This window comes from Myodes glareolus, chromosome 12, assembly GCF_982192425.1.
Source record: "Myodes glareolus chromosome 12, mMyoGla1.1, whole genome shotgun sequence".
Lineage (NCBI taxonomy): Eukaryota > Metazoa > Chordata > Mammalia > Rodentia > Cricetidae > Myodes > Myodes glareolus.
Genome location: NC_142037.1, coordinates 33,100,524 through 33,677,239, shown reverse-complemented (window position 1 = coordinate 33,677,239; position 576,716 = coordinate 33,100,524). Strand labels below are relative to the sequence as shown.

The 576,716-nt window shown below is 44.3% G+C and overlaps 4 protein-coding genes, 1 long non-coding RNA gene and 3 pseudogenes across 11 annotated transcripts; 2 read left to right on the top strand and 6 right to left on the bottom strand.

Annotated features, from left to right (window-relative positions):
* Positions 1-61,455: 61,455 nt before the first annotated feature.
* On the bottom strand, positions 61,456-69,234 carry LOC148120242 (protein FAM53A pseudogene; annotated as a pseudogene).
* A 30,462-nt stretch (positions 69,235-99,696) lies between these two features.
* Dock5 (dedicator of cytokinesis 5) lies at positions 99,697-282,685 on the top strand. Its single transcript, XM_048422301.3, has 52 exons — positions 99,697-99,912; positions 150,775-150,858; positions 171,426-171,466; positions 175,852-175,907; positions 178,033-178,129; positions 190,830-190,978; positions 194,414-194,549; positions 196,543-196,700; positions 198,382-198,463; positions 202,055-202,184; positions 204,109-204,181; positions 207,594-207,736; positions 211,167-211,292; positions 214,352-214,476; positions 215,684-215,782; positions 217,916-217,988; positions 218,857-218,960; positions 219,931-220,114; positions 220,750-220,847; positions 221,085-221,174; positions 222,811-222,911; positions 223,897-224,031; positions 227,217-227,328; positions 228,188-228,258; positions 228,742-228,848; positions 231,077-231,213; positions 233,706-233,801; positions 237,158-237,256; positions 240,175-240,269; positions 241,821-241,899; positions 243,571-243,671; positions 246,377-246,435; positions 246,822-246,976; positions 248,363-248,448; positions 251,246-251,405; positions 253,497-253,537; positions 254,168-254,258; positions 256,871-256,990; positions 258,441-258,530; positions 260,228-260,332; positions 261,616-261,757; positions 264,094-264,175; positions 264,811-264,895; positions 265,636-265,722; positions 267,265-267,441; positions 268,718-268,801; positions 269,610-269,747; positions 271,093-271,259; positions 275,501-275,669; positions 276,631-276,769; positions 277,468-277,568; positions 278,191-282,685. The coding sequence occupies exons 1-52, from the start codon at positions 99,870-99,872 to the stop codon at positions 278,296-278,298; spliced, it is 5,610 nt and encodes a 1,869-aa protein (XP_048278258.3). The 5' UTR covers positions 99,697-99,869; the 3' UTR covers positions 278,299-282,685.
* LOC146892294 (uncharacterized) lies at positions 192,119-204,188 on the bottom strand. Its single transcript, XR_015739473.1, has 3 exons — positions 203,615-204,188; positions 194,396-196,893; positions 192,119-193,907 (listed from the first exon to the last, which is right to left on the bottom strand). It is a non-coding gene; the product is annotated as an uncharacterized LOC146892294 (long non-coding RNA).
* Positions 282,686-285,684: 2,999 nt separating the features above from the next.
* Positions 285,685-292,638, bottom strand: Gnrh1 (gonadotropin releasing hormone 1). The gene is made up of 3 exons (XM_048422232.3): positions 288,989-292,638; positions 287,293-287,388; positions 285,685-285,874 (listed from the first exon to the last, which is right to left on the bottom strand). Exons 1-3 carry the CDS (start codon positions 289,139-289,141, stop codon positions 285,833-285,835), a joined length of 291 nt encoding a protein of 96 aa, XP_048278189.2. The 5' UTR covers positions 289,142-292,638; the 3' UTR covers positions 285,685-285,832.
* A 132-nt stretch (positions 292,639-292,770) lies between these two features.
* Kctd9 (potassium channel tetramerization domain containing 9) lies at positions 292,771-320,396 on the bottom strand. 2 transcript variants are annotated; one of them, XM_048422231.3, is made up of 12 exons: positions 320,244-320,396; positions 311,268-311,389; positions 309,512-309,555; positions 306,516-306,612; positions 305,891-305,949; positions 305,570-305,698; positions 300,131-300,198; positions 299,937-300,032; positions 299,103-299,252; positions 297,137-297,242; positions 296,362-296,495; positions 292,771-294,632 (listed from the first exon to the last, which is right to left on the bottom strand). In XM_048422231.3, exons 1-12 carry the CDS (start codon positions 320,289-320,291, stop codon positions 294,516-294,518), a joined length of 1,170 nt encoding a protein of 389 aa, XP_048278188.1. In that variant the 5' UTR covers positions 320,292-320,396; the 3' UTR covers positions 292,771-294,515. The 2 variants fall into 2 exon arrangements, with proteins under 2 accessions (XP_048278188.1, XP_085554800.1); XM_085698674.2 differs by lacking the exons at positions 309,512-309,555; positions 320,244-320,396.
* Positions 320,397-320,850: 454 nt separating this feature from the next.
* Cdca2 (cell division cycle associated 2) lies at positions 320,851-361,017 on the top strand. 6 transcript variants are annotated; one of them, XM_085698673.2, is made up of 15 exons: positions 320,851-320,874; positions 321,619-321,682; positions 321,773-321,946; positions 322,260-322,411; positions 327,816-327,966; positions 329,536-329,723; positions 331,343-331,418; positions 335,402-335,610; positions 337,025-337,097; positions 337,617-337,849; positions 339,218-339,293; positions 341,048-341,130; positions 342,208-342,345; positions 356,955-357,126; positions 359,683-361,017. In XM_085698673.2, exons 2-15 carry the CDS (start codon positions 321,619-321,621, stop codon positions 360,858-360,860), a joined length of 2,967 nt encoding a protein of 988 aa, XP_085554799.2. In that variant the 5' UTR covers positions 320,851-320,874; the 3' UTR covers positions 360,861-361,017. The 6 variants fall into 6 exon arrangements, with proteins under 6 accessions (XP_085554799.2, XP_048278181.3, XP_048278182.3 ...); XM_048422224.3 differs by lacking the exon at positions 320,851-320,874 and adding an exon at positions 320,976-321,063; XM_048422225.3 differs by lacking the exon at positions 320,851-320,874 and adding an exon at positions 321,039-321,150.
* Positions 361,018-361,581: 564 nt separating this feature from the next.
* Positions 361,582-371,002, bottom strand: LOC125392330 (kelch repeat and BTB domain-containing protein 8 pseudogene; annotated as a pseudogene).
* A 31,073-nt stretch (positions 371,003-402,075) lies between these two features.
* Positions 402,076-573,838, bottom strand: LOC125392332 (small ribosomal subunit protein uS13 pseudogene; annotated as a pseudogene).
* Positions 573,839-576,716: the final 2,878 nt, after the last annotated feature.

The window sequence follows — 576,716 nt, the reverse complement described above, 5'->3', positions numbered from 1 at the left end:
CATTTTCTGTTTGTTTATTTGTTTGTATCTGTGTCTTTATTCAGGGTGGGGAGCATGCATGTGCCAAGGCATGCATATGAAGGGCAGAGGACATTGCTCAGTAGTTGGTTTTCTCTGTCCGCTGGGGAATCCAAGGATTAAACTCATATCATCAGGCTAGTGTGGCAAGTGCTTTTACCCACTGAGCTATTTGGCCAGCCCTCAATTTTAATTTTATTTTTATCAAACTAGAGACTGGATATTGAAAAAAATTGTTTTAAAAACTTCAGCTCCTGAGAAATACAAGTAAATATATGAATAGCCTCCTGGGGTGATGTTTTGCTTATGATCTAACAAATAAAACTTTCCTGAAGATCAAAGTGCAAAGCTAGCCACACTAGTCAGTCATAGACGCCAGGTGATGGTGGTGCACACCTTTAATCCCAGTTGTTGGGAGACAGAGGCAGAAGGATCTCTGTGAGTTCAAGGCCACCCTGGGCTACAGTGATGATTGATCCAGTCTAAAAAAGAAACAGAGCTCACACCATTGATCCCAGCACTTGGGATCATGCGCCTTTAATCCCAGTACTAGGAAGGCAGAGACAGGAGTTGGGTGCAGTCTGTCTGAGTTAACAGTCTAAGCTGTAGTCTGTAGTCAGTCTGAGGAGGCAGTCTGAGGACAGGATCACCCCTTTGGTCTGAGCCTTGGTAGAAGTAAGGACTTTTTAGTGGTTGGCTGCTTTGCTTCTCTGATCTTTCAGCTCTCCCCTGTAATATTGAAAGGCCCCCACACTTGAAAGACCCCCATGTCCACATACTATGTTAAACTCTGCTGAAACTTAACTGAGCCATAGAAAGAAAGCCCCCAGGCTCAGCTAATGATTCTGTGAAATTTAGCTGGGCCATAGAAGGAAAGTCCTACCCCCACCCCCCCCAACCCCCACCCCGCTCAGCCGATGCTAAAACAGAATATATCTATGGGTTGCAGACTCGCTGAGGAGGCTGAGGAGAGAGAGTACCCCACCCCCAAGGCATTCTATCAAAACTGTCAACTTGCTGCAGGGTTCTCTATCTAGCTTTGTGGTTTTTTGGGGAAATTCAGGAATAGACATGGGACCATTCCTGGGGTGAGCTAAGCCCACCAATTTGAGAACCAATGAAATGCTTGTTGCTATGCAGTCTCTTATGTAACTCTTAAATCCCTATAAATACATAATGTGCCTTCAGCCCAGCATGCTCAGTAACTTGGTTGCTGTAGCATCCACAGGCGCCTGTGTATCCAATAAACTACCTCGTGCTTTTGCATCCAGTGAACTGGTTCTTGGACAGAGGGCTCCAATTGAGACCCCCTGACATTTGGGGTCTTTCAATATCAGACTTCTGTTTTTTTACTATTCGCACCAATTAGAATTTGCACAACAGTCTGCAGCCTTGGCTGTTCATACTTTCTCTCTCACCTCCTTCCTTCAGCTGGGAGGGTTGGGGTGGGCAGCTGTGCTAGGTGCAGCTAGCAGTGGAGTCACCTGAAGCTACGCTAAAGAGGTGGGTGGAAAATTGCCCCTCAATGCAATGCAGTATTATTTCTTCCCAGAATTCCTCTTCCCCCAGCACAGTGGCTAATAGGCCGCCATCATTTGATGTCATCAATCAGTCCACTTTTCAGAATTACTCAGCGTAACTTTTCATTTTCTTCTAGCTCTTCTGTGAGTGTGCTTTCCCTAACACTTTGGGCTTCCTTACTCTTGATCCAAACACCCTGCCCTGCCCTGCCCTGCCCTGCCCTGCCATGTCGCTGCCTGCTGCCCTGCCATGTGGCTGACCTGCATTCCAGCAGAACTCAAAAGGCATGGCTTTCCTTTCCTCCTCCTCTTCATTCTCCTCCTCCAGACAGCTCACCCACCCTGAGGTTTTCCTTTAAACGTCACTAAAACTGTCCTTCAACTTCCACTTGAGTCCACTCTTAATGAGACTCAGACTTCTAAGGGGAGATTTCAGTTTCACCAATATCACCTAGAAACAGTTATAAGCAGGTTGGACCCTTTGCAGGTGACATTGCTAACCCACGCTTGAACCTCGTGTGCTGCCCCTTACCTGAGCAACTCCGCAACAGACACCAATGGGTAATTCCTGAGTTGCAGGGCTTTTTAGTCAAAGCCACACAGGGAGCAGGAAAGCAGACCGTAAAAGTCTTCCCCTGTGCCTCTGGGCAATGACTGTGCATTTTTATCTGTGTTTTATGATGGCAAAGGAGGTCCTCAATCATCCCTGCACCCTTTTTAAATGAACCTTAAAGTGTAATCTCCATTTCCCAGAATTTCAGTGAAACTTCGTGATTGAAAGCCCACTCGCATTTCTGGGAAGACCATGGCTGTACAGTAAGCAGCCCCTACTCTGAGAAAGAGATGAATTAAAGGCAGAGCCTCCTACGGCGATGATAAACCCCTTGCTCATAGAGGAGGAAGGCAGTGCTGCACGGGGAGGGAATGCCTGAATGCCATCAGCTTTGCAAGTTGATTGAAGGAGAATTTGAGGAGCAGGCTAAAGGGGGTTTTGTAGTCATTGTGTTTTATTTTTAGTTCTGGGATGCTATGAGAGGAGCAAGACAGCCAGTCATGTGTTTGTTGTTAACTGTTTTGTGCGTGTGTGCCTATGTCTATGCATGGTGTGTGTGTGTGTGTGTGTGTGTGTGTGTGTGCGTGCGTGTGTGTGTGTGTGTCTTTGTGTGTGTCAAGGCATGTATATGGAGGTCAGAGGACAACATTCAGAAGTCAGTTCTCTCCCTCTACTGTGGGATTCAAGGATGAAACCCGAATCACCAGGCTTACATGACGATTACCCACGAAGCCTTCTCTTCAGGCCTCAGAGTTTATTTTTTTCATTAAACTTAGAGATTGGATAGTAAAGAGTGATCAAAAGTTGCTCCTCTAAACAAACTAGATTAATAAATAAATACCCCCAGAGCCTTGGTTTTTCCTAGTTTCTCTCTTCCCCTTCCTCAGTGGGGAGGACTGGAGTGGGCAACCATGACAGATAGAGATGGTGGTGAATGCAGGGGGGGAGGGGGAATAGCCAACGCAGGACAACACTGTTATAGTCGGGGGGTCAAAAACTCCATTTCAAGCCCCCTCCCCTAGAACTTCCTATAGTCCAAACTCCACCTGCGCGAAAGCCCGCCAAACGGTGACCCCTCCCTAGAGGGGGTCAAGACCACTCCCACAGGCTCCTTAAACTGCCTTCGTCCCCCCCACCCCGTGAACACGTGGTCTCCGGGTTTTGCGTGGTTTCCCCTTTTCTCTTCCCCTCGCCATGCTTTGCCGGTGCCACCCGGGAACATTGCATTAAATATGGGCATCTTTTATTTGGTCTGATTGGAATTATTTGCGTCGGCGGAGAGGCTCGTCTCCAAACACCGTGTGTGCCTCAGAGACGACACACTATGTTCCAGTCTCTGCCACCTGATGTGATCGCCCCCCCTCTCTGGTCTTCAGGCACCCCCGCGCCATTTTTGTATGAAGAAGGTGGTTGAAATTTTTCTACATCTGACTCTGTATCGCATTCTCTCCTGTGTGCCCTGCTAGTAGTTTCTTCTCCCAACCCCTCCACAGCCCCAAAGTTCTTGCCAGCTTGATTTTCTCCAAAGAGGAAAAAAGAGGATTTAAGTTACTTTAACAGCAGAGACACAAGGGAGCTGGAATCTGTGGATCGATCGGGGGCCCGGTGGGAGCAGCCATTGAGTCAGGATTCCTTGCTCCAGCCTGGAATGACTCAGGTTTCTGTGGGCACTAATTTCTCCCCCCAGCTCGGAGGCCATCCCGGAAGCAGCTGCTGCTGTCCCCAGAAGCAATAAACCGCTGCCTATAGCGGGTTGTCAGGTGTGGGCCATCAAGCAAGCCCGAGTTTATCTGTGCAGAACACCTCCCTGATTATGTAGATGAACCTCCGTTGTGAGGGTAATTTATAAGGAACTAAATTAGCCAGCCAGCCACCTGCCCCCCACTTTACTCTCAAGGGTTTGTTTGGGGATATTACAATAGCTACAGATGAAGGGATGCGCTGGGCTGGCAGGGGGTAAAGCCCAGGGCTTTTGTGCCTTCTCTGGATGCAGGCATATCTTAAGGGCTGAAAATTTGGAATCCAAGCCTCAACTCAGTTTGCTGGAGAGAAAACAGAGGCTTGGAGAGAGGGCCAAGTTGTTCCAATTCCTGCTCCTGGCCAGGCTCCCAGTGGAGCCTGGATAGACAGCAACATGACCTGGTTCTTTACCTTCCCTCTCCTCTCCTACCCACTCCCTTTCTTTCCTCTTTTGCTCCACCCCCAGCTTCTTTTTCCCTTTTGCCTCTCTTCTCTCTCTCTCTCTCTCTCTCTCTCTCTCTCTCTCTCTCTCTCTCTCTCTCTTCCTCTTTCCCCCCTTAAATTCTCATCTCCCTCCTTCTTCTGTATACATCTAAGGGGAACAATGTGACATCCATTGTGCACTGCACAGAGTCTATCATCCCATGCACATCTCAATTCTCTGTGATGACAGTATTCACAACCCTCTTTGCACCCTGAGCTCCCCAATGCCTTTGTCACTTGTGTTTTGAAGCCCACAAAGGAAATTCACCGTGTGGCCCAGGAGCACAGCTTGCTAGAGCTGTCAGGATACAAGGCAAACGTCTGGAGACAGTTGGTGGTCGTGGATTCTGCACGTCTGCAGCCAACGCCAACCCCAGTGTCATTTACCCGCTTTGTGACGGGCCAATCAACTTCCAAGCTGCAGTGTCCACGTATTTTATAATTTTCTCAAACACGGAATAATTGAAAAGCTGTAAAAATAATTTCTGTGGGAAATTTTGACAGCTATGTCTGATAAATATTGGTTCTTTTGGTGAAGGCTTTGATTAGAAATGTCTAGCAACAGGCTCATGTTTTGTGTTTGGGCTTTTTTGGCTTTGTGTTTTGATCAGGTTGGATTTGGGTTTGGGTGTTTGTTTGCCTCCTGAGATACGCATACCCGGCCCTCCTTTCAGTCTGTTCTCTCTGCTTCCATCCCCTACCATGTGAACAAGCCACTCCCCCTGCTGCTGCAGAGGGGCTGCTCTGCCAGCCTTCCCCACTCTGTGGGGGGCTGAAATCCCCTTGCTGTGTTGTTCTGGCAGGGATTTTGATCGTGGCATCGCAAATGTAATTAACAGAGCTTTTAGTTCTTTCTCATATATACATACATATATATACACATATGTGTACATATATACATATATAGTGTATACAAACACACACACATATATTTTCTATGCCATAGTGTAGTGCTGCTATGTATTAAATTAATAGGGTTTTGCATGATGATAATCGCTTGTCAATATCGTGAGGGATTTATCAAGGCCCTCTTTTGGCTCCAAGAGGTTCAGGCATGCATGTGCATATATATGAAGCAAAACATGCATGCACATAAAATAAATAACATTTTTAAAAAATAAAAAAGAAATGGGGCACTTGAGGCTGGGGAGATGGTTCAGTGGGCAAAGGGCTCACTATGCAAGTGTGAGAACAAGAGTTTGAATCTTCAGCACCCACGTAAAAGCTGGGTACAGCAGCACGCACCTCAAACACCGGCACTGGGGTGGCACTGGAGACACATTTATCCAAAGAGCTGGCTGACCCACACCACCCTGCTAGAAATGTCAAGCTCCAAGTTCACTGAGAAGCTCTGTCTCAGTAAAATAGCATAAAGATATGGTTCACCTAGTGAATATGATTTCACCTAGTGGTGAAATTTGGCCTCTACACATGTATATGTGTGAGCGTACACACACACACACACACACACACACACAATGGAAGATGCTTTACATGTGTTCCACTGAAATTTCTCACAAATATTTAGTTATAAAAAGACTTTTTTCTTTTACTTGTTTTTTCTTTTTCTCTTCTTCTTCTTCTCTTCCTCCTCCTCCTCCTCCTCCTCCTCCTCCTCCTCCTCCTCCTCCTTCTTCTCTTGTTGTACACCAGGCTGGCCTTGAACTTACAGAGATCTAAACAGACTTTTCATCTCACACTACTGACCCTCCATAGCAAGACATCTTCTCTTTTATGGTCTACACCCAAAGACGCTAGCTTTGTCTGATGCCATTTATTACTGACATGCATAACTAAAGCTGGAAGCCTTAAGGCAGAGTCTGTATTCATGAAAGCTGAGAGATCGATAGCAGACTAAAACATACATCAGACGTGGTCTTCAGAATGCCCAGTATGAGAGGGGTCAGTGCTAGGTGCCATGGACTGTACAGGTTACAGGAAATAAGTTTCTATCAAATCCAGAAATGAATACTCAAAGGCTTTGAAAATGCTTGCTCAATAATTCAGTTTGGAAGAATTAGTAAGAAGCAAAAGAAACCGGAGCTAGAGAGATGGCTCTGTGGTTAAGAGCACATACAGTTCTTGCAAGAGACCCAAGTTCAGCTCCCACAGCACGGAACTCACAAGTGCCTGCGACTCCAGCTCCATGGTGATCAGACACTTCTCCATGGACACCTGCACATGCCCATGTGCAGATATGTACTCATACACATAAGTAAAAATAGTAAAAATAAACAAAAGCAATTTTTTATTTTATTTTTAACAAAAGCAAATTAAAAAATTTTTGAAATCAGATTTTTAATGTGTTTTGGGTAATCTCATATGTCTATTTGTGTTCACTGGCTACATTCTTTACGTTTTATTTATATTGTAGTTCATCTCTGTCATGTAAATAGCATCAGGCTGAAAATATTTGCATTATTTTTAAGAAAGATTCTGGAGTTAATCAAGAGGATGAGATTAGATAGGAGTTATTATTCCAACACTGAGTTGAATCAAACACTTCTAAGTGAGAATTCTTCTCAGTTGGTTCAGGCAGATAATAACCACCACCGACTTAGCACTTAGCCCCCTGCCAAGTACTGTGCTGAGCACTTTAAAACCGTGCCTTGGAAACCCACAAAACACACCTAGATTTGTAGGCAGAAACACCGCATTATATTTAAAGCAAGCAGCTAGAGAGGTTAAATAATTCACACAGCCAATAAATATTTAAAGAACCAAGCTGGGTGCCGATTCTTGGTGTTCTAATAAAGCAAGCTAATCATTTAGCAGGAATGCCTGCATCTTGTTCTTTCCCCTTTGAGTTTTGTGCCAAATGGGATTAAAACAACAAATTCTGGATTAAAAACTGAAGTGTCCCCACTGGTGTTGATAACACTCACCTACCCAGGTGACTTGATGAACTGCTGACACCATTTCTTTCTTTCCTCCTCTTTTCCAGGTTCTGTTTATACCAGCAAAGCAGCATTGGCAGAGAGTAGGCCCCAACACTCTTGTTATTTTTCTCAAGCTGTGCGTTCACAGCTCAGCAGGTAGATAGGATGGAGAGAGAGAGACGTGCATACAGGAAATGGGAACTCAGAGGAGAGACCCGGGCAAAATTTAGTGAAGAAGACAGACATTCAAGGAAAAATCGCATGAGCACTTAATTTACTTTGTTTTCTCTTTGCTGGATGAAGCAGAATGCTTCAAGACTCTATGATAAAAGGATTCCTGTGGCTTCCCTAGGAAGCGACAAGAACACATACACAGAGGTAGTCAACAGCAGTACAGTACTGTAGATAGAAGGAAGAAATTACCGGTTAAGGCTTTGAGGCAGGGAGACATGTATAGTACTCAACTGAAGAACAAGTTGATGATCCCACAAGGAAATAGGAAAACTGTTACAAGGGTTTTGGAGCCACAAGTACTATACAGTAAAAGTACAGATGACAGATTCTTAGACAGACCCACAAGCGTACAGCTTTTGGGGGACCTGTTATGCAGAGCCTTGAGAACACTTGTCTTTGTATGGTCTCTGCCAATTCTGTAGAAACTGTGAAGCCATGACTCATCTCCCCTTCAAAATGGGATTCATTTCCCAAACACCTCAGCAGTGTAACTTCCTCCTGTACTGGCAAGGGGCCTTGTACTTCCATGGGGCCTGTACTTCCATGGGGCCTTAGATCCATAACATCCACTCTTTGTTCTAACAGTCAAATCTTCATCAAGTCAATCCCCCACAATTACCTTTGCTAAGAGACCATGTAGGAATTTCAAATCGATAGGAAGACAGCGTGCACACCCTTGCTGATAAACAGATCTGGGCATCCCCAAAGGTGGTTATCACAATAACAATTGGGGTGAGGAGAGTGGGTGAGTCCAGGGTTTAGGGACCTCTACTGATCTTATCTAATGGTTTGGAATGTCAAGTATTTCCCCTTGGATGCTGGCCCTTCCTGGGTGGCCTCACCTTTTCCTGGAGCTCTACTTTGTCAAGTCCACCTGTTTTATGACTCTGAAATGCTCATTAATACCATTGTTAATGTCTGTGTGGGTTATATAGACTGGAAACCTCATGAGATGGAGGACAGCAAGGACAACAGCAAGGACAGCTAGAACAGGAACAGCAAAGAACGAAGAACAGCATGGGCACTAGAGAGAGCGCAGAAAGAATAAACGAGACAGGGTGAAAGGATTTATGTGAGTTAATTTATTTCATTTACCCTTAGAACCAATCAGCCAGTTTTCACCTGCTGTAGCGAATCTTTCTGAACCCTGAGAGGCTTAATAGGGTTTAACCCTAAAATAAACCTCCATACTGTAATGATTCCAACCACGTAAGACTGATATTTCTGGGTTTTAGGGACCATGTGTGTGCAGACAAGCCCTCAGGCAGACGTGCCTAATGACCCTCAGGGATGTTAAAGGATCCCCACCACGAGTGACCCACATGGGTGTGGAATATATTATCCATGTATGACTCAGCTAAGCCCTTACGCGCATGCGTGGTTGCATCCAAGTAATTTCACATACAAGAGTCAGTGGATACGCCTACAGAATCACATGCAGGGCCTTGAGAAATGCAAAGAATTTTCAATGGTTTAATAGTGGCCATGAAACTCACGCCAATGCTGTAAGTAGAAGATTGGCATCATTAAAGTCCTCCCAATTAGCCTCCATCTACCCAGCCCTGACTGGTGCTCATATCAGACTAGATTTTTTTTAAATTTTATTTTATTGATTAGTGTGTGTGTGCACGTGTGTGTGTGTGTGTGCAAATGCAAGAGAGAGAGGGGGAGGGAGGGAGGGAAGGAAGGAGGGAGAAAAAGAGGGAGGGAGAAAGGGAGGGAGGAAAGGGCATGCAGATGCCACAGTCCTCATACGGAAGTCAGAGGGCAACTTTTGAAAGACTCCCGTGGGCGTCTTCCTTCGGGAGAGACCCCGTGCCCAAAGATCAGTCGAAAACACGCAGCCGGATGCAAACAGCAGGAGGTTTATTGGATACCCAGGTACCTGGGGGCGACAAGTCTCTCGGAGGACTTGCGCGCCCGCAGGTTGGGGGTGAGGGGTTTTTATAGGAGAGCAAAAAGCGAGGTTTACAGAAGCAAGATGCAGGGTGGTAAATTTTTAACCTAAATAACAATGAGGGGACTACTCAGCGGTTTACTGTTCCTCCTATCCTGCCCCCCCCCTTTCCTGGCTGGTGACCAGATGTCTGATTGCACAGCCCCTGACTCGTGAAAGCCCCGCTTTATACGTGACTCAGGCCTCGCAATCCTCTCTCTTTGTTTCTATGGCCAGTCCATAAATCCCTGTCTTGCAGCCAGATAAGGCTGTCCTTGCTCTAATCTCAGGTATCTTTGCTTAGCATTCCGGAGGTCCTGAATTCCGGAGGCCTTTAATGGATTTGTTATCTGCTCAGCATTCTGGAGGCCCTGAACTCCGGAGGCCCTTAATTAAGCTTGCTATCTGAAAACCTTTGCAGAACGGCATAACTGTGGTTAAAGCGAGTTGGGGTCCTTCACTTTGTTGGAATAAGTTCTCTACTTCTACTGTCACATAGGTTCCAGAGATTGAGCCCAGGTCATCGGGTTTGCTTGGCAATCATGTTTATGCATAGGGTCATCCCATTGCCACTAGAATTCTTGAAAACTGTCAAATTCTCCTCTCCATGCAGCCAGAATCAATTCTTCTCGTATGTGTTCCATCTGTCCTTAGCAAATTCACAAGCAAAGCAAGTACTCAGAAGCTACTGGTATCCAAAGGGCCTCAAATGTGTCCTGGAACTCTCATGGAGTCCTTTCCGTTGAAGACACTGGCCTTCACATAGCTGCTTCATTTATTCATGTCATTCCCTTTTAAACTTTAAATGAGTAACAAATACAAGACGCCAAAGTAGATTATGCGTCTTGGTCTATGATTTAGTCGGCTGTCTTCGCTAATAGCATGCTCGCATCCATCAACATCAAGGCGCATTCAATGTGGCGGTGTCTAAGACCATATTTTTCCAGTAAATGTGTCTTCCTCTGGGCAATTGCATTTATAAATATTTAAACCTCTTTTTCTCCTTTTGCCCCCTACATGGATATAATTATAAAATGTGACTAATGCCTACAATCCCAACACCTGGGAGGTCAGCACAGGAGAGATACATGAGTCCAACTCCAGCTTAAGATACGGGGTAAGAGTCTACCTCCAGAGTGTGAGCCTTTTATAGTTCTTCTGAGCATGGGTAAAAACACTCAGAAAATCTTAAGAATTTATTGAGCAAGCTATTAAAAAATTATACAAGGCTGGAGAGATGGCTCAGAGGTTAAGAGCACTGACTGCTTTCCCAGAGGTCCTGAGTTCAATTCCCAGCAACCACATGGTGGCTCACAACCATCTGTAATGAGGTCTGGTGCCCTCTTCTGGTATGCAAGCATACAGACAGACAGAACACTGTATACATAATAAATAAATAAATAAATAAATCTTAAAAAAAATATTCAAGGGCAAGATCAGAGGGAACCTTCATCCGGTGATGGATGACGATGCAGACGGAGACCCATATTGGAGCACCGGACTGAGCCCCCCAAGGTCCAAAGGAGGAGCAGAAGGAGGAAGAACATGAAAAAGCAAATCAGAACGGCAAGGGGAGCGATCACTCACTGATACAAGGCGACTGATCTAATGAGAGTTCACCAAGGCCAGTTGACTGGGACTGAAGGAGCGCTTGATCCAACCAGATTCTCTGGAGGAGGCTGGATTCTCTGAATGTGGCTGGCCCGAAGTCTTTCTAAAAAGCCATTGACAATGACTCTGGAACTTGTTTCCTCAGCATATTCTGGATTTTTGGGGATCCAGTCTGATTAGATACTCACCGTCCTGGTCCTGGAGAGAGCGGGGAGGAACTTGAACTACACACAGGGCAGGAAACCCTGACTGCTCTTAGGGATGGAGAGGGAAGAGGAGAGGGAGTGGGGGGAGTGGGAGGGTGTTGGGAGGAGAGGCGAAAATGGAAACTTTTATATTTTAATAAACTTTGAAAAAAAAACAAAAAAAATATTCAACTGGGCTTTGATAGGTGGTTCAGCAGCTAACCATGCTTGCTGCTCTCCTATAAGGTGTGAGTGTGGTTCCCAGCACCCCCTGGAACTCCAGCTTCCCGGGATCCAGTACCCTCTTCTGACTTCCAGACGGACCTACATTCATGTGCAAACACACACACACACACACACACACACACCCATGCATGCACAATTAGTGATAAAATAAATGGAATAGGAGAGTTGACTCAGTGGTTAAGAGCACTTGTTCTTGGAAAGAACCTTGGTTCGATCCCCAGCATCCACATGGAGTCTCCCCACCTCTGTGGGCACCAGGCATGGATGTAGTACACAGACATACATGCAGGTTAGACACTTGTACACACAAAATGATAAAATGAATTTTAAAAAATAAAATAAAATATTTAAGTAAAAAGAAGGCAATTAGATACTGTGGTAAAGTGGAGGGGAGAGTATATATTAACTGATCCTGCTACATTCTTGCTGGGGGCAAAACAAAACAGAAAACAACACAGATATGTTAAAGGCTAACTGATCCAAGGCAGTAGGGAGGATTTCCAAATAAGTGATAGTAATCCCAAATACAGTGGAAGCAGAGGAGGGAGTAGTCATTATGCCAAACACACCTTTGTGGATGGGCCCTCTGAAACAAGAGAGATTTGATGGACAGAGAAAGTAGCTAAAGCAGTTTATATGGAGACTGTCAAGTTAGGAGCATGGGCCCATGCCCCTCGCATCCATCATAGCTCCCAGGCCTGGTCTATACTCCAAATCCCAGCAGACCAGATCCTGACCCCTCCCTGGGGATGGGGTCAGGACCACTCCCCAGGGTATTTAAGTGATCCCTCTATTGTTCTTTAAAAGGAATATGATGCTGGGATGCCCCAGGCGGCCTGCGAGCCAGGAAGAGGCTGCCGCCAAAGCAGTGCAGGGTCCCCGGGCAAGCGGCAGAGTCAGGCGGCTGGATGCGGTGGACGGCAGAGTAAATGGACATAAGGCTATACATAAAGCTAAACATTTATTACTTAAAGAAAGGGAAGACATAGACAAACATAGAGAGAGACAGAAAACACGTGTGCACGGCAAGAGACAGACAGAAAAAGGGAAGCCAAGATGGCAAAGAGGTCAGAAGTGGCTGGAAGTGGGCGTGGTTAGCTCTTAAAGTGACCGCAAAGGAATAACACCCCCCAAAAAGGAACATGTGGTCTCCCTTTCTTCCTCCCCCAGGGTCGCGTTTCTCCGGCCTCCCGGTTCCCCCTTGGGGCCACCCGAGAGTGCAGATCTCCCATTAAACCTGGATATTTCTTAATTTGGCTTGTTTTGATTTGGCTTGATTGGGAATTTTGCGTCGGCAGGAAGCTAATATTAGGAAATATTCCTAACAGAGACTACTTTCCAATAAGAGGGATGGCATATAAAGAAGGATGGAGATGAGGTGACTTAGTGAACAAGAAGGGTTTAAATGGTAAGGGTGCCTGGGACCAGATACTAGAGGGCCTTTGTATCAAGACATGAATTGAGTATGGGAAGCCAGGGCTTTGCATACAGTATTGTTAGCAGCTGAAGATGACTTAAAGATCAAAGTCCAATCCCTAAAATACGAAAGCTAGAACTCAAGGTGTGTATTCAATACATTGTTAACCTACTGAGAACTTAAATCGCATCTGCCTCCGTATTCATTCCTGCCCCCCCCCCACTGCCCCGAGACGGGGTTTCTCTGTAGCTTTGAGTCCTGTCCTGGAATTAACTATTGTAGATCAGGCTGGCCTTAAACTCACAGAGATCCACCCGCCTCTGCCTCCCAAGTAGGTGGGCGGGCGGTGCCATCACCGCCCGGCCCATATTCATTATTTTTATAATTAATTGTTATGACCTTACGGAAACAACATAAAAGACAAAGGGTTTGCTGTGGCTTATAGCTTCAGAGAAATGTTACACCTGCATGGGGAAAGGATGGTGGTGAAGATGCAGCTCTGCATCTGGAGCAGTCACCTGTGTCAGGTGTTCTCGGCTGGCTTGTGAGGAAATGGGCCCAAACTGGGGGTAGGCAGAACCTCAAAAGGCCTACCTACTTAGTGACCCATTTTTGCCAAGCAGACCCCACTCATAAAGGTTCATCGCCCTATAAACTGGGGTCCGGTACTCAAAAGGTCTGCATGCAGTGGACATGAGCAATTCAAGTCATTACAACCTCAACTAAGCTGTTGAGGTAATTCCCAGTTCTTTCAAGTTGTTTCCTATTGCTTTGGTATTGGTATTATACAATCAAGCACAAACATAATTCATTATTTTCCATTCCAGAGATTGAAGCTTGGGCCTCCTGGATGCTGGGCACTTCATACTCTACCACTGAGCTGCAGTCCAGTCCTTCTCTACTTTTAATTTTGAGACAGTGTTCCCTAGGTTGCCCAAACTGGCCTTGAACTTACTCTGTATCCAAAGACAGGCCTTGAACTTGCAATATCCTACCTCAACCTCCTGAGTAGCTGGAATTAAGAACTTAAACTACTGAAAAAAAAGAGAAGGAAAGAAAGGAAGGAAGGAAGGAAGGAAGGAAGGAAGGAAGGAAGGAAGGAAGGAAGGAAAGAAGGAAGGAAGGAAGGACAGAAGGAAGGAAATAAAAAAGAAAAACCTTTCAGAATAAGCTCAGCACTTAAGAAATATTAAATATGACTGTTATAAGTACATGTTTTTCTGAGTTGATCCAAAAGATTTTAAACACTTTCGTCCATTTAAGTTAGCTGCAACAAAGAAATATTCTACTGAAGTGAGTTCCGGTGGTTCATAGACTCCTGATGAGTCATGATACTACTGTGAGCTGCAGGAACCACTAGGCCTTTCATTGGTGCAGGGGAAGCCACCCACAAACACCCACCCCTTCCCTGTGGATACCAGTCATCCTACTTGGCTCTGCTCACCTCCCACGGCTTACTCACCCCTACTTCCTGTTGAGTCATCCTCTCTGATTCTCTGCAGTACAGACTGCGCTGCACCCACCAAAAGTTTTTTTGTTTGTCCTATTTAAGAACAATGTCCACGAAGTAAAACTCATAGAGCTTAAGAATATAACTTGATACGTTATATATTCATCTAAAAAGGACTTGTGGGTGGTGTGCGAGTGTGGTCTATATGCACCCGTGTGTGCGGAAGCGTATGTACATGCTCACACATGCAAGGCCCCAGATATTGGGTATCTTATTCTGCTCTAGTTAATTTTCTGTTCCCGTGACAAAACACAGACCCAAACCAGCTTGGGGAAGAAGTGGTTTATGTGAATTGCAGGTTAGAGTCCAGGATGAAGAGAAGCCAGGGCAGGATGTTGAGCACTGAGGAATGTGCTTAGGGGCTTGCTTCCCACTGACCTGCTCCACTAGCTTTTCCTAGGACCACCTTCCTAGGGATACCACCCATAGTGGACTGGGCCCTCCTCCATTAACTAGCAATTAAGAAAGCACTTCACAAAGCAAACATGGCAGCAGGCCAATTGGCTGAAGGCAACTCTTCAGTTGACAGTCTCTTGGACAGCTGGAGCTGTGACATGCACTATCATTTACGGTCATTCTCCCTTGAGAAAGGGACTCTCGCTGAATCTCCAGCTATGTTAGCAGTCAACCAGAATCATCCTCCTGTCTCTGGCTCCAAAGAACCAGGATAGGTGACTTAAGCTATTTCCATTTGTTGAGCATTTTTTCAAGTCTTTTAGCCATTTCTATGTTAGATGGGTTGTCTTTGATTTGTAGGGCTTTTTAACACAAACACTTTCTCTACTGTCTACATTCCAAATTCTCTCCCAGTTTGTGACCTACCTATCTTGATGGTGTCTTTTGGTGTAGGAAGAGACTACTCGTTCATTTCTCAACTGCTCAGACCCAAATAATAACACAGAAACTATACTAATTACTACTCTGTTTGGCCAATAGCTTAGGCATATTTCTTAATAACTCTTACACCTTAAATTAACCCATTTCTATTAATCTGTGCATTGCCATGAGGCTGTGTCCTACCAGTAAGGTTCGACTGGCAGTGGGCATCTTTCTCCTTTGGCAGCTACATGGCGTTTTTCTATCTCTGCCTACTTTCTCTATATATCTCTGTTTGAATTTCCACCTGCCTTTACTCTGCTAAGCCATTGGCCGAAATCGTTTCTTTAATAACCAATGGTAATAAAACATATTCATAGCATGCAGAAGGGAACCCCACATCATTTTGGTAAGCACAGGCTTTTTTAAATTAGCATTTTAATTAAAAATTAACATTTAATTCACATTTTTTCATTTACAGTTAGTGGTTTTTGTGTCCCAAATAATCTTTGCTGCCCAAGACATTATTTTAAGTTCCTCCCTAAAAACATTATCATTTTGATCTTAACTATACATGCAAGATCATTTTAAATGAATTTTTATGTGTGAGATGTAGAACAGGTCAGTTATTCATACAACTTTCCAATTCTAGTACCATTTGCTGAAAAACATTTACTTATCCATTTAGTTTCTATGTCTTCAGCAAAGTTTAATGGACAGTAGCCAATTTTGGAATCCTGAGTAAGTTCTCCAACACATGGACTCTCCTGCAAGGTTGCTCTAAGTGGTTTTCATTTTATTGTACACTTGGATTCCACTTATCAATCTCTGCACAGATGGAAAGTCTACTGGAATCTTAACTGGGATAGTACAGCACTGTTCAAATAAATCAAGTTGGTCAGAATTGATGACTCTTCCGAAGTACCCAAGTTCAATTCCAGCACCCACGTGGTGACTCAAAACTGTCTATAACTTCTGTTCCAGAAGAACCAATGCCCTCTTTGGACCTTTGAGGACACCAAGTATGCACACAGAACACAGACATACATATAAGCAAACCATCCATGTACATAAAATACAATTTAAGAAATACTTGACATCTTAGCATTTAACTTTTGCAAGTGTAGATCATATCTCTCTATTTATTGCATTTTTCCTTAATACATAATATCTTCTAGGAGTATTTTGTGCTTTTCGGTATGGAGGTCTTACTTAGCTTTGATAGCTCTATCCCCAGATACTGGGAGTGGGGTGAGGTGATACTGTTTTAAATGGCATTGTATTTAAATGTTCAGTGGTTTGTTGCTAGTATATAGAAACGAGGTATTTTAAAATACTAATAGTATACATGTTTCTGTCTTGCTAAATGTACTCATTGGTCCAACTAGTTCACAAGTCACTTGGGATTTGTTGCCTCATCCTCTCGGCAGCTCTGAATCAAGACTTTTCCTTCCTCCTTTCCAACTTTTGGCTTTGTTATTTCATTGGGAGGGGTACTTTCCTCTAGAAATAGAGCTGCTATGTAGTCACTATGTAGCCACTTAGGAGGAGTGGCAGTGAGCACAGTCCCTTTGTGTTTTCTCCTGGCCTTAAGAGGGGACCATCCACTAACTCAACATGAAGTCTGGCGTTAAAAGAAGGCCTTTAGTGGCTCTTCTTTATTATAAGGACAGACTTCTTCCTTCCTTCAGTCAGACCCTTAACCATGGACAGCTCTCGGTTTATCAATGATTTTCCTTTATTTATTGGAATCATGTGGTTTTTTTTCCCTCTTTATTCTGTCCGTGCAATGAAGTACATTGGCTGTTAACTCCTAAGGTATCTACCATTCCTGAGAAGAGCCCAACATGAAAATTACATGCTATCGTATTATTTCTGGGTCTGGTTTGTTAATGATAGCTGAGGACTTTTCAACAACACTCCCAAGGAATATTGGTGGATAATTTTCTTGTGATATCTTTGTCAGGTTTAAGTATCAGAGTTATGCTGCCTTCACTAAATCCTTTGGGAAATCATCTCCAGTCTCTGAAGTAATTGGTGTAAAATTTGTGGTATTTCATTATTTGGTATTTGTTTGGCTTAGTTTTTGTTTTCTTTTGAATTTTTTAATAGTGTTTATAGTAAAGAAATTTTGGCTTAAGACTCCTCTCTGAAGTTTTTAATATTGATCATATTTAACAGATGTAGAATTTCAAAGTTTCTATTTCTTCTTGAGTAAATTCCAGGAAATTATTCATTCAAAAGTACAATTTTATCTTATTTTAGTTATCAAATATATTTATATTAGCTCATAACATCTTCTTTTCATTATTTAATATCTATAGAATTTGTAAAATGTGAGCTATGTTCTTTTATTCATATATATTGGTGCTGTTGTTATAATATTATGTGTTTTCTGTTTTTTTCAATCCTGTACAACTTATGAAATTTATTAAAATTTCCAAATATTTTTTATTGTTTTTTAACGTCAATTTGATATCACCTTTATTTTAATTTTTTCTTCCTCTATTTTCTTTGCATGCATTCATGGTATTTATATTTCCATCTTTTGTGTCCCTGTCATGGGCACTTTCTGGAACTTTGGGATCTTGAAAGCATTGTCCTCCCTCACCCAGGCACCACTGATATGAAATGCATATTCATGAAGGGCGCCATCCCGAGCTTTAAATATTTGGAAAACATCTAGCATGCACGCAAGGCAGTCCAAACAATCAAAATATGCCTCGTAGCTTTCTAGTCCTGTGCTGGATGTGCTGAGAGCAGTGCTTGCTTTCACTTGTTTGGATTCTATAATGACTGCTTTCCTTGTAAGGTGACATTGCTATGTTTGTCTCTGTTAGGATGCATTGCAGAAGAAGAGTTGGAAGAAAAATAACGGAATCATGGAGAGTTTTACTAGCAAGTTTGAGGAAGAAAAAGAATGGAAAAAAAAACCCAGCAGAACCTTGAAATGTTATAGTTTGTAGAGAATGAAAATAGGTCAGAAATAGGTACACAGCAGTATGTTGTGTTCAGGGAGGAACTTTCCAGTATGTTCAGTTATATTGTAGTGCACAGTCCTCAGAAGTAGAGGTCCAGTGCAGCCAGTGAGCTGCGGTTAGAGAAATGCTGCTCAGTGGACATGAATAGAGAATTTCCTCTCAGAAAGGATGTCATTGTCTGTCCCACCATGAGAGTCTGTCTGCATTTTAGTGGGGAGAGTCGAGATGCAGCAGGAGTTGTTCATTTTCACCTCGTCGGAGGAGCCATCAACTGTGGACCATGAGCCTAGCCATCAGGAGACTGCTGCTCAGGGAAGCTCACGATGAGCCCTGCTACTCTGACTCTGCTCACCCTCTGGATTCTTGGCATCTCACTGGGCTTCTAGCAAAACATCTCACTACATTTTGGAACCTATTTCTTACTTTCTGCTCTTTTCCACTGAGCGTTTCTTATTTTCTGAGTGTCTTTGTCTCCTTCCAAGTCTTATACCAACTTCCATAATTAGCCTGTACTTTTCTACTTCCAGGTTGCAGCCTGATTGCTACATTATCCTCACGGCCAGCAATTTTATGCAGCGTCTCAATGCAGCCTGGGCTGGCCTCAAATTGTCTAAGCAGCTTTTAATTCCTTGAATTCCTGCTTCTCCTGCTTCTACCACCTGAATGCTTGGATGGCAGGGACATACCATGGTACCTGGCACACCCAGCTAAGACAATATAGTTTGAAAGACACTAGGCTCTCCAAGGCCAATATGAACAAAAATGTCCTTCACACGTGGTTTTCACTAAGTAGGCTGTAGACTGAAAACATCCCCTGCTCTGCCCTGGTTTCTGAAATATTTCTCTTCTCTCAATTTAAAGAGAAAAATGATCTGACTTTTAAAGTGTCACTTCTAGGAAGAAAGCCAGGGTCAATTTACCTTTTCATTGAGATTTATATCATGTCTGCTATTTCAAAAGTCATTGGGCAGTGGTTCACTCTGTCATTAGTATTCAGATACTAACGTTCTGTCCGCCATTACTGCACCAGGAAGTGATCACAGACATATCGATCCCAAGAATTTATTTATGGGACTCTATTCCGGCAATCGTTGGGAGGCAGAAAGAAATAAAATACTGGTGACACGGACCCCTCAAATTAAAATGCAGGGAACTGTGCACAATATTGTGTTGAATCAATAGAATTAATCAATGAGTCAATCAACTGAATTTGATTTATTCACCCAATAGCTCATTCAGTCAATAAATGTGGCCAAATTGAGGAATAGTAAATCAATGAAGGGTTTATTGATCACATGTTATTTTCAAGGACTGGATAAAAGGATCTTTGCATAGTAAGTTCACAACTAAAATGAGGGTTAGGATTACCATGCATCAGCTAGGAAACAATAAATGGTGAATTCCATGGTAGCAGTGATTAATGAAATGGGAGTCATTATCAAACGTTTTCTAGGAGATCATGCATGCAAACAGAATCTTGCACAATTGTTGCAATTTGGCCAGATGAATGACAAGTGGGCATAACGTTCTAGTTGAGAAGAACGTCATCATTCCACATGGAAAGTAAAATTGAGCATGGGGAACTGGTGGAGAATGTGAGACACTTGACCAAGTCAGACGATGCAACTTGAAGAATTGGAAATAATGCCACAAATGAGAAGCATGACTATGACGTAATGGAGCAATAATATACACAGATCTCTTGAATACTCCTTACTATAGAAGTAACATAATGAAACATGAGTTTAAGTAATGTAAGAGAAAATGAAGGTGTGCTGGCTAAGTTTTATGTCAACTTGACACAAGCTAGAGTCCTTTTGGAAGAGAAAGAGTCCAGTTGAGAAAACGCTCCCAGCAGATTGGCCTATGGTCAAGCCTGTAGAGCACATTCTTGATTGATGGTTGGTGTGAGAGGTCCTAGTTCACTGTGGGTAGGGACACCCCTGGGCTGGTGATCCTGAGTGCTATAAGAAAGCAGGTTGAGCAAGCCCTGAGGAGCAAGCCAGTGAGCAGCACCCCTCTGCAGCCTCTGCATCAGATCCTGCCTCCAGGTTCCCACTCTGCATCCCTTTGTGAAAGTCAAGTGATTGGGGCAGGCAAGCTGAAATAAAACCTTCCTTCTCCAAGTTGTTTACGGTCACAGTGTTTTACCATGGCAACAGAAATCTTACTAAGACATGGGGCAAGGGTGCCAGATGCACATGAGCTTCAGATTATTAGACATGAATGGTTTGAAAAAGGCTGGTGTTACTAAAGGGACTTGGAGGCATGGGCAATTATAACATGGGATGCAACTCTGCACTCTCAGAGGAAGAAACGCTAGGTTCTTAACGATAAAGAACTGGGATCTGGGGCTGGAGAGATGGCTCAGTGGTTAAGAGCACTGCCTGCTCTTCCAAAGGTCCTGAGTTCAATTCCCGGCAACCACATGGTGGCTCACAACCACTGTAATGAGGTACAGACATACACACAGACAGAATATTGTATACAAAATAAATAAATAAATATTAAAAAAAAAGAAAGGCTAATGCTGTCCTGAGGAGTTAACATGGCAGACGATGTCTTCAAAAAAAAAAAAAAAGAACTGGGATCTGGCTGAGTAACTGATATGGAGCAGTTCACATATGGCCTCTGAGAAGGTTCTCAGCGTGTTGCTTCTCATGGAGTCGGGACATGCGCACAGAGCATCACTGCAGTTCAACATCCTTGGAGTAGTGATGACAATTGCAGGCATAGTGCACAACGAGCAAACAGAACATCAGGTCTGGAGAGTGAGGGCACAGTGTATAGTCCTAGGAGGACCAGACGCTGAAGTGGAATGAAGCCAGCATAGGGTTTCACAGACCACAATGGTAAAAGGTGTGGGAGCGACGTGTGAATGGAACACATATCCATAGTGTCAGATTCAGGGCTAAAAATAGCCTGTGGGTTTGCAAGCCCCAGTGGTTCCTTGGAGGAGGTGCTTCACAGAGGACCAAGGTTAACACAGACAAAAGTTAGTCAAAGAGAAGAAGGATAGGTGGACTGTTCGGCCCCAACAGGCCCTAGCTGAGGGCCTAGTCCCAGTTGATGGGGGAGGGGCAGTCATGCTTCAGAGGATAGTACCATACCCGTGAGTACATGGGCAAAACAAATTGAAATTAGTGAGTTTAAAAAAAAAAAGAGGGGAGGTAAATGTGAAGCTAAGAAGGGGGGTATCTGGGTGGAATTAGCAAAAATAGTGGGGAGAGAATATATATTAAAAACATTGTGTGTGTAAAATTCTTAAAGAATTCATAAAATATTATATATATAATATACAAATATTTATGTATGTGTATATATGTGCGTGTATGTGTATATAACTATATGAGCTATAGCCAAATCTAAGGACAGAGGGTCTCAACATGGCAGGATGTAGACTCCTGAAGACAACAGGAGCCAAGAACCAGAATGATCAACATTGAACAAGGGCTGGCTAGTTGCTTGCAAAGTACTATGAGGTGGCACCAAGTGAGTTCTGTGGAAGGGTGGGCACTCAGGACAATCCTCCCAACAGGAGGCCACGCTTAACCCGGAGCAGCCAATCCCTTGCTTCTACACTGCTGCTGCCTGAAGTGATGCCCTGCATCATTTGAAAGCAACACAAGAATTATCTAATGGAGGTTAACGCAGTGGCTCTGCTGAGCTCCGGAGTTTAAGAATGATTCAGGGGCTCTTCAGGAAAGATGTCCCCTGCTGAGATCCTTTGCCCCAGGCATGAGGAGGGTGTGGGGGAGTTGGTGCCACTCCTCTTCTATCTTCCGATGAAAGAGTTCACTCTCTAACAGAAGATGCATCTTCCCTGACTCTAGGTGGGAGAGAAGGCTCAGTTCATAAAAGCACTTAAGGAGTTTGGATCCCCAGAACTCGAGAGAAAAAGCTGGGTACAGATTCCCAGGGATGTAGAAGTGGAAAAGGGGATCTCTGGGGCTCTCTGGCCCATCAGCCTAGCCTATGTGAAGAGTTCCAGTCAAAGGAGAAACCCTATCTCGAAAAGCACAGTGGTGGGTAGCAGCTAAAAAAATGGCATTTGAGGCTATGCGCGCTCTCTCTCTCTCTTTCTCTGTCTCGCTTCTCTCTCTCTCTCTCTCTCTCTCTCTCTCTCTCTCTCTCTCTCTCTCGTGTGTGTGTGTGTGTGTGTGTGTGTATATATATATGTGTCTGTCTGTCTCTCTTTTGCCTTCTCTGTCTCTCTCTCATTTCTCTTTCTCTGTCTGTCTCTGTCTCTGTTTCTGTCTCTGTGGCTCTGTATCTGTCTCTCTGTCTCTGTCTCTCTCTCTCTCTCTCTCTCTCTCACACACACACACACACACAGAGAGAGAGAGAGAGAGAGAGAGAGAGAGAGAGAGAGAGCATATGCCTCTTCCCCTCATGTAGCTAAATGCAGTATGAAACTTCCTGACCTTCAAGCTAGGACTTTTGCGGAAAGGGGGTTGATTCTGATCATATTAAAATGCTTAGAGCAGCTATCGGTGGCCTTTTTAGTTTAATTTACTGTCACAAAAGTGATTCTGGCCAAGAATGCAACAAATTTAAAACCACTGCTTGTCTTGATATCTTAATGTAAATTATTTATACTTTCATCCTGGCGACGGCGAGGGGAAGTGGATGAATCAGCAGTTTCTCTGCAGAGCCGAGCTGAGAACAAAAAGCATCCACAGAGCAGGGATCAGAGAGAAGGGGTGAGGTTGCTTTACTATGGCAATTGCTTTCAAACCCTGGCTTCCTGGTATTTTCTCTGAACTTGACTAGACATCGGGCCAGAGAGAGTTGTCCTAATTAGCTAATGGCGCATGGAAGGCTGCTCAGCTCTTCTGTTGCTCTAAGAAACCAAACGATATCCCTGAGTGTCCACAGTGCCCAGTCCTCCAAGGTCAGTATGGCCCACCCCTCTGAGTGCCACCTGAAGCCCCATGTGATCTGCCTTCTCTGAGTGCCTTTCCTTCTAGTCTCTAGGGGACTGGAGTCAGGAGAACAAAAGAACTCACTGAGACCACAAACGTCAAGGAGCTTTAGGAGAATCAAGTCTCCTTTAAACATGCTGGGACTCTAACTTTTGAAAACTAAGTTTTCTGAGATCGTGTGTTCATTTGGAGTGCTCTCAGGGCTGGAACAGGATGCCCTTGCAAATATTCCCTAACAAAGAGCAAGGCAAAGTATAAAGTCTATCTTTGCCTATAAGTGTCTGGAGGAGCCAGGGAGCCCTTCAGGAAGAGAGGAGACAGCTGACCATGGCTTCCAAAGAGAACACACTCCTCCCATTGCTATTTAGAGCCGTCTTTACCCACTGCGGAGGCAGCAGATACAGGCAAACTGCGGTGAGATACCCACTGGCCATCTGAGACCATTATTCATGAATTCTTTTCCTGATTCATTCAGCACACGCCCTGCCCAGGCCTCCAGCGTGACAGGCACCTTCTGTGAAAGAAGCTCAAAGGAGGAATGACCAGCCCTGTGTGTGTCCAGATACCTAGAACGGGAGATTACAAAACACTGGCTAGCTAATGCTCAGGGAGCTATGGGGTCACTGTGAACGGAGGATGCCTGAGAAGTAACTTGATTTGAACATAATGTGTTGCCTTCCTTCTCGTTTGATGTGCTCGTTATCAAAACCTGGAAAACAAAGAGTAGCACTAACATGGCCGACAGTCACTTCCATCTGGCACCACACCTCATTGAGTGGAACCGCTTTCCTTCCTCTGTGCCTGGTACATGACCAGACACGGGGACTCGGTCTCAACCAGAGAGGCCAGGAGAGAAATCCCCGCGTTCTTCACGCTGCAGTTAAACCTGAGACTAGAGTAGAAGACAGGAGACATTGAGACAGTCTGGTCTGTAGCCTCAGGGCTTCAGTTTAACCTCATCTCTATTATTGATACTACTACTATTTATTATTATTATTACTGCTATTCTTATTATTACTCTATTACTATTTCTACCACTACTACTCAACATCGCTAGCTTCCTTGCTGGCTTTCTGAGCCTAGGATCCTTACCTAATGGGATCTTTTGATTGTTCTAAAAGATTAAGTTTGGTGCACATAAAAACCACATCATTAAGGTAAAATGGGGTATATCTGCATACAATATACTTAAAGAATGCCAGCACTATGTATCTATGTATAAAAGACTATTGAAACTGCATGGGTTTTTTTTTGCTTTCTGTTTTGTGTTGTTTTGCTTTGTTTTTTTTACCATTTCTCCTAGACTAAAATCCTCCATAAACAGCAGCTTGGAGAACCTAAGGAGCCGGCAGACTGACATAGAGGCAAACTGCTTTGATATGTAGGAGGCTAGGGCCTGAGCCCCAGTTCCTCCAGATTGCCTGCTGAACAAAAACTATTATTATAAGCCGGCTTCTTGCACACACACACACGTGCATACACACACATACGTGCACACACACACATACACACACACACACATCCTGCTGCACTGCATGTCATTAGCGTTCAGTATCAAATCTGCAGACTGGGGATGACGGCAGCATTGGCCACACTGAAAATCCCACAGAGCCAGAGGAATTGACTTTGGCCTGAAGAAGGTGAAGGATTGCAGGAGGTCTTGACTATTAATTAAAGTGTGCACCATCCAATGTCTTTACTTCGCAGAAAAGAAGTAGAAAACGCAAGGGTGGAAGCACATGGACCTATTCTTCTTGGTCTTCTTCCAACCTGATGACAATGAGGATGCATGGATGGCTGCAAGATCCTAGCACATTGGATTGCAGTCGTGTGTCTGCATCTGGCCTATTGCTTTGGTTCCTACATCCTACACTCAACAATCAATTAGGAACCCTTCAGTGAAGAAGAATTGACGAAGGAGTCTTTGATGTGATAAGCCTGGGCCCAAACAGCACAAAGTCAGGTATGTGTAGGCAATGTCGTTAGTCCTTGCGTTTCTTGAAAAATGGAAGGTTCAGATACAGCTGCTTGTGATCAGCCATCTGCGAAGCAAGGCTGTAGTTAAAGCTCCCTGGAAGGTTAGCAGTTACAGGCACAGGCGGGCTGGCGAGATGGCTCAGCTGTTGAAGGCCAGGTCACAACCAAAGTGACAAATGTGGGCGGTGTCTCTAAATCTGTGCTCTACTGATTCTGGAAACCCCCAGTGAGGGATTTTATCCTCTCACAAATATGCTACTTTTGAGAATTAATTCTCCCAAAGAGTATCCATCCTCCCCTGGTTCCAACGGGGTTCCCTATCTTCAAAGACCTCACTGCGAAGGAGACACTGCTCTCAAAGTCATCAGCTCATTCGGTATGCTGGTACTAAGTTGGTCGTCTCTAGCAATTTCTAAGGAAGTGCCCAGATGCTTCTAAGAGTCGTTTGAATATGTATGATTTAAAGATTAATTATGTTAATCCAGACCTATTGATCACCTACTCCTATTTAATTAACGCTAAGGGAGCATGACAGGAGATGGGTTATTAGATAAGTTCTTTATCAAAGAATAAGGAGAGAAGACGGAGCCTGACGGATTTGAGGGACTCTCCAGAGAAAGCCTGGGGGAGCCTTCTATGGCGCGGATCAAGGTGGCTTTGTTCTGAACATAGTAAGCTGCAGCCTCTGGCAGGGAGAAGTAATGCATGTCTTACCATACACAATTCAGCCTTAAACCCAGAAATCCTCCTGCATCCAAGCCTCTGATGTTGAGTTATCTGTTCACTGAGGAACCCCATTTTTCATCTCTCTGACCTTCCTAAGCAAAAGTGATGCAGCGTCTCAAACCATAGGGTGTCCTTCTCAGGCGAGCGATATCTCCAGGCAGAATAATGCTAATGGGTCTCAAATGCATTCCCTCGGTTGTCCAGAAACACTGTACTCCCCAAACTGAGCATCCTCCTGGAGCAAAACAGGTGGCTTCAGGGATGACTCTAAAGACATCACGAAAGGAAGGTATCTGGGGACCTCCCTGAGGCCTAATGGCTTCCAGCAGCAAACTCCCTTCTCGCTTCCAGAAGGAAGACAAGTAAAAGCCCCCATGAGAAGTGTGTCCATGGCCGACCATACACAAGAGAGTGAGGCAAAAATCCCTAGCATTTAGGATGGTGATGGCAGTGCTTGCGATCTCTGAACATTCGGTCTAGTAGACCTTCTAGAGAAGCAGTCCTCACTTAAGGAGATACTCGGCCAGGAAAGTGGGATATGGGGTTGGGTCCTAAGTGAGACACCGGAACAGATTCTCAGTTGATTGAGCTTTTAGATCAGCCAGGAAATCAATGACTTGTGGCAGAAGCAAAGGTTAGAAAGAGCTTTAGATTCTTTTTTTTTTTTGTGAACTTTGTATTTTAGAGTAGTTTTGAGATCACAGAAAAAAAAAATGAATAGAGGACACAGAGATTTTTCTCTCCATCCCCTGGCTTAACACATGCAGAGTGTGGTGTGTTTGTTTCAGTGCATGAATTTAAACTTGTGATGTTGCTAACCCAAATCCACAGTGTGTATCAGGCTTCTGTTGGATGACTTCTGAAGAGGAGTGAACAGATGTCTATTCATCCTAGATAAAGCACTAGCAACAGACTGAAGAAATTATCCCCCTGAAGTCTAACTTGGTGAGTCAAGGGTTTTCCTGAGGTTACGTATGGGGGCATGGCTGACTCAAAGGTAGATGTATCACCAAAAAACCCACCCCAGCATAGCTGATGGCTCACAGAGCCGCACTGGAGAGTCTCCTCTCCCCAGCAATATTTCACTGCTTTGATAATCTTCAAGTGTGGCCTTGAGAAGTTTCTGAACTAAATCCAGTTAGTTCCCACGTCTTAGAGCCCCTCCCCCCCCCCGGCCCCTCTAAGAGGCAACATTAACCTGACGGAAATGGCTACACAGCGGGTCAGTCTTGTGTTGTACCTTCTACAGGTTTCAACACACAAAATGCCCTGAGTTGATCATCACACAGAACAGTTTCAACGTCGGCCCTACTTCCCCCACCCCCGGTTGTTAAAATACTCCAACAGAAGCAATTTGGGGGACAGGGTGTTGATTTTGTACTCAGAGCTCCAGGGTACAACCCGTCATAGCAGGGATCTCATGACAGGCAAAGCTTGAAAGAACCGGCCTCATTACATCTACAGTCAAGAGCAGAAAACAGTTAATATATACGTGCTAGTGCTTGGCTCACTTTCTTCGCTCTTACACAGCTTGGAATCTCCTGCCTAGGGAATAGTGTCACCCATAGTGTGCAGAGTGTCCCATCCCAATTATCATGTCAAGATAACTCCATACAGACGTACCAATAGGCCAATAGAATCTAGACAATCCCTCATAGATACCCGGGGGCTTACCTCTTAAATGTCCAGTTGGTAATTAATGGCAACCATCATACTGCCCTAAAAATCATCTCTGAGCTGTCTCTCCCCCTCCCCGCAATCCCTAGAAACCACTGATCTTCCTCCTATCTCCATTGTTCTTCCTTTCCCCAAATGTCACTTAGGTGTAATCACACTTTGCAGCTTTTTCCAATTGGCTTCCTTCATCTAAGATCACTCTTTGTCTTTTTTATAGCCTCCTATATGCATGCATATTTGTGTGTGTGTGTGTGTGTGTGTGTGTGTGTGTGTGTGTGTGTGTAGGCATGTACCTGCAACAGAGTATGTGTCAAAGTCAGAGGACAACCCCGAGTGTCGTTTCTTGTTTGAAACAGGTTCTCTGTTCTCTTGCTGCTTGCTATAGCTATATGCCAGCTAGTTGCCCTGTAAGCTTCCTTCCGTCTTGTCTCTTACCACAGGAGCGTTGTGATCACAGTCCATGCTCTTGTGTCCTGCTCTGTATGGGTTCTGCAGATCTGAACTCGGGAGTCCACACCGGCCTGGCAAGTGCTTTACTCATTGGGTCATCTCCATGGCCCGAGCAATGCACTGTCGTCTGGGTATGCCACAGCGCGCTCATTCTCTTTCCAGAGCTGTCTCGGCTAGTTCCAAGTCTGGGCTGACAAGGGCTTCCATAGCTTCCATATGTGAGCCGTAGGCAGGACTCTTCTGAGAATTGATATTGTGTGTCTTCCAGCTTAGTTCTCTTTTCACGGTGAATTGGCTCTTCCCTTCTATCTACTCCCCGTGGAACCCTGTGACTTACAGTTTCTCACTCTCCTGGGTCAATGGCATCTTCAAATCAACAGAGCCAAAGGTGAAAGAAAAATTTCAACTTTCCACGTTGGAGGGTTTATCCAACTCCAATGAAAGCCAATCCAGAGAGGTTAGTTTGCCCCAGGGATGAAGCCTGTGGACAGGTCTCAGATGCCAATGCTGTCACTCACCCCCTCAGGTCTTACTGAATCTTGGGGTTTCAGAGTCTTTTCTCTTGGAGGTCTTGGATGAACTACAGTGTGCAATGGTCAAGTGTAATGCAGGAACTTGGGAGCATGGGTCAGGTGTAGAGAACATCACCAGACTGTGAAAATGTTTGTGGTTATATTTTTCCCCGTCTGTAGTTGTATCTGGTGTTATTCGTTTGGAAGGAGATAGAATGGAGAGTCTGCCCCCTCTCACAGCTGTGGAATATGAAAGTGACTCAGGACATGAGCGGTCTGAGCTATGAAATACCTATTTCTGAGTAGAAAAAGACAAGATCTCCTGAGTAAATTGGGAGCATGGGGACCTTGGGAGAGGGTTGAAGGGGAGGGGAGAGGCAGGGAGGGGAGCAGAGAAAAATGTAGAGCTCAATAAAAATCAATTAAAAAAAAGAAATACCTCTTCCTGACTGAACAGGAGAGAGATCACTTCTCCTAGTGCTTCTCTGGAAACAATATGCCCTCTACATGTTCCCTAGAGATGGAAGGTCCCAGGATGGATCCATAACTGTTCCAAGATCCCTGCCTTCTCCAGTCTGTCCGGACATATGGAGATACATGTTGTATAGATGATATGTAAGAACCTACCATGTGATGTCAAACTTGTCTATGCGTTTGTATCTTTTCATTAAAATGTGATTCAAAACCAAAGGTTGCATGTAATAGTTCATTTTCTGTTGCTATAAAAAGATACTCAAGACAGAGTAGTTTATAAAGAAAGAAAGTTTTGTTCTGACTCTCAGTTCTGGAAGTCGGGAAGGTGTCAGCATCTTCTTGCTTCTGACAAGGACCCATGTGTTGCATGAAGGGAAAGAGAGGAGACGTGTGTGTGTGTGTGTGTGTGTGTGTGTGTGTGTGTGTGTGTGGATAAGGAGGGGGCAAATGAGCCAGGCAGCTGTTGGACAAACCATCTTTGAGGTATCTCACACAGACCTCGAGGAATGACATTAATCCCCCCGTGAGGTATAGCCCACATGACATCACTGCCTTCTAAAACTACACCAACGCATTGACAATTTAAACTTAAGATGTAGCAACAGGCTATCTGTAGATATTTGCTAAGTAACATATGCATGAAACTGAGGGACAGCCACTAGTGTGTGTGTATGTGCGCGCACACACACGATATTAGGGAATTGGAATGAAAATGTGATCTGAGCCTTTTTTGCATGGGCTATTTTAGCTCTCTTATTTGGAACGACTAAAGTGTTTCAATAACCATCTTGACTGTATTTATCCCTGAGGGTTCCTGTCCTAGGAAGCAGATGCATAGATCGCATGGTAATGAGGGAGATAATCAATTGAGGCCCTCATAGCTTCCTCAGAGAAACTATTTAGTATGGATACTTAGCAAAAAATAATCTTATGGCTTTGCTAAGTATTTGTACTGTCACATTGTGGAAATTTAAAAAAAAAACAAACCAGTGGAGAATACAGTGTTGTCAAATGTAACTCCAGACACTTCCCATCGCAATCTTCACCACAAGATGGATGAGAATGGGAGGGATAGACAGGAAGAAAAGTAAAGGGTTGCAGAGAACTGTGCTGTCCTTAGGTAAGTCAGCAGCTTTGTGAGCATCCTCACAAATGCTGCTGCAGTAGAATTCTGTATCCCTCTGAACTCAGGGAGGATGCACTGCTGGGTATTGTGTATGTGTGTGTGTGTGTGTGTGTGAGAGAGAGAGAGAGAGAGAGAGAGGGAGTGAGAGAGAGAGAATCTGAACCACATGTTCAGGGGTATCAGGAGAATCATAAAAGCCATCAACAAACTTCCTATACTAAAAGTTCAATCCGCAGGATGACTCATTTCTTCCAAAAGAATCTTCATGTTACGGCTGATACCCAATCAATTCCTGTCCGCTAATGCCTACATTTCCCCCGTGCTCGGGGAACATAAGGAGATGCTGTCCAAGGAAGAGCATAACAATTGCACTTGCAAAACTGCACGAGAAGAGAAACTCAAGTGAGGTTTTTGGTGTGGCGCCAACGGGAAAGGGAAAAGCACAAATCCTAGCGCACCAGATTATAGGCCATGTTCCCATATGCGCTGCCACAAGCAGGCTTTGCTGCCTTGAGAAAATTACTGTGGCCTGTTTTCTCATCTCATGAGTAAGCTTGCCTAATCTTTAATATCCCTGCTTGATATGTGATCTCGGAGCCTCCATGCATTTCCTCTCATAAATTTTGTTGTTAGGTTTTCTAATAGAATTTCCCCTGCATGACAGTCGTAGCATCCCTTCACCCATTCTTCCTCCAGGAAATGAATATTTATTAAGTGTCTGCTGTATGCCAGACCCTGTAATGTCTCCACATTGTACCACCCCCTGAGAACAGGTTCACTTTTGTTTGTCTTCTGTCTAATTCACTGTCACTGGCTGCTCAGTAAAAGTCTGTCGGATTGACTTGCATAGGATCCTTCCATCCAAGCTAGAGGTTAGACATGGCGTTTTAGCACAATCACATTATTTCTTTAGAAATAGCCCTGGAAGGCTAGGGCAATCATTCACCCAGTAAAGTGCTGCTGTCCTTATATGTATGAAGATCTGAGTTCAGTCCCCCAGAACCCATTAAAAAAAAAAAAAAAAAAAAAAAAGGTGGGCATGGTGGCGCACATTGTAATCCCAGCACTGCAGAGACAGGCAGATTCTTGGGGCTCACTGGTTAGTCAGATTTGCCTATTTGGTGAGTTCTTAGCCACTGAAAGACCCATTATAAAGATAAGGCAGATGTATCTGAAGAACAACATCAAAGACTGTCCTCTGGCCTCTGCACTCACACGAACACACATACATGTGCACACACTCACAGACACACACTCAAAGACCTAAGTTCAGTTAAGATGTTCATGGTAACTGTTCTCACAGAATCCGAAACACAGCAGGTTCCAAGCAAATGATGGTCACCGGTTTCCTCTAAGTTCATCTAGGCGTGTGGAGTTCTGTTCCATAACCTCTTTGTTACGAATCCAATTCATAACTACATGTATCTCACCTCTCTAACACCTATCTAACACTGCTTTGGTGCTCTGAAGAGTTGTTGCAATTCTTAGATGCTCACTCTGTGGGAAATTGTGCCTACCCAAAGGATGCTACGTCACCAGGTAATAGAGAACTGCACAGCAGTGGTCCACTATTCACAGTGGCTAAATGCAGCATACCTAGGTGTCTGCTAACAAAAGGGTGTATAAAAAATGAACATATACATAATGGAGTGTTTTGGCCACACAAAAAATGAAGCTGTGTTGTTTTCAGGAATGGATGTAACTGGAAATTATCCTAGTAAGCAAATTAAGGCTGCCTCAAATAGACAAAAAAAAATTGTTTTTGAGACAAGGCTTCTATGTGTAACAGCTCTGGTTTTCTTGGAATTTACATTGTAGACTGAGTTAGCCTCAAACTCACAGAAATCTTCCTGCATCTACCTCCTGAGTGCTGGGATTAAAAGTGCGTGCCACCACCACTCAGCTAATAATTTTTATCCCATCTGTGATTCCTATATTTCATATACATACATGAAATCATGTACATACATATGACATGAAAGCAGAAGCCCACCTGTCTAAGGAAACACAGAGAACTAATATGGGAGAGGAGGGGGAAGGTAGGGGGTTATCAGGTATAGGATGAATATGCTCACATATAATACTGATCTTTAGGAAAACTTAAAAGTTAAATCATATTTTTAAACAGCAAAAAAAAGTGGGTATAAAAGACATGTCGCAAGACACACACTAGGGACACCATTCTGGGAACCGAGAACACCTAAACAGTTTAGTTCTGTCAGGTTCAGACTCAGCCACTCTGGTTGTGGGGAAACAAAAGCTGCATACTTAGGATTCTAAATATTTCTCTTTAGGTTGGACCAGTGGACTGGCCAGGCAGAGAAGAGATGGGTCCCAAGATGGCTGAACAACTGACCTGCTTGCTAAGTGATGGGAAGGACCATAACTGAGTGCATTGACTTTTGTAAAAGGTCATAACATATGATTTATGTCAAATGGAACTGTAGAGAACCTCCAACTTTCTTCACAATAATAAATTCCTGATCTGGAGTTATTTTTTTTAACTCTTTGTTCTTTAGAGGCCTTCCACCCAGCTACCAAATAAATACATGGAGACATTATTATTATGAATGCCCGACCTTAGCTTGGCTTGTTTCTAGTCACCTTTTCTTCACTTAAATTATCACACCTACCTGTTGCCTCTGTACTCTTACCTTTCTCTATTCTATATATGTCTTTCTTTACTTCATACACCATTGCTGGTTAGGTATCTGGGAGTCTGGCCCCCAGCGTCCTCTCTCTTCCTCCTTTTCTGGCTCCTCCTTCTTCTTCTAGCTCTCCTTATTCTTCTCCTGTTTATTCTCTCTGCATGCCAGCCCCACCTATCCCTCTCCTGCCTAGCTATTGGCCATTCAGCTCCTTAATAGCCAATCAGGTGTTTTAGACAGGCAAAGTAACACAGCTTTACAGAGTTCAACAAATGCAACATAAAAGAATGCAAGGTATTTTTGTATCACTAAACAAATATTAGACACCATAAACTGCTCTGGGACAATAGCCTTCCACCCTGCAAAGATTTGTCGCTTGTGTTGCTTTAACAAAATGTGGATTGGCCAGCAGTCAGGCAGGAAGTACAGGCAAGGAGACCAGGCAGAAAGTATAGGCGGGGCAACCAGAACAGGAGAATTCTGGGAGGAGTAAAGGTTGAATCTGTAGTCATGACTGAGGAAGCCAGACACAGACGAAGCAAGATGAGAATGCCTCACTGATGAAAGGTACCAAATGTGGCTAACACAGACAAGAATAATGGGTTAAAGTACGATGTAAGAGTTAGTTAATAAGAAAGGCTGAGATAATAAGACAACCCGTTTATAATTAATGCAGGCCTATGCGTGTTTACTTGAGACTATACGGCTATGGGACCTGGGGGGAAAGAAACCTCTGGCAACAATAAACAAGTGTAACTAATATTGCACAACACTGACCTTTCAAGATTTTAAGAGCTTCCAGTAGAGTGCATAGAGATGGGGCCAAGAATTCCAGGCTCCCCTGCCACATGATACTTAGTATCTTATCACCAACTGCTAGACTTGGAAGAATAAGTCAAACAATATACACTTTACCTAAATACAACAAACTTTTGAAGACTCAAGTATACTAGTCAAAGATGCATAAGAAGATGGCTCAGTCAATAAAGTGTTTGCTCTACAAGCACAGGGACCTGAGTTCGCTCCCCAGAGCTCACATTTAAAAAGTGGGGGCACAGTGGTACACAATGGTAATACTGCCTCTAGGGAGGCAAAGACAGGAGGGTCTCTGGGCTTACTGGCCAGCCCATTTAGTCTAATTGGTAAGCTCTAGGCCAATGAAAGAGCTTGTCTCAAGGAGGTAGACTACATTCCTGAAGATAACACTCAAAGTTGTTACCCGGCTTATACGTACACACACACACACACACACACACACACACACACACACACACACACACACCTCAAAACAGTTAAATTTGGGGAATAAAGCAGGGGATTTTTCTATGAGTTCAATGATCTCAGACAGCAGTGGTTTTGACTGACTTAAGGGCACAGTGTAAATCAGTCCTTCAGATTCCTCTAAACCCATTTGTCATTCTCCTTTGACGCAAAACCCAATACTCTGAAGAGACAAGGCAACATTCCAAGTCCTCTACCAGCATCCATCTTTCTGCATTGAGAGTTCTAAGCCTAAAATAAAAATTTATTTAAATTCCAAAGAATTTATGTCTTGACATATTTAAATTCCAAGGAAACAGGAATTGAGGTTATACTGTTTTGTGGTATGGAGTAAAAACTTCAGAGCATATTATAGGTTGACAAGTGGAGTTCTTAAAAAGTAAATAAGTATTTATTCTTTAATGAGGGGATAGAAAACTTGTCATTATGCTGTAGTACGTCCACACAGTTTTATCCTGCTTTTTATTCCTCCCCAACACAGCTTGCAGAGCATCTCTTGGTCTTCTGAGAAATCTTTATGTTAGAAATATTCCCTATGTGGCATCCCAGAACCTTTCAAATTTCCCCTAAATATTTAAGTTTCATTCTTATGCTATTATGATTCAAATGTGATTTAGAGTCACTCATTCTCTCCCTCCACACACTTCTTTAAAACACAGATTCTGGTGGGTTATACCAGAAGTTTCTAGCTCTAAATTATTTATCTTCAGATCATTTTCTCATGGATGCTCCAAAGAGAAAGATCTTTTGGTGTAAATATTTGGCGTTTTCTTCAGTACTGAGGGTTGTGCAAACTAGATAAATATTCCACAACTGAGCAATATTCCCCATCTCATAAATGTCTAATTTTCCAACCTGTCAAGTCTGTTATGCTTGGTTAAATCTACATTCTTTCTGTCAGCAGTGGAGACGTTCTCCTCTTTCAGCTCAGTCTGAACACTGAGTTCCTGGCACTGCCTCCTAATCCTTTTCATGTGAACACACACACATGTACATATGCTCACACGTACAAACATAGGCAAATACACAAATACACACCTGCAGCAGCATAGTGCACAAAGAAAGACATCTATTATATAATACAGAAAGCCCTAGGCCAGAAACTAACTAATCCAAAACCTAGCATTTCAGTTGTAAGAACTCACACATATTATATAACCTCTCTGAGCTTGATTGACTGATTGATTGCTTGATTGATTGATTGATTGCTAAGCCCTGGGGATCCAACCCAGGGTCTCATGCATGCAAGTGTTCTACCATTGAGCAGCGCACTCAACCTTGACCTTTTTCATTTACAAAAGAAGGATAAAGTGTCTTCCTTGCAAGCACCGTCACTTCCAAAGATGACTGAGCAAAGTCATCTTTGTGTGATGATGTCCATCTGTGAGGTGGACGAGACAGCACAGTGGAGGTCAGAAAGTCGGTTGGTGCTGAGCACAGGCACATTTGTATTTTAGGACAGGCACGTCCCTTGTCTAGACAACCGCAGTAATGTCCCAACTGGTTGGATCTTTTCCTCCTTAATCGATGCTGCGCTGCAGTGCCAGATTAATCAACTTAAAAGCATCATTTTTATTGTGCTTCCCTCTGAGCTGAAGGCCGTACATAAGAAAACGCATGCGCATGCTCATGCACTCTTCGGGGTCCGCTGTGACCTTGCAGCACTGATCTTGCCTCTGACCTGGATGTCTTTTCATGAACCTCTCCCAACTTGCCCATCCTCATAGCCTAGACCTTGATCTTCAGTTAGCTCAGATAAATGATTGCGTACAGAGAAAAACCAAGGTGCTGTTAAAAGCCATGCTTACATTGCTAATGTCCAGGTGGACAGAGGGATTGGTGTCTAGTAAGTGCTCAGAGTCTGTGTGAGCTGATGTGTGCACAGATATCTGAATGGCTGGGTGGCTGAATGGAGATAAAAGTGAAGTGTAAAAAAGTGGATGATGTCATGGCGGACAACCCAGCACCGCGTGGTGACATTTGAGGACGATATGAGGTAGGTATGTACCTTGGGTCCTCCCTTGGTACTCTCTGCTTTGAACTTGACTGAAGAAAGGTTCACATTTCCGGAAACATGCAAAGTCATGATTCCTTTTTCTCTATTTTAAAATCTCCTTCTCTTGGACTAGTGTCTCCCCTCCCTGGCCTCCCACAGTACCTTCATTTCTCCTGGCCTTCACTCTCTTCTACCTCAGAGTCTGCTAATTTGTGTGGAGACAGAGTTGGCGTCCTGTCAGGAGATTCCAGCCTGCCCCCAACCAAGCTTGAGTTCAACCAAGCTTGGTCCTTATTAGCTCTGTGTCCTTGAACAAGTGGTTTAACTTCCAGGTCTCTGTTTGCCTCGTCTGCAAAATAGAGTTGTTACTTGTACCTGGTGAAGAGTTAATGGGTTAGAATAATGATTCAAATCTATCCTCCACATCGGCCCTCACACTCGCACAGCAGATGTAAGTGCTGGCTGCTACCGCAGATCTATAGGGCTGGCATCTCTTTGCCAGGCTTGACCATAGCACTTTGGACAAAGATTAAAAACCCCAGAGAGTTGTTAATGTTCCCAGTTGTATTTAGATTTTTCCCTCTGCACATCGCCTTAAGCAGAGGACCTAAAATCTGGGTTACTGGGAGCTGCCCCCTGCTAAGTTGCTACTAGGAGCGAAGCATGCTGCTCCTCTCGGAGAGCTGTAGCAGGTCACCTTCCAGACTCTCTAGTGCCCTTCCACACCCTGAAAGCCATTCATGAACCCTGATCCTGGAAGCTTTCCTTCTATTCCCCTCCTTGGCAATAGATGCTTCTTGACAAGGTCTACTCAGGGTGCTTTTGCCTCTTCCCCACCTTTCCTTGGCATTCTATGTCTGTCCAAGTATATGCAGTGGCCCTTTGAGATGTGGTTTTGCCTTCTGTATTTCCAGCTACCTGTGACCACCGCAGTCTGAAAATATCAAAGGGGAAATGACGGAAAGAATCTACTTCTTAAGTTTTAAGTTGCACAGTAGTCTAAATACCACACTGGAATCCCATGACATCCTGCTCCAACCTACCCAGGACATGGATCGTCTTGGTCCAGTGTATACACACTCTATACACTACCCTCCTGATAACCATTTAGTGTCCAGGAGTTATCCGGTCAACTATCACAGTATCTCAGTGCTTAGGAGAAAGTAAACATTGTTTTACTTAATAATTGCTTCAGCATAAAAGTTCAGCCTAGATATGTACCGGGGGAGAGTAGTATGCACAGGGCTCAGGACTATCTAGGATTTCGGGCATTTTTGTGAGCTTGGTACAGAGCTTCACGGAAAAAGAGGAGCCACAGTGCTCTTATGCAAGGCTAATAACACCAACTCTGGTGCTGCTCTTCCCCTCACCTGGGAAAATCTCTGCTCTTCCTGCAGGCTGGGAAGCAGTGCCGAGAACGCTGCCCTCTAGACACGGCCTTACCGCTGCTCTCGCTGCTCTCATGGGACTCGCTGCAGCTGTGGTGACCCACCCAAGACCAAACCACAATTCCAGCACAGGTGGGAAAGGGCTCTCCAGGCTCCGCCCCTTACTGAGGAGCTATTGATAGCTGAAAGATGCTGAGGGAGGGAGCATATTCCTCTCTGAGGGTATGGCCTCTGGGAGGTTTCCCATATCTCAATCAATGGCCCCATCTACGGCACACAGTGCACAATGTCAATTGGGATTAGAGAGTTATCGGAGAGAGAGAGAGGGAGAGGTGGGGGAGGAGGAGAAAGAGGAAGAGGAAGAGGAAGAAGAAGAAGAAGAAGAAGAAGAAGAAGAAGAAGAAGAAGAAGAAGAAGAAGAAGAAGAAGAAGAAAAAGAAGAAATGAGGATAGGAGGGGGAGTGGCTGGGGAGACAAGGAGGGAGATAAAGGGAAGAAATAGAGGGGTTTGAATGATCATATTTCATTGTATACGCATGTGAAATTCTCAACAAAAATACAGTCTAGAGCCTTTTTGAGAATTGCTTTCTATTGTGTAAATACGCTACCACTTATCTCACCCCCAGTAAAGAAGGAAAAAGTGGTCTCTGGGCTTCTGCATCTCCTACGACAGAAGTATCACTGGGAGAAAAACAACCCTACTAATTCTACTTCTTTGTGGCCTGGCCTGCCCGGTGTTCCAGCTTGTGTCCAGGTGGAAGGGATGTGCCAAGAGCCAGCGGGGAAGGGTCCTGAGTTGGAGGTCACTGCTGCCAGGCATCTCAGCAAAGAATGGCCAGATCTTGTTCCCTGTTGCGGACAACTTGTCTAGGCACTGAGGTTACTAATATAGCAAGTGCAGCTCTTTCCTGGGGTCCCCCAAACAAGTTAAAATGAGCTTGACTACATCAAGGGAAATACTTGATTGCATAAATGGAAAGAGAGGAAGAATTTTACTCCGGAAATAGGCTGAGTTTTCAGCAGCCAGGCCACTGTAAGAAAACTGCTGAAAACTATAGCCTAAAATTCTCTCCTCCCCCCGCCCCCAGACTACAGCTTAGACTGATGGTGTGGATTCCCCTGAAGAAGTCAACTCTTCAACCGTCAGATTTTTCCTGGGTGCGGTCAGGAAGGGAGATAATTTGCACTGTGACTTTAACAGCACTGAAGTGGCCCTGCCTGCTGCAGTTTCTACTGCAGTGAGCTCTGCAGTGCAGAGCTGGGGGGAGGAGAGATGCTCTGGCTGAGCCAAGGCCATCCCCCCCCCCCCAGTACCTCCCCTGAAGCCAGTGCTCAGAAGCACCACCCTCCGGGCCTGCAACCAACCAAGAGCTCCTGGTGGTCTCAGATTAATACACGGGGGAGAAAAGACAAGAATTCTGCATTCTTTAGACAAGTCTCTGTTTCAATAATTCATCAGAGGCAAAGTGTTTAATGGGGGAACAAGCAAGTCGTAAAGCTTGGGTCAAAGATGTTTTCAGACAAAACCCAGAATTACATATCTACAGAAAATTCAAGAAAGCCCTTGAGGCTGGGGAGATGTCTCTGTTGGAGAAGTGCTTGTCCCTGGACCTTAAGGGTGTGAATTTGGATCCCTAAAACCCACATTAAAAAGCTAGGAATGGTACCATACACCAGTGATCCAGCACCAGGGAGAGGGACATGGGGGCCCCTGGGCATACTGGCCACCAGTCTAGCCCAATCTGCGAGTCCCAGGTTCTGTAAGAGACCCTGTCTTTAAAAACGAGATGGGAGGAGACAAAAGAAGACATCCAATGTTAACTCCTGGCCTACACACACACGCGCGCGCGCACACACACACACACACACACACACACCCTGAATTCATATAACCTTGCTTTTTATTTTCACACGTTGGGAGTATTTTCTGCTCTGATTGAAGTTTTTCCCGAGATTTACTTCACCTTGTGTAGCAAAATTTTTACAAGTCAAGGCAACGTGACTCGCCTGAGATCAGGAGCCAGGGCCTGCAGAGGCAGGTTTTTCTGCTCCGTCACTGCTGGCTGCAATCCTCGTACCAAGCTGGGCGCCCAGAGAGGGTCCACCCATCGGCGGTGTTCTCTCTTCCTTATTCTTCCTCAGCTTCTTTATATAAGATCTCCTCACGGTTACATAAAGACACACAGAACACAGAGCCAATTAAGTGTCTTTCCACGCCTCTTTCATCTTCCCACACCTTCCAGTTCTCCTAACAGAGATGAGAAACCCCATTAGGTCGTTTAAAATAGCAGGGCTGTGTGATAGCCCGTGTAGGCTGCTAGAAATTACTGTATCTATCTTACAACCTGCAAAAACGGGCTCAAAATGGAAATAAAGATATTCATATGCCCCCATCCGGGTTGGATCATCATTTAGCTTGTCAAGCCAACTCATCACAGCAGAGCTGAATGTTCCAGCCCCTTCTGGGATGCTCAGGCTTGGGCCTCCCTCCCACTTATCCTGTTAAGAGAGAAGTGAAGCATCAGAAGAGAGGCAAGAGATGAGAATCCCACAGAGTTTGCCTTTATTTGGGCGTTTGACTGTAGGAGATTAATTCTTACCGTAGCCAATGACAGTGCCCACAGAATGGGAGCCGAAACATGAGATAGTTTGGCTCATCTGCATATAAAGCATGGGATTTGTGCAAATATTCTGAATGTTTTTTCAGGTTCATTTACTGTTTGGAGGCTTCTGCCACCTTGTGGTCAAACGGCACCACTGCAGGGTGCAGAGGCCTCCCTAAGTCAATCTCCCTGTTCAAAGACATATTTAGTATCTTCCTCCACAGAGGCGCCTGATGGGTGGAATTAGGTATACTCAGGGTGCTTTCCCAAGTTTGATGTAGAAAAATTTTTGACTCTGCCATCAGGATATTTTTATTGGACTTTTGTTGAAAAGTCTTACGCTTCCAGGCTTGAACACATAATGTAGAGACAGAAAACATCTTAGGTCCTTCTAAACTAGACTGAGAAGAAACTATTGGTGAATTCAAGAAGACTTTCCCTGATATTACACCTTGAGATGAATATTCAAAATGAAGAGGCAAAGACACTTACCAGGCAAATGACATCATAGACATACAAGTTGTACAGCTGGCTGAAAGGACTGTCTATTATAATTCAGGGGCCATTTATTATAAATTATATGAGATACGATTTTCCAGGGTCCACAGTGACTATTGGGACACATGTGACAAACCCCACATTCATAGTATGTCAATTAACTGTTGTACAGGCAACAAACAGCTAAAATGAGATTCCTCCAGTTAGTTAACCGGTGCCTTAGGACAGCGTTTCTCAATCTGGGAGTTGTGAACCCTTTATGGGAGGGTTGCATATCAGAGATACTGAATATAGGTGTTTACAGTATGGTTCATAACAGTAGAAAAATTACAGTTATGAAGTAGCAACGAAATAATTATGGGTGGGGGGGTCACCACAACGTGAGAAATTGTATTTAAGAGGCGCAGAATTAGGAAGGCTGAGAATCACTGCCTTAGAGGATGAGATTTTCTGTCTTGTGTGCCACAAATCAGCAAGATGACCTGAAAGACTCTATCTATCCCCTCCACCCAAGTTACCATGGATTTCTGATGTGAATGATGCCTGAGAGGGAGGGGAGGGGCTGACATCTGAGTCTTCGGTGTCCTTGATTCTGGGAAGATCATTTCAGAGACACATTCTTTTTCTGTATATCAGGACTCTGGAATGAGAGTGTGCTGTCTTTACAAAGCAAAAGTGGGTTCTCGAAGAACTAAGAAGACTTCAGCAATTAACAGAGTCAGGGAAGCAGTTAGTGTAGGTGGGGTAAGCTGTATGAATGGGGTGGAACACCTGTACGGGGGTCCTCAGCCCCCCGCTGATAGTGCTTGTGCAATATGAGATGTTCCCTAGCATACATGTGCTCAAAAGATACCTCATAGGGCTGGAAAGATGGATCAGCCATTAAGAGCTCTGGCTACTCCCCTAGAGGACCGTGGTTCCATTCCCAGCACACACATGGCAGCTCCCAACTGCCTGGAACTAGCGTGCGTTCCAACATCTTCTTCTGGCACAGAAATGGTAAGCAGACATACCCTCAAGCAAAATACCCACGCACATAGAACAAACACAAAAATTAAAATGAGCAAAAACGAGGCAACTCATCTTCCATAGGCGCTCTTAACAATTTCACATGCCAATTGTCAGCCAGGGCCACTCCGGTTTAAGTTCCTCCTCTAGCTTCGTCTTTCCAGATTCTTGCTCTCTCCGCCCTCATAGCTGATTTTGCAGACTGACACGAGACTAACAGATTCCCACCCCCCACTCCATCCCCAGCCAGCCAGGAATCAAAGACAACACCCTTGACATCGCATACTATGGACTTCCTGTCAATCACACAGGGCATAGAACCTCCCCCACTTTCTCTGGAACCTGGAAGAAGGAACTCTCACTCTGCCGTGTGTACCTGAAGCTCCTTAGAGGTTCTGACAGTACTGTCTGTCCATCTATGGTGCCGATAACTCTTTGGATAAACCTCTTACCTGTAAAGACAATGCACTCAGTGTCCACTTGACCCCCAAACCTAAGACCCTTCACCAACTGCTTGTCCTTGACTCTGCTGAGAGAAGGAGGCCATTCCTACATGTTAGGTAATGACTTGCTCAATCCTTGGTTAGAAGTGGATCCAAAGCTCGTTTGGAGATAATGAACTCACTAACTGTAAGTTAGAAGGGGGCTTTGGTTTCACTACTCCTTTGAGACACTCAGACAACCCGGATGGCCACAGTGAGAGCTCAATGTTTCAAATATACTGAAACCTGACAGGCGGTGTGGTCAGGTGGGCAGCCTGAGCCACTCAACTTTCTCCATTCTTGGATACCATGTATACAGACAACGTACTCTACCGTGGGAAAAAACGAACCCCTTAGCCCTGTAGCAGGACAGGACAGGAAATCTGAACTAGGGAACATTAAACTTGGAGTATGGTCCCATAAGTGCCCAAGCCTCCTGGTGGCTGTCTTTGGGCAGGTGGGAGGGGAGATTGGCTTTCACTGTCAGTCACTTGAATGTCATCTTCAAATGCAGCTCAAGTCAATGACAATTGAAATCGATTTGCCTGGGGACAGGATGATGCTGTGTAGGGCATGAGTCAGGTTATCTGAAGGATGCTGCAGATAAGGACGGGCACTCTCCTGCTGACAGGAGAGAGTGCCTGCCAATTCTGCAATGGAGACAGCAGAGCATTGCCCCACCCCCATCCTAGGCTCAGAGAAAGGAAAGAGGCAGAAGCTTAAGACCGACCTGCTAACTCAGAAGTCCCTTCCAGCTACTGTAGGGTACACATTTCCTCCACTGCCTCCCTGGATCTTCCAGGCCAGTGGAGAATGCACGACAGCCTGGGTTACCAGCAGCTCTTCTGACTGATTGACTGAGGAAGGGAAGCCTTTTTCCTTCTCTGCTTGGAGACCTGTTCTTGGAGCAGACTCCACCAGCGGGGCTCTTTACTGAAGCTTTGCAGCTAGGATGGAAACGGGCAAGACTGGCTCGTGCCCAGATTCTGCATGGAGTAAAAGGGGCATGGCGTTCTCCGCTCCGTGCTACTGTTGAGAGAGAGAGAGACTTTTTCACCAATTGACGTGTGAGCACAGGAAATCAAAGGGAATGGGAACAGAGGACAAGTCGGGCCTTTGGGCAGGGCAGCTGTAAAGAATTTTCCAAGGGACCCGCCACCTTGAACCTTTGTTAAGGTGAAGGGATGCTTACAAGTATTATCTACTTCCCAATATCTCTCTGTGTCTTTCTGTCTCTGTCTGTTTCCCTCTCTGGCAGTCTAGGGAAAACCATGACTCCATCTCAAGATAATGATTTCAGTTCCACAAAATAATAGTAAACCAATTCCATTGAAAATCACTTTAAATAGTTGTTGGTTTAGAACATAATTGCCATCCAATTGTTTAATAAATTGTGAAATCATGTTTCAAATCACCTAAAGAAAAATTTCCCCTAACATGCTTTTTGCAAGAATCCCTCCAGACCTCTTCCCCAGGGAGAGGACTGAGCACAATCTGGGACCAATTATTGATGAGTTTCTCTTTAATGAGCTACATACTGATAGATAAAACTCAATGCAATAAAATACCTCAGTTTCTCAATATCCATCACTCACTCTTTACTAATGGGAAAAATGAGATTCCAACCCCTACTGAATCCATGAGTGGGAGCATTCAACATGCTTCAGTCATTGAGGTGTATGACGGGTTGCCCTGGTTACATGTTGGAATTTTTCACCTGAGGCTTTCTGAAATCATGGACTTTATCCTGAGTACAGTGGTAAGATGATCTGAGTTTATTCATGGTCAGTGTTGGGAAAGGTGACATGCCAGAATGGAGGGCAGCTGCCTTGTAGATTCTTGTGGAGTCTCTGGTCCTACTTCACTCTGAAGGATGGTATAGTGTAGGGTGTGCCAAAGAGTGCACAGATCTAGCAGACTCTTTTGAAGGCATCCAGCCATTCAGTCGTTAGAGAAGGGTGATTGAGGGGGGACATACTCTCTACTCAAAGGTTCAAGCACAAGAAAATTTCAGTTACAATTTACTAAAATGGAGGGCATTCAAACTATATACTGAACTTTCAAATAAAGTGATAGAATGCAGGGTGGCTCATAGGGACAGGCTTCACCCCAGGTACTTTGTGTAATTAGATTCTGATCTCTGTCTTCATCCTGTGACTAGATCCCACCATCCCTAGTTTCCAGAAGAAGTGAGGATTAGAGGTCAGAAGACTGGCCTATGCAGGAGAAGCACAGTCAAGCTCGCCTAACCTAAGTTCACACATAGCCCTCACAGTGTCAGACAGACAAGGGCATGAACTTGAGCCAAGCAAGGGTGTTACAGGAATGCCGGGGTACCATTGAGAATGATGGAGTGTTTCTAGGGGAACTGTGGTTCTGGAAACCGATGGTCATCAAAGTTATCCCAAGCCAGTGGATTTTGGATTCCTGTGCTGCAAACAAAAAAAAACTAAGTTCACAGATAGAGAAGGTGAATTTTAGAGAAAGACTTACTTCAGATTCATGGATGGCAGTTTAGGAGGGAGAGAGAGAGAGCCCTGACATTTGAGTTAGGCACGGAGGTCAACCGCGCACCTGATGAGCAGCTGCACAGCAAGAAGGAAGTGAGACTTCAGAGAAAAAAAACCAATGTCTAAAGTACAAAAAAAAAAGTATACTTAGGGTCTGACCAGCAACTGAACCAAAGAGACAGCAGAGAAGGGCAAGAAAAGGAAGAACTCAAAAAGGAAGGTTGACCCAACAGAACTTCTTCATGATAATAGTTCATAGAGACTGCATTGAAGGCAAAAATTCTAGGAAGGAAAAAATACATCATTTTATTAAAGGAGTAATTACTCCTCCTATTTCTTTAGCATGCCTTAATATGAACCTACCTTCTTAGGTGGCGGCCCCCTGGTCAATGGATGGACTGCACTAACTATTCAAGAAGACAGTGGTCCGTCACCATCAGGAGTCAAGGGTGTGGGGAGATTAATTAATATAAATGCACCCAGCACAGAGCGTCCTGCATATAAAAGTCCTCAAACAATATTAACCTATTATGGTTGTGATTATTATTATTATCATCATCATCATTATTATTGGGTTTATTTTATTTCTGTGTTTGAGGGGATAAAAGGAAAGGATAATCTGAGTGTCTTTCACAGAATTGGGATGTCTTTTGGAACACCAACAGAGCTTTAACTTTCATCCTAAGACTTAAGGAGTCATTGTCAAGTAGAAAAAGACAAAAATTTCCTGGGTAAATTGGGAGCATAGGGATCTTGAGAGAGGGTAGAAGGGAAGGGGAAAGAAAAGGAGGGGAGCGGAGAAAAATATATAACTCAACAAAAACAATTTCTTTAAAAAGAATTCATCATTAACCTTTTATATGGGGTGACATTTAAAAATTAACATGACTGGGTGGTGGTGGCACACACCTTTAGTTCCAGCACTCAGGAGGAAAGGCAAATCTCTCTGAGTTCAAGGCCAGCCTCGTCTACAGAGGGCGTTCCAGGACAGGCTCCAAAGTGACACAGAAAAATACTATCTCAAAAAAATTTAGCATGAAGGCCACATGGACAGACTAAAAATGAGGATAATACAAAAAGAAATGCTAGGTCAGCAGTCTGGACTTCAGTGTCTCTGTAAATTTGTGACTTTATGCTCAATTTTTTAAGTGCACAGTGTAGTTACATTTTTTTCTGGGGAAAGGGATTCATATATTTTAATAAAACTTTAGGGGAGATTCTGAGTATAACAAAGGAGGACTGGCGGTGAAGAGCATCCATAGAGGTGTTTGGGGGTAGACTAACTGAACTTGAAGAATGGTTATTTTTAGACAATAAAGAAAAGAAATGAGAGTGTTGACAAAAATATTTCAGAATTAACTCTCCCAAGTCTACCATCATAAATGGGGAAGGACGAAAGAAAGTTGGGTAACCATTTAGGTTTTAATAGCAAGGAAATATGCAAGTGGCAACCTTTTGTTAAATGGATGATTTAGTATACTTTCTATTGCTGCTGAAAAACATTCAAGATAGGGTGATCTATAAAGTAAAGAAGGCTTCTTGATCTTTGGTTCTAGTGGGTGACAAAGACCAAGAGCACAATACCAACAACTGCCCATCTTTGGGCTTCAACTCATGACAAAACGCAGAAGAGTCAATAAGGGCACGTAGAAGAAATAAAGCAGAAAGTGACTTTAGTTATTAACAACCTGCTCATTCAATAGCTAATCCAGCCTCATTGGAGAGACAGCTCATTTCCTCAGCATTGGAAAAGTTAACACCCTCTCTTGAGACACGGATCCAGCCCTCTTAAGAATCTAATCACCACTGAAAGAGCCACCACCTCTCCACACATTTCACAGAACTACATTTCAACATGAGTTTCAGGGAAATGAACCACATCCAGTCCACAGCCGGAGAAGTAGATGGGGCTGGAGAGATAGCTCAGTGGTTAAGAGCACTGCCTGTTCTTCCAAAGGTCCTGAGTTCAATTCCCAGCAACCACATGGTGGCTCACAACCATCTGCAATGAGGTCTGGCGCCCTCTTCTGGCCTGCAGACATACACACAGACAGAATATTGTATACATAATAAATAAATAAATATTTTTTAAAAAAGAAGTAGAAACACACCCTGCTGGTTACATCATCTCATAGTCTGCCACATAGTCCTGTTTACTAGGAATCTAGAAAAAAAGATGCCCTTTAGGAAGGAAGATACCCCAAGACCTAAGAGAGATTTGAGATGAAAGAAACGAAATAATGATCTGTAAGCACCTAAAAAATCCGTGCCCTGATTTTAAGCAGGCATGAGAAAAACAGAGAATTGTTTCCGTATTTGTTGACTTTTGGTTAACATTATCTCAAAATATTTTTTATGCCAAAGTGACCTGTTCTGGGATGTGTGTTCTGATCCCCTCCACTGGAATGAGAAAGTCGTCTGTGAGCTCAGTAGAAGACCAAAGCCCTGTGAGTGAAGACACCTGGATATTGTGGTCATATTCAGGGAAACAGTAAAATGTGTGAGGTTCTTAATTTCGAGTCTCAAAAAGCATGGATTGACAATGAACCTAGTTAGTAATAACAGAAAAATTAAAAATGACTTCTGAGTAGTCAAAGGACTCCCAAAAATTATTTTCTGAGCCTTAGAGATTCACTAGCAGGAGGTAAATTATCACATAGACACCCTGTTAGGAACTGTCCATACCATAAGGAACATAGTATCAGAATCTTACTGCAGCTTTCAAAGTTTGGGAAATACTGGAGTTGCCTTCTGACTTACACATGTCAAAAGTCTTAAGAAAGCTCACAACCCCAACTGGAGTTATCTCAACCTTGTTTGTCCCCTTTAAGAACACTCAGTTGCTTGCTAAGCTGTTCTTACCCCGCCCTGGCTATAGAAGTTCAGCGCACCTTCCCACACTGGGAATGTTCATCCTGCAACCTAGCCTGTGGTCCTACATAGTATCTACTCTACCTGTTATTTCTTGGCTCATGTTAATAGCAAGAAGTCGTTGCCTTTGCAAACAGTGAAAGTCTAAATTGCTCAAGAATCCACCCCCAAAGCCTTGTCTCCACCCTTCCCAGAGGACACCCTCACCCCTGCCTGGATGAAACCCAGCCTAGTCTGGCAGCTTCCAGCGTGCTCCACCCTGTGGACTGAAGGTCCCTGAGAAAGCTACATCTGTGAAGTCCCTACACACCAACTGACTAGTAGAAGTTCACAATGTGAAGAGATAGAGCGTTCAGACGGAAAGCCAACAACAGGCTATCGTTCATCCTCAATAGCCAATTACTGTCAACTGTTTTGCCTGACTTTACCATCTTTGTGACTGTTACGTAAAACTTCTGGATTGTGTTAAGAGACCACCAGTCTCCACCAGCCACGGAGCTAAGCATGTCCAGATAGCATCTGAAACCGACACCAAGATTTCTCCGCTTTGCTGCCATTGGTCCATCTGATCATCGGCCCACCCACCAGTGTGGTGGAAAATGTGTTGACTTCTAGCTTCCATCTGTTCTATGGCTATAAGACTCATAGAGAGACTGGAAAGATACCTTAGTGATTAAGAGCACCTGTCGCTCTTGCAGAAGACCCAGGATTAGTTCCCAGACTGCAGCTCATAAACATTCACAATCCTAATTTCAGGGGATGTGATGTCTTCTGGCCCTTGCAGGCACCAGGCAGACCCATGACTCACATACATACAATCAGGCAAAGCACTCATACACACAAAACAAATAAACCTTAAATTTTTAAAATTCAAGTTCATATAAACCACTTTCACAGTGACTTACATCATTCCAATGGAAATCCATGTTCCAGGACCATGATCACTCAGAACAGACTAACCCTTGGAAGCAGTCTACAGTGCAAACTGAATAGAGCTTGCAGACTCTCTTCAGCTAGGCACTCATTGAGGTCTTAATTTCATCCTATTTGAAAACATTTGCAATGCTGACTTTTAAAACATCCCATCAGAGATTCCAAGAGAAAAAAACTGTCTGCAGCCTGCTGCAGTGCTTCTCGGCCCAACATTCACTGCACAAAGGAGAAAAAAATAAGGTTTTGCAAGACCACCAAGGGCAAGAGAACCTCTTTGTTTCTCATACTAGAAATAAGAATTCCGATAGCCCTAAAAACCAGAGTAGGGGAGAGCTAGTCAGGCCTCTGCCCTTCCACCCTGCTTCTTTAGTTATGCCCCCACTGTCCATGATTGGTTACTCTCTCGGGGAGTAGCTTGCTCTCAGACAGTTCCTGAAAACAGAGCAGGAGAAGCCAAAGGCTCTTGTTCTGGAGCTAGAAGTTTGGGAAATTGTCATAGCATCTGCATTCTCTCTCAGAGAGAGACCAAATGTGCCTTCCCCGAGAGTGAGTCAATACACCACCCCCGCTGTGGTTACAGGAATTCTTTCTCCTTGGACAAAAGCCTCTGCCATGAAATCCTTCTTGCTACAGGAGGAGTTGACCATACAAGCATGGGTCAAGGCTTCAGTTCCGCCATGCATTTCTCCCTCGAAACTCAATGTTCCATCTAGTTACTATAAGGCTTTACTTTATGCATCAGATGGAGGAAGTGAATTGTACACCGTGAGTCAGCTGAAAGTAGTGCAGGGGGAGGGGAGTGCTGCAGATGCTGCTGATGCTGCTGATGCATGATCTCACAGTGACATCTAGAGTCAACCGGGAAAGACCAGCGAGCGACAAGGAAGACATCTCTGACCACTTTATACCCAGTCTCCTTCTGCTGCCTGTGGATCAAGATGTAGAACTCTCTGCTCTTCCCCAGCACCAGTATTGGCTCCTGGCCTCCATGTAGACAGTGCACACAAATGCACATGCATACATGAACACATGGAAGCAGGGACAGCTGAGGCCTAGAGACAGAGTAAATAGCCAAGAAAACAAATCTATGCTCATTGCCTCCGACGCTGCAGTCAGTACTGCACTGTGCCCCAGTCTGTAGAGAACAGAGACCAAAGGCCTTCTGCAGGGACAGACGCTTCACTCGGTCACCAGGGTGCCCCTGGCAGGCACTAGCACATTGTTCAGGAAAGGACTTGCTTGTCAAAGCTGGTGTCTGTCCTTTCTCCTCTGACATTACAAACAAAACACGTTCTCCGACACCACCTGGGAAACAATGAAGATGGGGTGTATGAAAGCAGAAGAGATGGGGATGTGGTGGATCCTTTCAGTTTTGCTCTGCACTGCAAGGACCTCATCTTCCAAACATCTGATACGGATAAAGATGCTGTTCCAACAGTGGATAAATGAGACAATTAGAACTCTGTCATGCACTGCGTGCCTGGAGGGACTAAATAAATATCGCTAGTCTAGAGAGTTATACTCTTCTAGTTCTTCTGTGTGGCTTTGTTTGCATGGTGGTGTGTGTGTGTGTGTGTGTGTGTGTGTGTGTGTGTGTGTGTGTGCCTGTGCATATTTATATGCATATGTATGTAGAGACCAAAGTAGATCTCCACTGCCATTCCTCGGGTAGTGAACACCTTGAATTTTTTTAAAAAATTATTTAATTTATTGATTGCATGTTTTGCCTGCACATTTGTATGTGTGCCGTGAGCATGCCTGTTGCCTAAAGAGGTCAGAAGAAAGCATTAGTTCTCCTGAAACTGGAGTTATGGATGGTTGTGAGCTAGCATGAAGGTACCTTAAATTGAACCCTAGTCCTATGGAAGAGCAACAAGTGCTCTTAATCAGAGAGCCTCTTCTCCAGCCGCTAGGTTTTGATCACTCTTAAATGATTATGTTTTTCGAATCCATAAAATTCACAGAACCTGTAGCAAGCCTGGGGAACAGGTGGTACTCAACCCTGATTGAAGGTTAGATGATATGGTGAGGTCACTGTACTCAGACAAGGGATCAGATGGCACATCTGTGCATAGTTGAGTTCTTGGGAAGGAAAACCAGAGCTCCGCTCTACAGTCCTGGTAACAACAGGAACTCATGGCCTGCCACAGACCCAGGTCCCTATCAGAGTTTCAATAAGAGTGGCAAATGGATCTTCCTGGTGCAGGACAATTGTCTATATTCTGTTAATTATGTTTTAAATAAACACTGATTGACCAGTAGCCAGGCAGAAAGTATAGGCGGGACAACCAGACAGGAAGTAGAGGCAGATCAATGAGAACAGGAGAATTTTGGGAAGGAGGAAGCCCCTTCCTCTGCAGTCCTGTCCCAATCACAGAAGAAAGAAGATATGATTGCCCCACTGAAAAAGGAATCAAGTCATGTGGCTAACATAGATAAGAATAATGGGTTAATATAAGTTATAAGAGTTAATAAGAAGCCTGAGCTAATGGGCCAATCAGTTTGTCATTAGTATAGACCTCTGTGTGATTTCTTTGGGGCTAAACTGCTGTGGGACATGGTGGGAGGACAGAAGCCAAGCAGGACAGAAATCCAAACAATAAATGGTGACAATATGTGGACGACTGCATCCACATAAAGCCCAACAGAGCTTGGGAAGTAATTCTAGACAAAAAAAATAGAGTTAACCATTGCTTATTGATAGCAGCATTTTCTCAGATGGGCTCTGCTCATGAGAGGCAAGCACTCTCATTTAAGAGAGGCTTCCTGACTCAGCTTTAGCTGCAAAATCTTGCAGCTTTTTTGAGAAGTTCTGCCATGAAACACTTAAATGGTGTTGATGAAAAGCTGACTGCATGCTTTCTGGTGGTGGCAGGGACCTTGAAGTGCCATAGAGTTGTGGCAATAAACATGACTCTGGTGGTGTCTCTGGGTCTGGAATCTCAGAAAGCTAAGGAATGGGCTGGATTCAGCCATCAAAGCCATGGCTTTAATCCTACTCATATTGCTTAGCAAACTAAAGACTCATGTGGTCAGAAAAAGAGAGATATATAGTAAAGAGAGATTCAAAGATGAAGAAAACCTCTAAATGTTTTACAGTTTGTTAAAATACATATGTAAGCTTGGGAGAGTAAAGAAAAAGGTTTTAAAGTCCTTAAAATAAAAAAAAGAGTAGTTGGGTGTTGTGATACACACCTTTAATCCTAACACTAGGGAGACAGAGGCAGACAGACCTCTGTGAGTTCAAAATGTGGTGGCATATACCTTTAATCCCAGCACTTGGGAGGCAGAGACAGGCAGATCTCTGTGAGTTCAAGGCTAGCCTGGTCTACAGAGTGAGTTCCAGAACAATGATACACAGAAATCCTGTCTCAAAAAGCCAAAAATTAAAATAAAAGAAATAGAGGTTAAAATAAAGCCACATAAAGTTGAAAAATACACAGAGAATCTTGATACTGAATGTTATTATGCTCTCTTTAAATTGTTTGAATGCTGAGGAAGGAGCAACAGCTGCTAAAAGATATTTACCTATAAATGCTGCTGAATTAATCCAAGATAGGTATTTTGAAAATACCTTGACTTCAAAAGATATGTTACTTTGGAGAAGAGGTTTTGCTTTTGTTTCCACAGAAAATGAGAAGCTGTGGATTCATTCTGAGTTAAAAAAAAATCAGGTTTGATCAAGGAAGGCCACCTGAGAGATCTCCAGTAGAAACAGATAGCCCAGATGTCTGAGTTCTACATCCAGAACAGATTCAAGATGCTACCTGAGATGATCAAGACTCACAGGATACTCCAGTCAGGACTTGATCAAAATTCTAAATTTTCTTTAGGTACCCATAAGATTATCAGTGCCCCCAAATAACAGGAAATGACCTGGAAAACTACACCCACATTCCCAAAAAATGGACTATGGACGTTCTTGTTTAAAAAAAAAAAAAGAGGGGAAAGTGGTGCAGAACAATTGTCTATATTCTGTCAATTATGTTTTAAATAAATGTTGATTGGCCAGTAGCCAGGCAGGAAGTATAGGTGGGACAACCAGACAGGAAGTATAGGCGGGACAACCAGACAGGAAGTAGAATCAGGTCAATGAGGACAGGAGAATTCTGGAAAAAGAGAAGCTCCCTCTGCAGTCCTGCCCAGACACAAAAGAAGGAAGATGTGACCTGCCCTGCTGAAAAAGGTACCGAGCCATGTGGCTAACACAGATAAGAATAATGGGCTAATGTAAGCTATAAGAGTTAATAAGAAGTCTAATTGGCTAATGGGCCAATCAGTTTATGATTAATGTTGACCTCTGTGTGATTTCTTTGGGACTTAACAACTGCGGGAACCGGATAGGACAGAAAAACTCAGGCAACATCTTCCCTCTCTGATACGGAGATAGAAATGACAATTGAAGTTCAACACACTTTCCAATCTTCTTTCATGACTGCTGAAAACTGGACAGAAAGACAAACATGTAACAATGTCTCTCCTGTGAAGACTCTAGGTTTTTATCTAACGTGATATGAAGACTAGAGACAGAACAGGCAATAAAACTCTTGCCTCATAAGCATGAGGACCCAAGTTCAGATCTTCAACAACCACCTAACAAGCATATGGTCACACATGCCTCTAAACACAGAACTGTAAGATGGGGCTGGAGACTGGAAAATTCCAAGGACCTGTGGTCAGCAGGTCTGGTCCATGTGGTGAAGTTCCTAACCACTGAGAGGCCCCATCCCAAGTCAAAGGTGGAGAGTGTCTGGGAACCCACACTCAAGATTGTCATCTGACCACCGCGTGCATTCCATGCATGTGAACACCTGTACCCACTGGTGTGCCCATACACACAATTACACAAGCACACCAAAAAATGCAATGAAAGTGAAAAAAAGACCAGTTTTGGAGGAAGAAAGAGGTCAGCAAAAGTGGAAAGAAAATAATGGGAGGCAAACATAATCAAAATACATAATATACTTGCGTAAAATGTTTTAATGAAAGACTATTTGGCTCGGCAAGATATATTTTTAAAAATAACTCCTAAAAATAAATAATTCTAAACATTAAATCTCAAAAACTGATTGTGCTACAAAATACATATTAAAACATAGATGAAATCTTATCTGCCAAACCAGGAAAACTTTATTAACAGGAATTATGAGGATTGGTTCTAATAAGAAAACCACAGCTCTGTGTTCTTAGCTTGCAAAAGAAAGTGAATCCTCAGACAAAGAAAAATATGATGCTTCTGGGTCCTAGGTGTGCATGGGTGTTGCAAAAAGGGGCGGTGGGCTGCGTCCTGCCACCCAGCTCCTGGCTAGCTTATCCCTGAAATAATTACATGGAAACTGCATTCATTTAAACGCTGCCTGGCCCATTACCTCTTATTGGCTAACTCTTACATATTTATTCAACCCATTTCTAATAATCTGTGTAGCACCACGAGTTCATGGCTTACCGGGAAAGATTCAGCATGTCTGACCTGGCAGCTTCATGGTGGCCGGCTCTCTGCCTCTCCCTGACTCTGCTTCTTTCTCCCAGCATCCTGTGCTGTTTACTCCACCTATCTAAGCTGCTGTCCTATCAAAAACCAAGGCAGTTTCTTTATTAACCAATGAAAGTAACACATAGACAGGTGACCCTCCTACATCATATGGGTGTGTGGATGTATGGGTGTGCATGCACATGTGTGTGTGTGTGTGTGTGTGTGTGTGTGTGTAGGGTGTAGGTGTGCATGTATATGTGTGTGTATGGGTGTGGGTATGTGTATGTGTGTATGTGTGTGTGGATGTACAGGTGTGCATACATATGTGTATGTGTGGGGTGGGGTGTAGGTTTCTTGTATGTGGGTGTATGGGTATGCATGTACATGTGTGTATGGGTGTGCATGTACATGTGTATGAGTACGTATGTATGTGTGTGGATGTATGAATGTGCATGTATGTATATGAGTTGTGTGGGATGTGCATGTACATGTGTATATGGGTGTGTAGATATATGGGTATGCATGTACGTGTGTATGTGTGTATGTATGGGTGTGTGGATATATGGGTGTGGATGTCCGTGTGTGGATGTATGGATGTACATGAATGTATATGGGTGTGGGGGTGTGCATGTACATGTGTATATAGGTGTGTAGATGTATGGGTATCCATGTACGTGTGTGTGTATGGGTGTGGATGTACATGTGTGGATGTATGGGTATACATGTACGTGTGGGGGGTGTAGATGTATGGGTATACATGTACGTGTGGGGGGTGTAGATGTATGGGTGCACATGTACGTACGTGTGTGTGTGTGTGTATGTGTGTGTGTATGGGTGTGCATGTGCATGTGTGTGCATGTGCATGTGTGTGTACGTGTACTTGTTTGTTACTTTTCCATTTGTTTTATCCATAAAGGGAGTAGATACAAAAGTTTACAATGACAAGAGATGGGAGAATTATCTGTATTCTGTCAATCATGTATTTTAATAAAACGCTGATTGGCCAGGTAGGAAGTATAGGCAGGTCAACCAGACAGGAAGTAGAGGCAGGGCAATGAGAACAGGATAAGGCTAGGGGGGAGAAAACTTCCTCAGCGATTCCTGCGCAGACCACCGAAGAGGCAGCATGTAACTTGCCCAGCTGAGAAAGGTACGGAGCCATTATGGCTACCATAGATGAGAATAATGGGTTAATATAAGTTATAAGAACCAACAAGAAGCCTGACCTAATGGGCCAATCAGTTTATAACCTTATGGAGTCCTGTGTGTGATTTTCTTTGGGGTTTGCCGGTTGTGGGGTACCAGGCAGGGCAGAAACCCCAACAAGCCAGTCCCTCATGTTACAAAGGGAAAAAAATCTTGAGGAAAAAAATTATTCTCTATCTACTGTTAGATCCTACCAAGAATTGTAAGTCCCTCCCCCTGAATATGTAAATGAAGCACTTGAGCCTACCAACAGTCCCTAAGAGGGCTTGAAAAGGTAATAAGCTCTCAAAACACAATCTCTGGTTTCTGGTAACCTTCATATGTTGACTAACAGCTAATTACAAGTTGTAACAAGAACAAAAACATCATTTTAGTAGCAATGAAGCAAAACTTACCCTATAGACTCTAAATACACCACTTAAGGGTTTTCCCTTCTCCAGCAATTGTTTAGCCTTTATATAACCTTGACAAAGGACCTTGGGAGTCTTCTGAGTGTTGCTTCATGAGTTTTGCTATCTTCTGCTCCATCTAGGAGGAAATGTGACTAGCTCTGATCTCATAAGGGTCTCCTGTGGTTCATCAGGAGATGCTCATGTCCAACCTGGAGGAAACAACTACACAAAACCATGCCTCCTCTCTCTCCTCATCTTGCCTGCTGTGAATCTCTCAGCAGTTGCCTGGAACAAAGCAGCTGGTTCTGTACCCGCTCTGGGCTCGCTCTGTAAAGACAGCCAAGTTGATTGCCATTCATTCATCTGCTTTCCTTCTTCCAAAACCTGCTGCAATTTCCTGCTTCCTGCTGGGTCCTCTCATTTTTCCTTTTCACTTAGTAATTATTTATGCTTTGTTCCTTATCTATCATTTTATATAAATGGAGGAAAGAGAGATCAAAAATTCCTGTCAATCTCTCAATTTCGGCTAAATGCTGCCTAGAGCCCAGGCCCCACTCACAGACTCAGGGCTGCCCTTTTGTAACTTCTACTCCAGAAAGGAAACCGACACATGGCAATAACCATTAATTAAAAGACTCGCCAAAACGATTCTTGTAACTTCTGTCTGTTACAAAGACATTGAGTAGTGCATGGCTTTGTTTTCCTATCTGTAAAATGACTGAGATTTCAGAGGGATGTGTCAGATATAATGTAGAGAATTTGTATCAGTTTGCTAACTGATGATTGAAATTGTAAATTAGGAGGTGCAGAGGACTAAGATGGTTTGATCTTTCAGTGCACACAGTTTTCCTCCTGCAGACAAGGAGATAGAATAAGCCCTAGTTCAAGCATTTGGAGCCACAGGTGTGAGAGCAAGGGCAGAGAGTCGAAGGAGAGTGTCATGGGGTGGACGTGGACGGGGAGAGTTCAGAATAGCTTTCTGTTTCAGTCATCTAGAATAAGATGCACGGGGCTAGGTTAAATGTTTAGGGCAAATAGACCCCTGCAAAATGAGAAAGTTTTAAAAAAGTTTTATTGCTAATTTACCCATTACCTAACTCTCATTAATATCTCTCCAAGCATCAGAATTTCCACGGTGAGGATGTTGGAGACATTCAGAAAAGAGGTTGGGTAAGTCAGATGTGTGGAGTAAACTGACCCTGCTTCACAGGACTGGGGCTTTCTCCAGGAGGACAGTCCAGGGGCCACAGTGCAAGGTCACGTGTTGGATGACATACCCAGCAGGCATTCTGTGATCTCAAGGTGAATGAGATGCATTGGGATCATCACCGCACAGACCAATGAAACTACGTCTATGCTCTCAAAAGCCCACCCTGACACCTGGAGAAAAACCAGAGGAACATTAGTTTCTTCCCTGTAGCACTCTGCCTTCTGACAGTCTTGTTCAGTCTTAGAGTAGCATCGTCTTTAGAGGAAGGTACCATCTGCCTTCTGACAATCTTGTTTAATCTTAGAGTATCATCATCTTTAGAGAAGGGTACTACTCTGCCTTCTGACAATCTTGTTCAATCTTAGAGTAGCATCATCTTTAGAGGAGGGTACCAATCTGTCTTCTGACAATCTTGTTCTGACCATCTTGTTCAGTCTTAGAATGGCATCATCTTTAGAGGAGGGTACCACTCTGCCTTCTGACCATCTTGTTCAGTCTTAGAGCACCCCCAAATCAGGATCCTTGAGCAGACCTTTACTCTCACTGCACGTTTGTTTGAAAGAACTTATAGGTAACAAAGAGGAGTCTAAACTTTCCTCAATTTTAGTCACTTCTATCTCTGAGTTTTGAATGGTTTTGCTTTTTTGCTTTCACTGAAGTGTCATTTAATGAAATATGCAAAAAAACTCTAAAAATTGATGATTAAAGAGAACTTTCTCTAGTAAATGAATAACAAGTAGTTCTGTTACTAGGTTTTGAAAGACTAATTTCTTAACAGCAGCTACAAAGAAAATGCTACAATGTGTGGTTTCTGATGGCAATAATAATAATAATGGAATTTTGTCTGCAACCTCATCCAGGAAGAAGGTTAACAAGCAACATGCTAGAGTGTGGGCTAAGGATTATGAAATTCCATTTAGACACAAATGACAAAATGTGTTGCCATGGAGAAGGACTTGTCACAACAGGGGTGTTCTGGCTCATTTGAAATGTATCAAAGCAGTGATTATCTGGGAAAAAGCAGGCAACTTCATTCTATAGCCCTTGGATTTTCTGGGAAAATTGTACAGGATAAATGAAAACCAGATGTGCTAAGTCATTCTTTATCAAGAATGCATGCAACTGCCACCTGGGAAAAATACTGAAGCCTGGGTCCCTTTTCTAGAGACCCGGGTTTGTTCATTCTATGTGAGGTGTTCTCTCAGAAGTGGGGTTCCTAGGGCTCCCCACAGTGATTCTAATGAAGCTCAGACAGGAGAAGCTTTCTGGAGATGCTGATACATGCCTCTGCCCAAAGATGGAAGCAACAGTGAAGTTTTGAGGAAAAAAAAAGTGTGTGTGTGTGTGTGTGTGTGTGTGTGTGTGTGTGTGTGTGTGTGTGCAGGCATTCTTGCACATATGTGTGCATGTACCCGAGGAGACCAGAAGAGGGCATCAGACTCCCCAGAGCTGGGATAACAGGCACTCTTAACTACCTAATATGGTTGCTGGGAAACAAACTTGGATCCTCTTCAAAAGCAGCAAGCTCTCTAAGCCACTGAGCCACCTCTCAAGATCCAACAGTACAGAAGCTTTTAGTCATAGGTTTGTAATACAACATTTATGAGGGCTCTGTTAGAGGTGATTGCTTTGGTGTATCTAAAAGAAGTAAAAAAAAATCAAAATACAGAAAAAATAAGTTTAGAAGTATAATGTTAACAGAAAAATAATATAGCATACCATCTGTTAACATAAAAGCTTTATATTTTATATATTACGTAGTATCTTTTGGGAAGCATATTAATGCAATAATGGAAACATAAAAGAATTATGGAGGAAATAGAACCCAAAATTTTTACAAAGATTGCATTCAAATAAATTTAACCAGAATTGCATTAGTATACAATAAAAAAATAAATTTTGTCTTTGGAGAAAATTCAGTATTTGGGTATTTAAAAGACCAGTTGCCCTCCCTGTAGGACAGATTGACATGACTAAGAAACATATGGTTCTATTGACCAATAGAAGCAGCAGATTTGGTTTTCATTCAGGTTGAATTATTTGGCTTCATTGCAGTTCATGAAGTCAAACTATTAACCAGGCAGTAGCAATGAATCTGGGGGGAAGAGAGCAAGGACAAGTGGGGCCACTATTGTGTGGTGCCTACAGGAAGGTTTTATGAAACTCTCAAAGGACAGAACACATGGAAGCTAGTTGTCCAAAGTCCCTGATCCTTGTCTCTGAGGTGTCCACATCACTATCCAGTTGCCACTCAAGTTGTCTGTGTTTCCCTCTGTCCAATAACCAGGAGGTCACCTCTGACATGGGCCCACATTTATCTGATTGTTGCATGTTTGGTACGTCCCCTCTGATCATTAGAGGGACTCACACTAGGACTTGGAGAGGTAGCCTGGAGTTAGTTCATAGTTCAGCTTCAAAAGTCATGACATAAAGTTTGAATTTATTCACTGAGAGGGAAGAGAATGCTCACTACAGATACTTTATTTCTTTTATAGACAAGTAATGTGATCAGAGCTCTCTGTAGAAAGACGACGCTGACAGCAGCTAATTTATCTAATTCGATATGGAGAGAGCGAGAGAGCAGGAGCAAGGATTAAGTGATATTTGTAAATGAATAACATGTTATTGAAACAGCAGGGAGGCCACTCATAATTAGCTATTACAGCTATTAACATACAAGAAGTGTTTCTGACGAACTAGAAGAGACCTGACCTTATTGCTCAGTCCTAATTATCACTGTCTCTAGCTGAAATTGCTACTACAGTGTCGATATGAATAGAGGCATATCCACATGGATATCCCAGGCTCTAGGATATCAGCTTGATATCCCAGGTTGTTGGGGCATCATTAGCTAACCCTCCTCAGTTGCCAGAAATATGATCCCTCAGTTAGCACTGTAAGGGTAAATTTTCCCTTATTCTGCTGCTTCAGGGAATTATCTGGAACTTTCCTATCCTAATCGCCACTGCACTAAATATATAAACATATGTAAGCCTGCATACACTCACAAGCAGGTGCACATATATACATGTGCACACACACATGCACATGGGAATACACATGCATGAACAGGTACAGACTTCAACATATAAACAAGTGTGTACTTATGGTCAGGTAAGCATACCTATGTATACGAACATGAGTGTACACACTGGCATTTATAATGGAATTCTAAACATTTTCTACAGTGTCATGAAGACCTCCTAGCTGCTTCATATTTGCCAGCCCCATATCCCAGACATTGTCTTATTTCTGCTTTTAGAATGTTCATTTTGAGTTCAATAATAAAGATCAGATCATAGTTACTACATCAGTGCACAGTAGTTCCCACTAAGGCCAAATTCTTCTCTTCAGACCCAGACTGGATCTTCCCATGCGTCCCGCCCACTCAGGATCCTGAGAGTGACAGGTTTTCTATGCCCCTATCTGGACCCCATCTCCAATCGCATCCAGTTCCATGTGTCCCACATGCTAAAGCTTCAATCTTCATGGAGCTAGGAGGCATGCCACATCCCTAAGTCTATGGATACACAAATTAACATGGAACACACCACATCCCTAAGCCTATGGATACACAAACTAACATGGAACACACCACATCCCTAAGCATATGGATACACACACTAACATAGAACACACAATATCCCTAAGCATATGAATAAATACACTAACATAGAATATACAACATCCATAAGCATATGGATATACAAACTAACATGGAACACACCACATTCCTAAGCATGTGGATACATACACTGACATGGAACACACCACATCCCTAAGCATGTGGATACATGCACTAACATGGAAGCCTTCCAGACTCCATAATTTTATGGTTTATGGAGGTCCCAGTACACAGCCGCAACTTCTTGGATAATTAGTTAAGGGTGGTTAGCTCGGTCTCCAGCCTTCTCCTCTCCCAGGAGGTCTGGGCTAAACCTTCTAATCATGCTTTGGACAGGGTTCTGTTAGAATAAAAGACACTCCTATCACAAAGGCTAGCCAAAGGAATTTGAGAGTTTTGTGTCAGGAATTGGAGACAAAGACTAAATAAATATTTATCCTGTTTTCTCTTTCTACCATCAATTAGTGCAGAATAATTTTCCTTCTTTATTATTTATCAATGTTTTCACATCGTGTGTGTGTGTGTGTGTGTGTGTGTGTGTGTGTGTGTGTGTGATGAACAAATCCTGAGTCTAGATACAGTAGTACAGTAGTCTTCAGGACCGAGTGAATGAAATCACAAACTACACTGAGCGACGCTAACCAGGACCCTGGTTAGCAGATGTGAGAAGGTTGGGACGACACAGATGAGAAACAGCAAGAAGCAGCCGCAGTCCTAGGACGGAGGAGACGAAACTGAAGAAGAGCAGAATGCAGAAGCGAGGAGGGTGTTTTGTTAGATTTTTGCTTAGACTGGTCCGAGCCCAGATTTCTAAGCAGGACCATGGGCACAGCCGCCATGATGAGCCCTTCAAGGATAAACGGCAAGCTGCAGGCTCCGGAAGGACTGACAGAAGCAGGGAGCTGGCGTGGGTATCTGCAAGGATGCCAGCTGGAAGCGAGAAACAAAACGGGTGCACTGGAGCCCCACTTGGTGGTATGTTACTGTGTAATAGGTCATCAGAGCAAAAGAGAGGCCATGGCATCAGTTCAGACAATGTAACCTCAAGCAACATACCATCCAACATGGGGGCTCAGCTCAGGGTGATGAGAATGACTGACCAGACTCTAAATACAGGATGGGTGGGGCAGGACCTCAGCAAGCCTCTTTGCGTTCAGAATATGGTCTCCCCTCTCTGGTTTTCAGTTTTTCTTTTTTTTTTTTTTCTAGGCAGAACCATGTTTAATACAATGCCCTCTGAAAAGCCATTTCAAAATAGAGAAGCTCTCCCAAACTGTAGAAGCCATAAAAATGCAAAATACTTCTTTAGGAAAAACTGAATCAAAATTACGCCTCAATTTTTAAAATAACACACAAGTTATTTCCACTGGTCAGGCACCAAGGTGACAGACAGTAACTAAGCTCATTCAAAATTCAGTTGTTCTCGATCTGCTCCAGGTCCAGGTCGTTGTGGTCCAGTGGGAAGACACCCTCCTCTCCTGCACTGTCCCAGTCACTGGGTTCCCCACTGCTCCCACCCTCTCCTGTGCTGGCCTCTGGCTCCCCTGAAGCCCAGGCACTGGGGCTGGTTGGGCCAGGTCTGGGGATCCTTGGGCTGGAGCCAGGTGTGATGATGCCCACAAGGCCCTGAGAGTTACACGGGGAGGACACAACCGTCTTCGCCTGGGTATCGTCCTCATCATCTTCATAGTCCAGGGAGCAAAGGCTCTTTGAGTTTTTTAAAGTCCGTGTCATTTTCAGAAAGTCCAAGGACGGCCGCGTCCACCTGGCATCCTCCTCCCGTCTCCGTTTGCGCCGGACCCTCCTCCCATCCAACACACAAGGCTGTGAGCGGCACCGGAGCAGGCCATGGTGTCGGCCTAGCTCAGGTGTGGATGTGGGGGTGCTGCTGGCTGAAGGCAGGCAAGTGTTCGCATCTACAAGGTGCTCTTGTGAGAGAGACAGTCGACGCCTGGAGGAAAACGGGCAGGGTCCTGCAGAAAGCCAAGGCGGACCTGAGCTTGCGCTGCCCTCACTGCCATCCACATATATATTTTTTTCTACCAAAAGTAGACGCTTATTTGAGTATAAGTTTGTGCTTGAACTTATTTTGTTTTATTCTTGGCTTTCTTCGGTTTGTTTTTAAACTGGATCGACTCTATCCCAGGCTGACCACAAGCTTGCTAGGTAGTCTAAGATGGTATTGAACTTCTGATCCTCTGGACCTTACCTCCCAAGTGCTGGGATGAGAGGTGTGCACCACCAAGCCTGTGGATTGACCCTGGGACTTTGTGCATGGACTTGACTAACAACTACATCTCAAGTCCTTGGACCCACATTTTTAAATATCTGTGTTAATGATACTAATACAAAATTATTTCAGGCTCTGAAACGAAGCGTCATTTTTGCAGTACTGACTATATTTGGGGAGAATATGTTAGTTACTGTATGAAAATGTCAGGAATGTTATTTTTGATCCCATGCTTCAAGTCTCCTAAGTGTGAGAATTTTCAATCCACAGAACTGAGTTTCCAAGACCATTCTGATTAAAGATTTGGAAGCATGTGAAAATCCACAATAAACACACATTCATTCTTTCAAGAGAGCTTCTTTTTCTGACTAAAAACAATGAAAAACAGATGGCAAGTGTTTACCCAAACTGGAGGAAGAGAGAAGCAGTCCCTCAGAGTCCTGAGTCTGCCTGCTTTTGCTTTGATTTATTAGATACACTCCTCAGAACCAGTCCAAATCCAATGCCTTGATATCATGTAAAATTACTCACCCTAAAAATGATGGATCATGGGCTGGGGCATAGCTCAGTCATGAGAACCTGAGTTCGATCCCCAGAACAAATACTTTTAAAAAATCTTAAAATCCCAGCACTCTGGGAAGACAGACAACTTGGTGGATTCCAGGCCAGCAAGAGACACTGCCTCAAATAAAATCATGATGACACCTTAGGACACACCCAAGATTGCCCTCTGGACTTCACATGAGTGTGCACACATATGTACTCTTACATTAGATGCACACCCACACACAGCAGCTTAACCACCTCAATCATGTTTCTGTGACCAAATACCATGCACACAGTGTGGTGTCTTATGTTATTTGGTATCACGTGATTTGGGGGCACTTCCAGTTTCTAGCAACTCTCTTGAAAGATAACTATATACTTCAAGAATCTCCCTTAAAGGGCCAGCAAGATGGGTCAGTGAGTACAGGCAATTGCTACCAAGCCTGACAACATGAGTTCAATCCCTAGAACTCATATGGTAAAAGGAGAGAACCAAATGCTGCAAGTGGTCTACAAAAGCTAGTTCCAGAACAGGCTCTAAAAGCTACAGAGAAACCCTGTCTCGAAAAACAAACAAACAAAACAAACAAACAAACAAACAAAAAAGTTTATTTGCCTATTCTAAAACAAAATTCCAAGATCTTTTACATCTTGGATGTAATTCATTTGTTGAGTCCTAATGTTTCAAATGTTTAAATGAAAAAAGACATTGAATGTGCTCTGGTAATTTCTTAGAAACAGAAACTTGGTCACATAAGCTAGGCCTGTTGGGAGTGCTCTGAAATACTAACTATTCAGGAGTCTTAGGAAAGAGGATTACAAATTCGAGCCTTGCCTGGACCATTTCGCAAAACCCTATCTCAAAACAAAAGCATAAAATGGGTGGGGACAGAGCTCAGCCTCAGAGTGCTTGTCCAGCATGTGTGAGACCCTGGCTTCAATCCCCTGTACCACAAAACAGAAAAATGACACAGGACTTTATGTGTCATGAGGGTAGGGGATAAATTGGAGGTGAGACAGTGGAAACTAGGTTAAATCCAAACTTTACGTGTATGTATGGTTATTATATAAAGTATTTTAAATTTTACATGTTACATGTTTTGGATATGTCTTTAGGAGGCAAACATTCCAATAATCTCTTTACTGTTTTGCTTGCAGTGCTTACGGGCAATTTTCTATTTAACTTTCCATTAGGATGTATCATCAATGATGCTACTAGACACAGTTGTACTACACAAGATTCTCAATGAATGAAGACCTATAGTCTATAAAAGCATTTGTTATTGGTAATTGTACACAGCAATACAATCAAAGAGAGCAATGGAGTAATTTCTCAGCAAGTCCAGTGTCTGCAGAGAAACCAGTGGCGCAGCCGAGGAAAATGCATCCTAAAGTATATAATGGGCAGTGAGAGCACAATATTCCAACCATTTGAAGGAATTAGACATAACAGAATACCATAAAAGACAGGCTGGAAATAACAGAAATTAATTTTCTAACAATTCTGGGGGCTGCAAAATTTAAGATCAAAGTCCAGGCAGATTTTAGCTATTTCTAGGGCTTTCTCTCTCAGCCTTGAGAAAGGGGAGAGAAGACTGATCCTGATGCCTCATCCCCTAGAGATCAGAACCCTACCCTTGGGGTTCCATTTAATCTACACCCCCCTCCTCACCAGCCCACCCACAGTCTGCGGCTGTGTAAGGACTTTTTGTCAGATGCATTGTGTATGCAGTGGTCTTGTAAGTGTGTGTCACCAAGTGTATTCGTTACTTTCCACCTTCATGTGACCCAATACTTGACAAGAAGCAGCTCAAGGAAAGAAGGATTTGTTTAGTTCAAGATCTGAAAAGATACCATCTGCTGTGGTGGGGAAGGCAAGACTGTGAGAACAGGGCTTAAAACTAGCGGCAGGAGGGTGAGCCTGCTTCTCCACACCTCAGCAGACCAGGAAGCTGACAGTGGCGGCACTCAGCTGCCTTCCTCCATTGTTTCCTTATCATTCATTCAAAGACTTCAAGACCATGGGGAGGGTGCCATTCATCTTCAAGTTCAGTCTGCCCTCCCAGTTAAACCTCTGTCAAGGAGATGCCCAGAGGTGTGTCTCCTAGGTGACTCTCAATCCAGTTGACAATGAAGATTAGCTATCATGCCTAGGGCCATCAGAGGCATCTTAGTCTGTGTAAGTGCCATTCCCACACAGTGGTGGGATCTCCTATGAGGCCCTCCTCAGAAGGTCGCAATGGAAGTGAGAGTTTCAACATACGGATTGGAGGGCACAGATTTTCCAACCATAATTCCCATCCTTTTGAATATTAAAGTCCTTTTCGCTGTGAACAAGACATTGCTGAGGGTGAGGAACATAAGCAAAGTCAAAGGGGTCCACGGGACATTATAGGCAACTTATTAGAGCAAAGTCAGCACAAAAATCAGTCTATGAAGGAATTAGAAAACACGTGTAGGCACGAAGATCCGGAACTGGAGAGAAAGCTCCATGTTAAAGTGCCTGCCACCAAAGCGTGGGAGCCAGAGTTCAGACCCCCAGCACTCACATAAATACTGTGTGAGCTACACAGTTTGCCCATGATTCCAATGGGAAGTCTGATACAAGGGACCCCAGGAACAAGCTGACTAGTGAGACTAACTATGTCATCAGCGGGTTCTGGGTTTGATTGAGAGCCCCTGACTTAATGATGGAAGAGCAATAGAGGGTAATTTTCTACATCAACCCTGGGCTTCCACATGCACATGCACACACAGTGTGCCCACACACATGCAAATATGCATACGCATCCATGGATACCAAATACACACACACACACAGGAAAAGGAAAATAGAAGATAAAAGGAGGTGGTATTTTGGAGCAACTAAGTTCAAACTCAATGCCTATTTGAAGAAAGGACAGACAGAAGGAGTATCTACCTAGAATAAGAAGTATAAAGCCTAAATATCCAGCATTGCCATTCACAGCCCTTGTCGCAGTGGGTGACTCTCGACTTTGTGTCAGTGATATTCTTACTATATTCTAAACTTCAGATTCCTTTTGAAAATAGCGAGGGACATTCTGAGCCACCTGGCTCCCCCAAGCCCTTTGGAAACATAATTTTACTCTTCCTGCCACTCTCCCTCCCCGACAACCATAGTGACAATTGGTCTTTGTTTATTTGTTTTCTTTTAACTCTTCTTGTATGACTCTTGGCAGTCGGGAGGACCCACCCAGCAAACTCTACATGTAATGTACACAGCTGTTTTCCTAGATCTGGCATGGAACGAGGCCTCAGCCGAGATCTGCAATCCAACCGAATGATGCAGGGAATGGTGGGGTCTGCCAGAAGAAGACTCTTGGTAGCTTAATGTCAGCAGCAGCTTGAAATGACATTCCGTTTCCAGTGGCCATGACAGCGCCCCGCTTGGCCTAGCAAAAGCTGTGGAGGTAGGGAGTCTCTTGAGGTGAGTTCTAGGTTTTGACTCCCTGGTTCCCTTTGCCTGATGTTTGAATTGCGTATCTTTTAGTTCCTTGTCCTTTCTATGAACCACCAAATCCCTTTCTTACAACTTCTACATCCGCTTAACAAAGCAAAGGAATCTCTGTCTGCAACTTTAATTGACAACCTGCCACAAATTGGCCTATGGATATGTCTGTAGGGGGACTGTCTTCAGAAATTAACTGATGTGGAAGGGCCCCGCCCAGTGTGGGTGGCACCATTCCTTAGGCAGAAAGTCTTGAACTATATTAAGAGCATGAGAAAGCAAGAAGACAAGGAAGCACACATGTGTCCATTCTCACCGCTCTTGGCTGAGGCTATGATGTGACAAGCTATTTCAAATTCCTGCAGCCTGGGCTTCTCTGAAATGATGGGCTATAACCTGGAATTACAAGCTAAAATACACTTTTATCCTCCTAATTTGCTTTTGTCAGGGCATTTTATCAGAGCAACAATAATGAAACGAGAAGAAGGCTCTGTGAGAATCGGAGTGGAAGTCGGCCTTAGAGGGGAAATTTGAAGATTGGGAGGAGTAACGTCTTTGACTTGGGCCAATTCAATGCACAATGATCGATAAGCAACTTTTCTTTGGTTTTGCCCCTGTAGCTCACAGGGTCTTTCCAATCTTTTCTCAAAGCAGGTTTAAGAGGCTCCCTGAATCTGAGTTTCCGTAACTACGAACCGAGTGTCTCTTTTATGTGCTGAGCTAGCTCTTGGAGTCAGCTCTCTGCACAAAGGTCAGACAACTTTTAAACTGCTACAGACTGCATCTAGAATGCAGAGCTTTGCCAAGTTCTGGGAAGCAATTTATTCTCTGCCTGGTGCGTTCCAGCAATAGAAGCCCAAGGGTCTCTTTCTTAACCTGCATGTCTGGCACAAATGGGCTTTGGAGGGAAGGTATTTCGGGAACAACTTTTCGGGGAATATTTGGAACTTTCTAGGGTCACAGGGACTAGTTTGTAACTGCATTGAGTCTCAGCAATCCGAATGGTAAGAGTTTTCCAACACCTGCCGGTGATGCCATCCAGCTTCCTCTGACTGAATTAATAGGCAGATGGGAAACCTACCGTACTGAGAACTGGGTAATTGGAAAAATTTAGGAGGAAAAAGAGATGCACTGCTCCTTTTCCCAGAAATAAACCCACACAAAGCAGCATGAGATATCAACATTTTCACACCAACTAATTAAAATTTCTTGGGTCTTACCTCATTAGACTGATTTCATCCGAGCTGAACATATGCAAAGACTCCTACGGTCGACACGATTAAAATAATACAGGATGTAGGGCTGCTGCAACTGCCAGCCTAGGAAAGGGGCCTCTCTCTTTTTCTTTTCTACAAGATATCGATGTGTTCTGTTGGAACCTATCCATGTATTTCTCAATAAAAGGGTCAGACCCAAAGGTAAACCTAAAAAGAGTTATGGGGTCTAAAGAGATGGCTCAGTGGTTAAGAGTAGGTAAAAGTACTGGATAGCCTTGAGAGCACCCAGGTTTGATTCCCAGTGCCCACATGGCAGCTCACAAATGTCTGCAACTCCTGTTCCAGGACAGCCCAGGCCCTCTTCCAACCTCCTTGGGCACCAGACAGAGATGCAAGCAAAATACCCATGCACATAAAATTTAAAAAATAAAATTAAAAAATAGCAATAAAATGACTTGAAAAACAATTGCCCTGCAGACAGAGATCTAATCACGGTGGGTAAATTATGCTAACTACTTTGATTATAAACAGAAATGATTAATTCTGACTTCTTCCCATTACTCAGGCTTTCGTGGTTTTCCTTTTTATGTGGTTTTGCTTTTCATTTATTTTCTGTAACAGCAATTAAAAATGAGTAAGCTTCCCACGGGACTATCTGGAAGCCAATAGGAGATTGGATATTTGATATTTGAAAGGCAACATTAGCCCACTTTTCTTTGATATTTCTCTTTTATTTTCTTTGTTCCCTTTTTTTCTAATGCCTCAGAAATCTAAGGGAAATGGCAGTTCTTAGGCACTGCCTTTCAGTTTAACTTTCTTCTGGGCTCTGCCTTCTGGGTGGGCATTTATCACAGCAAGAAGCAGCGAAGATTCTGAACAAGCCCGTGTGCCTCCGAATCAGCATGTCCTTGGCACTCGGCGGAATTCACCCCCACTAGTGGGCAGAGTACATGGCACACAGCGTGAGCACTTTTCGTGATTCTGGCCGGGTGAGAGCAGCGGCCATACTTCAAACTAGTGAGCCCGCTCAAGCAAGCAGATGGGCAAGCAGAGTCAAAAGCAGAACTGACCAGCAAGAGACCGGAAGGGGAATGGAGCAGGGGTAGGGGCAGTTGCGAAGCTTTGGAAATGAAGAACAGGAATTATAAAACAGTCAGCCTGAGTCCAGGACATTGAAAGAACGGTGTATAGTAGCTAATGCATGGTGGTGCACGCCTTTAATCCCAGCAGTGAATACCAGGATAGCCCTATCTACATAGGGACCCAATCTCAAAGCACTACCAAAGAAAGAACTGTCTATAAGTCAATGGGAAATAAAACAGAATTATGGTTTAAGAGTGAGTCTAGAAGAGACCACGAAGAACCCCCATTTCTCTGCTTGTAGAACAACACAAAATTGGCCTCCGTTCTCTCCAGCCAAGCCCTGCTAACACCATAGGGAAGACCCAACACTGGGCACTCAGTCCCATAGAACTGGACCTCCACAGCGGTTGTGCCAGAAAATAAAAGCTTCTGAACCATGGCAGCTCCCTAGAGACTCAGATCTCAGCACAGAAGGAAGCAGAAAGTATTCTCAACAGCAAGCAGAAGTCACGGCTGTACGCTAATGGTCCAGGTATTCTGAGGATACGGCAGGCCACGTTCACCCCCATCACGCTCAGCTGCACAGAGCACCGCAGTGTTTGCGGACCCCTGCAGGTTGCTAATTGGATGCTGCTGTCCATACCCAGTAACACCAGGCAGAATGAGGATCATATAACCAGGCCTGGGAAAGATCAAAATGGAAATGTCCAAAGGTGGTTTTTCTCGAGTGACTATCGTTTTTCATACTGTCCCAAAGTTCAAAAAAAAAAAAAAAAATCTCACCTCAAACCAGCACCGGTGAAAAACTGTCTGTACACTGTTTTTAGATTTATTTGCCTAACTGTTTACTTGTTTGTTTTAGATTTTTGCTTCCTGGAACACGACAATACATCTGGTAGGAGTCTAGGCTGGAAGCAAAATAAATCGAATTTAGTTGTCCTAAGCAAAGAGAATAATTGATTAAAATGAGTATGGGGACAGAGAGGAGCTCCAAAGTTGGCTCAGTAAGTTGCGTGCCATGCAGGTATGAGGGCCTGAGTTCAGATCCTTAGGACCCCTGGCCTCAATAAGAAAGCAAGCGTCACAGTGTAAACAAACCTACCATGCATGATAAGAAGCTAGAGACGTGGATCACTTGGCCTGCTGCTGTCCAGTTAACTTACACAGAGAGGGAAAGTTATAGGTGTGAGAAGAGGGAGTCTTAAAAGGGGGGGAGGAAGCAAAGTGGTTGCACACGCCTTTAATCCCAGCACTCAGGGATTAAAGCAGAGGCAGGGGAATCTCTGTGAGTTCTACTCTACATGGTGAGTTCCAGGCCAACCAAGATACAAAAGGAGAAACAAACAAAAAAAAAATTAAAGTTTAGTATTATGAGGATATTCAGTATTGATCTCTGGCCTCTACACTCACTTGTGTGCATTTACCTCCCTATGTCCCTCCCACACATAAATAGAAGGTACGAACACACACACACACAATTATACCAAAACATGAAATAATAATAAATAAAATTCTTGGCGAGTCGTGGTGACGCATGCCTTTAATTTCAGCACTCGGGAGGCAGAGGCAGGCGGATCTCTGTGAGTTCAAGGCCAGCCTGGTTATAAAAGCTAGTTCCAGAAAGGCTCCATAGCTACAGCAAAACCCTGTCTTTAAAAATTACTAATAATAATAATTAAAATTCTTAAAATTAAGATGCACGTGGGTAAGTTTAGATCTAGTGCAAAGTAAGGCTGACCTGAAGCTTCCTGTTTTTGTTTGGTCCTTGAGTTGTTTTTCACCAGAGTGCTATTCATACTGTAAGATGCTTGATAGAAGACTAGAATTGTTTAAATATCCTGTTAATGATGCCAATGCAAAATTATTTCAGACTTTGAAATGAAACGTCGTTTTTGCAGCACTGACTATATTTGGGGAGAATATGCTGGTTACTATGTTAAAATGTCAGGAACAACGTTATTTTCTGATCCCATCCTTACTCTCCTAAGTGTGAGAATTTTTCAACAACAGAACTTAGTTTTCAAGATCATTCTGATTAAAGACTTGGAAGTCTTAATCTTCCCCTTTTATATAAATATTGCTTATAAGTCCGGTTGATCCCCCTCCCTCTCTCTTCTTTTTTTGTCTTCTTTTGGGAGGGGTATTTTTTTTGTTTTCTTGAGACAGGGTTTCTCTGTGTAACCACCCTGGCTGTCCTGAAAACTCACTCTGTAGACCAGGTTGGGCTCGAACTCACAGAGATTCACCTACATCTGTCTCCTGAGTGCTGGGCCACCACCGCCCTACCAGTCAACCTGATCTTGATGCTAATTTCTACACACAGATATTTTTGTTTCCACTTATTTAGTAGTTCGATTTCCTAATATTTTATAACTGTTTGCCTGAATTTGGCAAGTGATATTTTTGTAAGTATATACTCATTTTTTTTCAGATTTCAAAAATATACTTATAAAGTTTTATAGTTCTGGGCCTTCTTGAATAAAAGAACCTCTGAAGTAACTGTCAGGTAGTGGCAAAATTCATGGTCAAGGTTTGTAACGTGCCAGACATCAGGTAATAAAGAAGCCTGACCACCAAGAGATGGAAAAAAAAAAGGAAAAAAGAAGGAAGTCAGGAAGGAATAAAAGGAGAGAGGGAGAAGAGAGAAAGGAAGGAAGGAAGGAAGGAAGGAAGGAAGGAAGGAAGGAAGGAAAGAAGGAAGGAAAGAAAGAAAGAAGGAAGAAAGGAAGAAGGAAAGAAAGAAAAGAAATTGAAAAAGAGAAAGGAAAGAAGAAAGCAGAGCCGAATCCAGGGAGACAAAGGCAGCCAGAGTTAATGGTTAGGGGCAGGGCACCAGAGAGAAGGCAGCAAGTATACAGAGAAAGAAGGTTCCAGAGATCTGCAGAGGATCAGATAACAGAGTATAGATCAGCATAAATATGTGACTACCCCAAACCCAGTGGGAAAGGCGGCCTTAGATGAATAAAGGAAGCCGTGTGCAGAGCTCACGTGGGACTAGGAAATGCACACAGGAAAGCCTCATAATTCACAGTGAACTAAGCAGAGCACAGGAAAAATGGCTGGCTCTACATGGCTCTAGTCCTACCTAATAAATCTAAAAAGCGAAAAACAAAAGTATCAAACCATGTCCATGGAACTTAGTTGTATGCTATAACACACTTCGGGGGGTTTACAGCAGGGAAATATATCCCAGAAGCAACTAGGCAAAATTCACCGCATTAATGGCATCTTACGAGGGAAGCATACGAACCAAAAAAAATGGCCCATGAGGAGAAGAAAAGTAGCCCAGAGCTGGGGAGATCTTTAAGATAGCAGACAAGGTGTGAGGGGAGCCATTGTCACTGTGTGTTGTCTGTGTGAGAAATCAGAACAAAGAAACACACCAAGTAAAAGTTTATCAGTCAAAATCAAAAACAACAACAAAGATCCAAATGATAGGGTCAAAAGCCAATATTTCTCAACAACAACAACAAAAAATCAAAGTGATAAACCTCTAACCTAGTGTTTCCTCCAAGAGGCAACTGTGAATTCTCTTGCTGTCAGAACCCAGAATGGTGCTGGCTCCTAGTGGGCAAGCGGGTCAAGCCCGGGAAGGCTGCCAACAGTACTGGTCACATACAGGAAAGCCCCACAAGAAGAATTCAGATGTGCTTACAGGACACAGGCTGAGAAACTCTGAACAGGCAGAGCAGGACAATAAAAAAAGTGGCGTGCGGAAAGGCAGAAATGACCAACATCAGTTGGTAAGGTGACGTCATTGTAGAGTCGGTATATCCCAATATGCAATAAACCAAACTTATGAATAATCATATAATAAACAAGAAGTCTGAAAATTTAAGCAACGTTGATGAATGTATTAAAAGACATAAATTATAAAAGTTAACTAAAGAACACTAGATTGCCCATGACATGCACACACATATATACACACACTATGAACTTGCACACGCCTAACAACCTGGAGCGACCTCCTGTGTTCTTTTTTTATGGAGTCACTTCCTTAGGGTCTCATATGTATACAAATATGCACTGCGCCCTCTTTGTAACTAGCGTTTTCTCACATGTTGTTTTCCAGGGTTTACATATGTTATGGGATGCGTGACTACTTTTTGTCCAGCTACAGCTTTTTGTAGATGGAGATATTCTGTGATATAAATCCACCAAACATCATTAACTCATTCATCAGTAGGAGAATATTTTCACTGTTTCTACTCTGGGTCTGTTATGAACAATCATGGTCAACTTTTATGTGTTTTGTGTGGATCTGGCTGCCTCCACCTTTCTAGTGCTGGGATTAAAGATGTGCACACACACACCCCCAGCTAAGTTACGGCTAATTTTGAGCTGCCGTGTGGGTGCTTGCAGTCAGACTCCAGTCTTTTGGAAGAGCAGTCAGTGCTCATAACTGCTGAGTCATCTCTCCAAGCCTGAGCTGCTACAGGTTTGTTTGTTTGTTTGGGTTTTGTTTTGTTTGTTTTATGTTCTGGATACTAATATATTATCAAATAGCTCACTTTCAAGCATTTCTCCCATTCTATTGGTTTCCCTCTTAACTGTGCTGATGACATCACTCTGTTGATGATGCACACACCTGCTTAATTTGGAAGAAGTCCTATTTATTTTTGCTATTGTCCCTTGCATGATTGGTGTTAGATCCAAACACCATTACCTAGCTCAATGTTACACATATTTATGTTTACTCCTATGTTTTCTTCTAGAAGCTTCTTATTTTAGCTCTCATCTTCAAGTATATGATCCATTTTGAGGTAACTTTGTATATAAAAATGAGATTCAAATTGATATTTTTTAAAGCCTGAGTGTATTCCATTGTCCCAGCACTGTCCCTGTGTTTCCAGACCCCTGGCTCGTTCCCACTGATATTTATGTCAGTGTTGGCATTCGTAATATCACATGACAGCGGGCATGACAAGTTCTCCTTTCCAGCTCTGTATGCAGCACCTCAGTCTTTCCCTGTTAGTACGTCACACAAGCCGCACCATACCTGGCTGTGCTGGGTTCAAATCATACTTCAAGTCGGGAAGTATGAATCTTCCAACTCTGCTCTTTTTCGAGACTGTTTTGGCTGTTCTGAGGGCCTAACATTCCTGTGTGGATTTCAGGACCAGCTTGTCAATCGCAAAAATGAGTATTCGAACAGAAAGGCTGGTCCTCCTCGTGACCTGTGCGCTGCCGTTTGGACACACTGGCTTGGTCAGGTTCAGATTTGAAACCTCCAACCAGATCACTTCCTGCTGTGAGGGGGGAAAAAAAAAAACAAGACAAGGTCAAGTTTCTTCAACCAACACAATGCAGAAGTGAAAGGTGATCCTGGTGGCTGGGAGCAGGGGAGTCGAAACTGAAAGAGACTAAAATGACATTTATTTTAAAAATAAAGGTTAAACTTTCCTGTTCATATACAACTGAGCAGAGAAACTATAAAGGGAGGTTGGGGAATGAGCTGGATACAGGCTGCCTTTGGCAGGAAGACTGGGCTGTTGGGCTGGGCTGTTGGGCTGGGCTGTGATGGGAGACAAGGTTCTGAGAGACTGATTTAGGCCTCTAGAGCTGCCATGGCCAAACGCCCCAAACAGGTGTCTCCCTGCAGACATCGGTCTTGTTGAGGTTCTGGAGGCTGGAAGTTCAGGGTCCAGGCATTGGTGAGTTTGATTTCTCTTGGCAGCTTTCACTTTGGCTACGGTCACCCCTTTTCTGGTTGGGGGTCTTACTGTATGGTCCTGGCTGGTCTGAAACTCTCTGTGTAGATCAGGCTATACTCAAATGCACAGTGGTTTTCCTGGGTGCTTGGATTACAGATGTGAGCCCCCCTGATCCGTGACAGTCACTCTCAGTGCCTCTTCACATGGCCACTCCTCATGGATGAGCCATCCCCGTGTCTCCGCTTCTTGTAGGGACACTAGGACACTATCTTTTCAAGCTCATTTAGCCTCCTTCACCTCCTTAAATGTCCTGTCTCCAAATACAGTCACATTAGGGATTGGAGTTTGAGCACCAGAATCTGGGGGCAGCATAATTTTGTATTTAATAGTGACTAACTAATTGGTCAAGTTCCTTACACATACAAATAGTCTCTCTCTTTGTATGTGTCTGTGCACACGCACATAAGACATTCACAAATTATATAAGACATTATATAGAGACTATAATTGCATTCATAGACCGTGTGTGTGTGTGTGTGTGTGTGTGTGTGTGTGTGTGTGTGTTGTGTGTTCTTCAGTCTGTGCTATACTGCTAAATTTTTTAAAGTCAGGATCATGATCAGTTTCGAGAAGAGAGATTTAAAGGTGTCTGGAAGTGTTGAGGCTGTGATTGCATCTTGTTTTTTGTTTTTTTAATCTAAGCAATAATTACATGAACATGGGTGAAATGGGGCTACAACACGTATCTCTTACTTTTATTCTTCTGTGTATGTCTTACTTCAAAAATAGTAAAATAGAAAACTAACTTTAAAAAGCAGAAAACAAGCACAGGAGAGTCCACTTAGCTACCACTCTAACTTACCCTCTTTTTTACCTTTTTTTAATTTTAGGAAATACTGCATTTTGGTATTGTCTGTGTCATGGGAGAAATACAGAATTCCATCTCCGACTTAGAAAGAGTCCAGATGCTGTTACATTATTTAGTTGGCGCTGTGTGGAACTGTTGCTTAAAGAGCGACGCTCAGTGCCAGAAACTCCCTTGCAGTATGTCACGTTAGACAGTGATGATTTGTGTTTTAAATGTTACCTAATGCTTTGTGTAGGGTTTGAATCCTCATTGTAAGCCATGAAAGCTCTCTTCGGGGAATCCAGGCCTTTCCCGCTTCTCATTTCCTTCATTTTTGGAGATAACATCACAGCATATATAGAGAGAATCTAGTTATTCCCAAGTCCATACATCCACTGGAGCTGGTCGATGTCAGGAATCAGCACCTGAATAAATAAAACATGAGACCATTAGCACACACTCACGTGACCTGTCAGCGTCGTTAGCTCTGCTGTGCAGGAAACCAGCTGGGATCAGGGCTTTCATAATGATGGTGTCTCTGGGGAGAGTCCAACAAATCCAGACTTTGCTTTCTGAATAAGCATCCCGGTGTTTACTTTCCAGGGCAGGGTCTCGCTTCTTCAGGTTGCTGTAATTCAAGCCCTGGGCTCCCTGCAGTCCTCCAACCCTGTGTGAATGGACTCACCCAGCTAGATTCCACAGAATCTAGAAACAGGAACCCTTCTACTAACATAACACACATAATGACCGAGCAGAAGCGGAACACTTACTGTTTTTACTGCATTGGTATTGCTAATGTCTGCAAAGACACACACATACACGCACACACACGCACACACACACACTTGCACAACCTCACACATTCTCTTTCTCTCTCATACACACACCCTCGCTCTCACACCCTCACACTTACACATACACACACTCTCTTACACTCACAAACTCACAGTCTCACACACACACACAAACATACACACACCCTCACACACACGTGCACACACCCTCACGCACATACACACACACACACACACACTGTGTGTGTGCGCATGCCCTGTATGCTAAAACAATCTTGATAACTTTCAGTGCAAGTTTATGTAGGTACTAGGGTTGAAGTCGGGGTTTCAAACATCCAAGGCAAATGCTCTATGACTGAGCTAAATTTTTAGCTCCATGTTAATATTTAAGAATCTATATGAGCATCAACCTAGACCCAAACCAAGCAGGTTCAAATCTCAGCCTTACACAGTACTAGCTGTACAAAACTTGGACAAGTTACTAAACCTTCCCAGGGCCTGAATCCACTTATCCATACATGGGAATCACCTAAGTAATCAACCCACAGGGCTTACATGACAGTTAAATAGTATTATCAGAGAAGGCACTTTGCACAGGAAGTAGCTCAAGTCACACTGTCTGAAGGTTCATGTTCACGCTTAACTCAGCTTAGGAATCACCTAGGAAACACACTTCATGGCCTGTCTTTGACGGTGTTCCCAGAGAGGCTTAACTGAGAGGGAAAGGTCTACCCTAAATGTGGCTGGTACCTCACGGGCTGGGGCCATGAACTAAATTATGAGAGAGAGAGAGAGAGAGAGAGAGAGAGAGACAGAGACAGAGACAGAGAGAGACAGAGACAGAGACAGAGAGAGAGAACTGAGACTGAGCGCCCACATCTAACTCTTGTTTCTCGACACTGGATACCACATGACTGGTCGTCTCACACACCCGCCACCATGCCTTCTCCGTTTCTCCATAAGATGGACTGAACCCACAAACTGAGAGCCAAAAGGAACCCTGCCAGCCTTGAGTTGCTCTGGTCACAGTCACAACAAAATCATTCAACACAAAGCAAGGGGAAAAAATGACAATAAAAGTTCCAAGTGCACCATGAAATCTCTATGTAATAAATCTGGCGTGTTTCTGGCATCATGTCTGTATAGCATCTTACAAATGTGCTGCATCTTTCATTCACCTTATTCCAGGCATCCTTCCTGCACCATGCTACCACTGACTGTAAGCATTAGGAGTGGGTTTGTTGGGGTTTCTGTCCTGTCCAGTTCCCACAGCCGGCAAGCCCCAAAGAAAATCACACAGAGGTCTCCATAAGTTATAAACTGATTGTCCCATTAGCTCAGGCTTCTTGCTAATTCTTGCTAACTCTTACAACTTATATCAACCCATTATTCTTATGTTAGCCACATGGCTCAGTACTTTTTTCGGCAGGACAGACCACATTCGGTGGTCTGGGCAGGACTACGAGGAATGGGTTTCCTCCTTCCTAGAATTCTCCTGTTCTCATCCCCCTGCCTATATTTCCTATCTGGTTGACCCGCCTATACTTCTGGCCTGGCCAATCAGCGTTTATTTAAAACATAATTGACAGAATATAGACAACTCTCCTGCACCATCTGACCGGTTTGAAACGTCTCATCCTAGCTTTAACATTACATTCTAACCTTTAGGGTGTTGCTGTACACCCTAAGTTTAGGAAATCAAGCGAGCTAGTACTTTCCTACCATCATTCATTCTGCTGCATGCAAGAATCCAGTTGGTTTCATTTTCCACGAAGAGAAGTAGCAAAGGCAGGAGCGACTTTATAGTGCTGTTGCTTATTGGGCCACCTTTGTCGCTTTGCACTATGTATGCCTAGGACACAGATTTTCACCATTGACAATTACAAAATCAAAATAGCTGTCAGTTCGGAAAAAAGATGAAGGTGTCCAATATCCTACAGTATCAAAAATTCAACCAAACTGGATGGTGATGCCGCACGCTTTTAATCCCAGGACTCGAGAGGCGAGGTAGGTGGGTCTCCGTGAGTTTGAGGTCAGCCTGGTCTACAAAACCAAAAAAAAAAAAAAAAAAAAAAAAAAAATTCAGCCAAAATTTAATCATTTATAACAAAATAAGCAGATACATCTTCTCATTACTACGACAATGTTCTTTTGTATTTAACAAATAGTAAAATTATGTGTGCTAGAGACTTTAGTATACATTTTCAAAAATACATTTAAAATACATTTTTCATGACTTATTATAAATACATGTTTGATTTGTATACCTATTTTCTATAGCTGTGTACACAGTCCACCTAAGAATTTCTTAGGAAAAGAATTTACAAATGAGATTATATAAAATTAAAATGTTCAATCAATAAATGGACTATGCTTCTTAAAAGAAACACCAGTGAAACCAGCTGTATCATGGCTTAAATAAGAAGTGTCACCATAGGCTCACACACTTGGACACTGGGCCACCAGTTGGCGGTCCCATCTGGGGAGGTACAGGAGGTACAGCCTTGCTGGAGGAAGTGCATCACAGGATGCCAGCTTTGAGATAGCAGAGCCTCACCTGACTTACAAGCGGTTCGCTATCACTGCCCAGGGCTAGTGGTTAAGGATGTGATCTCTCAGTTTCCTGCTCCCGTACCATGTGCACGTGTGTGTGTTTGTGTGTGTGTGTGTGTGTGTGTGTGTGTGTGTGTGTAAGCCATACCTGATGCTTGCTACATTCCCCGCCCTCCCCAGCACTGCAAACCAAAGCACATTTTCCCTTCCTCACTTCATGTTGTTTTATTTACTTATTTTTCTGCCTTGTTTGAGATGGGGTCTCACTGTGTAGCCCAGGCTGGCCTGAAACAGAGATCCACCTGTCTCTGCCTCCCACATGCTAGGATTAAAGGTGTGCACCGCCAATCCCTGGCTCATAAATTGCTTTGTGTTATGTTTTTGTTGTTGTTGTTGTTTGGTTTTTTGTTGTTGTTGTTGTTGTTCTGTGTTTTATCACAGCAAAAGAAAGGCCTAGATGTCCATCAACAGATGAATGGATAGAGAAAGTGTATACTCAGTGATATTTTATTCAACCACAAAGAAAACTGAAATGATGGCGTGTGCTGAAAAAAAGATAGAACTGGAAAATAGTGTGTTAAGCAAAATAAACGAGACTCAGACAGACAAATGCTACACAGTTTCTTTCAGATGCAGATCTCGGTTTTTTTGTTTTGTTTTGTTTGTTGGTTGGTTGGTTGGTTTTTCAAGACAGGGTTTCTCTGTAGTTTTCAGAACCTGTCCTGGATCTAGCTCTTATAGACCAGGCTGACCTTGAACTAACAGATATGCTCCTTTCGCTGCCTCCTGAGTGCTGGGATTAAAGGCGTGCGCCACCACCACCAGGCAGTTGCAGAGAGGGGAGAGAGCAAGAACAAAGCAATCAAGCAAGAGGGACAGAGAGAAAACCTGCATGTGAGTGTGTATGAGTCATAAGGGGGCCATAAGAGGTGGGCAAGAAATAGTAAGGAAAGGGGAAAGGAAAAAGACGGGAATAGACTAACAAAAGGCATGTGACAGGATGGCAGAAAATGCCTGCTGAGGGAGGAGGGAGACAGTGGGAAGGAGCAGGAATAAGAGCACGGTATGTGTGTATAAAAATACCATGATGAGGGGGCTGGAGAGATGGCTCAGAGATTAAGAGCTCTTCTAAAGGTCCTGAGTTCAATTCCCAGTAACCACATGGTGGCTCTTCTGGCGCCCTCTTCTGGCCTGCAGGCACACATGCAGGCAGAACACTGTATACATAATAAATAAGATCCAATAAAAATGCCTTGGTGAACCTACTTTCCTGATAGTCAAATTTAAACAAAAGTAATATAAATGTCTTGGATAAAAAGGGGTCACAAGTAGAAAACATTTTCAGAAGCCCTGCTTTAATTCTGTTCCGATTACTGTTGCAAACTTGTATAAGTAATGCAAGTACTCTGTGCTTTCATTTCATTGCCTATAAAACAGAAATCACAATACGGTGCCTCCCGTTATACTGAATGAGTGGTTCACATATAATACACAGTGAATTGTGTTGGACAAGGCAATAACTTAGTGTGCTAACTACTATACAAGAATGAGGGGCTCAGCTTAATTTAGTTTGCACCATGTTGTCCAATTTGGTCTATAACTCATATGTCATATTTTTTTCAGATTATAACATAAATACATCACTAATAATAAATGTATACAAGAAAATAATTTTCTGGCAATCTTACCAAAAGTAATCTTCAGATTCAACACAATGCCCTTTAAAATCCCAGCAAAATTCTTCACGGACCTTGAAAGAACAATGTTCAATTTCATATGGAAATGCAAAAAAAAATAAACCAGGATAACCAAAGCAATCCTGTACAATAAAGAAACTTCTGGAGGCATCACCATCCCTGCCTTCAAAATCTGCTATAGATCCACAGTACTGAAAACAGCCTGGTATTGGCAGCAGGACCAGTCAAAACCGAATCAAAGACCTGGATATCAGTCCACACACCTACAAACACTTGACTTTTGACAAAGAAGCAAAAAAAATGTAAAATAGAAAAAGAAAAGCATATTCAACAAATGATGCTGGCATAACTGGATATCAATATGTAGAAGAATGTAAACAGATCCATATCTATCGCCATGCACAAAACTCAAGTTCAAATGGATCCAAGATCTCAACATAAAACCAATCACAGTGAACTTCACAAAAGAGAAAATGGGAAGTACACTTGAAAGTGTTGGTGCAGGAGACCACTTCCTAAATATAACCCCAGTACCACAGACACTGAAAGAAACAATTAATAAATGGTACCTCCTGAAACTGAGAAACTTCTGTAAAGCAAAGGACATAGTCAACAAGACAAAACGGCAGCCTATAGAATGTAAAAGATCTTCACCAACCCCATATCTGACAGAGGACTGATCTCCAAAATATACAAAGAACTCAAGAAATTGGTCAACAAAAATAATCGCCAGGCGGAGGTGGCACACATCTTTAATCCCAGCACTTGGAGGCCGAGGCAGGCAGATATATGTGAGTTCAAGGCCAGCCTGGACTACAAGAGCTAGTACCAGGACAGTCTCCAAAGTTACAGAGAAAACCCTGCCTCGAAAAACAAGAAACAAACAAAAAAAAAGAAAAACAAATAATCCAATAAAAAAAATGGAGTACAGACTTAAATAGAGAACTCTCAACAGATAAATCTAAAATGGCTAAAAGACACTTAAGGAAATGTTCAACATCCTTAGCCATCAGAGAAAAACAAATCAAAACAACTCTGAGATTCCATCTTACACCTATCAGAATGGCCAAGATCAAAAACACTGATGACAGCTTATGTTGGAGAGGATGTGGAGTAAGGGGACCACTCCTCCATTGTTGGTGGGAGTGCAAACTGGTACAGTCACTTTAGAAATCAGTATGGTGTTTTCTCAGAAAATTAGGAAACAACCTTCCTCAAGACCCAGCAATACCACTTTTGGGTATATACCCAAAGGCTGCTCAATTATACCAGAAGGACATGTGCTCAACTACTCATAGCAGCATTATTTGTAAGAGCCAGTACTAGGAATATTTCTTAAAATGAGCTTCTCCACCTGCGCAAATAATTCTAATCAGACCAAATTAGACCAAATAAAAGATGCCCTTGTTTAATGCAAAGTTAAGCATGGCAATGGGGAAGAGTAAGAAGGGGAGACCATGTGAAACCCGGAGACCATGCATACATTCTCTGGGGGGCAGTTTAAGTAGCCTGTGGGAGTGGTCTCAACTCCTCCTAGGGAGGGGTCACCGCTTGACGGGCTTTCTCAGAGGTGGAGTTTGGACTAAGGCAACTCCCAGGGGAGGGGGCTTGAAATAGAACTTCCCATCCAACATTCCAAAGATGGGTGCCAGGAGCTGGGATGAGGCCCCCAACTGTAATATTCCAGACTCTTTGTATAAAGGGGTGTTAGGGAGCTGTACTGATGCTTTCGACCAAACAGCCAGAACCTGGAAACAACCTAAATGCCCCTTGACCAAAAGATAGATTAAAAAAAAAAATGTGGTGCATTTACACAATGGAGTACTACACAGAGGAAAAAAATAATAACATCTTGAAATTTGCAGGCAAGTGGATGGATCTAGAAAACATCATATTGAGTGAGGTATTTCAGACCCAGAAAGACAAATATAATATGTATTAACTCATAAGTGGCTTTTAATATAAAGCAAAGAAAAAACAGCTTACAGGCCACAACCCCAGAGAACCTAGACAACAAAGAGGACCCTAGGAGAGACATACATGGATCTACACAGGAAAGTGAAGAAGACAAGAGCTCCTGAGTAAATTGGGAATGTGGGGATCATGGGAGAGGGTAGAACGGTAGAGGGGAGGAAGGAAGGGGAGTGGAGAAAATATATAGCTCAATAAAAACAATTTAAAATTAATAAATAAATGAAATTTTAAAAAAGAAAATAATTTTCATAATTTCCTTGTAAAATTCTATTTGTTTTATATATTTTATATTTTTTTAATCTTATTCTCTTTTTAATCTTAGTCTCTTTTCTAGCTGAAACTCTGACCCTGACCTCAGCATAGAGGAAGACTAGATGGTCGTGTCAGGAGCCTTTGTGCTGCGATCACGATACATCTGAGCAAACCTTTTGTCACCTTCCCGTTGCAATCACAATATATCTGAGCAAACCACTTAGAGGAAGTAAAGGTTTCTTTTGACCCATGGTCAGCTGGTCCCATTGCTTGGCCCGCTGTGTCTGAGCTAAGCAGCCCAGGGGTAGCTGGTCTCATTGCTCTGACCTGTGAAGAGGCAGAACAGAAGTCTGAAGCAAAGGAGGCTTTCCTAGTGGCAGCTAAGCAGAGACAGGAAGGGACCAGCAATAAGACACACCCTTTGAAGTCACCCCCATAGGGATCTATTTCCTCTACCCTGGCCCCTGCCCTTTAGCAACCCATTCAGTGTGAATTAACTAATGGATTATTCCTCCCCTAAAGTTAGCAGTCTCACGATCCAGTCACCTCTCAAACAGCTCTGGGACCACACCTTCTGCAGATGAACACTCTGGGCAGACACTTTATATCCAAATCACAATGCTCCTTTTAGCAAACATCCTAAATAACACCGCTTGCGCGGTTAATGAGACCGACGGCACAGTAATGAAAGTCAAGGACACAAAGAAGTAGGCAGAAGAGCAGAAAGGGGGTTTCAAATAGGAGTGAATGACGGGGTGGGGGGGATGAACAGAAACCCTATGTTACTGTCAGATAATCAAACCGTCGGTCACACCGCTGGGGTTCACCCAAAATAGCAACAGACCCTCAGTGAGGCAGGACACTGCCAAGTTCCTGCTCACTGCAGCATTCTTTACAACAGCCACGATGCGGGAACAGCCCCCATGTCTGCTGTAGATGAGCACATAAGGAAAACACGAAGGGCACAGACCAAAGGCTGTTATTCGGCTTGATGAAAGAAGAAAATGTTGTCATCTGTAACAGTGTAATGGACCTGGAAGACACTTGGTCAACTGAAATCAATCAACCATTGGAGAATGAATATTCCATGTCTCCATTTATGTAAAATAGCTCGAACGCTCAACCTTCTAGAAGACAGGGGGATGATAGTTGCTAGGGAATGGCGGTTCATAAGGGATGGAGGCAGGGAAGGGTGGGAGCTGTTTACCCCACAAAGCTCAGGCCCCCAATTTCCGACTGACTTCCCATAAACTAGGTCCCACTTCCCATTCTTCATCACACCCCAGCAATGCTATGTTAATATAAATCTACCAATGAATTAGTGCGCTGATTAAGTCAAAGTCCTCGGAATCCAATCACTCACCCAAATCCTATTCGTGGGCAATGAAGTGCCTGCTCCGTACACCTGTGGGGGACATTTCTCATGCAGACAGCCACACAAGCTGAACTGCATGGCTGGACCAGTATGGTATTAGAAACATGGCATACCTGGGCACCGCAGAGACTAACTATTCACCAATTTACTGTGGCTGCAATCACTGTACTCCTAGAGTTTTGGCTGAGAACAGAGCTGCAAGCCTGCATGTCCTACTCTCAAAGTCAGGCCTGGTCATATGAAAAGTTGTAGGCAAGGAGAGGGGAAAAATAGTCCTGAACATAAAATTTTATTTTTTTTAATTTTTAAGAGATTTAATTTTGTGCTGAGTCTTATATATTTAGTCAAACACTCAACTGACTTTGAAGTAAATGAAAACCCAGAAATTTACACTTCATTGCTCAACTTCTGAAAGAAAACCTACTTACGGAGTTACTCTAGCATAATGGAAAAAAGATTCTAGGAAGATGCACGCATAACACAGAGACTTTTTAAAAAATGAACTTTAAAAAGAAAAAAAGTGGACTTCATTCAGTGTATATTTTGAATAAAAAAATATACTTTCAAGACCTAATATTGATACCATTCATCATACTAAAACTCTCATTTATTACTGTTCAGCCTCAAAAAAAATCAACCTATAGACCAGCAGTTCTCAACCTGTGGGTCAGGACACTTTTCCTCTATGGAAACCTGCTTGTGTGCTTGACTTTTGTTAGAAATATTGCTAACTTAATATGCTAAGGACTGATTTTTGGTAACTACAATGAAATTGTCTGTGAGTTTTGTCTGTAACGGTGGTTCTCAACCTTCCTAATGCAGCTGTTGGGGTGCTGGAGTTACAGGGGTAGAAAGTGCAGGTGTGGCAGCTGTTGGGGTGCTGGAGTTACAGGGGTAGAAAGTGCAGGTGTGGCAGCTGTTGGGGTGCTGGAGTTACAGGTGCATCTTGCTATGCCCAACTTTCACATGGGCTCTAGATCCTCGAACTTGGGTTCTTTCACTTCCTCAGCAAGCACTTTAACCTCTGAGCCATCTTCCCAGGTCCAATTTTGGTTTTTCAAAAGGCCCAGGAGAGACACAGCAGGGCAGCTGCACACATGAGTGCACACAGTTGTGACTACCCACAAACCGCAGGCGAGCTCAAGCCAGCCTAGAGCCCAGTGTGGCCAGCAGAGGCACGCAGGAAGTCCCGCCCCAGCTGAGAAGCTATTGGCCATCGGCAGCTGATAGGGACGGTCAGTTTTCTTGCCGCAGGTTCCCCAAAGTAGGTTGACCAGCTCCAGTGGAAGGCACACATCCAAGACAACATGGGTAGCACTAACTGGATTGATGGGGGGCGGGGAGCAAGACAACGCAAAATTAAGAGCATAGCAAAAGGAGGCAGATCTGGAAGGAAAAAGGAGAGAATGAATACAATCCAAACACATTGCTTAAAATTCTAAAAGAACTGATAATAACAACAAAAAGAATGTAAAGTGGTGTAGCCATTTTGAAAAAATAATGATAATAACAAGAATGGCCGAGATGGCTCAACAGGTAAAAGTGCCTGTTCCCAAAGCCTAAGGACTGAGTTGACTCCTCGGGACCCAATGGCAGCAGGAGAGAACCAGCTCTAGCAGGCTGTCTGCTGACTGCCCATGCTGGCACCAGGCTCTGCATGCCCCACCCCCATAAGCAAGTGCTGTAATAAAAAAGGCTTTATTGTTTTATGTTTGTTTAATCAAGTAAAGAGCTGTCTACTGGTGCTGACCTCTGCATGAGTCACCACAGCCAAGAAGTGGGAGTGACTCCCGTGTCCATCAACAGATGAATGGCCACACAGAACGTGGTCTTTCTGTCCAGGGGCGTATTATGTAAACTTTATAAGAAAAAGCACACCGTCTCATAGCAAAACACGGACGGGCTTTCCCAGGACAATATGTTAAGCCAGGTGTATGGCTTTGATACCGCTGGAAGCTTCCTGTCACTGATTAGGTGAGCATGGGCGCTCACATTCCATCTGCGTACACAGAACGGAACTCAGCGGCCAAGTGTGTCAACTGCTCACAATGGGGTCAGATTACTGTACTACCCAGGCCACAGTTGCTGAGAGGAGGAGGGGGGCAGATAGGCTGAAGTATGACCTGCCACAAGCAGCATCCTTTGTACAAAGACGCTGGGTAGACCGGAGCCATCACTTTGGGTGACTTGTTTGCCCTCCGAGATGTTCTAAGACCAACACATTCTGCCGTGGAGCTCTGACCCCTTGCCTCGAATTGTCCAGACTCCAGGTGACCAGCTGCCTGGACTGCTCATAGGGACATCCCGAGGCTGCAGTGACTGACTACTGACTACGCTTCCGAGATCGTGTTGCCCCTGGCTGTACGGCCCGGCTGGCCTGCTGGCCTCTTTCCAGCTTCTTCTCTCTGCCCTGCTGCCTCCCACCTTCGCTCTGCTCTGTGTCCTCTCTGTCTTTCCAGAGCTCAATAAGAAGTAGCCTCCTATTTAGCAATACACCTTGAGAGCTCTTAGAACACAGCACTAGCACACACATTCCATAACGAACAGAAGCTTGACAGCAAGTCCTGTACACAGAGGCAGGTCCAATAAACCTTTCTTGTCCCACCAGGACCGAAAGAGGACGGCGGGGAAGAGTTGATCCATACATCCTCCCTGAGTCCACCTCCCCGTTCCCTTCCCAACAACGTATCCCTACCACTATTCTATGTAAGGGCAACGTTTTATGTTTTGTTTGGGTTTTTGTTTTGTTTTCTCTTCGACTTTAACTCCTGAATAAATGGATCAGCTATTAGAGAACTGCAGTTCATATTTACAACAGCAGGTGGCACTAGCACCATATCTATCTAGTACATTTAGCCTGATTCCCGCCCCCCACCTCGTCCCGACATTTTTTTTAAATGAATCCCAAAGACAGCATTTTTTTCCCAAGAATTATATTTCCTCCTTGATCTCTTGATTTTTGTTATTCCTCCATAATAGCTTTCTATTCCTTCATACTTTTGAAAGCTATTTTCAGTAACATATATTGAATTACTGCTCTTCAAAAACCACAGGCACAAATTTCTATGGACTGATTTCCTGAAATTTACAAACCTGTTTGGAGACTTATTCTTTTCTCTGTGCTTTGTTCGCCAAATGTGCCAGTCCTTTTTGTGTGCCAAGGAGACAAGAACATTCCATATCCGTCTTCTCTAATCCTAAGAAAGGTCCTGCCACACCTTCTAGGATGTCACCGAACACTTATTTATTAGACCTATATTTAAATAGAAAGTTCATACAGTGCTGGATTACATCATCCCCCTGTTGCTTGGTGGACAGGCTCCTAGGTCATTTAGCGACGGTGGTGAGTCTATTTTCCTGTTAGATGGCTCACGCTCTCCCAGGTATCTTCATGTCTTTAGTTTCTTCTGCTGCTGGCTCTGCAACTAACGTCGGTTCCCTCTTCACCTGGGAAGTCACAGGTGACCTCTCACATAAGGGTCCCTCTCAGACTGGGTTTGGGCACCCCGTCAGCAGGAGTAAGATGCTCACTGGCAGTCAATGCTAAGGAAACTGTGCAAAATCTATTACGTAACCGCAATGGTTTCGCTTGCGACCAGACTTCTGTGGTGGGTGCAGAAGAGACAATGCTGACACAGATCACAGTGGCACCCCAACCACAGGGGCAGGGCCGTCAGCTCACACTGGGTGGGGAGGTGAAGGCTGAGGCCCCACGAATGCCTTATATGGAGGACATGGCATCGACTTTGCTGGAAGAATTCAGAATGACACCTCACATCACTGCAAGGCTCCTGTCCACCCAGGAGAGTTCCCATTAACCAGCAAAGGACATATGTCTGGCTCGGTCCACTTAGACCCCTTCTGTGACAGATCAAGTAATAGCCTTTGGCAGTCAATTGTCTTCGGCATTTACTGGTGAACATTTGGGGGAGAGAAGCAGTATTTGTAACAACTGAAAGATCATGCATTTCAGCATAGATTTCATGAAAGCGCTGTGCATGTGTGTGCGCGCGTGTGTGGGTAGTGTGTGGTGTGTGTGTGCGTGTGTGTGTGTACATGCTGGTACACATGGGAGGGTGTGTGTTAAAATGTTTTTGTCTCTCTTTGTTCATGTAACAGATGTACTATTTTATAAAGAAATTTATTTCTCGCGGCTCTGTAGAGAAAGTCCAAACATACAAGGCCGGTCCCTGGTAAGGAAACCCATGCTATGTCATGAGGCGAGGGGAGAAAACCCAGCGAAGAGCCAATCAGGGAAACTCTCACCCTTTCATGAAACTGTTCTCTATCACAATATCAACACAGTCTTAAACACAGAGCTTTCGTGAGCTAACCACCTCAATACTGTTACTGTGGCCATTAAATTTTCACTTGAATTTTGGAAAGGACACTCAAACCATGACTTTCATGTGCTTTTGATCCATTCAAAAAATGATGTTGCTTCAGTTACCTCTGTCATCAGCACGAACAATTTGGTCTACTCCGATTCATGCAGCTCTTCACTCTTACTTTCTCATTGGATACAGCATCCTGAATCCTGCTCTAGCTGCAGAAGATCCCACACCCCAATCTCTTTCTCCCTCAGTTTTTATTTGGGGGGGGGGGTTGTTGAAACAGACCTGGCCTCAAATTCACCATGTAGCAAAGGATATCATTTATTTATTTATTGTTTATTATGCTTGGTTTTTCAAGACAGGCTTGCTCTGGTTAGCTCTGGCTGTCCTGGAACTCACTCTGTAGACCAGGCGGGCCTTGAACTCAGAGATCTACCTGTCTCTGCCTCCCTAGTGTTGGGATCAAAGGCATGTGCCATCACCTCCCGGTGTTTTACATCTTTTCCAGTGTAGCCAAAGCTACATTATGGTCCTCCTCCCTCAACAACTGGGATTTACAGATGTGTGGGATTTACAGTTGCTGGGATCACAGGTGGGTTTCACCATCTTCTCATCACCATGTGACCATGGTCGCCAGTCTTGTTGTTGTTGGCTGCTTTGGTCACAGCGACATACCTGAGGGAAGTCATTTCGGTGGGGGGCAGATTCAGTCTAGCTCACAGCTGCCCTGGTCAGCTGGCCCCTTGTACCTGGCTTGTGGGCAGGTAGATTATCACGGTGTACAGCACACCAGCTCACTCATGACCGAGAGTAAATAGAGGCAGACAGGGAAGGGGCGGAGAGCAAGATGGCTACGTCAAAGGGTGATTATGGCCATTGCCCCCGAGCGGCCCCACCTCCTACTTTTACCATTACTACTGTGAGAGGAGGACTCGCTGAAGCCACCAATCCTGTGAGGTGAACAGACTTCACAGGAACAAGAGAAAAGAAACCGACTTCCCACAATCCTCCTGGAAAGTAGGCCCTCAGGACCTTGCCATCCCAAACCCCGACTGGCCCTCCGTTTTAAAGATCCTACTATCTCCCAATAGATCTGAGCTGAGGACAAAGCCTTTAGCACATGGCCCTTTGGGGAACATTCTGGAAAGCATAGGTAAAGTTCTCTTCCACCTCTCTTAGCTGATCCTTGGACCTGCTCTATTGACTTTCTGATAAGATCTGCCGCTCACAAAGTTCTTGCCATTCAACTAGTAGAGTAAAGCTCACTAATTCATTCTCCACGGCTCAGTCTACACACTGCTTGATGAGGTTCGCTGGTATTTTATCTGGATCTCTGCTACCGTGGGTGTCTGGTGTATATCTATTTCTATGCCATGTATTTTAACAAGTTCTGCTGCTAGGATGTTGGGAAGAGCAGGCCGTCAGGGACTGTTGGTGTTTAGACAGCATGGTGCTGAGACGCATCCCTGGTATGAGTTAGTTAAGTGTGGCTGACACTGGACATCGGGGTGGGGGGGGCTGTGAGTCAACACTGTATGTCTAGGGAACCCCAAATATAAACAGTGATGTAATCTGTTATATAACCCTTCTTGGCAGAATGTCACTTTTGTGTGGGGTCTGTATAAATATAGCCACAAACTCAGAGGCCAAGATTTGAGCCTTTGCCTTCACTAGCTTCTGTCTGTCTGTCTGTCTGTCTGTAGGCCTGTGTGCCTATCTATGTGCAGCCTGTGTGCTGTATTCATGTTTACTAGTGTCTGCCTGTGTTAGTGGCCTCTGACCAGAGTGATAAAGCACGTCCTATCAGTCTACAGTTCCTTTCTTTCTTTCTTTCTTTCTTCCTTTCTTCCTTTCTTCCTTTCTTCCTTCCTTTCTTCCTTCCTTCCTTCCTTCCTTTCTTTCTTTCTCTTTCTTTCTTTCTTTCTCTTGTTTTTGTTTTGTTTTTCGAGACAGGGTTTCTCTGTAGCTTTGGAGGCTGTCCTGGAAACTAGCTCTTGTAGACCAGGCTGGCCTTGAACTCACAGAGATCTGCCTGCCTCTGCCCCACCCCCACCCCCGTGTGCAGGAATTAGAGGTGTGTGCCAAGTTCCTCAAATTCCTAACCTTCCAACCTTCCATGGCCCTACTTTCCTGGCATCAGAGTATGGACCTCACATAGGGTTATGCTAGTTTCAAAGGATAAATTAGGAGACTTCTGGTCTTTTTCTATGGGATAGTGCGGTGGTTTGAATGAGAACTGCCCCCCTCCATAGGCTATGATATCTGAACACTTGCTTCCCAGTTGGTGGTGTAGTTCTCCTCTCATTCTCTCTCTCCCTCTCCCTCCCCCTCCCTCCCTCCCTCCTCCCCCCTCCTTCCCTCCTTTTCCCCTCTTCTTCTCCTTCCCTCCCTCCCTCCCTCCTTCCCTCCCTCCTTCCCTCCCTTTCTCTCTCTCTCACACACACACATCTCTGCTTCCAGCTTTTGTTTGAGTTGTGATTTCTCAGCTTCCTCCTCCTGCCACCACGCCTGCCACCACGCCTGCCTGCCATGATGGACGGCTATCCTGCTGGAACCACAAACTAAAATAAACCCTTTCTTCCATATGTTGCTTTGAGTCATGGAGCTTCATCATACCAGCAGAAAAATAATTGATATGGGCAGCAAATATTGTGTTTAACTGACTTACTTTTCAAGTATACCAAAGCATTTGCTGTCTGGTTAGGCATATTCTTTTTAATTTATTATTATTATTATTTAATTTTATGTGCCTTGGTGTTTTGCCATTGGTGTCGGGTCCCCTGGAACTGGATTTACAGACAGTTGTGAGCTGCCATGTGAGGGCTGGGAATTGAACCCGGGTCCTCTAGAAGGGCAGTCATTGCTCTTAATCGCTGAGCCATCTCTCCAGCCCCTAGGTATACTTTTTAGCAGTAATATTTTTACTCCAATTCTTTCTATGCTGTTTATTTAGTTAGCTTGGGCTTGGGTTTACTATTTTTTGGTTCTGTTTTGTTTTCATTTCCCAGTGGATTGTTTTACATTGTGATCTTACAGCTTATTTTATAAAACCTGCACACAACCTGTCTTATACACTCTGACTTCTCTACACCTGTGATTCTAGATCCTGCTTAGTTCTAACTATGTGTGCTTGTGTTTTTATTTTGTTCTTGTTCCTCTTCTTCCTCTTCCTCCTCCTTCTCTTCATCTTCTCCTTCATCTTTGTCTTCTTCCACAGGATCCCTTTATGTAGCTCTACTTATCCCGGAACATACAGAGATCCTCCTGCCTTTGCCCACCAAGTGCAGGGATTAAAAGTGTGCACTACCACAACCAGCTTTTTCTCTTTTTATTCTTGAATAAATTTCCTAACATCTTCTAGTTCATATGTTTCTGCTTCAAACAGGTTAGAGAAGGTTGAACTAACTAAGCGGCCATCTGTGCTTTCCTGATGTTTGCATTCTGGGCACATAGTAGGAGCTCCTTTCTCCTTCAAGTTTGCATACCATGTCGAAGAATTCCCAGCGTTTGCACTGAAGCAAAGAACTACACAAGCAATCTGCAGAGAAGCAAACCAGGACTCACAGAGACCTGTTTGGCAAATCACAGGAAAAATAAAAATCACCTCCCAGTGCCAGGGTCTGCCTGGCGCTTGAGTGTGCCAAGACCACATTTAACAAGGGCAGGCATTAACAAATACATCACTTCTAAGTGGAGTTTGCATCCAGGATGAGCTGAAGTGAGTTAATTCTCCTCAGGGGCTCTCTGCAAATGTAGCAGGCAAAGTGTAAGGGAGCAAACCCTGAGCTGTAATATACTGGGAGGGAGGGACCTGCTTAAATAAGCGCATTATACCGCAGTAAGATGACTAAGGAACCACGGAAGTAATGAACTTCAGGACTCTGCCTGCCAGAAATTGCTCTGCCAAGTAAGGTGACTGCTGCAAAGTCCAGACGGACAGACAGCTGGTTATCTTGGAAAAAACAGGTTCAGGAGTCCTGGCCAAATGTGAGCAAGGCACTTGGAGGAAGCTGCACCTTGAGAATGGAGTGGGCAGAGGTGCATTACAGTTCTAATAACAGTCAGCACCCTAACCTTGATCTAGTTTTCACGATTCAAGGGGTTTTGGCGAGCACACAGTTTCAAAGAGCACCTTCCAAGATAAGGGAATTCAAACTCTTGCCCTGCAAATTAACAGCCCCTAAAGGTCGGAGTCACTTTTATTGTGTTTGTAACAATTCTACTTTAGCTACCCTTTCTCCCAAAAGGATACAAAGAAGGACATTCAAAAGCATGAATTTTAGGGATAACAGCAGAGGTGTGTGTGTAGGGGGTGATACCAAGTGGCCTTTTCAGGCCAGTTCATGAGACCTCCCACTCTGCCTTTCAGGCCCCTACAGATACTTCACGAAGACCTCAAGTCATTCTTCTCAGGGCTTACAAAGCATTCTGGGTATTTGATTTTCTTCTGCCCTAACCGTAACCAGGTGATACTGCCACCATTCATCTGGCCCTTCCAATCTCCTCGGGGCACTGCAACCCTTCCTTCCAGTGCTAATCCCTTAGTTTGGGTGACAGTGTTTGGGGGGGGGGCAGGGGCATCCACTGAGATACTCACATCCACTCTGGAGGTGTCTGCTGTAGCTACTAAAGCACTCGTGTGTGCCACTGTCTCATGCAGGAGGTTTGGATTTTGATCTAGAGTTCTTATCATTCAGTATAGACTTCAAAGGAGTGGGGTCAGACAATAAAAATAAACAAACAAAAAAACAGATCTCACTGTTCCTAGAAATGTCACATCCTCTGCCCTGCCCCAACCCCTCCACCCTACCTTCTCTGTCTCTCTCGTTGAGAAAGGGTCCTGTCACAGAGGTCAGGCTACACTGGGACTTGGCCATTTTTCTGCCTCCACCTCCCAAGTGCTGGGATTACATAGGCATCACCTTCTCCAGAGACCCCGTCAGGTGATTTCTAAGCCAGTGTTTACGACTTAGGACCCATTCCTCCAAGTGACCTCTCCCAGATCCTCAAGCAAATACTTACAGTGAGAAAGCTTCAGCAAGGTCTGCTTCTTCATCTTTCTCCTCCTGGATGCTCCGGCCCTCCCGCCCACCTAAAGGGTGGCAGTCCTGCTTTGTTTTAGGGCAGGGTTGTGGGAGTTGACAAACTAAGGTCTGAGGGCCAAGTTGGTTTTATACACCCTGGAGTTACTTTCCTAAATACCTGAGAATAGAAATCCAGAGAAGGACATTTCATGAAATTATGTGAAATTCAGATACAAATAAGGTTTTCTCGAAACGCAGTTGTACTCATTCATTTACATAGTGACTGTGGCTGGATTCCTGATGTAACTGCGCCATCAAGTCATTGCAGCAAAGTTCCAATGGTTGCTAGGTGGTAGTGGCAAACATCTTTATCCCAGCACTCGAGAGTCAGAGGTAGAAGGATGGATGCGAGTTTGAGGCTAGCCTGGTCTACAAAGCCAGTTCCGGGACAGACAGTGCTACACAGAGAAACCCTATTTTGGAAAAAAAAAATAACAAAACCAAGTCCCTATGGTCAGCAAAGGTGTACATGTGCACTTGCATGCATGAACGCACGTGTACACACACACACACACACACACACACACACACACACACACACATACCCCTTTCCAGAAAGAGACCCATGACCTCAGGTTTTCATCAGAGCCCTGACATCAGACTGCTTGGTCTCGATTTACTTCTGCCTGACACTAGTTAGCTGCGCAAGCAATTTCTTCCATCTTCTAAACCACCATTCCCACATCTGTAAGGTGAAGACAAGAGTGACAGTCACCTCACGGGACAGCCCTGGGAGGAACGAAGCCAGGCATACGCTTGGCCACACACGTCCCTCATGACTCCATAACCGGTGAGGACAGGAACTGAAATTGTCCTGACGCTAAATAAAAACCCTAGACCAAGCTTTTGTCTTCTTGACAGAATGTCAGGAAGAAAAATCTGCTGAATGTGACAGTCATGGAGACAATATAGCCCAAGTGTCACTGGGACCAAGGACTGCTGGGGAGCCGCCACTCCTACCGCAGATAAAGGTCAAGTGTAAGCAGACAATTCCCAGCTTGTGCGCATAGCCCATGAGTTTTCCATATTATGTCTGAATTTTCGTCATTATCTCATTTTGAACAGTTTTGCTAGGTTTATTTTAAAATATTTATTTCTTATTTTTATGTTATGTGTGTGCCAGCATAAGTATATGTGCACCACAAGCGTGCAGGAACCCACAGAAGTGGGAAAAGGATGTCAGATGCCCTGGAACTGGAGTGGAATGTGCCTGTGAGCTGCCATGCGTAGCTGGGAAGAGAACCTGGGTCCTTTGCAAAAGCAGCAAGTGCTCTTGACCACAGAACCATCTCTCCAGCTCCGCTCCATTTTTGATTCTTGAGACTGGGTCTCATCTATCCTAGGGTGGCCTTGAACTCCTGATACTCCTATTACCTACTCCTGAATGCTAGGATTTTAGGTATGTGTGACCATGCCAAGCTTTTGGAAGGTATTTTTTTATGTACATCCATGGACCTTTCAAAACCTATACATAATATTTTAAAACTATACAAATGCAGCTATTTTTTAATCAAAGAGCTTTCATCCATCTTCCACGACTATGAATCGAATATAGTTTTCGGCAAACTCATGATTAATTTAAAAATCTGTATATGTGTTTACATGTACGTACACATTCATATGTATGTGTTTTGGTGTGTATCACATATACACGTTGATGTCAAAAGAGAAACCTGACTGCCAGTCTTCACCTTAACACTTGTGTACACTGGATCTCTTGTAGTTTCCTGATAGCTGGCCTGCCAGCTTCCAGGGAGCCTCCTGTCTCTACCTCCCATCTCATTATAGAACCCTGGATTACAGCAAACCACCATCCCACGTCCCCCTAGAGAGACCTCAGATACAGCACATCACTGTGCCACGTCCCTCTACAGAGACCCTGGATACAGCATACCACCGTCCACGTCCCCTTATAAAGCCTGAATTACAACACTCCACCATGTCATGTTTCCCTACAGAGACCCTGGATTACAGCACACCACCATTCTCCATCCAGCCTCACGTAGGTTCTGGAATTCAAACTTAGGTCTTCACTCTTACTCAGCAGACACTTTCAGTACTTTACCCACTGAGTATTTCCCCAGACCACCAAAAATCCAATGATTTCTTAATGTTCATAGCATCAATCTCCTTCCCAAGGTGACTTCAACCAATGCAGACGTTTGCAACAAAGAACATCCTAGAAATAAAATCAAAAGTGTCTTGTTTTGTGGTGTAAGAGGTTAAAGTGCCAACCAAGCACAAATCTTCCCATGAGGGGGAATCAAGAGAAGAATGGGATAAAAGCAAGATTGTTCTCCCCTTCACTATCAGGGTTCATTTCCCACTCCAAGCCAGGTGTCCAAGCAGAGGAAGAATCCAGCGATATTCAGAGTCTGCACCATTTGGGGGTACAAACTAGAGAATGATGTGAGACTCTCCAGGGTATATGGGAAAGTGTTTCTGGGGCTCAGAAGATGAGCTTCAGTGCCCTGTTCAGCTCAGGGGTTCCAAATTCCAATGCATGACGTGCTCTATAGCATTGGTCTGAAAACACCCTCAAATCTCGGCTTAGAACCAATAATCAATTACTTTTATTTTTTTGAGACAGGTTTCTCTGTGTCCTGGAATTTACTCTGCAGACAAGGCAGGCCTAGAACTCATGAAGACCTCCTTGCCTCTGCCTCCCTAAGTGTCACCTCTACCCCTGTCCCTTGTTCCAGTAACCATTTGCATTCCTTGTTATTTTCTTGTCATTCTAGCAGAAACTGACTTCCTTATTTAGAGAAAAAAACAAACAAACAAATAATTCCCACAAAACTGTCCTTAACAGAATTCGTGTATTCTAATAAGAAAGTTGGGTCAGGCAGACTTGGTAAAACAAACCCGATAAATGGGGAAAGTGGAGCTGTCTTGGTGTCCTATATTGGGAACTGTTGGGGACAGCTCCAGTATTCAGGCCAATCAAGCTAGCCTAGAAATCCATTTCTCCTCATTTCTTTCTATGGAGCTCCCGCAAGCACAGATGCGAGAGTCTTCTTGGGCACATGAGATGCTGGTATTCTTATGGGCTTTGGAGACTAAATATCTGTAATTGTGGAGTATGGTTCATGGCTTTTTTTTTTCTTTCCTGAAAAGGCACCAGAGGAAAAGGGAAAGGCTAATTCTGGAAAACAGGCTGTTACTCCACCTACCCATCTGGTCAACTCTCTAATTATAAACCTCATTTTAATAACAAGACTTTGAATAGCTGTGCTTTTATGATTGAAAAGGATTTTCAAACTGGGATACAATCATCTGATAGAACAAAGTGAGTGGACTTCAGTCTGCAGGAGGAAAAGAATAAACACAGTGGAAGTTGTGGTGAAGGTTTTCCATTTTCTTCCCTCCCTCCCTCCCTTCCTCCCTCCCTCCCTCCCTCCCTCTCTCCCTCCCTCCCTCCCTCCCTCCCTTCTTCCTTCCCTCCCTATTTCTCTCTGTTTTGCTTTTTTTCGAGACAGGGTTTCTCTGTAGCTTTTGGAGCCCATCCTGGAACTAGCTCTTATAGACCAGGCTGGCCTCGAACTCACAGAAATCTGCCTGCCTCTGCCTCCCGAGTGCTGGGATTAAAGACATGCGCCACCACCACCTGGCTCCTGCAACTCTCTTAGAAGCAATCATTGCCAGGCTTGAAATCTCCAGAGTCCAAATTCAAATCCAGAGCTTTGAAAACAGCCTACAACTACGAACAGGAAGCCCACTGAAATGGCTTTTACGGAAAGGACTCACGCTTTAGTGTGCATTAAATGTAAAAATATATACTCAGTTAGAGAACAAAGACCATCCATTTCCCTGCACACAGGTGACTGAGGCAACTCTGGGGAAGTCCCCACGGCCCCAGCAGCCCAGACCTATGGCCAAGGTTGACAGCTTCCAAAGGTCCAGGGCGAGCGGTGGCTGAGCAGTGGACGAGGAAGTAAATCCTAGGGGGCATCCAAAGGTGGGGAGTAAACTTTGGTCCACAACAGAAGGTACAGACAAGGCAGAGATCACAGACCAACAAGCAAAAGTGGCAGCTGTATTCACCAGTCGTTCAAGCCTCGAGTCTGGGAGTCAGTCATTCTTCACTGACTTTGTCTCTCACGCCCCAAAGCCAGGGTTTGCAAAGCCTATGTGTGGACAGTGGGAGTAAAGAGTTCACAATAAAAAAAAAAAAAAAAAAAACAATGAAACATAAGCTCATCTTGGCAAGCTTTCTGCAGAAACACACTAGTAAAGCAGAGAGGCCAATAGGCCTCGTGGAGAGCCCCTCTCTGCTCCCACGGTCCTCCTCTTGCCCCTCCCTTCAGTTTGTCTTAAGAAGAACTCAAGACCTTTCCACAGGCACCTGCCATCCCCTGCTGTCTTCACTGATGGATATCCTCAGCCCTTACAGACATAGCTAGACAGTGCCTGTTATTCCCCACTGACCAAAGCTCAGAACCTCCAGCAACAACACAGGAAGTTCTCATCCTGGCTGTGGTCTCCTGCGTGGCAGCACCTCTGCCTGTTGGTCCAGGTTTCCCCTGCTTTGCTCAGATCATTCAGTGCCAAAGATTCTTTGCCAGTTTGGAGCCTGTTGGACCTGCTCTGTGGCCTTTGCCTTGCCATGCAGGCCATCTGGAACACTTCCCCCTTTATCGTGGGTCATCCTCTCTTCCTGCAGTTCTGCCCTGCAATCTCCTCTCACCTCAGAGGCCTTTCCAGGTGCCTCTTTGTAAATCCATGGCACCCACATTCCCCATGCGCCTTGCTAGGGTTTCTCTCTGCAGGTCTAGCCTCCTGTGGCACGCATTAATTTCTCCTAGTCTAACTTTCTTCATCAGCTGTGTGAAGGTAGGGGTCTCATCTCACTACTGAACCTCCATTCCAGGAACAGTGCCCAACACAGAGTAGCTCACTTAGAGAGAAAGGAAGAAGAAATTACCTAGCCTGGGTGGGTAAGTTGATCATGATGTCATTGACCAAGGAGAAGTTATTTTGGGGAAGATGGTGGCGATCTTTGTGGATGTCAGGTCTTCGCTGATAGAAAATAGGTTTTGCTGTGTATTAAATAGATTTCAATTGGAACTTTCTTTTCTTTTTTAAGAGTGCTTCTTACCCATCTTTATTTTTTCTTTTCAGAACTCTGTTTAGTACAGTAGTTCAGTTTGTAACTTGGTTTATTGTTTTCTTGTTGTTTAGGTTCTTTGGTGATTATTTTTTAAGCATTCAGTATTAAGTACACAATGAAAATTTATTTTTAAATTACAAAGGTAATAAACGATGCATTATGTAATCGTATTTAACTTTGAGTTTTCCCCAAATACAGAATAAAAATCAACATTTAAAACCAGATGTAACTGAAACACCTTAAGAAAGATGGCCGAAGCATGGTCATTAGTAGGTGCCAATTATGCTTCTCCCATCCAGGAATCGAAGTTCGGGACTTATTTTCTAAAGAGGAAAACCAGGATTAAAAAGCTATTCAGGCACGGTTTGCAAAAAGTCACCAGAGGTCACTCATTTCTGACCAAGCATTACTGTCTTTTACTGTGTGATTTAATTTCGTGTTCTATTCTTGTCAGGCTCCAAACTGGCAAGAAAGCCTCCACAGACCCCAAGAACAACACAGTTTCTCGCAAGAGGTATGTTTTGTTTTTTTTTGTTGTTGTTGTTGTTGTTTTTTTTTTCCACATGGCGAAGCTAACTGGCCACTTAGTCTGAAATTTTTTAAGAAGAGTTTACCTCACTTCTGGGGGAAGGCATCTCCCCGCAGAGGGCGCCACGAACTTCCCTGTGCAGTTCGCCTTTTGGAGTCCTCAGTCTGAGTCTGGAAAAAGACCCGGGATGAATGTTCCCGGGTCTTCCCCACCGGGTCCTTCTGGGCAGACGGGCAGTAGGAAAGGGGACCCCTTGGAGCGGACACCTTCACTCAGTGTGAAACAGCTACAGGGAGAGAAATAAGTCCCTGAGTTCGGGATTTCCAGATTAGAGCTTTGTCAACAGTTTCCTAATGGAAGGTCCCCTAGATCAGATACTTTTGAAGCGCCCGTGTCCCTTGTCCCTTGCACTAGTTCCCTGCGGGGTTTGAAGCCCGGCTTCCGGCTCTCGGGGCTTCAGCAGACGCTCCCGGAGGCGAAGGCGGTAGTTCACCGCTCATTCATTCAACAAATATTTACTGAGCGTCCGGAGGCAACCAGAGACTCTCACCAGCTCCTCCTCCCCCTCCTCCTCGGCGCGCGGCGGCGCAGGCTGGGAGCGCTGGGGACCGCAGAGGCGACCCCGAGAGGACCCGTTGGCCAGCTCTCGGCGGAGGCTCGGACTGGGCGAGGCGGAGTCGGCGGGGGAGGCGGGCGGGCGGGCGGCCGGAGAGCAGAGGGCGCGGCCAGCGGGAGGAGCCGGGGCGGCGCCGGGGAGGGCGCGCGGGGCTGTGCGGCCGCCGGCCCCAGCAGGTGACCGCGGGCGGGCGGGCGAGCGGACGGCGCGGGCGTGCGGGACCCCGGGCGCGAGCCAGGCGGGACGGCGCGGCGGAGACGCGGCCGGGCGCGCCAAAGTCGCCCAAGTTTTGCCGGAACATGGCGGAAGAGTCCGAGCGGAGCAGCAGCGCTCAGAGCACGAGTAGCTACAGCCGCTAGCGCCGCGGGGCGAGGTCGTCGCCATGGCCCGCTGGATCCCGACCAAGAGGCAGAAGTACGGGGTTGGTGAGTATTTGCCCCGCCCCACCCTGACCCGAGCGCCACCGAGTCCGCCTCGGGTTTTGGCCCCGCCGAGCTGGCGCGCTCTCGGCAGCCCGGCCCCCCTCGTGCTGCAGCCCCGGGCGTCTTGCCCTCCCTGGTTGCTAAAAGTGCTGCTAGGTTTGGGGACTCTGATCCCCCATCCGAACCCCCAACTCCAGCGCTGCGCCCTATAGGAGCGCGCGCCGGCTCCCCTCTGCCGTAGGTGTCCAGTGAGGGTCGCACGTGGGATGGTGCGCTTTGCGCCTGCCTTTTTCCAGATCCCGCTCCGAAGCCCCAAAGTCCGTCGTCTTCCCTTCCCTGGGACTGCAATCCTGACCGCAGTCACAAACAGAATTAGAAGCCTAAGTTGCAAGTGGAGGTGATGGAAGAGGCAGGAAGTGTGTGGCGTGGGAAGCAGGGCAAGGGGTCCTGGGGCTGTGTGTGAGGATACCCATCCGACCTACTGGCGTGGATGAGGAGGCGTGACACAGCTTCCTCGCGGGGCAAGAAGGGGATAGGTTCCGCACTGGCGCGTGGCAATTCGTGATCGCGGTATCCTCCAGCCCCGTGGTTGTTGAGCTGTTTGGCCCCTTGGTTTGGTTCCGAAACCGTGGCAATGCGGGTTTGGACCCCAGTGGACAAGCTTTCCACTTTCACTTTTGATTGAAGGAGGTTAGGTGAGAAGCACTCACCTTTAGCCGGACGATTGCCATGACAATTAGACTTTAAAAAGAGCCTCTGGGATAAACAAGTATGTTGTGTGAGAATTTTATCACTTTCTCTCGGATTCATTCACTTGGCACGGCTGAAATGTAATCCTTCACTTCACTCCCTTCAGCACGCCTCTTTTCCTTCACCTCCCGGGCCCCCGCAGAAACACTGCCTGATGTAATTAGTCTGTTGTGACATCTCGACTCCTTTCAGACATAAGTCCTATGTGCCTCCTTAACCGTGACTCAAGTTTCCCCTGTCGTCCTTAGTATAGTATTAATTTGATGCAGGTTGAAAGCCTGCACGTCGGCATTTGTAAATATGTATCTATGTATAAATTCCCAAAACTTTTTTTAAAATTTGGCTTGATTTTTAGAGTTTTTGCTCCTCCACATGGCTGCAGGTCACACAGATAGGTGAGATTTCTTCAGCCCCAGATCACCAAGTCTTGACTTAACCCCCAAACTTCTGATAGGATTGTTGGCCAGGTGCCAGCTAGTAAGTAACTGATTGTTGTGTAAGTGAAATACTGTAAAATTGATGAAGGGTTGGGTGTGTCAATCATATAGCATGTCCAAAGCCTTGGGTTCCCTCTCCTGCACCAAAAAGAGGGAATTTATTTGAGCAGTATAAAGTACTAATTAATGAATAAAAGCATGTTTAGCATTAACTAGTCGCTAATTATAAAAATTTCTAAACCGGGCGGTGGAGGTGCATGCCTTTAATCCCGGCACTTGGGAGGCAGAGGCAGGCAGATCTCTGTGAGTTCCAGACCAGCCTTGTCTACAAAGTGAGTTCCAGGACAGATTCCAGACTCCAAAGCTACAGAGAAACCCTGTCTCGAAAAACCGAAGGGGAAAAAAAAAAGTAGTTCCCAACAAGTACGTTTCTGACAGAGTACTGTATGTTGTTGAAGGCATGGAGTACGACGGTTGTTTCCGGTATTTTCCTGGGCTCTGAAGTCAGGGTTTTGGTTATTTATCAGAGGTTGTGGAAAGTCTTTGGCTATTGCTTCTAGGGGGGCAGATCTCAGCAGAGTTGTTCCAGGGTGTCATCAGGGATACTTACTTCACTGGACACCACAGGCAGATTCAGGTCGACGTGGATGCTGAGGCAGAGAATCTGTACGGAGGTGGGGCAGGGGGATGAGTCTCCCCTGGGGTATCTGGACTCTTGCATTTGGAAGCTTGCCCTGGCTGCAGGAGAGCCCAAGAGAGCTGTTTTCAGAGCTCCCATAGTGGAATCCCTTCCTCCACTCCCCCTCTGTGACCTCTCCACGGTGGACAATCGGCTCATCACTGTGTTCCTGTATTCCACGGAAAGCCAGTCCGTTGGGGCTTTGCTCCCTTGTGCTTGCCCCGCCCCCCTCTACAGAACCCTCCCAACACTGCATCCCTCTCTAGCTTTGCCCTTGGGGTTCAAATCTGCCTACTGCTTCCTTCAGCTTTGCTTCTGCAGGTCTTCACTGAGTCTCTACTTTGTACCTTCCCTTAGCTCTCCCCACCACCAGGTGTTATAGAACGCTAGCCTGGTCAGCAAAACTGCTGTGGCTACTTGCCATGCCAGCAGATGTATTGACCCTTGAAGTTGGAGGAGTTAGGGAGGATCATTGGTTTCTCTTCTATGATCCCAGCTGCGCCCTCATACACTCTCTGTCTAGGTGTTTGTTTCTTGGTGTAGCCCTGGCTGCCCTGGAACTTCACACTGTAGACCAGGCTGGCCTCGAACTGATGTGTTTGAACCTGCCTCCTAAGATCTGGGATTCAAGGCATGCACCACCATGCTCAGCATGGCTAGGTGTGTTAATTCTGCCCGAATTGCGTACACATAGAGGGTGCATGTGAGGGTAACTGAAAGGAAGTTCCTCATCCAAGCCCGAGTGAGACTTTCTGGTGCCAAGATTACTTTGGGGTCCCCTACTCTTCTTGTGCTCTGTAAGTAAGCCCAATGGTCCCCCCAAGTTGGACTTTGGTAGAATTATGCCTTGGTTTGTCCTTAGTGCCCTACAAAGAGGGGCTAGCTGTTTATGTCTCCCCAGGGGAAGAATTCTGGCAAACAAAGGTTATGGCTTTTTATTTCTGCCAATCAGAAGGTTTTGCCAGGTCTACAGTAGTTCTCCTTACAGTTTCATGAAGTTACAGTTATCAGTAGTCAGATGAGGCCCAAATATGAAATGGTATATGAGAGAGAGAACGAAACACATATAACTTACATTTTGATATACTATTGTAATCTTTTTTAAAAAATTATTGTTCATGTCTTACAGTGCCTAATTAATAAATTAAACTATCATAGGCTTATGTAGGCAGGGTATTACAGGGTTTCATGATCAACTGGGGTTTTGGAACATGTCTGCTGTGGGCGAGGGGCCACCTCTATAAGTGTATTCAGTAGTAACCGCCCTTGATGTTGAGGGGCCCTTTAAGGTGGGCTAACATAACGTTTCTAGGGATTTAATACAGGTTTTTTTTTTCCAGTTCAACTTCATTTATATTTCACTTGTCCCAACCCAAAATGTAGGTTTTATTGGAAGAAGCCAGAATCTGCACTATTTTCTGTGGCAGTAAGGAAGCATTCCTTAGGTTGTTTGAATGTCGTTTGGATGTCATCCTTGGGTGTACTGCTGTGGCCGTACTGCCCTGGGATGTTGTCACTGCTGAGGGCAGATGATGAAGAAAGCTGCCCGGTAGCCATCTTGAGGCTTTTGGTGACTTTCAGCCACCCTACCTGTGACTGTCTGCTGCAGAGGAGCCTGCCACTCAGGGAAGGTTTGCTGCCAGGGTGGACTGTCGTCTGCATTTGAATTGTGCTTGGGAAAGGTTACAGTCCCCACCAGGGCTCTGCTTTGGTTCCCTCTTGATTGTTTTTCAGTAGGAACTGAAAATGTCTGGGGGTCCTGAGTTCTTGAATATAACATGAACTAGTTCAGCCTCAAGTATTTGGGTAAACCTAAGTGACCACTGTGCACATCTGTGTTGTCCAGAAAGGGGATTGGTAGACTTTATTCTTTAGAGTAAGTACTTTACTACTCAACATTAGTATTCCAGAACGAACTCCTTAGAGTGAGTGCTAAGTACTTAGGAATAGATTACGCTCCAAAGCCAGGCAACTTTATGTTTCCTTCACTGTTTCTTTTTCCATGTTACTTATTTGCGGGACTGGTGACTGAACGGAGGGCCTTGGGAGACCTAGGCAGATGTTCTACTGCTGACCTGTACTCCCAGACCGTTTTCATCTTCATTATTGCATTTTGCTAGGTTGTCCAGGCTGGTCTTGGAGATCCTTAGCAGCCCAGGCAGGCCTTGAAGTTGGAATCTTCTTGCCTTAGCCTCCTGAGTCGTGGAGTCTCCAGACCTATATAGCCAGGTCTGTATTACTTTATGTTACTCTTCCTTTTAGCTGTTTAAGTGTATGGAGTTGTAAAATACTAATATTTGATTGTTAAGCACATAGCCATGATAACTATGCTTGTCCCTCAGTCACTGTCAGCCTGTCTCTGTCTGAGTCAGGGTCTCCCTGTTGTAACCCAGGCAGGCCGGGACCTCTCCATCCTCCTGCCTTAGCCCCGGGAGTGCTAGAATTAACTAGCATGCACCGCACCGTGACACTCAGCTTCAGTATATTTTTAAGTCAGCTTCTACACAAGCCATTTATGTCAAGAACAAAGATTACATTCTTTGCAGCCTGTTGGCAAAGCAGCTCACTGAGGCATGTTGGGATTTCCGGTATCTATAGCTATAGCGTGATAAGAAGCCTTTGGAGGGAAACACTGGCTTTCACAGTTAGCCCTCCAACACTGTAGCTGTGCTTTGCCCTGGTTAGCCTCAAGCATTGGGCTTTGCAGAGCAGATCCTTAGGTGCCAATTTAAGACGTAAGCCAGCTGTTGTGTCTTTCTTGGTGTATTCAGCCTGTGCCCTGCTCTTGCCTTCCTGCTTCACCCTGGGCACAATATTCCTGAGGCTGGGGCATAACATCAGGGAGGGGATTTCATAGTGACTGGTCTGGTTTGTTTTTCAAAAGTATTTATTTTTATTATTTGTAATCAAGTTTAGGGGGAGGCGGTGCCGTATATGCATGAGTGTTGTCGGAGGCTGTTTATTTGTTCCCGGCCACTCAGACCCGAAACAGTCACACAGAAACTATATTATTTGCAATACTGTTTGTCCAATAGCCTAAGCGTATTTCTAGCTTGCTCTTATGCCCTAAACTGACCCATCTCCATTAATCTGTGCATCACCACGAGGTTGTTGCCTACCCGCAAAGTTTTGTCTCCTGTGGTATCTCCATGGCTTCCCTCAACTCCACCTACTCTTTCCTCCTCTATCTGGTTGGAACTCCCGCCTTGCCTTATTCTGCTAAGCCATTGGTCAAAACAGCTTGATTCGTTAGCCAATAAAAGCCACGCATATACAGAAGGACTTCCCGCACCACAGGAGTGCAGGTGTTGCAAGTCAGAGGTGTTGGATCCCCCTGGAGCTGGAGTTACAGGTGTTTGTGAGCTGCCTGATGTGGGTACTGGGACCTGAACTCTGGTTCTCTACAAGAATTGTGTATCATTTTTATCCTTGAGCCCCCTTTCCGGCCCCCCCCTTTTAAAATTATGAGATAAGTAGTGTTGGCTGACCTTGGGATCCTCTTACCTATGCCTCTTGAATGATAGAATTATAGGTGTGCACCACCAAACCCAGCTCTGATTTTCTTTTTGGGGCTTCCTCTGGTAACCCAGTCTAACCTTGAACTCCTGACTCTGCCCCAAGTACTAGGATTCTTGGCCATGTAACGCCACCTGGCTGGCACATATGCTGGGGATTGAAGGCAAGGATTTGTGAGTGTTAGGAAACCACTCTTTCAACTGAGCTACACCCCCAGCATCTCCAGTTTCCTTTTAAAGAGAGGAAGTTGGTACCTAGCAAAGGAACACAAATTGCTTCACTCCAGGGGTTCTTGGCTTCAGGAGTACATGAAGCTATTTGGCAATCTGGTGATGCTCTGGGATCCCTTCCATGGGATGAAATTTCTGAGTACATCAACTAAACTACAGAGGACTGAAAATGAGACTCATTGTATTGAAATATTTGTCTAAGAGAAAAAGGATCAGAGAATGAATATGCCTCAGAACTTGGGAGGTGCTGTTTTACGCTTTTTTATGCTTTTTTCAAAGAAGTACTGTTCTGAGCACCATGTCAGGATAGTCCAGAACATGAAGGGCCTGGAGAGAGGTTTTCAGAGGCTCGTGAAATGCGAAAGCTTTTCATGGTGATACTGAAAAATCCTTGTCCTTTTTCCGCACTCAGGTTCTTGTGGGTGTACATGGGAGCTTGCCCGGAGGTTAAGTGTGGCATGGCAGTGGATCAGCAGGACCCCAGGTCCATATGAGACTCCAGCTGCCATCTGTGAAGCCAGACATTAAGGGGACACACAAGGGACATAGAGAGATGGCTCAGTGGCTAAGAGTACTTACGACTCCAGGAGAGGACCAGTGTTCAGTTCCCACCCACGTGGTGGCTCATCACATCTGCAGCTCCAGGGCTAGCAGATCTGAGGCCACTTCTCACTGTCACGGGCACCAAACGTATTCATGCTGCAATACATATAAGCAGGCAAGTATTCATATCCGTAAAATAGATAAATATAAAAAAATTAAAGGAACATAAGTATAATATGCCAAATGCATGCTTCCAAGAGTTTTTGTTTGAAAAAAAAAAGTTTGTTCGTAAAAGACTATGTGTTGATGTTCCCATGTATCAGGCTCCGTATAGTGATTTTGAATTTATAGTTTCAAAACATGCCAGTTTGGATTTCTGATGTGACCAGCTATAGAGGTGACCCATGCCGAGGAGGGCTCTTTGTGGGAAGAGTTCTAAGCGCTGGAGTACAGCGGTGAGACACTGTTGTCTTTGTCAGGGAAGCAACAGGCGCAGGTTTCCCGAAGCCCCTATAGTCCCACCCCTAAACCAAACTTCCTTACTCTGCATTTCCTCTCCCAGACTCAGGTGTTTATGCCACCTGAGTCTTGTCATGTTGGAGATCACTGACTGTGGGCTCCCTCTATGGCTGGAGTCACACCTGCTTGCCATCACACAGCTTTTGATGTGATATTCTCTTTCTCTGTCTGACTTTCCCCCCTTTTTCTTTTTCTTTTTTTAAACTTAGCACAGTTTATGTCAGATCTGTTCCTCCTTCTCATTGTTTGCCGTATAAAGAAGCAATTATAGAATAGGGGAATGGAAATGAAGTAGCAGAGCGGGGTTCTGACTGAACACGGCCTGCTTCTTACTAAAAAGGGGGAGGCTGGTGCCTGGCTGAGTCTTCGACGTCTTTCCAGTCTCCTTGTTCACAGGAGCTGTGTTCTGTGATGTTCAGCAAACACTGAATCGTTAAGTACAATGGTTCTTCTCCCAGGTTGTTCTCCACTGTTGAAGTTATCTGTGATGATATACACAGTATGGAAAAATTCCAGAACAAGTAATTCATACATTTTTTTTAACGTTGCATGCTGTTCTGAGTAGCATGGTGACCCCCACAGTCCTAGTTTGTCCCCCAGAACATTGAGCATTCCTTTGTCTTCAGTATCCATGCTGTATACACTGCCCACCCGTTAGCCACTAAGGAGCCATCGCAGTCAGCAGCTTGACTGGGGTTTGGCAGTGCTCTGTTTGTGTGACTTTTATTTTGCTTATTAACGGCCCCAAAGCCCAAGATTAGTAATCCTGGCAGTTTTACTCAAGTATATGGTTCTGGCTGTTCTATTTTATTACAGTTCTATTTTATTACAGTTGTGATTCGCTTACGGGTGCCTAACTTACGAGTGAAACTTTATCTTAACTCTGGATGTCTAGGAAAAGCATAGTATATGTGGACTTCGTTACTGTCTGAAGCTTCAGGGATCCACTGAGGGTTCTGGAGTGCAGAGGGCAGAGTTGTCACTCTGTTCAGTCTTGCTGGAGACTTGGGCACCTTTGTCGCTGCTCTGCATGGGTTGGTGGCAGAGTCGGCAGGAGTGATAAGGGAGTTAGCAATGAGTGTTAATGAACAGAGACTACATGCTGATGATCAGCTGTCGCTAGATAAAGAGTTGGAAATAGGAATCTCTTTCGTCCCATGTGGCTTTTGTTCCGTATCGCTTCATCAGATTTAATACCGTTGTGCCCACCCACCCCCGTTTGGAGGCAGGCTCTCATGTAATGGCAGGCTGGTCTGAATGAAACATGGAGGATGGTGGCCTTAAAATTCGGGTCCTCCTGCTTCTGCTGCCTGAGTGCTGAGTTAACAGCTTCCCTCGCCATGCTGTGTTAGGACTTGACCCTTGTGCATCCCAGGAAAGCTCCGAGCCCCCAGGTGACTCCCGGAGGGCTTTCTTGTCCAACTTCGTCCAGTCTCCCAGGGCCCCACCTCTGACCTCCCTGCCCTCTTGCTTTGTCAGTGCGGTGTCTTTGCCTGCCTGGTACCAATGATCTCATCCTATCTCTTTTAATATGCGTCTCTCTATCTCCAGATTTGGACCCCTGCAGGCCTCTTCCTGGCATCTCTACATCCCATCCCACTTACAGCAGGCAGCTCTCCTAGGCACTGGATGGTCCCTACTTAACACGACAACCCCCCATACCAGCACCTTCCCCAGTTCCTGTCATTTCTGTGCTAGGCTCAGACCCAAGGCCAAGAGTCATCCCCAGTTTGTCCTGTCACCAAGTTTTGTCCTTCCTTCATAGTTTGTCCTCACACCACCACTTCCTGGTATGTTTGATGTTGCCTTTTCGCTACAAGCCTGCTTGGTGGCCTTCCAGGTCCTTGATCTTTCCCCTCTCTGGTCTGTACATAGCCATGTCCCCTCCCCCGTCAGTCCTCCATGCTTCCCAGGTGTGGTTAGTGGCGTAGGACCTCTTGGTCATAGCTTAAGCTCCATGTTCTTTATACCCCTTTGCATCCCCTCTCCCTCCAGCCCTGCTGGCGTCATTTCTGTTTTTTGTACTCTGCAAGTTCAGTTTGACTCAGGGCCTTGGCACTTGCACCTCCCTCTTGTGGAATGTGCTTCCGGGATGATAAAATAAATTCAATTCTCTTTGGTTATCCAGGTCTCCAGATAACTCTTCCTCAGTCCCTTCTGAGGTCCCTCATGTGGAAGCGCCACTATCCTGGCTCACATCTCTGTGTGCCGAGCCCTTTACTTGTTGAGATTGACTGTCTGCTCATACACTAAAGTGTGAAGCAGCTCTCAGATTTTAGCAGCATACCCCAGCCCCAGGAATGCTACCTGGCTTGCAGTTTGCACCCAGGGAATATGCAAAGGCACAGATGATTCTCTGTCCGTCATTTACCTAACTGGTCTACCCCCTCCTTGGAGAATATGCATAAACACGCTTCCCACCAGGTACACGGCAGTGGGGAAGAAGACATCTGATCCATAGAGAAAGTAGGCCTATTGAACTTGATAATCACAAGACGATGTCACCGGTATAGGCGAGGAACTAAAATCATCAATATAGCATTTATTAAGGAGGAATGAAATGGAGGCTTTTCTCGTTGTGTATGGAAGGACCTGGCTGGATTGAGAAGCTGGTGACAATAAATAGACCTGGAGGGGGGCGGGGTTGGTCTGAGTCATTGGATGAATGCTGTGTTGAGCAGGAGTTGGCAAAGAAAGAAGGTGTGGTCTTGGCGGATAAAAGAGACGTAGAAAATCCTTTGCCTCGGGCACCACAGAAGGAGATGTGTTGCCTTCCTGTCGGAATAGAGATACTGTCCAGTGGGTATCCTCAGAGAAAAGGGAAGCGACTCTAGGTAGTGAGGGAGAGAAAGTGGACACCGACTGACAAGGGGCATTTCTCAGCTTGTTGGCAGTGGGAGGGCTGAGGCAGGAGAATGATGAAGTCAAGGGCAGTTTGGGAGGTAGGGTGAGGACTGTTCCCTCAAAAGCTTACCCAAATTTCTGTGATGGTCCTCAGGGCGATACAGTCACCATAGTGGCTGAGAGTTTGAGTGAACTTTTTTCCAGTGATGGATTTTGAGAGATAAACTAGAGGAACTGAAGATAAGAATTTATTCTCTCACTATCAAAGTTTCTTATAAAGGAAACATTCCAACTATTAGCTTATTTTCAGAAATACTCAGTGTAATAGCATAACAACCATAGCCCTTTACTTATGAAGGATTTTTAGTACATTTCAAGGAATGAATAAAAGCTCCATGTGGGTAGCACATGCCTATATTCCTAGCACTGGGGAAGCAGAGGCCGGAAGGACCTACTTGAACTACACAGAGAGATCCTGGCTTTAAAAAAAAAAAAAAAAGATAGGTAAACAGATAAAGGTGTGGTCCAGGACTTTGAAATTACTTTGAATGAACTTGACCCTTGGCCTGGCCTGTATTTCTGAGGTCAAGAAGTACTTAGTATTTCAGTGGAGGGTTGGATGTGCTAATACATACACACCTGTCATCTCATCCCTCAAGAGGCTGAGGCAGAGGGACTGCCACTAGTTGGAAGCCAGCCCAGTCAACTCAGCAAGAGACTTTGTCTCAGAAAAAAAAAAATCACCCTTTTGCCCCCAGTGGAGGGAAATGTACATTCCCCCTTTCTACAGAGGTAAAAAGCACCTATAGGATGTATCCTCCTTGTGGGCATTGAAGGATGTGCTTTAGTGATGCTTCAGCCGTGGTTTATAATTAAACCCAATTTGCTTTGGGGTTGCTGGGTTTTGCTGGGAAGCCCAAATAAGTGCTTTGGTGAGGGTGGAGGCAGAAATGGGAACAGGGAAGCAGCTGATAAGTGGATGAATTCATTGTGTTTTTCCAAGTGATGTCCAGGGCCCTTCCCTGAGCCCAGGCTGACAGGGCCCGTCCAGTGACTGAATTGCTGGCAACCAGGATCCCAGCCAGAGACAAGTGGGCTTTGTGTCTCTGCGCTTGGGCTTCATACAGGCCCTCCCTGTTGTTCAAATGGTGTCAGAATTACTTTCCACCTTTTACTGGCTGAACCATCTTCTTTCCAACTCTGACTGTCCTAGTCAGGGCGCACTTGGACCCCCAAGTCACCTCCTCTAAGGATCTTCAGCTCCCTGCCCTTGCAGGCAATATGAGGGAACGAGATTGCAGCAGAGGTGTGACCAGGTTGTTGCTGACTCAGTCAAGCTGAGCAAGACCATATCCTGTGGTGGCTTAGTCACCTGTACTCTGTGTGCTATGAACGTGGGACCATGTGGCCCTCAAGTCCCAGGTGTAGTGGGTTGAATGAAAAATGTCCTCTCTGACTTCAAGGTCAGCCTGGTCTACAGAGTGAGTTCCAGGACAACCAGGGCTGCACACAGAGAAACCCTGTCTCAAAAAACAAATGCGTGTGTGAAAGAGGGGGAGGGGCGACTGGAGAGATGGCTCAGCGGTTAGGAGCATTGCCTGCTCTTCCAAAGGTCCTGAGTTCAATTCCCAGCAACTACATGGTGGCTCACAACCATCTGTAATGAGATCTGGCACCTTCCTCTGGCCTGCAGGCACACATGGAAGCAGAATGTTGTATACATAATGAATAAATAAATCTTTAAAAAAAAAAAAAGAAAGAGGAGGAGGGAGAGGGAGAATATTCCCCATAGTCTTGGACATTTGAATACTTGGTCCCCTGTTGGTGATGTTGTTTTTGTAGGTTTAGAAGGTATGGTCTTGCTGGAAGAAATGCATCACTAGGAGTGTGCTTTGAGCTTTCAAGGTTTTCTTGCATTCCCAGGTTGCTCTGCTTCCTGTTTGTGGGGTTCTAGCCCCGAGCGCTCAGCCTGTGCTCTCGGCTACCATTCTTGCCGCCATACCCCCACTCTGCCGTCATGGAACCGTAAGCGCAAATAAACCCCATCTCTGTAAGTTGCCTTGGTCATGGTGTCTTCTCACAGCAGCAGCGACGTAACTACGACACCAGGTGTTACTGCCAGAGACCAGCTGTGAAGCCAAGTCCTGAGGATGTTGTAAAACCTCACAGTTCTGCCCCCTTGTGTATGGGACATGAAGTCCTATGAACTAGATCCTGGCAGCACCACTTCCTAGAGAAGAAGAAAAGTCTAGAGGCTTAAAGAGACTCTTCCAGAGTCTTACCGCTAATAGCTGACAGTAGTTGACTTCCTTATGTATTAAATATTAAAACTAAAAATTAATTCCTTGAGAATTTCGTGCAGTGTATTTTGAACGTATTCGCTCCCTTCAATGCTCCTTGCCCCCTCTCAACCATCCCATCCCTTCCCACGTACTCTGATGCTACCCTTTCTTGTCTTTCTCTATGGAGACCCGTTTGTGTTGCCTTGCTAGCCTTGCGATTGGGACCTGCGCTGACATGTGGTCAGTCTACGGGGGCCTACATCAAACAAACCGACTCTTCCTCTCCCAATAGCTACCAGATGCTAATAGCTCCTTAGCTGGTAGTGAGGTTACACATCTCCCATCCCCCCTCTATTGCACAGGTCTTGTTCATTCTATCATCGTCTCTGTGAGTTCATACGTGTGCATGCTCCGTTATGACTGCATAGCACGGTTTCATTGAAATTACCTATCAGTCTTACAGTCTTTCTCCTCCTGTGAGTTTTCCATCCTTTCTCCCTCCTCTGCCTCAAAGATCATTGGGCACTGGGGTGAGGGGTGGCTTCAACCTGTTTCTTAACTGCTCTTCTCCCCGCCCCCCCCAAGAAGGGAGCAAACTTCTCTACCAGCTTTGCATCCCAAGACAAAAATATCCATTTGACTTTGCTGATTTTCCAGGAAGAGTTTCTGTTATAAATAAGGTGTGTGATGACACACACCTCTCATCCTAGCCCACAAGACGTTAAAGGCAAGAGGGTCAGGTTCAAAGCCGACCACAGCTACATGCTAAGTTTGAGGCTAGCGTGGGCTTCATGAGACCCCAATTCAAGGAACAAGCACACAAGACAAGAGAAAGATCCAGGAGTTGGGGTTGTTGCTCAGTGGTAGAACATTTGTCTTACGTGTGTGAAACCCTGTGCCCTGTGTAAACACTACAAAAATTAAAGACACCCATTGACAACTAAAAGCCCCACTACATTCCTATTACTAAAAAATTCCTTCCTACTAAAATAGGAAGGTACTACAAAAATAGCTTCCTGTTTCAGAGTTTCTAGAAGGAAGTGTTTGAGCCTACGAAGTGGATGACTGTGGCTTCCATGGTTTGGCTGCTTGCTGACTTCTCACTTGGTGTCAGGCTATTGCCATGGGGTCCTGGGTCTCTGGTTCACAGCACAACGGTGCTGACATGGGATTCATCATAAAATTAATAAGTCAGGCCACTTCTCACTGAGTCACTGGCAGGCTTGAGAACTGCCGTCCCCATGTCTGACAAAGCACCGAGACATGAATGGAGGGCATAATTATTAATGGAGGAGCAGGAGAATGGCGTGAAAGTCGGAAAAGGGTAGAGATGGATCTGTGCAAACTGAGACTGCCACATCGTGCACCCTTTAAGTGCGAGCCTGGCATCTCGTTCTTTCACAGATTGTCTCTCCTGGCCTGTGATTTCTGATGGGGAATGGACTGCTTGACACGGCGGGGAGGAAAGGCAGCCTCGTTTCATGCAGATGCTGATGTTCTTTTTCTTTCTTGAGGCAGCTTCTCCTGAAACAGGGGCGTTCGTCCGCCGGGTTTCAGAGGCTCTGCTGCAGTGCCTTGGCTTCCTTCAGAGCAGGAGTGAAGAGTGCATTGCATCTGCTCTGCGCCATGGCCGGTGAAGGATGGCTTGTCAGAGCCTGACTGCGTCAGATGTGATAGGTTTCTCCTCTTCAGCTTGCTGCATTCAGAGGTCGGTTCTGTGAAGTTCATGGCTGCCTACTTTGCCAAGGATCCGATGGACTGGGGAGCTCGGCGTACTTGAGATGAGAGTGTAGTTGATCTGCTAACTGTTCTTTGGAGTCATAGTCGTCTTAGTGGTTGACATGGGGTGGTTAAAATTGAATCGTTCCAGCAAGGGATGATTCACATCGAGCATGCACATAATTGCTGTCTCTTCAACTTCATTTAAAAGAGTTTATCTAACTGCTAGGTGGGGAAGGATGAGAAAGTCAGAGGTTATTTGTCCAACTATTGCTTATGGTGAAAATGTGGAAAAGAAAATATCACTTGGCTGGGCTCCATAATTTATAACCTGTGCGTATGGTGGAGAATTATGTAGACATTTAAAGAGAGGCCTACGTATGTGGCAGTGGGTAGTGTCTGAGAAAGGCGGCCTAGAAGGCAGATGCTGTCAAGCCAAGGGTATGTCGCTCAGGTGCTCTCTCTCTGTTTCTTAAAGTGGATCCTGGCTAAGGTGAGTTCTCATGTCGTGAAAATTAAGCGAAATATTCATTTATGTATATCATATATCAAACTGGAAGAGGCTTTTTAGAGGATGAACAAGGCACTTCGACCTCATGAATGCACAGCTGTGGGCTTTCCTGGGATATACATGTTTCAGCACAATGTATAGAGCGGGCAGAGCATTGACCGCGCCATTACACAAGGACTTTCACATTGCCTGCTACTTGTCAGACACATTTTCAGGCACAGGATATAAGAGGAAAAGAAAACATGTATCTTTTTTCTGGTACGTATTCTCCATTGCTGAAAGACTAGAAAGTAACTGTCCAGCCTTGGTTCCTGAAGGGGAGAGGAAATCAGGCTTCAGCAATAGAAAGGAAGGCTCTGGTTTTTTTGTTTTTTATTTTTTTTGTCTTTTTATTTGATGTGCATGTGTGTGTGTGTTGTTAGTGTGCACACACTTGCCAGGGTGCATGCGGGGGTCAGCAGACAACTAGTAGGGATCGGTTCTCTTCTTCCCACCACATGAGTCCTGGGGACAAAACTCACTTAATCAGGCTTGGTGGCAAGCACATTTACCTACTGAGCTATCTCCCCCAGCCCCAGAACACTCGTGGAATCTCTTCGTGTCTCTTAAAGTCTGCGTGTTGCGAATGGGTTACAGACTAACACAAATAAATTGGAACCAGCCTGCTGTTATTAATGCCATTTGTGACCCACGGAAGCCATTGCAGTCACCTCTGCCTTGGAGATCCAACAACCAAAACATAGTGTTTGGAGGTTTGCCCCAAACCACACAGGATGTTTTAGGTGGGTTTGGTGTGAAGGTTTTCTATGCTATCTCTCAATGCTGACTTGGACGTTCTAGCAGAAATGGAACTTGATAAATTATATATAACCGTCGAGAATTCCAGGAACTCAGTGTGCTTCGCTCTCTTCCACTCATTTGACTGCTTATGTACACTCCGTCGCTTCATTATAATCAGAGAAGAAAGAGCCAAGATTTTGATTCAGATAAAGAAGAATGGAATTTGAAATGTTACTCTCATCTGTTGCTAATCCTAAAATGTAAAACTTACAGTCACATCTCATTAATTTGAGTTTTAATTTGTTGGCTCTTTCAAAGCTGAGTAGCTGTTTATGTTGGATAGAGCATTATTCTCCGGGTTACATTCCTCTCAGTTTAAAGGCAATTAAATCTGACACAATTACTTTATTTCACATTACCTAAAATAAAGCATTTCAGCAATTAAACAGCATCTGTATACAGTTATTACTGCCACCCAGGATTGTCAATGCATGCCCTTTAGAAAAGAAACATCTGAGTTGTTGAGGAAGATGGAGACATGCGTTGGTTTGCTTAGGGGCGCATGCTAAGTCAGCTTGAGAACCATGCCCACCACTGTTAGTTCTGCCCACTGTGTGCCCTGACTCCTAGCCAGGCTTGAAAGTGGAGTTGTCAAGGTCAACTTTGCTGCAGAGTGAGGCTGGAGAGTAGCTGCTTGAGGCTGGGGTTTGAAGTCCAAGTCTGCTAACTTTTATTGCTCTTTGCCCTTCTGATGTCGTAAAAGGCTTTAAGGCAAGATTCTATCCGCAGTACTGGTACACTGTGGGCCACTGTCTGAGATATGAGAGGGACAGCTGCCAGGCCATATGCTGACCTGTCTGTCAGTCAAGTGCTGTGGACTTTGGTTTCCGCGTTGACAGGACATTGTTGGTGACTAGGTATAGTTATAATAGTGCTTAGCTTTGACCCTTCTTCACCCTTCACCGGTGCAGACCAAGGTCTAATGAATCTCTGATATCTTGAAGGAGCCTGATCTTGCAAGGATCTTCCCGGAAAATGTTTTCATTTTTGCCAGAGGTGGCGTGAGGCTTTGTCTGGTCAGAAAGGAAGTTACTCTCTGGTCTAGAAGAGGCCGGCGTTCTAAGAGGAATAAGTGAGCTGATTCACTCCCGGTGAACTCATGTGGACTGTCTGAGTCACACTCATTTGAGCCGGAATCCCATGTACTGGTCACTGACCTCCCTTAGGGCTCAGGAACAGGCCACATTTAGCCGAGTCCCGCGAATGTGCAGCAGCTTGCTAGATGGGTATGAATATTGAATAAAGAATGTGTAAAGTCTGGGGAGGGGAGTTCTGATCCCAACACGTGGGGGTAAAAGTAGAGACAGACGGGTCTTTGCAGCTACCTGGCCAGTTGATTGTAACCATCTTCTAGAGACCATGTCTTTAAGCAACCAAACAAATCATATTCAGAGCAACTGGGAAAGACATCTGACTGACTTCTGGCGTCCACATGTTTATGCAGACTTGCGTGTTACGTGCAAACACACATGCTCTCTTTCATCTAATGAAGGGCCACAAAATAGCTTGCCAAACTCATGAATTTGTATACACTGTGACCAGGGGTCTAGGACCTGTTAATTATGTACAAACTACCTGAATTATCCTAAGACCCAAGGGCAGAACTATGTGCCTTATACGCCTGCCCCAAGTCTACTTAACCCAAAGAGTTGTCTGAATGTAGAATTGCCTGGAATCACTTCTCAAAAGATTGGGACATGTCTGGGAGACGGTGAGATCCAGTTTGTCTTTGGCAGTGGCAGAAGTTGCTGTCCCATGATCATTTCCCAATTGCTGGATGGCTCAGGGGAGGTCTTTCATGTAAGCTCACAATTTCAGAAAAGACCCAGAGCCCACAGAAGAATTCTTCTCGTGTTTGAGCCCTGCCCTAAGCCAAGTGCTTTGGAAATACTGAATCAGTCTGTTACATTTTCTTTCTTGAATTAGATACAGGTTGGCTTGCTCAATTCAGATTTTGACCAGTGTGACTTATTTCAAAAGCAAATGACTTACCTCCGGAAGCAAACAGTAGCCCCATCACTTTCCCCTTTGGTGGCATTTGGAGCGTGACTTAGGAAGACAGTTTGAGATCAGGGAAAGAAAAAGGCAATCTTACTGTTGGAAACACCGAAAAACGTAAAGATTGTGGTGAGGGGGGGCTCAGGGACATAAGGAACTGCATCCCCGTAATTCCTTCTTAAATGGGGAGACAGCTCAGTCCTTGAGGAGCTTGGCAAGCATGAGGATCTTAGTTAGATCGCAGCACCCATGTGAACAGACTAGATGTGGTTCCATGCAGTTTCACCCCAGCACCGGGAAGGTGGAGACACAGGAGTCCCCAGGAATCACCAGTCATACAGCCCGGAAGAATCAGTGATCTCTAGGGCCCCAGGGAGAGACTCTGTCTCAGAGAAGGTGGGTGGCTAGTGAAGAATAATGCTGCGTCTGTCCTGTGACCTACACATGTGTCGTCACACGTGTGCACACATACAGCTGTTAGAAAACAAAAAGGAAGACAGAGATGGAGGGATTGTCAGGTAACGTGTGTCCTGTGTTCTGCTCTGCCCTTCACGTGTGTCTTTTTCTTCCTGACTGCGTCAGCAGCCTTGAATGACAAGTTTTATTCTTTTGGTAGATGATCAGTGTTTTCCTTTTTCTTGTTGAAATAGTCATAACCATGAGATTCTTAGAATTTCTTGGTACCCCCCCCCCCCCCGCCACACACACACACACACACACACACACACACACTAACCTCCGGCAAGCATTTGTTAGCTTTAGGAATTCTCCATTTTATAACGGCCACTTGATTTTTCTACTCAGGGGCATTTAGGCTTGGGGGCTGAAACTGGGGGCAGTGAAACTAAAAATACAACGAGAATAAGGAAGCAGGGCTTGGATTTCGGTCTGTGTTGCAGAGATGGTCCCTTCGTGCTCTGGCATTCACATTCACTCTCCCTCTCTCCCTCTCTGTTGCCCCCTCTCACTCGCTTGTTCTGTCTTTTTGTCTCTCCCACCGTGCGTGTGTCTGTGTGTGTGTGTCTGTGTGTCTGTGCGTGTGTGTGGTGAATGCATGTGTGCACGAGTCTGAATGCATTCCCCCGTGTGTCCTGTACAGGTGTATGTGGAAGCTCAAGGATGAAGTTTGGATGTCTCTCTCTGTCACTCTCTACCGCACCTCGTTGTTTCCAGTAGGGTGCCCAGGGAGCCCCTGCAATGGGCCTGTGTGTCACCCAGCACTGAATTATAGATGGGCACTACCACATCAACTTTCATGTGTGTGCTATGTGCTCTTCTCTCACTGAGCCGTTTCTCCAGCCCCTCGTCTGGTCCGCCCGCACTCCAAGTCTGTAAAATAAAAAGAAGCCAGGTATGGTGGCACATGCCTTTCATCCCAGTACCCAAAGAGGCAGAGGCAGGCTAATCTCTGTCAGTTCTGAGCCAGTTTGGTCACCCTAGGTAGTTCTAAGACAGCTGGAGATAGCCAACCCTGTGTCAATAAAATAAATTTGAGAGATTATTTTCTACGACTTCTAGAGTCTCAGAGTATAGAGAACTTTCAGTTTTTGGAGGTTTCTTTTTTTTTTTATCTTCAAGGTCTTATTTTGTAGCTCATTTTGGCCTCCAGCCCAGTAGAATCATCCTGCCTCAGCTTCCCAAGTGACACCCAGATGCTTTTGAAAGTCTCTGAAATATTAAATAGTGCCAGAGAGGTTATTGGCCCCACAATGTCATGTCTGAAGCTGACACTGAGCTTCTGAAGGCTTCCTCCAAAGACTTTGTCTGAAGAAGCTTTGGTGCAAATAAACCATCCCATGACATCATGGCCAGAGTTTCTTAACATGTCAACTGTAATATGATTTTTTTAAAAAAAATTATTCAAAAGAAATATAAATTTATATGAAATATGATTTATATAAGTGACCCCTGACATAAAGAACTATTTTTTTTCCACTTGACACAAAGTTATGAATTTGTTCATATAATTTCTGTACTGGCTGGCTTTGTGTGTCAATTTGACCCAAGGTAGAGTCATCTTGGATCTAATTGGTTGAGGAAATACCTCCGTGAGACCCATCTGTAAGGCATTTTCTCAATTAGTGATCAACGGGGGAGGGCCCAGCCTATGTGGGTGGTGCCATCTCTGGTCTGCTGGTCCTAGGTTCTGTAAGAAAGCAGGCTGAGCAAGTCATGAGGAGTAAGCCAGTAAGCAGCACCCCTCCATGGTCTTGGCTCAGCTCCTGCCTTCAGGTTCCTGCCCTGCTTGAGTTCCTGTGCTGACCTCCTTCACTGAAGAACAGCAGTGCTGAAATGTAAGCTGATTAAGCCCTTTCCTCCCCAACTGACTTTTGGTGTTTTGGTGTAGCAATAGAAACTCTAAGACAGTTTCCAAAGCCGATTCCCAAAGCTCCGTGTGAGCTTCCCTAAAATATTTAAGAGGAGATCATTTTTACTGGGTGCTGGGGTCTGGATTATGTCCACCTAGTCCCATGCGTATGGTGAAATTCTAACACTCAAGCATGATGGTATTTGGGGTGGGGCCTTTGAGAGATGTGCACTTCATGAAGTCCAGAGGAGGGACTCCCATGGTAGATTGGTGTTTTTATCCGGAAAGACCAGAGAGCTTGCTGTGTGTCACAACAGGACACAGACAGATCAGGGCCACCTCTGACCCAGATGACTGCATCTCCAGAAACCATCCCTGCTGCCCTCTGATCTCACACTTCCAGTCCCAGGACTGCAGGAAAATGAACGTCTGCTGGCTAAGCCACCGGTCCATGGCACTTTCTTCTGGCAGGCTGAACTGCCTGAGACATGGGAGGGTTTGCACTGAATTATGAATCCAGTGTTCTTGGATCAAAGTTTAATCTCTACTGTTTAATTCCTGATTTTCCCCCACTTACAGGCATAATTCACCCATGTGCCAGTCCCAGGTCTCTTGCAGCCTTCTGGCCTGAAATCTTGTGACTGATTTGGCTGTCAAGGCTCAGATGGGTTGGGGAGTTCCTGAGTCCCGAATCACAGGTGCAGGAAGGGGAGGGAGATGTTCTGATGGGGACCTAGAGAAATGTAACTTCTGAGTTTGTTCATCCTCAGCTCCCTGCTTTGTCCCAAGAGTGGCCAGGTTTCTTTCTAGCATCGGGAAGGTTTGGAGAAGCAAACATAAAAGCTGGTTGTGGGAGCCTTATAAACTCTAAAGCCAGCATTAACCCTGACGGAAGGAAGGCTGAACATGAACGGGGGGGGGGGGCAGTTGCGAATCGTGGCGTTTAGGGAAACAGCTCATTTTAGTGGAGGAGACTTCAGGGAGCTTGAACTTGAGGTGAACATGTTGGTTTGCGAAGACTGTTCTGGAGCCCCGCTCTGGCACAGCGAGCGCTGGTCTCTGTACCAAGTGGGGAGGAAGGAAGTCGTCCCCTTGGGTGGGAGCAAAGGGTGGAGAGAGGTGGTATAGATTGTGTCAGATTGTTCTGTACTTTGAGGTTTTGTTCTGTCCCCTCCAAACCCCTAGCTTGGTGTGCTAGAAAGCTGCTCTCCGGGAGGGGTGGTTACACAAAGCAGCCTAAATCCGTAGCGTGTGCCAACATCTGTAGTGCAAATATCCCCACTGTGGCCAACTTCAGAGAAGCAGCGGATTAGCTGGGCGCTCACAACATTCCTCCACATTTAACAGTTGGCTGTGAGAGTGGAGCAGGCCTCCTCCAGCGTGAGATCCTAGAGGCTGGTTCGTTCTGTGTGGTGAACAGTGACTGTCCCTGCCAGTCCCAAGCTTCAGGGAGACCTACGGGCCCTGCGTGAGTCAGCCTCTTGCCGTTGTTGTCTGTGAGAGCGTGTCCCCCAGGGATGCCATAGCAAGTACATATATGATTTGACACGAAGAAAGGAGTAACTCCTCAGATTCCGCCTGGGAGTTTGGTGAGGACATCTCGAGGACAGCTTTGTTACAGAGGCAACAGGTTGAAATCACTTGATGCCCAGAGCTAGGAAAGAAAAGCTGCGCAGAAACAGAAACTGAATGACGGACAGAAAGGAGCTGATGTGGAAGAGACGTCATAGCCTACAAATTGGGCTCTGAGCCTAGTGCTGCCCCCGAGGGTGATTTGTAATCTAATGGTCCAACTAGATAAGTTTACCTGGTTCCTTGGAGTATCTTGGAGAACTTCCATGGACTTAGTCCTGCCTGTAGCCTTAAGGGATTTGTTCCAAAATTCCTAGGGAGTGAGTACCTCTTAGATCATACCCAACCCTGCCCGGACTACCCTGTCATGATAATAGAGTACAATCTACAAATTAGACACATCAGGAGATTAGCAACAACTGGTAATACAGAGTAATTATCCCGGGATACTGTGATCAGAGTTATTCAGAAGTTACCTACTGGGGATGGAACTCTGTGATAGAGCACTTGCTTAGCCTGCTAGGGACTCAAAGCTTGATGACCATTACCTGGAAGAAGAAAAGCTATGAATGGCTTACTTCTGGGGTTTTCCTTTGAATATTTGTAGACCACAGCTGACAGGACAGAGGAAATTGAGAACAGTTCAGCTGGTTAAGGACGCTGTGGGGCCCGACGTGGCAGTGCGCTCATGAAGCAAGGCAGGTGAATCTCTGAGTCTGAGGCTAGCCTGGTCTACATAGCGAGTTCTGAGACATCTAGGACTACATAGTGAGACCCTGTCTAAAATAAAGGGGGTGGGGGAGACACCGCCACTCTGTGCCAAAAGTTTCTAAGGCCAGTGAAGAAATCATGAAACTCTGATTGCGATTCAGAAAAACCCTCATCTGTATTTTGATGCCCGCTCTCTTCTCTTTCTTTTTTCTCCTCCCAAGTGGCTATGTCTATTTCCTTGCTTCTCATCCCAGCATAGCTGGTTTGGAATCCACAGTGGTGAGAATAGCCCAGAGAGTGTGGTGGGGCTGACGCTGACTGCTGGAGGAAGATGAGACAATTGGAGCCATTGCTGCAGGAAGGAGAGAGAGTTCTTTTTCTGCTGAGGGCATCTGGAGAGGCGGGGCTAAAGATGCCCTGCCCAGACTGCCTTGGCATGAAGAGGCATCTGAAAGAGGCTTCAGGCAAATGAGGGCCTTTTTCTCCCCTGCCATCCTCATCACACGCATGTTTGTGAATAATGAAATTGTTGGGAAGGGGAAAGTTGCCCTTGGCTGTTTGGGCCCAGAGCTTAGTCATACACATCATGGCATAACCTAGTGCCCTGGGCTAGAACGGAGAGTGGGCCAGGGAGTGAAGGCATTTCCCTTTTCATAAGGGTTCATTGTGGATCAGAGAGATGGCACAGTTGGTAAAAGGGCATATTGCATCGTGGAAGGGCCAGAGTTCAGATGTCTAACACATACATTAAAAACAAAACCTTAGTGCAGGGACACACCTATCACCCCAGTACTGGAGGAAGTGGGGACAAGGGATCACTGGGTTTGCTGCTCAGCCAGTGTAGGTGAATCAGCGAGCTACAGGTTCAGTGAGAGACCCCGACTCAAAAGATAATGTGGGAAGTAACTGAAGATGTCTGATAACAACCTCTGGTGTACACACACACACACACACACACACACACACACACACACCATTGTAAGATGTCTGATATCAGCCTCTGATACACATACATACACACACACAACACATACATACATACACACACACACACAACACACACACACACACACACACACACACACACTGTTGTGAGGGGCAGAGGGAAGAGGAAGTGTGGATTCACTTTCAAGTTCATTTCTGTTTGATCCATGACCTTTCCCTTACTTCTTTTGGAAACCTGATTTCTGACTCTCCAGTGAAGACGTGTGCCACTGGGTTTTAACTTTCTGAGAAATAGCGCACCCCTTGATACACCAGTGAAAGGTATGGATTTCTCCCACAGAGAATGGTGTGTCTACGTAGAGCTAATATTTCACATATAGCCTGAAGAATTTGTGAGTGAATTTGTTGATGTCCAAGTTCTTTTTGCGCCTCTACCGTTGTAACCTTCTGAGACAGGATCCTGGAAGTCACCTAGGAAGTCAGGGAGGCCCTGTTTCTTTCTTCACAGGAGACAAGCAGGCTCTTCCATCACTGTAGATGGGCAGCAAAAAGATCAAGACTGCTCTATCTCCCCACAGAATCCACAGACAGCCGAAGGTGACAGGCAGTCCAGCGTGGTAGTGCACACTGGTAATCCCAGCGTTCAGAGGCAGGCAAATCTCCATGAGTTCAAGGCTAGCTTGGGTTACAAAGTGAAACTCAGTCTTCATGCGGTGGTGGTAGTGGTGATATGAGCCATGACCATAATAATATTGGCTAAGGAGGGTGATAGGGTATAAGAAAGGTTTGGCTGGTTATGAAGAAGTAGGAAGGCCAGCGTATCTGGGGCTGGATGACCTGCTGGAGAGACTGGCAGAGATGGGGGTTGGGGTGCTGTGTTCACTGAAACACAATTGTCTCTGCTTGTGTAACATCTAATAATAGTTATTCATTAAGATGGGCATTCATTCACTGTATAAGCTTGACTTTTTTTTAAAATCCATAATAGCAAGGTTCTGAGTGGCTGACTAACAATGTGGTAAGCAAACTTGATTGTATGCAGGCGGCAACTGGGAAGCCTTCTAAAGAGAAAGGCTCTTAACTCCCGCCAAGCCTGGAGTCTCCTGGATGCAAACCCCGCACTTGGGTTGTGTTTGGTTTCAGAAACTCTCCAGGGGCTGCCCACTGTGAGGGCAGGCTCTGTGTGATGGTCATTAGCGTTCACTGCCACCTTGGCACAACCTAGCATCATTTGGGAAAGGTTTCAATGAGGGACGGTCTAAATGTCTTGACTGACTTTGTTAACACGGGAAGACCCAAGAAGACGGTGCAGAGCGTTATTCCCTCCCCGGCTCGGGGTCCTGAACTGGATTAAGAGTGTAGAGAGCTTGCTGAGCACCAAGCATAGATAGACTCATTTCTCTCTGCTGTTGGCTGTGGATGTGACGTGACCGACTGTCTCAAACTTCTCCCGCTGTGACTTCCCTGCACTGATGGACTGTAACCATAAGATAAAAGAAGCCCTTTCTTCCCTAAAAAGAAAGTTGCTTTCTGTCAGGATGTTTTGGTACAGCAACAGGACAGTTTGTTTTGGGGGAACGTACAGAACCATTGAGTAAGGCACTTTGTCTTCTGGGAGCCTAAGGAAGCCTGAACTACTCTGTGCACATGGTGACGAGGTCATGTTTCCCAAGAGAAGCGAGCACAAAGGGAAGGAAGTGTGAATACTTTACATTGGTGAGATCAGGGAGGGCCCCACGGCTGGTTTCATCATCTGGAAAGCTGGGTGCTGTTAGGACCCACCAGAGGCGAAGGGACCAAATCACTTTCTGAGCTGGGATGGCGCTCATGTTAAGTGCTCAGTAAAAATGTGTGTGGTCGTTTGAGTTACATGGTAGAGAATAGCCAGAATTTATGAGATACAGAATGACTTATAAGGGCTGCGGGAATGGTTCAGTTTGTCAAGTGCTTGCAGTGAAAGCAGAAGGACCTGGCGTGTGAAGCCCTGAAGCCGTATGAGAAGGCTGGGTGTAATCCTAGCCTTGGGGAGGCAGAGACAGGGAGATCTCTGGGGCTCGGCAGGGAGTCAGCCAAGCTGAATGGCTGAGCTCCAGGTAAAAGCGAGACTGTAACACAAAAGTAAGGCGATCACACCTGAGGGTGACACAGGAGGTTGACTTCTGGCCTTCCTCACACACACATATACACGTTTAAAAATGACAGCTATGATCCATCATCCAGGGAAGATTTTTCTTAAAGTTTCTCAATAAAGAACTATTCAAATATAAACACTAAGGTATTGAAAACATCTGGCTGCTAGCTTTATGAATATTCTCCATTCATTAACAAAGGGGTCCAGGTTTTCCAGACCTAAGCCCATCTGTGTAACCTTGACCTGGAAACAGGTTGGCACATTCCAGCCTTCTTCAGTGTATGAATTGTCTGTCTCGTTGACTGAACCAGCCTTAAAGGACCCACCACAGCAATGGGCAGGCTTTGTGCTGTTCCTCACAGAGGTAATACTCCAGGTAAGCGTCAGCTGGAGCTGAGGCTTCATTATGTGTGTGGCACCCTGAAAGAGACTGGATCTCTACTTGCCGGCAACATCTGGATTCCGTTTGAGTTGGAAAGCGTTTTTTGAAAGGAAATATCCAGATGTATCATGTGACTGACTCAGCCATTGGGGGGTAGTTAAGAGTGTCTGAATAATTTGGTTTATGTTGATGCTTGCGAGTGAGGTTCATTTGAAACCCTCTCTGTGCTGTCCTACAGGGAGGCCTGGGAAAAGGACAGCCATGTGGGACCAGCTCAGTCAACTGGGGCCAACACCGTCTTCCATCTCTCCAGACTTGACATTCAGATGCCTGGGAGACAGACTCAGGTTCAGGCACTGAAGCTTGGCTTTGTTTTATTGACCCCTGCATTTTAACTGGTAAAAACCCTAAACAAAGATGAGCCTGCTGTTTAGATACTACTCCCCAGAGGACTGAAGGCCAGTTCCCCCAGGAAAAGGCGCAGGAGGGTTGTATAAGTGAGTTTTGGAACTAGTCCCCCTCCCTCCCCCTCCGTGGTTGTGGGTGGGCGAGTTTGTGTAAAAGGCTCCCCTTGCCTGAGCCCGTGGAGTGGTGGGTGTGTGGGTGGGAACGAAAGATGGACAGTTAAACCCTGGGCTCAGTGGGAACCTAATCAAGAAGTTTCCTGTGGATCGGGCCCAGGCCCAGAAGCGGGGGAAGGCTTTGTGTTGTTCCTGGCCTGAAATGAACTGGCAGGATGGAAGGGCAGGCTGGGATAGGGTGACTTCCCTGGGGTCTCTCTGGTGTCTGAAGCGTTCCTCATCTAGACGGCTTTGTTTTACACAAAAGTCAGGAGTGCTCTGAAAAGGGGTCTGAAAGAGACAGTAACAAAGCTGGGAATCTCTGGGTGCAGACCCTGGCTGCCTGCTGAAGTCATTAGCATCCTTTCCTTTATGCCCTGTGTCTGGCCTTACCTTGAAGGTTCCCAACACAGGAGCCATCAGAGACCAGAAGATTGCCCTAGTTTGGGGTCTGCATTTTCCACGGGGTTTCTGGGGGCTTAGTTGCTACCACCCTTCAGGGGTACTTCAGGAAGGAATAAGCGTCCTCTGTGAGAATTTGCCCACACTCCTGGGGGAAGCGAAAGAGTTGCACGTATTCAGTGTTCAGAACGGCAGCCTCTAAGCCTGTAGCCAGAAACGCTCTTGAACGTCGCTATAGCGGAGCCTGGAATGTTCCTGTTGCTTCTCGCGGGCCCTGGCAAAGCAGCCTCTGCCTTTTGGGCACAGGTTTTCTTTGGTTGATGGAGATGAAGGCCAGGGCCTTAGACATGCTAAGTTTCTTCACTCAGGTCCATGCCCAGGCCCCACACAGTAGGAAAGGATGGAGAGGTTGAGTCTTTGACTAGCAAGCCTGTTGCCAGGGGCTTGATTCTCCCTACCAACCTCTCTAAGAGGACTAATTTTCACATACATGTCGCTCTTCTGATGTTAACCCGAGCTCCCTCTGTGTGTTCAGTAAACTCGGCACGGAGAAAGGCTAGGATGCTGTGTGGGCTGTGGGAATAGGAAGGAGGTAGCATGGGGTCCAGCAGCCTAGAGTGCGTGAGCAAAGGTTTCCATTTCTGAGCACTTCTGCTGAAGAAGACATGGCATTTTCATGCCTGAACATACGTTTTATCCAGTCGAGTAAGCATTTCTCTTTCATCCTCGGTTTTACTTTCTATAGTTTGAGCTATTCACAGTCAACCATAGACCGTATTAAATGGCAAATTTCAGAAGTAAGCTATGTGTAATTTTTAAGTCGCACAGTCGATTCTTCCTCATCCTGCTCCATCTTCCCAAGGATGTAAATCATCCTTCAGTCCGGCAGGTCCATACAGTACCCACCCGTTAGTGACTTAGCAGCCACCTTGCTTGTCAGATTGACTGTCTGAGCGTCAGAATGGCTGTGGTTAAGTAGTTCTTGTGAATAGTGGCCTCGGTGTGCAAGATATTGATGTCAGCAGTTCAGATACTCCAAGCAAAACCCATGAAGTGTTTCCTTCCGTTTAGTGAAGTTGAATTTTTATTTATTTATTTTGACATTTCTCCATGGTTTAGTACTGTCTACTGGGGCCCCAGGCGTATCCCTGGGGATAAAGCGGACAGCTGAAGTCCCATATGTATGACATACGTTATCATTATCTCCGGTTAGGCATAGTGGTTAGGAGGGCTTAGAGAAAGAACCCCCAACTATGGGGTTGTGCCACTATCCAACCCCATACTCTGTTCCTTGCCCCCGACTTTCTAAATGTTAGAAGGTACGGAGGAACAGGCTGTTGGGTTGTGATGTATGTGAGAGGCCTTGCTTGGCACAGTCTTCTCTGCTGGAGGCACAACAGAGAACCAGGGATGCCTAGAACTGGTCCCTGTCCAGCTGTCTTTCTGTCTCCCTGGTTCTCTCCTGCAGCAGCCAGCTAGGGACTAACATGAAGAAATGTCACATAAACCTAGCTGGAAATGCTGCGGGCTGTCTGCCTCTGTGTTTGCCCATCTGTATGTAGAGTCCGCAGATCCCAGAAGGCCAGCGTGTTTACATCCGCACTGAACATATATCAGCTTTTGATTTGGACACTGTCCTCTGTCCCTGAACAATGCAGTACAACAGTGACTCACATAACACCCATGCTGTGTTGGGTTGTATGTGTAATCTGGAGATAATTTAAGACATGTGGGATAATGTGCGTGGCTTATGCACACCCTGTCCTCCTCCCTTTGAATGAGGTTAGAGCACCCTCATGTTTCAGCACCCTCCTGTTCCTGGGGGGCAGCTGTGTATTTTCCATTTCCCTTCAAGGGACACCGTGTGACCTGGGACTAGGGATGTGAGAAAGCATGTCAATCGTAGAGTAGGGGAACCGTGAACTCTTTAGTCACCTTGTCTATGGCTGACACATAGTTCTCCAGTTCAGGGAATGGCCTCACAGTGGCCTGGCTCCACTCTTTGTGTCTATTTGAAAAGCGTGGGGAATTGGGTGACCACTTTGATTTTTGGCTTTCAAAACACAGATAAACCAGAATGACTGTGTGGTCCGCATGCTCTGAGGGAACAGAGTACCTTTGAGCAAGACAGTGTCCATCATTGTGTGGTCACAGCGGGAACGTGTCTTCTCCTGCAGTCTGAGCCCAGAGTTTGTCTATCGGATGCTTCATTCAGCCTGTGGGCAGAAGATGGTCTCCATGGTGATTTGTATGCTGAGTCATAGCATTACTTCTTGTGGGGAGGGACAGCAGGAAGAAAGTGTCCTTCCCCTGCTGGGCACACAGGGTAATGCACAGCCAACTCAAACCCTTGGACTTGGTTGTTTTTATTTTGGGTGCATTGCTGAAGCAAGCATTTGATTTTTGGCTTTAAGACATAAAGGATCATTCATGTTAGCAGTATCATTCAGTGTTTAAAAAGTATAATTAATGGAAGTGACGTCTATTCGTGTCGATACAACTTTCTCAATTTGGAGAAAGAAAAGGTTATTGAAATCGCTCAGTTAGTGCCAAGTGTGTTGGCTCACACCTGTAATCCCAGCACTCTGGCAGAGGCCGAGGTCACTCATTTAGCAAAACTCTAAAAGAGAAAGCATGAGGAAAGCAAAATTTCTCAACTAGGGAGTAAATTAAAAATAAAACATCAAAAGATCAAGAGGCCGTTTGAGAAGGAAGAGTTGGGGGGGCAGAGAAAATTATATAAATAGTGTGTGTGTATGTGTGTGTGTGTGTGTAGAAATCACCCCTAAATTCATATATATGAAATACCTCCCTAAACCATGTCAAATTATTTTTTTAACCATTTCAAACACTGGAATGAGATACATAACTTAATAAAACTGAGAGACAATGCTTAAAAATACTTTGTGGTTGGGCATAATGATATACACTTTTAACAGCAGAACTAGAGAGGCAGAGGCAGGTGGATCTCAGAGTTTGAGTCCAGCCTGGTTAACGTAGCAACCTCCAGGCCAACCAAGACAACTCCTGTGACTTGTCACGAATAGTGACAATTGTGTGTTGAAGAGTTTGAAGTTCGTTTTTGTATGGCATTGGTAATGGCGTTGAGCAAGCAACATGAGCCTGCAGTATTTATTGTCCTAGCATCGTTGGCTCCGTGACCTGGAACACGGCTGTGGAGCCGGGACTTCATGGGTAGGGTATAGTCCTGGAGAACTATGGCTGATGGCTGAGAAGGAACGCTTTCGCTCAGGGTAGCCTTCCCAGTAAGGGAACCGTGTCTATCAGCTCAGAGAGTCAAAGGTAATATTAGAAGGTGCTGGACATGGTGCTAAGACTACAACGAGGAAGAAATTCCTATTCTGCATTTCAGGTTTTGCCGACTAGAAAGTCTCAGTGAAGTATTACTGATAACCCCCAATACCTATCAATGATTATAACTGCAGGCAGGGGAAGTGCCCATTTTCTGAAATGCTAGAAACTAAAAGTACTTCAGATTTCAATTGTTTTTCAGGTTTTGGAAGATCAGGTAAACACTGCTGATTTGAAATCTGAAATGCTCTGAAATCTCATACTCTCTCCTTTTGCAAATTTCATGGTCATTTCCCCAACTCCGTGTTTACACTTCTGATCGCTTCATTTCCACAACATGCAAGCCGCCTGTCAGTTAATCTGTGAATTGCATGTTTTTTCCATAGAGACTTTAATCAAAGGATGTGTGCTCTGTTTTTTCCAGTCCAGTTGCTCTTTATTTCTGGTCACTTGAAATTTCCTGTCCCCTCCCCTCCTCACTTCTCCACTCTAGCAGGTAGCACTGGCTTCCTTCTAGACGTCCTCGTGTGTGGAGGACGCTCTTTCCTCAGAAGGAAATTGTTCATTGGCTCTCCTGCTTTTCCCATGCTGCTCTGCCCTGCACCATAGCTGAACGGGGATAATTGCTCCACAGAGCGCTGTCAGCTCTTTGGTTTGGATTCTACGGTGGATACAGCTTTTTCCGTCTATGAATCACTTCAGTCTTATTTCAAAAAATATCTGAGAACAAGGGTATCCCTCATCACTTATGAGTAGTTCCAAAACCTATCTTAGAGGTAAACAGAAATATATTTCAGTGGGTCACGTCTTATTTACTGCAGGGATAGGGTCCATGATCGCTTTTTACAGAGACGGATGGACAGATCTGCTTCACTCAGATTTATATTTTCTCAAATATAAATAAAAGCATGATATGCCTGACTCTCCCACTTTCATAGAAGTTCCATGAGAATAAATAAGACAATCTCTAGATTCATCCTTGATCCTCTCGTCAGGTAGGATGAAGGTCAGGAATCCTGTGTTGCCATAGTAACACCGTAGTAGAAGTCGTTCCTCTATAACATTCTGTTTTGTTTTGTTTTTCCTGGCTTCCAGCAGAGGCTCCCTGCAGCCCTGTTCCTGGGGATTCAACACCCTCTTCTGACCTCAGTGGGTACCAGGCATGTACAAGGAGCACAGAAATGCATGTAGCCAGAACACCAGTGTACATAAAATGGAAGAAGTCTTAAAAAAAAAAAACAACAACAGCAAAGAACCAGAGACAGCAATGAGATATTACTTCCTATTCATTAACACGGCTACTCTTACAAAGCTAAAAAGAAGCCTGGCATGGTGGCATGTGCCCTTAGTCCCAGCACTCGGGAAGCAGAGGCAAGTGGATTTCTATGAGTTTGAGGCCAGCCTTGTCTACGCAGTGAGTTTCATGGTAGCCAATGCTGGATAGGGAGACCCTGACTCAAAAAAACTAGATAGATAAATAAAAAGAAAAAGTGTAGAAATTGGTGTTTGTACAATATGCAATGGTGCAATGCTTGTGGAAAGTAGTTGTGGTAATTCCTGAAAATTAATTAAATAAATTAAAATAACAATTGATAATAATAAATTAACATACGTATTAGCACATCCACCTCTGGGTATAATAAAAAACAAAGTCTAATAGAGTTGGTTACATACGCATGTCAATCAATCAAGGCGTTATTTGTACAACCTCAGTGTCCATCAATAAATAAGTGCGTAAAAAGAGTGTGCGCGCGCACATGCATGCACGTGTGCCTGTACGTATGATGGAAAGTTACTAGTCTTGGAAAAAAGGAACTTCTGACACACGCTGCAGCCTGGGAGACCTTAGATGACATGGTCTCTGTAAAGATGATATCTGCAAAAAGCAAAATGAAAAACTCACCATGATTCTACTTCATTGCGATGCCTTTAATAGTCTGACTCACAGAGACAGAATGTAGCAGGTGGCGGAGGGTAGCAGGCCACAGAGAGGTCATGTTTAATAGATACATTGTTGTACATCACTAAAGATCCTGATTTTGCACAACAGTATGAATAGTTGTGTAACCTATAATTTACTGGAATGCACACTTGTTTAGGTGACGATGTTTGCATCGTGTATGTTTTAGCACAAGTTTTATTTTTGTTTAAACTTTGTTAGATTAGGTTTTGATGTGTACAGGTACTTTCTCTGCATGTATGTACACGCACCATGTGTGTGCCTGGCGCCCGTGGAAGTCAGAAAGAGGCTTCGGCTCTCCTGGAATTGGAATTACAGATGGCCGTGAGGCACTATGTGGGTGCTGGAAGTCAAACCTGGTTCTTCTGAAAGAACAAGAAGTTCTTTGAACCACTAAGCCATCTCTCCAGTCCCTACTTATGGATTAATTAATCAATTTCCTTTTTGAGATAGCGTCTCTCTATGTTGTCCCTCTTGGCTGACCCGGAGCTAACTCTGTAGACCAGGCTAGCCTCAAACTCACAGAGAACCTCCTGCCTCTGTTTCCCGAGTGCTGGGATTAAAAGCGTGCACTATCATGTCCCAACCAGTTATAAATGTCAAATAAAATTGAAAAGCCTAGTAGATGCTAATCACCCTTCTTTGTGAGGACAGATGTGTATGTAGGTCACAGTTGGCTTTTTTAGATAGTTGGGAAAGATTCATATCACATAGAGTCTCCAGTAACTTCTCTCCCCCTCCCCCTCCTAATCCATTTACCAGCGTCTCATGGACACCTTTTCCAGGTCAGTGAACACAGCCCTGACTCACGGCCCCATAAAAGATGACTGGTCTCCACAGGTACCAGGATATATTTCATTTCCTTTTTCTTGCCTTCAGGGTTTGTTTCCGCCTCTGCTACTGCGGCTCCCAGCCTAGCAGTAAACAGCTCTATGCATGTTTCCTCGCACAGACGCTCCGATTCCTGCGGAGGGCAAAGGATAATCGCTGGTCAGATGGTTCCCCACAAAGCTGAGAGCTGTTGGCACTCATGCTGGCTCTGTGTGAGAGGCCTGTGTGCTGACCTCTCTGCTGGGGCTGGCACTGCCAACTACTCTTGGAAGCCGCTTCCTGTGGTTCTCAAACTTTGTGGAGCTCAGTACTCGGGCACTGATCAGCGTCATCATCATTGTTATTATTTGTTGTAGGGTGAAGAACCCACTTTTTTCTTTTCTCGTATGTAGCCCAAAATGGCAGCATTAATTATGAAAACACCTTTTCTCACAAAACAAAAATTGGCATAATTATATGTATTTTTTTTTAGGTCGATTCCTTAGATTCCTTTTTCTAATTTTGTGTCTGTTAGATTAATTTGCATCTGGGGAAATCCCTGACAATTCCCTTTCCAATAGTTCTGTCAGTCCTCAAATACTTCGCTTTCCTAAGAATTTTTTTCAACTGCTTTGCCCAGTTCTTTTTAAAATATCCAGTTGGAACCTGGTTATTTCATTTCAAATCTGTGTAATCTGAGGTATGTTTGTAGAAATAAATAGAACAAGCTTTTCTCTAATATCTTGAACACATGCCAGTAATAAATTATAGAGACTTGGGCACATATTTCTGTACTTTTGAAACTCATTTATTTATTTACCCAAAAATGGTGGACTGACAAGATGGTTCAGCTGGTGAAGATTCCTGCTGCTCAGCCGGGCAGCCTGAGTTCGATCCCCAGAACCCACAAGTGGAGAGAACTGACTCCTGTACGTTGTCCTCTTCCGCCTCAGTGTCTGAAAAAAAAAAAATTGTCCTCAATTCTACACACACCACACCATGGCATCCTTCCCATGCACAAACAAATAACAAACAAATAAATAAATAAAACATTTTAAGGGAATATGATATATACAGATATTTCAGCATGCTTTTTTTTCTAGTTTGCAAAAAATATGCAAATTATCAATAACTCAGTTAAACAAGTTTAAAACAGATAAGGGAAGGTTCAAAATAAGCCTGAAATAGTCACCATCTGTAGAGACAGAAGAATGGTTCCTTTAGAAAGGGCCATGAAAGGGACTTCTGGAAGTTTCTGTGTTCCGTTCCATGACCCTGCTAGTTTTATGTGGTTGGCGTTTGCATTTACAATGCTCAGGCCCATTTCTTTGTAACTGACCAAACTCAAATGTGATGTCTTATCTTCAAAAAGGGCTTCTGAAAAGAAGACCCCAGCTTGGGTGTGGTTGGTTCAGTCATACTCTTTGGTTCCATCCCTAACATACACACAATCATACACACATACTCACATACACACATACACATGCACACACATACACATGTACACACATACTCACATACATACAAACTCACATACACACTTACACACACATACACCCATATACACATACACAATACACACATACTCACATACACACTCACACACATATGTACACACACATACACACATACATACACACGTGCATACACACATACAGACATACATAATACATACACACACATATACATTCATATACAAGTACGCATACACACATATACACATACATGTATACACACATACTCACATACATATATACTCATATACACACATATTCACATACACACATACTCAATACTCACATACACAATGCACACATACTCACATACTTACACACAACATACTCACAAACACGTATACATATACACATATACACATATTCGTCCATTCTATCCACACATACCTGGGGTGGGGGTGAACAAGTATCCTTTGGGCAGCATTTTCTTTAATTTTTTTCCTTCTATTGAAAATAGCTTTTCTCCCCTTCACTTAATATATCCTGACTACAGTTTCCCTCCTCCTGCTCCTCCCATGTCCCTCCCCTCCCATTCAGATCCACCCCCTTTCTGTCTCTCTTTAAAAACAAACAGGGTTCTAAGGGATAATAATGAAATAAAATACAATCTAACACACTGGATTGGGACAAAACCGAGGAAAAGAGCCCAAGAAAAGGCACAGGACACAATACAGATACAGAGACCTTTTACTGACACAGTCAGGAATCCTATTAAAGTAAATGGAAGCCATACTATACACACAAAGGACCTGTAGGGTATATATAGAAAAAATATAAAAAATAAAAATAAAAAATAAGCTAGAATTAAGGGAAGGAAAAAAAACCCCTGACATGACTTTATGAAGCCAGGAATCTCCTAAGATGCCGTTAAGATCATTTCTTGTTGGCCATTTTCTGCAGGGCATGCAGCCTACCCTTAAGAGTAGTTTATTTCTTCGGTGTGACTCCACTGGAGAAAACTGAATTTTCATTTGCAAGTGGTCATCAACTGGAGATTGCTCCTGGGTTAGGGATGGGGGCCTGTGTCCACGTCTCCACGTCAGCTCTAGGACCCCATCTGGTGCAGCCATGCGTAGGCCCAGTGCACGCTGTCTCTGTGAGTTCATGTGTGCATCGGTCCTGTGTTTAGCGGGCCTTGTTTCCTTGATACCCTCCATCCCCATTGGCTGTCACGCTCTTTCCTCCTCCTCCTCTTCTGCAGGGTTTCCTGAGCCCTGAGGGGAGGGATTTGATGGAAGCATCCCATGAGGAGTGAGTGTTCCAAGGTCTCTCATTCTCTATATAATGTCTGGTGTGGGTGTCCGTATTTGTTCATTCTCTGTATTGATGATGGTTAAGCAAGGCACTGCTCTATGAGAATGGCAGAATGTCATTAGGAGTCGCTTCATTGCTGCTTTTGTTTTGTTTTGTTTTGGCTTGGTTATTTTGGCCAGTATTACTTATTTTTTCCCTCGTTCCCTGGGCTATTTAATCTCAGGTTCTTGGTCACCTGAGCAGTGTTGGGTCTGGGTTCCATCTCATGGAGTAGGCCTTCAGTGAAACCAGATATTAGTTGGTTCCTCCCCCAAGCTTTCGGCCACCATTGCATAAGCATATCTTGCAGGCAGGACACCATGGTAAATTAAAGGATTTGTGGCTGGGTTCATGTTTATGCTTCTCCTTTGGTAACATGCAGAGTACCTTCCTGTATCAAAGACATTGGAATGTGGGAGTGAACGCTCTGTGTAGGCACCAGCCGGGCTTTTCCATGTTCAGTGAGCTATGTGGGTGTTGTCTTCAGCAATGGGGCCTTGCCATCCCTTTGTGGAGAGCAACCTATAGTCTTGACAACAGTCTGGGTTGTTTTGGAACCTTTTGGCCAACAACTCAAATATAGCCCATCCTGGTTCTAGATGCTTCATTTGGTGCCAAGAGATGTCTAGTTGGGGCTCTGTCTTCCATGTTATTTGGCCATTTCATTTAGATCCCCCTCATATGTGTATATATTTTAGGAAGCTTCTACTGTATTAAATTTTCATAACATACCCCTCAAATGGCCCTTAATTTTAGCTGTCTCTCCCCATGTTCACTCCCTTATCCACCTCCTCTTGATCTTCCTGTTCCAGTCCCCACACCCATCCATTCATAACTATTTAATTTCCTTTTTCTAGAGAGATCTGTCTATCCCCCTGTTTGGGGGGCTGCCCTGGTCCCTTATTCTATATTTAACCTCTATAGTTCAGTTGATTGTAGCTTGGTTATCGTGTGCTTCACAGCTAATATCCACATATAAGTGAATACATATCATATTGGTCTTTCTGGGTCTGTGTTACCTCACTCAGGATGATTTTTTTCTACTTTTATACATTTACCTTCGAGTTTGATGATACCATATTTTTAACAGCTGAGTAATATTCCATAGTGTAATTGTACCACATTTTCTTTTCCACCTATCAGGAATAGAACAGCACTGGACATGGTCGGCAGGTGTCTCTGCGGGAGGATGAGGAGTGCCTTGGGTACCTCTGGGCTGCGTTTTCATACACATGCGTCCAACCCTGGTTGCCATATTTTTAAACATTTTGTTACTTTGATTCATGGTGAGAATGACCGCTTTGACGTCTGTTCATGGGCCTCCTGGGCCTTTATGGTCCCGTGATTGACATCTGTGTGTTCTTTGGTTTTTTTCATCTGAACTGATCGCAGTCTCTCTTCTTCCCCATTGCTGATTTATGTCGTCTGTCACATGTTTTTCTGCCATTCTCCTTTCTATTATACCCCCCCCCCCCGGGATGAATTTTTCTGTTAATGGGGCTGTTTATCCTATGGGAGTCTTAATTTTTGTCTGATCAAAAACCTGTAGCCTTTTCCTTTTTTTTTAAACTGGGTTGTTAGTGAGGAAATTTTAGTTTTCCCAAAGTTATAAAAACATTACCATGTGTTTTTATCTTACTACTTCTGGATTTTTCTTGTGGATAAATCCCTAGTCATTTTTTTTTCCACCTATGATGTGGGAACAGATCACACTTATTTAGTTCTCTACCCAGTAAGTCATTATTTCAATATTTGTTGAAAGAATTCTACTTTGTGTCTGAATTGCTAGTCTTGTCATTGACTGTCCTGCCTAGCTGTGAAAGTTTTGACAGACCCCCTCGGTCATGTGGTGCCCAGCGGTTAGAATACTGAGCCCTGTTCTCATTCCACGGCTGTCCCCACAGCCCTCGTCACCAGCCACCTTCCAGCCTTAGCTCTTGGCAACTGTGAGTCTGTCCTCCTCTCTTACGGGTTTCTCTGGTCCCGAATGTTATAACCATAGGACAATGTGGTTCATGTACATCCTCTTGAGTCTCGCTCCATCACGTGACCTGCCATTTCCTTACACTGTGTGTAACTGCAATTGTCTTTCTCATTACTGACTGCAGTTCTAGGGAATGGATGTACCACAATCTGTTTGCTCTGGAGTTGAAGGAATTTTTTATTGTTTCCAATCCTGGGCCAATACAGATAAAACCTCTACAGTCCAGAGAGCAGTAGATTTTTAAAAAGATAAGAATAAATTGACATGGCCAAAAGGAAAAAAAGAAATGAGATTTAAGTATCAAAACATTATCAGTATTACTTCATTTTTTCTAGTATGTGACAGAATTAAGAGACGAAAAGTGGTTCTAAACCTAGACAACTAAGTTTGCCCCTCTCAGTTCCTTCAAAGAGCCAAGGAGCTACCAAAATTGCGAATTAACACTGTTTGTTAAGGGGTTGTATTCATATTCCCCACAACGATGAGGTACAGACGAGACAAGATGCTGCCATCAATATTCTTCGCTTCCTCTTGAGAAATTCAACATGAAGAGGGGCCTTAATAGTTTTGGTAAATAGGAATTGATGTACACAAATCCTCCTCTGGTGATTTCCGGGGAAGCCCCATGTCCAAAAAGCCCTTGAGCAAATCGACTTTACCAATATGAGCCACTGATGAAAGGCATCTCTTTCATGGAGCCCATGAGGGATCTGGACAGACTACATCACACGGCAGGTTGTGTTGATACGGTTACTTGACAAAGAATGCCTCCCACAGGGCCATGTATTTGAATGTTTGGTTCCTGACTGGTGATGGTTAGGAAGTATAGCCTTGCTGAAAGAGGTGTGTGTCACTGGGGCTCTCTCTTGCATTCTTTTTCTCTCCCTCTTCCTCCCTCCCTCCCTTCCTCCCTTCCTCACTCAGCCCTGTTTGTGGATCAGATGTAAGTTCTCATCTATTTCTCCAGTGCCGTGTGTGCATGCCTGCCATGCTCTCCACCATGATGGTCATGAACTCACTCGAAGAAATTGTAAGCAATCCCCCAGTTCAACACTTTCTTGGTCAGTGTGTTTCCTCACAGCAATGGTAACTAAGACAGTTGGCTCAGTTGTAAATTAGATAGCTTAGCACTGTCATCCAGAGTGCACTATGACTGAATTAGACTTTGGTCAATTTAAGTTATGGTTAAGGTTGGTCAGATGGAGGAAAGTTAGCTAAGCCATTTGGTAGTGAGAGAATTTCAAAAAGGGACTCAGACAGGATGGAGTCTTAGATCTTTAGTCATAGGCAGGGAAGTGTTGGGAGACTTGGGAGCTGGGGAAATAAAACCTAGTATGACCTGAGCAGAGAGCTCTAGGATGGCAGGAGTCACAGAATGGTGTGTTTTGGAGCCGGGGTATAAGCCTTCGTAGGAAGTGAGGGGAGAGTTACTCGGCTGGTATGGGCTGGGAGAATAGTATTGCAGTGTCTACCGTGGCTAATTCTCCTGGTGAGTGCTTTGGAAATACTATTTAAGTTCCCCATGATGTGATTCTTAAATGCACGGGAAGAGTGCAGAGTGAGAAGGATCCAGACCCCAGGGGTGTTATCTTGTGTTCAGATGAGGACGGGAAGGCTCGGAGGTAGGGTTGAGATAACAGCTCTAAGATGGCTCTTTCAGTGTTGTCTGAGTGACCAAAAGCCATCTATCCCATCTTCTGAAACAGATACATCTTTAGTTTCTTGTTAGTTTGGTGCCCCACCCCCACCCCCTTAGTTTTCCTCGTACGATATTATGCTCTGGTATTCTGAAAAGTTCCCTCTGGGACAGAAAGATAGATTAGAGGTGTGGATGCTGAATGATGTATTCACACGAGTTCACACAGCTCATCAAACACCTTGTCTTTGTCAGTAGGAGACCTTCCCATGCTGGTATACAGCGTGCAAGCTGAATTTGGAACTGCTGGGCTTTCCCCTACAGCCAGGGCAATGACTGTAGCTCATGGCTGTCCAACAACTCACTAGAGGGACTTATGTGAAAATGAAGTACAGAACTCTAATGTGGAAGAGCAGCAAGTAGATTGTCCGCTGCTTTTAGAATGGCTTTTATTTTTAAATGCCAGAGGACGAGCATGTTGTCCAGCCCAGATGCCTCCTTAGAAACATGTGATTTTCCTGTTAACGTCTAGATTGTGTTGTAAGTTTGGTGGTGTGAGTTTTATGAACTAGATATTCCTTTTATGAGTACTCATGCCTAAAAATACTTTATTGCTTTGGGGATAAGTCAAAAGGCATGTTGAAATCACAAAACTTTTTTATGTTACATTTGGTTATTATTAAGTATATTTGAGAGGAAAATGAAATGCAGGTGAAATATAAGGGATTATCATGAAATACTGTGAGGAATGTAGATTAATTCATCAGAGTAATGATGCATATGCCTTTAGAATCTAAGAGGAAATGAAGCTAGAAAAGACTGTATATATCTGTGAATTAACTTGATTCCAGTTGTTTCAGCTTAAAAAGAACTTTATTGTGTGGCTAAATATATATCCACGGGTGTATACATACGTATGCTAATTATATGAATCATGGATCCGATATTTGTTTACTTTCTGATTTATATTTATTTCTTACCTAAATGGCGGTTGCTCATTTGTTTTTGTTTTTCTCAAATTTTCTATCACTTATTTTTCTGTGTGTATGTGTGTGTGATTGTGTGTCGCCGTGTGTGCCGCAGCGTGAGTGCAGAACAGAGGACAAGTTGAGAAGTTGGTTCTCTCCTCCTTCTGTGCGGCTCCCAGCCACTGAACGCCGGCTGTCAGGCTTGGTGGCCGTCCCTTTACCCATTCTTACTATCCACTCATTTGTTTGTGTGCCTCTGCTGTCTTCTCTGTGCAGAAGTATAGTTAAATACAGCGTAACATTTATTCTGGTTTATTCTAATGATCCTTTATGGAGCCAGAGAGGTGGGGGTCTCAGAGTTCACAGGCACAAGCCTGTCTAGCAGAGGGCCTAAGTTCAGTTCCTAAGCAGCCACGTCAGACAGGTCACAACCACCTGTAACTCCAGCTTTTGGGGGATCAGATGCCTCTAGCTTTCACAGACCGTATGTGCAGACGCACACACACAAATATAGAGTAAAATATAAATATCACTTATATAGCCCTTAGAAAAATTGCCCTACCTTGCTCATCTGATCCTACCTCTAACTAGCTGTGTGACCATAAGCCTTTCCATTTGGGGTTGGGTTTTATAGGACCTGGAATTTCCACTAGTCTTTCATTTCTAAACATCTCCAAAATTAATGGAAGAGAAAGATTCTTTGGAACTCACCACAAGACATGTGCTGATGCCGATGAAGAGTGAGCCTGAGGCCTACCTGCCATTGAGTCCCAGCTCTGTCATCGACTTATGAAGATAGTTCGTATATAAAGGTAGTTCGTATATACTGAAGATTGCTGTACACTAGACACAGACTTGGGTGCCTTATGTTTCTCAACCCTTACCCCTTACAAAAACCCCACACGTATGGGGTACTGTAATTACATCCATTTTACAAGCAGGAAACGAAGGTGTCAAGCGATGAAATTACCTCTGTCGAGAATTGAGAAGAGGAGAACCAGGGTGTGGGCATAGCCGATCTTAGTTCCTGCTGATGTGATGACCGATTTTATATCTTGTAGACCACGAACTTTCTCTGAGATGCTGTGTCAGGGTCTGTAAACTGAGGACTGAGTTAGCTGGTGTCAGTGGGCCCTCACTCTAGGAAGGACACTGGGTTTTTAGAGTGCACTCCCTGAACTGGCAGAGCTTGCAGACATGCTTGCTGTAAGTGTAGATCCTCAGGCCTCATTAACTTACTGAGTCAGAGGTCAGACCTAGAAATCTGTGTTCTCTAAAGCCTCCCAGGGGTTTCTGATGCATGCGAAAATCGTCAAACCACTAGTGTCATAACTAGAAAGGTGTCTGTTAACCAGTAATCAGATAGGTATGGACACAAGGTGTTTTCTGAGTCATTATGGGACATATGCATGGGTGCTATATTGCTTCTTTATATGTTCTGTTTATTCTTAGTACCAACAGACTGGTTAGTCAAATGCTAGTCCAAGAAATATCACTTTAGTAATGAGGAGCCTAAGCCTTGAAAACACACACTGGACCCCACTTTCTTCACTTTTGAAGCAAAGTTTGGCCAAGTGACTTGCCAGATCCACCTACTTTGTGGCTTTCCTTTTGCTCTGACTCTTCTCGTGTCTGCCCCCCACAACACACACACACACACACACACACACACACACACACACACACACACCTGTTTTCTCACTGAGGGTCAGTCAGCTGGGTGGGTCTCCGGTGTCTGTAATGCCACAGAAGCTGAGTTTTGGTTGGTTCTATGATCCTCCCAGGCACAATCCTGGAACTGCTGAGCACCGCTTGTCCTTGAATGGGCTGTGGGGCCACAGGCTCTGCTGAGCTGTATGCCCAAGTCAGCAGCTGCTGCTGGAACCTTCTCCCTCTCAGGTGCATAGTTGAAATGAACAGATTTTGGTAGCCTGGTTGAGGGCCAGTCTTTCCCTCCGTGCAATGAGGTTTGTCTTAGAAGCATTGTACATATGAAGAAAAGCAGCCAGTGACCCCATTGACTGGCATTCAAAAGAACGTTGTAGCCGACTTTATGTTGGGCCGCCAACCAGCTCCCAAATCATGACACAGAGACTTGTTATTTGTTATGAATGCTCAGCCTTATCTTTGCTCTAATCTTAACCTGTTTCTCTCTATCTACATTTTGCCTCAGAGATCTTTACCCTCCTTTCTAAATATCTTACTTTCCTGCTGTCTCCATGGCTGACTGGCGGCTGCCTGCCTTCTGAGTCCAGGCGTGTTTCTCTCCTTCTTCCTGGCTCTCAACTTCTTTCTTTCCTCTCTGGAGCCTAGGTTCCTTCTCCTCTTTATTTTCTTCTGCCCGCCAGCACTGCTTAGCCCTCTTCTGCCCAACTATTGGCAATTCAGCTCATTATTGAACCAATCGGGTGCCTCAGGCAGACGAGGTGAACCAAATGTAACCACCTTTGCCCCATTAACAAAGGCAGCAGAAACATATGAAACACACCTTCACATAGTTAAATATCCTGCAGCATAAACAAATGTAACACACCTTTGCTTAGATAAAATAATATTCTACAACAGTGCCTTTTCTCCATTCTCTAAGTCTGGCTTCTAGCTTCTTATTCTCTTCCTCACATAAGATTTCTGTCCATAACTCACATGCAGTCAACTCAACAGCATCAGAGATATAACGGCTTTCATTTTAGATATCTTTCATCTTCATTTAATGAGAGCATATCTCAGGAGCTATCATTTTATTTGCAGTTGTTTTTGAGATAAGTCTTCACTGTGCATAGCGGTGGGTGCTCTGAAACTTGCTGGTAGACTAGGCTGGCCTTGAACTTGTGACAGTCACCCTGCCCCTATCTTCCTAGTGCTGAGACTCCAGGCATGTGCTAATGAGCCTGGTCCCTCAGCTGCAAGCTTATGAGAACCTTTGTGATTGGATGTGCATGTTCTGGACTAGTTATTTTTCTTGCTTGTGGCTAAAACTGCTTTAGTTAGAATCAGATTCCCCCCCCACCCCCTTTACTTCTCCTATTTTGATTACCAAGAAAAAAGTCAGTGGAAAGGAACAGAGGTCAGTGAGACAGAGAGGAGAGGTATGGAGGGGGGTATATGATTGAGAGTGTTGCTTTCCCTTTGGATCACACCCTGGCTCTCCAGTTGAATCATTATAGCAATGTTTGGTAGGGATAGAAAGGAGACAGCTTAGCTACTAAAACAGCCCAGACCTAAGTGCAGCTTCTCAAGGGGGATGCTTAGCTGCCTCTAAAATGTCCACAGTCATGTGCAGGTCATTGTCCAGCAACCCCAGAAGGACACCGAAGACTAACTCATCCCCTGATCTCTTTGGTCCTTCTTGATTGGCAGTTTTCATTCAGTGGCTTCTACCATGGAGGGGGGTGGCAGTGTCCGTTGTTGGGCAAGCAGATGCTGTTGTGCTCAAAATAGGAAGCTGGGCAGGGGTGGAAAGGGAAGAAAGAGAGGGGCAGGTGACTGCCCTGTAGTCGGTGCCCACCAGGTGTTAGTCATAACCCAAGGGACGCTACACAGATTCCCCTTTCTGGGCTTCTCAAACCGTAGGAACATTGGGCTGTGACCTCTGTTCTTCAGATGAGGAAGCTGCGGGGAGTGGGGTGGGGGGAAAGTCCCTGTGTTCGTAGACCACAGACCTTTTGTTCTGTAATTTTGCATTGCTTTTTCTTCAGCTCTCCTCTCCCCAAAGATCAAATTTAATCTCATGTTAACTTAGGCAAGATGGCTTGTAAGTAAACTCTGGTGCCAGCAAGTCAATAAACTGTCGTCGGGTTAGTTTCTGTCTAGATCAAGGCAGTCAACCTATGAACTGACATAGGCTCTCCAGATTAGAAACTTCTGGAATATGGGCTGGAGAGTTGGCTCAGTGGTTACGAGCACCGGCACCTGGGTTCAGTCTCAGCACCCACATGGCAGCTCACAACTGTCTGTAGCTCTGGTTCTGGGGGATCCAGCACCCTCACACAGACATACATGCAGACAAAGCACCAATGCACATAAAATAAAATTAAAGAAAGAAACTTCTAGAGTAATAGAAGCTTGGTCAGTTGGTTGGTCCTGACATCCAGTATTCTCCTGAGTGGTTGGATAAGTGAAAAAATCTCGAAGCTCCTGCTCCTGAGGGAGGAGGGCAGTGTTGTTAAAAACAGCAAGGGGTGTCCTGATCCTGGCCCAGGTATGGCCCAGGCAGATCAGAGCGGGGGGGGGGGGGGGGGGGGAGACACGACCATCTCAGTGTGACAGACCAGTTTGACGCCTAATTGTTGACTTGAAATGATAGACTTTTGGTACTTCTTGGTATTAATAACTACTGTCAAATATTGTTTTCTAATCCTTATCATAATGTTATATTTAAGATTTAAACAAATTACCAGGCGGTGGTATTGCACACCTTTAATCCCAGCACTCAGGAGGCAGACAGATGTCTAAATTTGAGGCCAGCCTGGTCTACAGAGTGAGTTCCAGGACAACGAGGGCTACACAGAGAAACCCTGTCTCAAAAGACAGAACAAAAACAAAACAACATATGGCCTTTTAGAATATTAATACATTAAAGCCAGGATAAAGATAAAAGATAAATTGTGGATCTTTAGTCTTAGAACCTTAGGCAAATTCAGACAGATAAATAATAATTTTTTTTTTTAAAATTAGTGTGGTGGTGCAAGCCTGTAATCCCTGTGCTTTGGGGATGAAGCAGGATTGTGAGTTATAGGTCAGCCTGGGTAACTTAATGAGACCTTGTCTAAAAGAAAGAAAAAGAAGGAAGGAAGGGAAGGAGGAAGGGAGGAAGGGAGGGAGGGAGAGAAGGAGGGAGGGAAGAGAGGAAAACCCACATCATATACAAAAATGGAGATGAATAAATCTGATTATCTAAATATTCTGACTAGCAAAGCACTGAAATTGGGACCTTATCCTTTGCTTGCTGAACGCTTCTTGTGTTGATTTTATCTCTTAAAATGGAAGGTTCCAGTTGTTCCACGGGGGACTATAATTTGGGGACTCAAAGATCTCAATTCATTAGGAAGATTTATAACTGATGGCCAGCAGACTTTCCTTCCTCAACGCTGATCCTCTTTGTAGCTCCTAAAAGTGTTCTTTCGGTTGCTCATTATGCAATTTTCAATTTTCTCTCATCCTCAACCTCCCCTCTTCTTTTGGATAAGCCTAGTTTCAAAGAAAAGGCTAAGTCAGGATTTGGTGAAATGCAAACTGTTTTACATCTGTAGACTTGCTGTCTTGTCTGTTCTGCTCTGCAAAATTACACTTTCCTGATGTAAACAGTAAGCTGCTTAGGGAAGAATTCCAGCAATTTGGCTCTCCCAACGTTGCACGAAGCAGTCGGGGAAGCAGTTTCCACATAGCAACTCCCTATGCTTGTTTAATTTCCTCAGACAAAACAAGAGATTGTGGTGGTGCCTGCCCGTTCAAGGCAGCGTGTCTCGCTGGATTGTCACTTCATGAATCAGGAAGCTGGAGCTAAGGGCCTTGAGTCATTATCCAGTCTGGTTCTTGTTACATAGAGGAGAAACCGAGGTCTAGATTAAGTAAGTCCTTGAAAGGCATGCCATTTGCAAATGGGAAAAAAAAAAGAATCTTGAATTCTGCTTTGTTTAATCTTCGGATTTCCTAGCGCCCCCCCCCAACCATAACACCCCCCTCCCCACACACACTTTGTTTTTGTTTTTTAAGGTAGGGTCTCTCTGTAGTCCTAGTTGTCCTGGAACTTGCTCTGTAGCCCAGGCTGGCCTGCCTCTGCCTTGTGAGTTCTGGAACTAAAGGGGTGCACCACCACACCTTGCCTAGCTTTCTCTTTTGCTTCTTGGGTTTTTATTGTTGTTTCTTTGAGAAGCAGTCTCTTTTAACCAAGGCAGGCTTGGAACTTTATGTGTAGACGAGGGTGAGTTCCTGATTCCTCTGCCTCCACCTTCCCAGGGCTGGGATTATAGGTTTGTATCGCCATGTGTGCTACGTGGGGCTGGGGACTGAACTTAGGGCCTCATATGCAAGTGCTCTCTGCCACCAGTGATTTTTACATTTTTATTTTACGTACATTGATTGGTATTTTGTCTGCGTGGAAGACGGTGTGAGGGTGTCGGAGTCTTCGGAATTGGAATGACAGGCATGTCAGCAGTCATGTGGGTTATGGGAATTGAACCCAGGTCCTCTGGAAGAGCAGCCAGTGCTCTTAACCACGGAGCATCTCTCCAGCCCCCTAATTTTCTTTATAACAGTTGTTTGTGTTCTAGATGAAAACACTAGTTTCTCCCTTAAGTGTACTGATTTTTATCCTGTGCTCAAAATGGTATCAGGCTAGCACGAGCCATGGGTTTGTATAAGGAAGCTTTGCTTTGGAGCTAATATTTTCATTTATGAGTGAAATCTTGGTTCTTCTCTATATCTAGACTATTTCAGGGCACACCTTTACCATTGCTGGCCATCCTGGTCAGAGGTGAATGGTGCAATCTCACTAAGAGTCTTGTTACTGGCAAACTCTAGCCCTTCGTCTCTGCTCTCCCATTGGCTGTCTTGTGGCATGTGTGAGGCGCCTGTGTGAGGCGCTCCAGGGGAAATCTGACATGTCCTCAGGGGAGGGATGTGGAGGATGTGGCTCTAAAGACATGAGTTAGGTAGAATAGACTGCTACGACTATGACCCTGTTCATACCTTTACCCGGAGATATGACATAGAACACACAGACATCTTAGCCCCTTTCTGAAGAACATTGCTGAAGGGGCTGTCTCTTTGAAAGCCTCTGTTGGAAAGAAATATACTATACTTGTTTTTTCCCCCTGTATGCTAGTGTGTCTGAAAAGGTGTTTTTGTTTTTTGGTTTTTTTGTTGGGTTTTTTTTTTGTTTTGTTTTTTGACATCCTGTTCCTATGTGATGGGAAACCACAGATGTTGCTTTGGAGGGAAGCAGAAGCATGGTTGCATTGGGGGAAGAAGTGGTGAATAACTGAACTGTTCTGTGCATTTTATATTTAAAGAATTTCCTTTGGAAAATGTGTGCATACTCAGTGGAGTTTTATTCAGCCATAAAAAAAAAAGAATGAAACGAAGCATTTACAAGGAGATCTGTAGACGCCTAGAGTCTCAGATCAAGCGGTCAGTCACGCTGAGAACAACAGATGTTGCAGTCTGGACTTTTATGTGTATACGTATGTGCATGTATATGTATATGCATGTATGATGTGAAAGGGCTAGCTGGGCCGTGGCGGTGCACGCCATTAATCCCTGCACTTGGGAGGCAGAGGCAGGCTGATCTCTGTGAGTCTGAGGCCAACCTCAGACTACAAGAGCTAGTTCCAGGACAAGCTCCAAAGCTACAGAAAAACCCTGTCTCCAAAAACGAAAACCACAAACAAAACCAAAAACAAAAGGAAAGTAGAAAGAACAGTATTTGAAGAGAAAAAGTGGACTAGGGACACAGGATGTGGGTGAGGGGAGAAGTCAGGGTAATGGGGATAAATAAAAGGACAGATCATGTGTTTGGAAAGTAAACCAATGAGTGGAAAATGTGGGCCAGTTGGTAGAATGCTTGCCTCACATGGACAAAGGCCGTAGATTCAATTCCTAGTATTGCATATTCTGAGTGTGGGGGCTACGAGCCTGTAATCCCAGCCCTGGGAGAAAGAAGAATTTAGAAGTCTTTTGAAAAAAAAAATCATTTAATGTGCACAACTGTTTTGTCTGCATGTATGTCTGTGTACCATATGTGTGCAGTGCCTAAGGATGCCAGAATAGGTCTTTGGAGCCCTTGGACTGAAGTTACAGGTGGTTGTGAGCCCTTTGGTGGGTGCTGGAATTGAATCCAGGTCCTCTGGAAGAGCAGTTAGTGCTCTTAAGTGCTGAGCCGACTCTCCAGCCCCTGAGCATGGAAGGTCTTGACTAGAGAAGAGGGTGAAATTGACAGATGGTAGAGGAAAAAGTGGATAGTTAAGGCTGTAGCATTTTGGAATTACTGGTCTTTGGGGTATGTGCGTGCGTGTGCGTACATGCATGCATGTGTGTGTGTGTGTGTGTGTGCGCGCGCGTGCGTGCGTGTGTGTACTCACCTGTACATATTTATCTCTCTGTTTTTGTGCCTACATGTATGGTTAAGTTCATTCCTGCATGTGTGCATGGATGCATACATACATGCATGTCTGTCTTTCCAGCAGTCCTAGGCAGATGCTTATACCTGGAGCGCGCTGCCTTTGAGAGCCTCTGCTTACTTTCCCATGACTAAGAACCAGGAAGAGTGAAGATGGTCATTACACAGCTTGTGACAAAGTGGCCTCACTGCTTCCTGTTTCCGTGGGGGAGGGGTGGTAGGAAGAAGCAATTTAGGGGATGGCAGTGAATGGAATCTGGGCAGTGTCGAGAACTGCAGGGCTGTGTCTTCTGTAGAAAAGCCACCGTATCTTTCGTGGGTAAACCATTGGGGCAAACAAGAGCCGTCCCATGGAGTCGAACTGCCGTGTAGGGAGACTGCAGTGGCGGCGGCGGTCTGGGGACACACGAACAGGCCAGGGCGGCTGGAACTCCCTCCTCTTGCATTATGTGTCATTTCTCCTAACCCACTTCCCCAGCCAGTCCTTGTTCAGAAACCACAGGCTACTCAAAACACAATAGAAAATAACTGCCAGGCAGGCGAGACTTCTTCAGGCTTCTAGAGCAAGACTGCAGGGGGACATGGTCGGAAACTGTGCCCTCCCTTCAGAGAGGAGAGACCGTTTCTGAGAGGTGGTAGGGGGTTCTTACTCTCAGCTCTCCCTGACAAATTTACAGTGGCATGAACCTGCAGCCCATGGAGAGAATAGGATGTGCCCGCCACAGACAGTGACAGGGACACCTTCCTTTCCTAACTGGGTAGGATGTCTTTCATGATCCCTGTAGGATATGTTGATGGGTTGTGACCACCCTTATGTGATGGCCACACCTATAGAGGTGGATTCCTTGTAGTCTTCCCATCTGCATCTCCACGCTGGTACTTTTTCCTTGGGTGGATGCAGATTACCCACTAATACAGACAAGAAATAAATCTATTTAAGAAGAACTTCCTCTGAAGCATAGTTTACAGATTGTGACAGCCATGTGTTTCCAGTGTCCAATTCAGGGGTGGAGCTTTTGAAATATTTGTTTTTATTTATGTGTGCTGCCTATGTGAGTTTCCGTGTACCACGTGTGAGCAGGTACCCTGTGGAGGCTTGAAGAGGGTGTTTGGTCCCCTGGAGCTGGAATTACAGGAAGTCCTCCTACCTTTATATCCACTATGCAAGATTACAGGTGTACCTGTGCCCACACCTGGCCTTTTAAATGGGAGCTGGGGTTCCAATATCAGATGCTCCTGTTTATGGGGCCGACACTCCACCGACTTCAATCCTCAAGTGATGCAGTATAGTGGCTGCCTACAAACATCTGCATTATTTTAGGTAATAAAATATCATAACTCCACGCAAGTGACTAAGAACCACATGAAACACGTTATTAGTCATGGGGGGAGTGCAAATCTAAACCGCCATCAGATGCCTCTCCACACCTACTAGAATGGCTGCATTTTTAAAAAGATGGTTACCAAGAATCCGGAGTAACCATCTGGAGTACTAGAGTAGGAGAGGGCATGCTTAGGCCGCATGTCACGACCACACCATGTGTCATAACATAGTGTATGTTTTCCTGTCCTCACAGGGTGAGGCTGTGAGGTTGGATAGCAAGACACAACTGTGCCGTAGTTTGTGTTACCCCACTGGGTTGTCTGTGCTTGTTGACTGTTCTGAATAACACAGCCACGTTGGTTTCTTGTGGCTGCCATCACAATGGTGACAAATTCAGTGACTTGAAACAACAGGGATCTGTTATCTCATGTTCTGGAGCCCAGAACTCTGAAATGAAGGTGTGGACTGGTCTGCATGCCCCTGGAGACTCTCAGGAGAGTCGGTCTCATTCACTGTCAGCTTCCAGTGGTGGCTGGCTGTTCCAGTTGCTAGGTTACAGCGAATCTTGGCTTCCATTCATTCTCCTTCCCTTCCCTCGATGTGGAGGAAACACCCTAAGATCACTACGTGTTCTCTTCGTTATCTCCTTTGCCGGATAAGGTGGCACCCACAGGTTGTGGGGATTGGCGTGCAGCAGCTATGAACACTGAGATAATGGTATTGTGTAGATCTGGTGTAGGTTTTCTTCTTTTGGTTGCTCTCCTTGGAGTGGATTTGCTGAGTCGTGCAGTGACTTTATTTCACTGCTAAGAACCTTGCTGTTTAGTTTCTGAAAGGTCTCTTGTTCTGTAGTCGTACCAGCCAGGGGTTTGAGCTCTAGCAACCCCGTATTCTTGGTAACCATCTTTTTTTAAATGCAGCCATTCTAGTAGGTGTGGAGAGGCCTCTGATGGCGGTTTAGGTTTGCACTCCCCCCATGACTAATAACGTGTCTCATGTGGTTCTTAGTCACTTGTGTGGAGTTGTGATAAGATACCTCTGCAGAGCTCTGGCCCGTCTTCCCCCATTTCAGTGGTGAATTAGTCTGTTGTCTTCTCTGGGGCCCTAATATTACCTGTCCCAAGAATTATGGGTTACTCTGTCCCCAGAGTGTTGAGGGCTGGATCATGGTGCCACCCTTGCATTATGACCTATATTACTCTGCTATTTGAGATAAATGGTCCTTGTGTGCAACCTTTTCAACCAGTGAACACCTTGTCAAGGAAGCCAAGAGTCCACTTTCCTGTGCCCTAACAATCATAAGCTTAAATGAGTTTCAGGTTGGCCCTTGTCTCATGGACAAGGGGACCGACCCACAGAAGTTCTCATTGTGGTCTCTAGCCTGGATTCTTCTGTAGTACTATCCCCACTCTAACTAAGCAGTTATTTCTGGGATTATATATTTGATATCTTTCTTCTTCCCACTAGACTGTTACATTTCCTGGGAATGGAGGCTACGTCTATTGTTTTAGCTGACAGAGCATATGGTGCATGCTAGCTAACCAGTGAGCATGTTGGAGGAAATGCAGCCCATGCTTTCTGCTTTGCAAAGAGTGGACCACACGAAATCATTCGACAGAGACTGACTTGTAGAATACAGGGATGGCTAGTGCTGATGGTCAGGTGGACAGAGCTGGAACAAGGGAAGCGCGGCTGATGAAGTCCCTTCATTCGGCTGGTCTGTAAGCTCATCTTTGGGGGCATTTTCTTAACTGCTGCTTGACGGAAGGCAGCCCAGCGCGCTGGGGCCAGTGCTATCTCTAGGCAGGTAGGACGAAAAGAAGAGTAACTGCGCAAGCCAGAGAAAGGAAGCCAGGAAGCGGTGTTCCTTCCTGCTTTCTACTTCAGTTCCTGCTTCCGAGTTCCTGCCCTGAGCTCCTGCCTTGGGTTCTCCAGCGGATCAGTTGTAAACCTGGCCAGTATTTGGTTACAGCAACAGGGAAATGAACTAGCACAAACCTACCGGTCACTAAGTTATGGATGTGCCGTTTCATAGCACGGTTTCTAATCCCCTCCCTTCTCGTTCGCAGCCATCTATAACTACAACGCGTCTCAAGATGTGGAACTCTCCTTGCAGATCGGTGACACCGTCCACATCCTGGAGATGTATGAGGGTGAGTGCGATGGCCTCCTGCTGGGCGGGGCCCAGAAAGAGTTCATAGGAATTACTTATTAATAAAGCACTTAGTGTTAAGGCCCAAGTGTTCCTCTCATCCTGATACAGTTATAAAAACCTAAGAAGTACCCTAGGATATACAGCCCCATGCCGAGGGTGTTTTCACCACAACCTGCTATAGGAATGTGGATATGCCCAGATACCAGAGTCAAGGTTGTTGCCCCTGGATACAAGAAGCTGCAGAACTGGGAGACACACTCAGGCCATTAGGCTTGTGGTAGCTGGAAGGAAACATTGCCATTTGGGGGAGGATCTCTTTCTACTCAGTGCCCAGCGTTACCAGGTTGGGGGAGAATGAAAGCGAGACTCTGAGAGAATTGGGTCAGGACTGTAATAGCAGGTCCTACTGCGTTTGTCTGTTTTCTCCAGCTACCTCGGGCCTGGGCCGTGGTTCTGGTTAACCTGGGCAATACTTAGAACTGTGTGCAAAGCCCAGACCAGACCTGCATCCACCCATTCAATGCTAGGAGACCACCAGGAATTTACATCTCCAGTCTCAAACCCCAGGGCAGCAAAAGCATCCCCGAGCCACCGAGGCTGAGGGAGAAAGCAGAGAACAAACTCTTGGGCCTGGTTTATTAGAACCCTGTGGAAGCTGTGGTGAAGAAATGTCAGGACACTGGGTAGATTTTTCTTAGAGCAAAGCTTGTTGGTACAGACACTTGGCTGTTGCACGGATTCTAGTTGCTCTTAATAATAAAATCTCGGAGTTGGATATTAGGGGGTGAAAGCTGAAGAATCAGTGAAGCAGAGAGGCCAGTGCTAGAGAGTTCTTACCTCTACCAAGGCTCAAACTGAAAAGGCGATCCTGCCCTCAGACTGACTGCCTAGACTGTGCTGCTCCTCAGACTACAATGAACTCCTGTCTCCTCTTGCTTTATATTCCTCTCTCCACCCAGCCATATCTCTCCTGTCTCCTCCTCCCTAGTGCTGAGAATGGGATCTCAAGTGCTTGATCACCTTTGTGTGGGCTCTGTTGCTCTTTTAGACAGATTCAATCTTGTGTACCCAGGGTGGCTTTGAACTCACAGAGATCGGTCTGCCTCTGTCTCCCGAGTCCTGGGATTAAAGGTGTGCGCCACCACTCCCTGGCCTCTAGTGGCTTAGCTCTGCACTCTGGTCTTCAGGCAAGCTTTACTTGTCAAAACACAAACAGAATAATCACTACACTCTGCCTTGGTAAATGCTGGGACAGGGGAATGGCAAAAGTGTCACCTAGGAACTAGTGCAAATCTCTAGGTTTCGGGCAGGATGATACAAGAAGGGGAGGAGATGGAAAACCTGGGGGAAGGGAAGCAGGATTTGGCCATAATTAAGCTGGGTCATGTGCCTGCTCGCATGGGAGACTGGTGTGATGCCTTCCTCTCTTAGATCTGGGTCCTTGCCCTTCACGTGCCCATCCATACCTCTCCGTTTAGCTGTTTGGTGCCCTGTGGTGGCGCATAGTCAGAGAGAACCAGGTAGGCTCTCCATCTATTACCCTTGCCAACCTCAGACCTCAGCAGGCATCAGTTCGAACTCACCACTACATTCACAACACCCGACATACATGTTTTTAGGCTCTGGCTTCTGGAAACCACAGCCCCTGCAGACCCTGCTAGGGGTCTTTTGTCCTTTGTCAGGGGGGCAGATAAATATACTGTGGACCCTGTCATCATACTTTCCCACCATGCAGGTAAAAAGCATGTGTTCAACTTTTGTAACTTCCATATGGGCTTGAAGAAATGCATGTTTAAGGATCATTGAGTATGAAGTTCTGTACATGGCATTTGGATCCAGACTTTTATATCCAGTTTTTCCTTTCTTCCTTCCTTCCTTCCTTCCTTCCTTCCTTCCTTCCTTCCTTCCTTCCTTCCTTCCTTCCCTCCCTCCCTCCCTCCCTCCCTCCCTCCCTCCCTCCCTCCCTCCCTTCCTCTCCCCTCCTCTCCTTCGTTCCTTCCTTCCTTTCTTTCATAGTTGCAAACTGTTTGGCCTATTAGCTCAGGCTTATTATTAACTAGCTCTTATAACCTAAATTAACTGACTCCTATTATTCTGTCTTTTACCTCAAGGCTTGTGACTTATTACCTCACATCTTGCTTCTTCAGTGGCTGCTGGCGGCTCCCTTGATCGCGCCTTTCTCTCTCTCTCTCTCTCTCTCTCTCTCTCTCTCTCTCTCTCTCTCTCTCTCTTTGTGCTTGGATTTCCCACCTAGCTATATTCTACCCTACCATAGGCCAAAGCAGCTTCTTTATTAATCAATGGTAATAAAACATATACACAGCATACAGAGGGACATCCCACATCATTTCCTCTTTTCTGCCTAATTGAAAAGGAAGATTTTAACTTTAACAAAATAAAATTACATATAACAAAACAAGTATCAAGGAAGAATTACAGTTATAATATTTATTCTATTTGTATTTGGAAAAATTAAAGAAAATTCTCTAGCATCTAATTTTTGTGAATCTAGTTTCATATCTAATTTAAGTTTAACTTTAACATAGTAAAATTATATAACAAAACAGGTGTTAAAATTACAGACACTTTAAGGCTGAAAATGAATGCCCCAATGTTACAGAACAACTTTGGGTGACTGTCCAGATGATATCTCTGTCATTTTTAGAGTTTTGGAAGTTGCTAACAATGTACTTCCTGTTTACTTAGGCAATATTATGTACTAGGATCTTTGATGGAGTTGAAGACTAGGTAGTTATAATTGTAGCTTTCCTTAGATATGAAACTTAAATTAGATATGAAACTTTAGACCACAAAGATAAGATAGATGATAGAGTATTTTCCTTAATTTGCCCAAACAAGTAGACTGAATATTATAACTATAATTCTTGCTTGATACCCAGTTTTTCTTTTTTTTCTTTTTTTTTTAATTGATTTTATTCTTTGCTCCCCTCCCTGCTTCTCCCCTCCCCTTCAACCCTCCCCCCAGGTCCCCATGCCCCCAATTTACTCAGGAGATCTTATTTTTTTCTACTTCCCATGTAGATTAGATCTATGTAAGTCTCTCTTAGGGTCCTCATTGTTGTCTAGGTTTTCTGGGAATGTGGTTTGTGGTATTCTTTGCTTTATGTTTAAAAACCAGTTATGAGTGAGTACATGTGATAATTGTCTTTCTGGATCTGGGTTACCTCACTCCAAATGATGTTTTCTAGTTCCATCCATTTGCCTGCAAAATTCAAGATGTTGTTTTTTGGGGTTTTTTTTTGTTTGTTTGTTTGCTTTTTGCTGTGTAGTACTCCATTGTGTAAAAGTACCACATTTTCCTTATCCATTCTTTGGTTGAGGGACATTTAGGTTGTTTCCAGGTTCTGGCTATGACAAACAAAGCTATTATGAACATAGTTGAGCACTTGTCCTTGTGGCACAATTGAGCATCCTTTGGATGCTCAAAAGTGGTATTACTGGATATTCAGTTTTTCAGTCTGCTATATGATAACATTTTTTCTGCTTTTTGGTTACTCTGTTGAGTTTTTCACTGTATTGTAGTTTCTGTCTTTAAAGGAATAGGAGTTTTTTGTTTTATTCAGTCTCAACCATGTTTTTGGAATATGTATGCCTACCATTTTAGAACTGTGCTAAACAACTCTTTTACCTCCTGCTTATTAAGTCTTTTAACTTTCTTTATCCATGGTAGTGCTTTATGCTTTACTGAAATTACAGCCTACACATTGTGAGGCCCAGCTCTCTAATTTGTGTCCTGTTGGCCCCATAAGGCTCTCTGAAATGCTACTCTAAGCCACTCAGGCATCCTTTCTTATATCAGCATATGCCCCAGGCAAGATGCTGTCACAAGTGCTGGGCTGGTCTCTTTGGGATTTGTCTTTCTGCGAATTTTGGCATAGACATTCTTTCCTTGTCGCTAGTAGGTTCCCTGTCTCTGTCTTTCTCTGTCTGTCTGTCTGTCTCTGTATGTGTGTGTGTGAGTGTGTGTATGTGTGTTTCAGCAGGGGAGGGGGTGCTTCCCAACTGCCTTGTGGAGTGCATCAGAGAATGGAGTATTGATGCGGATCTGACATAAAGTTAACAACATCCCTGAAATGCATTCTTAAGACTGTTTCCTCAAAAAAGGATTGGGTTTTAAAATCTTTTATGTGACTCTAGTCTATTATGGTGGTAGCTACTGGGAGCCTGCTGTCCTCATAGAGCACATATTAGAAATGGTTTTGAGTATGTGCACTCTTATACTTTGTAGTGGTCTCACGGAGAACTGATCTTGGTTCAGTATGCAGCTTGAGCATCTCGTACCCAGAATTCTTGGGACTGCAAGTGTTTATGATTTCAGACTGTTTGGGATTTTGGAATATCTAGGGATTGTGAAATATTTAGGGACTAGCATCTAGTTGTAAATTCATCTCTCTCTCTCTCTCTCTCTCTCTCTCTCTCTCTCTGTGTGTGTGTGTGTGTGTGTATTATGCATATAGCCTGAAGATAATTATGTACAGTATTTTAAATAATTCCATCATGGTATGTAATCTACCTGTGATATCATGTCAGTGCTTATAAAATTTTGAGTCTTGGTGCATTTTGGATTATGGAGTATTAGGAATGTCCATATTATACTTAATGTAAACAAAAATCCCATCTGCTTCTGATCCCATGTAGTTGAGTCCCCAGATTCCAGTGCATGGTGCCTTTAGGATGTCGCTGCTCATACCCAGTGTGATTGCAGGGAATACTGGCCCACTGACCATCATTCAGCAAACCTCTCCAATACTACACTTTGGGAATGATCAGGAGCTGTCCACCCAGCCATCAAGAGGACAGCTTTCTTGTAATTGTGTCTAGAGAGTTTGTGTGTCACTCTGAGAATTCAAGGCTCTCCGAGAAGGATGTCACCCTTAGTGTTTTCAGAGTGGGCCCATATCCTGGTGTGAGTAGGGAAACATGCAGACAGAGTTCATTACCTCCCAGTGATATGTTAGTTCCACACACATCATTATATTGGATTATATTTTTCCAATAATGTTTCTTTTATGGGATTCCTTTTTAAATAGGGCCCGCCTTGCCCAGCACTCAGGGGGAGACTCTTGTATCTACTTAGTACTCTGAGTTCTTGGTGCGAGTCTTGAATTTCTTTATTATTTCAGGCAGTTGAGGACTGGGGGCAGGAGTGCTTGGCAAATATGAGACCTGCAGGAAATGCTGAGTAATAGCTTTCATTCACTGCCCCACTCCCTGCTCCTGTCTTCCTTTAAAACAAATAAACAGAATGGAAACACCCACAGTACTGCCAGAGAGGACCCCACAGTACTGCCAGAGAGGACACTAGGATAAGGCTGGCTCTACTTCTTGGCCTCCAGGGTGTCTGTAAAAGGAGACTGCATGTTTGTTTCCCAGCTGCCCAGACCCAAATAATCACACAGAAACTATATTAATTACAACACTACTTGGCCAATAGCTTAGGTGTATTTCTAGCTAGCTCTTACATCTTAAATTAACCCATTTCTATTAATTTATGGATCACCGCGAGGCTGTGGCTTGCCAGGTAAGACTCTGGGCATCTTTCTCCTTCGGCAGCTATATGGCATCTCCCTGATTCTACCTACTCTTTCTCTATATCTCTGTTTGAATTTCCCACCTGGTTTTGCTCTGCTAAGCCATTGGCCAAAACAGCTTAATTCATCAACCAATAAAAGCAACACACATACAGAAGGACATGCCACATCAGTGTCTGTCTTTCAGCTTCCTGTTGGTGACTCGGGGACTCTCCCTCCACACATTCCGCCCCACCCCACCTTTGAGGCAAGCATGCCTGATCTATGTGTGTTGTTCTGGCATGAACCTGAGTCCTTCTAGACGTTTTTCTTTTTATGTTTTCAGCCCACAGCCCACAACCCACAGCAGAATACCACTAAGAATTCTGTTTGGCTGTTTCCTGCCCTGTGGTTCAGTGAGTGATTCCCCAAGAGCAATAACTGCTAGAGGGCACAGCTGGGTCCTGCTTAATCTCCAGGTGTCCACCGTAGCTTTTCACATGCAATAGCCTCTCAACAAGAGTCTGGAATGAGTGCAGGCGAAATAAAAGACACCTTGACGAGCTGGGAAGCACCCCAAATCCCCTGCCCTCTGCACCCCACACAAAGATCTGGTTATTGCACGTGTTTTTGCTTTTAACTTGAAACAGCAGGATTATTGAGCTATAACTCCAACACCACCCAGTTTACTAACACAGTCTAGGATTCTGTGGTTATTTGCTAAGCGTGGTTTACAGGGAGTTGGGCACCTGTCAGTCACTGTCTCCTCTCATACTCCCAACCCCACCACTTCTCAGTCATTCCCCTGACACTAGGCAAACACATACCTGTTTTCTGCTTCTCTGAGTTTGTTCTGTACTTTTATAGTAGTGCAGCCCAACAGCTAGTGGCGCTTTGTGGCTAGCTGCTTATTATCAGTATAGTGTTTTTGGGTTTTGTGCATTTGCTAGCGTGTATTAATACTTCATTTCCTTGTCTTCCAGTTAGCATTCATTGAATGAACATCCCAGTTCCTCCATGCATCATCAGCCAGATATTGCAGCTGCTTACGTCCTTCGACCACCATGCTGCTCTGAATATTCACAGACTGGATTTGTGTGAATGGGTTTTGAGTTCTCCTAGGTAGACACCGGGGACCATGACTACTCTGTTGTCATATGGTAACCCTGTGTTTAAGTGTTTGAGAAACTTCTAGACTGCTTAACCTGACTTAAACCCAGAAGGCCGCAGTCTTCAAAGAGAGAGGTGTTCTCCTATATCTCCTAGCTCTTCCCTCCACTCCACACCACCCCCGCTTCCCCAGCTTAATGTGCTGAAGATGAAAGAAGGAAGTGAACTGATTGACAGGCTGTGTGCAGCTTCTCTGAAGTTCCCTGAGAGTTGTTTGCCTTTAGAGACTGTAAGAGAAGGGACATCCTTTAGTCCTGAAACAGGTTCCCCTGCCGCTCCTCTTTGGCACCGCTCTGCCTGTGGTTGGTGCTCCCTTTGCTCCGTAACCCTGGAAGGTATTTGGCAATGAGACACGCATTCCGCCCCCCCCCCCCCCGTGAGTCTTTCCTGCTCCAGATCCACGAGCGTGTGGACAGAAACACTGGGCACTATAGCTACCGTCACCTTGCTTTTCAGCCACACACACTCTGCGCCAACCACGTGCCCAGTGCATTAAGCACAGCAGACATTCAAACATCGCTGGTCCGTGGAGTGATCAAACAGCCAGGTGCTGGGTCTTAGGGTTGACCTGGAAAGACAGACAAGACAAGAAAATAAATAAACAGACAAACCAATATCCAGACACCATGGGGAGAACAGGGTGCTGCTGCTGAGACCCTAGAGGGAAGAGACAGAGGGAGGACTGCATTATATTAGGTGACTCACTCCTGTTTGCCTGTCCCCAAACGAGGTGATTCAGCTATCTTTGTGATGTGAGCATTCCATTTCAATTCGGGTCACTCGCTGACTTGGAAGTGATGAATCGCAGGGTGGCACATTGAAAAATATGTAAAAATATGAAAAATGTGTGTCAGCGTCCATTCACCACAGAGCTTTCCTTGCCTATGACTAAATCTACTACAGACGGCTTCAAGCCTAGGGCCTGCTGTTCTTCTACGTGCAGTTTCCTGTGCAGAACTCATAGTCACTGATGGACTCTGTCAGCTCCGTAAACCATCCGTGAGCTCAAGAGTATGAGCCGCTGATGTTAGTGGGGACTCTGAGGTCATCGCACGCAGTCAGTCCTGGGGGAAGTAACCAAGTGGGATGGTGTCTCAGAGGTGTTCTGAGTCACCAAATAAAACTTCAGATTCAGAATAACTTTTAAAGACTTAGAGGATAACACCAAGATTTGGATAGGTATTAGGTGAAATGGGCAGCCCTGGAACGTTGAAAGGCATAAGAGCCATGGACATTTGGCTTCCCGTTCTATACGCTACTCTTGTTGGGAACAAGGCCAGGTAAACTCAAGCTGAATCAGAAAGTTCATTCCCACATGCAGGCTGAGAACCCCTTATATAAAATGCTTAGAAGCATAGGAGTTTTGGTTTATTTTTATTTATTTATTTGGAGTTGGAGACCCCAAGTAAAAAACGCAAAATTTATTTATTTCACACTTACCTGTTACGTATAATCTGCAGGTAATTTTAGAGAGTACTTTTTAGTGTGCCTGCCTTCTGACTGCAACCTGTCACGTGGTCAGGACTGGAATTTCCCACTTGTGACTTCATAACCGAGTCCAAAGGTTTTGAATCTTGGAGCCTTGCCTTTTGAACTTTTAAAAAGAAGTGCAACTTGGACAATGAAAAGAAAGGCAAATGGGTTCTGATTTGGGTGGTGCGTGCTTTGAAGCTCACCTTCGTAAGCAGACTTTTGCAAGTAGGGGCCGAGAAAGGGGCCATAGCAGGTGAGCTACTTGGGACATTTTGTCACTGCAGTTAATGAACCGTCCTAACAGAGACTTGACAAAGAAGGGGTGCATTTGAAGATATTTTTTCCAGCAGAGGCCTAGTACTCATCTTTCTGAGGGGCTCTTTCCAGAGCTCCTCATGAATCATGTTACATAGGAAGCTGGCTGACTTTCTGAGAGCATCGGGTGTAAAGCAGGTCATCAAATGCTGCAGTCCTGTGTGACCGCGACAATTAAGCGGGCGTCCTTGAAGCCATTGTTTCCTCCTTTATCCTTATTTCTTTATTTGATGAGTCTTGTCTCAGTGGCTGAGAGAGACCAAAAGAGCAACAACGAAAACAAATAAATTCAACAGAATCAGAAGCTGAGGATACGCCTCACCTAAGCTGCTTATGGTCCAAGGTTCAATCCTAGAAGCCACCAAGACAAAGTTTTAGGCTGGCAAGATGGCTGAGCTGGCGAAAGCACTTGCTCTAAAAGCCCGATGACTTCAGTTAACCCCTCTAGCAGCCATAGTGGACGAAAATGTCAGAATGTTGTCTTCTGACTTCCACGTGTGTGAGACACACACACACACAGACACACAACACACACACACACACACACTCTCTCTCTCTTTCTCTCTCTCTCTCTCTCTCTCACACACACACACACACACACCACACCTCAATGGCATGTCAGATTTACTAGATGAAAGGTGTATTAGGATCCTCCATGTGTTTTGTTTTTGTTTTTGTTTTTTTTTTTTTACTTCTGTTGCCCTCTTAGTCAAGATCCTAGGAGGTAAGTTATAGTTCCAAATCCATACTGTCATTGTGACCTCGTTATAGAAACAGCCGCCTTTCCAAACGTAAATGGCAGCGAGCCCAGCGGCTTGAATCTGATGACAAGCTCTGTGTTCAGACATTTGGCTGTAGCTTGGGAAGCAGGCTGGGCTTCATTGTGTTTTGTTAAGGGTGCACGGTCACTTCCCACATCTGCTTGACCTTTACCTTAAGAACAGCTTGTCATCAGTTACACCTCTGGGAACATTCTTTCCTGAACTGTGTTTTTATAAGGACATGCGATAGTAGGAGGGTGTCTGGGAGAGACGTTAATTAAACGCAGCAGCCACTGAAGTGTCTCTTCTCAGATTAAATCCGTGTGTTGTATGTACAGGTATGGGGGTGGGTGCATGTGGTGCGCATGTGTCGAGGTACACATGCATGCATGCATGCTTGTGAAAACAAGAGGCCAACCTCTGTCATTCCTCAGGAGCTCACTTTGCTGGGACAGGGTCTCCGGGGATCTGAGACTGGCCAGTTCGGCTTGGCTGACTGGACATCCTCCTGTCTCCTCTTTGCATACACAGCCACACCCAGCCTTTCCTGAGCCTTAAGAGTGCTCAGGAGCAAACTTAAGTCCTCATGCTTGTATAGCAAGGACTTTTACTAACTGAGCTGCCCCCCCAGCCTTCAGATTAAGCCTCATAAAACAGAATGCCTTCTCCTGTCTTTTCTTTCAAGTTAACGTTTGGATGTGCTCTTGAAATACATCCTGACATATGTTCTTTAGACTTAGGCATCCGTCCAATCTCCTGACGTGGAAATTCCAGCTCTTTCCTGCGTGGTACCTCCATTCCATTACCCATCATGCACTCATTCTTGGCATTGACCCATTTGGGCAGCTGCCTGTGCATCTACAGGGGCAAGTGAACCTGAAAACAAAGAAGTTTCTGCAATGACCCAATGGAATGTTCCCAGCAGTTCTGTCCGGCTGATTTTGGTCTCTGGGAATGTTGGTTAGATCAAGGGGTGGGAAGAAGGCATGACATAGTCATGCAAGCTCCTTGAACCCGTGCCTTTGATGACTGGGCCGTTCACCTTTTGTGTGTACCTTTTGTAAAATATACTTTGTGAATGGCAAGTCCCCAGATTACCCTGGGGCCAAGATTCAGTGAAAGATTAGGAATTGGAAACCTGTGTGACCATGTTTGTGAAGGCCCCCGAGGCAAGGCGTGTCCCTTGTCTTGCCTGGGACACATTTGGATGTGCTACCTCTTCTCTGCTCACTGTGATTTGGCCCTCCTCCTGCACCCTAACACCTGGGGCAGATCTCTTGTCAGGGGAGCTGTTTTCTAGTTGAAAGTAGAGATCTGTGATCTCTGTTACCATCTATCCCAGGTAAGCAGAAGGAAAATCCTCTGAATGTTTTTAGCCAGGTAGAGTTTGTAGTGGAGTGGCCTTAAAAACAGCATGTGTGTGGATGTGGTCTTATTTGAAGAACGGCTTTTAAGAGATTGAAGACTTTGTGATAATTAGAGTGGTAGTGACCTCCAGAGCCCAGATGTGTTCTTCTGAGGGACAAGGCCTTGTCTCTGGCAGTCCTGCCAGCTCCCCCCACCCTCACTTTACCCTTGTCTGCTGTGCAGGGGCAGATTTTGTTGTACACTCCTTCCAATAGTCTGCCCTAAGTCAAAGGGGCTTTGTGTCTCCTTAACAAACTCATCAAATGTTTCTTGCCTGCCTGATATCTGTCAGGCTCTGCAAACGGGGATCCTTTTCTGCCTTAAAATAAATGTTGAAAGGGCTGAAGACGTAGTTGAGAGGCTTAAAACCGTTACTGCACTTCCAGAGGACCCAAGTTCAGTTTCCCAGTGTCTAGGTCAAGTGACTCTCAAAATAACTACAGGGGTGTGCTAATGCCTCTAGCCTCTGGAGGCACCTGTATTCAAATACACACACACACACACACACACAGAGAGAGTTTAAAATGATAAAAAAAAATAAAAATTGTGTGAGAGTAATCAGAATCCATTATATACATGTAAGAAATTATCAAAACAAATTTAGGTAAATAAACAATGAAAGTTGAAGCTGGGTGCGATACTGCATGCCTGTGTGTAATTTCAGAAAGCTGACGCAGGAAGCTCAGAAGTTCAAGGATATCCTAGGCTACATGACAATTTTGAAGCCAGCCTAAGCTACATGATGCCTTAGTCTCTAAAATACAATTCAAGTAGAAAGTCACAATGTTTCTTGCTCTGATGTTGTGCATATTTCTCATGCTGATCAGGCCCAGGACTAAGGTCTCCGCATCTGAAAGACTGAATTCTGAGCATCCAGTTTGCTCTCCACACAGCAAGCCCATGGCAGCAGCTTGATACAGGGGAATGAAACCCATGTGTTTCTCCATGCGCATTGCTTATTTATTGTTCAATAGTGAAGTAGGTAGGTTTCAGGGGCTCTGAGCCCTTCACACTCAAATCATCAGCCTTGCTTTGCCAAAAGGCTGGCCGATTTATTCACAGCCAAGAAACAGCAGAATGAAACTGACTATCTTTCTTTCCTTCGACTTTTGACCTCGCAGCTTATTTGCAAAAGCCCCAGTGCCTTTAGTTGTGAGCAGCTGAGGCTCCGAGGTCTTGGACACAGTGGGGATGCTCCCCGTGGACAAAGGCTGACCACTGTCCTTTGTAATGGGGAATTTCATACTGAGACTTTCTCCCTCCTGTGAGGGCTGGCGCCCAGGTGCCTCAGGAGTCCCTGAGGTTCTGCAGGCTGCTGATTGAGGCACAGCTTACTGGGCTGTGACCCTGGAAACCTGACAGGTTTACCTGGTCCACAGGGGTGCAACCTTTGACTCTGACCTCATTAAACTAGCAGGCCTGAGATAGTTAAAGGAAAAACAACAGGATTTAGCACCTGCTCCGCCTCTGTGGATGCTGCCTCCTCTCTGCTCCACATGTCATGTGGGTGCTATAAACAGCAACTCCCTCCCTGCCCCTGGCTTTTAATTTCTGAAGGGATAAACATAATTTATTGATCTGTTATGTGTGTGTGCGAGCAAGAGAGCGCATTTATCTTGGGGTGGAAAATAAAAGGTGTTTGTGTGGAACGCTCTGTAAGTCACCCATCGAATGGCCTGGGAAGTCTTCAGCATTCCCTGGTAATTGCATGAGTCTGGAGCACATTCATAACACACTCTTTTGTGAACCAGAGTCTCCACGCAGTTCCATTAAAGGCCCCTTTGTATTTGGTTACTTGTTTATGGATCTGCTTCCTTCCTTCTTAAAGATGATGTCTGATACACTCCACTTCAAGAAATGTTTTTATGTATAATGAATGAACGGCCACATGAGTCATGTAAACCCCAGCCCTGATGGATCTCCTTAGAGATTTCTAACCACACGTTCCTGAGTAGCTCGTCTGCTGAAGTCAGCCTTCCCCATAGACCCCTTCCATTCCTTCTTGACTCGAATCCCTGTGAAATTTTGTTTCTATGCCTCTGTTGTATCTATAAATTCCCTTTTCTCCTCCTTTGCGTTACACAGTAAAAATTAGGGCAGAGAAGACCCCGTGTCTTGGTTTCCCAGATTGTGTAACTGTTGAGTAAAGGAATTGCAGGTCCATGTTGGAGCTTTCAGAAACAGTAAAAACTCATTTTGGAAGTCAGTTTGGGAGCAAGCTAGGGGTAACCAGGATGGATGATGTCATTGATGAGACACAAGACAAAGTACAGTCGTGTAGAAAGATACCTGTTATTTTTCGCACCTGATTCGAACGCAGAAGCAATGCCAGACAAAAGTTCTCAGCCATGTTTAAGTGATAGCATTCTGTTAGAGGTGATTAATTTATGTGGTAATTTTCACACGCTAAGGTTTTCTTCCTTTCCCTTTCCACGTCTAAAGGCCTCAAGGAAGAACTGATATGCTCTAACAGGCACTTAGATAAACAGTAGAATAAGTTTTATCAGATCTCCCAGCCTCCATATGTCACCCCAGAGTTGTTCCAAGCTTCCTTCTTACATACGAGTCCTACCTCAGTCACTGGGCACTGTTCTTCCTTCCATGACCAACTGTTAGTTTTATCTGCTAGTCAGCCCTATGTCAGTGGCATCATACATGTTTGTTATCTGGGTTCTATCACTCATTACAATGGTTGTTAGAGTCTTTCATAAAGTTGTACGTAAGTAACTTTTCTGTATTGTTGAGTCGGACTCATTATATAAACACGCCATAACTCCATCATCACTGCGCCTGTCATTGAGTTCCACCTTTTGCCTGAAGAATTGAAACATTAGTAAGCATTCCTGTAAGGCATTTTTACATGTACATGTTTCCATTTATCTTGAATAACTACCTAGGCCAGGTAATATTGCTAAGTCATAGGATTCGCGTGACCTTAGAAGACACTACCAGCCTAGTAAGAGAGAATTGTCATAGTTGGGGTTTGTATTGCTGTTATAAAACTCCATGACCTAAAGCAACTTGGTGCAGTAGGAAGCCACTTGTTTGTTTTTCTGGCCGCCCAGACTTCTGAAATAAGCACACAGAAACTATATTATTTAAATCACTGCTTGGCCAATCACTTAATTGTATTGCTAACTAGCTCTTACATCTAGTATTAACCCATTTCCAGTATTTTATATTTTACCACGAGGTTCGTGGCCTACCTGCAAGGTTTCAGCATGTCTGTCTCTGGTGCTGGCTCTTTGACTTTTCTTCCTGACTCTGCCTTCTTTCTCCCAGTTTAGTTTTTCCCACCTAACTCTATCAGGCTAAGCCAGTTTCTTTATTAACCAATGACATTCACAGCATACAGAGGGGAATCCCACTTCAACTTGGGGAGGAAAGGGTTTATTTCATCTTCTGTTTCCGCATCCCAGTCTGTCATAGAAGAAAGCCAGAGCAGGAACGCAAGGCAGGAACCTGGAAAGCAGGTTCTGAAAGGTCACAGAGGAACACCATTTACTGGCTTGCTCCTCGTGGCTTACTCAACCTGTTTTCTTACACAACTCAGGACTTCTTGACCGGGGGTGGCACCAACCACAGTGAACTGAGCCCTCCCTCATGAAAATATCACATGGCCTTGCCCACAAGCCAATCTTATGGGGGATATTTTCCTCTCTTTTCAGATATGTCTAAGTTTGTGTAAGGTTGACAAAAAAACCAATGAGCACCAAGGTCCAGTCACTCCTAACGCTTGCTAATCTCTTTGACCATAGTCATTCTCGTGAGTGTATGGTGGTATCCAATTGTGTCTTTTTAAATGAAGAACATAATTACATAAAAGCCACTGTACTTAGTATGTAATTCAGTGAGTTCTGGCCAGTGTATATCATCATGAAATACAACTAGAATTCATATATTTGTCATAGTTACAGTTCTATTGCTTTAATGAGCTACCATGGCCAAGGCAGCTTATTTAAAAACAAACAAACAAACAAACAAAACACACTGAATTGGGGATTTGCTTATAGTTCCAGTTGGTGAGTCCATGATCACCTTGGCAGGGAACATGGCAACAGGCAGGCAGGCAGGCATGTCACTTGAGCAGTCACTGAGAACTTACATCTTGTCCCCAAGTTGGAGTGGTTGTGGGGGAGGCCAGGGGAAGGGTGAAGGCGGGGAGACTGAGCCTGGTGTAGGATTCTGAAACCTGAAAGCCCACTCCCAGTGACACACTTGCTCTAAGACAATACCCCGTCATCCCATGATTCTCAGCCTTCCTATTGCTGTGACCCTTTAATTCAGTTCCTCATGTTGTAGTGACTCCCCAACCATAAGATTCCTTCCATAGCTACTTCATGACTGTAGTTTTGCTACTATTGTGAATCATAATGTAAGTATTTCTGGGGACAGGTTTGCCATAGGGTCTTGACCCACAGGTTGAGAACCGCTGGATTAGGCTTAGTAATCAGAAGGAATAATAGTCCTCTCCTAACCATCCAACTGGGAACCAAACATTCAAACCCATGATCTGTGGGGGTCATTCTCATTCACACCACCACACCGTCCTGTGACAACCCCCCCCATTCTGTCATTGCTGCTTTTAGTCAGCTCCACACTGTAACAATAGACTTGCTATCTATTGTTTTGATTTGGCCTTTGCCTGACTTGCCAGGATTCATCAGTTTTTTTTTCCTCTCATTGTAAATCGTACCAGTTGTAAAGATACATTAACTGTAAAAGTTTACAACGTTTTAAATAGCGTTTGTTTGTGCCTTCCTTCCTCCCTTCCTCCCTTCCTCTTTCCTTCCTTCCTTCCTTCCTTCCTTCCTTCCTTCCTTCCTTCCTTCCTTCCTTCCTTCCTTCCTTCCTTCCTTCCTTCCTTCCTTCCTTCCATGTACATCCATGCCTGCCTGCCCGCCTGCATGTGAGTGTGGGCATGCATGTACCCCAGCACGCATGTGCAGGTAAGCGGCCATGATGCAGGAGTCTGTTCTCTCCTTCCATCATCTGCGTTCTAGAAACTGAAGTGAAGTCATCAGGCTTGTTGGCAGGTGCCCTTACCTAAACATGGAGCCGTCTTGCTATCCCTGGTTCTTTTTACTAGTCCATAATGCAAAACAGCAGTTCCTTCTAACCGCCTCCTCATTTCTGAGGAGTTTTACTTCCCCCTGACCTCTTCCTAGTCTTTTATCCAATTAAGAGTTGGCTTTTCCATTTTATTTACTCTAGAAGATTACAAGTTAGCCCTCCTATCTGCCTCACCAAGTCTGTGTATACCTGACTTTGTCTGCTCATTTCTAATGTGTTCTTTGGATTTTATTGTGCCTGTGTGGCTCTAGTGGGAAGAGGCTGTGTCCTGGCCACATTTCTTTTCTAGAGCTACTCCCTTTTGTCTTGATTCTTCCTGGCTAACCTTTGCTTGATACTCCTGGTATTTGACAGAGTGTTTCCCTCCCATTAACATGGTCAGCTATTAAGTGATAATTGTCATTGTGATTCTTCTTGGGCCCTGAGCTGCAGTGCCAGCCTGACCCCTCTGATCCCTTCTCCGCCAGTGCATATGTGTTATGTTCCATGTCATTGCCAGAGGACTCATCTATTCAGGGAGGGAAGCCCAAGGGTCAGGGTACGCTGCCTATTCCTTCTGCCATTCTCCAAGGCTTTCCTACTTTAAATCTTCCTATACCGTAGGGTAACACTATGTGCCGTTTGCATTGACCCAAGAGCCAAATTTTCTTTCTTTCTCCATTCTTGCCCATTGCTAGTGAAGCCATGAGCACCTCAAGCTGCGTTTAAATCTGTCCTCAGTCTTCTCATCGCTTCCATTTTCAACGCACCCACCGTTCTCTTCCCTGTTTCCACTGCTTCTCACCTCCCATGAGGTTTCTTCTACAGCAGCCAGAATGCATTTTTTAAAACATAAGACTGTTGTGGAATATTATTTTAAGATGTGTTATATTTGTTTATGCTGTGGAGTATTTTTTTAATGGTGCAAAGATGTGTTGCATTCTTTCATGTTACATTTGTTTACCTCTGTGAAGCTGTGGTACTTTGCCTGTCTAAAACATTCGATTGGCCACGCAATAATGAGCTGAACGGCCATTAGCTAGGCAGGAGAAAAGTGAGTGAGAATAAGTAGAAGTGAGACTGGCAGGAAGTGAGAATAAGTAGAAGGAGAAATCTGCAAAGAAAAGATCGGGGAGCAAAAGGAGGAGGAGGAGGAAGCAAAGGGTCAGCCACCCAGCTACCCAGCCAGCCCAGGAGTAAGAAGTAAAGAAAGGTACACAGAAATAGAGAGAGAGAGAAAATTCCAGAGGCAAAAGATGGATAAGTTAAGAAAAGCTGGCAAGAAACAAGCCTAGCTAAGGCCGGGCAGTTGTAATTAAGAATAAGCCTCCACGTGATTTATTTGGGAGCAAGGCCGTAAGGCCCTCAAAGAGCAAAGAGCCGAAAGACAAAACCACCCAGCAACTACACAAGATGTGATGCATTTAAACACCCTCTTCTTCTCCAATGCTTACTGTTCTACTTAGGCTACAACTCAGATTCCACACAGTATGTGGCGGTTTGGCCTGGGGTAACACGTGGTAGTGTCACCAAGGATCCTTTGAGAAGCTCTCAGTCTGGGCTTGATTAAAAAAGATTATTTGGGGAGACAGCCTGGCTTCAGTATTTTATATATAAACTTCCCTGGCGGGTCTAAGGGGTGTCCAGAAAGGAGACACACTCCTCTCTCACCCTCATGGGGCCCCCTTCCCATCTCCTTCTCTCGCCTTGAACTCTTTCTGGTTTTGGACAGAATTCTTGCCTGTACTCTTCTCCCTGAATTTTCTCCCGTCTGGAAGTTTCTTTCCTAGTCGTTCTCCTGTCTAGTTCCTTTTATTTTCTCAGACTGATCTGCCTTTGATCATCTTATCTAATCTAACCCCTACATCCTCAGACACTGCACGTCGCCCTCTCTGAGTTCGGCATCTTAGTTCTCTGTTCTTCGCTCATTCATGTAACCTACGTGAGAACCAACACATGCTCTCCACAGCTCAGCTTAGTGTCTGTTAAACTACCACGGGGGGGGGGGGGCGGGGGGAGAGAACGAGGCAGGGTGGAGAGCTGGTAGGTAGAAGACAGAAAACACAGTCACTCACAGGAGCAGTCCCCAGACAGGTGAATGAAGCTGGCAGATGGTAGAATCTTTTTTAAATTTTTTTTATTGATTTTTATTGAGCTTTACTTTTTTCTCTGCTCCCCTTCCTGCCTCTCCCCTCCCACTCAACCCTCCCCCCAGATGGTAGATTCTTGACTTATGATGATTATATCCAGCTAGATAAAGAGAGTGAATTTGCCCATTGCATTAGAAAACTTTGATCATTTCAAATGAAAAGAGATACTTTTATCCTGGATTGAGGACAGTCCCCAAGAAGCTGAAGATGATTTCTTACCCCAGAAGTGCAGCCCATCTTGCCGTGATGGCTGGAACTTATTTTTGGAGACTCCTTTCACTAAATTGGAGCTAAGCCTCACCCTCTGGCCTGCCTGTCCCCCACCTTTCCTCCCGTTGTAATTCCGTGATAACTTCGGAGCATCCCTTCTGTTCTGTACTCCCTGTTTTCTGCTGACTGCCGACCCCTTCCTGACACGCTGCCCCGCCGTCTCTTTGCATCACGATGTGTCCCGAAGCCTAACGGAAAACTGTTGAATTATGATCGTTGAACACCAAATATTGAGATTCATGGGAAAACTGTGTTCTTGTTTGTTTTGCCACCCCAGCTGTATGGGCTAGGAATAGCAAACACCTGTGAGCAGAGCCGTGGGAATTATTTGCAGTCATTAGTGGTTGCCTTCTTAAGAGTTCTGACGGTAAGAATGCAACCCAGCTCCCAGATGTCCATCAGGTGTTCACAGTACTTGCTGCCAAGGAAAACGACTGTTCACTTTGACAAGTCCAGAGTGGTAATTTCATGCTTTTTCCTAGCAGTTATGCACACACCATGATCCTAGAGGCAAACTAGAGGGTTGTATGGAAATACCCCCTCCCCCCAGGACATGTTTGGGAAACAGAATTTTGTGACGAATGGCTATGTTAAGCACCATTTACAGGCGTGTAGATGCCTTCTTCTGGGTAGAGGGTCCGCGTCTATATTGTGGTTTCTTAGCTTTGCATTACTTGAAAAGTGAAAACTGCCTCAATTACTCCTAACGTGACGCCCAACTCTGCCCTTGATCCCTCCCGGGTGGTGCCGAAGCCAGCCACTCATGCAAAACTGTTTCTCTGTCTCAACAGAAACGTGGAGGGGCATAGACTGTTGGGTCGTGGGAGGAATGTTCCGTGTATTCTGGCCTCTCCTGATTGCCCGCACATGGGCTTCCCGAATTGAGGCTGGTGTTTCTTTGGAGAGATCTTTTTCTCAACCATGTAGCGGGCTATAATTCCATACCGAAGTCCTACCCCCACGCCCTCTGCAACACTTAGTAAATCCTTTATATTTTTTAGTTTCACTGACAATTTTAAATTTGTGAAAATGGTATTCAATCCGTAACCAAAGAGGTAAAGTCAATTTTCTGCTTGTAACTCATAAAAACACAGATTATGAGATTATTTTCTGGCTGATATTTTTTTGTTCGTTTTTTTTTATTCTTCTTTCATACAGTACATCCTGAGCACACTTTTTTCTTCAACCCCTCTGACCCACTGTTCCTCCATTTCCCTTCAGAAAAGAGCAGGCTTTCCAGGGATATCATCTGAACACAGCATAACAAGATGCAGTGAAACTAGGCACAAACCCTCACGTCAGGGCTGGGCCAGGCAACCCAGTAGGAGGAAAAGGGTGCCGAGAGCAGGCAAAAGAGTCAGAGACACCCCCACTCCCACTATTAGGAGTCCCATAAAATCCCAAGCTGAATGCAGACCATAAAACCACAGCATGTATGCAGAGGACCTAGGTCAGACCCATACAGGCTCCATGATGGTTGCTTCAGTCTCTGGGCCCTATGAGCCCTGCTTCGTTGATTCTGTGAGCTGTGTTCTCCTGGTGTCTTCAGCCTCTCTGGCTCCTACAGTCCTTCCTTCTCTTTTTCCACAGCCTTCCGCAGGATTCTTATGAGACAGTTGTAGAACCCTATTGACAGGTACCTGCAGATCTACCTACAGATTGCCTCTACTTACACCTAATACCATTCTCAGTGGGGTTTCCTGAGGCAAGATGAGGGGAGAGCACCTGGATGCCTTTGATGGGTGTGGCTATAAGAAAAATCAAGTGTTCAGTAATTTTTCATATAAAATGCTTGTTTATGGGCACCTTATGTTGTTGTATTCCATGAAAAATGGGAAAATGTCTGTATGTAAATACCTTAATGGAATTTTGCAAAAGAATTAAAGCCTGGTATGGTGTAGGGCATATTCTTGTCATCTCAGCACTTGGGAAGCTCAAGCCAGGTCCTCCACGAGAGCAGGTGCTCTTAACTACTGAGTCATCTCTTTAGCCCCCTCTGTGCAAATTTTAAGTCTTGTGGTTAGAGACTATGGCTATAAAATAGATCTTTACTGTGTAAGCAGCAGAATGGTTCACAGTCCAAGGCAGTGGGTCTCAACCTTCCTAATGCAATATTTTAATACAGTTCCTCATGTTGTGGTGACTCCCAACCATAAGGTTATTTCCATTGCTACTTCACAATTGTATTTGTGCCTCTGTTATGAATTGTGATGTAAGTATCCGTGTTTTCTTAGGCAACCCCTGTGAAAGGGTCCTTTGACCCCCAAAGGGATCGCAACCCACAGGTTGAGAGCTGCTGGTCTGTGAGTCCATAGGAACTGACCTTCCGGGTTCCACCTCAGGATTGCTGTTAGAGCATGTGAATGTTTACTGCTGACGTCCTTCCGTTCTCCCGGAAAACATAACCTGCTCTGTGTTCTCCCCTCCCCTCCCCAGGCTGGTTCAGAGGATACGCTCTCCAGAACAAATCCAAAAAGGTACGGCACCAGATTCCGTTTCTTAGTTTCTTTGTCCGTCTACCAGTTCTGTGTCGTGTTGTGCCATCCCCTTATCTGCTATCTTTAGAGCTCATTTGCTTTCTTTTCGCTGACTTCCTTTGATCTGGAGACAAAGATTTTGGCCTGGTGCTCAGGAGGAATAGCGCAAGTTCCATGGATGTGTTTCCCAGGAGCTGATTCAAGAAAAGGCCCCAGACTTCCTGCTGTCTACCCTTGGAAAAAAAGCAGCAGGACAATGATAATGCCCTGGGAACCTCTGTCAGGGAGGAAGGGGCAGGGCCCACTTCTCTGCACATCCTTTACATACCCTGCCAGGACTGACACTGTTGGTCACCTGAATCATTCCGTCAAACCAGAGTAGTGGTTTCAGTCTGTGAGGCCCATGGAGTACCATGGAGTCATTTTAGTAAAGTATAAACAATAAGGCAGTGTAGAGGAACATTATTTGTGTTTGATAAATAAATCTTGCCTGAAGACCAGAGGCAAAGCTAAAGCCACTAGAGTGACACACACCTTTAATCCCAGGATCTGGGAGACAGAGGCAGCTGGAGCTCTATGAGTTCAAGGCCACCCTGGGGTGCACAAGATTAATGCAGAAAAAAATCCAGGTAGTGGTAGCTCACACCTTTAATCCCAGCCCTAGGAAGTCACACGACTTTAATCCCAGCACTAGAGGGAATATAAAATGGGAGGGGAGAGAAGCCCAGCCTAGGTAGAGCTAAGACTTCTCTAGTAGCCTGGCCGGTTTGCTTTTCTGACTTTCAGGTTGAACTCCAATTTCTGACTCTGAGTTTTTATTAATTGTGCTACATGGGAGCCAAAACAAGGCTGAACAAAAGAGACACTTTTGACACATTCAGCTCAGGTATTAATGTTTATGTGGTTCGTGCTTTTTATTGTATTTTTTGTTTAGTGCGGGACTGTTAATGTGTTTCTCATGATTCAGGCAGAGTTTGAGAAACACTGGTCTAGATGGCTTGCTTTCCCGGTTGTCAGGGCAGCTCATCATCAAACTGAAGAAAGACCAGTAGCTATGTTAACACATTTCTGGGTTCGCTTTAGACCCCATCAGCACTTTTCCTTTGATGTTGCTTGCTGGGGCAGGGTAGCATGCCAGCACTTTCTTTTGCAAGAACAAAGTTGATAGGGCTTTATTTTTTCACAGTTAGCTCATGTGTCAGTATCAGAGGGTGAAAATAAATTGAATTTATCAGGGCAAAAAGGGTAGAAAATTCTTAATTTTTGACCACACAACAGGCCAGATGTAGTCCCATGCATGCTGGCTTGTGAAACCCTCAAATCTCAGAAGAACACAGAGCCTTCAGTCACCTGCTTGCTAGGTAGAAGTCACAGAAACCCAAAGGCGAGCATGACTGAGTTGATGACTCTTCAGTCTTAGTGTTTGCACACTTGTGTATACACACACACACACACACACACACACACACACTTTACTCACTTTGATGTTTTCATAATCAAACAGAAAAGGGAACAACATTTGCTGTCCCCGCGGGTGCCAAGCCCCCCTGATGTGAGTCCACTTGTCCCTGCCATGCCCACAGTCAGAGTCCTGTGCCGCATGCTGTTTCCAGCTGAGCTGTTTCTGCCTCTCTGGCTGACTTCAGCATCCCCAGTGTTCCAGCAGAGACCAGTGTAGTAGTCGGGCGTGCTGGTATCACAAGGGTTATGACTGAACTAGATTGAGGGCCTTTGGGAAGCAGATGCCTGGCGCACACACCCCTGCTCTATGTGGCTTTAGCCCTGTTAGCGGTTACTTTTACTCACAGCTGTGGAAGGTGAGTTTTCAGAAAGCAGTTACGAGTTCACACTTGGGTGACAAGATGGCCCAGCAGGTGAAAATACTTGCCGCACAGACCCAGTAACCTGAGTTCCGTCCTGGGATCTCTCAGTAGGAGGAGAGAGCCAACTCCTGAAAGTTGTCCTCTGACCTCTACCAAGTCCTGTGGCCCACCCCCAGACCCGCACAAGTTAACAACTTTTTGTCTTAATTTTGTGAGAGACAAAGAATACCAGGGTTAGTTAATGCTCAGTCCTTTCTTTTTCCTTTTTTTAAATTTAATATGCAAAAAGGTGTACAGGAAACTTCTCAGACAAATTGTGTGCACTATCAAGAAGAGCTGGGCCTGGCCATGTGCTCCTATTGTCCCAGCTACTTAGAAGACTGAGTCAAACCTGAAAAACTTACTGGTGTCCTGTTTCCAAATTGTGACTGGCAGACACCCGCCAAGCATTCAAGAGGCCCTGGTTTGATCTCAGCCCAACCACCACAATCACAATGCAACCAAACCTAGTACAAACTGTTAAAACAAGGTTTCAGACCTTTACCCTACATAAGGATTTGTTCCAGCATAGAGGACCTTGGTTTCTAAGGCATTCTGTGCTTTCCTGATTTGTCTGCACCCATCTAGCTAGTGGTGCCCTCTGGTCTGATGCAAATACTAGATGGTCCAGGTAACAGCTGAGGGTTATGCTGGGTTTTTGTTGTTCTTGTTCTTCATTAAAGGGTTCTTTAAAACCTGGATGCTTAAGAGCTTCACCTTTGGGAGAAAACTATTTCATTTAGAGCTCCTCTGTCCTTTGATAAAGAAAAACATGAACAGAATTTGGCACAATGACTGGGCATTCATTTTTTTTTAAAAAAAAAAAACTAAACTGAAATTTCCTTCTTTGTGGAGATCCAAGAAACAAAGATGGAATTAAAGGCTTCAGTCTTGAATTTTGCTGAGTGTGACACCCCTTCATTAGGAGATGCAGCCTGATAGAAATCCCCTCCTATGCTGGTCCCTTTTCCTGGGGAAGAGCTATTTGAAAGGACAATTCCTGTCATGGCAATTATTGGTGTTGTTTATAAGCCAAACCAGCCATTTGGGAATGGTGGCAAAAGGAAGCTTGGCTTTGCAGAATGAGGAAGACTTGAGCCTTGAAGAGACTGGTCATTAATCTTGGCAGAACGGTGGGTGTGCAGACGGGATAACATAGAGAAAATCATTAGCTGGAATGTGTTCAAGCGAGTAGGTTACATTGAGAAAGGAAAGGCAGAACAGAGAGACACCAGAAATTCCAGACCCAGGTTGGCTCTGGCCTTACCAGAGAAACCGGATGACTGTGAACAGGATGACCAAGTGCCACCACGACGCAGAGCAGGGGGATCACAAAAGGACTGGACTCTGGAGAGCCGCGCCTTTGTGCCTGCACACCTGTGCAAATCATCTGCCGTGGTCGCCATTGGTGTCTCAAAGTCATCATGTGTTTATAGTTCGAGGACCTGTGTCACGGCTAAGATCAGCTTAGCCCCTCGTGTTCTGGCCATTTCCCGTTTTATTGTCAAAGGATGAAAAGAAAGCGTTGTATAGACAAAGATGGGACATGAAACTGGCCACAAAAGCAACCGCTGTCAGCATTCCAAGGTTTCTTGCCCTATTACAGATTATGGGTTGCATGCACCTTTTAACCTATGGTCCTATGAACTGTGGGCTCTCTCCACCACCACCAGTGTGGTCGACCATCTCTGACATCTACTGTCCACAGAGATCACGCCAGCCCTCTCTTGAGCAAGGCTGGGAGGAGTTGATCCATGATTTCAGCTAGCTCATCTTCTCTGCCGTGTGAACCATTCTTTTAAGCAAGGCTCAGCGGCTCCTTCTGCATGTGGCATCTTGAGAGCATTGCACAAGGAGACGTAAGCTTCGGTATTCAAGAGAATGTATGGAAAGTTCTTTCCTACTGAGAGATCTTTGCTGTGGTTTTCTGGTTCCCACCCAGGGGTTCCCACCCAGTGGTTTTATGCCCTTCCCTTGGGACTTTTTAAATTTTTGCCAGTGGGCGATGTCATAATACTGATATAGAAATGCCTCTTGGGGTTATAAAAGGAGAACAATGGGAGGCTGTGATCAGGTGACTAGTGATTTGCAGTTGGTCTTCAGTGAAAGTGCTGACAGGAATCGTTGCAGGAAGCTACTAAAATGTTGACAGCTCCACTTCGCTCATGATGAGAGACCCTTTAATGGACGCACCGCGCCATGTTGGCTTTGTATAGATTCTAGGTTCTCAGTATTACATTCCTTGCCCTTGCTGGATCTCTGAGCTGATGGGGCATTGTTGGCTCTCTATTTTCAAAACATCTTATGCCTCCTGAGCCCAAATCTTCATTTCTACCATTTCAGCATTTCTATCCTTCCTTGAAATGTGGTTGAAATATAGGCAGTCATCATCAGCGATGCCCTGCAAACTCACTTGGGACTTTTTCCTTTTGTCAAAGCGGTCATAGCTCTCCCCGCAGTGTGTATGTTCTTGACTCTGAGATTGTGTTTAATGGCTGAGTAACTGGAGCTCTCTTTCTGTAGGGCATTTTCCCTGAAACATACATCCATTTGAAAGAGGCAACCGTGGAAGATGGAGGGTAAGTTCCAGTCCAGGAAGGACCACTGCAAAGGGATGAAGATGCAAGATGCTCATGAAAGAATGTCCTGTTCCCACTGATGCCCTCCTTCGCTCGTTAGTTTTACTTTCTCATAGAGTTCCTCATTCTGGCTTCTCTTTCTGTACTTGTCCCCCTCCGGGCACCCGTCCCCAGAACAGTAAAGACAGCAGTGATGAACTCTGAGGACCTTCCACTTCCCCTTGGAGTTCTTTCTGACCGCTCACTGGGTATGTGGATGTGAGTGTATGTGAACATCTGGGAAGGAGGGACATCCGTCTGTCCTCAACACTGAACCTTGAATACATCACTTAGCTGTCAGTACATGCCAGAATTTTCACAGCTTCCTGGAGGAAAACGCTGTGGTGGTCTTACAGTGAGATCCTAGGGCAGCAGTCTATGGGAGCGTGCTGTGTGGTTAAGGTCCACTCAGCTTGGAGTATTCGTTTCTTGATCAGGTCATTTGTCCTACAAAGGATTGACCCTGTGGCAGCTAAGGAAAGCAGGACATCCAAAGTAGGAAGCGAGAATTAAGAAAGTTAAAACTTGAGTCCATGGCTGGTGCCAGGGAGGCTGTCAGAGTCCTGGAACCTCTAAGCTAGATGAACATTTTTGAGAAGTCCAAAGCCCAGCACCCACATTATAAGATAAGAGATAGATACGTGCTCAAGTTCCCATAGGTTCTCTATAGCAGGACCAGCACCGGGAGCTGCTCTTCTCTGCACCATTCCTGGGCAGCCTCCAAGTGTCACTTGTGAAGGCAAAGTAGGAGCCCTGTTCTACCTGGATCTGCCAGGTGAAAGGCAGGATGCCCAGTTAACTGTGTTACTCATTCAGCAGATACAGATGCTCCTGGACTTGAAATGTGGTTGCATCCTTAAAACCCACTGGGGTTAAAAAAAATCACAAGCAGAGCTGGGCGGTGGTGGCACACACCTTTAATCCCAGCACTCAAGAGGCAGAGGCACGTAGATCTCTGTGAGTTCAAAGCCAGCCTGGTCTACAGAGCTGGTTCCAGGATAGTCAGAGCTACACAGAGAGATCCTATCTCTAAAAACAAGCAAACAAGCTAACATCATAAGCGGGCATCACAGGAAAGTCTATCATTTTATACAATTAATATATGCTTATGCTAATAAAAAGGATGACAAGATATGCATTTATTTCACCTAACCTAGGAAACATAGCCTAGCCCAGTCACCTCCAATGTAGTGTAAGTGTCAGAACACTTGCAGTAGCTGACAGTTGGGCAAAATCACCTAACCCAAAGCCTGTTGTAGTATAGAGTAGCATGTCCCTCATGTAACATGCTCAGCACTGGGCCAGAAGCAGAAAGCCAGCGCCTACGTGTGTATACTTCCCAGCCATCTTAGAGTTGCAAAATCAGACTCTCCTAAGTCGGGGAGCGCCTGCAACTTTCCAGAGTTAGCACGTAACAGATGTGTCACGAGCCACACGTGCCCTATAATGTATTGCCTTTCTCGACCTGGAATTCACACTCAGTTGTACCCCATGTTTGCATGTTCTCACAGTGGTCCTGCTGCTCTTCCCTATGCGTTTGTATGTACTTGCTGTCTTTCTCCTGTTGATAGTTGTAGGAGCACCAGGGACAATTTATGTGAGCACATGCAGTTAAGCTCACTGTGAGTGAGGATGTTGGTTTGTCTCCATTTCCCATGTTGGGAAGCAGCAGAGGACAAGAAAACCCAGTCCTCTCTGGAAGAGGGCATGGATCTGTCCTTGCAAGCAGGTCTTTGGGTGAGATCACATACCATGTACCTCTCTACAAAACGGAACAGCTGCCCGATGGCAGCAGCTAATTACATGACTTAGTCATCGGCACTTTCAGAGAGCATAAACATGGGGAAGTAGAGTCTAGGCTTCACCTGTGCCATGCATATAGACTGTGCTGGTCTCAGTTCTTTGTTTTTGTGCCCTCATTTACCCAGGTTCAAGTTCTCCAAACTACACACCCCTTCAGAGGCAGATCGGTTTATTTCAAACCACAGCAGCCACATTCCTGGCTTTGATTGTCAAGAGAGGGTTGGTCGGGAGAGGCAGCTCCTATCATGTGCAGTCAAGCGTACATCTCTTTGGTTCCTTGTAGGCAGCATGAGACCGTGATTCCTGGGGAGTTGCCACTGGTTCAGGAACTGACGAATACTCTACGAGAATGGGCTGTCATCTGGCGCAAGCTTTATGTGGTAAGCTTCCCCTGGGGCTTCCCTTGGGTGGTGGCCTTAGGTGCCATTTCTGGACCTTCAGTCTGACTGTTGGACGGCAGAGCCATCTTCTCCATTGAGCAGGGTGTGCCTTCCCCAGAGCCCACGATGCTGGAAGGCAGCGGACTCTCATTTCCCCAGAGTTGGACCAACGCTAATGGGATTATAGAGGGAAGTGGGCGTGATCCTTAATTCACTCTTGCTGGTGATGAAAGTAATAGGAAGCTATAACTGCAAACACTTGCCAAGGTCTTCTTGGGTACCTCAAACCGCGATCTCTTACCGCATTGCTATAAAAAAAAAGATGCAGTTATATCTGCTGATAGCCTAGCAGGAACCCAAGCCACTTGCTGTTGCGTCTCCGTGTATGCCAATAAATAGACATTTTATCAACAGCACAGTGCTCAGCCTGCTGAGGGGGGCATTAAAACTATGACCAGTAGACCTTGCAGACTCCAAACCACATATCAGGTAAGCTGGAGTCAGGATCCCTTCAGTCAGTATTCTTTCCCCCCACACTGTTTGACCTCCGAATGCTAATACAAGATGCTAGTTCAGTGGGAAATTACATAGGCACAGGAACATCCTCTTTGTGACAGTAATCATGTAGTTACATGTGTGTTTACAACTGGGACTTTGTGAGTTAAATGTAACCTGCCATTTCTGAAGTTCACGTTAGAGTTTACTCCACTGTGAGGCCTTGAGAGGATGAAGGCTGGGACCGAGACATGGCTCATCAAGTAAAGGCCCTGGCATCCCAGCCTGACAACCTTGGTTGGATCCTCTGGACCCATATGATGGAAGGAGCGAGCCAACTTCTCTAAGTTGCCCCACGTGAATACATAAATAGAATTAGGAAGGAGAATCTTTCAAGGGTGGAAATTCAATCCAATTGTAGTGCTTAGAAGAGAAGACTTGCAAGGTGGCTAGGAGGTTATAAGACCATGAATGTGGAGGCTCATGATGGTATTCCTGTGATGTCATATGAAGAGGGAGAGAGGCCAGAAGACCCATGTGCAGACTGTATGTCTCACCATGTGCTGTTCTCTGCCAAGAAAGCCATTGTCACACTAACTCCTTAGCTTTGCTCTAAACTGAGCATCGCTTCTTTAAACACACCTGTCCTGTGATGGGACTCCCAGCATTTCTAGGGCCTGGGACTCTCAGCATTAAACATCATCAGAATAGAACTGGCTAGTTTGCAAGTGCACAAGGCACTCGAAGTTCATTGCAGCATGCTGGGTGCTTCTCCAGTCTAAAAACCCTTCCCTTGACACTGGAACCCACGGACCATTTTCTAATGTTCCTTCTCCGGAGACCTTTTCGGTGAGCATCAGTGGGTCTCGCCTGTGTAGGAGACTTCCAGGCTTCTGTCGGGTGACTAGGAAGTCACATGGTGAGTAATATATTTTCTGACTAGACATGTGAAGATTTTCACGATTCTGTAGGCTAGATAGCTGGACCCGGGAGTCATTCTTTTCTTTATGTGAACAGTCTGGCTAAGTTACAGCAATAACCCCAATCTTGTCCTTGCATACGAAAGCAGCAGCCAAACCTCATTCCAGCGCCTTTCCTAAGAGTTCACACGGAATTTCACTCCATTCAGGGCTGTGTATTCCAGGATAAAGCATAGCCTTAGAAATCACCAGCCCTTTGTGGGGAAAGCACATGGTATTTCTCTCCCTCCCCAAGCTTCAAAGCCTCATTTGTGTCCTTTCTTTTTCATAATGCATCTTCTAAACAAACTCGTCCTTAATGTTTCCGTCTGGACCACCCGAACACTTACTGCTGAATGCATGGTCTGGCCCTTGGGGCATTATGCCCATATTGAAGGTGATCTTTTGATCTTTTCGGATGGAGTTGATGGGAGCTCTAACTCTGAGCCCCTAAATCATTCACTCTGGGAGGGAAAGGATACGGCTGTCATCCCTGTGGCCTCCATTGATCAACTTGTACTTACATTGAAAGCACTCTGCTTCTGGTTAATTGATTATGTCGTGGTGGATATAGAAGGTTGATGGGTGGGAAATTGCATGGACATGGGTTTAGTCCTTAATGCTCTCTCTGGAAATGGTCGAGTGGCGGAGTGTATTGGGTAAGTACAGACTGAGTATTCTGCATTGTCTATGTTCTGATGCTGTAATTTAATACCTGAGGGGAGGACAACTTTTGAAGAAAAGAGACAGCTTTACACCATAGTCACGGAGGCTCCAGAGCCTGATAACATGAGCCAGTTCAACTCTGGCGGGTACCTTGATGTTGATGGTGTCACAGTAGCGGTAACTTATAGGAAGGAACACTCACAGGGCTTGACAGGAGAGCAGAACACGGAGAGTCACCTCAATGTCGGAGAACCCTCTTGAGATACCTAACGAGACTGGTGCTTTCATTGATCTCCACTCCTCAGGATCCCCACCACTTCTTACCATCGCTGCACTGGTGGCTGGTCATCTAGCACCCGACTCCAACTGTATCACAGGCAAACCAGAGGCGTTCCGAATCTAAAACACAAGCATCCCAAAACACTCAAGATTCTAAAGCGTTTGAGCACATGCGTGATAACACATGTGGAAAAGTCTGTCCCGCTCCTGACCTCATGTGTGACGTTTTCTATCTGTACAAAAATTATCTTGAGGCCACGTTAAATGATGTTGAGGCTGTTGTAGAAGGCAGAGATGAAGCATAAACAAATTTCATATTGCCATCCCTAGGAGACCTCATCAGGTCTACGTAAATGTTTCTTTAAAAAGCAAAACAAAAGTTCTTATCCCAAACATTTCAAGTCATTTCAAATACGGGGCACTCAGTCTGTACTTTGGAAGGAGTTTTTGTTATTGTTGCTTGTGCCATGAATAAGAAGACCTTTTCCCTTTCTAGTAGACGACTTTATTGCTCATTTTCTTCACCATGGCCTCTGTATATCCACAAGTTATCCAGGCAGGTTTCCTGGGGAAAAGAACTGAGAAGTAGGGCTGGGAGTGTAGCTCAGTGGTAGAGTGCTTGCCTGCCATGCATGAGACACTGGTTTCCATTCACAGACAGACAGAGGCATGCAAAGAGTGTGGGGGGGTGGAGGGAGAGAAATAAGTAAGACTGAGGAAATAGGACCCTGTCGTTGCCCCAGCAGTTCCAGGGGGTGAACTGAGAAGCGCTTTTGACATTTCCTTCGTGAGCCCCCTACCCATTTAGTAGCAGAATTGAGTTGTGGTTTTTTGTGGGTTTTTTCTCCTTCCTTCCTTCCTTCCTTCCTTCCTTCCTTCCTTCCTTCCTTCCTTCCTTCCTTCCTTCCTTCCTTCCTTCCTAGCAGAATTGAGTTTTAAGTGCAAAGCCTAGTGAATTAATTGATTTTTTTTTTTAATTTCCTCTCAGAGGACAGCACATTTTTTTTTCCCTTAGATCTTAGAAATCTGACAAGATAACCTTTAAATGACTTGTAGTTGCTACTGATTGGCTGGGAAAGACATGGACGGTGGGCGTTGCTTAGTTATTGTCTGGGACCCCGGTTGACTGCTTATTCACTAAGGAGTAGTCCACACGCAGTGAGTTTGATATGAATTGCTCTGGCCCCTCCACCCCCTTCCCCAGGGCATTGACAGTTCAGAATTTCTGATTTTCTTTCTCATGTTAGAGAGAAAGTAGCAAACCTCAAATACCCTGTTTTCCTGGGAAGTATTAAAAGGGGGGGAACCTCTCTAATATCTAATTTCCAAGTCTGCCCTCCCTGCATATAATTTTATTTTTGTATTGTGCACACATGCTCCTTTATTCTATGTGAACATAAACATGGACCCCGCCGGCATATATTCATACACTATGACATTAATCCTTCCATAGATTAGATTTTTCGTCTGCGGTTCTGGGGATTGAAACCAGGGCTCTGCATGTTAGGCAAGTGCACCTACCATCAGGGCTACATCTCCACGATTTCCTTCCATGAACTTTGAATCCAGCCTTCTGAGTGCCGTTGTTAGCCACTTCTAGGCTGCCCCCCCCCACCCCCGACTCTGTCTCTCCCTAAATGTGCTGCTTCCTGGTTCTGCTCATTTCTGTCTGATCTCACTGGAATGTACCGTGTTGATCCAGTGTTTTCTAGGAGGGAGAAATACTACCTGCTAACCGGGTAAACCCCAGCCATGAGGACGCTGGATTAGTCCAGAAAGGATGTTTGTCTCCTGGTCTTAGCAATTACAAAGAGTGTAATCACCAGAAATACCTCACACTGGGGAGGAGAGACGTCCATATTGAGGATATGGGACCCCTTACCCAGAGTGAAAAGAGGAAAGACTATTTGTCCCCAAGACCCTCCCTCATATGGTCCCTCTTTTCTCCTGAGAGTATGTTACTGATTTCCTTTCAACTGTCCTTCCTGGCAGGTGTCGACCCTATGCTATGGGGAGCAAACAAACTACAGAAGCCAACCCCCCTGGGAAATGGGTCTCCCCTGCATGCCCTGTCCTAGCTAGTTCTGTGATCTGCGGCAAGTCATTCAGAGTCCCCGTACTTCCGTAGGATTTTGACACCTTGTAAAAGCGATGCAGAACCTCGTTCCCTTTCTGAGTCTGTATCTTTGTATCCTTGCTTCCCAAGGCTGGGAAAGCATGAAAGGGGGCTGTGGCAGTACTTCCCACCTGCAGGTGGTCAGTCACAGACTCCGCCAGTGCAAACCCGCGCTTGTTAATGCTGTTGGAAGCAGCGACCGCAGTCGATGGCTATCCCACCAGACCACCCTGACTCAGAACTTTCCCTCTCACCCAGCCGTGGCTGCCAGGAATGCAGGAGCGGCTCTCTGTGTGCCACTCTTATCCAAGGCCGCTGCCTTTCTCTCTTGTAATCATCTTGGGCAGAGTGGCCTTGAGCAGTTGGGAGCAGACTGGATTTCGTCTGCTGTAGATAGCAAGGCTTCTTGGTTGAGGCTCAAGTCCAGGAGGCACAGATAGGTCCAGAATGCAGAGCGCATGCTCACAGCTGTTCTTGGTAAGCTCTGCCTGCAGAACTGCCCCTTGGCTGGATGGACCAGTCACTGGGTGTTTCCAGGGCTTGATCAGGAAAGGAGGAAATGTCTTGATCGGTGAGGTCACCTGGTGATGAAACAAGACAGAAGACACTGGGGCTGGGCAGATCCAGCAGTTCTCAGAGGGCTCCCTCCCTTTCTGGGTATGGTTTTGTTTTTAGCTTTTGGTTTCTTTGTTTGTTTGTTTGTTGTTTGGTTCGTTTTGGTTTTTTCAGACAGGGTTTCTTTCTCTGTTTAACAGTCCTGGCTATCCTGGAACTCACAGAGATCCGCCTGCCTCTGCCTCCCAAGTGCTAAGATTAAAGGTGTGTGCCGCCACCACCCAGTATATATTATGCATTTTTTATATTTAGAGAAATCCACAAAGCTAATAATAGTCACAGAAAACGAACAACCCTTTAACAGAAAGAACATAGATTCGGGAGGCTGGTAGCCGAACCTGCAGCCTAAGCACAATCCTTGACCCCTGGGTTCTTCTATCCTCTCCTGTAATTGGAATTAGGTAGTCTGTGTGCCTTGAACACGCACTGTGAGACTTCAGTGAGTTGGTCCATGAGCCTTCCATGATAGCATCTGGCACACCGCCTTTCCAAAGTGCCAAGAATCTTGAATATAGAAGGACATCTCCCGTCACACTGTAGCACTTGCCCAGAGAACACTAGAATTTGTCTGTCTACCCAGCTGTAGCCATTGCTTCATCTTCCACGATGGGGCCGAAGGGACAGAGATACTATGGCTGGTTCCCTATCAGTTGTGGCTTTACTTAATTACTCCAAGCAGGTGAATTTGCACTTTCCACGTATTCTCCTCTCCTGCCACAGGAGATTGGTGTTCCCCAGCTGTGAGATACAGCCAGGGATCTCTGGCCTTTTGCTTTCCAGTGGCACCTCTTCCCAGCTTCCATGCAGCCATGTTGATAGGCATGCTGCCCTGACTTAGATATGATTGCAGCTGTATGAGACCTCACTTGCCAGATAGCTATAACTTACCAGTTAGTTTTGTACCCCAGAGAAGTCTCAAACTCTCCACCCTCCTGCCTCAACCTCAGGAGTGCTGGGGTTATAGATATGTATCACCACACAGGACCAGTTATACCTTTTTTCTTAAAGGTTTTGTTTTGCTTTTTCAAAAAGTGTGTGCTCACATGTATGTGTATGTGTGTAAATTTGGGTGCCTGCAGAGGCCAATGGCTTTGGATCTACCCAGAGCTGGAGTCATGGGTGGTTGTTGAACTCTTGATGTGGGTGCTGGGAACCAAATCAGGACCCTCTGCAAGAGCTAAGCGTGCTGTGCCATCTGCCCTGTCCCAGTCTGTTGAATATAAACAACCGTACATCCCAAGTCACAGGATGCTATTTCCTCTATTGGAAATCACCAAACCAGACTGTATTGGGGTAACAGTGAGACAGGTGTTTTCAAATACAGGACTGTTTGGGAAGCCTGAGACATTTGCTTATCACTGGGTGCAGCCCAGGGGCTCTCCCCTCTTCCCACTGGAGAAGGAGCCTAGTGAGGTTTTTTTTGAGGCAGCCTGTTCATTCTGTAAGTTTTGGAGCTGGGGTCTGTTCTTCTCCCTGAAGGGAAAGAGCCTGGCCCTAAGAGTAGTTAATGCACGATGTGGAATTGGGGAGTTTAGTTGTTAACCTGTATTCCTAAGAAGGACCCATCCCCCTGCACTTGAAAGTTGCTTCCAAAATAAAGTCTTGTGCCTGCTATAGTTCTGGGGAACTTTGGAATAGAGAGGTGGGGGTCGGGAACACACAGGGCCTACTGAGTCACCCTTTCTTCCTGTCACACCCATGGTTTTATTTCCAGGTAGATGAAGGCCCCCCTCTGATCTGTCAGTCATCGGTGATTGGCAGCACAGACTGAAGTACAGTTTAACTGGTCTCCCTTTGGTCTCCTGTTGAAACTGGTTTCATCCTCAGACAGAACACGTGATCTGAAAATCAATTACAAGCTCTGCCTCCATGTAGCTTTAGCAGGAAACAAAACGTGACGTGGAAATGCTGGAACGTTTTCTTTAAAAAAAAAACAAAAAAACAATCAAACCTTTGCCTGGCAGGCCAAGTTTTTCCGGGGTGGGGAGAGGAAGTAAGGATGGGTAGGATGCATGGCTGGATAGTTCAGTTGGCACTCAGTCTGCACCCCGGAGTTAACAGCTACATGGGAAAGATTTCTTGAGATTATCGTAAAGCTCTGTCCTTGGGGAGCATTTGTTAATTCCTACCCAGTGTGTTCAGAGCAAGGCAAAGAAGTGAGGCGGTCAGAAGCAGCCAATCAGGATTCTGTTAGGTAGGAGGATACATGGAGGTGATCAGCTGTCTTAGACTGGAAGATGTCTCTGGGCAGGGAACTTTGCCCAAAGTCACATAGCAAGTTAATGATAGAATTAGAAATAGAAGCCAAGTCTCCGTATGTTCCCTCGGGCACTTTTCCTTCTAAATCATAAAACCCCATGGATGAGGAAGGAGAGGAGGCAAGCAGAGTCGGGGTCCTGACACCTAATAAGTCAACGTCGTGGCCTGAACAGCCTCCAGATTTCTGTAGTACTCTCGAGTGACTTCTACGTTCCTGTCACCATGGGAGGCAGAGCTATCTGTCCTTGTGCCTTGGTCTTTCTCTCCAGAAATTCTAACAAAGAAAGAAAGAGGATAAACATCTGGATTAGAAAAATACACTAAGTGAGATAGAGGGATGTCTGTATTGTCTGGTAGAAAACAGTATCTGGAGTGTGTTACGTGGGGTAACAGTTCCTCACTCAAATTGAAAACTGACTCTTAAGAGTTTAAGCCATCAGATTTGTTCCCGAGTTCCTACTAGATCCCAGGATCGTGCTGACTTTTGGAAAAAGGATGAACGAGATTATGTAATGTGAAAAGGCAAACCCGGAGAGAACCAAAGATGGAGGAGAGGCTCTGTAGAGGGCAGGCTTGGACTGGGTAGGAGGTAGGAACCAGAGGCCAGGAAGGAGGGCCTCTTAGTCCTTTTTCTGCTGCTGATAGCACAAAACCCCAGAGTCCAGGTCCTGCATAAAGAGAACAGGTTTACTTTGCTCCCAGTATTGGAAGCTGAACGAACGTTCAGGATCAGGCTCCTGTATCCGTCATCCCTGTTGCCCTTCATCTCACAGAAGGTTGTTTCGTGATAGGACTGTGTACAGGGCGAAGGCCTCACAGGAGCCATTCCGAGCCCAGGTCTGCAGTCTTTCCTAACACTTTTTCAAGAATGAACATACTGTTCTCACCATAGCCAGAGAGCTACTTTCTGCTGAGATCAGCAGTTAGTAGACCCATCACTGGTCCAAGAACTGAGGGGAAATGACTCTGTGACCGGCTAGGAGTCTTGTAACTGTAGAAATAGGCCGTTGAGAGTTCAGCCTAAACGAGACATCTGTACTACATCACCTCCCCTACCCGGCTGTGAAATGCTGTCTTCTGGGTGCGGCATGGTCACATCCGCGTTGCATGGTCACATCCGTGTTGCCCATGTTACCTTCAGGATCTCCCAGCAGCTGTGGTTGTCCACCTAAGGCCTGCACAAGATCGAGCCAGCCACATTCATTGCTCAATATTCCAGCAAGCTAAGTTAACTGGACTCAGTGGCTTACAAGACAGTAAAACTCACGAAGATGGGGAGGGGGCCGGGGAAAGGATAGGCTTAAGATGTACTGTATCTATGTTTGAAATTACCTAAGAATAAATCTATTTAAAAAAAGAAGAAGAACTAGCTTAGTCCAGGAGGCCAACTTTAACCCCTCCCACTCAGCAGCACCCCCTGCGGTTAAATTACCTCCTACCTGGCCACTGAGAAAGTCAACCACCCCCATCATGGCTCTGCATAGGAGCTCTTGGGGAGGACAAGCCCTAGCCAAATCCCAGCAGAGGACAATAGGAGAGACAGAATATGACATACTCATCCTACTTGGGGGCGCGAGATCTTCCTCTTCTACCCTAACATGCTTCCCCCCAAAAATGCATGAGGTGCCAGTGGAGTATGAGCGGCCTCTAGGAAGCAAACTGCTTAGCCCTGAGCAGTTGGGGCAAAGCCCTTCTCCTTGAAGAAAGTGGGGGGAACTCACTTCCTCTGGCCTGTTCCAGCTTGCCTATTGAAAATGAACTTGGCACAGTGAATGGGAGAAGAATGGCCGTCTTCATCCTTCTTTGGGAGGAAGGACTTGGCACACAAGCCTGATATGGACAGGCAATAATTAAATTACCACGGATATGTCTGATGTAATTGAGACTGAGGACTTGTGAGCATGTGCTCCAGACAAAACACCCCATCATGCCGAGGATTCCCAGGCCCCCGGAACCTGTTCTTTCTCAGAGTATGGAAATTAATGTCTTAATTACAGCTAAAAGACACTAAAGGAGTGGAGGAGTCACTGGAAAGGAAAAAAGAATTCCTTTTCCATCTAGCAGTTGTGAAAGGAGGCTTCACCCCTCCCCACCCCAGTTTGTAAGACAATGAAATGGGAACATTTTTGTACAGAACTGAACTGAAAAGGCAGAGGTTTTTACTATGCTGACTGAAGACAAGACCTTTACATATCTCCCTGTGCTTTCTAAGGGCCGGCTCAGGAGGATGTAGGAAGATGTAAGCACCTTCCTGGTCGCAAACAGGAATTGCCTTTTGGATTGTGAAGACCGCAGTGTAAATAAAGCCCCTGGAGATCACAGATAACTGGGCACAGCCTCTTCCATCTCCTCTCCCTCCTTTGTGTCCCCAGGAACTTTGGACTTGTAGAGTTTTTATCAGAAGTTACTAATCTCAGCCTTGCCTCTCACAGCCACACCTGTCAGCCATAAATCTTCTTTAAAGATTTATGCTTTGGTCAGAAATACCTTGGGTGTTTCCAACTCAGTTCTGGTTGATGTTTATATCTGGGAATCTGTTCCTGGGGTTGTTAGAGAACACCAACAGGAGAGCAGCCATTAGAATGCACGCTCACACACTCTCCATCCCCACCCACCCACTCTCCACTTCCTCTCACCTCTCTCTCTCTCTCTCTCTCTCTCTCTCTCTCTCTCTCTCTCTTTCTCTCTCTCTCTCTCTCTGCATTGTTTACATCACTTATCTTCTTTGTGTCATGGATCAGTCAACCATTCAGGTAGAACCTAGGTTGTAATGGCTTAGACATCGAGTACTGAGCACTTATTGTGGTTGACACATGACGGGTGAGTTATAAATTAGCTTTAGAACTGCACAGTCTTATAACAGCACCACGGCTTTTACCAACAAACAAGAAACCACCACTAGCATCATAGTCCATAAGTTATGAGTGGTGATGTACAGGATTGTAATTGATATGTTTTGAATATGGTGTGCTTTTCCTGACTGTCCGAGGTGGCCCTTTCGGCATTTGTACTTTTTGTTTGAGACAGGGTCCCTCTGTACCCTAACTGGCCTGGAGCTCACTATGTAGTAGAGGCTGGCCTTGAACTCACAGACGCACTCTTTCTTCCACCTCCCAAGTTCTGGGATTAAAGGTGTACACAGCCAATTTGTTCATTTTTTATATATTTTTATTTTCTTTCTTGCACTCTTCATAATCTGAGATTATCTCGTATATATAGATATAATAATATAAGCGGTATTTATAAAGAGGTGGTGGGGAACCCATTCCAGGAGGGGCAACAGCTGGTCACCAGAGGCCTAGGGGGTCCCCTGGTGGGTGATCTGAGGCCTCAGCAGGAGACAGACAGATATGCCATGCAGAAAGAGCTTGGGTATAGAGTTTATTTATTAGGTTATGGAGGGGGAAAGGAAAGGGAGGAGGAGAAGGGGGGGGAGAAAAGAGAGAGGTAGAAGAAGGGTGGTGGGGAGGGAGAGAAGAGAAAGGAAGAGGGGGAGGGAGGACTGAAGAGGAAAGCAGACAGTGGAAGGGAGTAGGGGGTTGGGAGTAAGCAGGGCTTGTCTCTTAAAGGGACAGGGTACCCAGAAGACCAGCCAGACCAGCAGGTTACAACAGTAAGTACTGAGGTTATAACTCAGTGGTAAGAGTACTTGTTTAGTATCCGTGAGCCTCCAAATTCACTTCCAGTGCTGCCAGGAGAAAAGAAACATAGTACATGATAAGTACATGCATATGCTTGCCTAGTTTTTATTTTCCTTCCCCTTAATAATCCTGGATTTTCCAGGGCAGAACCTTTGTCTCCAGTTCATTCTCACTGACTGACGGTTTCTTAGAGTACATAATGATCCAGTCTACCATGTAGATAGAACTGAGAAGGGGATGGTTCAGACACCAAGTGTTTGACTCTCGAAATTATTGAGATAAAAAATGTTATTTGGTTGCAATTTTACTTTAGCTCAGTTCAGTGAGTTACTAGTGAGTTCAATGTCCATTTGCTGGGGCAATTTTTATTTTTAAAAATAAAAATTTGAAGCCGGGCGGTGGTGGCACACACCTTTAACCCCAGCACTTGGGAGGCAGAGGCAGGCTGATCTCTGTGAGTTTGAGGCCAGTCTGGAACTACAAGAGTTCCAGGACAGGCTCCAAAGCTATAGAGAAACCCTGTCTTGAAAAGCCAAAATAAAAATAATAATGATGATGATGATGAATACATAAATAAATAAAAATTTGAAGTTATCTTTTCTAATATTCCATATCTCCAAAATTAGTTATTTCTCCCCTTGTAATTCTTCCTTCTGTGTATTTTGCAGATACAGACACAAAAGGGGTGATCCCTGTCCAGGGAGAGAGCCAGCCAGGCCACAATCTTCCAGGACTCTGAGTACTGGCATGGGTTATAAATTCCAATCAGAGGAAGGCATGGCTAACTCATTGGCTAAGACTTCTCAGTTGAGACTGCAGTCAGAATTAGGCAGCTGGTGGAGTTGGGGAGCCCTGCAGGCTCAGTGGATGAAGCACCTACCATACAAGCAGATCTGATTTTGGCTCCGCAATGTTCACATCAAAACTGGGCCTTGATGGCAGACATGAGTAATCCCAGAGTTGGGGAGGTAGAGACCAGCAGATCCCTGGGGCTTAGTCTACCTAAATCACTGAGTTCCGGGTTTAATGAGAGAGTCTGTCTCAAAAAATAATAATAATAAGGTAAAGAGTAAATTAGGAAGTGCCCTGCTGTTGATCCTGCCTGCACACACATGCATGCACGTGTGCATGGACACCCCCACATATGAACATGTACACACAGGAGAGGTTTGGAAAGAGAAGGGCAGCGTGGTTACAGGTGGAGGAAATTATGACAGATTCCAGAACATTTGGAAACATTTGGAAAAAATGACCACTGTGCATGAAGGAAGCAGAGATACTGAGGTGTAAATTGATACAAAATATAGGTGGGAATGTGGTCCAGACCGGCCACAAAAGGACATATAGTGAACCCTCTTATCCCTGGTGGGAATGCCTAAAGGATTTTCAGTGGAGGAAGGGACTTGGTCAGAATTTTCGGGTGTGTTCATGATATGATGAGTTTATGATTTAGGATCAATTTGAAACTATTACTCACTTTTATAATTGCATTTTGGGGCACATTCAGGGTAGCTTGGGCAAACTTATTCTTAGGAACAAAAATTATGCCTCAAAGTGTACAGCTTACTATGTGACCTCCTGAGTAAGTAGTACCCTGCAGAAATTCTATGCGAAGATGTTCTTTCTCCGTCACATCTTTGTTTCCCTTTCTGTCCTTTCCCCCAATTTAGAACAACAAGGTCACACTCTTCCGGCAGCTGCAGCAAATGACTTACAGTCTGATCGAGTGGCGCTCCCAGATCCTGTCTGGGACACTCCCCAAAGATGAACTAGCAGAGCTGAAGAAGAAGGTCACAGCCAAAATTGATCATGGAAACAGGTAACCCAAGACAATCCTATACCAAAGATGTGGGAAATGGCCGGCACCTTCACAGTAGATATCATTCACACCTTTAATACCAGCAGCTGGGAGGCAGAAGCAGGCGGATCTCTGTGAGTTCGAGGCCAGCTAGGGCTGCACAGAAAAAACCCTGTCTCAACAAACAAACAAACCAAAAAAATCCTTTCAACAATGTCAGATTGAGGGTTGAGGAGGTAGACCAGTTGGTCAAGCATTTGCCGAGTTTGCACAAAGCCCAGCACAGCACAAACTGGGTGTGCCGGTGCTGTAATCCCGGCTCTCTGAAGACGGAGGCAGGAGAATCAGAAGTTCTGGTCAAGCATATCAGGTTCAAAGCCAGCCTGGTTGGCTTTATGAGTCCGTGCCTGAAAAATAAAGCAGAAAATAAATAAACAAGGTGCATATTATATATAATTATCCATATTTACAAGGCACATGTATATAGTACTTACGTATAATGATGATTAATGAGGTTAAATAGCAACCCCATCACTTTGGCAACACATTTCTTTGTGTTGGGAGCATTTAAAAATCTTCTTTTCTGGGTACTTTGATGGATAAAGTTAATTTTTACCAACCATAGTTATGTTACTATGCAGCAGGAAATTAGAAGTTATTCTTCCTACCCAGCTACACAACTGTACCAATGAATCACCTCCTTTCCTGTATTGGTGACTTTGGGGGGCAGGGGTTTTTGCGCGTGCCAAAACACTGAATATAAGATGCAACTAAAGGGAATAAAGATTGACTTTGGGTAGTGGCTCCGGAGAATAGAGTTTGTCATAATGGGGAAGGCGCGGCCAAGCAGCATGGCGTTGGTGGCAGGAATCTGTCCTTCGTCGCGCAGAGCAGAAATCAGAGTATGCTAGCATAGAATCAGAGCCCCGCCCCTAATAGTCCCAGTGTATCAGCTAAGCACTACATCCCAAAAGGTTTTGCAAGCTATCAGACCAATGTCACCATCTGACAAGTGCTCAAACCTATGATCATCTTGGGGATGTTTCCCATCCAAACCATAGTTAACACCCCCCCCCCGCCCCTGGTGTCCCTGCAGCACCCTAGTCTCAGGACAAACTTCTGATCTTAGGGTTGTCAGTTATTATTAATGGTTATGACTTACTATTTTTGTGTCTTTGAAAATATTTAATTTCGGTGAAAAATGTCCTAGTCCCTTCCTTGGGTCTGGTGCTATGTGTCCATTTCTGCAGCAAGCTCCTAGGTCGCACAGGTAGCTTCCGGGTAGCACTGCCTTTCACTCTATGAGAAGTTCAGTCCATTCCTCCATGACCGTGGGTGTGGCCTGGGATTCCCGCTTTCAGCCAGCCCCTTCCAGAAGACCTCAGAGGCCCTCTGCTACCTTTGCTGCTGTTTATTTGGTATTTAAGTGGTCTCGTTTGTGCTGATGTCCTTCCTGTTTTGCCCTTTGCCCGATGGCTCCAGCTTTAGGACTCTATCATATCCCTGTTAAAGTACAGTTCATTAGCCTATTCTGTAAATGCACTAGTTGAACGAACTGTAATTAGAAACAATTGGCGTCAACGTGGGATACAGACTTGGGCTGGTTTCACAAACTGCCTCCGTTGTACACATCACATACTTATAACTAGAAAGTAGCTATGATAAAGCTAATTACTTTTTTTCTAAGTTTATATAGGAGGACGTGAACTTGACTGATTTCCTTCCAGGTCACAAAGGCAATGGGGAGGAATTAACGTAGTCACCGGCCCTGTGTCTGGGTCTGACTCTCCTTGCAGTTGAGATGGGACTTCCCTCCCTGATACTTGGCCTCTGTCCTGGTCAGTGTCGATGTCTCCTAGACAGGACCTGGAATCACATAGGAGACAAACCTCTGGGCATGTGTGTTCTAGGTTAGGTTAACTGAGGAGGGAACCCGTGCTTAAATGCAGGGCAGCACAATTCTGTGGAGCCCTGGCACTGAATAAGAGAAGCTAGCTGAGCACCAACATACAGCTGATCCTAGGTGACAATATAGTGTGACCAGCTGCCTCGGGTCCCTGCCATGCCATCTCTTGAACTGTGAGCCAAACTAAGCCCTTTTCCTCTTAGGTTGCCTTTGTCTGATATTTTGGTCATAGCAACAAAGAAGGGTCCCTAGGTGGTTGCAGCCACTGCAGCTGCGTAGCCTTTCCTGACGTCTCCGGACCTGTCTTAAAGCCAGCCGAGGTAGGCTAAGGCTCTGTCCTTTTCTGATCTTGCCACAGTAGCGTTGGCCCGGAGGTTCCCGCAAGGCCTGGCATGGCATGTTAACGTCTCCCACATGGCAGAGCTTGCCTGCTTTCTTTCCCACACCTGCCCTTGAAAGCGGCTCAGGAAACAGGGCCTCTCTGCCAGGACATCCACGGCCCAGCTCGGCCAGCTTGCCATCCCTCTCGGGTCTGGTGGGCTGTGGGTCTGGCTGCCATGGGAAAGAAGCTGCCAGTGCAGTTCACTCGCCTGGAGTTGCTGTAGAACAGGAAGGAGGGAACTGAGGCGTGGTTGCTCTCTTCCCGAGGCCTTGCCGCCTCTGCTTGGTATGCCTTGAGTGCTGCTGTTTGGACATCTCAGTTCGCGCGTGCGGGTGCCTGGAAGGCAGACTGAGGGCTGAGAGCAGAATTCCGTTCCACCAACCTCTGAGTTCGTTCTACTTCTGTACCCACTGGGCTCTGAAGTCTTGGGTGAGGGCGTGTATGTTTGTCTCTGCTCTTGCCGTGCAACCCTCAGAGCTTCCGTTGCCAGTTTTCTTGTGCCGTTCTCTGCAGTCGGGGCTAATGTTTATTGGTGCTCACTGTATGTGTGGTCCTATTAGATGCTTCACTGCTGTTATCTCAATCAAGTTCTAACGGCAACCGTCAAGGGTAGGAAGCATCTACCCATGAAGGAGTCCAGGCTTCGCAGGATGAAGGGGGTCCTAGAGCGAGCAGATGTCAAAGCCAAGATTCAGACTGTTGTGTGAATGACAGTAGAGCCAGCATAGAGGTGGTTTAGGAGAGGGTAGCCCCCAGGACTTAAGTCTTAAGTCCTCCTTATTGTCCTCCTTTAAGACATGATTGAGTAGGGAGTCAGGGAAGGCCTTTGAAGGATGATGTACGGGTTTGTCATTGTTGCCGTGCCAGATCACAGGGGACTGGGTCAGGGAATCGCTGAAAAGAGGGCTTTGGTCAGAGTCAGTGTCAATTCTGCTGTTATTGCTTTGGGCCAGTTCTTGGCACATGCTCACAGGTTTGGCTCGAATGGAATCCTGAGGCATATCGCATTATTGCGATGTGGAAAGGGGTAGAGATTGGAAGGAGGGGCCCCTGGGCTGTGTCCAGCCCCTACCCATTTCTCCTGGGTCCCCTGGGCTTCCTGACACAGGCTCTTCTACAGAGTCTGGCAGTGGAGGGGACGGCTACTTACCACCTCCTTTCTCTTCAGAATGCTTGGACTCGATCTGGTTGTGCGTGATGACAATGGAAACATCTTGGATCCGGATGACACCAGCACCATCGCCCTCTTCAAGGCCCATGAAGTTGCTTCTAAAAGGATTGAAGAAAAGATCCAAGAGGAGAAGGTGCATTTCCTCCTGGGTGCAGGTCAAGCTACCAGGATTTCATTCTTTGCTTTGGTTTTTAATGCCAAAAGAAGGAGTAGTAGACAATAGAACTAGAAATGCCCAGAAAAATCACGTTGTCCTCATTTTAAAAGTGGGCAGAAAGAATGAGGCCAGTGTTTGTGTTCTGATTTGGAAAGAGAACAAAGGTAGGTAGGAGTGTGTCTGTCTGTCTGTCTGTCTGTCTGTCTGTCTGTGGAGAATGATGCAGAACTATTTTTTTAAAAGATTTATTTATTATGTATACAGTATTATGCCTGCATGTGTGCCTACATGCCAGAATAAGGCACCAGATCTCATTATAGATGGTTGTGAGCCACCAGGTGGAAGCTGGGAATTGAACTCAGGACCTCTCGAAGAGCAGCCAATGCTCTTAACCTCTGAGCCATCTCTCCAGCCTGATGCAGAACTATTTCATAAAATAGTACTTGTATTTAAAAAATACAAAAGAATATACACATGTCAGTGCTTGCATATACAAGAGTAACTGGAATGGTAGATTAGAAACTAGCCACTAAAAGCTGCCTCTGGCCCTGGGTTCCTTTCCCAGCACCCACTTAATACTTCTCAACCACCCATAACTCCAGTTCCAAAGGATATGTTTCTTCCTCTGACCTTTGCAGACTCCAGGCATTCACACGGTACACAGACGTATTTGTAGCCCAAACATTTGTACACTTAAAATAAATGTAAAAAAAAAAAATAAAGATGCCTCTGGGAAGGATAACTGGGTGAAAGGAAGGCATTTTATAGTATAATCTTCTCTGTTTGTTATAAATATTGTGCTGTCCAAGATAAAACTATTTTAAATGACATGTTTGAAAATTTTTGAAAGCAATGAAAACTTAGAAAGGTGGGGAAAAAACGTCAGCCACATTCTGACCACGTGACCTTCCATGTTGACATTTTTCTTTTCTTTCTTTTATTTCATTTAATTTAATTTAATGTGCGTTGGTGTTTTGCCATGTCCATCTCTATGAGGGTATCAGGTCACCTAGAACTGCATCTCCAGAGCCACCGTGTGGGTACTGAGAATTGAACCTGTGTCCTGTGGAAGAACAGTCAGTGTTATTAACCACTCAGCCATCTACCCAACCCCCCTTGCCCCGCCCATGTTGACATTTTGGTGTATTAGTTTCTGTTTGGAGGAGGAAAGGTTTGTCTGCATGTTCTTTATGGATTTTGCTTTCTGGAGTACGGTCATGATAATGTGTGACTGTGATTCTGCGTTGAGGGACAAGCACACCCAAGGGCAAAGCTTTCTTAAGGGACCTTTGTTTGCTATGAAGTTGAGCAGTGGATCAGGTGATCTAAGCTTGATCCTCCCGCATCCTATCATAGGACATGGAAGCTTCATGCATCTGCTAAAAACAGAGTTATCACCTGTAGACAGCATGGTTATTTTTCATGTGTATGTCCATGGTCTGCATGCATGTAGATATGAATTTATACATGCATATGCAAGTGGATATGGAAGTCAGAGGTTGGCATTGGGTCCCTCCCCTATCACTCTTTGTCTCATTTATTGAGGCAGGGTCTCTCACTTGAACCCAGAGCTTCCCAGCTACCCCGTTTGTTCCAGGTTCCTGTCTCTGTCTCCTGTATGCCGGGTTTGCAAATGGGCTGCTTTGCCCACCGGGGATTTACACGAATCTTGGGGATCTGAACTCTGGGTCTCATTCTTCTGCAACAAGCCCTTTCTATGGCAAGCCATCTCTCCAGCCTCTCAGTCAGCATTTGATGAATGATTTGGGCTCAAGAGCCTGACCAGGACCGCTCTGGTTACCTCATAATGCTGATGTGTTTGTCTGACTGAGCGATGATTGGTCCACATCTGCTCAGTTCTTAGCAGGTGCTTCTTGAGTACAGTAGCTGTCCCTTGTGTATAGGTTGGCTTCTTTGCCAATATTTTTTTCCCGTTTGCTTAAGTCTTCTCTCCTGTCCTCTGGCCCAGAGCATTCTGCAGAACCTGGACTTGAGAGGCCAGGCAATCTTCAGTACTGTCCACACCTATGGTCTCTACGTGAACTTCAAGAACTTTGTCTGTAACATCGGCGAGGATGCGGAGCTGCTCATGGCCCTATATGACCCAGACCAGTCCACCTTCATCAGGTAATGGAGACCTATGTCACTTATGCTTGGCCTTGCAAAGTACGGTCTTTACCTGCCCTTTTCCTGGAGCCCCTCACTGGGTTTGAGGTCTATACGCTGGGCGTAGTCACTTCTGACTGTAGAAACTAAAGTCTTTGGGCTCCGGAACCTTTGCACATGGGCACTGACATCGTGAAGCTTCAGGATGTGTCCTCTGTGGGGTTTAAAGAGTGAAGGAAGCTGCTCAGGACACAGACACACAAAGATAAAGAATTCAGAAGAGCCTAGGGGTAGAATGAGAGAGATGCCGTGGAGCATAGCGGGGATTCATGGCCCCGAGACTAAGCTGGAGAATAGGGCAATGGTGAATGCCCATCATTATATGTTTGTCCCCACCCATGCAATTCACTGTGCCAGCTGTGGGCTGTGGGGATGAAGATGTGTTCATACAGGTTCAGCAGTTATAGCTGGTTAGATGGGTGCTGTGTGTTTGGGGACTCTGTTTTCAGCTCAACTCTCCCACGAATCCAAAAGTACTGGGGGGAAAAGGTCCACATAAAGAAAGTTTAAGGGCTGTGGTTGAGCCCCAGAGTGAGAGCAACTCAGGAAGTGGAGATCTAACTTCAAGAAGGTGATGAAAAGTAATTCCTGGGGCCTAGGCATGCTCAGCTGGTAGAATGTTCACTTCACATTCTCAAAGCCCTAGGTTCAATTCCCAGCATTACATGAACCAGGTGAGTGCCACAGGATTTGTAATCCCAGCACCAGAAAGGTGGCAGCAGAAGGATCAGCTACATCGTGAGTTTGAGGCCATCTTGGGCCTCGTAAGACCCTCTCTCGAAAAGTAAGAACCGATGCTAAGTCGCTTGTCTGATACGGACCATGAAGGATGTGGCCTCTTGAGACGTGGTTTCCCTGACTGTCTCAGGCTGGTCATTTTACTATGTAGTGCAGGCTGGCTTCAAATAGCGATGATCAGCCTCCAGAGTGCTGAGATCACAGACCCGAGCCACCCTGCCCCCAGCTCTAAAACTAAACTTTCCCTCTAGCAAAGCTGAGCTTCTACACAAACAGTCTGAGGTGGAGTGAAGACCCCAACTGTAGTAGGAGGAGCTGCGGGCTGCTTGTCATCCCGGCCATCCGGCTAGCTTATCCCCTGAAATAACCACGCAGAAATTGTATTCATTAAATTACTGCTTGGCCCATAAGCTCTAGCCTATTATTGGCTAACTCTCACATCTTGATTAACCCATTTCTGTTCATCTGTGTATCACCATGTGACTTTGGCTTATCGGCAAGAGTCTAACCAGCCTCCATCTCAGGCAGGAGAATCATGGCATTTGTCTGTCTGTCCTTCTTCCCAGCATCCTGTTGGGTCTACTCCACCTATCTAAATTCTGCCCTATCAAAAGGTCAAGGCAGTCTCTTTATTCAACCAATGAAAGCCACACACAAACAGGAGAACCTCCTATACCACCCAACAGAAGAAACTTGTTAAATTCCATATCTGAGCCACCCTGAGCAGTGTCTGCCACTGTGTAGCATGTTCGTTGCAGCAGGGACTCTTTCAGATACAGAGTCTCCAGCACCTCCTCATGGGGCACCTCTACCCCTTCTTTTGACCCTTGCGCATCTGTGCTATGGGCAGCCTCTGTTCCAGGTGCCCACTCACTCAGAGTAATTTCCTTTGTTTTCCTGCTAGTGAGAACTACCTAATTCGCTGGGGCAGTAACGGGATGCCCAAGGAGATAGAGAAGCTGAATAACCTCCAAGCTGTGTTCACCGTAAGTCTTTCCTCCTTCATAATACATTTTTGGGTGCATTTGTTTTCTGTGTCTATGTATATGCACGTGTACAGGTGTGTTGCTATGGTGTAAGTGTGTGGGCGTCAGGGGCCAATTGGCAGAAGTAAGTTCTCCTTCTACTGGGTAGGATCCGGGGATAGAGTTCAGGCAAGAGTCTTTATCCACGGAGCCATCTAACTAGCCCAGTCCCACTTTCTGTTTCTTCATTTTCTTACTGTTTCAGTGGATACAAGTGATAAATATGTGGAAAACATAGTAGATGAAAAGGAAAGCCATCATCACCTCTGAGTAGGTGTCACCCAGTCATTGATTCACTTCGTGAATACATACTAGGTACCACATACCAGTCTGTACCCTTGAGACCATGGGTGAGCAGAACAGGGAACGACGCTGTGTTCTTGAGCAGCTATTGAGCTGATGGAATAGACAAACATAAACAACAATGACACCCATGAGTGAATTCTGAACAACATCAGCATCCTGAGATGCTTCCAGGGGCTTTGCCAAAGTATTGGTCGGGGTGGCTTATGTTTTAATTGTATATTTATTAATTTAACTTTTGTTTTCAACTTACAGTTGTTTATTGATTTTACTATAATGAAAATGGTTTCCCACTCTTTCCCTTTTTTTCCTTTTGTTTTTGAGATTATAATGTAATCACATTCTTTCCCCCACTTTCCTTCCTCCCTGCAGGCCCTCCCATAGGCCTCTCCTTGCTCTCCTTCCAACTCCTGGCTTCTTTTATTCATTAATTATTGCTACATACATGTATGCATATTTAACTTTTAGTACATAGATGATTGTATCATGTATGTGTGTTCCTGAGGTCACATGGGTGTCATAGTTTATGTGCGGAGGTCAGAAGACAGTGTCAGGTGTTTCTCCTCCCCGCCACACTGTTTTGAGCTAGAGTCTCTTTGTTGCTTGCTTTTGCATGTACAAGACTTTTCCAAAGATTTTCCCGTCTCCACCTCCAATCTTTCTTAGGAACATGAGGTTCCTAAGTTTCTTAGGGACATGAGTACCATGTGGAACATGGTACGTATGCCACAGTACCCAGATTTACACGAGATCCGAGGATTTAGATTCAAGTTCTCAGCTTACATGGCAAGCACTTTACACATTGAGAAGCCTCCACAACCATGAAGCTTGTGTTTTAAATAGTTGATTAAGTAGAGATGTGTGATGTAGGGCCTTGCCCTTAGCATGCACTTGGCTGTGGGTTCAATGCCCCGCATGCTAAAACACATAAATAGAAGACATTGGAGGAAGGCAATGAAGTTGGAGAGAGCCAGCCAAGCAGATTACTAGGTAGGAGAGCTCCTAGACCAAGGTCTCGATGAGGGCAAATGTGATCCAGACCTTTTCTGAGAACCTTCCTGTGTTGAGGATTCCCAGTCTCTGCAGGGTGCTGCTGCTTGCAGCTCAGGAGCCTATAGTTTGTACCTGGCAACTGTCTTCCTCTTAGCTTGGAATTTTCTGAGCTTCTTTCACAACTGTGTGTATATATGTATATGTATATATATATATGTATATGTGTATATATGCAAAAATATATATGTACATATGCATATATTTATATTTTAGGGCACACCTTGGGGCTGCAAGAGGAACTGGGAAACCTTGATAGGTGGATTCCCAGCTCTGGCTCTCTCTCTTTCTCCCATCAATCCACACAATTGCTCTGTTTCCTACTCTCTCCGAGTCTAAGAAAGGAAAACTAAGCCTAAGTTCCAGTGACAGATGAAGCAGCAGCCAATATCAAACTGCTTGCCCGTTCCTCTGTCAGCTTCCTAACTCAGCTTCTCTGCCCCTGCACAGAATGCTTCCTGTCTCTACCCCTGCAAAAGCAGACCCAGAACTTTCTGGGATTTTACACTAGACTACTTTAGTATTTGTTCAGTTTGGAAACCGAGTTGGGTTTTCCCCACTTTCAAACGTCATTTATTGGGCCATGTGTATATGTTTTAGGCACTGTTAAATCTTTTGTTCATCATTTAATCAGTCATGACTTAGTACAGCTGTGATTGCTTTTTCCTTTCCTGCTCCCACACTCTCCCAGCCAGCCAGAGGATCACCTAGAATGCAAATTTTATGTCTAGCCTTTCCAATGAAATAAAATGTGGTAGTTATTCCCTTGTTCATTAAACAGTCTTCACAACTCATTTATAAATGACTATGTATTATGTAATGATAGCAATATGCTACAGTTTATAGAACCTGCCACCCGGCATCTTTACTTTCTATTAGCGGAAGCCTTGCAGAACCTCAAGCAGAGATTCCGGGTGGGTGATTACTGGTGTGTATTGCTGTCTCAATGACATGTCTTTACCAAATTACAGGGCGTAGATTTGGAGTGATTATTTCAAAAGTAATTCTTGATTCAGTAAGAGGGCTGGGGCTGCTGTTTCATAAAAGGGTTCTGAGATATAATGAAGTTATTTCTGATGTTAAGTGAATGAGATATATGAGCTCATTTCCGGATCTCTCACCCCTCCTTCAGAACACACATACACACACAGGAGTCTCAGCTAACAGGAACAATCCCGCCCCCACACCTCTTGCTACCCAGTGTTTATGGAGAGGGCCTCCCAGGAAGCAGGTGGGGAATCTCACGAAACCATCCCTGGCTTACACTTGCCTCCAGGGTTCTTTAAGAGATGAGCTGGGAGTGAGGAGTGAAGGGGTGGCGCATGCCTGTGATCCGAGCACTTAGGAGGTAAAGACAGGAAGAGCCGGAGTTCAAGGTCAACCTCAGCTACCAGCATTCAAGGCCAGCCTGGGCTCTCACAGGCTTCTGTGGATGCCCAGAAAGTGTCAGCATCATGCAAGTTTTTATGTCATTTGACACTGAGATGTGGCCTGTACTAAGACATACAGCAGAAGGACCCAAAGTGTCAGGGAATGCTCCGGTTCCTAACACCTTGCCCACCTCTCTACTGTAGAGGTGGAGGCGAGTCTGATCTGGTGTGGGAGAATTGTCTGTATTCTGTCAATCATGTATTTTAATAAAACGCTGATTGGCCAGGCAGGAAGTATAGGTGGGTCAACCAGACAGGAAGTGGAGGCACGGCAATGAGAATAGGAGAAGGCTAGGGAGGAGGAAACTTCCTCAGTCACTCCTGCGCAGCCCACTGAAGAGGCAGCATGTAACCTGCCTAGCTGAAAAAGGTACCAAGCCATATGGCTAACGTAGATAAGGGTAATGGGGTAATAAGTGTCATAAGAACTAATAGGTAGCCTGACCTAATGGGCCAATCAGCTTTATAACTTATAGAGATCTCTGTGTGGTTGATTTTCTCTGGGACTTGCCGACTGTGGGGTACTGGGCAGGAACAGATACCCCAACAAGCCGGCCCCTCATGTTACACTGATCTAGTCTAGAAATGTGAAGTAGGGACCAGGGAAGAAAAGATGTCCTTTTATAGGTAAGTAGATGCTAATTTTCTCTGTTGCCATCGTAGTTCTTGGGTGACTGGGAAGAGAGGCACTGCTGGCATTTCAACGTGGGGTAGTGTTCTCTGAGCAGGACACGACAGCCCACCTCTCTCATCCATCTTCTACCCACAGGACCTCAGCAGCACGGACCTCATTCGGCCACGCATCAGTCTCGTGTGCCAGATTGTCCGGGTGGGCCGCATGGAGCTGAAGGAGGGCAAAAAGCACACCTGTGGGCTCCGGAGACCTTTCGGAGTAGCAGGTATGACAAAAGTGGTACAGTGTCTGGGGACCCCATTCTTTGCAATCTCTAAAAGACCTAATGGAGAACCATCATCTGATCCCCTTTGGGGCATATTTCCAAAAGAATTGAAGAGCAAGGTCTCAGAGATACATCTGTGCACTCATCTGCACAGTGGTATTATTCACAAGGGCTGAAGGAGACAAGTTCACTCAAGTGTGCATCACTAGACGAGTGGATAAATGAGCATGGTGTATCCATCGAAATGAATTTTTATTCAGCCTTAAGAGGGATGGAAATTCTGACTCGTGTCACCGTATGACTGAACCTTGAGAACATGAAGCTTAGTAAAATAAGCCATGCACACAAAAAGCCAACTGCTATGTGATTCATTGATATGAGGAGTCAGAGAGTCAGACTCAGATGGTTGAATGGGATTGTCGGGGCTGGAAGAAGAGGGGGAATTGCTTACTGAGGATAAGGTTCACTTTGGGAACATAGGGCTCTAGCTGTGGATGGTGGTGACTGTTACACAAGAGGAGTGTGCTTGCTTCCACTGAACTGTACACTTACAGGTGACTAAGGTGGTAATTTCTATGCTATATATACTTTACTGCAATTATAGCAACGAAAAGAGATAGAGAAAAGGAGGTAAGTGGCCGCTGGAGGGCAAACAGATGCCAGGAGGGCCCTCTAAACACTGGAAGCCATGGATCACGTTGTCGTGGTTAGTCTTGGGCACACAACATTTATGCCCTAGGATGACCAGTTCTGTTTCCTTGAGTCTTGTGTCCCTGAGTCTTTTAGCTGCGGATCTTGGAGCCGCTGTTTCTCCTTTGTGCCCAGCACCATGTCTCACCCACAGCAAGACTACATGCTAGCAGGCACACTGCTGATTTGCTGTGATCCAAGGCAAAGCGTCTTGCCTGCTTAGCAGACTCCTTCCCAAAGGCAACTTTGTGTGCCTGAATGCCTTCAGAGAGGGTCCATGTTGGCCTAAAGCACGTACTTCTCTCGTCAACAGACAGGCTGTCTGCTAATATATGTTCTATGGCCAGGTTGTAATTTATTAACCAAAGTTTCACCTCTTACCAGGGCGCTGCCTCCTGTCAGCCGGCAGCTTTGCACCTTGCTCATTAATCCTCCTCATAGCTGGGCAGAGTGGTTATGTGATTTGGCTTTGTGGTCACTGTTAATGCGTACCCTGGCTTTGCTAAGGACTTAAACTAACTGTGGGGGTGTGGCCCAGTGGTGTCTTGCTTCCCTGGCATCTACAAGGCCCTAAATTCAATCTCACCACTCCAAAACAAAACACACACACACAAAAGAACAAATGAACATAACCAACAACAAAATCAAAACGTGTGAACCAAGGGCAAGTTAACCCTTCCCATGCCTAGGTGTGGCTCCTCACCTCTGTATAAGTGAGATAAAGAATGCAGCAGGCTTACCTCCAGGCTTTAGTGAAGTTCTCTCCTGGGTCATTGCTGGGGGGAACCAAGGACTGAAGGTTTGTTTTGTGAGATGCTTAAGGCTTGTGTAGAAACCAAGAGTGTATCAAATCAAAGACACGGGTGGCCACTTCATCTTGAATTTATCTCTAGACCTTGAATTCTTCTACCAAGGTCTGCTGGAAGAATATGTTCTCTGTGGCTTTCACTGAAGATTTAAAAACTAAAAAATCAGGCTGAAGGCTTTCAGGAACTTAGTGTCAGGAACTTTCAGTTCAGTCTTGGAGAGTTTTGAAGGTGTGTCCTGCGGGGTTCAAAGTCTGAGCCTTTCATGACCTTTCACACCTGCTGGGTGCGGCACTTTAGGTAATTGTTACGGCTTGGTCCCGGTTCCTTTCTTCTGGTGCTCTGTGTTTGCGGTACCGTCCTTTTCTGCACAGCTCAGTGAGGCATGGCACCATTAGTGTCTCTAATGACCTGCATCTCTCTCCTAGTGATGGACATTACTGACATCATACACGGGAAGGTGGACGATGAGGAGAAGCAGCACTTTATTCCCTTTCAGCAGTGAGTATCTGGCCTTGATCCTAGGTGATTCCAGGCCCAGGTTAGCCATCGGATTGGCGGCATGAACGCAGGAGCGGGTGGGAGGAGCCCTTTTGTTACTGGAGAAGAAAGGGCTTCCCTGCTGGAGGACTGTCAGCTTGGGCCTCTGCCAAATACTTTATTCAGGGGGCTTCATGTTGGATTCAGAGGAGGGTGACTGAACATTCCCTAGCCCAGTGAAATAAGTGGAAGAATAGAAAATAAAGGGCACCTATATCTGCCCTGGAATCCAGAGAATGACATCATCTGATTGTCAAAGATGCTTTGTGTCTGAGTAGCTGTCTTTTGTTGTGTTGCACAGGTTTGACTAAGAATCACATGACTTCTCAGACTGGATGATGTATAGGAGTTGTCAGGACAATCTTGTTAGACTCACCATTTGCTGTAGTAGGTCTGACTGCATCCGACAAGCCTCTGAGTATTGTTAATGAATGGCTCTGGTCCAGGGACCACATGGACAGTAGGGAGGGGTTAGGCAGGAACAGTGTGAAAAAGGCAGCTAGGGTTCCTGCAAGGAACTGGAGGAGACAGTCTGGTAGTGCAGGGCAGGGTCAGCTCAAAACTTGACTCAGGGCTCCACCTTAAGCCTCTTTGCCTGATTCTAAGTTAATAGTGCGGAAGCGTGTGTGAGTAGATTTTCTTGTTTCCAGAGGCTGCTACTAATTACTTTTAAAATATACACTTAATAGTCTTCCCCCTAATTACCAACTTCAAGAGCACGGAGGACTCCGTATTTCCCATAGTTCGATATGGATCTTGATTATCCAGTAACTTTGGTATCATGAATTATTGCCTCTTACCCACATGCATGGACACTCATGTGCATACAGGCATGTGTTGCTTAATGAGGGGACATGGTCTGAGAAGTTCATCTTCAGACAACTTGTGTCAACATGACAGAGTATAAAGTAAGGTAGCTACAATGTCACACAGTAACAGAGTCTTATGGGACTACCATCAAGTGTGTAGCTTTTCAAAGGTGACTGAAATGTGATATTTGGCAGTGTACATGTGTGTCATGTGACATGTGTAAATATGCTTAGACAGGTATATTAGATAAATAGTTTTAATTCATCACTAATAAATGGAATTAAATTTATAAATATATTAAATCTAACATAGTAAGCAGATAAAATGCATTGAATAAATATAAATGTATAAAACGGAGTTGGGGGGCACAGTGCATACATGTAATCGCCAGTAATTTAGAAGGCTGAGGCAGGAGGATTATGAATGTGAAGCTAGCCTGTGAAGTATAGTGGGGCCTTATCTAAAAAACATAAACATTTTATATAGAGATAGACAGATATCATAAATGCAACATGTACATACATAAAACTTTCATATCCGTGAAGACTACTACTCTTTCATATAAAAACATGTCAACATATCCAAATTCTCATTCACAGACAAAAAAAAAATCTATGTGAAAAATTCCCTTATTTATATTCACCTTTATGGACTTCTATATTCAATATTATGCCTCCCTGCCCTACTTCTGAATCACCATCCACGTGGTAGCTGTGAAGGCTGAGGTGGTCCCACTGCGAAATATCATGTGCTTTCATTAAAGACCCGAGGAGCCCAGCCCTAATTTGATTACCGCCCTGTGCGGCAAGCAACCACTGTGTAATGGTGCTCATGTTCCCTTTTACAACCCCCAGCCTGTCCTCCTACTTTCCTAAGCTGCAGTGGCTTACGGTGAATGGGGTTCATATGTGAATTCTGCTAGTACACCTGGGATAAGCATTCCAAGAAAACAGCTCCCCATTTCCAGCCCATGTTGCATTATATTTTATCATTTGGTACAAGGATGGGCACCAAGAAGGCTGTCTGGTAGGCAGAGAAGGCTAGACACAATTGCACGGCAACAGGATGATAATGCAGTTGCCAGGGGCAACTTCAAGAGAATGGGGATGGGGGTGGGGGGCGTATTTGGTCCTTTGACCTCTCCATCTGTGGACCTCACCTGATGTACTCATTCCACGGGATCTCATTTGCTGGGTAACCATCGCAGTCCTAGAGTTGATGTCATTTTGAGTGGGAAAGCCCCTTTCCAGTGCCCTGCACACCTGCTGTATCCATTATCAGAAGGCCATTGTGATGTGGGCCTCAGGGGAATAGCAGCCTGCAGAGTCTACCGTCAGGTAGAACTAGACCCAGGAGCCAGGTTTCCTGTCCCCCGGTTCTCCCTTCAGTCCCATGCCAGCAGCCAAATCTAAGAGTCTGAGCATTGCCTCTGACTTTAACTGTTTAACTTGTCATGACTGCCCTAATGTGCCCTGAACAAGGCCGACACCAATAGACACATGCCAAAGTGGATGAGGAAAAGCCCCAAGGTCTCCACCCTACACAAAGAACTACAGGCAGCTGAGGAAAACTGGGGCCAGAGAGGTGGCCTTTCCCAGGGAGGGATATACCAATTGGTCTTCCAGTGCCAAATGTCAACCTTGAAAACATGCGCAGATAGCGTTATATGAACTGAACAGGTTTTATTTCGGAACATACCTGTATATACATAGATGAATGCAATAACAATAGGTGAAAAAAGAGGCTATGAATTTGAGCAGAGACAGGTGTATTGGAGGATTTGGAGGGATAAAATGAGAGAGAGAGCTGTTGTAACTATACTTATATTATAATCTCAATATGCATATGATACACATATGCATGCATGCTTGTGGGTGCACACACACACACACAGAGACACAGAAAACAGAAGAAGGAAGGGAAGAAAGTGTGCCAGGGACAGAATTGTAACAGTTTATGTGGTTGACCTTATTTTCTGTTTTATTTCCCAATCCTTATAATGTAGGATTGGGCAACACTGCTTGCCATACAACAGAATAAGTGTGCGAGTGAGCCAAGCAGTAGAGACTGACTTATAGACAGAGCAGAAAGCAAACATGGCATTAGTCATAGCAGAGTTACTTTGCTTTTAAGGCAGGGACAGAGACAGAAGGGTGGCTAAGCATGACCTGGTGGGTCAGCATCAGGTCCCTTTTGTAGGTACCTTCTCTGAGCAACTTTGTTAGCGCACTTGCTGGAAACAGCCTCTTTGGGGGAGCTGGGCGATTGTGTCTCCATGCTCAGGTTGGAAGGTAGATATTCCCCTTGATCTCAGCCTTTGCTACATTTGCGCCGTGATCAGTGACTCCATGTTGGCTGTAGTCTGGCCTGGGGGGGGGGACCCCTGCAGGAATTTAATCCAAAGCAACCACATGCTGTCATTTGTCATGGACATCAGAACCCTCTGGTGAGGTTTTGTGTTTGTATTTCCAGATGGTTCTCGCGAGACTTCCGTGGTCTCAGGTCATGCTTCAGAGACTGTCTCTGCTTCCAGCTTTCTCCTTACCTCTCCTGTCTTTCCCAGAATTGCCATGGAAACCTACATCCGCCAGAGACAGCTTATCATGTCACCCTTGATAGCCTCACACGTGATTGGAGAGAACGAGCCACTCACTTCGGTTTTAAATAAAGTGATAGCAGCAAAGGAAGTGAATCACAAAGGACAAGGTACATGGCCTGCCCAGGGTGAGGGGACTTTCGCCAGGGTGGAAGAAAAGATCCTGAGCAAGGTCCCTGGACTGCCCTTTTACCAGCTCTCTGATACCAGACAGCCTTCCCTGAACCCCACCCTCCTCAGGCATCTCCTGCGAAGATCCTCAATCTTTCCCCCTCCCTAATGGAACCAGGCTTGAATGTGGAAGGTTCTGTGGAAGACTTCCCTCCCGCCTTCTGCCCTCTGTTCCCAGTGTTAACTTGAAGTAAATGTGCCAACAAACTGTGACTCAGAAGTGACTATGCACTGTGCCCTCAATAAGCATATTCCTTCATACGTTTTCTGAAACAAGGAGATGGAAGCAACCCAAAGGAATAGCCATTAATAAGAACTTAGAGGCTACCTTGCAGAGCGTTTAGATTTTCTCTGGAGCCTCCATGTACCTGTCTTTTGATGGCTTTGGCTAAGAGAAGTTCTAGTGGAAACATTCCAAGTTCAAATAGTAAGGAAAAATAGTTAAAACATCGGAATTCAAATGCCAACATGGCAACTAGATGTGAAAGAGTTTCAAGACAGTGTCTGCTGTTCACTACCCTGTAACTGCTCTTTAACAGGAGGACAATCAAGAATACACACCGTTACAGTTATTCAGGTAGACAGAAATAAGAGCAATAAATAAATCTGGAAATAATTAGAGTTTTCCCTTTTACGGATGTTTCTTTGCATCTGCTTGTTTACGTATGTGTGGGCACACAGGTAGGAGTGTGCATACCACGTATGTGTTTGAACGTGGAGGTCTGAGTCTTACTGTTTCAGCTTGTCTAGTTAGCTAATGTAATCTGGAAATCCCCTGTCTGTGCCGTTTGGATACTGGAATTATAGGTGGGCTGTTGGCCGTACCAGTGATTCATATGGGTGCTGGGAGTCTAAACTCAACTCTTCAGGCTCGCAAAGGAAGAACTTTACACTCACAACTCATCTCCAAACTCCCTGCTCTTTAGACTTTTTCATTTAAGAATATAATTTGAATTAGAGTAGAACATTTTTATACTAATACTGCTTACATAGGATTTCCTTTTTGAAAGAAAACAGAAAACAATGCCATTCCTTTCTCGCGTCTGAACAGAACAAGCCCTTTTCAAATGTCGCTTTATTTATCACAAGTATCTGTGTGGGTGTGTGGGTGTGTGGGTGGATGGGTGTATATCATTCTAATGTTTAAAATGCTCCAAACCAGATTTTAACAGATTTAATTTAAATATTTTGATTGAGTTTTGTTTCTCTTTGACAACCAGGCAACACTTCATTCCACAAGGCAGGATTAGTTTTCTGACAGGCTAAGCAGGAGAGTGTGGGTTTTATAGATAGAGAAGGAAGGAGACATGGAGAGAGGGAGGGAGGGAGGGAGGGAGGGAGGGAGGGAGGGAGGGAGGGAGGGAGGGAGGGAGGGAAGGAGTAGAAAAAAAGGAAAAGGTAGTTGTTTGGGGGCAATCAGATTATTTTTAATCTAAGGAGTGAAACGAAGGGGGCTTGGCAGGGCCTGTTTAGGACATCTGCTCATTATTCTTCTCTCCTGATTTCTCAGAAGGCCAGATAACAATTTACTTTTCTTTTAAAGCCTTAGAACTTGACCACCAGTGACTCCATTTTATCATCTAGCCCCATGTGTTAGGGGTAGGCACCTAACAAGTATCTGCTAGCTGGTCAGCACTGAAAACTGAAGCCACCCTGCCATGGTGAATTGACATTCTGTGTTGACGCTTCCTCAATGTTTGGGAAACACTGTTCAGGAGCTCCCGGAAGTAGGACTTCCGGGATAGTGGTGGGTACCAGCTTCAGCCCAGATGAGGCCCAGGCATTGCCTGTGCTGGTCCTCAGAGTGTTTACCCTGCATGCCCTGCCCTGTGGCAAGTAGACTCTGGTCCCCAGGTATTTAAACAAGCACCTTGAGTCTGTATTGTCTAACAGCTCCATGAGTTTCCTGGTCTCCCATCTCAGAATTTATAAGGAAGATAATTATTCTTCTGTTTTCTTTAAGACACATTTTTCCAGTTTTTGGTATGATAAAATGTCCACAGACTTCTGCTTCTCTGTGATTTGTGTATTCATGTCATATTTCCTTTTATTTCTCTTTTTGGGGTTTTTTTGTTTGTTTGTTTGTTTTTGTTCTTGTTGTTGTTGTTGTCTTTCAAGACAAGGTTTTTCTGTAGTCTTGGAACTAGCTTTTGTAGACCAGGCTGGCCTCCAACTCACAGAGATCCACCTGCTTCTGCCTCCCGAGTGCTGGGATTAAAGACGTGCACCAACACTGCCCAGCATGTCATATTCATTTGTGAGCATCTTTGTCACTGATACCATTTGACAGCTTTTTACATTTTTTTGTATATCAAAACTTTCAGTTTGTATGTGGACAATTATTTTGCTTTTAGAATTTGTTTCTCTGGCTTAATAAGTGATTAATTCCAGGGGTGGAGCAAAGGCTCGGGAGTTCAGAGCACTTCATGTTCTTGCAGAGGACCTGGATTCCATTCCCCACACCCCCATGGTAGTTCACACCATCTGTAACTCCAGTTGCAGGGGATCTGATCCCTTCATATCTCCTCGGGCACCAGGCATGCATGTGGTACAAGACACACATACAGTCAAAAACACTCATACACATAAAATAAAAACAAATAAATCCTTTTTCAAAAGGTTAATTTTCAAACATTTAACAGCCATTTGCTTTTTTTCTTCTTTCAATGCTTTTTGTTCTGTTTATTTCTGTATTAGCAATTTATCTCAATTAAAATGTAAGGCATTAAGTTGCTTCCGTTTTTAGTAGCAAGAAAAATATTTTTTTTGAAATTAGTTTTTAAAAGGTATTTATTTCCGTTTATATCTGTATGAGTGTTTGAGTATCTGCCACATGTGTGGGTGCCCACAGAGGCCAGAAGAAGGTACCAGATTCCCTGGGAGTGACGAACAGTTGTGAGCTGCCCAACATTGGTGCTGAAATTCAAACTTGGGTCCCTTGGAAGAACAGCAAGTTTCCTTAATCATCGCACTATCTCTCTAGGCCCCAAAACTCATTTCTTTACTTGTGGTTTTTCCCACCTCTGCCGTCACTTCTAAAGATGCCACATGTTGTGTGTGATCCCACAGTTTCCGCTCATGTCTGTGTCTTTTTTTGCCATGACTGCCGCATGATATTCGGCTTGGAATAAACGTACTTTGGCATCAGCTAGGATCATCTTTACTCTTTGTTCTCCACTGAAGTCAGCTGTCTCTGTTGACTTCTCCAGCAAGTCCGCTAGTGAGTTTGAAGGACGTGTCATTGAAATGACGTCACCCTGGGAGCAGTGTATGTTTATCATGAGGTGTCTGGTTGGTTTCACACAAGCTTCTGCGTGTGTGTTGCAAAGATCACACAGAGAACCGGAAGCTTATCTTTTTTCCTTCCAGGTCTTTGGGTGTCATTGAAGTTACTGCCAGGTGACCTCACGCAGGTTCAGAAGAACTTTTCACACCTGGTGGACAGATGCACAGCCATAGCTCGGAAAATGGGCTTTCCAGAAATAATCCTGCCAGGTACACATTTCGCTTGAGTCCTGTTTTATGTTTCTTTTTCGTGTCAGAAGGAAGGACTGCCTCTGTTCAGACAGTTGAGGTGATCTAGGTCCCTAAGAGGCCATCATTTTAGGGTCAATGGCCACAAGAAACTGGTGACAGGGAGTTGCAGCCTCCCTAAAAACTATTCATTGGGCAGGACCATGAAAACACTGTTAAGTATCACCCAGCATTCTCAGCTCACTCGTTCCCATCCTGTTCCGCCCACATGCTTCCCCAGCTTGACTTTTTGCTTTGAAAGCAAGCTGGCGATCCAGTGTCTGCAGTCCAGGAGATTAAACTGCTGCTTCACAGACAAGCGCTTTTCCCCCTCATGTGATCGTCTGTGCTGGGCCCCAGTGCTCACCTCCGTCTCTGTGGGATGCTCTGCTGTGCTCCCATAAGCTATAACTTATAATGCTCTGCTTGCCCATTCTCCCAACGATTTCCCCATTCTTGCTCTGCTCCCAGCCTTTCGCCAAATGTCAACTGCAGTGACCTGCAGTTGTGGTCTCCTGAATCCGCTGACTTTACACATTTAATTCTCTAGTATCGATAGTAGTCCAAGGGAATTGTACTCAGAGGAACTGGATTGATAATTCTATGAACTGATTTGTAGTCATGAGACTTGTGGACAGCCAGTCATACCACATTTGAAAAATTCTAGAAAGCCAACTTGCTGCATACTACATGGGAACAGATCTTCTGAGAGTAACTGGGGTAACTTTTTCACCTTTAGGAAGTTAAAGGGAGTGGCAGCTTGTTAAACACACATTGCCTGAGTGTGCAGGGTGTTCTAATGAACACTCATAACATGAAGAATAAGAATCTCTGTAAAAGGGAGGTGGTTGTGTCTTTTATCATAAAAAGACATCCATTCTTCTTCCATTGCAAACCTGTTTTCACCCAACTATAAATTCACCAGCATTTGGGGGAAATGTTTTGCTTTTTTTATTGTTTAGTTTTGTTCTTGAGACATGTTCTCAGAGTGAACCCAGGATGACTTGGACTTGAAGCCATCTTCCTGCCTCGGTCTCTGGTTGTTAGAACTATAGCCGTGCCCTGCTGCAACCAGCTGTCTTGCTGCTCAAACATTTAGCTGTCGACAGTATTCCCTTGTAAAGACGCCTTTACTGTTAGGCAAGACAGGAATCTGAAGCTAGAGGAATGTATTTTTTTATACAAGTTGACTTTATCTTGGAAATATTGAAGTACTTTTTTTATCAGCGGCATTGACTCAGAACGCCAGGGCTGTAATAGACTCTAAAACCCCACCTAGGGCAATGGTTTCTATGCTACTCTGTGGGTCAGCTCAGTAAGATTCCCTGAGGAACCCTACAGGACAAAGTGTATGCGTTCAAGATGTCACTTGGTGGAACATTTGCTTAGCATAGATGAGCCCTGGGTTTCCTTCCTAACACTGAGAAAAGAAAAGAAAAGAAAAGGAGAGGAGAGGAGAGGAGAGGAGAGGAGAGGAGAGGAGAGAAGAGAAAAGAAAAGAAAGAAGGAAGCAAGCAAGCAAGCAGGCAGGCAGTGGCTAGCTTGATTGAGTGGTGCCTGCCTGCCTGTAATCTGACCACTGTGAACCCTGTGGAGGGTGAGTCAGGAGGATCATGAGTTAGAGGTCAGCCTAAGCTACCCCTGGAGATTGGTCATTCGCTCCTCTGACCATTGCCTTCTCTTCCCACCAGGGACATCAGAGTTCCCTTTATCTATTCCACTGGGACCTTTTCCAGGCACCTTCTGTTTTCCTTAGTCATTCTTCAGTGTCTGGTCCTTAAACCCTGCTTTAGTTACCAAGGGCCGTCTTAACAAACACCACAGAAAAGGGCCCATGACAGTGAGGATTTACTCTTTCACGTTTCTGGAGGCTGCGTGTCCAAGACCAAGGCATTTGCTTGGATTCCCTAGGCTTGCAGACAGCTATCTCTCTCAATGACTGTGCTCTCATTTACTTTTATAAGGGACATCAGTCGGATTAGAAAATGACCCAATTTCACTTTAGTTACCTTTTGAGTAAATGTCCTGTCTCCAAATACAGGCATTCTGAAGGCCTTGGACTTCAACAAATGAATGGAGGGAGGCCCATTTCAGCCCTTAATAGGTTAGCTTTCTCTGTCAACCCTATTCTGTCCCCGGGTGAATGGACACTCATTTGACATATATCTGTCGATTGCCTTTTGTCCCCATCTTTAGCACAAAGTCCTTTGGACTTCAGGCCATCTGGTCATCTGTTTCCTCCATCACGACCCTGGCTTACTCTTTCCACCCCCGACTTGGTCACGCTCTTCTTTCCTTTTAACGGGCTACTGTTTTCACAGTGGGACTGCCTGTCCCTGTGAGTGTACTACTGGTGTTCCTGGGTTGTATTTTTTCAGGAACCATGCCCACATTCAGCTATCTGTAGAAACAAGGGGCCTGAAAGACACTATTAAAAATCTGTTGGACAGCCTAGCAACATATAATATGTGCATATTATTAGACATGTCTTCCTATATGTGGCAATGAGTTACTATTGAAAAGACTTGGATTTCTGAAGTGGCTCATTGGATAAAAACTCTTGCTACACAACCCCAATGACTTGTAGAATCCTTGTAAAAAGCCAGGTGTGGTGGCTCATATTTGTTATCCCAGACCTCCTCCAGCAAGACGGGAGACAGGGGAATTGCCTGGAAGCTTGCGAGGGCAGGGCAGCAGTTGAAGTAACAAGAGAGACACTGCCTCGAAAAGAACATGGAATGGGGAAACTGAGTCCAGAGAAGTTGTCCCCTGATCCCCACACTCATGCTGTGTGGCAGGTGCATGTACATTTATGTGTGCGTACACTAATAAAAAACAACTTAATCTTTTTAAAACATGTTTGTAAAAAACATCTGGATATTTAGCAAAAGGTGGAACGAGAGAGCAGTAAAAGACTTCCGTGGGATGAATAGGTCGTCCCCACCAGACCATTTCCTGTTTAGTTTATCTTCTGCGTGTTGTGTCGTGGAACTTCGGAGTGAGTTCTCAGCAGCACTCACCAGAGGCTTGTCATGTTGCAGGCGATGTTCGAAATGACATTTACGTCACCCTGATCCACGGGGAGTTTGACAAGGGGAAGAAGAAGACACCTAAGAACGTGGAGGTGACCATGTCTGTGTTTGATGAAGACGGTAGCCTTTTAGAGGTACGCAGCGTCCCCCACAAATGTCATCATCATCACCTTTGCTCTGTAGTGGCAACAGGCTGCTCTTCAGAGTCCTGCCAGTGCTCCCCATCTCGGGGTTTAGCTCTTCTTTTCTGGGGTTTTGTTCTTTGGTTTGTTTATGTTTTTTTAAGAAAGGGACTTGCTAGATAGCTGAGGCTGCTTCAAACTTGTGGTCCTTCTGCCTCTGCCTCCTGAGTGCTGGAATTATAGGCATGTGCCAGCATGCTCAATGTTTTCTTATAAGGAAAATATATAAAACCTGACGAATCTGTGATTTTTCATGGCCAGTTTGATGCCTGGAGCCATTTAGGTTTATTTTGATAGTTCCCCTGTGCAGAGATATTACAGGCCACTTAGCTTTAGGTTGTCCGGTTCTTTGACATTTTCAAGCTTGAGCACAGTGGCAAAAGTGTCCCAAATGTCTCGAAAGCATTGCCATTACTTGGGCCAGTCGAGCCAATAGACACCTACATGAAGGAGCATTGTGAAGCTACCCTTGGGTGTAGGTCAACCATTGGTGATTTCCAGTGTTAGGCATTAGAACCCTACACCCGAATGAAGTTCTTTTGTAGGGAAATGCAGACATTAGAGGCAGAGCCTGAAGGGGAGCCAGGTATGCTATCTTTCAGTCCAAAGCTCCTCGGACTCTGGCAGCTTTCCGGCCATATAAACAAGGACATCTTAACTTTGACTTCAGAGGGTCGGGAGGCAGGGTGGCCACAGGAGGCCTCTGTCACCCCAACCCAATTACTTTGGGATCTACAAGTCAAAGTCTAGGCTCCTGAAGCTCTCTAGATGTCCTGGAATGATGCTCCCCAAGTATTCAGTCTTTGTGCATAATTCAGCCGTTATGTTTCTTTAGAAGCAGGAAACTCTGTGTTTAGTAAAAACACTGCAATTCATAGCATGCAGTACTTGGGGCTGAGGGGACTGAGGCAGGTTTTTGGTTTGGTGTGATGTGATGTAATGCACACCGGATGCAAAGTGCACCCACTGCATGTTCAGAATCAAGGCTGCAACCACGTCTCCCAGTGCATCGAGGCTGAGCGCTGCCAGGCTCTTCTCAGATCCACTACACCTCCGCTTTTGAGTTGTGTTTTGGTTCTTAGACATTCCGAAACATTTTTCTCTAGCCGTATTTTATTTCACCTAGTATCATCTCCTTATTGTGTCTTTCCAACCAAAGAAAGCCATTCATCCCGGTGCTGGGTACGAAGGCGTCTCGGAGTACAAGTCGGTGGTGTATTACCAAGTCAAGCAGCCTTGTTGGTACGAGACTGTCAAGGTGAGAACTCTGTTTCTAGTCCCTTCCGCTGTTGATCTTTGTCTAGATTCCTGTCTACTTTTTAAATCTCAAATCCTTCTTATCATATCTGTAGTAAGAGATGAATGTGATGGGCTGAAGTGGAGGTGGGGGGGATATGATCAAAATACGCTATATGAAATTCTCAAGGAACTCACCTTTTTTTATTTTTTTGTTTTTATTTTTTTATTTTTTGGATTTTCGAGACAGGGTTTCTCTGTAGCTTTGGTGCCTGTCCTAGAGCTAGCTCTTGTAGACCAGGCTGGCATCGAACTCACAGAGATCTGCCTGCCTCTGCCTCCCAAGTGCTGGGATTAAAAGCGTGTTCCACCACTGCCCAGAGATACTCCCCTTTTAAAAAGCCAACTTGGTGTTTAAGTGTTCTTTCGAGTATCTATTTTTAAGAAACCCACCATTCTGAAAGAATATTCTCATTCATAAATATATAGAGACTGGAATAAAGAAACTTGTGGCCATAGGAAGGTGGTGGACTGCCAAGATGCTGCGGACAAGCATAGATGTTCGCCCTCTTCCATCAGCTTCCCATGTGTTGTTCTTGTTGGCCCCTGCTCACATGTTCAGGGCCTCTTCACTGTTAGGAAGGGTTTTGTGAATTGCAAAGTGCTTTCGGATCCTTCATCTCATTGTAGGCTCCCAGTAGCCTTAAAACTAGACAGTCGAGTAGGATATTGCCGTGACCTCTTCCCCAGAAGGTGGTAGCCACAGGGAAGTGACTCCTAAGGTCCCTGAACACCTTGGGGTCAACCTAAAACAGGTCACTCTAAATGTGGGGCTGCTGTAGCACCTATTGTGAGATTGGCAAGGTTCTGTGAGGGTCTAAGCAGAAAATCCACAGACAGAAACATTGTCTTCATATCTCAGGAAGCAGTTATTTTTCACATTCTTCTATAGTCTGTATTTTTTTATGATGCTGTTCATATGAATTTATATTGTGATTTTTTTTGTTTGTTTGTAGTTCTTACTGTGACTCTGGCTGTTGACTGAGGTTTCTGTCCTGCCCGGTCCTGTAGCCATTCAGTCCCAAAGAAACACACAGAGGGCTACATTAATTATAAATTGGTTGGCTTAGTAGCTCAGGCTTTCTTATTAACTAACTCTTACGTCTTACATTAATTCATAATTCTTGTCTGTGTTAGTCATGTGGCTTGGCACCTTTTATCAATGACGTGTTCTTATCTTGCTTCCTCTGCATCTTGGTTGACGACTGCAGACTGAGCCTCTCCTCTTCCCAGCATTCTCCTGTCCTGATCGCCCTGCCTATACTTCCTGCCTGGCTACTGACCAATCGGCATTTTATTAAACCAGTAGAAGTGACAAGTCTTTCCAGGGCACAAGACTATTGTCCCACAGCATCCGGCTATCCTAGAAACTGGCATAATGCTCAGGCTTGCCTTAACTGAGAGAGATCCACCTGCTGAGACTAAAGGCACATGCCACCACTCCTGGGCATATTGTGCTTGTTAAAGCTACTTATCTTAGGCATTGTGAACTCCTCTGGGTTTTAGATGTGAATGTTGTTACACTGTCTTCTGGAACTTACTATACTACTATCTACTACAGAAAACTTCTCCAACCAGGTATTTTGTCTTCCCTTCTCTTATAGACACCAGTCACCACTGTATCTGTATGGGACCTCCAACTGGAAAGGTCCTATGTAGACCTCAAAATCCAGGTTTTGTCCCTCTGCATGTCAGGCTCATAATGTGTCTAAACTCCAAAATTATGATCAGCAGAGTGGTCTCCCTCTGAGATTCTTCCTGCCTGAGAATGGCTATGAGAATGAAGCCTGCTTTAAAGCCTGGGTTCTCTGAAGGAACTTGTGCTGAGATAACATACAAAAGCCAAACCTAAGTCCCTTTTTCTCAGAATACTTAAGAGGGAGGATTTGTATATGGTCACTGGGAGCAAATGGTAAAAACTTCAAGCAGTAGACAGGCAAATTATACTGATTGGAACAGTGCAGAATGTATGCAGAGCCAAGACATCATGCTGTACCCCGTCCATGTATATGGTCCTGCGTCAGAAACATGCCTTACAGTTGAGAGGACTTGACCCCAAGTCAGCTGTGACTTCTGACTCCTCCCCTCTCTGCAGGTCTTCATTGCCATAGAGGAGGTCACACGCTGCCACATCAGATTCACCTTCCGACACAGATCATCTCAAGAATGTAAGTGTTAGGAGGGCTGAGGCCGCACACTCCCATTTCACACTGGACTGTTTCCTGACATGCTTTGTGAATTTGAAAAGAATTTGAAAAAGTGAAAAAATTGGCCGTTTTAGATCAGAATTCATAAGGTATCGGGAAAATAGAATAGTGTTCTGCTTTTATTTTCCAGAGTGCTTGGGATTGAATCCACAGCCCTGGAAGTGACAACTTGGCACTTGAAAGCATTATCCCTAGCCCTATACTTTTGTAGCTGCGTATTTTTGAGACAGGGTCTCAATATGTAGCCCAGGGTGGCTCCCAACTTACATTCTTCTTGCCTCCGTTTCCCAAGTAGCTGGAGTTAAGAATATGAGTCACCAAATTCCAGCTTCATTAAAGGAGTTAAGGCAGGGGAATGACCATAAATGAGCCTGATTTGAGTGTTCTCCCTCTTACTGTGTGGAGAAAGTGTTGGATGGCAAAGGCGTGAAGATAGGAGGAAGGATTTATGGGATAAACGGATGGGGTGAGCATGCCTTGGCCTTGGATAGAAACAGGGCGTGGAGAGAGAAAGGGACCAGACTACATAGATATGTTGTACATGACTTTGATTGACAGGACTGAGATTGGTCAGTACCACAATTCTGGTTTGGATGATTCAGTAGATGGTGGTCTTATTTGTCAAGCAATATAGAAAATAGACCATATGTGAAATATCAGGCATTCTCCGTTTGGGAGCAGCTGTGACACAGACAAACTTGCTGCTGGCCTGTGTTTATTATCCTGTGGTTGAACGTCACACCCCAGAGCGAATGTGAAATTAACCGCCACAGCCATCTTCTCTTGGTGTCCCTCTGCACGACTTAGGCATATATTTCTGTCTTTTCAGCCAGAGACAAATCAGAGCGAGCTTTCGGGGTGGCCTTTGTGAAGCTGATGAACACGGACGGCACCACCCTGCAGGATGGGAGGCATGATCTGGTGGTATACAAGGTGATGCTCCTAGAACCACACACCAGAATGGCTCAGTACACACCTACACACCTGTTCCCTTTGAATGGGGTTTTTCAGGCTTGTTTGGGGTTTATATGATTAATTTCAGAAAGTTAATGTGTCCACCCTCTAAAGTCTAGAGGGCCCCCGGTCATACCTTTGTGGTTTTGGCACCTCTCGTGGAAGAATGAGTTGCATGACTGTTGAGTTGTCTAGGAACATCTCCCTGTAGAGTAGAGGGTGTGCCTTGGTCCTTATTAGTAAAGGGCGGGGCCCTGATCCTGTTGTCCATCGTCCAAATGACATAGACAGTGGAGGGCTGTGCCCAGCTAGAACCTGGCAGGGTGTCATATATGTGGTTTTCATACCATTGTAATCAAGGCCCCATTTCTTTACTGTCTGGGCCCTGCTGCTTTTCCTTTCAGAAGGACTCACACTTCTGAGTCCTACGCCTATTGAGACTTTAGAGTTTAAAGTACATACCGGGAGATCTGTTCCCCAGCAATATTTGGCAGATCGCAGCTGATGCCTAGCAGGCAGCTCTTCTGAGTTATGCCTCACCCGTGAACATTCTCTTTCCTTAGCATGCCTTTAGTCTCTCAATAGTTTCAGAATTCACAGGGAGCTACTCTTTTTTCCATTGGCCCAATGCAGTATACACATGTCCTTGTATAAAGTTCAAGAGGATCAAACTCAACCTATTCTGTAATGTATGTATTTACTTCTGTCAGAGAATGGGTTCTCATTTGTAGTTCATAACTTACTGCATTATTATTCCATGATCAAGTTATTTCTTCTGCCAATTCTGTAGGAAGATAATGTCTAAATTATAGGGGATTATAAATGTAATTTGATAAAGTCACACATCTCCTACTAAGAATGGTCATGTTCTTCTTGGGGAGCATCTTTCTTATGAGCATGTGAGTCATATTGCCCAGTTTCTGCTTTTTCTAACTTGCTTCCCCTGCAGGGTGATAATAAGAAAATGGAAGATGCTAAATACTATCTGACCCTGCCTGGGACCAAAGCAGAGATGGAAGAGAAAGAACTCCAGGCATCCAAGAACTCATCCGTCTTCACACCCAGCAAGGACAGCACGAAGGACAGCTTCCAGATTGCCACCCTCATTTGCTCCACAAAGCTCACTCAGAACGGTAGGTGTGGGGACCCCAGGGACGCAGATGATCCTGATCCGGTCCTCCTAGGCTTCTTGCTGAGACTCGTGGTGCTAGTTCATGTGGCCCCAGGTCCTGTTCTCCTGCGCCTTTTGTGTTCTTGTACATCAGTAGCTGATTGTTTTTTCCTCCCTTGAGGGACTAAAGAGGATCACAAGGTTTTCTCTGATTTATATGAGAAACAATAAATTGCAATAACACCCGAGGTACTTCTTAAATTAGCTACCATGAAGGGCAGTTCATTTTTAAAAATCTATTGTGTGTATATGGTATGCGTGTGTTCATGTGTGTGCAAGCAAACATGTGGCACCTTGTACGTGTATAGGTCAGAGAACACCCTCGATAACAGTCCTCACCTTCTGTTTTGTTAGAGACGGGGTCTCGTGTTTTCTACTGTGTAACCCAGGAGCACTGGTTATAGGAGCACTGGGCTCGTTAGATCTGCCCTCCTGCAGCCAGACTTATGCGGGTTCTTGAGATCTGAATTAAGGTCTTCCTACTTCCATAAGAGCACTTTCACGCCTTGAGCCATTTCCCCAGTCTGTCAACAGTCATCTTTTCTAGAAAATTCTGTAGCGATGTCTTCTAATGTCTGTGGTTTGTGTTCTTCCCAGTGGACCTGCTCGGCTTATTAAACTGGCGCTCCAACTCCCAGAACATTAAACACAACCTGAAGAAGCTGATGGAAGTGGAGGGAGGAGAGATTGTTAAGGTACGCCTGTGTGTGCGCAGCCGCAAGTATGCCTTACTGTCTCACTAGTCCAACCATTCCAGTTAACCCAACATGAAATCTCAAACTTAGTAGCGACATGGCCAAACCGGTGTGCCAGCCTTACCAAAATATTTGATTCATAGCTATTCTCTTAGAACCCAGTGACTCTTCGCTTGTTTTTCCACCACATGTAGCAGGATGAAACCTGAGTGACCTCTCTGTTTCTCTCACTGGCAGTTTTTACAGGATACCCTTGACGCGCTTTTTAACATAATGATGGAAATGTCAGACAACGAAACCTACGACTTCCTTGTGTTTGATGCACTGGTAAGCCGTTTAGCATATTAGCCAGTGTTTGTTCTTCGGTAGCTTGTTTCTAAAGAACCATGAATACTGTCAAGCAAAATTATTTGTATACAGCTCTCTGAGAATTTCTTTAGCCTAAACTCTGAGAAGTCCAGTTAGGAACAGACAGCTTCTCTTCCAAGCTCTTATTTTCTATTTGATCTCACCTCTTGTAACATGAGGGCCTGCTTGTTTTCTGTTCTCCCACCAGGTCCCACAAATTGCACAGAGGTCTATATTAATTATAAACTGATGGGCCCATTAGCTCAGGCTTCTTATTAGCTCTTGTAGTTTATAACAACCCATTATTCTTATCTGTGTTAGCCACATGATTCAGTACCTTGTTCAGTGGGGCAGGTCACATCCTGCTTCTTCAGTGATCTGGGCAGGACTGCGAGAGAGCTTCATTCTTCCCAGAATACTCCTGTTCTCTTTGCCCCACCTCTGCTTCCTGTCTGGTGTTCCTGCCTATACTTCCTGCCTGGCTACCAGCCAATCGGCGTTTATTTAAAACGTAATTGATAAAATGCAGACAATTGTCCTGCACCAACCTATTTGACATACTTTCAGTTTCCCCTTGGAAAACATAATGGGTTTAATTACGTTAGAGATTGGCAGGCACTTGAGCTTCCTGTATCACTCTCCAGGCAAAGCCCAGGAGAAGCCTTTGATACAGACCCCTGTATGTCCTTGTCCAGCCGTGTCAGGGAGGCTGCCTTCACCATCGGAGATGAAGAATAGTGTCCCGATGAACCGTAGGCAGCCTAGCAGACGAGTTTTTCATACAGTGTTAAAGCCTATTCCAACAACTGGAATCAGAACAGTGATACTTAACAAAGGGAAACCAGGAAAAGCAGGAGGAACCAGACACACCTAAACAGTGAGGCCTCCTTTCCTCACTGTTGCGTAGTCTAGGACAGGATTTTACCTGAAGACTGGGGCTGAAGAGGTAGGTAGATTGTAGATGTGTACCAGCAAGAGGAACCTGGTCTTGTTAGCAGCGGATTAGGGCATCAGGGCTAATGTTGGAAGATGGAGCCAGGCAATGCTGTCACCTTGACCTGTTGTTCTCAGTCATTGTCTGGGGGGGAAAAGAGGCCGACCAGAGACCATGGAGGCATAGTCTAGGCATAGACTGCATAGACGGCAGTCCCAAGTGCCACTTTTATACACGTTCATCCTGGGTGCCTTCCATAGACATAAGGTGACACATAGAGAGGAGACAGGGACACCAAACTCTGACATTCACGAGGTATTCATACACAGCGTGGGTGACAAAGAATCTCAGAGGAAATTGTGTTAGTTTTTAATTCCCACACACCACTTTCTCTGTCTTCCTCCACCCTCTCCTGTGTTCTTCTGTGCTTTAAGTCACCTGTGCACCCCTTAGTGACATTAGCTTCCCACAGCCAGTGGCTGTGACCCATAACAATATGCTGTACACATATAATCTGTCTATGTTAAATAAACCATGAGGCTTAACCTCAGCTTGAATAGTAGAATGGAAATGCCGCAACAACAATCAAGAAAGGAGAGGCACATAGAGGTTAGACTCCTGCCCGTGGGCAGGGTATCCGGGCCGTGTAGTGCTGCTGCTAATATTGGCCACCGTTGGCAGGTCTTCATCATCTCGCTGATAGGGGACATCAAGTTTCAGCATTTTAACCCTGTACTCGAGACCTACATATACAAGCACTTCAGCGCCACCCTGGCACATGTGTAAGTATGACTCGGGGCACTGGCGTGTTGTTGGGGTTCTCCCTGGGGCCGGAATGTTGAGAAACGAGGAACCTTCATGCAGTCAGTGTGACTGGAAGGTAGGACCGTGTTCTCAGCGTCTTCATGGAAAGAGGTTGTTTGAATAATGTGAAAATATGTCAGCGGACCGAGGTGTTGGACTCCATTCTTTCCTTCAGGGTTTTCCTTCTTAAAACCCCAGAGCGTGGGCTGGGGAGATGGTACAGTCAGCCAAGTGTTTGCTGTGCGAGGGCCTGGGTTTGATTTCTCAGGACCCACGTGAAAAGCCCAGTATGGTGATGTGTGCCTGCAATCCCAGCCCTGGAGCTGGGGATACAGGAGGATCCTTGGGGCTCGTTGGCTAGCTAGTTCTGTCGTGTTAGTGAGCTCCAGAGAGAAACTGTCTCAAAAATTAAAATGGAGAATGATTAGGGAACACATTTGATGTAGATCTCTGGCTTCAACACATAGATGCTCACACCATCTGTATGTACATACACATGTGCAAATGCATGTATACACGCAAAAGCAAAAGGGCAAAAGCCAAGGGCATCCAGTGGGGAGATGTAGGTAGGTCTAGGGGCTCACCTGTCACCCAGTACTAGACCTACCTGGCATCCACTTGAGTTGTGGGGCTCCAAACTCTAGTTCTCACGCTTGCTGCTTGAATAACGAGAGCTTTACCCACTGAGCCAGCCCCTAGCTCCAGCTCTGTCTTCTCCTGAGCCTTCTTTTCAGTTCCACCAATGGAGACTTGTGCCTCGACGAGTTAATTACTCCTAAGTTTTCCCAGTATTTCCAAGAAGGGAAGTGTGAAAGCTAGACGGATGTGGAAACAAGACAGCAGTTAGTTTGCCTGCCTAGGGCATATGTGAGAGGGTGGACTTGAAAGCTGGGCCTTGTACTTCTCAGTTCACCCCCATCTTTTTCGTGACAATGCTACTTTCTTGCCTTTTTTTTTTTTTAGGAAACTCTCCAAGGTACTGAACTTTTACGTGGCTAATGCTGATGACCCTAGCAAGACGGAATTGCTCTTTGCGGCTTTGAAAGCCTTGAAGTACCTGTTTCGGTTCATCATCCAGTCGCGAGTGCTCTACTTGAGGTAATGGTCCCAGTAACAGGATGCTGCTGGCACTGACCTACATCCCCTTGTTCCTCATGCTCATTGGTATTCAGCTTTGTGAGCAGTTGATGGGTTATAGGATAGACAAAGTTCACATCTCTAGAGGTGGATTAGGAGGTCACTAGAGAATGTAAGGACCATGTGAGATCCTTCTGCATCCAGGACTCATGGTGTAATGGCTCAATAGGCTGCTTGCTCTAACAGTCTTCATTGGTGATGATGGCTGGATGGCTGTCTTAGTTTTTTTGTTTTGTTTTGTTTTGTTTTTCCTGTGAAGAGACACCATGACCACAACAACGCTTATAAATAAAAACATATCATTGAGGTGACTCACTTGTAGTTCAGAGGTGTAGTCCATTATCATCAGGATGAGGAGCATGGCAGCATGCAGGCAGATGTGGTGCTGGATCTGAGACTGCTACATCACAACTCAGAGACCACCGGAAGTTGACCTACACATTGGGCGGTATCCTGAGCATATGAAACCTTCAAGCCCGCCCCCACAATAGGACACACTTCTTCCAACAAGGCCACCCCTCCGAATGGTGCCATTCCTTTTGGGGGGAATTTTTTTTCAAGCCACCCCAGTGACTTTTAGAGACAGGTCATGTGACAAGCCAGGACCTTGGGTCTAACCCATGTGTGGTGGCAGCACTGGGGGAGTTTAATTTATGAGATAATAAACTCTAGCTTTTTAATGATCATCTCACTTCCTGTGTAGAAATGAATTGTGTGAGGCTGAGAATGGAGGTGAGTAGCCCCTGGTAGGCTGCCCACAGGTGAGACAATGACGTTCCACCGCCCATTCAAAGGGAGCGCTCGGTTGATTCTGGAGGAAGAGCTGACTGGATGCTGTAGGACTTAATGGGACAGCAATAGAATGGGAAGGACCCTAGACAACCTTGAGGTTGGGGTGGGCAGTGATAGTGTTTGCTGGAACACGAACTCTTGAGAACTGAACAAAATTAAGTATGTTTTGGTTTTGGTTGATTTTGAGCCATCTTGGGGATTAACTAGGAGATCTTTTCTTTTTGTTCATGTGTGCATGTGGTACACATGTTTCTACATGCATGTGCCACCAGGACATACATATGGAAGCCCGAGGACACTGAGATCTTCTCTATCACTTTCTGCCATATTCCCTTAAGACAGGATGTTATTGAGCCTGGAGCGCACCAGTTTTTGGCAAGCCCTGGTGGTCGTCCTGACTCTGCCCAGGCCTCAGAAGTGGAGTTACAGACTCATGTGGTCAAGCCTGTCTTATTGCATAAGTGCTGGGGATTTGAACTCAGGTCCTCATGGTTACACAGCAAGTGGCTCTTACCCACTAACCTATCTCTACATCCCAAGTCCTTTTCTCATTCTTTCAATGAGTGAATTGAAAACTGCGAATTATCACCTGGCTTAATAATGCTCTCCATGGAGTTCACACTCCCTGGTTACTATGGAGTTCACACTCCTTGGTTACTGTGGAGTTCACACTTCCTGGTTACTATGGAGTTCACACTCCTTGGTTACTATGGAGTTCACACTCCTTGGCTACTATGGAGTTCACACTCCTTGGTTACTATGGAGTTCACACTCCTTGGTTACTATGGAGTTCACACTCCTTGTTTACTATGAAGTTCACACACCTTGGTTACTATGGAGTTCACACTCCTTGGTTACTATGAAGTTCACACACCTTGGTTACTATGGAGTTCACACTTCCTGGTTACTATGGAGTACACACTCTCTGGTTACTGTGGAGTTCACACTCCCTGGTTACTGTGGAGTTCACACTCCCTGGTTACTGTGGAGTTCACACTCCTTGGTTACTGTGGAGTTCACACTCCCTGGTTACTGTGGAGTTCACACTCCCTGGTTACTGTGGAGTTCACACTCCTTGGTTACTGTGGAGTTCACGCTCCTTGGTTACCGTATTCCTTAACCAAGCTGTTGAGGACTAGAAGCAGATTCAGGTTTCCAATTTTGGGAGGATTTTGGAATATTTTAAGGCATAAAATAAGGTCTCTTAGAGGTGGGACCAGAGTCTAAATACGAAGTTCTTCTGTTTCCCGTGTGCCTCCTGCACACGGGGAGGTAGTTTTATACAGTTTCTATTGCATGTACATTGGGACCGACCCCTCATGTGACATCAGAGAGGGAACTTTCTACTCGTGACTTCGTGTTAGCCAGCACTCATTAAAGCTTTGGAGTTTTGGAGAGTTTTTAGATTTTGGATTTGTAGAAAGAAATCAGTCAATGGAAGAAGCTAACATAAATATATATCTCCGGGTACACCTGTGCTCGAGTGTGTTCAAATGTTCTGGATCTGTTAAACCTACCCGTGCGCACTTGGTGGAGTTGCCATCAGTGCCATGCACACATTCTGCCCGTTGGGATGCCTGGGTTTGGGGAAACTAGCCAGAGACATTCTAGTGTGTACTTAGGTAAAACAGCCGGCTTCTGAGTTGGTGGCACACATCTTAGGAAGAAGAGCTGAAACCTTTAATCAAAGCAAATGCTTGTCAGTGATGTTCAGGGCACCTACAGTGGAGCAGGGCAGCAGCAGCCTGGGAGATAGAGTGGAGAAAGTGGGTGACAGCTGGGGTTTGTAGACTAGGTTGGAGGGCTTCCCCACAGTGCCTGCGACCTCAGCTCAGATCAAGGCTCGATGGCATGAGACAGGGGAGAGGAGGGAAGGAGGAAGGATGCTGGAAAGAGGATGTGTGCAAGGCTGGTTTAGATCCCTGCAGAGTCTGCTCTGGAAGCTTATGCCTCCTGTTCTTACTCATGAGCTGAGGAAGGCAGCCATGCCCGCTCACTGGCTTCTTCTGTACAATGACTTTCTGCAATGTCCCTCCCACTAGCAGTGCCCACAAATTTTGCTAGGGCCAAGTACCTCTCCAGGCTTGGGCCCTTCAGACAGCCCCAGTTGGTAGGCCTGGTTAGCCCAGCTTATAGACTGTGTCTTGGGACTTTACCTACACATGACCACTTGGCCATTTTCAGAGTCTTGATGCCTTTGTAGTTTATCGGACTGACTTTTCATCCCCTAAAAACAGTCCCCGGGTGCCCCCACAGCTGTCTCTGCACAGTCAGAGATGGTGGCCAGCAAGGCACTGACCTCTAGTGTTGCTTTTTGAGACCACAAGTCTATTGCACATTTTCTTTCTTACTAGATTTTACGGTCAGAGCGAAGATGGAGATGAATTTAACAACTCGATCCGCCAGTTGTTTCTGGCTTTCAACACGCTGATGGACAGACCACTAGAAGAAGCTGTCAAGATCAAGGTCAGCCTGGTGACCTTGTGGGTGACCCATCGAGGGCCCCTCGTGGAGATGTAACTTGGCAGGAGGGAAAAGTGCAGTATGCTCTTGGAGAACGGAGAAGCATAGTAGAGCGGGCAGAGGTAGAGGAAAAGTGGGTGCGGCTGTGGCTGCTAGATAGTTTGCCGGGCACACATGAAGTTCTGGGTTCAGCCACAGCCCTGCTGAAAACAAACACATGATAAAAGTAGTCACGTCCACATTTTAGCTTTTATCTGCATTTGTATCATAAAATGTCAACTCACCAAAGACAGGCTACCACTTTAGACTCCACTTGAATGGCTGTTAGCAATCCTGCTTGACCCCTTGATTTTTAGCAAACCAATCCCCCTGGGTATCCCAGGTGGCAGTTTCTCTTTTCTGTAAACCCCACTCAACACACACACACACACACACACACACACACACACACACACACACACTCACATACCTCCTTCTAGATGTGCAGAGTCACCAGCATGAAAACTGTGAGCCATGTAATCCTTGAGGGCTCCAGTTTGAAGCCTACCCCTTTCTTGCTCTCCATGGTGACTTTGTGAGAGAAACTTGAATTGCTTCCACCAAAATGTACTGTAAATGTATATAGCCTTTTGGTAGTGAAAACCAGGTCCTGGGCCTCCTGCACTTTTAGAAGGAAGCTTGGGGGAGGTCATTCTCAACAACGCCAGCTTCTCATAGCAAGGGCACCTGCTTCCAGTTTCCCATTTAAACCCCACGTCCTGCCCTTTCCTCCAGAGCTGCAATGGGGTATTCTGGTTTTGTTTGTTTGTTTGTTTGTTTGTTTGTTTTTTCTTGGCACTGATTGCCTCTGTGCTTCTTACAGGGGGCAGCTTTGAAGTATCTCCCTAGCATAATTAATGACGTCAAACTGGTGTTCGATCCCATGGAGCTCAGGTGAGTAGCAGAACACTGTCTGCGTCTCAAAACTGGCAGGAGCAAGCCCGGTGCTGGGCACAACCTGGCTGCTACCCGTGCTTTGCTCGAGCAAGGGTTAAGGGGACACCTGTTTGTGGCCCTTGGGAGAGACTTGCACTCTGTGGGAAAAGAAGCGGTATAAAAGAAAGGAGTCTAGGGATGCAAAGTTTGGAGGTCTTTAGAGAGGAGACCGCTAGAAAAGGCCTTTTGCAGAAGCCGAGACTTGAGGTGGGCCTGGAAAGTGCTGGTATGTGTGGGTGTGCCTGACTCTCAAGGGGCAAAGTCAGTTCGAAGGCAGAACCCTCTGGGGAACAAGATTGTTTCCAGAGACACTCTCAGATTAAGTCTTATGTCACCGTGGGCTTTCCAGGCCCCCTTCTGCTCAGCTCTGAGTGGAGATGTGTGGAAGGGTGTCTTCAGCTCGGCCCAGTGAGCACAATGACCCTGCGGCTTTTCTTCCAGTGTGCTTTTCTGCAAATTCATTCAGAGCATTCCCGACAACCAGCTGGTCCGGCAGAAGCTTAACTGCATGACCAAGATAGTGGAGAGCAGCCTTTTCCAGCAGCCAGGTAAGCCTCCCTCAGAACTGTAGCACTTGGGGAAGGTGTCAGACTCACGGCCCTTGGCCACATGTGTGCCAGAGTGGTTGTCACAAAAAAAGTTTCTGTGTCTGGTACTTCGTTTCTCTATCCTCTGGTCCGTCTAGTTCAAATTAGATTTATTTATTTTGACCGGTGACGCCTCTGTTTAGACTGAATATGGCAGCATGTTTGCAGCACATCTCTGTGATTATTGTTTGCACAAAAGACCGAAAACTGAGTAACAAGTAGGTTTATCAATGAAATTTTACAAATGAGCTCTTACGAAGAGCAAGAGATCTCGTGGTTCCCCCCAGACCAGGCTGACATCTATAACACACAGCACTTGCCTGTGTTTTCTTTCCTTGTTTAATTTGAGTTTGGGTCCAGCAATACCCTTGGCAGGTTGCTGGTTCTTTCTTTTTTAAAATATTTATTTATTTAGTTTTGCTTTTTTTTTTTTTTCAGATAGGGTTTCTCTGTGTAGCCCGGGCTGTCCTGGAACTCACTCTGTAGACCAGGTTGTCCTTGAACTCAGAGATCCACCTACCTCTGCCTCCTGAGGGCTGGGATTAAAGGTGTGTGCCACCACAAATAGCCCATTTTTCTGGGTCTTAAGGACCTCTTGGGAAAGCAGTTTAAGAGACCGAAGTTGGTTTAATCTTTCTTTTTCCTAGTGTGTGTGTGTGTGTGTGTGTGTGTGTGTGTGTGTGTGTGTGTGTAAGTGCCCAAGGAGGTCAGAAGAGGTATCTGATCCCCTCGAACTGAAGTGCGGGGTGGCTGTGGATGCTGGGAATCAGGCTCAGGTCCTCTGGAAGCCAGCAAGTGCTCTTTAACTGCCTAGTCAGTTCTCCAGCCTGGTTTAGTGTCTCTGATAGCCACTATGGTTTCTTTGCTTTTTTACCGAAACAGTTTTCTCTCAGCAGTGTGGACTGACCTCAAACCCTAGATCTTCCTGTCTACCAAGGAGTGCTAGGATTGTATGCGTGCACACACACCACCACCACACCCAGCTAAACAGCTCTTTCCTTTGTATTTTATTTATTTACATTTTATGTGTTGGCAGTGATGGTGGTGGTGGTGGTGGTGTCTGTCCATGCATGCCTCTGTGCACTCCCACACCTGCAGAGAGGTCAGAGGAACTGGTCCGAGTCAGTTCTCTCCTTCCGCTATGTGTGTTCTTGAGATCAAATTCAGGAGCCATCTCGCCGGTCTCTAGTTAGGTAGTTCTGCTTGGAGGAAGCGGCACTACTGCTGAGAGTCTCTTTTGTAGCGTCCGGAGAACCTGGAGTCATCTTAGTAAGGTGCCATCATGGGGGAGAGTCCAGGCGAAGCATGTAGCGAGTGACACTCTCCATAAACCACATGTCCACAAAGACGTGTGCGAAACATGCTAGTGGCACACATAGGAAGCTCTGTGGTCACAGGAATTTGACAACTAATTGTCTCCATCAAGTGCAAACGTTTCTGAGAACATGGCTGACTTGGTTTTTATCTGTTTCCTGTGACCTAGTGCTCATGTTGGCATTAAAACAAACAGACAAAACCCTTGAGGGGTTGATGGTGTAAAGCATGTGCCTAGCGTGTGTAGGGCCATGACTTCAGTCTCTAACCCTAAAAATCAAAAAATAAAAACTTGAAGGCAAAATCAGGAAGGGGGAGCGGGTAGGCTGAGGAGATGGCTCAGTAGTTAAAAGCACTTGCTGCTGTTGTGGAGAACTGAGGTTCAAGTTCAAACACTCACATGGCAGCTCACACTGTCTATAACTCTGTTTCTAGGAGAGGTCCTTCTAGTCTCCGTGGGCTCCTGCATGCATTTGGTATACATGAACTCAAGAAAACACACACACACACACACACACACACACACAACGTATATATTAAAATTTTTGATTATTAAAAGCTGGAGAAATTGTTATATAATTTACCCACTGTTAGGGCTTAAGCAGTTGTCTCGGCCGTCGAGGGAGAGGTCCTCCATCAGTCCCCAGCACTGGAAAAAGAAGACATGTGGCCAGTGCTCGCATCTGCCTGTGGTGGGAGTTCCTTAAACTATGAATTCCAGGGACAAGGTTGAAGCGGCACGCCTAAGTCCACGAGCTCTGTTGGCTATGCTGACCTCAGGGGGTTCAGAGACAAGTATAATTGCAGAGGGGCTTTCGGGGGCTTGAAGTAGCCATGCACAAGCCATGTGTGAGCCGTTTTCTGTTGTTCTTCAGAGTGCAGGGAGGTGCTGCTGCCACTGCTGACTGACCAGCTCAGTGGCCAGCTGGACGACCACTCGAGCAAACCCGACCACGAGGCGAGCTCCCATCTTCTAAGCAACATCCTGGAGGTCCTGGACAGGAAGGATGTGGTGAGTGCAGTGATCCTCTATGACCTGAGCCTCTGCTGGTCCCTTTGCAACCAACAGGAAACTCTGTGGCCTTCGCCATCCCAGGCAGTATAGAAACACTGAAGTAGCAGAGTGAGCTGTGTCCTTTTAGAATGGACTAAACATGCCGTACCTCACATTAGGTTGAGATACAAGCAAATAACTTAGTGCAAGGGACCTCACTGGGCTGATTTCCCAGTTGGCTTACCACTGACGTCATTGGCAGTGGACTCTTAAGTTGGTCAGGTGTAGTAGTGCACACTTTAATCCCAGCATGAAGCAAAAGGTAGGCAGATCTCTGAGGTTGAGGCCAAGCTGATCCTGCCTAGTGAGTTCCAGACCAGACAGGGCTACTTGGTAAGACTCCATCTCAGAAACCAAACAAACAAAGAAACAAATCTCTATGTTCACGGGCTGGGGAGAAGACTTTGTGGGTAAAGAGCTGGCTATGCAAACATGAGTTTAGATTTCCCAGCACACATGTAAAATCTGAGCATGATTACACGTATGTACATGTAACCGCAGCACTGTCATGTAAAGACGGGCATACCACCGGGGCCCACTAGCCAGCCAGTCTAGGCAAAATAGTGATCTGTAGATCCGATGGGAGACCCTGACTCAGCAAATAAGGCAGTGGGAAAGAGAAAGGCACTGACCGCTACATGCACACACACCCACATAGGCACACACACACACTCATGCATACACACCCACTAAGATGATTTTCCTGCAGAAACCTCTTGAGCCTCTGACTTGGCGTATCTTCTCCTGGACAGTGTTGCCGTCTCTATAGCCCATTAGTAATGTTTATATTTTTGGTGTTCTCTGTGAACTAGCCCCCAGCCCCACCTCTTGAATACAGGAGCTGACCCTGACTGGATTTCCTGTGTGCTATGTTCAGGCCCCAGTAGCAAGTCTGGGAAACTTCACAGAGTATTGTTCTCTTGAGCATCAGTGGTACAGAAGACAGAGACTCTCACCCCAAATGCCAGGCTGCATTCCCTATGGTGGTTGCTGGGGGCCGAGGTTCCCACAGGGTAGAGCCCCACTTGTCCTATTTGGCCTGTGCCTCTCAGCAGTGTCTTTAGATTCCATTCTGCCAGGGAACACAAAAGATAATTCATTTTGCCTCACAGCCAGCTCTGACTTTACTTGACTAGGTCAACCATGGCTCAATTGCCCACCTATTCCAGCTTGTCATTCCTGTGGGTACTTTTATATTTCTGCTATGCCAGTCTGGGCCCCAGAAGCATGTGAGAATACCATTATTTTTTCTGATTAAGCCCTAAATGTATCTTTTCCCTATCTTTGAGCCCCAGTAGTTGACATACTGTTTGTACAGTTCATTCGATATTTATTCATGATAGATAACCTTCCCCTTTTTATCTTTAGACACACCTCTAGATATCACATTGTAAAGTTGAAAACATTTTCCCATAGTGCTGTGTTTGGGGATTTGGTTCCTAACCAAGAACTTGGTAGTGGATAAAAATTGTGACCAATCAGTCATTTTAGATAGATAGATAGATAGATAGATAGATAGATAGATAGATAGATAGATAGATATTTTTTAAAAGTATAACTCTTACCATGGCAGCTCATGAAACCCTGCACAGGTTCAAACCAGACAGGGTCCCGGTACTGAGAGGGCAAATGGGCTCCCACTCTTAACCAAAGAAACTGTATTTGATAGCATTGGCAAAGGGTAAATGGATGCCCTGAAGCTGAGTAAGTGTCATGTCAACCCCAGGAAGGGAAAGGATTGAAGCGTGTCCATGTATTCAGCGCTGTTTTGCATTAATACAGTTGAGCCCACTAAGAGCACTGTTACCTCCCTTTATTCTAAGTTCTGAAAACTAAGGGTTGGCTAAGTAGAATAAAGGCTTAGAGTCACATGTGACTGTTGGGACATTAAGTCCTAGCGCAATGATGCCCCATCTTCTGTAACACCACAGAGGAGAGAGCCTTAACAGACCGTTAGTTCCTGGAAGTTCTAGAAGCTGGAAGTCTCAGGTCAGGGCGTCAGTATGGCTGAGCTCCAGTGAGGACACTCTTGAAGATTTGTGGCTGACCTCTCCTGTGTGCTGTTGTGTTCTCTACTCCATGAATACATGAAGCAACAGGCAGAGAATATACGAGCAAATGCACACCCACCCCCTTGGTGTCTCTTCTAATAAGGACTCTTAATAGAGTCAGATTAGGACCCCACCCTTGTGACTTTAATTACCTTTCAGAGAACCTCTAATATCATAGGGTGTTAGGGCTTTAATATTTGTATTAAGAAGGAGTCACAAACATTGATTGCACAACAAATCCCTGGCCTTGGGTTTTGTGTTATTGAGGGGGGATTCTTTTTGTTTGACTTTTGATGTGCTTCTTCCGCTTTTCGTGACTGTGCCTGACTGCCCGGGGTATCCCTTATCTGCTCTGCAGCATTAGCTGGGGATGGTGTCGCAGCTGTGTTTCTCTTGCAGGGCCCCACGTCAGCACATGTGCAGCTGATCATGGAGAGGCTGCTGAGAAGGATCAACCGGACCGTGATTGGGATGAGCCGGCAGTCCCCCCATATTGTGAGTCTACTGACAGCCCACACTGCAGGCACAAGGTTTCATCCGTTCCATCGGTGGCTCGACACTGAACCCACGTTGACCCCCATGTCACAATTCTAAGTCCTAAGCATTTCTTAGCTTCTACACGAGCCTTCTACCCCAGGTTGGATTGGATTTCCTTCAGGAAAACCAACTGCCGACCTTTTAGTTCCAAGGAAAAGGGCAGACATCATCAAGAATTTGTGATCAGTGTGTTTTTCGGAAGGCCGATATCCTATCCATTATGCTTAAACAGTTGCAATTAAGGCTGAAATTGAGGCCAGAATAATGACAAAAAGCTAAATAGTGTCATGATTAAAGTGATAAAACTTCTATTGATTACACTGAAAGCTGAGGTTATATTTTAATTAGAGAACTGTTCTGTTGGTCCGAAGAATGATGTAGGAAAGCCTTGATTTTGATTTTGAATGGTTGACTTATTAAAAATAAGTAGCAAGTAGCAGGTAGTGAAAAGCAGCAGACAGATAGCAAGACATCGTTAAACCAGGAAGTTCCAGCATCCAACAGAGGCAACTGGAGTGATCCAATTGAGAGAGCAAACCAAGCTAACATCAAATGCGAGGCTCCCGTGCACCCAGCGGCTACTAGCTGCTGAAGTTGAGGCAGACAGCTGGAGCTCCACAAGAGACTGAGCTTTCTCCCCAGGGCTGATCTTCCGGCTTCCCGTTTCCCCTGTAGGCACTTCTACCACCTGTTCTCAAGGGCACAGCGTTCTTTTATAAGTTACAGTTGTTTGTGTGTGCCATCATGCACTCATGGAGGTCAGAGAACAACCTTCAGAGTCTCTTCTTCCATTCTGAGTCCCAGGGATCAAACTGAGGCCATCAGGCTTGGCAGCGAGCGCCTTTTCTGGCTGAGCCATCTCACCAGCCCAAGGATATAAGGTTCTCAGAAACCTTAGCTGTTTGTTGTTTATCTTTCTCCTGGCACAGAATTGGGAGCATGGGCAACCCACCCCAGGTAAAAGGGTTTTGGGAGAACATTTGCAACCAGCAGGCCAGAGTCTAGTCAGTGTTGTGTGTTCATGGGGACATCTCAGTGTCCAGTGTGGTGTTTGGCTCATCTTACAGAATTGCCCCTTTTAACTGAAATGACCAGTGTTTCTTTGAAACCTGGAAAGGTTAACTGAGAAGCCAACAGACTTGAGGAGCCCTTTACTAACTAGGTGGGTTAGAAATAAGTACATTAAGTGGCCTTTCTGCCAAGTGGTAGCTGCGCTTTAAATATTTAGAGGAAAATTCTCATTCACCGTGTTATGGTCACCCCAGCATGAGCACAGAAATCAGTGAGATACATATAATGAGCAGTCAAGTGTAAGTAATAACTTATCACCTTCTAAAAGAATAATTAAAATCATATTAGATTCCTATAATTGAATATGTGTATATCTATGTATGTCTATGCATGCGCATATGTTTATATGTTTGTGCCTGTGTATGTATCTCTTCCTAAGTAAGACAGAACCAAGGGAGTTTACAGGTAGAATTTTGACTATATGATAAAGAAACTGTAGAGTTTTTTGAATTAATATAACTTGAAAAGCAAACGAATAGTTTAGAAAAAATTATTTGTCTTTCCTTTGGTGCTATACCTTCAAGATAAATGTCAAATGAAATGAAACATTCTATGTGAAAAACTAAATACTAGATCAGCCTGAATAAAACATAAATGGGTATGTGCCTGGTCCTCTAAGGAAAGGGTTCTTGAGTTTCCAAATATTAAAAAGAAGAAAAACTGGATTTTTTTCTGCTAAAAATGTAAGCCCCTATCTTTGAAAATAGGTGAAGTCAAAGTCATCCACCACATGTAGAAAGTCATTAATAGACTTAATATACAAAGACGACTGTAAGTCAATAAGAAGAAGATAATGTTTTAGTTAAGTAAGTAAAGAATGTGAACAAGTGAAATGGGGTATGCACAAGGTCCCAGGTTTGATCCCCAGTACTGAATGAACCAGCATGGCTATATGCACCTGAAACCCAGTAGTGGGGAGGTGGGGCAGGAAGATCTGAAGTTCAAGGTCATCGTCTATTAACTGGAGGTGAACCTGGGCTACCAGCAACCCTTTCTTAAAAAACAGAAGTAAACAAGGCTATGAATAAAGAGCAAATTGAAAATAAAATGACCAAAACCACATGGATGGAATGTTTAATTCAGAACAAAAGAAACACAAATTAAACAAAAGTGGGATTAAATCTAAAATCCAGAGTAGGCAAGAGCCCAGAGACACAAATAGTGTTTGACTGTTGTATAAATGCAGAAAATATGATAATTTGTAAAATATATCCAAAGCTTGATACAGTCAGTTTACATTGCCTTATGGGTAGGAAAACTAAGCATTTTAAGAGTCTAAGATGGACATCAGAGGACTGTATGACTGTATTTCAACATGTCTGTGCTAAATTCATTTAAATTTGTGTGACTTTTGTATTTGCATGAGCACAGAGAGGCAGTGCATCTTCCCTCAGGCTAGAAAGTGAGAGCCGTGACCCAGATTTGACAGAGGAGTACCCTAAGTGTGCAGCTCGGACCTTTGCAAGTAGACACTATAGTCAACGTGGAGTTCCTCATCCCCTTTCTTAGAATCGGTGCAGAATCCCATGTGATTCACAGATTAGATGGAACTGTCCAGAGGAATCTAGAATCAGAAATGGCATGCCCGGGTTCCTGTCTTCCTCACCCTTGCCCCCTCAGAATTGCTGCAGATGAAATATCCCTTGTTAGAAATAATTGGGACTAAGGATTTTAAAATGTAGAGTTTATGGTATTTGGGGTTATTTGCGTAGATTTACTGGCTGTGCGTCTTCGAGCCCTAAACCTCTAAACCTAAAAAGCTCCAGAAATCTAAAGCCACCCCAGCATTGCAGATATCCCCTGACAGCTGCTCAGCTGGCGCATTCTGTTTTCTGTCTACTCCTCCTCCGCCATCCCACCTTCAGATTTGACTCATCTGTGTACGCCAGGCATTGTCCCAAGAGCTTCTCCTCAGCTCCACCCCAACCAGGGACTCAGAACCCACAAACTAGTTTGTCGTAACTGGTAACCTAGTTGAGATCTTCATGTCCCTACACCTAGAGGAATCCAGAAGTCACAGCTGTTGGTGGGATGCCTGGGGCTCCAGGTTTCCTGATTCACACTTAGGATGTGCTTGATTGAAGCTGAATTGCGAAGTACATGCCTTTAGGCCTTTGGAAGTCGTATTTCCAGTTCCAGGTGTCTTTGTAGAGTTCAATGGGTAGAAAAGCCAAGTCCATGATGCCCGAAGTCTTTTTTCATCATCTACTCTAAGAAACCTTGACTCTGCTTCTTTCCCGCAGGGCAGCTTTGTAGCTTGCATGATTGCCATCTTACGACAGATGGAGGACAGCCACTACAGCCACTACATCAGCACCTTCAAAACCAGACAGGACATCATTGTAAGTTGGCCGCTCTGCGTCTTGGCAACGCTAATGTGTTGGTTTTGTTTGAGACGATTCTTTTCTCATAGCCCAGACCAACCTCAAACTCGTGATCCCCCTGCCTCATCTCCTGAGCTCTGCTAGACCCCTCTGAAGATTGCTTACATTTAATGACCGGTAACTGAAGCTGAGCATCCTGAGTTCAAGGCTTCCTTCCCAATTACTGCAGTGTGAATGGCTGCCCACAGAGGGCACAAAAAGGAATTGATGCTTACTCAACCTGTTAGAATTTAAATGAGTTAGCACCCACACTCAATGATCATCATGTGTGAACTTAGTGTGGGCCCTTCTTCTGAAACACTTAGGACATCTTTTTGCTCTGAAAAAGTCTGAATCTCATCTAAGAGGAAGTTCCTTGTTCTACGCACGGAATCTCCGTGGCCTAGTGTGCTGCTGGTTCCTCAGAATGTGGTTGGCCACTGTCTCTTTCGGGAGGAAGCAAGCAGAGGTTACCGCTCTGGCCCTCACAGTGTTTGGGAATGATTTCCTGTTACTTTAAAAAGAAAAGTTATTTTCACAGTTTCTATAAGCATGCATCTAAGGTCTCTGGGGACCTGTTGGTGGGATTAAGCTGTTGGTAAAGATGTTCTCTGATGTGCTGAGCAAACTTGATACTCGGTTGGGTCCAGCCATCCATGGCTCATTCATTCTTCTCTATGATCTAGATCTGTGGTTCTCATCCTGTGGATTGTGAGTCCCTTGTGGCTCACAGGTCAGATATCCTGCATATCAGATATTTATATTATGATTGATTCATAGCAGTAACAAAATTACAGTTATGAAGTAGCAATAAAATAATTTTGTGGTTGGAGGTTACCGCGTCATGAAGAACTAAATTAAAGGGTCATAGCATTAGGAAGGTTGAGGACCACTGGTCTGGATTCTTCTACTTCTCACCCTCACCATACTGAGCATGCCTGGCTGGTGTGCCAAGGTGAAGGATACAGTTCTTCACACACACACCCCGCCCCCATCCTCCTTTCTATAGTGCCCACATGGTATAGACAAAAGAAGAAAATGGGTAGAATTTATTATTGTTAGTCTAACACCGACCTTCATAGTGTTGGTCCATGTGTCTCAGGTGAGGGTCTCAAGTAGATACAGCATGGTTCAGGAGTCAGCCATGTGTGGATGTCTCCATGACCGTACAAGGAAATGCGGTCAGAGGAAGGGAGTGGCATAGGCCACCGAAGCAGCCAGGTGCTCTCCTTCAGAGCAGACATTGTAGCAGGGAGCACATGTCTGAACTGTGACCATTCTGACTTCTTATATGAAACAAGCTACTTGATCTTGCTGAACCAACCGGTTACGTCATCCGTTAGATCCTGTCTACATGGGGGATTAGTGGGAGCACTGACTAAATCCATGCATGGAAATGCCTGGCCCTGTGAAGTGCTCACAGTCAAAGCCTGTGCAGAGTAGCTATTTGTAACCATAGTTCCATTCTTGTGGGCTGTATGAACATACGCTAGTGACTTTCTTTTCTTTTTAATTTCCTTTGGAAGGCGGGTAAAGTAGGGATGTTCTGAGTTCGCAGACAGTATGAATCCACAATTTAAGGTTGTCCTGGGCTACATAGCCTGGTTCAATATCAGCCTGGGTTACATGAGTCTCTGTCTCAAAATTGATGATATATATATTATCTACCTACCTACCCACCTACCTATCTAGATCATGTAAACATGTAGATCCTAGATAGGTAGGTGGGTAGGTAGGTAGATAAATGAATAGATAGCTGGGGGGAAGGGTATCCTGTCCTTCCTATACCATGTTCCTAGCACTATGCAATGTCCTTTTCTTCATGGGATTGTATGCACAGAGTCTGAGCAGCAAACAACCCGATTTTCTTTTCAGCAATCCCAGTGGAAAAAGTCTAAATTTAGCTAAGTAGTAAAAATGGTTTCAAAACCTTTTAGGTTTTGTTTTTTTTAGCCAGCCTATTCTATTTCTGAGTTGCTTTTTGCTCACATCCTCCTTTGGACGAGACTGGCCCTCGCTACTGCCCCGTGCTCTGCCCACTTGTGTTATCCCTTACTGCGGTTCTCGCGGGCCCCTGTGATGCAGCCTCTTCTGCAGGGTTATAGCTGCCCTGTGTGTGCAGCATGAGCCTCTGTCCTGCAGCATGAGCCTTCTGTCCTGCAGCGTGAGTCAGGGAGAACTGAACTAGGATCTGTTAAAAATGTATGACTTGTGGATGGAGAGCTGACATGGACTGGTCTTACACAGGACCCAGGTTTGATTTCCAGCATCCGCATGGCAGCACCCAACTTCTACAACTCTGGTCCTAGGGGATCTGACCCCAGCTTTTGGCCTTCATGCACGCTGGATGTACAAATAGCATACAGAGATACATGTAGGCAATCCACCCATACAAATGAAATAAGAGGTTTTTATTGAAATGATTGTTAACTTCTTTTTAAGTTTAAGAGATATAGTCAGACAGCACACAGTGGGGGGACCAAATAGATAAGGGTTGTAAACATGAGGTCAGTGTCCCCCAACTGTTGCATCCTATTTTCTGTGGCCCTTTAGTTTTCCTCAGCCTTGCGAAACCATTCGTAAAATAAGGATAATATTGTGTCCGTGTTTTCCTTACAGAATCATGCTATGAAACAAAAAAAAAATCAAATCATAGTCTGGGGTGCTATCAATCACCAGTCATCACAACACTCAGGGACTGAGGCACGAGGCCAATTTAGATCACATCTGGTCTCATGATACAGAAGCAAAAGCTAAATCAAATACTTTTTGAAGATGGCCACAACTTTGAGACCGTCAATGCATTGTCCCAAAATAGGGGTCCTTCTGTCCACGTGCTGAAAGACAGACTATGAATGAGCCTGTTTTCCAAACCCTTCCTCCACTGTTCTCCACAGGATTTCCTCATGGAAACCTTCATTATGTTTAAGGATCTGATTGGGAAGAATGTGTATGCCAAAGACTGGATGGTCATGAACATGACTCAGAGCAGGTGAGAGAGCCGTGGTCATTCTGAGGCATGTGACCTTGCATGTGCTGGTCCGCTGTACATACTTCAAGTGCAGCTCTGCTTCAAACTGGCCCCTCTGAAGAGCGCCTTCCCCCTTCCGTGACCCCGATGTGTGTGCTTGGAAAGTCCCTTTCTCTAGGCTACCAAGTTCTGTCTGTTTGCTGTCTCTGCTTGCCTGGGTTAGTGTCTTTACCATCCTCATATTAATCCCCACTGCATGTCCTCTCATTGGCTCCATGTAAGCACCTCATCCTGATGTTCGAGGTCCCGCCTGCCTTTCCAGCCACATCCTCTGTAAGTGTGTGACTTGTGCACCAACCGGACTTCTGGTTCCTTAATGTATTCTCTGTCTCACACCTCTGCTTCCGCCTGCCATGCCTTCTCCACTGTCTATAGACAGCTCTTCCATTCATGGGCGGGGCCCCTCTGAAACATCACCTCGACTGGAAACCTCTGTCCCCAGCTGTCTCTGCGCTAGAGGCTGTGGGACCTGGGAGAGTGGAGCCTATTCAGACAGCTTATGCTCTGAGGGTTGAGAAAGGTCACATGGGTGAAATTCTCAATAATTCAAGCTGTGTATCATCACAAAGACAAACCACATGTTTTTTTCCGTAGAGGCATATAAAGGAGGGTTTAAAACGTGGTTGAATAGCAGCAGCAAGCAACCTCAAGTGATCTGAAGCAGACTCACTCCTACCCACTACACCTGGGAGGAGCCCCAAACCACATCCCAGGAACAATCCCGTGTCTTGAAGGAGCTGAGGTCACAAGACCCTTGTCTTGTTTTCTTGGAGTGTTCTCTCAGTCTCAGAATTCTCCTCGCACGACTCCGTTCCGGGACCACATTCGAATACCCAGCCTTTCCGAAATGTCTGTTGATCTTTCTTTCTTCTGGTTTCCTGTATCTCTTTGAAACCCTATCGTGTAATTCTTTTTCATGTTCTCTCTTCGAATGCAAATAGATGTCTTAGGAAGGGTACCCACTACTGTGCTGTAATTTTCTTAGAGCAGGACTTAGGTTTTGAGCATGGTACCTTTGTCAGTACCTTAGAATTGCTACCTAGCAACAGATGCTTGTCAAATAGACATGAAATGAACTGATATATATATATATATATATATATATATATTGCATTATAATATAGCTTTAGAATGTTGCTAATGAGCCCACAAGCCAAATCACTATAAGCACTGTCATTTCCCTGTGAACCTGATAGAAAGTCCCTTCCCAATTAGATAAAAGGTTCGAGAAAATTTTCACGAGAATGTTGACATGTGCAGATAAGTGTCACAGCAGGACGTAAACCACCTGCTCTGGTGCCCATCCTCGGCTATCTGACGCTGTAACCCCCAAGCTCTTACAGGCCACCAGAGAGGTCGAGTTTGTATCCCTCCTTCTGGCCTCTAAAGACACTGAAGGTTCTATTGACTTTCCCAGCCGAGCCCAGGAGGATCGGTCCTGTGTCCAGAGTAGGTAGGGAAGCTTCTCCAGAGGCACAGGATTGCCCTCCTCATCTGGTCTTTCCTCCCCAGGGTTTTCCTCCGTGCCATCAATCAGTTTGCTGAAGTTCTCACCAAGAGCTTCATGGATCAGGCAAGCTTCGAGCTTCAGGTAGGCATTCACGCATCTGGAAGGCCTTTGATCACCAGCAGAAAGGGTGGCATTTTGGGTTTCATCACTGTCAAAAAGGGCTTTCAGGGGTCTGCCAATCTCCTAAAGCATACATTCCAAAATAGAGTTCCCCAAAAATGGTTTGGTTTTCATTGCACCAAAGTAAAGAAAAGGCAATGTGAGCAGTACTGTCATAGAAAGTATATCTAAATGAAATACAAACACAGTGCCCTCTCTGATCTCAGAGGTTCAGTCCAAGAGCACCAGCAGAAGCCTGAATCTTCAATGCTAAGCCTGTCGTTACTGTGTTCCTATGCATGCAGACCTATGGGATGTTTAATTTGGCAGTTGTATGAGGTTAACACCAACAATGAACAGCGAAATAGAATAATTGCAGCAGGACACTGGGAGTTAATGTGAGCGAGAGTTGAGCGAAATGCTAATGGTTTCAGACCACAGTAGACCAAAGGTCCTGAAACTTCAGGAAACGAAACTACGGATAAGTCTCATCCTGGAGGCTGCTCTCATCCTCAGCCTTTGTGGTTAAGCTCTCGTGCTGATTCTGTCCACGTAGGCATGAATGTGCAAATAAGCAATTTCATAAGCACACGGTCACTATTATGTGAATACCTGCAAAACAGGCTGAGTGGGTGGTGCACACTTTTAACTCCAGCACTCAGGAAGCAGAGGCAGATGGGTCTCTCTGAGTCTGAGGCCAGCATGGTCTAATAGTGAGTTCCAGGAGATCCTATTGCAAATACAAACAAACCCAGGCTTCTGGTAGCTTCAACTTCATTATTCCTTCCTGTGACAAATAGAAGGATATTTGTGTGTGCACCCAGCAGACTACCAGTTCCTGGTGAAGGTACATCAGGCCCCAGCTTTTGAGGGGATTAATTTCAGAGAACACTCTCTTGGTGATGTACCTTTCTTGTCATGTGATTTTTGTTTTTATCTTGACCTTTAAGCTAGAGATTCATAATCAGAGGATGTATAAGTGCGTGTGCATGCACACACACACACACACACACACATCATGTACATATACAAACCAAAGTAGAAATGAGCCCGTTAACTCTTTAATGATCCATTCATCTACTTTCTTTACTTTTCCCACAATCTAAGACTTTTTTCCAATGATATTAAACATTTTTCATAATATTTTTAACTGCTGAATATGGCTCATTACACTGCTGGCCTGTGATATGATAACTAAATTCTTAGGAACATTCAGATTGTTCCTTTTTTTTTTTTTGGTTACATTGAATGTGAGGGCCTTCTTTGGTTGAAATGTTTTTGACTGGCCACAGTTACTTTGTCCAGGAAAAAAAAATCAGGAAAGTGTTTACTGGTTCCAAAGTCTGGCAGAACTGGAGGGCTTTTGATACATTTGCCAAGCCACCTGCTATAAATAGGTACGTTTCTTGGCAGGACTTCTCCTGTGCCCCCAGGGTAAAGAAAAATGTAAAGTTTGGATTGTTTATTTTAAGGTTAATATTAAGCCTCAAAACTTTTAGCAGTGAGTAATTAAAACCCCAGAAAGAACGAGAAGTCCTGTGGGTTTTACTCGGGTGTTTCACAATGTGACTCTCCCACATGTGGGTGTTTTATCTGGATCCTCACTGGTGTTATTTTCTCCTTTGCCCTGCCCACTTGATGCCTCCTGAAAAGCTCTGGAACAATTACTTCCACTTGGCTGTAGCTTTTCTCACCCATGAGTCCCTCCAGCTTGAAACCTTCTCAGAAGCCAAACGCAACAAAATTATTAAAAAGTAAGTGTCCTTTAAAGGTTGGGTGACCGTGGGGGAGGCGATTCCTCTGTTTATGTTCAACAATATTACGTTGTCGTAGAAACTACAGGGACTTGTTCGTGTTGTTGATGATGTGGGTTTTATGTGTTATCACTGACCTGACCTGACGTTCCTCCAGATTCATTCTGTTTTTATTAATGCTTCTCCATGGCCTCCTCAGTCATCCCGTGCTAACTGATGGAGCCTGTGCCTGGTGAGGTGCCCTTGCCTGGGATCTCCTGCCACCTGCTGTCAGTGTACCGAAATTGCAGGCACAGTGCCTCTTGACTTTGCAGAGAAGTAGGATCTAAAACTATCCTCTAGCTTGATGGCTTGGAATTCAAAATGGAGTTATATTCAGGAATGACAAGAAGTTACACATTTCATGGCATTCTCTCAGGTCTGTTTCAGCGTTCGTTGAGAGCCTGGAAGCTCCAAGGCTATCATTGATAAGCAGTCTGAATTTATTACTTAAAGACGTTGAAATTTTAGCTGTTTCCACTAGCTGTGATAGGTGGGAAGCTAGGCAAATTATTTAACATTCCTCAGCCTATGGTTTCTCTCTACCAAGACGGGTAACTAAGGATTAAGATTTGGAGACTCATTTTAAAGATATGGCCTGTTTTGTAGGTTTCCCTAATGAATAAGTAATAAGAGAGGCTTACTTTTAAGGAGGATTCTTTGATCTTTCTCATGCTTTCAAACATCTTTGGTAGCGATAGGCCCTCCTTGAAGAAGGATTTGAATTGGATTAAGCAGCTGCAAATGAAGATAATTGGTTACAAATAAGAAACACACTTAGAGAGGGGTAAGCAGAAAAAGGGAGGGAGAGGGGAGAGAGAAACAGAGACAGAGAGAGCCAAGGGGTGGTGGGGAGCTGGGCGTGGTGGTACCAGTCTGCAATCCCAACACTCAGAGAGGGTAGACAAGGGTGTCAGGGGCTCAGGGCTAACCTTGGTAACATAGCAAACTTGAGTAACCCAAGACTGTTTTTAAAAAAATAATCTAGTTAGGCTTGAGTCTGGTTTTTAATCAAAGAAAAATAGGCTGTGAATATAACCCATGTAAAAATATGTGCACATATGAGCAGAAATAAAATTTGAGAATTAAAACCAATCGTATCATAGTTAGAGAGGTGTGATTTGGGTCTTTCTTCATGCATGTTTTTAGTAGAAATCAACCTACCATGTCCTTATAAATAGACAAAACATAGATATTCTTTGTTGACTTTAGGTATCAGATTTTGTTCACGTAGGCTTACCTGATATTAATAATGAAATTAGGTTAAACATTTCTACTCAAATAGAATTGAAAGAGAATTTAAAATAGGATTGAAAATAAAAATCCTGGCTTCTGAAGATATTTCCAATTAAGAACTTGAAAAAAAAGTAATGTTTAGGAGATCCCTGGCATGAGGGGAATTATATAGGGCAGGGGTTGTAGGACCAGGTGTGGCCTGTGTTAGTTTCCCAGAAGTCTTTGCGACATCTACCTTTATTTATTTATCTGGCCATTACAGAGGATCTTGTTAGATAGCCCAGGCTGGCCTAAAATTCGCCATCCTCCTGCCTCAGTCTAGCCGCACACTGCCACAACCACAAAACTTTCTCTGTTAGCTCGTCCCTGCTGAGAATGTAAAGTCTAGACCTGGCCACAGGAGATCGATGACGAGCATTCTGTGAGGTCATACCTTAGCCAAGACATAGTACACAACGTAGCCTGCTGGTTGGCCATCAGCCAAGGTACCACCTCTATCTCAGACCTCGTTTATATGCTCACTTTGTCTCTGCTATGTGGAGACCAGGGCCCCTTTTGCTCTTTGCCATTGGGCAGTCAGTTAACAGGGTCTTCTCAGTTCCCTTTCGGCATTTGTGTTTGGTCCCTCCTGTTCCAGAAGCCCCTCATCCTCTGTGTCGCTCAGTTCTCTGTTGGAGCTTGTCCGGGTGCTGACTTTACCTCTAACAAAGCCCCAACCTTACCTGTGACTCACTGCCACCTTACACAATGTCTACAGACATTTCTCTTGTCTTGATTTTCAGTGAATTGATATAAAATATATGGACACAATCACAGTGGCAGTGAGTTCATGTGTCAATGACCTTGTTACGCCTGCCAAACGTTCTTCCACGGTAGCTGTCCCCTGACTTTTCTTTGTGGTGCTAGGAATCTAACACAAGGCCTTGCACACGATAAGCAAATGTTCTACAATTAAGCATCTTCCCCAGTCTTTCGTATTAGCTATTCTGAGTCATCTAAGACATCATTTGAAGTGCAGGGGAAGCTGTGTGTTGCTTACGTGTTGCAAAATCCCTAGGCCAGTGGTTCTCAACTTGTGGGTCATGACCCCTTTGGGGGGGTCAACCAACCCTTTCACAGGGGTTACATATCAGATAACGTACTTATGAGATAATTACCTTACAGTTCATAACAGTAGCAAAATGACAGTTATAAAGTAGCAATGAAAATAATTTTTTGGTTGGGGGTCACCACAATATGAGGAAAGTGTATGAAAGGGTTGCAGCATTAGGAAGGTTGAGAACCACTGCCCTGAGCCATTCTATATAAAGGACTTGAATGCATTTGGGGGTCTGGGAAGCTTAGAGCCAGCCCCTGTGATGCCGAAGGGTGAGTGTATTGCATGCTGCTGAGTTCCACCACAAATCCTCTTCTTATAATCTTCTTCCTAGATATGGGGACATGAGGAAGGAAATTGGCTTTAGGATCCGGGACATGTGGTATAATCTGGGTGAGTGTCTGACCTTGAACAGGCCCCTCCATGAAGTCTTTATTTTCGCATTTTGTTCTAAAGTTTTTTTTCAGCATAGATTGCATTAAAAATACACCCCCATAATGAATTCTTATTTTAATTTATACAACCCTGGGATTTATATGTGTGTATGTACAAAAGGAGACCTGTGGATTCCAGACTGTCTTGCCTGGGACATTGACAATGAGCCCTCTGTCACTATGTCATCCACGCACTCATACAGAACAGCGTTCTGCCATCGTCCCTTGATTGACGGTGTGTCCACATGACCGTTTTCTTCTCTTCTGGGACCCGTGGAGGAAGATTGTTAAGTCAGGACTTACAGTGGTGCAGTTTTCTAATATTCTCATGTACTTTCACCTCAGGGCCTCACAAAATCAAATTCATCCCGTCCATGGTGGGTCCCATTCTGGAAGTCACTCTGACCCCTGAAGTGGAGCTCCGAAAAGCCACCATCCCCATTTTCTTCGATATGATGCAGTGTGAGTTCAATTTGAGTGGCAACGGCAACTTCCATATGGTAAGGAGCGCCAGGCCCTGGTCTTTGCACTGAGGAAAATTTAATTCACTTTTGATTTACCGTCTCTAAATGGAGAGGCAGCAGTTTGAATGAAAAATGCATTGTAAAACTTATTTTTTAATATTTCATGTGTAAAAGGCTTAGATGTATGTTGGGTCCTCTGGCCCAGAGTCTGGAAGAAGTCCCAGCATTCCATGTCTTTTTTAAGTCATACTGTCTCAAGAGGAAGAAAAGTTGGCCTGGTACATCTTATTCCTGTCTGCCATGCTACAGTCCAGGACTGAAGGTGTAACCCGTGGAGGCTGAGAGAAGGGTGCTGTGGTCCAGCTCCCATCCATCCCTGCTTGCTTTTGAGAACTTTAGTTTGGTGGAGCTTTCTTTAGCCCTCCCTTTAGTCAGGGTTCTCAAGAGGAACAGAACAGATATGCTGAATGCAGATTGTAGGGCACATTTATTACATTAGCTTATGCAGTACAGGTCTAGGTAGTCCAACAACGACTGTCTGCTCAGTGGAGAAGCTAAGAGCCCATAGCTGATCATCCCATGAGCCTGGATGCTTCAGCAGTCCTGATCTAGAGCTTAAAACCTAGAGGATTTCTGATGAACCTCTTGGGTCTTCAGTCCAAGTTGGAAAGCCAAAGACGCTATGTCCCATTTACGGTAGAAATTATTGGTGTCAGTGGTGGCAGCGATAGGGTAGATGCACACTCACCAGAAGGAGCAGCAGCAGGCAGAGGGTGCATCTTTTTACATTCACCTGCCCACTCTTGGGGAGAGTCTTCCTCTCTTCTACCTTTGCACAGCTACCCAGAGGCTTCTCCCTAGCTGATCCTAGGTAGAGCCAAGTTAACAACCAAGTTAAGCCAAGCTTCCCATCTGCAACGTCTACAAACCTATTATCACTGAAAGGAAGATTTTTGTAGCTATGAAGCTGAGCAAAAATAATCCTATCACCAAGACTCAGTCATGAAACAAAAATCAGATAGATACCCAGAGTAGTGATGTATACCTGTCGTCCTAGCTCGTAGGAGTCTGAGCAGGAGGATTGCCTTGAGTTTCTGGCCAGATAGGACTGCATAACAAAACCCTGTGTCAAGTACAAAAGGAACAGTGGTTATGAATTTCTTTTATATGCATCGCAGTAACATAAAATAACTTCAGGTGTGTTTATACATATAAAGCCGAGGACCGATACACTAACCTGCTTTGGGATGTTTTGATAGGACGTGGTGCACTATCTGAGTGGGTGGGATGTAGAATAACCCCCATCTACTTTGGGAACAATTTGAAATTGGAAAGGGTTTGAGCCAGATCTGGAAGGACTGGCCACTGTCAACCATGCATTCTTGAGGATCTGACATTCTCGTGTGAAATCCTGTCTTTCAGTTTGAGAATGAGCTGATCACAAAGCTGGACCAGGAAGTGGAAGGTGGCCGGGGAGATGAACAATACAAGGTTCTTCTGGAGAAGCTGTGAGTATCTCAGGGCAGCCCCTTAGGCCAGTGGACAGAGCTTCTGCTGCCCACCTAGCGGCTAGTGGGCAGGCTCAGCATCGCCCCATCAGCAAGTGGTCCTCAGGGGTGTGGACGGAATACACAATGGCTGATGGTGTTTCTCCACTGTAGGTTCATGCTTGTTTTCCAACCAGCCTGACCCCGGGGAGCACAGAGGTGGGCGAGAGGAGCAAACACACGCAGCAGTGGCCTCCTACCCAGTGTCTTAATTATGAACTTTAGCAAAAGTGGGGTGCCTCTTGCTGTGGCTTCAAAGCAGCCATTTAAAGGAAGTCAAGGTTGATTTTATACTTCAGAATACCTCACATCCCATCAAAGAACTCTTGAGTACGGAGCAGTTGTCTCTCAGCCAGCTTGGTCTGCACTCCATGAAGACATCATTCCTTCAGATCATTCAGATAAAGAGGCAGAGGCATTCAGATAAAGAGGCAGAGCCCACGCTGCCTCTTTATCTGCTGCCTCCCCTACCCAGCCTCTACCTTCTCAACCTTTTCAAGCTGTGCACAGGGGTGTGTACTGTGGCTAAAGTCTTTGGATCCTGGGACTCCATAACATTAAGTACAAATCCTTGTTTCACCACATTCTTCAATCTTGTCTGAGTCAGTGAGTCATCCTGACAGTTACAACCAACCTCCCCACCCCATCCCTGTCTGTAAGAGTAGTATCTACTTTTTAGTCTTACTCTTAGAAGTAAATGAGGCCGTACATCAGCGTGGGGTCCCTTGCAGAGCTCACACTTTTAAATGTTTGAAGGCAGGTGGGCGACATGACTCAGCCAGGAAAGGAACTTGACAGCCTAAACTTGAACCCTGAGACCCATGTGGGAGCAGAGAATCAAATCCTGGGATTGTCCTCTGACCTCCACACATATCCCGTGACATGTACCTACCTATACATATACACACAAAGGTTTCTCCTTTGTCTGTTTTTTAAAGGCCAGCAGCAATTATTATTGTCTAACCACCCCATTCTGCAGGTAGCTGTGCACATTGGCTTCTCATGTTCTGTGAACTTTAATACCCAGACATCTCTGTTGCCCCCCATGTCTCCTCTGTGTCATTTGGTTATTCTCCTGTTCTTGGGAGTTTTGGACCAGTCTGAGTGAGAACATAAGGACCACCAACTTTTATCTTTTCTCTGAAAGACTCCCTGAAGAGGACCCAGTGCACAACACATGGTAGTGGAACAAGATAGGGGAATTGCCCCCATTTTAAAGAACTGGGTGTCTCTATTCTGTTTATAGACAGAATAAAATGATCTTTCTATCCTTTTTCCATGAGATCTCTTGACCTCTATCCTTCCTAACATATAGCCTTTAGACTTGGGGATAATTGAGCATGGTAGCATCTGCCTTTAATCCCAGCATCCTGGAGACAGAGGTGGGAGAGTTTCTGTGAGTTCAAAGTCAGCCTGGTCTACATGGTGAATTCCAGGACAGCCAAGACTGCATCTAGCTTTATAAAAATAAAACATAATCTGAGCTATATCTCAGCAGTAGAGCACTTGCCCCCCACCACACACACTCACTATGTACAGATGATAAAATACTCATTAAAAAAAAAATCCCTTCAGCTAATTTTCATGAGCAATCTCACATTGTTTCTTTTGTTCATTCTGGAACATTGGCTCAGAAAAGTATGACTTCTGAAATACTCCTAGAATCTGGCATAATTATTTTTCCTGAAGATTTATTTTAAGGTAGGTGTGTGTGTGTGTGTGTGTGTGTGTGTGTGTGTGTGTGTAGGTAGGTAGGTAGGTAGGTAGGTAGGTAGGTAGGTAGGTAGGTAGGTTTATGAGTACAGCTGCCCTAGAGTTACAGGTGGTTGTGAGCTGCCTGGCAGGGGTGCTGGGAACCAAACCCAGGTTCTCTTAGTGTACTCTCAACCACTGAGCCATCTCTCTAGCCCCAAGTATGGACTGATTCTTTAGACCTGTTTCCTTTTCTGAATGTTCTCTTATTTACCCAAGAAGCCCCAAAACTTGGTTCTCTATGACCCCCAAAAGGGAGGATCTGAAGTACAGCCCCGGTCTGCCTGCCCGCTGTAGAGCTTTTCTGTCTGAAGATGGTTTTATCTGGTGTCACCCATCCAAATGGCTACCGAGTTCTTCTGGGCTGAGCTTCAACCTGGGCTTTTCAGGCTGCCTGTCCAATGCCAGGTCCTAGAGAGAATAAAGATGTATGTTCTTCTACACTGAGTTAGAACCGTGAGAGCGTGTGAACATTGTAGGCAAGGGTCCTCATTTCTGAGCATCCACTAGAGAAACTGTTGTTAACCGATGCTCAGAGGACACTGTGGGCTGGGATTCTAAATGATGGTGGGAATTGACTGCGTCCCCAAGAAAGAATAAAACTTGGGAAAATAGTAGGTTCAATATGGGCCCTGTTAAAAGTCCTAGGGCACTCTGGGTTCCACAGACGATACTTGTAAGTCTACAGCAGTGTTTCTCGATCTGGGGGTCATGGGCCCCTTCAGGGTCGAATGTCCCTTTCTCAGGGGCCACCTGACCATCAGAAAACACAAATATTCACATTGTAATTCGTAACAGTAGCAAAATTACAGTTATGACATATCAATGAAATAATTTTCTGACTGGGGGTCAGCACACCATGAGGAAATGTATTATAAAGGGTCGCAGCATCAGGAAGTTGAGCACCACTGGTCTAGGGTTTCCTGCTGCTAAGACTTGATTGAGACCCACAGATGGTGCCGAAAGTAACAGGGTGAACTGTGGACATGATCTCTCCCCACCCCAGACTCTTGGAACATTGCCGGAAACATAAATACCTCTCGAGCTCTGGGGAGGTCTTTGCTCTCCTGGTCAGCAGCCTCTTGGAGAACTTGCTGGATTACAGAACCATCATCATGCATGACGAGAGTAAGGAGAACCGCATGAGCTGTACCGTAAACGTTCTGGTAAGGGCCTGCTCCATGGGCTGGTGGGTGGGCCCAGCTAAGCCACCCCTGTTCCAGCCACTCGGCTCCAGGTTGATAGCACAGATGCCCAGGCATCCTGAGGCATCTTAATGGGGCCCATGCCCTACTGAGTCAGACTCACAGGCAATAGGCACAGACCCTTCCGGTATTTGGAAAGGGCGTGGAAAGCGCAACCTTGACCCTCCGGCCTTTCCCACACACCATCTCAGCCTGGCTCTTGATTTTAATTCACACGCGCTTGCTTTCCTATTGCGATGTAGCACACAGAGACCTCTGCCATGAAATGAGGCTGTGCCATTCTTCTGACAGTCAGACTCCAGTCTTCCCCTTGCCTGGGACTACAGACCTCCAAGGTTTAGGTTGCTATGCATCCCTGTGCTTAATATAAACCAAGCATGATGCACCTCCCTGACTCCCTGAGAAATAAGCATTCCAGGTGACTTCAGCATAAGCCAAGCTCTGTTCTTCCCATAGAAAATCTCTCGTATTTCTCAGTGGCATGGTCTTTTAAAAAAAAAAAATTTACTCTTCTCTCATATCATACATCCTGACAGCAGCTTCCCCTCCCTCCACTCCTCTACCTCTCCTCTTCCCCAGATTCACTTACTCACCCCCCCATCTCCCCCAGAAATGAGGGGGTCTCCCAGGGACATCAACTGAACATGGAACAACAAGATACAATAATACCAGGCACACACCCTCACATCAAGGCTGGGTGAAGCAGTCCAGTAGAAGGAAAAGGGTCCTAAAAGCAGGCAAAAGAGTCAGAAGTACCCCACTTCCACTATCACGAGTCCCCGCCCCCCCCCCCCAGAACACCAAGCCAACAACCATGACATATATGCAGAGGACCTACCTAATGCGGACCCATATTAGACTCCATGATAGCTGTTGCAGTCTCTGTGGGCCCCTGTGAGCCCTGCTTAGTTGATTCTGTGGACTGTGCTCTCTTCATGTCCTGGACCCCTCTAACTCCCACAATTCTTTCTCCCTCTCCTCCATGAGGTTCCCCTGGCTTTTGAGGGGAGACCCACAACCTGGGCTCTCTCTCTGCCTAAAGTTTGGCTGTTTTTGCATCTGCTCCCATCAGCTACCAGAGGCAGTCTCTCTGATGACACCTGAACTAGGCACTGATCTTTGAGTATAGCACATCATTGGGAATCATTTCACTGATTTTTTTTTTCAGTCATGTTAGGTTCTTCCCTGGGTCTCTGGGTATCCAGCCTCTGGCTCGTAGTCATCCAGGCAGTACCAAGCAATCATGGGCTCCCTCTCCTGGTATGGGCCTCAAACCAATCATTGGTTGGCCATGTCCACAAGTTTTGGGCCACCCCAGTACATCTTGCAGGCAGGACAGATTGTAAAGCAAAGGTTTTGAGGCTGGGTTGGTGTCTTAGTCCCACCCCTGGCAGCCTTGCCTGGTTACAGAAGATGGCTGATTCAGCCTCTGTATCCTCCATTACTAGGAGTCCTAACTGGGGTCACCCTCATAGAATCCAGGGAGTTTCCACTGCACTTGGTTTTCACATCACCCCCAAGGTACCCTCCAATTCCAGTCGTCTCCTCCTTCCCATACTCTCTCTCTCCCTCTCTCCCTGCTCACTTTATCCCTCCTGTTCCCATCCCCAACTGCCCCCAATCCACCCACAAATTCTATTCTGTTCCCCCTTCCCAGGGAGGTGCATGAAGCATGGTCTTAATTTCTCCACTTCTTTGTATCCCATCACTTGCTATGCATGTAGAAGAGATTCTTAAAGGAACTAATCATGTCTCTTTGGAAAGAGACAGCATTGAAAAGCAAGAGTCGGTGTAGAGATTGTTTCATGATTTAGAGTGTGCCCTGCTTTTCAGAGACACAAGTTTGGTCCTTATCACCCAGGTCAGTGGGTTCCAGCTTCAGATGGTCTGATGCCCCCTTCTGGCCTCTGAGGGCACCTACACTTACATGCAGGCACACTCTCTTGAAGTTACAAATAAAAACAGCAGCCGTTATGCTTTGTCTGGTTTTGTGTCAAGTTCATCAGCAGCCTTTAATTCATGCTGGTATTTTGTGACTTTCTTTGTTTTCAGAATTTTTATAAAGAGAAGAAGCGAGAGGACATATACATAAGGTGAGCGAAGGAAACACCTTGGTTTTGCTAGTTCTATCATGGCTTTGTGGTATGTTTTTAAACCAGGGAATACTGCCCCAGCAGCACCGTTGCTGTCAATAGACTCCTACAAATACAGAAGGTGCGCAGTCCGCCTTGGAGAGTGAGCTCTCAAGACAGAGTCCCAGCAAGTACAGTTTGGGGGAGTGTGCAATAAAGCCCCATCAGCATTCGAGGAGGAGTAGGAGGGACTCCAAGGGACAGGATGGAGAAGTATTCCACAGTGGCCTTTGGTTTCAAGGCCATGAGTTTCAGACCCTGAAGCCAACGTGTTCTCGGCAGAATTTCCAGAGGTTTTCCATCACCTCCCAAAGAGGACCAAGATCTAAAAATAAATAAATATCAACACATTTATAATAATAATAAAATTAAGACCAAATAGAGAGACAAGGAAAACCACAAGGCAGGAAGTGGTACCATGGGCTAGAGAAATAGGAGGTGGCAAAGTCTATTGCCTAAGGGAAGGGGGCTGTTGCTGTTAGAAGCAGAGGTCTGTGTGCAGGCTGGGACCTCGGGACCTGGCTGGGTGATGCTCTGAATGCCAACTCACCTCCCTGGTGACAAGGGGCCTCTTCTCTCCCCTCTTACCAGGTACTTGTACAAGCTTCGAGATTTGCACAGAGACTGTGAGAACTACACAGAAGCTGCCTACACGCTTCTCTTGCACGCCGAGCTACTGCAGGTAAATGGGTCCTATGCGGAAGATCCATGTTGTGCACCATGCATTCAGTCCCTCGGGATCAAATTCTGTGAACTTTTTGATTTGGGTAGGAAGCAACCTTATTTGAGTGCTGTAGTTATCTAAGAATGTGTGTGTGCCTTCTGGATAAATAGGGTCACTTTCAGATCAAGACTGGGAAAATAATCATTTGTTGTTTAATGCGCCTTAGGAAGCAGGGCACAACCGAGAGGCCTCTGGTGATTGACCTTGTAATTAAATACATGTCGATGATGTAGAAAGAGATTAGTAAAGCTGTAGAGACCACTTGTAAATGAGGACAGCCCCTGGGAGAAGTATTTTCCCATTTATCCTCTCCAAATCAAAGTATACTGAGGCTCGATATAAATGCCTCTGTTTGTCCCAAATCCCAAGCAGTCATTTCAAGGCCTCTCCTCCTTTAGCTTTGGATTTCTACGTAAGTATCAATCTTTGAATGGGTAATAACTCCAATTTAACATGACAAAACCACAAACCTTTTTTCCTCCCCTTGTTCCTCCCCTTCTCTTTCTGGCCACCCCATCTGCCTGGTATCTTAGGCGATAACCTTGGAGTCACATTCCAGTCTTCTCTTTAGGTCACTGACTCCTACACTCTCCATGAACAGAATGTGTAGTCCTCCTGTCTAGAACATGGCCTTTATCTTCTTTATAAAAAAGGAGAAGAGGAAGACTCCCTTGATGCATTCCGGGTTCAGGTCCCTGGCCTCTCTACCCGAAGCACATTAGTGTCTCTCTGTAGACCTTCTGCCTCTGTTCTTATACTCAACAGTTAATTTTCTCCTAGCATTTGATTTGATTTGATTATAAAATGATACTCATGCGTCATTCGCAGCAGCTAAACACAGGAGTTTCCTGCCTCTGTTTCCCAAGGAAATCCACAGCCCATGTTTAAGGTTGGAATGGCCACTAAAGGGTTTTCTTCTGCCTGTGTGAGGTTGGCTGGCCCTGGATATCACCAGAGAATGGTCCCCAGTGACAACCCCCATAGGTCTTTTTATTCATGTTGTCTAGAAAGTTAAACCCTCACGTTAGGCATAGTGATACATGCCTATAATTCCAGCACACAGGAAGCAAAGGCAGGCAGGGCTAGCAAATTCAGGGCCAGCCTTTATTTCATAGGATAAGTCTATCAGAAAAAGCGAAAAGAAAAGGACAATAAATTGTCCTATCCTGGTATAAAGTATGAAGTGTGGATTCAGCTTTTCTTTCCAGATGGCTGCTCAGTAGAGATGTTATTTGTCGAATATTCTGAATTTTATTCACTGGCATAAGATCACAGCTTTTTCTTGGTGGCGGAGGAGGTCTCATTGTAGGATCTCCTTTCGTGTGGGCCTCCCTCTGCTCATGTGCTGGTGCTACATTGTTGGTATGATTAATTCCTTACAGTGTTATCGTCTGGCATAGTTACTCCCCATTGCCCCCGCCCCTAGGGTTGCCTCCTGCTCCGTTGTGTTTTTCCATCTGGGTCTTAGAATCCTGAAATTTCAAATGTCTTGACAGCTCAGTTGTAGAGCACTCACTTGGCAGGCTCATGCCCCTACTTTCAGGCCCTGGAGAAAGAAAGAAGGAAGAAGGGGAAGGCAAGGAGGAAATGGGAGGAAAACAGAGAAAGGGAAAGGAGAGGGAGGGAGGGACGGAAGGAGAAAGAGAGAGGGAGGGAGGGAAGACTTTGCAGGGCCTGATAGGCTAGACCTGTAATTCCAGCTGATATGAAGGAGGGCTAAGCTGGAGGGTCCTGCTTTGAAGACAAGCCTGAGCAACTCAGCGAGTCCCCTTTATCTCAAAATTTTAGAAGTGTAAAAGCAAGGCTAGGGGTGTAGCTCATACCTAACCTGCTGAAAGCCCCGGATTCAATTCACACAACCACCAAAGAAAGGTGGTGGGGCTAGGGGGAGGGCTTTAGTAAGAATTTACTTACATGTTTATGAAACAGAGATTCTCTCTTGAGAGAATCTCAAGAATCTCCCTTTCTTCAGGGCTGCTGCTGTGTCTTTGATTGGCACAGTCAAGTTCCTTGCGTGTCAAGTCTCGTGTAACCCTGGTGATGTCTCATTTGTCTGATGGGCTTCATTTTGATGGATCGTTTGTGTCTGCTACCTCTTGTGTGGCTGTTATCTCTGTAGCCAAAGTCTACCCTCAAGTGTTTCTATTCCTTTGCTTCTTAGCTTTCAGCATTGTGTCTTTGGTTTTGCACTGGACACCGCATACTAAGGAGAGGGAAATGTCCACATGTGGTGATTGTTTTATCTGCTCCCCCATGGTTACAGACCTAGTACACAGACTTCTCTTATCTGATAGTGTTCAAGATGCCTTCCACACAGTGGTAGGCTGCTTTAGCTAGCTTGTTCCATTCCCCTCTTCCCAGGGAATGCTGCAGGTGCCTGGCCATTTGGCATGACACTTGTTTCCGAGAGAAACTGACATATGGGCATCTGCGTGTATGTCATTTTGTGTTTAGTAAATAACTTAAAACACAATATGGATGAGTTGACTGCGTGCAAACAAGTCGCTTCCTGACTTTTCTGATCTGGAGTTTCGTTTCATTAATCTCCGCATTCCTTTTTCTCTTTACAGTGGTCGGACAAGCCCTGCATGCCCCATTTGCTCCAGCGGGACAGTTACTATGTATATACCCAGCAGGAACTTAAAGAGAAACTCTATCAAGAGATCATATCCTATTTTGACAAAGGCAAAGTGAGTGCTGGTTTCTCTGTGGGTTTTTTTTTTTTTTGTACTACTAGGAGGAATATTTTTTTTTAAAAAAAAGATTATATTGAATACATTTCTAATGCTAAGTGGTGATTCAGTACAGGGCACACTGGAAAGGCCCTGTCCCCCCCAAAAAGCCCATAGGCTGGGGAGATGCTTCCGTGTCTAAAGTGTTTGTCATGCAAGAAGAGGGATGTGAGTTTCTGATCCCCAGGATGTATATATAAAAGCAGGGCACAGGGACGAGTACCTGTAACCCCAGGATTGAGAGGAGACAGTAAGTTTACCCCAGGCTTGCAGGCCAGCCAGACTAGCCAAACTGGTAAGCTTTGGGTTTTGTGAGAGACCCTGTCTCTAAAAAGGTAAGGTACAAAAGTGATTTTGGAGCTGGATGTGGTGGTGCACACCTTCCATCCTGGCACCAGGAGGCAAAGGCAGGCCAGCCTGGTCTACAGAGCTAGTTCCAGAACAGCCAGGGCTACACAGAGAATCTGTCTTGGAAAAAAAAACAGAAAACAAAATAACAATAATAGTTATAAGTGATTCTGAAGAGGCATTCTAACGTTTGCCTTTGGCCTCCAACATACCTATACAGGCTAGCACACCCACACAGCCCTATATATGCACACGTGCATACACACACACTTATACACAAATACACATGTATTCACAGAAGAAAAAAATAACTTTTTTATTTTTAGAAACTGCATTCACTTATGATGGCAGCATTAGTGTCAGGGGCTCTAGATCACTCATGCTTCTGCTGAAACTGGCTTGAAATTCTGAGGAGCACAGGGTAGCCCCCACAGGGTTAATAACAGAACTCAGGAGATTGCTGTATTTAATGATGGCCGTGTCTCACACCAGCCACCTGTCCCACCCAGCCACACTCCCACCCTCTTGGGTCCTAGACATGGCTTCTCTTTCCTTGGTGTTGCCATTGGCGCTTTGCTCTTTAAATTCCAAACTGCTTCAGTGGAGACTCGTGTGTCCTGGCAGATTGTCGGGAGGAGGCACCTTTTGGCAACATACCCACGATGCCCAGGTTGGGCACCTCTAATCCAACATGGAAAGTGTTCTGCACTGAGGCTGTAGAATATCATCATGGCCTGAAGAAAGCTTCAGAGTCAGGAGCATTCTGGATTAAGGGTCACGTAATCAGTAATGTCTATGGAAATTATTCCAAATTTTTAAAAAAATCCAAATTGGAAACACTAGTAGCTCCAGGTATTTCAGAGAAGAGCTACTCACTTTGTTGTATCCTTCCATTCAGAAAGGAAGGGTTAGTTAATCAGGGGGTGTAGCAAATCAAGGGTCCCTTACAGATGTTTAGCCTACCTGACTACTTAGTACCAGTGATTCCTGAGGGAGGGGACAGCTCTGAGGACTGTGACTGTTGTCTCGCACATCTCACCCTGCTTTTCTTCTTCTGAAGATGTGGGAGAAAGCCATTAAACTGAGCAAAGAGTTGGCTGAGACCTACGAGAGCAAAGTATTTGACTATGAGGGCCTGGGCAGTCTCCTGGTAAGTCTGGGCCAGTGGGGCTGCTAACGTGGACGCTTCTAAGAATGGTTTGGTATATGGATTGCAAACCTTACTTCAAAATGAAAGTTGTGTGATCTCAAAAGCTTTTACCATTGCTCTCCTAGTGGTTTCCGCCGAAGTCCCTTGGGACTGGAGGGGAGGGGGAGACACTGACCCTGGGTGATGACGCCCTATTCTGACTAACGTAGGACATCATATGTTCATCAAAGTTTACTTGTGTTGGGCCAGTGAGGTGATTCCGTGGGAAAAGGCTCTTGCTGCCAAGCCTGACATCCTAAATTCAGTCCCCTCTTTCCACATGTTGGAAGGAGAGAACAGAATATAAGTTGTCCTCAGACCCTGGACCATAACATATGTGTGTGTACACACACACTCACACTAAATAAAGTATAATGTTACAATGAGAAGGCGCCCATTCTTCAGGCTTTGTTTCCCCCACAAGAGTACCACTGTGCATACCAGGACTTGTGAGTGTCTCTGTCAGAATCGAAGTGGCTGTGGCCACCTTTCTCCTTCCCGGTGTCACAGAAAGGCTCAGCATTGACAGTTCCCCAAGCCTGAGTATTAAGCCCAGTTGCGGGCCCAGTTCAGCCCTTACAAACAAGCTGCACCCATGGGCAGCCACCCGCATGCCCACTGCATATCAGCGGTCACAGCAGGGACCTTGAAGGATCGGGTCATCACTGCCGCAGAATCATCTTTCCCTTATGGATCTGTTTGTCAGGGGCCTTTAGCGAAGACGTAACTCATGTACGTTACCAGCTTCTGCCATTGAGAGTCCAGAAATTCACTCAATAATTTCTAAGCTAGCTTGAGTTAAGATCCTGACAACCCGTCAACCAACTAAGACAACATAGTTCTGACAGACTGTCACCTAGACCGGTCGCAGAGCATGTCAACTGTGGTCGGGATGGGTGTGGTACAAGGATGATAATCCCAGCTGCTTGGGGCATAGGGAGTTCAAGTTCTGCCTGCCCTGCAGAGCAAGTCAAAGCAGCCTGGGAGGCTGCACGAGGTCTTCCTTATCTCAAAATACAAAGGAAAAGAAGAGCCAAGGATGGAACTCAGTGTAGAGTATCTATCTTGCCTGCATAAGGCCCTGAGTTCAATCCCTGGTTCCCCATAAAACCAGGCGTGGTGGTGCATTTCTGTAATCTCAGCACCTGGGTAGCAGAGACAGGAGGATCCTCGGCTGTATGAAGAGCTAGAGGCTAGCCTGAGCTACATACAGCCCTGTCTCGAAGCTAGAGGCCAGCCTGAGCTACATACAACCCTGTCTCAAAGAATTCGTAGTAAAGCATCAAAAGACACAGTGAGTCTAGAGACTGAAGAATGGATAGTTCACCTTTTGGTCATCGTTCAAGCCCAAGGTGGCTATCCAAGTCACCTGCTCAAAGCAGAAAAGCCCTCAGCATCTCCTGTCACACGCCTGGTTAAGTGCGGATACTGCCTGTGGATCTCAGGAAGTGTGTGTAGGCCTCCCAGTCCTTTCCTCGGCCCAAGTCAGATCCCAGAACAGAATCATTCTGTGGCCTACAAGGTGGTCTCCAAAGACCTTCCATTTATCTGCTACATGGGAAAGCACAGCAAATGAGCTGACTGTTTTTCTCTTTTATTTCTTCCCCCTGACAGTTCCCTGGTAACCTCCTGGTGGAATGTGTTGTTTTGTCTTTCAGAAAAAAAGAGCCTCGTTTTATGAGAACATCATTAAGGCCATGAGGCCGCAGCCTGAATACTTTGCTGTGGGGTACTATGGACAGGGCTTCCCGTCCTTCCTGCGGGTGAGGATCCTGGGGGTGGTCCCCCAGAGCCATTAGGAGTGGGGTTCAGGGGAGAGAGAAGACTTATCTCTCTTCCAGATGGGCAGCAACAGCTGCTGGCCTACGTTTCCTCTGTGGGAGGTCGGGTCAGGGAGGGAGACCTCTTCCTGAGTGCTGGCCTCTTCACCCCACACCCCTGACACCACTGGTATTCTGGCAGAGTCTCTGGGCAATGGCTTTCCCAGGTGCGAGGAGAGAAGGAAAAACACCGTCAGCGGAATCCACTGGCCAGACTTGGACGATTGCGGATGGATGTGTTTTGTTTGGTTGCTTATTTTATTTCCAGTCAGGGCTACTTTGAAATCAGATCTCCCAAGAACAAGACGACCAACATTTCCCCCAAAGCAAACACAGTTTTGTAGTGGCGAGCAGGAGAGGCCCTTTCCTTCCTCTCAAGAGCATAAATACTGTCACAGTGACTTTTGAGTTGGAGAAACAAAAGACTTTAAAAAGAACGCCCTCAGACCTGAGCTTTGTTTAAATATATATTATCTCTCATAGTCTGAATTAAAAACATAGAATGGGATAAGGGTGTGATTCAATTGGTTGAGTACTTGCCTAGCATGCTTGAAGCATTGGGTTCAAGTCCCTGAACCACATAAGCTGGGTATGCTGATATATGCCTTAAATCATAACACTTGGGATGGAGGCCACAAGGTCAGAGATAAACAAAAGCCCTTCATATTCCTAGCAGGGCTTAATGAGAAAGCAGTGGATCCTCATTCAGGGTCTACTGATTGCCCACTCTGTGCCAGGCATCTGGGAAGAAGCAGAAATGTCCTGAAATTGCTCAGACGTAATCTCTGCCCTCAGGGATTCCACAAGTGAATGGGGGCCAGGTGGGGAGTTAATTGTTAACATATTAATGTCAATTTTAAACTGTGTGCCCAAGGAAGATGGTCCATGCTGAAAGAGCTCATGACCAGAGAGGGTTTACTCAAGTCAATAGAAATCTCGTCATTCCAAAGTACTGCAGGGACATTCATAGCACTCTTAATCCTAACCACCAAGGTCTACATCCAGCGCCCATGTCTATCACCTGGGGAAAGGAGGGATAAACTAATATCCACCCAGGAGACGCTGCTCTTGCTTGTTGGGTATGCAGAGGATGGTCGCTGAGTGCTCACTTGGTGGTGGATTTAGCTTTGATGGAGGAGCACAATGGCCTTCTCTATCTATCTTCAGCTCCAGGTACCCCTTCACCTTCATAACCAATGACTTCTCTTGACTCTCCTGCCCTGCAGAACAAAATCTTCATCTACCGGGGTAAGGAGTATGAGAGGCGAGAAGACTTCAGCTTGCGGTTACTGACCCAGTTCCCCAACGCAGAGAAGATGACCAGTACCACACCTCCAGGAGAGGACATCAAGTCATCCCCAAAGCAGTGTATCCTTGCCACGAGGAAAGCAGGCCAGTGGCTCTTTACCCTGGGACAGGCCAGGCCGAGGCACATAAACTAAGAGCTGCAACTCCTTTGCAGGCAGATGTGCCGTGAGCCCGCAGACTCATCCTTCAGCCATTCAGTGCAAAAGTCTTTGGGGCCTTTAGGGAAGACATGGTCAGTAAATGTTGAGTACGAATATAAGTATGAATATACTTCATAGTCAGGTGGGGTGCTTAAAGGAAGTTCAGACCTTGAAACCATGCACAGTCATCCAGCAGCATTCTTGGTACCCTCCCAGCCAATGGCTCTAGGACATCCTCTGTCTTAGGGTTTCTATTGTGAAGAAACATCCTGACCACAGCCACTCCTATTTTTTTCTGTTTTCTTTTTTTTTCTTTGTTAAAATTGTTTTTATAGAGCTATATATTTTTATCCACTCTCCTCCCTTTCTCTGTCCCCCCCTTCTACCCTCTCCCATGGTCCCCATGCTCCCAATTTACTCAGGAGATCCTGTCTTTTTCTACTTTCCATGTAGATTAGATCCATGTATGCCTCTCTTAGGGTCTTCTTTGCTGTCTAGGTTCTCTGGGGTTGTGAACTGTAGACTGGTTTTCCTTTGTTTTGTGTCTAAAAGCCACTTATGATATTTGTCTTTTGGGGTCTGGGTTACCTCACTCAATGTGATGTTTTCTAGAGCCATCCATTTACGGTAACTCTTATAAAAGAAACATTTAATTTTTTAATTTAAAGGAACTAACTTACAGTTCAGAGGCTTAGTTCATTATCATCGTGGCAGGAATCAGGGCAGCATGCAGACTGGCGTGGTGCTGGAGAAGGAGCTAAGAGTATTACATCTTGATTTGCAGGGCAGCAGGAAGTGAGCTGAGTACCACACTGAGCATAGCTTGAGCAAAGGAGACCTCAAAGCCCACCCCCACAGTAACACACTTCCTCCAATAAGGCCACACCTACTCCAACAAAACCACACCTCCAAATAGTGCTGCTCCCTTTTAGAGTCATTTCCTTGCAAACCACCACACCCTCTCTCAGTTCACTCTTCCCACCACTCCGTGGACACCCAAGTCTACAGCTGTTCAAGTCATGTATGGCATCAATTTTGCATATAGTCTATATACATTCTCTCTCTCTTTTCTCTCTCTGTCTCTCTCTCTCTCTCTGTGGGGAGGTGTTTAGCTGTGTGCTGGGGATTGGAACTCCTTTATACATACAGTAAGCACTTTAGTAACTGTGCCATCTCCCCAGCCCCTCCTAGCTGACTTGGAGTCCCTGATACAGTAACTACCCTGTAAAAATTGTCACACTCTGTCATCTAGAAGATAAGGACAAAGAGGGGAAAGTCTGCACAGGGCTGGTACAGAAGGAAATCTTCACTTGGCTATCTACCTTTGGGTGCAGTACCCGTAGGTCCAGAGGGCAGGCTGTGTCTGCACTGGTAAGGGTGCTAGGGGAAGCCTTTCCAATACTAACCATCCCATCCAAGCAGAAGCCCTTCCTCACGCTGGTGTGGGGGTCTGACTTCACTTCCCTGTTGTGGAATCCTGCGTTTCAACTTCTCACAGTTTCCAAGTTCTCCTCTGCTGAAAATAAGAATGATCCTTCTTGCAAGTTTGCCGTGTGAAAGATAAATTCAGAACACTTAGTCCCCGTGAAGGGACTCACTCCATCAACAATAGCATCTAAAGGTAGCAGTTCTGGTTCCCTGGGCCCTGGAGTCCAGCTCTTTCGGGAGAATGCGTACCCAGGAGAAATCATGTAGAAGCGTCTCTGCTGTCAGTCTCCTGATACTTTGCTGTTTCCTGGCACTTATTTCACCAAGGATGATTGGCAGGCGTCCTGCCACACGTAGTATCCTAGGCAGTCCCACCCTGGGACCGTGTATATGGGAGCACATTTCAGTGTAGTGCTGGCCCCTGCCGAGAGGAGATGAGAGGTGACAGCAGGGACTTTGTCATGCCCACCTCACCAGCAAGGACAACGCAACACCGGACCCTTCTTACTGCGGTTTTATTCAGGACCTTTGAACAATCTTCTCACCCTCTCGCCCCGGGGCAAAGCCAGTCTACAGCTTAAATAACCTCTGGGTAGCCAATCCCAGCAAGCCACGTGGGAAACGCAGATAGGGCCAGAAATGCGTCAGCAAGCCAGATCCTTAGCATTAGCCATATATGGAGTTGTTCACAGCTGAGAGTACTCACCGTTGGGCAGGTGGAAGGCGGAAACCAGTGCCACCTTTAAGGCGTGGTGTCACGCAGCTCTCTACAGGACTTTACTGCCTGTGGCCCCTGCAGGGCCAGTCTTTTCCTTAACAAGTCCCCAGACCTGCAGTGCTTTACCGTGAAGCCCGTGATGAGCTTACCACCTGGCTACAAGGACAAACCAGTTCCAGAGCAGATCTTGAAGTGAGTGGTTCTTTCATAGAAAACAGTCAGGTGGGCCAGGACGCATGCCTGTCACCAAAGCAGTGGAGGGAAGGAGAGCGGCAAGTTCAAGGCCCGTCTGGGCTACCCAGCAAGACTTGCTTTGGCATGCATCAAAAGCAAAGGCTTTACCATCAATTGTAGTTTGGAAGACTTGCTCCTTATTGTTGTGCGTACAAGATGAGAGTTTATCAAATGAAAGCAACATGGGCTTTATCTTTGAGACAAAGGGAAAGCTATACTTCACTTGGTGTGAGCACGGGATCCTTTAGCCCACACATTCACCCAGGTATCTCTGAGGACCAGCTGGTCCCAGTGTTTGGGGTTGTTTTCTGTCCCTAGAGAAGCTAACCTGCCAGTGAGGTTGGCTGGCAGCCCTATAGCAGAGCTGCCGTACGTGGTGGGTGTAACGTACCCTTTAAAACTAGGAGCTGTAAAATAAACTCTCAAGTATGAGAAAAAAAAAAAAAGAGGTGGTACAAAATCCATGAATGTACTGTCCCAGGAGCTCAGTGTGGCCCTGGCAGCTGTAGAGGTAAACCTCAGTGTCAGGTGTGTCACGTGTCCTTGCGGGCTGGTTCCGTGAGGTCCAGTGCAGTCGCTCTGTCCTTTCCCAGCTACTATAGAGCCAACGAAGTGCAGCAGTTCAGATATTCCCGGCCGTTCCGGAAAGGAGAAAAGGACCCGGAAAATGAGTTTGCTGTGAGTTCACTTGGATTGTCTTCTCTGCGAGTGGGGTGGGGGTTGGGATTGCACATGAACGTTTGGAGACCAGAAGTTAGCCTTGGGGGGTCATTCCTCGGGAGCTTCTCTACTTGTTATTTGGACAAAGGGTCCTTGCTTGGGGCTGCAGCTTACCAGCCTAGCTTGGCTGGTTTCCAGGGAGCCCCTGGGAATCTCCCTCCATCTCTCCTCCCCAACACTGGGACTACAGGCTTGTGCTAGCACCCCTGGCTTTGTGCATAGTGCTGGGGATCAGTCTCAGGTCTTTTGACTTGCTCAGCCTGAGCGATCTGGCCAGCTCTTTTGCCTTCTAGTGAGGTGCAGTGTCTTCCCCCTCTTGAGTGTGCACAGCAGGTTGGAGCTTCCCCTGTAGGAGAGTGTTAACTATTCATTACTGACAAAGCAGACTGCCATCTCAGGACTAAAGGTCTCAGATCTGGGCTCTACTGCTGATCCTGCTGCTACTATGACCCAAGGCGAGACACACCCATTCCTCCCAGACCTCCAGTTTCCATCTTTAGAATGATAGGGCCCAAGGAGATTAACCCCAGGCAGACTCAAAGCCCACCGTCCTTGGGTTTTTTATGAAGAATTGGATTCCATTCCCTAGAAGGCATATGAGGATGGATTCTCACCCAACATGAGCTAGAGGTTTTTGGGGTCGGATGTGACCTAGCGGCTGAACACCGTTTCATTTTGTGTTTTCTTTCTCGCCTCAGACGATGTGGATTGAAAGGACCACATACACAACAGCCTACACCTTCCCTGGGATCCTCAAGTGGTTCGAAGTCAAACAGATTTCAACTGTGAGTCATTTGAATCTGTAGCTCCGGCAGGGTGCGTGCGGTGGGAACCTTTCTGTCTGCAGAAACAGTGGCCGCTTTTGTTCCACTCCACTGCAGTCCGCACCAGCTTGACTTGCCTCCTCTGGCCAACTCTGTTTTTCAAAGGGGAAATAAGACGCTCACTTGTATAATAGGGTCGCTTTGTAAAACTGATGTTACAACACCAACCCAAAAGGTCACACTCAGAGAATGACTCTTTCATGGTCTAAAGGGGCCTTGTCCCTGTATCCCCCCAGAAGGCTACAGTGCCCAGTAACATTGCTGGGATGCCTCTGGGGAGCGGCCTGTCTGCCACATCATTTTCCCCAAGGCCCCCTCAGCTCTTTGTGCCACGGCTGCAGCTCCTGCCCCCATATCCCCCAAAGCTGCCATTTAGCCTTTATAATACTTTTTTCATCTCTCTGTGGTATTACCTTGCTTTTCTTCCCGCACTGGTCTCTGAGGGGTACAACTTATGGCAGTGCTCCTCACTACCTCAGAGTGTGGCTTCCACTGAACAAACCAATCTTTCATGCGTTCATGAGTTCAGGCCCTCCTGTGGCTTCGTAGCTGCTGAACTACGGAGCCCATTCTCACTTCTGTCCACCCGCGGTTATCTCTGTCCATGCCCGTCTGCCTCCATTGGCTTCCGTCCATTCCCATCCACGTGACCCATCCCCTTTCGTGTCTGTCTAGCTCTCTCCATTGCCTCTTCCCCGTCTCTCACCTCTGCCCATCTCCTTCTCCTTCTCTCATGTCGTTATCCATGTCCCTCCACCTCCATCTGTCTCCTTCTAACTCTGAGAAAAAAAATAGACTTTGGTGTTATTTAAGGAGTTCCTAGCATTGGGTCATTTAGGGGAGCTGGGCTTCAGAGTCCTCTGTCCATTGTTCAGTGTTGTTTCCCACCAAGTGTAGGCTCCACCGTCTCCACGCAGCCAGCTCTGGACCACCCAGCCACAGGTGGCTGTCCTGTGTGGTGTGTGTGCTCTTATCATTCTGGACATGCTTCTGGCTCGCCATATTTGGACATCTTGAGTTCCTGCTAAAGCTACGCCCTCCTACCAGCTTCGAATTGCAATGGACGCCCAGAATATGTGGTTCCGTATTCTCAGCGACTCAGCCAACCATGGGTTTCTCAGCTGTGGACTGGGTGCTGCGTATTTAGGTCGAGCACAGCTGCTTCTATTCTGTGCATATACAGACTCTTCCCCTGCCTTCTTCCCTGTATAATAGCCACCGCTATAGCTCTAGTTCCTACCAGTCATCCCAAGATGAGGTAAAATATATGAAAAACCGGGTGTTGTGGTGCAGACCTTTAATCCCAGCACCTGAGAGCCAGAGACAGGTAGATGCCTGGGAGTGCAAGGCCAGCCTGGTCTACATGGTGAGTTACAGATTCTTCAATATTATGCTCCTGAAGCTTGTGGGTAATTTCTTTCCCTTGAGAAGAAGGATCAAGTTTGTTCAGTCTTTGCAGTGGAGCTCATGACGGGTCCTTCTCCCCTGTGCTGCGTTCCTCAGGAAGAAATCAGCCCTTTGGAGAATGCCATAGAAACCATGGAGCTGACCAATGAGAGGGTCAGCAACTGTGTCCAGCAACACGCCTGGGACCACTCCCTCTCTGTGCACCCTCTCTCCATGCTGCTCAGTGGCATCGTGGACCCGGCTGTCATGGGTGGGTTCTCCAACTATGAGAAGGTAAGTTCAGCTCCTGGCTCTCACAGGTCGTATGTGCCTCTTTCCTCTGGATGGGCACATGGAAATACACAAGGATTGTCCCTGGCCTCACACTGTCCTGTGAAACCTTGATGGAAGAGTGCCAGGCCCTGGTGCCTCATCCTTTCCTCTGGAAGACAGCTCAGGATGGTCGCACTGAAACCGCTTTTAGGAAGAGCCGAGATGCTTTATGTAAACTGAATATCCAGGAATCTCCAGCCTGACTTGAGCCAGGCTGTACAGACAAAAGACAGTTTCAGCGTGTATAACTTACTGGTGCCGGGATAAAATGCTTTGACCAAAAGAGTTTATTTGGCTTAATGGCTCCAGAGGCATCGAATCCATCATGGTGGGAAGGGATGGCCACTCATCACAGCAGGAACTGGAAGCTAGCAGATTACATTTTTATTCATGCACAGAAAACAGAGAAAGGGGACAGGAAATGGGGTGAGACTAAACTCTCGAGTCTCATCCCGGTGATGGGCTTCCCCTCCAGCAAGGCTCCACTTCCTACAGGGTCCGTAAGCAGCTGGGGACTAAGTGTTCAGATGCCTGCACCTGTGGCTGACATCGCTTATTCGAACTGCCACACAGCTTCACCATGCATTTGCTAACTGAGTGTTACATCTGTTACTCTGAAATGGCATAAGAGCATCCTGGCCATGTCTTAATCCACTGGATAGGGTTTGCTAGAGTGTCTTTTATAGTGGAGGTCATGATGTCAGTCGAGGTGAAGGACAATTGTTAGGGATCGGAATCATAGCTGTTACGGTACATGTTCAGTGGCTGAAATTTGGGGAGTCTTCTTGAATATAAACATCCGTGTGGCCAGGAAGCCCCTTCGAGGAGGTGGGAGATTGGATGGCACTTGTTTTCCATTTGTACACAATTGCCCAGACGAGTAAAGGCTCTGTGACCTGTCACTCCTGTGTCCTCCTTCTGCCTTTCTACTGGCCGCTGTATGCTCTTAGGCACAGGTCCCCTCTCTGAGCTGTAGGTACCTGCATAGTGAGAAAGCTTCCCCACTTAGGGGATGGCTTTGGGGATTAAGGAAGCCATCCCATATATAGGCAGGAATTTATTTATATATGTTTCTGAATCATTCACTGTGCAGTAGAGGCTGTCCTGTGAAAAGGACAAGTTTTCAGGTAGACCTTCTATCTCTACATAAGAGGCTTCCTCCCTTCTGAAGCTGGCCGCCTCTCTGCGGGGATCAGGAGTGTGTCATCAGTAATGTTTGTGTGTCCACCACTTTTAGGCTTTCTTCACAGAGAAGTACTTACAAGAACACCCTGAGGACCAGGAGAAGGTGGAGCTGCTCAAGCGACTGATCGCCTTACAGGTATGTACCCAGGGAGGCGTGCAGTTGGCCAGTTGTACACAGTACTCTCCAGGGGGTCCACTGCACTTGGCACTAAGACATGGTCCAGAGCTCACATGGAGCTTCAGGCCACTTCCTGGCCTCCCTTTCTCTCTCAGTCTCTGTCCCTCTATCTCCGTCTCTCCTCTCTCTTTCTCTTTCCTTCTGTGTATGTGTGTGTGTGTGTGTGTGTGTGTGTGTGTGTGTCTGTGGTGTTGAGGAGCTAAAGCAGGCAAATTTCATAAACTTACTGATCAGTCATCCTAGCCTTTCTGGTAAATTTCAGGCCAGTGAGAGATTTTTTTTTCTTTTAAAAAAAAACAAAGTGGATGACATCTGGGAATGACAGCAGAGGCAGAGGTTGCCCCGTGGCACACATTTACACACACACACACACACACACACAAACACACTGGCATACTCAGAAATTCTGTAAACACTGGTACTAGCCAGTGTTTCTGGCTGGCACATATGGGTCTCATTCTCTTTTTCTTATCATTTCAATAAAAAATGCTTCTAGAAAAGCAGCCATCATCAGATTGAGTCTAAGACCAGTGCCTACCCCAGTGGTCAGTTGTATTAGCCTGGCTAGTCGACTCTCTAGTCTTCGACCCTTCTCTGTTCCTGTGTCACAGTTCCCAAGCCTCGATGGAAAGGAGGCATTGCCATTAGATAGTTCTGTGTCTGTCACTTAGCCTCGCTGACTCCACCCCACCTTGCCCAAGCCTCCAAATCTAGATGCCCCCTCTTCCCAAACCACGTCTCATCCTTTTCACGCCCTTCCTTCCAGATACCTCTGCTCACGGAAGGGATCCGCATCCACGGGGAGAAACTGACAGAGCAACTCAAGCCGCTGCATGACCGGCTGTCTTCGTGCTTCCGTGAGCTGAAGGAGAAAGTAGAGAAGCTCTATGGGGTCATAACACTGGTGAGCTTCGTCTAGATGGCGCTCACGCTTCCCCTTGGTCTCTCTTTGGCTCCGGGGTCCAGACGCCAAATGAGTCACACTGGTAGGCACAGGTGTGACTCACCTGTGATGATGGATAAATGCGCCGGCAGGAGAGAGCGTGCTTCCCCTTTAGTCGTCAAGTCATCCTGCGGCCATAGAGCCTCAAACCTGACCAACTTTCTCAACAGAGAGATCTCGTTAAACACAGACAGCTGACTTCAGATTCCAGGGATGGGGCCAGGCCCAAGTTTACAGGTTTAACAAATGGCCAGCTGCAGTCTTCATCGAGGTGGCTGGACTGGCAGGCACTCTGAGAAGACTCTAAGGCGTGTCCGTTTCCTTGGTGCACACACTGGCCGTTCCTTCTGCTGTGCCTGATTTCTATAGCTTTTCCAAATCTTTTTCTACGTTGATAAAAGTTTGGTTGCCAGACCTTTTAAGGGACGGAAGGGTCGTGAACTGTGTTTTATGGTGTGCGCGCCTGATTGCTTTCTCTGGCATCGTTGGCACACATCCTGAGGCTGCATCCTAGTGAGTTTCCTCCCCGCTTCCCCCAGGAACTGAGGGGAAGCCTGGCACTATCCTGTCCCCCCTCACAGTTGATGGTGTGATTGGCTCTGGTTCATTGCTCTAAGTCTTTTTTTTTTTTTTGACTTCCCCTTTCCCTCTTTAGTGGTCTTCTTGTGGTGAACCCCCGACTTTCAAATTCTTTCCTCCATTCAGAGCTCTGCACACCCCCCACTATAGTGTTTCTCAGAAGATCTTCCCCATTACCTGGTCGCCTCTTTCACTCACCCACGTACCCAGTCCTGCCAGGAGTGGTGCTAATGCATGCCTGTAATCTCAGCACTCAGGGGGCTGAGGCAGAAGGATGGCTGTGAGTCCGAGGACAGGCTAAGTTACATAGATTCGGCCTCCCACCCTAAGAACCCGGTTCATTCTTCTTCCTGACACTTTCCCTCCCCCCAGGGTTGTCTAGGTATGTGTGTCTTTTGTGCCCACGTTCCTAGACCACAAGACTAAGCCTTCCTTCAACCCGCTGTCCTCTATCATTGCTAGAATGCAGCCAATGTTAGCAAGCAAATTTAATAGAATACCACAAGGCGTCAGTGGTTACCTGGTAGCATTTGGCATGAAAGTGCAGCATCCTAGGTTTCCCAAGACTCATGCTGCTTGGTTTAGGTTCTTTGGCCTCCTCAGACTTTGTTCTTAGGTCATTTTCCATACGTTCAAAAGAGCAACAGGGTGGCTGCCCCGCGCACGCAGGCTCGAGCATGCAGGCTTCATTGCAGGCTGCTGACTTTGAGGGTTATCTGTGTTTCAGCCACCCAGTTTGATGGAGAGGAAGCCGAGCCGCGCAGGCTCAATGGTACTGCCTTACATCCTGTCCTCCACGCTGCGCAGGCTGTCTGTCACCTCGTTGGCCTCCTCGGTGGTCTCCACTTCCTCCAACTCTTCTGACAATGCACCCTCCCGGCCAGGATCTGATGGGTAAGGCTGATTGTTACACTTGGGGAGGGTAAGACAGTACCTCGTGACCTTAGCTTTGGGCGCCACGGTGAGACCTGTGTGTCTGCACACCACTCCTTTGAGGAGACTTAGTTTATAGATGTCGACTTCATTCACTTCTCATATTTGCTATGAGGAACGTCACTGACAAAGCTGTTACTGAAAATAGAGAATGAATTAATAAATTAAATCTTTTAAATTTATTTATTACTATTTATACAGTATTTTGTCTGCATGTATGCCTGCAGGCCAGAAAAGGGCACCAGATCTCATTACAGATGGTTGTGAGCCACCATGTGGTTGCTAGGAATTGAACTCATGACCTCTGGAAGAGCAGTCAGTGCTCTTAACCACTGAGCCATCTCTCCAGCCCCAGTAAATTAATATTTTACCACCTACTGAACACAGGTGCCTTCTAGACATAGTTTGATTTCTCTTCCTGTGCATCATTTTAAAAAACACTTTCAAACTTAATTTGTTTTGTCAATCAATCACAGAATAATGTGGTACAAAATGCCTGAAGTAGAAAATGATAGAACACACAACACACACACACACACACACACACACACACACACACACAAACTCTTCATGCATGTTTTTAACGTTCAGGTTATTAGAAGCATCAGTAGACAGTTTCGTGTGTGTGTGTGTGTGTGTGTGTGTGTGTGTGTGTGTACCGCATGCACATGTAGATGTTCTCTTGCAAACATGTGTAGAGACCAGATTGGCATCAGGGTACCTTTCTCAGTTACTCTCTACCTGATCCTTTGAGGCAAGGTCTCTCCCTGAGCCTGAATCTTACCTGTGACTAGGCTGATTGGCCAGTGAGCCCAGAATCCCCATCTTTGTCTGTAGTGCTGGGGTTATGGGTGATCACTGCTTTGCCCAGCTGTTCTTACATGGGTGTTGGGTCCTCACATTTGCACAAGTATTTTACTTACTAAGATATCTTCCCAGCCCCCAAATCTCATCGCTGTCCCTGCCTCCTAACCACCAGTACCACCGCAGAGCTGAAGGGGGTTTTAGATTCATACCAACCCCCTGCTCTTCATAGGAAGTCCAGCAACTGAAACCATGCTCTTCTCCATGCTTATTCAAATGGCATTCTCTTAATGTGGCTCTTTTTATTTACTGTGTCTTGAAAAGGACTGTCCCAGAATGCAGCGCACCTCCTCTGGGTGCAGACATCCTAGTGTATACCTACATCATGGCATCCTTCACTAGCTAACCAAGGGAGAGCTGGCTGAATTCAGTTCCCCAGTACTTTGTCAATGGAGAGTGCAGTTAAGATAAATGTTGAGAGTCACTCCTTTATGTATATCAATTGATACTGTTTTTTGTCAACAAATGAAAATAATTAAGGGTTTGCTCTGTGAGGATGGAAAGATTAAATTATCTTATTAAATTACAAAATTAAAGTACAGAATTTTGTTCAGCAAGTGAATTATTGAATGAATAGGAAATGCAAGGTAAGTAAATAGTTCAGATGAAAACTGTAACAACCGAAAAATGTCCTGAGAAAATATTTGGGCGTTTAAAGTATTAGATAGGTAGGTAAGTAGGTAGGTAGGCAGACAGACAGATAGATAGATGTTGCTGATATATGATGAAATGATAAATGGGCTCCAAAGCCACAGAGAAACCCTGTCTCGAAACACCCTTGAAAAGATAGATGGATATTGCTGAAATAGATAGATAGATAGATAGATAGATAGATAGATAGATAGATAGACAGATAGATAGATAAGATAGATTAGATAGATTGACAGATAGACAGAAAAATAGATAGATGGATGGATGGGTGGGTGATGGATAGATAGATAGATTGACAGGCAGAAAAATAGATTAACAGACAGAAGGATAGATAGATGAGAGAAAGAGAGAGCGAGAGAGAGAGAACTTTTCAAAGGAGAAACTAACTTGAAATGAGATAAAGAACTTTCAGCCATGTGTTATATAGCTCATGCCTGTAATCCCAATACTCAAAGGGCTGAGCTAGGAGAATTTCTGAAATTTCAGAACTATTGTTCTATTGCCGTGGAGAGACACCATGACCAATGCAAATATTAGAAAGCATTTAGTTGGAGGCTTGCTTACAGTTTCAGAGGGTGTTAGTCTATTATCATTGTGTGGGGTGGGGACACGACACAGTGGGAGCAAGATGGTACTCATGATGCTGGACAATAGCTGAGAGTTTTATCCTGATCCACAGGCAGAAAGAGAAAGAGAGACAGACAGACAGATAGACAGAGTCAGAGAGAGACAGAAACAGAGACAGACTGGGCTAGTGTGGCTTTTGAAACCTCCAAGCCCACCCCCCAGTGGCACACTTCCTCCAACAAGGCCATACCTCCTAATCCTTTGCAAATAGTGCCACTCCCTTCTGGCTCAGCATTCAAATACGTGAGCCCCTGGGACCATTTTTACTCAAACCATCACAGCTAGAAAATGATACCTTGACCCAATATAGGAGCAGTAACAAAAAGCCTAGACAGAGGAGCTTGGAGTGTGAAGGCACATCTGCAGAAATGTCAGTGCTGCCTCAGGCAGACCTCCCTGGGGTCTCTCCTTCCTGCGTTCTCATAACTAGTAACAATACTTAATCCTGGGAGACCTAGAGTATTAAGAGCTTAAGTGATCTACTACGCACATCTTCTAATGTAGATGTTGCCTCCCGACTGGATCCTGATTCAATGAAACCACCCATTTAAACAATTGTGAGAGAATTTGGAAATCTGAAGATTGTGTGTGATGAACTTGAAGACTGGATGTCTGATGAGATTGGGGAGTGACGCCATTGTAAGCTTGATGATGGGGTTGTGGTTATGAAAATGAGACCTTGTCTTATGGAAATGCCGCCTGGCAATATGGTAGATAGGACAACTCTCAAGTAATTTAGTAAAGAGCAAGGGCTGTAATCGGGTTGTAGACTAAACAAGACGGACTCTGAGTTGATCATTGGTTGATCATTGTTGGTGACAGGGGACATGTACATGAGCTTATTATCCAGGGTTGGTGTGTGTGCGTGCGCACGCGCTGCAACTCAATAATAAAATGTAAAAACAAACAAAAACAACAACAACAACAAAAACTACCCGGTCTATTTCTAAACCCTTGAACTTGACTGATCCTCCTGCCTCAGTGGGCTGTGTAGCTGGGACTCTGGCCATCTGCTGTCATCCTCAGCTTCAAATATCTTATTTTAACTTATCTAGTAATAAATGAAACCAAACTTGAAAATGTGTGCACTTTTTTTTCGTGAAATACCCACTTAAGTTGTAATCTCTAAAAATTAGGCTCCTCTTTCTACCGTTGAATAGTAAAGATACCTGCCTTTCAACTACAATGTGTATGTCATGTCTCCATCTCCCCCCTCTGTGTGTGGTGTTTGATCATGATGCTTGAGTGACCCCCGTTTTCATTATGGTACTTGGAAATCTATCATTACACCTAGAGGACATTTCTCAAACACTTGCTGGTGTCAAATGGTGTCCCGTTTTTGCAGATAAGGAACCGAAGATACTGTGCCCAGGTTACCCAGCAAATAAATAATTACTGCAGGCTCTCCACCCCCAGACCATGAGCTGTGGCCCCTACAGAGAGCTAGAGATATGTGCTATTCTTTTACTTTATGGGCTCTTTTATCACAGAGTAGATAGTGGTGGGACCTGAGGAGATGGTCCCACCAGCAAAGTACCTACTGCATGCGCTTGGAGGACCTGGGTTTGAATCCATAGCACCCACATCAAAAGGAGATGTGGCAGCGCACATATATAACCCCAGTGCCAGGGTCGAATGGAGACAGGAGGATTCTACAGCTCACTGGCCAGCGATCCAGCCAAATCAGTGAGCTCTGGGTTCAGCTAGAGGCCCTGTCTTGAGAAGGTGGAAAGTGATAGAGAAAGACAACCAGTATTGACCCCTGACCTTCACACACATGCTTATGTGCCTACCTGTGACCTATACGCATGCACATATTCACAAGAGAACAAATGATTAACATATGTGAGGGCAGTGATAAATATTCATTCATATTTTCTCTCTTTCGAATGATAACCTCCTTTCTGTACGTTTTACCCTGAGTTATTTGTCTGGTAATTAGACTCTGAGAACTTGGGAAGTTAGGTGACGGTGGTGTTGAGGGTTTTGCTGGTGCTTTGAAGTGAAGTCTATCATTCTGGGATAGATAATCTGGGACTTTGGACCTTCCGGACTGACAGGTCTATCCTGGAGCCACTGTTTGAGCGCAGAGCTTCGTCAGGTGCGCGAGTTGAGGATCTGCCACCCAAAGAAGATGGAGAAAACAGGATTAGCAAGTTCAAGAGAAAAGATTGGAGTCTGAGCAAGTCGCAAGTCATTGCAGAGAAAGCGCCAGAACCTGATACGATGGTAAAAGAAAAAAAAAGAAAGAAACAAAAGAAAAAAAAGAAAGAACAAGTGAAAGCAATCACTGGCGGGGCACCCCTGGGCGGGGGACCACTGGCAGGTAGTCATTGGCAGGGCAGCACCGCCTGCCCCTCAGCCAGCACATCTTCATTCACTGCATAGCAATGAGTCACAGGTAGAAGCCTGGCTAGTCTCACAACACAGCAACCTGTGGTGATGTCAGATCACAGACGGCAGGAAGAAAAGTTTCAAGTCTCCAAGTCAATATTGGCCCGAGATCTCATACCCACAGCGTAAACACGTGGGTGGCACTTGGAATTGTGGCTCTTGCCCCCGCGTTCCGCGAGTCGGTGCAAACCTTTTCACTTCACTTTAAGGTTTAAAAAAGACACTTTTTTTTTGTCTCACGTAAGCCACGTCAAGTGTTTCTGAGACCCACTTCTACTAATAGTCAAGGCTGCTTACTTCCAGCTTAGATGACACCGTGTGTGGTCAGAATCAAGCTAGGGGCCAGACCGAAAGTTATCAGTGATTCGATGTCCTTCTCAACAAGTCTGTACGCCGCGTACCTGCTGTGTAACAATACAGTGACTTTAAAAGTGACAGTTGGAGACGGTAGGGAGAGGGATCAGTAGATAAAGGACTTGTCACACCAAGGGTGAGGATTGGGTGGGTATAATAGCCTGCATGCGATTTCAGTGCCTGGCTAGCTTAGCCCAAACATGGAGCTTTAGGTTCAGCTATATAGTGGAGAGGAGTAGATGATAATCCACAGCCCTTACATGCACGTGTGCGCTCGTGCGCGTGCACACACACACACTTGAGAATAGAAAGGAAAAGGCTCCTTGGAATTACTAAGCCCTTCTGTTAGTTTCTGTTCAAGCATTTCTGTTCAGGGAATTACTGAGGTCTGCCACGTCCACCATGAAATTTTAAGGTTTTCCGTTTCTCTCTTTGTTTTCAGAGCCCAGGTAAGAAAACGCAAAGGCCGAAGAGTCTGCAGCTGGTGGACAGTCGGCTGACCCCGTTCCACAGTGCCTCGCCTCTGCAGCCCGCAGTCTTGAGCCCACCTCCGCTCACCCCCAAAGCCACGAGGACCCTCAGTGAGTCTTTCCGTGTCTCCTAGCTTCGTTCTCCTAGGGAATGGAATGTACCTGTGAATCTGGGCCAGTCTTCATCAAACCGGCCACAGATGGGATGAGGCTGTTACAGAGTTGATTCAGTGGCTGTTGGAATCCTCAGAGGACTGGGGTTTGAGGCTGTGGTCCTTTCAAGCAATCCTGAGGGTCTGCCCATCCCTTCCCAACCACAAGTCACTTACAAAGTTGCCACCGAGTAGCCAAACCCTTTCAGGAATAAAAAGACAGAGCTGTCCTGTATGCTACTGTTAATCCCGAGCCAGGCATATGGAGCACTGCAAACTCGAAGGTTCCCATTGTTGGGAGGATGCATCTGCAGGTGCCAATTGAGTCAAGAGTTACCATAACCAGAGCCTGCTTATTGCCCTAAATATTTAAGAGTCTATCGGAGAATAGTTTCCTAAAGTTAGAAAATGTTCTCCTCCCCGGCTTAAGAGTAAACACTGGAATTTATGCTTCAGAATTCTATGTGAAGCTGTCTGGCGAATTAAAGGCAACCGTGGTTGGGTAGGGTGTGAGGTCTTCTCCAATCTCTCTGCAGGAACCTCTGTAGTAGTTACGGCGATGCTTCTGAGGCCGGTACAGGGGTGCTGGTGGCAAGCATTACTTTTAAGAAGAATCTAAGTAAAACCTTCACTCCATCTCCTTTGTACCATTTCCAGGCTCCCCAACTTTGCAGACAGATGGGCTGACGGCCTCTGTCCCTCCTCCACCTCCCCCCAAAAGCAAGCCGTATGAGAACAGCCAGAGAAACTCAGCTGAGGTAGGAACCTGCAGGTTGCCGTCTGTGCGGCCACCAAACACCATCCATCCCTGGGGAGACCACACTGGACGTCCACTCTATGTAGAGGAGAGGCGTTCCACACACATGGGGCCATACACGGTAGCCAGTGCTTGGCTCACTCCTGAAGCCTCAGGGGAGGAGAAGGGAAACATGCCAGAAGCCTGCTTCATTTGGTCCTGGGAGGAGGCAGGTTCTCTGCTTCGCACATGAGAGCGAGTTCAAGTTCACACCAAAGTGTTGCTTCTGAATGACAGGTGTTTGTTTGGCAGTAGCCTCCGACAGGTTTCATTCCTTCTTCCCGTAACTATTTACGGAGTGCTGCTTAAGTAGATGACAAGTACCTAAGTGTTGGTGATGCAGCTGTGAGTGTGTGTGTGTGTGTGTGTGTGTATGTGTGTGTGCGCGTGTGTGCGTGTATGTGTTCAGCTCCAAGAGAACAGGGACCAATGAACAGGGACCAATGGATGTCATTCCCTTTCTGTCGTGTATAGACAGTGTAAATGTTCATCGGCTTGACCATAAAACGAGCTTATGGAATGGGAGCAGGATAGGTTGGAAATACTTAAAGGACTGTCTGTAATCCCATGTGTCTTCTCCCCAGATTGCACCTCCCCTGCCTGTCCGCAGAGATGCCGCCAAAGCCCCACCCCCACCGCCTCCAAAGGCTCGAAAGTCAAGCATCCTCTCTGCTGAGCCAGGCCCTCAGTGAAGATGTTACTCACCCTGGCTCTGCACCTCTGAGTGCCTTGGACCAATGCTGCCTGGGAATGGCCCCCAGACAGGGTGAGCTACCATGCAGGGCTCCCTGCCAGCACTCCTGTCTGCAATGAGACGATTCTCCAGCCCAGAACTGCTTTGTCCATCCAAAGGCCATGTCACCTCCCCTTTAGCCCATGGAACTTGCAGAAATGGCCATCTGCATGCGTGATGTTCAAACAAGTGCTCTCCTTTTTCCATGACGGCATGTTGGCCTCGTACACTGGCTTGCTGGGGCTGCGGATACCTCTACCAGCTTTCCTGCCCGCCGCAGCAATGGAGAAGAGAGTGGCCCCAGCAACTGACTCCTGGGTGGATTTCTCAGTTTGCTTCTTAACTGCTGTGTTTAAGACTTCCTTCCTTCCATCTCTCCTGTCTGCATCCCTGACCTCCCGGAAGAGCCAGATACCAAGGACATTCCAGGAGCGGCCATGGTTCTCTTTCCCTAATGTCTACTGTCTCCTTTGAGGGAAAGAGCACCTGTGTGTAGTGGAGGTGGGGCCGCTGTCAGGTGCAGAGGGCTTCTCTGAGATCCTGTGGACTCCCATCCTGGCACTCTCCTGATGAATGCCCCCCCACACACACCGGGCAGCAATCACGTGGTGCCTTGGGTTCCTTTGAAAGTCTTTTGCAAGCTCTCATCCTCCTCTTTTCTCTGAGCTCAGATCCTGGGCTCTGAGGGACCTAGGAGCCATGGTCCTGCCAGCTACATTTCCAGACTCTATTGGCCTGACGAGGTGGTCCCTGCCTGCTACTTGATTTTACCACGGAGAAAACAGTGCAATAGTCCCTTTGATTATTTATTCCTCTTGATCATAGAATTAATCTGATTGCTTGCTAATGGTACTAATGTCCATATTCCTTCCAGAAGGAAAAATTAGGGTGACTTGGATGCCCAAGTATTATGTCCATATAAATGACCACGAAGTGTACAGATGTTTTGAGTTAGACGGGTTTTAAAATTTACACACACACACACACACACACACACACAACTCATTTTGTAGGTAAGCAAATTGGAGCTACACATAGCAAGTGAACTACAGGCTTTTTCTAACATCCCAGCTTGCTCACCTAGGATGTCCCCAAGTTAACACCTAGATCCAAAAGACACCTCTACAAAGTCCTGAGTGCCTAGCCCCCTGCTAGAATGGTATCTGAGAAACTCCAGATGGTTCTATCCGACATGGGTGTTGATGGCAAAACTGAAAGCTGCTGTGTGGCTTTGGTCTGCCCTGGGCATTCTAGAATCAGTCGGTGGCCTTGTCCTGAGTCTGTTCTTCCAAGTTCAAGGGCGCAGAGGGATTTCAGCTGGGAGACTCTGCCTCTGCCCGCCTGCTGCTCTCTTTGCAGAGCTCCTTTCAACACCGCCTTCGTTAAGAGAGATGCACCTGGTTCATCACCAGGAATCAAGGAAGCAAAAGCCAGGGGCATGCCTGGCACAGTACTAGAGAAGCAAGTGTGCCTGTCCTGGAAATGTCATGCGGACGAATTGCCGTTCTTTACTTCTGTCAAGGAGCACCCACGTGCGATCATGGAAAACACACAGGCTCTGACGTTTTAAACTACATCGGTCAGAAATCCAAAGGTGTCGCCATTAATGTCACATTTGATATCCTCTGGGCGTTTGCCTTCTTGCTTTCCGAAGTGGAGACATTGCCTCCCACACAGGCGCTTATGGGGTGCCATTAGGGTGGAGCAGGTCATGCAATCAGCAACTCTCTTTTCTCTCCTGGACCTGGGTAAGATTGGATTTTTCTTCAAGGTCTTTGAGGGTGAAGTCGGGTGTGCATCTCTTCCTTGAAAGATGGTGGCCTTGAGCACCATTTGCATGGAAGGGCTCGTAAGAGTTGAAGATCATTTGAAGGGAAAAGATCCAGAGAAGCAGAAAGGTGATAGAGGGTACCCATGGAGCTTGGGGCATCTGAGAAGAGCCCTAGCAGACTGACTAGGAAGGATTTGAAGATGTCACTGTGCTTGGTAGGCTGCCGTGGAAACACAGAAGCTGGGTAGGAAAAATCCCCGGCCTATTATTGAAGATTAGTAGAAGTGAGTCTTGAGTTTGGCCTCTGAGCAGAGCTGGACCTGTGAATGCCCAGAGGTGCACCCTCCCCTCCCCCTCTTTTTTTTTTTTCAGTAAGGCATTTTTCCCATGATCCCCTGTGCACATTAATGAAAATAATAGCTTTCTGCTGCCTTGACACACAGGATTCTGGGTGATGTTGTAGGTACCGATTTACAGGGCACTGGGAGATTCACTTCTTTGGGAAGCTGTCTTAGGGTTTCTATTGCTATGATTAGCTTGTATCAAGTTGACGTAAAACTAGCCAGTGCAGAAGCTATGAATGAAGAAGGACTTACGTTTGATTCAAAGAAAAATCTTTATCTGTCCTAAAATTGAAGACTGCAATGGTGTTAAATATAGAAGGGGCAGGAAGCAGAGGGCAGGAAGGACCAGTTCTTACTGCCCTTGCTACATTTCTGGAGTGTTCAAAGGCACCGAAATCAGCCCTGAGATTATCACAGTCTTTATGAATGAATGCGATTGATGGTTTATGAGTTCGTGGTATTGTTACATCACTTTTCTTTCTCTCTCTCTCTCTTCCATGGTGACTGTCTTGCTTTGAGACTGTTTTCTTTCTTTCTTTTTTTTTTTTTTTAAGAAAGATTTCATTCAATATGCAGTTGCTAAAGGCCAGACCACAGTACTTGCCCCTGGGCGCACTCGGGATAAACAACTTGCTATGCAGTTCACCCTGGTGTGCTATTGAATCCGAAAGTCAGCACTATGCGAAAAAAGAAAGCCCTAAATAAGGCTGCTTGGCCATGGGTGGCCTCCTCCCTCCACCTCCACCCCTTGCTTGACTCCGGCCAAAAACGTCCATTATACCCTTAGCCACACTGCAGATCCCTTGGATCAAACAAGGCGTCTCACAGGAGCTCAGACGGAGGGAGTGGTAACTGCCCTTGTCACTGATCCCCAAGCTGAGTCTTTCCCTTCCAGTTGCCCCCAGATTGAGGGGCACATTTTCATCTTGCAATTCAAAGGCAGCTTATATACAATGAGCACACAAGTCACAGGAGTGCAGACCGAGACATTCTTAGATAGCTAGACATGCATGTGACCTTTTCCCAGACAGACATGACGTCCCTATCCCAGAAAGGGCTGAGTGTCAACGGCATGAGTCTGGGAAGTGTAGCTGGGAGATCCTTCCCAGTTTGTGCCTTCACCCTTACCCTTCTCAGGTATAATGGAAAGGGGATAAGACCCGCCCCATCAACACAAGACGGCAGAGATAATGCGCCACATCACAAGTCCATTTCCCTGTGTCTTACATGTTTGAGACTGTGTGGACTTGGCCAGGTTCTTTCTGTCATGGTCTTCGTGAGTCTAAGAGAACAAATGAGGCGAGACTTCTGACCAAAGGTTTTTTGCTGTCTGAACTGGAATCACAGTTTTCATCCTCCACCGGTGCTTTGAGCCTCCCAGGCCTGGCTATTATGGGCAGAAGATTTTTGTGAATATTAATGAGTCTACCATCTATTTTAGGTATTGGTACAAACTGTCCTGATCCTCTGCAGCCGCTGATGGATCATAGTCTTCAGGATCACCAACCTGGCCTACTGTGCCTAGACCTCCAGTCCCTTGTTAAAGGATCACACTTCCTTGGTGTACACTTTGGAAAGCTGGTGCCTACTGCCTTCCTGGACATTTTCATTTCTCTCTACCTATGTTATTTAGAATTAAATTGGAAGTGCTGCAGATGTAGCTCGGTGGCTTAGCTCATGCGAGGTCCTTGGGTCTAGTCTCAGCACAGCAGAAGAAACAACAAAACATGGAAAATGTGCAGCTTCTCTTTGGGTGGGTTCAGAGTCAAACCGTTGGTTTTCCTTCTGGGATATTAACTTCTAGTTGACTCTTCAGATCTGGCCACTGTTGGTCTCCCACATACATGCCCAAGTTCATCTCTTAGCTGCCTCTTATGGGTTGGTCACCCAGAGACCTGTCAAAATTCCTCATCATGATTTTATAAATAATTGGATTTCATACATGGACAGTTAAGGAGATGTGTGTTGAAGACTTTTGTTCATATTTGCTGTTATTTATTTTGTAAATTAAAAATGGAAATGTATTTTAAAGTTTACTATATGGTTAGCTTGTTCTTGGTTTTAGGTGATTACAATAAGATCAGGGACTTAATGGTTCTTCCCTGTTGACAGCTTCTTCGAGACACTTCACCCTCTGGCTTATCTCATGACAGAGCCTGTTGGAATGCATACTGTGGGATCCCGGTGTCTGTCTTTCACAGAACTAATAAAATCTGCAATCTTTTCATTTCTTTTTGCCCCGCCCACCCGTGCCTTTGTTGTCTGAGCTGAGTTTTCTGAAAGAATTTCTTTCATGTGGACAGGTTTTGTGTGATCTTCATGGATAAACAGGCACAGGGAGATGGGGAAATAAAGTAAGAGTAGCTAAGCTGGCCCAATTGATCTTACTTTTAACAACTAATAATGCCCTATTATCTGAGAGTCAAAGGATTACCATATGTGCTTATTAAAAGTATAAGTGGCTTTCATCCCGAGGCATGAGTGAATGTTAGGCTTGGTGCATTCCTATTAAATTCTACTTTTGTTTGCTGTCAGAATCTTTTGAGTGTTATTACACTTGTATAATTTATATATATGTATATATATAATTTATTTATATATTTATACAAATATATATTTATATTATATATATCAATATACACACACACACATATATACATATATATTAAGGTACACTGAGGTGTAAAGTCCTCAGAGGGAACAATTTTATATTTAGCAAGGGTAATGTTTTTTCTCTTCTCTAATCCACTTGATCTTGTGGGCCATCTGTGGATTAAGTGGACCCAGTAGACTTGCAAACTGCCAAGCGTCATCCCAAGTCTCTACCAGCAACAGCAGCTGAGTGAACACATTTTTATCCCATGCCGAGAATTCATTGCTGGCTCCAAAAAAAAAGTTCCCTAGAGATGGTGGTTGACGGCAGAAACTCAATGCTCCAAATACATGTATAAATTAAGAAAGTCTTGCTTTTTAAAAAAAATGTTTGTTAATAGCAAGTTTGAGGCCAGTTTGAGCAACATGAGACTGTCTCAAACAAACTGAAACATTCATGAAGGATGGTAGACTTTCACTTGCCAATCACAGTATTTTAAAAAAAAAATAATCGACTTCACAATATTCCATGGGCATTTGCTGAAATTTGAGTTTTTCCATTGTTGCCATAGCTACCTGGAAGTTTGTGAGACTCGTGTTCACATCCAGGACCTCATGAAGTTGCCACAGTGGAACCAGGTTGATGATGAGTCTCAATTTTCTGTTTCTGTTCCGACAGCCAAACTCTCCCATAGCTCAGCTTCATTGGATGTTCTTTGCTCTGCAGCTTAGGGAGTGGTGAGCACAGATCCAGCAGAACTGAGTGGGTCTTCTAAACCCTGAGCCTCGGCTTCATCACCTTAAATTGAGGACAGTCATGGTTTCCCAGCTTGCCTGAAGATACTCATGCATGTACATCTAGCACGAAGCCTGACTTTGTCCCTGTGGAGGACGAAAGGTGGTCCAAGAAACAAGGGGACACCAGATTCAGTCTCCAACGGACTATGTACACTTCTGTTTCTTAAGTTAAATACAAAAGTTCTCAGGAAGGAAAGTTGTGTTGGCCCTGGTCCTTGCTACGGTTTGCATGTGGCGTGTCCTAAAGAGTCACATTCTGGAAGCCTGTTCCCAAAGCGGTCACACCTTTAGGAAGAGGTGGGTATTGGGGTCATGGTGAGAGTACCCTCAAAATGGACTAAAGGCTGTCTCATGAAAGTGGGTGAGGTCCTGGGAGATTAAATCAATTATCGTGAGAAGAGGCAGTTATAAAGTGAGACCACTCAGTGTTTGGCATTCTCTATGAAAATCCCATTCCACTGTGGTGTGTGGTTCCATGGCATGAAACTGTCCGCCAGGTTATGATACAACGTAACGGACATGGCCTCCCAAGTCTGGACAACTTAGCCTCCAAAACTGTCAGCCAAAAGAAACTACCTTTCCTTATTAAGAACCTAGCCTCGGGATTTTGTTATAACAATAGAAAACTGGAATAGTTCTGAACCCCATACCACCTGGCATGACAATATGGAGCCAGGAGCACTGGACCAGGAGCCCAAAAGGTTCTCCTGATTTAATGGGGTTCTACCTGACTTCAAAGGTAAAGGGAGACAGTTCTTCCCAGCAGCAGGAATCCATGACCGTATAGAAACCATGTGAACTAGCTAACCTTAACCATATATGACCACTCTCTTCCCTTTGTGAATGCAGGGTGGATGGGAGCCATGGATTATGTCTTTGGTCAATCAACAAGACTCTTTACGGCATTGTGGTTTCTCTCCCATCTACCACATGTCCTCATCTAAAGACCTTTACCCACCCCATCATTGCCCCTGCCACCTGTGGTGGGCCGGGGAACTGGTAAGGATGCCCCCTTACCAGCTGCAGCACTCAGGCAAGTGGGCCCTGTATCTCTCCTGGGCGGCACTGTAGGCAGGAGCAGGTGAGCTGCCCCTGAGAACATGAGCATGGGAGAGCTGGCCCTGAGGTCATCAGAGCTGGAGAGTTGTCCCTAACCCAACCTTCCGCCAGCTGCACAACTCGGGACAGCGGCCACTGCACCTCGCCTGGGTAGCACAGTAGAGCTGGCTTTGATGGTGCGGCTGTGGGAACACTGACTGAGTGTGAAAGCAGAACTGGTCCTGTGCCTTGCTCATCTTGCAAGGGATGAACTAGACAGGGCAGTGCTGGAGAGTGCACTCTGGTGGTGCTCGGAGTCGGCCAGGGGGCCAACCCTATAACTACCCAGACCCAGAACCAGGGTTATGAGTTGGCCCGCTCCAACATCCATCCCATCTATGATTTGCAGGAGTACGTAAAGCTGCTGGACCCAGGGCAACAACAGGATATCCAAGAAGACTCCCAGTGAGGGCCCAGCATCAATAGGGCAACAGAAACCAGAGGCCTCGAACCAGACAATGACTCTTTGCAATGAATAATTTGTAAATAAAGATGTATGGACAAAGGGGTGTACTGTGTGACTCACTGTCACACTGCAGCTTCCATGATGAGATTTTTTTCCTTTTTTCTCTTTTTTTTCCCTTAAATTTTATTTTATTGGGGGGAAGGGTAGAGGGCAGATGTGGAAGGAACAGGAAATGAATGGGATCGAGATGAATGATGTGAAAGACACAAAAGGATAAAAAAAATTTTAAAGCTGCATTCTGAGTTTGGAGTAAAAGGCAGGTCACATTTACAGTACTTGATCCACAACACATTGCTTTATTATGAAATCCATGCTGCTAGGCATAAAAATGCTGAAACCCACACAGGTACAGATCTATAACAGGTCACGTTTTTAAATGTCCACGTTATACTTGGGTGCTGTGGATCCTTCGGGGTCGGTGCACTTACATCTTCTTCTGCCTGGTTTCCTCTTCAATCAGACTTTCCTGGAAAATACATAACCTACGCTTCAACATTGGATTGACTAGCTAGCTGAATGTCGATGTTTTCCAACATTTATACATAACATGGCCACCAATGTTGGATTGGCTAGATGAATTTCATTGTTTCCGACATGTGTTTTCTAAAACTCAGATCTAAGAACAGATGCATTTGTTATCCACTCAAAAGAACTAGAAACATGGCAGAGTCTTGTAGAGCTGTTGCCACCCCAAAATCTGCATTAACCGCTAAAAGGCTGGCACGGTGAGACATTCTAAAATCAGCATTAACCACTAAAGGATGATACTGTGAGGAAGGATTTGGATCAGATCGGCCTTTCCTTGGAGTCCTTCATGATGTCACGCCAGGGAATCTCAACTTGTTGTTTTGATTGGGCTACAGGCAAGCTTAGAACAAGAAAGGAAATAGAGATGCCTGCCCACCTTCATCTTTGCCCACTGGGTGTGGAATTTGAAGCCAATGTTGGATTGGCTAGATGAATTTCATTGTTTAAACTCAACCTTCTCTTCAAGTGTGATTCACTGAGGCTCTCCGTGCTCCTCTGAGGAACTGGCAGTTGGCCACATGCTTTCCGAGGATCACTAATGAGCAGGAAAGCAGCTCAGAGAACAATGACGCTCACTTCCAGGTTACTTTCCCATTCAGTTTGCTCCATAGTTCTATTCTCACGATCAAGCAATCATACAGCCTGAGTGGTTCTACATCCCTGTAATTGTACCTTCTCTGGAGGCTGAAAAGAACCTCAAATTCAAGTCCACCTTTAAGTTTGAAGTCAGCCTGAGAAAGTTAGTGAGAGCCTGTCTCGCACAAAAAGATGTGTTTTTAAGTAGGAGGCAGGGCTAAGGATAAAACCCAGTGGTGCAGTGCTTGCCAGCATATGATCTTACCTGGGATAGATACCCAGAACCGAGAGAGGAGAGAGGGGAGAGAATGAGAATGGTGGGCGTTTAGGCCTAACGAAACTCCAAGTCAAATCTGTGGCTCTAAGTGACAAATTTTGTAAGTTTTGAATATTGTAATCCCAAGTGACGGAGTGACCGGGAACCTTGTTCTTGGTTTCTACAGTTCCCGGGGTCCTGGAAGCAATGGCTGCATCAAGTGGAGGGTAGGAGTCAGCTCCGGCATGAGGAGCTGGGGGGTGGAATAGTCTTTGAAAACTGGAGGCTTACAGTGGGAAGAAACTTGCTGGCCATTCCAAAGGCTGGATCTGGGATTATTACATAAAGGGTATATAGACACATTAAAATCAATTAAGAAAAAAGCAGTTTGCAAACATGAGTGCTATCTGCACAGAGGGGCCACGCTGTAAGATATGGAAGGCCATGCCGCAGGAGTGACTCGGGTGGCTCTGAGGTGGTGGCCTTCCTGACTCTAGCTCTGCGCGGTGACCACGGTGACTTACCAGAGCTCCTCGCAGGTCCCTGAGGGGCGAGCGGGGCCAGTGGACAGCGCATTCGAAGTGCTGGGGTTCTGCCGATTGATCCACCTCTTTGCCCATCTGGAGACAAAGAATGTGATTCGCAAAGATGAAGATACAGAAACAAAGCAGAGTTTTTCATTTCCACCAAGAGTGAGGACTGGGGGTTGTGAGGCTGAGTGGGAGGCCTGGGGAATTGTGGGTCTGGGGAGTTTAAGGATGTACTTTTAAAGAATGAGCTAGAGTTCAGGAGGTGATGGGACAGTAAGAAAAGATTGTGCTCCCTCAGACAAGAATGGAGTGCTCTGAGCCTCACAAAAAGACAGGACATAAAAACTGCACAAGTTTTGTAGTCCTAATTGGGCTGGGTTTCTGTTGTTTTTGTTGCTGCTCTCATTTTATTTCAAACAGGGTTTCACTCTGTATCCCAGACTGCTCTGAGACTCAGCGTCTCCTGGTCTAGCCTTGAACCAGCTTAAAGTGGTGTGTTTGTGTATCAAATGCCAAGAAGTGGGAAGATGAAGCCCACTGTGGGCAGCACCATCCCCTGGGTTTGGGGCCTGGGACGGAAGCCGAGTACTAGGCATGCACAGATTTACTCTGTCTCTGTTCTTGACTACCGGCATAAGTAGCTGTTTGGAGTTCCTGTCCTCACCTCCCCACAGTGATGGACTCTCTGGAACTGTAAGCCACATAAACCATTTCCCCCTAAATGACGTTTGGTCAGCGTGTTTTTATCACAACAAAAATAAAACTGGGACAGAACTCTCCCTTTTTAGCCTCCAAAGGATGGTGACTTCGGTGTGAGCCCCACACCCTGGGAAGATAGTGACTATGGTGTGAGTCCCACACCAGGGAGCACAGTAACTATGGTGTGAGCATCACACCCAGGGAGGACGGTGACTATGGTATGAGCACCACACCCAGGGAGGATGGTGAACACCCAGGGAGGATGGCCACTACAGTGTGAGCACCACACTCAGGGAAGATGGTGACTATGGTGTGAGCCCCACACCCAGCAAGGCTGATTTTCAGTTTGCACCACATCCTAGTTCTGTGACATCTGTTTCACAAATAACCCAGAGAGTGGAGGCTTCAGATTCTGGGGCTTTGTTTTATCTTCAAAACTTGGTTTTAAGTTTCTCAGCTATGTTTCTTCTTTGGATAATCAGCAAATGAAATGGCTTCTCTCATGTAATTCCCCAATCCTTAAGTGAAGTTTTAAGATAAATGAAACGTCCTACATTAATGCTGGTGCTAGCGCTGCAACCTAACTTAGAGGAAATTAAATCTAGTACATTTTTCACTTCACAACCTTAAATTTGATAATTCATGGAGTTAAACATTCTCCAGGTTCTTTACTTAAGTGTCTCCATCGGTGGCAAGAAATAATAGCACGTATGCCCTTGATACAGGTACTGATACAAGAGAATTGATTTAATATCATAGGCATTTGAGAGCATGGTGCCTTGTCATGAACTTGGTGTTCCACTGTCTTCACATCTGTCCTGCTGTTTGTTTCTTTAGTCTCTATCAAAAGTGCAAGGAAGCATCTGGCTTCCACTCCATGAAGTCTTTATCTCATTGGCGTCAGTATCCAGTGTAAGGTCAAAGTAGAGCCACCGGGGCTGGCACGGCACAGCTCACACAGTTAGAAGTGGGTCAGTGGGGACCAACTTACCTCTTGGAAAGAATCGACCAAGTGTTCCGCACTTCTCTTTCCTCCAGGGCGCAACCCATAGGACCAGTGCTGGCTGGAACAGCCTTCCAAACACAGACTCAGCAGAAGAACAGCAGCTATGAGTTTGGGGATCATCTCCACTCTAAGGCACATCAAGACACACAATCACGACACACCTAGACTGAAGTGAGTGAAAACAGAATGCTTAGCAGAGGGACCAGCATCTGGCCCGCTGACCCTACAGAAGCTGCAGAGGGAGTCGTGTGGCTGGTATGTATTCCATGCAGACAGTGAAACACCTCTCTTGGGCTTCTTAGACATTGGGGACAAACACCTGTAGTTCATTCTGGCATCTTCCACTCTTTTCTTGTGGCAATGTAGCCCATTTTGATTTTTGTTTGGTTACCTGAAACCCATAATTCATCCCTTACTAAATTCACTTTGCCTGTACCCTCCTCATTACAAAGCAGTTCTCGACTTTGTCATCCACGAGGTTAGAACTGGGCCAGCTGTTCTGAAAAAGGAGTTCCTCCTAGATGTCTCTGGGTAGTAAAAGGTTGCTTGACTTTAAGTGGCTGCCCAGTGGCACTGCTGACATGTTTCTGACTGTCATCTAATCTTTAAGGCATTACAGCTGGCTGGACCAACTTCAAGACCAAGATAGAACTCGAAACTGATCTAGATGGAGACACCTAGCTCAGATGCCCCTCTTGCCAGTAAGCCTAGGTTTGGTTGATAAAAATGTGTCTTCAAATTAAATTCATCTGATGGGGATAAAGCTAAAACCAATATCCAACACTGGGCCACAAGCTGCTGGGCTCCTCCAAGGTTGGATCTCCCCCAAGGCTGGTGGTTAATAAGGTCAGTCAGTGAAGGGCAAGGCTTCCTTGGATACTAGCACATCTAGACTTGATCGTCGAGTGCAAATTACCCTTTAGACATAAATAACAACCAACATTAAAAATAATACTAGGAATACAAAGAATTTTACCTGTTGGGAAGTAAAAGCCAAAGGGATGCCAAGCTTCCTTTGTTTGGGTTGAACGCTGTGATGTTCCTGTTCTCCTGGCTTCCTTTTTATATGAACTCTTTTTCTGGGACACTGAAATCCTCCCCCGCTGGTGAATGACAAGATGGAGTGCCGCACAGACGATGGCTTTAATAATAACGTTTAAAAATCCTCACAAAAAGCCTTTTAATGGCAAATGTAATTGGGACACCCGCTGGTCTATCTGTTACATTTACTTAAACCTGGTCATTAAAATCTTAGCTAAGACTTTCACAGCTGCAGCCCCCATTCTAAGGGATTAGAATCCAGCTACCTTGTGCTCCCCTGAGGAAGCTAGCAGCCCTATGGAGAGTTCAAGGAAAATCAGTGTCTTGGGTAAGGTGAAGTTAAACACGCACACACGCAAAAGGAAGTTAAGCAATAAATACAAAAAGTTGAGACAGAGTGTCTGGGAGCTAGTCTTGGCATTTGGGTCTCTGTAAAGGGAAAAATTTAAATCAGATAAACATAGTGTTGTTCCCAAGATAAAAAAAAAAAATAATTCCGGACTGGTGAGATGGCTCAGTGGGTAGAGGCTGCTGTCAATCCTGATGAGCTGAGTTCAACTCCAGGGTACCACAGGGTAGATGGAATAGGAAAACGGATTCTCTCAAGTGGTCCTCTAACCCCCATGCACAGGCGGTGTGGCACATTCCTACACACATACAAACACACGAATATAATAAGTTTTTCTATCTTTACTCTGGCTATAGTCTGTGGAGCTCAGTTCTCTGGTTCTTGCCTGTTAGTAACTCTTTGCATCTAAACAGCACTCACCACATACAGGTTTCGCTGAAGTCACTGAATGAAGAAAGGGCCTTATAACAGGTTTGGCAGACCGGCCTCGGTTTCAGCTTCCACGATATTTAATCTGATACAGGATGAGACCGCTATGTGCGGTTTCATTGTAAAAATTTGTTGTGCTACCCAAGCCGTAAAATGCTTTAAAAATAACATGGTATTTGATTTTTATACAGCTAAGATTGGCAACATCACTAGCAGGATGCGAATCCCATCACTCACAGCCCAGCGTTCTCTGAAATCATTTCATTTGCAAGGCTTTCTAGTAATGAGGATCAGGCCCAAATAAGAACCAGTGGCTTCCCTGGTGATCTCTGCCCAATCCTTATGGCAGGGCAGGGAAGAGGGACTTCAGTGACTATCATTTCATTTAGACACCTTCACTAACATGTTACTCTGACACCAAGAGGGGGACCTCATCTCATTAGTGTATGCAAATGAGGTGATTTCTCAATAAGAATTCCTGAAGTTTAAACAACTTTGCTTCAAACTGTCCACTGTGTTTTGTTTGTTTGAGGTGTGCATCTAAGTGTCACTCAAGAAAAACAGAACCAGAACTATGTCATCTAGCTAGAGCTAGCCTGTGGTCAGTGAACCTCGATGTTTCTATATTGATTTTAAAAAAGTTAAAACATTTCTAACTGTTTCTGACCATGGCAACACAGACTGAAAATATCAAATAAACCTCGGCCTAAGTACACTTAGTCTTGTCTCAGGTCACACAGAGCCAAGGACAGAAACCACATCTGTCCTACTTTCTACGGCATCAAATAAGCCATTAAACCATTATGCAATCCGGGAGATTTTGAGGCTTAGAGACAGACTTTTAGACCTCTCATGATTGCCTGCTTAAGTCAAATTTACCAAAGATCTGAAATTGATCAACTGGGTTTAAATAATTGGACTTTATAATTGTCACAATTTTCTTTTCTAAATTCAAAAGGACATTTTTATAGGGGAAAACTACTTCATTTTGAGCATTAAAATAGCTCAAAAATAATCACAATGATTTTGTACCTTCTTAAGTGACAGATGAACAACCTCTTTCTTGCCCTAGTGTAAAATCTCAGCAGGAAGACTGTGGGCTAAGTAGCTCACACCACTAGTCCAGGCAGTAAAAGCTCTGAGAGTGAAGCCTTGGGGAACATGTCTTATTCTGAAATAATGCAACCACTTTTCTTTGTACTTTGACACTTTTCATTTTAAAGATACTACTCTCTTGGGGAATTTAATATAATTCTAGAATTTTTCATGTATAAAAGATGACTTAAAGTTGACTTGGGACAGGCTTATGACATAATAACATTCATAAAGTGAACTGGAGAAAATAAGTCTTGATTAATAAAGAAAGCCATCATGATAATGACTTTACAACATTTCTTAAGCAAAATCCTTTCAGATGGTTGCTGAGGAACTTGACCTTATCAGAGTCTGACACATATTGCCTTAGACAGTTACTTAAATAGAGAACTGAATTTTATCAACGGAAATCATCTAACCAATGTAGGCTGACACCTTTCTGCAGGCCTCCCACAGGGGTCTATTTTAACTTATATACACACTTGATCATTGCTAGGGATAACACAAGTTTTACTATTTGGAACTCTTCCCTTTCTTAGAAATCTCTCTCCTAGACATCAGGCAGAACCATATTTCTTGTTCAATACAGCAAATGAACAGTGATATTCATCAGCTATAGAGTAATAGAAATCACGGGATGTCTTCCTTAGTGTAAAACCAAAGTGCTGTAGCATGGTAGTCTCTGGAAAGAGGATCATGAGACCACACCAAAGAGGTGAATGTGCTTTAATGGCTTTTCCAACAAAATCCATCAAGAGGACTATGCAGTTAGCTCCTGCACGGCACCATCACGAATAACTGTGGGAAATGCAGAAAGTGCTGACGTCCCAAAGCAAGAGCAGACACAGCCTGCCAGCGTTCCACACCGTTTATTGACGCGGTTTACATACAATCTGAACCCTGCAGTTCCCAAGCACACTGTGTTTACAACTTTTGGCTCCTTCTGCAGTCTAGGTCTGTCTGCAGAGGACCATTCAGTGAATGAACACAGTTTATAATTACTGAAAATAGAGTGCAGTGAAATGAGTTAAATATAATTTAGGCACATATTGATTATGAAAATAGGTATCTCTCAATACAATACTTCTCTGTCTTGGTAAAAATAATAACGCAAAGAAAATAATTCATTTTCAAAGTTGCTTTCCTTTCCCTGTAAAGAAGCACTCTCCTCCCGCTGTGCACGTGAGCTCTTTACTGTGAAGGAAAGCTTTGCATATGTAGATAGAAGAATAAGCTACAGAATAATGAAGACATGCCACTCTCCTGGAGGAGACAAGGTCACCTATGACGATTCACTACCTCAAGCTGACAAGTCTGGAGGACCTCGAACCCATTTGGACACAGCTTATATCCCTGCTCTTAGAAAACACATAAGGACACTGGGACACCCACTAAGAAGGCCCTACTGCTGCTGTTGCACAGATAATGACTCAAGAAAACGGGACTAAAATTTCATTTAAAAACAAGACAACAGAAAATATTTTTTAAAGTTTAAGAACCACAGTTACTGACTGATAATGCAGCTTATACTAGCCAGATGTTTAATTTTTATTCATAATTTTTTTGGTGGCTATAATCAAATCATCAGTTTAGATTTTCTTAGTTGCCACTGAAGGGTTTTAGCTGCAATTATCTGATGCTGCGTTCTCATAGGCAACTCTGCAGGATTTATTCATACTTTATAGCTCCAACTGCACGGAGTTTAGACTGGATATCTGTTTTAAGCCGGTCTTGTATAAGCCACTTGGCATTACATGACCTGTGCTGAGGATGCAGCTTGGTGTTTTGGCTCTGAAGTATCTTCCTCTGCTTGTGATAACTGAGCACGAGAACTGGACTAGTGAATGGACAGAACAGCCTAACGTGGTACAGCATGGAACTCGCCCGTAATGAAGCTGAGGCATGCTCACTCACTGGACAGCTGCAGCAACTGGTGGATCCTTTGCTCTGCTGTAGATATACAAGGTCTTTCCTTCCGTCCTGTCTCAAAATGTGAGAACAGAGTACAGCTCACATTGAGCTTCGGTTTTCTCTTACACAGTAAACATTCTAGAAATGAATCTGAAGAGAGCCATAGGGAGTCTCGCCCTCACCACATGCACATGATGACCAGCGTCTGAAGAGGGAGGGCATACTAAAGCTATTTATAAACCTGAAGAACTCTTCAGTTTCCAAGACGTTTAACAATTTAAACATCCTTACTGCATCTAGGTGTTCAATAAATATATTTGCATATATTGTGCTTTTCATAAATTAAAATTCTCAAATGCATCTTAAACCAAGATGGTACTTCCACACAATGCCTATATAAAAGCAAATATAATAGATACTACTCCTGGTCAGAAACCAGACAAATGCCCCAGCTCCACTCAAAATGCTGCAGCATGATCTACTTTCCCTATTTCTAGAAACAGATTGTTCTTCTGTTACAGTCACAATGTGGGAGAAATTCAACTGTTTCCCCTTATGCACCTCTGGGAACAAGCATTTGCCTCTAATTCCCGGACAATGTTATCTCCTCTAGACAAGTCGATGGATGGAGAAATAAAATAAGGACACGTTTCCATTAGGGACATCTTCCTCCAGCTCTTGTCACTCTCATCTGACACTCTGGGACATATGTAATGGTGTCAGCATCTCTTCAAATATGGCACCCTTCACATTGGAACCTCTTAGGTTGGCTTCTTGGAGGTCACACCCCGACAAATCACAGTTCTGTAAGACAAAGCAAGACTCATGGAGTTCAAGTGATTTAGGATCAAATTTAGGTCCCCATAAAATGATTACTGGGCATGGCAGGACAATATTTCCAAGTGTTCCCATTTTTGAAACACTTCTACTAATGCACTGTGGTGATCTGAATAAGAATGGCCCCCATAGACTCATATATTTGAATGTTTAGTCAACGGGGAGTAGAGCTTTTTGAAAGTATTTAGGAGGATTGGGAGATGTGGCCTTCTTGGAGAAAGTGTATCACTGGGGGTGGATTTTGAGATTTGAAAAGGGCATGCCAAATGCATGTTCACTCCCCCTACATCCTCACTCCCACCGCCCTCATCGCTGCTTATGGATCAGGATGTAGCTCTAAGTGACTTCTTCAGCACCATGCCTGCCTGCCACCATGCTCTCTGCCATGATAATGGATTAAGCCTCTGAAAGTGTAGCATGCCCCTGGTTCAATGCTTTTCCCAGTATTCATGGCAGCTCACAATCACCTCTAACTCAAGTAAGTTCTAAGAGATCCACTGAATGCCCTCTTCTGACCTCTATGGGCAACAGGCATGCATATGGCATATGTAGCAGGCAAAACACTCATAAACATAAATAGAAAGAATGGAAAGGACTATACTAATGATGGAAGGTCAGTTCCTTTTGCCTTTAAACAAATTTGTTGCTGTGATCCTAAGAACTATCAAGAGATCAAGGTTAAAAACCCCGAAATGTCCACAGTAGTCTAAATTTTCATATACAATTCTATCTGTCATGTGTTCAGTAACACAGCTACCAGATACATGTAGCTATTTAAATTTAAATGAATTAAAATGAAGTAATTTTCTTTAGAATAGTGTCTCAGTTGTACCAAGTTCAAATGTCCAACAACTAAGTGGTTAGTTAGCCACTGGACTTAACAACACAGATCCAAACACCCTTCAGTGCGGGAAGTAGCATTTGGCAGTACTACATAGACAACAGCCACTGAGCCAGGTATGGTGGCTCACACCTATGACTCCAGCACTTGTGGGGTTGAGAAAAGAAAATCATATATAGCCCAAGCTATATGATGAGTAATAACAAATATGCAAACAAACAAGCTACCTAAATCTACAAATCAAGAAGACACACAGGTCTTATGAAAAATAACAGGCAAAATTAAAAATCTCAAACTGAGATTCAAACTGAAGATGATCCTAAATTAAAATGGGCTTTTTTTCTGAACCTAATCTTAAACCCAGAAATGATTTACATTTCTCAAGTAGCTCAAGAAAGTCCACTAAACTCTGTTTGGCATTAAATTTATGAAAAACTTACTATAGGTTTGAGCAAGATCCAAGAAAAGAGAGGTAAATGAAATCAAGGTCGACAGCACCTCATCAGAAACTGGCACCTGCCACTTAGGTAACAGGTCAGACCTAACTCCGAAATCAAAATCATTCAACAAGCAAATGGCTCCCATTGCCCCATTTCTTGGAGGGGAGAAGAAGTGTGGGGTTTTTACTGTTTATTCCAGTCTAGGTTTACAATCCCAGCCCTCCCACTTCAGCTAGGATTACAGGTATGAGTCTCCATGCCCACCTTCAGAAAAAACAATCGAAAGAGCAATAGCCTTCCAGCCACCCTGCCACACCAAGTGGAGCTTCACAGCCAAGTATTGAGCTTACAGTAAGCTGGCATGATCCCACCAGCAATGCTCATCATTAAAATCCCCCAGAGACCGGAGTCTCACCTCCAAGTCGGTTCCTGCTAAAGTTGCCCCTCTGAGATTACAGTTCTTCAATTTTGCATTTTTTAAGGTGGCAACTCGCAGGTTAATTCCAGTCATCTGACTTCCTTCCATATCCACGCCTTTCAGATTAGCACCTGCAAGAAGCAAGTTTTTGGAAGAGTTTAACCTAAAAATATGTTAACCACTGAAAACAAAAGTACAAGATTATTTAAGGGAGGGGAATGAGACAAGACCCCACAACTTTTGGAAATAAACTTGAAATCTATCTTTTAACCGACTTGCAATATAGATTTCATTGGTGGCAATTTATTCTCTTACGGCATAAAATAAACTGTCTGAACAATACTTTTGAGGAGAGAAATCAACCTTGTCTTTTAAAAAAATGGCATTTTTGTAATACGCCTCTGTGAATTAATGTTCAGGGAGACCACAAGCACCATGTCACCTAAATTCAAATAAATAAAGTACCCAACTCACAAACAACAAAACCCTCATGGAGTATTAAAACCTGACATTACACCGCAGGACAAACTGAAATTCTTCATTTTTGTCAACATAAGAATATTTTATTCCCTTCCAAAGTTCAGAGGTTGATATTTAACTTTTCAACTAAACATCTGTGGCGTTATTTCCTGTGTCCTGGGTGCTGACAGTAAAGTGATTCTCCAGGTCTGCCCTCAAGGGAGGCTCCGCCCACAGCCTTCCTGCTTCACCTCTAACTACAACTTTTACTAAAGGGCTTCCTTCAGGCAAGAGTAGGCAGACAGGTCCTCACCCTCTAAATTGGCTTTAAGACCGGAAGGATCCTCAAAATTACAGAGCCTCAGGGATGCACCTTCAGCGTTTGAGCAGAGCATCTTGACTCCCTGGAGATTTGCACACTGTGAACACAAGAGTCCCGGCTATAAGGGTTAAACTTGATAACATCTGTGCAAGCAATAAGAAAGAAATTAATAGGAAAAGACCCAAGTCAACGCATCTGCAATTAGTTATTTTCTGTTTTTCCTGAAGACCGCTTTAATGAAACCCAGTAAGAACTGAGAATTTTTCAAAGAATTACAACAAATGAACAATGGCATATTCACTGTACATAGAACAGGAGTCCAGAAGAAGCAGCTATGTAATCTGAACTATGACAGCCTATTTCTGACTTTATAAACAGCCCTGAACATCACAAAATCATGTTCAAAGTGTAAGTGAATTGAGGACACAAACTCAGGGGATGGAGTTCTCTTCCTAATCATGAAAGGATTAAAAAAAAAATGAAATTCTTGGTGTCCCCTTACTTCAGGAGCAAGAACACTACTGCCACCATTGGCCTCGTTATTTATCTATATAACTCTAGTCACCTGTTTGTTGAGTCCTACTGTATCAACCACTACTATATGGCAGTGCAAACCTCAGCACAATGCATAATGAGAGCAGAAAGTTAGAAAAATCATGTGTGAGTTTTAAGTATTAAGTCATTGCCTTCAAGGCCTGAACTCTATGAGGTATTGATTAAAATGTCTCTGTAAAACTAACATTAATATAATTCTTCACAATTGTGACGATCAAAACAGATGCTCAGTGTATTCAAATTTACAGTATAGAATCCATATAACTATTCTTGTCTAAAACCCTAAGACTGATGCATAAAAGCACACTCATCAAGGAAGAAGCTTGGTTTGCAGGTGCGGTTTCACTCAGCTTACAGTCCCTTCCAGTAACAGGAGACAATTAACTTATATTCCTATATTTCACTTTATCAGAAATATATATTTTGGCCTTCACATCTACTATTTAAGGTAGGCACAATGAGAATCTTTAGTCCTAGTGTATAGAGAACATTATGGCTCAATCACAAGAACACCTTTATGAAATAGATCTAAAAAACAGTTGTTTTGAAATGATTAACTCTATCTTTATCATTTTCTGTTCCTACCCAAACCAAGCAGCCTTCCAACATTTCAATAAATGCTAACTCCTTCAAACTTGTCTTTATGCTATTAGTCCATGCTTTTGCCTATTATGAAGGACCATTCAGCCTGAGGTAGACTAGAGAAAGGAGCAGTACCTAAAATGTGTATTTGCTAATTTTTTTTTATTAGATTTGACACAGAAGTTGTAGTAAACAGACTGAACTAATGAATAAAATCAAGATTATAATAACTCAAAAAATGACTATCAAAAACAAAACGCTATACCTGGTTCAATTAATTAATAAACAGACTAGAGTCCTGAGACGAAGAACTTAATTTATTATTGGTTCTGTATGTATTCTCTAATCCCAGAATAACCCACGTAACTAACTACATACATATATAGACATGCATATATATATGACAAATTCTCACATATGTATAGAGAAAAGAGCACCATCGAGATGCTGACTTCCAGAACGTCCACCACATCCACTTTGGACCCCTCCTCCAGATACTTTTAGTCATTACCTTTCCCATTCACAAATGAGGGTCAGTGGATTTCACGTTCTTTCTGGACTTACATATAAGTTGCCAAATAATACAAGTTCTGAAAAATTTAGTAGACGACTTTGGGGTACTCAGGACCTCATCTCAGGATTTAACCTTTTATTCATATCACAAAGGATATGAATAAAATCAACCCATTCCCCTTATAGACCCTCCGGTGTCAATCACACGGTCAATTATCTGTGTTGAAGTAAACACACAATTCCTGTTTTTGAGAATACTCAACAGCCTAAATTTCAATTTTCCTTATAACTAAAGAAAGATTCTTACGTCGAGCACTGATCCAGACAGATCAGCTCGTTCAAGATTAGCACAGCAGAGATTTGCGTGTGCGAGGTTGCAGCGGCTTAAATTGGCCATTTTGAAGTTAATGTATCGAAGGTCCAAACGGGAAAGATCAGCACCACTGAAGTTTAAGCCCTGGAATTAAAAAGCAGACTGTCAAGATGCCGGAATCGTCTGTCTGAGCTGAGTTTAATTACTGGAACTAAGCACCAAGATTTATAGAAGCCTTTGGCACATGGAGCTTATTATCAGCATAAGCAAATGGAACTGAGACTACATGGCACCCATGGCTTTCATGGGTTCTCACAGAAGAAACTTTATCCCCACATATTAAGATAGAGATGGCTACACTACACTGAAAGGTGGACATCCTAAAGAGGGGCCATAGTCCGTCACATACCTGCTGACAGCGTTATTGCGATAAACTAGATAGTGATCACTTTACTAATTCTAAAATCCAATCCTCTTATTTAAGGGGGAAAAAGATACATGTTGTGGTGCCTTCAAAATCTGTAATGCTTTAAGACACAAAAGTTTCTGCCACTGACCAGCCACATACATGGTAACTGTGCACATAACTTAAAAAACTGCTGCAATTTCCACCTTACTCAACGACTCCTATGTGAAGCAAAATTAGACAGTAAAAGAGGCTATTCCATCTCTTCTGCACTAGCCACTTCAGAATTAAATCAAAGCCACAGCTCATAATTGAACTGCATCTTGCATTTAAAGGAAAAAAGGACACTCAGAGGACTGCGGAACTGCTCTTAGATTTGTGGCTATGCACAGGCCATGAAGTGAACAGTCTAGGTGAGTTACCTGGCAGCGCAGCTCTGACTTGGTTGGAGTGGCCAGCAGAAACCGAACAAATTCCTTTCGGGATATTGGTGAGTGGTCCTCTGGTGGTTGGGAATTCTTGAGAAAGATATTTAAAAAAAAAAAAATCAATGAGGTCTTTGGAGTTACACTTATGGTAAGTGTAATACTGATCAAGATTTTAAAAAATGTCTCACCTTTATGGCCACTTCTAGGTGTTCAATCAGTGAGTCAATACCAAAAAACCTGGCTTCTTCTAGCACACCTACCAAAATACGAAGTATGTGACTTTCACACAGGACAATTCATTTTGACATTTATATAACATTTTTCTGTTAAAATCTCACAATAGTGTTGAGAGTCCACAAGTAGGCTCATTTGCACACACACATATATATATGTGTGCACAGGTGGGTGAAAACCAAAGGACAAGCTCAGGGTCGCTCATCAGTCAGGTGCTTATTACCCTTCGTTTGCAAATGCCTCTTATTTGCCTGGAACTTCACCCAGCAGGCTGGGACAGCTCTGCAGTGAGCTTCTGAGGACCCCCCCCCCCCATCCCGTCTCAGTTCTTGCAGGGATTACAGCTCAGCCTGCCATGCCCAACTTCTTAACACACTCTAGTTAACTGAACTCGGGTCCTGACACTTCCAGGGCAAGCACTTTACTGACTGTCCATCTCTCTAGTTAAAGAAGTAGAAGCTTGGGCAACAGCAACAAGTAATCGTGCTTTAGAATGCTCCCACAGAATGTTGAAAAGTATTTTAAAAACAGGTTTTTCTGAACTAGATTTGGATATAATATCATTAGTCAGGATGGAGAGGTAGGAAGATCCAAGGTCGGGGGTAGTCTAGGACACACAGTCCAGTCTGGGTTACAGAGTGAAACTCTGAGGAAATAAAACAACAGGTTTTTCCACAAAGAAGAAATGCACTACAATAAAAGCTTGGTATATGACTAGATTATGCTGTAGTTAAGTAGGCCATTAGCAAAAATCTTAACTCTATATACTCCTAAAATAACCAACTGAGTGGTGCTTTTAGTGTGAAATCCAATTAAAAATATTTCATTTGTTTTTGATAATTCATCTATTTTATTAACAGAGTAAATAAACCGGGTTTGTAATGAATATCTTAATGAATCAGAAAATAATACAAACTGTTAGAGTTTAAGTCAAATTCATGAAATAACTCAAAATTGTAACAGACACTTATACTTCTTTATTTCTAATAGTAAAAGGGATTTTATGCATTACACACTTTGCTCAGCATGGTTAAATAGACACACATTTCCTCTCATTAGAGTACAGATTAGCTTTATGCTCCAAATGAGGACTGTTACTTGGCTAGCTAAACTCACTCAGGAATTACAAAACCAACAGACATAACCCCACCCGCCCTTCAGACTGTAATAAGAAAGGCCAAGCAGTTAGCTGGGAGGAAGAAAATAATCTCTTCTGGGAAAGTCAGTCTCCACTTCCAGCCATACAACTGAGGGGCAGAGCTTAGAGTGGCACACACTGATAAGCAACCTGGCGTATGTTCCCTGCCCAGCCTTAGGTGCACACTCACGGGGTCATCTGTTTCCTGCCCGGCCTTAGGTGCACACTCACGGGGTCATCTGTTTCCTGCCAGTCTTAGGACACACTTGCCGAGTCACATGATCCCAGCCCAGCCTCAGGTGCATGCACACAGGGGTCACCTGCTCCCTGCCCAGCTTCAGGGATCCTCTGCATCCTATTCCCCAAGGGGCAGTGAGGTATGAATCCTTAAAAAAAAAAAAAAACCCTAAATAATGAGGTTCTCTGGGACCTCACTCTCAGTTCACCAAGACCTTTTGTGTAAATCAGACCCTCTTGGGGAATGTGGTATGGCTTCCTTTCTAATTATAGGTTTAGAATTAAAAGCTTTGTATACATAAAACGCCACATTCTGACAGCTGAAAGAATATCCAGTCTATTTTCTGCTAGTACCAGTAACACCTGGGCTTGAACTCTAGCTCCATTACTCCATTTCAGTCTCAGAAAAATTACTGTGGATTATTTTTAAAGTATTAGATGACTTGAGGGAACCTGGAGACATTCTAAAACTGTTTGGGTGGAAACTACATGTACTTAAGATGATGTATAGAATGCACCCAGGAGCGTTCCTCACTCGCAGACATAGAGGATAGCTAACACAAAACAGTATCAGAGGAAGTGGTGTGATCGTGTGACAACTACTGACCACGAGGATCTAAGCTTTGAAACTAGCTTGTGGGAAAAAACTGGATAGTTGGGAAAGCAGGGTACAAAAATGCTAAAACTTCTGTAAGTGGAGTTTAGTAAACAAGACAGCCTGAAGCTCTGAAGACCAGACCGGTAGGAATGCAGATAGTGAAGGCCTGATTCATGAGACTTAGCAGTCCACTGGAATTAGAATAAAAGTCACTCATATTATATTCTGGCAAAGAATTTCTATGATCCAAGAATCTGAGTGAGGCTGAGTTTAAAAACAATGAACTAATTAGTCTGGTGGACAGCATTTCAAGACAGTATAACATCCAGACTGCATCCCAGGCAGCTGGCTACTCAGCCTGGCCTCCACTTGAGAACTGGAAGTACAAAACAGAAAAGAAGATTTGAAATCCCAGAACTTTGGCCAGAAAAAAAGAATGTATATAACTTTGTAGATGAGGAGGGCAGCTTGATAAAGAGATTAGCACCATCTCAAAGAGATCAAGTACTTTGATAGTGGACATCTCAGGAACTGACTCACCCACCACAGATCAAGGATATGAAGGTCTGACTTCATTTGAAAAACTTTGCTTTGAGAAGATAAGTACAGTTAGCAAAGTGTTTTTTCAGATCCAGCCAAGCAAGTACTCAGCACTCACTCTACGCCATAGTCTAAGGCAGTGTTCTCAACCGTCCTAATGTTGCAATCATTTAATACAGTTCCTCATGTTGTGGTGAGTCCCAACCATAAAATTATTTCCATTGTTACTTCATAACTGTAATTTTGCTACTGTTATGAATCGTAATGTAAATACTTGATATACAGATAGTCTTGGGTAACCCTTGTGAAAGGGTCGCTTGACCCCTATGGGTTGCGACCCACAGGTTGAAAAGTACTTGTCTAAGGAGACCCAGCTAACACTTGAACTGGCAGCAGATATCCACATAACACTGTTCTTGCATGAATATAAAGTGCAAGGATTCTAGGGTCAGAGGTTTCTGTCCAGATTACAAAAGAAGGCAGAGTTAGAGGTACCAGGAACATAGAATTGCCTGGCAAGGAAAGCTACCAGAAGTGAGCAAAGTCAGTCCAAAGAGAGGCCACGGGCAAAACAAATGGTAAGGTACAGCAGGGAACACTTAAACCTTTGAGAGTTCACATTATATTCCCTAGATGTTGCCAGACATAGGGCTAAAGGATTTAATATCTGCCTTGCTTGGTTTGGTCTCATGCTTGAAAGAGAAATGTTTATGAGAAATCTCCTAAAGGCTCAAGTATCTGAACACTTGGTCCCCAGCTGGTGGTGTCATTTGGAGAGATTGTGGAGCCTTGCTGGAGGAAGGCTTTGAGAGTTTATAGTTTGGCCTCATTTCCAGTGCACGCTCTGTTCATGTTTGTGGTTGAAGATGTGATCTCTCAGCCTCCTGTTCCAGCTGCCTGCTGCCATGCTTTCCTGCCATGAGCCACGATGGATTCTCCCTCTGGAACTCTAAGCCCAAATCAACCTTTTCTCCCTTCTCTAAGTTGCCTCAGTCATTGTCACAGCAACAGACGAGTAACCAACAGAGCCCCGATCCTCTTCCCAATGCTTCAATTCTTCTCTGAGAATAAGGGTGTTTATTCTGTGCCATTACATCTTAAATGTATGCAGTTTTAGTTTTGATTTTTTTTCAGGACCTTACCACTAATAGATTGCTCTGAGTCTCAGTAAGGACTCAGATTTGAGCTTCTGCACAATGCCGCAACTGATAAGACTATAGGAAGTTGTGAAGTTGGACAATGAATTTCGCATTAGGAGATAGCAATAAGCCTTTGGGGACCCAGGGCAGAATGTTACAGCTTCAAAATGAAAGGATCACACAGACATAAGGAGTGAATGTTGGTCTGCTGTTGGTGTTAGTATTTTTGGAGGTTCTGAAAACAGGAACTGGGGCATTGTTGGAGTATAGTCGGTAAGGTATAGCTTTAAAAGAGATCTAGTTCCCCAGCCCCTCCTTACCCTCTGCTTCCTGTCTGCCATGAGACTTAAGAACCTCTTCTAGCATATGCTCCTACTGTCATTATGTCCTGCCAATCCACACGGAACTAAGCAACTACAGACTTCACCCTATGAAACTGTGAGGCTCTTTAAATAGTGCATTAGTCATCTGTCACTGTTGTGTCCAAATACTAGACAGAAGCAACCTAAGGGGAGGAGACACTTATTTGGGCTCACGTTTTCAAGGATACATTCCATCATGTAAAGAGCACAAGGCAGCTTACAGGATGGAGCAGTTGGGTCCAAGTGCAGTGTGTGACTTGTTTATATTTCAGGAGCAGACAGGAAAGAGCTGAGCAGTACTTTCAAATGCAATTCCCAATGGCCTAAGCTCACCACTAGGATTCCACAGCCTCCTGAATCAGCATTACCACATAGGAGCCAAGGGTTCAAACACAAATCCGTGGGGGAAGCTTACACTTAACACACAACAAGTTGTCTCCCTAGATGTTTAGCCATAGGTATGCAGAAGAAACTATACAGATGAGCAATCATATGGCCCACAAACTGCCATGCTCCCCCACAATACTGGAAGTACAGACACTGGCCAAATTTATTCACCTGGGGAGTACTATGGCTTGGAAGATGAATGCTCCCCACAGAGCCATAGATAAAAGCCTGGCCCCTAGGGTACTAGTATCAGACAGAGGTGTAGACCCATAAAAGGTGGGGTCTAATAGCAGGTCCTTAAGTCACTGGAGCCATACCCTCAAAAGGGATTGTGACCCAAGTCTCTCTGAGAATCAAGATATTAACGTTGTGTGCTCTACTACGCTAAGCTACCATTTGCTGTCCTCACCACATGCTGGGTCAGTCAAGTCTACCTGACCTCAGCTTTGACCTCCAAAACCACAAGTTAATAAGTCGTCTCTTTATAACTTAGATGCCTCCTGTATTTTGTTTTTGTATAACAAAGCCAACTAATGCAAGTTCTCAGATACACAGTCACTACTCTGTCTCTAGAAATTTCAATACTGCTAATTCCTATATGCATTACATAAAAATTATTGGGTTTCATCTAGATGATGATGAGCCTTCACAAAAACCCTGTGGTTCAGGCAGGGATGAGAGAATCTTAATATTCATTTGTCAAAAGAGTCTTAGAGAAATTTGCCCCAAGTTAATTTTCTAATAAATTGCAAAACTGAAACATTACTATCATCAAGATCTAAAAGCTTTGTCTTTCTTTTTGACCACACTACTCAGTATACAGAAAGAATACAAACTTATAAAAGTCCCTTGTGATAGAATTTAAATCTACTTAGAATCCAAATGAAAAAGGTATGGGCTAGACACATGATAACCGGACAGAAAGACAGCCTATCTGTACCAATACCTACACACCCATACTCACAGCACTCACACACGTGTGAGAAACTTACCCAATAAGTTAATGCCATCATTTACAATGAGCTGTCCGTGACGCAAGTAGTTCAAAATGGGTTCAAAGTACTCGGGACTTCGGTCAATTAAGAAAGCTCCTCTATGATCTTGCTTATTTCCCCAGACACCTGCGATACCATTTTAATGAAAAAATTTCCCCCATAAAAAAGTCAGAATTTGTGGAAGGAAAAGAAAAAAAAAACTCACATAATATGTCATCAAGTCTTTACTTCTATAAAAATTATTTTACTCCACTCTATAGTTATGGCATCAACTGAGATAAAAAGGGCCAGAAAGGAAGTGAGAATGTGTTTACTCACCTCTGTCCTTGAACATGTGCGCCAGCATACTGTCAGGCTCTTTATTCACTAAAGTGCTCCTAAGAATTCAGGGAAAAAAATTGATTTCTCCATGTGTCTTTATAAACAAACATATTTAAGTCAAGAGTATACTTGAGTTCAGCTGTTCTCTCAAAAAGATGCATGCTATAACCTGGTAGGAGTAATGCTGGGAAACAAAAATGTGCAGTAAGTTGCCAAAATCTCTTCTAATCTGGCAATTCCTTTGATTTAAAGCTGCATTATATCTTTTCATTTAAATACTAGCAAGACATTTTATTACAATATTCTTGACCTTATATTGTCTGATAGATTTAAGTTGTTGATTCTAGAAATACTGCTAATTTCTACATGCAATCAATGTTTCTTACGATATCTAAAAAGCAAATTTTAAAGCTGAATTGATGCTTTATGCTTTCTCTGGAATGAAAGGTTAACTTCATTTAAAGTTTTTTTCATAAAAAGCTTTCTAAAAACAGTTTCACAGCACATAATATTCTTAAGCATTTGAAAATCTTATAAGGAAACAGTACATAGTCACTTTTACTCTTTTTACACTTTAAGACACACATAGCACGCACACACACACACACACACACACCCCTACCTTGTTGTTGTAAAGTATCGCCCGCCTACATTTAATGTCAGCCAGTCTGTGTGGGATCCTAGTAATCCTCCAGGTGGTTTAGAATCTGTCTGAGGATCTAGAGATGACATGTAAAAAAAATAACAGAACTATTAATATTGAAGCTTCTGGGAAGACAATGAAGTAATTTCTCAAAGCAAAGCCATATAAGATACTTTGGATAGAAAGTACCCAGACTGTGACAACAATGCGACCAAAGACACAGAGTCCACCTGTCTCTGCCTCCTGAGTGCTGAAATTGAAGGCAGGTACTGCTATGCCCAGCTAAGACCACACATTTCTGATGCTACAGTTAATGTCAGAACAAATAGCCAAAATAAAAAAAGTGTGCATCAACAATTTTTACAAAGGCTTTATTGTAAAACTGACATAAATGGACATATTTAAAGTTTATAATTTGATAAGGTTTGATGTGGTTCAACATCTGACTTTCAGGTACAGAGCCATAAACTGTCAAAGCTTACAAGATGCTGGAGAAAACTGGTCTCAAAGACTCTGGGAAGATTCTACTAGAGTCTTAAATGTCAGACAGTCAAGCACTGGAGAGAATAATATAGGTACTGAAGGCAAGCATTAAGTATTGTTGGAGGACATGTCAATGGAACTCAGGAAGAAGAGACAGCATACAATGGATGTACCTTCTGACAATATGGAAATACAACCATTTCTAACAAAAAGAATGCAAGCAGCTATACAAAAAATGCTAAACTGTTGGCAGACCCTATTGGTACTGAAAATTATTATTCCCTGAAAACCTTATGTGGTTGAGTGGGATGGAGCAAGAACAGTGATGTGATCCCCTCGGTCTCTGCGTTCCTGGAAATCAGGGTTACTGATATAGAAGGGAATAAAGTCAAGACAGAAGAGGGAAGTGAAACCTTCTAATCCTGGATATACCCTGAAAAATTTAGTATGAACCCATGAGATTTTATATCATATTTCATGGCATGAACATATCATTTTATAAAATATGATAAACTTCATAGCGTAATCATGTAAATTTTATCTCTAGCCATCAAAAGTCCTTTTAATAACTATAAACCAGACTGAACCTTGAACATGACATCAAGTCATAACCATAATGTTTCAAGTCTGTGACAGAAAAGAGTAAGATGAACACCTTGCACACTAGAGCATAAAGAAACCATAGACTAAACAGGTTAAGTTTAAAGACAAACAGGTTGTCACTGGCAGGCCAGCAATGAATGCGGTGAATAAAAAACCTATCAACTATTCTTAGGCTTAAAAAGTCACAGAAGGGGGCCGGTCCTGCAGACCCAAAGCGGCAGGATCTCCAAGGCAGGGTAACAACAGGATATCCAAGAGGAGGCCCAGTGAGGGCCCAGCATCGATGGTGTTGCAGAAACCAAAGGCCTAGAACCAGACCAATGACTCTTGCAATTAACACTGGCAAGAAAAGATTATGGACAAAAAGGTTTACAGCGTGACTCACTGTAGCTTCCATGATGATTTTTTTTTCCTTTCTTTTCTTTTTTCCTTTTAAAATTTTATTTTTGATGGGGGAATTGCAAGGGCAGAGAGCAGATACAACGAGATGGGGAAATGAATGGGAGATACATGATGTGAAAGACACAAAGAAGAAATAAAAAGAAAACTAAAAAAAGAAATCACAGGAATAAACAAAAATCCTAGTAAATTTTGTTACCTTTTTCTTTCTTTTGGCTTTAGGGGATAGAACCCAGGCCTCCATACACGGCAGACACTAGTTCTATTACTGAACTAAACCCCAGTCTAACTATTTATTACTTGATGAATAACTTTTTATTTCTAGTATGCAAGTAACTAATCAAGTAACCACTTCCTGTTAGGCCAATGGAGAAAATATTTGCTCAGTTTAAGGTGGAGACAGAAGAGGTTACACGGTTATTTTGTGGCTGGTTTTTTGTTTTTTTTTTTTTTTGAGACAAGAGTCTCACCACGATGTGGCCTTGGTTGGTCTGGAGCTTACTATGTAGAACAGGCTGGAACTCACAGAGATCTACCTGATTCTGCCTCCTAAGTGCTAAGACCAAGGGCATGCACCACCATGCCTAGCACACTTACTTTTAATGTGGCTACTACCTGAAACAAAGCCTTATCAAATACAATGACTATGATATTTTTATTTTATTTTTTTATTCATTTCTTTCATTTTATATACTAGCCCCAGTTTCCCCTCCCTCCCCTGACTGTGATTTTTTAAATGACTTATTTATTTATTATGTATACAGTGTTCTGTATGTATATGTGCCTGCAGGCCAGAGGAAAGCACCACATCTCGTGACAGATGGTTGTGAGCTACCATTTGGTTGCTGGGAATTGAACTCCAGACCTCTGGAAGAGCAGCCAGTGTTCTTAAACGCTGAGCCATCTCTCCAGTCCTGACTGTGATATTTTAAAAACACTTAAACACACACCCATGGGTGACTATAAGGACAAAATAAATAAAGCACTGTTTAAAGAATATTTGCTTACTCATATATTAGGTCTTTTCTTTTGAGATATTCAACTATGTATGCTTTCTTCCATATGAAAGGATAATGGCTGAAGTCAAGTCATGTTTTCACTGTTAGGATCTGATCAGTAGTAAAGGACTGTCAAGCACTATGCAAGGAATACATGGTTACAAGTTAAGTGATATACGAAGAGAAGTTCTAGCAATCACTATCAAAGAAGACTTTTAAACAGTTCTTTGTAAAATCAAAATTATTTATCATGTCACAAATATACAAATCTAACAAATCTTAAAGACATGTAAAGGAGGAAATATATACACTAGAATATAATTCAAATTGTTAAGTGTAATTTGACATAAGCACAGTGAAGAATAAAAAGGTGAAGATCTGAGGTTGGTCATCATAATTTTTCATGTTCAGTCACATAGCTCCTTGTAAAGTACTTACCATCTCGTGTTTTTACTATGGCAAATAAAGTGGAAATTTAACAGAGTCACTTACCAATAAATGGTTCTCCTTCACATACAAACAACACATCATCATCCCTGGGAAAACCAAAATTTAAAAAGCCATAATCAAAACCTAGAAAGCACATTAAATAGTTGAGGACTAACTGAACTACTCCTTAAGATTATACAGGTAACAGTCTTTGTCACCAATCTACCTACAAGAAAACTGTTTACAATGCTCTGTTTTATCCTGACTAGACTGAAATTCAAACACGATCAATCCTGTATATCAAAGTGTTTTTGAAATCGAAAAAAAAAAACAGAATTCACTATCATATTTTGTGAATGTGGTCTTGTATAAATTGAAGAATGTACTATTTTATGTCCAAAAGACATACTGAAGACAAGGCAATTTTTGTTTTATTTTAGTTCTTTACCCCCAAATAAAGTCACTGAAGTGCTTTCTCAAAAAATTAGCAGCTTAGAAATTAAAATAAGCTGTGATATTAAATCCTGGGAAGATGAAACCCTAAGCAACTCTAACACCTACTCACTGCATGTCTACCATGACTACAATAAAATGTTTCTGGTCACCTACCCTCTTGAGTGACCAGTGTAGTCTCCTCCCAGGCCCACTTTGCACCATCAGTGTAACTCAATGTCCAGAGGCACTAGTGTGAGCCAGAAAACACTGTGCAAGTCTTGGATACTTCTGACACAGTCATATCCATCTGTCTTACAAGAATCACTTTGTGGCTCAACATAGAAATACATTGGCTCTTTCTTGGAATAGAATTTGATTGAAAATTAGGATGTTGTATATCATGCAGTTATGTTGGCCAATTATCCATGGAAACTGAGATAAAGAAAAAAACTAAGAAACTCTAATTTATTTAGATTTGCATTTCAATTTGTATTTTCTACTTGCTTACTTTGCCAGTTAATGTTTCTAGATTAGTATGGAAGTTTGTCCTTACAGACAAAAAGCAGCCGATAAACTATGACCTGGACAAGCTCCTTTACATCTCAGATGCTCAGTTCCTTGTTTAAAATGAAGAAACTAGAACCAATTGCTTTCAAGAAATCTACTATACTGAAGGGTCAGTCTGCCCTGGAATCAAGTGCAGATTCATCTTCACATAAAATATCATTTAAAGCATCATGGTCTTCACACCATAAATTTAAAAAACTCATGCTTTGCCAACCCATGCTTTGGGTAATCCAACACAAGCAGAGCCATCCGACTGCTGGTGCGGTCTCTACCTAGAGTGTCTCCTTTATCATCTTTGTGCTAAATGACTTCCCTGCCTGAAAGTCATCTCATACTTTGAAGAATGAAGTAAACTTGACATCTATTTTAAGCAATAATTTACCTGAGACACTGGGAAAACACAAAAGCAGTTTTAAAAAAGCTATACTATGGAAAACCCCGCTGTTATCTCTAGTTAGAATTTTTTAGTATTTAGCATCAGTTCCTTGTGATATTTATAATTTTTTTTAAAAATGAGTTTAACAATAAACAAGTGCACGTAAGAGGTTTTTAAAATTTTGAACTGCTGTAAAGAAGAAATTGCCAGTGTCATATATGACCAATGCAGATTGTCAATATGCTGAAATATACTAAGGGTTCTCTATCTAATCAACAGACTTTGAGTCCAAGAGACTTAAAATTTCAAACAGCTAACTCCAAACAACCACTTGGCAAGACCCAGCTTTCTTAGGAACAACGCAACTATTACATAAGCAAAACAGCATAAGAGCAAGAAGCTAAGGGCACACTGTTGACAGCTTAAAAAGGTGACGTTTACCTGATCAAAGCAATATCATCAATCAGTCCACCTTTCCCATTATAGACACTGGTGGCTTTTATGCCGAGTTTACTGCTGGCCACTGAAAGCAAATCAGACAAAGTTCCATAGACAGCAACCACCTGTGAACACACCAGATTAATTTGAACAACATATACAATGAATGTCATCACTGACATTATAGACCATCACACTCCATACAGATTAAAACATCAGAAGATAATGTAGGAGATTTTCAGCACTGCCTGATACTTTGTGCCTCCCACTGTAGAAACCCAAAACTAGAGAATAAACCCCAAGGAAGAGACAAAAGAAAGACTTTGGAGTCAGACAGAATGGAGGACACATGGCCCACCAAATCAACTCAGCAGGGTGCATATGGACTCACAGAGACTAAAGTGGAGAGCAAAGGGCCTGCATGGGTCTACATCAGGTCCTCTGCATGTATGTCATGGCTGGTAGCCTAGTGTTTCTATGAGACTCCTAACAGTGGAAGCAGATGTCTCTGACTCTTTTGCCTGGTCTTGGGACTCTTTTCCTTCTATTGGGTTGCCTTGTGCGGCCTTAATACATAGGTTTTTGCCTTGTCTTATTGTATGTTGTTTTGTCCTGTTTCGTTGTTGTCTCTTGGAGGCCTGCTCTTTTCTGAAAGAAAGTGGAGGGGGAGTAGGTCTGGGGGACAGGGCAGGTGGGAGACAGCTGGAAGGAGTAGAGGGAGGGGAAACTGTGGTCAGAATACACTGTAGGAGAGAAGAATATTTTCAACAACAATAATAATAATAAAAAAGAAATTATGGCCAAACAAAACTAATCTAGAATCTTAACATTCAGTACAAATTCTGATGAGTCTGGGACTTAAATTTAGATTAGCATTTTCCTTTTTTATATTATTTATTTATTTATTATGTATACAGTATCCTGCTTGCGTATACACCTGCAGGTCAAAACAGGGCACCAGATCTCATTAAAAATGGTTGTGAGCCAGGCAGTGGTGGTGCACGCCTTTAATCCCAGCACTTGGGAGGCAGAGGCAGGCAGATCTGTGAGTTCGAGGCCAGCCTGGTCTACAAGAGCTAGTTCCAGGACAGGTTCCATAGCCACGGAGAAACCCTATTTCAAAAAACAAAAACAAACAAACAAACAAAAAAGGTTGTGAACCACCATGTGGTTGCTGGGAACTGAACTCAGGAGCTCTGGAAGAGCAGCCAGTGCTCTTAACCTCTGAGCCTAGATTATCTGTCAACTTGTTACAAAGTCTATGCTTGTTGCTTTAATTGGTAATTTAAAAAAAAAAACAGTGGCATCTACCTTAGTTTTATGAGGAAATGAGTTAATGCCTACAGCTTAGTAAAGTACCTAAGCATCTAGTATTATGTTAGTCCTTATTATGTTGTTCTATTATTATTATTCCTATTATTAGTAGTATTCCTCTGAAGAAATGGCTATTTTTGGAATAGGAATGGTTTAGCATGTTACTCACTATATCAACTATCATAGAAAAGGTAACAACTTCCCATCTCATTAACTTTTCAAAACCTATGGTTTCATGAAATTCAGTTTTTAGCATCTAGCATTCTGAACATAACACTGCTGGGAGGGATAATAGGCAGGTGTGTCCTGCAGTGAATCGGGCAGGGTCTAATAAATAATGTAGGCAGCTCCATTAGCAAGGGGCTGAGAATTGGTCCACACATGGATTCTGTGCTCTGGTCAGCTCTTACTGGCTTCCTAATGGCTAAGATAACCCCTGAGGGCAGCACTGTCAGCCAGGGTCTCTGAAAGTTAGAAATAAAGAAGACAACTGTAACACAGAAGGGCAAACACCACCACAGCATGCAAAATGGCTGGGAGAGGAAGAGCACTCCTCTCCAGAGCTACACCCTCACCCTTGACCCTAGCGCACTAGAAATTTTCTAAATCCTTCCTTTTCTCCTCTTCTGCCTTTTGCATGGTTTCTTTTGCCTGACACCCCCTCCTTGCCCTGACATCAACTTTCTCTCTGCAGTTCTTTCATTTCTGTTGGCATACTATAAAATGGATACAAGAAAAACACATTGACTTAAGTAATCTCCTAACTTAAATGTGAGACATTGAAATTTATGTGACTTAGTTTTCAAAACCCATCAAATTAAACTGCTGTCCACTTCCATATGATTGAATTGGTTTTTCCTATGCCTTGGTTGTTTTCTAATGAACAGAGAGGCCACTAACCATACTCCAGTGCTACATTGATTACATGAGAATATTTAAATTTTAATTCAATAAGCTTAATTAAAAGTAAAAAAGATTTATTACACTTATACAGATGGTTTTTCTGCATGTACATCTATCTGTGCATTAGAAGAGGTCATTTGAACCCATGAGACTACAGTTATAGATGATTGTGAGCCACCACAGGTGCTGGGAATTGAACTCAAGGCCTCTGAAGGAGCAGCCAATACACTTAACCAATGAGCCATCTCTCCAACCCCGTTTAAATAGAAGTTTAAAAAGGCAGTTCATGGGCTGGAGAGACGGCTCAGGGGTTAAGAGCACTGCTTGTTCTTCCAAAGGTCCTGAGTTAATTCCCAGCAACCACATGGTGGCTCACAACCACCTGTAATGAGATCTGGCGCCCTCTTCTGGCCTGCAGGCATACATGCAGACAGAATACTGTACACATAATAAATAAATAAATCTAAAAAAAAAGGCAGTTCATAGCTGCACTACTTGTCTGTCCAACACTGAGCTGCCCACCCCCACAGACTCATGCTCCCATATTCAACAGCACACATGTGAACTTTCCACAGCCACAGTTCTACTGGACAGTGCTGTTCTAAGCAGCAGGGTAAAGTACACAATGCTGAAGCACCTATTTCACCCAGGAAACAGCAACTGTACTAAGTGAGGGCTTGGCTACTGCCAACTATGGTGCTCTGAATAAGAATGATTCCTATAGGCTCATAGGCTTGCACGCTTTGTTTCTAGCCAATGGAACTGTTTGGGAAGGATTGGGAGGTGTGACCTTGTTAGAGAAAGCAAGCCATTGCAGGTGGCCTTCAAGATTTCAAAAGCCATGCCATTCCCAGTGTGCTTCTGTCTCTTGGACGTATCTTAAAATGCAAGCTCTCAGCTACCGCTCTAGTGCCACACCTGCCTGACTGCTGCCATGCTCTCTGCCATGCAGGTCATAATCTCTAACCCTCTGAAACAGTAAGTCCCAAATAAATACCTTCTTTTATAGGCTACTTTGGTCATGGTGTCTAATCACAGCAACAGAAAAGTAATCAAGGTGCCACGTTCCCTGTTTTCAACTTCCCATGAAGTCAACTTTGAACACATGACACATAACACCCCACAACTGACTGGTAAAGCCTAGTCACAGATGGGGGACTTGATAGGGACTTTTATGTTGGCTGGAAAACTAAGAAATCAAGGTATAAATTGAGTTCAACATTTTAGTATCAATAAATCAGTTTGAACACAGCAGCAACATAATTTATTATTTCATCAATTATTTTTCTCTTTTTCCTTTTTCTCCTCTTTCTTTCTGTTGATCTGAAACAGGTTCTCATTCTGTAACCCAGAGTGGCTTAAAATTTACACAGTAGTCCAGGCTGCCGCCAAACCCAGATTCACCCTTCCAGATGCCATAGCAATTACTTTCTAACCTTTCTTCCTGCACTTGAATGTGTTGGCAAATGGCAAAGTGAATGTGTCAAAAGTTGATACTCATTCTGTGAATACCAACCAACTACTCTTGGTACAGCTGATGAGCAGAGCTAAAACAAACAAACAAAAAACAGGAAACAGGGCAATGACCTCAGCTACCGGAGAGTCTGGAGGACTGAGCTGGAGGTCAGGGTAGATGGCATAGTAAAACCCTAGATTAAAAAAATAAAAGACATGTCACCATAATCTTTGAAATGAAGAAAATGAATTCTGCAGTTGAAATGGAAGCCTCTACTTGGCTAAATGTTACATTACTTGCTTCAGTAAACCCCAAATATTTCTTGAATATTAAGTGAAATGTCATTGTTTTCAGGGTTTTGAACTAGGTCACACCTTTTCTCTGTACATCAATTCTATCTAAGTCTTTCACTGGAAGATGAAGTATATGATATAACTGCAATTTAAAAGTACTATTCATAAGAGAATTGAAAGTGACTATCTCTCAATAGTGGAACTACGACTGATTACTGAGAATTTTTAAACATTGTTTTCTAAATTATTATGAAGAGCCTATATTACTTACAGGGACAGGGAAATTTTTAAATTTATTTTATAGCTTCCATGTTCTTGATACCAGTTTTAGAAATAAAATGTGTAGTTGATAATCTAATAACTGACAACCAAAAGATCATTGATTAGAGAAAATAGAATTAATCTGAAAAATTGAAGAGTTCTATAAACTTGAAATTGTCCCTTAAGTTGGCCAATATACTTTTCACTTGGAGGCTTACTCTTAGCATTTGTTTATCAACTTAAAATCATTTGTGCAAACTAGCACCAAATGAAACTGGAATTATACTGTAACAGTAATATTTTAAACATATATGTGTTTAAAACATCTATGTGTTTTATGTAAACAAACTGGAAACCAAGTTTTTAAAGTATAGCAATGGAAGCCAGACATGGTGGGAGTTATGCAAGCCAGACATGGTGGCACACACCTTTAATCCCAGTACTTGAGAGGCAGAGACAGAAGGACCTCTGTGAGTTCGAGTCCAGTCTGGTGTGTGTGCCTGTGTCATTGTATGTGTGTGATACCCAAAGAAGAGTGTGAAATTGCTGAGAAAGCTTAAACACTGGGTACATATTTTTCTTTCTGACTTTGCTGTAAAAAGGCAATGGAACTCTTTTATCCAAAATATTGGACTCAAATTACTTGTGGTTTTGGTGTTTTGTCTTTATTTGTTTGGTTTTTGATACAGGGTCTACGTAGCTCTAGCTGTCCTGGAACTCCCAGAGATCTGTCTGCCTTTATCTCCCAAGTGCTGGGATTAAAGGTGTGTGCCATCATATTCAACATAACTTTAAAAAAAAAATGCATAAACTTTACTAGTTGAATGCCCCTACTCTGAAATGTCCTCAAATCAGGATTTTAGATTGTTAAGATTAGAAATGCTCAATGTGAGGCTGGAGAAATGCCTCAGAGGTTTAGATTACTGGCTGGTTCTTCAAGAGGTCCTGAGTTCAAGTCCCCTACACGGTGGTTCATAACCATCTATAATGAGATCTGGTGCCATCTTCTGGCATGCAGGCATCCATGGAGGCAGAACGTTATATACATAATAAATAAATAAATCTTAAAATAAAAAGAAAGACATGCTAATGGGTGCTAAGCTTATTTTAGTATTCATACTGTGCCTAAGCAGCCAGGCCCTTATAAAATGAAAGACTGTTATCTTCTTTAAGTGTGTGATCCTTCCTTACGTAGACCTGAAGTTTCCCTGTCACTGCACCTGCTTTAAGAAGTTCAGCACCTGTGGGTGGTGGTGGTGAAGCACTCAGAGGCAGAGACAGTTGGTTTTGGTAGGTAAATTCAAGGTCAGCCTGGTCTACAGAGTGAGTTCCAGGACAGCCAGGGTTACACAGAGAAACTCTGTCTCAAAAACAAACAAACAAACAAACAAAAATAAAACAAAGTCAGCACCAAGAATGTTAGCGTTTTGTGGAGCAATAGAGAAGCATGTCTATTAAAGTTCACCGTGACTATATTATACTATTCAGACACACTTCTTTCTTGGTTGGAGAAGCCATGATGAGGAAAAGCTATCTGACAGTTGATGAACTGGTTGCTATAACAGTACGAACTTGTTATTGATGGCACTAACACAGGATTACTCAGAACCACATGTTTTATTGAGATGTCTGAATCCTCATTTCATATTCTTAATACTCCCCTTTACAGGGAATAGTATGAGATCAAAGGAAACGGGAAGCACAGTGTAGGCATAACCGATCTTCCTGGAGCCAACAACAGCCCCCTCGTCCCCATGATTCAAACAAGGCAGCGTTCTGGGAGTATAATCTTCAAAGCCCATCAGCAGAACAGTTTGGGCTTGTGCTCAGTCAGCTGTGTATTTATTGAATCGTAAACTGTATGCTAATGTCAGAAACGTTTTTCTAAACGAGGTGAGGATTTTTATTTACTCAGATGACAAATTAGCCAGCAGGAATCTTTTAAATAATGTATTACTAAATTTAGTGAGATTCTGCTAAATATAAGATTATCTTTAAACAATAAAGGTTTTTATTCTTTTTCTTGTGTGTGTGTGTTTAGGTGTGTCTGCACCTGTATGCACACACGTGTTGAGGCCCACAGTTGATCTGAGGAGTCTTCTTCCCCTGCTTGTCACCTATCCATTGAGGCAGGCTCTCTCAACTGAGCCAAGTTTGCCACCAAGGCCAGCCTAGCTGGCCAGCTTCCTCCTGGGATCCCTCATCTTTGCCTTCAGGGGCTGGAATCACTGGTGGACTCACACAAGTTGCTTGTGCAATGCTTTAACCCCTGAGTCATCTCCCCAACCCATAAAAACTAAGGCAAAGGGGAAAAAAACCCAAGGCCATTTGCCAGCATGTACAGGAAAAGACTCTCACGTCTTAGTAATTAGGATGACCTCCTCATACCACTGGCTAATCGTTCGAAGAACAATATACCCTAAGGAAGAAGTTGATTATTAATGCTAGTTATTAAGTAAAACTTCAAATAATTTTCTTAAAACATGGCACTCTTTAGCTTTTGAGATCCTTTTATGTTATTATTAATATTGGCTTCAACCTGCAGTTTCTTTGCGGTAATGTCTTAAAGTCACTTGGCATAACTAGTGGCTAATTCAGTTCAGACTGAACGATGTAAATCTCCACTGTACTTGTAGGCTTCTATACATCCTGTGTCAAAGAGAACCACTGGTGCTGGCTATCAACCTATTCACACGTGTAGGCCTCTGTTCTGGAAGAAAACAAGACCAGTCTAACAAGTTCAGTGATTGGAGGCTCCCAGGCTTTTCCAGATTAGAAAGGACAAGTTTTAAAATTACTTTGTTTTTAAATGAAAACATAAATAATATACATTCCCTCCCTCTAAATCCCAGTGGGTCATCTTCCACCACCCTCCATGGTATTACAGTTTACTTAGGAAAAACCAGCTGCCAGCTCTTTCATCAACACTTACAAGCATTTTCAGCTACACAAATAGAGAATGCATGTTGATATCCTGATGCTTGCTGATTAGATGTGTGCCTTTCTACCTCATGGACCAGAGCCACAAAGCAAGCAGTAACAGGAAAACACATTTGGAAAAAGAAGATTATTCTCTTGCCTAAGGGATTAAAGATAGCAAGCAGGTATGTCAGGAGACAATCTAAATGATATATTCTACTTTATAGACAGGACAGCAAACTATTTCCTGAGCCTCCATGTCATGTTTACGACAACCCTGACTAAATATAGTTGCTATGTGTATGCTACATATCCGTCCATATACATATGCAGGCAGTATTGTGATCTTGTCAAATAAGAGTCAGTTTAATATTTTTCCATCAAGGAAAATATTAAAATTAATTTTTCCATCAAGCCAAAAGGAGAGGAAGCAGCTTTAGAACATATATTCTTTAGTTTAGTAGAAAGGACTAGGGCATAGTTTCTCTTAAATATGAAAAGCTAGTAGTCTTCGGTTCAGACTTTATCATCTTTGTAAAGCCTATGCATGCACAATTATTTCGTACGTGCTTTCCCCAATCTTCTGAGATGAAAAGATTTTTTTAAGTAAATACGACTTAAACTGGAAACCCAACGCTTGAAACTTTTTCGAAGTTTTTAAAAAAATTTAAATAAAACACAAAGAGCCACTCCCTCCATTTGTGGACAATGAAAGTCAGTGGACTCAGAAAGAGGTACAGTAGAGGCGAGGATTTAGAAGGCCCTCCAAAAGCTTCGAAGCTTCGACTGCATGGAGTCGAACACAGACCAGCACTGGCCAAAGTGCACACACTACAGCTGTTAACACTGGATAATACTAAATCAGTAACCACGCAGAATTCAGTTTATGAAAACCAGCCAGCTACAGAGCTGGTTAAGGAAAAGTTAATGATCAGAACTGATAGGGCCTTTGCAGCACGTACTTCGGAAGCCCCGGCAGAGCTCAAGTCATTACTATTTTTGTATGAATAGCCAATCTGAAGGAAACAAAGTTGCAGAGCACAAACCTCACTGCGGTTCAGATTTCCAGAGTCTGTTTATTCAAAACTGCAGAGGAGTTCAAAAGCACCCTCCTCCCGCTTAATGCTTCTGAATAGTTATGCTATGTATACGTGTAGGAATTAAGAGTACTCTGGCCATTAATAGAGTGGGGACCAATGTACCTTCAACTGAAACTTTAAAAGCCTTCATTACTTCTGAGTCTTTAAACAGGCTTACTTATGAGTCGGGCAGTCATCTAACCACAGATGACTAGCCCGCCAGAAACAGCCAACATTTTCCAAAGAATAACTTTCAAGGGTGGGGCAAGAGGCTGCTGCAACATCGGAAAAATATTTAGCACCACGCCCTCCACGGAGGCCTAAATGCAGCTAAGGCTACTGTCAAATCAAGTCATTCTGGTCTGCTGTCACCGTCCTTTAAGTGACCAGAACAAGGCGGCACAATAAAACGTGCACAAAAGTTTTGCACGGTGGCAGGGAAGGGGGGCCCGGGCACCGTGAAAGAGGAGGGAAGCATTCCAGATCAGTCCCCATTCTGAGGGTGTCACTCAACTGTCCCCTAGAGTTTCCATCCCCCGACCAGGGCAGGTCACCCGCCACGGTGATCTCTGCCTCCTCCCGGGGTTGAGCATTACTCAGCACCGGTAAGGGCAGAAGGGTGCCGCAGGAAGGTGGACGGGGACCTCGGCCCGCCGCTCAGGTGACAGCGGCGCCTCGGAGCTCCGGTGGCCGGGCTGCCGGGAACTGTCGGGAACCGAGGAGGTCCCCGGGTCGCGCCCCCGTCGCCGCTTACCTTGCCGTTCCTTGGGCTGCCGTTTAAGAACAACGTGACCCGCCGCATCGCGCCGCCCGCGCCGGGTCCTGAGGGAGCCGCCACCCTCGCCCCCGGCCCGCCACCCGCAGCGCTCCGCGCCCGCGAGACCCCTCCCGCCTCCCACCCGGACTCTCCGCCCTTCGCCACCTTCCTGGTCGGCCCCACACTCCTCACGCACGCACTCTCAGTCCCACACCCCGGGGTTGGCCGATCCTCCTTCCCACCCCGCCCCTAGGCTCCTTAGCCTGCTAGCGGCCCTTCCCCCAACCGCACCAAGACGGACGTTGAGCAAGGCCAATCAATACTCGGAGTCGGTCAGCATTCAGCCAATCAGGGTTCTGCGGAGGGGTGGGCTCAGACTAACGCCAGGCGACGGAGGGAGGAAAGAGAGGCTGAAGACTGGTTGACGGAAAGGAGGATCAGCGAATCAGAGCAGAACCTGCTGGCAAAGGGTGGCTCTAAGCGTTACTGAGCAGGCGCACGCTGGGGTGTAGGGAGCGCTCATTTGCATAAAGAGACGGAGTCTAAGGGAAAGGCGGGACGCTGAAGTCCTATACACCAGTCATCGCCTTGCTCTGCTTTAACCCCGCCTACTATCCCACCCACCAAGGTAACGGCTGGGGTCGGGATTGGCTAATGGGGTAAACTAGCCATCCTGCGGCTATGGCACGATTGGTCGAATGATTCATTTTCGAAGTTTGCAGCAGCCAATCTAAATGTTAGAGGCAGGGTTCGCCTAACTGACGTGTTGCTCCGCGGAACTCCTAGGTAGAGTCCCCGGTACACCGTGTGGCCGCAGGTGTGTCTCGCTAGGGGACCGTTCAGGGCTGGCCATGGGTCTCCCGAGAGACACGAAGGTCGCCCTGCGGCGTCCGAGAGCGCGGCGGTGAGAGCCGGAGGGAACGGGACGCGCGCTCGCACGTGGGTCCGGGGCCGGAGAGATCCCTCCGCGGGGAGGCGTGGCCGCAGTTTGAATTTGCGGGCGGGTAGTGAAGCTTCGCCTGTAGGTCGTGTGTCAGGGAGTGCGGCCGCCTGCAGGAGACCAACCCGGCTCCCTCCCCTGGCCTTTGGGGCTTTCTGAAGAGAAGTCTGGGCGACTCTCGTCGTCGTTGTCGTCTGAGGGGACGCGCGGACCTCGGGCGGGAGAGGTTGGTCTGTTATCCGATCGGGCTTGTCAGTAAAGGTCTGCCTCATTTTTCCGAGTAGCAACTCTTTAACCAGAACGCCCCGAATTCTTTCCCAACGTGCTCTTCTAAGACAGATTCCGTTAGAGTCCCGTCGCATTCTTTTTGACTTGTAGTGGGATTATTTTTCATTTTTTATTCTTGTTTGTCTTTCACTCCCTCATCTCCAGATGGATACGAGTTCACACGACAAGCAGCACTCTGAACTCAAGGAGTGTGTCGTGAATAATTCCGGTATGTCGGTGACCTGTTGCCCTCGTTAGATGGAAGGTCTGGGTGTTGACCTTGTGTTGCTTAGCCCAGCAATGTGTTGTCCGTTTTCAGAAAATGCCTCTTTTGTCTTGGGAACCGGGAAGCTTGTGACCCCTCAGAAGCGTGTAGAAGACGCGGCTCCTAATCTTTGCACCCCCGCAACCGTTAAGTCATCTTTGGACTTCTCCACGGTCACCGTAGAGCAGTTGGGAATCACCCCTGAAAGCTTTGTCAAGACCCCTTCAGGTAAGACAAGTTCTGGTATTGCTTTTTTTTTTTTTCTATTTTAAAAATAGCTAGAGTATGCCCCATTGCCCATGTCTATGCTGACGGACTTTCTTGCTGTCTATATTTATACTGATCCTGCAGACTGGCTTGTTTGGGGAGATGTCTGTGCCCATCACAGCTCACCCATATACAGCAGGGACCAAAGGGCTCTTAGGGCTCCCGGCATGAGCTACTTTCGCCAGTAATTCTGTAGTTTTCCCTCTGTTTTCCCACTCATGGTGGTCCATCACCATAGGACACAGCTACTGATCGTTTCCATGTTTCATTGCAGGAAAGTCATCTTCCCTTCAGAAAGCCAGGCGCCGTTCTACAGTCGGTGTCCGGGGCTCTCCAGAAACAAATTGCCTGATCCGTTTCATTGCTCAGCAGCGGAGCCTAAAGAATGCAACAAGATCTCCATTGGCACACAATTCCCCCCTTCAGGTACATTTCCTCCCCAGTGCCCAGGGATTTTGTGAGGGGCCTGTTTCACTCTATTCCCGGGCTCTGCTTTGCCCTACTCTGTTTGGGTCTGGGGGGTAGTTGGGGAGGGGACTTCTTCCTGTGTCTTGCAGGCACTGTGAGGTAACATACATTGCTGATACCCAGCATGGCTCGGGTAAAATTTAGGAATCTTTGACTTGGGGGTGGGAGCTTTCTGTTTTGTAAAATTTTCATAGACTGAGGAAAGCTCCCCTTCTCCATTGTTTTTCTTTCTGTAATGTCTCTATTTCTAGTGTTTTCATAACTCTTGATTGGGCAGAGGAGGAGGAAAAGGAACAAATGGCTTATCTTTTGGTGTCTTGAGCTGTATATATTTTTCAGATTTTATCAAATTAATGCATGCCCTGAACAGTCAAATAGTTGAAGGCTTGTTATGAAAGATATAGGCCCCTACTTGGGCCCTCTGCAATGGGTGTCCAGTGTTATGCTGGCCTTCTTACTCTAGAGTAATTCACTTCTGTTTTTTCTGTTTCGTTCTTCTGCTTTGCAGCATGGTCTGTGTACACAAGACAATTTCTTGCTGGTGTAATAAAACAGAACCTTGGGGTTTTCCTCAGTACCTTTTGGAAGGTTCATGAACTCAGTTTTTCTAATTTTACTAAATGTTATTTATGTTGATATTTATACTCATGAAGCAAAACTAGCGATGAATGGGACTATGGGCCATGGCAATGACATCACATCATCATCGTCTTAGTATTTGCTTGGTGTTCGCGGAAATATTAAATATCTTTGAAGCATTAATCATGATAAGCTTTACTACATACCATTCCTCAAATATTATATGTAATGAAGTGGAAGTCTGCATCAAGCACTTCAGAAGTTTCTAGAAATGTGTATGATTGAGTTGTGTGGGCTCAACTGGCTTTGGTTTGTTTTTTTTTCCCCACAGAACATTATTTTTACTTGATGGATCAACTGATAGAAAAATTGTGGTTAGTCAGGCTTGTAAATGTCATAAATAGACAGTGAATCTACCATGAAAACTGAAATCCATCTTACCAGTAAAAAGGGTTGCATTTTAAAAGGAAATTAAGGCTTTAGAAAGCATGTACCCATGACTGCACTTGACAGCTTCCTGACTGATCAGTGGGTATAGCATAAAATACTTTGATGTTGCCTTTTTAAAATAGATCACTTTTTGGAAAGTGAATAACAAAAGAAGTATTTCCAAATGATCACTGCCCGCTGTGTAGGTGAAAGGTGCCCCACACTGCGAGGCAGGCCGATAATATTCTCTGTTTGTATGTGGGTTTCAGTGTATATGTGTGGCCCAGAGGACATCAGATTTTGTCCTCTATTGCCTTCCACCTTGTTTTATGAGATAGTCCCTTTACTGAACCTGAAGCTTTCCAACTTGGCTACACAGGCTAGGGAGCAGGTCTCTGGGATATGCCTATTGGTGTAACACCCCCCAACATTGGGGTTACAGACATGCACCATCATACCTAGGTTTATATGGGTTTGGGAGATCAGAACTCAGGTCCTCATGCTTTTATGGTGAGCTCTTTGCTCACTGAACCAGCTCCTGGATCTATTTAAAGATTTTATTTGAAAAATAAAATGCATATATGTGCACCACATGTGTGCAGTACCGATGAAGGTCAGAAAAGGGTATCAGGTCACCTGGACTGGACTTCCAGGGTTGTGAACTCAGCCATGTGAGTGCTAGGAACTGAGCTGAAGTCCTCTCTAAGGGCAACCAGGGCTTAGCCATCTCCAGCCCTATCCCCAAATGTCTTAATAGATATTCTGTTGTGTTCACTTGCCAGAGTGGACAGTGAAGAATTAGCCTTCTTTCTTCATATGCTGCTCCTTCTCTCCAGCTTTTCAGTAGCTTGGTTATGTCAGCCTTCACTTGATTGAATTATTATGGTCCTGTGTGTTTGTGAGCTGGTTTTTCTTTTGCAGTTAGCTTACCCTCCTTTGCTCTGGGTCGCCAGATCACTGTGTGCTCTTATTCTATGTATTAGTTACTTTTCATTGTGGTGATAAAATACCATGAGCAAAGCTGCTTAGTTGGGGAGGCGTGGCAGCTGAGAGATCATAACTTTTTTTCTTGGTTTATTTTTCGAGACAGGGTCTATCTGTTGCCCTGGCTGTCCCTGAAACTCACTCTGTAGACCAGACTGACCTCATACTCACAGAGATCCACCTGCCTCTGCTTCCTGAGTGCTGGAATTAAAAGCATGCACCACCACTGCTCAGTGAGAGGAGGCAAGCTTGAACCCAGGCAAGGCTGTAAGCTCTCAAGAAAGCCGCTTCCTCTCCTGTACTTCTTCCTGCCAGACTGTGTATCTGAAAGGTTACTTCCCAAACAGTGACCCCCCTGGGGACCAAATTCAAATGCCACACCTATGGGGAACATTTCTCACTTAAAGCACCACATTTCTTTTCTGTCCCACCTCTGGCAAACTACTTCTACTTTTTGTATTTGATCACGCCATTTCCCTCCTCTCCATCCTTTCCTCTAGTGGGACACAGACATTTCAGCATGGTTCAGGCTTGTTTGGAGCTCAGTCTTACTGCCTCAAATTCCCAGTTGCTGTGATTACAGGCACGTGCTACTATGCCCTGCTCCCTGCCATTCTCTTGCTGTTGCCAACCACTTTTAACTTCTGTCTTTCACTGGCTTTGGCTGTGTTTAATACATTGAGACACTTCCTCATTTGGATTAGAGGACTACACACATGCCCAGTTTTTTTCCTATGACACTGGGCTTATTTCTGTTAGGTTTGCAGTTTTTCCCTCACAAATGCTGGTGTGCCTAGATGTATGTGCTGATGACTCTGAAATGTCCTCAGCTGAGAACTGCAGAGCGCCAAACCTAGACACCAGCTGCCTGTGCTGTCCCCGAGTATTGAGTAGAGTGTCCAAGCATGCCCCAGCCTAATTAGTTACTTATCCCATTGCTGTCACAGAACACATGAGAGACGCTGCTTAAGAAATGAAGAGTTTATTCTGGTTCACAGTTGTAGAGTACAATTCTGCATGGTGGCAGTGGCATGGTGGAGAGAGCTTGAGATCACATTGTATCCACAGTCAGGAAACAGAGCACACTGCCTTCATGTTCAAGGTGGTGGGACTTTTATTTCTTTTCCCACTCCCTCTCTCTTCCTTTAGTCTGGGGCCCCTTGCACATGGGATGGTACAAACCACATTCAAATCAGGCCTTCCACTCTGGAAATGCCCTCGCCTACATGCAGAGGCTTCTCTCTGTGGTTCTAATCCTGGCAAGTTGACTATCAAGAGTAGCCATCATACTAGCTAAAGCTGAACAGTAGATTTGTATTTCTCAGCACCTTATCCAGGCCACTCCTGCCAAATACCTCTTAGTCATTCTTGGTCTTTTCTACCTTAGGTGCCCATCAAAGTCCTTAAGGCTACATTTCAGAGGCCTGTCTGAGATTCCTCATATCCTTCCTGCCAGGGTCTTCGATTGGTCTTCTTTCCTTTTCTCCCATCCACCCACTATTGCACAGATCAAAGAGGTATTTTAGAATGAATCACATTATTGCTGCTGCTTTAAGCTTCCTATGTTGCCTATTTGAGATCAATCTACTTTTTTGAAGTCTCCTTGTTCCGTTGGCCTGAGCCCTGTCCACTTGTGGCCTCATCCTTGCCTTCCTCCAGTTACTGGACACACAGGCTTGCTTTCTTCTGATTGTTCCCGAGAGCTTCTACTCTTGTTTTTTCTGTACGCTTTGTTCCCTTGGTGTCAGACCACTTCTCATTGTGGTTTCAATTCAAGTGCCACTTCAGACCTTTCTTTCCTAAGTAGCCAAAGCAGCATATTTCTTGGCTCAGCCACATTGGTACTTTCTCCATAACATCTTAGTATGTTCTTAAACCTTGCTCTGGAATATCACTCCACTCCCACCCGGACCCATCTCCACCCACGCACCATACCCCAAGAACTTGAGCACCTGGAATAGTTTCTGTCCATGACTTACTGACACCAACACAACTCATGAGACAACAGCATGACGAAAGTTTTCATACTTTGTTCATGAACACTATTCTCTCAGGAAACAGGTTTAATTAGGGAAACGTAGTTTAAGTATTCCCAAGTGCTCTGAGCTCCTGGGACACTAAACCAGCCCTGACACATTCAAATGAGCTCACAGAAATGTGCATTCAAGATAATTTGTGTGCCTTTAAGATAATCTTAAATTATTAGATGAGTTGCCCACAGGCCTGTTGGCAATATTACATGCTGGTTATGTCACAAAGGTTTACATCATCAGGTACATTTCAGTTTAAAATGTTCCACTATTATGTAGTAGGCAATTTGTCATAGGACTGTGCCTAACTATGCAAATATAAGAGCAGATCATCAAACATGACTTCAGGATTTTAACATCTCTCTCCATATAATAACATAAAAGCAGGTAGCTTTCTTTCTCCCTTTTTCTTTAGAGTGTTAAAATTACCACAGATTACTCATTAGAAGAAATGTTACTGGCTCAAGATAAAAGAAAAAGCAACCTGGATAAAGTGCTTGATCAGTAGGTTGGTTTTTAGTTAGTATAAATTCAGTTTTGTCTTTGTGTAGAATCTTGTGGGCGGGGTTTCTATGCGCTTCTGGCCTTGTGCATCTGTGTTTGTGTCTGAAGTAAATGGTTGACTTTCAGCCCTAAGGAAGTACGAAGATCTTATGATGTTAGGGAGTTAGCCAGGAGGAGGCAGGAGTGGTACGTGCTGGAGCTAGAAGGGATCATCCTTGTCTTGTGGCAGTCTCCGCAGGTGGAGGTCATCTGTGTGCTGGGCACTGTGCTGTGATGAAGATATTAACTTCCGGGGATGCTCTCTGCTGCTTTTGTCAGTATTCCAGATGGGCTCCCTTTCTCTTCCTTGCTCTCCTACTCTGAGGTTGACTTCTCAGACACATTTGTTCTGGGCTGCTTTCTCGTCCCTTTCATACTGCTTTGTTGACATTGTCTCAGTGATGGCTGCCAAGGTTGTTCTTAAGCCCCTTAGAATCCTTTTCAAAGTGATTTATTCCTCCCCCACCCCCAAATGTAGGAATGCATTTGGTCTGTAGCCTCTATAACATCTACCCATTTTAAGTTTCTGCTAGCCTGGCTTTGGGTATACATCTGTGGGTAACCACTTAGCTTTTCTTCTTTGCTCAGATTTTAGAAAACAGGAACAGAGGAGCACTAAGATGGCCGTGGCACACTTAATATTCAGACAGAAAATGTGTAATTCTGAGGACAGGAAGCTCTGCCTCACTAACTTGTCTTTATAAGCCTTCATGGGCTTTGTTTTGGAGTCATTGGTAGCACTCCTAGCTAAGAAGCTGTTAGATTTATAATGCTCCTGTACTTTATACATTTCACAGGGTACCCCGGGACTCTATCGACATGCCGGTGCTTTAAAAGAGCGAATGGCTGCTTTCCAGTCAGCTTTTCACTCCGTACAGGAAACTGAGAGGATGGCCAGTGGTCCTGCAGTCTCAAAGGCAGTTGGAGAGTCTCAGACATCATATTTGAGTGAGTAAAATGGGTTCACCAAGGTAGACTTCTGTGTATAAAGATAATCTATGACACGAAAAGATTTCTTTCCACAAGGTGAAAGCAATTTTTTCAGCGCATAGTCGTTTCTGTAAATGGAGACTCATAGCTAAAATCTGCAGTATTTACACAAAACTAGATTTTTGGTTTCAGAGTTTTGTTTTAGTTTTATCTGCTCTAGTTTGGTGATGCTAAGGATCATGCTCAGGGCCTCGAATGTATTAGACAAATGCTTTACAACCAAGTCCCACCTAGGCCCCATGGTTTCTGTTGAAAACCTAGACCTTTATTTCCACAGTTACACTTGTTCTGGATTGTAAAAGGCCAGTGTCAACTAACCGTGTCAGGCTTCAGATAGGGCCTGCAGTAAATTTAGATTTGTATTGATTTTTATAGACTTCTTGTTAAACTTTGCAAAAACGTATGTGAATGGCAAATACCCAGCCCTAATGTTACCACAGATTTGTCCAGTCTAATCACTGTGTTACTAAACTGCTGTATTCTTTGCTATGTCCATATAGTTCATTTGCTATTTTTTAGTCAGTTCTGTCTTTTTCAGTCACCAAGTACTTAAACACCAGAGCTTAACAGAATACTGGCTTTCCTGCAGTCCTGTTCTTCTAGGACTTTACACTCTAATTACTTCACAGATCCCAGCTATTCCATGGTTCAGTATCCATTCAGATATCCGAATTTGTAGTTTGTAATTTACCTATTATTTGTTGTCTAGGTTTCAGGTTTTTTACTTCATTATTATAATGTCATAATAATTTGTACACAGAAATAACTGAGCACATTGCAGTTGTCTGTTTTCTTTTTTGTTTTGTTTTTCCCTATACACAAAAATCAAGTACAATCAAATTAGAACATAACTGTCTTTCTGGTTTTGCCAGCATGTAGTTTGCAGGCCATGTGCACCAAATGTAGTATCTTAGGGTTCTCTAGAGGAAGAGAAACAATGGAATGAGTATCTATTACCACAGAGATTTGCTTCATTGGCTTGCATACTATGGGCTGCTGGCTGCACCCTGCAGCAGTTGAGAACCTGGTAGCTCTTCTGTCCTTAAGGCTGGGTGCCTGTAGTCCCAATGTGCAGCTGAAGCCCTAGAGGGTTCTTGGAGGAGAGATACTGGTCATCAGTTCAAGTTGGAAAGCTGAAGAAACCAGTTCTGATGGCACTTGTGAAAGGTCAGTCACCCAAGGGCTGCACTGAGCAATGAGAGTAAAGATGGACAGGTGAGAACTGCACTGCTGTCCTCTCAGCCCTGGCTGGTCTCGCGTTTGCTTTAGACCAGGCTGGCCTTGAGCTTTCTGGTTACCCTCCCACGTGCTAGCTGGCACTACTTGTGTGTGTCAACACACCTGCCTTCAGTTTCCCTTTTTAAGTAAAAGGAGTTAGCAGATTTTTTTTCCTTTGAGGATTTACATAGAGACACTAAACTGCCATTATTATGTTACAATGAATGATATTTTAAAATGATAAATGTAAAAGAAAATATTTATCCCTATGTCATTTTGTTTCTATTTTGTGTGTGTGTGTGCATATAGCCAAAAAAGAAGGTCTTATTGAATACCAGCACTCTGGGTTCCCTGTAAACTCATCTTCAAAACGGCGGAGAATATCCTCCCAGAACAGCCCTGATGACCACCTCAGCAGCGCCAAAGGGAAAGTGGCGCCCATGCAGGTGACCAACAATCACACCTGTGCTGTGGACACCTCTGCAGATCTGCCTGAGGTGACTATGCTTTCCACCCAGAGACAGACCAGTGGTTTTCTGCACAAGCAGTTTGAGGACTGTCAGGGCCCGAGATAAGAGTTGGTGTGGTGAGAGAGAGGCAGAGAGAGAAAGAGAGAGGAATTATGTGACTTTTTTTGTCTCTTGGTTTAGAAGCTGTTTGGGAAGATTGGTTGCTTTTGATTGCTTTTATGAGAAGATAAAGCCCAAGGGTCTTCTGCATGAGGTGTTGTACATAGTGATGGTTGGGCCTGAGATGGCTCTTTGTGTTCAGCCAGGGAGCACAGGTCCCTGAGCAGGTTGTTCAGGTATCAACTGGAGTGTCTGTTGCTGAGATGGGGAGCACCTGTCCAGGTTTGTTCACCTGCGTTTTCCTTGCCCACCTAGTCTGTCCTAAGACTGCCTGGGAATCAGACTGTTGTTAAAATTCATCTTTGCTTTTCTGCTTGTTTCAAGTAGCTTTAGGAATTCTTATGGATTGTGACAACCTAATGTTGTTGAGGTTCGGGAAAAACAAAAACATACCTGAATTTTATGAAAGTGGGACCAAGAATACTACTGGGTTTGGTAACTTGTGCACTGAGAATGCAAAGCCAGTCACATGACCCTTTCTTCTCTGTCTTCATTCTGTGACAGGGTTTTCTTTCATTCCTGAGCGGAGGCGCCTGACACCATCACAGCTGCAGCTAGTTTTGAAATTTTTTGTTTGAGGGTGTGAAGAAAGAGTGTGGGTGCATGTAATAGAAATCAGAGGTCAACTCTCAGAAATTGGTTCTTCCCACCTTGAGTTCTAGGGACTGAACTTGGTCATCCTGCTTTCAGAACAAGTGTTTGCCTGCTGAGCCCAACAGTTGAAACTTAGTCTGTGCCACCTCTGCAACTTAGATCCAGTTTATGACTGACCTAGTGACATGTTTGCAAGTCACTAGAGATTCCTTAGTTTCATGTAGTGTATGTGGAGGTCAGGGGAGAGTTTGTGTGTGGGTTCTTCCCTTCTACCATGTGGCTTCTAGGAATTGAACCCAGGTTGTTAGGTTGGAAGTAAGCGGCACCTTCTCAAAGCCATCTATCTACTCACCCTAGTTCTCTGTGATAATAGGAAAAGGCGGGGGCGGGGGAAGTCATAGCACAATGATCCCAAACTGCTCCTACAGTCCTTGTAATACAAGAACCACTTGTATTGCAGACTGGCTTATATTCCCAGTTTCCTTTGCTTTATTTAAGGTAATAGAAAATGATCATTTGGCAGAAGCAATAGTAGTTGTTTTTTTTTCCAGACTTTGACTCATTCACATAAATCACAAAGGAGAAATGATTTCCGAATTAATGTGGTATGCCTTTGAGAATTTCCTCTCTAGAGGCTAGCAGGTAGCACAGCTGTCAGAGCTTCAGTAGGCAGCAAACATGAACCTCATAAACTTTTCTTCAGGGTTGAAAATGTTCTGTGGAGTATTCTGGGGTTAGTGCCCACTGTACTTTGCCCTTGCTGGCTGGAGACCAACTGAACAACAGATTTTCAGTCATCCCCAGTGGTTATTGAAATCTCCACAAAGGTGTTAGCAGCACAGTTAGTAATAACATGTTGTAATTTTTGTTTATTCTTTCATCTTTTCTCCCAGAAGCCATCCAACATTGGTCCAGCCCAGCCTGGATGTGTAGTTGCTCCTCTTCCAGAGCTCATAGAGACTTCACCTGGTAAGTATATCATTTCCTTAGTGCAAACATGTATTGTCCCATTCATAGACATTTGTGATGTGTGTGTCCATAAGCTGAAATGAGTGAAAGCAATTATGGGTTGTAGGCAGAATGTTTTGAGATCATTGTGCTATGACTGTGGGTTTTTTTTTTTGTTTTCTGTTTTTTTTTTTTTTTTTCCTGTTATCACAAAGAATTGAGGTGGACTAGATGGCTTAGAAAAAGATGCCTACTGCCAGCCTAACAATCCCTAGAGCCTTCGTGGTAGGAGAGAACTCACACAAACTCTTCCGACTTCCATAGACGCTCCATGTCACACGCCCACCTCCATACACTCACATCATACACATGCACAATAAACCAGTAAGTTATTTTAGAATTTTTAAAGTAAAGTTAGTAATGCACTTCCAAACTGGTGAGCTATTTTACTATAATAAAAGTATAATGATAGGGCCAGTAATACATGGTGGTGCATGCCTGTAATCCCTGCTCTCGGGATGCTGAAGCAGAATTAGGAGTTCTAGGCCAGCTTTGGAAACAGCAAGATCCTGCTTTAGCAGAGAGGGGAATAGGAGGGATATAGTAAAGGCCTACATCCATCTGTTTGCCTGCAAATTTCAAGATGTCATTATTTTTTACCGTTGAGTCATACTCCATTGTGTAAATGTACCACATTTTCTTTAGCCATTCTTCAGATGAGGGGCATCTAGGTTGTTTTCAGGATCTAGAAAACACCATATTGAGTGAGGTAACCCAGATCCAGAAAAACAAATATGTACTCACTCACAAGTGACTTTTAGACATAAAGCAAAGAAAAACCATCCTGCAGTCCACAACTCCAGAGAACCTAGACAATAAAGAGTACCCTAAGAGAGATATTCATGGATCTACATAGGAAAGAGAAAAAAATAAGCTCTCCCGAGTAAATTGGGAGTGTGGGTGCCACAGGAGCCAGAAGGGGAGAGGGGAGAAAGGAAAAGGAGCGGAGAAAATGTATAGCACAATAAAAACAAGGGCCTGTGACTACTAGCAAATATATTTTGTTAGAAATACACTATAAATAATCTGGCTGTTTTGTTTTTGAGACATAGCCTTGTGTCACCCAGATTAGCTTTCAGTTCACTGTATAGCCTATGATAACCTTGAACTCCTAATGTTCCTGCCTTTATCTCCCAAGTATTGTGACAACTGGTGTAGGGATCACCCTGCTTTAACCCATTAAGGTTTCAAGTAACTATTGATATGACTTGATTTACATCTATTTTGCCATATGCCACCTTTTGTTTTATTTGATTTTTTTTTTTAAGAATTCTGTTTTAAGCCAAGCAGTGGTGGCACTTGCCTTTAATCCCAGCACTCAGGAGGCAGAGGCAGGTGGGTCTCTGTGAGTTCGGAACAGCCTAGTCTACAAAGTGAGTTCCCGAACAGCTAGGGCTACATAGAAAAACCCTGTGTTGGGCGGAGAAAATAGAATTCTGTTTTAATTTATTAGTGTTTACCATCTTTTAAGCTGTACCGCGTTCTGTCTTGTTCTCTTACTCTGGGTTCCAGCACACTTTCTCAGCTGTTCATAAAACACAACAGTTTACTCCCCCTATGGCTTGATGTCCTCCCTTCCTTTCCGTGTTATTTTTACCCTTTGCACAGTCAATACCATACACATTTGCTTGACTGTGACTCCATGCATGTTACCATTTTTGCTTTTAAACATCAAATGCTTCGTGTAATTTAAGAGAACGTAGTTTTTATATTTACTGAGCATATGCCCCTTTTTCTGGTCCATTTGTATCTTGTCTTTTGTTTGGTTTGTTTATAATCTTAACCATCTCAGTTCCTGTGGAGCTTCCCTTCAGCTTCTAAATGAACTTTTCACCCTTTCTTTGTAGTGAATATCTGCTCCTCCTTTTAATTTTCATTCTAAGGTCGATGGGTGGATTTCTGCCTCCATAGATAAGGTACAAGGACAGATGGTGATACCTCACTCTGCAGTCCATCTGAAGCAGGAATATCTTAGCACCCTACTAAATCCTACCTGGAAGTGTTGGGATGAGCAGGGAAAGGGGACATTGTGAGCAATGGGGCTTTGTTAATGTAGTCTAGTGTTTCGTGCTGATTATTTGATGAACCTACCCAGTCAGGTGGGCTGAAAAGCTTTTGTTAAGGCCGGGGAGATGATTTCACCATAACGAGCACCTGCACATCTTGAGAGGCTCACAGTGGTTCCTCACACCCATATTAGGTGGTTCACAACTGCCTGTAACTTGAGCTTCGGGAGATCTGCACTTCTGGGCTCCACAGGTATCTGCACATTAGTGCTCTTGCACACATACAGAAGCAAACATAAATTTAATTTTTTTTATTTATTTTAGAGAAGATTGTATAATGTATTTTCCTGTCTCCCTTGCATTCCCCACTGCTTGCATCTTGCTCCTCTGGTTGAAAATCTTGTCAAGTAGGTCTTTACCTCTGCTGTGGCACTACTAAGAGTCTGGCATTCAGATGACCTCACTGGTCATCAATGCCAAGTGACTCAGTAATATTTAGTCATTTACATGATATCTCCCCTTAGCAATCATATTTTAACATCTACCTTTCCTTGCTGTTTTTCATTTAGATCGGTGGTTCTCAACCCCTTTGGCAAACCTCTATCTCCAAAATATTTATTCTACAATTCATAACAGTAGCAAAATTATAGTTATGAAGTAGCAGTGAAAATAATTTTATAGTTGGGGTCACCACAACCTGAGGAACTGTGTTAAAGGGTCACAGCATTAGAAAGGTTGAGAATCACTGATTTAGATGGTTATAACATGTTTCATGTAGTCTTAGTGTGTGTGTCATACAGGGTTTTTTCTTTTCAGTCAGATTGCATCTACATCACTGAGTAGAAGTCCAACTTAACTGGACTCCTTGCATTTGCCAATGTGGAGCTTGCACATTAGTTGGGGCAGCTTCTGTTGGGGCTGATAATCTCTCCCCTCGTCATATCCTCCTCCATATCAAGTACTAAAATGACTTATTTTTGGGATTTGACTCCGGGTAGGTTTATTTTATGTTGCAAGTAATAGGTATACTAAGAAAATGTACCTTAGCACTCTAAGGCTCATTCCTGACCTTTTTCCCCACCCTCTTGTTGTAGAATATTATTTTAAGGTGTGTTACTTTTGTTTGTGCTCTGGGGAACATTAGTTTAATGATACAAAGATGTGTTTGGTTAAATAAAATTCACCTGCTGTCAGGAGGCTGGGTTAGCAACTAACTGACAGGAAGGTGGTAAGGAGGAGCCGGGGGAGATGGGTTTTTAAGGAGCAGGCCAGGAGCCACACAGGGCTTTTTGGAGAGATGGGAGAGGGAGAGGGGGTGATCTGCTTGCTGTTCAGCCTCTGAGGAGCAGAATCCCATCTCAGCCTTTGAATCCTGAGTTCTTTAGAAGGACAGAAATTTAGATAATTCCCTTAGTAACTTTAGAAGAGTCAATGCCTGGGGGAGCAGGATTTCCTCAGACTGCGGCTCTTGCTGCCCTATTGCCGCCTATTGATAGCATGAGAGTTACAGTTGCTGATTCAGACAGCTGAGTTTAAAAGGCAGAAATAATTTGAAAAGAGAACATCCTCTGACTCAGATTTCTGTGGAAACCAAAACCTCTTATCTTTATTTGAATAGATGTATTCTAAAATGTATGCCTAGTGCTGCTTCTGTCTTAGGCTCATGTCCAAATGAAGTCTGGGAGAGTTGGGATTGAGTTTAGCGTATTCTAAGTAAACACTCTACAACTGAACTATACCACTAGCACTTGGTTTTGTGAAACAGGGTCTCACTGTGTAGCCTTGACTGCCTTAAATTGTCCATCCTCCTGCCTCCATCTCCTGAGCACTTTGCTTACCGAATTTCGAAATATCGTGTTACAGTCTCTGCAAGTGTGGTGAGTATCTCGTGCCTTGAAGAAGCAGATTCAGATGATCCCACTCTCTTTCTCATTGAAGGACTTGGAGTTGCTGACTGTGTAGAGGGCACACAATCAGTTGTTGCTGTTCCAGTTGACACACCTGCCTCACAAGTCAACTCAGACACAGCCCCTGCCATCAGGTCACCAGAAACTCTTGTGTGTAGAGGCAGCAACCCTCCCACTAAGACCTTTGTGCTTCGGTCTGTGTTGAAGAAGCCTGGCAAGCTGTTTGCAGAGAACATAAAGGTAAAAGTTGCTCTTCCTAAGGCAAAGGAGTGCTAAGTCCTTTTGTGTCAGACCAATAACTGAAGTTCACTGGTGTTGAGTGAAGTGCATTGTTCCCACTTGGTTTTCCTTTTCGTTTTAGCTCACAATACTAGTCTGAGATTGGTCTATTTTAAATTAATATTATGTTGATAACCAGAATGTAATGTAGATAGACTGTATAAGTATAAAAATTTTATCCAAATTATAACTAATTGCATTGCCAAATTAGTTCATGGTGAATGTCTCAGTCTGTAACTAGGCATGCCAAACGTGGGCTTAACACCTCTTCAGATGGCCGTGTTTCTGTGAATGCAGTAACCTAAGAGTAGTAGCATGTACTGAGCAGTTTTGTCAGAGGCCTTGGCATGTGTACATTGATAGTGCATTGTTTGTTGTACATATCAGCCCCTTCCCCGGTCAGGAGAAAGTACTAACTCAGGACGGTGCTGATTAGGAATCTTGTTTGGGGCAGAACTATTCTTAAAGCAGGTGCTGATCGTGGTGGTTATAGTACTCAAAACCTCAAACTAGGAAGGGTTCTAGGTGAGGTTGAAATGTAAGTGATGATTAACCAGGACTTTGATCCTGCCTGCAGGCCTGGCTGTCTTCTGCAAGGCTTGTTCTGTCTGTGCATTTATGACATCCCTTCCTTTATAGTGTACCCTCTATAATCTTTTGGATAAACACAGACAGAAACTTCTTATTTCATCCTCAAAAATATGGATACTCAAGAAATTACATTATTAAAAGTGCTGTTCTCATGTTTACAACAAAGCTTCCTTTTAATATCATTTACCTCACCTGTCACTATTTTAGCTCAGTTCTCATGCTCAAACCGTTGTAATCTCTGCCTGAGCTGACAGCTGGTAGAAAACACTGAAATTTCCCCACTCACATCTTTCTTAGCTTGCTAGATCAAAAAGGGATGATTTTAACACATACTTAGGGATTTCTGTTCTCTAATTTGTGCCTATAATACTGTTTATTAAAACATAGAAGCCAAGGACTGAGATATGACTTAACAGTTAAGAGCACTCCCTCCTCTTATGGAGGATCAGGGTCCAGTTTTTGGCACCCATTTGGCAACTCACAACTGTCTAATGCCTGCATCAGGGGATCCTGTGGCCTCTAATGGCCTCCACAGACACCTAACATGTGGTACACATATATACATGCATGCAAAACACTTATACACTTAAAATTAAAATAAATATTAAAAAATATTCAAAGATAAGAAAACCTAGATTTTTCTTGCACATTTTCAGTATGGTGTTTTAAGCCAAAGCAGTTAAGAAAATAAAGGTACTCAACAAAACAATTTTTCAGTCTCTTTCTAATGACTTTGTATGTTATGAAAGGAGTAAAACCTTTGATTGGTGTGTATTTCGATTAGGAATACAACCTTTGTGATGACGGGGCTCATCTAATCCCAGATCCTTCGAACTGGTGCAAGGAACAAAGAGCAGGTGTGTTATCCGTATTTATTTTTAAGCCTAAGGATATCATTTTCCTTCTAGAACTCGATGCAGTTTATTAGATATTTTGACAATCTACTCATGCTTTCCTGCTTCTGAAATTACGTGGGAATGGAGAGCAGTGGGGAGAGAAAAGTGTATTTTCTGGAGCCTCATAATTGGTCTTGGGCTGAGGGTGTGGCTCAGTGGAAGATCATCCCCCTGGCATGGTTGAAGTCCTGCGCTCAGGCCTCGGCATCACTTTTGCCTACCAATTTTTACTTAATAGTACAACTGGCAAAGAACTTCAGAGATTCCAATTTTATTAACACTTTAAGTAATTGTCTGTAACTTATTTTAAAATCAGTACTATTTTAGTTGAAAGTATGTTTTTCTTCTATTTGCATTTTCTCTACAAATTGTTTTTTTACACAAATAGCAGCTAAATATACCATATCCAAACATTTTAGTGTATGCGTTTTAGATAAGAGAACAGCATAATTTTAATGTATTCTCACTTATTGTCTATAGGTAGGGAAAACTGTAAAACACCAGACTTTGTGAATCTGAAGAAGAGGAAAAGAGTTACTTTTGGAGAGGATTTAAGCCCTGAAGTGTTTGATGAATCTTTACCAGCCAATACTCCACTGTGTAAAGGAGGAACACCTGTCTGTCAAAGGAACATCAATGCTGCCAGTCCCCTGCAGTCTCCAGTTCATGAGCCGTTACTTCAGCCAAATTTTGATGACAATGAGGAGAATCTCGTAAGTGGGGAATGCATAGAAAAAAAGCTTGTTTTTATTTCCATGAGGTCTCACTTTTTCTTTTTATGTGAAAATTTTGATTTGAAATTATGAGGTAGACCAAATGACATGCCACATTTCCATCTCTCTTGTTTTTTCTTTTGTTTTTTTCAAGACAGGGTTTGTCTGTGTGGCCCTGGCTGTCCTGGAACAGGGTCTATAGACTAGGCTAATCTGAAACTCACAGAGATCCGCCTTCCTCTGCCTCCCAAGTGCTGGAATTAAAGACGTGTGCCATCACTGTCCGGCTCAATCTCTTATGTACATTTTTTAAAAAGACTTTTCCCAATTACAGACACTACTTTCATGGGACCTAAGTGCTATTGATTGTAAGATACCTTTTTTGTATCAAGAAAAGATACTCAGATATCTGAGAGGCATTAAAATACCAAAGAAATAGCCACCTTAGAATTAAAATAATGTCTTTTAAAACAGGGGTAAACACATTTTAGTAAACTTTCAGATTATTTCGGTGGGGGGGGGCAGGGAAAGGAAAAATTGCCAGTGTCAAAAAGCAGAGAGTGACATTACTGTATCCTAAAAAGTTTTCAAGGACAGCAGGGATTAACAACTTCATGCTGTCATTTTAGTAGCTCAGATAAATCAGATGCAGTCTTTGAAATGCATCAGCCTTCAGTCAAGGAATACATTGTTTCAGTAGCCCTATGTTAAAAAAATTTAAATTGTCACTGAAACTTCCCCACAGAATAATAGTTTTGCTAAGGAAGTCTACAACATATTTAAGCAAACAACAATATTGATTATATACACACTTTTCCAAATAGGACAAAATGCTGTGTGATCATCTAAGTCCATACAGAAAAGGCATTTTGTGAAATTTAGCATTTCTGATTAAGTAAAAAAGGGGAATTCAGATTGCCATTTTTATCTATGAATGAACAATAATTGCTGTCTTACTGGGAATTATGTGAAAAGATTTGAAATCTTTATTCTGCCATCTTACCGTGAATTTCGTTGAAAAAATATTGTAATCCAAGATGATGCTTCTTACTGATTTTCTTTAATTTGCTTTGTAGACGTTAAACAGTGGATTTTAAATAAATCAAAATGTAGTTTGTCATTGATTAATATGACCTTATTTTGGGTGGTTGCAGTTGGAAAATTTGTTAGCATTATGAAGATAACCAGTGTTCTAAGGTTATCTTTGTTTTGCTTAGACCTTTTCATTTTCTACTGATTTTTCTTTTTATTTGTGCTTGCAATTCCTCCTCCCAAAATAAGGCCTTGTTTTTTCCTTTGGGGTATATAATTTACATATTCACTGAACTTAAGGGTATCTTAATTTGTACTTTATTTTCCTTTGTTTAGGAAAACATAGAACCAGCTCACATATCATTTGCAATCCTGAGTCCTAGTAAATCTTCACTCTCTGAGACTCTTCCAGGTATCGTGTGTTTATCTTTTGTTGGGGCGTTTGTGTTGAGGTGTGCAATTGCTCATGGACCAAGGGGTGGGGGTGAGGAGAGGACATAATCTATTCTATGCTTTCTATCTGCCTTAACCCCTTTGAGACATGCTCTATTCCTGAATCTGAAGCTAGACTAGTGGCCAGTGAGTCCCAGTAATCCTCTCTCTATGCCCTTGTAGCATTGAGATTATAGGCGTGCACACAGCTTTGCTTGGCTTCCACTTTGCTTTTTGAGACAGGATTTGTCATTAGAATGAAACTTTTTCATTAGGTTTATGTGATTGTCTGGCAAACTCTAGGAATCTACCTATCTTGGCCTTCCTTTGTTGGGATTGTAATATCTTATACCATAACCTGCCTCTTTAACTTTAAATTTACTTATTTTATATGTATGTACCTATGTGTGTATACCACATGCATGCTGAACCTGCAGAGGTCAAAAGAAGACGGAAGATCCCTCTGGACTGGGAGTTTTGAGCCTCCTAATGTGGCTGCTGAGAACTGAACTTGGGTCTTCTGGAAGATAAATTCTCTTAACTGCTGAGCCATCTCTCCACTCTCACTACCTGACTTTTTTGTATGGATTCTGGGGATCAAACTTAGTTCCTTGTGCTCAGTGAGCACTTTACCAACTGAGCTGCCTCTCCGACCCCTTAATTCTTGTTCTCAGCACATAGTACTTAATCTCTTTATTCCTAAATTTTTTTTAAATGTTTATTATGTGTGCAGTGTTCTGTATGTATGTATGTATGTGTGTGTGTGTGTGTATGTATGTATACCTGCATGACAGAAGAGGGCACCAGATCTCATTATAGATGGCTGTGAGCCACCATGTGGTTGCTGGGAATTAACTCAGGACCTCTGGAAGAACAGCCAGTGCTCTTCATGACTGAGCCATATTTCCAGTTCCTATTCTTGAATTTTGATTTGTAGTTCAACAATATGTTCTTGATTTTAAGAAAACTAAATACTTTGTATGAGAAATTACCTCATCTTTCTTTTTCAAGTCTCATACTTCATAATCACCCACATTTAACTTAAATGCACTTTCTTTCTCTGCTTCAAATTGATGTACACAGTGCTGTTGGTCTCTTAACCTGTCAAGGATCACTAGTAGACTTCCATTTATATTTGCACAATGGGATTGTAAAGAACATTCCTAAATGACTAGAAGTTTTACCCACCATTAACATGGCATTTTCAGTGTATGTACTTTCCAAGTATGTATCTTTTACGATCATGATGAAACAAAGATTTTTTTTCTGATACCACACTTGGCTGCTGAAGCCTTGATGTGAGTTTTTGGGGTATAATCCTTTATTTGTGTTCTCTCCTTTCACGGATCCTTTGATGCCTTCCCATTGCTGCAGCTTAGGCTTGTGAGCATAGACTCCAAAGCCATAAATTACCGAGTTACAAGTAAAATGGCTACAGTCTATCATGTTCTAAGCTCTGAACATATCATTTACACCACTAAAAAACATCAGACGTGTCTAAGGTTGTGCAGTTAAGTGTTTCCTTAAGGTGTTTGTTCTTATTGCACTATTACATTTGGTAATGTGAAGCCTTCTAAAGATTGCTCAGGATCTCCATCCATTGCTCTTGTTAATTATTTGTGTCTAAATATGATATTAAAAGCAATAGTGACTCAAAACACTATGCAGTCCTTTAACTCTGGGTTGTATGAGTTTTGTGCTAAGAACCTAATTTTCCTTGTTTCTTGGTACCAGGCACTGACACTTGCGGTTCTTTAAATAACCATGAGGAAATAAGTCGTGTCGGTAGACCAACACGGACTTCTCACAAAAGAAAGGTAAATGCTTATATAAATCTTCATGGTATTTAAAAAAATCATTGATGAGTACTATTAAGAACTAATACTTGCTCCAGGCGGGGATGGTACATGCCTTTAATCCCAGCACTCAGTAGGCAGCAGTAGTAGGTAGATCTCTGAGTTCAACACCAGCCTGGTTTACAAAGCAAGTTCCAGGACAGCCAGGGATACATAGAGAAGCCCTGTCTTGAAAAAATATAAACAAAAAAAATTAATACTTTGTCTTACTCAGTGTGTAAACCAGAATAATGTCTTGCTGGTCTGATTTTAATTCTACTAGAAGAAAATCCATTAGAACAAGGGGTTTCCTTCAACATTTTGTTTTTATAGGAGGCAGCCTATTTGTTATCTTAGTTTTAGATCTATATGATGATAAATTTTATTGTAAATGTGGAGAAGATCCACATATAATTAAGAGCCAAAATGTAGTATAAGTACATGCTTTTTTAAACTATGCATTAGTTTGTTTTTATGGTGGCATTCAGCTAACAGGGATAATCATTGCTTACATTGACTCTATGTGTTTTGTTTTGGTCATTAGTTACATGTAATTGGATTTTTGTCTATAGGTTTGTAAATATAAGCATGCCTATACTATTAATGGAATATTCACCTGTCTGATTAGATGAAAATCTTTTATTTTAGCAAATTTACATTTCACAACTTGTATAAGCTAGTAACAGTTAAATACTTAGTTGATATTTTCTTCGTAAGTATCTGATGAATGAGCCACTAGTTCTTAAATCATTTTTTCCTAATATAATAATCTGATTCTATGCTTAATATGTTAGAGATTGGTAATTAGTAATTCCCTCTTTTAATTTAGGTTACCGTACCAGTAATGGAACTTGTTACATTAAGAAGTGGTGGCATGTAAAATGGTAAAAGTAGATAGGAGGTGTGGCTCAGTGATAGTGTGTGCACCAGGCAGCGTTTTAACATTGAGCACTGAAGGTGGGAGCAGGCAGGATGAGCCTGTCATAGGAAGAAAGGCTAACATGAAACCTACCATGCAGTGAAATGCTTTATGTGTCCTTATGATGATGTTCTTTATAGCGGTTGATGAGTTCTGCAGAAGAGGATGTTTGCAACTCATATGCTACAGAAGTTGAGCCCAGTGAAGAGATGAAAATGAACAGAAGGAAATCTCAAGAAAGAAAATGTACAAGCAAAGCACTTCCTAGAAAGAAACAGGTAAGGATGCTTTTCACAATTTAATTTACCTGGTGTCGTACATTTCTTCATTGACTAGGAAAGGAAGCATGGAAGTAGCTCTGCTCCTTACCTGAAACCAGTTCTGTATCCGCTTCATCTGTGTGTACATCCAGCCCAGGAAACAATAGAAAACACATTATTGCTCCTCTTCTGAAGTATTATACTTTTTTCTTTCTTCCTATGTAGCTCAAGTTGGTCTTCCTCCTTCCTTCTTCCTCCTTCAACCTTCCCATGCTGGCAATACGAGTATCACACCCAACTCCTAAAACCTTCATGGATGCACATGTCTTTTTTAATGCTTATGATCCTGAGAAGACAATTGCATGGATATCTTCACCAGTTCCTTTCTTGTTTAGTCTTCAGCTTCAGGTCTCCTCTTTCAGGATTGGGTTCTGGGCTTGGTTAACTGAAAAATATCCAATGCTAACAATTTATTTGTTTGCTCTCTGGGTGCTTTTAACAGATCTCCCAGGTCAGCTTGGGCGACTCTTGAGCCAATTTGTTAAGCACACACTCATCAAACTGCCTGTTATTTGTGAAATAAATGACTGTAGGCCCAATCCTTTGTGATGGTGCCCACATGACTTCTTCACACTCTGCTGCCCCAAAGTGTGAAGCTGCACTGTGTCAGTCTGATCTTAGCAACCCTGACAATTAGGGTTCCTCAACCGCTGCATCTTTGAACTCTTCTTTGCTGTACATGCCTGGTTATCTCATCAAGAGATGAGTGAATCAACTGCTTCTTGGACTTCCAGCCACAGAGTTACTTCTGTATCTAGAGAAAAGATTGGAAGCCAACTTAAAGGTGCCTCACTCTCTGTGTGTTTAGCTGACCCCACATCTTTCCATCGTTCCTTTACCCTTGCTGTTCTTTTGGTCTTGACTGTCCTCCCTCTGCTGCCTACTTCATTCACACCATCATCTCCTATCTAGAAATACTTGCTTAGCTTCTTCTCAGAACTCAGTCTGTGTCCATCCACTTTATTCAGTTCCTTAATTATGTATCCATTCTACCACTAATGATATCCTGGCCCACAGGCTACTCCTAAGCTTTCAGATATCCACAATTCTGTTTCCTAATTTGTCCTGAACTCCTTGAACTATTGCATCCATTTTTATAATAGTCTCATTTCTGTGTCCTTTTTAGCTGCCTTGTCTACTTGGCAGTTTCAACCCCAGGTTGCTTACTCCTGCCATGTAATGCCACTACTGAGACACAAATGTGGGGTTGTTCCATCTAGAGTCATAACTTCAGGTGTTACCTGAAATCCACTCTCATCTTCTGCTTTACCTGAATTATTTTTCCAATAAATACGGTCATTTAGTTACTAATCTATTAAAAGTTGGTATTTTGCCAGATGGTGGTACATGCCTTTAATTTCAGCACTCAGGAGGCAGAGGCAGGAGATTCTCTTAAGTTTGAAGCCAGCCTAGTCTACAGTGCAGGTTCCAGAACTGCCAGGGCTACAGCAAGAAATCATGTCTCAAAAATAAAACAAAAACATTGATATGTCTTCCACACAGTCTTATCTATGCATTCATTAGAATTCCACTCTCTGCCCTTGTAAATCATTTACTTTGTGGTGATTTCATATGCAACATGTTTATTAATGGCAAAGTCTTGAAAACCAAGTCTTCTTGATCTGTTAAGTCTATGTCCAGCTGCCTATTGGACATACCTTCTAAAGCCATCTCTTAGGAGCCCTTAATAGTCAGCATTTTCATAGTCAGTGTCACCCCTCAAGAAACCCACATAAAAGATACCATGATCTTCCTCTTATTTCATGAAACAAAAAAGACTATTTTTCCTTGTTGATTGGCTCAGTTACACCCGAGTCATCAAATTCAGAAGAAACCTTTTTCCTGCTTTGTTTTTTTTTTTTTTTTTAGACTTAGGGTAATGATGAAAAATTACCTTGCTTCAAAAGTGTGTTTATGTTCAATCAGTGGTATGCATACCACTTGTTGCAATGAAATTTATTTTTTAATCTATAGCTTTAAGAAATACAGTTACAAATAATGCATATATATTTCTTCCTAGCAAATCAGCGGCCAGACAATTCAGGAAGATTAAACATTAGATTGCTCTAATCCCTTCCAGGACCCTGCTGGATTAATTTAATTGATGTAATTTAAGCAATAGAGGTAGAATAGCAATGCGAAGGGGGGGTGTTAAGCAACAGATGACAGCCTTCAATGAATTTCTAGAAGAGAAGGCAGATGGGAGCATGTTGGCGAATAGAAGAGGTGGAAAGATTTACAGTTCAGAATGTGCTAGGGAAGAAACTAGAGGGGTCTGGGAACCAGCCTGCTTGTGGGAATCCCAAGAGACTCTGGCCCAGAATTGGCAGGTACAATGGATGGGAAGCGTGAGAAGTAGTACTGCAGAAAAAGATTAATTGAAGTCTTATATATGGAACAGTCTGCACCAGTTGGCATGCTATCCCTCTCTCCCGCCCTGATGTTCAGAACAGATGTTGTCATCTAGGTTAAAGCCCCATTCTGGCATCTGTAAATTCCCACAGTCTTAACAGCCAACTCTTGTCCTGACACAAAGCTTTTGTACTGCACTGCCTTGCCCTGTCCCTACAGGAAGTTCCCAAGGAAAGTTTCCATACAGCAAGGAGACTGAGCTAGAACACACAGGAAACTCGTATCACTCTAGTCTGTTCTTAATTAAGAATCAGATCATTGAGTGGAATCAATATTGTTAAAGAGACAAGTTAAAATACTGGCATGTTACAAACAAAACAAAAACCTGACCTCAGAGATGTCATCTATGGACTGGAAGAAATACATGTATTTTGTTAGATTTAAGAAGTTAAGAAGGGGATTCTATAAAAGGGAAACAGAAAAATAATTGGAAATTTAGGAAGTTGCAGGTTGTTCATCTGTCTTCTCTTGGCTCTGCCAGCTTAGTCCTGGCCCTGCTGAGCCATTGATCTCCACAAGTAATCCATGCCTTTGAACCTGTTAGAAGTAGAAATGGTCACACTGATCACTATATGTCACCTATACCAGGGATCTGCCGACATCCCCTAGATTTAGAACAAACTCTCCACTGTTGTTACATGAGATGATTTCAACTTGGGGAAATGTTGTGTCTTGGTCATTAAGCACCTGGGTGCTTCCAGCAGGCCGTTCCCCAAATACAGGCAAGGCACTGGTTCCTCCTGGTCAAGAGGAAGGGCAATGTCTTAGTCAGTGTTGTATTGCTGTGAAGAGACAACCATGACCAAGGCGAGTATTATAAAAGAAAACATTTCATTGGGGCTTTTTTAAAGTTCTGAGGTTCAGTCCATTATCATCACAGCAGGGAACTTGGCAGCATGCAGGCAGACATGATACTGCAGAGTATCTGAGAGTTCTACATCTGGATCAGCAGAAAGAGCAAGACATTGGACCTGGCTTGAGCTTTTAAAACTTCAAAGCCCACCCCAGTGACACACTTCCTTCAACAAGGCCATACTCCTTTCAAATAGTACTGTTAAACCAAGATGGGCATGCCTTTAATTCCAGCATGGGAGGCAGAGGCAGGCAGATCTCTTGAGTTTGGTCCCAGCTTGGTCTATAAGAGCTAGTTCCAGGACAGGCTCCAAAGCTACAGAGAAACCCTGTCTTGAAAAACACACACAAAACCAAAACAAACAAAAAAATCAAATAGTGTCACTTCCTATGTACCTATGAGGGCCATTTTCATACAAACCACTACAGCCAGTGACATCAGCAGAGACAATTTCTGATTTTACGGCTCTTGGGCCTCTTAAGGACTTGGGTCTGTGCTACTGCATCTGGCTGGTTCCTGAGCATTGCAGGCGACTGAAGCAGAAGAAGCTCATTCCATGTAACTGACCTACAGACCACTGTGGTAAACTCAGGGGCAACCTTTCACAAAAAGCCTTACTAGGATTCCTTAAGGGGCCCAGCATAAGTTACCAGGCTAAGTGAGATGAAAATGTGCCAACACTGAGAGCAACTGTCCCGGAAGTTTTGGGCCTGGAGATACACATGCTCCTTAAATTCCTGACCACTTTTTCAATGATACCTGTAGAGTTCAAATTTCTGCATGGAGACCTGCACAAAGCGGGTTACCCATGACTTCTTGCTCTCTTTACTCGCTCAAGTCATGTTCACTTTTCATCTTGTTCACATTTGAGCCTTATTTGGGGGATATTCAAGTAACTATGGCATGATGTCGTTAATTTAAAAAATAGCAATCAAAAAAAGAAGAAAATCTTAAGTAAAAAGGCAGCAAAAAATCACTAACGGAGGCATTTAAAAAGAGAATTCATGCTTCTGCTTTGATAACCCTGACACTACTGTTGGACACAGTAGTCTTCTGGTAGAGATGTTCATGTGCTGTTTCTCAGCAATATGACCAGAAACTCTTGTCTCAATTGGTTTGATGGCTGTCTGTACGCTGATCTGGCTCTCTGTCTGTCTTTCTGTCTGTCTATCTATCTATCTATCTATCTATTTATCTCTCTCTCTCTCTCTCTCTCTCTCTCTCTCTCTCTCTCTCTCTCTCTCTCTTTGGTTTGGTTTGGTTTTTCAAGACAAGGTTTCTCTGTGTGTAACCCTGACTGTCTTGGAACTCACACCGTAGAGCAAGCTGGCCTTGAACTCAGAGATTCACTACCCATCCTGATCTGGTTCTTTTGAAAGAGCAACAGTAGAAAAGTGATGGGGAGAATGGCTTTGTAGCTATTGAGGCCTGGCCTTCCATCTGTGTGTGGTAGGCGGCTTGTTGTGAGAAATATTCAAGTATGCTTTTTGCACTTGCTTGGTTCATGCTTCATCATTGGTTGAAGAAGAATAAATCTGGAGTTGTTTTATGTTGTATTAACTCACTGTTTGCTTATATTTAAAGAAAAGGATTAAATCCATTTTCACCACACCTCTCCCCCACATACATACACATATACATAGATATATACATATATATGCACATATGTAATATATAGCAGTAGTCAAACTGGAGAATAAAGGAATTTCTAAAAAGTAGAGTACAAGAAGGACTTATCATAGGACAGTTATCCAAGAGACTTTACTGGAGCTCAGAAAGAGCGGTGGGGGGGGGATTTTAGTAGAAGAAATTGAAAATATATTATTTCTCAAAATTGAAGCAAGGACTTTTCAAGCTAAAGGGACCTAGGAATGCTTGGTGTCTGAGTTACTTTTCAGTTACTATGATGAAACACCAGGGTAACTCATGAAAAAGTTTAATTGGTCTTAGGATTTAAGAGGATTAGGGTTTAAGATACATCATGGAATGACAGCAAGTGACAGACAGTTGGAGCAGTGGCCAAGAGCTCACACATCTCCATCTGCAAGCAGGAAGCATAGAGATCTGAAATGGTGCATATCTTTAACTTCTAACCCCAGTGACATGTTCTCCAGTAAGGCAAAACCTAATCCTCCCAAATAGCCGCTAGCAAGGGACCAAGAATTCAAATGCCCGAGACTTATATAGGAGATATCTCACTCACACCACCACACCTGGTACATTAGAAAGGCAGGGCAGTGTGAAATTAAAGAACATAGATAAGAAGAGTGGACTTTGCTTATAGAGAAACAATCCAAGTGATATCAAATTACTCAGAAATTAAAATGATCCCTGGGTGTACAGAGATGCTCAAACTGCACTTTCAGGGACCATTTGGTCATCATAAGTCCCCCTGTGACAGGAGTTAACAGAGATTTAGAAGGTGAAAATACATATACCTTGCTAGTGGGCCAAAAAGATGCACTCAGATTTCTTTGATGTGGATCTGTGCAGAAGTGAATTTGGGAGGATCTGGCTGAATCTAATATTCATTTACCCTTCTACTTGGCATTCCTGGTTCTAGGAATGCCTCAAAGATCCGCTGACAAAATACAAAAAAAAAATATGTGTCCAAAGTCATTCATCATATCACTATAAAGCAGAGGATTAAACACAAGCCAATGGCATCAGATATGACACTTGATTGATAAAGTAGACTGTCCACTAAATACGTTTACAAAACTGTAAAACTAGCGAAGAAAACTTCCATATGCTGCTATGGAGTGATGCCAGAATACACTTATTTACATACTTAGCAGAAAAAGGCAGTTATAAGCAATGTGTATAAGAAAGTTATTGCCTGTCTCTAAGTCACTTTTTTTTTTTTTTTGATTTTTGAGATAGGGTTTCTCTGTAGTTTTTGGTGCCTGTCCTGAAACTAGCTCTTGTAGACCAGGCTGGCCTCTAACTCACAGAGATCCACCTGCCTCTGCCTCCCGAGTGCTGGGATTGAAGGCGTGTACCACCACCGCCCGGCCTCTAAGTCACATTTTCAAGTAGCATTTGAAATGATCTTTAAAGAGGAGATTAAGTTAAAATGAGGTCATTGGGGATGGACTCTGATGAAATCTGTTGTCCCTATGAGAAAGAGAGATTTGAATACTAGAACCAGGGATGCTTATGCACAAAGGAACAGACTTGTAAGGACATGGCAGGAGATCATCTACAAAGCAAGGAGTAGTTAGGATTAACCAGCCAATAATTTGATCTTGAACTTCAAGCGTTCAGAATTGTGAAAATAAAATTAGCCTACCAAACCTGCGATGACTTTGGCAGGTGGGTCTACAATTGGACTATCATTATCTAAGAAAACAAGAACACGTACATATTTATGCAAGCATGCATATATATGCTAAGTGTTTTAATTCCTTTTTTTTTTTTAAGGACAAAAAGCTTAAAACATGTTATCCAGGGATAGCAGCACAGCTTAATGGATAAATGCATTTATCACTAAGCCCAAGAACTTGAGTTTGATCCATTTGATTCTCCTAGTGGAAGGCTAAAACCAATCCCTTCAGAGATGTCTGCTAACATCCACATACATGTCATGGCGTGTGTGTGTATGCATACATACACACACACAAGTAATTTAAAAGAAAAAAAGGGGGGGGCTGGAGAGATGGCTCAGTGGTTAAGAACACTGGCTGCTCTTCGAGAGGTCCTGAATTCAATTCCCAGCAACCACATGGTGGTTCACAACCATCTATAAAAAGATTTGGTGCCCTCTTCTAGCATGCAGGCACATGATGGCAAAATACTGCATAAATAATAAATAAATATTTTTTTACAAAATTAAACTTATTGTCCACTCAAGACTGGTAGCTAGAATAGAAAAAAGCATGTCATTTTTTAGTTTTGACTTTAAAACCATGTACATGTTTTACATGACTACAAATCAAGAGGATTCTTTAAAAATTGAGAACAAAATAGACCAATTTTGCTATATTGAGTTTGTAGCTTAACCTCCTTTAAAAGCTTTTAAACCTGCAAATTTATAAATGTTATGATATACTTAAGAACCAAAAATAACTGTAAAGAAGCAGTGTGAGACACTCATTGATAGAATTTAGTTTAAAATATAAATATTTTTTATTATCATTAAGAATTAAGACTTCACTGGCAAGCTGGCTGAGTGATAAAGAGCACTGATTGCTCTTCCACAGGACCCAGGTTCAATTCCCAGCACCCTCATGGCAGCTCACAGCCATCTGTAACTCAAGTTCCAGGGCATCAACCCCTGTCTTTTTTTATTATTATTATTATTAAAAATTTCCACCTCCTCCCCGCCTCCCTTTTTCCTCCCCCTCCCAACCTCCTTTTCCCTCTCTAGTCCTAAGAGCAGTCAGGGTTCCCTGCCCCTTGGGAAGTCCTAGGTCCTCCCCCCTCCATTCAGGTCTATAAAGGTGAGCATCCAAACAAACCAGGCTCCCACAAAGTCAGTCCATGGAGTAGAATCAAAACCCAGTGCCATTGTCCTTGACTTCTCAGTCAGCCTTCATTGCCAGCCACGTTCAGAGAGTCCGGTTTGATCACATGCTCCATCACTCCCAGTCCAGCTGGGCTTGGTGAGTTCCCATTATATCAGTCCCACTGTCTCAGTGGATGCACCCCTTGTGGTCCTGACTTCCTTGCTCATGTTCTCCCTCCTTCTGCTCCTCATTTGGACCTTGAGAGCTCAGTCCAGTGCTCCAATGTGGGTCTCTGTATCTCCATCCATCGCCAGATGAAGGTTCTATGTCAACCCCTGTCTTCTAGTCCCTGAAGGCACCAGACACATTCGTAGTACACAAACACATTCATACCAAAATGCACCTATGCATAAGAGTTTTTTTAAAAAAATACTAAGGCTTCACTATGAGACAGAAGATTATAGATCAAAGTTAATTTGAAGGAGTAGTATTGGTATGAATTCATTGATATTTTCCACTTAAAAGAATTTTCTAGCCTTTTCCATTGAAAATAAGGAAGAACAAGTAACTCTGGTCCCACGGCTATACCTACCTGTAAGAGACCAGGGTTTCGTGGAGAAAAGGATTCTTAAATTTAGAGCACCATGTGTAGAAAGTGAGCCTGGGTCTCTATTGTCTAGTTCACAAATGAAGCTCAAACAACCAGGGTCTTATTAAAGTAGAACAGTTGATAGAGTCATTGCAAAACACTGAACACGAGTTTCGCATAGGAAATAGCATGTAAGTTTGTAGTAATGCTTGTCTAAAAGTGCATGGTCATACCAGTTCATTTCTCTGAACATGGAAAATTAAATCTGAACTCCATTTCAGGTAAATAGCTGATGAGTTGATTTAGCTCATTAGTGAGAAGTGATGATCTGAGGTGTTAAAATTAGTAAATAAATTGGTGGAGCATCAAAATAAACATTCAGTGAGTATGAGGCATTGTAGAGTAGGAAAAAATATGTTCAGCCTACGTATGACAAAGGATATCCAAAATATTTAAGGAACCCAAGAACAAGAAATTTGCCAAACTTTAAAAATGGGAGAGCACCTGGATAGTACTTCTCACAAAATTATATACAAATAGCCAACAAATACATGAAATGGTGCCCAGTGATACTAGTCGGGGAGAAGGGACTTGAAATGGATGAGATGACACCTCACACCTCTTGGGCTGGGTGTTGTAGAAAGATAATTAGGTTCTGTTGAGAATCTAAAAGAAGGTAGCCATTGTGGAAGACACTGTATGACCCAGCAACTCATTTCTAGTTTTTGAGAAATGAGGTCAGCTTGTCAAAGGGAAGCTGTACTTCCATGTGTGTTATTCCTACATGTATTTAACCTAAGTGTACATGGAAGGACAGGTAGGAAAGAAGGTGTGTTTAGACACTGTGCCACACCTTCTTGTCACAAACATGAACTACTGTCATTTGAAGCAGCATATTTTTAAGCCTGTGGGATGTTGTGCTCAAATTATCTAGAGACAGAGAAACAATTGCAGTATCTGACATGGGATCTTAAATGGTCACACTCAGAGCAGTGAGTCAAATAGCAATTGGTGAAGGCTACCAGTTAGTGCAGATGGGGACTTATTCAAGGGTGCAGTTTACAAGGTATAATGGCACGTAGGCTGAGGCAGGAAGATTGCCAGCCTGGGCTATCTGGAGGCCCTATCTGAAAGAAGAGATAACTTCTGGAGTAAACCACGTAAGACTACCACAGTAAGGAATGCACTTGGAAATTCCTGACCACAGCTTAACTGGGCTCCACAAAGAAATTATGTGACAGATGTGTTAATTAGTTTGATTTAATCACTGTAGATATATCGATATATTCCATTGTACACCATATTATATGCAGTTTTAGTTTGTCAGTTACACAGATGGTACCTGTTAATGTTTGTCAAAACTTAGTCCAGGCTTCTGGGTCCATGTGATAGTAGACATAGAAAGCCACCCAAAGCCAGACTTCAGATAATTCCATGAGAATTACCAAATAAATGGTTTTTTTTTTTAAGATTCCTCACCAGCACCCCCAAAATAAAACTCCACAGAGTAAGAGAAACTTAGAACTGTATCAACCAAGTAAGTAGTGTTTAGACTTGATTGGGATCCTGAATTGAGCAACTACAAGGGTATGTGTGGTGGCCAGCTAGAGGAGTTCAAATTGAGATAATTAGGGGGAAATTGCTTAGTTGTAGATATTTAAATGTGAGATTACTTTTAGAAACATGCTATTGTAAGAAATAAAGAAGGATTCCAAGGACTTTTCTTGAGTACTCTTGGAAAAAACTATAGAAGAGCACAGCTAGCATGTGAATGTGGTTGGGATACTAGATATCTTATCGACAGATCTCTTCTGCTGCCTTCTTATAGCCGTATCCACTTCATCCATAACCTCTCGCAACCACCACTCTACATAATTTTATCTTTTGAGATTGTATAAATAGGAGACATACGTTATGCTTTTGGAAACCTGTCTTTTTCCTTGGCATAATTCTCAGTGTTTTTCTAGGTTGTATGTACCAATACTTCCCTTTTATTTTATTTATAAAGCAATTTGTATTTGGTACAGGGCAGGATTCTTTCTGGTGAAATAAATATAATATTTTAAAATGTGCTTTAAAATCTAAGGGGAGGAGATTATAAATGAAACCTAATTGCTAAAGTTACTTGATAGGTATGCAGGGGTCAGTTGATTTTACTAAAGTTAAAAGTATAGCAGTGTATTTTAAGTGGGAGCTGACCAGAAGAACTAGAAATGCAGCATTGGAACCACGACAGCATCGGAGCAGAGCTTTACCATTGTCTCCTTGCTGGCTAGTTTTATCAGCTGACATGTGCCAGGATTGGTTTTTGTGGTGTTTGTTTGATTTGGTTTTTCAAGACAGGGTTTCTCTTTTGCTATTGAGCCTGTCCTGGAACTAGCTCTTGTAGGCCAGGCTGGCTTTGAACTCACAGAGATCCACCTGCCTCTGCTTCCCAAGTGCTGGATTAAAGACGTGTGCCACCACTGCCTGGCTACCAGGATTGTTTTTATTCTTCAGTTTCCTCTGAGACCAAAGTTTATCATGTTACCTTGGCTGGCATTACTCCTTTACTCCAGCAGTCCTCCCGCCTCAGCATTTTTGTGGTGAAAACTACATGCACTGACACACCTGGCATGTTTTTGTTTTGTTTGTTTTTAATGTGTTTGGGTTCATGTATATATGTGTACCATCTTGTGCCTCATGCCCACGGTGGCCAGAAGAGGGAATGCTATCCCAGTTCGAGGAACTGGAGTTCCAGTAGGTTGTGAACTGTCAAGTGAATACTGGGAATCAAACCTTGGTCCTCTGCCAGAACAACCCTTAATCACTGAGCCATCTTTCCAGTCCCCTCCCCTGACTATTTTTAGGCAATTTCAAAACCATTTGTTTAAGTATATCTTAATTATATGACTAAAACAAATGATAATCGTTGACTTTTGACTTCTACCCTGTGTGAAAAATACCTGATCTGGAAGGGAGTGGAATAGAAATAGAAGCAAGTTCCTTCCGTTGTCTTCCATTCGCTCTAGACTCTGAACCGACCTTACCATTTTCAGATCACATGGCTTCCCCTGGGATTCCTTATGTCTTTGGCTACTGTGCTATAAGAAAATCTTTTATTGTCATTTGGTTTGTTTTTAATATTCAAGTAAATTTCAATTTTGGTCAGTTTTTAGGCTTTGTCAGATCTTATGGGTAAGATCGGTGCTTAGATGCCCTGTTAGGACAGACCTCTTATTATTTTGCTAGTATATTTTCTCGTGATCTTCAAACAAAATATTTGTCCTTCACATGTCTTCGGTAGGGTTTCTATTACTGTGATGAAACACCACAAGTAAAGGACAAATCGAGAAGGAAAGGGTTTATTTTGCTTATACTTCCATATCACTGTTCATCATCGAAGGAAGTCAGGACAGGAACCTGGAAACCAGAGTTAATGCGGAGGCCATGGAGGGGTGCTGCTTACTGACTGGCTCAGCATGTTTTCTTACAGAACCCAGGACCAGATGCATTTTCTTAACTGAGGTTTCCACCTCTTAGATGTCTTTAGCTTTTGTCAAGTTGATAAAAAACTATTCAGCACATTAACATTTAGCAGATTTTGGGTAAGCTCAACACAGTTTGTTTTGTTTGACATTCATGTTTTTAAAGTATGTAAGGTCATAAGTACATAAGTATGCTAATTAGCTTGATGGAACCATTCCAGAGCATATATATTATCAAAACATTGTAAGCCATCGATGCTTTTATTTAACAATTTAAGTTTCTTATGATATTTTTCCTCTCTTAACATAGCAGAGAGGAATTTGGAAGATTCCTAATAGCTAGGTGCTGGCTATTCTAATATAGGTATTGGTCAAGGCCTGTGTTAATCAATTCACATTCGAGCTCCTTTTATTACTTGTTCTTAGAGAATTTCATACAGTATAGTTTTATCATATTCTTTCCTGCCCCTCACCCCCCCCAGCTCCTTCCAGAACCTCCCCTCTCCCCTACCCGCGCAACTACATGTTTTTTCTCTCTTAAAAAAAGGAAGAAAAAAGCCACTAAAAAACATGGAGTCAGATTTGTGTTGTCCATCTACTCCCGAGCATGAGGTCTGCCATGTGGTTGACATACCCAGTATCCACTGTCCCTTGAAGAAAACTGATTTTTCCTTCCCCTACCACCTATCATTTGCATATAGCTTTTTGGCTAGGGGTGGGATTTACCCACTTCCCCTCCTTCATGCTGGGATTTTTGCTGGCTTGAGTTTGTGCAGGTTTTGGACATTCTGTCTTGATGACATAGCCATGGCCTATGTGGGGTGTCCTGCTGTGACTCCCATTCTGCATGACATTGACATTTGACATTGCTTGGCAGCTGATAGACTCTGAACCCAGAATGCAAATGTTTCTCTTCTGTAGCACATCAGTGAACCCCACCTTAAAATATTTCTTTTCTCTTGGCTTCTCCATCCACTGACCAAGCCAGATTTCCTCATCTCTAGTTCATGAAATGTCAACAGATGTTCCATAAAAAAGAAAGTTTAATGGAAAAATATTTAACCCAATGCTTTTCTTATGTGCATAGAGATTATTTATGTTGAGAACTTCTCACCGAATTTTATGTTAAATGTATATTGCATATCACCAAGGGGAACATTCATCTTGTAGCATTCTAAAACTATTTTTGTGTGGAATGTTGTATTTGGTTTTGTTTTTACAAGTTATCTATAGATCTCTTGAGGAACACACAGTTCTGTGCCATTTCTGTGTTCTTGAATCTCATCTATTCCCTTCCACCAGTAGTTCCCCTAAATCTTGTAGGCTGTTTCTTGAGTATAAACTCGCAGATGTGTTTGCCCTCCTTCGCCTACAGCAAGCAGTGCTCTTCCTGGAGTCACTGTATTATGCAGGTTAATTATGTCTGCTTAGCTGCTGTTCCTGCATGGATGCCAGGGCTGCATATGCCAGCTGCCACCTGTGGTCTGTGTTGAGTACCAGCAAGTATGTTTCCTGTGTTGCACCACCAGGACAGTTGCCCCAAGATTAGAGTGGAACATTGTGCTTTCTGTGCGTTTTGAAATCCTGTCATCTGCAGGGTCCTCCTTTATGTGCCTTTAGTCTGACATGGTGTCTACATGTGGTGACTTTACTCTTCGACCAGGAATCCTAGGGCCACATCCTGTTTACTTTAGTTTGCACGGCACACATGTTATCAACTGGCTTTACTTCCATAAATGTTGGGATGGATTCACTTTCTGGAAGTATTAACTGTCAAAAAATATGTTTTGTGTTGAAAGTTTGAGAATATGTTTTATCCCTTTTGTTAGTAAAAGTCTTGTATTTCAATATAATGTTATAATGTCCTTAAAGTTTTTTTTCCATTTGGAACATTTTTTTAAACAAAACTATTTCTCAGTATTGGTAGGGCATTATGAATCAAATACATTCCTACATTCCATAAGTTATTAAAGTGTTGTTTTTTTAAAGTCTGTGGATATTCACATTTTTTTATAAGTCAGATGTCTTATTGTGGCCTCTTTTACTGTACTAAAGCTCATAGAGCCTTTTACATGGTAGGCGAGCGCTCTTCCTCTGAGCTCTGTCCCAAGCCTGAGTAACCTCTTTGTTTTAATCATGATTAATTCATTTATTGTTTGCATAAATTCATCGAGATTTATGTTACCTTTCAATGTTATCTAAACACCTGTTGTGGCTTCAACCAGGTTTATGAACAGAAGCAGCCTCCCATAGCACTTTAGTAGATAATTCATGCTAGATTAGATATTTTATTACGTATGTGTTTTGCCTCTGTGTGCCAGTTGCCATTGGGTCCAAAAAAAATGCCAATGGGTCCCATAAAGCCAGTTGTGAGATGTCTTCTTGGGTGCTGGGAATTGATTGATCTCAGAAGAGCAGCCAGGGATCTTAATTAATTAATCTTGGATTATCATGCCTAGTTACAAATAATCTCATTAATTAACTCTATCCAACACTATACCATCTAATCTGCCGTTTTACTTAGACAAATACTCTGGAAATTGAGAAAGTTTGTGCATTATCAATTGAGTTTGGATTCATATATTATCTGACTTTATGTAAGTTACCTTTCTCTTGCTGTCATTTGAACTCAATTTTTAAATAGAATAACTGATTTTACATTTTTCTATAAAAAAATGTACATCTTTAAAAGAATTTACTGTATAAATGCTAATTAGAAATATCTTATGTATGAAAGGGCCAGAACTGAGCGGGGCCTATATCATTCTCAGTCAGTATCTGAATATGTATCTTTTCAGGTTCTAAAAGGTTACAGAAAAAAGAAAAGAAGGGGGAAGAAGAGTGTTGAGAAATGCTTATATGGAAAAAGAGACATTGCATCCAAGAAGCCACTCCTGAGCCCTATCCCTGAGCTTCCTGAAGTCTCTGAAATGACAGCTCTGGCTGACCGCACACAGAGGACATGTCCAGGTGCGTCTCTCAGGCTGAGCTTATTTCCTTTCACCCACTCCATGTACCACGTCCTCTCTCACCTTTTCCCATTCACTTTTATTTAAAAAAAAGACCGAATCCATTATCAGTAAAGGAAGTTGTAGCCTGTAATCTGTGAGGGGTCTAGGCTCTATCAGAATCTGATGAAATCCTCATCATTTTTATCAGAAGAATTCAAACACAAAATTTGCATATAATTTTGTGGGAGATTATTTCTGTTCATCTACTTTTTGCTGTACTTTGTTTGTGTGGCTTATCACAGAAAGTAGGCAAAATGATCTCTTTTTAATATATACATCTTAAGAGTTAATGACAATGCCAGATGGTAGCAGCGCACATCTTTAATCCCAGCACTCGAAGACAGAGCCAGATGGATCTCTGAGTTCAAGGCTAGCCTGGTCTACAGAGATTTCCAGGACAGCCAGGGCTATACAGAGAAGCCCTGTCTCAAAAAACTGAAGGAAAAAAAAAAAGGTTAATATCAGAAATAGGAAAATAGAAAAACTAGCCTTATAACATTTCCTTGCAATTATAATCTAGAGATGTTTCTTTGTAAATTGGGCTTGATTACCTTGAGAGTTATTGTTACAAACAAGCGAAGACCAAGGTGATTTATATCCTAAGATTTATTCATTCTATGTGTGAGTATTTTGCCTGCATGTATGTATATTCACCATATGCATGCTTGGTACCTGCTGTGGCCAGAAGGAGGGCATCAGATCCCCATAACTGGAGTTGCAGATGGTTGTGGGTTGCCAATGAGGTATTGGAAGCCAAATCCACATCTTCTGCAAGAGTACCCAGTGTTCTTAACCCCTTAGCCATCTCTTTAGCCCCTTTAATGTGTAAGTTTAAGCTGAGTTTTCGTGCTTAAATTTTTAAAAAAAGTACCCCCCTTTAGCATGTTGATTTTTATAAGTAGCCATTTTAAAGTAGTTACCTTTGTCCAATTTCATATCATCTTAGCATGCATTTTTAAAGAATTCAAGATGAATGATATGTGTGTCACTGTAGACTGTCTTCTGCAGGCATCTCAACTTGAGGACAGAACAGGAGTTTTAACAAGTACTCAGAATAACTCATTCCTGGCTTCTTTCTTTTGTTGCTCTTGTCCTGTCGTATGGAGTGCTGTGGAATGGGAGGTCTGCCATTTCTACCTTCTTTTAATCTGGCCTTGAGTCTTCATATCTATTAAAATGTTACTACCTTCATTGCAGGAAAATACTTTGACTTTCAGTGGTTTTAATCTATAATTGCTGTTGTCACCTGAAAAGAGGGTTTAATACAATTTAGTTTCTTTTCATCTTTTTCTATAATGTTCACTCCCCAACATCTCTTTTTTATCAGGATGCTATAAAAATATACCAATACTAATTTTAAAGTAATAAAAGATCCTAGCTAATGTGGTCATTGTAAATCATGGTTAGTGTGAATCTCTAACTTTACATACTATTTTACCTACTCTAATCATGAATGTATTTTTTCAGATTGAAATGTTTTTGTTTTTTAAGTTTAGACTCAGCTTAAAACATCTTTTATATTCATTTGAATAACCAACTAAAAACATTATCTTAGATAATAGAGATAGAATCTGATAACATTGATTTAGAATCATAAGAACTGAATTCCTGTAGGACAGTGATTTCAACCTGTGGGCCGCAACCCCTTTGGGGGCCAAACAACCCTTTCACAGAGGTCACCTAGGACCATCAGGAAGCACAGATACTTACAACTCATAACAGTAGCAAGACTACAGTCATGAAGTAGCAACGAAAATAATTTCGTGTTGGGGTCACCATAGCATGAGGAGCTATATTAAAGGGTCACAGTATTAGGAAGGTTGAGAACCTCTGCTTTATGACGACATGTTCCTTCTCAGTCTGAAACTTTACTAGTAGCTTTCTCACCTATGAAGACAATGCAACCATACACAGAGCTCCATGTGATGTTCTTGCCTGGAGGATGAAGCTTAGTTGGAAAGGAGGGTCCAGACCGAGTGAGACTTTGAGATTGGGTCCCATGGCTCTGCCTACTTTTTATATTCTACTTGAATATATTTTATGGGAATTCTTAGAAGCCATGATACCTGCACACTTCAGCTGCTATTCTTCATGTACCCTAGAATTCTGATTTTATCACCTTGTTTTAAGAAGGCATTGATAGAAGAATTTGAAAAGTATGATGTCTGTTTTTTCAGTCAGTAGGAACTGTTTCATACTTCTGCACCTTATAGTATGAGAAGCACATTAAAGAAAAGGAAGCTAACACAGCAGTCTCGTTTTCATAGTCTGAAGTTGTGTGCTTTATTATTCCATGGTTGAACACTTGTTTTTTTAACCTATGGACTTGGGACGGTAAGGGACGGAGAACGACAGATGTAAGCAAGAATAGTGTGATAATTGTAGGTTATGTACGTTCTGAAAGCGTAAAAGACAGTGTTGCATAGAGCACATTTGTGTAAGTGACAGACTGCTCATTTCATAGGCATTACACTGTTCCTTTGTAATTGAATTTAAGTGTGTTTTTATATCATAGATGATTTCAGCGTAAGTGGTGAGCTGGAAGAAGTAATCTCTCTTGAAATTCCCATCAAAAGAGAGACACTCTTACCTCTGGAGGAAGGTTCGCCTGAGCTGGATCCAGCCTTTGACCAGTCTTGTGTATCTGAATTGTGCAGCTGCTTGCTGCCGGGCACTGCTGCTTCTGAGGAAGGAACAAACCCCAACAACAGGGACACAGGCAGAAACAGTAACTCCGGAGCAGAAAGTAAGTGTCAACATGCAGAAGAGCCAAAAATTGACACCAAGACTGAAAGCAATCCTGTGCCTTGTGCTTCTGTGACCCAAGAACACTTTGTGTCAGGTAGTCCAAAGCCTCTGTGTAGCCCTTGGTGCCAGGAATTTTCCAAAGATGATCAAAATACAGAAAATCTTTGTGAGATCCTTACGGTTTCAGAGAATATGGATATCAAGTATGAGAAAGAGAGTACATGCTCAGCTGTACGGGGGAATCTGCAGTGTGACCCTTTCCCGTCTGACTCAGAAAGGGAGCGTGATTGTTCAGAAGATATTCTAGTTAAAAATCTAAATGAATCTACAAGCCCCAGTAAGAGTGCAGGAAGAAACCATGCAGAGAACGGGCACATCACAAGTGGTAGAGGAAGGAAACGAAGATACTCTAGAAACTTTTGTGAGAGACAGAGTTCATACCTGGAACAGAACAGTAACTCTGCATCTTCCCACAGCGGGGAAAGCTCTTCAGAGGTTAGTGTGGGGAATCCCCAGCTTTTTGAAGATTTATCTGCTGCCCTAGAGCAAAGCTTTCAGAGAGCAAGCACTCAACCCAAAGTGAGACGCAGCACAAGGCTCCAGGGAAGCTTGGAAGATACGGGGCTTGTATGGATGTTGCCTCCCACTCCTCCCACGTCCCAGAAAACCAAAAGGAGGAGGACAATTTGTGCCTTTGACAGCAGAGGATTTGAAAGTATCTCCTCTAGAGAAGAGACTATATCCTCGGAACAAAACCCAGGTGCCCTGCCATCCATCCCAGACAGTGAGGGCCAGGCTGTTGGTTCTTCCAAGCTACCTGGGAGGGGGAGGAGGAGGAAGAGCGTCTGTGTGTCTACACTCCCAAATGCTGAGAGTACCACTGAGCAACCAGGCTTCAAGAGAAGATCCTTTCTTGAGAAGGGAGAGAGCTCTCAACTGCCATAAGGGGGCTGGGCACAGGAGAACTGGTTCTGGGACTGACAGTTTCACCTGGCATTGGCTCTTAAGAGGAGGGATCCCAGCTTCCTCCCTACTACTTCCATCCCTGTTCAACTTCAGTGCATTGCTTGTTTCTAATAAAAAAGCATTTGAGTTGCGATGACTTTGAGTAGCAATAAATGAATTTCTTCATCGTGTATCTTCTCCCTCTAAATGCTAAGTAAGTTTATTAGTCTTGCTGAAATGTTCATTTTTAAACTCAACAGTGTTTCTGCATTTTTTTCAGTTTCACAGAGCACATTTAATCATATACACTTGAAAACAGTACACAAAAATAAATCCATAAATACATATAAATAGTAAAATCGAGAATCTAAGTTAGTGCTTCTCTGTGTTAGAGAGATGACAGCTAAATAAATGATATTGTCTTATAATGTTGCCCATATTTAAAATAAAGTCATGTTAACTAGTTTGGATGTCTACCCAGGAATACTCAAACTGCTTTTTAAGAGTGCATAGTTGTCTTGATTCACCTGGTTTCTCAGGGACTACTTATCACAAAATTCTAGAATAATACTTTAATGCCAGAGGTGGAAAATGCTGATAATTACACTTTGTTCCCTTTCCTTACGGAAATGAAAATGGCATGAAGGTAAAAGCAAATCCTTCCCCACAACACAATCTTTACAAACACCCATTTCTGTATACAAAAGTCTCTCAACTTTCTTCATTGACAGCGTTTCCAAACAAGGTCCCTCTGTATGAGATGACAGTGATGTGCTGAGGCCTGCCACTTCTTACATCCTTTCTGAAGACACTGAGGACAGAGTTTAGCTGAGGCACACTCAAAATGGCTGCCAAGGCCCCACAGTCTATCAGTGGTCTCATACACTTTTCATCCACTGGTCAGCAATGTCATCAGACTGGTAAAGAGAATTTTTCCTACTGGTTCTGAAGATGTGTTCTTCTACAGTCCCTTGAGTAGGACTCACTCAAGGACAAATAAATATTATTGGACAAATAAATGGAGCTTATTCTGGAAAAGTACTAGCTTAAGGTATGGATTCTTAAGTTGATCACATGGAAAGTCCTTACGAGTCCACTATTTAGCTGTATACCATAGGCTTCTACAGTAGACACGCTGATTTCCAAAGGTTCCAGCTATGTAGTAGATAGAGTCCTTGTTCACAGATGCCAAGCCGTGGACTCTAGGCACAGTCATGGGGGTTAAAAATCCCCAGTAGTCTTTTTGCGGCTCATAGAAGAGGAAAAATTCCCCCTGTAAAACATAGATCTTTCCTTTGTGTTCCACATCATTGTGAAACTCCTGCAACTGGCATGGCACAGACAGTATCCAACAGTTCTCTCAGGGAGTTTCTTCCATCATTTCAGAAGCACTCATTCCAAGCCTCTGCGTACTATGGCCTGTGCAAACTGAGGTGGAATTTTCTCGATAAACTTATCGTCCATCAAAGAAAAACGTATACATTTGGCAAAAATTTCTGGAAGGTGTACTTCTCTTTCATTCTGCTCATGTTCACACCACCTTACAATAAACGTGTTCTTCCCGGTCTACATTTAAATCATCACTATCTAGTATGCTTTTGTCAGCTGCAGAAACTCTTTCCTTTGGTTGACACACAGGAACTTTTTACGGATGTGTTGTTTTGAACAATCTCCAAGTTCCTGATGACCATAATGATCAGCAAAAATAAAGACTCCAACAGAATTCTGTGGGTCCAAACGACTAATCATATTCTTAGCACATTAGTCTTGTATGGAAGGAATTTGGGAGATGCTAGCTGTAGTGAACAAGGCTTGAACATTGGCCTCTGTCAGAATAACTCAAGAGGTATAGGCACAATTCAATAATAAATCCATTGATTTAACTTCAACACTAGTGATTTGAACTTCTGAGTACTTTCTGTAGGGCCGCTAGGGAACATGGATCTGGGGGATCACATAAGACCTGGGAAAGGGAGGGGGCAGAATTCTGTTCTCACATGCTAACTGAAGTAGGGGCTGAGTGCAGCAAGAACGTCTCTATGACAGGAAAGTGTTTTCCCATGATCCACCTCCACTACAATGTCTGTCAACTGTGAACCATGAGTTTAAATGGTTTTTTTAAATTGATATTTGTTGAGCTCTACATTTTTCTATGCTCCCCTCACTGCCGCTCCCTTCTTCCCTTCAATACACCCCCAAGGTCCCCATGCTCCCAATTTACTTAGGAGTCTTGTCTTTTACTTTCTACTTCCCATGTAGATTAGATCTATGTAAGTCTCTCTTAGTGTCCTCATTGTTGTCTAAATTCTCTGGGATTGTGGTTTATAGGCTGGCTTTCTTTGCTTTATGTTTAAAAACCACCTATGATTGTTAATTGTCTTTCTGTGTCTGGGTTACATCACTCAAAATGTTTTCTAGCTCCATCCATTTTCCTGTAAAATTCAAGATGTCATTTTTTTTCCTGCTGTGTAGTACTCCATTGTAACATGAGGAGGGCTGCTTGTTTGTTGGGGTTTTCTGTCCCGCCCAGCCCCCCTGTTATTTAGTCCCAGAGAAAAATCACACAAAGGACTCTATAAGTTATAATGCTGATTGACCCATTAGGTCAGGCTTCTTACTGACTAACTCTCACATCTTGATTAACCCATTTTTCTGATCTATGTTAGCCATGTGGCTCAGTACCTTTTTCACTGGGACAGCTCACATCCTGCTGCTTCAGTAGTCTGGGCAGGAGTGGGAGGAATCAACTTCCTCCTCCCCAGAATTCTCCTGCTCTCCTTGCATCATTTCCACTTCCTGTCTGGTTTTCCCACCTACACCTCCTGCCTGGTCAATCAGCATTTATTTTAAACATGATTGACAGAATACAGACAATTCTCCCGCACCACTTCCCCCTCTTTTTTTTTTTAATAAAAAAAAAAAAGAAAATATCCAGTCCCTTTTTGGGGAATGTGGGCGTAGTATTTCAGGCTACTTCCTGCTGGTTGGGGGCGCTGATAATCTTATAGGAACCTAAAGAAAAATTTAGAGTTATAATCAAATCCTGACTGGAGTATCCTGTGAGTCTTGATCATCTCAGGCAGCAGTCTTGAACCTGTTCTGGATGAAAAACTCAGACATCTGGGCCATCTGCTCCTATCGGAGATTGCTCAGGTGGTCTCCCTTGGCCAAAGATGATTTTTCTTAACTCTGAATAAATCCAGAGCCTCTCATTTTCTGTGGGAACAAAAGCAAAATCTCTTCTCCAATGTAACATACCTTTTGACTTCAATTTTGAAGCCAAGGTATTTTCAAAATACCTATCTTAGATTAATTCTGCAGCATTTATAAGCAAATATCTTTTAGCAGCTGTTGCTCCTTCCTCAGCATTTAAACAATTCAAAGAGAGCATAATAGCATACAGTATCAAGATTCTCTGTGTATTTTCCATCTTTACGTGGTTTTATTTAACTTCTATTTCTTTTATTTTTACTTTTAACTTTTGGCTTTTTGAGACAGGTTCTCTGCATATCTTTGTCCTGGAACTCCCTCCATAGACCAGGCTATCTTTGAACTCCCAGAGATCTGTCTGTCTCTGCCTCCCAGGCTACTCGTTCTTTCTTTCTTTTTTTTAATCTGAGAACTTTAACCTTTAGCCTGTATATATTTTTAACATAATGTAAACCATTTAGAGGTTTTTTTACTCTTTGAATCTCTCTTTACTGTATATCTCTCTTTTTCTGACCACATGGGTCTTTAATTTGCTAAGGAATATGGAGAAAACAACAGTCAAAAGCTCTTAAGGCGTTTCAAGGTCTTTGCCAGGAAGCAAGGTGCAATAGTGTTTTCATAGGACTGCCTGCTTGAAAGAGTCAGAGTTTTCCCTGGCAGGACGGCCCAGAAAGCTGGCATTTTAAAACAGCGCAGCTTTTTTCCTGCTTCAGCTGAAAACTGAACTGCTTTACTCTAGTCTTTCCCAAGATTTCTCAGGCTTTCTGTGGATGCAGTTATCCACATGGGCGCCATTCTGTAACATGAAGGGGGCTGGCTTGTTTGTGTTTCTGTCCTGCCCGGCCTGGCCTCCTAGCTGTTTAGCCCCAAAGTAAAATCACACAAGAGATCTCTATAAGTTATAATGCTGATTGGCCCATTAGGTCAGGCTTCTTACTGGCTAACTCTCACATCTTGATTAACCCATTTTTCTGATCTATGTTAGTCATGTGGCTCAGTACCTTTTTCAGTGGGGCAGCTCACATCCTGCTGCTTTGGTGATCTGGGCAGGAGTGGCAGAGCGAGCTTCCTGTTCCCCAGAATTCTCCTGCTCTCCTTGCATCATTTCCACTTCCTGTCTGGTTTTCCCACCTACACCTCCTGCCTGGCCAATTAGCGTTTATTTAAAACATGATTGACAGAATACAGACAATTCTCCCGCACCACTCCATTGTGTAAATGTACCACATTTTCCTTATCCATTCTTCGGTCGAGGGGCATTTAGGTTGCTTCCAGGTTCTAGATATGACAAATAAAGCTGCTATGAACAAGAACATGAGCACATGTACTTGTGGCACAATTGAGCATCCTTTGAATATATACCACAAAGTGGTATTACTGGGTCTTGAGGAAGGTTGTTTCCTAATTTTCTGAGATATCGCCACACTGGTATCCAAAAGGGTTGTACCAGCCTGCATTCCCACCAGCAATGCAGAAGTCTCCCTTTTCCCCACAACCTCTCCAGCATAAGTTGTCATCAGTGTTTTTGATCTTGGTCTTTCTTCACAGGTGTGAGATGGAGTCTCAGAGTTGTTTTGATTTACATTTCTCTGATGACTAAGGATGTTGAACATTTCCTTAAGTGTCTTTCAGCCATTTTAGATTCCTCTGTTGAGAGTTCTCTGTTTAGGTCTGTACTCCATTTTTTTTATTGGATTATGTGATCTTTTGGTGTCCAATTTCTTGAGTTCTTTGTACATTTTGGAGATCAGACCTCTGTCTCATGTGGGGTTAGTGAAGATCTTTTTCCATTCTGTAGGCTGTTGTTTTCCTTTGCTTTACAGAAGCGTTTCAGGAGGTCTCATTTATCAATTGTTTCTCTCAGTGTCTGTGCTGCTGGGGTTATATTTTGGAAGTGGTTCCCTGTGCCAATGTGTTCAAGTGTACTTCCCACTTTCTCTTCTATAAGGTTCAGTGTGGCTGGCTTTATGTCGAGGTCTTTGATCCATTTGGACTTGAGTTTTGTGCATGGTGATAAATATGGGACTATTTTCATTCTTCTACATGTTGATATCCAGTTATGTCAGGACCACTTGTTAAATATGCTTTCTTTTTTCCATTTAATATTTTTTGCTTCCTTGTCTAAGATCAGGTATTTGACGTTGTGTGGATTGTTATCCGGGTCTTCTATTCAGTTCCATTAGTCCTCCTGTCTGTTCTTATGCCAATAGCAGGCCATTTTCAGTACTGTAGCTCTGTAGTAGAGTTTGAAATTGGGGATTGTGATACCTCCAGAAGTTCTTTTATTGTACAGAATTATTCTGGCTATGCTGGGTTTTTTGCTTTTCCATATGAAGTTGAGTACCGTTCTTTCAAGGTCTTTGAAGAATTTTGCTGGGATTTTGATGGGCACTATGTCGAATCTGTTGATTGCTCTTGGTAAGATTGCCATGTTTACTATGTTAATTTTGCCTATTAACATAGTAATAAAAAAAAGAGCATGGGTGATTTTTCCACTTTCTGGTGTCTTCTTCAATTTTTTTCTTCAAAGATTTAAAGTTCTTGTCATACAAGTCTTCCATTTGTTTGATTAGAGTTACTCTGAGATATTTTATGTTATTTGTGGCTATTGTGAAGGGTGTTGATTCTGTGATTTCTTCCCCAGCCCTTTTATCATCTGTGTATAGGAGGGTTACTTATTTTTTTGAGTTAATCTTGTATCCTACTACATTGCTTCCCCAGCCCTTTTATCATCTGTGTATAGGAGGGTTACTTATTTTTTTGAGTTAATCTTGTATCCTACTACATTGCTGAAAGTGTTTATGAGTTGTAGAAGTTCCTTGGTAGAATTTTTGGGATCACTTATGTAAATTATATCATCAGCAAACAGTGAGAGTTTGACTTCTTCTTTTCCAATTTGTATCCCCTTGATCTCCCTTTGGTGTCTTATTGCTCTAGCTAGGACCTCAAGAGAACTATATTGAATAGATACAGAGAGAGTGGACAACCTTGTCTTGTTCCTGATTTCAGTGGAATCGCTGGGAATTTCTCTCCATTTAGTTTGATGCTGGCTGTTGGCTTGCTGTATATTACTTTAATTATGATTAGGTATGTTCCTTGTATCCCTGCTCTCTTTAAGACCTTTATCATGAAGGGATGTTGTATTTTGTCAAAAACTTTTTCAGCATCTAATAAGATGATCATATGGTTTTTATTTTTCAGCTTGTTTATATAGTGGATTACATTGACAAATTTTCATATGTTGAACCATCCCTTCATCTGTGGGATGAAGCCAACTTGATCATGGTGGATGATGGTTCTGATGTGTTCTTGGATTCGATTTGCCAGTATTTCATTTAGTATTTTTGCATTAATGTTCATAAGTGAAATTGGTCTGTAATTCTCTTTTTTTAGTAATATCTTTCTATGCTTTGGGTATCAGGGTAATTGTAGCCTCATAAAAAGAGTTTGGCAATGTTCCTTCTGTTTCTATTGTGTGGAATAATTTGAGAAGTATTGGTATTTGTTCTTCTTTGAAAGTCTTGTAGAATCCTAAGCTAAAATCATCTGGTCCTGGGCTTTTTTTTTGGTTGGGAGACTTTTGATGACTGCTTCTATTTCTTCAGCTATTATAGGTCTGTTTAATTTGTTTATCTGGTCTTGATTTAATTTTGGCAAGTGATATTTATCCAGAAAGTTGTCCATTTAAGTTTTCCAATTTTGTGGAGTACAGGTTTTCAAAATATGACCTGATGATCCTCTATATTTCCTCCATGTCTGTTGTTATGCCCCCCTTTTCACTTCTGTTTTTGTTAATTTGGATATTTTCTCTCTGCCTTTTGGTTAGTTTGGATAAAGATTTGTTTGTTTTGTTGATTTTCTCGAAAAACCAACTCTTTGTCTCACTGATTCTTTGTATGGTTTTCTTTGTTTTTATTTTGTTGATTTCAGCTCTCAATTTGATTATTTCCTGTTGTTTAGTTCTCTTAGGTGAGTTTGCTTCTTTTTGTTTTAAAGTTTTCAAATGTTCTGTTAATTCACTAGTGTGGGATTTTTCCAGCTTCTTTATGTAGGCGTTTAGTGCTATGAACTTGCCTCTTACTACTGCTTACATTGTGTCCCATAAATTTGGGTATGTTGTGTGATCATTTTCATTGAATTTTAGGAAGTCTTTAATTTCTCCCTTTATTTCTTTCTTGACCCATTGATGATTCAGGTGAGCATTGTTTAATTTCCATGTGTTTGTGGGTTTTCTGGAATTAGTATTGCTGTTGACTTCTAGTTTTAAAGCATGATGATCTGATAAGATACATTGGGTTATTCCAATTTTTATGTATTTGTTGAGGTTTGTTTTGTTACCTGAGTATGTGGTCAGTTTTTGAGAAGATTCCCTGTGGTGCTGAGAAGAAGGTATATTCTTTTCTGTCTGGATGAAATATTCTAGAGATGTCTGTTAAGTCCATTTGAGTCATAACATCTGTTAGTTCTCTTATTTCTCTGTTCATTTTTTTTGTCTGATTGACCTGTCCAGTGGTGAGAGGGGAGTGTTAGTCTCACATTATTAGTGTGTGGGGTTTAATGTATGATTTAAGCTTTAGAAGTATTTCTTTGACATATGAGGGTGCCCTTGTATTTGGGGCATAGATGTTCAGTATTGAAATTTCATCTTGGTAGATTTTTCCTGTGACTTATATGAAATGACCTTCTTTTTCTCTTTTGACTGATTTTAGTTTGAAGTCTATTTTATTAGATATTAGGATAGCTACACCTGCTTGTTTCTTAGGTCCAGTTGATTGCTATATTTTTTTCCCAACTGATGTGTTGCTTTTATTGGCTAATGAATAAAGAAACTGCTTTGGGCCTGAAATGGCAGAACTTAGGTAACCTGAGTAGACAGAACTGAATTCTGGGAAGAAGTACAGAGTGGCAGATGCCATGGATCTCCTGCCTGAGACAGACGCTGATTAGAATCTTGCTGGTAAACCACAGTCATGTGGTGATACATAGATTAATATAAATGGGTTAAATTAAGATATAAGAATTAGCTAATAAGAAGTTAGAGCTAATAGGCAAGGCAGTGTTTAAATTAATACAGTTTCTGTGTGATTATTTTGGGTATAACCTAGCTGGGTGGCTGGGAAAAACAAGTGGACCCTCTCTCCTTGCAACACCCAATCCTTTACTCTGAGATGATGTTTCTTGTATGCAGAAAAAGGATGGATTCTGTTTTCGTATCCAATCTGTTAGCCTGTGCCTTTTTATAGATGAGTTGAGTCCATTTACATTAAGGAATATTAATGACCAGTGATTACCATCTCCTGTTAATTTAGTTTTCATTGTTGGTGATGATAATTTGTGCATTTTTTTCTTCATGATTTGCTGTTATGAGATCAATTGTCTGTATTTTTGTTGGTGTTGCCATCTTCCTTGGGTTGAAGTGTTCCTTCTAGTATTTTGTAACTAGGTATTTGTGAAATCTAGATTTGTCATGGAATATCTTGTTTTGTCCTTCTATGATGATTGACAGTTTTGCTGAGTATAGTAGTTTGGGCTGGCATCTGTGGTCTCTCAATGTCTGCGTAATGCTTGACCATGACCTTCTGGCTTTCATTGTCTCCAATGAGAAGTCAGGTGTAATTCTGATAGGTCTATCTTTATATGTTACTTGGCCTTTTTCCTTTGCAGCTCTTAATATTCTTTCTTTACTCTGTATGTTTAGTGTTTTGATTATTATGTGATAAGAGAACTTTTTTTTGGATCCAGTCTATTTGGTGTTCTGTAGGCTTTTTTATCTTCATAGGTATATCTTTCTTTAGGTAGGGAAAGATTTCTTCTATAATTTTGTTAAATAAATTTTCTGTGCCTTTAAGTTAAACTTCTCCTTCTTTTATACCTATTATTCTAAGATTTGGCCTTTTCATGGTGTTTCATATTTCATGAATATTTTGGGTCAAGCTTTTGTTAGATTTAATGTTTCCTTTAACTGATGAGTCTATTTTCTCTATTGTATCTTCAGCACTTGAGATTCTCTCTTCCATTTCTTGTATTCTGCTGTTCATGCTTGCCTTTGTGGTTCCTGATCTTTTTCTCATGATTTCTGTTTCTATAATTCCTTCAGCTTGTGTTTTCCTTATTGTTTCTATTTCAGTTTTCAAGTCCTGAATAGTTTCTTTTATATGTTTGATTTCTTTTTCTTGGTTTTCTTTAAGTGATTTGCTATTTTCCATTTTCTTCTTTGTCTTTTCCTCCATTTCTTTAAGGGAATTTCTTATTTCATCTCTAAGAATTTTAAACACTCTCCTGAAGTTATTTTTAGGTCATTTTCTTCTGGTTCATCCATATTTGGTTGTTCAGGTCTTGCTGTTGTAGGGTCTTTAGGTTTTACTGGTGTTGTGTTGCTCTTTGTGGTGTAGCGTGTTATCTTAACTTTTCTATTCATCTTTTCCTCTAGTAGGTGTGGTTGGGGCTGTCTGAGATTCTGTTGAATAATCTTCTAGGTGCCAGTGAATCCAAAGCTCAGATGGTTGTTCCTCGCGGTATAGTCAGTGTCACAGTTTTAGTTACCCTGTTGGTTATTCCTGTTCCTGGAGGTAGCTCAGTGCTCCTGTGCTTTGCTCTGCCCCCTTGGAATTTGCTGTCTCAGACCTACTTTGGCCTAGGTTGCTGGCTTTGATCTGTTTCTGTAAATCCTCATCTGGATCCCCTCCAGCAGAAGTCCCTGGCTTGGAGTTGGTTCTGTTCTGGTAGAGATCGCTGACTCTGGATCTGGTCTCTGGCTCAGTCCTGATCTGCCAGTGTTCCAGGACTGGATTGGCTCCCAGGACTGGATTTGCTCCTGGCTTCTGCTCCCAGTGGAGCTTGTTTCCTCAGGCCCACTCGGTCCTAGGTGACTCTTTCAGTCTGTACATTGTTTTGAGTTGCTTAAGAATACTTCAAGCATGACAGGGGTCCATGGTTTCATTGGTTGTGTCTGAAGGTAGAATCCCATTCATTGTTGGGGAAAACACACTTGGGTAGGGCCATGTAGGTAACCACACTTCTGGTCCCCTCCTCAGGCACCCTAGTGGCCCCATGCCAGCCGCCTGCCGAGGTGGCCATCTCTCCAATGGACCCCTTGGCAGATGTCATTGTGCTTCCCGGGTTCCGGCTCTTGTGCTTCTGCATTTTTATTTGTTGTAAGTATACATTGACCACTGAAGGCTTAAGCTGTTCTGGAAAACATCTTTTAGACTTATTCTTTTCTTTGGGTTCAATTTAATACCAGTTTTGACTTGGTTGTCCATCTCAAACCAACGTTTTCCTTTGGTAATTTAGTGAAACTGAGGCCCTACATTGAAACATTTCTTCAATAACTGTAACTCTATAGATCCATTGTTATAAATAAAATGTAATTAGAAATGACTATGCCATCATTCTTCCAGATTGTTCAAATCAGTCACAAGTAATTCAGAATTTAACTGTTTCCTATTAACTTCATTTTGAAAAGTACAAACTTAAATGTGTTCTAGAGAACTTGTTTACCAAGGTAAAGGATGGTGTGGGTCACTGATTTCTTCTAACAGCATTTCCAGCAGTCGAAACTTTCCCTAATATCCATATGCCTGTCCCCTCTGCGCTTAGCTTTCGCAACTCCCTAGCTTTGGTGACAAAAATTTAAAAATCTAAACTGCCATATATCCGGAATCTGTGAATGTACATAAATCATCTTATCATTAAACAATGGTCCCAGAAATCCTTTAAATCACTAGCTCCCCTTCAGCCTGATAGCAGAAACATGTTAACAAATAGAGCTCCCTATAAATAACACAGCAGGGAAGAAAGCTCCTGCTGGGCGGCCCATTTCCCCCTCGGAGGTGGAGCTAAGTTGTTACCGCCTTGGCACCGCCAGGTCTGGAGCCCCTGCTGAGAAGGACCTGATGTATTTTACATTAACAGGCAAAGTGATCCCCAATTTCTTCTGCTCAAGGGTGAATTGTCCAAAACTTTGTTTTATCTCTACACATAAATCATTTATGGACTTTTCACTCCCATGTATGTGGTCACCAAGTCAGTACCACTTAACACACACACACACAGACATACCAAAATGATAAAGAATTAACTCACTTGGAAACATTTTGGATTGGGTGGTGTTTTTGTTTGTTTGTTTGTTTGTTTTATTGTTATTGTTGTTTTTTTTTTAGTGGTTAGGGGAAGAGGTGTTCCAAACACACAAACTGTTAGAAGGTCTTGGGTTTTTAAAAAGAATTTTAGTAGTCTGTCCTTACTTGGGATGAAGCTCAAAAGCTGTTGACTGTTATTTGCCTCCCTGTTTTACGGTGGCATCAACTCAGCTGTATCTCACTGGCAGTGGTTCAGACACTGTCAGAACTCTCATAAAATGCCTGCTGATTGTGACTCCGTTTGTCCGATATGAGCGTGTTCTCATTTTCTAGTGTCGAGATTAAATCTGTAAATCTACTCTGCGAAGTATGTTCATTCTGAAACGTTTCATTATAAATGCTTGGTTGGTGTTTATAAAACAACTTCTCTTAGACCAGTGGTTCTCAACCTTCCTAATGCTGTGACCCTCTAAATACACTTTGTCATGCTGTGGTGGCCCCGAACCATAAAGTTATTTTTGTTGCTATTTCATAACTGTATTCTTACTACTATTATGAAGCATACTGTGATGGCTGGGACTGCGACCCACAGGTTGAGAAGCACCGCCTTAGTTTCTTAGCACCTTAAGGGGCATGATTTAACTACCGTGTCTCACCTGTATCGGGTGCTTAGTGAAACGCTCATTTCTATATTTGATCATGCTTTCTGCCTCGACCCTCTCCCCCCATTTCTTTTCATTAATGGATATGCTGAAAATTATTTTCCCTGCCTTAATTTTTCGTCTAGAAGTCACTAACCCTGGATACGTTCCTTAGGATTGGTTCCCGCCTTTCCTGCTTCTGTCCTTGCAGATTCTCATTTCTTCCAGAAGATGGCAATGTGGCCCCTGCAGTTTTCCTTCCGTGTGCAACCAGGAAGGCCCGCGCTGCCCTGTAACTGCTGTGGCTTGGATTTCCCCCATAGCTGTACTTGTGTTTTGTTTTTTGTTTTGTTTTTCAGGAAATGAAGAGAGCTTGTGAAGAAAGTGGAGAACACATAATTTAAAAGAAGTATAAACAACTCTCTGTATACAGAAGCTCAAACGGCGTGCATCTTACTGACTTCCCATGCCCATACAAGTTTGGTTGTTTGCCAGTGTGATGGATATATACGACATTCTGCCGCCTCTATTCCACAGCATACCACGACTGTATCTGTAGTGTGGGTAGTTATGTCTAGTTGTAGGTAAACGTTGTCACCTGCTTTTGTGACTGAAAATGGTGTCACAGGTTTGTGAGACAATGACATTGCTGAAGTGGTATCTGGGTTCTCCTGTATATTCTGGAAAATTCCTCTGACTACAAGCTAGTGTCTTGGCCGCCCATCCCAAAGTGATATTTTGTGCATATTCTTTCTTACTCGTCTACTCGGACTAGAGCTTCAGGATGAAGGTGCAGCTCTGGACTGGCAAAGCAAGCAGAGGATGGTTGCTAATACCCGACTGACTCACGCCTGAAAGCAATGTTTCAAAAGTCCAGTGGAGTTTGTTTGTTTGTTTGTTTTTGAGGTAAACAACTTGCAAGAGTTGACTTTAAAAAGGACATACTGTTTGAATTTTGGAAAATGTGTATGATCATATACTACTTTGACAGAAGAGCAACAATATGTCCATCAGCCTCCCTCCCCAGTGCTTCACAGCTGATTGTTTGAATTCTGTTATACTTGTTGCCTTTTCTAGAATGTCACACATGGAATCTCAGATAGGTAGGTAGGTAGGTAGATAGATAGATAGATAGATAGATAGATAGATAGATAGATAGATAGATAGATAGAACCTTTGTGTCTATTTTTTAATAGCACAATCCTTTTGAGATTCATCTCTGCTGCATGTTGTAAATGATTGTTGTTGTTTGTTGCTGGTGATTAATTTCACTCTGGATATTTGGGTTATAGGATTTGAGGTTTTGTTGTGGATAAAGCTGCATCCTGTTCTCACATGGTTCTTTTTACAGATTCATGCTTCCAGTCATCTTGGTTACATGCTCAGAGGTAGGATCTCGATTTGTGTTTCCCAGACTAGTAGTGTTAAGCATTTTCTCTGTTTATTTAGCCTTCCTTGTACCCTTATCTGTTGGCATGTCTTACCCAGGGTTTTGTTGGTGGCACTGTCATGGTTTTACCGAGTTGAAAGAGACTGTTTGCATGTTTGATACAAACCTTTACTGAGTGTTTTTCTTTCAGATGTCTCCCCAGCCCATAGCTTGTTTGTTTTCTTGGTGTTTTTTTTTTTCTTTTTTTCTTTTCTTTAATGATTCACATCTTTTGTGTTCCAAGAAGAACCAGATATGGTATTTGATATCTATAATCCCAGCACTGGGAAGGCAGAGGCAGGAGGATTATTGTGAATTCAAAGGCAACCTATGGCATTTAGTGAGTTCCAAACTTTCCTAGCTTGTCTCAGGTCAAAAGACAAAAATACATTTCCTAAACGTAAGAGCACAAAGATTTTCTAGAAGTTTCATGGTTACTTTTCTCCATTGAGTTTTCCATCTGTTTGAATTAATTTCTGTGTGCCCTTGGAGTCACTTGGGTGACTTTTTGTTTGTTTTGAGTAGAAATCAGCCAGCATCATTTGAATTTGAACGAGTTGAAAGTCATTGATTGAATTGTGTTGATACCTTTCTGGAATCATGCGTCTGTATCTGGTCCTCATTCTGTTGGCCTGTGTGTTTACTGTCACAGCATCTTGAAGCTTCTTTGCCTTTTGCTGTGAACTTGATCACAGTTTACTTGTGGGGAGTGGGATGAACCAGAGGCCAGAAGAAGCAAAGGGTTAACCAACTCTTGGGCCTTCATCATGCCCAGAGCACACTCCCTTTTGGAGACTATGAGTCAGCAGAGAAAGCTTCCAGAGAGAGGGTGGGAGGCTGGCTTCACTGGAAGCCTCTTCTTGAGCCCAGTGAGTTTAGTGCAGTTCATTTGCATTGTGACCTTGAGTCCCTGGCAGTTGGTCAGAAGTAATTTACTTTTTTTGAACATTGTCTTCTAAAGTTCAAAATTAGATTTACCTTTGTTGTTGTTGTTTATTTGTAACAAAAGATAAATTTGGTTAATTTATTCTCATAAAGTATGATAGTCTGGTTTATTGTAAAGCTGTAAATTTTAACCTCAGGCAGTAAGGTTAAAATTTGAGAATTGCAGGGCAGCGGTGGTGCACACCTTTAATTTGATCTCAGCACTCAGAGAGGCAGAGGCAGGTGGATTTCTGTGAGTTCAAGGTCAGTCTGGTCTGCAGAGTGAGTTCCAGGACAACCAGAGCTACACAGAGAAACCCTGTCTCGATAAACCAAAAAAAGAAGGAAAAAAAAAGGAAAGATTTGAGAATTGTTCCTTAATATACACAAATTTCCCTGCAGCAAGTCATCCCAGGTAGGGAGACTATTAACTAAGCTTTCACCAGCGTTTATCCAGCTGCTGTATGCAGACATTTGTTTCTAAGTCTTTGGATGCTCTGTTTTCTCCAAGAAGCAGAGGAATCGTGGAGGGCAGGCTGGTAAAGCCATGGCCAGCCCTGTCAGCCCTCCAGGTGGACCAGCTTCAGGAGGGCGAGGCTGTTGTGCTTCTGGAGGAGGTCTTTAAAGGGCACATTCTTTGCAAACAAACACCTTTTCATTTGTATAAAGTGGAAGCTAGGAGTGCAGACTGGCTCCATCTCCTGTACACTTCTATTGGGTATTTCTCTTATATTTTTAACCAGGGAAGTGCATTTTGGTGAGGCATACATGTGAAAGACTAATGGTGAATTGAACATAACAAAAATACAAAGTTATGTCTCAACTTCTTACACCCTTGAAAGTCTCCTGCTATGTCTCCGCTGTAGCGAATCTTACTCTGGATTTGAAAACTTAGATCAAGTGAAGTTGGTTAAACTCAAATATAAGTGTGTGCACCCTCACAGCAGAAGTTTGTCTTAAAGTCACTGGGAAGTTGCATGGCCTTGATTTGGCTGTGCATAGGCTGATCACAGCATGTTCTGACGTAACAACCTCAAGTGTGTCCAGTGTGTTGCTGTGTTCACTTTTGGACTTTCTTTAATTTCTTTTTATTTTCTTAATGATTCAGCCATTAACCTAATTGCTGAAGTGAGGAGATGCGTAATTAGTTATTGAATGGACATTTTTTTCCCCTACATCTTCAAGCAAGGTCAGATCCTAAAGGTTATGACCCTAAAAATATATTAGAAGAGTAAGAGATTAGGACTTAACTAATCTCTTAGTTAAGTTAATCTAATGTTTTTCTGGAAGTTTCTGTGTTTTGGTATGTTAAGCATTATGCTATATATGAAAAGAAAAAAACAAATGGGCATGAATACAAAAGAAAAATACATTTGTGTTCAAAAAGGGTTGGCTGGAACATCATCATAAAGATTTCCAGTGTTGAGTCGGAAGTTCCCTCTTTTAAGTCTTTCCTCAAATGTTTCAGTTCACTAAGTACTGTGCATTGTGAGGTCAGAGTGGTCTGCAGAGCCACAAGCAGCTGGTATTTTAGGGTCAGATAAAGGAAAATTCAGATTTCCAAAACCTTACGAGTAAACCTAAGGTTTTGATCTCTGGTATTTCAAGGAAGCTATCAGACTTGTTTATTAAGCCTAATTGTTGATTTTTGTGCCCTTAGTCACCCTCCTTAAAGTACTTTAAAAATTTTTACGGCTCTGCAGTAATTTCTGATCTTAACAGTGGTTTGATAGAGTCACTGCCTTTGTCAAAGCCACACTGCACCTTCACTGTTCAATATCCTGGGTGTTTGGCGGTGAAGAACTAAATATCTCCTTCTCTGAAGGCGCCTTGGTACTTACAAACCTGTCCTTCCAAATGTTACTTCAAATAGTAAAATAATTCTTCAGTATAAAATTGACATCAGGCATTGAAATTTCCTCGCAGAAACCGAACAAATGATTTTCAGAAAGTAAGGCTGTATGATTTTTTTTAACCGACGTTTCATTTGAGCAGATAACAGCATATCCATTTTCCGATGTTCATGCCAGTATTGTCTTTTCTTGTCTTAAAGTTCAAAATCAAGAATGACGATTTTGAGAATATTCCCCAGCTCAAACCTGAAAAACCTGGTGTTAGTCTTGGGAGGTTTCCAGTGACCCTCTGCCTCCTTCTTCCTGCCCCCTGTGTCGATTTGGAACTGGGCAGCCATTTTTGTTTTTGGAAGGGAGAGGAGACAGATATAATGAATGGCTTTTATTGCGCAATATTTCAAGCTCTCTTGAATGCATTCGAATGGGATGGAGACCGCTCTGCCCTGTGTCATAGCCAAAACAAACACGACAGATTCCCTAAACCTGGACGTGCGTTTCTCTCAAACTGGCAGCAGAGTTCAACTCTCAGGACAAGAATTTGGTTTGACAATTTTTCGCCCTTGTTCGACTGAACATTAGGAGAGGTCACAGCCAAAGCAAATACCAGGGGAGAAACTTAACGCACATATTTACAGCCTGCAGGTGACTTTTTTTTTTCCCTTAAAAAGTTAGAAATTTGCCTTAAAGAATTGCATTTGTGGTAATACTTTTATCCAGACAACTTTTGCTAATATTTTAAGAATGAACTGTCTGATGATGCTAACTCCCAATGTAAATAATTCCACAGAGTCCCCAAAGAGCGATAAATGCTTGAATTTAAGTATTTAAACATTTAGAGACCACTAAGAATCTGAGAATTCTAAGGCCATCAAGCCCAGCAAATACGCACTAGAGGCCCCTTGACAGTAGCCTTCTGTGCCCCCCCAAAGACTCCCCTCTAAGAAGCATCAATGGCTCCTTTATGAGGCAATCTCCAGGACTGTGTACTGACTCCGGTCGCCCCCACTTGCCTTTAAGTACCCCTTTGCCTCCACAGGGAAATGGTATTGTGCACAGTCGATAATTCATTTTGTAATATGCCATTGCGCTTCACGACCCCGACAAAGTACGCTTATTATTAATCACAGTAATAACTTGCGATTTATGGTTATTTAGCATCCACGGGTTCTCAGTTTGTGTCTTAACAAAGACACAGTGGAAACAAATTTGTAAGCCAGGCAGTCTGTCAGGACGGAAGGACTTCAGCCCACCTTTCAGATGCTCCCTTGAAACTGGAAAATACTTTCACCAAGTATTTTGCATAATGCTACCAAACAATGGTGTGAATGGGAAATAAGTCAACCATCACTCACCAACTGCTAACTGCGGTAACTCTCTACTTGCATCTTGCATTTTAACTGCCTCTCCATGCTGCCGCTTCCTGGATACTGCCAGTCCAGTCACATTCCTGCAGACCACCCACCCCAACTGGTATCTTTCGGACAGACAAATCCTCTAACATTGGGGTGTAGGTTTTTCTGTGCTTTAGCTGCTAGACAAATTTGATTGTTAGATTCAAAAGGAGGTAAATATATATATATATATATATATATATATATATATATGCCTAAAGTAATCAAATAAAATGTAAATTCCAACTTTAAAATGTCCACTTAAGTTCTTAGTATTCTTGAGTAACACTGGAGCTAACTGATTTGTTTATCCAAACTCCTACCTGTCCTTAACCCTCTGAGAGCTGTAGGGTTCCTTTTTAACCTAAGTAAAATTTATTTGGGATTTTAAAACAATTGACTTCTAGTCAAATGGGAGCCTTTTAAACAAACCCACTCTTGCCTTTCCTCGCAGAGATGACCCACTTTCTCTTTAAATAAATAACCTCACGGTCTTAATCGAGGCTGTGTCCGGCCGTTTAAAATCTTTCTGTTGTATCGCAGCCCACACTATAGTAAAACATGCAGGGCATCCTTGATGAAACTGTACTGTGTCGTCTGAAGTACACAAAGAGATGGGGCCATTGAGGGAGTAACAGGCCAGAAGGTTTGGGAACTGTTGGAGCCTTTGGATTGCACTTTTTCAGCTCCTGCCTCCACCTGGCATGTAGGAGCTTAAGGAAGTCAGATGTCTGGGACCCTGGCATGCTGTTCAGGGGAGGTTTAGCTGGAGGAGCCTTTGAGTCCACAGCTACAGCCCAGTCCCCTGAATGTCAGAAACTGTCCAAAATCCTATCAATTGCCATTAACCGAATGCTGTGTGACTTGCTATTCTCTCATAGAATGTTTTGAGAGGTGGGAGCTCAGAAAAGGATCCAGAAGGAGCCGTTTCCATCAGAGCTAAGTTGGAGTTTGTAGCAATCTCAGCCTGTCACTCACATGTGCACCCAGCGCCACAACTCTGCTGACAGCGTCCAAGCGGATTTATCCCCTGGCTTCTTCCCGGAGATGGAACCTATCCCAGGCATCTACAGGCACTTGGACAGGAGGTGGCATCCCTGTCATATACCCCTGGCTGCCCCTTTCTGACTCTGCCACGACCCTGTAAAGATCAGGGGACACAGGGTCCAAAAACTGTAGCAATTTTAAGATGTTTTCTTCAACCTTGTCCCCAGAAAGATACTCTGTGTCCAAAAGATTTTTCTCCCCGAGGCACTCCCCGAGGCATTACATCATGAATTGATTCAGTTCTTGGAGGAAGAAGTTGAACAAAATATAATAGATTACCTCTTGGGGGAACATTCTGAGGTGGTTAAGTATTCCCACGAGAAAACTAAGAAACTGCTTATATATTACTATGCTGTTTGACCTTTCCCCTTCATGAAGCTGAGCAGGGCTTATTTATTTATTTATTTATTTATTTATTTATTTATTTATTTTCCCTTCCAACGGGGTTTTTGTTTTAGTGGGGGAGGGGGCATTTCTCTTTTTTAAAGAATACAAGTTTTTTTTGTTTGTTTGTTTTTGTTTTTGTTTTTTTTTGTATTTGCTGTGACTCTTGCCTGGCGCCCAGAGTATGTTACCAGAGCCCAGAACAGGTTAGCCTGCAGCAGCTACGGGAATACGTGCTTCCCATGTATGAACCTGGTCTCCCAGTGAGCAATGAAGAAGGAACAAAGGGAACAACCAAGGCTGGGGTAGGTGCTCCATATATTTAATTTAATTATTGTTTTGTTTTTCAAGACAGAGTTTCTCTGTGTAATAATCCTAGCTGTCCTGGAACTAACTCTTATAGACCAGGTTGGCCTTGAACTCACAGAGAATCGCCTGCCTCTACCCCTCGAGTACTGGGATTAAAGGTGTGCGCCACCACCCACTGGCTTGATTTTCTTATTAGTAAGGGGGCCTGAACTATCGTGCCCCAAGAGAAAAGAAGGAACAGGCATCTGAAGGTATTGAGTCTCATGGCCTCTGTGGCTAGTGTCTTCTAAGCAGTCTCCTTGATTGAGAAAAAGTCTGTGTTTCCTCGTTCTTGGGAACTGGCTCTCAGAGAAGGGTGTTAGTTATTGACGAAATAACGTCTGTCCAGGAAATAGCATGCTGAGAAGTGTGGGAGCTTTTCTCTCCCAAATTCCCAAGTAGAGAAGGGGCGGGAAGACTTGGCCACAAAGATGGCGGCTTGGAAGGAAGAGTGCCTGAGGAGCCCGAGAAGCTGCAGCCCCAGAAAGCCTTCCATCACCGCGTACCCAGCTGGCCAGTGGAAGCTCAACACTGTCCAGAGCCCAGTTAACAGCTTGTTGGGTTGTGAAGGAGTTGGCCAGCTCTGTTGGAAGGGTTGATGAAGACTGGGTGGGGTGTTGCTTTCCTGAGCATGTCAGCAGATCTCAATTGTCTGTCTCATAAATCTCTAGTCAGATTAGCACGGTCTCCCCCGGGTGCTGCTCTTTTATCCCCATACAATCCCTCCGTGGTTCCAGCCGGTCCCTGACTCGGCCTAGAGGGTCCGGTTCCATTTCTGAGCTGCGCACCTGAAAGATGGGTGAAGACCCGTGGAGGGGGACTCCTACTAATTTCTCAACTTTCTGTGGCTATATAAGCACCTCAAAATCAAAACGATTTCAAAACAGTCAAGTGCTTAAAACAACTGTCACAAGTTTGTGAGTCGCAGTGACCTCATCAGCAACGTGAGAACGTTGGTGATGCTTCCTGGCTGCTGTGCTGGGGATGCAGCTCCATGCGAGAGTGCTTTCCTAGCATCCAGGAGGTCCTGGGTTTGAACCCTAGCACTCCAGAATCGCATATAAAGATAAAAGCAATACAGACGCACGTCCTGATTTTTGTCAGCCAACACCACGTTCCAGGTGTTCGTGTCCTTTGGAGAGAGGGTTACCGGAGGAGTGTTCTGCGGCTGTGTGTCTGCAGTGACTGTCACCGTACCAGGTGTTTCCCCATGTGCCTTCATTGTATGTGATTGCACTGTTGCACCCATGTCACAGGTCAGGCAGCTGAGACTTAGGGGCCATGGGGCCTGTCCAGGATCACAGAGGTCGTCCATAGTGGGGCTGGATTAGGAGTCCATCTGCCTGCTTGCCTTTGATGCAAAAGCTGTCGTTAGGGGGAGGTTACGGTGTGAGGATGGTGGAAGAGAGAAATGCTACATCCAGGGAGACAGGGGGTTTATGTTGTGCCTGACTTGCTGGTGTCAGCAAGACCTTCCAGTAAAGAGCTGCTATCTTCGGGACTTCCAAGGCCTGATCTGCTTCTGCTGCATTGAGGGGGGGGGTGGGTGGGATTGTCTTGTCTGTGTCTCAGCCCCATCCTACCACTTCCCAAAGCAGTTGGCTAGTCTCATGAGTGTGTGCTGCCAACCACTGCACAGTGCTGCTAACTTAAGAGTTTCGTCATCAAAATGCGGTGAGGCTGTATGTGTATTCTCGTACTGAGAACCCGCTTTGCTTAGGCTTTTATGCCCTCCTCTTTCACCTCCGCCCCTTGAAAGATGGTCTTACTATGTAGCCTAGGCTGGCCTTGAACTCATAATCCATCTTCAACCTCCAGAGTGCTGAGATCCAGGAATATGCTACTATGCTCAGCTCCTTTTACTCCATCTATATACTGTTCTCTCCAGCCACGGAAATCATGGCACCTGAATCTCTTTGCTGTCCTAAGTGTGTCCACCTGCAGTTTGTTGGGCAGAGACGGGTATGTGTGTTAGCCAAGGATGGAGAAGCTAGGAGGTGCTTGCCAGAGACTGGCAGAAGAACAGAGTTGCCACCAGGGGGTCCTTCCTGACCTCAGAGTAATTAAGCTGAGCAGTCAGTCACCCCTACATCCTGCTGGGCAAGATCCCCCAAGTCCAGGAAGAGATCTGTGAGTGGTAGGCCACTGTTGCTGCTTCTGTTGGGAGGTCCAGGTGTCGCTGGCAGTGGCACGGTTCTGTCCTGAGGGCTTAGGACAGCAAGTGCCAAAAGAAATGTTTGCTAAGTAATAACTGCCAAGCAGTGAGTGGAACAGAATTTGAGTTGGCATGTCTGCCTTGAGTTGAGACGCATATTAACGCAAAGGGGTCTCCTCCGCTCCTCGCTCTGGGCCCTAGGAAATTACCAGGAAGTTCCAAGAGAGAAAGAGACTTCTAAAACAATTTTGAGGAAAGCCACCCACCTTTCTCTGATAGCATCTCTAAAGAGCACTTAACGAGCCATATTTTTAAAAACTTGCTTTAGGGGGCTGGAGAGATAGATGGCTCAGTGGATGAGGTAGAGTACCTGGCATAAAAGCATTCAAACCTGATCTTACAGCAGGTAAACGGCATTGGTACATGTCCCATCCCAGTCTCCTTAGCCAAACTAGCCAAATCGGTGAGCTCTGGCTCAGTAAGAGAGTCTATCTAAAATAAATAAACAAGGGAAAGAATGACACTGGCATCTTCCACTGACTTCTGGTCTCCAGGGGACTCACACACCACCCTCCTCCACAGAGAAGGGGCTACCACGTGCTCCTGTGCACCACAGGAAAATGCCAGCTAATACTGTTCCAGGATGTATGATCTTGTTCTTATAATTTGGAAGACGGAAAACAACCCAGCAACTATATATACTCGGAATGGTTGAGGTGAGAAAAGAACGGGGTATTAAATTTCCAGTTGTCTCACTGAGGGATGAGCAGCCGGCCAAGCTGCACAGCTCCGAAGGGTCCAGTGCTACCAGTCCTCCTGGTCAGGGCGCACTGGTTTCCCCTCTTTGCTACATTGGTGTGATTTCTCCCTGGAAGTTTATCTCTGCTCAGTTTACTCAGTTTTTCTCAACCAGTTTACTGCTGGGCACGTGGGAAGGGAGCTCTGAATGCATGCGTTTGTGCTCGGAGCTGTGTCAGTTACGCCTGTCCTACAGCAGAATCTACAGGTGTTCAACCCCCTTGGGACAGTCGTGGGAGTGGGGTGCACGGGAGAAGCAGGCTCCACCATTGCAGTGTTACAGCGTTCCTCACTTCGCACAGGCCTAGGATTTTTCTCCGATAATGTGAGGTTAAGCGACCGGATAACGCACACGTGAGGTTCCTATTCTAGCGCTTGGCTTGTAGTTGAGACTTGACTCCTTTTGAGTTTGATGGAATGTTAGGGCGTAAGAAAAGTTAGGAGCACAAATGACATTCACTAAGATTCCCCAAACATTAACATTTTCCTGACGGCTTTTCAGGTGGAGTAACGATAGCTGACAGGTATATAGTGATAGACACGGAAAGGTAGACCTCTGTTTGGTAGATGTTTCTGCCTTTCTCTGTTGATGTGAACCTTTTAAAATAAAACAGTAGGCGTGATTCATCCAACCCTGTAAAATACATGTCTCCTAAAGTATCAGGCCACTCTAGAGGTTATTTGATTAGCACAGTGAAAGAATTTTCAGCATTCCCTAGCGTGACTCAGACTCAGACACAACCCATTCAACTTTAACTGAGCACATAGTACCCGTCACACGCAGGACTAGGTGCTTTGGGGAAAACAATCTTACTGATCTCTCTCTGCCACATCCTGAGACAGGTTTATTAATCCCTCCATTTCAAAGATCAGAGCAATTAAGACTCAGAGACTTTTGCATGCTGCCCCAAGGACCTTAGTGACGTGGTAGAAATGGAATTTGAACTCAGGTCCTTGGGCTCCAATCCCAGGATTCTTTCCAAAACAACAGATGATTTGCTGCCAGTTCAGTGACAATCACACTCAGTGCTAAAAATGGGCTGGTATACAACTCATGGTGAGGAGCTTGCCTAACATACACAAGGCCCTAGATTCAGACCTACAGTACTGCAAAATAAATGAGAATGTTACAAAAGAAAAACTGGGAGGAAAACAAAAAGGACCTTGGCTACAAATCAGTGTGCACTGACCCCCTGCCAGGCTACCACAGCCTTGATCTGCTCCATTGGTTTTCCTGGTTCTGCTGAACTCTGAAGATCTGGCTGGAGCTCTTTCTGTCTCAACACACTCCTTTCACAGAGTTCCACTACTGGCTGCAGAACAATTTCTCGTCTTCAGATACCTTGAGTCAAGTCCGTATTTGAAATAAAGGCTTATTTCCCCAGGGAGTGCTGCTGATAATGTTAACATTGGGGACAGTGGAACTTCCTGCCCATTAGGACCCGGAGATGCTGGCCTGCCGCGGGCTCTGCTCAGACAGTGGGGGCAATAAGAGCTGCCAACGGATTCTCCTCATTTCCATCTGAACGGGGCTGATAGGTCCTGCCCAATCCTCTCGTGCCTGAAGACAGAGAACAGCAGAAGGAACCCAGTTTAGTGGGATGATAATCCTTTGGGAAGTCCTGTAGGATTCTGGCAGGACACTTCTGGAACCAACACTAATTCTACCTCAATTCTACCTGCTTGGATCAACAGCCCTAGCTATCAGTTGCATTAAAATTCAATGGGAGAAGAATTTTAACTCCCAGCCCCGGAACTTGGTGAACTCCAAGTAGCTCGGGAACCATTGATTGGCCAAGCTGAAAACAGCACCTGGGACTATCGGGAGGTCTGGGTCTATGAAGCTTAAATGTGGAAATTCTTCTCTATGGAGGTTCATACTTCCAGATGTAGGTTCAGACTGACATGAATTTGTATGTGTTTTGCTTGGGGATAGTAAGGTATCTGGTTAAGGAGTGGAAGTAAAGAGCCTAGGATAAACTCTGGTCCTTAGAAGCTCCTCATACTTTGTATTTGAGAAAATGGCTTAGTGGTTAAGAATGCATAGGTCCTCTTTCATAGGACCTGAGTTTGAACGCTCCCAGCATCCACATCAGGAGCTCAACAGCCACTTAAAGCTCCATCATCTCTTGCCTGCATGGGTACCACACTCAAGCACACATACTCACACAATACACATAACTAAAAATAAATCTGAAAAAAAAGGAAATTCTCATATTGTGCGTCCTGCTTCTTTCTTCTAGTGACACAAGCTAGAGTTGTCTGGGAAGTGGACCCTCAGTTGAGAAAATGTCTAGGCAAGTCAATAGGGCATTTCTTAATCATTGCTGTAGAGAGGCTCAGCCCATGGTGGGCAGCATCACCCTGGGCAGGTGGTCCGAGACTGTATGAGAAAGTGAATTGAGCAAGTGAGCGGCAGTCCTCAATGGCTTCTGCTTCAGTTCCTGCCTCCCAGTCCCTGCCTTGAGTTCCTGCCCTGACTTCCCTCATGATGATTATGACCTGACAGCTGTAAGCCGAATTACACCCTTTCTTCCCCAAGTTACTTTCAATCGGGGTGTTATCTCACACTAATAGAGAGGCAACTAAGACACCATGACATAATTTAAAATCAAGTCAAATGGGGCAAAACTGATTTTTTTCCTTGTTTCCTTTCTCTTGTTGGCATCTTTCCTTCTGCCTCTCTGTTCTTCTCCTTCAACACCCCCCTTTCCTCCCCCTACTACCTCAAGTCCTACGCTGGCCCATAATTACTAAAGAACATTTAGTTCTTAGTGTTCTATGGAGACAGCATCCCTGATGCTGAGTCCCGTGTAGAGAATCTCTGATTTCTTAATGCTTCATAAAAGTCAGCAATCAAACAAAAACGTTTCCCCTTAGAATCATTTTATTCTGTGTTCCTGAACATCTGGGCGGGTAGGGGTGGGGTGGTAGAGCTTTTGCTTGGGCCTCTTCAAAACAACTTCTTGGGCTGGAGCGGTGTCTGTGTTTATGCCTCATTAGGAACACAAACCATCATTCCAGGACTTTCTTTCTGGGACTGCCACTAACTGTGTGGGTGAATTATTTCCCAACTTTGAACTTCAGCTCTGAAAATGGAACAAGTCAGACGGGACTTGCTGTAATTGATGAAAGTCAATGAAAATACCACTCCAATTTAATGCTTAATCATATATACTCTTGTGTTGGTTTCCTGATATCCATCTTGGTTTGACAGTGATCCCTCATGCGTGGAGACAGCATCCCACTTCCTAGAGATGAGCTTAAGCTAGAGTCGGGGCCTGCCTCTGTGACCTTCTGCGAATGACGGCTCCTCAGCCACCCGTGATGTTCTCCAAAATGAATTGGCTGCAGCACCCAGCTCAGGGTGGTAATAAGGACTGTCTAAGGTGGAATTGATATGGCACTTGCTAGATGTTTGCCATTTTCACTGTCTGGGAGCCTCCCACCACACAGTGCTCAGCAAGTTTATGTTCTGGCACATCTTTTTCTGATGCACAAATGAAGAGTTTGGCTTTTCTTGATTTAAAAAGGTACTGAAGGGCTGGAGAGATGGCTCAGCAGTTAAGAGCACTGGTTGTTCTTCCACAGGTCCTGAGTTCAATTCCCAGCAACCACATGGCAGCTCACAACTGCCTATAACTCCAGTTCCAGGGGACCTAACACCCTCACACAGACATATATGCAAGCAAAACACTAATGCACATAAAATAAAAATAAATAATTTTTTTAAAAAAGGTACTGAAGAGTCAAATTGAAGCTAATTTCATCTTCAATGCCATAACATTAATAGCCTGAAATACAGGCTTTTAGAATTAGAACTTTGTGTGATTTTATAGAAATGATATTGACTCTATACTCTTTGGAGTTCCTTGAGATTTATGTGGAAGTAGAAATACCAAAATTAAAATGGAAATGAAATATTAATGTTCTCGGTGGGATTAATTCTGTTAGGTTTTCTTTACATAGTTCTTAAATTTGCATGACTTTTTAAAAATTGCTTTTTACACATAGGAACAATGGGAGAGAAAAACATATCAACATCTGACTCTTTGTATCAGCCAGAGCTCTCCAGAGAAATAACAGGAAGCAGGGCTGTGAAACAGATTCCTTAGAAGAACGTGGTTCTTGGCGCTTCTGAGGCTGAGATGTCCCCGCATTTGTAGACGGGAAGGTGGCACACAGAAAGGGCCAGTGATATCTGCTCCAGTTTGTGTCCAGAGCAGAAGATCAGTGTCCCGTCTGGAGATGGGCAAGTGTGGTCATCCTGCTCAACCGGGGTTTGTTTGCTATCGGTTCTTCAACTGATTAGATGAAGCCTACCTACACTAGGAAAGGACCATCCGATTTCCCCATCTTCCTATGCAAGGGTTAATCTTACCTCCAAACACCCTCTCAGAATGCCCAGGATAATGTTCAAAAGAATATCTGGGCATTTAAGACCCAGTGAAGTTGACACATTCAAGTCCTTATCACACTTGGGTTATTTGTGAGATTAGGTGTACCAGTGGCACAACCGCTCAGCCCAACGTCTGTGGACAAAATACTTGGGAAATGCAGGAAAGAAGACAAAAATCAGGTTTCGCCACCCAAACATTATCATTATGACAGCTGGGGCACATTTCCTACCAGTCGTTTTCCTTCTAATCATATCACAGATCAATTTTTAAATTATTCATTGTCTTTGGCGAGAGATGTCGCGTTAGCTCTGTTATCAGAGGCACAAGGACTCCCATAATGCCTCTAACTCTCCACTTACAGAACAACCATGGGAAAGTCCACCCTGAGTGCATGAGGCAGTATCCCTATAACTGAATAATGGGAACCTGGCCCCCAGCTCTGTTTCCTCGGAGGGAGAGAAGTGATTTTCTCCTTTGTAACTCTACAACTAGGCTAAGGGGGAGGGATGAAGAGGCTGGGTATCAGTAATATTCAGAGATTTCCAGAAGTGCTTGCTACTCTGATTACTGTGCACTGTGCACACACATTAAATTATCATAATGTACCCTAGAAATATGTCCAAATAATGGCTGTAAAAAAAAAAGAAAAAGAAAAAGACAGCTGTTCGAGAAGCCATCCCGATGCCAACCCTCCTGCTCTCCAGAGCACAGCACCGAAGGTGTTAATAGCTCATCTTGCCTTTCTAGGGCAGGAGGTGTGAGTGAGTAGGAAAACCCTCATAAATTAAAGGTGGCAGCTTCTCTGAGGAGGGGAGGTGGCTTGTTCAGCATTTCAAGCCTTTTAGCTAGTGTCCTTTATCACTGACTGATTTATTGGATATTTATGTAGTGGGCAAGGGATTTGAAATATACCATAAGCGCTTCCTGCAATGTCAGTACCCAACGTTAGTGGTCTGAACAAGGATGTAATTCATCTCTGCAGGTGCTTACTCCAGTATCAAGTACTTCAATAACATCATGCCTGTGGAATCCACGGCTCCCCGGGGGCCTATTTGTATTCTGATATGCCCGTGTCCTTCCTATGTGTGTTTTCCTTTCTTAAGGAACCCTCATTTCCTTCAATAGGATATGTTTTATTTCATCCCTTTTCCTGCATTTACTCATATTAATGTCACCATATTCGCTGGTAATAGCCGGGCCTGGAAATAACCCACATAGCCATCTAAATACCAGTCTGAGACGCCACGCCTGGGATGCATTATTAAGCAAGAAAGGGGTGAAATACTAGTGAGAAGATTCCGTCCTTCCTTCGTGAGCTCCACCTACACAGGGCCCTGAGGGGGACAGAGGCGTGCATCAGAGAACGGAACATGGAGTCTCTCCCTAGCCCTTGGCTGGCAGAGTGGGGACCCAGGAGGAAAGACAGAGAGCCCTTTGGATACTTCATTTCCAGTGAGGGAGTCACTGGTTGGAAGACACGGCGCAGTTGGAACATTTCTTTGCCTTTGGCTGTTTTTTGTTGTAGCTAAAGCATCGAAGTTACCAACAGGGCAGAGTAGAGGTGTTCTGTAATCCAGCCTCCTGGGCCTCCCGGTAAGACAGAGCATGGGCTTTGAGGAGGGCTTGCTCACCTCCTCCTGCTCCCCCTCCCCCTCCTTCTTCTCTTCCTGTCTCTTTTCCTGATCTTCTTCCTCTTTCTCCCTCCCTCCTTCTCCTTCCTCCTCTTACTCCTCCCCCTTCTCCTCTTCATCCTCCTCCTGCTCCTCCTCCTGTCTTTGCTTATTTATGTGGGAGATGAGTTTGCACTGGAAAGGCCGTGCTGCTTAGTGGAAGGAAAGGTTGCCCTGGCCCCGGACAGCTTGGTATGCTTCCTTTGTGTTCTCTCCCCAACACTGTTCACCTGTGAAAGGGCGCCAGAATTTGGCTTGCTATTTATGTTGGGGAAATACAGGCCGAAACCATTCTTTGGAATAACTACTGGAGGTTACATAAAGGAAACGGGATTATGTTCAAAGTTACTTATTCAGAGAACAGAATGAATCTTTCCTGGACGCTCTTTTATGATGTAGGGTGCAGATAATTGCATACCTCACTAGAGGTATTACTACTAATTAATATGCTAATAGGTGCCTTAATTCAGCTGGTATTGGCTTATTCGTTCCTCTATCTGCCAAAGTTCTGTTTTATCAGTTATAATGGATATTGGCCAGAGGGACCCTTGTCTCCTTGTTAGGAGACTGGGGGACATTTTAGGGAATGAAGGAGATAGGCAAGGAACTATTCATAGGCATGAGTTATTACTTAGAGAAAGCAGGGGACAGGGACCAGATGCATTACCCTACTACAACCTGCGACAACCACATTAATCCTTTCTGAGGGTGGCTAACATTAAGTCACTTGAGCTGGGCGTGGGGGCACATGCCTTTAACCCCAGCACTTGGGAGGCAGAGGTAGACAGATCTCTGAGTTCGAAATCAGCCTGATCTACATTCTAGATTTCGGAATCATCAGGGCCGCACAGAGAAACTCTGTCTTAAAAAGCAAACGACAACAAAAAACCCACCACAATAAATGTGTGTGTGTGTGTGTGTGTGTGTGTGTGTGTGTGTGCATTTTAAGTCCAGAAGTACAACATGGAACATGCTATCACATATTATCCATAACGTATACGATCATATTACATTATAATATGGCTGAGGCTTCTGAGGCTTGCTGTGATTGGGCAGCCCCCTCTGAGCCTGCTGGTGACAAATGGTTCCTTCTTGCATGAACTGCTGCCACATCAGTTGGGAGAGAAGAAATACAGATATGGCGAACATGAGCCCTGCCAAAGAATTCATCTTGGGATATTGGAAACACCGTGAGAAGTTTCATTTATAAGGTGGAGTTTGAAGGAATTTTAGAATAAAAATTTGTCCGCTGTGAGAAGACCAGTTCAATAGACTCTCAGTTTTACAATGTGAATACTTTTTCCGTCTTGGAAAAGAAAAATTTCAAATAGGTTAGAGACTTGCAAGAGAAGCTGTTCTGCAGTGACATAAAATGTCTTCTTCTGTAGGCAAAGTTAGTGGCAGACACTCTTCCTTGTAGGAAATCTCTCTTCCCGTGAATAAGATCCTCACCTCATCAAAACAAACAGAGGGCCCCTGTTAAAGCCTTTTCTTAGGAGGTGGTGAGGAGCCAGCCTTAGCTAATGCTAATGGAGGGGGGCCCAGGGTTGCCCCCATCCTGGCCTCTCCAACCTCAACTTATGCAGCCCCTCTGGATATTAGTCCATGCTGAAGAACATGGCCCACCAAGGTCAAAAGGAGTTGAATTACCTGCTTTCTAAAGGCGGAAAGAGATGTAAAGCTAATCCTCCCTGCCCCCCTCCCACCATAGCCAGTGTCGGGAATGTCATTCACCCAACAATGGCACAGAATCAGAGGTACAAAAAAAAAAGACATAGGCAATATTGGGGTGCTGAGAACATACATTTTCTGGGAAGGAGTAACACCAGAACACCTCACCAGTGCTTTGGACTCCATCTTGACATCTGCTTCCTGGACCACTCAAATGGAATCCATCACATCTACAGTACCCACCATGCATCTGCCAGATACAGTTCTCCTTTTCAGGGCTGCTCCCTTTCCCTGCAGTCGTTAGCATGTTCTTCGCTAACACAAGCCCACAATGTGTTACATAAAAGCACAGCAGCTTTGCTTCTGGGAGGGTTCCCTTCACACTATGACCCACCAAGAGACTTTCCAGTTCAAAGTTAAAGAATCATTCGTCTCACTGACCTCTCAGAACTCTGCCTGCCAGATATTAGAAGACACTGAAGATAGGTCAGTCCGGAGTTCAGAGGGCAGCAGTCCCTCCGTACACCGTGATGATCAAGTGGGAGCTTGTGGAGCATCTGTAAAATGTGGGGTGCCAACAGTAAGTGCTGAAGGGGCCTGGAGGGATGGGGTGCAGGAATAAGGCTTTTAAGGATACAGAGCATTAGCTGGGGGAGTAGTGGTGCACACGGAAAGATTTTTGTACCCCGATATTAAGTCTTTCTGCTGGTGCAATAAATCAGATCTGGCCGAATTAAAGTTCGGGTTTTCATTTGAGCAAAGCACTCCCGGGTGGTCCTGGGGAAAGAGGAGAAACCATGAGGGAGAACCACGTGGCAGGTCAGGAGACCGTGCCTCAAATAGCCTGAGCATCCCAGGAGGAGAAACTGACCCCCTGCAGGCTTTCTTTGGGCAGGGTCTGGAGAGAGGAGATCTCCAACATCCCAACCGTTTTGGGTGTATTTGGATGCCAGTTTAAATCTGGCTACTTCCTGTTTGCAAGGGAAGTTGGGGAAGGGAGTTGGGAGTCAGTGGCTGTCATGCTCAGTGGGAGGTATGGGTGGAGAAGCATTCAGTCAGCTGCCATCCTGGAGACCTCAGGCATCTGTTCCTTGAGGAGGTGGAGAAGGCTCACGCCTTTAATCCCAGCACCAGGGAGGCAGAGGCAGGCGTATCTCTAAGTTTGAGGTCAGCATAGTCTACAGAGCGAGTTCCACAACAGCCAGGGCTACACAGAGAGACCCTGACTTGGACAAAACAAAAACAAAAACAAAAACAACTACAACAAAAAGGAACCCAGAGACTCGAGCAGAAGAACAATGAGAACAATGAGATGGAACTGGGACTGTTACCTAGTAGTATAAGATTGAGATTAAGTAGGAGCTCACTGACTCCACACTGACAGTGGGGGTTGCGGGGGGGGGGGAGGCGGTGGGGGGAATCAGCATAGGACCAAACTAGGCCCTCTGAATGTGGGTGACAGTTATATAGCTAGGGCAGTCTGTGGAGCCATTGGCAGTGTGACCAGGACTTTTCCCTGGTGCTTGAACTGGTTTTTTTGGAGCCCATTCTCTTTGGAGGAACACTTTGTTCATCCTAGGTACAGCGGGGAGGGGCTTGGTCCTGCCTCAAAATGATGTACTAGACTTTGTTGACTCCCTATGGGAAGCCTTATCCTCTCTGAGGCATGGATGGGGTGGAGGTGGGGGGAGCAGAAGGAGGAGAGGGAGTGGGAACTGGGATTGGTATGTAAAATGAGAAAACATTGCTTTAAAAATTAATTAATTAAAAAAAAAGATTAGGATTAAGTTTGTGACTGCTGGGGCTGCAGAGATGGCTCAGCGATCAAGAGCGCTTGTTTTTCCCAGAAGACCCAGGTTTGACTTGCAGCACCCACACGGTGGCTCACAACCATCTAGATCTCCGATTCCATGGAATTCGATGCTCTATTCTGATTGCTTTGGGAGCTTCATACATGTAGTACATGTATGTGAGCAAAACATTCATACACATAAAATTAAACAAATCTTTAAAAATTTTTAAAAAATAGAGTATGAGTTTAGGTTTGAATTCTAGAGCCATTGTTATTGGAGCTAACCGGAGGTGATCTAAAAGTCTGTATTCCAGCAGGCTGGGACCACACTCAAGTGTTTGTAGATCTAGGTGTGGCCCCAGTGTCCTGAACACAGAGGGTGGGGGGGAGGTTTAAGAGCGGAGTCCTTATCCAGGCATCCCACCCAGCAACTGCAGGGAGCGCCTCTCAGAGTGAGCAAGCGGTTTGAAGAGAGCAGTTTCAACAGAAGCTAAGACAAGCAGTTAGCAGAGGAGGGTCCACATAAAGGAGCAGTTTTAACAAAGGCTAAGATAAATTAGCTAGGACATCCTGTCCTTGAATTTCTAGAGCAGAGTTGGGGAGTTCTGTGTGGGATTCTCCATCAAAGAGATCAAATCGTAGTTAAACCTGAAATGGCCTCAGCAAGAAGACAGGCCGCAGGAACCTTTACACCGTCCTGTCCCGTCACATCATTATTGTCTTGTTTTGGTTTTGATTTTTAGGTTTGAAACTGGGTCTTATTATGTACTCCTTGCTGACTGAAACTAGCTATGTAGCTCAGGCTGTCCAGGGATTCAAAGAAATCCTGTCTCTCAAGTTCTGAGATTAAAGGCGTATATCACTATGCCTAATATATACACACACATAAGTTCATATATCATCATATATCACTATATGCACATATATGTGCATATATATTAGGTATGGTTGTAGATGGAAGATTCTGTTCTGTATGGTCCCACAGCTGTTCAACCCCAAATAAACACACAGAGGTTTATATTAATTATAAACTGTTTGGCCTATTGCTCAGGCTTATTACTAACTAGCTCTTACAACTTAAATTGACCCATAATTCTTATCTATGTTTGACCACTTGGCTTAGTACTTTTTCTCATCTTGCTACCTCTGGATCTGACTTGTGACTGTGTCTCTGCATTTTCTCTTCCCACAATTCTCCTGGTCTGGTCACCCCATCTATACTTCCCTCCTGGCTACTGACCAATCAGCGTTTTATTAAGCCAATATTAGTGACAAATCATTACAATGTACAAGAGCATTATCCCACAGTACACAGTGATATATGTCTTTAATCTTTCCATTTATCTCTCGACTTATATTATTATCTTTATCACTTATGAGTCAATTTCCATTATTGTTGTTTTTAAATCTTCATCATTTTGTTGGTATAATTCTTCATCTTTACCTGTCTGGTAATTTTTAGTTGACCAAAGACATTGTACAATATACCTCAATGCTGTGTGTTTCTATTTTCCAGCAGACAACCTTGAGTTTTTTTTCCTAGGAAATTGCTGTTACTTAAAAGACGTTTGGTCTTTAGGTTCTTGTTCTTAAACCTATTGGTTGGGACTGCTGTAGTATTTCCTAAGAGATTCCGTCTCCTGTAACAAGGCAAGTACTTTTTAGTGCTCTGCAGCCTTATATACTGGGAAATGTCTGTTGTGTTTTGGAACTGGGCCGGGCTCACCCTGTGGATGTTCTAGGCATTGCCTCTCCCTTTGCTCCCAGCGGTTCCTTTCCCTATTGTTTGTTTCCTCACATAGCATTTGATTCAAGAAGCGGTGGCATTCTCCATGGACCTCCGGATCCCAGATTTGGAGCATCTATAGGGCACACCCATCCCTTTCTGATTCTCTCCCTTCTGTATTCTCCTGGGTGTAACGGAATTGAAGGAAGCCTCAAACCGGGAAATGAATACGGTTTCGGTTGCAGTCAGATGTGGGCGCATGCAGTTCTTCCAGGCTCCAACCTGTAACTTCCCGCTTCTGTTCAAGGGTTCTGAAGGCCTCAGTCTCCGTCAGCCTTGTGTGGTATCTGTTAGAGGCAGAAATTTTGTCTGTGAAAAAGATTTCTCCGAGAAACCTTGTGGGACTGGATGTGTGATGAGGGGCAACTTTGAAAGCAAATGGGGTACACTTTCCAGGGAGCAGAGCTTGGCTTTCTTTGTTTGACTAAAACCTCTAGTAGAAGAGGGAGCTGGAGTGGGAGCAACCAGCTCCACGGGTGGCAGAAACCCAAAGAGAAAAACAATTTATCAACTTTAAACCAACTCATTTAAAAGTGTGAGTGTGGTTTATTTGACCCGCACCTGGGAGCAAATATTAATGAAGAAGTAAAGACAGCTTATGGCTTTTTCAGTTTCTTTCATTTCCCCCTAGATGACTTTGATAGAAACTAATTATCAATGCTCTTGATTTAATTTGGGGTAAAAATTGGATGAAGGTTTCTCTGAAGTCCCACGTCAGTGTTCAGAGCCCAAGAGAAGTGAAGTTAACCCCTTGATCTTTCTCTCTACAACTGTTCTAGTGGGCTCCAAGGAGTCCATGTTGGAAAAGTTAAAAAAAATACGATTATGGCAATTATTATTTTTTAAAGAAAAATTTCTTGTGGGAATGTTGGCTAAATGACCAGGGAAAAATTTCCCAGTGCTAAAGTTGATCTTGTTTTTCTTTTATTTGTTTTTCTACTAGATACTACAAAACTTCCACTAACTTGAACCCAAATAAATTTGAGCTCCCCCCCCCCCCGCCACACACATATTCTACTTTGAAAGGGAGAAAAGGGAAAAAGACAAGGTAGTTAGAAAATTATCCTGCAACCAATTATAGGATATCTGTACTAGGGTCCGTTACTTGCATATGCAATCACGTACACCTCCTCCTTCCGTCTGCAGGTTGCTCTCAGCTCTTGTTCCTCACTAGACGTACTGTGTGTCTTTGTGTTCTTTTCCCCGGGCAATATAAGATTAGGATGAAGAATGTGGGTTTAGGGTTTGAATCCCGGTACCATCACTGGTTAGTGTTGCCTGGTCCTCGGCAGAATGTGGAAAATAGGAACACCTGTTTGTAAGAGCATACAGGGGCTGTCCAGCCTTTTACAGCTTGATGGGGTCATCTTCAAAGGTCATGTTCCAAGACCATGCAATCGAGTTGAGAGAAAGAGAGAGAGAACGAAGGAATGAAGAAAAGAAAGAAAAGTCTTCTATTGTTTTACATAGTTTTGTCTTGAGCTGTGTGATGCTTACTCTTGTCAATTTAATGAGACTTAGAATCACCATGGAAACAAATCTCTGGTCATATTCCTGAAGGAAGTTTCTAGATTCAGTTAACTGAAGTGAAAAGACTCACCCTGCATGTGGGCAGCATCTTCCTAAGGGCCTAGGGTCTCAGAGCGAATGAAAAGGAGAAGTGGGCACCAGCATTCCTCTCTCTCTGCTTCCTGAGTGTGGATGCCACGTGACCAGTGACCTCCTGCCATGGGGTCCTCCCAAACTGTAAGCCAAACTAAGCCCTCCCTCCCTACATGACTGTGTCAGGTATCTGTCATGGCAACAAAACGAATGATTCATAGTCTACGTTCCTAGTTGTCCTCTTCATGGGCTGTTAGTTCCATGTACCCGGAATCAAGCTCATACATGTAAAGAAGTAGAACATGAAGGAGAGGCTCAGATGTCTGTAATGACGATTGTGTCATTTGACAGCAACCTCTCCTCCTCTGCCACCATTGCTTTAACTTTCATTTTTTGTGCTGACATTGACAGCGTCCATCTATGAATCAAATACTCTTGCTCCAACGGCAACATTAGCTGTGGGTCAGCCACTATTGTAGGAGCTGTGGAGAGAGTGGCACATGCTTCCGCTTGGGATCTAAGGCAAAACTTAAGAACTGATTTAAAAGCCAAGTAAGGTCGCTGAGAAGAATAGATGTGCGATTATAGGTAACTCGGAAGAGTGGGGTGTAAGGGATTGAAGGTGTGCAGAGCTGGAAGGTCAAGGGGTGTTGGAGATCGAACCCAGGGTCTCACATATGCTAAGCTAGTGCTCTACTTCTGAACTACACCCCAACACAGAGCCTACTTCAGACAGAAAGATCACAGGTCTCTGTGAGGAGATGGGCTTTAAACAGAGTAGAAGAAGATCTAGAGAAAGCTGGTGAGTGTGGTGGACCTTAAGGGGAACAAAACCCCCAAATCCCAGTAGTCAGTCGCTACTTTTTTGTTTGGTTGATTGATTTTGGTTTTTCAAGACAGAGATTCTCTGTGTTACCTTGCTGTCCTGGAACTCACTCTGTAGACCAGGCTGGCCTCGAATTCAGAGCTCTGCCTACCTCTCAAGTGCTGGGATTAAAGGTGTACACCACCACTGCAGGAATGTCAGTTGCTACTTTAATGCAATAATTTTATAAAGAAAAATCAGTGCCTATAAAATTAACATTTAAATGAAAAGGATCAGTAAATTTAAGTTAATTAAAAATGACTTAAGATCAACACTTGGTTAAGAAATGTCAAGTTTGACAGTTTGTGTGAATAAAAATGAATTAAATAAAAAGATAGACTATGGAGAGACTACTGTGTTTGCTTCTGTTGAATCTGAGAAAGTAAAATGGGTTCAGTTCTGATTATAGGTTTTAAAAAAATTAAATTTTAAGGTGATGGCATAAGATCTAAAATGCTTCTCGATTTTTCAACTACTTTAAAGTTCTGGAAAAAATATTAACCATGTAAAAGATATATAATTTTTAAAAAAGATTTATTTATTACACACACACACACACACACACACACACACACACACACACACACGTAGTGTTCTGCATGCATGTATGCCTGCAGGCTAGAAGAGGGCACCAGATCTCATTACAGATGGTTATGAACCACCATGTTGTTTCTGAGAATTGAACTCAGGACCTTTGGAAGAGCAGCCAGTGCTCTTCACTGCTGAACTGATGTGGGATTCCCCTCTGTATGCTGTGAATACCATTGTTTAATAAAGAAACTGTCTTGGTCCTGAAGAAGGAATGGAGGTAGGTGGAGAAAACTAAACTGAATGCTGGGAGAAAGGAGGCAGAGTCAAAGAGAAGCCATGGAGCTGCCACCAGAGACAGACATGCTGAAACCTTGCTGGTAGGCCACGAGCCTCATAGTGAAATATAAAATAATGGAGATGGGTTAATTCTAGATGTAAGAGCTAACTAGCAATATGCTTAAGTAATTAGCCAAGCAGTGATTTAATTAATACAGTTTCTGTGTGGTTATTTCTGGAGTCTGGGCAGCCAGGAAACGAACAAGTGACCTTTTACAACACTGAACCATCTCTCCAGCCCCTATATAAAAATGTTTACCAGAGAGCATAGTTTTCCTTTTGTTTATACTCCTGCACAGTGCTGGAGCTTAAACATGTAGGTATAAAGCCAGTCAGGGGGTTGTGATTGGAAAGAGCTTTCTAGAAAGAGGGAGCAAGCTGTGAAGGAGTACACTGATGACCAGGGTAGAGATGAAGCTGAGATGATGCCAGAGGCCAGCAGAGCCACACAGACCTGCAGAGCAGAGGAAGAAAGAGGAGTGAGCCTCCCTCATCATATAAGGCAGCCATACCTAAGTTGTAAGGCAGAAAGTGATGTAATTGTTTAGACTTATTAAAAAAAATCGTGTTTGCTGTTTAGTGGAGCATGGATGGCATCAGAGTGCCAGAGTAGGTACTGGGGAAGATGTGAGCTCAAGGAGGAAATGTTATATAGATCCAGCCCTTTTGTGAGTAGACACATTGTGAACACGTAGGCAGGGAGTTAAATTTATATTGGTAGCTATGTCTCCTGATGGTTCAAATTCCCTTGAATGTGGCTAGACATTCTTGAAGGTAGAATTAGATTTCCACTGTATCAGAAAGTAAGGTGCTGGGTTACTTTCTATGTGGCCATTATGTACACAAATAAACATCCTGGTGAACAGGGAATGAACGATCCTAGAGATGTCTTCACCCTAGAGCTAGGGCAGTAGAGTGAGACCAAAAAAAAAAAAAAAAAAAAAAGCAATACTCAAGGAACTTTATAATGACATCACCAGGGTTGGGCATAAGAAACTTTTTCTTCCTTCTTTTTTTCCTTCCTCTTTTTCTTTTTCTTTCTAAAGAAACATTTAAAAATCCTCAACTTGGAACTCAATGGGCTGCCATGCACTCGCCTTGTGACACACTCCTGCTTCTCCGAAATGCACCCACGTGCCTCATTTTGCTAACTAAACTTCTCCAACTGTCTGACTCCGCTGAGTCCTCCTCTTTGAAAAGATGTGAACTGAGAACTCGGAGCAGATGCAGGGGTAGAGCTGGGGGTCCTTAAGGGGTGACTGGAAATTACAGATAGGAGAGGAGACTGGCAGATGCTCCTCATGGTCTGGCAGCCCAAGACCCAGGGATGGGGGCGAGTCCAGCAGCATTACAGCCGTGCGCTGACACAGAATAAGGCATGTCCATGTCTCGCAGACTTCACACCACCACTCCCCTCCTTCCTCGGTTCCCCTTTTCATCCGGGGATTAATCAGAGCCCATCGGGTCATTTTGTGGGTTTCAGTGACGAGAATGCAAGGCCCCCTCCACCAGATTGGCCCAAGTGTCCTGGACCGCTTCCCATTTGTACAGGGAAAGGCTTGGAAGAGAAAATGATCTGTCATCCCGAGTCTGATAACAGTGCAGGCTTGAAATCATGCTTCCCCAAACCCAAGGGAACTAGGGTGGAGGCTAAGGTTGCTAGAAAGGAAGAGGAGAATTTTGGACATCCCAGAAGATACTTACCAGCTGTATCTTCAAAGAAGAAGTACTCCTGGTCTTCCTCAATTTCCTCTATCTGGTCTTGAGAGCTTAAAAAGAGAGACTGGATCTTCTTTATAATGTCTTTTTTAAGGGTAGATGAGAAGAAGGGGAAATAGCAACAGTTAAGTCAGATGTGTAGCTATAACATTATACAAAGTGTGTGGTTTTAAGGACCTTACAGATTTCCTACTTGGTGCCATGTTGGTTCATGCATATACAATAACATTGCAGGGAACAGTTCCCTTTATAGCTTCTTTAATAACAGGGACTCGGGGCTGGAGAGATGGCTCAGAGGTTAAGAGAATTGCCTACTCTTCCAAAGGTCCTGAGTTCAATTCCCAACAACCATATGGTGGCTCACAACCATCTGTAATGGTGCCCTCTTCTGGCCTGCAGGCATGCACACAGACAGAATATTGTATACATAATAAGTAAATAAATATTAAAAAATAATAACAGAGACTCCAGAATGTCCTAAGGTGGCTCTAGCCAGTCTCAGATGGTTGTAGTTGTTAGCAATTGGATGACATGTGGTTCCTGTAGCTTCCGCCTCTGTCTAATAGAGTAACTAACCCCAACTTCTTCACATGCAAGCCTGGAAACCTGCAGATACTGACCGACGTTTCAAAGCAAAGAATCCAAACTTGTCAGGCTTTGGTTGGTTTAATCGGTTTTTGTTTTTGAGTCAGGATCTTAATGGGTCATGTGTTCCAGCCTGGCCTCAACCTTGCTATGTAGCCAAGATTGACCTCAAGCTTTTGTTCCTCCTGCCGTCACCTTCCCAAGTACCGTACTCAGTTTATACACGGTGCTCAGGATGGAACCCGAAGCTTTGTAGAAAAGCACTGTGCTAAGGCATCTACATCCCCCACCCTCTTAGCTTGTTTTTAAACCTCTCGATTCAACTAGCCCTTCTTCTCAGAGGAGTTTAATTGTATTTCTGCTTCCCTACAGGGTACCCAGCAGAAGCTAATAAGCACAGAGGAAACAAGACAACTGCTCCCTCAATGATTGTGCTGTGTGACTGAGACTATCCCACATAAGCGCGTGGATTTGTGTAGGAAGCACAGCTTAGAAGCTACATTGGAGAAACCGGGACTGCCAATCATATGGACCCATTTTCTTCAACGGGAGGAAATGAAGGATGCCTGGTCACCTGGAATGCTGGAGTGATGTGGTCAAATAACCTGGCGGTCCTTTGCTGTTCTATTTAGAAGTCAGCCTCCACCTGCATCTCCCCACTATCCCGAGCGTTGTCTCTCAGTGAACAGAACACATCCTGGTAAAGGAGGGCCCACGTACTTCACATTCTCCACCAATAGAATCTGTTCGTAGGCTTGCCACACATCCTTCCTCTAGGCCCTAGCCCTAAGCTCTGTTTATTAACCAATAGAATTCACCCTTGTCGCAAAGGTCATAGGTCACACGTTCTACTATGTCTAAATGTGTAGGAAAAGTAAACCAGGGTGTCGGTCCCTGGGGGCATGACCCAGTGCCAACAAAGATGGGACTGTACAGCTTTCATTCTTCATCTTTTGGGGATCATCTCCCCACCAGCCTTGAGGCGTGTGAGGATCCCTGACAGCTGATGGTGCCGTTTGGGGAGGTTTAGGAGTTGTGGCCTTGCGGGAGGAACTACATCACTGGGGGTGGGCTTTGAGAGTAAAATAGCCTCCCGCACTTCCAGTTTGTGCTTGTAGTTAAAGATGGGAGCCCTCAGATTCCTGCTCCAGCCACGTGACTGCTGCGCGTTGCCATTCTCCCCCGCCATGGTTGACTCTTTGCCCTCAGGAACTATGAGCCATATAAACCATTCCTTCTAACAGTTGCCTTGGTCATGGTGTTTTTATCCCAACAACAGGAAGGTAGCTAATAGATTCACTGTCCCAAAAGATGGAGCCCAAGATCTCATGAATTTCCTGTTCATACTAACCTGAACATAGGGTACGGCTCTCTGAGTGTCTGTTTGACAGGTGTCTGAACCCTTCAAATGCTGTCCTTTCTCACAGGGGTCTCCATGTCTGGAACCTTCAGATGCCGTTGGAGATCATGCAGAACGTGTTGTCACAACAAATCCAAGACCTTCTAGACAGGTACCGAAGGCTCTCCAAGTACCAAGACAAACAAAAATAATTACCTTTACCAGGAAGGAGGCTAAGTACCATGGGGGCGACTATGGGTAAGATTTAGAGATTTCTTCCAGGAAAACGGAGGATCAAGATAAGGGACTGGGGAGTCATTCTAATTGATCCTAACAAAGTGAGAAAGATAAGACATGCGTGTTATTTTGACCACAGAGCAGGACAGGTCAAGACCAGAAGCCAAATTGTTTCTGGTGCATTGATCACGGGAAACGGTGGTAGCTGGGTTTTGGTGGTGGTGATTTGGGGACAGGCTATCACTGTGTAGCCCTAGCTGGCCTAGAACTCCCAGTGTAGGTACGTTGGTCTTGAACTTTCTGAGCTCCTAATGCCTCTGCCTTGAGGTATTGGGATCACAGGCTCTTGTGATCATGCTGGGCAGTGGCTTTTTTTTCCATAGGTATATAAACTATTTATTAACCTCAGAGGCCCAGGGACTCATTTCTTCTTGGCCATACTTAAGAAGTAAGGCCCCTGGCAGCCAGTGGTCTTGGTGTGCTGACCTCAGACATAAAGACCCCCGAAATGGCACAGCCACCCATGGACTCTTCTGTCGCTCCAGGTCCTCACGTAGCTTGTTGTCCAGACCATTGGCCAGACCCTGACTGTACTGTCCATACTTCACATCCTCTGTCTGTTTAAGAACCAGTCTGGGATCTTGTACTGCTGTGGATTCTGCAGGATGGCGCTCACATGTTCCACCTCGTCCTCTGTGAGCTCTCCCGCCCTCTTGGTGAGGTCAATGTCCACTTTCCTCAACACCACATGACCACATCTCCACCCTACACCCTTAATGGCAGTGATGGCAAAGGCTATTTTCTGCCGCCCATCAGTGTTGGTGTTGAGTACTTGCCAAACGTGCTGGAACTTCTCACAGATCCCTAGAGACGTGGCGGTAGCGCCATTGGTGGCGGCACAATCAGTGGCGTGTAGGCCTCCCGTGCAAGCTGGACCGTGGACTTCTAATCACTTTAGTTGTGTTACCTATTCCTGTGGGGATGTGGATAAACATCTACTCACCCCAGGAAAGCACCCATGACAGATCAAAGGAACAATGCCATTCAAATACAGTTTGGTAAGTCTCTCATGCCGCAAGGGTAGCAACCTCCCAGGGAGGATATAGTCCTCCCTTCAGTTAGCTTCCCACCTATCTCCATACTTTTGCATCTCTCAAGACTAGATGCAGCATAACAGGGTTATATACAGCTCAGAAGGGAGTGAGAGGGGGTATCTTAGGTCTACCGGCCCTCCCCACTCCTTCCGTGTATGAGGGAACATCAGAAGCCCAGACTTGTGAGCGTGGGGAGCCACAACTGCTCTGATTAAGGAGGTGATGGCCCAGATCTATCCTGAGAGCAGAGTTCCATGACAGGCTTCCTGTACTGTGGCTTGATTCTTTCAAGGAGCTGAAACGCTTTCTCCACATGGCGAGAAGTTCTTCTCATTGCAAATTCAGGGACGCTGTCCCATTGTCTCCGACCACATGAGCTGATCCAGGGCCTCACATCTGTTATCTGTCCCTCCTAGTTGCCTGTCGTGTTCTGATTTAGTGAACACGTCATGGCTGTCCTCAGCTGAATCAGGCGAATGTGTAGCAGAGGCGGCCAAGGACAGGCAGTTCCGTGGCACGGTGTGAAAACCTCCCCTCAGGTTGACAGTCACCGATTAATCACCGCTCCGAGGACAGCCGCCCAAGTGCTGACGAGTCCAGTCCATCTCATAACATCAGCATTCAGCTCAGATTTCTAAATGTTGTCCAGGATGCTGTAACGAAAGGCTCTATTCAGTGCTTTGCTGAAGCACACGTGCACACATGCGTGTGGGGGTCCCTTGACCTTAGCGTTGTTCCTCCAATGCCATGTCCCTTGTTTCATTGTGAGGTAGGTTTCTCACTGGTTTCAAGCTCTCTAGTTAAGCTAGGCTGGTTGACCTGGAAGCCCCAGGGATCCCTCTTTCTCTGCACCCTCCCCCAGTGATTACAGTGATGGGATTACAGGTTCTTGGAATCTAAGTCAGTTCCTCTTGCTTGAGCACCAAACATTTTTTGGGCTGAGCTATCTCTCTGGCCCTCTTCAAAAGCCCTCTTGGCTAGTGTTCTGGAGATTATCATTAACCCCACTCCTCTCTATAGATTCTTTTCTTCCGACTCTTTTTTTGAAAACTGAGACATATATAAGCCTCTCCTCTCCACTGAGACTCCTCTTGCTCTCACAGTTGAACAGGAAGTATATATAAAATTTCAATTTGATCATTGCTACATGACCCTAGTGGAAACTTGAACTCACTGAGAGAGCAGATAGCTAACTTTGCTTCTTCTCTTAAAATTCTTTCCTCGTAGGAAAATTAGTCACTTTGAGGTAAGACAAAAGGAAAAAAATCAAATGAAAGCTATTTTTAACCATGATCAATTAGCATTCAACACCAAGCACAAGGCTTCCTTTTTTTTTTTTTTTTTTTTTAACTTGTGATCTATCTTTAAAAGGACTCTCCAGGGCTGGGGAGATGGCTCAGTGTCTAAGAGCAATGACTTCTCTTCTAGAGGACCCAGGTTCGAATTCCAGAACCCACATGGCAGTTCACAGATGCCTGTAACTCCAGTTCCAGGGGATCTGATGCCTTCTGACCTTAACAGGCACCAGGCACACACACATAGATACAAGTAGTCAAAATACCTAATTTTTTTTTAAAAATAATGTTTTTCTTTCCTTTCCTTTTCTTTCTTCTCTTCTTTCTCTTTCTTTCTCTTTCTTTCTTTCTTTCCTTCCTTCCTTCTTTCTCTCTCTCTCTCTCTCTCTCTCTCTCTTTCTTTCTTTCTTTCTTTCTTTCTTTCTTTCTTTCTTTCTAATAAGGACTCTGCCACTTCTGAACTGAAGCCTAGAGAAGTACTTCCATAGAATCCCTGAATGTCCACGGGCCGGCTAGCCTGGTGTATCCATCAGTGAACAGGAAAGGTGGAAAGTGAAGACAGACACTGAGGCTGTCTTCTGGCATTCACATACTTGAATATGCAGGCATGTACAGATGCACACACACAATGTACACACTCAGACACATATACACAGACACACACCATATGCATTCACACACAAACATATACATACAGACACACATACTCACACACATACACATTGACACACACATGCATCATGCAACAACAACAAAAAGAAGATAAAAAAAGATTTTCATGATTCAGGATTTCACTGCCTTTAACTTCCTCAATACCTTATAGGATATTATCCAACTTTTTTTTCTACATAATGTATTCTATGCTCTCTAGAACCTGTGTCGTCTCATAAGCTTCTAATGTTCTGTCTACACTGTTCCATGGATGTCCATCAGCTACACATGACTATTGATAGCTAAATGTTTATAGAGGAGAGAAAGCCGGTGTGTCAGACACACTGCGCTTCAAGCTCTCGGTTGCCACATGGCTGTTGGTTCCATCTTGAGATCACAGATGCTGATTATTTCTGTGAACCCAGCTTGTTCTAGCAGACAGTGCTGGCTTAGGTGGTCCTTTCCAGGTGAAAGATGACAAGGTTGACACACAGAGTTGGTATGGGCTACTGTAACCCTCTTACTTACTTATTGGTGTTTTGAGACAGGATTTCTCTGTGTGGTTCTATCTGTCCTCTCTCTGTATAACAGGCTATCCTTGAACTCACAAAGATCTTCCTGCCTCAGCCTCCCAGGTACTGGGATTAAGGACGTGAGCCCCTCCCACTGCCTCCTGCCACCAGGCTTATTGTAATCCTCTTGTGTCTTTGTATCTCTGACACTGCCTCTCTGGCTGATTGCTGTGGCTCCTGAGACTGTCACTTTTAAAATGTGCAAGTGATTGGATTAGGCTCTCCTTAGAAAGGCCCCCTTGGTTTCTCTTGAGATCCACAGTTTGCAAACCAGCAGAAACTGGTATCTGAGATACTCCATGACCCTGTAATCGCCATGCCTGACAGAACGTTGGCACGGGGTTCTGTGCTTACTCCAGTGCTTACTCCAGTGAAGAAATGGGTGAGAGAGAGGTGAGAGCCAGCTCCTTAGCCTTTGAAACAGCTCCCTCCACAGGTCAAAGAAAAGTGCTGCAAGACTAAGTCGGGGGTCCGGGAAGAAGCTGGTTAAGATGGCTTGAACCTCTAATTCCAGATTCCAGAGCCTAAGTTAGTTCAAGGACTGCCTGAGTGACCTAGTGAGACTCTGCTTTAAAACACAAAAGGGGCAAGGAGATAGAGAGAGGTGGGGGAAAGGGAGATACAGAGAGATTCCTTACACCTATGAATGTCTGTCCTCTCTACTTCGTGCCCTGCTTCCATGTCAAAAGATGAGAAAGGAAAAAAAAAAAGACAGGTCATTGTGTCAGAGGGAATGCTGTGACATTTCAAACCCCAAAGGACTATAGAACCATTCAGTCTAACTCCCTCACATCCCTGGACTGAATATAACCACTCCATTTGGCTTTCAATACAAATATGCTCGTGTGTGTGTGTGTGTATGTGTGTATGTGTGTGTGTGTGTGTGTGTGTGTGTGAGAGAGAGAGAGAGAGAGAGAGAGAGAGAGAGAGAGAGAGAGAGAAAGAGAAATTAAAGTGGAAAGGCATAGGTAAGTGTAGTAGGATTTTTTTGAACTATTACCTCCCAAACAATAACACAAAGACTTCTTAATAATTATGAAAAGTTGGCTTTAGCTTAGGCTTATTCCCAACTAGCTCTTCGACCTTAAATTAACCCATTTATATTAACCCATGTTCTGCCACGTGGCTTGCTACCTCTCCTCCATACTGTACTGTCTGACTTGCTCTGCATTTTGATGACAAATCCCATCTTTCTTCTTCCCAGAGTCCCTGCTTCTTCCTGGAAGTTCCGCCTATCCTCTCCTGCCTACCTATTGGCCAATCAGGTCTCTATTAAACCAATCAGAAGATACTTTGGCAGCGATCCATCTTCACAGTGTCCAAAAAGATTGTCCCACAACAGCTAAGTGACTTGAGTAAGGTCACAGAACTTAGGAGAGTCAGAGGGAAGATGAGAATGCAACCTACCCTTTGGGGCTCCCCACTAGGCTCTGCCCTCCACACAGTGCCCTGAGTGCACCAAGCAGGACTGAGAGGAGCAGAGGAAGGCAGGAGGGAAAAGACACAAGAACAGAAAAAGTCTGTTTGTCTGGATTAAAATATATCACGATGACCACCACCACCACTTTCAGCTTTTTTGTTTTGTTTTGTATGGCTTCTGAAGGTGGAATTCAGGTCCCTGTGCTCACCAGGACTGAAGTATTTCCTCAGGTTTTGAATACTAATGCCATCTAAGCAGAGGAAAGTAGGCAGCCATTTGACTGCCCACTCTGAAATTCTTTATGGCATTTCCATGTGTACTTTTTTTTTTTTAAGCTTCCTCACCCCCATCCCTGGACCCTTTCTCTGTCCCGTGATTTGAGCCCTAGTATTTCCTCTTCTACTTGCATATCGAATTCTAATTGACAGGAGGCTGGAGCCAGACTGCCCCAACCTTTAGGAACCTCTGCATTAACTCAAGAAATGAGTTTCGTGTCCTGTAGTGGCCACATGTTCCTCGTCAGCCTGGTCCAAATCTAGACTGTTTGCTGAAACATCCTGACATTCCGAAGATTTCACCTGGCCTAGACTACGAAAACAGTGAAACAGACTTTGACAAGGAGTTTAAACAGAACTCTCAAGTGATTTCATCCCCACCCCCCCTCCCCACTGTATCCTAGACAGTCAAGAGTTAAAGCAGGGGTTTGAAAATGGTTCACATTCTTCTGGCTTCTAGAAAATTCTCCACGTCAAGAACTTTGGCATAAGGGTGTGGAGTTTGAGGTCGTATAGATCTGGTTTCAAACAGGTTGTCATGGAGTTGTGTTCCTGTAATGAGGCTATATGCTGTCTCCCGACGATACTCGTCGAATGTAAGGACGGTAAAGATACCTGTCGTTGCCTGAAGCCACACTGACTGAGGAGCAACATGTGATCCATGAGTGCGGATTACTTATGTGACTTTGAGTAAAGCCCCGCCCCCCCGTGTGTGTGTGTGTGTGTGTGTGTGCACGCATGTGTGCCCATGTGTATAACTGTCATTCCTCAGAGATCCCCCAACTTGCTTTTAGAGATGGGATCTCTCACTGGCTTGGAACTTGACAAGTAGGCCAAGTCACCAGTGAGCCTCTGGAATCCACCCACACCCCAGTCCTTGGTGCTGAGTTAAAGCACACACCACGACATCCAACTTTTCAGTTTTCTTTTGTTTTGTTTTGCATGACTTCTGGGGATGGAATTCGGGTCTTTGTGCTTGCAAGGACCAAAGTAGTTCCCCAGATTTTGAGTCTTAGAAAATGCCCTCGCTTTCCAGTCATGTGGCCCTCCTCTCAGAACAAGTCCCCTGGTTCTCTTATTTTCCTTATCTGTATCACGGGGCTGTTGAGCGACTTTCCCATAGATGTGAGGACAAATTGAGATAATGCATGTCCCATGCCTACACAGGACCGGCACCTGCTAAACATTAGCCATTATGTCCTAATGTCCTGTGATTTCTTTACATGTGCCTTAGCATCCTTGGGGGGTGCCAAACAAGCTGGTTTAAAGTCCTTGATCAAATCAGCTGCCGGGGGCAGCACTGGCACTGTCCTCTCCACTGGTGTCACCCCAGCGGGCTCAGCGAGTCAGGCATCGACTTTTATGAATCTGAGATGCTTGAAATATTGTAGGAGACTGTCAAAGAATACTTAGGCCACTCCGAAAAAGGGCCGTTCTTAATTTTCATCTTTCCTGCAAGTCAGAAAGATATATACTCTCCCCGTAATGGCAGTTTCCTCGTTCTGAAGTTATGGCAGGTTGGTGATACAATAAACAGCACCCTGTCATAAGGAGCGCATAAAACACGGCCTGACGTTTCTTTAAAAGTAAAAAGAAACATGACTGCAGCAGGTGACCTTTCTCGGAGGGCACAGCTGTTTTGTGTGGTTAGAGGGACCCGTGGTTTCATACTCAGGGGCTACGATATATGGCTGGCTTTTCACAAAGTGTTTCCATGAGAAATTACAGTATGTTCCTGAGGGAAGCACCCCATTCTTCGGCACTCTCGTTAGGCAGGCAGAAAGGTTGCTCTCTTGATGTTTTCCAAATGATAGCGTGATCAATGCATGCTGTTTGGAAATTCTTGAGTGTAGGGAGTGAGAGTGGTTTTTCGGGGGGAGGGGGATCTCTTACTTCCTTGTGGAGTTTCTTCACTCAAAATATGACGCTTCTGTGGGTCTGGACCAGAAGTTTCTGCGGGAAGATTTAAAATAACCGGTTTGTGAGAGGTGCTGGATGCTTTTCATTCCATCCGCAGGTGTTTATTTCTCATATAAAACATTATTTGTGTAACGAATTAAAAGAGTCACAAAAATGTCACTGGTTTAAAGCACAGGACCACAAATTGTGTTGACACTGGCTATTTTCTTCTATCACTGACTCTCCAAATTATTTTTAACACATTTCCTTTACCTCATGATAAAATTAGAAGGAGTATTACCTGTCCTTTTCATTTTTTTTTTCCTTCCAGTTCCCCTAAGCATCCCTTGTAACTGAAAACATCCCTGTGAAGTCTCTGGCCCCCTCCTCCTCTTCCTCTCGCCTCTAAATTAGAATAATAAGCCCTTTGAGAAGGGAGCTTGGCAGCCTCAGCACAGGACACAGGGAGCCTGTGCCAATTACCGCTGGCCCTCGTGCCAGTGCAAGAGTGGGCTCTTGATGCTCAGGTCCAGGCCTGACCACTAACCTGTCGACAGCTGGACTCGGGGTGCTCATCCCTCTATGGTAAGAGACTTGTACTGATTTATCTCTGGGTGTCCTGTTTGTCCCCTGTGTGACCAAAACTAAGCATATGCAGAGTGGTTGGCTTGGTTTGGAAGTGCAAGTGAAGACCCTGAAACAGTTGACTTATTGGTAATTAGACCACACCGGTATTGAACCCGTGACCTCAGCCTCATTAGAGCTACATTCAAGCCAATGGAGCTGACCAGAAACAGACTCGGAGCAGTGAGTGATAGAGAGGCCTTTGGTGCCAGGTCAAAGGCCTATTTACACTACTCAGTGGTGTAAGTGGATTCTTATTCTCCCATGGTAAAAGCAGCAGCAGCAGCCAATGGGATGTCTCGATGGACAGTATCCTACACTCTGCTTCTGCACACGGTCACCCAGTACTGCCGTCCCATCCGGCTGTCTGACATACTTCTCCCTGCAGCACAGCGTTAACAAGAGCAGAAAAAAGGGTTTGAACAGGAACACCCCCTTCCCCCAGTTGCTAATGGCTTACAGCAACAAAAACATTGGGTCAAAGTCCATTCCTTTACAAGAGATTCCCGTGAAAGTGATATTCTTTGATTTAAAAAGAATTCAAGTCTACACTGATAGCCATAGTTAATTATTATTTTGACCCCTTGCCTTGCAAGGAAATCTAAGCTCTGGTGATGAAGTCCCCTTTTAGGAAGGAAGGAAGGAAGGAATGGACTTCCGGGCAGCAGAGGAAGACCTCAGATGGTGAACGGCCCCTCATGCAATGCCTAGGAGCTGTGGACTAAAGGCTCCACGTGTGAGGAAATTAGCAGCATTTCCAGTCTGGGGGAATAATGGTTACAGAGTCACCAGTCGTGGAGTAGAGGTAGATTCCTACTTCAGACACACTCAAGGTTCAGGTGGAAATGTGAGGAGAAACTACTACAGTTCTAGGGGATAATTAGGTCATTCTCGAGCCACGGTTGAAGGACTCGATAGGTTTATAAAAAGGTACAAAAAAATCATAAAAGGTGGGATAATTTGACTCCGTCAGACTTATGAAAACAAATGCCTACAATATCTATATTAAATAGTAAATAACATTAAAAGGTATCTTAGTCACTGTTCTATTACTGTGATGATTCACTGTGGCCAAGGCAACACTTATAAAAGAAAGCATTTCACTGGGCCTTGCTTATAGTCCATTGTACAGTCCATGGAGAGACTTAGTCCATGACCATCATTGTGGGGGGAAAGGCAGCAGACAGGTGGGGTGTTGAAGAAGTAGCTGAGAGCTACGTCCTGATCAGCAAGAGAGAGAGAGAGAGAGAGAGAGAGAGAGAGAGAGAGAGAGAGAGAGGAGAGCTCAAAGTCCAGCCCTAGTGACAAACTTCCTCCCACAAGGCCACACCTCCTAATCCTTGTAATCTTTTTAAACAGTCTCACTCTCTGGTGACCAAATACGAGCCCACGAGGGCCATTCTTATCTAGACCACCACAAAATGCAAATAGGGAATTATTTGGAAAGGAAGAAAATGGGGCTTGGAGAGATGGATGGCTCCGCGGTCACGGTGCTGGTTACGAAAGCACAAGGACTTGAGTTCAATCCCGGCACTCACATGTAAGCCAGATACATGTTTATAATTGCAGCTCTGGGGAGGGGGAGTCAGGACGGTTCCTGGGGCTCGCTGGCCAGTCCCTGTAGAGAAGTCAGTGCGCTCCTGATGCAGTGAGAGACTCTAGCCCAAAAAGTATGATAGCGATTGAGGAAGACCTCTGATGTCAACATATGGCTTCCACATGTGCTCACATGTACACATGTATGTACACACACAGGCAAACATATGCACACATTAAAAAAAGAATCAAGACAAAGATGGACAGCTTAACAGAAAACAAAAGAAAGGAACATTTTATGTAAGCAAAAATAAAATAGCCAGTCAATCCACGAACTGTATTTTACTTTCTTGATAAATGTACAAATAATTGCACATTAAAAAAATAAAAAGCCAATTTTTCATTCAAAAAAACTGTCAAAGATAAAAATGCTGGCAGTGTCACAGGGAAATGAGTAATCTTTTTATATCATTTGTGGTTTTGCAAGTTGCTATAACTTTTCTAGAGTGCTACTTGGCAATGAGAAGGAAAGCATTAAAATTTTACATGTGCTGTGACCAGAAATTTGACTTGCAGTTATCAATCCAAGAAGACCCATCACGAGAGGTACAAAGACGTTGCTGTCAGAGCGCCCATCAGAGTGTTTTTCTGGTAATGAAATGTTGGGAACATTTTATGTCTCCTACAATAGACAGAGAGTTGGGAAACCCACCGTGGTGCACAATGTGTCATTAAACTCCATGCAAGTGTGGCTTACTACAGCAAGAGATATATTTCATATTATGGAAAATTTCACCCTTCTTGCTAAGGAGTAAAGCACCTTCAGACTTAAACTGTTGTAAATTATATGTGCATAGAAGAAGATGGCAGAAAAAAAAACATATGCTATGCCTCAAAACAGTCATCATATTCTAAACGGCTCTTTGTTGTGTTTCTTCACACTGAACACTGGAAGAACGATAAGGGAAGCTCTGTGTTTTGTCTCCTGGACCATAGCTAGCACAGGTTAATCGTGAAGATTAAATGGAATAAGGTCTGCGGAAATCCCTCAACACGGGGCTAGCGGACAAGGCAGCTTCAGGACCTCACTTTGAACTTGAATCTAAAAAGTCACCAAATTGTCAGGTTCTTTCTGACCTGTAGTAAACACCACTTCCCAAGCCAGTGGATTGTATGAGCCCCACCCATGATCTCTCTTACTGTTCCTCCAGTTTCTTTACATTTAAAAAATACCTGCAGATCTCTCCAATAGGATAGAATAGGGGAATTCAATTTTTCCTTCTAAGACAATTCTTTGTGTTTGTGTGTGTGTGTGTGTGTGGCCGTAGGTTGATGTTGGGCGTCTTTCCCAATTACTCTCCATCTCATTTTTTATTTTATTACGTATTATTATTGTGTATGTATACATGATGTGTGTGTTGGGGGTACATGTGGACATCAGAGGACCACCTTGTGACATCACTTCTCTTCTCCCACCTTTAGGTGGGTTCTGGGGGTCAAACCCAATTGCCAGGCTTGCATGACAAGTGCCTTTACCCCCGAGTCATCTTGCTGGACCTTCACCTTGTTTTGAGACCGTGTCGCTTACTGAACCTGTCACTTGAGTATTCAGCCGGACTGGCTGGCCAGCAAGCCCCAGATATCCTCCTGTCTCTCCTTGGTCCAGCACTAGAATTGCAGATGTCTGGCTTTCCAACTGTATAGTGGATAGTAAGGTCAGGTCTTCATGTTGGCCCGACAAACATGTAACTGGGCCTTCTCTCCAGCCTCTCTAAGAACATCCCAATCATATCCACTTCCACCGCACTGTATCCTGAGCTCCAGGGAGACTTCCGCACACATCCTGGTAGGATAACGTGCGGCAGTGGTTCTACCTTTCCATACCTTGCTAGCTTCAGCCGCACTAGTGGTGGTAGCCGTTAGGCTACGCAAGAGTTAGGAACTGTAATGTGCAAAGCTGCAACTCCGAAGTGAAACATAAGCTTTGCCTACAATCGACTTTGGAACCCAAAGGAGGGTTCTGCTGCCCAGAAGGGACAAAAGGCTTGTTTGGCAGGTGAAAGGTGAACACTGAGGCAGTGGGGAGGTAGGGGAAGGCAAGAGCAGGCCTAGAGGATGGTGCTGGAGTTGTCAAAAAGGCTCTTTTCCCATAAGCACCCTGGGTTCCCATTCTTGGGCAGTCATAAGAAAGGAGCAGTGTACAGAAACGGAAGAAGCACTTGGGACGAAATGTCTTCTAAAGAGCTGGGGTGTAACACACCACTCCTTTAAAATCTTATTTATTATTGGTGTGTGGGCACATGTGGAGGTCAAAGGACATCCATGTGGAGTTGGTTCTTCTTTTTTTTTTTCCTATCTTCATACGAATTCTGGGGATCCAACTCAGGTTGTCAGACTGGGTTACAAGCACCTTTATTCACGGGACCATGTCACAAGCCCGATGCGCTGCTTTGTTGGCAGAATATGTGTGTAGGGTGTATGTGTAGTGTGCGTGCATGAAGGCTGATGTGCGTGTGCGTATTCACAACATCAGGGAGTTTCTGTAGGTGTGTGTTTGGAGTTAAGGTTTGTTTTTTTTTTTTTTCTCCTGCCCCGCTCCTGTGCAACGCTGGCAGCTGAAGGACAGAACAACACCCCCCTTTCATAACAACAAAGAGGTAGCAAGAGAAAGGTGGCAGGACGGCGGGGGTCGGGGAGGGGGGGGAACCAGAGAGCAGTGTTGTACAGTGACAACCGCTTTATTCTGTGCATCTCAGAATCCTCTCAGTTCTGGGGAGTGAGGGGTTGGGAGTTTGAGTGTAGCAAGGAGAGTAGACCAATTCGGGCCAAATCTGGATGATTGCTACCAATGTAACTTTCTTTTCAAAGCAGGGTTAAGTGTCCTGGGAAAATGTGTGATACAGACAAGTGTTACTTTCTATGATTGATGCAGCTGGCTACAGTTTGGCACTAATGAGGCCATGGCCGAGGCAACTGGCTCTGTCCCCTCGGGAGCTGTTAGCGTCTCATGGCTCCAAATGTGAGGTGACACTTTACCCTTGCACCTAGTAGAGATTGGGTGAGAGAGTATGGTGGCCTGCTTCAGTTTTAGCGCCTTTCCCATGCCCCTGCATTCCCCTCTCGCACAGTGCCCCTGCACCGAGTGTTCTAGGAGCTGATTTCTACAATCTGGCCATCCAGTCTCTGACATCATCTCAAGATCTGCATTGTCCTTCAGAGTCGGCAGCCACCTGCACAGATTCCAAATTGCTTCACTGGAAAGGAGATTTTCTACCAATCGGTTTTCACAGGCTTACTCGAAGAAAAGCCAGAGGCTGGAGAGAGGGCTCAATGGTTAGGAGTACTGGTTGCTCTTATAGAGGACCCTGGTTCAATTCCCAGCACTAACGTGGTCACTCACAACTGTCTGCAATTCCAGGGGATCTGAAACCATTTTCTCTCCATGGGCACTGTAAGCATGTAGTGTACAGACAAACATTCATGTAAGCATTCATATACAAAAAGCAAAACAAACAAACAAACAAAAACAAACCAACAAAAACAAAGCCAGGCCTCTATTACCCTATTGTCTGACATCGTGACTAGCATCTTCCACAAAACAGCTCCTAAGAATTTTGTGATGTGGGGCTGGAGAGATGGCTCAGAAGTTAAGAATACTGGCCGCTCTTCCAGAGGCCCCTGAGTTCAATTCCCAGCAACCACACGTGGCTCACAACCATCTGTAATAAGATTTGGTGCCCTCTTCTGGCCTGCAGGCAGAACACTGTATACAAAATTAATAAATAATTTTTTCTTTAAAAAAAAAGCTGGTGACCTAAAGCCAAGTGCCTATTGACAGGAGTGCTTTGCCTGTGTCTACTGAAGCCTACATCTGGAAGCATCCTGCCTGACTGCATCCTCCTGAACTCGTTTGAACTATTCCTCATCGTTCCTGTCTCTCTGGTTCTATTAGCTGTGAGGCCTGGACCCTCACCTCTAACCAGTCTGGCACATAGACACAAGGACACAGCAAAGGGTCCAAGGCTTCTGAGGTAAAATCTCAGGAATCAAAACTGCCATATAAGCTCACCAGGGCTGTCCCTCTCCTTGTCTTCCCCTCTCCTTGTGTGACTGTCTTCCTCGGAGAACCTCTCTTCACATGCTTGCAGCTTCTCTGAGTGCCCTCCTCCAGACTTGGCAGACTCAGTGGCAAGGCCACCTTCTCTAGAACCCTCAGATTTGCTGGAAAGACGCCTTCTAGTAAGTCTACTTCTTAGAACAAACGTCATTGGCTTAGGGTGCAATGATTGACAGGCCTGTGTGTCTATTATTGTAGCTTCCTTGTATGTGTTTGACATGGAAGAATCTTGACAACCACAAATGATAACAGTGACTGCAGTTCCCCCTTAGCCTCTCTAATACTCAGCTGGCCAGTTCCTCATCTACCTGGAGCCTGGCATGACCATGGAGTCTTCCAGAGGAGTCCAGAATAACACGCATGAAGTTAGAGGAGAAAAGACGTCTTCTTGTGAAATCCAACTACTGTCATAACAAGCATCATCTAGAAACTTCTTGGGTAGACAAGTAGAATGAATCAGGGGGATCAAATGCAAATTCAAGGTCTGGAGAATGGCTTAGCCTGGGAAGCCTCAGCCTGGTGTGCATGAGGACCTGAGTTCCATCTTCAGCCCCAGCAAGAAAAAAAAAAGCCGATGTAGAAATTGAATCTTGACCTGGCAGTGGTGGCACATGCCTTTAATCCCAGCACTCGGGAGGCAGAGGCAGGTGGATCTCTGCGAGTTCGAGGCCAGCCTAGTCTACAAGAGCTAGTTCCAGGACAGGCTCCAAAGCTACAGTGAAACCCTGTCTTGAGAAACAAAACGAAACAAACAAAAAAAGAATCTTGTAATCCCAATGCTTTGGGTGTGCAGACAGGAGGATCTCTGGGGCTTACTGATCTGTCAGTCTAGAAAAATCAGTGAGCTCCAGAATAAGAGACCCTGGCTCAAAACTATGGTAGAGTGTGACGGAAAAAGACAGCCAAGGTCAAAATCTGACCTCTATGCACACTCAAGCTCAGGGACACACACACACGCACGCGCGCACACACACACACACACAGACACACACAGTGCAAACCTAGTTTAAGCTTCCATTTCCATTTAAAATTCAGAGACTCACAAGAGAGCATTGCTTTGATCCTAACGATGTTCAATATCAGGGTCATCATAACCACGGAATCATAACTCGTTTGGCCTGTTAAAGAGCTGAGGTCACTATGCAGCCTGAACTACCAGGGTCAGGCCAGTAGTCTCCTCCCAAGGAGACTAACACGGTGGGAAATCCTAATAGACCAACTTTGGTGAGTCTCTTGACTAGGTTCTAGCCTCTGAGCTGGCAAGTAGTGGGCAGTCTGGTTTCAATCCTTTTTTTTTTTTTTTTCTGGAGTGTGAGTTGAGAATATTGGCTATCTACTGCTGTGTAACAAATCTCCCCAAACTCAGCAGCCTGGGACTCACAGTTCTGGGTCTCCACAGTCCTCAGACAGCATAACCTTGACCCCCTTCAGTTTCAGTCTTGGGCTGGCTGCAGTTGAGGTGTATGTCTGTGGTCGCCTGGGGAGGCATCTATGGCCAAGCTCCACGCAAGTGACTGCCGAAGAGCAGCCTCACCGTGTGGTTCTCTTGAGGAGGGTGCCTAGTGTGACAGCTGGCTTCCCTCAGAGTGAATACGTGAGTGAGCCAGGGAGACTGCCGAACAGGAAACTGACCTTTTGTCACCTAATCTCAGCAACGGCATCCTGTCACTTCTTCTGTGTTCTGTTTACTAGACGCGAGTCACGAGGGGTAGCCAACACATTTTAGGGGCGGGTTTTATGCAGGACGAGCGTGGTAGGAAGCTGAAGCATAGAAGTCATCTGTCGTGAGGAAAAACATAAAGTGCGGCCTAAAGCTAATTCTGAAACCTTAGGGGTGCAGAGAGCAGGAAACTGGGGGGCAGGGGTGGGGGTGGGGCTTAGTTTTACAAAGACTGGAGTCTTGACTGGAAAGTCAGGTATCTGGTCATTGAAGATTTGAGATTTAGCCTTAGTCTCGAGGAAGTCTGAGGCCTAAGAGTGATACAGAAAGCAGGACACGAACACATGTCATATGATTTCTGCCACATCCTGCAGTCATCGAAACAAATGCCTGTGGGAAGCGTTAGCTCCATTTCATAGACAAAGAAGCTGAGGCCCGGAGAGATTAAGTGTGTTTCTCGAGATTATGTGGTGTTGTGGTCATGTCTGTACAATGCTCTGGAAATGTACCAAAGCATTAAATTATATACCTGCAGCAGGCAAATTCTATGCTATGTGAATGGATATCTTAATCTACTAAAAACAAAATCACCACCAAAACCAACAACAAAACAATAAGGCCGGGCAGGCAGGATGTGGTAGGGTGGGAAATTTCAACTCTAACCAATCTTGGCTTGATGTTCAGTTGCTTGAGTTGTGATTTCAAAGCAGCACACGCTGGGTGGCTTCCATTGATGATGTTTGCGTTCCTGTGTTCTGGAGGCTGGGAGTCTGAGACCAGGTGAAGCCGTTTTCTCTGGAGGTCTTAGAATTTGGATGGTAGGTGGCCACCTTCCCTTCCAGGCCTTCATGTGGTCGTCTTTCTACATATTTATGTCCTCATCGCTTCTTGAGGGATACCACTCACGTGGGACCAGGACCCCTGAGCAGCCCCTTTTAAACCTTAGACCCCCTTTTCTCTCTCAGTGTAATTATGGTCTGAGTTACTGTGGCTACTTTAAAGAGACGTAATTCAGTCCACAATAAACTATAAAGATGTGTATTGGTTTTAGGCAATAGAAGAAAATAGAAGTCAGGTGGTGGTGGTGCACGCCTTTAATCCCAGCACTCAGGAGGCAGAGACAGGTAGATCTCTGTGAGTTTGAGGCCAGGCTGGTCTACAGAGCAAGTTCCAGGACAGCCAGGTCTGTTACATAGAGAAACCCTGCCTTGAAAAAACAAAAATAGATAGATATGTAGAAAGATAAATAGATAGATAGATAGAGTGAAAAAGGAAATGTGAATCACTATTGTGTTTTATAAAATTAAATCTGATGTTAAACATATAGGGTTATCATTATATACAGGTACACATATATACATATGTACATATGTATGAGATTTATTCTGGCTTTATGAGTTTAAAGACCTTCTTCCTTTCAGTTTTTAAGGGCAGGAGTTTATATAACCTAGGCTGGCCTTAAATTCGTTTGGTAGCTGAGGATGATCTCCAACTCCTCATCCTGCCCGCCCCTCCCAAGCACTGGGATTTGGAGGCGGGCATAACCTCACTATGTTCTAGCAGAACAGAAATGAGCACATTCTCATTCCTACAGATAAGCGTTTGTACAGGGCAATGACTTAAAATAAATAGCTCATCTTGCAATCTCGGGAGACTTCTCAAATACATTGGTTCAGAGCCCAAAAGGGTAAGAGCTGAGTTAAAAAAAAATAAAAGATAAATTACTAATATTTAATATCTGCTAGCATTCTTTATCACTAAGTGATAAGTGAAGCGAGAAAGCATTCAAAATGTTTCATAGATGTGAGCGTGATTTGAGATGTAATGCTATCTCCATTCTTGTCATGGCTTTCCTGATTGTTGCAAATGGACCTGGACTTGTGCTAAGAGAGAGGGCATCTCTGCTTGTGGGTGGTGGCTTCTCTTCTCTGGTTTTTCCGTGGTTTTTCTTCTGTGAATCACAGTGAGCAATCAGCATATGCAGAGAGAACACAAACGCGCGGTGTTACACGAGGAGCCGTGCAGAGGGCCGAGCTTGCAAAAGGTGCCGTCTTATTGGTTAATGTACTGGTGTTCTGATATGTTCAGTTTTGACACATGAGACATTTGATAGCACATTTAGCTTTTCTTGGAAGGCAATCCCCAGCTTTAAAGAACCAGATATGTGTGGACTCCCATATAATCAGGCTCAGAGGTTTACAGTCTGTCCTGGACTCCCCATTTGGTCCGTGTCATTGACATCTGACCACTGTGACCGACCTGACCACTGGTCTTGTTTTGGTTGGTTGGGGCCAGAACCCCAGACACAGGCCCACTGAAGGAAAACCTAGTATGTGCTTAAGGAGAATTCCAGGATAATTAGATCTAAACGCTTCCGCCTGGCTAACTAACCCACCGACTTCAAGGGCACTGGAGAAGCCCTGTTATCTCCTAACAGATCAACCACAGACCTTAGCATTGCTCAGGAAGAACCAAGTGTCACTTAAGACTGCCCTTTAGTCTGCTTCCTCCCTCAATTAGGAAAGCCTTTGCCGCACCAAGGCCAAATGAGTCTATAAAAAGGGTTTATTTACCATTTGGCACTTACCCGACGCCAGCACTGTGTATTCTCTCTCTCTCTCTGGTTCACATTTATTCTCTCTCCACACCCTGCTTCCCCATCTTTTAAACCAATTAGGGAACTGTAGGTTTGGCCCAAGTACCACAAAAGCTGTTCTTTTTGAGTACTGAATGTTTCAGTCAACAAGAAGAGGCCAGCCAAGAACCCTTTCTCTCAAAGACAAACAAAGGCGGCTAATGAGGGAGGTGGGAGGGCTGGAGGGGGGATGCGTTCTGGAGGCTTTAGGGGTTCTGTCGAGGAGATGGCATGATTTTATGCAAATCAGATTCCATGCACTGGGTCATCTCAGCCAAGAATCTTCGCCATCTTACAGCATTGGCCCACTGGATGGCAACAGAGAGCCATCTATGCCTCTGTCCCTGTAGTCGGACTATATTTAACTGATCACAGAAGGCAAATGTCCCCTCTCCTTCTCGTGGAACAATACTAAGAATTTTATACAAGAAGAACTTGATTCTTGCCTCAGTTCTTTTCTTCCGCCCTGGAGTGTGTTCACATTCAACTTCGGCCAGGTCTGTATTCTCATTTATTAGAAAAGTAAGCTGGGTATTTATGGTCAGATTTTTCACATCCTCAGGTCCAACCAGCAGAAGACAGAAATAATTTTTAAGAATCTAAATATATACTCAAACATACAGTTCTTCTTCCTTGTCATTTTTACCTAAAGAACATGGACTCACAACTACTTGCGTAACACTTATATTGTGTTAGGTGCTAAACATATCTGGAGATGATTCAAACCACATGGATGTTGTACAGACACGACACCATTTTGTAGAAGGGATTTCCGCATCAGCAGATTTGGGTGTCTAGGGTTCCTGGGACCTTTTCCCATGGATACCGAAGATGACTGTACTGTCACGTGTTTCCCAAGGAAACTGCAAGGCCAAATTCCTTTCTTTTTCTTTTAGATCAGATGTGCTGTTCTCTGAAAATAATTTTTTGTTTTGTTTTGTTTTTGAGAACCAAGTAGCCACACTAGTTGGGTATGAAACTGAACTCAACAGTAAGACGTGGCTTCGGTAAGGTCTCACGATGAGCCTCCAGCTCTGAACAAGTCACTGACTGGCCATCAAGAAGATAATAGAACGTTGGTGAGGCTAGGCACAGAAAAAGAAAAACAAAGGCACTCACCTGGATTTCTGCACATGGGAGAAGAAACCTGCCAAACCCACTGTACATCACCGTGACCTAGGGAAGTTCATGTTCTCCCAGGACTCAACTGTTGAAAGGCTGAAAAAAAAATTGGTGAGGTGCTGTGGGGCAAAGCAGAGAGACCAGAAGATGGGACTTCTCTGGTAGCCATGCTGCGAAGCCTAAGGACCCAGCAATGCCTTGCTCTGTGTTCATGCTACAAAGAGAGGCTGTTGCACGCTTGCCTGTCATGAGGGAGAGAAGAGGAAAGAGGACTTAGGAGGCACAGGAAGACCAGAAAAGAGAGGAAAGATGGGATGGAAGAATAGCAGGAAGCCATGATGAAGGCCTCCAAGCCTGGTTGGAAATCCAGAGCCTCACGCCTGAAGCCATCTTTATGTCTCCATGCTTGAGCGCACTCAACTCCCTGGTTGTGTGCAGAGCACAGGCCTAGCCAGACTCTGAACATTGATAAGGTCAGAGGTCCTTGGACTGGTTCAGGAGTGGGGATCCTCATGGATGATGGGTATGTAGCTTGAGACACCCCTGTTTGGGGACTCAGAAAGTCCAAAAATCCCTCCTATTGTCTCTGCTCAGCTGAGAGCTGGAGCAGGGCTGCACCAGCTCCCTTGGGATTCCGAACCCCAGTGTCAGCTGCTGACTGCCAGTGCCTGTAGCCTGAGGCTCCACAGAGGGGTCCAGGCCAGTGCAGAGCCCGCATGGCCCGTGCAGGGGCACATGCAGACTCAGGAGGAAGAAAGATGGAGCTCCTGGATGCTGCAGTGGGAGCCTTCAGAAGACACAGATGGGAGGTTCGAAGAAGTCAGCTCCGATCAGGGCTTCTCTGGAGGGATGTCTATTGAGCTGCATGTAAGTTCACCTTGAATCAGGTAGTATCAGTTCGTATTTATATAACCTTACATAACAAGCCAAACAAAAGAGGAGACTCCTGGGCCAAGTGCGTACTGAAAAGACAAGGGAGGGGACTTCTCAGGAGAGATGACGGAACTCAGGGCTCTGTCTTCGGATTAAATAAGAAACTGTTTGTATATTTAAAGCCGTTCTGCACTCATTTATTGCAGCTGAAAGCAGCTCCCAGATGGCAGCATCGGGGACACGAGCTGCTCCTGAGCCCACCCTCATCTTTTCACTCATCCAGTGAGCGATTCGAGCTTTTGCTCCAGGTACCCAGCAAAGATAACACTGTATATTGGCACAGGACACGGCGCGTGCCCAAGCATCACCACACGTGACCCACGCAGCAAGCGCCCTGTCAGGAAGGCTCTGTTCACATTGCCTGTTCTCCAAGTGATGCTATTTCAGAAGGCACAAGATGACATAGCCAGAGCCACCCGTAAGAAAGGCTCTGTGTCTCTGAGCCTAGTGTTTGTTTTATGCGTCAGCTCAGCTGTTATCTTTTTTTTTTTTTACATAATTTACAGGCTGCCATATCGATAAGCTGCTTTCGGAAATATTTATTTCTCCTTTTCAGCATCATCATCATTCTTCACCTTTCTTTATAAAGCAACCCCACAATGCAACATCAGAGGCACGTCGGGATATCCCTTCTTACCATTATTGTTGGCAGTGGATGTGGAGACCCCAGCATAGGAGGATGGAGTGGAAATTGTAACCCAATTCCACCTTCCCAGGACTGCAGCACATCCTTAACTTTGATCCTGGTCATCACTCACTGCTATCTTTATCCCGGAGTTATTTCATGCATACAAGAGACTAGGTAACACACACTAGAATGTCTTCTCCTTCTCTTTCCCTTCTTTCTGTGTTTCCTTCTGTCCACCTCTCTTTTGAGATAGGGTCTCAGGTATCTGGGTTGGCTGCTACTCACTATGTAGTTGAGGGTGACCTTGAACTTCTGATTTTTTTTTTTTTTTGCTTTCACCTCCAGAGCGCTGGGATTACAGACAGGCACCACCAGGCCTGGTTTTTAATGTAGGACTGGAGGTCAAACCCAGACCACTGTGTGTGCACGAGGCAAGGACACTATGGGGTGAACTATAGCCCCAGCCCAAGAATTTCTTCTTAAACAGTGGGATCTGGTTTCTCAAAGCCAGAGGGTTTTACCTGTTGGTCGATCTGAAGGAGTCATTTTTCTAACTTGAATCCATTTAAGGTATCCTTATCCTGAAGGATTCTTGGGCTCCTTTTTTGATCATTTCTAGCGCAGTGCATTTGGGAAATGTCGGAAGCCACAGAACAGTGTTGGCAGGCAGTAAAATGGTTCTCAGACTCTTCTTCAAGTTTAGCCACTATGTGGTTGTTCTTCTAAATCACCGTACTCTCCAGTGGGACCGAGAACCGGTCCTGATGGAGCTGCCAGCAGCAAGACTTCATTAGACACTTCCTCATTTAATCTTCTCATGTAAAATATTCCTAACACCAGGTCCCTTGGCAAACGCCCTGAAGAAGTTTCATTTCAATAATATTGCCTTGTATTTATATAACCTCCATAGCCAAGGAGTTTGGAAACACTTACGGCCCATGCTTCGTTACGGAGTTTAACCAAAAGGAAAAGAAAGCTAGCCTATTTCACAGGAAGAACTTAAGATCTCCCTTTAGCAGGACGGCATAAAAATAATATCGGGTGACTGTAGGACACATCTGTCTTCGGAGGAGCCCAGCGCCATCCGGGTGCTGCAACTACTGGAGAATAGAAAGAATACATCAAGCAAGTGTTTAATTGACAGTGACCCAGTAAAGCAGGGGCGCGTGGGAGTCAGAGACAGACCTCAGTGTTCCATTCCACCAGTGCAGGTTATAAGTCTGGAGGCAGTAAGTTAAAGGGAGAAAGGAGAAAGTGACTTCCTTTTGCCATTCTTGGCACAGGTTCCCCCCCCCATCCCCCTCAGATGGAAGAGGAGAAGAAGAGTCTCCCACCCCTGCCCCGGATGTTGGATGGAAGGCTGTATTCTTTATCTTTATGTCCTGCTAGTTCTCCCAAGATGTTGACAGAAACAACACAGGGCCTTGTCTATGGTAAAGTCCCAATTAGCCCAGGGCTCAGGGGACAGACGTGGCCGTGCTTTGAATTAAGCAGTAAATGAATGTTGCCTAGTAAACTTTCCTGTCTTGGAGCTTATTACACGTCTGGAGACCCGGCTGACTCTGCTTGGTGGGACTGACTTTTCATCCTCAGGCTTACCAAGACGGCAAAGACAAGAGGTAGGAGACTATTGTTCTTCTTTCTGGGTCTCAGCCTGAATTGTCTATCCAGCAAGTTTTGGAGGTCTACAATAGTCGCCCACTTGTGTGCACGCGTGCATGCGTGCATGTGTGTGTGTGTGTGTGTGTGTGTGTCCATGTGTCCCCGTCCATCAGCACAACTTTTCTTCTCATCTCTCCCTGAGTCTTAGCCTGGCAGTTTCTCAGTCAGAAGAGTTCTACTACAAGGAGGAACTCATAGGGAAGGGGACCTGTGCCTAGGAGTACCATAGTCACCACACTCCGCCAGTTTGAGCTTTCGGGTATCTTGTCTTCCCTTTCCTCCTAGGGAATCAAGGTGCAGTTCGGGAAAAGCAGAACTTTGCCCTGTTCTTTTTCCATATTGTAATTTTTTTTTCAGGCTGCCATCAATGACTAATTTCATGTCCAATGTCCCGGAGTTCAGCAGTTTTTACACTGCTTAAGTTGGGGAAAACCAATACATTTTCAGAGTTCTATAAGGAAAACCCTTAACCTGTTAAATACTGTCTTCCCAGTCCCCCTAATACCTCCAGGCACGGAACTGACCAAGACAGAGAAACGGCCACCAACTCTCCTGATCCTGTATCCGTTTTCTTTCCCCACACAAGACTCATTTCAGCTAAAACAAAACCGAAGCTGAAGGAGAAGTTGTCTAGCAACACCAGGATTCTCCACGCAAATATTCCATAGCACGGGACCTCTGGGCTGCTTGGCATCGGTATGGCAACTTGAACTTGGCCCTCGTCGGAGTGCGGTGCATATGGTGTTCAAAGTCAGGACTGCACACAGCAATTAACCAGGCGGCAAGCGGAGGGCAAACATTTATAGGATAATAAATGTGAGCGAGGCCTATCTGTGCTCTCAGCGTAATTGGCAGCAGAGGTGTGGATGAATGGATTCCTTATAGGAGCTGCCGTCCGTCCCTCTCCAGGGCATAAGCAATCCTCACTCAACCCAAGGATAAGGGAATGCGGTGAGCGAGTCTCCCCACTGATTTGGAAGGAGGACTCTGGAAGGAATACAACCCCCTACTGTCATGGGATCTGGCTGGGCAACGTGTACAGGTCTCCCACTCCCCAGAGTGGGTTCTATGCCTCTTGTATGTGGGGTACAGATCATTCCTACGAGGCAGACTTTATGTGGACCTTTGGAAGCAGAAAGATGAAAGTTGAAAGGAGGGGTCATTGTCATGGCAAATCAGAGCAGGAGAAATTGCCACAGTTAAGTAAGCGCCTGTGTTTTCTATGTAAATCTCACTGTTGTGAGTATTTTAGAGGGAGAATTCAGAAAGTGTGGTTTTCAGCCGTGCAGGGACATTGGATATGGTGTGCTCATTCTAACATCTCCGCAAGATTCCGAACAGTTGCTGTGAGTTTATTTCTAAAGAGCCATAGAACAACAAAACCCCCAGAAAACAAATCCCAAGGTTAAATAGATTTGAAAAATAAAGCGTTATTTTTTAGTAACTTTCTTCCAAGTATGTTACTAGAGGGGCATTTTTGTTGAATAAAAGGAAAAAAATTGAGGTAATCTGTGCAATTCTCAGTGCTCATTTCTAAAAGTGAAATTGGAGGCTGGGGTTGCAGTTCTTGCCATGAGAAAAACCCCATGTACCGACTTCCCTGCCTGCCTGCTATTGTTAGGCACTGGGTGGATTTCGCTTCACATTCTTTCCGTGTTATTGTAACAGACAAGTCTAAGACACTGCCTAATGTTAATTCTGCCCGCTGCTGCCAATTATAATCAGAGCTAGTCAAAATAAACAAATTAAACAAATAAACATGTCAAAACATCTCTGATTTAGGGAAAATAAGCCAAGACTGAATTCTCCCAGAGTTGCGGCATAAATGATGGGCTGTGGGTTGTAAAACGCTCCATAACATTTTTCACCTTTGCGAGGGGGAAGGTGGGTCAGTTTAGAATTACAGCTCGGCTCAACTTTGAGGAAGGGGTCTGCGACAGAAACCAAATCAAACCCAAATGTTGCTGGCTTTGTCGAAGGTAGTTATGATGTGCCGGGCGCTCTGGATGCTTGAGAAAGAGAGAAGGGAAGAAAGAAAAAGCAGTCGACGCTTTGTTGACATGTTGCCAGAACCCCTAAATCACCAGAGAGGAGCAGCGTGGCGCAGGTGAAAATATACCAAAGGCGGATGTACGTTTCGATATGAAGCATACCATCACCGTGACATGTCCCAATCAGCACGTTGCAAATACTAGGCAATTAAGTCAGAAAGCTCTATTGCTTTCAGGAAAGAGTATAAAACATGACTTTGCTACTTTGCTACTCAAGTAGAGTGTCTTGGCTAGAGCTATTGCTTAAATCATGGGAGGGAACGTGAGGTCGATGTGTGTGTGTGTGTGTGTGTGTGTGTGTGCGTGTGCGTGTGTGTGTTCATTTTTGTGCTAACCTATAAAAAATGGAGCTAAGTTAGAGGAGAAGGCTGACCTTCGGGCAGGTGGTTATCGTAAAAAAAGTGATCTCTGGACGTTTAAGACATTTCAAATTATCTACACCCAGCTCTGGACAGCAAGCCGCTTGCCAGGCGATTAGTGCAGGTTCCTCTACACTCTTCACGCAGCCCTGTCTGATCTAATACCAGCTCACCAACTAGGCCATGCAACAGGCAACAGTGCGACAAGTGGGCGTGGGCCTCGTCCTGGCTCCCCACTGGAAAGTTAATAAGTTGGGTTTAAGACAGGAAAGTAGGTGATGGGCATGGGGCAAGAACTGAGGAGGCTGGGATTCGCTGTCCCAGCTGAACCCTTCACTGACCGGGGAGTGGGCTTTGGGGGACAGTTTTGCTCTACGGACAGGAGTTTTGCAGGCCTGTGAGGGGTGACATTCCCCACCTCCAAGACACCGGCCTTGATTTCTTCTCTCATCTTTCATGCTTTTATTTCTAATGTGCACGGTGCTTTGCCAGGGAAGCGGGTGGGGGTGGAAATCACCGCGCCTTTGGAACGCTGTTTTCTGAGGACAGGGTATAGAACCTTGGTTATTAACAGCCTCTCACAAGACAGTTATTTTTGGAGTGGCCTCTTAGGAGGCAACCTCTTGGAAGTGAACTCATTTATTTTGCGTCTCACTGTCCTGCCATTTCCTGCGGAGAGAGAGGAAAAGCGAAACCACATGTTTTGAGGAGCGAATGGAGGAAACCCCTCCGAAGACAAATGACGACTCCTCTCCCCTGGCAATTAGTCAAACCTGGGCTCCAGGCCAGCCCAGGTGCTCCCGACTGCGTATAAATTTGCCAAAGAACAATGAAAATAGCAGCTGATTGTGCTGACAGATTCTTCTGGTAATTTCCTGTTGTTTGGCATCTTCAGGTTCTTTTCCCACAATTATAGCTGCTGATGAAGTCAGGGACCCTTCCAAGTCATTTTCTAGCCTCTCCGTGCCCCTTCTGTCATCTCAGCAGCCAGCAGCCTCTTGTCCCCCAACTTAAAAGAAATGAAACAAAGTCCGAAGCCAAGTCAAGAAATATTTCGGCGTTGTAGACTTTTTCTTTCCCAGATGTTTGAATTTAATCCCCTTGCAAAATACATATTTTAATGAGTCTGAATTTAAAAGAGGAAGGAAAAAAAAAACCTGCCCTGCACCTGCATCATATAGAGTTTCTTGGCAACTGTGAGCTGCAATTCAGGTTCCTTCTGATTTTCCAGTTTGTATGTTGGAAGGTTTCTGGAACCGTCCATTAGCATCTGATTTCATGGAAGCTGAGGCAGCTGGTGCCAGGGCTGACCAAGGTGGGACTTGAATCCAGGGCTAGTCCCTTGGTCAGCTTCAAGCAGGCTTGGGCGTCATCTTGATGTGATCATTTGCTTTTGTTTCAAGAAAAATTATCTGCACCCGGCTCTAGATAGAGCTTCCCCACTCTTCGTCTGAAACAATGAAGACTATTATTGGATGTGATGGTTCATCCCAGCACTTTGGAAGTCAGAGGCAGGAGGGTGGTTGTGGGTTGAAGGCCAACTTAACCTATGTGGGGAGTTCCAGGGCAGCCACAGCTATGGAGTGAGGACTGGTTAGAACAAAATGAAATTCAAAGAAGCAAAAGAGGAAAGAAAGCAAACTCGATTGTTATTGCTTTTTTGGAAAAGTTATACTCAGGCCCAAGGGACTTGGGATGAAATTAAAATAAGGGAAATTTCATTTTTCTTAAATCTGCATATTATCCAATATTTTCAGGGAGGTATATGTGCTTTCTTGTTGTGTGTGTGCATGTGTGCATGCATGTGTGTGCGGGGATGTGTGCATGTGTGTGGACATTGTGTGCGTGCTCACACAGACACGCAGAGGGAAGGAGCTGGAGCTACCATTGAGGAGCTGCCAGGAAGCAGAGTTTCTTTCCCCCTACTTCTGCCTTCCCTGGCCCCTCAACCCCCAGAGGAGAGAGGCTATGTGAATGCTGCAATGTGGCTTTGCAGCAGAGCTGCCTAGGAGAGATTAGACTGCAGTATAATGTATTGAATTTTTCTTAACAGGGCTCGGTGTCCCCTATTAATCAGGACTTCAAGTCAGGAGAATTACAAATGAAAAAAAAAATTCCAGGATAATCCACAACATTTGAGAAGAGGGCAACCCTTAGCAGGATCTCATCTGAAAGCTGGTCTTGAGCCTGGCTTTGTAATCGTCAGTCTGTTTAGTACTGGATGTATTCATTGTGGCAAGACTCTTCCTGTGTTTAGGTAAAATGCATGGGGGCCAGGTGAAGAAGAAATATAAAATCTGGAAGTTACTAGCAGACAGTTTTCTAGATCCCTGCACCTTTTTATTTTGGTCAGGCTCTTGTGTAGCCCTGGCTTGCCCTGAGTTCCTGATACTCTTTCCTTCATCTCTCACATGCTGGGATTATACGGGCATGTGTCACTTCCTCTGCTTTAGATCACTGGACTTTTTTTTTATCGGCATGTGTGTGAGTGTGTGGCAAGACAGGATGTGTGTATGCATGCCCATATGTATGTGGGTACATGTGTTTGTGCAGGGGCGTGAGTCTGTGGACAGAGGCTCAAAGCTGTTGTGTCTTCCTTGATCACTCTCATTATTTAGGCAGAGACTATGGACCCAGAACTCCCTCGTCAGCTAGTTTAAGCTAGCAAGCTCACCTCAAGGATCCTCCTGAGATCTGGGTTTACAGACAGCCGCCATGCCTGACTGGTGCTCAGGTAGGTATGGGAATCCAAATTCAGGTTCTTAGGAGTGTGTGGCAAGCATCGTTTCTACCAATCATCTCTCAGGCCTTCCCTGGACTTCCGGAAAATAATAGCAACCCATCCAGGTGAAGGTAGGGTAGGCGGAAGTTTGGAATGGCGCGGGACATAGAAAAAGAAGGGCTATTTGTGACCTGTCAATCAACATCCCACACTCATACACGTACTCAATTACCATATGCTCAGGCGTGTTGATATAAACTATTTATAGTTGTAGAAAAATGCGTTTAGTTCCTGTCATTTGTTTTACATTTCATCCAGAGAGCCATTCATTTATTCATTTCTAGCTTATTAATTAATTTACTCATTAGTATACACCCCGTTTGTTAAACATCCATGGGTTTATTACAGCTCCTTTATACCTTTACCACGGACCATAATTTAATCTGGTCTGCCCCCTTTCAAAGTCCCTCTCACCCGGAGTCAAGTGGTACCTCCTTCTCGCAGTCTCTTTTCGTTGTTTGCATTGTGGGCCTTATTAATCTTCTTTTCCTCCAGCTATCCAAGGCACAGCTTCATTCATTCGGCCAGACCAAAGGGCCACTTAGGAGGTGCATTGTGCTGGGAAAGGGATTGTGGTGTTAATTAAGACAATTGTGGCTCCTGACCTCCATGGGTCCTGAATAACAACCATGGCCACAGCCAGCTGAATAGGTACCTCGTAGCTCCTGCGTGTGTGATATGTGATCATCAGGAACAGGAGAGAGGCTCCAGCGATGAGCTTTAAAGCTAAAACCTGAAGGATGAGCGGTCCTCATCTTCTGGACCGCCTGGGTCAATGGTCCAGGCTGAGAGGCTCCCGGAGACAGATGCCCAAGAGAGAGAGGCACAGGCACGCTGGGAAAGGAATGCTTGTATGGCCTCTAGCACTTTGATGACACAGTGTGCACTTCAGGGCACACACAAAAGCCCAGAGAGGAAGGAGAATTCTGAACAACCTGTGACACCGCACAAAGAACGCAGACCCGTTCTGTGGGTAGAGTTGGTGTGGGCAGCATGGAAAGGCATGCTTAAATTTGTGTTCTGGAAAGAGAGTGTTGCCTGAGGCCTGGAGGATGGATTGAGGTAGGGTAGGCTGGTGAAAGGAAAGACAGGTTGTTTTAGCTCAGTTACACAGCTGTCCCTCTGTATACAAGGTAGATCAATTACAGGACACCTTAAAACACCTTAAATATCAAAATATTTTTTAAATTTTTTTTAATGATTTATTTATCTTTATTTTATGTGCATTGGTGTGAAGGTGTCAGATCCCCTGGAACTGGATTTTCAGACAGTTGTGAGCTGCCATGTGGGTGCTGGGAATTGAACCCGGGTCCTCAGGAAAAGCAGTCAGTGCTCTTAACTGCTGAGCCATTTATCCAGCCCCTCAAAATCTTTCAAATTGTATAGTAGCCACATGTTGCTTTCTCATACCCTCCAGTCTACTTTAGTTTCTGTTAGTTTCTTTATTGTGTGGGTGTGTGTTGTATGCACGTGAATGCATGGGTGCCTGAACCTGCGAGCATGCCTGTGGAGGCCAGAGCAGGGCATTGTTTCTCACGGAACTAGAATTCACCGTTTAGGCTAGGCTGGCTGACCACTGAGCTTTTGGGTTTCACCAGTTTCTTCCTCCCTTAAGCACATACAGCCATCCCAGCTTTTTACATGGGTGCTGGGGATTTGAACCCAGGTCCCCAGGCTTGCAGACTATCACCCTCGCCATGAGCCACGTCAGTAGCAGCCCCTCCAGCATACTGCAATTCATTGCCAGATGACTTATAACCCAGTGTAATTGCTGTGTTAATATGGCAATGGTTCATTTAGGAAGTCAGGTGGAGAATGGCAAGGGTGGACACGTTCGGTTCAGTCTGGAGTCAGTGCACACAGAGGCCTTCCGTCTCGTGTTTTCTGTTTCTGTGTTACCTTCACAGCAGCTAGTGCTTGTTAGCTGGACCACAGGTACCTGAGACCATAGACCATAGACTCTTCTCTGCATGGGTAACAGTTGATGCTCAGCTAGGTATTTTATGCTGACGCTCTTCCTTTCCGGCAAGTCACTTCAAGACCCACCACCACCCAACAGTGGCTTGCACACAGAACCCGGCTTTTCTAGGTGCATCTCCTAAAATCTCACCTTACCAAGACAATAATCCGGGCCTGGCCTTTTCGAAAGCCTTTGACCTTCTCCAGAGAGAAACACTGAGATTTTATGGGACATGCATGGTCCCTGACTCTGAAAGTCAGCGAACTCAGCCGAAAGGCTGGGTGAAATTCCACAGAAGGGAAACGGGACTTGCAGACCTGGGTGGGAAGAGCTTGCGGTGTTTGTGAGCCCCAGAGGTGGACTGGTGCTCAGTTTCACTGCAAGTCCCTGGAAAAGTGTCTCCCTTTACCACCCACGAGGCACATTCCTCGGTGTCCACCAGAGAATTTGACCCCATTGCCGCTTGGTATTTATAGCCAACTTTTGCCTGTGATTATATTAGCAGTCAAACGACTACTGCTGTAGATATGATTGTGTGCATGTGTGTGTACCTGCGTTTGTGTGTGTGTGTGTGAGAGAGAGAGAGAGAAAGAGAGAGAGAGAGAGAGAGAGAGAGAGAGAGAGAGAGAGAGCTCATCATGGGGAGGTTTATGAAAGAAGAGGATATGTTGAAGGAAAGCATATTGTCCCCTTCGAAACTGTATTTCTGTTAAAGTAAACAGGAAATTTTGCTAGATATCTATATTAAAGAACAGAGTATGGGTACCTGGAAGGGACATTTCAAGGTGAGAAGGTTGAAACCCAGGTAGAGTCTTGTCCTGGGCCACATGGGAGTCTCTTGACTCCTGATTCAGTGCTCTCCCCATGGTGCCCGGGGCATTCTCTCTGAATGCTTATGTGCTTATTGCCTTCACATAGGGCTTGTCGGAAGCCCAGCCTCCAGGCCTTTCTATTTATCCAGGCCTTTCATCTTCCCTGCTTCCCTGGCTCTCCTCGGGCACCTGAGGGCTGCTCCTGTCCCAGGAGGTTTGCTGGTAACTGGAGCTCCCTTTGGTTTTGCCTCTCCTGAAGTCACATGACCAGGAACTCAACTCTTGGAGCCCAGCTATCAGTGCTTAATCTTCCCAGCTTCCTCTGGGGCTTCTCTTTTTAGTTCCTTGGACCCCTTCTGTGAACTTTTGTCTGTTCTCACAGACCATTAGCTGTGATTCTCAGCCTTCATTTGCAACTTTAGCAATTATTATTATTATTATTATTATTATTTTGGAGAGAGAATCAACCAACCTTGAGAGCCTTAGCCTGCCTGTTTACTTGTTTAGATGACTTGTATGCAGTTAAAAAATTATTAGTGTGTGTGTGTGTGCATGTGTGTGCAGGTGTAGATGTGTGTAAGCATGCATGCACGTGTGGAGGTCAGAGGACAACTGTGAGAGTGGGTTCTTTCCTCTCACCATGTGATCTCGAGCTCAGATTCAAGTAGTAGGCCTGTGAGGCGAAGCCTTTACCAGCTGGGCCATTGTGCTAGCCTGGCTTTCACAGTCTTCAGCAAAACCCAGTAAAACACAGACTATGCTTCACACATTTCACATGCAGATCAACTCATTGTCTTTTTCACACTTAAATATGTGTATTTTAGGTTTTTATAGCATTCCCATAACTGGGAAACCTGTATAGTTCTGCTCTGCAGAGAAGGTAACCAGATAATTGAGGACAAAGGGTGCTTAAGTTCTGACTGGAATCAGCCTGGCCTCCATCTTTTCTGTTAACAGAGGCAGGGGAGCGGTAGCCTGGGGAGATGGGCTAGTGGGCAAAGTGCTTGCTTCATAAGCATGAGGACCTGACCTTGTAACCCCAGCACCCACAAAGTCAGGAATAGCAGCAGGAGCCTGTAATCCCAGCACTGGGGAGGCAGAGACAGGGGAATCCCTGCCTCCATTGGCCTGGTGAGCACTAGAACAGTGAGAGAGGGCCTGTCTCAGAAATAAGATGGACAGTATTCTAAGGAATGACCCCCCCAGGTTGACCTCTGACCCTGCCCCCTGCCCCACAGTTCGCTTTACCAATCATCTATTCAGCATATTTAATTCCAGTGTTACTGTAGGGAGTATGGGGAAATATTTGGAGTAAAATGGGCCCCTGCTAACTAGCGGTTCACACTCCAGCAGCATGCACGGTGGAATGAGGAGTCACACATCAGAGTTCAATTTTAGGAATTGCCACCTATTAGCAACATGACGTTGGATAGGCTACCTGGTTATTCCCAGTCCTTACCTATGACCGGAGGATACTAGCACCGACTTAAAGGCAGCTGTGACAATTTAATGAACTGAACAACGATGCCTGACAAAGAGCGAGAACTGTTTCCAAGATGAGGAGGATTCTAAGAGCTCTAAGAGTCCTTCCAGTAACAAGGTTTACACACTGTAGACCCGACACTAAAGGGATTCAAGTCAAGGCAGAGATCGCTAAGGACTTTTGTGAGGGCGAAACATTGTTACGAGGCCCCTGCCTTCCCTGGATAGCGGGTTTCTGTCTCGCTTTCTGAGAGTATAGTTCACGTATGGCCAGGAGTTGCTGCTGGGAGAGAAAGATCAGAAGGACACTGGCATTTCCACATTGCTGAATTATGGAGCCCTCGTGCTGGGGAAACGGCCCAATTGCTTCTTGCCCCGCTGAAGATGGATTGGATTTGATTCTGTCCCCATGCGGTTCGGGAGCTTATTCTTATAAGGACAACTTAATATTGCAACTGTACAGCGAAGCTTTCTCATCCCCTGTAGGACCTTCTCCGTGGCACACCTTGGACTGGTACAGCCTTCCTGATTCCTTCAGAGGCTGAAACTGAGTTAGCTTCCCTAGGAGGGCTTAGGCGAATAATCTTAGAATTGACATTTAAATTCAATCAGCTTTGTTCTGGTTTTATTGTGATATTTATTTATTTATTTATTTAGTTGCATTCGTCAAGGGCCGGACCCCATGTGTTAGATACCTTCATGACCATTATTACATTGGATCTTTGAAGTAACCCCATGAGGCAGGTGTTCTTATTATAAATGGACTTAAAAGACACAGGAGCTGAAGAGAGGCCAGGAGGTAGCGTCTGTTAGGGAACAAGATTTCAAAATGGATTGCTTTTTAGCTCCATATCCGCTCTTAGCATGCCTTACTGCAGCTATCTTCTCTGCTTCCTCCCTCCTCCCTTCTCACCCTCACTCCTCCCTCTCCATTCACGCTATTATGCCATATCAGTTGTATGAAATAGTGGGTCTCCTTGTAGTATCTCATGTGCGTATATTATGACCATACTCACCCCTCCATTACCATCTGCCATTCCCCCTTCCTACCGGCTTCTTCCCCTCCCTGAACGGCCTCCCTTCTATAGTCATGCCCGTTTGTTGTTTAAATATAAATGCTGCATTTAAGAGAAAAATACAATTTTTTTTGACTTGTTTTGTTTAATACAGTGATCTCTGCTTCTATCCAACTTCTTTGAGGCTGAATGAAACTCCATTGTGCATATGCGTGTTTTCTTTTTTTTCAGTTTATTTACTTTTTATTATTTTGTGTGTACGGATGTCTTGCCTACACATATCTCTGTACACCGTGTATGTACCTGGTGCCCTCAGAGGCCAGAAGAGGGCATTTGATCCCTTGGGATTGGAGTTACAGATGAATGTGCACTACCGTGTGCGTGCTGGGAATTGAACCCAGGTCCTTTGGAAGAGCAGTCAGCTCTCTCGACAGCTGTATTGTCTCTCCAGGCCCGTGTCTACCTTTTCTTTCTGAGTTCATCTCTTGATGGGCACCTGGGTTGGTTCTATAACTCGGCTATTGTGAATGCCCTCTTTCCTTTAGTCCTTCCGTACTCTGTCCCTCCCCAAATCTATCTCTCTCTTCCCCCCATCCTTCCCCAGTCTCCCTCTCCCCAGTTTCTCTCCTTTCTTCCTTTTTTTAAAGTAACGTTATTTTATCTTGCAGAATACTGTTAGTTGGCAATCAGTGACAGCTGGAGAAAGGGCAAGACAGATTTTGGGTCAAGTGTGCACTACTGACGCTTGAACTAATTGGGGAAACTAGGAGAGCAGTGCATGCCTATTCTGTGTCCGCGTGTGTCAGGGCTGCTCAGAATTTTCCAGGCTCATCCCCCGGAGCAATCTTCTGTACTAGGCATTGTCCTGCCTGCATCAGGTAGGACATGGACCTGAGAGAAGCCCCATGGCATACCTTCAAGTTCTAAAGCTACAGGGTAAGACAGAGTCAGAATTTGGAGATGGGCTTGTCTATACCAAACACTATCTTTTTATTTTTTTGTTCTGGACTAGACTTAACTTTGCTTAGGAACTTGGATTATAGGAGACAGGAGACTGAAAAAAGCATAGGAGGCTTTGCCCAGTGCAAAACCGAGGGATACTTGCAACCTTGGAAGCGAATTCCTCTCTCCCTCGGATTAGAAACTCATCATAAACAACAGACCCTAAAGGAAGCTCAAATAAATCACCTAAGACCAGAGATCCAGTGTGCTAGGGGCTCGGGTCAAGGAGACTTGGTGTATGCCAGTGCCTGCTGGGCTGTTGTCACCAGCCTTGGCCTCTCATGCTCTTGACCCCCCACCGTCCCTTGTGAGGGGCCATGATGCTTTCTAGGGTTCCCAATGATTGTGGTCCTGCTAACTGTTAAGAAGCCCAACATTCTCCAGGCTCCCATGTTAATGGCGAGGGGATTAGAGGGAAAACAAAGCAAGCATTTGACAGTAAATGAGTTTATTGGAAGTGAACAGGGAGATCCAGAGGGAGTGTACTTCTCACTTGTTTATTGACTCGGGTTCTGTGGAAGGGTCTCTAAACTTGGGGTCGCCTCCGTCGTTCTGGCTATAAAATGGGAGATGCCAGTAGCATATACCCCTTAACACTCAGAGGTGGTGAGCAGTTAATGACTTCGTGTCCCAAAACTTCCTCAGGTTCCATGGTATAGACCAAAGTTGGGAAAGGGTTTCCTTCTTCGTCTTTGTAGGGTTCCCTCTTTCTTTTGGAAAATTAAATAAACACAGGGGTAGTGACGAAAACTGAGAGCTAAAAGAACAAGGCTGGGTGGAGAGGATGCACGGGGATGCTGCTGAAAGGAGGGGTCTAAAGCAGACAGTCTTTCCTGTATACTTCTGCTCTTGAAGATGTACATTGTGGGAGGTGATGGGTACACGGTGTGCTGACTTCTGGGAATCTTCGAGTCTTGGGTCCCGTCAGATGTGCCCCTTTCTGTTTCTTTCTCTCCCTTCCTCACTGCGGTTTCTCCTCTCTTATATCATTTTTGTCTACAACCAGAAATAGGGTCACATTTGAACAGCGGACCATCCTGCACCAGCGCGCTATCCTGGGCCTACTGGGCAAATGCTGAGGTTCTTTCAGGAACATTGGAAGTTGTCTTGTGGAACCTCTTTTTCCATCTCTTACCAGGAACCCCTGGAGCCAAGGCTCAACCCTCTGTGGCAGCTACTTCTGTCTCCAGCTTTCCATCCAGCCTTGCTTCCGCGGGCTGAGGTAGAAAAGACAATCAATGCACTAACCTGCTAACCAGTAGGGGTTGCTTCCAGCTTTGAGGACAGAATCACCTACATCTCTATCACCAGACCCGAGAAAGCCCCCAGTACAATCTCTTGCACAGAAGGATTTCACATACCTCTTTGTTTTATTCTAACATGCCAGACAACATAGCAAGGCTACATAGAGACCTTTACTCATTCAGTGTTACCAAAATGCCAAATACTGTTAAAAGGAAGTTCCAGAAAAATATTTCCAAGCACTTCTTACGTGCGTTTTAGGGAAACTAGAGTCTTCACGTGACTAAAGACTTGGCTTTTATGCCTCATCGGACAGCCAGAGGCAATAGTAAGGGACAATGACATGACAAGAAGGGCGGTTAGGGATGGTAGGCAGCCATTTAGTGATTCCAGACGACGTGAATGGGTTCTCTGTGAACATGACGCAAGGGGGTTCCTGTTGTGAGCTGTGGATTAGAAAAGTTTTTCTTATCGGGCATATAAGCATGCTCATTAATCTGCTTTCTTCCCTCCCTCCCCCTCCCTTCTTTCTTTCTTAGTAACATAGAAACATTCTTAACAGCCTGTCATAAGAAGTCAGAGCCGGTTTATTCACAGGTTCTAAGTTAGAAAGTTTCCCCTCACCCAAAGCCTTGTGAGTAAGCCCTGGACAACAGTATTCTGGCGCTAAGACTGCCAGAAAATGAAGCCCTTGACCTCTGGTGTTTGTTTTGCAACTCACAAAGAACAAGAGGCAATTTCTCTGAAATGTGTGCTTCAGGGTGCAGTGGTGAAACCATTGTTGGCTTCCTTTCAAAATCCTGCTCCATCCGAGAGCAGAAAAATATTTCCTTTTGATTACCAAAAAATAACCGTGGGGGGGGGGTTTGGTAACGCCAAACATGGACCAGGTAATAAGTTTCTGTGTCCTTGTTGGCAGGATCCAGCATTCTCCTTGGAGGAATACTCATCCTGTTCTTTGGGTTAAACCAGACTTCCTCCAGCACTCGGAAGATGCAGGGGAGGTAGAAACAAAGATTGAAAATAAGTAGCCCCCCACTGTTACTTCAAAGAAGTCTAATGCCTTCCTGACCCAGAAAAGATTGGTCAGAAGAGAACATTCTTGGGAGTCAGAGCAGGAGCTGGCTGGAAGAGGGAATCGTGAAGATGAAAATATAGCAAAAAAAGGATGAGAAGATTTTAAGATGAGTTAGGAAGAAATATTTGAGTGAAAACTAAAGGAGATATGGGATTAATAAAATCACCAGAGATGTTTTTTTTTTTAAAAAAAAAAACCCACACACCATGGAGATGAGGCTATTCTAAATATTTCATCTTTGAGAATTTGTGTTTACAACTTAATAAATACAGTACGTTGTGAAGCATGGTTTCAAAGAACAGCTCTGTGATGATGCCCAGAGGAACTCCCGAGGGAAAGAGCGCAGTGTTGCACGTCCTGGGGAGGTGTCTAAGTTTCCATCAGACTCGAGTTCAGACTGTGGGCTAGCAACAGGAGCTCACTCACAGTGGCACACAGCCTCAAAGCAGGTGTCTTAGCTTCCTGTCACCGCTAGAAAAGGCCAGATAACGAGTTTCTCGGGAGAAGGTTGACTTGGCCTCACGGTTTTAGAGGTCTGGGCCCATGGCTGAGTGGGCTCCTTGAGATGGCAGTGGCGGTGACTGTGCGGTGACGCAAACCACACACCTCATTTCTAGGAAACAAGAGGAGGGGGCCACAGCTCCACAATCTCCTTCAAGAGTGCACTCCCCATGAGCAGAGAACCTCTTCCTATAATCTGTCTCCTAACGGTCCCACCACCTCCCAGTGGTACCAACTTTTAATCCGTAAGCCTGGGGTGAGGATGTGTGGGCAAGTGGCATTCAGCATTCAGACTGCAATAGCAGGTGATAGATCTGGGAATGGTTTCTTCCCAGTAAAAAAGTAAATGTCTTCTTTAATTCCAGACGGGCATGGATGCTTCGGAAGTCGTGGCACAGACCCAGATCCCAAGCTTCTTGCCCTGCTGAGATCTGATGTGACACCCAGAATCAGCGTATTAGAAGAGTGACCAAGTGTTTGGGGATTTTCTCCAGCCTGTGGGGGTGGGGCCCTCTGCCTTCCCCTGTGGATAGGAGAGGGTCTGCCTTGCAGAGATGCCCTGGATGAGACAGGTTCATGATGTAGGGAAGTAGAGGCGGGCAACCTCTTTGAGAAGGCACCTCCAGTCAGTGTGCAGTGAGAGTACTAAGGACCGCGAGGAAGGAGGCGGAGGGAAATAATTAGAAACGGGGCGTTTTCCCCAGTGCTTTCAGGGAACTTTGCTATTTCACCTTGGGACATAGGTTAATGTGGTTTTCCAACCATCTGCACAGTGCAACCCAAATCTGGCCTTTTAAGTACTCAGTGCTCATATAGACCCACCGACAACCACATCTCAGGAGATGCCTCAAGGTAATAGACTTCATTTAGAGAAAAAAAAAAGTGAGAAAGTCTAACTATCTTTGAAGGGTTGATATTGAATCCCTGCATAATGCTATATCACCTCCCCCCAATTCCTAGTTGGAGAGACTCCAATAATATGTAGCAAGAGTCCTACTTCACAGTCCTTAGAGATGCTTGAGGACCAGAAGACCAATGGGCCTTCCAAAGGGACCATGCCTTTGAAGGCAGCACCCTGGATTGAGGTCAGCATGCCAAGAACCCAGAGAGGTAGAGCAGGCTGCTTTGCTCCTGCACAGCAAAGAAAAAGAAAAAAAAACAATTACCATACAGCTGCATTGTCTGGGCTTGTATAGCCATGGACGCTTTTGTGCTCTGAATTTTCTGGGTCTATCTACATATCTGTGATCATGTGCACACCCCCTTCACTCAGGAAAATAATGAACGCAACTTGATCTAGGAAATCCTTAACTCCTGGGTACCGTTTCCAGTGCTTTCTGACTTTATAGAATGACTTGTGCTGGACGCTGACACCCTGCTTACCTCTGCTCCTGCGTGCCATGAGTAAAGGCTAATAAAGTATCATCACAACGCCCTAAAAATGTCAAGTCACTGCCCCTTGGGCCTCCCATAACTATTCTCATCTGCAAAATGGAGCTGGTAACTGTGCGCCCAGGTTTGCTTGCACAGATGTTAGGAAGCCGGGCTACAGAACATCTGTAAAGCAGTTTTAGGCTTTGGAATGTGGGAACAATAAATGACCATAACAGCTATTTATCATGCAAGAGGGCATGGTGATACATTCTATATTCAAGCCCCACTCCTCACATCTTCTAGAAAATGGTTTTGCCTGAGACCGAGGCCGTCAGTCGACGCTCAAGTGCACAAAATGCAGGAAAGGAGGGATTATGATCTAAAACTACGCCATCCGGAGTGAAAGGTACCTCTTAGGAAGGATGTGGATTTGCACCCTGTTGTGCCCCCAAAGTATATGAAGAGAGGAATGCTACTACTTAGTTGGGTGCCAGAGTGAAGGCCAAAAAGTGCTGAGGACCGGACTGAAGGTGGTCTGACCGAGTAAGCGCTTCGGAGCTCGTAGCAGGTCAGGGATGACCTACAAGGAGGTTTTCAGAAGATAGCAATTCCATCCCGAGCAAACACCAAAGGATGCAACAAGGTTAGATCCTAGCCCTTCATGGGAAATGATCACATAAGCCAACTAGCTAACATTTTAATGTGTGCGCACATCCAAGGAAGAAAAAACAGCCACCCATGTTTCAAGTCCAGTGGATGGTATTTGGGGACAGCTCTTGCTGAAAGTGGTTCAGTCTTTTCCTTTCCCCTCTAGGGCCCATTGTCTTCAAATAAATGCAGAGTAAACACTTTTTTTCCCACTTAATGCATTTCAGTCAGTGTCTTGATGCATCCTTAGCACCAAGATGAAAATGGGCTCTGTCTTTCAGGAGCCATCAAGCATCACAGATTTAATACTTCTCCATACTCAGTTAATTTCTCTGATTTATTTCTGTCCTTCGATTTTTCTCTGCACCTCCCATTGGCTTCATCAGAAGGCCAGCATCGACTCTCTAAAGAATCCCTTTTCTCCCTGCAGAACCATCCACAGCCCCTCCAGTAGATCAGATCCTCCTGATGTCTACTGCCTACAGGGTGTCCCTTGGCTGCCACTGTCCTTGCCCTGCGGTTACTCTTTGCTACCACATGGTGCCACTGTTGAACACGGGCACGGGCCAGACTAGCTCCTTTGGGGAGGGTAGACCCAGCTCACACCCTTCCCCAAAGTTAGCTCTTCTAGCTCATTGGTTTGTCTGGCAGCCTCAAGGGACTGGCCAGTTGGTTGTGTCCCTGTAACTTTCCACTCTGACATGCACCAGGCAGGTTCAGGATCATCAGTGCCTTGATTGGCTCATAGAGACTTTCCTTGAATCCCAGAAACACCAGGGCTTCTCATCATTCTCTCCATCTACTCCCTGCTACCCTCTAACACTTTTCTTCAATGTATAATGCCTTTGACCTCACTCCCTCAAAGTAATGACTTTCCTTCACCGTTGATGGAAAAGTTTCTCTCTATAAGGAGTGAGTCACCTCTGAGGCAAAGAAAAGTGGGACAGGAATGACCTCCAGGATGCTATCTGCTTAACACGGGGAATACATGGGCTCCATCTTCAGGAGGACACACTACTGTGCCCACAAAGAAATACATTAAATTAGGCAGAAGGCAAGGAGGATTACAAAGGGAGAGTGATGATGGCACTGGTGAAGGACAGGTGATGGAGGAGGGTCATCTGTCTATGTGTTACTTTCATTGGTTAATAAAGAGACTGCCTTGGCCTTTTTGATAGGCCAGCCCTTCGGTGGGTGGAGTAGACAGAACAGAATTGTGGAAGAAAGAAAGCAGAGGCAGGCAGTCACCATGACTTTCCTCTCTGAGACAGACGCAGGTTAGGATCTTTCCCGGTAAGCCACCACCTCGTGGTGCTACACAGATTACTAAATATGGGTTAAAGCAAGATATGAGAATTAGCCAATAAGAGGCTGCAACTAATGGGCCAGGCAATGTTTAAATGAATACAGTTTCCGTGTAATTATTTCGGGGGTAAGCTAGCTGGGATCCAGGCGGGAACGCAGCCTGCTGCTCCTACTACAGACAGGGACCCATTGGGGAAGGCATTTGTGCCCACTCCTTGGCCTGCTAAAGGATTTTGAAGGTTGAATGGGGTGGGGTAGGGTACTGCAGGCACGGAACATAAAGTTGATGCAGAGGTATAGGAAAGTGTATACCGTAATGGGGGATGGAGCAGTGATAACGGTCACAGCGACTTTTCTGCTCTCTAATGTCAGGACCATGAAGAGGAGAGATGAGCGTCAAAGGCTGGATCTGGAATCCCCTGCTAAAAATGCAGTCATCTTCCATACCTTTGGGCGATCTGTTCTGAGCTCTCCAGCGGATGCCTGAGATAGCATACAACATCCGTCTCTGGGTTTGGTTTTCTCTGAATGCCCACCATTGCTCCACAGTGGCTCATCATTCTTACATGTTTCATTCTCTGGTGCCTCCTTTGTACCACTGCTCTTGTGTTTCGGGTCTGATAAAATCAGGATTGCTTGAATATAGACACTGCCTTGTGAACAGTCAATATGGCAGCCAGTCAGCTGATAGATGATTGACACCCAAGTAGTATATACAACATGCAGTTGAACCAAGAGATCACTTGCATCCCAGGTGGAAGGGAAAAGAATGGGGTGAGGTTTATTAAGCTCTCACAGCACTTTAAAACATAATGCATTACTTATTTCCGGGTTCTCCTACTTAGTATTTCCAGACTATGGTTGACCATGGTAACTGAAGAAGGAGAAGATGGAACCGCCATGCAGTGAAGGCCATGTACATCCATCTATTCCTTCAAAATACCACGTCACCTAATTGGTTCAAATGAAGAATGAACTGTTCAAGGAATAAAGACCTATAATAGTTGAAACAAAAGTTGAAGTTGGGCATAGAGGCACATGCCTATAATCCTAGCACTTAGGAGGTTGAGGCAGGTGGATGTTTGTGTTTGAGGTCAGAATGGTCTACAGAGTGAGTTCCAGGAGAGTTAGGGCTATGCAGAGAGACAGTGCCTCAAAAAAAAAAAGTTAGAAACCAAAAGTTGAAAGTTGAAATGGAATTGTCTTAATATAGCCTAGTCCTTAATTTTATTGAAGAAAAGGCAAATCTAAAGCATCAGGAGAAAACAATCAAACTTGTAAATTTGAGCGAAGTGACACAGAGTGTGGAATTTCAATAATCCACTGAATAAATAAGTCTACTCACCTCCCCAAAAATCTTTTTTGAGTTGTATAAACAGTCAATACTTCAGTGTGATGTCCTTGAACCAAATCCTTTTAGTTTTCAGAAAGAGACATTAAGAAGAAAATGACACGAAAAAATGTCTTCCTCAAACCACCTTGTTGAAGTTTCTCCGGGGACCCAGGCAGGTGATGTGCAAATTTCTTAACTCTTGAAATGAAAGGCATGTTCAAAAAAGAGACGCCGAGGGCCAACTACAAGCTGCTTCACATACACTGCTCAGGAGGGAAAATGGTCTCAGGTAAAATGTCATTTATCCCCTTCTTCATGGTGCTCAGCAGTCTTACATTCAGATGCACGCAGAAGGGAAGACAGCAGTCAGAAGAAAAAATTAAGACCCTTCGGCAATGTTTTTAAAGAGTCTAAAAATGAAGACATTTGACATTGGCGATGACAGCATCTTTTATTTGTATTGTTTGGTAATGTCTCTGTCTGTCTCTTTCTCGTGTGTGTGTGTGTGTGTTTGTGTGTGTGTGATGTGTGTAGACACACATGTGGGTGGGTGCCTGTGTGAGCATGTGGAGGCTAGAAGGTGACTTTGAATACTGTTCCTCGGGTCCTATCCACCTTGTGTTTTTGATATGTTCTCTCTCACTTGTTTTCTTAGACTGTCTGGCCAGTGAGCCCCAGAGATTTACCTTTCTCTCCTCAGCTTTGAGACCACCACATCCAGTCTTCTTGTCGCTGTTGTATTTTTTTGAGATAGGTGCTCACAACGTAGCCTCAGATAGCCTGGAACTTGTTATACAGAGATCTGCCTGCCTTTGCTCCCCGTGTTCTGGGATTAGAGGTGTGTGCCATACCTCGCCTGTTCCTGTTGGTTTTGGGGATCCAACTCAGGTTTCATGCTTGCCAGGCAAAGGAACCCATCTCCCCAGCCCTCAATAACTGCTTTCCGAGTTTTCCTCACCTAGCTTCTCATTTGTTCCTGGTGGTAGATCCACAAGGAAGAGCAGCGTCTTAACTCTGTGCACAACAGTCACTAGCCAGGTCCTGAGTGGGAAGCGGCCCCACGCTTCTGAGTCGGGAAAGGCTCGGAACTCAGATGTCCCCAAGCTCACCTGGGCGTGGTCTTCCTGCAGTCCAGCTGTCCCACCAGACTGTTGCCCTGTTGGAAGGAAATGTTCACGGAGGATGAGGATTGTGTCTTGACCACCTTATGATATTTTTACTATAACTGTCACACAGCAGGTGTCCAGTAAATACTAAGTAGAGAGCTACACTAAACTCTGATGTCTCAACAGCCTCTAATTTTAAAGCTTCTTTTTTTGGGGGAGGGCGAGAGGTCTCACACCTTTTTTCTATATTTTAAAAAAAGAAAAAGGAAAAGGAAACAATCTATTTATTTTTTTTAAGATGTAGTTTAACCAGGTGGTGGTGGCACACATCTTTAATCCCAACACTCAGGAGGCAGAGGCAGGCGGATCTCTGTGAGTTCAAGGCCAGCCTGGTCTACAGAGTGACAGGACGGGCTCCAAAGCTATACAGAGAAACTCTGTCTCGAAAAACAAAACCACAACAGAAATATTTAGTTTAATTTTTTATTCATGTGCATATATGTGTGTCAGTGTGGTATCAGTGTGCACACCATGTATGTGTGGTGGCACACAGAAGCCATGAGAGGGCATCCTCTTGGAATTCAGAAGAGGAAATGGAATCTCTGGGACTGGAGTTGCAGGTAGTTATGTGCCTCTCCACGTAGGTTCTGGGAATCCAGTGGGGGTCCTCTGGGGGAGGAGTAAGCTCTCTTGACCACTGAACCATCTCTCCAACTCCAACCTTCAGTTTCTTAACCTGGTGGCTAACCAAGAGTTCATTTCACTTCCTGGGAGATTCAGAAATGAATATTGAGGGCTTTGGGGAATCCGAGAGTTACTCATAGGACAAACAGCAGAACTTAATGGAAGAGGAAGACAGTTGGGTCTCTTGTTTATACGTGGCTGCTCCTTCTGGCTCGTGGGTTTTAACGTGACCTTTCCTAGTGAGACGGGGAAATGAATAGCCCTTTCTGTTTTTCACCCAGAACCAGTGTTTCCTGAAGTCAGCGAACATGTGTCTTTTGACAAATGACCTACAGGAGTTGTTGACCTTGCCTTGAAGAATGCTTCTGTCCGGTGGCTGTTCTCACACACACACAGAGCCACGGTTTACTCGGTACAAACTTTAGATAAAGACCCATCCTACATAACTTTGAAGCGGCAGGGTTGTTTTTTCCTCTCCCCCAACCCCACTCCCAGGATGTATTTTCCTTTTCTCTGGGTCATTGTCCCATTGATAAAATGTGCTGGCGTGTCAAGATCCGGGAGGTTTCTGAGGGGAGCGTGAGACTCTAATCGGTGTCCCCTGTACCGGCTGTCCTTGTGTCACAGCAGGCAGCAGCCCAGATTCTACAGTTCTGTCATCATCCATTTATTCCATAGAATGTGCCATGCACATTACAAAAAGACTGGGAAGACCAGAAGGAGGGAGACGTTTATCCAAGTCACCCACCACAGCCATCTGTGAACATTTTGCTCTCGTTTTTTCCAGGCACAGATATCGAGGGCTTCCATACATGGTTATTACTGAACGGTGTAAATAATTGAGTAGAGTGCTGTTAGAAGCCTGCATTTGGAGATAAGAGTCACACACAAAATCAAGCCCTTGCTCTATTATGGTCCAAATGTTCTGTTTAGAAGGCAGTGCCATTAGTCACCCAGTTTTTATGAGGGATCTTTTTTTTTTTTTTTTTTTTTTTTTTTTTTAGATCAGTTAGTATCTAGCCAGAGAGTTGTACTAAGATATGGGGGAGAATGGGAACATGTGAAAACGTTTTCAGCACCAGAGAACACTGGCAAGGAAGTGATTAAGACATGCTCACCCGGCACCATTGTTCTACCTGCCACTAGGTTGCTTTAGAGCTGTATTCATGAGGCCTTGACTCTTGTCCCCAGTGTGAATAGGAATGACACTTGCTCAGGCCCACAAAGGTGAGGATCGCAACACTTTTGGTCAAAGCCTTATGGAAGCAAGAGCTGTGCATTCTGTCCCGTGGTCCTGGGAAACCCTCTCTTCAAAGCCGCCTTGGGAGCCATCTGTGATGACGTCACAGGTGAGTCAGTGACAAAGAGTCTTGTCTTAGGTTTCTACTGCTGAGAAGAGACACCGCGACCACAGCAACTCTGACAAAGAAAACATTTCATTGAGGTGGTGGCTCACTTACAGTTTCAGAGGTTCAGTCCATTATCATCATGGCGGGGAGTGTGGCGGCATGTAGGCAGACATGGTGCTGGCGGCCTCTTGATCAGCAGTCAAAAGGAAGTGGATTGTGACACCTAGTAAAGCTTAAACAAAAGAGACCTTAAAGCCTGCCCCCACCATGCCACACTTCCTTAAACAAGGCCACACCTCCCAATAGTGCTGCTCCCTATGAGCTTTTGCGGGCCAATTATATTCAAACTACCACAAGTCTCCTGCACTGTCAAGAACCCATGAGCTTCACTTGCATAAACCTTCAAGGAGCAGAGTATTACGACCTCCATTCTTACAAGACTCACACAGCAGTTTCACAAATGATCTTCTTATCCTCTACAAAAAGTCAAGAAAATCTAACAGCGGTCAACATTTATTTTGAGCTTATTACATGGCAAGCTCCATTTTCAGAGCTTGAAATCACACCAGTTCATCCCCACAGGAGCATGCTCAAGGTCATGGCTATTAAAGGCTGCAGCCAGACGTGGGTGGCAGTCACAGCATTGCTGGAACCAACTACAGCCGAGGGGAAGGGCGATAGGGCTGTCTTCACTTGGTAGTAGAGGATACTCTACTACCTGGGTCTCAGCGGGAGGTGAAAGCTAATGGTCCAGACTTCAGGAAACTCAGAGAGGGCCCTAGCTTCCCATCAACCAGTTTATAGGATGATGTGAGTCATTGTTTATGTAAAGACGCCCCAGGTAAAGGCAATCAACTCAAGGTTCCCTGGAAGAGAAAGAAAGGCGGGGAGATCCTAGAAAGATGGAGTTCTACCTTAGCACTTGGGATAGCTGAGACCCAAACCAGTAAGGACGAAGCAAGACTTCCCAGGGCTGGACAGCAGAGAGGATGTGTCAGAACGGGAGCCTTGAGCTCTAGGGAAAGACCTCCATGCAGCACTCTTAGTAACAAACTTGATTCTGGAATCTTGTAGTCTGGAAACACACCCTAGTGACGGTTCGAGTTTGCCAGAGGCTGTGAAGAGGGATGATTTCTGAGGGCTAAAGCCCGTCTGACAAGTTCTGCATCCTTCAGTTCTCGTCACCTTTGCAGCTGAGCTCCTTGGCTAACGAACCTTCCCTCACAGCCCACCAGGTCAGCTGGCTTCCCTGCCACAGGAAATCCGGCTTGCTATTGCAGAAGTGTGGTGATCTTTGATCACACCAAACAGTTATGCTATGTTATCCAGAATAGAAGAAAGAAACCCACTTGGACGAAGAGAAGAGGTTGTCTCTTACTGAGCTCGAGAACACAATCAGCATAATTTGGAGGCTGGCTGTTACAACAAACTGTCCAGATCACCATTACGGAAAAGTGTGTGGTGTGGCCACACCGAGCCTGATGGGTAAACGTGCTGATAACTTTCTGTGAGTCTCTGACTTCCGTGTTTATTAGGCACAGAGTCAGTGAGGCCTAGCCTCCGCTCCGTGTATTCAAGTGCAGCCTGGATAGCATAGCATGCAATTTCAGATGAATTAACTCTCCCCGCACCCACCCCCCATCCACTCCCCAAAACAAAACTGTTTGTTCAAAGCGAACTCTCTAAAGCACAATAAAAGGCTATCTCCACATTTACAGACTTCGGGTCCTAAGAACTGCTGAGAGCATTTGATGGCTGCCAAGCGACTCTGGTCAGGGCTTCCCCAGTGTTCTTCGGGAAGTAGCTAGCGCCTATCAAAAAGAAGCCTCATCAGACAACTTGCCTTACCTCCAATCACCATCCTTTCTTTTCTTTCTGATGGAGAAGAAACTCCGTGGAGTCTTCTTTACATGCCTCCACCGACAGAGAGCATGCACACAAGTGCATAAGGAGGTGAGAGGCTGGGGAAACCTAAGTGAAACCAGATGTGGAGGTGACTGGACATGGAGTCCCAGGAGGGAGACCAGAGGTGCGTCCAGGGACCGTGAGACCCGCTGAGCGCAAGCGCGGACTCCGGCGTGCATGGGGCTAAAGAAGGGTCGGGATCTGCTTTCGTATAGTCTAGCCCTCGACAGAACTGTGTGAGCATTTTGATTCTTCGCGAAGCCCCTCATCTCTGTGTGTGTCAGCACCATGGAGTGGGGTTCAGGCGCCGCAGGGGATCTTCTCCCTCCCAGCAGACGTTTTAGTCCAGTCCGGGGGTCTCGTTTTCTCTTTGCGACAAGGATGCTGTGTGGTCCTCAGATGGAGTGAAGAGTTCAGCTCATAAATTCCCAAGACCGGACTGCGCAGAGGTGAGGATTCTGCTGCTCACATGTGCTTCCAGCCCTGACCTGTTGAGCTCTTTGTCACACTGCAGCAGAGGCTTTTCATATTAATACCAATTTATCATTATTCCAGTTAAACGTGCACCTCCCCCCTCCCCACTTTTTTTGGTCTGAGAGAAAGAGACAGAAAACATCTGCATATCCAGTAATATTAGGTACAGTTGGTGTCTCAAGTGAGAATCAATCTGACAGCCCCATTTGTTATATCTGGGTAGGCTTTATTATAGAGACTCTTGCATTTGAACTTTCCCTCTGCGAGAACCGAAGGAGTCTCTAATGTATTCACAGCTTGCTCTTAACACAACACTTTGAAATATGGACGAGGATAGCAACCGCAGATAACATTTCCGTCCTAATAAGAGAGGCCAAATGTTAGCCAGATTGGAAACAGTAAAGGCCATGAAGACCCTTAGAGGTGTTGTTAGTTCCTGAGCCTTAAGGTGCTTATTTACAGCGCTGCTCTTTTGCCCCTGGTGTTTGTCAGACATGGAGTGATTGCTTCTTGCTCCCCATGTTTTATGTCACCTTTTCCATGCATCAGGCTAATAACGCAGGTCTTCTCCAGAGCCATATCATAGCACTGGCTACGGAGGGTAAAATGTGCTATTGTTAAACTAAATCAACACCCCCTCCACACCTCCAAATCGATTCCTTTCCAGCTTTTAGGAGATCTGCCACCCAAGGCTTAGCAAGCTACATGAGGGTAGTCACGGCTCATGGTCAAAGAGCCGGGTCACTGTTCATTGTCAGGTGGTTCCCATGTGCTTTTGGTAGCCCTGAACCCTGGGATATAGTTCCGTTACTGATGCCTGACACGGGCGCAAAGAACACCACGGGTGTTTTCTCCCTCCTCCTGTTTTCCACTGGCAGTATTTCTTAAATGAGTCTTAGTTCTCAGCACCAGGAAATGGGAAATAAAACAGGGCTCCAGTTCCGAGGATGGGTGGTCAGCATGCAGTTGTTCACGTAAATCTGTGAGAGTCCAATAAGTTTATTGTTTTATGTCAATGTGTTTTAGCATTTCCCAGGCGAGTAATCTTCCAGCAAACCACTTGCTTGCTATAGATTTGATTTTAAAGCACTCTAGAGCGGCAGTGCTCATATTTCCATGTCAATTAAAATAAAAATGTGTGAATTACAACACTCCCAGGCCTTGTCAGATGTAAATAGAATTGTGATTTTTCCCTGTTCCTTTGAGTCTGTCAGATTTCTCTAGGTCTTCCTTTAGGTCCTTGACTTACTTATTCTTGACTCCTTGTCTTCAGTTCATTACATTTCTTGTCTGGGTATGTGAAGACCTTTCACTTCATTGATGTACTCATTCATTCACCATTCATCCATTCATTCATTCGTTCATTTGTTTGTTTCTCAGTTAAAACTTACAACTCTCTTGCTCTCCTCTTCCCTCTCTCTGGTGTCCCCTAATCTAGAAGAGAGAGATGAAGTGTGTCAATGGGAACTAGGATGGCAGATGTGAGAGATCAAAGCCCAGGGCTTTGGGATGTGAAAGGTCACGAGATGTCCATGAGATGGAGAAGCACTTCCGATAGAAAGTATAATTTTTATTCTTACAATTAAACAGTAAAACAGAGGGACACTTCCTCCCACAGAGATACCAAGCTGAGAAGAAAACGTTTTTAGAATTCTGGAGGCCAGTTGAGGTCTCAGCACCCCAACATATACAATCAGGAAAGGATTCCAGATACGGGGGCAGGAAAGCTGGCAGCTTTTTGCACACTCATCTGTGTCCCCCTGCTTCCCATACTGTCCAACCCAGGGCCATGCCACTGAGAGAAAACATCTACCAGGGATTCTTTCTTTGAGCAGAAACAAAAATGCGACGGTGTGTTCTATATTCCATCTATTCCGGGGACTGTGTCTTATACCTGCCTCAGTACTAACAGGACTGGTAACCACTGCAAACAGTGCGGTCCCAGTGGCACACCGGAATGTCATTCCATAGGCAGATGCCAGTCGTAGCAAGAGATTAAAGGCTTTCAAGATGTATGCTCAGGGAATTTGAGAGGACCCAAGGCACATGCCATCCCCAAAACAGACACTTCTGTTAAAAAAGATTTGAGCAGCAGTAGAATCTGTACCTTGGTTGATGGATGAGTGATTTCCACCTCTTCTGCATGAAGCCGAGGTAAAGTCCTAGAGGGATGGTTGATTGCTTTCCCCAAACGCCCAAGTCTAAAATCTTCGTCACCATCAACAGCACGATCAGGTACACAAAGAAACAAGGGGATCCTGGCTTAATGAAAACACAGAAATGAAACTCTAGTGCCTGACCCAGAAGAGATGCAGATGTGGGAGCCTCCTAACAGAAGTTTTGAAATAACCATCAAAAAGATGTCCAGTATTAAAAGAGACCACAGATGACTAAATCTAACTGAGCGAAGGACGTAGAAGCAAAGCGAGAGAAGCCGCAAAGGGATAGGAGCCACACAGAAAAGAACCGAACTCAATCAGCACTTGAGAAGCATCATTGAACTGAGGAGGTCTCCGGAAAGGGTCCCAGGAGCTGAGTGGGTCAGGAGGAGGAAAGATCTGTAGGTTCCCAGAGATGGACTGAAATCCTGTGTCTCAGGAGCAAGAAAGGAAAAGGGAAGAAAGAGTGACCAGAGCCAAGGCGCTTGTCAGATGCTGCTGAACAATTCAGTGAGTCCATTAGCAAAGTTGCCGAGCGATGAGAAATGTGCAGAGAGACATATCTGATAATATGAAGGCCGGAAGTTCCAACAATTGAAGGAGGAAAGATGAACATGCAACATTCAGGAGGTCTAAGAACTTCACTGAGAAGAAAGTAGGAGATCCGCATCCAGATGAATCATAACCAGGGAGTTAAAGTTCAAAGGCAAAGATGGGTTCAAAAAGAAAAAGGCAAGAAAGCAACAGCTCATTGCTTGTAAATGAACTTTGATAAAGCATTAGGTATTTCAACAGAAACCTAGAAAGCCGGTGAGGGGGAGGATGGAGTGTTATACGCAAATGTTGGAAACCAACCTCGAGGTGTCCTTCCAAAATAAAGAATTTAAGATTTCTTCAGATAAACAATTAATATATACACAATGTATTTTGATTTTACCCACCTCCCATTTCCCACCCCCAAACACTCCCAGGTCCTTCTATCACATCTCCCTCCCAACCTAATTTTCTCCTCCCTCCCTCCCTCCCTCCCTCCCTCCCTCCCTCCCTCCCTCCCTCCCTCCCTTCTTTCTTTCTTTCTTTCTTTCTTTCTTTCTTTCTTTCTTTCTTTCTTTCATTCTAGCCTACTGGGTCCAGTTTATATTCACGTGAACATGAGCTCATTCACTGGGACATGCTGAATCTACCAGTGGACATACTTCTTAAAGAAATATGGCTCTCTTCCCCAGCAGCCCACAATGGCCAGTAGCTTCTTCACTAGAGGTAGAGCATAAGGGGCCTCTTTGATCTCCATGTGGGAATTTTAATTGGCTTGATTTTATGCAGGTCTTGTACACAGAAATCACAGCTGCTGTGAGTTCCTATCTGCAATTGTCAGGGCCTCATCAAATGACAGTATTTCACAAGATTCCTCCCCATCCTCTGGCTCTTACATTCTTTCTTCCTCCTCTTCTTGCAATGTTCCCTGAGACTTTTGGAGGTGGTGTGATGGTGGTGGTGGTGGTGGTGGTATAGATGTCCCATCTAGGGCTGAACATTCTCAGTACGTTGAACAATTATCTGTCAATAACAATTATTAATCAGGACCACTGCAATAAGACAATTCTCTGATCAAGCTTGAGAGTCACACAAATCTATGGCAATTAACATAAATATTTAGAAGGCAGTTTGACCAAATGACCATTGAGAAAATCATATCCATAGGCTCTCCCCTAAGGCCTATGGCTTCCCTAGCCATGGGTCTTAACCATGCTCATGGCACTAGGCATGAATCTCTCATGTGGAGTAAGCCTCAAATGCAGTCGAGAGAGTGGTTGGTTACCCCCATAAGCAGACTTGCCACTACTGCAGCAGTGGGCACATCTTGCCCAGCAGGTGAGCATTGCAGCATTCAGGGTCCAGAACTGGGTAGGATTGTAGATATGTTTTCTTCCCCAGCTGCCGGAAGAGAACATTAGAGGAACACAAAGGCTGGCCAGCAGGGAGGGTCATTCTGGTCAGTTCAAGACAGATTTCTCTCTGTCTGGAAACCAAGGGATGTGTTGTGTGTTGTCTTATTTTAAGGAATTGCTATAGATACTCCAACCTTCAGCCACCACCAGCACCATGTGCTTAGTCATCAGCCAGGAACACCACAGCAGGATCTTCCAACAGCAAAAGCAAATACCATTTGCTAAAGACTGAGAAGATCATTGGCGTCTTTAGCAATGAGGTGTTTTTTAATTAAACCACACGTATGGTTTTTTTAAAACACACAATCCCATTTTACACTTAATAAACTACCAGCCTAGTATAAACATAGCTTTTATTTGCATTGGGAAATAAAAATTCATGTGACTTGCTTTATGGCAATGTGCACTTTATTGCGGTGGTCTGGAACTCAACCATCAATATCTCTGAGGTATGCCTATTCATAAAAGGAAATTGAGAGTGAAATCAAAGCCCCCGATGACAAACGTCAGCTGAACACAAAGGGAAGTAGCTGAGCAAGAAGAGGGTGGAGGGGATGCTCTAGAGATATGGTGAGAGTTAGCCTCTGCAGATCAGTAACCGTCAGAACGTAAATGGTCCACAAGACAAAACAGCCCTCAAGCCACCTGGCCTCTGAGTCTGCACTTTCTATAAGAATTCACTATTTCATTGGGGTGGTGTTAGCAGAGGGGTGATGGGAGGGAGGGGCTGGGAGGAAATGAGGGAGGGGAGACCGCAGCTGGGAGGTAAAGTAAATAAATAAATATATATATTAAAAACAAATTTATTATTTATTAGAAACTTGTTTGCTGCCTAAGAAGAGACTGGGTGTAGGTCTTAACCGGAGGGGTTGTGAGGAGTAGCTAGGAGGCATAAGCAGAGGGGAAACTCTAACCAGAATATGTTGTATGGAAAAAAAATCCATTTTCAACAAAAATAAATAAATAAATAATGTGATATCTGTTCCACCCCCCCTCCCGAAATGCTCACTGTGTAGACAGTGGAAGGATACTGTGTTAGGGTCTCGTTGCTGTGACAGATGCCAGAGAAAAATCTTTTAGAAGGAAGAACCATTTATTTGGGCTCACAGTTTCTGAGGCTCGGGTATGTGGGCTTGGGTCTACCAGCTCCATCCCAGTGGGTGGGAGGCAAAGCAGAAGAGCTTGGTATCAGGAATGCACAGCAGAGGCCTCTTGCCTGTGAAGGCCACAAAGGGGAGAGGGAGGGAGGAGTGAGCCAGGGTCACAATAACCTTCCAAAGGCATGCCCTCCAGTGATGGCATCTTACACATCTACCACCTTCCAATAGCCAGTTCTCAGTTTTGACCCAGCAGTTGGTGTGGGACAATTCTGTATTCTGCCAATTATGTTTTCAATAAACACTGATTGGCCAGGAGCCAGGCAGGAAGTATAGGCGGGACCACCAGACAGGAAGTAGAGACGGGGCAAGGAGAATAGGACTATTCTGGGGAGAAGGAAGCCCATTCCTTCCCAGTCCTGTTCAGACAAGGAAGAAGAAAGATGTGACCTGCCCCACTGAAAAAGGTACCAAGTCATGTGACCAACATAGATAAGAATAATGGGCTAATATAAGTTATAAGAGCTAATACGAAACCTGAGTTAATGGGCCAATCAGTTTATAACTTATGGAGACCTCTGTGTGATTTTCTTTGGGGCTGAATGACTGTGGGACCTGGTGGAAGGACAAAAACCAGGCAGGACAGAAACCCCAACAAGTAGGCCCATCATATTACAAGCAGTGGCTTAAATCACTGACTGTGAGTAAAGTTCTCCTTATCTACTTGCTGTAGAAACAGCCTCAAAGTCACGCCACACCAGAGTGGGTTTTACTAACCACCTAGGAGGCTTTCAGTCTGAGTTGACAGTTAGGATTAGCCATGGCAGAAGCAAATCCTTACCAAAACAGAGCTGGAAGGACTAGTCTGTAGATTTGCAGTAACAATGTTATCATTATAGACAAAGGAAGATAATATCTAAAATCAAACAGTCATGAATACATGGTACTAGAGCTATGTTGAATGTCTGTGAAGGAACACTGGAGAGTCTCACTTTGAGTGAGACTGAGCAACACAGGACAAAGAAGACACTTTAATAACCTGCTTTCAATGGTAGATACAAGAACCAATGAGACTCAGACATGGTGGTGCACATCTTTTATTCGGGTCATAGAAGCAGGTTCGTCTCTGAGTTCAAGGCCAGCCTGGTCTGCAGAGCAAGTTCCAGGACAGCCAGGACTACACAGAGAATCCCTGTCTTGAAAAACCAAAGCAAGCAAAAAAAACAAATAAAATAAAATAAAATAAAAATAAACTGATGAGAAAATTAAAAGGAGAGGTCTGGGGCTGTGGCTGTATCTCACGTTTTAAAGCGCTTGCTTACTGTGCATGAAATCCTGAGTTCAGTCTCCAGCATGGCATAAAATTAAATATGGCAATGCCCCCCATAACAGGACTTGGAAAGGGGAGGCAGGAGGATCAGAAGCTAAAGATCATCCTTGGCCACATAGTAAGTCTGAGGCCAGCATGGTATACTTGAGACACTATTTCAAAAGCAAAACAAAGGATAGCAACAGCATAGGACTATTGAACCTAACTAACATGCACAAAACATCCCACCCAACAGTGTGTGGTGTTTCTCAGTCTCCAAGATACAAACTCTCTGTAAATAAAAACCCAAACCAAAACAAAAAACCCACAAAGCTGCAGTTAGACAAAATATCCCTTCTAGTCACAGTGGAACAAAATGAGAACTTAGAAGACAAGCTGGAAAATTCCTATGTCTATGGAAACTGTGACAATGCACCTTTGAACAACGAATGAATCAAAGAAGAATTCATAGGGAACTAGAAAGCTATCTGAAAACTTCCCATCACAGGGAAACATTAAAAGAGCAAACTAAACTTACATCTCTTGGAAGGAAGGGGGGATAAAGATTGAAGTGGAAATTAATAGAATAGGAAACAAAAGGAAAATGCACCAAAACTATGTGTTTTGAAAAGATGAGCAAAGTTGATATACATTTGCCAAAATTAACTAGAAGAAAAGAGAGACGAGTTGAATAACTAAAATCCGAAATGAAAGAGGCATTACAACCAACGCCGCAGCAATAGAAATGATTAAGAGACTGGTCAAGAGGGGTGGGCAGGAAGAAATGGGATTTTTAGTAGCAATACACACCCTACAAGAACTGAATCGCAAACAGAAAATTTATGCATTTATTTAGTTATCCACAAAAAGATTTATTTATAAAAATATTAATTAATTAATTTAATGCATGAGTGCTCTATCTGCATGTATACCTTTATGCCAGAAGAGGGCATCAGATCCCACTACTGATGGTTGTGAGCCACCACGTGGTTGCTGGGAATTGAACTCAGGACCTCTGGAAGAGCAGCCACTGCTCTTAGCCTCTGAGTCATCTCTCCAACACCACAAACAGGAAATTTAAACAGAATCATAACTTATCAAAAGATTAAACCATTTATTTAGGAACACCAGGCTGGTGAGATGGCTCGCTGGGCAAAGACACTCGCCGCTAAGAATGACGATCAGAGTTTGAGCTCCCAGGACCCACGTGGCCTCTGTGGGCATCAGGCATGTACATGGTGCACAGGCATGAGTACAGACAAAACACCCATACACATAAGATAAATCAACAAACACACGGCATTATTTCAGAAAGCAAGCCATCTTTCCTGTTCATAGGCTGTTGTGAAAAGGGAGGTCTGACTGTGTCTGCTTCCTTTTTCAGAAGAGCGCAGCACAAAAAGCAACAGCTTTCTCTCTTCCTAGCGGAGTTGGGGAGAAGGCGAAAGCAGGAGGAATGTAGTTGAAGGAGCAGCCTCACAGGAGCACCTTGTGATGCCACCTTGTGATGAAACCTGATGGAGCTTAATCTACTTTATGGTTTTTACTAGACTATAAAGTCAGACTCACTTTTCATATCAAGGAATCAATTAAGCTGTGCTTTCTTCGAGTAATAAATCTAATAGGTATGTTTCCCCAAATGGAGCCTGACGAGGAGGCTCTAGGAGCTTTGGCGTAAGATGCTGTCTGTGGAGAGTCGCTGGACCTCAAATCCTGGGCGGGTTGGAAACGACACAGGCGTATCTGGCCATCATTCTTCCAGTCACCCGCTGCGCTGCTGACTAAATCACCCCAAGGTAGCCATGCTCAGATGTGTTGTTATTGATGACGATACCAGAAAGAAAGGCACCTTCTGACCCAACTGAAATCAAAGCAGGGGCATAGAAAATGAGAGAGCGGGTGCAGAGGGTTCTGCATTTGCTGGTGGGAGGTCTTTCCAAAGGCGGGTGTGTGTCAGGAAAATGAAGCTTTCCCTTCCCAACCTGGAAGCGATGCAGGTGTTGCTTTGGTACCTCCCACCACAGACCACTGTCATGCACAACGTTTACAAAGATCTGGCGCCTGATGCTGGACTTCGGGGCTTGTACAATCCACGATGATTTTCTGAAAACAGGCTGCTATGACACGAAGTGGGGGTTGCCACCCTTAAACAAGCCTCGTTGAGTGTTCATGGGATCGTCGACATCTTTATTCTTCAAACAAGTCATTAAAACAGAAATCAAGATAAGAGGACCAAAAGCACCCAATACTATTGGCATGCGATGCTTTCTTCTGGTTAGACCTACTTCCCTTCACTCTGGTGGAAGTCACCTTCACCCTCCAGCCAAGCTGAGAAAAGTCAGGGCAATGGCCACAGTTCACAGTTGAGAAAGTAAAGGCGCTCTCTTTTTCTCTCTACTTTCCTTCATTTCTTTTTTGAATTTTTTTTTTGTATGTGGGGGGAGGGTGTGTTCTAGACAGGGTTTCTCTGTGTAGCTCTGGCTGTCCTGTCCTGGAACTCATTCTGTAGACCAGGCTGGCCTTGAACTCAAACATCCACCTGTCTCTGCCTCCTGAGTGCTGGGATTAAAGATGTGTGTCACAATGGCCCAGCTTCATTTTTGGGTTTAAAGAGTTCATTTAAAAACTGTGTTTGTTCTTACACAATATTTCTCTTTTTGCCTGTTGGTCTCTGCCCCCCCCCACCCCGCTGCTTGCACACACACACACACACACACACACACACACACACACACACACACACTTTGGTCACATCTCCTCAATCACTCTCTCGTATTCCCATTGAACCCTTTCTTCTCCCCAGCAAGTCCTCCCTCCTTCTTTTCTCGTTCCTTTGTAGCCCACTGCATTTAACAGTTGATTCTGTGAGTATGGGGTGGGCATCCTGACTGGATTTTTGGGTCAACTTGACACAAGCTAGAATCATCAGAGAGGATGAAGTTTCAGCTGATGAAATGCTTCCATGAGATCCAGCTGTAGGGGCATTTTCTCAGGTAGTGATCAAAGGGGGCGGGCCCAGCCCATGGTGGGCGGTGCCATTCCTGGGGTGGTGGTCCTGAGTTCTATAAGAAAGCAGGCTGAGAAAGCCATATGGAGCAAGCCAGTAAGCAGCACCCCTCCAGGGCCTCTATATCAGCTCCTGTCTCCAGGATCCTGCCGTGTTTGAGTTCTTGTCTGACCTCCTTCAGGGATAAACAGCCGTGTGGAAGTGTAAGTCAAATAAGCCCTTTCCTTCCCAACTTTCTTTTTTGGTCATGGTGTTTATTGCAGCAATAGGAATCCTAACTAAGATGGGGTGGGGGCAGGGGGGGTTGTACAATTCAAATTAGCTTTAGGAAGTTGCTGAAACTGATCAGATTCACTAGACCTCTCCCTGCCAGCCGAGTAAGCAATAAAGAAGCTGAGGGGCACTCTCAGACAAGCCAAGCTACAAGGAAGACTCTGAGATCAGATGGTTACCGGGAAGAAGCAGAAACCAGATGAGCTGCCTGGAAGAGGTTTAGACCAACTGAGGCATCCAGAAAAGGCATTCTCAACCCTGTTGAGCTGCCTGGCGGCTGTGCAGTGTGCTCCAGGTTCCCACCTTTGTGAGCTGTCACCCATGCTGGGGTGGGCTTTGGGGATGCAGCTGTCTTTGAGTCATCTCTGCTCCCGTAAGTAACCCCTCACCCTCATTCCTATAAAGTAACCCCAATAAAACTCATTGCCACCAAGTTGGACTTTGATGGTATCCATACTTTGGCTTGTAATGGGTTTCCTAGCTGGTGGGGAGTAGATGTGTGTGTGTGTGTGTGTGTGTGTGTGTGTGTGTGTGTGTTATGTCTCTCAAGGAAAAGTTATATCACACCTTGTCACTATTACACAGTTGGGGAAACTGAGGTAAAGCACAAGAGCCTGGCTTAGCTGAAATCTGAAATGCACAGCAAAAACGAGGCACCTGAACGAAATTAGAGGTTTGCCGGCCCCAGCTCTGCCACCCCACTCCGGCAAGGGAGGCCCATGTGTGCACAGCAATGCTCCAGCATTGCCAGGGCCGCCAGATGGGTCTGGAGAGCCACCGAGAAGGGAGGCGTTTGATTCTCCACGTGGAATCAGCGTTTGCTTACAACAAGAGGCATTAAACAATCTTCTACATTCCCTCTAAATAGATGGGACTCCACAGGAAAACCCTAAAGGGAAGCGTTTGAGAAATCGGTGGCAGAGGAATTTAGCTATGAGGAGAGAGAGCCAGTTCATTCTGTTTGCTTATTAATAGGTTGTGTGTCGCCAGCTCCAGGGGGAATGGCCTCTTGAATAGCTGGCAGGGAAAGGCATTCAAGGCCTCCTGCTTGATGAAAACAGGGACTAGCAGGAAGGGAGAAGAGAAGACACTTCAGGAAAGATCAGAAAGAGAACAGCTAATTTGACTGTAAGGAACTGTGGACTGTCGGATCCACTGAGGCCGAGTCCTAGGGGACATTGTAGCATCCAGTCTTCTCTGAGCATGTGTGCACGTGCATGCACATGCATGCACACATTTTGAGTGCATGAGTATGTGTCAATATTGGTGTGGGCTGGTACACATATGTGCGTGTATGTACATGAAAGGTGTAAAATTTTAGCTTAAGAAATCGTATGTGACCCAGACCCAGAAAGACAATTATCATATGTTCTGACTCATCAGTGGTTTTTAAACATAAAGAAAACCAGCCTTCAGTCCACAATCCCAGAGGATCAAGACAACAATGAGGACCCTAAGAGAGACATACATGGATCTAATCTACATGGGAAACAGAAAAAGACAAGATCTCCTGAGTAAATTGGGAGCATGGGTGCTGTGGGAGTTCCTTCAGCTCCTTCAGCCAATCGCCGCTGAGTTACCAGCCCATTGGGGCGTGGTCTCTCCCTTTAAAAAAAAGCAGCGGCTGTCCTCCACTCTCTCTTTGTCTTCCGGCTCCGTTTCCGGTCCCTGGACTCCTTTCCTGTTCGCGCGGAGGGGCTGTTGTCTGGGACGGTAATCTGTAAGTTTTTTCCCCTTTGAATAAATAACCATTATATTAATCATAATTCCAAACTGGTGTGGGATTGTCTGTGACTTACGCCTTCATCTGGCGCCCCACGTTTGGTTGTAGAACCCCCCCTTCCCCCCCACTCAACTGCTTGCTACCAGCTCGGCTAGTCACGAGACCTCCCTCAGCTGCGGCCTGTGCCCTGTATGTGGAGCCAGCAGTTCAGTTAAACCCCACGCCTCCCAAGCTCCACAGGCTCGGGACAGTCTCTGCCTGCCTGGTTTGCTCTTTTCTGAGTTGTTTTCAAATTTCCCTTGTAAGTGCGGCACTTTAGTGGCGTGAATCAGAACGACTCGGTCACGTGGAGGCATACGCGGCTTCCGGGTTGCTCTTTTCTACCCCTGGATTCTGGGTTTCTGGTTCCGTGTATGGAATTGATTTAATTAAACTTTCTTTCTTGAGCAACTTATATTTCCTAGTTTTTAACAAATACTAAGGCAGACACTGAAACAGGACCTGTTTAAGTCACCTTTGCAGTGGTTCTAGTCGCAACTTGGCAACAGCGCCACCAACTAGACAAGAGGTAATATGGCAGTTTTTGTTTCCAACGCCAATTTTACTGTTTTCTTTATTAATACAATGGATTATGTCATGCAAGGTTTATATGACTATGGGAATATATTAATTTACTTGTTACTAGGTTTCAGTTTTCTTTTCAATATTTTATCATTAAGAAAGATACGACTTTTACGGACTAATATTGAACAACTAGTTGAAAGGATTAAAATTATTGAAAATCAGGGGTTATCTGAACAAGTGGATACTATGATAGACAAAATTGACTCCATGTCCAAGGGTACTAGGAAGTTACCTGAAAGGGTACAGGCTGTTGAATTTGATGTTCAGATGTTACCACAAAGTTTTGATAAGGTAACAGATAGAATGAACCTCCAGAATGGGAACCAAAAAACTGATACCTTAGTGAAATTACTAGAAACACGGGTAGGTCAGGAGATTCAGGATTTAAGGGATACAATGATAAAAAGATTAGAAATGATTGAAGAAACTATTGGAGCTGGTGAACAGAGTAAGAAGGCACAAGGACAGGATACAATGCCACCACCAGCTGTTAGAACTGGCTTACCCAGGGTCCTAACAACATACCCTGTAATTTATTCTGACAAAGGGTTAACTTCCAAAGGCTCAAAGGGAGTTAAGGAAGCTAGATGGACACCAATAGCAATGAATGATTTAAAAGAAATTAAGCAAGCTGTCGTTAATTTTGGCTTGCACTCTGCATTTGTTAAGGAAATGATAAGGACTTGGGCTTCTAATGTCAGAGCTACCCCCCATGATTTCTCTCAGCTAGTGTCTGCAGTTTTAGATGATGGGCCTTCCTTGATGTTTGGAATTTATTTCAGAGAAGAATCCAAACATATGGAACAGCAAGGAAGAGCAAAAGGTGTGGAGGTTTCCCAAGATCAAATTCTTGGTGTAGGAGCATATGCTGATCCACAGGTCCAAGCTCTTTATGATGAAGAAGTGCTGTCCTTATGTCACAAAGCAGCCTTGAATGCTTTGAATAGAATACAAGATCCAGCAAAAAGGGTCGAATCATATACCAGGGTTAGGCAGGGACAGAGAGAACCCTTTACTGACTTTGTGCAAAGATTAATTAAGGCTCTGGACATAGGGGTAACAGACCCAGAAGCTAGACGAATACTTCTTGAATCTCTAGCTTTTGAAAATGCAAATACTGAATGTAAAAAGATAATTGGGCCTTTAAGATCTAGATCAGCACCAATGGAAGAATGGATACAGCATACAATGAATGTTGAGATGTTTAGCTATAATGATGAATCCTGGGTAGGAGAAGCGATTTCCAAAGCTATGAGGAGACATCAAACTACCAGGTGTTTTAATTGTGGTAAATTAGGACATCTGAAAAGGGATTGCAGGCAAAGAAATCCTAGGAATAATATCTCCTCTGGGAATGACAAAAGTAGGAGATCTCAGCCTTCAGGTATATGCAGAAGATGTGGTAAAGGCCGACATTGGTCCAACGAATGCAGGTCAACAACAGACAGACAAGGCAACCCGATACCATCGGGAAACTCCTTGAGGGGCCTCTCGCAGGCCCCCAAGCCAAAAGTGGCCCAGTCATTCCCAGTTACAGTCGAAAATGTGTCTCACCAAGAAAATTAAAAACTCCAATGTCTGCCGTAAAAAGTAATACTGGTCTAAATGATGAATTACATGTGGAGAATGAGTCAAAAAATTCAGGAGGACAGAGTAAACGTATATTTTGGCAAACGTATATTAACGATCAAAGACCAAAGCTAAGAGTCTGTATAAATGGCATTTTTATTGAAGGCTTATTAGACACAGGTGCGGATGTAAGTATAATTACTCCAGAATCCTGGCATCCGAATTGGCCTCTTCATGAGGTAGATGTTCAGTTCCTGGGAATTGGAAGCCTATCTCGTGTAAAACAAAGCACAAGATGGGTGGAATGCATAGGGCCTGAAGGGCAAATAGGAAGATTAAGGCCATATATAGCAAATATTGCAATAAATTTATGGGGCTGTGACCTGCTACAGCAATGGAATACCCAGATTAACATTCCTGTAGTTCCAGGAACTCACAATTCTGGGAAGGATATAATGAGGTATTATGGAAAAAGGTCACCAGCCATTCAGGCTGTACAAGAACACACAGCCAATAGCAAACCTTTAGAGGTACCAACAGCCCTACCTTTAAAATGGCTAACTGAGAAGCCAATATGGATCAAGCAGTGGCCTCTAGCTGAAGATAAGTTACAGGCTTTGGAACAGCTGGTACAAGAGCAACTAGATGCTAACCATATTGAAGAATCAACCAGCCCTTGGAATTCTCCTGTGTTTGTTGTAAAAAAGAAATCTGGTAAATGGAGAATGGTGACAGATCTAAGAGCTGTCAACAAGGTAATTCAGCCTATGGGTCCGCTACAATCTGGAATTCCTTTGCCTTCTCTATTACCAAGAGGATGGCCTCTTATAGTTATTGATTTGAAAGATTGTTTTTTCACTATACCTTTGCAAAAAAAGGATAGAGAAAAATTTGCCTTCACAGTGCCTACTTATAATAATTCTCAGCCTACTAGGAGATATCAATGGACTGTCCTCCCACAGGGGATGCTCAATAGTCCCACATTGTGTCAATATTTTGTTAATAAGCCACTGGAAATAATTCGTAAGCAATTTCCCAAGTCCATAATTTATCATTACATGGATGACATTTTATTATCTGATTCAAATAAAGATACTTTGGAAAGTATGTTTGAAGAAGTAAAGAAAGTTTTGCCTAGGTGGGGATTACAAATTGCCCCTGAAAAGATTCAAAGAGGAGATTCTATTAATTACCTAGGCTACAGAATAGGGTTAGAAAAAATTCGAACACAAAAGGCACAAATTAGGAGAGACCGATTACGGACTCTTAATGACTTCCAAAGATTGTTAGGAGATATTTCCAGTCTACGACCAGCTGTTGGGATAACACCTGATCTAATAGTTCATTTAAACAAAACCTTAGATGGTGATAAGGATTTGAATAGTCCCAGAAAATTGACAGTTGAAGCAGAAAAGGAACTGACAATGATTGAGGAAAAATTACAGGAGGCACATGTGGATAGGGTCAACCCGAATCTTAGTTCCATCCTAGTCATACTGCCTTCCAGAATTTCTCCTACAGGGATTTTAATGCAGAGGGAAGATATTATTTTAGAGTGGATATTTATACCTCATAAACCAAGTAAAAAATTAAAAACTTATGTAGAAAAGGTTTCAGAATTAATTATAAAAGGTAAACTGAGACTTCGTCAACTAGCAGGTATAGATCCAGCAGAAATTATAGTGCCTTTTACTACTGAGGAAATAAGAAAGTTATGGGAAGATAATGAACCATGGCAAAGAGCTTGTGCTAATTTTTTGGGAGAAATTAGCAGCAACTATCCCAAAAGTGATAGACTTAACCTCATAAAGAGAACTTCTTGGATTCTTCCTAGAATTGTACGTGATGCTCCAATAACTGGAGCTCGGACATTTTATACCGATGCAAATAAATCAGGGAAAGCAGGTTATAAATCGGAAGAATTGAGTAAGGTGGAACAAAGCCCTTATAATTCTGTCCAGAAGGCAGAATTATATGCCATTCTTATGGTGCTAAGGGATTTTAAAGAACCTCTTAATATAGTTACAGATTCACAATATGCAGAAAGAGTTATCTTGCATATTGAAACCGCTGAATTCATACCAGATGACACAGAGTTGACTTCATTGTTTATCGAGGTACAGGACATAATTAGGAATAGGCTTTGTCCAATGTACATAACACACATCCGGTCCCATACCGGTCTGCCTGGGCCTCTAGCACAAGGTAACGCTGAAATTGACCAATTATTGATTGGAAGCGTTCTGCAGGCCTCAGAATTTCATAAAAAGCATCATGTCAATAGTAAAGGCTTAAAGAAAGAGTTTTCCATTACATGGCAACAAGCTAAGGACATTATAAAGAGATGTCCTACTTGTTCTTTCTATAATCAAACACCGTTGCCTGCAGGGAGTAACCCAAAGGGTACTCAAAGGAATGAAATCTGGCAGATGGATGTGTTCCACTTTATGGAATTTGGTAAATTAAAATATGTACACCACACCATAGACACGTATTCAGGTTTTCAATGGGCAACTGCCCTGAGCTCAGAAAAGGCTGATTCGGTAATCACACATTTATTGGAAGTTATGGCCATCATGGGTATACCTGCACAAATAAAGACAGACAATGGTCCAGCATATGTATCTAAGAAAATGAAACGCTTCTTTGCTTATTATAATATAAAACACGTTACAGGTATACCAAATAATCCTACAGGTCAGGCAGTTATAGAAAGATCAAATCGTACTATAAAGGATATGCTAAACAAACAGAAAGGGACGAAAGATACCCCCAGAAATAGATTGCATAATGCTTTATTAACCTTGAATTTTCTTAATGCTAATGAGAAAGGAACAACAGCAGCAGAGAGGCATTGGATAATGGAAAAAACTTCTGAACTAAACCAACCTGTTTATTTCAAAGACGTGCTGACCTCTCAATGGAAGCCAGGAGATGTGCTACGTTGGGGAAGGGGTTTTGCTCTTGTTTCCACAGGAGAAGAAAAATTGTGGATACCATCAAAATTAATAAAGGTTCGATTTGAAGAGGAGAAACCTCTTGGAAAGGAGAAATGACAGCATCTACAATGATGATAACCATACAGGTGGTAAGAAAAGCATATAGAATGGGGGCAGGGTTCTGTTCTTATCTCCACAGGAAAACACTGATCTTTGAAAAGTTCAAGGGACCCTGGATATTTGAATACTGACAGATGGAAAATAACGGCCCAATAGGGACTATCAAGAAAACTGAATAGGTTCTGTAAGTACCATATACTAAATCATATTTCTAAATTTATAGAGCTGGTTTTAGAGTTGGACTCTGGCTCAGTCCCTCTCTAATTCCAAGCCTGTTGTTTAAAGAAAAACCCAGAGTTTCTGGAGTTTCTGTCTCATGTCAAGAGCCATGATATGGGACAGAAAGAAATATGAGTTTAGAAAACATCTTTACTTTTCTTCATATCTATCATACCTTCATTAAATATATCTATCATGTCTCTCATTGAATATAGGTATTCATGTATATGTCTATATAATTAATGTTTAAGTTTTCCACAATGAACAATGAGTTTTTCCTACAGTGACATTTGAAGTTTCCAGGAAGAAGATGGGGCCCCATAACAACAACTCCACCTGGTTGAGATGACATCATGATACTGATAGCGCTACTACAAGACCTGTTTTGGGTACCAGCTGCACAAGACGGTTCCAACGTGCTGAAATGGTGCACATCTTGTACAACATTCTGGCCAGACCTCCACAAAATACTCAGAGACTATTTGCAATTTTAAAAGACATTGATCTTGAAATTTAACCATCATTTTACTTTCACAGGATCCCCCAGAAAGAACGTCGCCCCCATGACAGCTGGAAGTAATTCTAGAGAACGACGTCCCCTTTCCCAGTAAAGTTTGTCCTTGGGTTTAGGGACATCATTTAGGGGTTGGTTATAATTAGTATAGGGTTGAGGGTTGGGGGAGGAATTTTATAAGTGCAGGAATCTAAAAAAAAAAAAAAAAAAAAAAAAGGGATAATTGGATTATGGGATAATAGCTTTGTACTTGTGAGTTATTGTTTTTGACAAATGTATTGGTATTGATTCTTATATATTGATACAAAGTTAAATTATGTTGACTATTTTATGCATGCATGCTTCATGCTTCTACCTCTGTTTAAAACATTTTTATGTATTTGTATATATATATTGTATTGATATATGTATATTTACCATATTGCATTGTACACTTCTACCTCTGATTAAGATACTTATATATTGTTTATGTATTGATATATATTTACCATATTGTAATGTATACTTGCACATTGTTTATATTTGGAGGTCACATTGTCCTCATTTATTGCACAGTTGTTTATTATCTCAGTCTTTAAGTTAGACAGATATTGAGGATTATATAGATCAACAGTCATCTAAGTTTGTCATTTATAATTAGACTAATCAGGTTCTTTAGATATATAGAGATTATATTCAGTATAGATAGATAATCTTCAACCTCTTCAAAGAGCTGTAGAAAATGGCCTTTAATCTAATTCAGAGTTCTGTGGTAGGGAGACACAATCGCTCCTGGCAACACAGATCTATGCCCGAGAGAATGTTGAGCACCAAAGACACTCCACCTGGAGCCTTTCGTCTTGGCAGAACTGGCCTTTGGGTAAAGAAATGCTCATACCTCAACTACTGACAGAGTTACAGAATATCCGTAAATGGATAAAACAAGACTGCCATATCCTGCCAAGACAGGGTAAGATAGTTTTGAAGTTTCTTGCCTTTGAAAATGGTATGTCAGTTACATCAGGCCTTAGCCAAAGTTGGTTGCTTCAACGCTGCAAATGTGACTTTGGGTGTTTGTCCAGGTAGCCAGTCGTCTCTGCGATTTGTTATATGTTCTGGAAGTTGTTTGATTGCACTTCCTAATTACTCAGATAACATTATTTCCCTTCTCAGATCTTTGATGGGATTGAAGATTATATAAATGTAGTTACTTTCCTTTCATGACTTGGCCAAGTTATTTGTTATACAAGACTTAAGCTAGTTAGAATAGGATATTTGTATTTATTGTATATAATTTCGTAGGTTTGTACTTATTGTATATAATTGCGTAGTAGGCTTAGAACTCTCTTACATAAACAAAAGGGGGAGATGCTGTGGGAGTTCCTTCAGCTCCTTCAGCCAATCGCCGCTGAGTTACCAGCCCATTGGGGCGTGGTCTCTCCCTTTAAAAAAAAGCAGCGGCTGTCCTCCACTCTCTCTTTGTCTTCCGGCTCCGTTTCCGGTCCCTGGACTCCTTTCCTGTTCGCGCGGAGGGGCTGTTGTCTGGGACGGTAATCTGTAAGTTTTTTCCCCTTTGAATAAATAACCATTATATTAATCATAATTCCAAACTGGTGTGGGATTGTCTGTGACTTACGCCTTCAGCATGGGGACCATGGGAGAGAGGGTTGAAGAGTAGGGGAGAAGCAGGGAGGGGAACAGAGGAAAATGTATAGCTCAATAAAAATCAATTTTAAAAGGGGGGGGAAGAAATCGTATGTGTGTTCACTTACATGTGTATGGGTGCAGGCACGTGTGTGCCAAGGTGCATGTGTGGGCATCAGAGGTCAGCCTTCCACGGTCAGTCTTGCCTTTTCATCTTGCTTGGGGCAGGGCCTCTTCACCACTGCATAAGCCAGACTAGCTGGCCTTCCGGCTTCTAGGGCTTGTCCTGTCTCTGCCTCCTATTTCTCCCCAGGGTGAGCTGGGACTGCAGAACACAGAAAGTGTTCCTACTTTCATTGGGATTCCAGGGCCCTGAACTCTGCTGGAGCAAGCATTTTTACAAACGGAACCATCTCCCCAGCCTAACGCTACTCTGGGGCCCCTTCAGATGTCTACAGTCTGTGTATTTGACAAATGTGCCTTTCTGGGAAGACAGCACACAACTGTTCACACAATGCTAAGAAGACAAACACCGTCTTCTCTATTTCCAGTCAATTAGATAAATCACCTGCATCAGGTTTACTACCCAACTCTTGTCTAACCAATAGACCTTTTATCTTGTCTGTGCATATGGCCACATGTCATTTCAGGACAGTGATGTGTTCTGAGAAAGGATCCACCTCAGGACTGACTTTGTGGCTTCGGGAACATCATATCCCTGACTTAGAAAGCTAAAGTAACTGTGATATTGCTAGCCAATATGATATTCTGGGATCATCTTGTGCATGAAACCCGCTTAAACAAATCCCATGACATGACATGGCTGTATACTCAGACACTGCGATTTTATACACGTGTCTGGAATGACAGCAGACATGCACATAATTAAGCGAGTTATTTTCCTGAAGTCTTAAAGAGTGAACATTTAAAGAGCTTCCGCTGTGTGCTATCAGAATCTCCTGTGTGTGTGCAGGTTTATCTCCATCTTGCTGCTGCTGTTTTATTGCTGATAAGAGATTCCTTAAATACCAAGTCACAAGGAGAGGTAGAGACCTGTGAATGTTCCAAGATTCAGCAGATATTACCAACATCCTTTCTGTTTGTTTGTTTGTTTTCTTTTTGCCTCTGCTGGTCTTGAATGCGTGGGATGCTCCTTTGACTTCCTGAAGGTTGGGTCTGTGGACATTTACTACCTTGCAAACCTGTTTCCGATTTTTGATAAGGTGATGGACCCAAAGAAGTCTGCACCCCAGTGCCCCACCGCTTCTATCACCTACCTCTCCAGCATGCTTCAGGTGGATGCATCAGACTTCTAACACTAAGAAGTCTCAGAGAGGGAAGCCGGTTTTCCGAATAGCACTGACTGCCCGAGTCACACGGAGCGGACGAACCGTCACTTTATCTCAGCATTTCCCAGGGCCCTCGTAGTCCTTGTTGCCTTTGTGTCTTTGCTCCTTGCTGACTGTCTCTATTCTCCTCCCGCATCCCAGGAAGGAACAGTGAGTTCGTGGCCTCTCACCTCTGTTGGTTTAAAAGTTAAACAGATAATTCATTTCTACTCTTGTAGTGGCTGCCCTTGGAATGTTTGAATGGCTTTATTAGGATATAATTCACCTGCTATGCTGTTCTCCCATTTAGTGTGGGCCATTCCGTGGTACAGCTATTACCACCCTCTATGTTAATAACAGGTTGCGTTTGTTTTTGCTTTAAATCATCCAGGAAAACCTCCGCAGTCTTTATCAATCTCCCTTTGTTCTCCTCGGCCCTTGCAAACCACTCATCTATTTCCTGTCTCTGTGCACTTGTTTATTCTGAATATTTCACATAAATGACATCATATCGTAAGTGTCCTCTAGCGACTGCTTTCTTTCACTCAGAGAATTTCAAGATCCGTCATGCTGTGCTACGGGCTGCTAAGGGCTCCTTCTTCGTTACGTTTTATGATTGCATACTAACCTTTTGCACAGGCAGACATTATTTATTTACCCATTCATCAACTGATGAACATGTGGATGTTTTTGTCTGTTTCTTCTGTGTGTGCAAACATGCAGGTACACAAAGAACAATCTTGATGGGATTCCTCTGGGGCTCTCCAACTTTTTTTTTTTTTTTTTTTTTTTGAGACAGGGTCTCTGACTGACCTGGAACTTGTTAGCCAGCTGGCTCCAGGGATCCTTCTGTCTCTGGATCCCCAACACTGCAATTACAAGTACTTGCCACCACACTCAGCTTCTCTTTTCAGTTTGCCCTTTGCCATACAAAAGTATGTCCTCGTTGGGACTCTTCCCTCAGTCTGTCTCTGGAATACATGAGGGATCGGCAGTTAACCCAGGGTCCGGAGCAGTGCTGCGGGGAACTGGAAACTCTCATGTAACATAAAAAACAAACACAGTGTTGTGAATCCCTGAGACACGGAGATTGCTTGTAACACAGCAGATGCTTACAAGTATGCATCATCTTAGGTTTCCAACTTTTCCTGGGTCTGGAAAGATGTCCAGTTAGGAGTGGTTACTGCTCTTGCAAAGGACCCAGGTACGACTCTCAGCAGGCACAGGGTAGCTTACAACTGTCTGCAACTCCAGCTCCATGGGTTCCAATGCCCTCTTCTGGCCCTCACAGGTTCCTGCATGCACATGGTTATACACACTCAGGAGCATACACTTAAAATAATAATAATAAATCTTCTTTCTTCATGAACATAAGAATTTTAACCTTTTCATTTTCTCCTCCAACCCCCTCTCCCCGCAAACCCTCAAGTAGGTCAGGGAGCAGGTAAAGCTCTGTGAATGGATGTTGTGTGAATTAATACATGCTGGGAAACGCTTAGCCATTGTTCTTTTGGATCCTTCCTCCAGTCTTCTTGGAATCCCTACTAATATATATCTCATTACACCATATTTTCCATATCTCTTAACTGAGTTATTGCTTTTTCATATTATCTGTTTCCTTAATTCTGCATCCTTCAGGCTGAGTGCTTACCTCAGAGCTTGCTTCCAAACTCTTCATGTTCATTTTATCAGAAACTCATTTGCTGCTTAACTTAGTCTTTGAGGTTTTAGTCCAGTGATTCGATTTTACGTATTTTTCAGATTCTGATTAATTCTTTATTCACATCTGCCCATTTTTAAAATAAATTTTTTCAATGTGTTTTTTTTTTTTACAGCACATTTAATTGTTCTGACAATTAAAAACCTATTTAGTTGTTATTCTTCAGTTGAAAGAACTTTTCTCTGAGGTTCTGGGGAATGGCAAGCATCCTCCTTTCTTACCCTTGTGACCATTGCTCATCCAAGTTCCTTCTCTCTGTGGTGTGTGGCGATGTGGGAAGCTCAAGTCCAGTGAGCACTCTTTTAAAGAATGTGAGGAGATTAGCTTATGACTTTTTTTTTAAAAAAAAAAAACAACAAACCAAAAACCGAGTAGACAGTGCTCATAAGTCATCCCACCCACACACGGCCCTGGGTTGGCTTTTCATGTGCTTTCAAGAGTCTTTGTTTTGTGCTGTTCCCAGAAACCTACTGTGTGGTAACGCTGGTTGTCCTTCTCAAGGTCAATGCAGTTTCTCAGTCCCCAGCCAACTGAAGGTGCAGCCACTGCAGAGTTGCTCAGATGTGCAGGGTGGGTGTCAGTGCCCGGCCTCAGCTCTTAGAATGTTGTCCTTTGGAAGCCCTTCTACCCAAGGCTGTGCCGTCGTTTCCCTAAGGCCAGAGGCCCTGACTACTGTTCTGTCTGTCTTGACTTGAGTGAGATCCCTGTGTAGGACAGAAGAGAGGTGTTGGATCTCCTGGAGCTAGAATTACAAATGGTTTTGAGACACCTAAGGTAGGTGGGACCTAACTATGGTCCTTTGCAAGAGCAGCAAGTGATTTTAACTGCTAAGCCACCTCTCTAGACTCATTGTGCATTTAAAAATATTTGAGTGCATATGTATGATGAATGTGATATAGTTATGTGTGCCTGTGTTCATCTGTATGAATGCATCTTTCTACCTTGTTTAAGGTAAACCTTAGTGTGTGTGTGTGTGTGTGTGTGTGTGTGTGTGTGTGTGTGTGTATGTGTGTGTGTGTGTGATCTGAGACAGGATTTCCCTATGTAGATCAGGTTGACTTAGAGCTCACAGAAATTCATCTGTCTCTGCCTTCCTAGTCTGGGACTAAAGGTATACACACCATGTTCAGCATAGCCACACCTTGCTCACTGTTGAGTGCATCAGGTTAGCTGGCCCAAGGGCTTCTGAGTTATCCTGCCTCTACCTCCCATCTCACTAGAGAAACGCCAAGATTCCAAACACATGTTAGATGTGGATCCAATTTTATGTTTATTTGTTTTGTTTTGTTTTGTTTTCAAAACAGGTTTCTCTCTGTAGCTCTGGCTGTCCTGGAACTTGCTCTGTAGGCCAGGCTGGCCTCGAGCCCACAGAGACCCACCTGCCTCTGCCTCCTGAGAGCTGTGATTAAAGACGTGCTCCATCACTGCCTGACTGTGAATTCGACATTTATGTGGATTCTGGGGATTTGAACTCAAGATCTTATTTGTAGGGCAAGGACTTGGAACACTGAGTATCTCTCCAACTCCACTATCAGAACAACTGAAATTAATTTTTATACACAATATATACTTTATCTGAGTTTAATGGTCTAAACAGTTCAATAATTCTTTCATGTTTTTCATATTTCATCTCTTCCATGACCATCAATCCATCCATATATATATATACATATACATATATTTGTTTGTTTCTTTTTTTGAGACAGGGTCTCACTATGTAGCTCTGATTGACCTGGAATTCACTGTGTCAGCCAGGGTGGCACTGAACTCACATGATTTGCCTCTGCTTCTTAGTGCTGGGGTTAAAGGTGTGAGCCTTTTATCTTCAGGGTGAGTTTCTCAGCTTTCTACTTTGTATTAATGCTCTATGTCTTTCCATACTGTACTATTAGCCTATTCTATGACATAGGATCTTTTCAATCTGTCCCAATAAAGATCCAATCACAAAAATATGTTCGAGATTTGATTAGAATAGATTAGATGAACCAATTAACTTAAAAGTAACAAATCTTTAGGAAAATGAGCCACCTTGAAAAAAAATTTCTGATAAGTAATGTTTTTCATCTTCTGTGCTTCAATAATTACATTCTTTTTCACATAACACATCATGTAAAATTTATTATGGCTTTCTTTTAACTGAATTCAATTGTTTTTATTTTATGTACGTGTGTGTGCCCACTTGTTTGTGTGTGCCTGTTGCCTGCAGAGGCCAGAGGAAGGTGCCAGATCCCCTGGAACTGGAATTACAGATAATCGTATGTTAGTGTCAGAATCTGCGAACCCTCTTAGCCACTGAGCCATCTCTCCAGTCTCCGCTTTAAACATTTACATGAAAATTCCTCACTATTTTAAGTATACTCTGCAATAGGATTAAGCGCAGTGGCTCTGCCAGGCGGGCAGCCACCCTGTGAAACTGCAATTCCACACCCATGAAGGACTCCACTCACCCTCTGGCCTTTGGCAGCCACGGCTCTACTCTGCTTCCGGAAGTTTGACTGCCGAGCCTGTGAACGAGTGGGATCCATCGGAATGGTCCCTTCGAGGCAGGCTTCTCCATGGAGCACGAAGTCCTCAGAGTTCAGCCATAGTATGGTCCTGTTGGAGTTCCTTCCTCTGGGAGATGGAATGGCAAACGTTCCACAGTGCGGGGTGCACTTTTCGTTTTCCTGCCCACTGTTGACCGCTCATGCTTACCACTCTTGGTGGCGTGACTCCCATGAGAATGCGTGCAAATACTTCTGGAACTGTTTTAATTGCTTCTGGAGATGCATCTAGAAACAGAATGGCATGTGATGCTTTTGTAATGAGCATTGTGTTTTGTAGCTCTAGCCGGCTTTCCTTTGCACCAGACTTTGTAGCTGGTTCCTGACAGCATGGAAGCCAGTCTATTAGAGTTTCTTTCTTGTGTACCCAGAAGTTCTCAGGTTTGGTCCTGGATTAGAAGGGTTCCCAGGGGGGTTTTACAAAATACTCAGGGCCAGACTTTACTCGAAAACAATTACTCAGTTTCTCAGGTCTGCCCAAGATATCGAGAAGCCAAAAGAGTGTCCCAGGTGGTTCTCAAGTGATGCAAAAGCCGAAGACTGTTCTAAACCACTCCCCGAGTCTTCCAGGCATAGTCACTGTAAAGCCAGATAATGGAAATGTCTGGGTGTGTGTGTGATACTCCCCGTAGAGAACACTTTTCTATCCGCTCTGTAGATTTATAACTCCCTTTAATGTGATTTTTAAGAAAATAGTGTTTTTTATTCATTCTTTGAAATTTTCATTCATGTACACAATGTATTTTAATTTGCTCACACCCACTACTTCCCTTCAAGTCCCTCTTGGGACCCTCTGATCCCAATTAATAAGCCCCTGAGTTCAATTAGCACTGCCCATATGTGCATGGGTGTGGTCCTTGCTGTGCACTTGACCGGACTGACCAACATTTCCTGCATGTATGTTTTCTCTGATCCCGATTTTAATTTATTATTATTTTTGGACAGGGCGGAGGTTTCTTTTATTTTTATTAGTGTTTTGGTTCGCCTATAAAGAAAGGGGTTTCACTGTGACGTTTTCACACCTACGTACAGCCACATTCTCTTCTAATTAGCCTCTTTGCCGCTTCTCCCATTGCCTCCTTCCCTTTCTTGTTGGTCTCCTTCCTTTTTCCAAACACTCATGAAAGCGGGAAGAGGCGGACTGTCTGCTCCCGACTGAAAAGAACACATTTGCCGTACTCATCATGTATCTCCTGTTTTCAGAACAACTCCCCCTTCTCAGTGTGTTTCTCATACAAGATGGAAACGTTGAACTATCTCTGGGAGTTCACATCTTATACATCCTTGTATCTCAGAGTTTAAGTAAATATTTTTTTCCCAAAGCAAATACAGAGGGGTTTTTTATTGGGCACTGGAGAGATGGCTCAGTGGTTAAGAGCACTGACTGCTGCTCTTCCTGAGGACCTGGGTTCAAATCCCAGCACCCACATGGCAGCTCACAACTGGCTGTAACTCCAAGTTCTGACACCCTCACACATACATCAAAGCATCAACACACATCAAACAAACAAATAAAAATGATTGTATATAAATGTATTTTGTGCTCGTTTTCGACATATAAATTTATGCTGGATTATTCATGCACCCTGACTTTTTCTTCTTTTCTTCTCTGTTCTATTAATCAAATAGCTTATCTTCTTGGCTCAGCAGATACTTTGAGAGACATCACTGGGTTTGCCAGTACTGAAAGCAAGGGTTAGGAATACTTTAAAATGATTGTGTCTGTGTCCCTTACACTCCGGATACCAGCCAGAGTGAGTCTCTGCCCAGAGCCTGGGATGAGCGTGGAAGAAGAATAAACAGGGTCCGTGGAGCAGCTGTGGACGCCACACGTTCAGAGAGCTCCACAGTTTCTGAGAGTGGCTGTGTCTACCTGGATGTAGGTTCAGAGCACGTGACAGAGGGGAAGGGACGGCTGCCGAGACTAGAAGGTAGGGCCCACCTGATTGATAGCCAAGGCTCCAGGTCTCTGAGTCAGAAGATAATAGTGGGGGGGATTCTCTCTCTCTCTCTTTCTCCTTCTGCTTTCCATGAAGTCTTCCTTCTCTCTGTCCTACTATACACACACACAAACACACACACACACACACACACACACACATTTGCACGACTGGGAATTAAGCCCAGGGTATGGTACATGCTAGACTAGCCTTCTACTACAGAGTTACATTTGCAGACCTTCAAAAGTTTTTTATTTTTTGTTATCAAAAAGTTTTTTTGATAATAGGATCTCACTAAGTTGCCCAGGCTGGCCTTGAACTCAAATTGCAATCCTACTGCCTCAGCCTCCTAAAAACTGTAACTATAGGCCTGTCCCACAGTGCTTGGCCAAACAATCTTTTCTTTCTCCTGAGGCATCAACCCACCTTTAACACAATCCCATTTGTCTGTAGATCCTAGGCCTATTCCTGGATTTTGGCACAATTTTGTCTGGAAGATCTTCTGTCTATTTGGATATCAACTTTCATTTCCTTCCCTCTGGTGGCTGGACACGTGTGAAGCTTTTGTGTGAAGCTGGCAGAGACACATGAGGGTGGAGGGTTCAGATGTCGTGCTGAACCAGGAGTCTAATTCGGAAGACTGACCTTATTTTACCATCATTGTGCATCTTAATCGGGGGGTGGGGTGGGGTGGAAGGAGGGTGATGTGCAGATTTGGATTAGGGGAGCTTAGAGCAGAAGCTTGGAGATTAGTGAGGAAGCTATGATAACACATTTAAGTACTGGAGGGCGCTTTAATGCAGCATAGACTAAGGTACTAAGCTGGATGTAATTGGATATAAGCAACCTTGTGGAGCCGAGAGATTTGGTATCAGGAGACCTGAGCTTTTAGCCTTAGTGCTAACTAATCCTAACCAGCTGTGCAAACTCGGGCAACCCTTTCAACTACTCCAAGTCTTGGTTCACTTGCGATGGCTCATTGTACATGTCAACTTGACTGGGCTAAAAATGCCCACATAACTGGTAAGTTATTGTTATGGAGTGGGTGCCTCTGTGAGGGTGTTTCAGAGGAGAGCAGCATTTGAAACAGTAACTCAGAAAAGATTGTTCCATGTGAAGTTGGACAGAAGGCCCAGTGATTAAGGGCACTGGCTACACTTCCAGAGGACCCAGGTTCAATTCCCAATACCCACATGGTAGCTCACAACCTTCTATAATTCCTGTTCCAGGAAACCTGACACTCTCTTCTGGCCTCTGTGGACACTTCATGAATGTGGCATACAGACACAAATGCAGGCAAAACACTCACACACACTTAAAAAAGTCTAAAAAAAATGTCTGGACCAGGCAGTGGTGGCCCACAGGTTTAATACTAGCACTTGGGAGGCAGAGGCAGGCTGATCTCATGAGTTTGAAGCAAACCTGGTCTACAGAGTGAGTTCCAGGACAGCCAGGATTGTTACAGAGATACTCTGTCTCAAAAAACCAACCAACCAAACAAACAAACAAACAATCAGAAAACCAACAACAACAACAAACCTGCCTGCCCATTGCCCTTGCACAGGTAGGTGGGCGTCACCCAATCCCTCAAGGTACAGATAGAACAAGAGGCAGAAGATGAACGAGTTTGCGCATCCTCCTCAAGCTGAGCACCTACATCCTCTCCAGTATTGGACACTGTGGCTCCTTCTCTTGGCCCTTTGACCTTAAACTGAATGTTAAGCCTTTAGCTGCTCTGGTTCTGAAGTTCCGGGGCCTGGACTGGATCTTGCCACTCGCTTTCTCAGAGATGTTGGGACTTTGCTTCCCAACACGAGCCAGTTCCCACAGTAAACCCCCTGTATATATCTGTGTCCCCATGGTCCCCACTTACTGTTGACCTGACTGGTTTATGTTTTATGACTCTGTAATGCACGCTCAGTAGAAATGGAACTTTCAGGTTAAGTGTTGATCTTTTTCAAGACTGCTCCTGTGCTCTGCAGTAGTCTTGCAATGCTGGGCAAAACCACCTTGTGACCATTCTATCTGTGGCTCATTCCAAGGGCAAACCACAGACTCTTTCCACCATGCGTCCTGTCAATCAGGATTAGCACGACCGCATGCATTTTAAATGTAGGCTGTCTTCAATTCACCATAAGTTTAGTGGGAAACTACCTTAGTGTAAATTGGGGTGGCTTCTGTATGTCATATTGTTCCTGTTTCTAGGGAGACCCATGCTTTGTCTTCTATGAGAAAGTCAAGAGTCTTCTCTAATTCTTGTTGCTGTATGCTGTTTTAGCTTTGTGTAATTCTGTGTGCAAAAGTGAAGGATAAAGGCGCTGAGTGATGTCAGGCCTTGTAGCACGAGTTCTAATAGGTCTTAATAATGAACGCCCAGAGTCAGATTTTGGTGAAAATGCTGAGAGATCAGAGCGATGAAGGAACAAGACCACAGGTACCTTTCCTACTCAACTTCCCAGCCCAAAAGAGATTGAGTTCCTGTCTCCTCCTGATTTATCACTTTCTCTCTCCGCCCAGCCATATCACTTCCTGTCTATCTGTACAGACCTCCAGACCTCTATGGTTAGCTAGCAGATGGCTCCACCCTCTAATCTTCAGTCAAGCTTTGTCTGTACAAACATGATATCGCCACAGAGCCTGGTCAAGATGAGCATAGAACATGATGGGCGGGGAGGTCAGTTTTGAGTGGAGAAGGCAGGGCTGTCTCCAGAGGGTTTCTGAATGCCAATGGGTGCTGTGCTTGTTTCAGAGGCTAAGACTGACACGGGCTTATTATTATCCAGAAGAAGTTACAGCGAAGACATATTTGAGTTTTTTAGAAAGCATTTTCAGCTTAAAACTATTAAAGTAAACAGTCTTTACAGTAATTTATTCAAAATGTCTTCTTTCTTTCTTCTTTTCCTTTCCTTCCTTTCTTTCTTTTTTGTTTTTCTCCTTTGTTTGATTTTGGTTTTTTGAGACAGGGTTTCTCTGTGTAGCCCTGGCTGTAGATCAGGCTGGCCTCAAACACAAAGATCTGCCTGCTTCCGTGCTTCTGTGCGCTGGGATTAAAGGAGTGCACCACCACCGCCCAGCTCAAAATTTCGTATGTGATGGCTGGAGAGGCGGCTCAGTTGGTAAAGTGCCGGATGCACAATGATGAAAAGCTGAGTCTGGAGCTCCCTGCCTGACAGAGAAAGTCAGGTAAGGCAGGGCAAACTTGTAACCCCGTGCTGGGAACAGGGGACAGGCCTGAGGCTCATTAGTCAGCCAATCTAGCTAGATCTGTGAAATCCAGGTTTAGTGAGAGACACTGTCTCAGAAAATAAGGTAAAGAGTGACAGAAGTCAGTGTTGACATCTGGCATCTAATGCACACATGCACACAGACACGGTGCACACACTAACAAGAACATATACCACAAACATACTGCCCCAAACACACACACACACACACACACACACCAATAATACTGATGATGATGACAATGATTAATAATAATAATAATGATAATAAAAAATTCCTGTCTGAAATATAGTCTTCATCTGGGGCAGAAGTAGAGTTTCACATACAGAGATTCAAGGGGGCTGATACCATTATCTCTGTGCTATTTCGAGATTACTTAACAGAAGAAAGACTGTCCACACTGAAAAATGGACAGATCAGGGTCTGTTGCCATCTGTGTGACTCCAAAGACTGAGATTTTCTCTCTGAGACAAGCAGCCTTAGCACTTAGATGCTTTTTCTATGGTTGTAGAGCTGAACAGGGAAACCAAGGAAATTTGATCTGTTTCACATGCTGGTCAGAAACCAGGAGCTTGAGGTCAGCGTCTGTGTTTGATGAACTCTCTAAACCCCGTAATGCCAGTCACAGAGTAGATGTGCCGTAAATACAGTTAACTGGGGTTGGAGTGCACCCAGCACCAGGCGAGGACCTGCCTCCCTCAACGCTCCACCTGAATTTGTCCTGCATCTTTGGCCCCAAGTTTCCCCTTCCAGGTGCCTGTCAGAGAAGGGCACACACTTGAAATATGTGCTTACAAGTTAATTTGGAGAGCAGCAAGACCCGGATCTCAGCACTGAGGGGGCCGGAGAGGGGCGCCTCGGGCTGGCGTTTGAAACCAAACAATTAAGTTCATTAACAGTAATGAAACACGGAGAAGATGAGCAGCAGGGAGAAGCACATGTGGAAAATGAGCAGTGGCCCCTCTCTCTCTCCTTCTCCCTCTCTCTCTCTTTCCCCCTCTCTCAAAATGAAAATTGCTGACCCTCTGGGCTTTGTGTACCCCTGTGAACCATGTGTTTCTGAATAATAGTGACTTACCATTGGGAAAACCAGACCTTTTAAAACAAGCTAATTTGCAGCAGCTTGGTCTAAAAGGGCAGGTCTTGTATTTTGCAAAGAGAAATGGATCGATGCAGATGCGAAGTTCTCTGACGGCCAGTAGCAGGTGATGCTGTGTGTGTGCATGTGTGTTTATATATTTGTGTGTGTTTGTGTGTCTATGTGTGTGTGTGTGTGGACATGTACATGCATGTATTTCTAGTGCAGTGCAAGGTTGGCATATCACAGTTGCCCAAGTTACATTTGTTGGGTTGTGTTCAAGAAACAAATCCTGAGACGCCTCTGTAATCGGCCTCTGCTGAAGCACCCTTACTGTCCCCAACGCATCCTTCCTGGTCCCTGTGCTCAGTGTAGGATGAACTTAGCAGAAGGGGGAGACCTGGCACAAGTATTACCTTCAGCCCACCCCACCTCCACCATGCAGCCTTGACAGATCCATGGAGGAGTCCCTAGACAAGTAAACTCTGAGCCATGGCTAGGCCCTGAGGGGTGAAACGGGGGCTGAAGGGGAAGGTGAGCCAGTCCCACGTGGCTAGGACACTTGGTGACGTGCCCCTAATAGGCGAAATAAAATTGTAGTCACCGCTGTAAAAGACTTGTGCTGCAATTTATTAATCAGAGTCTGGGGAGATCGATGACACTGAATGATGATGGAGCATTAGGCTAACCTTCTGGTCCTCTGGCAGAGTGGCTCTCTGGATGGGGTACAGATGCTCACATCTGCTTTTGTTAGAGACCCAAACTCCTGCATCCTGGTGGGAAGTTAATGAAGGCCCCTGCATTAGCCCCCACATTCCTTTAAGCAGAGTAAAGTGTGGCGGGCCAACCTGGAAATCCAATGAGTTAATTAAGGCAGAATTGTCTATGATTTCCTTTTCCATTATAACTGCCCCCTCTGCCCTTCCCCACCCCCTCGTGGAGGAGGCTCCCCTCCTCCCCGCTCGCCTAAGCAGTGAAACTGCCTCTTGCCCCATGTGCCAGGATGATTAATGGAGGGACGACAATGGGGTCAATTAGCCAGGTCGGCTCGAAGCTGAAAGGTGGAGTGTGTTTCTTTATTGAACACCGCATTCGCTCTCCAAAGTGTGACCTGTGCCGCCGTGATTTATTACAAGGGCAGGCCTCTGATCACTTACCTTCAGCGCTTGGACCTTGGCTTTGAAAACCGGGTTTTCACTGTCAATTAACACCAGACAAGGAGATCCATTCAAAATCTGAAATGCATACCTAACAACCGAGATGGGGTCGGGGCAGCCCAGGGGAGCAGCTGAGTGTGGAGGAAGGCAGCCTGGGACAGTGGCCCTGCCACCAATGGGACCCTCAAGCAGTGGACTGGCTGGGTAGCTGTGCAATGGGACTTTCCCTGGAAGCCTAATGTGCTTTGGGTTAGAAAGGAGGTTTCCTGCTTTGCCAACGGTTCTTAAAGGAGACGACAACGGTTCTTAAAGGAGACGCTGTCGGTCCCAAACGGTACAATTTGCAGTCAAGTTTGGACAAGTCAGAGAGCTGCAGGAAAACTGAGCTGCACTTGTGTGCTTGCATAGGCCTCTCCAGTGGGGTTCCAGTGTGAGCCACTGGTACCTGGAGGAACCAGCCATGGAGTCTTAGCATCTCTGTGCACCACAGTGGGTTGATATTTGTATTCAAAATACCTCAATATACCATATTACCTTATGCACTTGAATGACAATTTTATAATGGAATATTTAACAATTAATCGGTGCCAATTTAACGGAAGAGGAGGAAGAAGAGAACCAGAGCTGGACTCTGCAGGGACGTTCAGGGTATCAGTGGCTAAAGCGTGTCTCCTCCCACTCTCACGCTCAGGATCCTTAGAATACTTGTGATGTGTTCTTAGTGTTGGAACTCCTGCAGGAACAGCACATGAACTGAGCTGCATTGGGATGAATTGGGGTAAACTGGGTGAGTTAGGATAAGTTTGGGTGAGTTGAGATAAGAGTTTGGATGAGCTGAGATGACTTGAAATGAGTTGGGGTGAGTTGAGATGAGTTGGGGAGATGTCGGGGTGAATTGGGGTGAGAATTTGAATGAGTTGGTATGAGTTGGGAGAAGTCGGGGTGAGTTGGGGTGAGAGTTTGGATGAGTTGGTATGAGTTGAAATGAGTTGGGAGAAGTTGGGGTGAGCTGGAATGAGAATTTGGATGAGCTGGCGTGAGTTGGGATGAGTTGGGAGAAGTTGGGGTGAGTTGGGATGAGTTGGGAGAAGTTGGGGTGAGTTGGGATGAGAATTTGGATGAGCTGGTGTGAACTGAGATGAGTTGGGAGAAGTCGGGGTGAGCTGGGATGAATTGGAGTGACAGGAAATGAGTCGGGAGTGAGTTGGGATGGGAACTGGACGAGTTGAAATGAGTCAAATTGAACTGGGATAAGGGGGTGCACATCCTTATAGATGCCAAGTTCTCAGGAGCTCTTTCCTCAGTTTTAACCCTCATCCCTCCAGGTCTTTGCTCAAAGGATGCCTTTGTCCTGGAGCCTTCCCTGACTACCGAGTCCGTTCACAGCACCCTCTCATTTTCCCAGCCTGTTTTTCTTCTGAGCTCCTGCAACCACCGGCAACCTCTACTTTACCTTATTTTAATTAATCTACCCACATATGGTGTGGGCCCAACACTAGACTGTGAGTTTCATAGGAGCAGAGGATTTGGGGGGCATTGTTCATAAGTACATCCCTTGTCTTAGTACCAAGAACAATCAGGAGGCTCCCTTTTCCCTTCAGAGGGCATGTCTTACTAAGTCCACAGACAGTTAATTTATGTCTTAAAAGCTGCCTTGTTAAGTATTTATTTCTAATTTGTCTGGTCTCCCTATCATTGTCAATGTTAATAATGATGCTGATGGGTTTTTAAATATTTTGGATTTTTATTACAACTTCCTATGTCCAAAACACATTTGCGTGGGTTACCTATTCAAGCCTCATTTCCCTCTATAAAACTAAATGACAACCCCGTCTGGTAAGCATCCCCTTTGTGTGGATTCGCTGAAGTCCGCTTTGCAGCTAGCATGTAGTAGGAGTCTAACAACCAGCAGCCGCTATTTTGCAGTCTGCACCGCAGAAGGGTCCTCCCACAACTACATAGCAGGTCAACAAACAGCCCGCATCCTGCTTGGGAAATAATGATGGTCAATGACGTTAAATGACTTGTTCAAAGTGATCCACTGAACCCACAAAGAGAACACATCAGAGCTGTATCATCATGCCTTCATGTTTCTTATTCACTTGGTGAAAAAGCCTACTCGTGACATTTGTTTATTAAGAAATAGGGAAGTTAGTACCCCAAAGGTAAACTCTGTCCAAGCTTGGGAACAACGGAAGGACTGCTGTTGGTATAAGGGAAAGAAGTGGGGTTTGTTTGTTTGTTTAAGAAGAAGAAGAAGAGTGTGAGACAGTGTCTCACAAGGCCTGGCTTTGAATAGGTGACATTCTTTCTCCCGGATTACAAAGGTGAGTCCTTATGCCTAGATAAGGAGATTAAAGGGGGAAGGAAGGGAGACTGTGCGTGTGTGAATAAACATGTGCGAATGCATGTGCACAAGTGTGTATGTGGTGACCAGAGGTCAACTCCAGATGTCATCCCTGAGGAGCTGTCCACCTTGGGTCTCACCAGTTTGACTAGGCTGGCTGACCAGTGCATTCCAGGGACCCTCCTCTCTCCACTTCTCTCGTGCTGGGATCACAAACTTCTACTAAAATGCACAACTTTTTTTGTGGGTGCTGGGCATCAAATCCAAACCCTTATGCTTCTGCAGCAGGAACTTTATCTGCCAAGCAACCCTTCCGGCCCCCAGAAATGGTTCTAAGATAATAGAGTTTCCAAATGTGCCCTTTGCTTTATTGATCTGATGCAGTCGCATCCCCAGCTCTGGCCATAGACAAAGCTGTGGCCATCCTCCTTGTCATTCATCTTTGCTCCTTCTGTGCCGCTTTTAAAAATATAGTAAAGTGAGAAAGATAGAGGCATTAAGCATTGCCATGAGACAATGGTCTGTACCCTGCCACTTGTATTTCAAATAAACGCTGATTGGCCAGTAGCCAGGCAGGATGTATAGGTGGGGCAACCAGGCAGGAAGTAAAGGCAGGGCAACAAGAATTCTGGGAAGAGAGAAGTTTCAGTCTGCAGTTGTCACCCAGACAGAGAAGAAGCCAGACACAGAACAAGCAAGATGTGACTGCCCCACCAAAAAAGTACCAAGCCACGTGGCTAATACAGACAAGAAGTATGGGTTAATATAAGTTATAAGAGTTAATAAGAAGCCTGAGATACTAGGCCAACCAGTTTATAATTAATATAGACCTCTGTGTGATTTATTTGGGACTAAACGAATGTGGGACCTGGTGGGCCAAAAAACCTCTGTCAAAAAAACATTCCTTTTAATCCGTAGGAGCAATTATTTGCAAATCTTAATTCTTAAAAAGGCTTCTTCCTTGCCCCACAGTGGACTATTCTAAGAGTGTGGTCCAGGCTAAGGAACCTTTCCCTTCCCTTGATGTGCAGTGCCTTCTTCTTCACCTTGACTTTGTTCTTGGAAACCGACATGTGGAAGGGGCACCGTGACGAACAAATTTCTGCACTGGCAATTAACAGTGGTATCTCTCCACTGGCTTGTAAAGAACCAACTTCTATAATGAGGAAATAAAAAGAATGAGATCAACCTTTCCTCAAATCTGTCCTGGTTTCTCTGCCCTTGTCCCCCAGGAGATATTTAACGACAGGCATGTGGGTTTAGAAAGAACATTTTGGTTGTTTCTTTCTTTGCCAATTACAGATTTGTTCCCTGGGAATGTTTCTGGAAACATTTTCTTATCCCTCTTTCGTTGCACTAGTCAATGGGACTCCCTTGGATTTCTCTTGGGAAGTCATTGTCCCAGCTTGACAGTCTCTCATGAGCAACAGACAGTAGTTCACTCTGTTGAGAATTAGCTTAGAGAGAGGGAGCGTGGGATGGCATCTGTATCCCCAATGGGCTCAGCATGCTGGCACCTTGCAGCAAAGCACCACCCCAGGCAAGTGGCTCACTGCCTATGGTGTAGTGCCAGGGGGGTACGGGTGGCATTTAGAGCTGGCATCTGGATGGGAGTACAGTTCTGCCCCTAGCCACCTGTGTTCAGGTTCCCTATGCACACAATGGGATTACCATCAGTGAGCTGGGGATATGCTCCAAGACCAAGTGACTGTAGAAACTCCTGACATGTTTTGTCTCCCCACAAATACTGATGGCAAGGTTTAATTCACAAGGGCTCAGTGGGAAAAGTGCCTGCCCTGAGAGTTTAAAAGTCAGAGTTTAGATCTTCAGCACACATATAAAAACTGGGTATAGTGTCATACATCTGTAACCCTGATGCTGAAGAGGCAGAGACAGGCGATCTCTGGAGTCTGTTGGTCAATGGGTTCAACAGCTAGTGAGAGCCAGTCTCAGTGAGAGACCCAGTCTCAGAAAGTAGGATGGAGGTTCCAGTAGCCTGGATTGGACATGGTGGCACACACCCTTAATGCCAGCACTCAGGAAACAGAGTCAGGTGGATCTCTGTGGGCTTGAGGCCAGTTTGGACTATAGGATGAGTTCCAGGACAGTCAAAGATACACAGAAAAATCCTGTCTTGAAAAACCAAAAAAAAGAAAGAAAAGAACAAAAGGGAAGAAAGGAAGAAGGAAAGAAGGAAGAAAAAAGGAAGGAAGGAAGGAAGGAAGGAAGGAAGAAAGAAAGAAAGAAAGAAAGAAAGAAAGAAAGAAAGAAAGAAAGAAAGGAAGAAAGAAAGAGTAGAAAGAGCAATTGGGGAAGACACTTGACTTTGACCTCTGTCCTTACAGGAAGGCACAAAAGTGTATCCACATACACCCACCCACCCATATACACATACCCATACACACCATATGCATGCATGCATGCACACACACACACACACACACACACACACACAGAGAGAGAGAGAGAGACAGAGAGAGAGAGAGAGAGAGAGAGAGAGAGAGAGAGAGAGAGAGAGAGAGAGAGGTTTGGCATAGCAAGAAATCAATGACAATAATGTAGTAGCAGAGTAATTGCAGTAATACATTGCAATAAATAGGAATATGATTTCCCTCCCTCACCTCTTATTTTTTGCAGACAAGGCCTCATGTAGGCCATGCTCTCTGAACTTAATCGTAACTCTGGTTAAGAATAACACAGAGCTTTCAATCTTCCTGCATCAGCTTCCTGATGCTGGAATCACAGACATGGGCCAGGATGCCCAGCTGTCAGTATATTTTTTTTCAACTGTAGATCTCAGCAAGCTCAGTAAATAATAATTTTTTCTTTCACTGTTAAATTGAAAATAAACCACCTTTCAACTTTAAGAAGTCTCTTATGGCCACCCTTTGCATTTTTGATTGGCTGAATCACCAGTCTCCTTCTTGGGATCATTATTAAGTCAGATGAACGTTACTTGAACGTTACTGCTACCTATGATCTATAGAAGTTGATCTGATGACTGAGGCACCTACTATATGTCTAACAGGTGGGTAATATATCCAGGGTGTGCATGTTTGACAAAGGGATGATTCTCATCTCAAGAGGGATGGTGTGGGGCAGTGTGAGATTCCATCATCAAAATGGCAAATTTCTCACTTACAAATAATTTAGCTGGTCTTGGAGCACAGTCACGTGGCTGTGGTTGTGTTGCCTGGGAGGAAGTGTCACTAATGCAAAAGAAACAGCTCTAGACAAAGGATGGGGCTTTATCGCCAGCTGTTGTGCCCACTGCAGAGTGGTACAGAGAGATGAGTCCTTTGTGGGTAGAGAATCCTAGTGTAGGACAATGAGTACCACATAGACATAGCTCAGGCCTGTGCTGGAGAGCTTTCCTCAGTAGGTAAAGTGCGAAGTTATGTGAGCATGTAGCAGCTGGACAAGGATTGGTGGGTCCATGTCACTGAGTGTCCTGGTAGTTTAGGACCATGCTGGGCTTTCCACAGTACTGGGGCCCCAGTCACTCTTTGAGTGGTTGTATAGAAATGATTATGCCCATGATGCAGTACAAACAGAAACAGAGTCCATCATGGTTCGAGATCCCTAGAGAAATCTAGAACATTGAGCCCCAAAGAAGATGCTGACAGCTAGAAGCAGACCGAATATGAAAGCCAATCAAGACCAAAACAAAACTATCAAAGACGCAGAGCCCTCAGGGCAAGGATGAGCGCCTCCCTAGTGGTTAAGACGTGGGAGGCAAGTGGGTAAGAATTATTGCTCCAAACCACAAAAGGGAAGACTAACTTAGTTTCTCTTTGCTGTGATAGAACACCATGATCAAAGTAACCGAAGAGAGGGGCTTAGGCATCACCAGTTCCCAGTATAACATAGCATACTCAAAAGAGATGTAGCAAAGTCTTCCCTGCACTTAGAATAGTCCCTGGAACACAGTAGTAGATGAATAATCATGTATGGAATAAGTTTAAAAGTATGTGAAGAAAATCAGTTGGGACCACAAAGTCTCCTAGTAAAATTCCACTCCCCAGAACACGCTCCAGTAGTAAGTGCTGGCCCGATGGAATGGAGACGTGAACCAAATCCTTAAAGGCTGAGGAATGAGGAATATGGGGCCAAGTCCCTAGGTAGTTCAGTGACTTGATAACCATAAGTAAACCTTGTGTGTTCCTGATGTCAGCAGCTGCCGCAATAGGCACACATTGGAAGACTAAGATCTGTTGGTCTTTGTAGCATTTTCCTCCAAGGTTAAACTCTTCATTTATCGGAGGATACTTCTTAAGACAGAGGACGTAAAACAGCAGTTCTCAACCTGTGGGTTGACACTCCTTGCGGTCAAACAATTCTTTCATAGTGGTCACATATCCTGCATATCGGATACCTACATTATGATTCATAAGAGCAGCAAAATTACAGTTATGAAGTAGTAATGGAAATAGTGTTATTGTTGGGGGTCACGACAAGATGGGGAACTGTATTAGCAGGTTGCAGCATTGGGAAGTGAAACAACAGGATGTTTTAGGGTAGGATGTGGATAAGGAGGGCAGATAGGTTGTTCGGGGGTGGGGGGATTCATCTGTTCTGCAGGGAAGCTCCATTAGGACAGGAAGTAAACAAATCAAGATAATTTCAAGAAGGCCCTGAAACAGAACAGATTCACTAGGTTCCTCCTTCCCCAAGCGTATATAAGCAATAAAAATCATCGAGAGCCACCCTCAGGCAAGCTGAGCTTCTTAAGAGAGTCTCAAAACATCTGAGCTACTAGGAAAGGATGCTCCAGTCTCTGGAGCTGCCTGAGGGTTGTGCAGTGTACTCCAGGTTTCCGGCTTTCGTGAACCGTCACTCACTCTGGGGCGGGCTTCTGCGATGCAGCTGCTCTGAGTAATTTCTGCTCCTGTAGGTAACCCCTCATCCAAACTCCTGTAGGTAACCCCTCATCCATACTCCTGTAGGTAACCCCTCATCCATACTCCTGGAGGTAACCCCTCATTCATACTCCTGTACGTAACCCCTCATCCATATTCCTGTAGGTAACCCCTCATCCATATTCTTGTAGGTATAACCCCAGTAAAACTCATTGGTTCACCGTGTTGTACTTTGGTGGTATCCACACTTTGGTCTATTGTTAGTTTCTTACCTGGAGTGAGTAGACATCTGTTCTTGTCTCCTTGGGAACACGTCACACAGCAGATGGGGACATACTGTTCCCATGGGGCATATAGCTAAGAATCTGAATTGGGCCTGGAGGGATAGCTCAGAGGTTAAGGGCACATGGTGCTTTTTCAGAAGACTTGAGTTCAGTTCCCAGCACCTGCATTGTGTGGCTCATAACTACCTTTTACAGTAGTTAGGGAATCTGATTTCTTCTGGTCTTCATGGGAACCTGCACTTATGTGTACATAACCTGTGCATTCTCTCTCACATAATACACACACACACACGCACGCACACACACACACACACACACACACACACTTAAAAATAAAATAGATCTTTAAAAAGAAGAATATGAATTATCTTTTAGCATGCTGCTCTTCTGTTTCTCATGGGCTTTGGTAAGACAGCAGCAGACAGCCAGGTAGAAATGAACACATCATTGACCTAACTCACAGGTATGTGCCTGATGAAGTTCACACCTAAAAAGGCTTTTCCTTTTTTAGGATAATATTTCATTAATTTTTAAATGGTTTGCACATGCATATGATATTAATTTGATCATATTCATCCCGCTTGATGAGCCCCTCCTTTTTTTATGGCTCACTGACTCCAATTTATGAAGCCTGAACACTCATGGCTGTGTGGTTATCCATTGGAGTGTGGTTGATCAATCAGGGGCCACGCCCTGAAAGAAAACTGACTCTCCTTTAGAAGCCACCAAGTGTCAGTATCTCCTCTGCTAGAGGTGGGCACGTGAGACTCCTCCCCACTCCATGCTGGAATGTTTACTGGCTTGATCTTCTGCAGCCGTTGTCCAGATAACCACAGCTCCTGAGAAATTTGTGAGTGTAGCCATCCTGCCGTGTCCAGAAAACACTAAGTCCAATTCTCCCCACCCTCTGGTCCTTACAGACTTTCTGCTCCCCTCTTCTTTGATGGCTCCTGAGCCTTGGGAAGAAGAGGTGTGAAGTAGACGTCCCGTTTGTGAGGGAATACTTCATTGATGCTCTCTGACTTGGACCAGTTGTGAATTTCTGTATTAACTGCCATGCACAGTGCATAGAAACTTCTCTGACAGGAGTTGAGAGTTATAAATTTAGATGGAGGTTTGATTCTATGATCATTTGGCAAAATAATAGTATAGGTGCATCTATAGTATAGGGGCCTGTGAGCTCCCTTTTCTGAGCTCTTAGACTGATGTATAGTATGAGGCATGTGCTTCCTCCTATGGAACAGGCTTTAAACCCAATCAGAAATGGTTGGTTACCTTTCCCCAACATTTGTGTTGCTATTGCACCCATGGGCATGTTTTTGCCACACTGGTCATGACTGTAGTTCATATAGCTCACAACTGGACAGAAGTGTTGAAGATACCACCTTCTGGTATTCTGGAAGCTGGGCAGTGCTGAGGAAGCTTCCTTCCTGCTCAGTATCAACTTTATGTCTCCGTGTTCTGTGGCCAAAGTATGTGGTGTCTTGAGTCACACTTTCTTACTGTTAAGTTCTGGTGGGCAACCAAGAGCATTTCCAGTGGCTATATTGTTTGGTGGTCCTTCGGAATACCCCTGATAATGACTTGAGAGTAGGTATTTTCCCCAGCACAGCTGGTTTCTTTCTTTCTTTTCTTTTTCTTTTTTTGGAGGTGGTGAGAGGTCTAAACTGCCTCCATTTTACAAACCGGGTCTATGTTTCAGTTTCTTAAAAAGGAGGCTATTAATCGATAGCACCCCTGACAACAGGATGGGGGGGAGCTCATGTACAAGGCCTAAGTCAGTCCCGACAGTGTCTCAAAGCAATGACCAAATAAGGAGAGTTCCAGCAACCCCCTCATAACTTACCTGGACTTGCCCGGGAATGTACAAAGATAGAAAAACTAAAACCCCAGCCAATCAAAAGTGTCCTAGTGTAACTGCAGCTCGCTTGACCAATCATATTTAAGAAGACCTAATTGTTCCTGGAATTCCCTTGGCTGAGCTTAAAAGGAGGCTGAATGCTCCTCTCCTGGTCACCATTTCGTACAAGTGGTGGGCCCCTCACGCTGGCTGTCTCTGCAGAATGAATGCTCTTTGTCTTTACACGCTATTTGAGTCTGGGGCCTTCCTTCAGCAATTCTTGGACCCGTCCAGGGGGATCTCTGGCTTTATACAGATTTCCATGTGGCTTTTCCCAAACATTCTTAGTGTTAATTATCCCTTTTCCCAACACACCTCTGCCATGAACTCTTACCCCTCTCTCAACTTAAATTCTATCCCCTTTATTCCCATTTTCTCTTTTTACCTTCCTATCACCCATGTTCTGTCTCTACAGGACAGCATGCAGAGCTAAGACAGACCCCTCTTGGAATGTCTTCACATTCCTTGGGAATAAATAGAAGGCCCTCTGTCAGTTTACAGGCACTGAGCACGCCCCTGCTCCTAGGATAGCCTCCTCTGAGCTCTTCTACAGAGACTGAGAAGTCCCAAAAGGAGAGACTGCTGTGGCCAAATGCTTATCTCTGAGAAAAATTATCTTCAGGCCTGAAAACATGAACTAGCAGGGCAGAGACGCACATCACCATTTAGTAGCGCGGGGAATAAAACTCAAGGTGAGGAAATGAGCTACACAGATACACTCTCCACAGGTCAAGGTGGCAAAGCAGGATTCAAAGATGGGTCCTCTGGCAGTGGATCAGCAGAGCCCTCCTTTGCTCCGTGTTGTGTGTAGCTGTCTCCTCTGAACTGAAACACTGTATTAAGGCTCAAGAAGGAAATGACACTCACAAGTCTCAGGAAGTTCCTGAACTCTCAGGATGCACAAGGGATCCCTGTCCCCTTCCTAAATTGTAAAGGCAGCAGCAGTTGCTGGGGAGAGAAGGTATTTTCTCTGACAACTGAGTGGCTTGCAAGTTGCACAGTGAACTTCCAGAATGCAGCTTTTGTGGGTTGCTGAGAGGGACCTTTGGGGGGATGCGGCCACCTTTGGTTTGCTCACGCCTCTGTAAGTAACCCCAAGTAAACTCAGTGATGCACTAAGCTTATCTCAGATTAAACTGTTCTTGTGTGTAAGGGGCCGCCAGGACGTCGCCATGGCGAGTTGGTGCCAGCGGTCCTACAGCCTGGAGGTATACAGATCCTTTGATGCTGCTGCGCCGGGCCAGAGTATTTGGGGCCTGTGTTTTGCATTTCAGAGCCTTGGTTCCCTAACCTGTCCTGAGGCCTCGGGCCCTAGCAAAATGGCATCAACCAATCAGCATTCAAGCCTCTCCACCCTAGAAAAGCGGCTGCCTTTCGGTTTCTCACTCTCTCTCGTCCCTCTCTCGCTTCCCTCTCCCTCTTCTCCTGCTCCTTCCCTCTTTCGTCCCCCATTCCCCTTTCAACCGAGTGGCTCCAATAAAGGCGTGATATGGGAAGGATTCTCGATTTCGTGGTCGTCCATTCCTGCTGGTCAGGAAGTGCACCGCACTTGTGGTCTGCTGCCAGTAACCTGTGAGTGAGTTGTATGTTCGGGGCCTCCCAGCAAAGTCATAGGAGCTACATGGTTAGTGTGGGAAGTGAACATGCATGGTTACACAGTATCTCATGCATGGCTACACAGTATCTCTCTTCCATCTTCCCAGGGTCATGAGAAAACAAAACTTTTGCAAACGCCATGGATCAAGAAGCAGCCTGAATGGTATTGAGAAGCAATCCTATTAGAAACTGGGACAAATCTTATAGAATAAAACACAAGGATCACAGAATAGAGTGAACGAGTCTCAGAACAGGAATTCCCGTCAATGTTGAAGAGAAAATCCACTGGTCACTGTGGGATTGGTCGAAGATCACTTCTTTTCTAATTTAAATCTCTTTCGCAGGAAAAGCTGGAAGTATATTGTGGGAAGAGAAGTGGATTAGGAGTCAAGAGACTTGGGTTTTCATCTCAGCTCCTAGTGGCTAATTAGCTGTGTGACCTCGCCAAGTGACTGACCATCTCTGGACTTCTCTGGCTTCATCGGAGAAATAAAAAACATAGAGCACCTAGCAATCTCTAAAGGCCTTCTCAGTGTAAGGCTGAGAACCAGGGAGCTCTTTGAGAAAGCCCCTGTGGGGATCCAGGCATTTATAGTTATCACAAGCACCCAGGGAGGGTATATTTGCATGCCATTATATTTATTAGCACGAGTGTCTCCATGAGCAAAGGTTGCTGCCTTCAGGCCTACTTGGTCTCTTTATTGGTCCTATAATTCTCTTGGGATCTGGATTCCTGACTAGAGTCTCAGGTCTGCAGTAAGGGCATCACCTTCCTAAAGGGCATGGCTGGAGTTGAGGTTGTCATATATCTAGATCTCCTCCGACTGTGCCTGCTCTTCTGTGCTAGTCACATGATTCTTTACTTTCTCGAGGGCTGGTGTTACTTTCCTGTCTCCAGGACAGTTCTAAATAAGCGTGGATCAACTCATTATTCCCATTTCGGATGTGATGTGGACCTTGGGTGACTGGCTGTGAAGGCATAGGAGGCATGAGATCACAAAGTTGGAGTCAGGGAAGTGGCAGGGGACAGAAAGAGGAGGCACATTCACCTAGACTAGAAATGACAGAAGGTCCTCAAAGGACGACCTTGACTAAAGACTGTGTTGGAGCAAAGGAGACGGTGGAGAAGGCTTTGCCGTGGGGTTTGGGGTCGATTATACCATCCTCACCATGGGGTCTTTGACCAGTCCCCCAACACATCAATCGTCTTCCTTCAGGGTACACATTGAAGATGGCAGGACCCAAGAAGCTACAGAACTCTCCTCATAGGTCCATGGTGATTATTTCTCATATTCTACCCTTGCCAGGGTTCTGGGGCCCGGTTTTCATTCCATTTTGGATTTGAATCAAGTCACTAAATATTTTGGTTTCTCTTCTCTGCACAAAATTGCGGTGGGCAGGAGTAGAAAGATGAATAGAAACAGCAGACTTCTCTCCTCGGGGCTGGAGGGGAATGGGCTGCAATAATACAAGTAAAAATATCATGAAATGAAACCCTCCATTCAAACACAAGAGGTTATTTACAGCCTTCAACTGATACTTGCCCCGCTCTGGTTGCCCACCTCGAGCGCATTCCACAGAAACCGTGGGGACCCAAAGAACCACAAAACGTGATGAGTGAATCCAGCGACTCAGTGTGTAACCAGGGCTGTTTTTGCTGGTGGTCTCCCGAGGCAGTTTTCTTGTCTCGGATGAAGGTTTATAGATGAGCTGTGAGGAGAGCGTCTGTGAGGGCTGGTGGCAGGCTGTGCTGATGAATGGGTCCTTGTCAGTTAGGAGGATTTAGCAGCCACTGGCTTAAACTGGACAGCAATCTGACACCATATAGGAGAGAAATGGTCAACGCCACTCTGTGGTGGAAGAGAGAGCGGGACAGAATGGAAGATGATCGCTCAAGGCCATGAACTTGTCCTAAAGCATCAGCAACACTCTTATGAATGTATCCTGGGGGAAACCCTGAGCAGAGAAGTTCAACATAGTAGTCACGCTGCTCTGAGTTCAAATCCTGGCTCTACTGAGGAGCCAGAGTAATTTACTTTTTCTTTCTATACCCCAGTTCTCTCAATTCTGTATGTTGTGTGGGGGGGGGGGATAGTCTAGTCCCTACCTCCAGTGGTTACTGAGAGGATCAAATGAAGCACAGACGGTGTCCAGCAAATGTGAGAAGCTGTGGTTTTTATGATAAACATTGGAACTTTGATAGCTTGTCAACTTCTTTCAGTTGCTTGAAAGTATCGTCATTTTCAAATTCCAGTACCTCCAACCTGGTGGACCGCAGACATGAAGACTCGTGTTCTGGTGAGCGCATCACTGAATAGTTTTGTGACCTTTGACCCTGTTCCACTGGTCTGAGAAATGAGCAGGGCCTATATGTACTCAGTAGCCGTTGTTACCCATGAAACTCTGGAATGGTCAGGGCTTGGGGTGACAGGTGCAGAAGTTACACCCACATGGGCAGGGGGAGACAGGAACACGCAGGTGCCCCTCATATGAAGCTTCAGTCATGGGGCCATGTCGCTGTGAAGCAAGGGACGGAGCTGTAGATGGCTTCCTCTGGGGTGCAGGAGGGATGAAGGATCCAGAATATGGCAGGAAATGGGGATGCAGGGCAGTAGCTTAAAGGCTTCTTGAATCAATACCTGGAGGGCTGAGTAGAACGTGAAATAAACGTCTGTAAGTTAGGAGCTGGGCCAGCCATCTCTGGATGCTTCCAGGGCTTGAGGAAGATCCTTGAACTCCACGAATACCCCCACTCCAAGGGGCAAGGGGAAGGGATGGGGTGGGACCAAAGTCGGGGAGACACTAGGCAGAGCAAGGGAACACACCCACCCCTGGCGAGGACATTGCAGTACTGCAGATGGCGGGGTTAGCAGGGCTGGCAAGTGGCCTGACGGTTCCCCGGCTCCACATCTGCGCCGTGTTCTTTGTTTTCTAGTTGCTCAGCCCACTTGGGCTAATTTCCTCGCTTGAGAGCTGTTACCCATGGGCCCCTTCGCTCACAGTGAGGCAGACCCCAGCCTCTTTAACTTCCGGCTAGGAGTGAATGGTTAGTCAACCTCAGCCCAGACTCTTTCTTCTGGAGAAGTGTATCACCACCATTCCCAGGCCACGCCCCCGTCAAAATTCTCACCTCCCATCCTGTCCTTCTTTACTCTGAGGGCCCCCATCCTGTCCACAGTTTTTATTTTGCCTTGGTTTCTCCCCTTTTCCTAACTGCCAAGTATACCTTGGTTTGAAATCCTTCTTTATATTGAAATCCAGGCATGAAGAGGCCGCGCGTGACCTCCCCTTCCCTCCACACTGCCAAGTCTAGCTGGAAGGGCTCTTTCCCTTCCTTCTGTTTAAAAATAAAAACACAGACATCAACAAGCAAAACCCACCTCCCATTTCAATTTAAAAAAGAGAGTGAGAGAGAAAGGGGAAGAGAACGGGGGAAAGAGAGAGAAAGCGCGAGAGAGCAGGAGAGAATTTGACATTATTGTATAATTTAAAATTGCACAGCCTAGAGCCCACAGAACTGAGCATGTAATTACACACTTACTAGAGGTAACAGCAGTGCTGATAATTATTCTTTACACAGGAGAGACCCTGCTGATATCCCACAGTCAGAGAGTGGGAACTACAATATCCTTAATACCGTCCGCAGAGACCCTCATAAGTAGAAGAGAAGCACGTAGAGGCTCGCAGGGTCCACAGCAATATCTTCATCGCGCTGCGATGTCAGGGGCTTTAGCACAACAGAAATCAATAGTTTCTAGTACTTTTTTTTGGTACTTTTTTTTTATGACCCAACCTGAGAAAGTACAGGAGTGGCAGGGATGGGGTACATACAATCGGCAATGAATCTTAACCGAGGGGCTGTCTGTTTAAAGATGCCCTGCAGTGCCAGCTTATGAGAAAACAGCCTTCATCTAAACACACACATGCAGCTGAAGTAGATCCTGACCCCAGGATGCTCCAGCTGACCCTTCTCTGTCCTCTGATTAGCGCAGTCGACCCACGCATTTGGGGCTAGATAGTTACATGGTCTTAAATCTCTAAAGAAAAGAGATGATGCTATAGGTCCTCCTTTCCAGGCGATTGGCCATTTTCTTCTCCTTCCTCCCCGTGGACAAGGCGTGAATTGGTTGTATTTGATACAAATTAAGAGATGAGCAAGCGTGAGTTGAAGCAGCAAATTCAAAGTAACGATCAGTGAAATGGGCGCAGTGGCAAGATGAAGGGCTTTTAGGAGAAGAGATCAGAGGCAGCTTCAGCATCTAGTAGCTCTCGATTGAGGGCCATTTGGATGCTTGTCACCTTTCTACTAACCAGATACACTGCAGGAAATGATCATCTCTTTCTACACTGTAACCACAGACAAATTTCTAAGTACATATTTTATTCTTAAAAATGTGTCTTGACACTGAGTGAAACAATTAATAAATGGGACCTCCCGAAACTGAGAAGCTTCTGTAAAGCAAAGGACACGGTCAACAAGGCAAAATGACAGCCTACAGAATGGGAAAAGATCTTCACCGTCCCCACATCAGACAGAGGGCTGGTCTCCAAAATACACAAAGAACTCAAAAAATTGGTCATCAAAAGGACAAATAATCCAATAAAAATGGGGTACAGACCAAAACAGAGAACTCTCAGCAGAGGAATTTAAAATGGCTAAAAGACACTTAAGGAAATATTCAACATCCTTAGTCATCAGAGAAATGCAAATCAAAACAACTCTGAGATTCCATCTTACACCTGTCATAATGGCCACGATCTAAAACACTGATGACAGCTTATGCTGGAGAGGTTGTGGGGTAAAGGGAACACTTCTGCATTGCTGGTGGGAATGCAAGCTGGTACAACCCCTTTGGATGTCAGTGTGGCTGTTTCTCAGAAAATTAGGAAACAACCTTTCTCAAGACCCAGTAATACCACTTTGGGGTATATATCCAAAGGATGCTAAATTGTATCACAAGGACATGTGCTCAACAATGTTTCCAATAGCCAGAACCTGGAAACAACCCAGTCCCTTGATAAAAAAAATGGATAAGGAAGATGTGGTACATTTATACAATGGAGTACTACACAGTAGAAAACAATAATGGTATCTTAAAATTTGTGGGCAAATGGATGAATCTAGAAAACATCATATTGAGTGAGGTAACCCAGACCCACAAGGATAATTATCACATGTACTCACTCATAAGTGGCTTTTAGACATAAAGCAAAGAAAACCAGCCTACAAGTCACAATCCCAGAGACCCTAGACAACAATGAGGACCCTAAGAGAGACATAGATGAATCTAATCTACATCGGAAGTAGAAAAAGACAAAATCTCCTGAGTAAATTGGGATCATGGAGATCATGGGAGAGGTTTGAAGGGGATGGGGAGAAAGGGAGGGGAACAGAGAAAGATTTATAGCTCAATAAAAACAATTTTAAAAAAAGAAAAAATGTGTCTTGGGGTTTGGGGAGACAATTCAGTGAGTGAAGGGTTTTCATAGCAAGCATGGGGATCTGTTCATGCAATGTCATTCTAGGGTTGGGGGTGGGGATAGGTGGTTTTCAGGGCCTCTCTTGCTGGTCAGGCTAGCTTAGTCAGAGAGTTCCAGGTCAATGAGAGAACTTACAGGGGATGGGGGTGGGGAGAAGAAAAATGAAAGAGAAAAACCAAGTATGACATTTAAGTAACAATATCCAGGGTTGTCCTTGGGCCTCCACATGCACTGGTTCACACTTGGACCTGCACATACATGAGCACATGTGCACGCACACACACATAGTGCTTCTTGCTTGTTTGCACCGTGTTAACATTTCTGACTTGTCAAGAGCTTCCCACGGTTCCCTGCCTCCTAAAGGTCCCACGGTCTTCCCGAAACAGCACCACCAGCTAGGGATCAAATATTCAAACAAGATATGTGGGGTGGTCATAGAGGTTTCTGCCTGCTCTTGTGCTAGTCCAAGTTCTTGGCTCACCAATTGGCATCATGGGATAATAGATAGATGTTCTGCACTTCCATCGCTGTGCAGCAGCATCCATGTTCTTCTCTCTGTTGTAGACTGTGACTCTCACACTGTGAGCCAGAACCAGTGCCCCCTTAAGCGGCTTCCCCGGGTATCTTGTTACTTCAGTGAGGAGAGTGAGAGATGCGGGGTTTGCACAACAGTCATTCCAGACCTGTTGCCACTCTTGAGCTGTGCGGTTTCCTCGTGTATCAGTTACTGTCTTTGTTGCTAGGGCCGGATTCCTGGTGTGAAGCAATTTAAAGTAGGGAAGGTTGCTTGGGTTAGTGTTTCACGGTAGACAGCCTGTCATGGCAGGGAAGGCATGGTGGCAGGAGGGTGCTTACTCACAGCTGGGCAGATCAAGGTGAAGAGAAAGGGAAAAGCTGACTTTCTCCTTTTCGCCTTTATATTGGCCGGTACCTCAGCCTATTAGATGGTGTCACCTGCATCCGTGGCAGGTTCTTCCCTCAGCCCTGTCGGTTCACCTTCTCATGAAACACCCCCATAGACATGCTTTACTAGTGCCGTAGTCCTGTCTTGATCTGATCAAGCATTAACCATTGATCTTCCCATTTTGAAGGTGTCAAAAATGAGCCAGAGACCTATGAGGCTGGCCAAGGTCCCACAGCTCGTAAAGACAGAGATGGCAGAAGCCTGGCGACACTGATCAAGAGTGTACATTGTTTCATTGTATCACTCGGAGGACACACCTGACACCACGATACATAAGAAACAGTGTTGAAAGGATTCAGGAATTCTTCAGATCCCTGGGGGAGAGTTAATTGGAGAAAAAGCCTTTTGGATCCCACTTTAGACTATTGGCACTCACACACAAATCCGTTTTCCTACCGTGTATGCAAATGTGCATGAAGGTTAGTGGTTCCAAGACTCAGGTCTGCAGACAGATAGATGCAGTTTGAATTCCGTCTGGGCTGTTTACCAGCAATGCCAATTGGGGCACATTCTCTCTGAGATTTGGGGTTTTTTGTTTGTTTGTTTGTTTTCTGTGTAAAATGGGAATTAAACTCCTTCTGGGGTTACTACTGGGGATAATTAATATGATTTGGGACATACCACATACACACACACACACACACACACACACACACACACACACACACACACATGCTGGAGCACAAGCTAATCCTGTGTGTGCTGGGAGTAAATCAGAATGTCTTTCGGTCCAGGGGCCTCTGCTGTCAGTCCAGCAACCCTTGCTCCATGCTGATGACTCAAGAGGCTGGATGAAAACCAACAGTGAGAGCTGCCTCATAGCCAAGTTTTTATTGACATAATGAGATCCTTGATGTACCCAAGGTGTCTGTTCCCAAACCCACGCTGAGAGAAGGGGCTGTGATAATGCGGCTGGTATCTGGGGGCAGGAGACTCCGTCCATCATTCTCAACTCCAATGGCTGGTGTAAATCTCTCACGGAGCTGTTTGTAAATCAGTTGTCGTGTGTAAGCAAAGTGCACAGGTTTCTAGAGGGAGGATGGAGCAGGGAGGCTGCTCGGTAAGGGAGCAAACTGGAGGATCTGCTTTGAGCCCTCAGGCAGGAAGTATGACCTTCACCAGCAGAACGGCTCAGGGGGCAGCGGTTCTGAAGCCCTGGTTTTTAGGATGTTGACTCTTTCGTCCTTTCTGCCCCCAAAAGGTGGTGACCTTAGGAGCTGGGATGGCAAGAATTAGAGGAAAGAAAGGAGATGGCTTCCTGGTGGGGGAATCACGCCAGGAATGCCTTCAGGTCCCTGGGGGAGAGTTAATTGGAGAAAAAGCCTTTTAGGAACCCACTTTAGACTGTTGGCTCTCACACGCAAATCCCTTTTCCGACCGTGTATGCAAATGTGCATTAAGATTAGCAGATCCAGGACTCAGGTCTGCAGTCAGATAGATGCGGTTTGAATTCCTTCTGGGCTGTTTATTAGCGACGCCATTTGGGGCACACTATTTTCTCTGAGACTTGGTTTCTTTACGTGTAAAATAGGAATAAAACTCCTCCGGGGTTGCTGCTGGGGATAATGAATATGATTTGGGTCATTGCACCTAGCACAGTGTCTGGCGTGTCTTAGACTCTGTATCAACAACGGCTCCTTTGATCTCTAGGCTCCCTCTTCTCTTTCTTTCCCCAGTCTGAAAGAATCAGCACTCAAGAGAAAGAATAGGGTCACAAGCAACCCCACAACCTCAATACAGCCTCCTTGAGTGACAAGATGCAGCCCCAGGAGACATGCTGACACGCACCTCCTCAATGGGACCATTCAGTTCCTCAGGGGTCCCTGGTCATGTGTCTGCTTTATCTTTAAGCATCAGATGAATGAATGTGAGAAAGGACTTGAGAACAGAAAAAGACATTCAAAGCAAGCAAACGACTCGTGTCTGTTCTGCTGCCTCCATGACAGAAGGCATGAAGTAGGAACAGAGTTCGCGGCTAAATAATGCTGATGGCATTCCAAAGCCCAAGGGCTGTTGATACCCAAAGCTTCCATCATCGAAGGCCACAGGACACTCATTGAGCACAAAAGGGAGGAAGAAGAGGGATTATTAATAACCCAACTTGCCCTCTAATGAAAGGGCTCCCCTTTCAATTTCACACCCCCGGCCAACGGGAGGCTCTGCTGGGGACTTTCTGTGAGGCGTGTGCTCCTGTATTGCAGTGGGCAGGCTAGGGAGCATCGCAAAGTACTTGACATTGCTCTGTCTGTCTTTTCATCCTCTGTCCACCTCCCGCCCCCACAGCTCCTAACCCTCCCTCCTTTGTGCAAATCTGTTTTCACCACAGGAGCACATGCTGCCTCCTCAAGCTACAATGCTACTTGCTAATTCAACGATTCATCTTTAATGAGGCCCCCTGCCAATGTTTAAACAGCATTCAGAACAAAGAGGAGGCAATATTTCCCCAACAGCTGCTACGACCGCATCCTCGTAGCTCATCTCTCCAGAATATCAAGAAAAAAAAAATCCATAGAGATTCCATAATGGGGAGAGAAACACGTGGCGATTGTACACTGAGACGGTATATATACATAATACCTATGCCTTTGTAGGTGGATATAGACAGAGATAAAATCTTAACCTTTAGAATACTGGGAGTTTTGAAACAACAACAAAAAAAGTTTATTGGCTTCTGACAGTGCCACTTTAGAGAGGTTTTATTGGTTCTTTTTCAGAATGATTTGGGAAGCATGGGTGTAGAGGAAAGGGCATGGCAAAGAGTTAGAGCTAGGTCTACCACCTAGCGTCATCACCCCCCACCCCCAGCTCTCTGCCCAGGTCACGCCCCCTTCTGGACCTGGCATTGTCAGCACAATGCCGGACACTTTAGAGGACTTCGATCATTTGTTTTTAAATTTGGAACCTTCTGGCACCAAAAGGAGTGGGCAGGATCTTTAGGTTCCGGGCTGTTTGGGGAAAGCAAGGGATTTCATCCAATGAGAAACCTTCACACTAGCTGACTAGCTCCTCTGCAGGGCGGTTCCACCAGTGAGAAAGGTGACAGAGCAGGGGCTTCGTCAAAAAGGACACCTGTACGTTCTTTATCATTTTCGAAAGGAGTCAAACTAACAGAGAGTGGAATGCGGGCAAAATGAGCCCCCGCCCCTCATTAACTAGAAATACGGTATGTGCTTTAGTAAGCGAATAACCTCTAAGTCACATAATAGTGGAATCAATTACCAACTAAAAATTACCCAAGTAACCCTCTTTTGAAGTGGGAATAAAAGTAGACTTTGGAAAGATGGTAGTAAAAAATAAGTTAGTTTTAGGCCTGAGCTCGGAGACAGCGCAAAGAAACCTCTGAATGATTAAGGAAGGATGGTGTGGGGGATGCGGACCAGAGAGGAAAGGGATGGAGAAGCCCAGCTCTTGCTTACTCAAGAGGATGCTCAGTCTCTCGGTCAGCACTGCCTGTTTTGGGTTGACTTTCTCTACCAGCAGTGACAGCACCGCGGATGCTTTGTAAAGTCGTTTGCATAGCACGGCCCTATGTTTGTCAGAAAGCTCTATGAAATGGAGACTGGGAGCACAGACTCCAGAGATGATGGAGATACATTTGGGTAAAGGGGTCCGTTCATTGCAGCATGCTGTTTTCTTCTTTCTAAATGTATTTTTTTCAATTATTACCTTTTAAAAGTTATTTTTAGGGAGATTTTTACAAATTATTTTATTTTATGCTTATGGGTGTTTTGTCTTCACATATATTTGTGTACCACAAGTGTGTATAGTGCTTGAAAAGTCCAGAAGAGGGCGCCAGATCCTCCAGAACTGGATGGATGGGCATCAGCTGCTGTGTGGGTGCTGGGACTCATATCCAGGTCCTTTGGTAGAGTAGGTAATGCTATTAACCGCTGAACCATCCCTCCAGACTCTCAAGTTAATGGTTTATGTTCGCATACAAAGTAGTGCATTTTATTGTGGCATTTTCAAGCGTGCAGGACTCAAGCCTGTGGTTTCTGCACTAAGTATATAGTCTTACTGCCCCATGAGCTGCTCCAGGATAATTCTGCCTTGGTGTTGTTTTGTTTTTAATCTCAAATCACTTTATTGTGGATGCTTTTAATCATGCAATATGACTTCAACCTTTTCAGAAGTAGAGGCAGAAGCAGGCAGAGCTCTGTGAGTTCAAGACTAGCCTATCAACTAAAACTACACGGTGAGTTCCAGGATAGTCAGGGCTATGCAGTGAGAACCCTATTTTGTAAAACAAACAAAAGATCAAATTTTGTGACAGTGTTCAACGTTATGGTTGAACACCATATCCTTTACTCTTATTGGGCACCTGTCATTCTTTCATAAATGACGTCATTTCTTCTGGAATGCTGGGGCAGAGTGGAATGCAAACTAGAAATGGGTTAGTAGGGAAGAGAATCTGAAAAGAATTAGGCTCCAGGGTGCTCAGCTCCCGGTAGAAGCCCCTTGCTAGTTCTGGGATATGGCTCGGGTGACCTGCCTTGCTAATGCTGATCTGATGGATCTGGTCACATTACCTCTGTCATGACACTAACTGACCAGAACCAGAAGAGACAAAGGCAGATCCAGTGTGGAGAAGTCTGACTAGAGAATCTGGGCTAGGAATGTCAGCTTGGGAGACTCTTCTCAAAAGGATTCCATGCTTACTTGGTATGTGGAGGAGCAGAAAAGAGAATTTGTTTGTTGCTTCATTTTCCAGGCAATGAAAAAAAAAAAACCACCAGATTCCTGGCAGAGGAGATGATGCACCTGAATCCAGGTGGGTGGCACATCTGGGGACAGCAAAGCATTCACTCCAATAGGGGGATGAAGAAGTGATATAAGAGTCTAACAGGGGCATATGGTGCAGAGTTCGAAACCATGCAGAAACTCTGACAGGTTTCAGAGTTCAAGGCTGGCCAGTTGAGTCCAGGGAAGCAAGCTAGCCAGTGTGTTAAGCAGGGAAAGGGGAAGAAGCGATATTTAATATATAACCAGGTGCCTAGCAGCACTACTTTGGTGAAATTAATAAATGAATTTTCTTCATACGAGCCTCAGAAGAAGATGTTTGAGCTGAATGAAGAAAGACCAGTCAAACTGCTAAGGGACTAACACACACTGGAGAGAGCTGGGGCCTCCGGCCGGAGCAGGAGCAGAGGGTGCAGGCGAGGTGATGGGGGGATGGGTCAGGTTCACCTGGAGCCAGTAACAGGTGGACCAGTTGCACAGGGAGAGGGGAAGGACTAGATCCAGGTGGGTGTGAGGAAAGTATCCATAGCACAGCCACTGGAGCAGAAGTGCTGTGTTCAAACAACTGATGGGAACTGAGCAGCCATGATACACATGGAGGCAGCCCTGGCAGGTAGGGTGACACTTCCCAAGTGTCGCAGAAAAGTGCGACTGATGGAAATGTCATGAATTAAGACATGTGACCTTTCCAATAAACCTTTTCATTCATGGTAGGTGCGCAGGCTAAATCGAAAGTGTGGTGATCAGTGGAAGGAAGAGCAGAATGGGGGCTGGGCATGGGTGTGCTCTTGTTTGCAGAAAGAATGATGGTGAGCAAAGTAAAGTGTGTGGGCGGTGGGAGAGGGAATGGAGGACCTGACGGTTGGAGAAAGGTCCTTTGAAGGCTAGGAGACTTGAGTGTGCTAAGAACTCGGAAGAATAGAGAAGTGAAGAGGAGGAGAGTCTCCAGGCAGTATTTTCAGCCAGGCATTGTGACTTTTCCCTGCAACCCCAGCCCTTGGGAGGCAGAGGCAGGAGGATCACAGCAAGTTAGAGGCCAACTTGGTCTACACAACAAGATGCTATCTCCAAAGGCAAAACAAACACATGCTGTGAAATAGAAATCACTTCCACTTGTAAGAAAAAACACTACAGTGATTAGGGCTCTATGCCCAGTGCCCTACGTGAGAGTGTACAGAAGAAAAACGCTACCCTCAAGTTGGCCCGTCTGGGTCTCAGTTTTATCAAGTGTCACTATGGAGGATGAGAGAACTGTATTAGAAACTCAGGGTGCCTACGCTGGCTTGGTTCTTAGGTTCTGTTTCTGTTTTATGCTTTGCCAACACAGGGGAGAGAAGACTTGAAAGAACAGCTTTTTAAAAATGGAGCAGTGCATTCACACACCAATTTAAATTCTCCACCGCAAGCACTGTGAGTACTGCGCAAGCCGTGTTCTCCCAACACTGTCACTCAGAGAGGTGGAGCGGCTCCTTTAGTGTCCCAGACCCTCAAACTCTCACACCCCATCCCCTAACCCAGAGTCCTTTCTCCTAAACCTCTTTGCTGAGAATGCTGTGTCCCCCTAACTAAGCGCACAGAAAGAAAGCCTGGAGGGTTTGTGCTTCTCCTCGGCCTTCAGTTCTCCTGTCGCTAGAACCCAGGGGACATGTGACTCGCTTTGGACAGTGTGGTGTGAGCTGCTGTACGATACGATTCTCCATGATCTGTTCTATCACTTGGGCAGTCTTAGAAGTCATCAGATGGAAACTGCTGGAAGATTTTGTCAGCACCCCGAGACTAGCTGCTTCGAAAGGCCCCTGACCCTGGAATAGATTGCTGATAGGTGAGAAAGAAACTTAACTGCTGGACATCAGAGTATCTACTGCAGCGGCACAGGCTAATGTAGAGAGCCGAGGACCAAAGAAATCATCCGACCTGGAAAAATAAAGTCCCACTGTCCCATAGACAGCCTCTCCAATGGAGGCAGGCACCTTCCCAGAACAATTAGGGGAGAAACATCACCAGGTCCCTCCAGTAGTTAAAATGCCATCAAGACATTTGTTAAGTCTATATTGGACGGTGAGTTTTTATTACGAGGTTCATTTGTGGGCTTGAGGAGAAATTGTTTTCACAGATGTTCAGGGTGTGTTAGCAGGAAGTGGCCTTTTACAGGGGTTCACGTTGATGGGGTCTCTGGGGATCCCTCTGAATCCACGCACAAAGGAAGTAGGGAGGGGTCTGAGCAGGCAACAGAGGACACAGCGGAGCTTGAGGAAGAACACAGAAGGGATGCAGCCAAGGCGATTTAATAGAACAGAATTCGGATTCTCAGAGACTTGGGTTTTGAGAGCTGTTGCTGCTACCCAAGGTCCTGGTCATTTAGCCTCTGAGTTTCAGCCTGGGTGTAGCCCTGACTCTGTGGATTTGTAATGAATCTCCATAGCCAAGGAGTCCTGTTACCGGTGGTTTCGGTTTTACTATTATCTATATAAGGAGGCCTTGATGGTCCAGTTCTTTGCTTTCCTCTCCTATGACTGCACATGTTGAAAGAAGGCACTTGCTGTGGCCTGAGCTGTGTTCTCCTGAAGCTCAGACACTGAAACTCTAGCCCCTCCCAGCCCAGCCCCCTGGACTGTGATAGTGCCTGGAGCTGAAGCCTTCCGGAAACAGTTGGATTATCTGAGGCTGTAAGATGGGACCCGCATGAGGTTATTTGTGTTCTTGTAAGATGAGGCACTGGCCAGGTGGTTTGTTGTGCACACCTTTAGTCCCAGCACTCGGGAGGCAGAGGCAGGAAGATCTTTGAGTTTTAGGCCAGCCTGGTCTACAGAGTGAGTTCCAGGAGAGTCAGGGCTGCATAGAGAAACCCTATCTCAAAGGGAAAAATAACAGAGAAGGAGAAGGAAAAAGAGGAGAAAGAAATGAAGAGGAGGGAGAGGAGGAGGCCCCAGAGAGCTCACAGTCTGTGCTGTGTAAGGAGACACAGAGAGATTGACAGTATCAAGTTCACAAGGAAAGCATCACCAAAACCCTGGCATGCTGTTACTCTGGGTTCAGAAATTCAGCTGTGAAAGAAAAGAACTCCGTGATTAAGCCCCCCAGTGGATTGTACTTCATTCTACTGTCCTGAACTAATACACGGCACAGGTAGAAGTAGAAAGAGGGATACAAGTATCTCCCTTTTTCCCGCTTTTGCTGTCACGGTGTTTTGGGTGTGCTGAGGCCTTGGGAAGTGTGGTCATGACTAGGAGATGACTTCCTTTTGGAAGTGATGTATGAGGTAAGAGGAGCTGACCACCGATGCTTAGAGCTGGCTGCAGGGGAGCGCCCAACAGAGGCCTTCTGTTTTCTGCAGTCTGGCTTGCTAGGATCACTGACCGTGGTGGTTTGAGTGGGGGTGTCCCCCATATTCTTGAGGCTCTGGATACTTGGTCACGAGTTGGTGACACCGTTTGGGTAGGGTTGGGAGGTGTGACCTTGCTGAAGGATTATGTCGTGGTGTTGATGTTAAGATTTTAAAAACCAAGCTCATGTTTTCGGTGCACTCTCTCTGCTTCCTGGCTGCGGTTTGAGATGTGAACTCTCAGCCGCTGCTCCAGCCTCCACGCTTGCTCCTTCTACTCCATTATTGTGGACTATTGCCTCTCTGGGACCTTAAGCCAAACACACCCTTTCTTCTGTAAGTTGCTTTGGTCATGTTGGTTTAGTACAGTAATAGAAAAAAAAAAGGAACTAAGACAGAACTTGGTACCAGGAAGGGGGATATTGCTGTAAAGAACCTGGCCACATGATGTTTTTGGAGAAGTATGGGAGCCTTTGGGACGTTAGACTAGAAAGCAGTTGTTGTTGTTAGAAGGGCTTAACACACCATCCTAACAGGAGCTCAGAAGACGGCAGAACTGACAGCCATGTGGACCACAGAGGCCCAGCTTAAGAGGTTTCAGAGGGAAAACTATTAGGAACTGGGCCAGAGACTGTGCTTGTAATACTTTTGGCAAAGGGTGTGGCAGCATTCTGCCGTTGTCCTAAGAATTTGCCTGAGACTCAATTTAAGAGTAGCAGACCATTTCTTTGGTAGGGGGGTTTTCCAGACAGCTTGATATGGACTCTGCCCTGTGGTCATTAGTCACTACTTTCAGAATTACAGTGAGAAAGAGCCATGACCAACAACAAGCAGGGCAGAAAGAACTATAGAAGGTACGGTTTGGAGAGTAAAGGGCACTGGTAAGATTAATGGTGCTGCCAAGGCCTGTGCTGGAAGGAAGACCACAATTACTAAAGAGAGTAGGACCATTAAGGAGAGGCCACATCTGCACTGGCATAAAGAGAAGACCTCCAGCCACTCAATGTCCAGCGTGTGAACGGAAAAGGCCTAAGACATTTTCTCCTAGAAAGGATGTACAAAGGCCGTTGTACATGGGACCCAAGAGGGCCAGGCTCTGTCCCAACCTGGGAGCTGAGCTAGGTAGTGCCATCCACGTGGTGTTGGCTTTAGGGCCATGAAAAATACAGGAGTTAATGGGGTTGTAGCGTCTTCTCGCGTGGTTTCAGAGAGCCGCTGAGACCAGACGTGTGGCAGGGAAGTCCCTGCATGAAGATCCTGAGAGAAGCTGTGGTACTGAAACCTGAGTTATCTCGGAGATCAACTCAAGACATTGACTGTACCAGAGTCCTGAGATATCTTCCCAGGAAAGCTGCATACAGGGTGTAGAACCTGCTCAAGAGAAAGGCGGGTAGCAAATGAGAGGGGTGGAAGGCATCTAAGCCCTTTGACTCACAGTTTACAGGACTTGGGGTTTTCCCTGATGGGTTTCGGCCTGGCCTTGGTTCAGTATTTCCCATGTCCCATACCTCCCTTTTGGAATATTAATGTATATTCTGTGCCACTGTACACTGGAAGTATGTAATTTGCATTTTGATTTTACAAGGGGTTACAGTTAAGAGATTGCCTTGAGTCTCCGAGGAAATTTTTGACTATAAAATAATGTTGATACTGTGAAATACTGTGAAAGACTATGGGGACTTTTGAAGTTGGACTAAATGCATTTTACATTATGATAGGCTATGAGCCTATGGGGGTTAGGGAGTGGAATGTGGTGACTTGAAGGAGACGTGTCCCACATTCTTGGGCATCTGAATACTTGGTCTCCAGTTGGTGACACTATTTGCGTAGGTTTAGGAGGTATGGCCTTGCTGGAGAAACTAAGTCACTGGGAGCAAATTTCTAGATATCTAAAGCCATGTGCTGTTTCCAGGGCATAACCTCTGCTTCCTGTCTGTGGTTTGAGATGTGAGCTCTCTACTCGGACTTTACGGAGTCTTATCCCTCTAGAGCCGTAAGCCCTGTCTTTCGTAAGTTGCCTTTGTCATGTTGCTTTATCACAACAATAGAAAAGTAACGAAGACACTGGTTTAGGTGAGGTGACCCTGGTTAGAACTAGGAGTCCTTCAGGTGTACATCTAAGCGGACACAGTTGCCAAGGGCCTCTGTAAAATCCTGGGAACCATACTGGGGACTATATGAGACAGGCAAAAGGAACTTACCCTCCTGAAGGTCTGCAAAGTTTTAACAGATTTATCAAGTTTTATTTCTTCACAGTTTTTATCTTACTAAAAATTTTTAAATTTTATTACTCTCTCTCTCTCTCTCTCTCTCTCTCTCTGTGTGTGTGTGTGTGTGTGTGTGTGTCTGTCTGTCTGTCTGTCTGTCTGTCTCTCTGTCTGTCTTTCTGTACTTACCATAGAGCACTTGGGGGAGTTCATAGGACAACTTCCAAGTTTCCTTTACTGTGTGGGTCTTGGGGATTGAACTCAGGTAATCAGACTTGGTGGCAAGCACTTTTGGCCAAGCCATCTCATTGGTCCTATTTGGGCATATTTCCAACTTTTGTCCATATCTACTAATATCTACTCTATCATTTAATTTAAAGAAATTTAGAAATTTCATTAACAGCACCGTAAGTTCTAAACAGAACTGTAATTAACCACGAAATCATACTTCATGGTTTTTTGATATAGGCATAGTCACCATGTAGCCAAACTTCTTAAAGAATGTTCCTACGTGAATCACCTCATCCCCTCCTGTGTACCACCAGTAGAGCAGGGATCCCATTTGGGGTACTCTGAAAGCTGAGGGAAGATAGGGGCATCCTCTAAGCCAGGGGGTATTTGCTTGGAGCAGGGAATGTTTTTGCAGCTCAGGCCCCATGGGTGGCCTCCATCTTGGTTTAGGCTCAGGCTCAGCACAGCCATCTGCTCTGAGCAAGCAGCCTTTTGTGGTAGGCTGAAGGGGGATCAGCCTGGCTGATTGGCTGGAGCTGTGCCCAGAATGCCCAGATGTACATTTGCCCCAAAAGAGGGGGCACAGCTGGGGTTCACTGTCTCCCTGGAGCTTTGGGTTGTTGGTGAGGCTCAGCCCTGCCTCCCACTCTCCTATAGCCCACTCTGCTGGCTTGGCAAAGAGGAGAAGGCCCACGGCGGCCCCAGGAGCTCCCTTACCGCCGGCTGTCTGCCATTTGTTGTCACTGGGGACATGAGATTGCTTCCATGGAAACAGAACCAGGGATTGTTTTTCCAGAAATGTCTCAATCTAATTTGTGTGAAGCTGGTGTGTGTGTGTGTATGTGTGTGTGTGTGTGTGTGTGTGTATATGTGTGCATGTACGTCTGCATGTGTGTTTGTGTCTGTGTCTATGTGTCTCTGTTTCTGTGATTTCCATCACAGAAGTGGGGCAGGGAGTAGTGGGAACAGGATTTGCATAGACCCCTCATATTCCTTGATGCCCTAGGAGTTGATTATTTCAGGTGAGTATTGGGCACCGTGGAGGCTAGGTCTCATTAAGGGACTATTAGGAAGCCGTCAGCATTAGGTTTGGTTGGTGTGTGCAGAAATTCTGGGATTCTGCCTTGACCTATACCACCAGTCTCTCAGTTCTCCAGCAAGCCCTGATGTTGGACTCCATTGACCAGCTTTTATCTCTTTTCCGGATTCTTTTGCCTATTTCAGTCAGGGCCACACAGCTCAAAAATAAACTGATTACGTGAACTTCTCTGTTTTCATTTCAACATTCAAATACGAGTCTTAGATTTCGTATCTGTGATGGGGCAAAAGGAGTCTTAGCAGAAACAAGGCAGGAAAGAAAGTGCTTTGGAGGTGAGTGTGGAGCTGACCAATGGTGCCCCTTTGGCACCACTGACCTTAGGGAAAGCGTGTGTGTGGCCGGTAGGGAGAAGAAGTAGAAAACTAGAGTTTCCCAGAGGAGACCAGTGAGAGGAGAAGGAAGGAAGATGGACTTTGAACCTGGAACACCTCCTAGCATGGCGGTAGGGATGCTAAGATAACATTCATGTGTGTCATGACCTTCTGTTCTTGTTGACCCTTCATCTAGAACAGGAGGTTCTGGAGTATAAGCAAGTCACAGCAGACTTTCTTTTTGAAGATGGAATGTCTCTCCTTTTCTAGAGAAAGAAGTGGACTAGAGAGGTCTTACCTACCTTCTTCTCCACCCAACTCAGAATAGAGATGTGGCTTCTGCCGCTGTCTCCTTCTTCTTCCCTATTATGGCATTGGTTTTGGATTTGGGCCGATGTGAAGGAGAGTCATGGTGCCTCAGGTTTCCGTGACCAGGAGAAGAAACAACTCCATTTAACTAGAAGAAAACGCCTAGGGGTTTTCTCGGCAAACCCTTTGGGGAGCAATAGAGCAGTAGCCATGATCTAGTAGAACATGGTTAGCCAAAGACTCAGCCTAGCCTATCACACAGTAACAGCGTAGAGCCTGGCACACGCCTTCTGGAGAAGGCAGATATCTCAGCAACACGCCAAGCTAGTGTAGATGCCTTTCAGTGTTCCATCCAAGGCAAATGAGGAACAAGTAACTCTTGAGTGGAGGGGTCTTTCTATTTCCTTTTCAAGAATGTTCTCGAGTTAGAATACCTTTCAGAATTGAAAGGGTTTGAATCACAGCCCTGCAGAGACAACCATTCTTTTTTTTGATTAGGATTATCATAATAACATTTTTTTTTAAAAAAAATGTGTCTATGTGGTCTTTACACAGCCAGCGGGTCCACTCTACCCTCCCTGTTTTTGTACTTCTGCCTAGTCTCTGCTGTTGGAGTATCCTTCCCACTCTTCCTGCCTTTTAAACCATACTTTCTCTCAGGGCTCCTGTCCATGTTCCTGGCTCCTGTAACTTCATCTAACTCTAGCTTCTTTTCGGCTCCTGGCTGTTCCACCCATATGATGCTTAACACTTGCTGTATTAAGCCTTGTTTTTTTTCCTTTGTGAATTTTGTTTTCCTAACTAGATTTTAAGTAAAAGGTTCAGTCTCACTGGGTTGTTTGTTTATCTCCCTGTTTGAATGAATATTTTATAGAAAGAGGAGGCCTTGATTTGTATTTTGGAGTTGAGCAAGCAATCACCTAGAAACCATTCCTGCCTTGAGAAAAAGGGTAATGCTCGAATTAAGTCTTCAAGAGCAAGGACGACTAGAGGAAATGCGACTGTAAAATCCTAGACCCTGGTGACAGTGTGTGTGTGTGTGTGTGTGTGTGTAGGTGCATGTGTGCATTTGGGAGTGTAAGAGCCAGGGGTCAGTCTCCTGCCCTCCTCAGATGCTGTTCCTCAGGCACCGTTGTTCACTCTTGGTTTCTGAGAGAGGGTCTCTCATTGATCTTTCATTGGCCAGCAGCTTGGGCAGTAGTCTAGGGATCTGCCTGTCTCTGCCTTTCCAGTGTGGGGATTACCAGCATAGGCCACTGTGCCCGGCATTTTACTTGGGTCTGGGGATCAAACTCAGGTCCTGATGTTTACCAACTGAGCCATCTCCCAGCCCCGCTCTAGTAGGCCTTAATAAATACTATGTCTTTCTCTTATCATTCCTGTCCTGGAGTCGTACTGACTTATAACAGCTCACAGATGAATCATCCGTTAACTTTTATGGAAGAAAAAAATATGGCCTCTCGTCTTCCTCTTACCGTGGTTTGGGGAAATGCAAAAGATATGTGTTTTGTTTTCCAATCCCCATGCACTGGGTTTCCTTGTTTTCTTTACTGTTTTTCTATCTGTCTGCACCCCATCCCCACCCCCACCCCATCTGCACCCCGACCCTCACCTCCACCCCCACCCCCAGCCCTGCACAGCATTCATCCACTTCTAAAATTAAGCACACTTCAATTTTGTTTCAGGAATTTCAGCGTTTCTCTGCTCTCTCTAGAGACCTACAGGATGGCTCTGAGCCCTGGATTGAAGCTATCACTGACTGTATCGTCAACCATCCTGCAAGCCTGGCTCGGCGGGGCTGCCGGCGTCTCTCCTCTGCACTCCACATTGGCACTGCCCGCCTGGCGTTCCCCCAGGCTGGTCTGACACTTGCTGCTGAGGATGGGGAGGGGACCCAGGCAGGTTTCCAATTCTTTCATGAGCCGGGTGCTGTCTGCAGCCAGTACGCTGTGAAACCCTGATCTAGAGGATCAGCGCACGCGGAGTCCTGGGATGGGACGCTGGGTCACAGCGAGGATACAGTAAAGAGCCCAGTGGAAACCAAATTAGCTGCTGGCAGTGACTCCTGCTGATATGAGCTCTTGATCTTTTTTTCTCACTCCTCAAGTACCACTTAAGTCCCCATGCACGCTTTCTCCTGAACAATGGAACTGAATGTTCATTTGTTTGCTTGGAGCTGGGGCTCGCCCCGCCCCCTTTCCAAAGGCAGGGAGTGCTCAGCTGTCCTCTTTCCAGAAGCCTGCCCCCCTTGGCTTTAGAGTCTTCCATGCTTAATTGCAAATTATTGATTTGAAGGGAATTAATTTTTAGCCCTTGCCAGATTCAGTCGCTCCTGGGTTGGACTCCTCAGCAGGACACCCTGGGGATCCCAGCTGGGGATGGGGCGGGGGAGGGACCGAGGCTCATATGAAGCTGAAGCTGCGTTGGATGGAAGCCACATGTGTCTACTCAGAACGAAGCTGGGACTGTCTAGCCTAACATCCTGTTTTGCCAGAGGGGAAACTGAGGTCTAGGGATTGCCAAAGGTTTTGCAGCCGAAGATAGAGGAGCTCCTAATTGCCAGCCAGGACCCTTCTTTCTCTTGACGTCTCAGAAATAGACACTGTTAGAGACCCAGTTCCGCTGCGAATTTTGATTTCCCAGAAGTGGGCCAGGCCAGAGATGCTGCGTTTCCAGCAGGCACATGCAAGGAGATGGTAGCTCTGAGTGTCCAAGACCACACTTTGAGAAGCAGGGATTTCACCACGGTGCAGGGACCCGACTTTGCCAGAACAATGGAATCGCTCGAGATTTTAAGAAAGAATTGATGGTTAGGGACAGTCTCCTATATTTGACATAATTGCGGAATGCCCTTGACAATGGGATTTCTGATATCTTTCCAGGACCTTCTTCCAAAGCTCAGCAGTTTTGCTGGGGGAAAATCTTCTATTATATCCCATCTGAGCCTTGCCAAGTTGAATAAGTATACGTTCATTTGCTAAGAGGTGTTTCTATACACCTCCATATGGGTAGGTGTCTTACAGAACCAGAATCAAAGGAATAACTATTACAAAGGGATGATGTTTTCCTGAATACTCATTTTATTAATAATATTATTAATAATAATTATTAATATTGCCATTATTTTGAAACAAGGTCGCAGCATATAATCCAGGCTAGCCTTGAACTTGGATCTTCCTGTCTCGGTCTCCCCCTGAATGCTGGGATTATAAATATTCACCACCAAGCCAGCCTTTTATTTAATTGTTTAAAATGGAAATACGGGGGGTGGGAGATGGCTTAGAAGTCAAAGCATTTGCTACCCAAGTGAGGAAACTAGATCTCAGATTCCTAGAACAACATCAGTGCTAGGTGGACATGGCAGCTAAGCCATAATCCGAGCCCTGAGAGGTGTGAGCCTGTCTATCCCAGAAGGCAAGTGGCTAGCTAGCCTAGCTGTGTCTGTGAGCTCTGGGCTTAATTGAGAGGGCCTGTCTCAAAGAATGAGAGTGGTCAAGAAAGACTCCTGCCATGGACTTCTGGCCATCAGTCTCCGGTACCTCATTTATGCATCGCAAACCCCCCACAAGGTAGCAGCTCTCATCCCTAGAAAAGACAGGCTGACTTCCAGCTCTCATTGTCACGAAGTTTGGTACCATCATCCACTCTTTGCTCATGAGGTTTCATGATGTCCTCAAGGTCACCACCATTCCTGCATGCATGTAGGGAAGGTTGCTGACCTAGACTGTGGAGGTCCGTCCTATGATTCAAAAGGAGGAGTGCTGCTCACGGCCGTGACACAGTTGGGGGTGCAGCAGAGGTGAGGCACAGTGTCAGAGGAAGGGACCACAGGATTCAAGCTCAGGAAGACAGAACGTTTTCCTTGCTTCTGCTCATGGGTCTGACGTGCAGTCACAGACTCAGTTGTGCAGAACGGAGCATTTTTTTCCTCCTCAGCAATTGAGCTGGATTTAGCTCTTAAGCTGTCTCTTGTGCCCACAGTAAAAATTTACCTAATTACTTTCAGATAAATGCAATCACTTCCAGAAGATTTTGTTTTGTTTTGTTTTCTTCCCAGTGTCTTTGGTGTGTTCAATAGATCTGAGTTCTTCTTCTTCTCCTCCCCTTGCACAAAAGAGGGGCAGGCTGATGTGTGGGCATCTTGTCTCTGTGTGTTTGTGTCTGTGTATGTCTCTCTGTGTGTGTCCGTGTGACCACAGTGCACTCACATGACCCTATGAAGTGCCCGTGATATCACCCTATGCAGTACAACCCTATGAGGGTCTGCATCAGCCTCCTCTTGACTTTCAGGTTCTACAAATCCTTCAGCCAGTCCAAAGCAGATGCACAAGGCCCCTGACTTTTGATGGCCACCTTTAGAAACTGTCAACTTCACAACAGTGCAAAAGTGTTGGCCTTCGGGAGAAACTGAACGTGGCATTTTTAAGCTTCTTTTGAGGTATGGGTATGTTGCATTTTCTGGTGACACCTGGCTTGCAGATATAGCAGATAGTCGAGAGTGTGCCCTGTTAGCTTTGTTGCCCTGTTGGTTCCGTGTATTAATGACTTTTCAAATTAGGACATCTTCTATTGGTGACACAGCCCTGTTGTAAGGGGAGAACCACTTGTGCTTACAGAGGAACACTCCTCACGCTAGGTCCATTATGAGGGCTCTTGGTGGCAAGACACATTGAGTCCTTGGGAGAAACCTAGGAGGTGGCTCTGATCATCACCTCCATGAAGTCAGGGAAGCACAGAAGAGTAGCAAATAACTTGTCCAAGGTCACACAATGAAATCAAGACTCAAAATGTGACTCTGACTCTGGACCCACATTAACTTACATCTGGGGTCCCAAGTGAAAAGGCACGCATATCAAGAGAGAGACCGGATGAGGTGACACCCAGTGCTTTCCTCTCTGACTGAGTTTCCTAGCGCCTTGTGGGCTAGTGCCATGTGGACACACCTTCATGCATCTATGATCCTGTCTTCCTCATTCCTTATACACCCAAGGCTACTGCCCTGATCACCATGACACAGTCTGCCATCCCCTGAAAGGTAGACTATCTTACTCTATGTTGTAGATCTGTCAGGCTTGATATAAGATTTAGCATCCTTAATGTGAAGTTCTCAAACCTGAAATACTCTAAAATATGAAACATTTTTTGAGCTTGTATGATGCCACACATGGAGATTTCCTTACCTGACCTCAAGCAACAGGGCTCAATGTACTAAAAATACAAAATGAAATTGCCTTTAGGCTATATACATAAGGTATATATATGAGACATCCTGTGAATTCTGTGCTTAGATTTGGATCTGACTATCTTATTCTCCCTCCTGGCTGCTGGGACAAAACACCCAAAGAAATAAAAGAAGGTTCGTCTTGGGTCATGGTTTCAGAGGTTTCAATCCTTGATCAACTGGATCCACTGATGGAAACCTGTACTGCAGCAAAGCAACTCACCTCATGGCAGCCGGGAAGCAGAGGGACAAAGAGCGAGCCTGAGCTAATGGGTTTTCTCCACTGGTTCCTCCGGACTTCCGGACTTCCGATGCTGCCGCCTACAGAAGGCTCTCTCCTTTAGCTGCTGTCCTATGTGCAGCCATCCAAGAAAGGGTTCTGGCAGACACACCCAGAAGTGTGCCTAACAAATCTAAGTGACTCAGTTCAATCAAATTGACAGCCAAGATCAGCCATCATACATTTCCAAAGTCGAACTTGTTATGGAAAGACAGGGGAAGGCAGTCCGGAAGGCAGTCGTGGGGCCAAGTCCAGTCCTTCTGCAAGTGCGAGCCAACCTTCCAATGCACAGGCCTTTGGAAGTACAGCACAGTCTAATGCCATGTCACCTTTCCCAGATACGGTACGGCTAGAGCTCTCCCCACTAGATGCTATTCTTCCTTTCAACTTCCCAAAGCAGGTTTGGGGAGCTCAGTACACGAATTCTCAAACAACGGTGACAATTCATTTTCCACGGTGTATGTGTGTGCGTGCATGTGTGTGTGTATCTGTCTGTCTTCCTCATTTCTTACACACCTTGGGGGAAAGAATTTGAAATCAAGTGATTTCTTTTCCCATTACCACGTAGAAAACTGTCACAGAACACCCCAGCGTGTCTACTTGCTCTTTTCGAAAAGTCTAATTAATTCATTCACAGAGTTTGCGTCTTACCTGGCACTGTGTCGCCGGCTCATTTTAAAAGGTGTTAAGGCTTGGAATCTCAGGGTTACCACTTGAACAAATCCATTTTCACGTCCCGTGGCTGGAGGCTGACAGGAGAGCACTATAGGCTGAGGTATCCCAGAAGCCGAACTATCTAAACATCCCCAGATTCAACAGGAGAGCCTGCCTGTGGCTTTATTACCTTCCCCCGAGGAGCAGGACACCTGGCTGGAGGCTGAGTATGGCCGCCGAATGACCGTGTGACCTTCGTCAGTATCTGTGCCGTTGTACTCTAATAAGGCTATGTGTCTTCGTCTGTACAGTATCCCATTCTAAGACCCATCTCCCGCTAAAACTTTCTTAGCAAAGGTACTGCCGTTGAATGTAGCCAGTCAACCTGAAACTGGCCCGACTCGTCTTTTGGTAATATTATACTAGCTCAATACATTTTTTTGGTGAATCTTTAAGGATAGTCCGGGATGCTCAATGACAATGCCCAGACGGCAGTGGGACGCTGGGCACTGTGCTCATCGCACGTCACCTGATGTAGGAGGAAGGATCCTTCGGACTCTCTTCCAGGACAAGCAGAATTCCCTGACAGGAGGCAGGGAATAGGTTGAAGCCCACTTAGATGCATTGGCTGATCAGTTTGGAACACAAGTACATAGGTCAGTGGTTTTCAACCTTGCTAATGCTGCGACCCTTTAACAATACAGTTAGTTCCTCATGTTACGACGACCCCACCACCCCCACTGCAGAATTATTCTCACTGCTGCTTCATAACTGGAATTTTGCTACTGTTATGAATTGTGATGTAATTGTTTGTGTTTTCCAATGTCTGTGACATGACCATTGGACTCACAATGAGTCAGGACCCACCGGCTGAGGATCACTCCTATAGGGTCTTTGAGTTCTTCTAAGACATGTTAGAGATAGGATTGCTGCCTGATTCCATGTTTTTATCCACTGTTGGGAATTCTAGGAATCTGGTGGTCCTGGGGACCAAGCTGAATTGCACAGCACCTAGAAGTAAGAGACAAAGACCAAACAAACAAACAAACAAACCCCTGCTAGGCCCCTTGACCTTAAAGGAGGCAGGCACCCTCCACCTCTACCCACACTAAGGCAGAATGCTGCCATTCAGATAAAGGAGTAACTGGGACTGTGGACAAGCTTATTGGTTGGAGGTGTGCTAGCAGGAGGAGCCGTTAGTAAATGCTGTCACCCACTCTCACCTCCCTCTTGAAATTAACTTTCTATTAATAGACTTCTTGCTGGGTAGACAGCAGAGATGTTGCCATCTCAGGAAACGCAGCTTTTCTCTGCCTGGGACCTGTGGGTCACAGAAACACCCATCTGTCTGTCAGAGGACAGAATTGAGTATCGTGTTCTGGAGTCAGAAGGCAGCCGGTGGCCTAACTCTGCTTCCTTGGGCCTGGGTTCTATGTGGGGTTTAGAGCCAAGCCTCCCAGCAAAGTCCTCATCTGTCTGGCTAGCTTCTTTATTTATGTATCTTTAGATCTTTTCCAAGCGCCAAGAGGGACAAGACAGGCTTTAGGCATTTGGGATCATGGATCCTGACCATACACCTCTCTCCATAACAATATGACTCATACATGTGTAAGAGTAACACTTAGATGTATTAAATCATTTATTTAGACCCAGTCTGGCACATGCTGGTGAGTACTTAGCCACAGAACTATGTCCCTGGTCCTTAAACATTGATTTATAGTCTCCTCAAACCAGTTTGTTCCTCTGGTCCTTTTGTCATTGGTTTGAGCTATTCCCCAGAAATGGGAAGGAAACTTACAAGGTTCAGGTAGTAAACACGACTTACAAGACCCAGAAAGTTGCTAAGCTTGCAAGGTTTACACGACCCCTCCAAAAATTACATACAGAAGGAGGATTGCTGAGCTGCCTATAAATTGTACAGGGACTCTGGGGGTGCAGTTTTCAGGGGATTTCATACTAGGATCATATTTTGGTGATGTAGCTGCCTTTGTGTCACCTATGTTCCTATAAGGAACCCCCAAAAGTTCACTGATTCTCAAAGAGGAACTTGGGTAGAATTGTTTCTTGGGTTTGTCCTCAGTCCCCTAATTGAGGTAAATAGACATTTTCTCATGCCTTCCCAAGGAAGCAAGAAAGCTCAATATTTCCCAGTCCTCCTGGGATTTATAGCTTTCAGCATGAGTCTTTTATAGAATGTATACATGCTCATGCATATTTACTTAAAATACTTTGGAGCTATATATAGAAGGGTCACATTGCAGAGACTACTCATGAAATACAATTAGAAATTTTCATAGAGAACCAAAAAAATTTTTAAATTATTTTCTTAGAAGTTCCTTTGCCTGGATAGACTTGATTGGGTCTGCTAGATTGTCTTGAGTTCTATCTTAGGAATTAGTGCCTTTCTAAAATTTTGGTTTTCTGTATACTGCACACCAAGTGGCTTTAGAAAAAGCTTTCAATTTATTGCATTCCAGGCACTTCTTGCGTCTATCTCATTGTGTTTGGAGCTATGGAGGAAGTGTAAGGTGCGTTATCTATCTTGAAAATGCCACAGCCACACACGCATGAAATGGTAAGCATGTGTTAGCAGCTGGTAAGCTAACACAGGACTGATTGGACCAACAGAAGAGAGAGCTTCAAAGTCAGCATGAGGAAGACGCTGATCACTTGGCTACTAATCTAGAGGGTATACATGCAGCCCTGACTCCACACGTGCAATAAAAATGCATCTGTATAAATTACAGACTAATTATGACCTCAGTCATAAGAACACAGATGGAGGCAGCATAGTCCTCACCTCATACATGAGGACATTGATGTTCTAAAGGATTTTGGTTATCTACATTCAGAGGAAATAGTTCTCAAACTGAATTCTGGATCTCTTTCCACTTCACGACAGTTTCTGTGTGATCTTGGACCAACCACTAGTGTCTGGCATGCCTAGTGTCTAGACTCATCTGCGTCTCAGTAATATGATTTATGAAATGAAGGGTTTAGCTTACATCAACATTTTCTAAAGAGAGCAGCAGGGAATAACAGTTGCATAGAAAGAGCATTAGCCAGAGGTTAACTTGCCTCAGAAATACAAATTCTCATAGTTTAATAATTTATTAATTATGGATAAATTATTAATTTATTTCCTACTTATGATTCTATTGATCACACAATTTATTTCATGTATTTATATTATAATGCATACATTTGTTATAGAAATGATGAATATTTTAACCTCATGTTCTTAAAAAATCTCCCACAAACTTTAGTTTGTTAATGAACATTGTTAATAACTAAGGGATTTAACGAGGGATGGAGAGATAGAAAGAACTAGATCCCCAGTATCTCTGAGACATCCACCTCATCCTGAATCTAGGCTTCCTCTTATGTGAACCTGGGATTTCCTTGTTTAGGGACAGTTGAATTTTTATGTCTTTTAGTTGAGAACATCCCACTTGATTCACAGAACCAAGACATGAACCACTGACAGTTTTAGGATAATGCTAATGAGATAAAGTTAATGTATTCATAGGAGATTTTCATCTACTAGGCCTACCATGACAAAATTCAACAAGCTAGGTATTTATGAGTAGTTGTGAGGTCAAAGTTCTGAAGCCAGGAATGTAGGAAAGTCACTGGAGGCTGAAAGGCTTAACCATGGCAGAGCCACAAGCAGACAAGACACACTTCATCTGCCAGCACACAGGACACTAAGCAGGCAGATGCTGGCAGGGACCTAGGTATGCACCTGCACAGCTAGGCTGCACACAGGTGGGCAAAAACATGCATATAACCTGGCACAGAGGCCACATAGAGGCTGGCACATGGGCCTACAGGCAAACACATAGGTAGGCTGGCAAAGGGTCGTGCCTCTGACCTCGAAAATGGCTTTCTGCATATATTGTGGGTTGTATCACCATTTGCTTTTGGGTTCTTTGAACATCCAGTGTCACCCATTCTGTGCTGGTTTATAGTGTTCCTTCTCCAGATAGTCAATGGTAGCCACATTTTAACTGGTTCATATCACGTGTCCATATCTGTACCATGTTGTCTAGACACAAATGGGCCCATATGACCTTGAGTTTCCTTTCAGGAGTTCATAAGCAGAAGTTTATCTCTCACAATTACAGATTGGGGAAGCCTCAGCCCAAGGACCTAGGTATTCTGTGTTTTATGGGGGCTTGTTTTCTGCTGTGTAGAGAATGACTTCTACTTAGTTCCCACATGATCAAAGGGATGAAAAACCTCTCATGGCCCCCTTGTATAAGGATTCTAGTCTTATTCCACAGTGTAGGGTCCACCATCATGACCCAATCACCTCTAAAAGCTTCTGCCTTCTAATACCATGTCTTTAGGGGGTTACCATAACAGCTTTCAAATTTGGGAGGAAACAAATATTCAAAGGGCAACGAGAGGTTCATCTTGCATTTCTGAAAAAAAGTCTAATGGATGAGAAAGATCCAGATGGCCATTTCTGGAAATGACAGTAGCTACATACAATGGACGTGGAACTAGGACTAGGGACCATAATGGACAAATGAGAGGCGAGGCGCATATTGAAGAACTGACACAACGTGGCCCCTGAAGGCAAGGTACCTGTGCTGGTGGGTCTGACATAACCTGGGGTCACGGGGGAAGAGAGTGTGAGCAAGGAATTTGCTAGATCAGATCGGCCTGTGGCCTTCTGGGGAACTGCCTCCATTGTAGATCGATGAGGGAAGACTCAGCTCATTGTGGGCAGCGTCATTCCCTAGGCTGGGAAACCTCTGTGAGGGTCTCTAGACTGAGCTCCTCTTCTCTTTCTGCTTCCTCTGCAGATACCGTGTGGCCAGCTGATCCGTGTTCCTGCAGCTGTACCCTCCCTGCCGTGATGGACTGGGCCCTCAGACTGTGAGCCAAGATAAACCCTTCTTTCTGTAAGTGGCTTTTGCCCCAGCAATGAGAGAAACCATTCATATTATAAAGAATCTCACCGACAGTGTCATGAATAAACTCAGCCTTGCAGAGAGCTCACTCAGCTGACATGGGTCCTGAATTTCCTTGCAGCCCATATGAAGATGGTCTGTCAGAAATAAGCTCCCCAATTTTAGCTGGGATGACAGAGTCTGGCACTCCCACAGTCAGGGGGATGACAGGCATATACACATCTCAGGTGAGAAGAGCCTTTGTTTGTTACTTCTCAAATAACGTTGCCTCGCTGACTCATGTCCGCCTGGTGCCCTGCTGTGACCTCTGGATATTCAGTGCGCTAATCACACTCTACATTATTGTTAATAATCAGAGCCTATGAAATTAGGCCGCATCCTGGCTTGTTATCAAGTCCTAGAAGTATGCAAATAGATTAATCAACTTGCTCCCACACTTAGAACCTTGAATGGAACTTTAAGTGTGGTGGAAATATTTGCCCTGGCTCTCCGTTGTCTCCTCCAATCAAGCCTGAGGTGTGTTTTCCTCCTAACTTTTAATTGCATGACCTCTGAGAACCTAATTTCCAGAAAACCCATTTATTATTTTAATGCTCGTTTGGCATTATTATTTTCCCAAAGCAATCTTTTTGTCTCTGAATCTCTGAGGAGAGTTGAGAAGCCAAGAAAAGCTTCATTTTCTCTTCCTGGCCCTCAAAGGAAGGCAGAAATGAAACATTAAAAATCTGAGCATCTACTTGAGGCTGGGTGGGAGGGAACAAGCGAGAAAGCAAGGGAAAGGGAGAAAGAGATTGGAAGGCACTTGCCTTGGTCCCAGATGGGAGGCAATCCGGCAAATTGCCTTTAAACAGCGGTGCCCCTGTAAATAGGGCACTCTAGCTGTTTTGTGTCACTTGAAAGCATCTTGTTGATATTTTTATGGATTTTATGATACATCCTAAAGCATGAGGCAGGAGCAGCCACTTGGAGTTCTGGCAGTAATGAAGACTGTTATTCTCACAGTCTGAGGAGTCTTTACTTCAAAGGGAGGCGTTGATCTGATCTTTCATCTTCTCAGCTGTTGCTTCCCAGCTTCCCTCAAATCCTGTTTGAACTAAAAACCCCACATTTCCTGGCTGGAGTGAGCGAGCAATTCCCTTGGCACTTCTAATCTCACTTGGAAGCTACTAAACGGTGATTGAATGATGCCATTAACAAAAAGAGGTAAATACATTCAAATGCGCAGTCACTGCTCAAATAATAATAAAAGAAACTAGCTTGTTTGTCAAGACTCTGGCTTGTTTACTGAAATGGGATAAAATTAAATGATGAAAGGGTGGATGGAGGATGGATGGATGGATGGATGGATGGATGGATGGATGGATGGATGGATGGATGACTAGGTAGGTAGATAAATGGATGGGTGAATAGATTGGTGCGTGGATGGATGGATGGATGGATGGATGGGTGGATATATGGATGGGCGAATGGATGAGTGGATAGATGAATAGATAGGTGGGTATATAGGCAGATGAATGGATGAATGAGTGGGTAGATAAATGGATGAGAATGAATGGTGGGTAGACGGATAAGAGGAAGGATATTGTAAGCAGGTAGTTTGGGTGTGTGCACTGAAAAACTTTCACACCCTCAGGATAGACAGTAGGAAGACAGAAAAGAATATGCTACACCGAGGAATGGTGATCTGGATTTCTTTGGAATTAGTACCTAATGTTTTTGGTCAGCTTTATTAGGGGGAGACTTCCTATTACTTTAGTCAGGCGAATTTTCTTACTGGTTCCTGAATGTCACTATGCTCTTCCTTTACTGAAAGTCTATACTATGCCCCTGTTTAGACATCCAAGTTAAGGAATTCACATTCTCTGTCACACTGGTCACTTTGTCAGTGGTCAGTATGGGCAAGTGCCTACTTGTTCAAATACAGAACAATTCCATTAGCTCAGAGTTCATGGCTACAGCTGTTCCACAGGCCTGTAAAGCCTCCTAATCTTCCCTAATTATGTTTAAATGGACTAATAATCGTCTTTAGTTTACGACACACTCTCAACATTGATTCCTCTGTGGTCCGATGTTTATTTATTTACTAGTTTCCATCCTTCAATAAACATCTCTGAAACTATAGCTAAGAGTCAAAGTCAGGATGTTAAATAGGACCCACATACAGTCGGTCAGTCCCGTGTCCCTTCCCAAGGGATTGAGTACCACTTGATGTCATATCTTCCATTTTGATTATGTGCTGGTTTCCTTTTCTGGCACCTTCATAAAAATCCAGGTGTGGTGTTTATTTCTTAACATATGTACAATTTTTGTTGGCTCCTATTTATAAAATGAAACCACACAAAAGGTAATTTTGGAAGCCTTTTTGAAACTTATAATATTGTTTATAATAATTTATATCTCTGGCATATAATATGCTCTTCATTGTGGGCATGAACCACCATTTATTCATGACCCTTCTGTTGAGAGAGTTTGTAGTTAGCTTTTTTTTATTATTGTGAACAGTATATATGTTTTATGTTGTAGGTGTGCACGTCTTTCTCTTGGGTGTGCTAGGGAGTAAAGTCATAAGATACATGAATGTTTAGCCTCAGTTGAAGGCGTAAGTCACAGACAATCCCACACCAGTTTGGAATTATGATTAATAGAATGGTTATTTATTCAAAGGGGAAAAAACTTACAGATTACCGTCCCAGACAACAGCCCCTCCGCGCGAACAGGAAAGGAGTCCAGGGGCCGGAAACGGAGCCGGAAGACAAAAGGAGAGTGGAGGACAGCCGCTGCTTTTTTTAAAGGGAGAGACCATGCCCCAATGGGCTGGTAACTCAGCGGCGATTGGCTGAAGGAGCTGAAGGAACTCCCACAGCATCTCCCCCTTTTGTTTAAGTAAGAGAGTTCTAAGCCTACTACGCAATTATATACAATAAGTACAAACCTACGAAATTATATACAATAAATACAAATATCCTATTCTAACTAGCTTAAGTCTTGTATAACAAATAACTTGGCCAAGTCATGAAAGGAAAGTAACTACATTTATATAATCTTCAATCCCATCGAAGATCTGAGAAGGGAAATAATGTTATCTGAGTAATTAGGAAGTGCAATCAAACAACTTCCAGAACATGTACCAAATCGCAGAGACAACTGGCTACCTGGACAAACACCCAAAGTCACATTTGCAGCGTTGAAGCAACCAACTTTGGCTAAGGCCTGATGTAACTGACATACCATTTTCAAAGGCAAGAAACTTCAAAACTATCTTACCCTGTCTTGGCAGGATATGACAGTCTTGTTTTATCCATTTACGGATATTCTGTAACTCTGTCAGTAGTTGAGGTATGAGCATTTCTTTACCCAAAGGCCAGTTCTGCCAAGAAGAAAGGCTCCAGGTGGAGTGTCTTTGGTGCTCAACATTCTCTCGGGCATAGATCAGTGTTGCCAGGAGTGATTGTGTCTCCCTACCATAGAACTCTGAATTAGATTAAAGGCCATTTTCTACAGCTCTTTGAAGAGGTTGAAGATTATCTATCTATACTGAATATAATCTCTATATATCTAAAGAACCTGATTAGTCTAATTATAAATGACAAACTTAGATGACTGTTGATCTATATAATTCTCAATATCTATCTAACTTAAAGACTGAGATAATAAACAAGTGTGCAATAAATGAGGACAATGAGACCTCCAAATATAAACAATGTGCAAGTATACATTGCAATATGGTAAATATATATCAATACATAAACAATATATAAGTATCTTAATCAGAGGTAGAAGTGTACAATGCAATATGGTAAATATACATATATCAATACAATATATATATACAAATACATAAAAATGTTTTAAACAGAAGTAGAAGCATGAAGCATGCATGCATAAAATAGTCAACATAATTTAACTTTGTATCAATATATAAGAATCGATACCAATATGTTTGTCTAAAAGCAATAACTCACAAGTACAAATCTATTTATCCCATAATCCAATTATCCCTCCTTTTTTTTTTTTTTTTTTTTTTTTTTTTTTTTTTTTAAGATTCCTGTGCTTATAAAATTCCTCCCCCAACCCTCAACCGTATACTAATTATAACCAACCCCTAAATGATGTCCCTAAACCCAAGGACAAACTTTATTGGGAGAGGGGACGTCGTTCTCTAGAATTACTTCCAGCTGTCATGGGGGCGACGTTCTTTCTGGGGGATCCTGTGAAAGTAAAATGATGGTTAAATTTCAAGATCAATGTCTTTTAAAATTGCAACTAGTCTCTGAGTATTTTGTGGAGGTCTGGCCAGAATGTTGTACAAGATGTGCACCATTTCAGCACATTGGAACCGTCTTGTGCAGCTGGTACCCAAAACAGGTCTTGTAGTAGCGCTATCAGTATCATGACGTCATATCAACCAGGTGGAGTTGTTGTTATGGGGCCCCATCTTCTTCCTGGAAACTTCAAATGTCACTGTAGGAAAAACTCATTGTTCATTGTGGAAAACTTAAACATTAATTATATAGACATATACATGAATACCTATATTCAATGAGAGACATGATAGATATATTTAATGAAGGTATGATAGATATGAAGAAAAGTAAAGATGTTTTCTAAACTCATATTTCTTTCTGTCCCATATCATGGCTCTTGACATGAGACAGAAACTCCAGAAACTCTGGGTTTTTCTTTAAACAACAGGCTTGGAATTAGAGAGGGACTGAGCCAGAGTCCAACTCTAAAACCAGCTCTATAAATTTAGAAATATGATTTAGTATATGGTACTTACAGAACCTATTCAGTTTTCTTGATAGTCCCTATTGGGCCGTTATTTTCCATCTGTCAGTATTCAAATATCCAGGGTCCCTTGAACTTTTCAAAGATCAGTGTTTTCCTGTGGAGATAAGAACAGAACCCTGCCCCCATTCTATATGCTTTTCTTACCACCTGTATGGTTATCATCATTGTAGATGCTGTCATTTCTCCTTTCCAAGAGGTTTCTCCTCTTCAAATCGAACCTTTATTAATTTTGATGGTATCCACAATTTTTCTTCTCCTGTGGAAACAAGAGCAAAACCCCTTCCCCAACGTAGCACATCTCCTGGCTTCCATTGAGAGGTCAGCACGTCTTTGAAATAAACAGGTTGGTTTAGTTCAGAAGTTTTTTCCATTATCCAATGCCTCTCTGCTGCTGTTGTTCCTTTCTCATTAGCATTAAGAAAATTCAAGGTTAATAAAGCATTATGCAATCTATTTCTGGGGGTATCTTTCATCCCTTTCTGTTTGTTTAGCATATCCTTTATAGTACGATTTGATCTTTCTATAACTGCCTGACCTGTAGGATTATTTGGTATACCTGTAACGTGTTTTATATTATAATAAGCAAAGAAGCGTTTCATTTTCTTAGATACATATGCTGGACCATTGTCTGTCTTTATTTGTGCAGGTATACCCATGATGGCCATAACTTCCAATAAATGTGTGATTACCGAATCAGCCTTTTCTGAGCTCAGGGCAGTTGCCCATTGAAAACCTGAATACGTGTCTATGGTGTGGTGTACATATTTTAATTTACCAAATTCCATAAAGTGGAACACATCCATCTGCCAGATTTCATTCCTTTGAGTACCCTTTGGGTTACTCCCTGCAGGCAATGGTGTTTGATTATAGAAAGAACAAGTAGGACATCTCTTTATAATGTCCTTAGCTTGTTGCCATGTAATGGAAAACTCTTTCTTTAAGCCTTTACTATTGACATGATGTTTTTTATGAAATTCTGAGGCCTGCAGAACGCTTCCAATCAATAATTGGTCAATTTCAGCGTTACCTTGTGCTAGAGGCCCAGGCAGACCGGTATGGGACCGGATGTGTGTTATGTACATTGGACAAAGCCTATTCCTAATTATGTCCTGTACCTCGATAAACAATGAAGTCAACTCTGTGTCATCTGGTATGAATTCAGCGGTTTCAATATGCAAGATAACTCTTTCTGCATATTGTGAATCTGTAACTATATTAAGAGGTTCTTTAAAATCCCTTAGCACCATAAGAATGGCATATAATTCTGCCTTCTGGACAGAATTATAAGGGCTTTGTTCCACCTTACTCAATTCTTCTGATTTATAACCTGCTTTCCCTGATTTATTTGCATCGGTATAAAATGTCCGAGCTCCAGTTATTGGAGCATCACGTACAATTCTAGGAAGAATCCAAGAAGTTCTCTTTATGAGGTTAAGTCTATCACTTTTGGGATAGTTGCTGCTAATTTCTCCCAAAAAATTAGCACAAGCTCTTTGCCATGGTTCATTATCTTCCCATAACTTTCTTATTTCCTCAGTAGTAAAAGGCACTATAATTTCTGCTGGGTCTATACCTGCTAGTTGACGAAGTCTCAGTTTACCTTTTATAATTAATTCTGAAACCTTTTCTACATAAGTTTTTAATTTTTTACTTGGTTTATGAGGTATAAATATCCACTCTAAAATAATATCTTCCCTCTGCATTAAAATCCCTGTAGGAGAAATTCTGGAAGGCAGTATGACTAGGATGGAACTAAGATTCGGGTTGACCCTATCCACATGTGCCTCCTGTAATTTTTCCTCAATCATTGTCAGTTCCTTTTCTGCTTCAACTGTCAATTTTCTGGGACTATTCAAATCCTTATCACCATCTAAGGTTTTGTTTAAATGAACTATTAGATCAGGTGTTATCCCAACAGCTGGTCGTAGACTGGAAATATCTCCTAACAATCTTTGGAAGTCATTAAGAGTCCGTAACCGGTCTCTCCTAATTTGTGCCTTTTGTGTTCGAATTTTCTCTAACCCTATTCTGTAGCCTAGGTAATTAATAGAATCTCCTCTTTGAATCTTTTCAGGGGCAATTTGTAATCCCCACCTAGGCAAAACTTTCTTTACTTCTTCAAACATACTTTCCAAAATATCTTTATTTGAATCAGATAATAAAATGTCATCCATGTAATGATAAATTATGGACTTGGGAAATTGCTTACGAATTATTTCCAGTGGCTTATTAACAAAATATTGACACAATGTGGGACTATTGAGCATCCCCTGTGGGAGGACAGTCCATTGATATCTCCTAGTAGGCTGAGAATTATTATAAGTAGGCACTGTGAAGGCAAATTTTTCTCTATCCTTTTTTTGCAAAGGTATAGTGAAAAAACAATCTTTCAAATCAATAACTATAAGAGGCCATCCTCTTGGTAATAGAGAAGGCAAAGGAATTCCAGATTGTAGCGGACCCATAGGCTGAATTACCTTGTTGACAGCTCTTAGATCTGTCACCATTCTCCATTTACCAGATTTCTTTTTTACGACAAACACAGGAGAATTCCAAGGGCTGGTTGATTCTTCAATATGGTTAGCATCTAGTTGCTCTTGTACCAGCTGTTCCAAAGCCTGTAACTTATCTTCAGCTAGAGGCCACTGCTTGATCCATATTGGCTTCTCAGTTAGCCATTTTAAAGGTAGGGCTGTTGGTACCTCTAAAGGTTTGCTATTGGCTGTGTGTTCTTGTACAGCCTGAATGGCTGGTGACCTTTTTCCATAATACCTCATTATATCCTTCCCAGAATTGTGAGTTCCTGGAACTACAGGAATGTTAATCTGGGTATTCCATTGCTGTAGCAGGTCACGGCCCCATAAATTTATTGCAATATTTGCTATATATGGCCTTAATCTTCCTATTTGCCCTTCAGGCCCTATGCATTCCACCCATCTTGTGCTTTGTTTTACACGAGATAGGGTTCCAATTCCCAGGAACTGAACATCTACCTCATGAAGAGGCCAATTCGGATGCCAGGATTCTGGAGTAATTATACTTACATCCGCACCTGTGTCTAATAAGCCTTCAATAAAAATGCCATTCATACAGACTCTTAGCTTTGGTCTTTGATCGTTAATATACGTTTGCCAAAATATACGTTTACTCTGTCCTCCTGAATTTTTTGACTCATTCTCCACATGTAATTCATCATTTAGACCAGTATTACTTTTTACGGCAGACATTGGAGTTTTTAATTTTCTTGGTGAGACACATTTTCGACTGTAACTGGGAATGACTGGGCCACTTTTGGCTTGGGGGCCTGCGAGAGGCCCCTCAAGGAGTTTCCCGATGGTATCGGGTTGCCTTGTCTGTCTGTTGTTGACCTGCATTCGTTGGACCAATGTCGGCCTTTACCGCATCTTCTGCATATACCTGAAGGCTGAGATCTCCTACTTTTGTCATTCCCAGAGGAGATATTATTCCTAGGATTTCTTTGCCTGCAATCCCTTTTCAGATGTCCTAATTTACCACAATTAAAACACCTGGTAGTTTGATGTCTCCTCATAGCTTTGGAAATCGCTTCTCCTACCCAGGATTCATCGTTATAGCTAAACATCTCAACATTCATTGTATGCTGTATCCATTCTTCCATTGGTGCTGATCTAGATCTTAAAGGCCCAATTATCTTTTTACATTCAGTATTTGCATTTTCAAAAGCTAGAGATTCAAGAAGTATTCGTCTAGCTTCTGGGTCTGTTACCCCTATGTCCAGAGCCTTAATTAATCTTTGCACAAAGTCAGTAAAGGGTTCTTTCTGTCCCTGCCTAACCCTGGTATATGATTCGACCCTTTTTGCTGGATCTTGTATTCTATTCAAAGCATTCAAGGCTGCTTTGTGACATAAGGACAGCACTTCTTCATCATAAAGAGCTTGGACCTGTGGATCAGCATATGCTCCTACACCAAGAATTTGATCTTGGGAAACCTCCACACCTTTTGCTCTTCCTTGCTGTTCCATATGTTTGGATTCTTCTCTGAAATAAATTCCAAACATCAAGGAAGGCCCATCATCTAAAACTGCAGACACTAGCTGAGAGAAATCATGGGGGGTAGCTCTGACATTAGAAGCCCAAGTCCTTATCATTTCCTTAACAAATGCAGAGTGCAAGCCAAAGTTAACGACAGCTTGCTTAATTTCTTTTAAATCATTCATTGCTATTGGTGTCCATCTAGCTTCTTTAACTCCCTTTGAGCCTTTGGAAGTTAACCCTTTGTCAGAATAAATTACAGGGTATGTTGTTAGGACCCTGGGTAAGCCAGTTCTAACAGCTGGTGGTGGCATTGTATCCTGTCCTTGTGCCTTCTTACTCTGTTCACCAGCTCCAATAGTTTCTTCAATCATTTCTAATCTTTTTATCATTGTATCCCTTAAATCCTGAATCTCCTGACCTACCCGTGTTTCTAGTAATTTCACTAAGGTATCAGTTTTTTGGTTCCCATTCTGGAGGTTCATTCTATCTGTTACCTTATCAAAACTTTGTGGTAACATCTGAACGTCAAATTCAACAGCCTGTACCCTTTCAGGTAACTTCCTAGTACCCTTGGACATGGAGTCAATTTTGTCTATCATAGTATCCACTTGTTCAGATAACCCCTGATTTTCAATAATTTTAATCCTTTCAACTAGTTGTTCAATATTAGTCCGTAAAAATCGTATCTTTCTTAATGATAAAATATTGAAAAGAAAACTGAAACCTAGCAACAAGTAAATTAATATATTCCCATAGTCATATAAACCTTGCATGACATAATCCATTGTATTAATAAAGAAAACAGTAAAATTGGCGTTGGAAACAAAAACTGCCATATTACCTCTTGTCTAGTTGGCGGCGCTGTTGCCAAGTTGCGACTAGAACCACTGCAAAGGTGACTTAAACAGGTCCTGTTTCAGTGTCTGCCTTAGTATTTGTTAAAAACTAGGAAATATAAGTTGCTCAAGAAAGAAAGTTTAATTAAATCAATTCCATACACGGAACCAGAAACCCAGAATCCAGGGGTAGAAAAGAGCAACCCGGAAGCCGCGTATGCCTCCACGTGACCGAGTCGTTCTGATTCACGCCACTAAAGCACCGCACTTACAAGGGAAATTTAAAAACAACTCAGAAAAGAGCAAACCAGGCAGGCAGAGACTGTCCCGAGCCTGTGGAGCTTGGGAGGCGTGGGGTTTAACTGAACTGCTGGCTCCACACACAGGGCACAGGCCGCAGCTGAGGGAGGTCTCGTGACTAGCCGAGCTGGTAGCAAGCAGTTGAGTGGGGGGGAAGGGGGGGTTCTACAACCAAACGTGGGGCGCCAGATGAAGGCGTAAGTCACAGACAATCCCACACCAGTTTGGAATTATGATTAATAGAATGGTTATTTATTCAAAGGGGAAAAAACTTACAGATTACCGTCCCAGACAACAGCCCCTCCGCGCGAACAGGAAAGGAGTCCAGGGGCCGGAAACGGAGCCGGAAGACAAAAGGAGAGTGGAGGACAGCCGCTGCTTTTTTTAAAGGGAGAGACCACGCCCCAATGGGCTGGTAACTCAGCGGCGATTGGCTGAAGGAGCTGAAGGAACTCCCACAGCACTCAGTGACAGTTTTCCCACCATGCATGTGTCAACTAACTTTTGGCCTTGTTAGCTAATTAAGTGTTAGACCATTAAGTTGAATGGTCTCTCCTTGTGGACTTGATTGGCACCCCCTATATCACTAATGATGAACTTGACCAGGAATCAGTGACACTCTATTCTTGAATTCCTATTCTAACTTTTTACTCACATTTAAGTCAGACCTGCTTTGTTCTCTGGCTTCCAGGATTCCTCAGATGACCTCACTGCTATTGAACAAACCTTAGCTCTCTTTATTGACCAAGCATTCCACAGATTTCTTCCTAATCCATTTCTAGTTGTTCTAGCCTATTCTGCAATCGATTCCTCTATTCCTGTGATAACGCGACACTGCATTCATGACCAGAGTTTTGGAAGAAGTCCAGTGTCTAAATAAGGCATGTGTTCACTGCAGAGGGTCCTCACGCAGAAACACTCACATTGTCTCCATCTATTTTTTTTAAACATACATTTCATCATCATATCAAATTTCCCACACCCTTACAATTCAATCTTGTCATGTTAATTGGGGTTGCTTCGGATCCACACTTCAGCTTGGAACAGTAATTTCTGTGTGACCCTCTCGGTGTAGGAAAACCTTCTTTGTTTACTTTGTGGCACCTCTCATTTTGCAGTTATTTAGCCTTGGTCCTTGATTACTTACACTCTCCGAGGCTATTGTAAAAGCTATGTTCTCTTTACCGATACTTTCTAGTTTGCTCTCGCTGTCAAGAAATACAAGTAACCCTTGAATATGGATGAATATATGCAAACACAGGAAAAATGTACTCCACTGTCTGTATCAGTGGTTCTCAGCCTGTGAGTCATGACCCCTTTGTGTGTGGGGGGGGGGCGTCAAATGACCCTCTCACAGGGGTCACCTAAGACGATCGGAAAACACATATATTTACGCTATGATTCATAATAGCAAAGTTACAGTTATGAAAATAATTTTATGCTTGGAGGTCACCATAACATGAGGAACTGTATTAAAGGTCACAATGTTAGGAAGGTGGAGAACCACTGGTCTAGATACTAGCCAGTTTTAGCCAGTTCTGTCATTTAAAAAGTGCTAAGGTTATTTAGTACTTTAAAATGTGATCTGTAAATACTGATGTTTTTGCTCCTTTTTCAGCCCTTGTGATTCCTTTTCTAAGCCTCAGTACACCAGCTAAGCTAGCTTAGTCAATAGTACACGTAAGTGAGATATTGATCTTAAAGAAAATAATTCTAGTGCTTCCTAATTTCGGGTGATGTTTGTTCTGGAGCTTTAAAAAATAGTAAGTCACTTATCTGCTCACAAAGAGTTCTGTTTTAGCTCCCTGAGAGTCTGGGATATATTAGTATTGGATCTCATTGGGCACATTTTTAATATCTATCATCAGACGATACAATTTTAAAACTTCCTTATGTAGTGATTTATTTAAGGTTATTTATTTACTTGTGTGTGTGCGTATACATGTGTGTGTACTTGTGTAGATTACGGAGAACGACTGTGAGCATCCTTTCTCTCTTTCCACCATGCGGGATTCAGGGACTGAACTCAGTTGTCAGGCTGGGCTATCAGAACCTTTACCTGCTCAGCCATATTGCTAGCCCTGGTTTCTTAAGTTATTAAAGCCGCTTGCGTTTTTGCGTTAAGTCCTGACTGGTTCTACTCTAAGTGTCTCCGTGTACTGTTGAGTTTAGTTTTCGAATCTGCCACTTGCAGGGTCTATGTTTTTAATCCATAACTGTAATAGCTCTTTCTCCGAACACATTAAACCGAGTATAGAGCCGGGAGGTAGTGGCACATGCCTTTAATCCCAGTACACAAGAGAGGCAGGGGAATCTCTGTGAGTTTAAGGCCAGAGTGAGTTTCGGGACAGCAAGGGCTACACAGAAAAACCCTGTCTCAAAAATCTGAAAAAAAAAAACAAAAACATAAACAAACAAACAAACAAAAGGTATGAAATGAGAATTATGCTGTTCTTAAAGAATGAAAACAGGAAATATTTCTCTATGTTATCTTCTCAGTTAGGACGGTCTCTTCATATGTGTTCCCTGAACGATTTGTGAAAGTTTCCTATAAAATAACCCAGGCCTAGTACTTTTAGTATGGCTAGTTTCTTTTTAAATCACTGTCTAAATGTCTTTAATAAACGTAGATTTTTTTTCAAACTTTTTATTTCCTCTTAAGGTAATTGTAGTCGGGCTAACTTTTCTATGAATTTACTCATTTTATGAAAGTTTAAAAAATAATAACATATTATGATGACGGTCTCCTTTGCAACTTATAGCATTATTTTTTAAGACTTTCTTATTCTCTTCAAAAGTTTTACCCTTATTCCATTTTTTTTCTTTCAAAGGATAGACTTGTAGCTTTATTGATTATCTTTATTTTTGTTTGTTTGTTTGGGGGATTGGCATCTCCATTAATTCCTGTTCTTCCATTAATCACGGCTTTCCACTTTCTTTGAGTTTATTTTGTTGTTCGTTCCTATAACTTCTGAAGCTGGCCGTTCATTTTGCATCCTTCTTCATAGCCAACGAGAGTGACCAGAGCTATAAAGTTCTCTTGAGGTGCCACTTCTAATGAATTCCTCATTGCTTGTTATCTGATCCGGTCAGACACCTTTCCAAGGCAGGTCAGACCTGCTTCCTGTGTGAAACCCTGTGTTCTCATGCAGTCCTTGTCCGTGGCCTCATCTCTAGCTTCATAACTCCACACTATCATGGAGTAGAATACACACTGCTTCCCAAGTTGCATAGATAGGCACAGCTTATACTTCAGAAGCAGTGTGACTTTAGACAAAGCAATGGATGCCATTTCTCACCTAAACAATAGAAAAGACAAAAATGACTTAAGGGAGCCAGGTCCCACATGATCCTTTCTGAGGATAGGGATGATTTCACAGCACAGGCCTGCAACTTGGCTCTCTGATAGCCAGGAATGAGGCAGCAAACGGGTAGGGAGTCAGCTGTGTGGCCACCAATACCCTTTTTGATATAAGCCCACTTACCCAGGTGAGCGGCCAAGGCCCCATGATGACTGTTAGCTAGGAACTCACAGACCATGTCTCAGTAGGACACCCATTGCTGTCTGTGGGGAAGAAAAGGCTGCCGTCCACACTGCTGCCCAAGCAGAGGCTGCCTTCCCACATTACATTTTTATGCCTCTTTCTTTCTTCCCTTCCCTCCCCTTCTCCCGGTCCTTCCAGCCTGTTTTCTTCCTTACTCCTCTCCTTCCTGCTTGCTTCCTTCCATTCATCTTGGTAAAATTTGTAAGGTTCTGGGTTAGAATTTTCTTTTTCTAGCTGTGGAGCATGGTTTCCACCTCAAAAGTGCATCCTGCACAGTCGGAAGACTTGATTGGTTTTCTTTCCTCTTGCTCATGCTTTTCCTCTTGTGTGTTTTCTCCATTGTGTTTTCTCCCTGGTGGAGCAGGTGAGAGCCTAGTGGCCAGGCAACATTATAGCCCCATCCTCCATTTTAAGTGCCATGTCCTCATCCTGCCCCAGGGGTCATTATTTGATATATATTAATCTGCTGCATCAACCCCACAACTTGCTGAGCCTCAGTTTCTATCACGTGCCTAAGAAATAAATAGTATCCTTTTGAAGGATTTCATTCACTTAACTACTTTCATTCTAAGCTTAAAGCTGTTGATTTTCTTGTTCTTGAACAAGGCTCCACATTGTCTTTTTCAAGTCAATAGGGAGATGTCATCTTGGCCTTTAGACATTAACTTCTACATCTTCAGGTCTTTCTGAGGAGCTGGCATTGGTAGGGGCAGATCTGAACTTCTCGCAGCAGGGCAAGCAATTGTCTCAGGACTTGTAGGGTGTCTGCAAATATGGCTGCTTCCTGGTTCCAAACTGAGAAAGTTATCCTATTCTGTCAAACTGAGAAAGTTTCCCACCACATACCACTCCACAAGTTTCCAACACCTGACCCTAGTCTTGGTACAAAATACAGAAACCTAGACCAGTAGTACTAAATATGGATCATTCACTAGCAAACAGTAACCCCATTATTAACTTAGCAAAGAGCTGGCAAGACATCCACACTCACTTCTGCATTCCATTCTTCCACTGGAAGGAGTTTATAGCAACTTGGATTGTCAATCAAGAGTCTTTACCACATTGCACATTAAGAAGACACCTGCTTTTCTAAAGCTGTGGTCATTAATATTCTGCTGCTGTTATCCATAGATGCTGCTGGAATTTCCCTCTCAGTAGGAGAACACTTTTAAAAAGTTTTGTTTTATTTAATTTTATTTTAGATTTTGTGTGTGCATGAGTATTTTGCTGCATATATATATGTCTGTGTACCATATGCATGCCTGGTGCCCATGGAGATCAGAAGAAGATGTCCGATCTCCTGAGACTGGAGTTATAGATGGTTGTAAACCACCATCTTGGAACTGGGATTGAAATCCAGTTCCTCTGCTCCTAACTGCTGAGCCATCTCTCTGGCCAGGCATAGATAGTTTTGATGAAAAATATCAATAGTGTAACATGAGGGGGCCTGTGCCTGCTTGTTTGTGTTTCTGTCCTGCCCGGGCCCCCCAGCTGTTTAGTCCCAGAGAAAAATCACACACAGATTTCTGTAAGTTATAAAGCTGATTGGTCCATTAGGTCAGGCTACTTATTAGCTAACGCTCATATCTTGATTAACTCATTTTTCTGATCTATTTTAGCTATGTGGCTCAGTACCTTTTTCAGTGGGGCAGCTCACATCCTGCTGCTTCGGTGATCGGGGCAGGAGTGGAAACAATCAACTTCCTCCTCCCCAGAATTCTCCTGCTCTCCTTGCATCATTTCTACCTCCTGTCTGGTTTTCCAGCCTACACCTCCTGCTGACCAATCAGCGTTTATTTAAAACATGATTGATAGAATACAGACAATTCTCCAGCACCACAATAGTTAAAAATCTTCCACTTAATCCTTAAAATTCTAATGTTCTACCTCAGACATAGAGCAAGTTGTTTGTGTTTGGTGTGCAAATTTGAAAATGAACCTGATGTTGTATTGTGAGGTAACTATTTATGAGAACATTCGGATTCTTAAAGCCAGATAGGAAGTTTGACTTTGCTGGTCAGCAGGCTGCATTGGGGAACTAGCCTAAACCATGTGGCTCTGAACCTCACTGTTCTTTGCCTTTTGTGTGCAAAAACCACACCCTTATTGACACTCCTTGGTTAGCAAGAGCAGCTTGTGAGAAACTAAGCTACAGAAGCTGCAAGGAAAGGTTAATATATTTAGGGACTGTCCCAGATCCTGGAGCTACAGACTTCGTCTCTGATGGGTTAGGTCTTTATTCCTATTTGGATCCTAAGGGCAGAGTGGTACCTCTGATACGGTGTCCATTGTGGTAAGATCTTGGGGTCTACCAGGGTCTGGGGACCTGTTGTTACATTCCTCACTGGTTCTGCAGATATGAATCAAACCAGGGACTCATCCTGGAGCAGGGACTGGATCGTGTCCTTAGCACCAGAATTTAGCAGAATTTAGTCTCTGTTTTACATAGATAAAGAGACAGGTGAACAAGCAGGATCCTACAGCGAGAGTTAAGAACAAAAGGACTAACGGCCCAGCCATGGCCATAAGTGAAATAGTTAACCTAGAGGGACCAGAATTGGAATCAGTTGCTAGATTCTTGACATCTCTTTATTTTTTTCTTTCCTGTAAGTTACTTTGGACCATGGCTAAACTTTCTCAGATTACCCCTGACTGGAGGACATAGAAACAACAGATTTCTCCCGGTGCCATAAAGAGACCTCCTTGTCTCATCAAGAGGAGTCCGGTCCTCTGTGGTTCTGAAGCAGAACCTCAGCGAAGGAATCTAACTGGGCTTCCGGACCAGAAGCAGAATTTTCTACAAGGTCCAGCTCTGTGTCTCCTTGAACACTGAGTTCCTTAAGTTTTTATGATTCATAGCTAGGGCTGAGATTCTGACTGTAGTGGAGCCTGAGACACCTACCCTCATAAGAATAGGGACGGCTCATCACTCAGAGAAGCCCTGCCCCCTTCTCTGTTAAAGATGAACCCCTCGGGTATTGACATACAAGAGGCCTGGAAGGAGTGGGGTCTCCTCCAGTGCAAACGCAGAAGCAGCACACTTGGCTAAGCCATTAGTACAAGCTCGCCAGGTAGTCTGGGGATCTGGGAAATACATTTTGGCCACCACTTCTGGGGCTAATCTGCTAAGTATGGCTACAGGAATCTGCATCGAGAGAACTATCCAAGGGCTATCTTGGTGACAAATACTCTTCCCTTGGAGGTCCCCCAGAGTGAGCTTAGGTTGGTCCCATTGACAGCTGTTAGGGATGGAAGTGGAGCTCATTGTTTGATGAGTTCCAACCCCAACGAAATATGGGGGCTTGGGGTCCAAGCACAGCCAGCAGTCCTGACCTATGTCTGATTGAAAATGGCTAAGAAATGGATGGTTTGAAGAGAAAGGGTGCTCCAACAAAAACTACTGTTGCAGCCAAAGCCTGTGCAGAAAGAGATAAGGAGGCCGAGGGAGGCCTTCCCTGCTCTGTATTGAAATAAAGGGAAGAAAAGAAGGACTTTTCTGCTCCTAAAACACAATAAGCAAAATCTACCACTAATGTGGTTCAAGGAAGCCAGGCTCCATCCCATGGTGAAAGTCAAACTTGGTGGTCTCATCCTCATGGTGCTGGCTTTAGAGTCATGAAGGATGGAAGAGTAAAAGGGTCATGGAATCTTCTTCCAAGGTTTTAGAGAGTCACTGAGACCATGCAATGTGTGGAAGAGTCCCTGAGGAAAAAAACTCTTAGAGGGCAAGAGCCCCTGAGAGACCATTGCATGGAGCTGTGGAAGTACAACCTAGGTTTGTCTAATATTTCCTTAATATGCCCCATTAATCCATTTTGGGATAAAAATGAATATTCTGTGCCAGTGTACGCTAGAAATATGAAAATTACATTTTGATTTTGCAGAGGATTATGGTTAATAGATTGCCTTGAGTCTCAGAAGAGACTGGATAGTGTTGCGACTGAAAGACTATGGGGACTTTTGAAGTCGGACTAAAGGCGTTTTTTGCGTTATGATATGGTGATAACTATGGGGAACTAAGTGGGAAGTGGCAGCTTGAATAAGACATCCCTGATATTCCTAGGTATCTGAATATGAATACTTTGTCCCCAGTTGGTGGTGCTGCTCGGGAAGGCTTATGGAGGAAGTGTGACCTTTGGGGCCAAGCTTTGCGATTTCAAAAGCCATATACACGCCCCAGTTCACTTTCTTGCTTTCCTGCTTTTGGTTCAAGATGGGAACTCTCAGCTTGCTGATTCTGCCGCTAGGCCTGCCCACTGCCATGCTAACTCACCATGATGGTGATGGGCTCTTAGCCTTTGTAAGTTCAAATAAACCCTTCCTTCTACAAGTTGTCTTGAGCATAGTGGTTTATCCCAGCAATAGAGAACAACTAATACACAGGTTCCCTCGTATCCCAGGCTCGCCTAGAAACTGGTTTGTAGTTAAGAATGACCTTGACTCCTATCTCTTCTCCCTCAGGCTGCCAACAGTTAGGATTATAAGCATATGCACCATGCCAGGCTAAGGTTGGAGTTTTTACGTTTTTGAAGTGGTTCTCTAAAAAGACAATATAAATACACATTTCCCACTCTGAGCTTGTGAATCCTTCCCTTGTCTCAGTATTCCCAGGGACTTCATTGAAAAGCAAGAAATAGAAATGTTTTGCTATGAATAGGCAAAAGAATGTGCAGTAAAGAATCTATCTAAAAACTGCAACTTCCCATATAGCAATGTATTTCTCCATGGACTCCGGACCTAAATCTTTCATGTTTCCTTCTTTAAAGTTTGTTCACACGTGCTCTTTATTTTTCTTCTTCAGCTTATTCCTAAGTATTTTACATGTTGTGTTTTACATGAATTATATTTTTAATAAAAATGTTTTGTTTCTCTGCTAATTAAAAAAGAAATACGCACATCTTAGAGAAATTCCAAAAGTAATGATCAATTGAGAAAGATAAAGACCCCTTAATCCAGTGAAAGGCCATCTGTGGAGTTCCACGAGATGCTTTCTAGAACATTCTAGAAATGGCTTCTGTCAGCAGGGCAACAGCTCATGTGTTTAAGTGTTTGACCCACAGCCAATGGCTCCCTTTTGGGGTGTTTTGTCACTGTGGTAAGAATAGATAATACATTTCCCCTGGGCACATGGACAAACACTTTTATTCCCAACAGAGTGGTTTTATGCTTTAGAGAAGAAAAAGTAGTTCTATTGGTTTCATTTGCACTGTCTAACCAAATTTTTCCTGTGGCAAAAGAAATGTTCACTTAGAATATTATTCTTAAGAGACTAAAGACTGGGCTGGAGAGATGGCACATCTGTTAAGAGTACTGGCTATTCTTCCAGAAAACCTGGGTTCAATGTCCAGCCCAGCACCCACATGGCAGCCCACAACTGTTTGTAGCTCCAAGATCTGACACCCTCATACAGACATACATGCAGGCAAAACACCAATGCAACAGAAAATAAAAAAATAATAATTAAAAAAAGAGGAATCAAAACTAGTGGGGTGGGAATATATCTTAGGGTTGGAGATGCCCATCTAGTATACACAAGGCCTTGAGCTTGATCACCAACACCACAAAAAATAAAGAAGTATGGAAAGAAAGAAAAAGACTGTCTTACCAACCTTGCAGTTACTCGTGTTTTACCATTATGAACAATATTTCCATTTATAATTTTGTAGTGAAAATCTTAGTATACACATAAGTTCCTTACAACATTTCTAGAAATTGATTATTTTGGTTATTGGGTATATTAAACATTGTTGCACTAAGTTTCCATTTGCAGTAGACAAATTGGCGTTCTGTGCTGTGGGAAGTGGAACATACTCATTAGCCTGTGTTGTGTCTGCTATTGGGGTTGCCCTTAAGGAAGAAAACACCAGCCCTTAGGACAAAAAAGCCCTCTCTTTGTTAATCAGAAAGCATCAGCTATAATATTTGTTTTACGTTTTACATTTTATTATTATTTATCTTACATTATTATTTTACATTTTCTTTTTGTGAGCCACTCTTCCATCTCTTTTGCCTATCTTAAAACTGGATTCTTTTTCTGTGTTATTCATGGAAGTTTCCTGTGTTTTAAGTTTACTAATCCTGTGTTGATTGTACCTATTGAAAACAAATATCTAATTGCTTGTAAGTTGTGCTATTTTGTTATTCAGAAAGTTCATACTTTTAAAGCTCCAATCTACAGTTTCCCTTTATGTGTCTTATACTAAATAGCACACTTAAGGAATCTTCCCAAGCATGATATTGGATTAACACATATTTGAACGTTTTAGTTTTTTGAATTAAAATACTTATTTTTGATAAATGGAACATAGTGATCCAAATTTGTTTCGTAACCCCCTCCATGCCACTGACTGAATTAGATAAGTTTCCTTGCTGATTTGAACTCTTGACTGAACAAGACAAAATGAGCACACTGAGCTTACCTCACCCAGCCATCTCTGAAAGTCTAATTCAGCTGATGGTAAGCACATTAAAAACAATGTAGGAAAGAAACAATGAGCAGAAAAATGTTGCTCAGATGAAGCTTAGGCAAGGTAAAAAAAAAAAAAACAGAAGAAAATATAGAAACTTAATTAAAGCTTTGTTCTTCAAAAGAAAAGGTAAGATAGTTCACCAGAAAGTGGGAATATATTAAATATGTGTGTATCTACAGATTACAACACAACAATTAGAAATTAAAATAAGATAATAGAAATTATTAATGTTGGTTAATTATTCCAAATACAACATTAGGACAATCTCTCTGGAAAAAAAGCATTATAAAGGCAGAGAACAGTCTCAAGTTCTTCTGGATAAGGTATTGTTCTTTTTAAAAAATAATGATGATGGGATAACCCCGCGGCTTGCGGAGTCTGACAAGGATGGCCATGAGTCCCTGCAGCACCATGCTGCCGGGGGAGTCAGGCGGGCGGTTACGGCGGATAAAAGGCTCATAGGACATAGTATTATTTAAAGAAGAGGGAGACATTTATTGCTTAAAGAAGAGAAAAACAGAGAGAGAACAAAGACACACGTACACATGAGACGAGACAAACACATACACGCACACACACCCACACACACGCGCGCGCGCGCGAGCGAGCAAGCGAGAGAGAGAGAGAGAGAGAGAGAGAGAGAGAGAGAGAGAGCGAGAGAGAGAGAGGATGGTGGCGAGGGGCGAGGGGAGGGTCAAAAGTGGCTGGGATGGGCGTGGTTAGTTCTTAAAGTGTCCCAATGGAATAACATAAAGTTATTTGTAATGCGGGATTTCATACTTGTTTATCTGTGAAGGTAGACTGTGTACATTTTCAGGGGAGTCATTTCTATTTGCCATCCTCTCAGGAAGCCCCTTGGGTCCCAGTACCAGAACAAATAACAAAGAATGCAAGGTTCAGGAAGGGACTCAGTGTAGAGATGAAGAGGTCTTGATATCAGGTGAAGAAGTATATCTGGGAAGAATTTCTAGAAAGATCTTTCTAGAGAAAAGCAGGAAGTAGCAGGGTGTCAAGATATTTTCAAAAGGTTATAAAAAATGGGAGACATGAAGTTGGGAGAAGGTAGATCTGGGAGGGGCTAGCAAAATACGTGTGTGTATGATTAAAATATATTATGCGCACATATGAAATGCTTAGAGAATTAAACAGCATATTTTCATGAAAATTAAATATGAGTGTACAAGCACATGAGTATAATGGATAAGTTTGATTGCATTGCGTGGATGTTCACAAGTCTAGTAGAGAATAGAGACTTAGTTTGTGAATGATTCATGGAAAGCTAGACAAATAAAACGAGACAGAAATGAACTCCAAGAAGGAGAGAGGAGCATTGTTAAAGGAATAGAATGTGACCAGTATACGCGACTTTGTGAATTGAGATTATAGTGAAAAGCAGGGATTATTGGCGTGACTGAATAGTGTTTAATCATTATAGGTTTAATCATCATGCAGAAAGAGATACATTTTTACAGTCCAGAATTTGAAACCCATGAAACTGAAGAGTTGCAAAAAGCTATGCAGATTTTTCACTTTGAAATGCAAGGTTCATGAGTAATAGCAACAACTAAATAGCTGGGAATATATGTCTGTGGGCCTTGAGGTACTAGTTGAAATTCTATGTTATGTACATAATTAAAATTAAATCAAAGAACAAAGCCTTTTTCACATTCATTTCTTTTAAAATATCTCTTAAAAGGTGCAAGGAAGTAGTCCTTGTGTATAATTATGTGAGTATGTATGGTGCATGCACATGCAAGTGTGTGTGTGTGTGTGTGTGTGTGTGTGTGTGTGTGTGTGTACGCGCGTATCTATGCCTCCCTTCTGTATATGTGTGTGAGTGTATATGTGGTATATGCACACACAAGTGTGTGGGTGTGTGTGCCTACACCACCCTTGTGTGTATGTGTGTGAGTGTATGTGTGGTGCATGCACACGCAAGTATGCGGGTGTGTGTGACTACGCCTCCCTTGTGCATGTGTGTTTGAGTGTATGTGTGGTGCATGCACACACAAGTGTGCATTTGTGTGCCTAAACCTCCCATGCAGCAGCCAGAAGGAGACTCCCAGGATCTCTCACAGAGCCTAGAACTGGATTAGTGACTATTAAGTCCCAGTGATCCTCCTACCTTTGTCCCGTGTAGTGTTGAAGTTACAGGCATGTGTGACTATGCTTATTTATTTTCCTGTGTGGGTGCTGGGGATTTGAACTCAGGTCCTCATGCTTGCTCAGCAAGCTTGCTCCATCTCTCTAGCCACAGAATGTTTTAAAATATTTTCTTTAGTTTGTTGACAATTTCATAAATAAGTCCACCATATTTATCATTTCCTCCCATCCCCTCTCAGATCCATTACCTCTTCTTCTCTAATTATTATTATTGCATAACTATATGTATGTATAGGCATGGATATAGACCTCTGAATTGAGACCATTTAGTGTCATTTCTATGTACCTGTGTTTAGGGCTGACCACTCGGCACTGGATAACTCATTGGTGGTCTTGTCCCTGGGAAAACCTTAACTCTCCAGCTTTCAGACGTCACTGTCTGCAGCTCTTCTGCTAGGGCCGGGTCCTTATGAAGTTTTCCCATCCCCACTGGCCTGTTGTTTGGTATGGTCATTATGCAGGTCTTGTTTGACAACTGTATTGCTGACTTTTTACGGGTGAAGCAGCTGTGCCATATATAAAAGATACAGTCTCAAAGCATTCTGGTCCTTTGGTTCTTACATTCTTTCCACCCCTTCTTTGCTGATGTTGTCTGGACCTTAGATGTAGGAGGTGCACTGTAAACTACTAACCGGGAGTGGGAACATCATGGCAGCTTGTGCTCTGTAGGGGACCAGTTATAGATTTCTGTGGGTCTTTGTATACAGAAAAGGGAGCATCCTTGAAAAGGGGTGAGAGCTACACTTTTCTGAGTTAAGAATAAACATTTAGAAGGCAATTCGAAAATATATTGATTAGGGAAATCAGCCCCAGAATTCGTGAGGTGAACTCAGCTTCAGCCTTACGAGTTAGATGGCTGCAGGTGGCCATGTAATATAACTGGCTTTCAAGGTCAAAGTAAAACGGGACCTTATTCCCAGGACCATGGGGAGTAAGAGAGTTAGCATGTACAAAGTACCTAGTTCACAGAATGGAGCACATAGCCAGCAAACACTGGCTACTTGCTAGACTTTGATTGCACAACCTTGTGTTGAGGTCACCTGTCCATGGTACTATGAAGGCAGGTAGAAGGTGGAATCACTAAGGGTGGGGCCCAGTGGGAGGAAGTTAAGTCATTGGGGCACACCCTGGAAGGGGACTGTGGGATTAGCTCCTTCCTTTCTCTCTTTACTTCCTAATGGCCATGAGACGATCAGTTTCTCCAGCCACAAACTTCGGCCACCATGTTCTCCCTCACTCTCTGCCCCAAAACAACATTGCCAACCCACCATGGACCAAAACCTCCAACATTGTGAGCCAAAACAAGATTTCCCTCCATGCTCTTTCTTGTCTGTACTTCTCATCTGTGGCAGTTTGGCCCATCTTTGTTAGGCTCGGTAGTAAACAGCTCCACCCTGCAGTCTTTTTTCTTTTCCTCCTTCAAAGACCAGCAGTGTAGTCTTTGACTATGCTATGACTATGCTATGACAGGAAGCTGCTATGACTTCCCAGCTCTGGAAGTAAAGGAAGACGAAGATAAAGAAAGGAAAAGGCAAGGAGGAGAGAATCTAAGGTAGTGACTTCAGGTTCTTTCTAGGGACATCTTGTTCCTTGTGCTAAGATCAAGGCTCCCGACTGGCAGGGGCCTGGGGGCAGCAGAGGAGTTTCCACAGGGGTGCTGGTCCCATGCAGAGAGGCTCCCCCTGGGTTCAGGTGCTGGAGAAGAGCCCCAGATGGCTCAAGCCATTACTCACTAGCCTAAGGCGGCGCAGCCTGGCCCCCATTGTTCAGGGAGATAAAGTGCTGAGATCAAGCCTGTGACAAAGGGATTCTCTCTGAGCACTAATTAGCTTCGGAGTAATTTCTAATCCAACTCCAGTTTCAGCCATATGTACGTACAGATGTACTTTACACATTTCCTCTCTTTCCCGTCGTTCGGACATCTTTCCCGCCACCTGCCCCGTGCTTCTACACCCTTTCGCTTCTATTCATCTGTTTTCTCTCACAAAAAAAAAAAAAAATAGTTTAGCATCAGCCAGACACCTCAAGGCTGGCAGCAGCTTTGGGAATTCTCCCTGGTCTCCCACAGGGCTGTGCGGGAGCTGCCAGGGTCCTATCATCCAAGTCAGTCTGAAACCCAGAACCCCTGCCTCTGGAATGACAACACATAGGTATGGGCACAACCGAGGCAGATGTGGCCATGGTCTACTGGCTATTTTTATACTGTGTCTCGTTCTTTTTCAGTCTCTTTCTGCATTTGTTTTAAAGATATCACTCCAGGAATACCTGTCCCATCTGACACCCTTCTGTGCTTCTCAAAGCTGACCTTAGGTCCTCTGTGGATCCTTTCTTTTGTTCCTGTTCTATTACTTCAGAGAGCTTTCGCAGGGCAGATTCCTGCAGCTGTGACTGCCTGTCTTTCTGTTCAGCTTGACTGTGCCTAAACCATCACAATTGCACCATGGAAACCTTCACTTCTCCTTCTTTGTCCAATGGTGGGTGCTGCTTCTTCTTCCTCCTCTTCCTCTTCCTCCTCCTCGTCCTCCTCGTCCTCCTCGTCCTCCTCCTCTTCCTCCTCCTCCTCCTCCTCTTCTTCTTCTTCTTCTTCTTCCTCTTCTTCTTCTTCTTCTTCTTCTTCTTCCTTCTTCTTCCTCCCTCTTTTTTCATTCTCATTCTCATTCTCTTTCTTCTTTCTCTACCTTCTCTTCCTCTTCTTCATTTCTAAAACCTTATTTTTCTAATCACAGGGCTCCCATACTAACCACAGTCTCCATTCTCTTCTCAATTGGCACAAATTCCAAAACGATGAACCCCGAGGATTGCCCTGCTTTCACACCACAACGGGTCCATGTGTGCCAAGTTTGGTGTGACTGCTCTCTGTCAGGAGACCTCATTGATGCACTTCCTGTTTACTTAGGTAATATTATATCTTTCTGGGGTCTTTGATGGAGTTGAAAACTGGATAGTTATAATTACAATTTTTGTAAAGTTTTATGGCCCAATAAACCTCTCCGCTGATGCAATAATCCAAATCAGACCAAATCAAACCAAATTAGAAAAAAGCCCAGGTTTAATGGATACCAGTGCTCCCGGGTAGCATTCCATCCTCCCTCCCCTAGAAAGACCTGGAAAACATGGAGAGGGGAAAGGAAGACGACATGTTAAGTTTCTGGGGGGCAGTTTAAATAGCCTGTGGGAGTGGTCTTGACCCTCTCTGGGGAGGGGTCACTGTTTGGCAGGCTTTCTTGGAGGTGGAGTCTGGACTGAGGCAACTCCCAGGGGAGGGGCCTGGGATGGAAACTTCCACCCAAACATTCCAGAATGGATGCCAGGGACTGGGGTGAAGACTGGTGAAGACTGGACCCAAACATTCCAGACTCTTTGTATATAAGGATGTCAGCGGCTGGGGTGACACTTCCAACCAAACAAATACAAATGGCTTAATTAAAGATGTAAGAGTTAGTTACTAAGAAGCCTGAGCTAATAGGCCAGTGTTGTAATTAATGTAGATTCTGTGTGATTATTTGGGTCTCGGTGGCCAGGAAACCAAGGCAGAGTCTCTGTCTGCACCTCATGGTGCCTTGAAGGTCATGGCTTTAGAGACCTATAGGCCTAGGTTAAAACTATGTCTCCAGTTCTTACTAGGTGCATAGCTTTAAAAATTTTGCTTGACCTGCCTAAATCTAATCTTTTGAGGGTTAAAGATGGAGGGAACAGCCTGATCTGTGGTTCAGTTATGAGAGTAGAGGTCATGTGTTTATCTTGTGCATGTGACAGGTGCTGTAGCTTAACGTGAGATGTCCTCACAAACCGTGTGTTTCAACATATGGTCCTCTGCGGGTAAGGCTGTTATGGGAGGCAGTCAAACCTGGATGAGGAATTGGTGGGCCTTCGATGGCTCTCCTGGCCTCCGCCTCTGCTTGGTGCTCTGTGCCTCCTTGGCCATGCTGTGTGAGCAGTAGCTGCCTCACCTTTCCACTTTAGGGACCGAGCCTCTTCACCTCGCCTTCTCAGTCACAAGGCACGGAACCTTCTGGAGCTATGAGTTTCGAGTGAGCATTTGCTCCCTCAAGCTGCTTCAGTCAGGAGCTTTGTCAGGGTGACAGGAAAGGCATCTGACATTCTAGGTATGTTCATTTAAATCATCCCAAGATTGAATCCAAATTAGTCCTACTTTTTGAGAATTCTTTTTAAAAGGGAGTTTCTTGGATTTTGTATAGAATGCAAAAGCACTGAGTCCCTCTGTCATAAGATTCCTTGGAAGGCTTAAACAGTTGAATGAGAGAGCTGTACACACTCCTTGCAAATGTTCTTTCTCTAGTACCTTCTGGACAGAATCATACCCTGGAGGATGCATCTGACCCTCATCTGTTATGTGTGCGTGTGTACACATGTTTACAGAATGAGCCGGGCACCATGTTGGGCGGAAGGCTTCACACTCCCTCAGTAGAACACTCAGCTTTGATAGTTCAGGAAAGCAAGGTCTCTTCCAGTCACTAGGAATGTGCTGTCAAAATACATTTCTGGTTCTCTCTTTGTATAAGGTATGTACCCAAGTTAGGTTTAAGGTGCTATTTAAATAGGGAAGGAAGAAAAGTGTGAAAGAGAGAGAGGGGAAGAGGGAAGAAAAGAAGTGAAGGAGTGAAGAAGAGAAAGGGGAGGGAGGAAGAAGAGAAGGAAGAAGACAGGGAGAGAAGAGGGAGAGAGGAAGCAAGGCAAGGAAAAAGGAAGGGAGGGAAAGAGGGAGGATGGAAAGAAGTCAGGGAGCAAATTAGGAAGAAAGAAAAGAGATTGTGAAAAAAGGAAGTTAGGAAGAGAGGGAAGAAAGATATTAGGAAATAAATTAGGAAAAGGGGAGATTAGTAAGGAGGAAAGGAAAGAAAAAAGGAAAGGAGTGAGGAAGGAAGTTAGGAAATAAGGAGGGAGTGGGGAAAGGAAGGAAGGGAGGGAGGAAGGGAGGGAGGGAGGGAGGGAGGGAGGGAGGGGAAAAGACAGCAGCATTTTCCAGAGAGCACGTTCAAGGAAAGTTACCAGCGGTCCCATGCAGTCAATGGCACGTCTCCCAGTGTTGAAAGGTACTAAGTAAAAGGGGTCAGTAAGTTAGAGAACACGCCATTATTCTCACTAGAACTTCCCCCCTTTGCTCCTCCTAACACACCACCCTAAAGGTACAGATGGGCTTCCATCCTCTGAGATTCCGGAGGAAGCCTCCTCTGTAGCCAATGAAGGGACAGCCTGGGCTTTAAAGGCTGCGTGTCGCCTCTGATGCTCAGCTTTGCTCTTTACTGTCTGCGTGCCTCGGTTTCCTTGGGTGTTAAACATGACAGTCTTGTTCACCCCTCCTTCACAGAGTATCCAGAAGAGAAGCAAAGGACATAACTGAAGTATGCTAAAGTATAAACACAGTGCCTCCCACGAGTTGGGTGATAAATGCTGGTGCCTCTTTCTTTCCCATAGGACCATCCAGTAGCGTGAATGTGACAACCAGGGACAATCCGTGCAGGTACATCATGGGACATTTTAGGAGAATGCACCCATGGATATAATCCAGTGTCCATGAGTATTGATCAGTTTGAGGAAACACCTGTATTTTTAAAGAAGCCCGGACCACTTGAATGTCTGCTGTCTTTTTACTGTGATTTTTCGTGAGTAAACAGAGTCTCCCCACAGTGCCGACGATTATGAACGAAAATGATTGCAGCCATGTGTTGACTCGGCGTGACACTGGGGCTTGCCCTTGAAGGAAGGCAGCATAAGGTACATTTGCCAGTTGAGGAAACTGGGTGCAGACTCGAGCAGATGCCTCCTCGGGGTTATGAAGATGGGCAGAGCCAAGATCCCGATACAGCTCTCTTATTCTTGCCTGTGAATATTTTGTTTGCTTTTGGATTTGGTTTCAGTGGCGTTTCTGTTTCCCCCGTTGTTTTGAGACAGGGTCTCACTATAGAGCCCAGGCTAGCTTTGAGCCCCTTACATTGCCCAGGCTTTCCTAAAACTCACCATCCTCTGTTTCATAAGTTCTCGACTTCTGGGTCTGTACCACCATGTTCACTATTTGAGGTTTTATACCAGAACCTGACAGAGCGAGGCCATTGTTACAGACACGCGTATTAGTTTCCTCACAACCCAACCAAATCTACAACATATTTTGAAATTCTCATTTCTACATGTTTCTTGGAAAGGGTGAAGAATCTGGGGGCACCACAAGCTCATGTTTGCCCAATAGTTAAGTTATACGAAGCTGGTCTGGGTGGCTGGAGCAGGCCGCCTGTGATTGGGAGGTTACTGTCTTACTAACAAGGAAGTCCAGTGCCGGATGAAGCACACAGTTTAAAGCTGAGAAGCAGAGTCTCTGGGAGGTTAGCTAACATCTACAAGATAAGAAATCCAGTGTGGTTTAGAGTGCTGAAAAGTAACACTTAGCTTCAAGACTTCATCCCGCCACAACGTTAGTTCAGTCAAACGATGCTATTCTTTGTCTTGATAATCCCCCCCCCCCATTCACTTCACAAGAAAAAAACAACATAGCACTTTTAGTGGTGGTACCCTGGCCCACGCCAGGCACAGGAAGTCTTCGGATTAAACACGCTACCACTTGCAAAGCATCTTCAGCAAGATTGGAGGGGCGGGAGACGGAGAGGGGGGAAGGCAGATGGGGGTGGGGGAGACGATGCAGCTCTGTGGAACCTCAGGTTTGGCAATGATTTTTAATCAAGTTCAAGGAGGAGAGCCTCTCCCCAGGTGTCACCACCATACCATCAATAACTCCCTTTCCCAGGCCTCTCATCTCTGGTGCGGTTTTATTGAACACAGTTTAATTGACCTGAAAACGAAGTCTGCTTGTCTGAGAGGTCATGCGCCCTCCCAGCAGAGCCAACTTTTCTTGGTTCTCTCCAAGATGGGGGGGTTCAGCTGGACCGGGTCCCAAGACAGTTCTTAACGGTAGAAAACTGTGGGGCCACGGTGTTTTAAACACTTTGGGAGCCACAGGCTGCAAGGCCGTCTTGATAGCGAGAGGTAACAAATGTGGTAAAGATTTCCGTTTGCTGCACGTGCTCATTCAGAAATTGACTTGGATTGAATACTAGAAGGATCCACAGAGTCTGTCCTCAAGAAGGACAAGGGATGCCTAAGGGACAAGGCGTATGCAGAACAACTCACTTTCTTTGATGTCACAAAATTCATGGGACCTTTACCCCACGGCTTCACTGGAAGCGATGGCTGAAAGAATATTTGTAATTGGTGTGTGGGATCCAGGTTGGACACATTGTCTCCATGGGCCTCACTTTCATGTCTGTGAAATAGCAGTCTGTTCTACTTGTCAGAATGGTATAAAAGCTCTGGCCTAGTGGTTCGATGGTAATGCACACCTTTAATTCCAACACTCCAGAAGCAGAGGCAGGTGAATCTCTGAGGTCAAAGCCAGCCTGTCCAAGATAGCTAGGGCTATCCAGAGAATCTCCTGTCTTGAAAAACAAAACAAAACAAAACAAATTCCGAATTTAAATGTCTCAAGGAAATGTAGGCAGCAATCCTCCAAATGATTACAATGTTTCCTCATGGACTATACGGTGTTTTGGTGCCAGTAAAATCTCGTGTGTATGGGTGTTTATTTATGTGCGTGCACGTGGATATGTGCACAATAATGTAGCGTGCATACACGTGTGAGGAATTCAAAGAAAAATTTGAGGTGTTATTCCTCAGGTGTGGCCCACACTTTGATGTTTAAAGAATTACTTAACTTAACTGATGTGTGTGTGTGTGTGTGTGTGTGTGTGTACACGTGTGTGCCAGTGTGTGTGGCTGTACATGCTACATGTGGAAGCCAACATAGGGCATTAAGTCACTGGGAGTTGCGGTTACAAGCATTCCTGGGTTGTCTGGCTTGTCCTGTATGGGCTGGGATCTGAACTTTTATCCTTAGAGTTACACAAGTGTTCTTAATGACTGAGCTGTCTCTCCAGCCCCCACCTTGTTTCTTGAGATGGTGTCTTTCCTGCAGACCTGGGGCTTACCCATCTGACTGGCCAGGGACCAACCTGTCTCCAGTGCCCCCTACTGTGACCACAGCTGTGGAGCACAAACCCTTTATGTGGGGGCTGTGGGTCGAACCAGGTACTTACCGATGGAGCCATCTTTCTAGCTCTGCAGAATCTCTCTTGAGCTGTGCTGTTTTTACGGGTGCCACGGAAGGGTTGAGTTGCGTGCTCTTGACAACTTGCCCAACTCTATCCCATATGACACTATACTGTGTTGATGTCGTCGAAGGGGAGCCTTGGATCTACATGGCCTTCTCAGGCTCAGCTTGCTGTGTTCTGTGTTCATGTCCTTGTCATCCCTAAACCTGAACGTGCTTCTGTAGCGAGAAAGACTCCTTGCAGACAGAGGTTAGAATTAGATTGTGTCTGTGAAAATCGTTTTTACACAGTCAGATCTTGCTTACACTGAACATGCTGACTCTCATCTAGGAGTCTTATTCGTTTTTCCCAACACAGAATTTTAAAAATGAGCCTTTAAAAAATGAATGCAATTTTTATCATGGTTGAAGGGATAGTCACCTCCTAAAAGCTTGCGGATATATTCCATTTCCACTGTCTATCATCCCTGTAGCCTGTTCCCTGCTTTATGGTAGGCATTTCCCCTTGGTCTCGGGCACTCTTCCATTGAGAAGCAATAAGCATGTCCTCTAAATGCAGGGAACATTGTTCTCTCTCACCTGAGACTCTCAGAAAGTCGGAGGAATTTAAATGCTACCACGTAGCCATTCAGTGGCAAATCCGAGAAGAAGATGCAGCTTGTTCTGAATTACTCCTTGGACCTCCAGCTACCCCCATGACCCCATGGGCGATTCCATCAGCCGCGGAGCAAAGTTTGGCCCTTTCCCTGTTACTTTACACTTTGGAAAAGCAATGGAACATGAGACTTCTTGATCGCTTATGTCGGTCCAGCCTAGATCATAAATCAGAATTCAGATGTCTCGCGGGTTGAGGCGAGGGCTGAGTCGATATTATCCTTCCCTCTAATGAAGCCTTGGAGGCTCACAAACCCAGATTTAGACTTGGTGGTTTGGATATTAAAACCTGGCCTGATCCCTAGGTTTTATGTTCCCACTTCACATGCCACAAGACAGGCAATAAGTGATACGGTGAGAATGCCCACCCAGGGCTTTCAGAAGGACCCTCGTCGGGAATGTGGAAGCTCAGATTATTCTGGTTCCTGATGGATTGACTGTTGAATCTGGAAAAAAAGAAAGCAAAATTGCAAAATTTTAGATTTCCAATTCTTTATAAATTAACAGTGCCCCCAAACCCCCTTTCTCCCTTTCCCTCCCCATCCCACCTGCTTTCTTTTTGTTTTGTTTCAATATTAAACGCATTGCCTGATTGTCGCTGAGCCAGAGGACAGCAAGGGGGAAAATAAACCCAGCAGTTCTTGGGGGGGTCATTTCAGTGTGTGAGGTATTTGATTGTTGCCTGGTAAGTATGAATGCCCGTCTCTGACTGCCTATTCCAGTGCCAGCCCAGTACGCTGTGCGCTGTGCGTTAAAACCTAGGATTCATTAGTTAACAGTTGAGTTCACGAGTCTTCAGTGTTCTGTGTGAGGCCATACAGTGGAAACACAGGGGAAGCCTGACCGTGGCCAAGCATGGAAGGTGTGCTTCTCTCTTTTGCTAGTTGTTCTGGTCTTGGGTCTGTAACATGAGGGCTGGCTTGTTGGGGTGTCTGTCCCTCCCAGTACCCCACAGCCAGCAAGTCCCAGAGAATATCAATCACACAGAGATCTCTATAAGTTATAAAGCTGATTGGCCCATTAGGTCAGGCTACTTATTAGTTCTTATATCTTATGTTACCCCATTATCCTTATCTACATTAGCCACATGGCTCAGTACCTTTCTCAGCTGGGCAAGTTACATACTGCCTCTTCGGTGGTCTGCGCAGGAATGGTTGAGGAAACTTCCTGCGTCCCAGAATTCTCCTGTTCTCATTGCATCACCTCTACTTCCTGTCTGGTTTTCCCACCTATACTTCCTGCCTGGCCAATCAGCATTTTATTAAAATACATGATTGACAGAATACAGACAATTCTCCCGCATCATGGGCCAAATCTTAGACCAGGGTTCTGCTAACTGTTCTAGTTAGAATATGCGATGGGGCATCTCTTGCCTTAGCTTGTAAGGACTCTGCCTACATACATTCACCCCTTCACTGACTTGCTTCTGTCCTTCAGTGGTCACTGGAGAGTGGCATCAGGAAGAACTGCTCATATTTGGGTTTCAGGTAGGACACAGTCTACTTCTGCATTAGAAGGAGGGAAGTAGTTCCAATGGTCTTGCCAGTTGCTTTTTCTCTCTCTGTGACAAATACCTCCTAAAACAGCTCAACAGGAGCTGGAAAGATGGCTCGGTGGATGAGAGCACTGACTGCTCTTCCAGAGGAGCAGAGTTCAACCCCCAGCACCCACCTGGATGTTAACAACTGTTAACATCCAGGGTTCCAGTCCTGGGGAATCTGAAGCCCTCTTCTTATCCTCTCAGACACTGAATGCGTGTGGTTCACAGACAGACATACAGACAAAAACCCACACACATAAAATATAAATAAATGAGAAAAGAGATAGAAACCAAAGCAGTTTAAAGAAGGAGTGATTTATTTTGGGCTTATAGTTCCAAAGGTTTTGATTCATGGCACATTGGTTCTGTTGCCGTGGGCTGAGGCACGGAGGAAGCCATTCACCTCAGGGCAATGAGGAAACAAAGTCAAGAAAGAGTTAGGAAAAGATGAAGGACAATGCTTCCAGTCGCTGGCTGCCTCCAGCCAGACCCTCCTCCTGTATTGCCTGTGCCTGTCAAAATAGGAACCAAGTTGTCCATAAGTGAACATGTGGGGGATGTGACAAGCAAATCATAAACTTCTTAATTCATTTCCTCTAGCGTGTGTGATGGGGGGTCCGTACATATTCATTTGGGTTTGTGCACATGTCTGTACCAGTGTGTGATCTGTATGTCATGTTTATGGAGGGTCAGAGATAACATGTTCCAATGTCTTTCCTGATCACTCTCCAACTTACTTCTTGAGATAGGGTCTCTTACTGAGCCTGGGACCATCTATTTGTTTGGCTAGGTAGGCTGATTGGTGAGGTCCAGGTATCCACCTTCTCCAATCTGCCCCCATCTCCCCAGTTTCCACTCTCCAAACAATGCTGGTTTACAGATCCATGCTGCCATGCCCAGCTTTTATGTGTGTGCCACAGATCCAGATTTAAGTAAATTCTCCTGCTTGCATGGGAAGTGCTTTACCAACTGAGCCATCACCCCAGCAGTAACCATCGAGTCTTAGGATCTCCATGGTTGCTGTCTTTCCGTACATTTTGACTACATCAATATAAGGAGTTATGGCAAAGCCTCTCTTAGGGCTACTTCTCTCCTCTGTGAGCAAATGCTTGACAGAAGCAACTTAATGGAGGAAGGATTTCTTTGGGCTCATGTTTGAAAGAGTTCAGTCCATTACAGTGAGAAGAGCATAGTGGAGTTCACGGAGACTAGAATGTACAAAGGGAAGAGGGGCCAGGGAGTGGAGGCTTCAGGGTCATCAGAGTTCAGCCTCCCTAGGTCCCCCACATTCACATCCCAATGCCACAGCTTGCCCCCAAACAATTTTATTCCTATTTAAGTCAAGTTGACCCAATGTCTCCACAACTTATACCCGTTTAGTCCCTTTGTTCTCTGTTGCTCTTTTAGACCCAATGGTCAACGCACAGCAAAACATCATGGAGACAGGCAATATGCTGGGGTGTGCAGCTCAAAGACAGAAAATGAGTGAATGGCGGCAAGATGTCAGCATTCCCAAAATTCCTAAAATAGATGTTGTCAACTGTCTTAAATATGCCAAGACTCTGTTTTGATATGTCATTGTATATTTTACTCCTCTGGACTTCATAAATCCCAGACTATATAGCCGATGACTTTTTCTGTATGTAGTACATTGTGTTTCAAAGGATAATAATGGGAAAAATTTCCTTCATATTAAAGACATATGTTAAACAATTCACAGGAAAAATAAGGACTAAATGGACGAAGAGATGGGGCTCACTGGTGGAGAAATTCAGAAACAGGACAGGAAAAGAAGAGCCAAATGGAAATCCCAGCATGAAGCAAAGCAGAATCTGGACTGAGGGCCGCTTCCTTCAGGTGTCCCACATGGGGACACTCCGCCTGTGCGGAAGATTCTGCCATGTCTGTATGCACAGGTCACACAGCATCTTTCTCCTGTGTGTGCGGCTCAGCCCTTACAGCTGCTTCCCTGTGTCCTTAGGTTTGGTTGCAGATCTCTTCACACGGATACTAAGACCTGCAGGTGTTCACCCTTCTTGCATGATATGGGGTTTTCACATGTGCCTATGGCCTCCCCTTTATGTCCCCATGTACTTGGTATGACCTTTAGATTATTCATACCATTAATACCGTGTGAAAAGCTGCTATACTGCTTGCTTTATATAGTTACAGTGATATAATCTCATGTAGCCTGTACTGGCCTCAGACTCACTAGGCAGCTGAAAATGATCTGGAATTTCTGACACCCCTGCCTCTGCCTCCCGAGTGCTGGAATTATGGGTCTGCGTCACCCTGTCTAGTTTTCTCAGCATTAGGAATCACCCCCAGGACTTCACGCATGCTAGTCAAGAGCTTTGCCAACTGAGATACGGTCCCAGCTCCTACTATTGAAAATTATTTCTTAATTTTTTTAGTAACTTCTACATTGGTTGAATCTGCTCTTGGGACCCTCTTGGGTATGAAGGGCAGAGGGTCAAATATATATATATATATATATATATATATATATATATATATACATATATATATATTATATATATCATCACACATTCAAGACTTAAAGTTTCCATTGGATGGAGATTATATTTTCATCCCCTTCAAGGAACTCGCCTCTCGTGTGGCATCTTATATATGCTTAGTAAATAATTATTTAAAAAAACATATTGGAGAGGAAGGAATGAGTGGATGAAATTCTTACTTGAGAATGATGGTTCTCTGATTGTTTTTACAGTCTCCCCTCCCCTTCCCCAGTAAGTTCTTGATAACTATACTGAATTTGCCAGGCTGGATTAAGTATGCATTTATGTCCTTGACACATGGAAATCTAGTGTTCCCAGCACCATCTTCTCAGTATAATTGCAACAATGAGCAACTCAGCTTGCTTGAACAACTCTCAGAGTTTGGGCCACTGCATTCATTGCTGGAGTTCAGGGCTGTTGGTTCCAGCTAGAACACCTGTGCCAATTAGCAGACAAGAACGAAAATAGAAGCCCAGTGAAATCCTTATGCTTCACCAGGCTCACTATATATAAATTATTAATGCTTCCTCATCCTACATTTTTCTTGAATATATTTAAATATGAATATATTGGAGGAAGGAGACAATAAACGTATATTTCCATTTCTCCAATATAATTTATAAAATTAACATATTACATATTTTTATCATAAAGCAAGTATATGGTCACGCAGCAAATCTGCGGTGTGATGGAAAGTATGAAGCTGAAATGAAAACCATTTATAAGTCCCTTTCTGTAATAGAAATATTTTAACGTTTTGGCAGATAGTCTTTTAGATTTTTTTTTTTTTGCAGTTTGGTAATACAGAAGCTTCTAATATGCTTTCTTTCTCAGACTAGCTTTAGAATATTTCTGTGTTTTAATCACATGGTATGATGGTTCACCCTGAGTGTCAGTTTGGAATCACCCAGGAGACACACCTCTGGGTGCGTGATAAGAGCATCTCTTAAAGAGGTTTAACGGAGGTTGACCCAGCCTAAATATGGGTAGAGCCATCCTTTGGGTTGGGGTCCCAGGTTGGAGTAAAAAGAAAGCAAAAGCTAGCAGGGTCCCAGTTGACTGTACCTCTGCTTCCTGACTGCAGACACACAGTCTCGTGCTCCTGCTGCCGTGCCTTCCCTGCCGTGATGGGCTGTCACCTCCAACTTGAGCTGAGGGTAGCCCCTCTTTCCTCAAGTTGGCATGAGAAAAGCAAGTACAAGAAGTGACTGTTGTAGCCGCCATCATTGCCACAGCCATGTCGTCAGTTGCTGGTGGTTGACTACTACTGGCTTATTTTAAACATTTCATAATTATTCAGACCTCTGTGAGTAGTATCCCTGTGCCCGGAGCTATAGCTTCTGTCTCATGGTCTTGGAGAAAATTCTTGCTATGGAATTGCTGCAACTTAGAATGCTAAAGTCTTATGGATTTCCTTGAGACATTGCCATGGTTTCACAGAAGGTCCTTTGTTTTGCTAGGTAATTGTTTTGTTTTTAAACAATTCGTAACCCTACCACCATCATCTGAAATGTTAAATTTTTCCATATGTTCTTGTTGTTGTCATTTATTTGGATACAGCGTCTTGTGATGTAGCCCAGGATGTCCTGGAACTCATCACTTAGCCTACACTGATTTTGAGCGTTGGTCATCCTTCTTCTTCAACCTCCAGAGTGCTAAGATCGCAAGGCTTCCCCATATCCTTTTTTCTAGTTCAATAGCTTGAAATAAACTTCGTGGCTGTTCACCTTAAGGTTACTTGAATGCCTGTTGCTAAAATTTTTCTTATTTTACAAGCCATTTATGATTCTTCTTTTACTACTTGGCAATTTGTATTATTTTGTAGTATTGGACTTGTAGCATTGATAGTTGTATGTTTGGATTCTCATTAGATTATTAGCTCATATTTCCTGTCTATATTAATGCATTTCTCTGTGGCATTTCCACACCTTCTCATATCATGTGTTGTTTGAATCCCCCTTCCCTAATGTTTTCCCCTAGTTCTCTCTTTTCCCACATCCTTGTTTCCCTGTGCCTTTCCTGTTGGTCTCTTCTCTACATTCAGATCATCATTCTAAGTTTCTATACATGAGATAAAATGTGTCTAGCTTAGGTCACTTAACGTGATGACTTCCAGTTGCATTCACTGTCCTACTAACAACATGATTTTATTCCTCATTATGGTCCCAAACTACTCCATTATATTTATAATCTCACATTTCTTTACTCTTTTATTTGTTACTAGGTCCCTAAGACGATCCTCTGTCTTGGCTATTGTGAATAGCACCACAAACAGCATGTGCATGCTGGTTTCTCAACTGTATGGAAACCCATTGACTTCAAGTACATGTCCAGGAAGATGCAGCTAGATCATATGTCAGGTCTGTATTTAGTTTTGTAAGGCCCTTCCATACTGATTTCCATAGTGGTTAGAATAATTTACCATCTTATCCACTATGGTAGTTTGAATAAGATATTATATATATATATATATATATATATATATATATATATATATATGCTTAATTACCAGGTAGAACTGTTTGAGAAGGATTAAGAAGTGTGGGCTTGCTGGAGGAGGTATGTCACTGGAAGTGAGTTTTGAGGTTTCAAAAGCCCACACCAGGCACAGTCTCTCTTTCTCTCTCTCTCTCTCTCTCTCTCTCTCTCTCTCTCTCTCTCTCTCTCTCTCTCTCCCAAGCCTGGTGATCAGGATGTAAAGCTCTCACCGATTGATCCAGCGCCATGCCTACCTGCTTCCCTCCGTGATGATCATGGACTAATTCTCTCAAATCAAAGCAAGGCCCCAGATGAACGTTTTCTTCTGTGACTTGCCTTTGCCATGGTGTCTCTTCACAGCACCAGAGCAGTGACTAAGATCCATAGTAGATAAAAGTTCTTCTTCCCCCACATCCTCCTCAGTTCTTTACTGTTCAGCTGAGAGCTGACTGGGGGGAGTTGGAATCTCAGTGGATACTGGATTTGCCTTTTCCTGATGGCTAACATAGTTGAGTACTTTAAAACATATTCATTGGCCATTTGTATTTCTTTTGAGAAATGTTTGTTGACGCCTTTAAATGTTGGATTATGACAGGGTCCTGTTATGTTTTCTGCCCAGGTTGGCCTCAGGGTCATTACGTAATCCAGACTAACCTCAAACTGAGGGTGCTCCTGCCTCAGCTTTCTCACTGATGCTGTTACAGGTGTATGCCACCATGTCCTGTTTATCTCAATAATCAATTGGATAATATATTGTTTAGGGTTAACTTTTTGAGTTCTTTATATATTCTAGATACCAATCCACTATTACATGAATATGTTCAAGAATTTTCTCCCATTCTGTGGGTTGCCACTTCACTTTTGGCTGTTTATTTTATTGTATCAAAGCTTTTTAATTTGATACGGTTTCATTATCAATTCTTGTTTTATTTTCTCAGGCATCAGAGTCTTACTAGATACTTTGTCAAATTTGTTGAGAATACCCATTTTTTAAATTTATTTCCTTCCTTCCTTCCTTCCTTCCTTTCTTTTCTTTTTTTTTTTATAGTGTCCCTTTCCATAGACCTTGCTGTCCTAGAACTCACTATGTAGACCAATCTGACCTTGATTGGCCTACAACACAGAGAGTTATTAATATTCTATTACTCTTCATTCTTAGTATAAGCCCTATCAATCAGAAGTATATATCAACTCTGATTTGCCAACTTTGTTATTAGAATTTGTGCATGTTAAATGCATCCATGAAATTATTTGTCTTTTTCACTTTCCTATTTTGTTGATATTATATGGAATTTTATTTCCAGGTGGTATTTGGAATTGGATACATCTATGGTTCTGCATCTACGTTATACGACACTGCTGGATTGACTGTGTTCCTGGCTGGAATGCTTTCTCAGGAGTGTTTCCAAAGAGATATTTGCATCAACGCTGTGTGCGTGCATAAAATAGCTTTATTACATGCTTATATATAAAAGGATGTTGCTGTTGATAGAAAATCCTAGGCTTCAAGATAATTTCTTTCAACATTTTGAAAATATTTCTCCATTGCCATCTGCCTTTGGTGCTGTGATTTAAGTCTGGTGTCAAATGAATTCTCGTTTCTTCATAGGTAATGTAGCATCTCAGGGCATAGATGGAGGGCGGAGGGCATCTTGCAGGAGTTGCTTCTTTCCCTTTAACATGTGGATTCTTGGGATTGCTTGCAGGTGGTCAGACTTGGCTGCCAGAAGGAACCTTTGCCCTTGGAGCCACCTCACTGGCCCCCAGTTTCATTGTAGTTCTGGAAAATACTATAAATACCACTTGGGTTCTTAGAATTTAAAATGTTACAATTTAAGAAGTGGCTGTCTAGCACATGCTTTTGATCTGCTTTGGTTTTCTTTTCCTTGTTTTAGCATCTCTCACTGTGGAGCGTTGACTGTCCTAGAACTCACTCTGTAGACCAGGTTAGCCTTCAACTCAAAGGTCCGCCTGCCTCTGCCTCCCGAGTGCTGGGATTAAAGGTGTGCGCCACCATAGTCTGACTTGTACGATATCCTCTTAACCAGCAGGCCCTCTGGTCAGCCCCTCTCTTCCTTGCACATGCTCACCACAGACCCAGTCACAAGCTATTGCCTCACAGTCAGCGGATGTATTTGTTTATTGCCATGTTTCTCCTGGGTCTCCCTAATCTCTATGGCATAAACCTCCATAAGCAACATTTTTTTGTGTCATTATCTTGTCTGTCCTGAATCTTATAAGTCTCTCTTTTATCCAATGTTCTTGCCAAATCTTTATTTGTAGACAGATTTTCCTGTGGGCCGCCAACTCACAAAAAAAAAATGACATGGAGACGGCTTATTAATTATGAAAGCTTGGCTGATAGTGTAGGCTTGTTTCTAGCTCTTATAACTTAAATTAACTCATACCTTTTAATCTATATTCTTTTATGTGACTCAGTTACCTTTACTTTGTACTGCCCATGCTGCTTGCTCTGTATCCCACTTTTTCCCACTGCCCTGTGCCTGAAAACCCTGCCTGGTTGTTGGCCATTCGGGTCTTCTTTCTTTCTTTTGTTTCTTTGTTTGTTTGTTTGTTTTACGAGACAGGATTTCCCAGAAGCTATGCAGCCAGTCTTAGAACTCACTCTGTAAACCAGGCTGGCCTTGAACTCACAGAGATTCCCCGGCCTCGGCCTTCCGAGTGCTGGGATTAAAAGTAGTATGTGCCACCACGATGCGGTGACCGTTCAGCTTTTTATTAAACCAATCAGAATGACATCTTCACAGTGCACAAAGAGATTATTCCACAAAGTTTATTAGCTTTACTGGTTTGTTCCCATGCTGCTCCTCCACCGCACCCAGGCTGAGTTTTTCCGCACCTGTGTCAGATAGTTCAGAACTGCCTATAACTCCATCTCCTCTGGCCTCCACGGTGAGCACCCGTGTTCATGGGCGCATCTCCACATACAGAAACACACATCTGCACAAAATTAAAATAACTCAAAAATCTTTAAATATAAAAGAATGCATCTATACATATACCAATACGTAGATGTCTCTGAGTTAGTTCATGCTGAGAGGTAGCCCAGTGATGGTGAGCACATGCAGTATTTTAATACTTCCTTTAATACAAAGAACTGGAGCTCTGAGGAGAAATGAGTGGTTTTAGGGTTTAGGCAGGGATGTATGAGATATGCCTGGAGACACACATACATGTGCACACGCATGCGCGCACACACTCACATATGCAATCACATATACCACTCACATATGCAATCACAGCTGATTGCATGCTAAAGGAACACAAGGGCCAAACCGAGGAAGTTTGCTGTGTCTAAAACTGGAGTAATCTGAGCAACAAAATAAACCAAGAAGGTTAAATTCCAAATATAAAATATAAGGCAAAACTGCCATAGCCCAAAACTTTATAAATTAATAAACAGAAGAAAGTTATCCCTTGTAGAAGTTTTCCAGCTCTTCTTTCTGCAGGAGCATCCTGTTCAAGGAGCTTGCCTCCTGATTCCCTAACCGGGAGCTGTTCATGGAGGCTAGTTTCTGCAGAGGGCAACATAAGGAAGGGAAAATGCCGCTGTAGCAGAGAGATGTGGGGAGAGCTGCCCTGGACAGATGGCCAGGGTCAGCTTCAATATGGACAGGCCAGATTGACAGCTGTACCCACGAGGAGGCGTGGTGAATACCTTTTCCCACACCCAAAACTTCAGCTCGATAAATGCATCAGACATAACGTAAATTAAAAAATGGTTTATAAACTACTTGAACCAAGGCCCTCAGTGCTGTCAAGGTCATGAAAAACAAGGAAAATCTCAGAAACCGTCACTGTGCGGAAAAGCAAGGAATCAGGAAGGGCCCCTGTGATATGACATCCCGGGGCAAGACAAAAAAGTAAAATGTGAAGAAATGGGGATAAAATGTGGAAACATCTAATCTACCCTAGACATACAAAAAGGGGGTGTTTGACACAGTGCGGTGAGGGCTGGGTGGAGACAGATTCTTTGGGGATATGGAAGTGGTATGGAAACAAAAGCCTGAACAGCAGAGTTAAACCAGGCTCTGAATTGGGAAAAAGTCAGAAAATGTTTGGACCTGAGAGAGGACCCAAACACAGACAAGCGCACGCGTGGCAGGAAGAGTCGGCTGGTTTATGTCTTAGACCAACCTCATCCTTTATCGCGGCAGCTGCTTGAGGTCTTATTTTCCCCTCCACAGAGGAAGAAACTGAGGCTCCAGCACTCTTTCCCTTGACGCTCAGAGCCTCTGTGATTAAAACAGATTTGGAACCCAGGCCCCTCAGACCCTAAAGCCTCCGCCCCCGCCCTTCAGACACTTCTCATTCGCCACTGAGTCCCAAGGAGGCTGTGACCAGGCATTTTCTCACTTGAGAAAATGAAGGAATCTGTGAGGCGCTGGTGTGCGGATCAACACCGGTGCCTGGAATGATCAGTCCGGTGCCGATGAGTCCCAAGTTGCTCTCACAAAAAAAAAAAAAAAAAAAAAAAAAAAAAAAAAATCCCACTCTTCCTTGCCAGGAAAAGAGCCCTGTGAAAACAGAGGTCAGATTCCAACCTATGAACCCGAGGGAAATTATGTATCACGAAAATATGGCCTGGGAGAGGGAAAAACAACAAAAATCCCGTTATGGAAATGAGACCGGAATCAGAGCAAGGCAAAGCAAAGCAGGTTTGGAGACAGGGTGGGCTGGGCTTGTGGGGAGATGGACAGCGTCACCAGGATGAGGCTGGGGTCGCCCAGCTCCGTATTTAAAGGATTCTGCTCCTTTTCCCCTCCCCCGTCCACACAAAACAACAAATGCTACAAATATCAGGGGGAGCTACTCAGATTTAGCTGGAATGCACCTAAAAAGTCATGGTGACTGTCCTTTAGAGTGTAGAGCGGGGGCTGTGGTTGCTGGGGCAGGAGAGAAGGGTACCTTAGACAGACAAAGGCAAGTGTTGGACTTAAGCGTTACAACTCTTAAAAGGCATAAAAGATGATGAGGTATAAAAACCACTTATGAGTGAGTACATGTAAAGATAAAGCAAAGAAAAGCAGCCCACAAGTCACAATCCCAGAAAACTTAGACAACAATGAGGACACTTAGAGAGACTTACATAGATCTAATCTACATGGGAAGTAGAAAAAGACAAGATCTCCTGAGTAAATTGGGAGCATGGGGACCTTGGGGGAGGGTTGAAGTGGCGAGGGGAGAGGCAGGGAGGGGAGCAGAGAAAAATGTAGAGCTCAATAAAAATCAATAAAAACATGATGAGGTAGCTCAATGGTTAGAGCATTCACTGGCTGCTCTCCCAGAGCAGCCGGCTTTCGTTCCCAGCACTCCCATGGCGACTCACAACTATCTGTAACTCCAGTTCCAGGGGATCTAATGCCTCTTTCCAGCCTCTGCAGGCACTGTACAAATGTGGTGGATAGACATGCATGCAGATGAAACATTCACACGCATAGAATAATGTTGGGGACCTTTAATAGGTGTGGTCTGCTTGAAGTTGGTTAGGTGGGGAGTAGGCACTGTCCTCGGGAGAGATGGATGTGGTTCTCATGGGGTCCTGGCTAGTTCTCATAGGAGGGGGGCTACAAAAGAGCAGGTCTGAGCCCTGACTGTTCCCGACTTCACGTCTTATCCGGTGCCATCTCCCTCTCTCATGGACTCTGCCACAGGGTGCTCAGCATCACGCAGTACAGCCACGGGAGCCCTTCTCCAGGCAAGCGCCATGCTTTTGGAATAGCCGACCTCCTAAACTGAAAACTAAACTATCCCTCTTTGAAAACTACCCTGCTTTGTGTATTTTGTTATACTAACAGAAAACAGGCTGGAGCTGCTTCCTCCAGACAGAAGAGGACTGTAGTCCTCATGAGACTGTAACTATGACAACCTACCAAGGACCCTGCCGTCATGACAATGCAATGAACGGGACCTGCCAATGACGGCTAAGCCTATAGCAGTGGTCCTGAGGCTGTCAGCATCCTCTTGTTGAGGATGAGAGGGGAAGATCACTAGACCCTCACCTCAGAGTTCAGTTGCCCTTCTTTTCTTCCCCTTCATAATCTCCCCTGAATATAACCCTGCCTCGGCTCCCCGAGGTCTTGTGGGGTACGTGGTGGGGTGCTAAAGTATACATAAGGTGTAAGGCGGCTAGGGCTTGGGACTCCTCTGACACAGCCGCTCATGAGTCATCTATACTGGGAGTTAAGAATTCTTGGCGCTGGAGTTACCCAAGAGTCACCCATGTTCCTAGACGCAACCCCCATAAACTCGCTGGTTCTCTAAGCCGGACTTGGACAGGATCCTTTCTTTAGTCCATCAGTGCCGTATCTGGCACGAGTAGATGTTTCTTTACATCTTCCCAGGGAAAGTTACGTGACGCGGACTAATATAGACAACCAAAAATATTTATTCAGAGACCCCGTACCCGTGCCAGAAAGCACTCAGAGAGGCTCGAGCGCTTGGCAGACTGATCGCAGTGGGTCGTTAAGGTCGGCTGCTTTTACGCTCAAGGGCTAGGATGCGCTCGCTGATAAACAGGGGTGGTAAGATATGGCCTCATCTTGTCGGCCCAGAGAATGTGCCATAGGGACACAGAGCGAGGAAGAACGGAGACACTGCTCCGTCCTGCAGCCCCAGTTCCCAGGTGCAGGCCTTCTCCCAGAGGCCATCAGGCACAGGACTCTGGCACCCTCTGCACCCCTTAAGTCATCCCAGGAAATCTTGCCTTGGGTCCCACCCACCTAGAGGATGGCCTTTTGAGAGGTTGACCTATTGTTTGTGTGGTCGCTTGGTAGATGGCCAGTTTTTTCCCTCTAGGGTGAATTCGAGATCCAGGTTTGGGGCACGCCTTGCATCTTCTAATTACTCAGCTAGCAGACTTCTACCACACAGATGGAGGCAGGCCCGTTGTTCTCTTTCCAAGCAAGCTTGAATCAAAGGGAGGTGTGGCGGAGATTCCGAACTTTGAAGCTGGAAGCAATTGACATTTGGATCCTGGAGGAGGAAGGGGAAGTATTTGTGGTTCGGTGTTTACATTGGCTCGGATAACAGGGCTCCAACCGTTGCAGCCTTCGGTCGGTGGTTCTCATCCACGCCCTTCGGCTTCAGACCCACTGGGCTGGCTGAGCAGGGTCCTGGGGACATTCCTCACCATCTGACCTTTGTCCTGGCAGTTTCTAACACAAGCATCATTCGTTGTCCTGTAGCTCAGGATATTAAATGTTGGGGCGTGGGGGTGGGGTGAGAGTTCACCAGGTCAGCTCATGGCTCTGACTCTGAGCACAGAATTCTGCCAACTGTTTGTCAAGAGGCTCTAACACAGAAGGATGAACACCACTCTAGAGTTTTAACATAAAATGGATCCGCTTCGGGGGGAAATGTCTGAGATAAGTGTAATGAGCATTGTGAACTTTTAAAAGAGAAAAACTTTGGGAAATAGCACTGTTGTGTGAGTACTATAGTTTTCTGATGAAAGCTGCATCCGGGTACCATCTTGATTTTTGCATGAAGCACTGTGTTGGGACTCTTGCTGGAAAGCATTCTTGGGACACTTTAAGTTTTCCTCTGCATACTATCCTCGTGATACTTTGTTCTTGAATGATGTATTTGATTTGAGAAAGAGACTTCACTCTCAAGTGGTAGGTGATTTGATAGAGTTATTATTTTTAGTAGAAATAGTTATAAAACCTTTTTACTCTCCAATATCATCTTTCTGGCTGACATCACAGAGCAAGATTTTGGGCTTTGGAAGGGTGAGGAGAAATCACGTAAGGTGTTGCGACAGTACTTCATGCCGAATGTTATTTAGACAAGCAAAACTCAGCCCTGAATCGGGGTATCAATATCATCTATTCAAGGTCTGTTTTAAAAGAATTATATTGCAAGCCAGCAAAATTAGCTAGACCAACATTTGTGCAGTGATTTTAACTTTTTGGAGAGCTTATATTTAGTGGTTGCCAAGTTTCAGAGAGGCCATGTTTGGTCACAGAGGTACAATTTAACACCTCAGGTACAGTTAAAGAAGGTGGACATGCTTTCTTGGTGTCCTATGTGAAAAGTTGGTCACACGCACATTCATACACACACACAGTCACACAGAGACACACATGTACATGTCCACCTTATGGAAAAGTAGTTAAGCACTGGGGTTTGGGAGCCAACCTGCTGGATCTGAGTCCTGTCTCAGTAGGCTTGGCTCAGGTTAGGAACCTCCATGCTATATTTTGAATTTTCCATGTTCTCCAGAACAGCCATGATGCTACTAGAAGGTTGGTGCAGCCTTTAGGACGTGGGGCCTAAGAGGAAGTTAAGTCATGGGGGCATGCTCTCAAGGGGAATAGAGAGAGTCCTGCTCCATCACTTCCTTTCATTTTGATGCTTGGCTGCCATGATGTGAGCATCTTCCTCCTCCACGTGCCTCTCACCCGAGTGCTGCTCTGTCTCAGGTCCCAAGGTCGAGCGGCAGTGAACTGAATCTCTGAACCAAGTAACCCTTTTCTCTGAGAATGTGGTTAGCTTGGGGTATTTGTTACAATGATGAAAAGCTATCACTTTCAGTTATCCTATTTGTGAGACAGGAATAAAAAGAATAACACACTAGCTACCTTTGGGGACTTTCCTTTGAGGTGCTAGATCAATTTAAGACATATATATAATCACACATGTCTATATATATAAATGAATAAATGTCAATCATAGAAATAACTCAATGATTATCCGATTATTAGTACAATTATTACCATGGTTTCTCTAAAATAGGCACGTCAGGTATTCTGAATCTCACTATTATTTAATTGGCACAATAACCTCAATGTAAGCTATGAAAATTTCCAAAGTCTCAATATTTAACATTAAAAAAAAACAACTTCCCGTGCCCAGGCAATTATATCAGTACCTCTTTCTCTTGTTGGTTATTCTAGTGAACAAAATGCTATTTTAGGACACAATGATTAAATTAAAATTTTCAAATCCTTATGTCATGTTTTCCCCATCAGACCACACAGAGGAAATAAGTGCATTTTAATACCTACCATTCTGCTTGTTTGTTTCAGTACCATGTGTGTAGAGTAGGGTATACTGAGCAAGTGGTCTACCATTGGACCGTATTTCCAGCCCTTTCTGACAGGATCTGGATAAACTGCCTACATTGGCCTCCAAGCTATAGTCCTCCTGCCTCAGACTGGGCCCTACCAGTTCTTTAAATGCTGTCCTGTAAGTAGAGGAGGTTGACATCACACGTGTACCATGAATACAGTCTCCTAAACCCATGGCCTTCCCAAATGCCCAGTGTTGAATGTGTATTCTAAGGTATATGAATTCTGAACAGGAACAGCAAATTCCTTTTCCAGAGAATCTTCTAGAAAATGTCAGAAATTCAGTTGGGCAGAATAATAATAAGTAGGAATGCCTTTCCCAATTAATGCTGTTAACTCTGGATTTAGATGTAGCATTTAAGTATTTGGTCCTAAAGTGCTTCCTCTTTTCAGTCTAAAGTACCATGCAGACTGCGTGTCTGGATATTCTTTGCTGTCAATCAATACTCGACAAGAACAATGTACACAGAGACTGCTCCTTCATTTCTCGGCTTCCCAGACCCAAATGATTATACAGAAACTATATTAATTACAACACTGTTTGACCAATGACTCTAGCATATTCTTAGTTAGCTCTTACGTCTTAAATTAACCCATTTCTATCTATCTGTGAATCTCCACGAGACTGTGGCCTACCCATAAGGTTCCTAAGGTTCCAGCATGTCCTTCTCCTTCGGCAGCTATGTGATGCCTCTCTGACTCTGTCCACTCTTTTCTCTTTATCTCTGTTCAGATTTCCTGCCTGGCTTCACTCTGCTAAGCCATTGGCCAGAACATCTTTATTCATCAGCCAATAAGACAGCACATATGCAGAAGGACATCCCATACCAGAACAACTCGGGGAAGACAGATTTGTTTTGTCACATTGTTTAAGAGAAGATGCTGCAGGGCTGGAGAGATGGCTCAGAGGTTGAGAGCACTGGCTGCTCTTCCAGAGGTTCTGAGTTCAATTCCTGGCACCCACATGGTGACTCACAACCATCTATAATGAGATCTGGTGCCCTCTTCTGGCCTGCAGGCATGCATGCAGGCAGAACACTGTATACATAATAAAAAAAATCTTAAAAAAGAAAGCAGAATAAAAAGAGAGGATGCTGCATCAAGGTGGGGAAGGTGTGGCAGGCTTACGGAGGCAGGCGCCTGCTGCTGGGACTCCTCACATCTCCGTGAGGCAGGTGCTCAGCTGATGTCTTCCTTTTCCTTTTTACTCAGTCTGGGACCCCAACCTATGTGGTGGTGCCACCTGCACTGAGTGTGGGTCTCCCTGATAGGTTAAACCTCACTGGAAATGGCCTCAAAGACACATTTAGAGGTGTGTCTCCTAGGTGATTCCAAATGCCACCAAGGGAACAATGGAGATTAACCATGACAGTACGTCAATGTCTTCTGCTCAAGGATGAAATTACCCAATTCATATGGATAATCCTCTACCAGGTTATTCAATCACTCTGGTTTTAAATGTCTCCATTAGTAAAAAGAAGTCAATAAAAATTGGCCCCATTAAACTGGAAACAAGGATAGGTGTCACAAGGAAAGATTCCGGAGTCCTTTGCTGAGCCAAACAATCTGAGAAATAAGAGATGTTATGTTAATACTTAGCTTCAGGACCATCGGGTTTAAGCTTTCAATAAAGATAAGGTATTAATGTTGATACTGTCACCACCGCTGTCCTGAATGGTTTCACTCAGACAAGTGCTCACTCCTCCTCCGAGCTGTACTAGGTGTCTGGTACCCTTACCCCGCATGCTGTGCTTGATGATAACTGTATTATAACTCCAGAGCTTAAAAGAATGCGCAGGTCAGCCCAGAATGTAACCATGAAGGCCTGCTTTGGCTGAATGGGAGTAGAAAAGAGTTCTGACGGCTATGTGACCCAGGTTGGGGGGACACGACAAAGAACATCAGAGAGAAACTGACAGAGCTTAGACCAGCTTGTGGAATGGTTATGACTAAGCAAGCTTGAGTAGTGTAGTGGGGATGGGAGCCTTACGCCCTCCGTACAAGGTATTGTAACGTCACATGTAAAGGAGACAAAGACGTCTTCCCATGGGTCTCCCACGTGTCCCTCCATATGGTCAGTCACCTAGGCTGGATACAGCATTGTGGCTCTTCCTTTGTAGACACAGGTACCACTCACTGCTGCTCTGAGTACTGGGAAGAGGAGGGATTTGTTCCACATTTTCCCTGGGCACATGACACCATATCACTATCAAGTTCTGACGGTTCGGATGGCTAGAGAAGACTTCTTGTCTACAAACTCTCAGGACGAGAAGCAAAGAACACTCTGTATCGCCATATTCCCTATGTTTCAGGAGCCTGTTCACAGCTCCATAGTGACGCTTTCCTCCTTGGCTTCACTCACCAGAGAACAGCAGGTGCCCACTGGGTCGCCAGAGGTTGGCTCTGTCCTGCTTGCCAGCTCTCTCCGTGCTCACATTTGGTGCTCTTTAAAATACTTGGATGGCATGCAAGAGAGCGCCACCCTTCCTTGCCCTGTGGGGAAAGGGAAGTTTCTCTCCACCAGCCCATACTTGCTACAGAGTTGGCAGTGAACTTCCTCTCTCCACCACAGATGACCTGTCTGACATCCCTTGGGAAGCGTCATCCCTAACGTTATTGCATGGAATAGTGTCTCATATCACTGGCTGAAATCTCCTTGTGGGGCTCTCTGGAGTATGTGAGTCCTGACTGTAATATTTTGCTGTTGGGGCTAACTCCCCAATCTCAGGACATTAGGAACATCTACTTTTCGCTCTGTTACTGCACTGTATTGGAAGCAGCTGCTCATTCATCTACATCCTCTGTCATAATCTCCTGAAGGACATAGACTGCCTCTTGCCCACCATACTGTGGGTGCTTATAGTTTCTAAAATTGTGGTGAAAGGCACACAATATGAAAGTTGCTATCATACCTATTTTTAAGTGTGTCGCTTAGTGTAAGTAAATCTTACACTGACTTAAGGCCAGGACCACTGTCCATCTTCAGAATTCTTTCCACCTTCCTTCCCTGGACCTTGTGCCCACCAGTCACTCATTCTCCATTGGCTCTCCCTCTCTTTCCTAGTCCGTCCAGATTGTGTTATGTTGAGATACTTAGGGCATGTCTATAGGGTTGAACGGAAAAGAGAGAAACCCTGGTACCCATCTGCACTGTGAACACCCATCACAGGCTGGTTTCCCTAGAAGGACCTGAATGAGAAGACAGCAGTAATAAGGCCTTCAGGTCAGTGCCTAGCACTCCAGGGCAGGGTTTCAAGGCAGATTTCAGAAGCTGGGTGGAGCAGATCAGGGAGGCACACTGGGTGCACCCACTAGAGGTACCAAAGGCTTTTCTAAAGCATCCATATTAACCGGAGAGTGCAGTGTCTGGTCTGTGTGGTGTTTGATAGGCAGGCGCTTGTTGTGACTTAAACTCACTCCCCACAGCACTGGGTCCCCAGTGTGACACTATTGGAGAATGGGACCTCTAGGAGGTCATTAGGTCATGAGAAACCTTGCTTCATGGATGGGTTAATACTGTTATTAAAGGCGCTTTTGGTGGGAAAAGGATGCTGGAAAGGAGTGGGTATCCTGCCCCCCTTTCTGTCTCTGGCTTTCTACCATGTGGTGACCCAGGAGGGAGGCCCTGCCACATGCGGGCCCCTCAGTCCGAGCACTCTCCTGTCTCCAGAACTGAGACAGACACCTCTGCCATTCACATATCACTCATTCTCTGTTATTCTGTTGTAGTCTCTGAAGCAGTTAAAGACAGTATTGCACGCTGGGTATTTTTCAGTCATTGGTCTTTCCACAATTACCTTAGCTGGAAAAAAAAGTCAGAGAAACAAATTCTCAGCTACAATCACAGGAGGCCAGAGGGAGATGGGGTGTCAATAAGCCATCCCTTTATTTCTTCCTCCTCATTTTTATTCAACTACCCAGGGACCTGCATTCTCATAGGAAGCAAAACACAACAAACCACAGGCAATGCCAGCCACCCTCCCACCCCATCCGCTTCGGCACAGGTTAGCAGGTTCAAGTAAAACATATTGAAGAGGAATTATGTGAAACCAAATCGGAAACCGTGAGGTGCAAGACGATATTTTTAGAAGTTTCTCTAATGACAGGTCACATTCCTGAGGGTTAGTCCAAGTGGCAGAGCCAACAACACTTATTCCAAACGGAGCAAAAGCTACAGTAGGCAATTACAGTTAGCAGAAACTGGAGTGGGGAGGGGGGGCTCTTCCTGAACTTCTTGAGGGAGCAGCTTGGAGCGTGTAATTTGAATATAGATAGCCAACCAGAAGGGGCTCTAGGAGGAGGGGAGGGAAGCTGGTGGAAGGGGAAGAAGAGGGCAAGGAGGGGACTTGCCAGAGGTTCATTATTTTCATATTTTAAAGCCTTGAGTAGTTAGGAAGGATGATCGCCAGAGGGGACCAGGAAAATTAGCGGTTGTTTGATTCCGGATCAATTTTCAGATCTGCCCAGTTTCTAATTGTGCGGCTCTCGCTGTCATCACTCACGTGAGTCAGGCTCCAGATGTTCGGGGCTGAAACGTCCCGAGGGCTCGGCCCCTCCCTGGGGTGCCCCTGAACCTCTCTTTCTTTTCCCACTAAACACTTCCCACCCCCCAGACGTATTTATTAAGGTCGGGAATACCTGTGCAAGGGATTGAAAACAGGGAAGAAAAGGAAACACTTGAAAACGCAGCACGCGGCCAAACTGCCAACTGCCCTTGGAAGAGGCAATGCGGATCCAACCCTCGGTCTGATTCAAAGGGTCAAGACCCTGCTCTTTTTCAAGAGCAGTTTTTGTGAAGGTTTGGTTCTGGGTTTCCAGGACATGAGGAAGGCTTGAGGATGAGGGACAGGAGGGGTGGACAGCACACACAGACCAGTAATGTCTTTTAATCTTGTGAGGCAGTCACTCAAGTGGTGTGCATGCATACGTGTGTGCGTGTGTGTGTGTCGGTATGCACACATACAGTGTGTGTGTATAAACCAGTGCACAACTTTGGGTGTTATGCCCCAGGCACCTGCCTCCTTGGTCTCTCATTATCCTTGAACTTTGCCTTGTGGACTAGGTAACAGCCAGCAAACTTCCAGGAATCTGCCCATCTCTGCCTCCCTGCCATCTCAACAAAGGCTGGGATTACCAGTGCTGAGAATGGACCCTCACACTGGCGGGGCAAGTGCTGTCCTGAACCAGCCACCTCCTGAGCCCCATCATCGATGTGCGTTCTAGGAGAGCTTCTGAGGTGGAGAGGACCCTGGCCAGATGCCAGCCCTCCACAAAGTACATCTAGAACCCCCAAACATCTCCTGGAACCCCCAAACACCAGATTAGGGTCTACAAGTTCTTTATGACATTTTACGTTTATGGTTTTATTTTGACGCCATTATAATTCTATTATCAGAACATTCACGGCATTGAAACGAGCACATGGGGTCCCATGATGCTGGGACTGTGTTCATGCTGGTGGAGGCAGATACGCAGGGAACCTGAACTCCTCTGTAAGTTGTGAGAAGTCCTTATGTAACAATGACGGCAATGACCCCAGTCCTCTTTGTGTCTGTATCAATCCATAGGATTTTCTAGTGATAATTTACAACTGACAGACAGTCGTTGGCCATGGTGTTCCTTTCTCACGGTTTCACACAAATGAAGACTTTAATTTCACGTCATGAAAATGACGTACCCCAACAGATGGCCCGAAGAACAGAGTCAGGCTTAATAGATAAAATTATGCATTTCATAAAGTTGACATTAAAGGCTGTCAGGCAGGCTGTCTGAATTTAAGTTTCCAGTCATTGGAAAAGAAGAAAGGGATAGGAAGATTTAATCATCACATCACATCCAAGTGCAGATATACCGAACTCCAAAGCAACTGGGCGGTAGTCCTCAGCACCCTGCTCAGGCTGGGGACAGCCAACCCATTTCTGCCAAACAGCACTGCTGACTGTTTTACATGGATGGAGTTTTACTGCCTTTTGAGCTTTGTTTCCATCCACTTAAGTGAAGTTGACTTTGCAGATGCTTGATACTCACGAAATGTCCTACCCAGTTTTCTGTTTGTGCAAAACATAATAAAAATGTGTTAAGTCAACACGGTGGGGCTGCCAAGATATTTTTCCCATTAAAAGAAGCCTGTCCACAGCTTACCCCGGAGCAGCGCAGTATCCAGCCCATTGCTGTCATTTGAGGGAATGGCTCTCTGGTGTTTTATGGCTTGCCTTGGTGTCAGGACCTCCATAGTCCGTCCAAAGAAAACTCAGTCATTTTATCCACTTACAGCGAGATCTTTCTGGCACTTGTGCAATGACGGTCCCTGCTCCTTCACTGACTCCTTTCTCTCCCTGTCCATCAATGTCCCTTGTCATTACACCGAAAGTTATGCCCAGCCTTCACGCTCTTGCTTGTGAGAGAGTCCTCCCTGTCGGTGGAATTTTGGGTTGCTTTTTTTTTTCTATGTTTGTTTGTTTGTTTTTTCTTTAAGACAGGAGCTGTATTGCTATGTCTTCTAGGCTGGTCTAGGAGGATCATGTCTTCCAACTCATGATCCTCCTGCCTCAGCTTCTTGAGTCTTAGGATTCCAGGCAAGAACCACCCTGCGGAGCTTCTCCTTCCTTTCTTCCATTCCCCTTTTGATGTGTGTATGTGTCTATACATACAGATACACGCATACATGCATGTTTGTGTGGTTTCACATTTGTACACATTCATACAAGTTTCATAGGTCAACCTGAGGTGTCATTCCTCAGAAACTGTACATCTTGTCTTTTTTGAGACAGGCTCTCTCTCTCTGGTGGAATTCACCGATTAGGCTCACGTTGGTTGACAGGAATTCGAGAGTCCTGGAAATTAGTCTCTGTCTTCCCAGAGTTGGGGTTACAAATACATGGCCCATGCTCGGCTTTGTATGTGGGTGCTGGGGATCAAATTCAGGTCCTCGCACTTGCACATCAAATGCTTGGCCAACTGAAATATCATCCCAGCTCCCCTTCCTCACTGTTTTGAGGCATCAGACTGTTCTTTTCTTTTTCTCTTGTCCCTTGCAGTTTTTGTGGCTCCCATAACATGCTGGAAATATTGGTTTACGCCACACTTATCTCCGTCTGAGCTTCTCAAAGGTGAGGCTCTAACTTTATTTACCATCTACTCGAGCCCACAAACTTAATAAAAGTTTGGTAAATAAGTTTTATCTTTCTACACCAGAATAACACACCCTAATAAAACTAATCACCTGACCATACTCTCTCAGACACAGCCTCTAATGCTATCCTGCCGAGATAGCCAAGAGACATTTATTAGGATGCTAGAATTATTTTATTCTCTTAACCAAATTAGAGCATGAGAGGAATAAAAGCAAATGGGGAAAAAAAAATCCCAGAAAGACGACCTCAGGGTCTTCAGAATTCACACACAGAAACGGGCAGGATGCCGTCTCCAGTTAGAGTTTCACCTTTCCGTTTATGTTTGAGGCAGAAAGGTTGGAAGTTAATTCTTATTTGAACCAAGCCTTGCAAATGGCCATGAATGGGAAGAGCTCTCTCTGCAAGCAACGATTCCGTCCTATGGAGAAGTCGGTTTGGGGGGCTGGCGAATGGAAAGCCTTCTTAATGAAAACACAGAAGAATCCATCTGAGCTTGGGGGAGAGGCACTGGGAGGGAGAAGGAGAAAGAATCCATATTAAGCAGCCATGCCTACCAGCATACTGATGAGGAAGGGGATTTAGAGGGCTTTGTAGGGGGAAAACTGGTTCAAGTTATTATCCTAATGTTTCTCTGTAGCTTCGGAAGTGAATCTATGGAATGTGTCACACGTGGAAGGAGACTGTCAATCAAAGGTTTCTAAACCAGACCTGTGGATGCTCCTTTTCAGAGGCATGGTAGAGTTGACTCTTCTGGGGTGTCACTCAGCCCAGCACCTAAATTCACTATTAGCAATGTCAACTATAATTTGGAGCATATGGTCACCAAGCAATTCTGGCAACCATGTGGCTTCCAGTTAGAAAGCCCTGACAGGATGCTTGGCACATGACACATCTCGTGACTCATTCTGGTCCTCCTACACTGCTGTGAAGGAGTCACTAATACACCTTCTCCTCCCTACTCAGGAAAATAGTCGTTAGGTGCTTAGGCCCACACAGCTGGTGAGTGACAGAGTCTGTGTCCACTCTTGGTAGCCTCACTCCAGAGCCCTGGCTGTCCAGCATTGAGGGAGGCTGCTGGGCGTAGATACAGACTCCATTCCTTGGGACTGGAGAGATAAGGTTGGGTGGTATGGTTTACAAGCATGAGGACAAAAATTAGGTGCCTAAACCTGCATTAAAAAGCTGCAATGGTGGCCTGCAATTCCAGAGGCAGGCAGATTGCAGGGCCCAGTGACCAACCACCCTAAATAACTGGTGAATTTCATGGCAATGAGAGACTCTTGTCTCATAATATCAAGGTAGGGGCCATGGAGATGGCTTAACAGACAAAAAGTACTTGCTGCCAAACTTAGCAACCTAAGTTTGATTCCTGAAACCCATGTTAGATGAAGAAAACTGACTCTTACAAGTTGTTCCCTGACCTCTAAACATGTGCCATGGTATGCATATATACATACATGCATTTATGTCCATAAGCACACACACACACACACACACACACATTAAATGGGTAAGTAAATAAATAGATGCAAAAAATCACGGTGGTTTCTTTTAAGTAACACCACCTGAAGCTGTCTTCTGGCTTATAGATGTGTGCAAAAACACTTGTACACACACACATATCCACATCCAAATGAACAGCTCTTATGCATACACACTCCACTTCTCTAAGTTAGTGAAGTGTGTAAGTAGATCAGTCTATATGTAAATCCTGCATGTGCACCCATGACATAGGATGTGTTATTTAAAGTGTCCAAGCTTCTTTTTAACCATCTACAAAATCTGTTAATAAGTATAATTAACCCATAGAGGTTTTGTGTGGATCATACAAGGAAATGTACAAGAAGGTCCCAGGATAGAACACAAAAAAAAGGGTAATGAATGATCCCACAGCCATATAATATTTCCTTTAGGGTCATCACAATGGGATATGACACACGAGACAGGTTTGGTCCAGTGTCATTTAGATCACAGAAG

What these genes read in the sequence shown, in the direction of transcription:
- Kctd9 (XM_048422231.3), bottom strand. Translation starts at nt 320,291, where the DNA reads ATGCGGCGGGTCACGTTGTTCTTAAACGGCAGCCCAAGGAACGGCAAG. An exon ending in GCAGCCCAAGGAACGGCAAG is followed by an intron (nt 311,390 to 320,243) that starts GTAAGCGGCGAC and finishes GTGTGTTCACAG; the next exon opens with GTGGTTGCTGTCTATGGAAC. An exon ending in TCTTAAAGCCAATTTAGAGG is followed by an intron (nt 296,496 to 297,136) that starts GTGAGGACCTGT and finishes TGCTTCTTGCAG; the next exon opens with GTGCTAATCTGAAAGGCGTG.
- Gnrh1 (XM_048422232.3), bottom strand. Translation starts at nt 289,141, where the DNA reads ATGTGCCTTAGAGTGGAGATGATCCCCAAACTCATAGCTGCTGTTCTT. An exon ending in TGGTCGATTCTTTCCAAGAG is followed by an intron (nt 287,389 to 288,988) that starts GTAAGTTGGTCC and finishes CTTTGTCTCCAG; the next exon opens with ATGGGCAAAGAGGTGGATCA. An exon ending in GGGACCTGCGAGGAGCTCTG is followed by an intron (nt 285,875 to 287,292) that starts GTAAGTCACCGT and finishes TGTATTTTCCAG; the next exon opens with GAAAGTCTGATTGAAGAGGA.
- Cdca2 (XM_085698673.2), top strand. Translation starts at nt 321,619, where the DNA reads ATGGATACGAGTTCACACGACAAGCAGCACTCTGAACTCAAGGAGTGT. An exon ending in CTTTGTCAAGACCCCTTCAG is followed by an intron (nt 321,947 to 322,259) that starts GTAAGACAAGTT and finishes GTTTCATTGCAG; the next exon opens with GAAAGTCATCTTCCCTTCAG. An exon ending in GTCTCAGACATCATATTTGA is followed by an intron (nt 327,967 to 329,535) that starts GTGAGTAAAATG and finishes GTGTGCATATAG; the next exon opens with CCAAAAAAGAAGGTCTTATT.
- Dock5 (XM_048422301.3), top strand. Translation starts at nt 99,870, where the DNA reads ATGGCCCGCTGGATCCCGACCAAGAGGCAGAAGTACGGGGTTG. An exon ending in CAGCCTTTTCCAGCAGCCAG is followed by an intron (nt 228,849 to 231,076) that starts GTAAGCCTCCCT and finishes GTTGTTCTTCAG; the next exon opens with AGTGCAGGGAGGTGCTGCTG. An exon ending in GCCAGAGAAACTCAGCTGAG is followed by an intron (nt 277,569 to 278,190) that starts GTAGGAACCTGC and finishes TCTTCTCCCCAG; the next exon opens with ATTGCACCTCCCCTGCCTGT.